Raw genomic sequence first — 576,716 nt, 5'->3', positions numbered from 1 at the left:
GGGATAGGTAGAAGGGACAAGACTCATGATAGTTGACAGATAAATGGTGGCTCACAAATAATAGCAGGCCAATTATATATTTCAGGGCTGGAATGGTTATCAATTGGTTTTGACCTTTTCATTTGCAGGGGTTGTTTATTGAACATTCAATTCAGACACACTAGACTTTCGAACCTCCCATCCTAGTGGGAAGGTCTTGTCAGAGAAGAATCTGAACGTGTACAGCATTGAGAAGGGACACTATGTAAAATGTTTTAGAGACTTTGAAGCTGACACCCTCCCCAAATATAACACACACATCATCCCAACACTCACGAAGCTCAGCTGTGAAGGACAGTTCCACTGAGAGAAATTATTCAGCCAAAATCTTACCTCATCGGAAGCCTCCTTTATCAACAGGTCCCTTTGAAGGCCTCTGTGTTCAGGGGAGAGATGTGGCCACACCAAGAGTCGGGAATCAATCAAACCGATTATCTGTTAATTGCCACCTGGGAACGGAACTCGCAAGCCCTAACTCTGGAAAGGCAAGTGATTAGGTTTCATAACATTTGTCTTTAATTGAGCAGCATCATAACTTTGCTTTTATTCAAAATGTATCCACCTTAAAACATCATCTGACTTTATAAATGGTTGTTACCCATAGATTCCAAGGTGAAATAAAATTTTAATTATTGAAAACCAACAAATATCAAAATATTTGTATTTCCAAATGTTTCCTTCCTTTTGCCCATCTGTTTCGAAATAAACAGGACTTAACCTAGATCAATACGTGTGACTTTATAAATGATGTCCTTGCTGCTTTCACACAAGGGCATCTTACTCTTTGGTCATTACCCTCAAATTGCATGAAACAGTCACCTATGGACCCTTAACGTCTCTTTAAAAATGTAATCAGATATTCAAGGTGTTTTCTTGTTGTTGAAGTGGAGAGACGCCTGCAGTCAAAGCACGCAATTTCATTTTCAAGAAAAACAGTTTCAGATCTCTGTTATGAATGACTGGAATTTTAAAACAACAACAACACGCCACTCCGATATTTTTCCAAGACCTGTAATCTGAAGCCTTCTCATTTACCCAAACCTCCCACCAGACAAGTAGGAAAGATAAACAAAACTGCAGTCCCCTGGGTTGTACATATCCACCAGACTGCAGGACCCCAGATTAGAGGGGCTCGTCCCTGTATCCAGTGTCTCCCTGAAGGACCTCTTGGAGGAGGAAGGAGGAAGCACAGGGTTAGGAATTTCAGAAGATTAGGCAGATAGTCAAAGTGCTGGATGGATGAGGCAGCCTGTAACTCATTAGCAGAGCATCTCCCAGGGGTCCTGTAAACATCCTACTGCAGGCAAGGAAGGCTGAGGTCCGTCTCTGACAGCCGGTATGAATGTTGCCCCTGTGCCCACCGCCATCACAGTGTATGCACAATTAGAGAGAATCCAGGACGCTCTGCATATGCTAAACTTGAACAATGGTGGTTTTCACGCCAGAGGCTGAGGGAGTGTCCTCTTTTTCATAAAAAGGACTATGGTCTTTATTCTCTGAAATAAAATACATAGTTTTTCTGTCTCCATGCCTGGTTCTAAAAACTTAACAAACCCTTGACATCATAAGAAAGGAAAACTAAAAGTAATTAATGCTAGGACAAGATGCATTTCAAAATGTAGCACTTTAGGTGCCTTGTGCCCTGGTTGAGCGTGACTTCTTATGATGTGTAAGTTTTGATTGACATGATGTGTATGTTGTTAAGAGTTTTTTCTACTTTGAGTGTGACCAAGCCATATGCAGTGATAAAAGTGTATTTTAGCAGCAGCCCAAACACTAGGCAAAGTTTTATATATCTAGAAAATTAATTATGCTGACATCCAATTTAGATAATTATGTATATTTAAGCCGTAAAGAATTGGTTTCTAGTCTCAGTTAATAAGAAACAGGTTCGCCCTCTGTACCTGGGGAACCATGGAAGCTGCAAAGACTTTATCATAGGACAATTCTGCATACGATGCCAGCTTTCCCTCTCTGGGTCTGTCGGATGTCAGCATTACATGCTTGTCCCTTTGGGTAGGAGCCATGACTATTTCTCCTCCTAATATTCAAGCATTGTGGAGCCCAGGTTTCAAGAAGTACTCGGCGCTTGGCGCCTTTTGCCTACCTGGTCGATCACGCCTACCTCCCTCTGTGCCCCTGGGATTGCTTGTGGGCTTTTTCAAGGCAGACCTGATGCCTCTTTTGTGAGATGGCAGCTGAGGGGAATCCAGCACTTGCCATGGGAGACAAGAAACCCAAGACTGAGAATAATGGTCACATACATGGGTAGGTGGCGGCAGATGGTTCTGTGGTGTTTTTAAAGGTCAAGAGGCAGACAATTAGTGAACCAACGAAAGCCTGTTGTGAAGCACAGGGCTTGTCTGTGAAGCAGATCAGATTCCAGTCTGAAGGGCGACCAATCAGTGAGACAGACACACCTGCACAGCCGGAAGCAGAGGATGCAGATATGACAGATGTGTTCCTGTGACAGACAGGAAGTGTCCCCTAGACAGGGAGTCTGCGACTCTACCGCTGCATTTTGTTACAGACCAAGAATGCATTCTTAGTTCAGCTGCAGTGTGGTTTCGTCACAGCCCGACTATTACCGGTTAGATTTCTCTATTTTTTTCATTTTCCCTTCCCCATTCTTCTACTGGGCGGAAAGTCAGGGGTGAATGTGCACAGGCATGGTGAGCTTTTCTACTTTCTCTGAAAAACAAAACGAAACAAATGGCCAGTGTTCCGTCTTATTTGACATCAGATGGAGATGGTGTGGGGAAGCCTTGGTTCTGTGAAAATTCCCCTTTCCATTAATGGCGCGCTCACTCGGCTCTTATCTCTATATTCCAGCGAGTTACTTTTCTCTCACTGTTTTAACAAAATAATCCAACAACCTAAAGCTCCTTGCATACTTTGCTTGATTGGAGAATTTCAGTGTTTTTCATTTGTCAAGCTAAAACCAAGGATGATTTTTATAACAATTTGTACACAGCTGTTGTATATAGAGCAATTTGCCTTTAAGTGGAGATAAGAACCCAATCCTATGTAGCTTTCCTGCCAGGCTGAGTCTTATTGTTTAAATAAACTTTTTGTTTAAAATGAAAAGAAAAAATTCTAACCTCATTTAAGAAAATAATGTCCGTGGTTGTGTGTGTGTGTGCGCGTGCATGTGTGTGTGTGCGTGTGTATGTGTGTGTGCGTGTGTGCATGTGTATGTGTGTGTGCGCGTGTGTATGTGCGTGTGCATGTGTATGTGTGCGTGCACGTGTGTGTGCATGTGTATGTGTGCGTGCATGTGTGTGTGCATGTGTATGTGTGTGTGCGTGTGTATGTGTGTGTGCGCGTGTGTATGTGCGTGTGCATGTGTATGTGTGCGTGCACGTGTGTGTGCATGTGTATGTGTGTGTGCGCGTGTGTATGTGCGTGTGCGTGTGTATGTGTGTGTGTGCATGCGTTTTTGTGTGTGTATGTGTCTGTGTGTGTATGTGTGTGCATAAAGGCAAAGGCAGAGGCCAGAAGTTGATGTTGGGAAATCTCTTCTTGATCACTTCTTTATCTAATGTGTGAGATAGGTTCCCTGACTGAGCCTGAAGCTGTCTGCTTTGTCTAGACTGGCTGGCTGGTGAGTGGCTGGGCCCACCCGTCTCTGACCCCAGATATGAGCCTTCAGTTTTCACATGGGTTCTGGGAGTCCGAATCCAGGTCCTCACACCTGCGCATCAAGCACCTTGTCCACCAAGCCATCTGGCCAGCCCAGCTCTTGCCTTCCTGGTGTAAAAGTGAAGTCTTCTGGAGATCCAATAACCACGAAGCTCTCTGCTAGATTGGAGACCAGGTTTATAAATCAGGTTTATAAATCAGTTCAGGTTTTATATAATCTTTACACCCAGTTCTTTCCACTTTTTTTTTTAACACCATGATATTTTTTCTTTTTTGCTTTAAGCCTTCATGTTTGTCTCCCCCTAAAGTATCTATCACATAAATATGTAACTTTGATATTTGCCATAGATCCACAATAAAAGTATTCTTATCATCATTTTCCCCAAAGCACTGTTGTCTGGGAATGATTCCTCCCCTTTAATCTGAAACGGTCTCTCTTCTATTGTAATCAACAAAGATGCATTTAAGACTGACAAGTCTACGCACACATATAGGCATTTATATGTAAAGACAGCCACATTTTAAAATAACATATTTTAAAATTCATGTGGGTATGTGTATGTCGCATGTATGCAGGTGCCTCCAGAGCCAGGAGGGAGTGATGGATCCCTTGGAGCTGTATTTAGAGGTGGTTACAGGAGCTGCCTGGTGTGGATACTGGGAGCTGATCTCAGATCCTTTGGAAGAGCAGCTGGTGCTCTTATCTGCTGAGCCTTTGTCCCAGACAAAGGAAGCTCCTTTGCCTATCCAGGTGCTTGTCATCCATGGTTATGCCTTCTCTTGGAAGTCTGTGCGCTTTAGAAACGTCTTGATGGCGGGAACTGAACCTTACTCATCTCTGTGTTCTATGGTCAGCCTCTTTCAGATATTCAGTATGTTAAGAGGCCCCAGACATGTTTCTCAGTGTTATTATTGTATCACTGTAGTGTATACAGTCTCAACCAAAGCGATACTAATAATTCAAGATAGTTCATTTTGTTATCCAAGACCGAGGCAGAACAGTGTCAGGCAACATGGCTGTGCTGGGGGAACATCTGGGAAGGAACAACGGAGACATTGGGCTGGCTTGCAGCGGTCAGGAAATGAAGTGGTTCATTCCTAGCAACGGCCCATTTTGTATTTTGGAGGCAGAGATGTAAACAATGGCAGGCTCTATGAAAAGCAGCTGCAGTTAGGGATGTCTCAACAAGCTTCATATGCGCAAATGACAGGAAGGATTCCCAGGGCCATATTGTGCTTCTCAGCCTCACACGCAGCACAGAGCCATCGCCGGCGTCTATAGTGTTTCTCTGAGTGCTGTGTAGAACAATGTGTTCATGTCCGACTTGCCACGGGAGTGAAGGTGAAAGTCAGAAGGGGTGGGGTCAGTGACATCCACTGGCTGCTTTTCAAAAGCTGTCTATTAACCCTGTGAATTCTGAACAAATTCAGTCTTGAGAAAATAATTTTTGGAAAAAAATCACCTTCATATTAAACATGTGCCAATTTTATGGATTATTTCTACCTCCTGTTTTTTTTTTTCTTCTTTTTCTGAGTGCCTGCTGATTGGCTGTCAGGTTGTTTGGGTTATCGCCTTCTCATTTGAACATTTTATTGTGAAAGGACAGCATGTAAGATCTAACGTGATGTATTAGACATCTAAGAAGCCATGGAAAAATGTAGGAAAAATGTGGATTCTTTGTAAATGTCCATAAATATTTCAAAGTACAGAGTTAAATGCAACTTTTTCAAATGAGCTGTATTTTTTTTTCTTTTTACTTCTTCTTTTTTTAAATGGAAAACACCAAGTTCAGGAAGGCAGAATGTCAAAAAGACACCAGAAAACACAATTTATATTGAAACCTGGCTACTTGGCAGACACATGTATAATTCATAATGCTTTCTCTAAAAGTCTTTACACACTTAAAGTTTTAAATGTGTATGTGTGTATACGCGTACATGCATGTGTACGAGTGTATGTGAGCATGTGTGCATGTGCGTGTGTGTAGTGTAGGTGATCTGAGGATATATTTTGATGACTAAATTCAGCACAAGGCAGTTTGCAGTCATTGCCTCCTTAAATGTTAAGAACATCATTCATCACATCTCTGGCTTCTTAAGTTTGTGATTCACAATTCGCAATGCCAGATTTCCCAATGGTTGGACTTTTTTTCTAAACTACTTCCTTTGAAGATTCATTTTATTTTTTTTATTATTTGTGTGTCCTTGTTCGTGTGTGTGTGTGTGTGTGTGTGTGTGTGTGTGTGTTTGTGTTTTACAGGAGTGTGTGAATGTTTTCACCCATGGGTTTTTGTTGGCCTGATTTGCCCATGAGCTCTTGGGGTCTGCTTCTCTTTTTGCCTACAGCAGTGGGATTATAGGCACGCACAACCATGCTGGACTTTTTATGTGGGTGTTGGGGGATTTTTGCACTCATAAACAGATCGCTTAGGGCAACTTTTATGCTCATCTGGAACCAAGAACTCCCAACTCAGAGAGTCTGTTGCAGGGACCTAAAGCACATGACCAGTTGGTGAAAGGCAGGTTTCCCAGTTCTCATTCCAGATTAAACACCAGCCAAGAACAAGGGTGCATCTTTACTGAGAAACCGAACCTCCTCTTCAGAATAATGAACCTACGTTTTTTAAAATGCTCTCTTATCTTTCAGCTCCACATCTAACTTGCGAGCCTGCACTTGTTGCTCCTCAAACTGAGCTCACCTCTCCCACACCTTCTGGGATCTCCTGCATTCCCAACCCACGGTGAACCATCTTTTAATACTTCCTGAGAACAGCACCTGTTGGGCTGAGTTCAGCTTTACCTCTTCCCTGTCTCCATGCCTCTCATGTCTAATAATTGTACAGCTTTAGGGAGGGAAGTAGGGGGCGAGTGTTGTCACATACTCAAGTTGTGATTCCTTTGTATTAATTGGTAATCCATATTCAATGAAAATAAATACAGCAGGATTTTTTAGACTTATCGTTTAGCGCATATATTTTGATTAATTTTAATTTGTGTATGTGTGTGAATATATTTGTGTGGATTGAAAACTACTTTTACAAAATTGATATTGTGTGATAAAAGTTTATCGATATAGGATATATACTGTTTGATGCTTTTAATCAAATGTTTTCAGGGCTTCACAGTGTAATATATTTCATTGTATAGAGATGGAAAAGTTCATTGATCTAATCTCTTATCATAAGATAGTCCCAGTTTACCCATTATTTGCATATAAATACCATTAACAATTAAAAAATATTGGTCTTTATTCCCTAGAATATTTGATAAGTATTGCATTATTGTATATTTCTGGAAAAATTAATATACTTTTAGACATATAGGTCACAACGTATGAAAACATTGAAGCTTGGTTCTGGGTCACCAAGCCCTGCTGCAACTTAGTGATTCAATGACCCTGGCTCATTTGATTTGTCCTGGTGGGTCTTTGTTCATCTTCTCTAGTGGGTACCGGTTTAATAGTGAGAGCTCCAAGTGGAGGCCTGGCTTCCTTCTCCCCAAGTACCTGCTGCTATTGGATTTGGAGGCTTGGCATGAAATGATTTTGAAAAATAATCCTAAAAAGATAAACACCTTCAAAATAATATTTCTAAGTTAGTAATATGAGTCATTGTTCCATTTAATGAATTTAATTTTATTTCAGTAATTTCTTTTCAAAATGGGGTCTCATATTTGTCAGGTTGGCCTCCAATTTGCTATGTGGCTGAAGCTAACCCTGAAACTCTGATCTTACTTCTCTACATCTCCATATGATGGAAATATTTTTTTCTCTTTTTTATATTTGGTAGTTTTTCAAGACAGGGTTTCTCTGTGAATCTCTGGTTGTTGAAGAACTCATTCTGTAGATCAGGCTGGCCTCCAGCTCAGAGATCCACCTGCTTCTGCCACCCAAGAGCTGGGATTAAAGCCACATGCCACCAAAGTTCTGAGAAATAATTTATTTTAAAATAAGGGTCTTTCATATTTATTAATACAAGAAATATATATATATATATACATACATACAAGTAATATATATTACTATTAGGCAGAAGTTTTTAATTTTTGTCTTATAGATATTTTTATAATGTTTCTATAGTGCTTATTTTTAGCAGTTTCTTGGTATATTTGGCTCATAAGGTCATCTTTCTCAGGTTTATCAGTTGATAGTTTTTAAAGTTTGTTTTGGCTTTCTGATGGGACTGTGTACATAATGGTGCTTTGTGCTTTCTTTTACCATATTTGTAGATGTTAATTTATCTGTCCTTTAGTAATAAACTAAGACACAGGGCAATTCCTCTGTGTGAGATTTTCTGCAGTGTGTCTTACTAAATTAGCAAATGTCAACCTTGCTTCTTCATAAAGTTCTGTAACAGATGTCAAGCAGTATTGTCCTCCAGGGCTGGACCACATCAGAATGACTATAGCTAAGTGAACTTAGTTATACGATATTTGTGTTTGCTGATAATTTGCATTTAGATTACCCAAAGAAGACAGCATCATGTGACATGACAGGCAGTGGGGAGCTGTGACAGAAGAAGAACAGACACTAATGAAGTCTGCTTGACCCTGTCCCTTCTGTGAAGGGGAACTCTGTGCTCCAGCCTTTGAGGTCTTAAGAGCCAGGTTTTTAATCCAAGAAAAGAGTGTTGAACTAGTCTCCCAGAGAACCAAAGGCAGGGGAAAATTAACTAAGAGTTTCTGGTGATTCTGATGTGGAGGTGTGTGTGTGTGTGTGTAAGTGTATGTTATGTTGATTGTTGCCAGGGGCAAACCTCCCATTAACTGAAAAATAATAAATCACATTGCATATCTTTCTTGTTCCTTCCCTTGTCTTTTCCCCTGTCACTGCCCAGTCGGGGTGGTAATTCCTTTGTCTTTGCTTGTATGGAGAATTGTGTCAGGGACTTTGTTATTTTATAACCATCATTTCATCCTTCCCTTTGTTGACTTTGGGGAAGCGTCCTTTTAATGGATGAGTAATAAAGTCTCTTGGGACCTTCCCCTGGCTACCATCACAGCAGAGGCGTGGTGTTTCATTCTGTCTTCCAAGTTGATTTCCAACGATGCCTCCATCATAAACCATGGCTCCCTGAGCTGGAACTTTTACAGAAAGGATACACAGCTTTCACTGACACCCCCACTTCCCCTGTAAACACCCAAATTGTTGATCCTCACCAAGCAATGTCTCTTTCTTTCATTCCTACCTCCCTTAGCTCCAGGCGATCTGTGGAGAAGCAGGACTTGTAGTCTCTGAGTTTACTCAATGTGCAAGAAGGCTTGCTGGGTGGATACCATGTTTTCCCAGGAATACTTATCCAAGAGCATGTCCTTCCCTGATTAAATGACCTTAACAATTTGTCAAAGATCATTTGGCCACATTTGCCATGATTTCTTCCTGGAATCTCTTTCTATTATGTTTATCTGTGTCTTTGTTTTCCTGTCCGCACTGTGTGGTTTCAGTCAACTTTTTGATATGTTTTGAAGCATCAGTAGTGTTCTGACTTTCATGTTCTTTTTCAGAATTGTTACTGCTATTTTAGGTCCTGTTAGATTCCGTAACACAGACTACATTCTTGTCACTGTGTTCCAAATATCAGACAAACCATCTTAAGAAGAGAGGAATAACTTATTTGGCTTCCACATCCAGAAGAATTTTAGATCTACTTGGAGGAGGCATGGCAAGAGGTGCCTCTCTGTCAGATGCAGCCTAGAAAGCAGGGAGAGCTCTGCTGGGATTAGTAAAATAGATATGACCGTAATAGATCTGATTTTGCCATCAGAACACATCTCCTGAAAGATCCACAGATATTACAAGCTGAAGACTGAAAATTCAAAATATTTTTGAATATTCAAAGTATTTCTCCTGTGGGAGAAAGTTCATATTCAAACCAAAGCATCATATACATTTTAGGGTGGGCTTTCTTCTTTCTCTGTAAAAGTATCCTAGTATTGCGATAGGAATTTTTGTTAAATGTGTAGAATGTTTTGATAGTATTGATTGACACCTTTAATAAAATTATATATTAAATATACAATAAAGTATATATTCTTTAATTTTGTTCAGTTATATTTTATGTAGTTTTTAACATGCAAATATTTTATATCTTTAGTTAGGATTATGACGATCTTGATGATATTGTAAATGAAATTATTTTCTGAATTTCATTTTAAAGATGTTAATTGCTAGCATATAGAAACACATTTTTGTGTGTGTGTGTTGATTTTGTGTCCTGGAACTTTGCTGAAATTATTATCAGTTATCATATCTTTGAGTGTATCTTAACTATAAACTGGATTTGACCGAGAAATACCTAGGAGGCTGATAAAGCCTCAGGGAGGTCTGATGGCGTATTTACTGATGAGTAGATCATTAGGATTCTGAACTGATGAAGGGGTGAATCTCTTGTTGGATGCTTGGTACGATGGCATTGAGGTGTGGTGAAAGGTAGGAGAATGGACTTAGTTAGAGGAAGGAGGCCACTTGGGATGTGTCCTTCGGGGTCACCTGTTGTGTCAACTGCTTCGACTTTTCACTTCCTTTGCTTGCTAACCGCCATGGTATGAACTTCTCTGCTCTGCCACACTGTGTATGTCATGCTGCACCAAACCCTCTCAAACTGTAAAGTCAAAACAAATAGTTATTTCCCTCAAACTGCTTCTCTTAGGAATTTGTTCATAGTGAAAAGTCCGAGTAATACAGTGTGTGTGTGTGTGTGTGTGTGTGTGTGTGTAAAACAGTGTAGTGTTTGTACCTAAGAAATTATGCCCTCTGAAAACAGATAATCTAATTTTCATGCTTTGTAACTTCACAATTTTTAAATATTTATTATTTATTTGTGCATATGTGCTTCAGTTAGGACTTTTAATATTTTGCTAGATAGCCCCAGTAAGAGCAGGCATCTTTTATGTCTTAGATACCATTTGAGTATATAGCTGTAAGTTTCTTTAGCTAGAAGCCTGGTCTTCAGTGTGATGCTGAGGCATCAGGCCCTCTAAGAGGTGGGTCTAGTGGAAGGTGATTAAGTTGTGAGGACACTGACATCAGAAAGGATCAATGTTGTTCTCCTGGAGTGGCATTGCTGTTGAGACCGCCCTGTGGTTTCCAGTTTCACCACCTGTGCTGCTTCCTGCACAGAGGCCACCATTGCAGTGACATCTCTCACAGGCCCTCATTAAGTCTGAGTAGGAGCCAAAACCACATTGCTTTCCTCTCTCTATTACCCCACATTAGCTATTTGTTTTTATTGCAAAAAATAGGTAATGACAATGTTTCTTTCTTGTTCATGATCTTAGAGAGAATACTGAGAATCTTTTACTGTTGAGTGTGTTAAGTAGGGACTTTGCACAGATCGCCTTACTTTTAGTGGTCTTTCTTTCTATTATGAATTGTAGATTGCTCTTGTGAAGGAAGGATGTTGAATCTTATAAAATACTTTTCAGCCTCAGATACATTTGTTTTGGAACAGTTCATTTATTCCTACAATTCAGATTCAAAATAATATTGTTTTGTTAATATGAATTAAATGAAAATATTGTTAACCTGTCAAAAATGTCTTTTTATACAGTGACTCACTAAATGTCAACTTAAAGAATAAATATAACCCAAATGATGATAACTACAGAATGAGTTAGGCCTTTGCCTACAGTGTTAAGAATTCATCTTCAAAAGTAAAAGTTTGAAAGACTTTTCAGCATCTACCGAGAACTGAGGCTGAAGGAAGACGGGTAAGCTTTTAATGCATTCAATCAAACCACTTAAATTTGGTAAATATTTATGAAGTATCCACTGTACAGGGTGGACAGGCAGGCAAGATCCAAGCACAAGCGGCTGCCTGTGCTTCTGAGAAGCTTAAAGGTAAATGGAAGACAAGCACGGAGAGTTAGCTACAACACAAGAGGAAATGTCACTGAAGAAAGGAGGTGGGTGATGGAGGTGGGGGGAATAGGATAGGCTCACTGTGTCTGGTGTGTGTGTGTGTGTGTGTGTGTGTGTGTGTGTGTGTGTGTGTGTTTAAGGAGGTGAGGATTGGCATCCACGACATCTCTTTCAAGGGCACTGTAATTAATGAGCTGCTAATAATGGTTAAGTCTTTCTCATTGATAGCAAGGCTGGGGGAGGTAATTCTGCCGCAAAGTTATAAAAGGAAGGGCAGCAGGACATGTTTAGAGCAGCACAAATGCAAACTGCAGTCGAAAAGTGGGGCAGCGTCCAGCTGGAGGGTCTGAGGAGGACGGGTGGCTTTAGAGAGCCAGCAGGTCTCAGAGAAACACTGACGATAGCTTCCTTCCTCCCCATGGAGGAGGGAGCCCATTGCTGTGCAACCAAGGCCAGCTATTATTTGTGTAAATGTTATTAAATTTAATGGGTATTTTACAGTCTCCATTTTATATTTCCCCTGCAGTATTCAGTGCTGTTGAACACATCCTTGTTCTCATGAGACTCCCCTCCTTTGGCTTCCGCGATCTTCTGGTCTTCTTCATCTCTATTTTTTGGTTTTATTTGCTAAAGCACCTATTGCTCCTCATCTCTGAGTAACTTTTTCCTGTCACTGTAGTGTGATATCATACTGACCTTTTGCCTTTCTTCCCCTTTTCTCCTCTCTTGCCATGTATTTTCATGCTTCTCTGGTAGGATTCTTTTATTACTATTACTTTAGCTTTCTATCTTAGTTCGTTTGCTTTTCTAAAACAAAATGCTTGAGGCTTGATTACTTCAAAAGTAAAGAGGTTTTCTTGGAAGGTACAGACAGCATGACAATAATGATCTAGCACGAGGTCCCTGGCTGTGGTATAGCAAGATGGAGAAGCAAAAATAGAATCAACCATATTCAGAAAACATCACATGATAAGGCAGGATATAAGATGCCAGGAAGGAGTCAATCTCAATTAAAAAATATTTTTGTGTTTTCCCAATGCTAGGGCTTGAACCCACGATCTTGCATATACTAAACAAGTGCTCCCCCACTGAGGTACATCCCCACTTCTTTACTTTTTGATAACAACACATTCACCAAAAGTCCCTCACTGCTAGTAGCCTTGACGTATTGATTTTAGAGAGTTAATCACTTCACGGAATCTCCTATGATCTAATTAGATTCCACTATGTACCAACTCTTGAAGGAACTTCCAGAGGGCATGTCATATTCTCCTGCCTTTATACTCCCCGCGATCCCTCCCCCTCTCTCCTTTCATTCATTTCTCTAGACTGTCCCACAAATGCCCAAACAAGCTACCACAGGGTCTCTATGATGATGAGGACACTCCGTCCTCTCTATTCCAAATCCGCACCAAACAGAATTTCCCAGTACACACTCTTCATCAAAACTCTCAATGTTAATCATCAGTCCCGGTGCTTCTGTGTCCTGGCTGCTGATAAAAGCCATTCACTTCCTTACATCTCCACCACTTCTTCTCAGCCAAAGTGGTCAACCTCCATCTTGTACATTATTGCACGGTCTCTGTGTCCAGCTTGCCCCATTATCTGTTCTCTGCACTCACATTTCTGACAAGAAAACTTAGTCATGTTTCTTCTTCTCTCTGCTGTTCTTGAGATAACATTTTAGACTCCATAGTATGAGGTACACGACTGTTAGCTGAGCCTTGCTCGCCTCTCGCTTGTCTCTCCTGCCCCATTATTCTCACACCTGCTCCTTGAACTCTAGAACATTTGGATATCCTCCTCACACCCCCAAGACTTAAGTTCTTCCAGCATAATTGTGTAGACCAAGTCTTCTTTCTACAAGCTTCCTTAGCACACCAATTTCTCTCTCCGTATCGTATTGTACTGGACTGAACTTTGCCTGCCTGCTTCTCCTGATACAATGTAAACTTCAGAAGGAAGAGACCCTGTCCTATCAACGACTGTTCCTTAGGAATTATCATACGGTAGAGGCTCAGTGTGAATTTGTTCACTTGTTGCATGAATTGTGATGTGTTGTAGGAATGTTAAAGAAGCTGCTCCGGTTACAAACGCAGTGTCTGCCAGGCGTGGGCACCCGCTGTCTAGCCCATTTTGTTCATTCACTCTCCAAACATGTCATTGTTCCGGCTCTATTTCCCGCTGTGAAAGCAAGCAAGTTTCGCTTACTCTCCCTCAGTCCATTCATATTTCACACTGCTCCAGCCAGAACCCGTTCCTCGAGGCATGGAGATCTAGCTCTGTTAATACTTTCAAATAATAATAGGATTCTCAAACTTCCTTTTGATACTTAACCAGGCTTCCACTCTGACAGGGTCCATTTGCTAATCTTTCTGTTCTTGATTTACTTTTAAAAGCGAAGTTGGCCTGGGTATTTCTGCTTCTTACATAATGTACAGACAAACTTTACACACTGTCCTTCTTAATGAAAAGCATTTTTTTTCCCCAACAAAGCAGAAGGCTGCACGCATTACCATGTATTGATCAATTTGTGATTCCGAATCGCCATCAGACTGTTACCTGGCTGCTGAGTGGCTTCCCTTTATCTGAGATTTGTGAGGTTAACTGGGGTTTTAGGTACTTGAGCTGTCTATAACATCTCTACGCTGCTTTATAAAAATAAACCACCCATCCCTTAGCGGGGTCTAGACCTGTGTTTAGATTGGTAAGGTAATAAGTTCAAGGGAACTCAGTTGAGGTCTTTATATGCTAACCACCCTGTCTCAGTGTTTATACTTTCTACTAAACATGCCTAGGATATTCTATGTTTTATATGCTCACATTTTACAAGGTTCTGATGCTAAGTAATGCCACATCTGTACACTGGAAAATGGCACATGCTTCCCCCTTTGTGGGATAAATCAACTCTTTATGACATTTCTATCTGCTGAATTATTTTTGTCACGGGAAAATTCAGCCTCCTTAATTGAATATATAAACACTTGGGTGGAATAGTGACTCAAATTTTAGTATTTTTATGCCAAAACTTTTCCAAGAGGAAGAAAAGTATGTCAAATTCAGTTTATAAGCCAGGTAAATATTAAGTGATAGATGTCTAATGTTTTAAAACAATATATAGCTGTATTGGAAAGAGTAACATGGGATATCTTTTGGAATTTACAGTCTTCTGTATTGGCATTGCCTTTCTTCCTCGTGATCTCACCCTTGCGTGATTTAAGCAGATGTCTTTGGGAACTCTATGAATGTACTATCTTAACCCATCTGCAAGAATTATTCCTTTCTTACAAGTCCAAGCTGCACTAAGATGAAGTAAGTCCTATCGAAATGTATTGAAGTAGAAGCTTTCAGTGGGAACAACCCACATCTCTTGACCACAGTTCTTGGTGTTTTTCTTTGACTCCCTTCATTCTCTTGGTCAAAAATTTAGCACATCCTACAGCCTCGTCCTCATTTTTTTCTCAGTGCATTGTTTCTTCAGAGCACTGGATTGGAATTTGTGGATACGTGGAGTAACAAGATGCTGAACCTTGGGTGCTTTGGTACTGGGCATCTTACCTTCCTAATTAAGGACATGTTGGTGAACATCATCTTCTTTCGATTGAACAGCTTCTAGAGACTGAAAAGCTTTCAGACTCTGCTAGCTCATTTGAGCCCTAACCCCTGAACACAATAGTATGGGTCAGTCCAGAAATATCCTTCTCTCAATTACTTTTTTTTTATGATAGCCAAGTTGAGAACACTCAGATTGACATTCAATTGTAACTGTGTTGCAGACAGACTTGCACTCCCTCTAGTTCTTCTTGGTCTATAACAAGAGCATCCCTTACTCAACAGCAGGCACTCTCTGCCTTGGACAAGACACCATGCATCATGGGAAAACCTGGTTTGTCATTCCTACCACAGATTCAGGCCACATAGTCTTCATGCAGAGCAGCGGCAGCTACTTCTGTGGCTGTGCTCTTCTCATAGAAAGTAAAAAGCTTGAGTTCATCACCCACTACAATGAGTTTCTGACAGATGGTGCCTATGAAGGGGATATTCAGTCTTCTTGACCGAGCCAACCACTTCGGAGGGGCCACAGAAGAGCTTCCTTGAAATCGAGGTGGAAGCCTCCAGATCTCATAGCTACATGTCTGCAAACCAGCATCACCTAGATGTTAGTGGCACGCCCCGGGCTCTCATTTCTGTTCACTATTTCATACTTTAACACTGTGATTTCCTTTTATGTTTTCTCAATTTCTTTGACCAAGTAAGATTCATTTTGCTAATTTGAAATGTCAACACTTTTCCTTTCAGTTGTTACGATAGCATATGAAGCAATTATATCATTCTGAAAGTTCTGCCTGTGTTTCCTTCCCTTCGACTGACTACTGCTCTCCCTGCTCAAGAAAAAGTTTTTTTTTTTTCGTTCTGATTTCACGCATCTTGTAGTAGCTTGATTTTTGACATGGTATGCAGTGGGGAAGGGCAGCACATGTTAACAGTATGCAGATTTCTGTCTTTGTCTGTTTTGGAGGAGATTGATCTGTGTTGCTGTGTATGTGTGAACTCTTGTCTCCTTTTTAGTTTTAATTATTTTCACACATCATGGCTTGTTTATTCATAATCTCGTTGACAGACACTTGTTTCTAGTTCTTGACATGTATGAGTAAAGGTGCGGCAAACATTTATCTGCTAGTGTTTAAGGATAAGAAGATTCTCGTTTTTTCCTTGGGAAAATACTTAGGAGCAAAATTGCAGTTGAAATGATGTGTTTAATTTCCTAAGAAACTGGCACACTATATTCCAAACGATCTCCCCAGCCCCACAATATGTAAACAAGGCCTTAAGATTCACCTCCTTTGTCAAATACTCTGCTTGTCTCAGCATATTAAGAAGCGTGTGAAAAAAATCTTAACACATTCAGAATACATGTTGCTTGGAAACAGGGTTGTTAGATAAAATACAAACAGCCACTTGAAACTCGATTTTCAGATAAACACTGATGATGTTTCAACATGAACTCATGTTCTGATTGCTACATGGAATAAACTCATTCAGAAAGTCATTGGTTATACGGACTTACACTGATGCCCTTTAGCTTTTATTTGTTAAATATAGTAAAATTATTTGTGACGTATATATGATTTTTTTCAGTTCTATGGTTTGCTTTTCATTTCTTAATGGTGTTTCATTAAGAACTGACTTTTTAAATATATTATCACTTCAATTGATCAAAACTTTTTGAATGCTTGCTTCTTGTAGCTATCTGATTTAAGAAATCTTTACCTACTCCATGATCACAAAGACTTTATATTAAAAAAAACACTGATTTTTACTCATACTATAAAAATATGATTCATTTTGTGTTAGTTTCAAGAAAAGGCCTAAGTGATGTGTATAATAAGGACTTTTCCTTCCATGTTAAAATGCCTTGGATCCCTTGTTAAAAATGAAATCTGTACAGCACCTTCCCTGCTTATAGTTTGCCTGTCCTCTGCCGCAGCCAGCCAACATCCACCTCTTTTATTTTTATATCCCATTATATCACAAGTAGACTTTACTGATTATCATTACAGGTTTTTTTTTTTTGGTGGCTAAAATCAGTTTGATACTTTCAATAAAAATAATTTTGTATTTTTTCCTACTGCTTTGAGTTTAGTTTTTTTCTTCTGGTTTGTTTTCTTTGTAAGATGGGAGTATACATTACTGTTTCTGTATCTTTTTTTTTAAAATGAAATACAAGTGTTTTATGTACTAATACTTTGCCTATGCCCCCAATGTTGGTACATTGTGCTTTTATTTTTATTCAAAGTGTTTTCTAATGTTTCTTGTGATTTTCTTAAAAAATAAAAAATCTCAGAATGATTTAGCATCTTATAATGTTTAGTTATTTGGAGATTTTTCTAGATATTTCTTTCATTTCAAACTGTATCTTAATTCACTTGAGGTCAGAAGGGACATTTTGTATAATTCTAATTTTTATAAATTTATTGAGATTGACTTTATGGGCCAGAAGGTAGTCTATAGAGATGAATGTTCTATGCACACTTGAAAGGAATGTTTATTCTACATGAAGGAAGCTGAATGATGGCTCCAAAGATATGAGGGCTTAATCCGTGGGGCTTGTAATTGTTGCCTTATTAGGCAGAATGGCTTTGCGAATGTGAGTAAGTTAAGGATCTTGAGACAGTTAGGCTATCCTGGATGTCCAGGTGCGTCTAATGTAATCAGAGGGGAGCTTGTAATCCTTATAAGGGTTACAAGAAGGAGGCAGAAGAGTCCGTGAAGGAGCTGTGGCTGGGCAAATAAAGGTTAGAGTCCTGTGACTGCCGACTCTAAGAATGGAAAACAGCCGTAAGTTGTGGAATGTGGCAGCTGGAGTAAGCTGGAAAGGCCAGGAGCTGACTCCCCGCAAGCCCGGGGTTTTAGAGAACCATACAGGCTTGCCAGCACCAAAGGGTCAGCATGGGAAGAACTCTTCCTACTAGTGCTGGAAGCTGACGCGTTATAAAAGTTATAATTATGAATATAATTATAAAAATAGTTATATTTTATATTTGCGGGGTTTACTATCTAAGGACTTTGGAAACTTGTTCCAACAGTCGAAGAGAAATGAACACCTGTGGGTCATGGGATTGTTTTTCATGGTATTGCAGCCCTTACTGTCCCTGAATTATTAAAGAGAAAGTAATGCTTACTGAGGCTTATTGAGAGTTAATGAAAATACCGAGTGAGCAATAGCACAGCACGATTCCTGCTACGAAGTAAGCAGCATGCCAACACGGATGGCTTCGGTGTTCTGTAAGTCAGCGCCATTCTTGGTGCTCATCAGCGTGGGCGGCAGTGACTGCGAGGCTTCGCATGATAAATCTCCCAGCGGTCAGAGGTGGGTGAGCAACAAGGGCTTGACTCAGTGATGTGAGTATGAGCGTTAAGTTGCTGGGCTACATTGATGACAAAGGAAACAAGGAAGGACGGAAGCATCTCAGCGTGGATGAAGCAGTAGATGTAGAGAATGAGAGTGGCCAGAGCCAAATATGCCTACTTAACGATGTCTCCTTTGGGTTTAAGCTCAGTGGTGGTTAAGTGACTGAACGATGGCTAAGCCAAGAGCACTTGCTGTGCACGGTAAGGACAAGGCGTCTACATGCAAAAGCTGAACACAGTCACACATGCTGCTAACCCCAGAGTGGGATTGGGGTGGAGGACACAAGAGGATCCATGAGACTTGCTGGTGCCAGTCTAGCTCTATGTTTAGTGAGAACACCTTAAGGTAATAAAGAGATATTGACAGACTAGGACAGTGGTTCTCTTCCTATGTGGGAGCGTGTACCCCAACACACATGTGAGCAAATACTGCACACACGCACATATGCACAAACACACACACACACACACACAGGGAGGGAGGGAGGGAGGGAGGGAGAGAGGGAGAGAGAGAGAGGGAGGGAGGGAGAGAGAGAGAGGGAGAGAGACAGAGAGACCGAGAGAGAGAGAGAGAGAGAGAGAGAGAGAGAGAGAGAGAGAAAACTCACATAGATCCCCCAGGACTTGGAAGTGGGTTAGCACTTGTAAGGGCTCTGCCACCTTTGAGGTGAGCTAATGTGAGAGGCCTCTTTGCTCTTGGTCTGGATCAGGATCATCGATGTCAGTGCATTTTCCTAAAAACTTGACATATCAGACATGTCCTAAGACATAGTTTTCAAAATAGAACTGCTATTCAATCGGTGCTATGAAAACAGAGTTTAAAAATGCAACACAGGGGCTGGCAAGGAGGTTTAGTGGGTAAAGGGGTCAGTCTGTCTGATGAGCTGAGTTCAATCCCTTGAACGGAGGTGGCAGAGAGAGAGAACCAACTCTCACAGACTGTCCTCTGACTTACACACATACACCACTGCACATATGCGCTTCAACCCTACACATGTACACAAAATAAGTGAATGAAAAATTTCCAAAAATGTAATGATTAGGATAAAAGAATGAAAACCCACACAAACATACATATAAAGCTGTAGTATAATAGGAATTATTTTACTTTTATTATGTATGCAGATGACATTTTGAAGTTCACTTCTTATTAGTCACCGCCTTCTTACGGCATGGCGGCATTGGCTGGACTGTGATCCCAAGTTCCTTCCCATTCTTCAAGGTCTGAGATGGATGTCAAGTTAGCAGATGAGTAACAACCATTTAGAGTCTTTATTAAGGGTGGCATGGAAAGTCCATTCAGACCATGTATTTATGAGGTGTGCCCTTACATAATGCCTTGTTCACTTCACAAGTGTCAGCCACTTATTTAACAGCCCTCTAAGAACTACACACTCTCATGGTTAATTAGGTTGGGCTAATTTTTACGGTGACCCAAGGTTTTCCATGCACATCTTTATATTGAAAGTTCCAAATCCTGATGACATCTACCATCCACCTTTCATGCATGTTTTAGCATCTGCTTTTAGACTTAATGTCTAACAAAAGACTTTATTAGCCAAAATCACATGAATTTTGGTAAGCCTTTTGACTCTAGGCTTTAAGAATGAACCCCCTAACTAGGCATTCAAAGGTCTAAATGTTTGTAAATATATTGTTTTAGAATATCTAATATATTTTTATTAGTCTTTACATTATGTTTTATGGTCTTTTTCAAAAAAAATGGAGATTCATTTTATTGAACTTTATATAATATTTCAGAAAATTAAAGAATCAGAATGAATAAAGCACAAGCAAATAAAATTTCATAACAAAATTAAAAGCTTACAAATTCATATAACTGTATAAATATATGAATCTACATATTTTATTTTTTTAATTAATTAATTAACTATCTATTTAATTAAAAATTTTCACCTCCTCCTCTCTTTCCACTTCTCTCCCCTCCCCTCCCTCCTCTCCTCCTCCCCCTAATTCTCCAGGCCAAAGAACAGTCCGGGTTCCCTACCCTATGGGAAGTCCAAGGTCCTCCCCGTTTTCCCCAGGTTCAGGAAGCTGAGCATCCAAACAGACAAGGCTCCCACAAATCCCGTCCATGCCGTAGAATCAAAGCTCAGTGCCACTGTCCTTGGCTTCTCAGTCAGCCTTCCACTGTCAGCCACATTCAGAGAGTCCAGCTCCATCACATGCTCCATCAGTCCCATGAAAAAGATGGAAGATTTTTTTAAAATCAACAACTCAGGCCATTAATTGCAATCATTTATTGTTGTGATAAGAGCACAGAGGTTTCTCTTTTAGAGGGAAAAATAGAAATTGAAATGAGCACAATGTTCGAGAAAGGACTGGAGTGCTTTGGGGACTTCCGGCAGGATGACCGATGAATCATCAAACCCAGCTTCTAAAGCAGAGATGCAAATCTTAAGGAGGCATTGCAAAATCTAAATTTTAAAATTAATCAGTGTGTATTCAAATATCCCAACTAAAATCTTGACAGAACAATGGTGTTAGGTTATTCATTCCCAGATCCACTTTATAATGTTTTGTAATCATCTTGCTACAAAGAACATGGAAGGTGACGTCACTTCATAAGCTACGTCTTGCATATACATAGGGAAGAAGGTTCCCAGAGAAGTCACCGCTCTGATTCTTGGTCAGACATTTTGGGGAATTTTGTTTTCATTTTATTGGAACTAGTGTTGCCAACCTCTAACATCTCAGATTTGAACAGATTTTTAAAACAAATCTACAGGCACATTGAGAAACTGGTTAATTTAGGCTCATTTCAGAAAAATGAATACTTCAGGATATTTTGACATTGTGCCAGATGTCTTTAAGTCTAGGGCTGAATTATGGTTTTTCTTTTTATGAATCTTCAACCTTTGCCAAGAGAGAAACTTTTTTTTAAAAAAAATTCAGTGTTACATTCATAGACTTCTCTACAGGGAGGTGGGTAGAGGGCAGTCAAGTCTTTTGTGTTGAATAAATCATATCATTAGGTGTTAGAACATGGACTGACTTGTTCTCAAGGCCTTAAAAACTAAACATAGTCGAGAGCCAAATCCTGTGACAAATGACAGGTCTGTACAAAGATCAGAAATGGCCTATAGCAAATGGAGTGTCTAAAAGCCACACTCTCCTCTAATATACACCTGATAAATGGTCATGCAAAACTGTAATTCGGGGAAGAGAAAGAATTCAGTGTGGCTGCTTTGGACCTTAAGCATTACTTAAAAAGTAAAAGCACAGCAGATGCATTAGAGGCAGACAGGGCTAATGTGTTCAGTTTAGCATTCAACATAAGGGATTCTGGAGTGAGAAGAGAGATAGTGAAGTTAGGTTTGAGTTACTGTATGAGACGGTTTCTCCTGATATCACTTCTAAAAAACTGTGGGAAAGGTCTGTTTAACAATGGGAGTAGATATTTCAAAGCTTCTATCTGATTAAGAATTAGTATTTAATGGCTGAGAAACAGTTAAGGAGATGGTCAACATCTTTAGCCGTCAAGGAAATACAACTCAAAAACGACTCTGACTGAGATTCCGTCTTCCACCTGTCAGAATGACTAAGATAAAAAACACAGGCAACAGCTCATGCTGGAGAGGATGTGGAGCAATGGGAGCACTCTTTCATTGCTGTTGGGAATGCAAACTTGTACAGTCCCTTTGGAAGTCAGTGTGGCAGACTTCCTAGTTCCTCAGAAAACTAGGAATCAACCTACAACAGGACACAGCTTTATGCTCTTGGGCATACACCCAAAGGATATGCAATCATACCACAGGGACATTTGCTCAACTATGTTCACAGCAGCTTTATTTGTAATAGCCAGAACCTAGAAATAATCTAGATGCCCCTCAACCAATGAAAGGACAAAGAAAATGTGATCCATTTATACAATGGAGTTTTACTCAGCTTTTAAAAACAAGGACACCAGGAAATCTGAAGGCAAATGGATGGAACTAAAACAAAACCCTCCTGAGTGAGATAACCCAGACCAAGGAACACATAGTATCTACTCACTCATAAGTGGATATTAGTTCTGAAATAAAGGATAATCATACTACAATCCACAGCCCGAGAGAGGCTAGATAGCAAGGAGGATTCATGAGGCAGGGCACCCAGATTTCCCTTAGAAGGGGAAGTAGAAGAGATTCTGTGAGTGAACCAAGGATGGGTGGTGAGGGGAACATGAGCGATCAGGTTGCAGGGGCAGAGGAAGGAGAGAGGCTGAAAGAGACTACTGGAAAGAGGGAGCATTTTGGTGGTGTTGCTTTTATTGGTTAATAAAGAAGCTGCTTTTGGCCAGTGTCTCAACAGAACATAGCTAGGCTGGAAAAGATATATGGAGAGAATAGGTGGAGTCAGGGAGAAGCCCTGTAGCTGCCCGCAGGAGACAGACGCCTCCACAGGAGTTCACCTGAATCTCGCTAGTAAGCTACAGCCATGTGGCAATACACAGATTTATAGAAATGGGTTAATTTAAGATATAAGAGTTAGCAAAAAATAAGCACAAGCTAGTAGGCCAAGCAGTGATATGTGGTTATTTTGGGTCAGAGTAGCCGGGAAACAAATGAGTGGTCTCTGTCAACATTTTGGGGTCAGGTAAAAATCTGGCACAAGGAAATTTCCTAGGACTCTACAAGGAAGACCTCAGTTTAGACCTCTAGCAATAGCCGATACATAGCCTGAACTGGCTATCTCCAGTGACCAGATTGGTGCCTAGCCCAATTATCATCAGACAGGTTTCATCCAGCTACTGATGGAAACAGATGCAACCCCACAGCAAAACATTAGGCAGAGCTCAGGGAATCCTGCAGAGGAGGAGAAGAAAGGAGAGTAGGAGCCAGAGGAATGAAGGACACGGCAAGAAAACTCACCACAAGAAAACCCAATCTACAGTTGGGTGACTTGTTATATAGAGTGTTCTGAGTCTATGCATACAAAATGTGCTGGCAACTCATGACCCTGGGGAGGATCCATGGCTTTTTCTAAGGTCACATAACTGGCAGCTGCCATGTCTATCAGTATTTCAAAAGAACTTCACACCATACAGTGGTAACCTGAAAATAGCATCAGAATTCAATATTCTAATTATGCTTTCTACTATTTCTGGTACCACAGTGAAGTCCTGGAATCATAGAATAAACAGTAATAAGTCGGGAGTAATCTGTCATTGAAACCTCTCCCTCAATATCATTGTTCAGTCATCTCGTTAACTACCTTCAGAAATATCTTTTCTGATAGTGTGATAAGTATTAGAATAAATATTATGAACACCTTTAAACATGGTCATAGCATTTCATTATATAGTCTAGTCACTGGTGTTACTAACGAAAATTAAGCTAGATTAAAAATATTAATCATTACTAATAATAATAATGATTATTATTAAATCATTAATATTTATATTAAAAATATAAATATTACACATTAATCTCAAATATGATTTTTGAATTTGTCTGAATTTATCTCAGATTCTCTCTTGTATGTCTTTCTCTTTTCTTAATCCCAAAGCAACAGTTAAAATATCTCATATTCACGAAAATTCTTTATTTTTAAAGAATAATTAAAAATTATTTTTAATTCTTTGGATTAGCCTACTAATATATGTTGGGTTCTGCTTGAGTTGTTTGCATGTTCCTGGAAAGGGGAACTGAGGATTAAGGAAAGATATAGACAAGAGACAGAAGATAGAATCAGGAGGGCTTCTAGCGACTACTGTAACAGCCTCAAGTTTATTATTCATAGTTCTTCTTTACTTCAATCAAAAGGGGAGGGAAAAAGACTTCCCTCCCATGATACAATGAACTAGCAAGTGTAATTACCTCCTTACATCTCAAAACATCTAGGAACCATGCCCTAAGTCAAACATCCTGTTGTCTGGCCTTTGAGTAGCTGGACATCCAGTAGCCACACCTTTGACCAAAGATCCTGTTATTTATTCTTGAGGAGCAAGAATGGGTTTGAACTCTTTGACCTTTAGTCAAGATGGAATGGATTCAAAACTATGGTCTCTGACAAATATATAATAGTATTGATGGAAAAATACTGTAGTTTTCTTCTGTTATGAAGAAGGTCAGAGGAAACAGGAGGTGCATGTCTGTGTTACAACACTTGGGAGGCAGATGCAGCATGATTGCCATAAGTTCATAACATGCTTGGTTTCTGTAGTGAAAGAATCCAGCCACATCTATACTAAAGACCCTGTCTGAAAAACCAGACAAATAAAAGATGAAAACTATATTATTTATACGGTTGAATATTATCATTAGTTTGCTGGCATACTTGAACTTTAGTGGACTATCAATATTGGCTGATATAATTTTTCCTTTTGATTCAATATGGAAGGAGATAAGTAATTTATTCAATAAATCCTAATATATTCTTTATGACAAGAATTATAGTCAAAACAGGAACATTTCAACTTTTATTGATGTATACACTTATTATACTCCCTGCAATGTGCTTATGAAAATAGTTTAAGTAATAATTATAATATTATAGAACCGTCCCATATAGAATAATACACACAAGAGAAATTAACATGAGTTTCAATCATTTAAAGACTAAAATTTTAAGTTTGTATCTATTGTTATGGCAACAGTCTTTGCATTTATTTACACTGTAATTTGTCTAATAAGTGTTGTGCAGTTTATTTATAAACCCATGTAAGATGAGGTTATATCTCAAAAGTAAGCTGAATACTACTTTTTACAATGCCCAGCTCAGTAGATCTGTTTTTTTTCTCCAGAACAGATCTTTTTTACGGTGACTTTGAGCCACAGTCTCACAGATGTTTCTCTCTTTCTCATTGACATCTTGTTCTTCAACACGTAGCTTATAGAATTCCTTCAGAACTGGCTCTTTGTGGTATACAATGCTTTCTATTTAAGACCTAAAAAACTGTATACCTACTAAGGAAGACATTGCTCAAGTTTGTCATAATTTGTTCAGTGTTTTCCAAATTTTTTTCTACTAGGAAAATGATCAAGCCCATTATATCTATACTTTAAAGCAGGTTGGTGAAAAATAATACTAACAAAAAGTTATATACAACCATTTTTAAGTGTAAACTATATTTCTAATGTAGCATTTAGGCAATTTATATCTATTATTCTAAATTTTACAACACATCTTCCAGGGAGGTGTCTTACTCAGCTTTTACATCACTTGATAAAATACCTGGGATGAACAAGTTGATGGAGGGAAGAAACACTTTGTTCAAGGGCTTCAGGTCATAGTTACTTGGTTGTGGGAAGTCAGTTCTTCACTGAATAAAAAAAAATTGCTTGCTTCTTGATGTCTTGGAAACAGAGGCACCCAGAGAAGAAGCATCTGAGTGGAGATGTACCCTCCAAAGTCATGTCTCAGTTACCTACTTCCTCAGATAGGCCCCATTTCTGTGTAGCTGGTGCAGCTGTGAACTCACCAGTGGATTGGATTGATGAATCAAGCTGGTACCTCATAAGCCAATCACCTCATGTGCTGGGCACCAGACGTTCAAAACATCTTTTAGGAAGATATTTCATACCCAAATCAAAACAGGAAGTACTATGAGCCTCTTTACACATGAGGGAGTCAAGTCAAAGCTGTAAGAAGTTTTCCAAGATTCCATGTACTCAAACATTAGCCTGATTAACTTCAAAGACATGATCTCCTTCCTATGTTAAATGAAGTTGTGGGGACGGAAGTGAATACAATGAACACATCGCTATAATGCACCAATCCTGATTTGAATGTGCTTTTGTTGTAGAAAATCTTAAGCAGATACTCACCTATGCCTCATTTTTAATATCTGACCCCTGAGAAAGTCATTCCCAGAAAATGACGGGTTTTAAGTTTGCATTTGGTGTGAAAATTTTTGTAGCACTTTAAGAAGATGCATAGAGTCAATGGTACGATTAACTCTCAAATTATTTCCCAGAAAAATACATCCACAAAGGACCTTTCTTGCCCTCCTTTGGTGTTTTGTCTCAAGCAATGAGAAACAATGGGATCCACTGAATGTCCACAGCTGATGTCTGTTCTTTTTCAGATTATTTCTCCTACCATTCTGCTTTTTCAGTTTTCTTCTTACTCTGTGTGTGTTTGTCAATAGCCAGGGTGATCCAGAAAACCATATGTGACAGTCGCTTCCTCTTCTGTCTCTTGGGCTCCCCCGAGCAATCACTTACTTTAGGTTCTCTGGCTAATTACATCAACCACATTCCTTTTATTCTGAGAAGACCCTAATAAGCACAGCTTAATCTTGATGCTTCAAATTATTAATTGTGAAATTAAATGCAGAGAAGGTCTGAAAAATTAACACCAGTTCCTCCTAGAGGATCTGAGTAGCAGGAGAGCCCAGCTAGAGAATTTTAGTGAGGTCATTTTCCTTGAGATTTGACAAACAAAATACTTAAAGCTAAGTTACCAGCGCCACTTAGTATCTAGTTGGCCACTCAGCAAATGAGGCACTTCTTCCAGATAAAACAATTTCATAAGAGTTCTAAAGATGACTCTAATAACTCAGATTTAAAACATGAATTATAATCTTTCCTCAAGCCTATTCCCACATGACTTTCCCAAATGACATACTGTCTCTGAAATGTTTACTGAATCCACATAGTTTCCCCTTCAGAAATATACCCGTTTCTTAACTGGGCTGCTACAGGCTTTATGTAGGGACCTATCTGTAGTTAAGTTTCCTATCGTTGTCTTGAATGTAATCTTTATAAAGTAATCATGTGACCATAGTACTCCCTGTCTTTTTCACCAAGGGTTTCCCAGAGCTCCAAAGTATTGATTCTTGATAAGGTTAAACATTGAACCTCAGGGACTGGGGTGATGACACAAGCAGTTAAGTGCCTACTGTGCAAGCATGAGGACCTGAGTTCGGTTCCCCAGCACCCGTATCATAGTTCAGGCAGTGTGCTGTAGGCCTGGATTTCCAATGCTGAGGGAGGACAGTAAGGACAGACTCACTGACCAGACAGTCTCGTCAGATTGGCAGGTTCCACATTCAGGGAGAGATCTTGCCTCGAAAAATAATGTAGACAGTTCTTGAGGAAGATACCTGAAATCAGCCTCTGTTCTTCATACACTCCCATGCTCACATGACTGTATACTCGCGAACATACAAACACACTAGGGGAACAAAAAATAAGTTAAAAAATGGCCTTTAAAGGACATTGAGGTTTTGTATTCCAAAATTGACCACAGCAACATCCTTCATTCTATATATTCTTGGATTTTTTTCTTTTTAGTTTAAAAGAGAAATCCCAAATCAGAAAAGATATAAATATGGCAGTTGCCAAGAAGAAGGACATGTAGAAGAGAAACAAACAACAAACAAACAGATAAAAGCCACGCCTTTGCAGTTGAGTAGCATGCAGGACAGTCACATAGTAGACAAGCAGTCACAAGGAAGAAAGAGGAACTTTAAAGAAGGAATAAGGAAACCCAAAGTACCAGGAAAATCATCTTTTTTCTTCAGGAGAGAAGAAAGAAGGAGGTGGAGGAAGAGGAGAAGGAGGAGAGGAAGAAAGAAGAAGAAAGAAAATATTTCAGGGAGGACATTGAATTGAACTTGTTGTTTTAGTTTTAACAGGAAAGACAGAAGGTCATTAGACCAATAATCCATTTTAATTTTAAAGTAGCTTTTTTGACAGATGATTGACGGAGAACTTGACTCGCCTCTCTCTGCATGTGTCTGTGAAGCCATCACCTCTATGAAAGCAATGGCCATACTCCCCATCGCCAAACATCTCCTCATGTACTTCGTTTTACCTCTCTTTGTGGTTAGAAATATCATATAACATCTACCCACTCTTTCTCATCTTCTTTCCTTTGCTACAAATGGAATCTACAGTCTTGCATATCCTTGCAAGTGCTCTACCATCAGCTCCATATTTATCCAAAGATAATCTCTCTTAAAAAACTAAGTATGTGATACTGTTGGCTAATTATATACACAATTTTGTACAACAGATATTTTGACCTTACTCATATGCATAGCTAAAATTGATACCCATTGATTAACTCCTCCCACACCCCATTTCAGCTTCTGGCCAACAGCAATCTACTTTTAGGGTCTGTAAACTGTCTTTGACAATTTGAAACGGTTTCTAAAACACCTTGATATGTGACTCTGAAATAGTCAAATACAGTGTAGAATAGCATTGATATTAAAATGTATGTATTTAGGAGACAGGGAAATGGCTCAGTGAGCAAGAGAACTCGTGTGGGCACAAGGCCTTAGTTCAGTTCCCTAGTACTCACATAAGAGTCCAGGCATGGCTATCTTTGCCTGTAGTCCTGGAATGGGGACAGAGAGAGGTGGATTCCCTGGAGTTTGCTTGGCCATCCAGTCTTACCTGAGAAGTTTTTACATGATTCCTAATATATATATAAACTAGGTATATAAGTAAAGTTCTTAATGACGATAAATCATAAAGGATATACTGGAATAATTCTTAGGTATAAATGTAATCCTTACCTATTATTATAAATAAAAACATATCTATATACTAAGAGATGATGTAATTATTCTATTTTTATTTTATTTTTAAACCTTGACCAAATATTGACACTGAAAGATATTATCTTTAACATTTTCAGAGTTTAACAGTTTAAAAAGATTTTATTTCTATGTTATATGTGTGAGTGCTTCACCTGTATGGATGTAAGTACATTCTGTGCATGCCCAGTGTTCTCAGAGGCCAGAAAGGCCTCTGGATCCCCTAAAACTGGAGTCATCAACAGGCTTAAGTCATTACACAAGTGTTAGGAATTAAGTCTGGATCCTCTTCAACAGCAGCAAGTACTCTCCTGCTGTAGGAATTCCTACAGCCAGTAGCCTGTAAGTCACCCGCCTACTTGGGCGTGGCCTTTTATACTATAAATGTAAACGTAAGCTTGTGGTCCCCTCTCTGCTCTCTCTTCCAGCTGTGGGACTCGGTTACTGTTCCCCGTTCAAGCAGAGGACTGTGACTTGTGAATCTACTCCTAAATAAATAACCCTTTATTATACTCAATTCTGAGCTAGTGTGGGATTTCTTTTTAGTATCTGTCTTCATCTGGTGCCCATGTGGATCTGAACTCCACACCTACCAGGTAGACTGGTTTAAAGGCCTAACCTGTCCACAACCCAGAAAGTCTCCCACCCCTACCACTTGGCTTGCTTTTACCTACTAAGTGTTTTTTTTTTTTTTGTTTTTTTTTTTTTTTTTGTAAAACCCCCACCACAGTGGTGCTAAGTGCTTGCTGCAACTTGGAAAATCTTCACTCATAATCACTTACCATGCTCTCTGGTTTCAATATTTTTATTTTATATTTTATACCCTTTGTATAATATGTAGTTCAAGATGACAGGACATGCATAAGTTCATTTCAGAAACTGTTGGAAATTCTGCCCTAATCCCAAATTAAAATTCATTTAACATGCACCTTGATATCATGTGCAGTAAAGTGTGCACCTTATGAATTGAGGATTAAGACTACAGTGAAGCAGATACTACCCAGAAACAACTTGGATTTGCTAAACATTTGATTTTGAATTACTTTTTGTTTGTTACATGCTCAGAATTATTTTGCTACTGCAAATATGTGTGTGTGTGTTTGTGTGTGTGTGTGTGTGTGTGTGTGTGTGTGTGTGTGTATCCCCAGTCCCTTCTTTTAGTTATGTAATCCACAGTTCAGGAGGCTGAGGTCTGACAAGGAGAGTGGGCTCAATAGTTAAGTGTATGTACTACTCTTGCACTCTTGCAGAAGATAAGAGTTTGGTCCCTAACGAATACATCAGAAAGTTCACAACTTCTTATGTCCCCAGCTCCAGAGGAACCAACGACTTCTTCTGGACCATGCTACTGACTCATATTACCCTACACAGTAACAAGCACATACACAATTTTAAAGTAGAATAAACATAAAGCTTTAAGAAGTGGGGGCCTATAGTGGCAGAGACCTATGAAATGTGTGTTCAACTCGCTTTAGATGACTGGCTGGGAGATTTGATTTTATCCTACTGTCACTGAAGTCTAGAGGCCTGTTTCACCTTTGACAAACTTCAGTTATCTGTCTGGATCTCAATTTTGTCAGTGTATAAATAAGTAAGCTTCTTTAGGATCTTCTCTGATTCTATGATAAAACTAAATTTTTTGGTTGATTAATCTATGACATGGAAGATGAAAAAGACATTGTAATCAGCACACACAGTGGCTTGCATGAAAAATGTCTTCCATAGTCTCTGTATTTGAATATTTCAGCCCTAGTTTCTTAACTCTTCAGAGAGTGTAGGAGGACCATGAAGGAAAAAGTATGTCATTGGAGGTGGACTTTGAGGTTTCAAAATATTCATATTATTTCAAGTTCCCTGTCCTTGTTTCCCGCTCGCAGTTCAAGACGTGCACCCTCATCTGTTCCTGATGCTGTGCCTGGTGCCTGCTGCCATACTTTGCTCATGTGATGATAATGGACTCTGACATCTCGGGAACCACAAACTCAAAATAGACCTCTCCTTTTATAAATTGCTGTGAGCATTGTGTTTTATCAACAGAAAAGTAAATACAATGGAAGTTGGTAACAGGTAGTGGACTATTGCAGTGACAGACCTAGTGATGTGGAAGTCTTTGGGACTGTTGTGCAGAAAAGTGGTTGGATACTGTAGGCAGAGCTTAACGAGCTGTCTAGTAGGAACTCAGAAGACAGAGATGCTGAGAATTTATGTAGACTGCAGAGGCCTAGCTCCAGAGACTTCAGAAGGGAATAATACCAACCAGGCTAGAGACTTTTCCTGTGACATTGTGGCAAAAAAAAAAAAACTGGCTGCTTTCTGCCCTTATACTAAGAACTTGCCTGAGACTAAATTTAAAAGTAATGACTCATTTATTTGGCGAAGATTTCAAGAGAGCCTAATCTTGACTCTGCTGTGTGATTATTAGTAATCACTCTTATGAAGGAATACAATGAAAAAGAACAAATAAGACAAAAACAAACAACAGCCTCCCTAAATAAATAAAACCTAAATAAATAAAAAAGAGAAAATGAACACCAGGAAATTTAATATTGTAGCCAAGAAATGTGCAGAAAGAGATAAGGAAATTAAGGAAAGGCCTGATCTCCACTGGAATAAAGGAAGGGGTGCTCTCAGAGGAAGACCTCAACCAGATAAGCTAACAACCTGTGAAAGAAAAAGGCCTAAGGATTTTCCATTCTGAGAAAGGAGCAACAAACAAAATCTGTTGCAAATGTGATTCAAGAGGGCCAGTGATGTAGGTGGGCCTTCTGTTATGTGTTATTTTCATTGGTTAATAAAGAGACTGCCTTGGCCCTCTGATAGGACAGAAAATTAGGTAGGCGGAGTAAACAGAACAGAATGCTGGGAAGAGGGCAATGAGGCAGATGCCATAGAGCCAAGCCACCAGGTCAGACATGCTGAATCTTTCCTGGTAAGCCACTACCTCGTGGTGCTGCACAGATTATTAGAAATGGGTTAATCAAGATGTGAGAGTTAGCCAGTAACTAACTCTCTAGAGATAATGGGCCAGGCAGTGTTTAAATGAATGCAATTTGTGTGTTGTTATTTCTGGGGCTAAGCTAGCCGTGTGGGAGCCGGGCGGAACAAAAAGCAGACCTGGCCGCAGCTCCTCACTACAGGCCAGTTTCAAGCTCAAGCTGGCAGTTAAATTCGTCAATGTCATCCACATGGTGCTGGCTTCACATGAAGGATACATGAATAAAGGTGTTATGTGATCTTCCTCTGCAGTTATGGCGAAATGCTGTGGCTTTGCATTATGATATGGCCATAAGTTCACGGGGCTCAGAGTGTGGAGTGTGGAGACTTCAATGAGGGATGTCCCCCATCGTCTCTGTGGATTCAAATGCTTTGTCACAGATGTTGGCCTTATTTATGAAGGCTTAAGAAGGATGTTCTTACTGGTGTGGGGTTTGGTTGCTTAAAGACTTGTGCCATTTCGAGTTTGTCCCTCTCTATTTCATCTTACAGTTGAATATGTATATTCTAAGTAATTATTCTAGCTGCCACACTTGCTATCATAATGACGATGGTCTCTCATCCTTCTGAAACTGTTATGACCAAGTAAACCCTTCCTTTTTTAAGTTTCTTAGGTCATGGTGTTTTATGACAACCATACAGAAGTCCAGCATGGAAGTATTATAATTGCTTGCTTTGGGTGCAGAGGAGGAGAATATTAGGACTCATATTGTTGAAGAAACCTAAGTATTGTCCTCGACAGTGCTTTAAAGTCTTTAACCTAAAGCTTCCTTAACTATATTTTCAAATTTACTATAGATAAAAATGAGCTTTTCTTTGGGGTTTTATTGTTCAATCATTACTTCAAAAGAACAGAGCACAAGTGTATAGAAAACCACACATTTTTGCATTTCATTCTCCAGGGTCCCTCAGTTGCTTCTGTGGCCCATCCATAGAACACAAATTGAGAGATCCCCATGGAATTGGAGATTAGAATAAACTTCCATGGAAAATATGATTTTGTTGGCCTACTTTGGGTTGGTTCTAGAAAACTACACAATTCTTATTCTGCTAAGCCAAAGAATTCTCCATTGTAAATCATACTGTGGGGCTAGGTGACCTTTACAGTCCTTCCAGATCTAGGATTATATGCTGCCATGATTCATCCTCACTGGCCAGCGAGACGGCTGTGATTTCACTCTTGTTACATCACCTCTACTTTGCTCATGTTCTGTCCAGTTGGCCCTGGGCTTACTCCACAGGAACTGCAACCATAAATTCATCTTCCAATTTCCTTTGCCTAATTTGTGAAGCATCCAGTTAACTGAAAACTCTATTCCGGGGGATAAAAAGTAATGACAAATTGTTTATTATACACATACATACTTCTAATGGCAAGGAACAGGACAGAAAACGTCTTTTGGCCAGAGCATTTTATTTTTACAATTCAGAATTTTTCTAGCCAGTAAATTTTGATGTTTACTTCTTTTCTACAACACTTTTCCAATGGGAACAGATTTCCATTTAAAAGTTAATGACATTTCCTTCCAAGTGTGCATGCCAAATGAACGACAGTCACTCAGTGTGGAAGGACTCCCTCCCCTTCTATAAGTCAGCATACAGCATGCAGAACACGCAGACATTTCCAGAAATGTTAAGGGAAAGTTGTGATCTTGAACATATCACATATGTTTCACAACCACTTTGAAAAAAATGGGAGGTAGATTATTTAGTAAACTTAAAATTTGTGCTTATGGAGAACAAAACAGCGAAGGAATTCCAAGGTATTGTAGCCTCAGATGTGGGTTCTCTAAATATAGAAATATCCCATATTGGGTGAAAACATGTTGGGGATTTGTTTTATAATTTTAAAGTTTATTACAAAGATGGACCCCAAAACAGTGAAGAGGGCATGAAGAAGGATACTTGCTGGAAAGCGAAATCATGTGAGTCACAAACCCAGTTGTCTGTTCAAATTTTCTTGAAATGAGGTTTGGTTTGGCCTCAAATTTAAGTCAACTGTCTTTCACTACAGGCTTTGTTATTTTCCCAGTGGCTTTTATGCCTTGTTGTCTTTCTTGCTTATCTCAGAGTTCTCCCTGGGCGCGACCCCTACAGGCATCCTCTATACCCATCACTCATGAATGTAGAGACCAGCAGACATCAGAGATGGTGCCCAGTTTCTGAGGATAAACCACATAGTCTAATGTCTTTAAAAAGTTAGTTGCAGTCTTCATCCTTATGGAACCTTCCTATATGCTTCTGACTTTTTCCCCCTGAGAAACCAAAGCATGAGTGGTCACATGGCAAGAAGAGAGCTAAAGGCACCACGAAAAGAGAAGTGGGAGGCTCTTGAGAACACGACCTCTTGCTTCTTTTCCTCATCACTGCAACAGTCAGAGGTTTCATTCCGTCAAACTACATTTTTCCCTCAAACAACTATTTTGAGTATTCAAGTGAAGCAAGCGTTGAATGATTATTGATCAATGGGACCTTAGACAAGGCTGGTACACAGAGCACCTAATTTGGCAAGGTAATTTGCCGCTACCTACCGGCGTGAGATGCACATGTAATCATTCTAAGCAGTCCGTTTGGAGCGTTCATAATGCATAGCTCATGTACCCAGTGTCAAAGGTTCGCGCTCAGAGCCCTTCCGTTCGGAGTCCCAGAAAGAACAGACTACAGTACCAACAGCGACGCAGGTAAACCAGTCCAGCCTTTCAGAGGCCTGGTGAGTCCAAGGGCCCCCGCTCTTCAGAAGTGTATGAATGAACCTAGAAAACGCTCAACTGAAGACAGGGTGTTGTGGTTTGAATATAGAATGCACCTCATAGGCTTGTGCAGTTGACCATTTGGCTCCCAGCTGGTCGTGTTGTTTGGGAAGAGTATGGAAACTTTAGAAGGTGAAGAAGACCTGCTGGAGGAAGTACCACAAAGGATAGACCTTGAGGTTTTATTGTGTGGCTCCAGCTGCTGTTCTTTCTCTGCTTCCAGACAGCTGATGCAATATAAGAAACCAGCCTCAAGGCCCTGCCACCACACCCTTCTCACGATTGAGTCTTTCTCTCTGGAACTATGAGCAGGAATAATGCCCCTTTTTCTCCTAGGTTGCTTTTGTTAGGGTATTTGATTGCAGCAACAAAAAATAATTAAGTCCCAGAAAACTACAGATAGCGTGATGCTGCTTTGTAAACCTCAGAAACTGAACCCTGTACTGTTAAGCATATACACCAATGTGTCAGCCATTTTTAAAAGCCTAAGAATTTTAAACATAAAATCGTAGACAGTAGTCAATTTGGTGGTGGAAAGAGTAGGAAAAAACAATGAATTCTTAGTGGCGCTGTCAGTCTTACTATAGATGCCTTCTAAATCATAGAGAAGTCACATGTATTCATATATATGTAAAAATACGGTACTAGAAAGATAAAGGAAAAGGAAGAATTTAAGAACTATCTTCTTTTGTTTCTTTCTACTCCTAATAAGGAGGAATGAGTAGCCAACCAAGAAGCCTGGAGAAAGTGTGATTGCTCAAGAAACGGCAGTCGAGTCAATCTTGTTGTCTGCAACGCATGACTTCCTCCACAGGAAGTGTCCATGTGGAGCCTCCCTATCAGCTCCAGACGTAAGACTCACATCCAACAGGACATGGGAGGCTTTTAGTTGTCACAGGTTTCCCCTAGAGAATCTACTCAGTCCCCGGGCTTGTCAGCCGTGTCATAATTCCGCTCAGGGCAGAACGCTCCCAGCTGTTGCGGTCAGGCAGCAGCAGGTTCCTATCTGAGGACAGCAGGGCCATGTGGCACAGCACAGCTGGGACAGCGTCAGGCCAGCACGTGGTCTCCATGCACAGTAGCAGAGTGCAAGAGACAGCAATTAGCACCAGGAGAATGAAGATGAACGGGACATATACATAACCTTCATAAAAGTGTCACGCGGAACAGGACTCACAAACCATATGGATGTGCACTGGGGCTTTCCCAGGCATGGCCTTCTCTGTCCCACTGGTCCAAGTGATGGCTTTCTGAAAGTGGTCTTTCACAGCTGTGTCTTCCTGGTGCGCTCTTTCAAGAGAAGACAGAAGAAAGATGCCTATCTGGTGACGGTGGAAAAGAGAAGAGCTGTTAAGTCTTGACATTTTGAGGTTTGCTATGCTCTGAGAGTTTGGGCCAGCTGGGAAATCTGCATAAGATGTTGATAGCTCTATAGGTGGTACACCTCTTCTTGTAAATACTCCTCTTTGACTTTTGGCAATGTTGTCTGGAACATTCTGACAATGTCCTCAAACGTATCTGAGAGAGCAAAAGAGGCTCTTCGTGTACGGCAAAACAAAACAATACAAAACAACAACAAAAACACACAAAACCCCAGAATCTCAAGATGACTAATTGAAGCAGGAAATAACTCAAAGTGATTTTGTGTTAATTACTGAGAACTGAGAGGATCAAAGAACTGGTTCTAACAAGCAGACAGGAGCTAAAGAAATGACCAAGTTAAGACCGTAGTTGGAACTCAGCCACAGTGGGACACATCCACTTCTGGTGACCATGTGGTAAGAAGGTGCTAGACATGCTGGCTTTCCTGTAGTTCCATCTCTAGAAAACGGAGGAAGTGGCCAGCAACACCATAACAAGATTTGTTTTCGTCTTTTAATGGTAGTAGTGAAATGCAAATCTAGGACTTCATGCATGTTGAGCAGGCACTGTACCAGTGAACCATATTCCCAGCCTTTAGCCACTTTTATTGATATAAGCTCCTAATTTATTTCTCTATTTACAATATACCCGATGCCATTTAGGTCCTTGAGATATTTCACTCAGAGAATCCCTTTCGAAGGAATGGTCTACCAGGGGTGGAGAGAGTGAACATTGAGATACACCGTGACGGACCACTGTAGTACAGAAGTGAGTTGTGTCAATTGGCATGTACGAGGGAAACAGTGGGGACAGATTATTTACAGTTTTCTGGAGAAACAGATTTATACACCAGTGAGCCATCGCAGTGGATAGGGAGGGAGTAGCAATTTCTAATTAAGGTGGTGAGGGAATAGGGTAGCATTTGAACAAAAATTCTAAGAGCATATGTAGGTCTGGTTCTTGTCTCTACTGAAGAAAATACAGCCTGGTACATGGATCGTGACTTTCAAAGGATACAATGAGAAGGCTTAAGAAACGGAGAGGATGAGAGCGAGAAAATGGGCATGAGACAGAGGCAGGAAGATTCCTAAAGCCAGCCTGGTCTACCTAGAGAGTTCTAGCCAGGCCAGGCTACATAGGATGGCTCTGTCTAAAGGAAGAGATGCAAGGCACAGAATAAAGGGGTGCTGAGCCTCACGGGAAAGAAAAGCAAGCATTAAGAGCGGCACAACCGCTTTCTTTCTTTCTTTCTTTCTTCCTTCCTTCCTTCCTTCCTTCCTTCCTTCCTTCCTTCCTTCCTTCCTTCCTTTCTTTCTTTCTTTCTTCCTTCCTTTTCTTTGTTCTCCCTCTTTCCCTTTTTAAATCACAATGATTGAGATTTACATGTAAAATTATGTAACATGAATATTTTTAGATGAATCCAAAGCATACAATGTGAGAAGCTGAGTAATGAAGTTTGAATTGAGTGCCATCCTACTCCAAGGTTGTAGATCCTTTTCTGCTGTCCCTAAAGCAGTCAGGGAAGACCCAGAGATGTACTAACAACTTAATGTGCTTGGAGAGAAGGCTTAAGATATAGTGTTTGTGATCAGCCTTGATAAGTGTTAAAGATCTTGGGAATTTTGTAGACGCTGGTGGCTGTTCTCAGCAAGGGGCCCTTCCTGGCACATGATGATGGAATAAAAAGTCTATGTGAGGACCAGTGATGTGGCTCAGCTGTACAACCCCCACCCCTAAGACTCATGACCCAAGTTTGGTCCTTGAGACCCACACAGAATAATTGGCTCCTGTAAGTTGCCCTATGACCTACAAAGAAACAAACAAACAAAAACCAAATAAATAAGCAAGCAAATACATATTTTAAAAGATATAGATGATTTTGTAGAGTCTTCTGGCTGGCCAGGCAGGCTTAGAAAAAGAACATCTGGTTTGTATAAAGAGCTAACCCTACGTTATGGACCAATAAAGAAGGAAAGTGTTCAGAAATAGATGTCCAGTGGTCTCTTGGTACGTTTTAAAAAAACACCAGTGTGCTCATGATTTCTCTCACAATATAGGTTTTTTCTCCTAATACTGTCACTTTTGAACCATTTATTTGCTGTGGAACTGAGCTATTTACCTCATTGTTCCTACCATCTAGATTTGGGGAATCACACATTCACGGTGGTTTGCCACATGTTTCTCTGCCTTCAGCATATCCTGCAAACTGAGAGCTGAACCCAAGGATTTGATTTGATCTGATTTTATTGCTACCAATTTTACAAAACACAAGTGGAGTTCTTTAGGAAATTCGTGATATCGTCTTGACTTTCTGTGGGATAAGTTGGTTCCTGCTAATGCTACACACCTAGGTCAATGAGTTCATTTCAGTTGCAAAATGGTAATTTTCAAGGACACAATTTGTTTTTAAGTGTGTGTGTATGTGTGCATGCACCATGTGTGTGCAGGCGCCTGTGGATGTCAGAAAAGGATGTCAGATTGACTGGAACTGGATTTACAGACAGTTGTGAGCCATCTTGTGGATGTTAGGAACCGGATCCCACTCCGCTGTAGGAGCAGGAAGTGCTCTCAACAGCCGAGCCATCTCTCCACAGTTTGATTTTCATTTGTTAGATTTTAACTAATTTTAGTGTTAGATAAGTTATTCTTCAAACAGAGGATGTGTCCACAAAAAGTGAACAGATGATACACTCTCACTATATTCCCCTCTCTGTGTTCTCTATTATTAATGTATTTCTTAGTATTGTATATTTACTACAATTAACAAGTCAATATTGCTATATTAGCATTAGTCAAAGTCTGTATTGGTTCAGATTTTCTCAGTTTGCACCAAATTTCCCTTTCTGTTCTGTGATAACATCTAGATACCACTGTTTTTGTCATCTTAGGCTGCCATAACTGTCACATAAAATAAATGCTTTCTTCCTATGTTTCTATAGACTGGGAAGTTCAAAGTCAGAGTTACAAATGACTCAGTTCTTACTCAGGACCTGCTGCCTGACTTCTGTAAAACTGCCATCTTTCTGCATTTTGTAGAGAAAAAGTGGGAGACACTTTGGTATCTCCCTTGAGGACATTAATCCTGTTCTATTAAGCCCCATCCTTTCAACTTCTTCTAACCTTTATTACCTCTTAAGGGCTTCATATCTAAATATCATCAAACTGGCAGTTTGGACTTCATTATGTGAATTTTAGGATGAGACAAACATTCAATTCATGACAATAAACATTATATATAGTCTTTGTTTCTCATGAAGCTTCTCTTGATCAAGACAATTTTCCACAATTGCCCCACTTTTGATGAACTAGACAGCCAGGAGGAATAGTAGACAGACATTTGTAAGATGTTCCTGAACTGAGTTTGGTCTGATGTTTTTGTAGGTTTAATGAAAAGAATGACTTCTCATTCAGGCATGGGACATCCTTCTTACATCTTCAGTGTCAAAACATGGAGGTGTTCCTAGAAATAAAATTTATGAAAGTATACAAGCTCTTTAGTGTCAAGACAGTGAGGAGATTTTACCTTTCAGGCAAAGCCATTTCCATCTCCAGCAATCTGTCAAAACCACCAAAAGTTGCTAGCATTTTGTCTCTTCACTGGCATCTGTTTTATATGAACAGATGTTGCCTGTTTCTTGCTACTCTGATCAAGGTAGCAATTCGCCCTGTGACCTCAGTTCTCTGTGTGGTCAAAACGTCACCAACAATGCATTTCATCCACTTTTTTTTTGTTATGAACCCAGGAGTGATAATTTCCAATCTCACACACCAGGATATCAAGAGAGAGAGACAGAGAGACAGAGAGAGAGAGAGAGAGAGAGAGAGAGAGAGAGAGAGAAAGAGAGAGAGAGAGAGAGAGACTTTTAGTGCCTTGTAAGACTGATGAATGGCAGAGGTTGGGGCATACTGGAATACCCCAGAGAAGATGAAGGACTATTCTCTGTTCCTTGTAGTACTTCTTACCCACAAAGGAAATGTGCTCTATATGCCTCTGGAGCTTGAGACAGTAAAGCTACACTTGAGATGCCTTGCAAAGTCTTGTTTTACCCTTAAATTTATATGATGTACACTTAATAGGTTGCTTGTCAAGATACTAGTTTGTTTTGTGTGAGACTCAGAATTTTGTCAGATGCATGCCCAGTGGACCATATTTTGTCGGCAGATTTGAGACCGTAAGAGGTACCCATAGGGGAATGTGTAGTTGAGCCAGCTGTACCTGCTGTAACAGAGATTTAACTATTTACCACCCCCTTGTGTTTTTTATGCTCTTGTTGAATTTGAATGTCTTCTTGTGGAACTCCAGTGATTATGGTCAAAAGAAGAGCTGGTTGAAAGAGTGGAGTAGCAGTCCATTGATACAGCAAATGCTTGCCTGGTGTCAGATTGATGAGTGGGGCCCCGATGATATTTTTGACAAGAATTGATGCTATAGCGATTGATACCTACCCAATAGAGTCCGTCAGCACCATCACCTGGGGAATTACACCTCCATTGCTTGACTCTAGTCAAGGCAGTCATTTTGTGGGAGAGAGACAGGTAGAACTTGATGATGAGCCTTGCTTCTCCAAAGTAACTCAATGAAGGCACCAGCAAAACAGGTCACCAAATGGGGAATCGGTGTGTTTTATCCAGTAGTCAAATCCAGTGATGAGTCGTGCAGGGTTCTAGAACACAAAGCAAAAGAGTACCACAGGATTGAACTGAACAGAATGGAGATAATTTTGAACTTATCAGTTTCAATGTTCACGTGGTCACTTTGGGTTCAGTACAATAGCAAAGGAAAGTAACTGAAAGTAGGAATGTTCATTTTCCCTGAAGACGCTGTTATATGTTGGAAACAGAGAGAAGGAAGTAGATCATGGGATACTTTGGAGTTGTCACTTGGTGATTCTGTTATTGAAGATGAGGGTTGGTGACATGACACAGCTACCATTGCAGAAGGGAAAGGCAGTAAGGTCTGAGGCTCCTTAGTGAGGAGAAGATAGACCGTCATACACGGTAAAGTGAGGCAGACAAGAAGTGAAAAAAGTCTGAACTGGATTTCAGTGCCTGAGAAGGGCACTCCGATAGGCTTGACTCTAGAAAAGTCAGAAGCAGATCAAAGAGACCAAATGGATGAATTGATTTTACACATCTTCTACTTCCCTTTATGTCCTCACTGCAGATTTCCAGAAATTTCTCCAGGGGTTTCTGGATATTGCACCAGTCAGGCCTGCTTGGCATAGTCCTCACTTCTTGTCACAGAACGCCTCTGCTGCTTCAACACAGGATGCTCACACGAGTTAAATTGGATTTCTTCCATGCGCAAACCAGACTTCAGGGGCATGAGATTTGTGGGATCTCTCCCAGTCTATAGCAGAGATGGAGGTGGTCCATCTGACTCCCTTTCCTGCTGGAAAATTCTGAGACAGACACACTCTACATGATTGCATGGGACACCAGCTCCACGTAGTGACAGTAATTCGTCATTCAACCTCATGCTACCCTTTTCTTGCTCTCTATCTCTTCCCTCTTTCCCCTTCTTTGTTTCCTTGGATAACTCCCTAAATAAACCATCACCATGGAAGGTTTTCTTAGTGTTTTTTTTTTTTCAAAGAAATCAAAGCCAAAGTAGATTAGATATGAAATGAAGTGAACTGCAGGATAAAATAGATAAAATGTTATTTTTATTTCTCTCACAAGGAGCTAAAAGTAAGAAATGTGGCAGGTATAAATCTCATGCATTTATTTGGTGGGCCCTAGGCATGAAGTAGAATGATTTGGTTGCCTGAAGAAAAGTGAATTACTGTCACCAACTCCCACCCTAGATGACAGGACCCAGTGAGGTTCTAGCAGGTTCCATTAACTCGATCCCACTTCCAAAGGAAGCTAAAAACTTGTTTTCATAGTTGCGTTGCTTCAGAAACTATCTCTAGCCAGACTCATCTCTGCGCTCACCTTATCAACATTATGAAATGGTTTCTCCTTTATTTGACAAGCATTTATCAACAAATCACTTTTAGTGTTTCAACTTTACAATCTTGTCTTCTTGGTTGCTGTGTCTGAAACCGATAGCACGCCGTCTAGAATGCTTTTCTGAACTAAGAATGCCCTCTTATAAAAGTCTTTAGTTTGTTTTGTCTCTGAAGAACAATATTCCTTTAACCTGCAGAGAACCCATTGTTAAAACCTGATGATTTTAACTGTCCTAATAAAGTGATTTGGGTCTAAATGCAAGACAAAACTCTTTCCCCTCTTGTCTCATTAAAGGAGGGTTTAAGCATTAATTTGGTAAATCACCAACTTTAAATGCTGAAGGAGATGAGTATTTAGGTACCAATAATTCCAAAATGTATCTTGAATATGTCAGCATTTGATAAGAAGAAAGACTGATGAAGCAATTAATAACTTTTAGTGTTAGTCCCCAAACTTCTTTTAAACAAAAGCAGCATGTCTGTGTTTAATTTCAATCAGTATTAGATACAGATAAAGCCTCAGGAATAATTAGACACTAGGTTAAACATGTTGATTCTACAGTGTTCCTGTTCTGTGTTTCAGCCTACCTTCAGCCTTCCTGGTTTTCTTTTCTTCTTAGATGCCCACCGAGAAAAGATGTGGATAGAAAAGGCATCAAGAGCACTCGATTTATTTGACAAATTCAAGTTCCATAAATTTTATTATTAATAATTTTAGTCTTGTCACAATCTGATAAGTTGTCTTTTTCTTTGAGTCATGAAAATGTTTAACAAAATATCCATCTAATGATCCTACAATTAAATATGGAAGATCAATCAAGATGAATACTAACAAAATTTTACATAAAAAAGATCAAAAGTTCAGAAATTAGGGAGTGAGACTTACTTACTTCGTGTAAGAGTCAAATGCTTCCTCTTGTACAGCATTCTTGTAAAAATGAAATGTGAACTTTGAATTCTATGTCAATTAATCATGACATATAAACAATGTTTTCTAGACTTTGTGTAGTGATACTCCTTGTAAGAAATATTTCAGTAAATATTGGTGTTAGTGGGACATTCAATAGTTTTGAGGACTAGGAAGAGTAGTATATATGCAGATACTCAAGAAATCGATGCTATACTTTCATTGTGTTTAAAGAGAAAATTTAGATCCCAATGATAACTATCAAAAACATACAAAAATCATGTACATTAAACTACTATCCTAATGCTAAACATTTGTTGACATTTTACCTTTATTGATCAACATCTTGTATTTATGACCTGTTGATACCTAGGCCAGTCCAAGGCTTTCTCTGAAGCCCTTGTGCAATGGCAAAAAAGTTCCATGTCTTTGCACAGTGTCTTGGCAAGGCCCAGTCTGGAGTGTTTCTGGTAGAAGTAAATCAGTTGTGTTTATTTGTTACTGAAGGTGTGCAGGGTTGGTCTTGTGGTTTGTTGTTTTAATAAATAGTGCTGCAATGAATATTTTTATATTGGTCTTCTTCTCCAGGTTCACTGTGAATGGATATTACAAGATACACACATTCAGTTCTAATGTGGTGTGTGTGTGTGTGTGTGTGTGTGTGTGTGTGTGTGTGTGTGATGCAGCTGAAGGGAGGGATACACACCTGTGAATATGTTTGCCTGCTTTCTTCTTTCTACTACTGAGTGATGGAGTGTCCGGTTCTAACATAGAAGATTTGGCCTCTTAGCCTCTCTGGGCAGTTTCAGGACTATAACCAGGTGTCTTTGTTATTTAAACTCTGAGGTTGTGACTGGGTAGATATTTCAGTAGCCAAAGTACATGTTATGCTAGCAGGAGGATCTGAATCTAATACCCAGCACATAGTAAAAATACACAAGCACACCAATAATTCCAGTGTTGAGGATAGAGACACGTGGATATCTAGGGTTCCTAATCTACCTGAGTTGGTTAGTTCCAGGTCCAGTAAGAGACTCTGACTTGAAATGTAAGATGAAGAAGTGAGTGAAGATGACATTTGATGTTGACTCTGACCCCTACATATATGTACACACAGAAGCATTCATATTCATCAAATTCACATGTGTGTCTGCTCTTTAAACCATCTCTGTAGCATTTTCTGTGGCAGCGTAAGGCAAGTAAAGAAGCAGATCTGTTCTACACGGAGTCGCGGTGCTGGAGTCTGCCAGGTCAGGTTGGAGTCTTTTGGGACAGACTCCTCTTACTCCATTGTGTCTCACTGAGCTATGTGACGAGTGCACATGGCTTGCTCACTCTCAGTGCTCTGTGGTAGTCTGGAATCTAGGATAATTTATTTTTCCTTTAATGTCAATAACCATTTGATTGACTTCTGATTCTTACATTAAATGAAGACTTTGTTGTACATTATCTGATTCATGGATGGGATGAATGAGCCCTAATGGATAAATATACTTGGATTATTATAGATTTTGCTAAAACTTTTCTGATATGGCAATACACATCCCCAATTGCTGTTTACTCCAGTTGGTTTCCATTCTTTTCAATTATAGGTATTTTCTGTAGCTCTCATTTTCGTCAATCTGGTGTGTATTGATCGCTCTTTACTGTGATTTTAATTTCTGCTTTCCAGATACCTGTGAAGTGGAATGCTCACCTGTGGATCAGTATATGGCAATTTTGTCACAGCTCCAAGTATCTATAAAAGGATGTGCAAAGCTTTGTAACACTGGTGTACTAGACTGTGCTTTCTCAGGTCTCTAAGAATGTTCGTAGTTACTGAATCTTCCGTTTTCCTATCCCTTCCATAGTTTTTGTTTTGTAATAAAATGTCTGATTATTATCAATGTATTGATTCATTCTGAAGAGTAGACCAGTTATTGATTTATATATTCTGAGGTTTAGTGTATTGCTGTATATGCCTCAAGCTCTGGGACATCCATCATTTTTGAATGGTCTTTTCCTCCAGTGACTCTTTTATTATTATTATTATTATTACTTGGGCATTTATAAGACTTCAAAACCCTCCTCCACAGGGACATACTTTCTTTCTTTTTTTTCTTACTTTTTAAAATTTATTTATTTATTAAAAATTTCTACCTCCTTCCCTCCTCCCATTTCCCTCCCACTTCCCCCACTTCCCCTCCCCCCCTCTCTCCAGTCCTAAGAGCAGTGAGGGTCCCCTGCCCTGTGGGAAGACCAAGGTCCTCCCCCCTCCATCCAGGTCTGGAGATGTCTCCAGCTTGTTCCTTGGGCAGCAGAGGAGAGGGTGCCTGAACTGGCTTTATCCTATAACCACACTGATGAATATCTTGCATATCACCATAGAACCTTCATCCAGCGATGGATGGAGATAGAGACAGAGACCCACATTGGAGCACTGGACTGAGCTCCCAAGGTCCAGATGAAGAGCAGAAGGAGGGAGAACATGAGCAAGGAAGTCAGAACCGTGAGGGGTGCGTCCACCCACTGAGACAGTGGGACTGATCTAATGGGAGCTCACCAAGGTCAGCTGGACTGGGACTGATGGAGCATGTGATCAAAATGGACACTCCGAATGTGGCTGACAATGAAGGCTGACTGAGAAGCCAAGGACAATGCCACTGGGTTTTGATTCTATAGCATGGACTGGTTTTGTGGGAGCCTGATCTGTTTAGATGCACACCTTCCAGTGTCTCTTTACTTTCAGCTTCAGACTTTGCCTTGTTAGCATTATATTGCTATACCAGCTTTCTTCTGGCTAATATCTTCATGTAGCCCTTCATTTTAAAATGATTTCTTTTATAAAAATTGAATTTATTTATTTTGTGAGACTGTATGTGGGAATGCGTGCCATGGTGTGAGTGTAGGGGTAAACTTTTGGGAGGCACTTTTCTCTTTCTATTATTTGGGTTTCAGGGATCAAACTTGGGTTGTTAGTCTTGCCAGAAAAACCTCTACTTGGTGAACAGTCTCACTGGCTGTGCATTTAAGGTGAATCTTGACCATTGTAAATGGCAACACTAAGAAGTCCAATGCAGCAAGTTTTGTCTTTGAATTACAGTAAACACACTGCTTGCATTTAATTAAATAGCACATTTACTTAAATTCAAATTCATCATCTTACTAGATATTTTCTTTTTATTATTTTTTATTCTTTTCATTCTTCTTATCTACTTCAGTATTAACTAAATATTTTTTAAAAAGTTTCCTATTTGCTTTCCATAATTTATCATTGTTCTTTTCACTGATTGCATAAAGATTAAAGTATAAATATATGATTTATTGTTTTTAAACACATGGTTACATTTACCATTTCCAACAATGCATAAGCTATTATCCCATCTTTTTGTCTATTGGTTGTCATGTATTTTACTTCTTTGGGTTTTTGAGGCCACACAGTGTGTTAGGAAATATAATTAGTGACGATGTGCATGTATCAAATTTATTCATTTTGGTATTTTTTTTCCAGACTTGATGGCACATGCCTTTCATCTCAACACTTAGGAGGCAGAGCCAGGCAGATCTGTGAGTTCAAGGACATCTTGTTCCAATAGTGAGCTCTACGACAGCCAGAGCTATGTAGAGAGAACCTCTGTCAAAAGAAAACAAAACAAAGAACTATTTTTTAGAGTAGTATTCATAGGTGATCAGCTTAGTATTTATATATCTGAAAATGTTTATTTTGCTTTAAATTCTAAGGTTTGTAGCGTTCTATATTGACATGCTTTTCTCTCAGTGCTTGTTTATAAAATTCATGCTATTATATTTTCTTCAGTTTCTCATATTTATGTCAAGTAGTTAGCCACCAGTCTTTTATTTTTTAATTGAGCAAAGTCCTTTCTCTCTGGATACATCTGATATTTTTCCTGTACCACAGAATCTCTCCTGTTTTTATAGTTTTGCTCTTTGTGTATCTATGCCAACTTCTTTGTATTTTTTTTAATTTGTGGTTTTTAAAACTTTATGGGATCATGTCTGGTATTTTCTACAAATCTATGAAAATTCCCCACATTTTCTCAAACATGTGTTTGTATTTCCCTTTATCTCTCTTATTCTACACATGAGACTTCAGATGTTTGTTGTATCTGCCACTTCTAGGGAGACCGGAACAAATGTCTATTTACCCCAGCTAGAGAAACAACAACAGATAACACCAAAGTCCAACTTGGTGAACAGATGAGTTTTATTGGGACCATTTACAGGAGTTTGGGTGAAGGGTTATATACAGAAGCAAGAAGGACTCAAAGGCAGCTGCCTCATCAAAACCTACCCAGCATGGAAGATGTCTCACAAAGCCAGAACCCTGGAGTTTACTACACAGCATACAGGCTGCTTGTCAGGTCAGGTCAGTGTCTTCTTTTGGGCAATTGCCTGGCTTGAACCTCTGTTGGGCAGGTTGTCTGACTTAAACTTCTCCCAGGCAGCTTGCCTTTTCAGAGAGTATCTCAGCAGTTCTGTTGTTTGTATAAGCTTGCAGGTGGCAGAGCAGGGTGTCTAATACATCTGGTCAGTTTCAGGGACTTCCTACAGCTTCTGAGCTATTTACCTTGGAAGCCTTAATGAGTCTTCTTTACAACATCCCCAGTTTTAAGGTTTTCTTTGTAGAGAGGAATCTTTCAGCTCTGAGACTGACAAGAACATCATGCTAGTCATTTTAATCACGTCCATTCTCCTTCTTGTAATTCATTCTGCACTTTCTCCCCTTACTCGGCTTCATTTAATCTAGTTCTTACTTCTTGATTTCCTAATTTGTTAATTCTCATTTGAGCAGTATTTTCTCCTCTGCCAAACCAAATGCGTCTGGTTTTTAAACTGTTTTATTCTACTCTTCCAAAATAGAAATTTATGTGATTTTTTTTCCTGTATCCTTATTTTTAGTTGAAAATTTCTGTCCTGCTGTGGATGCAGCTCAGTGGTCAAGCACTTGCCTAATATGGGCAAGACTTTGGGTGTGATCCCAAGCATTGCCAAAAAGTATTCATCTTGTCACTTTAAAACATATTAACATTAACTACTTTAAACTCTGTGTTCTCTATGGACCTGGTTTTGTTTTCTCCTGTTTCCTCTCTTGCTTTCCATGCTTTATGTTTCTTTGTTTTCAACATGATACTGTAACTATTGGATGATTCAAAGATAACTTGAGCATTCTGATTTTTAATTTCATATAGAGAAGACACACTTCGCCTTTGAGCAATGAGAAAAATAATAACAAAAGCCTTCATCTTCTTCCTTTCACTGAGCTGGCTCAGAGCACTTTTCAGGGACAGTGAGACTCATTGTCTTTCTCCCTTCCTTAAGCCAAGAGTGTGGCTTGTCCAGCTTCCAACAGAGTACTTGGGGTGCTTTCCCAGGACCTTCTTCTACGATATGGACAGAACTCCAGTTTTGTTTCTTTGCTCTTTCCTCTCCCCTGCTTTTGAGACTATTGGCCAGTTTCTTAATTGGCAGTTTTTTGCCTGACTTTACCCTTGTTATTGAAAGTGATGGATTGGCAAATATTTCCAAGATCCAGGCAGCAGTGAATTTTGCAGTGGTCTCGCTCCATTCTGCCTTTCTTTTGGAATCTTGCCTCCTGAAGTCCTATTTTGGTCTCTGGTCTTAGACTAGAAATATTTCCAGAACCTTTCTTATTTTACGTTAATAGACTTTATCTCATGCAAGACTGCCATACTCCTGCTGAAAGCAAAGCTCGCTGGTGTTATTTAGCATTGTATTTACTGTGTAGAAGTTGGCGATATTGTATGTTTCCTAGTCACTGTGTTTTCTTCTTGGCTGCTCCCTTTTCCACATCCTATAGGGTTGCCCTTTGCTTTGTAATACATAAAACACCCAAGGAATGGAGGCTTTAGCATATCTGCAAATATTGTCTGGTTTAAGATTTGTTTTCATTTAAAAATTTTGTTTTGCCATGTGACATCCAGAAAATTAAAGTGCTAGTAAATAAAATGTGGAACATATCTCTTCTTGGATTGACTGTGGGATTTATACTCAGTTTGAGAAAATCTTCAGTATCCTAATGCTGTAAAATAACTTTCTAGGTTTTCATGTAAATTCTTTTGCAATTTTAGCTTTCATATTCAGGTTTTTAGTTTCCTAGGTCTTTTGCCCTGTACTTTGTTACATAAGGATGGCCATTTGTCCTAGCACCATGCATCAATACATCAATCACTCTCTCAGGTCCTTGGCAATAGCAGTGTGTTTTCGTTTAAACCTAATTGTATTATTGAAAAATTTACCAATATCATTTCTATATTGACATACACTTGTTAAACAGAATGATCACATCCTGTGGAAATTTTTAATCTCCCAACCACACAACACACATAAGCATTGAAAACAAGAAAAGCCTTGTTAATGGATAGACTGAGATTAACTGGTGCTGCATATTTATATGTAGAATAACTATTTTTCTTGTCACGAAAACTTACACTGATAATTTTTATTAAATCTAGTATTGTAACATGAGGGCCTGCTTGTTGGGGGTTTCTGTCCTCCCACCAGGTCCCACAGCTGTTTAGCCCCAAAGAAAATTACACAGAGGTCTCCATAAGTTATAAACTGATTGGCCCATTAGCTCAGGCTTCTTATTAACTCTTATAACTTATATTAGCCCATTATTCTAGTATATATTAGCCACGTGGCTTGGTACCTTTTTCAGTATGGCACGTCACATCTTCCTTCTTCGGTGTCTGGGCAGGACTGGGAAGAAAACTTCCCTCTTCCCAGAATTCTCTTGTTCTCATTGACCCACTTCTACTTCTTGTCTGGTAGTCCTGCCTATACTTCCTGCCTTGATACTGGCCAATCAGCATTTATTTAAAACATAATTCACAGAATATAGAAGTCATAGTGTTAGTAGTAGCTTATGTATATTGATTGTGTGTAGTCTGTGTTCTCTGAACTTTATGTACATAAACTCTTTTAGAAGAAAACAGTAAGTGCAGTTCATTGTGTGTATTGTCTAGAGGAGAAAACAGGGAAACACTGTAGTGAATTCTTACTTTCGCTATAGTGATCGTCAAGATAGACTGGCAATTTAAATCCATTTTATTTTAACTTGTAAATGTATTACTGCTGATACTTGACGTTTAGGTGAGCACTGAATTATTAGTGATAAAACTGCAATCTTCTTTGTATAATATATTCATATTTGTATCATAATGACTGCTGTTATAATAATGCATAGCAACTTATCTCAGGCTGATTGGTTTTGTGGCATTGTATAGGCCCTAAAATTAACTATAAGTTGTTAAAATCTACATAAACCTTTTGTGTACTGGACTTGCATGGCTATTCTGTGGTTAATGACTGCACCCTCAAGGCGCAATGCACTTTTTGTGGTTCTCTGATGGCTAAAACACATTTCCTATAAATTGCTTAAAGAGTAGTTAATGACCTGAGCTCTATGCACGTGAAATCCAACAGCAATATTAGAAATGGTGTTTATTTTATAGTCCAGAAACTGCATTTTAAATGCTAGTATACATTTATATGACAGCTCTATTAAATATAAAAGAGTCCCATTACAAGGGAAGTCCTTTGTATGGCTTTTTATATGCTCTAAATAGCATGCCCAACCCTGCAAATCCTCACGTGAGACACTTTTAGAACCTTATTTATCTTAAAGACATAACAAACTAGCAACTAGAAAACTATAATGGGCACAAACGGCTAATAAAAATGAGATTGTTGAAAATTCTTCTTAAAAGAAACTTAGGAACCATCCTGGTAAAACAAAAGTCAAGGCTTCATGTCACTAGAATCCCACCGCCCTGCACTCACAGACATTTGCCCACAATCACCCTTCCTCCTTTCCAGCTTTGTTTCCTTGCTCGAAACTAAATAGTCAGTGAATATTAAAACTGATATTTACCCTGACTTTTATTCTAGTACCTACTGAGCTGATGCTGCTCTGGGAAAAGTTCTAGAATGATTCTGTTTCTCTGTATTATGTGTTGAGTGTCTCCTAAGCAAAAGTAGGGCAGAAACTCTGAAACTTGTCAGTAGGGGAAGAATGTCAGTGAGTGCTCAGACACTGTCTAAATGTGTGCATTTGATCTGCATATGCATACAGACATGTGCATGAATTGCACATGCAAGGTTCTGAGCAAATGTGTGTACCTGAACTGTGCATGTGTGCAAACATGTGTGTGTGTGTTATACATGCAAGGCTCTGACTCTTGAAATCTGGATCACTTCTCAGCTGAGCTTCTCTGTTTAGATTAGCTGGCTAAAACGAACAGGCCAGATCCTTTATTTAGAGAGACACAATGATTTGATCTGGGTTAGATATCAGCTTCACAGGCAACGATGTTAGGGTCAGAGTCATTTTTATTGTTGTATCTTGCGGAATTCTGCAATAGTTCATGTAATCCTTATGTCGGCAGAGAGAGCACATTCCACAAAGAGAGAGCTGATCATGTGTGAAACACTGCTCAGACCATGCCAAACCACTGTGTATACATGTATACAGTTGGGTTAAGGGATATAGAGAGTTAAATCCTGACTTTCTAAATTAGTTGGACCTCCTAATGAGTCTTGTCCACTCATTCCCAGATGATACACTGCTAGCATCACAACTGAGGCTAATGAAAAACAATGCTATTCCTTTGTGTGCTCAGGGAAGGAGGAACCCTGTAGAACACAGGTTGAAAACAACCTACTGTCATTATTTATGCTGGGATGAGCAGGCTAAAACCCATCAGCTGTTGGAGTTGGACTATGCTTTCGAAGCCAGCACACTTGCTTCTCATCCAGTGTAGAAGTTCCTTTCTTGGCACCCAGCGAAGGGCCACCAACCTATCTTCTAATTCTTGGTGTTGAGAAACTTAGGACCAGCTTCATTTGTCCAGAAGAAATTCTTGACAGGACTGTTCCTGACACACCCCTCCTGCTTAATTTATGGAAGCATGTGACTTCCATGAAAATGGCCATCCAAGAACAGCTTGCTCCTTGTAGAAGCTTTCCACTGCTATTCTTGGAATTTTCTTCTGTGCCAGAGGGAAATTATCCACGTACAATTGCATGTATGTGTGTGTGTGTGTGTGTGTGTGTGTGTGTGTGTGTGTGTAGTTTCAGCTGTGTCCCTGTTCTGTTCCTAAGACAGTGCTTTCTATGTAAAGAAGAAAATCGGGAGGTCTCCAAGGCTCTAGACACTGGAAGAGCATGGAGGCCATTGTGGAAAAGAGAACAGAATGCCAGATGTAGTAGTGAGAGTTTGGGGCACAAATGCTAGAGCAATTGTCAGTGCTTCAGAGGACACATTTTATAAGCATCTCCTTACCGGAGAAACACTAAATGTAGGGTAATGGGTCAAATTTTAGGCATTGTTTCTATTTTAATGATATATCCAGACATCTTCTTAAAATATTTTTTCTATTTTTATGTGCTTGTGGTATGCATGTAGTGTGTGTGTATGTGTGTGCTTGCATGTGTATAGCCACATGTGTGTTGGGGTTCAGAGGCACATGTGTACATTTATGTGTGTGTTACATGCTTGCAGGGGCCTGAAGTTGATAATTGGAATCATCTTTCATTCCTCTTCCATCTTATTCTTTGAGGTGGGACCTGTCAGTCAAATCCAAAGTTCACTGGCATGGCCTCTCTCCCTGGATAGTTTACTCTGGGTATCCTTTGTTACTCTTCCAAGGCTGCAATTATAGGCAGGCCACTGTGACCACCCAGCGTTTTTTGTGGGTTTTGGGGATCAAACTCAGTTCCTCACATTTGCGGGGGCAAGCACTTAAACCACAGACCTATCTCTCCAACCCTTGAAATCTTTCTTAAACAAACATATGAGATTACCAACCCCCTTATGTTTTAAATTACTGGCTAGTATAAATCTTCATTTTTTTTGCCACTTTGTTAGTCAGACATTTGCTATGATAACATGTACTTGACACAAGTTTAACAAGGAGAACTGGTTTATTCTGGCTTATGGTTTCAAAGGTTTTAGTCTGTGGTCACACAAGTTTGTTGGCCTTGATGATGAATCTGAGTGAAAACATTAAAGTGTAACACCTCGAAGAAAACATGGGGGGAGTCTAGATATTTCTTCGATGCCCAAATCACAATCCAGGATAGAAAAATTAGCACCTTGATTATCATAAAAGTAAGAACAATTGGTCTTTGCAAAAATATGGTTAGAAATTATGTTGTATGGTTCTGCAATGTCCTAGGAAACGTACACTAATGCAGGCCTATGTAAGGTGGTATGGAGGTTGAAAATCAGTCTTTGTTGCTAGGGATGGATTAGAGGTAGGATTTGGGCCTCTAATGTGATGCATTTCTGAGTGAGATGAACATATCCAAGTTCGTAAGGATAATTTGAATGTTACAGTACATGTTATCCTTTCTTAACCACTCCCAATAAAGCTGTCAAAAATCTCTGCATGATGACCGCACTATAATGATTCTGTTGGTTATAATTCTAAAGCAACCTCAGTATTCCACCCAAATAAACCTTTTGTCTTAATTTTAGAACTCTCCGATGATCTATACCACAGATTTATCTTTAAATGCTTTTAAGACATTATTTCTTCATTTTTCTTTCTTTATGTTTGTGAATATGCAATTTGTGCACAGGAATGTGTGGGTACACACGTTTTCACGAGGAAGCAAAAGAGGATATCTGTGTCTTTCTGTTGCTCTATATATTATTCCTTTGAAACATAGTCTTTTACCGAATGAGAAATTTGCCAATTTGGCAAGGTTACCTGGCCACTGAACTCCCAGCATTCTGTCTATGCCCTCTATTTCTAATGTTCTAGGAACACACATCCATGCCTCCTCTTTTTAACTCAGTGCTGGTAATTTGAACTCAGGTCCTCATGTTTGCAAACCGAGTGTTCTTACCCACTGATTCATCGGTATTAGTCATGGTCCTGTGGTGGAACAGAACTGAGAGAATGAATGGGTACATATATAATATATATATTATATATATATTAAATATATATCTGTTTAATAGAATGGCTCACAGCCTGTGGTCAAGCTAGTCCAACAATGACTGTCTACCAATGGAAAGTCCAAGAATTTAGTAGTTGTTCAGTTCATGAGACTGAATGTCTCAGCTCATCTGCAGAATATTCTAGAATACCAGAAAAGTAGTTCTAATGCCAATGAAAGAATAGACTTGCCAACAAGAGTAGCAACAAGTGGGCAAAGCATAAAGCTTCCTTTTCTAATGTCTTTTATATAGTCTGACACCAGACAGCATGACCCAAGTTATACATGGATATTCCCACCCCAAATGAAATGGATCAAAGTTGGGTCTTCCCACTTCACAAAGTTTAATTAAGAAAAATCCTGAACAGATATACTCAGCTTGGGTTTCAGTTCATTCCAGATGTAGTCAAGTTGACAACCAAGAAGAGTCACCAATCAATTCTCCACCCTAAATTCACGTTTGTAGTATGCCTTTAGAATATTGGGGTCAGCATTGCAATCTCAGTATAGGAAACAGTGACTTCTCGTCTCATATGCCCTAGCTCTAGATTCTCCCTCAGGAAACCCATTGCTTGCTTTGTTGTTTCTAGGTTTGTGGTTGCTCTGGGCTGCTGTGTATTATTATTATTATTATTATTATTATTATTATTATTACTGTTATCATTATTATTTATTACCAGTATCTTTGTTCTCTGGGCTTACATTCTAAATGAGCTCTTTTATGAAAGGTTGGACAAAGCTGTTCTCTAATTATCTTTCTCCATTTCCTTCTTAGAAACCCATCAGTTCTTAGAGTACATAACTGTGATCTGCTTTGGTTTGAATGAAAACTGCCCTCCACAGATTGAAGCATTTTAACACTTGGTATCTAGTTGGCTGCACTGTTCAGGGAGATGGGGCAGCCCTGTCAGAGGAAGCAGGTCCCTGAGGGTGGCCAAGGAGAGTTCATAGCCTCGCCCTATTTCCCATTTGCCATCTCTCTTTTCTTCCCACAGTTGAGCTGATCTCTCAGCTTCCTGCTCCTGCCACCATGCCTGCAGCTTGTTGCTGTGCCTCCACCCAGCTGTAGTAAATGCTCATCTGCCTGGTACCATAGCCAAAGTCAACTCTGTCTTCCTTACGTTGCCTTTGGTCATGGTGTATATCTCAGCAACATAGATAACACATAACGTGCTTTGCTGTGCCAAAAAAAAAAAAAATCTAACCAAAGTACTAGACTTGTTTTCCTTTTGACAATTTAGAGGTGAGAGACTGAACAGAGATATTGGGTGTCTTTCTAAGGCAAATTAGTACAAATAAGTAGACTATTCGTCTAGCCAAACAAGACTTGGAAGTACGTGCACAGTATTTCTAATCATTGTCTTAATTTCAACGACAGTACTGCATGCAGCAACTCACCAGAAGATTTCCATATTCTGTGAAAAAAAAAAGGCACAAATTTTATGAGTTTAACTGACCGAACGTGACAGAATATAGTCGAAGGCTGTTCTCTGTGCAAAATGCCCACAGTTCATGGTCCCTGCCTCCATCTTAATGGCTACATCTTTCGCTGAGTTGGGTGCTGTTTTCTTCCCCATGACTGTGAGTATTTGCCTTGCTCTTCCAGTCTGTTTCTTCTCCCTCTTCTTTGACTTTGTTAACTATATATAACATTAAAATCTCTTTTGGTTATTTCATTTGTTAAGTGGAATGTTTTGAATTATTTTTCTTCAAGCACACAAATAGTATATTTTTTTTTCCTCTCCAAACCGAACCAACCATACTAAAACAAATCAAATCTAGTAACTTTGTGCTTTTTACCTATACAATCCTTGATTTGCTTTTATGGGCACTGCTGTCCCTGTTCCCTCATTACAGCCTTCATAAAGTAACAAACAGTTCAATGAACTGAATTCTTAACATTTTTAACGTCAGCATGTTCATGTGTGTGTAGCACACACAAATATGTAGAGGCCAGAAGTCAGCCTCTACTGTTCTTACTCAGGAGCTATCCATCTTGTTTTCTCTGGACACAGAGTCCCAGCCCTCTCTCTGGTGTGTGGGTCTCAACAGACTGACCAGTCAGTGAGCTCCTGGAAGCCTCCTGTCTCTACCTCCCTGGCATTGGGCTCACAAGCTCATGTTACCATGTACCAGTTGTGTGTGTGTGTGTGTGTGTGTGTGTGTGTGTGTGTGTGTGTGTGTGTGTTTGTGTTCTGGGAGTTGAATTTGCTTCTTCATGCTTGCACAGTATACACTTTATTACTTGAATCATCTCTCTAGTTCCTAATGTAGTTAATTCTTGTAGTTCATAGAACAAGTAATAAGTGATGTCGGAGAGTGCATTGCAAAAGGCTCGACTATGTGAAGATATTTGGCATTTTCCTTCTTAAGAGTTATGCTTATTTTGATGGCTAATAAAATATTGATGATTAAACAAACAATTAAGTCTACATATTTGAAAAGGATTTTTTTCTTATTTAATGGAATTGCTGTAATCCTAGAAAAATGCATTGGCAAGATTCATTTAGATTACAAAATCAGTAGTGGTCCATGTGAAACATGAATTCCCTAATGTTGGTTTTGGAGACTTTTTCCATTCTTGAGTGAGAGAGCAATTATAATCACATTGTTTTCTTCAAGAGAACATCAAAGACGCTGGTGTTAGTAATCCAGCTTTTCAAAAAGTAAGACCCCCAGCTCTTAAGAAACTTTACTTTACAAATGATCACTAATCATTTATTTGTGAGTTGTGTTCTACCTAACCAAAAGCCAGAAATTGTTGACCTAACCGAGAGTCACATTACTGTCTGAAATCGGGATAGGATAAGGCATGAGAGAGAAATCTACCCTAGTACTTTGGAAACAAGCTAAACCATTCTAAAATAGGCATAGAGAAATGGTTCAGTCCCTCAGCACCAGTATGAAAAGCCAGGTCCAATGGCATGCAATTGTAAGTCCAACATAAAATGTCAGATCCAATTGCATGCAATTGTAATTCCAGTATAAAAAGTCAGGTCCAATGGCATGTAATTGTAATTCCAGCAAAAAGAGCCATGTCCAGCACTGGAGAGGCCGAGACTAGAGGGTCCCTGGAGCTCAACTGGCCAGTTAGTCAGGTCAAATTGGTGAGCTCCAGGTTCAGTGAGAGATCCTGCCTCAGAAAATAAGGCAGAAGTCTAGTAAGATGGCTCGTCAGGTAAAGACACTTACTGCCAAACTTGTCAACCTGAGTTTGATCTGTATGGTGAAAGGAGAGAATCAGATTCCACAAACTGCCCTCTGAACGGCATACAAACACTGTGGCGGGCATGTGTCCATATATACACACTCACAGGCACACATATATACACACTCACGAGCACACAAATACCTTCACATGCATAAAAACAATGTGAGTATATAAATGTATTAAAAAATGAGGTGAAAAGTTGACTGGTGAGGTGGCTCAATAGATAAAATATTTATTGTGCAGCTGGGATAACTAGAGCTCAGCTTTCCAGAAACCTGTAGCTGCCGGGCTGGCATGTAATCCCAGTACCCACGAGATTGACAGGGCATTCCTAGGACAAGCTAACTAGCTAGGCTGTCCAAGTTGTCATGATCTGGTCTCAAATGAGAGACCCTGCTTCAGTAATAAGGGGGAGAGCTCTTAAGGAAGACATGTGACATGCATACACACACACCAGCACACACGCATGAGCACACACACAGATATTTAAAATGCTAAGACGTTTTAAGGAATTCTGCATGTTATTACAAAAAAATGAAACCATTTGTTGTATCACATCTTGCAATCCTGTAACATCCTCTCTATTACATTCATTTAGTCAAAGAAAGTAAATAGTACATGCCAGTGAATGCTCTTTTGACATACAAATTGGAGAAATTCCTTCTGCAGTTCTTTATTGTACCTCTTCTCTTCCCAGGTCTGTCCTAACCCTGTGACCATCTTAAAATGGGAATGAAAAATCCAGACTGGAAGAAAGAAGATGCATACTTTCTTTGGGCACTGCTTCCTGCTTGCCCTTGAAGAAATCACCCTCACAAAACGAGCAGACATAGGGAAGGTGGCCTAGTCAGAGTCTCTGTTGCTATGATAAACATCATGGTGAAAACCAGACTGGGGAGGAAAGGGTTAATTTAACTTATCACTTAAAGTCCACCACCAAGGGAATCTAAGGCAGGGACTCAAGGTAGAAGCTTGAACCAGAAACCACCGCAGCACACTGCTTACTGACTTGCTTCATTTTTAGCTGGTTTTCTCATACAACGACCAAACTGATTCATTTTGGTGTGAGCTGGACTCCACCTTACACATAATCAGTCAAGACATTACCACATATATTTGACCACAGACCAATCTGATGGAGTCAGTTCTTCAACTGGGGAATCCCTCTTCACAAGTGACTCTAGTCTGTTGTAACTCTACATTTAAAACAATCCCTGTCCATCACAAGAGCTCCCTTAGGTTTGAGACTGGCAAACCAGGGTGACAGGTGTATATTTTAGAGTATGGATCTGGACCAGTGCAGAGAGAAGCTTGGAAGAAGAAAGGGAAACCCTTTAGCTTAGTGAGGAGTTCAGGAGCAGATGGTTCCAAATTGAACACAACAATTAAGGAGTCTAAAAGGAGAATTAAAGCAAGATATTTATTAAAGTGTCATTTGCATAGAGATCAAAATTAATATAAATCAGTGGTAAAGATTTAAAAAAGAGCAGATCTGAATGAGGGACCATAAACCCGAGGAAGCCAGGGTCTGAAGACGGCGATGAGAAGCGCACAGGCGGTGAGCCCTGACTACATCAAGAGCAGCTAGGAGGAAGCGCTCTGGAGACATCGTGGGATTAGAAGACAAATACAATGGGATGGTTAGGAAACTAATAGGTTAGAGTTGAAAGAGTAAGAGTGATCAAGGAGCTTTAGCAGACCAGAGAGGTAAGAGGAAATAAGGATGAAAAGGGAGAGCCAGACAGTGGTGACACACACCTTTAATCCCAGCACTTGGGAGGCAGAGGTAGACTGGACTCAATGTGTTTGAGAACAGTCTCGTCTACAAAGCGAGTTCCAGGACAGCCATGATGTTACACAGAGAAACCCTGTGGAGAAAAATGGAGAAAAAAAAATGAGAGAAAGGATGAAAAGGGAGTTCCAACAAAATGCAAAGCTCTTGTTTCCAAGCCTCGGTGGTCTGAGCTCTGTCTCCGGAACCACATGGAAGAAGGAGAAAATCAAGTTTTTAACAAGTAGCCCTCTGACTGCCGCTGATGCCATCTCAAACCCCAGGAAACGTATGTTTGTAATATTTGAAAATATAGGTAAGAGAAGCAGAAAATTTCAAACTAGTTTGAAGTTACGTGTTATTTGTGCAGTAAACAGTGAGGTTGGTTTTGTATCATAGATGAAGAGTCATAGAATTTCTAACTCCAGGTATTAAACTAGAAGTTTATGGTGGGTAGCTTCCAAAACCTTATTTGCTGAAGATATAGTGTGTTAAAAGTCTCATCTCTCTCTCTCTCTGTGTCTGTCTGTCTGTCTGTCTGTCTCTCTCTCTCTCTGTGTGTGTGTGTGTGTGAGAGAGAGAGAGAGAGGGGGGGAGCTATTATATTTTCCTATCCCTGAACAGTTATGCACATTTTTTCCATTTTTATATTTTCATAAAATTAATGTCACGATGGTATTTCCCCATACTCCTGCTCACTGCTTAGAAAGATACTGGGGTGAGCATTTTTCCTTACGGTTTTCCAATCACAAACCTGCAGTGATTTCTGAACCATGAGCTGAGAGTCAAGGGGGCAGGACTTGGCAGAGGCTAACTCTCCTGGTGAGACACACAGAGTGGGTCTAAGAGCTATCCCTGGCAGTGTCTCGTCACTCTGTTGAAATGGCGTTAGAGCGAGCAATTCACAGACAGTAATTCAATTGCCAGTGTCCTTCTTGGCCTCCTTGTCAAAGAGCTAGCGCAGCCTAGTAGTCGTCTGTAGCACAGATTGTCTTTCTGCACTCATCTTCAGGATCTGCCTGTTCGGGTCTACTCTCTAATCTGTACTTTATACTTACATTGACTTGAAGTGGAAGATGAAGTTCACACTAGACTGGTGGACGGCTTTTTCTTGCAATAATAGCTAACACACGAGAAGCTTATTCTCTAACTACTCGGGGGAACTGCTGTCCAAAGGAGCAGAAAACCTGTCTTTCTTATTACAGTTGTCATGCATTTCCTCTTCAATGAAATTTTATGGGAATGTTCTTTTTCTGGATAGAATCAGAAAAGTGAAAATACAAACTTAAAAAACAAATCTTTCACTGTTATCCTACTTTACTTCCTGTATTGAATTTGTCTTTAGGGAAACTGTGAAGGCATTGCCATTGTGGGCACAAAACTTTCTGCACAACACTAGCAGAATCTACTGAGCCCACTCGGCAGCTTTAGTTTATAGTACCTTGTGGAGCCAAGTGTCAGTGTGATTGGTCCAACTTGGGCATCTGAATGGTTTGATTGAATAACCAACTGGGTTTTATATAAATAGTCAATATATACATCACATTTACATATTATTGTGTTATTTCTTCCCTTCTTTCTGTTCCATCAGCTCCTCTGCCCCTTCTTGAATTCATGGCATGTTATTCTTAATTATTATTGCTCTGTACACACACACACACACACACACCTTATTAAGTATAGTTAGCAGTCAGTGTTACTTATATGTACATGTTTTTAGGGCTGACCATTAGAATGGGGGACTTGCCTCTGAAGAAAATTGGTTCTTCCTCACTGAGCTGCTCTTGACCGCATGTAGCTCCTCACATAGGGGTCAGGGCTTTGTGAAATTTTCCATCTGCACTGGCATGTGGACTAGTGTGGTCTTTACAGGTCTTATATGGGTATCCATATTGTTGAGAGTTCTGGAGAGGAGCATCTCTATCATGTCCAGGGCAGACCATCTCAAAAGGGTTGTGTGTCAGTCCTTAGGATCTTTCAATCTTTTATGCCTCCTCTTACATGACGTTTCCTGAGACTTAGGTGCAGGAGCTGTGTTGTATAGATACCCCATTTGGGGGCTGGGCACCACACGATCACTTTCCCTCTGCATTCTGACTAGCTGTGGCTCTCTATAACAGCCTCTGTCTTCTGTAAAATGAAGCTTCTTTGATGAGCGATGAGAGCTACTCTTGCCTATGAAAATAAGGTGGTATTAAGACAGCAGTTGGAAATTACATTAATTTAGGAACATAGTAAGGACAAGTTCTCCTTTAGTGTCTATGACCTTGCCAGCCACAGATTTTTGATTAGGTTTATAGTAGTAGTTATGAGTTCCCTCTTATAGAGCCTATAGAGTAGGCCTTGGGTACAATAACACTGTTCTGTCGGTTCTCCCCATGGTACAAGTGTTACTATTGCCCCAGTGGGGTTAGCTTGCTTGTCTGACCATTGTGTTTTGCAGCTTTACATCTGGGTAGAGCCGTTGATGCATTTTCTCCCTTGGCGGCTTGCATAACACCGCTGTAGCTGTGAGAGCAAGAGCCCAGGGAGGAGACTTCCAGTTCAAGTACCCGGATTTCCCAAAATAGGTTTCATGGCTTAAATTACAGTGGCTGGAGTGTATTGTCCTATCTTCATGTTCTGTTAGGCAACCTAGAGCAATAGACAATAGTCGTCTATATTGTTTTCTAGGGACTGTTGAATCCCTTGGTCACCAATGGAAAGGAAGGTATTCCCTTCTTGGCACTGGAGTTTCGTCAGTTTGTGAATTCTAGGAGGTATCATCCTGCCGATTGAGGTAATTCCAGTAACCCTAAATACATGCATATATGCATTTTAAAGTATGAAACAATAGATCTTCCAAACATCTTTAGTGTTGTTTCTCCTTCATCATCTTCTTCCTCTGTATTACTCTCCCTCTTCTTTCACCATTTAAGTCCAATGGGATTTTTATTTTAAATCTCTAGTCTGGTTATGAATTAATTAAAGAAAACTCCACATACCTGCTTGATTAGGATTTTCGAGTTTTAGTGAGGAGGGTACAGTAGCTTTTCTGGAAAGCAAAGTAAGAAATTCGCTATATATATATGGTTTTCTCTATAGCTTTGGAACCTGTCCTGGAACTAGCTCTTGTAGATCAGGCTGGCCTCAAACTCACAAACTCACAGAGATCCACCTGCCTCTGCTTCCCAAGGGCTTGGATTAAAGGTGTGTGCCACCACCGCCCGGCTCCAAAGCATTTTTTTTTTAAATCTGGATAAAAGTAAGTGAATAAAATGCAGAACCGAGAATTTTCACTCAAGAAGTCAAATATCCTGGTGAAGTTACCTAAAGCAGCCGCACTGTGTCCTGGCTTCGAGCCGTTAGTAATGAGACATGGTTTTGCTTCCACTCGAACACTGTTACTGTTGCAGTCTTCCCTCGTGAAGGGCAAAGTGTCCTGGATATTAGACTGTTTTATGAGCTGAATGAAAGCTGGAGCATCTCCTGGAATCTCCAGTTCCTCGCCATGCACACACACAGGGCCACTGGTTTCGGGGGAAAATCTCTCACACGCTTTGCCTGTATTCACAGTTGCTTTATCCCATGTTCTTTAACATTCACTTTGCACCGTTTATTTTCTTACTGCAGAAACCATCTCTTTCATCCAAGGAACAGCTAAACAACTTCAGGACAAACAAAACATGAAGTAATAAGCTATCTTTGCTCGAAAGAGCCGTTCAAATGTCACCTTCCTCCCAAACCCACAGGGGTGGAGCACACTCTGTTTCCCCTCTGTCCCCCTGACAAAGGAAACAAGAAATTCTTTCATCAGTTTTATTTGTTTTGTAAATCACACTGTCCTCAACTTTTAACATAAAAATTTCCTTGACAGCCATTTAATAATTGTGAGTGATCTATGACTTGATTATGAAGTGTTCATCTAATAATGATCTATTTCCTTTACCCCAGAGGCCAACTACAAAGCTAGAGTATTATCTTGGTGATATTTTTAATAACTTCCCATGGGATTGCAAGCTCCAAGCACAGCCGACCCTGCAAAAGAGTTAATCATGTAATTTCACAGATTAGACACCACAGGGTTACTAATGAGAAACTTCAGTTTAGTGATAAACTTTTTTTTTTTCCAGAAATATTTTGAGAGGCCCATGACCTTTGGCTGACACTCGGCGAGGCTATTAGTTTACCCGTGGATGCGCTACCAAACCCAGAGGAGTCAAACGGGACGTCTTTTCTGGAAAGCTGATTGCAAGAATTTTTCTTTATAAAGACTCTAGTAACAGATGGAACAGACAAAGGAGAATAAAAGGAGACAAGTGGGGGGCGGTGCTTCACTTCCGCTGATTGGTATAACATCAGTTTCTAGTGTCTTTCCAACCATATGTTCAAAATGGAGAGCACGGTTCACATTTCAATGTCACGCTGCCCTCCGTTCATAAACATGTATCATCCATCACTAAATATTTAGATCCGAATTGTTGGAGTTGAGCTCTGTGCCAGGGGTAAAGGGATTAATTCCTTTCAAGGTCCTCACATGATGGATTTTCCCCTGAAGTAAACATCCGAGAAGCGCCCACACTGAAGCCATAAAATGTATAAATAAAGTTTAAAGTTTAATTAAGTCAACATTATTTAAAGTGGTTGTCATATTTTATGGCAAATGTTTCATGTTTATTTTGTATGGCTCCTAATAAATAGCCCCTCCTGGCCAGAAAGAAAGGCCCAACGAGGCTAAAGAGTCCAGATTGGGGCCAGAAGTAGGAGGATTTTGAATTGGGAATAATGGAGCCCTTTCCCATTATGCTTTTGTTTAAAAACCTGAGCATGTAAATTAGACTTCGAGGCAGCATCCGGCACAGAAGGGATGCTTGAAAAACCCTCTACTGGTTTATCAGTTGGACTCTGGAAAAAGATAGTCCTTATCGGCCCTGCAGACGGGCAAACGGAGGAAAGTTCGAGTGAAAAACAGAAGAATTGATTACTGTTTGCCTAGTAACAGAAGGCATGAGAGAAACTAGTTAAGGAAAAATTAGTCCACATTGACTTATTTGCTTCTTAACTCTTTTAGGTGGAGGCTGTACAGTATTTCACACAGTGAAAGATAGCTTCAAACTTGCTCTGAGGAAGACCTTAAACTCCTACCCTCCTGGTTCTGCCTCAGAAATGCTAGGATTTAGAGGCATGAATCACTGCGCTCAGTTAAAATACATTTTCTATAAAGGTAATTCATCGACTGTATATAAAACCTTTCCAAACACAGCATTTTAAGGCACCTGATTTTTCTTTCTTAATTTCAAGTTGGGAAGCTGGTTCGCTGACACTATCTCACAAAGGATTCAGTGTTCAAGGAGAAAGTAGGAAAAGGCATTAACCCAGTTTATGTGAATTCTTTATTGGGGGCCAGTCAAAGCCCAGTTGTTCACATAGTAAGGACTTTTGTATAGTAAAAGCTCCTTTGATCGGAGGCTCAGCTCCATCCAAGGAGACACTCAGAGCTGTAACAGACCATCAGCACACCCGTCCAACCCTGACACTTTGCCTGCGAAGGTTGAAAAAGTTGATTGTTCAGGTTTATGTGGGTGACTAAGCAGGTCTAGGACTATGGTTTCCCAGTGTCCTCTTCCTGTTCGCCTTCCCACAGTGTATATACTTGACCTGTCTGCAGAGGAAAATGATGGTGGGTGTCACAGATGGCTTTGACATGAAGCGATGTAAAGCTGGAGAGAGTGTACTAACGCTTCCAGTGCTTCTTTCCTTACATATTGTCACAGTAGAGTGATCGGACACAAAATCTTAGCACAGACCGCCATTTTCCTTGTGCAAATTCCATGAAGAATTAAAATGTGTTCACAATGTACTTCACATAGTTAAGGAACACCCAATTAATGATATCAATTATATCCATTATCAAGGCTATCATGGTCACTCTTTTAAAGCTATGCACTCAATTAAAGATAAAATATAGTCCCAAATTACAAATTACTAAAATATAGCTGTGAATGATTTCATTTTTCTTGAAAGTTGAACTATTGCGTTTTGGCAAGGCCCAAACATTCATATAGATGGAAAAAAAATTTCCACCATGCTGAAATTTGTCAAGCAAAGCAAAATTCATCTTATTATCTTTTCTAAGATAGTATCTTTTTAACATATTAAATGTGAGGATTAATTGTAAAATGAATGCATAAGCATTCAGTTAGAGGTGTAGACTTGAAACAACATTTTGTTGTTAAAAGAAGTAGAACCACTCAGATGATGTAAAAGTAAAGATCGTTGCCTAGCAACTCCCTGAGACGTTTTCCCTTTCTTTAGTTTTTCTAGTCTATATTATCATTATCTGTGTGAATTTTAATTCCAAATAATTATCTTTCCTTGGAGTTTTCTTTGTCAAAAGTTGCAAAATTATTCTACTTTCTACACAAATATATCATAGTCTTCTAAACTCCCTCTAAGAAGATTGCATATTTTATGAAACAAACGTAGTGAAAAGGAAGAGAAATAGCAATAAACATACTTTTACATAAATAGATAGTTTTAGTTAAATTTTTATGATATAATTTTATGTATATTTTTATGGAAGTATAACTTTTATGACAAGACAAAAACATCTTTCCAGATGCTATTAATTACCTAAAAACTTGCTGGGATAATAATAACCCTTGATGAAGTATTTATTGCTTCAACCCCAGCAATAGGCTCATCAAAAGCCCTATTGAAGCTTATTAACATACCACATATTTCCCTACTTGTCTGGTAAATGCTATAGTATTTGTTATGTAAAAAAATGCTATCACTGAACAACTTTAGTATTCCATTTCCTTTGTTAATTTGTAGCTTCTAAACTCAAGTTTTGATTTTTTTATTGACTTTCATTAACACTCACATATATACTTATGGGATATATAACTGGACTGGACTGAGGAAATCACCACCATTCTGTTCTTGTGTGAAAAGAAACCAATGTGAACACTGTAAATCGTATGTAACATTTTCAATGTATTGTTCACCTAACTGTATCAATATTCTAATGAATATGAGAATACCATCCACAAAATTGTGCTTTCTTTTCCTCATTGTGCTATTTGCTAAGAGAAATCTTTTCTCATTTGTTCCTAACCTTAATTAATTAGCCTTCAGGGGCATGTTCCCCACTCATTATAAGTTGGGGACCTAGAAGACCCAGTGAAATGTGAGTTAATTTCATTAATGTGCTCTTGGGGGAAGCCTGAGTGCACCTAGTGTTTCCAAGGCATTTATTTTGTCTAAACATTTCCTCTCACTGAGTTATTATTATATTATATAGTGGAGCTACAGTGGGTGCTAAGGCAGAGACAGATGAAATCTTTTCTAGAATTAACTCCGAGACCATATTATTTTTTTCCCAGTAGAAGATCCCTGCAGACTGGACTGAGCCCCCAAGGTCCAAATGAAGAGCAGAAGGAATAAGAACATGAAAAAGGAAGTCAGAACCACGAAGGGTGCGATCACCCACTGATAAAAGGGGACTGATCTAATGAGAGTTCACCAAGACCAGTTGTCTGGGACTGAACGAGCATGTGATCAAACCGGGTTCTCTGAATGTGGCTGACATGGGGGCTGACTGAGAAGTCATTGACAATGGCACTGGGTCTTGTTTCGTTTGCATGGACTGGCTTTTTGGGATCCTAGTCTGTTTGGATGCTCACCTTCCTGGACCTGGAGGGAGGGGGGAGGAACTTGGATTTCCCACAGGGCAGGAAACCCTGACTGCTCTTGGGAATGGTGAGGGAGGAGGAGAGAGAGTGGGGGGAGCGGGCGGGTATTGGGAGGAAATTCTTTAAATAAATAAATAAGGAAAAAAATCAAAAAAAAAAAAAAAAGAAGAAGAAGATCCCTGCAGAAAGAAATACTTTTAAACAGAATGAGTAGATAATGGAGACTTACACTTTAAGCATAGGTTTCCAAATGCCTATTATGAATATATCATGAATATACATGAATATATCAAGCATTCTGCAGATCTCTGTTGATTATCTCCTATAAAATGTCATGTTGAACAGAGTAAACTTCGTCCCACCTCTAAGTTATCATCAGTATGGATGAAAACTTTTTTTTGTAATATTTGTAAGCTTTGCATAAAAACATTTGCACACATTTAAAAATATATCTGTACAAATGTATGTGCAAATATGACTTTAATATATATATATTTATTTTTAAATGAAATGCTTATGCAGTCTATAAAGTGTAGATTGTCCCATGCTTTATGAATTTATTATATCTGTTGATAAAAGGAGTGAAGAAAATTTAATCCTCCACCCAATTAATTCCTAAGTGTCATCAATTCCCCAAGTATACCAGTTGTGATTAAAATATGAGGTTATTCATTTCAGATGTGATTGAATAAATGAACCAAGTAGGAAGTTTTATCCCCTTTTCATCCATTACCATATTACAAAATAAACCTAAGGAAGAATCTGAAATGAACATAAATATTGCTGTTTGATCTATATCACATGTCTAGTATATTCATATAATCTGTCCAAGCTACAAATTAGAGAATCATTTATTATCTCATTAAAATGTAAATATAAGAGAAAAGTCACTATGTTCCCCCAGATAGAAAATACCTTAGTTTAGTCATATTTTGACAGTGTTTCCAAAGTGAATGTGTAATTTCTATTTAATTTTATTATGAGTAAGTTCATATTTCAGATATCAAACCCAAAGGCTTCTGTGGCGTGTTGAAGGTTGGTGCTCTCCCTGGGAGAAGCATTGTTTAACAGGAAGCTTGCTAATGGATTCCTATATAGATTCCTATATGATGGGTTCCTATAGAGACAGTATGCATCATTGAAAGGTCTTGAAAATAGCTTTACGTAGCACAGACTGAAAATTTAAAGAGAACTGCTTCAGTTAACAAGTCACTAATGTAATGAAAGTTTAAAAGAATAAGCTGAAAGTGAGGCATTTCAGTGAAAAAAATTTACATATTCACCTTGAAAGAGAACATTGTATTCTCATCATTAATGAAAAACAATAAAGATGGATCACCCAGCCAGAGATCAGAACTCTGGACAAGAAAAACTGTTTAAAAATATAACTGCCATTTTTACACCTTCTGGAACCAAACCAAGCTTTAGTTTAAAAACTGAGAAATAGTCTAATTGGGCATAAAACTCCAAAATGGAGGTGACATCACAGAGATGTGAATAGGAAGACTTTTGAAGAAAAGGCGTGGTAGACTGTGCAAAAAATAGCTACAGATTTCTTCCATTCATGCCCCCTGCAAAATAACTTTACAGCTACTGTCAACCAGAGGTGATTATTTCTCCATCCATGGAAACCGATCTCAACCACATGACTTGCTTAACCAACAGACATGGTAAGTGTGACATGTCCCAGCTGGGCCTGGCAGTGGCTGGAGAGACTCCCATCCCAGCTGGAGGAACCCTGGGCTAGCCAGCAGGAGAGGAGGATTCTGGGACCGTGACTTGCAGCTGTGTCACTGCCTGCCAGTGAGAGAGGGAGTAAAATATCCTGCCTCACTCAGATGAGGCAAGGAGTGACCACAGTGAGCGCAGGTGAGAGCCGTATGATAGTGCATGGCCAAGGGTTATACTCTTGACCACAGATCCGGTAGTTTGTTAAGACAGCAAATACTTTAATAAGGTAAATAAATACACACGCACATATATGCACACACACACACACGCACGCACGCACGCACGCACGCACGCACGTAATGACTCTCTCATCATTTCGCCAGGGGTGACATGTTTGCACTATGTGGTTGCTTCTCATACCTAATTTTTCTTTGTGATCAACTGACGCTTTTAGTAGATGGCTCTGTTTCAGTGGAAGTCCTTTTCTTTGAAAAACATCCCCTGAATTATTTACTAAGGAAGCCGTAGTTTTATTAGATTCCTGCTTCTGGAAGTGAAATGTTTGGCGCAGATGCATTCTCAAGAGTCTGCAGTCAACTGAACAGTACATAGAGATCAAGTCATGTGTGACTTTCAGGAGCCCAGTTTTCCCCGTGGGGATGCTTCCCCTGCAAACAGACGTGCTAATTACAGCTTATGGCTGCATTGGGAGAAAACCAAACACACAAGCATTGCTTATTATAATATGTTATTCAAATCAGAAGTTATCAGAAGGAGGCTGAAGATTTTTTTGTGGGTCCCTTAAAGCATCGTAGACTCTGAACATAGGGCCTCTTTGTCTTCCAATAAAGTCCAGACATTGAAAAAGTTACTAACCTCTTTCCTCCTGTCAGACCTCCAGCATAGTCGGTTCATAACCACAGTCAAGGTGTGTGTGTGTGTGTGTGTGTGTGCATGTGTGTGTGCGTGCGTGTGTACACATGCAAAAGCGCATGCTCTTGTGAAATATTCACCCTTTTATGAGTAAAGTTGGTTTGCTACCTCAGCAGCCTGGTCACCTCCATCTACAATGTATAATCTCAGGCTGCTTTTCACAGAAGCGACCACAGAAGGATTTTAGAGGATGTAACCATTCATATCCTACAATGGCAAAGAAGAAAAAAAAGAAAGAAAAGAAGCCCAGCACAAGGGAATCTTCAGTATAAACATTAATAGTTTCCCACATCTTTGTTTAGAGAATAGCCTGAGGATTTCTAAACTTTTAGATCTTATTCATTCCAGAACTGTTTCACTTATGGCCACATAAATCTTGGCCCTTTAGAAGTTCCAAGATTAAAATTCTTTGGAAACTAGAGTCCCAGAGAGCTCCCAGGTGATTTAAATAAAGCAAGCCTGATGTGGGACACTCCAGGGCCCTGACACTTTCTAAGATCATCGGGGCCTTGCTCTTACATGAGCTTAGAAAATTCACACTTAACAAAGAAGCATCGGAAGGGGAGCTTGGTAAAAACTGTACTATTCTGTTAAAAATCGCTAAGATTTTTTTTTTTAATTACAAAGGAAGGCATCTTCCGTGTTGTGTCAGCCACTTCCTATCACTATGATAAACTACTGTCACCAAAGGCAGCTTGAAGAAGCGTTTCTCTTGGCTTTTCTTTCAGAAGGCTAGAAGTCCATGATGGCGGGTCAGGCATGGTGACAGGGACAGGAGACTGAGCAACCGTAATTCAGCTGTCATAGGACATGCAGGAGTGAGCTGCGAGTGAGACAAGGTTGTAAACTCTTGGATGATGTAGGTGGGTCTTCTGTATTTCTGTTGCTTTCATTGGTTAATTAATAAAGAAACTGCTTAGCCTGATAGGTCAAAACATATGTGGGTGGAGTGACAGAACAGAATGCTGGGAAGAAGTCAGTGACGCAGACGCCATGGCTTTCCTCTCCGAGATGGAGGTGGGTTAGAATCTTCCTGTGGTGATAGGCAGATTATTAGAAATGGGTTGAATCAATATGAGAGAGTTAGCCAATAAGATGCTTCAGAAAAAGGGCCAGGCAGTCTTTAAATGAATAGAGTTTCCGTGTAATTATTTTGGATCTAAACTAGCCTGGAGCCGGGAACACGACCCACTGCTCCTTCTACACTTGAAGCCTTTCCCTAGCGAAGCCTTTCCCCAGCGACAGGCTTTCCTCAAGCAAAGCTGCCCCTCCTAAAGCTTCTGCAACCCTCAAACAGCTCCCTCAAGAGGGACTCTGTTCGAAGTCATGAGCCTACAGGGAAGTTCTCATTTCATCCACCGCAAGTGTAGAACGTTTATTTTTAGCTCTTTCTGAAGTAAAAAATGAGGAGCGTGTGCTGCGGTTTGTGGGAATGTTCCTCCAATGTCCATGTTAAAGACTGGGCCCCAAGATGGCATGATTTACATGTAATGATCATGTAAATCAAGGGTGAAACTTTGCATAGGATTCTGGGACTTGATCTATCCAGACTTAATCTCTTTGCATCCCTAGCTGGTGAGATAAGTAATTAGTTCTACTGTGTACTCTTATAATAACATGCTATCCTTACCAGAAGCGCAAAGAACACACCATGTGGTCTTGCCTGGAGCACCTAGAGCCATCAACCAACATTTCCTTTCTTTTCTAAGTCAATTACATCAGGTATTTAACTTGATACCTTAAAATTTTATTTTTTTATTAATATTGGATTTTATGAGACAGGGCTTCTCTGTGTAATGTTTGCAGCCCTAGTACTCACTCTATAGACTATGATGGCCTTGAACTCAGAGACTTGCCTGCCTCTGCCTTCCAAGTACATCACCATCTCCCAGCTCAGGTATTTTATTATAGTGACAAATAGTTGAACAACACTCTATATGTATAAAGTTTTATTTTTTTCAAAGTAAGGAGGCAAGACGTGACTGCAAAATATTTTTGTTGCTTATATTTAAACAAACTTAATTCATTTTTAATTTAATAATTTAAAAAGCCTAAGATTTCCAACATAGAAAGGTACCTTATAAAGGAAGGTAAAATTGAAGCTATGAAAATGCTGACCTACTTCCCCCCAGAGTCCCAGCACTCCACAAACTCCTGTATTTTAGATAAGAGATTTTATAGCTTCCATCCTTAAATAATGCCAGTTTTTTTAAATCAAAAGGCTATTAAAGAGTGATCATATTTACATAAGGAAAGATATTCCAGAAGTTTCTGCTACTTGTCCTCATTAAGGCTTTAGTTTCACTAGTATCTTTAATCTATTCATTGCTTTGCTTTGCCACCCTCTGTGGTTCCATCTGAATTGTTTATTTCCCCTTCCAGTTCATCCTGCTCTCTAGGGTGCACTATTTTCTTATCGCAGGAATCATTGCCTCATCTTTTAATAAACACTTGTTCCTTGGTGTTGTGTAATTAAGTCCCAAACATGTAGAACTTAAAGGTGAAAATAAGAGAAGGCAAGAACCACTTTTAACACTTACTTCCTCGAGATACCTCCTACACTTATTTTCTTGATTAATCTCTAAGTGTTTGTGAAGGCCCCATATAAACAAAAATAAGAACACTTTTATTTTTGTATCTGATGTCCTTGACTCCCAGAAGATATTGAATGGTTCTAGAAACTAGATTCTGCTATTTTCACATCCTCCAAGGTCACACATACAAGTTGCCTCAAGGGTTATGAAGGACACTCATGGTTTTCTGGGTGGGACAAATGGTTTTGTTTATATGTTTTTTAGACAAACCAGTAAGTCCATTAATTAATTGAACTAAATTAAGATGAGAATGCAAAGGTGAAATCCACGTTCCTTCCTAGAGTTTATAAAGATTATCGTGGTCTGTTCTGCTTACAGCCTCATCATGTGCATCTATAGGCCTTGTCCAAGCTCTCTGCTCACCTGACTCCCCTCAGCCATGATGTCACTGAGTATCTTATTGCCCCACCCCTCTCACATCCAGGTTGGACTTCTTTTCTCTCTTCTATGGTAGGCCAACACAGAGTGGTCAACCCTGAAGTCATATACACATGAACAACAAAAATATCAGGTTGTATTCACACGAGCATGTGCACATACATGTGTGCATACACAGATACACACACATGCACACACACTTATACATGCATTCATGCATTTTTACTTTTCTTTAGAGGAAACATTAATCTATTCAAGAACTCTGTACTCAGGCTTCTGTAGTAGGAACCTCCTTGTTTGTTCCTGACTGCTCAGCCCCAAAATATCACACAGAAACCATTTTATTTGCAATACTGTTTGACTAATAGCTTACGTGTATTTCTGGCTAACTCATATCTTAAATTAGCCCATCTCCATTAATCTCCATATTTCCATGAGGCTGTGGCTTACTGGGTAAAGTTCTGGCAGCTACTTTTGGGGGCGGGGGGAGGGATATATGCCTTCTCTCTGACTCTGCCTCCTTTCTCCCAGCATTCATTTTAGTTTTACCCGCCTACCCAAATTCTGCCTTAGGCAGGCCTAAGACAGTTTTTTTATTAACCAATGGTATTCACAGCATACAGAGGGCAATCTTACAGGCTTCTGTTCCCAACCATTATTTTACAGTCTAAAGCCATAAATGGATGTTTTATAATGTATTTATATGTGTTCCGTGTCTATTATATTGCATTTGATATTACTGCCATAAAAATATTGGCACCAAGGATTGAACCCAGAGCCTTGCACATGCTAGGCAAGCGTGGGAACATTGACCCACATCTCCAGCCCTACTAATCAGTCTTCTTGAATTCTTATTTTTTGGGTTAGCAATCTATTTTCCTTCTTGCAATTTTTCTCCTTTGTGTACTTTCCTCTGATTTCTAGAATCCTCCTCACCCTGTCCTTCCATTATCTATGGGCAATTATAGTCCTTTTGCTAATAAACCTTTCACTGCCATGATTGTCTCAATGTTTGTTAGGTCTGTGTACTCTACTGTGTGGCTCCTAGACATTTTAACCTAGCAGTCCTATGGAGATTTCAGATTCATTAATCAATCACTTGTTATCTGTATCATATATTCCTTTTCCACCTCCCTCCCTTAAGCTTCTCTTCTCCACTCATTCTCTTTCTGGGTTAATCAGCAGCATTGTCAAATTGCCCATTCCAGAAGCCTGACTCTTAAGTACAATGTCTCCCCCGCCCCCTTTTTTTTAACCCTTCTAAATATTTACAGTTATTTATTTATATATTTATACATGCAGGGTACAGCCTTGGTGTAGTGTCATAGACAACTTTCAGAGGTCATTTTTCCCTTCTACAATGTTGGTTATGGAGGTTAAACTCAGGTCCTTGGGTTTGGCATCACTAGCCATTATCTACTAAGCTATTTTTTTGACCCATGGTGTCCCTTCTTAATGGCATCTAATGGCACTAATTCATGAACAGCACTGGAAAAACCTTCTCCGAATTTTATTTTCGTTTATATGTATGAGTGTTTTGCCTGCATGTATGTATATGTTTCCCATAGGCATGCAGTGCCCATAGAGGAAAGAAGAGGGCATCGAATCCTCTGGAACTGGAGTTACAGATGGCTATATGACTTTACAGGCTCCTTCTTCTTTGCTGCACAACAGAGGTTGTTGTATTGCAAGTTTTTCCCCTGCTCCTGGAGGCCAAACATAGGATGCAAGAACTGTTTACGCTAAACCAGCCTAGCTTCCTCTGCTGGATTCTGCCAGCCTGGGGGATTAGCACAGAGCCTTGTTTCATCTTTGGTATGGTAATTTCACCTGCAAAGTAGGCTTCCCACGGCGCCTAAATGTTCTCTTAACTGTCTGTCACTGCTCCCTCTGCCTTCGCCCCCTGCCTGGGAGGATACCCATGAGGCGCCAGTTCCCCTCGCCCTCATGGCTGGGAGGAAGTATCTTCTCTTCTGGGGAAGAGTATTTAACCTGGCAGAAACTAAATAAATTTGGCATTCACCTCTTGACGAATGACCCAGACTCTCTATGTGTGTGTATCTTGTGTTTAACCCCTAGGCCCTTGCCCAGCTCATGGAAGGAATGGAGCCGGGGTCCATACAGGGTGGGTGGTGATGCAGACTCGGGTGTTTCCCACAAGAGGTGGTAAAGGCATCATTGGGATAATATACGGGCTTCATGAATCAATCTACTAACATTTAGTTCTTTATTATTCCATTGATATTACTAAGTATTTGATAGACATTAGTTTTATTACTGCTATTTCTCACCTTTCTTTCTTCCCATTTTTACTTCCTTCTCTCATCCCTTCATTTCTCCATCCCTCCTTCCCTCCCTCTATCCCTCTTTATCTCCTTTCTCTCATTCCTTCCCTCCTCCTGCCCCTGTTTGTTTGAATTCATTTTTTTTCTTCCTTTCCTGTTACTTTCATACTTACTAACAACTCACGATCTCCTAGTGAGAGAGAAGGTCCTGCTCCAAGGAGTCACACAAACAAATACCTCCCTAGTGAGGTCATGTTGATGTGACATTTAGAGACGGGGTAAACAGATGCAGTGGAGCAGCTATCAAGCTCAGCTAGGAATGTGTTGGCAAGACAGTCTGTTGTAGGATGGGATGCGCAATAACGATCCCCAGCATCCCACCAGATGCAGGGAAACATTTCTAGGATATCATTCACACACTTGCAGCTCCATCCTACCGAAAGTCTTAGGCTCGTTTCTTCATACTCGGTATCGTCTCCCATTCCTCTCACAGCCTTGCTAGAGCTGGTCTCTTCCACAAGAAAAAGGAGGACTCCAGCCTACATTGTGGGAGCATATGACTTGAACCCTCGAAGGAAGCTTTCTCTGGAAGGCTGACTGACCTGCCATTTCTTCTCATATTTAAAGGCAGGTATTTATGTAAATATTTGAGCGATTATGGCCCCTTTGGTAGCATTGGCATTTCAAAGTGTTGTGTTTGTGTACATGTTTGCTTTTAGTCATAATATATGTCTAAGAAAAACTTAAAATGTGTGTGTTGAAGAAAGGATTTTATTTTTATGATTTTCTGACTGATTGTGACAATTAGCTTCGTTTTTAAGAGACCCTACCCTGTGGGACAGGTAGTGTAATATATTGTATGCAGTAGACACTTGGTAACTATTTTGTATACAGTAGATAGTTGCTGATTATCTGAAACCTAAATGATGTGGTTGTTTGAATTAGAATAATCGCATAGGCTTACATATTTGGATACTTGGTGAAGAGGGAATGGTACTGCTTGATCGGGATTAGGAGGTGTGGCCTTGTTATAGAAAGTGTGTCAGTGGGGTTGGGCTTTGGTATTTTAAACGTTCAAGCCAGACTCAGTATTTCTCTCCATCAAGAAGATTTGAATGTGGGACTCTCTGCTCCTACAGTACCACATTTGCCTGCATTCTGCCATGCTTCCCACCATAATGATAATGGATTAACCTCTGAAACTGTAAGCAAGCTCCGATTAAGTGATTTCCTTTATAAGAGTTGTGTCATGGTGTCTATTCACAACAATAGAACATTGACTAAGAAAAAAGAATAAATGAAAAAAATAAATTCATTAATATAAATGATTGTCTCCATAAGAGTCAAGAAGACCTTCCGTGTAGCTGTGCAGCCAGAGAGAGAAAGAAGACAAAAAGAAGAGACTTTGATACTTAGTGCTGTGTGAGTTCTCCACACAAACCAATGGTGCCACTATTGATTTATATTAGTTTATTTTAATTAAATATGGTGCTAGAAACCAAACTTAGTGCTTGTACGCACAAGGGAAACGCTCTACCACTGAGCCTGTTCTTAGCCCTGAAGAGTAACTTCCAAATGGAAGCATGCCAGAAATAAACCTGTTAGAGAGTAAAACCTGTTCTCTATGGCCACACTTCCCTCAAGATCAGGTTACTTACACTAATAAGTCCTAGAAAATAAGAAGTTTTAAGTTTGATGTATTTTAATTTACAAAACTATTTCAATCAATTAGTAAAAGCTAGTAAAGAAAATGGAGTGAAGTAAATCCCAGACGAGGCATTTTATTCCCACACATTTGTGACTCTTTATTTACTGTTTTAAAAAATTATGAAACCCAAACCTGGGTTTCAAGGATTTTACTCTCTGAAGAAGAAAGAAATGGAGTAGGCAGCTCAGCACTGATGTTAGGTAGACGATGACTGAGGAAGGACCTGTGTTTATATTGTTTTGATATGTAATTGTATCCATCAGAGAGGCATAGCCAATGAAATATACTAAGATATTTATTGCAAGAAATTATCTTGTGTGTTTTTGATGATTGGCCACCTCAGGATCCTATTGTCTCACGGTATGAAGGAACCTCAGTTTGCTAGTTGTAGACCCTAGTATGGCTTCTGGCCCATGGAGAAAGAGATGACAGAATCCTTTAAGGATTCGGGAGGTGTCCTCACAATGTATTTGTTTGTTTTTTTGCTTTTGACAGGGTCCTGTATGTAGCCTTGATTGGCCTGAGGCTCACCATGTAGAGTAGGCTGACTTCAATCTTGAAATGATCCTCCTGTCTCTCTGCCTTCAACTATTTTTGGATTATAAACATGTACAGCCATGCCCACCTGTCTTCATAAATTTACTGCTGGCAGTAATAGTGAGAGGTGTGGTCTTTTATGGTGGGTGAGTAAGTTTTTAACAACCAACCCACTCTAACATCCCACTTTCCCCATGCTGTTGGACATTTTCTTCTACTGTATTAAGCAAGTTCTGAGATACATTCCAAATTCACTTTCTGGTCCATGTTTTTATTAATCAAATGGGGTAGATGTCTGTTTGTAACCGCCAAAGCTACCTTAGATCTAGAAGCTCTGTTTAGTGGTGCAGTGTCAGTAAATTGGATGAGGTTCAGCTATATAACCCTTCTATCATTATGTTATACCTTGAGATGCATGCCACAGATTTTCTTTGGATCTCTGCTTATTTAAATAAAAAAACCTATGCAATAATTTAGGTGTAACATATATTCTCGTGGCCTATACCAATATAGCTGATAGAAAGCAGATTCATCCAGCTGTGAAATAATAAACCCCTGGCAGCCTTTAAATCCTATAATTTCTCACCTGACATCATTAGAAATGAAAAACACTTTCAAAAGCTTTTGAACCGTCAAGAGTTTCATATCTATGCAACCTAGTAAGACAAGTAAGGGGATTCATGCATCAAATAAACTTGAATGTACAGCTAAATTATGTGAAATAAACTAAAACATTTTAAGTTTTTCAAAAAGTTGCAGTTGTTAGATTGACACAACCATTTTTGCCCTTGAATTCTTTCTGTTGGCATCGAGCACAGTGCCATGCAGTAAGTTCACCTTGACAAAGAATATTTATTTTTTTGAGCATTCATGCATCTTCATCCTATTTGCCATTAAGTATGATCAAGGTCATTGTCGATTCTTGTGTGGTCAAGATTGGATGTCAAATTGCAAATGACAGCACTGGAAAATTGAGCTTTTGGTAACCAAGTACTAAGATAAAAAACTAAAGCATACAACTCACCAGAGAAAAAGAATTTTAAATGAGGGTAAAAATAGTGCAGTGAAATTATCTGGAAATAAGCTGTAATCCTTCAAAGCAAGCATTACTATTAAATGCTATTTGAATCCCACTGATGTGTTTTAATGGGTCACATGTAATTTATTTGTGTTCTGAAGAGGCCATAATTTTCTCCAAAGCCCATATCCAAATCTTTTTCTTTGTAATGAAGATAAAGTAGCACACATACCAAAAGTCATTTGAACAATACTATAATTTACTTTGAAAAGATAATAAAGGACTGTGTCCATTTAGGGGTGTTCTATTTTATTGCATAACATGGCTTACAATAGTAAGTTGGCTCTTGAGGAGCAGTTTATTTCATAAGCAGCTGATATATTAGCTAAAATGTTTGTACTCTTGTTCTAATCACATTGCAATCTTTTGGGACTCTTTCAATAACAATAATGGAAACAATTAATAATACCCTCCTTGAAAGATAGAAAACTCATGATAAAGTTACACAGTGGTGTTCTATAGACATTTCATAGAGTACGTGCTCTGCTCCTTGATGACTCCTATGCAAAGAACCCATTCTCATAGAGTGCTGCTTAAACAGCTCGTGGGAGGCTTTGATGACTCTGGTCAAAGGGGATGATATCTAAGTTTCAAATGCAAAGGAAGGGAAATTATAAAATATGAGAGGACAAGCTAGGAATGATGGTCCAGTGTTATAACCCAGCGCTGGGGAGGCAAGGGCAAGAACTGCAAACTGGAGGCCAACATGACCTAACATACACACACACTAAAAACAAAAAATGAAACAAAACAAGACAAAAACAAAAACAGAGACTAAGATGGAATAAGAAAAACAGCCAAATCAAAGAAAACAATGTAAATTTTAGAATATTATTATTACAGGATGTTCCTGTTTGTGATAACCTAAACTGTGAATAGATGAAGTAAACTACCTTTTAATTTATTATTTTAAGTGTGGAGAGGGCTGGGGAATGGGAAAATGAGATATTGACAGAAATCTTAACCAAAACAAAAGGTGTTTAAAAGTTTATATGGAAATGTATGATCTTCTAATTCAGGAAAAAAAATCAATTAGAACGATCAGTAGAACACAAGGGGTGTGAAAGAATAAAGAAATAATTGGGGCTAAAGGTTTAAAAAAGGGGATATAGAGATTGGAAAGAGGAGAGGGATGGGGTAGGATAGCCAAAACTAAGGATAAATGAAGATACCATCTAGAAATCCACTAGTTTACAAGATAATTGAAAAGACTCTCTCTCTTTCTCTCTCTCTCTCTCTGTCTTTCTCTTCTTTTTCTCACATACACACACACACTCTTTCTCCCTCTCTCCCTCCCTCCCTCCCTCCCTCCCTCCCTCCTCTCTCTCTCTCTCTCTCTCTCTCTCTCTCTCTCTCTCTCTCTCTCACACACACACACACACACACACACTTACACATTTGCATACACACACATTATATAGACAGAGTTGGAATAGAAATGCCCCCATGGGGGGGACAATGCTGTTCTCAGAAGACACAAAATGAAAATCTCAGTGCCACACAGTTTACCTCCTATGAGTGGGAGACCCTAGTGGCACCCTGAATTAACACATACTACTGCTATTACTTTTGGTTTTCTGCCATAACTAGAAGGCAATATTTAATGTTCTATTTCTGATGAAAGAACACGCTTTAGCTATAGTTGGACCTGACAAGGAAACTCTTTCTGTTGGCTAGCTTATGCAGTCTTTATGACAGAAGGGACTCTGTAGACTGCTGATGGGAGATGAGACATCAGTGATTAGTCAGCAGTAGACCCTGCTTGCAAAGGCATTGACTTACTGGCAAGATGTCTCCACTGGTATAATAGTGGCATAGTAGTCTTAGGGGTAACCAACTACTTTCTGATAGGATAAGGCCCACTTGACAGGAGGATTTCATACCTGGTACTAGAAACCCCACTGAAAGTCTGTTGTTGGGCTAAACATCCATGTTATCATGCCAAATCATGTTTATTTGTGTTAGTTTCAAGTTTTGGCAGAGAAACAATTTCAGCTGGGTAGTAATCAACTCAGATTCATTCATCTTTGGTCAAAGAACTGAATATAGCTGTAAATGCTCAGCCATGAATGGGTCATCTATATCAATCTCTTACCTCAAGGCTTAGGGAATGATGTAAGAAATTCTTCAATCTATCTTTTCCTTTCATTGGTTAATTAATAAAGAAAACTCCTTGGCCTGATAGGTCAGAACATAGGTAGGTGGGGAAGACAGAACAGAATTGTGGGAGAAAGAAAGTAGAGGCAGGCAGATGCCATGGCTCTCCTCTCCAAGATGGACATGGGTTAGAATCTTCCTGGTAAGTCACGACCTCGTGGTGCTACACACATTATTAGAAATGGGTTAATTAATATATGAGAGTTAGCCAATAAGGGGCTGGAGGTAATGGGCAAGGCAGTGTTTAAAAGAATACAGTTTCTGTGTACTTATTTCGGGTAAAGCTAGCCGGGTGGCGGGAACGCAGCCCGCCGTTCCTTTTGCAACAAGGGAACTTTGCAGAAAAGGGGAACTGTCTTTCAGGTCATTTTGCCTTCTTTTCTGGGGTTCCTTGAGTTCTGAGCAGAGGGCTTTCATAGAGACATCCAATTTAGGGCTGAGTGTTTCAAGGTCTTTCACTCTCTGCATAATGTCTAGCTGTGGGTCTCTATATTTGTTCCTTCTGCTGCAGGAAGAAGTTCCTCTGAGTTTGGCTGAACAAGGAACAGATATGTAGCAGAATATCATTATGAGCCATTTTAACACTACAGTTTTTTTCTTTTTTTAGACTAGTATTATTTGGTTTTACCATAGGTCCATGAAATATCTAGGTTCATGTTCTTCATCACCAAACTGTCAGGTATGGGTTCCATCTTGTGGAGTAGACCTTAAGTCAAATAGTTATTAGTTGGTTATTCAAATAAGTGTTGTGCTACCATCTTACTACCATATCTTACAGGTTGTATACCATTACCATTGTAGAGAAAGGGGTTGTGATTGGGTTGGTGTTTATGTTTCTCTTTTGTTAACATGAAGGGTACCTTCCTGTACTAAAAATTCTGGAACATAGGGGTGAAAGCTCTATGCAGGTGCTGATTTGACTTATCTATGTGAAATGAATTGTATAGGTGTTGCCTTCAGCAGTGGGGTCTTGCTGTCAGTTTGTGAAGAGCAACTTAAGTCTTGTCAACATCTTGGGTTATTGGGAGATTCTCAAGGGCCCTCTTTGGCCAACAACTCAATTATAAATAACCTACTCCCAGAACTGGAAGCTTTGTTTGGTTACAAGAGATGGCCAGTTGAGACTCTATCTCCCCCATTATTTGGTGGTTTCATTTAGATTACATTCATATATGGATGCAATTTTCTACTGTATTAGATTAATTTAAATTTATTTTTAGTGGGAAATTCTCAAGCATTGTTTTAGTGATATTTGATCTTTCAAATCCCCGAAATCAGGTGTCACATAACTAGTCTATTATAACTTACTTAAATCTGAACAGTTGAAAATTTGGATGGGACTCTAGTTTGTGCCCAGCTTTTTACATCTCTGGAGAATGGCCTGAAAGAAAAGAGTATACTTACATTAAGAATAGATTTAAGAAATAAAGAGCTCAATTACAATTTTACCAAGCTCACCTTCCTCCTCTCAAGTCCCTAATAAGATTGATATGTAGAAGGAAGTATGAGTAGACATTGGTTAGAGGGAAGAACTTACCAAACTGACTTAAATCTTGACCTTAGACCTTGTAGCCTCCACACTTAGAAGAATAAGGTGTATAAACCCCCCCACCTTATAGAATTTTGTCATAGCATCCAGGATGAACTCAGAAATCACTGTGGTACTTCTGCAAGGGTCGTAATGTTAAAAACGAAGAACATTGGGAGCACATGCTGGTGGAAACGTTCCTAGAACTCTGTTAAATTCCTAGACTTAACAGTGGGATGTTAAATTTAGTTTCCCCATTAGTTAACTAGAAGAAGATTAACAAGAATGGAAAGGACTGATACGGTGTTTTGATTGTGAGGTGCTAGAATGTTCCTTTCTCTTCCGTATCAAGATCAAGATCATCATCATCATCCTATCTCATCATCATCATCCTATCTCAGACTCATCACACCCTATTAACACCATCTGTTGTGGGTTGGAACAGACTTGAATTCCAGTTTCTCTCAGTAGATTTCATATGAACATGCAAAATCAACTCTCTGAATGGCTCTGGAGAAGGCCATAAGAATGGCATGTTGGAGGACTCAGAGAGCCAAACCAGCTCTCAGATGATGACTATCAAACCCCACTTCATCATTTCATATACTTATATTCTTTTATCCTCTCCCTGTTTGCCACTTTTGTTCTTATTGGATAGGGACGCTGAAAAATATGTCATTTTCCTATTTATTATTTTTTTGGTTTTCATCATTAACCACAAGGAACAAAATGTAATTGTGATTTTATTCTTATTTTGATTCTACTAATTGGTTCAATTGAGTAGAGACTATTAAATACTCAGAAGTGAAAAGGGCCTTTTACCAATCCTTTAGGCAGCCCCTCAATTTACAAAGTAGATAATGTGTTTGAATGTGAAATGTCCACGAGCAGCTCACATACTTTATACTCTTGGTTCCAAGTTGGTAGCAGAATTTTTTTAAGACTGTGGTCACACCAGCAGAATTAGGTCTCTAAGGGGTGGAGCTTAAAGGTGGTTTATTTTGTTTCTGGTTCTGGACTGAGGGTTCTGCCTCCTGCTATAAGGAACCTAATACTTTAGACGGAGCTGCCCCAGATGCCATGGCCTTCCAATCATGGTGAGCTAAACCCTTTGAAACTATGAGCAGAAATAACTTCTTCCCTTAAATTTATTCTGTCTGCCCCAAACAAAATTAGAGAGAGAAGTAGACACATACTATAGAAGACTTTGTTTTTATTTTTCATTTAAAAACAAAAAAAGTTTTTATTTATTTCCCTCAGATAGAGTAAGTGATACAATTGAAAGTTTTGAGGGGTGTGATCAATTTTGCTCATTAGAATAAATAGTTGCCTTGTTGACTGTAATAATCTTTTGCTTTACAGAAGCTTCTCAATTTCAGGAGTCCCATTTATTAATTGTTGCACTTAGTGTCTGTGCCCTGGCTGCATCACGAGGAGCAATTATTTGAGCCTTGGATTCACTGTCACCTGGAAGACTGATCACCAGAGACACAGCCCCAACTACAGCAATCAGAGGAAAACATTGGTAGGCAAGGTAAGAACACATGTAACACCTCGAAAAACAACACAACACCAACAAAAACTAGTGACTCTACAACAGCAAGACTTGAACACACCAATATTGATGAAGCAGAAGAAAATAAGCTAAAAAACAACTTTAGGAGAATGTTTGATGCCCTTAAAGATGAAATGAAAAATTCTCTCAAAGAAGTGGAGGAAGACAAACAAAAGCTTAGAAGAAATCAACAAATCCCTTAAAGAAAACCAAGAAAATGCAATCAAACAAATGAAAGAAATTATTTAAGACATGAAATCCAAAATAAAAACAATAAAGAAAACACAAACTGAGGGAATTCTGGAAATGTAAAATATGGAAAAACAATCAGGAACCACAGATGCAAACATAAACAGCAGAATGCAAGAGATAGAAGAGAGATTCTCAAGCACTGAAGATATAGTAGAGGAAATAGACTCATCAGTCAAAGAAAACATTAAATCTAACATGCTTAAAACAAAATATTAGGAAATATGGGGTACGATTTAAAGACCATACTGAAGAATAATAGATATAGAAGAAGGAGAAGAAGTCCAATTCCAAAGCATAGAAAATATATTCAACAAAATCATAGAAGAAAACTTTCCCAATCTATAGAAAGATATGCCTATGAAGATACAAGAAGCATAAGAATACCAAATAGACTGAATCAAAAAAGTCCCCTTGCCACATAATAATCAAAACACTAAACATACAGAATAAGAAAGAATATTAAGAGCTGCAAAGGAAAAAGGCCAAGTAACAGATAAAGCCAAACCTATTAAAACTACACCAGACTTCTCAATGGAAACTATGAAAGCCAGAAGGTCCTAGTCAAGTGGTATGCAGACATTAAGAGACCATGGATGCCAACCCAGACTACTATACCAAACAAAACTTTCAATCACTATAGATGGGCAAAACAAGATATTCCATGACAGAACCAGATTTAGCCAACACCTAGCCACAAACCCAGCCCAACACAAATCAGTAGAAGAAAAACTCCAACCCAAGGAAATTAGCTACATCCACGAAAACACAGACAATAGGTGATCTCACAGAAGCAAATCCCAAAGAAGGGAAAAGCATACACAGTAACATCACCAGGAATAAAAACTACAATAACAGGAGCTAGCAATCATTGTTCATTAATATCCCCTAATATAAATAGACAACTCACCTATGAAAAAAGACACAGGCTAACAGATTGGACACAAAAGCAGAATCCATCCTTCTGCTGCATACAAGGAACATATCTCAACTTCCAAGACAGACATTGCCTCAGAGTGAAAGTTTGGGAAAAGGTTTCCCAATCAAATGGACCTAAGAAACAAGCTGGTATAGCTATCCTAATAGCTAACAAAATAAACATCAAACTAAAATCAATCAAAAATGACAAAGGACATTTTATATTAGTCACAGGAAAAAACCCAACAAGAGGAAATCTCAATACTGAACATCTATGCCCCAAATACAAGGGCACCCTCGTATGTAAAAGAGATATTACTAAAGCTTAAATCACACATTAAACCCCATACACTAATGGTGGGAGACTTCAACACTCCAACCTTACCACTTTCCAGGTCTTCCAGATAGGGACTTAACAGAGAAGAATGGGAACTAACAGATGTTATGACTCAACTGGACTTAACATACATCTATAGAACATTCCACCCAAACATAAAAGAATATAACTTCTCAGCATCTCATGGAATCTTCTCAAAAATTGACCACATACTAAGTAACAAAGTGAACCTCAACAGATACCAAAAACTTGAAATAACCCCGTGTATCTTATAGGATAACAATGGCTTAAAATTAGAATTCAATAGCAACAGAAATTTCAGAAAGCCCACAAACACATGAAAATTAAACAATGCTCACCTGAATCACCAATGGGTCAAGAGAGAAATAAAGGACAAAATTAGACTTCCTAAAATTCAATGAAGATGACTACACAGCATACCCTTATTTATTGGACACAATGAAAGCAGTGTTAAGAGGAAAGTTCATAGCATTAAAGGCCTACATAAAGAAGCTGAAAAAAATCCCACACTAGTGAGTTAACAGAACACCTGAAAACTCTAGGACAAAAAGAAGCAAACTCACCCAAAAGGATTAGATAGCAGGAAATAATAAAATTGAGAACTGAAATCAGCAAAATAGAAACAAAGAAAATAAAACAAAGAATCAATGAGACAAAGAATTGGTTGATGTAGGAGAGTCTTCTATCTATCTGTTGCTTTTATTGGTTAATTAATAAAGAAAACTGCCTGGCCTGATAGGTCAGAATATAGGTAGGCAGGGAAGACAGAACTGAATTCTGGGAGGGTAGAAAGCAGGGTCAGGAGAGCTGCCATGAAGCTGCCAGGTCAGACATGCTGAATCTTTCCTGGTAAGCCACAATCTCATGGTGATATACAGATTATTAGAAATGGGTTAAATCAATATGTAAGAGTTAGCCAATAAGAGGCTAGATATAATGGGCCAAGCAGTGTTTAAAAGAATACAGTTTCTATGTAATTGTTTCGGGGGTAAGCTAGCCGGGATCCAGGTGGGAATGCAGCCCGCTGCTCCTTCTACAACAGTTGGGTCTCTGAGAAAATCAACAAAATAGAAAAACTGTTATCTAATCTTTATCCAGAGATGGAAAATCCAAATTAACAAAATTGTAAATGAAAAGGTGGCCATAACAACAGACATGGAGGAAATTCAGAGGAACATCAGGTCATACTTTGAAAACCTGTACTTCACAAAATTGGAAAACTTAAAGGAAATGGACAATTTTCTAGATAAATATCAATTACCAAAATTAAATCTAGACTACCTAAGCAAATTAAATAGACCAATAACTGCTAAAGAAATAGAAACAGTCATCAAAAGTCTCCTAACCAAAAAAATTCCAATACTATATGGTTTCAGTGCAGAAATCAGCAAGATTTTCAAAGAAGAACTAATAACAATACTCCTCAAATTGTTCCACACAATAGAAACAGAAGGAACATTGCCAAACTTTTTATTACCCTGGTACCCAAACGACACAAAGACATTACTAAGAAAGAGAATTACAGACCACACTCATTCATGAACATTAATGCAAAAATACTCAATAAAATTCTGACAAACCGAATACAAGAACACATCAGAAAAATCATCCACTATGAACAAATAGGTTTCATCCCAGAGATGCAGGGATGGTTCAACATATGTAGAAGATCAAAAATAGATCCATACCTATTGCCATGCACAAAATTCCAGTCCAAATGGATCAAAGACGTCAACATAAAACTAACTATACTGAACCTCATAGAAGGGAAAGTGGAAAGTACACTTGAATGCATTGGCACAGGAGACCACTTCTTAAACATAACTCCAGTAGAACAGACACTGAGAGCAACAATAATAAATGGGACCTCCTGAAATTGAGAAGTTTCTGTAATGCAAACATCATGGATAACAAGACAAAATTGCATCTTACAGAATGGGAAAAGATCCAACCCGACACCAGACAGAGAGATAATCCCCAAAATATACAAAGAACTAAAGAAATTGGTCATCAAAAGAACAAATTCCCAAAGCTATCACATGCAGGTAACACATTGTAATTTTTTTCTACATCACCCTTTTCCTTTCTCATTGATAAAACACCACCTCAAGAGTTATTACTTTGGATGGATATAAGAGAAAACATTTTGGGCTTATTGCTTTCCAAATCTGGAGCCCAGCAGAAAATGTCAAGGGTTTGCAAAGGAAGGAGTGTAGGAGGAAAAGACAGTTGCAGCAATAAAGAGACAGCCATGCAGAAAGTACTCCAGTGTGGGATTTTAGGCCTCAGCATGACTCCCTTCCTGATCATGGTGGTTTGAATAAAAATGGTCCCCACAAACTCATAAGGAGGCATGGCCTTGTTGGAATGGGTGTGGCCTTGTTGGAGGAAGTGTGTCACTGTTGGCAGGCTTTGAGTTCTCAGATGCTTAAGCCAGGCCCACTGTGACAGTCTCTTCCTGCTGTCTGCAAATCTGGTTGTAGAACTCTCAGATCCTTTGATAGTACTATGTCTGCCTGCATGTGTTGGGGAATAATACTTTAAACTGTGTAAAGCTGTGTTGTATTTGTTTATGCTGTGTGTTTGTTTACCAGTGTAAAGATGTGTTATATTTGTTTATGCTGCATCTGTTTAATTATGTAAAGATGTGTTGCATTTGTTTCACCTTCTCTTTCTGAGACACCTGATTGGTCTAATAAAAAGCTGAACAGTCAATACCTAAGCAGGAGAGGGAGAGGTGAGGTTGCTGGGCAGAGAGAATAAGTAGAAGAATGAGGGAGAAGAGAGAGACACATCTGGGGCCAGAAGTTAAACAATTACTAGAAAACCAGACATGAGAAGCCAGAAAGTAAGACATATGGAAAGAAAGAAAGGTCAAAAGCCCCGGGCCAAAACTCAGATGAAGAGAAATAGTTTAAATTATAAGAGCTAGTGGGACAAACATAAGATAAGGCTGAGCATTCATAACTAATAAGAAGTCTATGTGTCATGATTCGGATCTGGTTGGGGGAACTAAAGAAAGCCTGCTACATGTGTGCCATCATGCTTCCTGCTATGACGATAATGAATTAAACCTCTGAAACTTAAAGCCAGCCCCAATTAAGTGGTTTTCTTTAAAAGGGTTGCCATAGTCATGGTGTCGATTTATAGCAATAAAACCCTAACTAAGACACTACTAAAGGAGAAGATCCCATCCCCTTTCCAAGAATGCAGTGAGGAGGACCATCCTGCAGCTCAGATTTTCTCAGCTATGACATGAGGATAGATGAAACTTACTAATGGCTTCTATGTTTCTAAAGTTTTAAAAAAGATAAGTTAGTAAACATAAAGCCACAGAGGAAAAGCCTAGACAATCTGTTGGTGATGGCTAACTAATTCCAAACTCATGGGAAATGCTGAGGAAGAGAGATTCACGTGAAAGGGAGGAAGCAGCCTTAGAGAAGAATGGTTATCACTTTAGTGATTAAGGAAAGGCTGAATGTGATTCACTTGTTGAATCTACATCCTTGTTGGAAACTTCATGTGTTGTATTGGAATGAGTACAAAGAGAAGGAGATAACCTTGAGGGTTTGGGTAAGGTATGCATTTTACACAGGGTGGAGTCTAGTATAGGATTAGAATTGATGATGAAATTGGATATTGGCCAAAAAAATGTATTTTAAGAGGAAACCCATATCTAGCACCATTAAGGGGCCAAGATCCCATTACTAGATAAGTCACAGGCCATAGTTCTTAAGAGAGAACTTCATAATATTATGCTGCTAAGTAGAAATAATATTAAGTCAACTCCTAATGACTTATCATCATTGTTATTATTTAGGCATCTCTCTGTACTGGCCCGCCCTTGGCATGCTGACTACATTCTCAGATGTAGCCACTAAGAGCACCTCCTGGGCATATTCACTATGTTCCCTTTTATAAGACCCTGCCCACCTCCACCTCCTCTCTCTCTCTCTCTCTCTCTCTCTCTCTCTCTCTCTCTCTCTCACACACACACACACACACACACACACACACGCACACACACACACACACACACGCACACACACACACACACACACAGTTCCTATCCCCAGAGGCTGTTCGGCCCTTCCCCCTTTTTTACATTCCCTTCCCCAAATAAAAAACACCCTCCACATGAGGTCTGTCATGTGGTATCTTTCTCTCTCATGCTGCTTTTCCTTGAAATTACAGCAATCCTACCTATATACGATTAAAGTATTTCTCAGTCGTCATCAGAGAAGTTTCTGTTTGCATATGATGATGATGATGATGATGATGATGATGATGATGATGATATCAACAACTGGTCAATGCGAAGAGAAGAGAATGCAGAAAACTCAACCCTATTGGAAGTATATATGCCACATGTCTTTTTTAAGGGCTCAGGAATCTTTTCAGAAGAGAGAGCAGAGGGACTGTAAAGGTCCGAGTTGGTGGAAGACTATAAGGAAACAGTGTCCTCTGGCAACAGCTGAGCCGTTGCACATATGAACTCAGAGCAGTTGTGGCAGCAGACACAAGACCTGTGTCAGCTCAAACAAAATGAAATCTCAGCGTGAATCAGGGAAACAGGCATGAAGTTTCAGTTCTAGCCAAGGTGTTATTGACAATTCTGTGCTCCTGGGAGAGGAAGGATCGGGTTTTTTTTTTTTTTTTTTCGAAAAGTATATCGTCTGATAAATTGACCATGCTCAAGTGGAAGATCACATACATCCAAGAATATGTGGGTAGCACAAATTGGCCTTACTGGAGGGAAAATAAGAGATTACAAAGTTGGGTAGAGAAGAAAGCCAGGGTGAATCTGAGAAGAGTTGGGGGAGGGTGAACATGATCAAAACTCATTGTGCAAAATTCTCAATTAATAATGATAATAATAATAATAATATAAACACTGAAAGGAGAGAAAGAGAGAGGAAGGAGGAAGGGAGAGAGAGGAAAGGAGGTAGGGAAGGAGGGGGAAAGACAGCTAACGATCAGAACTCTGCTGTGTAGGGTGTCATAGGGTTAATAGCACATTATAGCAGATGATTAGAGTTGAAGAGAAGCTTGGAGCAGTCAGGGTAAGGAAGGACAATACTGAAGGAAAATGAAAACACAGCCCTCCCTTCTGCATATTATTCTATACACAAAACATTAGGTATTTACAGTCAGAACATTCAGTTACTTAATTACCATATAAAATCATAGAAAATGTGGTTCCTTTGCCCAAAGCTGTTCATCCGGACCCCAGAGAATGGGTTGCTTTGCTTGTCCACTAACTGGGTCTTTGGTGCACCATATTACTAGACTCTTAGCTTCTTCTCTCTTCTCTTCCAGCACATGTTGCCCTCTTTTGTCTGCTTTATTCATGAAGTTCCAACCTCCATTAAGAACTATGATTCTTATAGTTCAGTGGTTCTCAACCTTCCTAATGCTGTGACCATTTGATACAGTTCCTCATGTTGTGGTGACCTCCATCCAAAAAAAAAAAATTATTTTTATTGCTATTTTGTAACTGTAATTTTGCTATTGGTATGAACTGTAATATAAATATCTGGGCTTTCTGGTGGTCTCAGGCAACCCCTGTGAAATGATTGTTCAACCTCCAGAGAGGTCACCACCCACAGGCTGAGAAACGCTGCTCTGGCTCGACAGAGAAAGTCTAGCTCTAAGAACCTGCAACATTCAGACCCTTTTTCTAACAGGTACTTGACTGCACACTTTAGTGTGACAGAGAGCAACACAACCCCAATTCTAAAGGAGTTTACAGTCATGCTAGGGGAGACAGTAAGCAATAAACAAAATAAGGCAAGGGTTGCGCTAAAACAGAGCAGGTGAGTGGGAAAAAGAATAATTAGGTGGATGAACAGGAGGACATTTCAGGAAGGACATTTCAGGCCCCTGGCGAACATACATCGGAGGGGTGAGTTTGCTCCTGGCCCGCAGCAGAAGCCCGGCTAGGAGGAGTTCAGACTTTCCCCGTCCCTCTTGATTCCCTGGTCACCCTGCAGTGGTGGCTCCACCCTGCTAACCTCTCCCGCCTCCCATCCCAGCTTTCATCCAGGTACACCTTCCTTTTTCCTCCCTTCCCCCTGGGGCCATAAAATTTGCCCAGCTCAGCTCCCTTGCACGCTGGGCTTGGGTGGGAAGCACAACCCGGCAGGAGGCAGTTCCTGGGTTTCAATAGCCTGCCTGCGGAAAGGTAGGCCTTCTGTCAGTGAAGTCCCTGCCCAACAAGGGAACCTGACCCGATATCAGAAGATCCAATAGAGAGTATTTGAAGGAAGAGATGGGCAGATGCCAAGGCAAGAACTCCTACAACAATCTGAAAAACAACATGAAAACACCAGACCCCAACGACCCTACAGTAGAAGGACTTGAACACCTTAATCCAGAAGAAGTGGAAAAAAGTACCATTATGAAAGCAATAGAGTCCCTTAAACAGAATATGAATAACTCCCTTAAAGAATTGGGTGAGAAGTATAACAAAAAGCTTGAAGAAATGAGTAAATCTGTGAATGATACCCTGGGAAACCAAGAAAAAACAATCAAACAGGTAATGGAAACAGTTCAAGAATTGAAAACTGAAATGGAGGCAATGAAGAAAACACAAATGGAGGGCCGGCTGGATATGGAAAATCTAGGTAAACGAACAGAGACTACAGAATCAAGCACAACCAATAGAATACAAGAGATAGAAGAACGAATCTCAGAGGCTGAAGACACCATAGAGAAAATAAACTCTCTGATCAAAGAAAATGGCAAATCCAACAAATTCTCATCACAAAACATTCAAGAAATCTGGGACACAATAAAAAAACCAAATCTAAGAATAATAGGGATTGGAGAAGGAGAAGAATTGCAGATCAAAGGCTCAGAAAATATATTCAACAAAATTATAGAAGAAAACTTTTCCAACCTAAAGAACGATATTCCTATGAAGGTTCAAGAAGCATACAGAACACCAAATAGACTTGATCAAAAAAAAAAAAAACAAAAACATTCCCTCGCCATATAATAATCAAAACTCAAAATGTTCAGATTAAAGAAAGAATATTAAGAGCTGCAAAGGAAAAAGGTCAAGTAACTTATAAAGGTAAACCTATCAGGCTTACACCGGACTTCTCTATGGAAACCATGAAAGCCAGAAGGTCCTGGATAGATGTACTGCAGAAACTAAGAGACCATGGATGCAAACCCAGACTACTATACCCAGCCAAGCTATTGTTCACTATCAATGGAGAAAACAAAATATTCCAGGATAAAAACAAATTTAAACAATTCGTAGCCACAAATCCAGCCTTACAAAAAATAATAGAAGGAAAACCACAACCCAAGGAAGCCAACACTGCCTGCAATAACTCAGACATCTAGCGACCCTTCACAAACACAACTCAAAGAAGGGAAACACACAAACTCTACTACACAGAAAAAAAATAAAAATATAAAAATAATAACCGGAGTCAACAACCACTGGTCATTAATATCACTTAATATTAATGGACTCAACTCACCTATAAAAAAACACAGACTAAGAGATTGGATACGAAAACAGGATCCAACATTCTGCTGTTTACAAGAAACACACCTCAGCCACAAAGACAGACATCTACTCAGAGTAAAGGGTTGGGAAAAGGTTTTCCAAGCAAATGGACCCAAGAAACAAGTGGGTGTGGCCATTCTAATTTCCAACAAAATTGACTTCAAACTAAAATCAATCAGAAGAGAAGAAAGACGGACATTTTTTACTCATAACAGGAACAATTCATCAGGAGGAAGTCTCAATCCTGAATATCTATGCCCCTGATATAAAGGCACCCACTTATGTAAAAGAAAAACTTTTAGAATTCAAGGCAGTCATCAAACCACACACACTAATAGTAGGAGACTTCAACACACCTCTCTCACCAATGGACAGGTCAATCAGACAGAAACCCAACAGAGAAATAAGAGAATTGATAGAGGTAATGAATCAAATGGACTTAACAGATATCTATAGAACATTCCACCCAAATAGCAAAGAATATACCTTCTTCTCTGCAGCTCATGGAATCTTCTTGAAAATTGACCACATACTCAGTAACAAAACAAACTTCCACAGATACAAAAAAATATTAGTAACCACCTGTGTCTTGTCAGACCACCATGGATTAAAGTTAGAATTCAACAACAATGCTACCCCCCAGGAAGCCAATAAATTCATGGAAGTTGAACAGTCAACTACTAAATCACCCCTGGGTCAAGGAAGAAATAAAGAAAGAAATTAAGGTTTTCCTTGAATTTAATGAAAATAAAGACACAACATACTCAAAACTATGGGACACTATGAAAGCAGTGCTAAGGGGAAAGTTCATAGCACTAAGTGCCCAATTAAAGAAAACGGAGAAAGCACACATTAGAGACTTAACAGCACACTTGAAAGCTCTAGAAAAAAAAGAAGCTGATTCACCCAGGAGGAGTACAAGATTGGAAATAATCAAACTGAGGGCTGAAATCAACAAAATAGAAACACAGAAAACAATCCAAAGAATCAATGAAATAAAAAGCTGGTTCTTGGAGAAAATCAACAAGATTGACAAACCCCTCTCCAAATTAATCAAACGGCAGAGAGAGAGAGAACATGCAAATTAATAAGATCAGAAATGAAAAGGGGGACATAACCACAGACACAGAGGAAATTCAGAGAATCATTAGATCTTACTACAAAAGCCTGTATGCCACAAAATTGGAAAATGTAAAAGGAAGGACATTTCAATACAAGGAACTCATGTTATTAAGGGAAATACTTTGTGGCTATATGGAAAACAATAGCAACACAGAACACAAAAATGCATGTGTCTTTACTTGGTACTAAACTAAGTATGTCTTTGAGGTGCAAAAGAGAGCTTGTTGAATTGCAGCCCAGGGATTCAGGGAAGAGAGAAAATGAGGTCCTAAAGCTGGTTGGACACAGATTATCAGGGCTTGTGGGCCATGGCTCCTGTCTTCTGCTGTGAGCAGCAAGAGCAACCATAAACTTCGTCATAAAGAAGTGATATATTTGGACTACATTTCTAAGGTTATCACTCTGATAGCATATGGAAAGCAAGTGTAGGTATACCCCAATCAAGCAGGAAGAGCAGCATGGAGCTTCCTGAGATAGAATGGGTGAGAAATGATTATGATCTGGTTTTGTGTAGTGGATGTGACATATATTTGGGATGTAAGGGATGTAGTTGGATGGTAGAGATAACAGTTCTTCCTGATGAGTTAGATGGGAGACTAGTAGACTTTAGCCATGATAACTTACGTTGCCATTTATTAATAAGTATAACAAGTTTATAGGAAAGTTGAGCTGTCTTTTCTGACCTCTTTCAGTTTAGGGTCTTTGCTATTTGCAGCTTATTATGAAATACAGAAGTTTCTAGACTGAGCCAGTCTTATCTTGGATGATCATCACACAATGCTCTCCCCTGCTGAAGGATAGAATTGTGGATTCCCACTGATTTTTCTTCTCTTAATGACACCCACCTCCTTGAGGTCTCAGAAAGAGGGCATAGGCATAAAAAGATGAACAGAAATCTCAGTAAATAAGCAGGTTTGTTGGAATAGCATGAGACCTCAGTTCAAATCCACAGCACCCACATAACAACATGGGTGTGGCTGTAGTGATTTAATCCCAATAGTGTAGGGGAGCAGAGGCAGGAGAATTGTTGGGACTAGCTGGTTGCCAGCCTAGCTCCAGCTTCAATTATAGACCCTGCATCACAGGAATAGAGAACAACAGGGTAGTAAACCTAATATCAGTTACTGGCCTCTGCAAGTATGTGTATATAGGTATCAGCACCCCTTCTTCAGTAAGCACCCTCACATACAATTTAAAAAAATAGATAGAAAACGGGCATGAGTCATGATTTGTGGTTAGGTTATTTCAAATAGGCAGCGTCCTGGAGAAAGAATATTGACGTCTGAAATGTGGGAACTGGCCTTTTATTATCCATTCAGAACTTTGTACGAGCCTCTGGTGATCCTTGACTAAGGAGCTCTGTTCCCCTTAATAAAAGTGAATGCTACAAAGGCAAAGATGTAGTTAAGGGAGGTAGAGATTAGAAGTCTAGACTGGGCAGTCGTTTGTATAGAGTACTCAAAAAGATGTAGTAGATGAAGAACAAGGAAGGAGAGGAAAAGAGAGGAATGCCATGGAGAAATGAGGAGAGGGGATAAAAAAAAGGAATATAGGACAACTCGGGAAGCATTGAGTGTTTGGAGCTGCGTGAGGAGAAAAGACTCAAAAAAAAAAGTACAAGCATGGTGACCTAAGCAGAAGGAAAACAGAGAAAGTAAGAGCCAGGAAGAGCTAAGTAGAGTATTTCAAAGTACAGGCAGTAAATATGTCACAAGTAAGGGAGCATGAACAATCTAAGGATGGGAAAGATGCCATTTGATTTTGACTATGAAGATCATTGATAACCCCACAAACATTGTAATTATGGATGAAAAGAAAGCTGGTTTAGGTTGGTTTCAAAAGAGACCGAGAAGACAGGGAGAGGAAGCAATGAGAATAAACAAGTCCTTTGAAAAACATGGTTTCGTGTGGGGTTAGGGGGAAGAAACATGGAGCAATAGATGAGGAGTGATACATGGAAATGAGGTAAAATGTCCTGTGTTTGTTTTAACATAGCGAGTACAGCATGTCCAAACTCAAAGGACAGTGAGTCAATTGAAAAGTTTAATTATTATTAGTCAGAGGAAGGACACAGCACGAGTCAGGGATGGCACCCATATCTCCCATCCATCACAGAGAGAGGCAGAACACAAGTACACACTGTTTTCTGGAAGCTTCTATACTCCTTGGGAAACTAAGGGGGCTCTCAGCTGAGATGAAAAGAAGTCCCCGGGGAGTTTGAGAAGATAGAAGAGGTTCTGCTGTACTCCTATAAGAGAGGAATTGTCTGCTGGTGATTCTCCCTCCAATGACCCCACAGGAACAGAGCCATCCAAAAGACAGATGATGATACGGCAAGCAGTGATTCATTAAAGGGTAAAACATGTTTTGTTTAAATAGTTTTTTTTAACAGTTTGGGTTATAAAAGCATGTGTATACACATCCATATATATATTAAGTTTTATTTCATTAAATATAACATGCATTAATTTGGAAAAATAGTAATAAATTTGGGGATAGCGTCATGTCTCAAAAATTATGAAAAGTAATTCTTAAGTATGTGTTGCCATTTTGTGGATTTTTCATAGCTCATAGAAATCCTTTATTTTCCACGGAATACCTACCAAGAATACCCACAGGAGCTGGAACCAGTGAAGGCTGAACTCAATGTTACTCTTTGTCTACCTGTACAAACATACATCCATTCCTCTGACAATGTTCACTCATAAATTGAGAGCAATAAGTGAGTAACAACAATTATAACTAACTAGAAATAGTCGCATGCTATAATGTAAGTTATTCATAACACGAATTACTTCCGAAATTCCCTTTTATTTTCAGATTGTAGTGAAGTGTGGGTGGCTGCAAGCGCAACTCAGGGTGCAGAGAGAGTTACCATCTCTTAACTTTTCCAAGAGACTTCTGAAGGTTGTATTCTCCAGACCAATGTTTCTCCAATTAGAATGAATATGAAAGCTATTTGAAGTGTCTTAATTTAGTCACTTGATTTTTTTTTTAAATAAAGCCCTGACAAAAGCAACTGAAGGGAGAAAGGGTTTGTTTAGCACACGGTGCCAGGCACAGTCCATCATAGGAAGAAAATCAAAGCATCAGCGCGCGGCAGCAGCTGTTCGTGTTACATCCACAATCAGGACACAGAGGCGGTGAACACATGCTCAGCTGCCTTTTCCCGCTGGAATACAGCCCAGGACCCCTTGCCTAGGAGAGAAAATTGTGGGTCCTGCTCACAATCAAGTTAGATCATCCCACAGCATTAATACAATCAATACAGTTCCTCAGAGGCCCCTCCCCCAGGTAACTCTATAGTCTGTCAAGACAACCATTAACACCATAATAGAGGTTTTCGTAAAGCATGGACTTGGGATAAAATCCTAGAAACTCGTATTTGGCATGTGTGCTGCTGATTTGAGGAATCCATAGTTCCACAAAGTCTCCAGGGAACTCAGACACTGCCGTGCCAGGGGCTGTACTTTGTGAGCGTCTGCTCTGGAGTCCTGAGAGAGAGAATCCAAGGGTGTAACTTCAGGTAACAGGAGAAGAAACGCATCCACCCCTGCCTAGATAGGGTCTCAGATTGCGAGCAGCCTTCAGTCTTCACCCAGTGCACTTTCCGTCACCTTTGGAAGATGCCGCCTCTAGTTAGGCTAGATCTATAACCAAGTAGAACTGCATGCTGCCAGAACATTCCAATCTGTGTTAAGAATACTCTCTTCATTTACTATTTCTCAAGTTGCTTCTAGAATGCATGAATTCACTGTCAAAAATGAAGTTACCTTCACAGATAAATGAAGCATCCTATTAGCAGCTTATACCATTTTCACCTTGCATTCTCATTTTCTTAAGGGAACAGACTTTCCTCCCACACCTGCTCTTCTGTCCACGAGTCTGCTTGCCAACTGAGGTCTAAGGGGGCTTTTAGGAATGTCCCGATCCACTTGTTGGGAGTTCAGGCAGTAAACATGCCACCAACCCATCCTACTACAAGAGTTTCTGTCAAAGCTCCAGCTACACCAGGGCTCCCCGGGGTTTCTTCCTCTGCTCCAGGTCCCGCTGCACCTTTATGTCTTGTTTACAGTCAAGCACACAGTTCTCACATAATAAATGTTGACTTCCACCATGACCTATGTCTAAGTAATGAGGAGGTAGAGATTTTGTGATTTTTAACACAGAGAGCAGGAGTTGGGAAAGATGACTATTTCACATATCATATCGAGTATCTGTAGTGTGTATCAAGTTACAAGGGAACTGACATCAAAAGTACCGTATATGACAAACACTATAAAAGGTAATAGGTGTTGACCATGTTTATCAAACAAAAAGCATCAGTCTGAGTGCTCATAGAAACTGCCCCCATAGCCACTTTTGCAACTGAGTTTTTGGGTCTAAGACCATATATATGCACGTGTGTACACACATATATGCTTCTTTAGGACATGTTTTATTTATCTTGTATGGTATGTTACAAATATCTTTCCACACCACAAATGTTGGTGCCCACATATTCTACTGTCTATTTGAACCACAGTTATCTGCTGTTTACCTGGTTGTGGTAGTTAGTCTTCATTGTCCATTTGACTAAATTTAAATTATCTAGGGAAAACGTCTGGGTGGGTCTGTGCAGGGATTTCTAAAAAAATTTGGCTGAAGTCTGAAGACTCACCCTAGGTGCAGGAAGCACCATTAAAAAGGACTGGTTTCTTGGACTGAATTTAAAAAAGGAAATAGGATAAACACAAAAAGTTCTCTTCTGCTTCCTGACTGCTGTTACAATGTGACCCACTGCCTCTTGCTCCCACTGCTTTGACTTCCCTGCCTTGATGGGCTGTATCCCTTCTTAAACGTTGGGCCCAAAGAAACCCTTCCTTCTTAAATAAGTTGCTTTTGTCAGATATTGTTTTTTCATGCCAGCAAGAAGAACAGCTAACACATGAGCCGTCTGTCACAGGCAGCTCTTCTCAATATCATTATAATAATGCCATATTCATTTGACAACACTTGATATAAATTGTAAGTACAACCTTTATTATTGTTTTAATATTAACTCCTAGAACCATTATTAGTGATGCATACTAACAAATGTCTTCCAGGAAGTTTATAGTAATTTAATATCTTGTAGACATTCTTGCTTGACTGCCTTTAAACTAGAGCATTGGTCTTCCTGGGCCTTCAACCTGCTACACCAAGTTGTGAACTGAATACTCCCAAGCCTCAATTTTGGGACTTAACAATCTCTTTAGGTACAACAGCCAATTCCTTATAGTAAATATCCTCATCTATACATAAATACTTTTTATGTATATATCAAAATGTTATGAGTTCAAAAATAAACAATCTCATTTATGCTTTAATCGTGAATTGAATTCTAGACCACCTATATCCTCTTATTTCCATCTTTTCTGAAGAACGTTGGCTTATACAAATATTTAACTCAGTGTCTAACAATTTCTATCTATATTTTCCTCTATTGCTATTGTTTGTGATTTCAAAAAGAAGTACTTTACAAAATGAGACCTTCTAAAAGTAAGATTAGAAAACTTTTTTTTAAGCCAGGGTCTAATTATTATCACCCTGGTTTTCCAGGAACTCAGTATTTAGACCAGGCTGACCTTACTGAGTGCTGATATTAAAGGTGTATGCCATCACACTTGGCTGAAAAAAATTTTAGCTATCTAAATTTAAGTGTTCTTTTATCATGTGCCACCATTCAAGGATCAGATCTTGATCAGTCCATGGCTTCCAGTGAAATTTTTCCCCATGGGTGGTCTATCCTCTGATATAATTCCAGACCTCCAATAAAAAAATATTGATGTCAAGATCTTTTATGTAAATATTTCAATGCTAATCATGAACAGTCTTGAAAAAATCTATCTTTCTTATTAGCAATGGCACAAACTTGTGTTGTGAGATTATTTCTCAAGTGATACGTAAGAAAATGTCTATCAACCCCAGATGGAGCACCAATGACAGACAAAAGAAATTATTTCACCCCAGTCTAGCTTAGAGAACTATAGAATTTATTGGTGTTACTCATAGAGTCATGGGTGAAGGGTAATTTACAGGAACATGGGTAACTCAAAGGCACTTACATCATTGAAAAGTTCATGATGGTATTACTGAATAAAGGCTTCTTTCTTGAGCTTCTTGCCCAATTTACAAGCATCAGCACTAAAAAGTTTCCTAGCCCAAAAATTGTTACTGTGTACAAATCCTGGGGAGGGACCTTGTGAATCTTGTAACTTTATGAACTTCCTGAGCCTTGTAAGTTTAATTAGCTCTCCAAGTCTTATTAACCTCATTTTTCCTCCCTGAGGAAATAGTTTATTTCACAGAAAACAGCTGCAGAAGAAGGAACAGTTCTGTGCTAAGAAGTGTCAAGAGTTGATTCGACTTTTTATTAGTTGGTACTGAGTGAGTCAAGGACAATAATACTTATCTCAAAAGGCTGTTATTATATGAATGTACCCAGTCCCTGTGGGGGTTTTAAGAAGGTATCAGATCTCCTGAAAGCTATGAGATTACATGAGGGTGCTGGGAATTGATTCTGGGTGTTCTGCAAGAATAGTCAGTGATCTTAACCACTGGATCATCTCTCCTCAGTTATAATAAAGATAGATATGAAACTTTAGACTCACAAAGATGGGATAGATGAAAGAGTATTTTCTTTAATTTTTTCCAAATACAAATAGTCTGGATATTGTAACTGATTTTTACTTGATAATTTTTTATTATATGCAATTTTATTATGTTAAAATAAAAACCTTCCTTTTTGATTATAGGAAAAGGAGGAAATGCTGTGGGATGGTCTTTCTGTATGCTGTCAATATATGTTGCTCTCATTGGTTGATAAATAAAGCTGATTTGGCCTATAGCCAGGCAGAGTAAAACTGGGCATGAAAGTCAAATGGAGTTTCAGGAAGAAGGAGAGCAGAGTCAAGAGAGACACCAGCAGCCACAATAAGCCAGCAGATAAGTAAAATCCATGGCCCATGGCAATAAGATGAATAGTAGTGGGTTAATTTAAATGTAAGAGCTAGTACTAATCAAGTAATAAGCCTAAGCCATTGGGCAAACATTTATAAGAAAAAAGTTATTGTTAATATTGGATGAGTTGTTTTATAAAATGCTTTGCATATTTGTCTATAATATATATAAATATTTTTTATAATCTATTCTCAAATATTGATTATTTTAGACAGAATGTTCAATATTTACATACATTTAGTTCAAGATGTTGAACAAAACAATAATCACTTTCATTTATTGACTTTGAACTGTTTCAACGCAGGACATTTGTGTGTGTCATTAATATCTCTAGTCCTAGCACCTTACAGGAATACTCGTTAAATGAATAAATAACTTCAACTATGAAAATATTCATTTGTATAACACAAACCATGAATGAAATATTTTATATCATATAATTTCATCAGTAGTCTATAGGTATTTGAAGATAATAATTGAATTCATGGGTATGGTGGAGTGTTCGAGTTCATAGGTCTTTTGACACTGAGAAACTGAGCTGAGAGCATTCTACTGCTGGGAACTTCAAAGCAGAGAGAATGGAAACACACTGTAGAGAAGATAGGTTTGCACAGAGAACTGACTCTTCTCAGTATGTAGAAATAGGACCCTAGATGACAGAATACACACCATTTACTTACTGGGATTTGTTCTTATGGAACACTAGAAGCTGTCTTAAATAAGATTGTCTATGTTGAAGTAATACAAAATATTTATCACCTACCTATTTATCTGCCTAACAGTCTAAAAACTCTTTCCCTGTAGTGTTTTAATGTAATTTTACTATCTATGTTGAGAAACCAATTTATACTTTCTACTTTTTCTAAGTGTCCAGGGTGTTAGATAAATTGAGAGTTTTCTTCTTGAAAATATCAGAGAGATCATAGTAGGTAAGCTGAGATGAAAGGGAATAATAGCCATGAAGTAGAGATGGAGTGATTTAAAACTGGCCTCAAAGGTCTACTTCTTGGAAATAAAACAGAAAATGAGGACATGATCAAAGTTTCACTAACTTATTCTGTGTTCATAAGTCCAGACTGAGATTAGATACATCACTGATTCCTAGTTCCTCTAAAAAGAGCTTGCTAAGACCCCAGGGCCCAAAGAAATCACAGGTCAGCAGAAAATAAAATGCAAAATATTTGTTGATGGAAATTATATTATCCTTGCAGTGCAGACAGAGCACATCTTATGGGTATACAATAAAGAAAAACACGAAGATAAACTGAGGCTTACAGATTTCTGTAACAGTATAACAAGTTACTTTTTTCTTTTAAAAATATATTTTTCCTCATATAATGTATTCTGATTATGGTTTTCCCTCTCTTTATTTCTCTAAGTACCCCCAATCTTTCCTTACATCCCAACCCAAACCCTTTCTGTCTCTCATTAGAAAAGAAGCAGAATTTTATGGGATAAATAAAATATAATATAAGTTAAAAGTCACCCAAGAAGTATTGGGTATAGATTCCATTTTGTGGAATAAGTTTGAAGTCAAATAAGATATTCATTGGTTACTCCCACAGGTTTATACCACCATTGCACTGGCATACCTTGCAGGCAGGGCACCGCTATAAGCGAAAGGAATAATAAGTTAGTTACTATACTGAAACCTTAACAGTTACTGCGGACCATGTTCAGTTGGACCTTGCTCATTAAAACTGTAAGCATTTTGGCTAAGAAACAAATACGAGTTTTTTTTTGTTAACTCCTCACAGTGTTTCACAATCTGAACACAACTGAAAAGTTCAAAGTTCAACTCTCTTTTGAGACTCAAGGCAATCTCTTAACTGAAACCCTTGTAAAATCAAAAAACAAAATACATGCTTCCAAGATACAGTGGAACAGATTATATCACCATGCAAAAGAGAGGAATGGGGACATGGTGAAGAATGCTGGACCAAAGCAAGACTCAAGCCTTGCAGGGCACACTCCAGATCTTACATAGAGCTCATATCTGACATCAGAAGGTTTAGATGGTTCTTCCCTTCCCTCTTTGCCATCTGCTCTCTCTCTCTCTCTCTCTCTCTCTCTCTCTCTCTCTCTCTCTCTCTCTCTCTCGGTATGGTTCTACTCCTCGTCTGCAGCTCTCCTTGGAAGATGTCTCATGGTTCTTGGGGTCTCCCACACAACCCAGGCCTCACTTAGCCAGATTCTCAGAATGACCTCTCAGGGTCTCAGTGCAGGGATGCTCCTACCACATGTCCAACATTAGCAGCTCTCCTTCACAAAAAAGGGAGACTCCACGACACCTTTACTAGTGTAGACGACATGACTCTAAAGCCAGAACCATGTGGACGACACTGCCAAGTGTGGCTGACCACTGGGGTGGAGGCTGGCCCTCTTAAATCATATTTGCAGCCACCTTACTTTGTTGTTCCTTTTTAGGAGCAGAAAATGCCTCGGCCTTTCCTTTTGCCATGTTGGAAGCTTAGCTAGGTGAGTTCTTGTTCTGAGGGTGTCCCTCCCTTTACTCAATGCAGACCTGGTTTTGCCTTGATTGTCTTATATCTTTCAGCCCAATCCTTGACTTGAGCATTACATTTCCTGGTGTTCTTTCTCTCTTCAACCTGTATGTTTTATAGTTATTTCTGTCCCACTTGCTCCTTTTAGTTATAGAACTGCCTAAGAGTTATTGCTAATAACCACAGAGCAAAGCCAATAGTAGGCTGTCTTGAAATCTCCTCCACCAAAGGTATCATTTCAGTACTTTTAAAGTTAGCCTCAGGCAAAATTATTAGGACAAGGGGAGAAAGCAGCCGTATTCTTGGCCAAAATGTCCCAAAAACTGTCTTTCGTCTAGTTGCTAATAGTGTTCTTCTGGAAATCTACTTGAGCTGGGTCAGCCTCCACAGTTCACTTAGCTCCCAGTACTTCTAGCTTCCAAGTTTCTACTAGGATAGTCCATTAAGCCCTGTTTACAACATCCAACCATGTTTCTAGTCCAAAGTCCTAAAGTCTTCCACCTTTCTCCAAAACCTAGCATGCCCTGATGTGAGAAGTCCTTCTGTATATATGTTATTTTATTGGTTAGAGAATAAAGCTGTTTTGGCCAGTGGCTTAGGGGAGTAGAATAGGGTGGGAATTCCAAGCAGAGAAAGAGGAGAAAGAAGGCAGAGTCAGCGAGAAGTCATTAAGCCAACCATAGGAGACAGACACACCAGAACCTTGCCCGGAAGCCACAGCCAAGTGGCAATACACAGACTAATAGAAACAGGTTAGTTTAGGATGTAAGAGCTATCTAGAAATGTGGTTAAGCTATTGCCTAAACAGTATTGCAAATGATATGATTTCTGAGTGATTATTTCAGGTCTGGACTGCTGGGAACGGGCGAGCAGCCTCCACCAACAATAGCCAGTCATTTTCACAGCTCTAGCCTTCTCCCTGTTACTAACTTCTTTCTATCTTAGTTACTTTGCTATTTTCTGTGACCACAGGCCATGGGCAAAGCAACTGACAAAAGAAAGCATTTAATTGGGCTTATGTTTTCAGAGGGTTTGAGTTTATGATGGCGGAGCAAAGGAATGGTGACAAGAATAAGTAAGATCTCAGGTCTTGATCGGCAAGTATGGGACAGAGAAGGCATACTGGGAATGGCAGATGTCCTTTGAAACCTCAAAGCCCATCCACTAGTGACACATCTCTCCAATAAGGCTGTACCATCCAATCTTTCCAAACAGTTCCACCAACTTGGAACCAAGTGTTCAGACATGAGCTTACAGCAAGCATTCTCACTTAAAACATCACATCTAGTTATAGCTAGTCTAAGTCTGCCTCCACCCTTCATCCCGACAGCAGGTCCTTATATCCCTCCTCCTATTTCCCATAAGTGATTCCTGCGTCTTGTATAATCTTTAGTTTCAATGCAAATATAAACATTTTATGTATGCACTCACTAAATATTTGTAAATGCTTAGGATATGTCAGCAATTATTCTAGGTACAAAATAAAGATGAACGCACAAGAAAAAATAATCCATCCTCTCAAATGGCTTATTCCATAGCAATGAGAGGGGAAACTAAACAAGAAAAGTCTAAATAAACAAGGAACTCAGGATGGTGATGAGCACCCTGCAGACTGAAGGGTGATGACGTGACACTGGTGGGCCAGCTGCTTGACACTGGTTGGCTGTGGATGGTGACTTGAGAGGCTATGTTTCTGCCGAGCGCCAGCTCATCTGCTGGAGAGAAGAGTGGGACAATGGCAGACGGTATTGATGGTGGTAGGGACTTTGAGTCCAGTGTACTGCTTTCCAAAGCACAATATGGGAACTCCTAAAACATTGCAGAAGACCTTCATGGTTAAAACTGCAATCAGAAAGAGGAAGAGCCTACTTAATCTACTTAATTTCTTCATTGAGTTATGTTGACTCCAGTGTCCTAAAAGTCAAGGTGAGTTAAAATTCCATTGTCTTAAAGGAATTAAATCAGTGACATCAAGTTGTGTTAGTACTCACAGTGTTTTTCAAATGTTGAGCACACTGAGTTTGGTCTTAGTAATCTTACTGATAAAGCTGGAACAGGGAGACTCTTCTTAGACCTCACTGCTGCAGTCCAGTCTTGTTCCCTTTCTTATGAGCAAATGGGAAGTGTACAGGAAGCACTGCTGCCACATAGAACAGGCTTGGAAAATGTGATTTAATTCATAACTTGTCATGTAAATGATTGGACTGGAGAAATAGCTAAGTTATGAGGACCTAAGTTTAACCCTAAACTCCATATTTAATAAATCTGGGGAGTAGGGACTTCAGAGATGGCCCAGTGGTTAAGAGCATGTACTGCTTTTGCAGAAAGTCCAAGTTTGAAACCCAGAAACCATGTCAGGTGACTCACAACTACCCTTAACACCAGCTCCAATGCCTCTGGTATTCCTAAGTATCTGCACTAATGAGGTCATAACTACACAGCCCAAAGACATGGGTACAGACACCCATATACACAAAAACATACACCCACCAAACACACACACACACACACACACACACCTATAATTCCTTTTTTAAAAGTTGAGCATGGTGGCACACAATTGTAATTCCTTCACTGGAGGGGCAGATATAAGTAGATTTTTGGGACTTGTTGGCAAGCCTCTGTACCAGTGAGAGGTCTCAAAAAATGGTAGATGACTCCTTGGGATCTGCACCCAGTTATTGTCTCTCTTCTCTTTTCCTTATCTCTTTCTCTCTCTCCCTTAATCCCTCCATCCAAACGCACACACACTATCACAACACACACCCATGCATATATGTGTATACACTTGATTACGTATTTCCATAATATGCACTGTTATATAAAAATGTTAAGACCAAGTTACTAGAAACAAGTCAGTCTGTTTGGACTGTAATAATAGGTCTATTTGCACTATGTGACTCACAGACAACACAATATATTTCGAACAGTATGTGGGCTGGGCGGTCCAAGATTGAGGTATTGACACTCCAGTGTCTGTAAGGGACTGGGGTCTGCTTCGTGGATCACACCTTCTTTCTGTGTCCTTCCAAGGCAAAAGAAGACAAAGAAGAAGAGGAAGAAGAAGAAGAAGAAGAAGAAGAAGAAGAAGAGGAGGAGGAGGAGGAGGAGGAGGAGGAGGAGGAGGAGGAAGAGGAAGAGGAAGAGAAAGAGGAAGAAGACTTCATTGTGGCTAACCTAAAGATGTGACCTCCTTTACTAGGACAAGGCCCTCACAACTGTTTTGATTCAAAATCCCTGGTGGTAATCTTACTTCCTAAACTGATCCTTTTTTCATAATTTTATTACTTCCATCATTTGAACTTGGGCTGGGACAGGGCACACACTACTCAGTCTATAACGAGAATTTATGATGTAATTTTGTAAATCAGTATCATTAGAGTGACAAACTGACAGATCGAGGTAATGGTCACAAAACAGATATCCAACCTCATTCGCTTTTGTGGGGAGCAAGGACCAAAGCCTGCATACGGTCTAGTTCCAGACAAGGAGGGTATTAGATAGATAGATCTTTTTTTGACTTTTTTAAATTGATTTTTATTGAGCTTTACATTTTTCTCTGCTCTGCTCCCTGCCTCTTCCCTCGCCCCTTCAACCCTCACCCAAGGTCCCCATGCTCCAGGAGATCTTGTCTGTTTCTACTTCTCACGTAGATTAGATCTATGTAAGCCTCTCTTAGGATCCTCATTGTTGTCTAAGTTCTCTGATATCTTAACTGACAAGCTTCTAAATTAGATGAGTAGCATAAAGGGGGGCATAGATAGCATGGAGCAAGCTATGATGTTGAATTCCAGGTAGGGCGATAGAACTATAATCCCAGCACTCAAGAGGCTGAGGTTTGAGGACTGAGAATTTGAGCTCATTTTAGCAAGTTTCAGGTCAATCTGGGCTACATAGCAACATATTATCTTAAAAGGTCTGATACTGTGTAGATACAATTAGCAAAACTGGACCATGAGAAGTTATGAAAAACAGATAATATGATTTCTTCAACATAAAGTTGGGAAAGAGGAAGATAAAGAAAAACTTAGTATGGGAAACCACATATTAAAAACTTTCAAAATTATCAACTAGTCATCATGTATAGGTTCTTTTAGATGGTGACATTTGAAATGTCTGTGACAGTCATAAGAGAATAGGAATGTGATTATTGACTGGATAGCTGTTAATATTAAACATTAAAATTATTATTATGTTGGAAAGATCTTTTAAATTTATCTTATCATTTATACATACATGTTAAAAATTTTAGGTTGGAAAATAATTAAATTAAACCAAAGGAACAACAGGTTTACTGGTAAAGAATAGAAAATTCCTTTGAAATGGAAAAAAAAATTGGACCTTTCTAGCATGGTGATAGAACCTTAAATGCTTCCCAAAGTTTGTGTGTTGTTTCCCAGATGGGATGCTATTGGGAAGTGGTGGAAATTGAGGAACTGGGGAGCCCAGTTGGAAGGATTAGCTCACTGTGGACATGGCATCACAGGGGATGCTGGAATCCTTGTGCCCCTATTTTTTTCTGTCATTCACTTCTGGGCAGCCATGATGTGAGCCATTATGTGGCCCACCATGATGCATGGGTTCACCATCATGTTCAACATCAGCTCAGGCCTAGGGTGATGGAACCAGGTAATAACAGGCTGCAAACGCTGGAACTTGGAGTCAAACTACATCTTTCCTAATATAAGTCGACTAGCTCAGACAGTATAAAAGCATCAGGAAATCGACCAAAACACCCAGTGTTTCCATCATCATGTGTTTCATTGACAGTATTGATATTGACTGAAAATGACAATTAAATAAGGAGTGTTATAATTACAATACAGGAATCAACATTGTCATAACTTACAACAAGTTCTTCTATCACGTGACTAAAAAGCAACTGCACACAATAGGAAGTCCAGTCCACCAACTGGTTAGAGGCTGACAGTCAAGTCACTGAGTCTACTTCACACAAACAAAAGACTACAATGAATGGCCATCTTATAGGCTACATCCAATTCAAAATATCTATTTTTCCCATTACAAAGGCATTAGATGTAACATGAATTATGTAATAATTATAATAATATTTTTGGAAAATTTATGAAACACAAAGAAAATGCTTAGAAGAGCAAAGAGTACAAAGATAGTCATTTTCTAGATCAATCTATGTATTCTATATGTTCAAGCAAACTGCGGAACCAAGTCTGAAAAAATACCTGCTGAATTTACTTTTACAGATTCACAAGTAAGTATAACTAGGGGAGGCATTGGCTTTGAATTCCCAGAAGACAGTGGATGTCCATCTGCAGTAGGCTCACTTATGGGGTCTTTGACTCTGGCCCCCACTGGGCCCCGTAGAGCAAAGAGAACAATGTCAGCAGCTGCGAGCCCTCATACAACATCTCACTTAAAATGTCATGCGTGCTACTTGGTTTAAATTGTCACCCATCCAGCAACCACAAACAATGCAGACACAGCAGATGCGTTTTCTATTTAGAATTAAACAGTTTATCTCAACCACTGTCATTGTTATAGGCAAAAAATAAATAAATATCCATCTTAATGTAAACTTCAAAAGGTACTTTCTGGCAGCACAAGATACTTTCAAATCCAAAGTCCTCTGAGAAAATGAGGGTCTGACCACATATTGCTTTTTCAAATTGGGATGCTGGCAGCCCCGAGAGCTGTAAAACGCAGCCTGGTCAAAAGATTTTTGGCCAGATATTACATACAATAACTCATGTCGTTGATGCTTAATGGTCCAGAACATTGAGTAAACATCATAAATGTCTTCTGTTATTAAATGTTCCGTTCAAACATGTTGTTTAACTCTTTTGCTAATGTATTGAAAATAAGAAATCAGAAGTAGAGGTTGGTCCTTGTGACCATCTTTGACTCACTTACCTCCCAAATGTCTTGGAAAATGTGTGCCGCCCCCATGTTACACCACTCGGCACTGTTTCTATCTTTAGCCCGCACATTCTTGCTGGAAGTTGGGCTACTTGTAAGTTTGACTTTGTTAGGTCAAGTTCAAATTACCACCCATGTATTCAGAGGACTATAACTTTGTTCTCTCTGAAGTTGGGAGGCAGCCTTCCTCTGTGATAACTGAAGGAGAAATATGGCTGTTTTCCCAATCTGAGGTTACAAAGGCAAGGAAAATGCTACTTTTCAAAGATCGTTTTACAAGAATAACAATTGCTGTAGAGGAAGGAAAGCCAGAATTGGTTTGCTAGCAAAAAGAAAGCCTATCAAGGCAGCCATTGTCTGGTGCAATTGGTCCAGTCCACAAATCTTGACATGAGTGCATTTGTGTGCCTATAATCTGGAGGTTCTGTTTAGTCATTAAAACATGACTCATTTTATCCTGGACCTAACTTCAGCTTTTCTCTGCTAGGTTTTTTTCTTTTCTTTTTTTTTTTTTTAATCCGTAGCTAAAACATCAGCAAAACGTCTTGCTGTGACATTAAAATTGTTAGATTTTTCCCATGGAGCTTTTTTCTTTTTTCTCCCAATTTGAGTAAGTACAGTTGCTCAGTTGTACTCCTGGGATTGCACTTCCTCAGACTCACAGAGAATTGATAGGGTTTTCATGCAGCTTTCTGGTTCTATCAGGGAAGAAAATGTTCAAACAGCACAGACCAAATATCCGCCCATTACATCCTGCAATTCCATGGAAAGGAGACTTCAACTCACATCTGATAACTTTGCATCCCTCCTAAAGAGCTCTCATGCTTGACCTCCCTGTGGGCAGCTGGATTGCTCTCAGTTCTAATATTTTCTACATAATTTCTCAGAGTTGCTGCTTTTACCTTATGTCAGTCACTCTCATAGAATGCTGCATCTGACCTTGCTTCACTAGGCATCTGCTATACCACAAAGAGAGAGAGCCTATCTTTGTCAGGTGAAATTGGGAGCCCTGTTGCAGAATATTTGTTTACAATATAAAGATGTGTTTCTTTGAGTTAATTAAGTTATAAAAGCTAGTTGGAAACCCACCTAAGCTAAGCCAAGCTTTCATAATTAATAATAAGTCCCCAGGTCATTATTTGTGAGCTTGTGGTTCAAAAACAGTCTGACAAAGCTTGCTAGATCTGCTCTATTTTTGTTTCTGTGCAAGCACAGCTTTCTCTCCCTAAGATACATCCAATGTTCCTTAGACTAATAATCTCTAAATCCAAGTGGAATACCGAAATACTCATATTCTGAGTTACTCTTTTAACTGTATTGGTACAACTCTAGAAATATTGATTCTGCAAATGAAGGACTTCAAGAGTAAAAACATGGTGCATTGTAGAAGAGCAGGGATAGAAAACGAGCAATGAGGGGGCTGGAGAGATGGCTCAGCAGTTAAGAGCATTGCCTACTCTTCCAAAGGTCCTGAGTTCAATTCCCAGCAACCACATGGTGGCTCACAACCATCTCTAATGAGGTCTGGTGCCCTCTTCTGGTCTTCAGGCATACACGCAGAAAGAATATTGTATATAATAAATAAATAAATAAATAAATAAACAATAAATAAATAAATAAATATTTTTAAAAAAAGAAAAGAAAACGAGCAATGAAAAATGTGCTATTTCTTGTCTGAGTTGAAAAAAGTTAATGTCCCTACCACAACTTCCAAAGTGTTTGGGTTCCACCTGTCTGAGATCTAGTACCGAACAGGTGTCATGAGCGAAGTCCTTGAAATGCATTCAGCAGGCAAACATGGACAGAAGAAAACACATAAAGTACATGACTTTTCTCCATCCAAAAGCCTTAACAGGATACTTCCTGCAGTCAAACTTCTACTTTAGAGAAATATGTATTCTATGACTCAGCCACCTACATCTTGATAATACCAGTACACCAAGTCAAAGGAGAGCTGGGGTGGCATTTGGAACTGAATGCCATTCTTAGTTAATGAGATAACATTCGTGATTTATGAATAATAAAAATATGCAACCTGATTCTTTTTATTTTATCTTTATCACAATTTTACTTTATATGGAGTTTGAGAGAGGAAATATTATAATAAATTATCCATTAATACCTAAAATTGTTTTTTGTTCTTTTTACAGTGAAGAATTTTAAGAAAGTTGAAGAGAGGAAAAATAAAACAAACTCCTAAAGAGATCAGTGAATAATAATCCAAAGCATAGTATTAAAATCTTCACTCCTTGTTCTATTCTTATTTTGCAATATATCTGACACACATTCAGAAGCATTTAAGCACCAACTTTCCCAAGAAATCAACAAACATTTGCTTCGCCCTCTTCCACTGAGGAAAATTTCAAAGTGCAATTATCCATAAAACGTTTCATTTCTAGCAGCAATGGAGATATTAAAGCATGAAGGACTCCATAAAAGACTTTTGGGGGGAAGTTACTGGGCACAGGGTCTATGGGCACTGTGTTAAAGTAGTTCTGACTTGGTCCTGTAGAAATGTGTTACGTTACCTGCATTTTCAGCCTAGCAAATGACCACTGACTTCTTCATTTACTTCTTGAAGAGATGTGTTTACAAACACTCATTTGGAAGCTTTGTATGTTTATGGGTGAGATTCTTTAAAGAGTGTATAGTGAATTCTAATTAGTCTTAATAATAAAAACTCGAAGTCAGATGTCAGTGTAAATGCTGAGAGATCAGAGAAGTAAAGGAGCCAGGCACTAAAGAGACCTTATAGTTCTATCGAATCCTCAGACAAAAGAGGGCATGATTCTCTCTCTACAAATCCTCAGACTAAATTCTGAGCTCCTGTATCCTCTGGTTTTATATTCCTCTCTCTGCCCAGCCAAACCACTTTTCATCTCAATCTCTCTAGTGCTGGGATTAAAGGTGTGAGCCACCACCTCTTGGCTCTGTTTCTCTTTTATACTCAATCAATCTCCTGTAACCAGGGTGGCCTTGAATTCACAGAGATATGACTGCCTCTGTCTCAGGGGTTAAAGGTGTGTACCACCATTGCCTGGCCTCTACGGTTAACTAGTGTGGCTAGCTCCATACTCTGATCTTCAGGCAAACTTTGTTTGTTACAGCACACACAAAATATATCACAAAAAAAAAGAACAAGGGCAAGGCAGTGGAGAAGCGACTAGCTCAGAAGTCGTAGCCAGGACATCTGCATGCTGGTCCTCAGCTGGAGGCAGAATTGCTCTCACAGGCTAGGGCTAGGGGTGACTCAGGACTCCATGTGTTCCCCTTCCTGAATACTTGCTTTCTTTCTTACTTAAAAAGGTCGGTGTGCTAGTCAGCTTCCTGTTATTGTAATGAATAATATGAAATAAACTAATAACAAGAAAAGGGTTTTCTATATATAGTTTCAGAAGTTAATGTTCGTGGTTGGCTCTGCTGCTTTTGCTGTGTTAGTTCAGCACATTGTGTGCCAGGGCAAAGCTTCCCACCTTCTGGCCAGTGTGCAAAAGACAGTGACAGAGAACAGGGTCTCTGGGTACCCTGAGAGGGGTCACATCGCCAGCGATCCCATTACCTGTCAGTAGCCACCCCTTAAAGTTTCTGAAGCCTCAGTCTAACAGCTCTCTGGGAAACAAACCTTCCACAAAGGGGTCCCAGGAGGACAGTTCAGATCCAGTCCACAGCAGACACTTATCATTTAGAGTAAGTGAAGCCTCTGACAACTCCACCCCAAAAGGGGAAAGAAGTCATATGGGGTGGGAAGGGACTCAGTGTCTGTGTCCTCTTGTAGACAGTGGTGGAAAAGAAGTCATGCAGAGTAGGAAGGGACTCATCATCTGGGCCCCGTTGTAGACAGTGGGGTTTAGGTGAGTGCCCCTCCCAAAGAGAGAACCCAAATGGGATCATCAGCTCCAAAGGTAAATTCAGAGGTAACTCGGATAAAAGAGCCTCAGCTCTTTTACTTCGTCTTGTTTTGTTCTGTGCTAGGGATGGACCCCTTCACAAGGATTCCCAGGAAGAAAGTTGTTCTTCAGGGTGATGTGTGGCACTCAGTACTAGTATGAACCAATACAGAGGGAATGCCTAGGATTAGTCATAATCAATTATAGTGCTACTCACAGACTATACCCAGCACAGCCTCCCTAGGAAAATTTGATATTTGGCCTTTTGAGGTTTTGCATGAGGAATAACTCTGGTACAATGTAATTTTGAAGTTAGTTCCTTAATTTGGGTTTCTAAGATTTACTTTTTAAAGACGATGTATTTTTTGTATGTTATGTATGTAGTCAAGTGAAATTATTGACAAATTACATAACAAAATTTGTTTGTTAAGTATGCTTTAAAATTTATTCTTAATTATAGATTTTTATTCATCAGAAGAAAATACTATGATTTTGAAACTTGTAAGATAATGGACTCCCAAAACTAAGAATCCAGATCTGTAATAATCCTGACTTTGATTCCCAAAAATTTAATATTGAAAGAAGGTTGTGTAAGCTGAAGAAAAATATCTTAACTGCATTTCTAGGCAAATACTCAAGTAGTTTTCCAAAGCAAACAGTGTGGGTCTGAGTGAAGAGGCTTATTCCTCCTTTTTCATAACCCTATAGAGCAATCAATCAGAACAGAACTTTTTAAAACTTGTTTCATCACTTGTTTCAAACTCATGATGAATGACGTCATGTGAAACCTCAGTTTAGATCCAGCAGAGTGTGGTGAGCCAAACCATTGTCCATGCTCCAAATAGAAAGTATGTCCTGCTATCTCAGAAGAGTAGCTGGTTCAGAAACCAACTATGAAACGTTTCTTTTAGCTTTCAAGGAGAATATTTTAAGAAAAAATGTGCATTCAGTGATAAGATGCTCTCCTACTTGGAAAGTCCCGTGATTACAGAACAATTTATTCTATTGTTCTAAAGGATGGAACAAACAGGTAGCTGGGTGATCATCCCTGTGATCAACGTCCTTTCTTTATTACAGTAATTTTTTGTCAATACAAATCTCTATAGATGATGGATTAGCCAATGCTTTTGAAGTTGCAAGTAACATAAAGCTAAAGGAATGTGCGATCATGCAACCAAATGGCAAAGCACCCTGTTGCCCTTCTCTTCTGTATTGTATGTGTATGTCTGTTTCCAAAAACATAGAGAAAATGAGTGAGAAATTGCAGCGATCAAAGAAGCTGTATTTCTCTGTCTCCATAAACGATCATTGCTGCAAAGAGCTTTAAATGGAATTTTAATTTAGCTAGACAGAGGTGAGGAAAGAATATCAGAACAGAGGGAGCAAACAGAACAAAGAAAAGAAATTCTATTGCAAAACATGTCCTAAGAATCACATACAGCATGAATCCCAAGAATCACACACAGCATGAAGAAGGAAAAGTAAGCTGAGATCGAGTCGAACACCAAAGAGCACTGGGTACCCTGAGAAGGAGGTAACAATAAGGATGCCATTTTGAAAAGGAAGTAACAAAATTTGGAAACATACCATAGGTAAGAAGGAAAAAAAATACATTACTAAGGCTGAGGAATTCCCATATTTACAGTGGCAAGACTTAGAGCCAAAAGATCCAATGGTTCAGTTGTAGTTCATGTTTGAGGCCTGAACAGCAGCAAAACTGACCACATAAGTGCTTGATTGGAAAGCCACCAAGGCCTTAATACTCCCAAAGAGTCAGTGTTTAGTTCAAGTCTAGAGACAGGAAAAGATCATCATCCTAGACCCGTGAGAAGAGTTTCTCTTTGTAGTGGATCAGCCTTTTTTTCTTCTTCCTCTTCGGTCTTCGAAGGACTGATGGGAGCTGCTCACTGAGGAAGGCAATCTGTTTTAACACCCCACAGAGCAAAATCCATTCAAATGCTAATTTTATTTAAAAATATCATGATAGATGAAGCCAAAATCATAGTTGATCTAGTATTCAGGTGTTCTTGGTGCAGTTAAGTTGACACGTGACATTAAGCTGCACAAGCTAGCTCACACAGAGTTTTCAAACTCTGCTGGTGAGAATTCTTCCATTTGATATGTGCTCATAGCCCAAAACTTCTTCCTCTTCATCCTAAGTCATTTAGACCATCTCCTCATCCTTAAAGAATTGTTCATGTATAAAGGGTCACGTATAAAGTCTCCCTGGACCCCAAACCCTACGATGATCATTTTCTGGTTCTGTTAGCATCCTGTATGTGCTATCAATACAGCATACACCATGTTATTTATACCCTTTCACTCTATCCTAAACCAGGACTCCTCCAAAGACAACTACATTTTTGTTTCATTTTAGTATTATTTATTTTGTTAAACATATAAACAGAAGTTGCTATCGTAGCTCCATGACATAGCAATTGCCCTCCTAGTCATATACTCCAAAGAACTGAAAACAAATGTCTCAAAGAGATATTTGTACAATATGTGTAACAGCAATGTTTACAATCGACCAAAAGTGGAAATAGTTTATGTGCTCATCGTCAGATGATGGATGCATCCCACACCAGTGGAATATTACTATTCATCACCCCTTCACACACACACACACACACACACACACACACACACACACACACACACACAAAACGCCTGAGACTTTGATGCATGATGTGGTTTTATAAACCTTGAATCATGATAAATGAAATGAGTCAATCACATATTACCCATCGAATTATGCCTGGCACTTAGCTTGGCTTTCAGAACATAAGTGATAGTTACAGTAAGTTTTCAGGTTAGCAGTAGCTGGAATCAGTTTCTGATTTAAAGTCTCACGATCTCCACTGATCTAAGCAAACTGTTTAGTGCTTATATCCCCAGGCTTTTTATTATTCTAAAAGGGGAGAGGAATCATTGTCCCCTTCTAAGACTTTAGTAAGTTAACTTTTAAAAAGTTTTAAAAAGTCCTTTTTAAATACTAACAGGAGTTCATAACAGTTCTTGCTATTCATCTCATAATAAATTTGTAGACACAATGCAAGTTGCAAAATGTGTTTAGTATTGGGTGATATGAATTTTAAGGAGGAACTATTAAGTATAAGAAGACAGGAATTGGTTTTAAAGGTATGTCCTGTGTTCTAGCAACAGGGACACTAGAGTGTGGGCCCCACCCACAAGGAAAGGACATTGCCTCACCGAGGAGCTCTGAGGCCTGCGCTAGGGGCATAGCTTCACTCCATTTCCTTGCTTTGGGTGGGGTTAGTCGGCCTGGCTATAAGGCTTCACTGAGGTAATGCATGTAAAGGGTTTGGCATCCTGCCTGACACAGGTTAAGCATTTACTAGATGCTAGCTGCTACCAAGAGTGCTAAGGAAGATTGCCTTTGCCGCACGCCTAACACCCTTTTATCAAAAACATTAGTCTGTGATTTTCAGTATTCTATCCACAGTTTCATGTCAGGGGCAGCCTACTTCACTGTGGAATTCATCTCTAATCCGGTTTCCAGGATGATAACATAGGCAATGATAAGTGTGACATTTCTCCAGAATCACCTCCATCAGTCACCCCTGCCTGGATACCGAGGAGCAAAAAGGTTTTCAGCTTTGTGTACCATGGAGTTCCGTGTGTGTCCTATTTTTGCAATGGGACAACGAAGCAGATGCAGGGAGCAGATGGATTGTGTCGGTGAGTGTTTACCATTTTTTTAATATTTTGAAGCCAGATGTGCTACGTACACATCCCTCATTGCCTCCAAAAACGCTTCATTGGTGGGTTGCTAATCTTTAATAACAAGTTCCAATGTTTTCATCCAGCTTAAATCAACTGCTCTCAATATACAGTTGGACAACTCCTGCTGCAAGCCTTTAGAAAATAGAAAACAGATGCTTGATAGAAGCAATGCTATCAGCCAAGAAATTCCTGATGATCTTTTTATAAAATGTAAACTTACATATTTTATGGGTCCTTTAATGAACTGCTATGGAACAACTTCAGCAGTCAAAACATTTCATGAAAATAGACACGAACAATTTGTCACTTGTTACCAGAATCACAGAAAATCCTTCAGTTGCACTCCTGGGAAAATGGGCATAATAGTGGCTCTTACTACATTATTAACAACATCTGTTTTTTTGCCATCGGCTTTGACTGGATACATCGGAGCAAGGAAGAGTTAGGCTAAACAAACCAATGCCCTGATTTCTCTAGGTGTTTCTGCTAGACCTGGCAGGGCTCCTTGCTAGGTATGAATGCTTCTGTGTTAATTGCACTCATAGGAAAAAGGCACAGTGGAGTTCAGAGTGAGGCCAGGGACGTTGTGTTGTGTTTTAGGGATGCCTTTAGCACAAAAGGTTGAAGAGAGATTTAGACCCTTGTGGGCAGGATTCTGGCTTTAAAGGGTGTCCTAGTATTTGCCCATGAGAGTCACAACTCCCTTTTACTATCAGCTCGAGTGTGCTGTGAGACCGAAGGAAAAGCACTTCTTTTGGAATTGAAGTGCATGTCTGTTGCACGTGACTATGTATCTCCCCTGGACCTCCACAGACCATGACAAGAGTTGAGGGAGTGGGAATTTCCTCTTCCCATCACTGTATTGGCCGTTGCCAATCTCACGTCACTACACAGGTTGAGAGAAGGAAGAATGAGATTGAGGAAAAAGAAAACAAAAGATAGAAGAACAGTCAGAAGAAAATAGGAGAGGTTGCCTATTTTACACTTCATAGCATCCCAAGAACAAAAAAATAAAAACAGACAAACAAACAAAAACAGCATCCTGCCCAATCTGCCTCACCGTAATCCCCAGGAGAAGATGAAAGCAAGAACATTTGATGGTGCTTAAGTTGCCAAGTTTATAGTAGAAAGATATTTCCTATCCTGGAAACACACACAAGTCATTGTATTTACTTAAAATATCTATGCTTAAGATCTTTTATTGAGATGAAAATAAGAGGGAGAGAGAGAAGGAGAAGGTATGTTCCGTATCAATAAGCCATTGCCTATAGAAGAGTTTGGACAAATAGGGACTGGAGAGATGGCTCAGTAGTTAAGAATTCTTATTGTTATTGTATTAAAGAATTTATTATAGTAAAGAATTTTTTACTTTATTATAGTAAAGAATTTTTGCTTCCAGAACCCATGTCAGGTGACTCACAACTGTCTGTAAGTACAGCTCCAGGGATATGACACCTCTTCTAATCTCCATTGGTACACACACACACACACACACACACACACACACACACAATTTAAAGAAGAGTTTAGAAAAAATAGTCTGTCTTACTCTCACAAGAGATGAAGGGAAACTCTACTCAAGAAAATTCAGCATAAGAAACAAGTTTATATTATACTGATAATATTGGCATCAGATCTTTAGTTAGTTAGTTAGTTAGTTTGTTTTCAAGACAGGTTTCTCTGTGTAACTATGAAGCCTGTCCTGGAACTTGCTTTGTAGACCAAGCTGGCCTGGAACTCACATGAATCTGCCTGCTTCTGCCTCCTGAGTGCTGGGATTAAAGGCATGTGCCATCATCACCCAGCAACATCAGATCTTATTTAGGTTTGTTCATACATCTGAGAGTACATCAGGAAATAGGTAGGATCTATAGAACCTGTATTATTAAATAAATTAAAACAAATGGATCTGCTGTGGGATAATGCTCTTGTACCCTGTATAGATTTGTCCCTAATATTGGTTGAATAAAACACTGATTGGCCAATGACTCAGGCATAATCCTAGCTAGTTCTTATATCTTATATTAACCTACGTCTATTAATCTGTGTATCACCATGAGGCTGTGGCTTACTGGTAAAATTCTGACAATTTTCTTCTTCAGAACCTACATTGTGTCTGCATGACTCCACCTTCTTTCTCACTGTTTTCAGTTTAGTTTTCTAGCCTACCTATATTCTGCCATGCCATAGGCCAAAGCAGCTTCTTTATTAACCAATGGTAAGAAAACATATTTATAGCATACAGAGGGGAATCCTACATCATTCTTAGAAGAGGAAAGGCTCAGTTTGTAGTCACCACCCAGAAGCAGAAGAAGCAAGAAGAAAAGGCTGCACTGAGGAAAGGTACCAAGCCACGTGGCTAAACAAAGATAAGAATTATGGATTAATTTAAGTTGTAAGAGCTAGATAATAATAAACCTGAGCTAAGAGGTTAAACAGTTTATAATTAATACAAACTTTTGTGTGTTTCTTTGGAACTGAATGGCTGCGGGACTGAGCAGGACAAAGACTTCAGTCTATATGGATCCACTTATTGACTCTTTCTTTCTACATGTACAAAACTTAGGGTAACACACTATTCAGATTGCACAAGTCACCATGGATGAACATGTTCCTAAGTAACTCCATCTTTTAGCTGTGACAAAAATGAACTAAATATGTCAGAAACTAATGGAATATATATGGCATTTAAGTAGGTAGCTTGGAATTAAGTGTTGTGCACAATCCGGCTGTGTTTACTAAAATCTTCACCTGGATAGTTGGTTAATTGGGTTTTCTAAACCCAATAAAAGGGTAGGGCAGTGACTATTGCCTCCCTTTTTTGTCTGCCTCTCTTTTGTTTCTGGAGCATGCATGATTTGAGCTTTATTGGTCAGCTAATCAGCTGACCTTCTAGATGGAAGTACCAGATGGGACAAACTGAAAGACAGAACAAGACAGAATTCCCAGAGCAAAGAGTCAACACACCAGGGTTGAGTCATGAAAATCCTAACTACTTTACAATAGACAATGATCAATCTTTGCCTTAATGAGTCCAAGCTTCATAGGAAATGATGCTGGAAAATCGTAAGTATTATTGTAGAGATATAGATTAAATATTAATGTAGGAAGATAAATCAAGTGCCCTAAGAATGAGGAGAGGAAACACCATCTGATCAAAGAAGGGTTGTTGACAAGATAGTGGAATTGTCTGCAAATGCTCAAAAAAAATATTTGTTTCCCCTAGCGCTGGAGACTAGAAGTCCATGTTCAAGGTCTACAAAAGCCAGTGTCTCGTGTGGCTTCTCCTCCAATCAACATCTTGCAGTATCCTATGTGTGAAGAGGATATCTAGAACCTCCTCCTTATATTACAAGTACAAAGTCCTGTGGGATTAGTGGCTTGCTCTTACATCATTTAACCATAACTTCACCCCTGAAGGCTCTTGTGGCTTCAACTAATCACATTGGTGGTTAGTGTTCTGAGCTCTGATAGAACAGGACACATTCAGTCTATAGCAGGCCGTTTGGGAACTAGGCTTGTGAACTCAGGGAGAGCTTAACTCCACAACAACTTCAAGTGTTGGGGGACAAGAGGCCAAAATCTGGGAGGCAGGGAAGGTCATGTTAGGTATATAAAACAAGAGCGGGTCTAGCTGGTTGGACCTCAGAGGCCAGAAAGGTAATGGGACTGGTGGACTCTAAGGAGAAGGTGCTGTGGGAAGCTAGTATGGGGCTTGAACTGATGTTCAAATTTGTACTTTATTCTCCAGATAATGAACAGTCACTGATGGTTTATGAGCTGAGGAGCAACAATATCAGAGTTGGACTCTAGAATGACAGTCTGAATTAGCGTACAAGAGGCTGGAGTGAGTAGATACAGAAAGACCAGGAGAAAAGATTGCTGTCATGGTTCACATGGTGAGAAAATACAGTCATTGTTGTACTTCAAAGTCGAACCCTATTCTTCTTACTGATATTTTTTTTCCACTTGATTTTTGGTCACTACATTCTGTAATGTTCTCTTGGCTTTTTGTGTTCCAAAGCTTAATCCCCCTATTGAGAAAATCTTGCAGGAAAGCACATGGGGCTCTCAACCATGATTAGGAAATTTGTGTGGACTTCAAAGGGACAATAAATCACCTGTATAAGATCCAAAACACCCCCCCCACATGATTAGATTCATCTACTCACTGGTTAGTGTTCAGGCTGGATGTTCAAAATACTTAAAAAATGTCAACTAAAAATATGACGAAAAAATGCCAAAATGGGCATGGGAATTTGAGATAGCTTATAGTCCATTTCGTACATTGACTGCCCCACTAACACTTATCCTCCCCCCATACCATTTAAAATAAACACTAGTGTTTATTATGTGGACAGGAATTAAAAAGCAAAACAAAATCCTCAACAAAACCTCTTGTGTAACAAAAACAGCTAACTTTGCTTGTGTTTTGGCTATTAACTTGTTTAGATTATCATGGGTTTTTTTTCTCTCTCTTTTTATAAAACCAACTCATTTCTTCTCGTGCTGGAATTCAGCCCACAGATCATTTCACAATGACTAGAAGTGAAGTCCATTTAGCACCAACCCCACTGACCTTTCACTGAAATCATTTACATATTGCTTCCACGGAGCCCCTGACTTAGCTGCTGTTTGTTTTCCCAGACAGAGGCTCCAGGGTTTACAGCACATGCTTGCTGTGTCTTATGCAGGCCAGAAGTATGGCCAATTTGTAGAGCAAGAAAACATGTCATTACTTAGTAAACAACAAGATGTGGGTTAGGTACTGTTGTGAATGTGAACAGGACCCCTGCCCAACGACTCCTGAGATTTAGTTCTAGTTATTTACAGTTATAAAAACATCAATTCCAGACTCTCCTCAGGTGGAGAGTTCCAAGATGTCTGGTCCACTCAAAGTTCATCCCAAATAGCGAGTGGAAGGCCCCTTCCCACACATCCATATTTGCAACAAGAGATTGACTGTCATTAATGTTTTCATTCAGTTCTGTGGTATCAACTAATTTCAGAATGGTGTGAAGACAGCGCCACCATGCACTTCTGTAACTTCTCTCATCTTGTGAAACTGGGGTTCTAAACATGAAAGGAGCTCAACCCTCCCTCCCTCTCTTGCTCCTATAACTGCCACTTTCCTTCCTTTGAGTTTTTTGACTAATCCAGTGGCATCTTGCTTGTTCTCAGGGTTCATTCATATCTCAGATGTCAGGATGCCCCTTCATATGTGTCTGAAAGTTTCCTGGTTAGTTTGTACGTCAGCTTGGCACAAGCATGGGTCATCTAGGAAGAGGGAACTTCTGCTAAGAAAATGCTTCCCTCTCTCTAGGCTCTTCTGGCTTTTAGAGTCTCAGGCTCCAGGAGTCTTGTTGAGGAGAGGGAGGAGGGACTGCAGGAAACAGGGGGGTCAGGAATGTCTCAGAAAAACCCACAGAAACCACTAGCCTGACTCATGGGAACTCACAGAGTCTGAACCAACAACCAGGGAGCCTGGATGTGAGGAACCGAGGACCTCTGTCTATATGTGACATTGAGTACCTTAGTTAATTTGTGGAACTCTGGGCAACAGGAGCAGGGACTGTCCCTGGTGCTTTGATGGCTCTTGGGAACGTGTTCTTCAAGCTGGATTGCCTTGCCCAGCTTGAATACCGGGGAAAATGCTTGGTCTTATGGCAGCTTCAAATGTCATGCTTTGTTGAAGCCCATGGGAGGTTTGCCACTTTCTGAGTGATTACAGAGGAGGGATAGATTAGATGGAGGGCGGGGTAGAGTTGAGGAGGGGGAGAGAGGGGGAGGATGTGAGGGAGGAAAGGCTGTGGTCCTAGGGTTGTAAAAGGAAGGAAGGAAGGAAGGAAGGGCAGGAGAGAGGAAGGAATGAAGGAAGGAAGGACTGGAAGGAGGAAAGAAGGAAGGACAGAAGGGAGGGACGGAGGGAGGGATTGAGGGGGGAAGAGGGGCGAGAAAGAAAGAGAGAGAGAGAGAGAGAGAGAGAGAGAGAGAGAGAGAGAGAGAGAGAGAGAGAAAGAAAGAAAGAAAGAAAGAAAGAAAGAAAGAAAGAAAGAAAGATTGAAGTGGTGGGCTCAGTAGGGTTTACAGATGTATGCATGAAATTGTATATTCAATCAATTAATGTAATGAAAAGTTGCCTGTCCTTCTACCATCATTTAAAATAGATTCTCTTAAAGATCAGAGGGGTATTTGTTAGTGAGATTTGAAATCCCAGACAATAAATAAATGTGTTTTGAGCATAAAGAAAAACAAAATGCTTCCATCAGATTGATCTAAAGGCATGCTTTTATATGTGAGGACCCAGCCTACTGTGGGTTATGCAATTTCTGAGTAATTGGTTCTCAGATGTATAAAAAATCAAATTGAGCAAGTCATGAGAAGAAAGCCAGTGAGCAGTATCCCCTCCATTGATCCTGCTTCAGTTTCTGCCTCCCAGTTCCTGCCCTGAATTCCTTTTCTGTCTCGGCTGCCTTCATTGGACTATATGAGTGTGTGTGCGCACATATGTATGTGTATATATATTCATAAGTATATTTGCATATTTATGTGAATGTGTGCATATTGGGTCTGTATGTTTTGAGTATGTTTATGTGTGTGCATTATGTATGTGTGTATACATGTGTATGTCTGTATGTGAATGTATTTATGTGTGAAAATGTAATGCTTTATATATGTGTGTGCATGAGTGTGTTTTTATCTGCAGACATGTGTAGGCTCATGTGTGTGTTGTTATTTTTGTGTGTAAATATGTACACGTGTGCTTGCATGAATATCTATTTGTTCACACTTCTGTCTATATGCATGAGTTCATGAGTTTGTGTGTATGTGTGTGCATACCTCATACAGGAGTATGTGTGTAAGTATGTCTGTTGGTGTGTGAATATGGTTTGTTTGAGTGTGTGCACACTCATGTGTATGTGTGTATTGCTTTGATATTTTAATTATAATAGTACTGTTAACTTGGATGCTAAAATCCCAAGACTGTCTTCAATTCTAGGCATACAAACAGATGTGGAATAGCTTGGTGATATGCTAATATGGCGTTTAATATTGGAAGAAATTTCCATCTTGTTTTCTACTCAGCTGAACTAGTTTTAGATTCCTACTAAATCTAATTTCTCTATATCCTCACTAATACAGGAGTCTAATTTCTCTATATCCTCACTAATACTTTTTTAAAAGAAATATTAGCTATGGTAATGATTGTTGAAATAACTTCACCAGTATCTTGTTGGTTTTTGTGTCAGTGTCAATTGAAATACTAGTCTATTGGTTTATACGTTATACTGGCTTTGTCTGGAGTGGTTTCAGGGTGGCACTAGCTTCACAAAACGAATCAGGATGTGTTCTTCTCAAAGTGTTTGGAGATAATAAAGGTGATCTTACTTCTCAGTGTTTGGTAGAAGTGACCGGGGGTATCAGTAGGCCTTTCAACGATTGTCTGGAGGTTTTTGATTATTCATTCACATTTCTTGCTAGTTCTAAATTCTATTCTTATTGACTTAGTCTTGGGAGATTTTACACTCCTTTGAATCTGTCTCCTTCATCTATAAGGTATCTGGTTTATTGATATACAAATATCCATAGTAATTTTTTTAAAACAATAATCTTTTGCATTTCTGTATCATTGCGGTAATGTCCTCCATCATTTGAGTCTTTCCATTTTCTTCATCTGTATAGCTCATTATTTCCTAATTTTCTTAATTTTTCAAAGAAAGCAGCTTTTGATTTTATCGCCTTTCTCTATTGTGTGCCTATTTTCTTTAATTTATCTCTTTTCTTCATTATTCTTTTTCTTTGCTTAGTTCTTGGTTTAATTTGATTTTGTTTTCTTTTTCCCTAGCTCAAGTTGCAAAATGAGATTGTTGTTTTGATATCCTTCTTACATTTAATGTAAGTTTTATAGTCACAAATTCCTCTGCCAGTACTATGGACACTGTGTCCTGTAATAGCTACTGTACAATTTGTTTTGTTTTGTTCATCTCTATTCTCTACTTTTCCTCTGATTAATCTTTGATCCTTTGGTTGTTTAAGAGCATGCCATTTAATTTTCACAACTTTATGAACTTTCCATTTCTTCAATTATTTATTTCATACTTTGTCCTGTTGATCAAAGAAGACTTTTTTGCTTGCTATTCATCTTTTTAAGTTTATCGAAACATAAGCTATAAACTCCATATTTTGTATCCTAGAAAAATGTTCCATGTTAACCTTGAGCATATGTTTAGTTGTTTTGAACAGTGTTCATATCTGTTTTGCAATCTGGTTGGTTTATTGTATGTTCAACTTTTTTACTTCTCATGCTGGTGTACAGTTGTTCTGTTATTGAGAGATGGGCATTGTGGTCTCTGGCTACTACTGTAGAACTATTTATTTTTCCTTTCAATTCTTTTACTTTTTCCTTCCAACTTTGTGCACCATCATTTAGTGTGTGAATGTTTAAAGCTCTATCTCCTTGCTATGATGAATACTTTATTAAACTATACAATGCCCTTCTTCCTCTTATAACCATTTTGAAACAGAATTCTTCCATCATGATATCAGTGCAACCATCTATGTTGTCTTCTGGTTTCTACTGATATGCATTGTCTTTCTCCATCTTTTCATTTTTTATTCTATTTGTGACTTTGAACATAGAGTGGGATTTCTTTTAGCATTGCAGAATTGTATGGTTTTATACATTTTGCCTGTTGCTTTCTTCTGAGTGCCAGGTTTCATCTATTTTAAGTAATTATGTCTATGGAAGAATTTCTTTGGGAATTATTTTTAATTCCCGTACAGACTTTTATCCTTATTTCCTGTACTTTATCTTAATTTGTTTAGTTGATCTTTATTGAAAAATTTTAATTTCCTTTCATTTTCTTTTCTTATTTTATAGCTATTTTCTTTGTGATAACATGAGGATTATATTTAATATCTTGAAATTCTGACTTTTAATTTTAACTCTCTCAATGGTTTTATTTTTGAAAATGTCTTCATTTCTATCATTTATGAAGGATAGTTTGCTGGATATAGAATAGTGGTTGACAGATGTCAACCATTGTTTGAACTTCAGCACTTCGTGGCCTCCCAAGTCTCTGTTGGAAATTCTGTTCCTGAGATGCTGTATATGTAAAATGTTGCTTCTATCTTCCAATTTCCAGAGATCCTTTGCCTTTGTGTATTGGAAATTTGATTGCAGGATGTCCAGGATATTCTCTTTCCTCTTATATTCATTGAGATTTAATAGACTATTTAGTTTTTGCATTCATATTTTTCATCAAAACTTGAAAGTTCAACCATAACTTATTCTCTAGCACCTGTTGTGGGATATTATTTGAAGATGTGTTATATTTGTTTATGCTGTGGAATTTTGCTTAATGATGCAAAGATGTGTTGCATTCTTTTATGTTGCTTTTGCTTAAACTCTGTGAAGCTGTGTTACTACACCTGCCTAAAACACCTGATTGGTCTAATAAAGAGCTGAACAGCCAGTAAGTAGACTGGAGAAAGGATAGCCAGGATTGGCAGGCAGAAAGAATAAATAGCAGGAGAAATTTAAGAAAAGAGGTAGAGGAACAAGAGATGAAAGAGGAAGACACTGGGGACGAGTCACCCAGGCACCCAGTTAGACATGGAGGAAGTAATAAGTAAAATACATACAGAAACAGAGTAAGGTGAAAGACATGAGGAAAAAGGAAGATGGGATAAGTTAAAAGTTGGCTAGAAATAAGCCACGCTAGGACCAGGCATTCATAAGAAAGAATAAGGCTCCATGTATTTATTTAGAAGCTGGGTAGTGGATTTGCCAAAAAGTAAAGAAAACAAACAACTTCAAGGTCCCCTTTCTCTGTTTCTTCTATGAGGCTCCCATTGGCACTGGCTTCATGTAACACTCTTCCACTGGTTCCTTAGATTCTGTTCATTTTTCTCCAATCTCTATATTTTCTATTCCTTGGTCACAGTAATTTCCATTGTGCTATTTTGTTTGTTTGTTTTATTTTGCATTTTGAGACAGTGTTTCTCTATAGCTTTGGAGCCTATCCTGGAACTAGCTCTTGTAGACCAGGCTAACCTCGAACTCACAGAGAGCCACCTGTCTCTGACTCCCAAGTGCTGGGTCTATTGTGCTAGTCTTAAATTCACCAGTGCCTTTTCTCTCTGCTCATATTTGGAGGTGGAGGCTGCTTGTTTGTTCAGACCCAAAATAATTACACAAAAACTATATTAATTAAAACACTGCTTGATCTATTAGCTCAGGCTTCTTATCAACTAACTCTTACATCTTAAATGAACCCATTCTATTATTTAGTATTTTACCATGAGGCTTGTGGTTTACCCATAAGGCTCTGGGCATCTGTCTCCTTTGGCAACTACATGGCATCTCTCTGACTGTTTTATTTTTTCTTCTATCTCTGCTTGGAATTCCCACCTTGTTTTATTCTGCTTTCCATAGGTCCAAGCAGCTTCTTTATTCATTAGCCAATAAAAGCAACACATATACAGAAGGACTTCTGACGTTTCCCATTTTCTGTCCAAATAAAAAGGAAGGTTTTAACTTTAACATAGCAAAATTACATATACAAAATAGTTATCAAGCAAAAATTATAGTTACATTAGTTTATTCACATTTGAAAAATTAAGGAAATGCTCTATTATCTATCCTATCTTCATGAGTCTAAAGTTTTATATCTAATTTATTTTTTATTATAACTAAGGAAAGCTATAACTATTTGTCATCAACCCTTCAAAGACCCAGAAGGATATAATATTAGCTAAGTAAACAGGAAGTGCATTGCAAGCAACTTCCAAAATGCTAGAAATGACAGAGACATCTCACTGCCTGGATGGTCACTCAAAATTTTTCTGTAGTGTTGGGCCATTCATTTTCAGCCTACAGGCCCATAATATCTGACAGACTTTATCATGAAGCAGGAAATTTGAAAGAATGTTTCATCTGTATTGACAGTTTGTCAGTTTCTTTCTTCTGTGTCCTGTATGATATCTGGCCGTTTCTTCTGTGAAGAGGAACCCTGTTTTTTCTTTTTCCTTTTTGAATTTATGAATATTATACTATGTATTAGTTTTCTTTTCTTATTTTTGAGACAAGATTTCTTTGTGTAACAGTCCTGGCTATCCTGGAACTCACTTTGTATACCAGGCTGGCCTTGAACTCACAGAAATCTGCATGCCTGTGCCTATCAATTATTGGTATTAAAGGTGTGCACCACTAGAGTCCATCCATGATGTTTCCCATAAAGACATATATTTTCAAATGTGTTATCCACTGAACATATGCTCTCTCCTTCACCATCTCCAATTCTCTCTTTTACTAATTCTCTTCCATCTCCAAATACTTCCACTTCCATTTCTATATTATTTAAAAATCCTAGGTTCAACACACAAAACCAAACATGGTGTTTGTTTTTCTGGGTCTCCATTATTTCAGTCCACAGGATGGTCTCCAATTCTATCCCTTTTTTTTATAATAGCACCATAATATTATTCTTCATGGCTCAATAAAATTCCAGTGTGTAAACATTTTTTCATTCATTTATTTGTTGATGGTCATCTATACTGATGGTACAACTTGGCAATTATGAGTGATGACGTAATAAACTTGGGTAATTGAGTGTCTTTTTGGCATATGTACTGACCAGGTTTCCTTAGTTATATTCCAAGGAGTAGTATTGTTAGACCATATGGCAGTTCTATTCTCTTTTTTTTATTGATTTCTTGAGCTATACATTTTTCTATGCTCCCCTCTCTTTCTCTTCCCATCCCTTCAACCTCTCCCATGGTCCCCATTCTCCCAATTTACTCATGAGATCTTGTCTTTTTCTACTTCCCCTGTAGATTAGATCTATGTATGTCTCTCTTAGGGTCCTCATTGTTGTCTAGGTTCTTTGGGATTGTGAATTGTAGGCTGGTTTTCTTTGCTTTACACCTAAAAGTCATTTATGAGTGAGTACATATGATATTTGACTTTCTGTGTCTTACCTCACTCAATATGATGTTTTCTAGATCCATCCATTTGCTTGAAAATTTCAAGAAGAAATTTCATTTTCTTCTGCTGTGTAGTACTCCATTGTGTAAATATACCACTTTTCTTTTAATCCATTCTTTGGTTGAGGGGAATTTAGGTTGTTTCCAGATTCTGGCTATGACAAACAATGCTGCTATGAACATATTTGAGCACATATCCTTATGTTTTGATTGGATATACACCCAAAAGTGGCATTGCTGAGTCTCAAGGAAGGTTGTTTCCTAATTTTCTGAGAAATCGCCGTACTGATATCCAAAGGGGCTGTACCAGTTTGCCCTTCCACCAGCAATGCAGGAGTGTTCCCTTTACCCCACATCCTCTCCAGCATAAGTTCTCAACAGTGTTTTTGATCTTGGGCATTCTTACAGGTGTAAGATGGAACCTCAGAATTGTTTTGGTTTGCATTTCTCTGATGGCTAAGGATATTGACCATTTCCTTAAGTGTCTTTCAGCCATTTTAGATTCCTCTGTTGAGAATTCTCTGTTTAGGTCTGTACCTGATTTTTCCTGGATTATTTGTTCTTTTGATGACCAATTTCTTGAGTTCTTTGTATAGGAGATCAGTCCTATGTCTGATGTGGGGTTGGTGAAGATCTTTTCTCATTCAGTAAGCTGCTGTTTTTTTCTTGGTGACCTTATCCTTTGTTTTACAGAAGCTTTTCAGTTTCAGGAGATCCCATTTATTAATTGTTTCTCTCAGTGTCTCTGCTACTGGGGTTATATTTAAGAAGTGGTCTCCTGTGTCAATGCACTCAAGTGTGATTCCTACTTCCTCTTCTATGAGGTTTATTCTTAATTATATGAAAAATCTCCATAGTGATTTGCATAATAGCTTCCCTGGTTAACATTCACACTAGCACTATATAAGGCTTCTTTTTCCCCTACAGATTCACAAACATTTGTTTTCACTTCTATTTTTAATGACAATTATTCTGACAGTGGTAAGACTTTCCATTTCTTTATTGATATTTCCATCTTGCTCATTGATTTCTTTTCCTGACTTTTCTTCTATATTTCACCCTTTGGCATCTGTGTGACAATTAAAGTCTTTGTAATGTAATGCAAGAGCCTCAGATCTTTTTCTCTCCGAAATATGTGGCTTCCCCCATTTGTTTACATAGTTTGTGATTTAGTGAGGAAATCTGTGCATTTACATGCAATAATACAGTCACATCAGAATGGAAATCTCCCACTCACTTGGGCTTACAGCATTGTGTGTTTGTCTATTGTTGTAAGCCATCCGTGCTTGTGTCTCTTTGGAATCTTTCCTGAGGCATGTGCTGTTTTCCTTCAGTTATCTCCAAGATGAAGTCGGTTTTAAATGTGCTAGCATTTAAGGTCTAGATCCTATGGGTGGACGAAGTAAGGTGGGAAAACAGGACAATAGCCCTGAAAACCACCCAGGGATCTTTTTAGCTGCAAGAAAAGAAAGATGCAACAGCAAGGACCATCAACGTGTTGTTCATGCTTCTGTGACTAAAAGTGGCCATCAGCAATTAGAACACAGAACTCACTGTTTGGAAGACACGGACACTTCTTTGGCTCTTGTCTTCAGAATCTTCTGGACATGAGTACATGATTCCCTGCCATGAGGCTAAAGTGTGGAGATGGGTAGCTGCTACTGAACTGAAAACTAAAATTGATTGAAATCGATCATAATTTACTAATCAAGATTTTTAAAACTAGAAGACTTTGTTATAGTTTCAGAATAGTTACATTGGCCGGATGCTGCTATTGTCAGTGTCTTTTAAGAGTGGAGACATCTTCCTGGCCCTCCCAAACTTATCCATATGCTTGTCTTTTCATGCTTTTCCCGAATTAATTACATCTTCCTGCTTGTTCTAGTTGTTGCCGCATTCTTGTTCTGCAGATCTGAGTGATAGTGGTACCTGCCATCCAGGCAGCAACCTGATGCTTTCTATACCTCTGCCTCTAGATGTTGGTTGGTCTGGGTATAGTTTTAGGGCTTTATCTATCCAGGCTTCACCATACTCCAGTGAATTTTCTTCCCGGCCTTGAATTCCAAAACACCAGACTGTTCTGGAGATGTTTGTGGCTCACATATTTCTTTAGATAAAACAAAGAGTAGTTTAAAAGATGTTTTTTTTAAAAAAAATTCTGATATTAGGAGCGTGAAATGGGAGACTATCCAAGCACAAATATGAATACCAGCCTTCATTATCCGGCTTAATTCTATTCTTTCCTTAGAATGAGTTTTTTTCTATAAATAATTTTATTTTTCGGACACCCAATTACCTATATATGTGTCAACATAATGAAACTGCAAAGGGGGAGAATCTGAAATCAAAATAATGAAGACTTTACCGTTGTTTGGGAAGCAATTTTCTCTTAGTAACTGGCCTTTTAATTTAGGGAACAGAAATTTTACTTTTAGACTTGCATTTTTCAGAAAATGGCTCCACATTAGCCTATGAAAGTGGGCTTTGGCATTCATAGATGAATAGAGAGCACAGCGCAGTGTGACAGGAAAGATACTAGCAAACTCCTTTTGGAATGATTATTGGGTTCAAAAATGATGGAAACCAGCATATGTCCAGGAAACACAAAAGGTGACAACACGCAAATGATTATGCATATGAATATTTCATTTTCTTACTCTCAAACATCAGAATAAAATAATAAAAATAATTTTATTTCACAATTTTTCTGATGTGCACCTGGCTCAGACCAGGTTATCTTGTTGGTTCACTGTCCTTTCTCAAGCCTACTCTTCGGTCAAACATCTTCAGCCAGGAGATCTAAAGAGTTCTTCAATACTGGCCTTAAACACCCCTATAAGTCACAGGCACCACCATCTAGGAATCTCTGTGTTCTTAAAACCTCAGGAATTGTAATATAACAGACCCACATCCCCAAAACAAACTCTCCTGGGTTATTATGCACCATCCTTTAGGATACTGAGTATTTTTGCCCTTAGTTTTATAGTGTTTTGTACATTTAACTTTTTAATTTGGTTAGATACAGTATGTTGGCCTAACAAGGACCCTGTTGAAAGGTTTCTTCCTCCTTCTCTCTTTGGAAAAGCTCGACGTAATGATGTCATTTCATTCTCAAATGTGTCGTGGAATTGACCAAAGACACCACTTGGTTATAGCATTTACTTTGTGCCAAATCCTTTTGGTGTGAGTTCAGTTTTTAAAAAACGACCAATGAGATATTTAGAATCTCTGTATCTGTTTGTGTCTAGGACAGTGAATTTTGAATTGGCAGGAGTTTGCTCTTGGGAGCTAAGTTGTCAAATGTAATGCTAAAAAAAATACTTGTTTGCCTAAAAAAATAAAATTTATGAGCTGAAATATATTATTTTCAATTAAATCATTCATTTCCAGATAATTATTGTTTCAAAAATGATTGTATGAAATCATACAGAGAAAGTTTCTGTATCTTTTACTCAATTCCCTTTAATGGCAACATCTTGAAACACTGTAGGGTAATACAATGACCAGATATTTGTACAGATAGAAAGATTATAAAAAAAACTTTCAACCACCATGGGAGCCTGTCTTGCTATCCCTTTGTAAACATGCCCAATGCTTTCCTCACCCACTTCCTAAACTCTGCTGCTAGTCTCTCTTCGATTTCTAGAACATCAACATTTCAGAATCTTATGTAAATGAAATTAACATTTAGTTGTTTTTCAACAACTGAAATTCCAGAGGGTTTTTCCTTATATTGTGTTTCTGAGCTGATACTTTCTTTTTTAAATGTCATTTTCTCAGTATGCTTATAATACTCTTTGTGGGTACTTTAATTCCATTGCTAAGTGATTTTAAACATCTCTTTTTTTTAACATTTACTACAAGATTTTCCTAGTTATTGGTGTAACAATTTTATAGAAATTTTGAGTGTTATGACTCACTGGACCTCTCCTGCACCCTCTCTTTCTGGAAGGCCTAGGAGTACTTAGCTGCTGTTTAGGATATGATGCACAAGGAACCCTAGAGTCAGGTCAGGCCTGGGGAGTTAGGCCTCTTAGCACTGGTAGGAGTAAAATCCCTGCCTCTCCACCTTGCTTCTTCTCTCAGCACCCCACATGGAGTGGGAGCTGTGTGATTGCCATTGTCATTTAAAGTCTGAGATCTTCCTCTGGTCTCCACTAACATTTCAGCAAGGGATGACTGACTTTTTAAAAGAGATCCAAGACCCTGCTTCCTACTCAGTTAATGAGGCTTCACAAAAAAGGGGTGCAAGGCAGAAGTGGAGAGAAAAAAATGCGGCACCTTGTCACACTTGTGTAAAACTGGAAAGTGTGTGCTCATTTCTAACTTTGTAGATGTGGGGAATGGACCCAAGGCCATCAGGGTGCACATATATATAGTAGAACAGTTATTGTTGGACCATTTCATTTTCTTGCCAGGCTCCCTCTTCTTCATTGGTGGTTTTTTCTTGATGTTTTCTGCTGTCAGTGCCCTATGGAATTTTTGAGTTTTTTCAGCTTCCAGTTTAAGACCAAAGAAAGAAAAAAATCAAGTAACTTCCCACTGTGTCCATCTTCTAATTCACCCACCTTCTTTCACAGTCTTCTGTTCTTACTTTAATAGAATTCCCAGGGTTCTTAGCTATTCTGATGTAGGCGAAATAGAGAGAATCACATTTGCCCCACCTTTCTGGAGTAGCAGTCCCTTCATCCTGTGAGTTGTTACAGAAGCCTTTAGCCAGACTACCCTGCCTTCAACTCCAAACTACAGATTTGTAAGCACATGTGAGCCAATGCTTTACTAGTTATGTGCCTCCCACCCTGAATCTAAAAATACATAGCAAAGTAATAAGTCTGGCACAAAGCAATAAAGTTCCTGAATGAAAACACACCAACCGATTCATGTTTAACTATTATACAAAGAAATGACTCATATGGGAGGCATGCTTGCTGGAGCTGAGTAAAAACTGGCTTAAGGTTTGTGCTTTCCAAGTGCTTTATGGCTTAACTGCCTTAACTTTTGTGAGTGTGGACTTCTACACTTGGCAAAGATGGTGTGGAATCGGTGCATTTTCCCACAACATTTTGGAGAATCCATAAGTAAAATTACATAGAGCGGAAGATTTCTTTTTTAAGTTAAAATTATGAGTTGAATGTATTTAGCAGTTATGGAACATATCTAAGTTAGGTAATCTGAGTGTGATTTTCAAGTTATCAAGAGATCCAGTTCTGTCTAAAGTGTCGCATCTGTGCTCACAGCCTTATCCTTCCCTGTATTAAAACCCGTGCTCTTTGTGTGAAAGTTCTATAGGAATAGCATCTTTGGTTTTCTTCCTTCCTTCCTTCCTCCCTCCCTCCCTCCCTCCCTCCCTCCCTCTCTCCCTCCCTTCCTTCCCTCCCTCCCTCCCTCCTTCCTTCCTTCCCTCCCTCCTTCCTTCCTTCTTTCCTTCCTTCCTTCCCTCCTTCCTTCCTTCCCTCCCTCCTTCCTTCCTTCCCTCCTTCCTTCCTTCCCTCCTTCCTTCCTTCCTTCCTTCCTTCCTTCCCTCCCTCCCTCCCTCCTTCCTTCCTTCTTTCTTTCCCTCTCTCCCTCCCTCCCTCCTTCCTTCCTTCCTTCTTTCCTTCCCTCCTTTCTTTTCTTCTTTCTTTTTCAGATAAACCAAAAACTATCATATCAGAGTTGGATAGGACAAACCAACAGAAGGAAAAGAGCCTAAGAGAAGGCACAAAAATCAGTGATCCACCATTGGCACATCCAGGAATACTATAAAAACACTAAGCTGGAAGCCATAATACATATGCAGCGGAGCTGGTGAAAACCCGTGCAGTCACTGTGCATGCTGCCACAGTCTGCGAATTCATGTTATTTTTCCTGTTTGTGCTGACTTAAAGGGTCGTATTTTCGTAGAACTGCCACCTTCTTGGATTCTTACACCCTTTCTGCATCTTTTCTGCGAGGTTCCCTGAGCTCTGAATAGAGGGATTTTATGAGGACATCCCAGTTAGGGTTGAGGGCTGCAAAGTCTCTCACTCCCTATTTAATGTCAGGCTGTGGAGCTCTGTATTTGTTCCCATCTACAGCAGGAGGAAGCTTCTCTGACAATGACGTATTGCAGAATTTGATTCTTAATTCTTGAAACAAGGTTGTCCTTTTTCTTTGCAGCATTGGGAAAGGTTTGCCAATTTTATTGATCTTTAGAAGGAACTTTTTCTTTCATTGATTTTTCTACCCCACCCTCTGGAATTAAAAACTAAACCTAGGGCATCAGACAAGTTAGGCAAAGACTCCACATGCTGACATGTTGCATGTCCAGCCTCTTCCTACTTAACAGTTTGCCTTTTGATACACACACACACACACACACACACACCCCAAAATTCCAGGGACTGTCGCAAAGAGGGGTCGCTTGTTCAGTCTGGCCACCCAACTAACTTGGCCCTGAAATAACCACACAGAAACTGTATTCATTAATTCACTGCTTGGCCCATTAGCTCTAACTTCTTATTGGCTAACTCTTTTGTCTCAGTTTAACCCATTTCTATTAGTTTGTGTATTGCCACATGGCAGTGGCTTACTGGGAAAGATTTGGCATGTCTGCCTCTGGAAGCTCCATGTCTCTCTGTGACTCCTTTCTTCCTCCCAGCATTCAGTTTCCCGCCTACCTAAGTTCTGCCCTATCAACTACGCCAAGGCAGTTTTTTTTTAAAAAAAAATTTATTAACCAAAGAAAACAACATACAAACAGGAGGACCTCCCACACCAAGGGACTTACTAAGGTGTCCAGAAGTTTGAACTTACCCTGTAACTCAGAAAGGCTTTGATGTTAATCCTTTTGCCTCTGCCTTCCAATTAGATATCAATAGGTTCTTTGTTTTTTTTCCTTGCTGTGTGAATCATAAGGGTTCAAATATTCTAATCAAAGAAAATGCATAAAAAGGGTCAATCATGATAGATTCTAGAAGGAGAGAGTGAGTATCTTTGGGCAAAAAGATTTGATCAGGTGCAGGGATGTAATGGAATCTTTAATTTTAACAGTAAGTTTTCCTTATTTAAGTTATATAATGTCCAACCATATTCTCATGCCTGCAATACCACAGAATATACTTCAGGAAGAAAAGGAAACAGTTTCAATACCAGCATACTTTAAGAGTGAATTATAAATACCAGTCTCGGAAGCAGAAAATGCCCCTTCTTATTTACTTACAGTACCTGTTCTTTCAAATAGTTTCTCTTCTATTGTTTACTAAATAGGGGAAAGAGTTAATGGGTGCCACTTTCAAGGACAGTAAGTGTTAATCTAATTTTTTTTTAAATTATAGATAATAGAACAAGCTCAAGAAATTAAACAGTTAAGAGAATAATACTTGCACTTGGGATCTGTGCCTTTTCCTGATAAATATGTAATCTGGCTTTGTATTTGAACCTGAAAAAATAATAAAAGACGCACTGAGATCCTGAGAGAAGAGACAAAGTTGACGTGTTTCATCTCACATTGGACTGACTTAAGCACACGGGGCTAAAGCAGCTAGAGAGAACGTCCTCCCTCTAGCCAGTCCCAGGCTGCTTCCTTCTGCAGTCAGCCCTGTGGGCTCTCCCCCAGACTCTGCCAAGTGGGACACAGCTTCGCAGCTCTCATTTCCTTGGTAACGTGGACCAAGGTTTATTGCTGTGTGTTAGGAAAGGAGGCTCTCTAGAGCTATTCTCACAGGGACAGGCAAAGTAGCAAAACAGTACACAAAGTAGAAAAGACAGAAAGCCAGAACTTGGATCATCTCTCAACTGAAATCCTCTTTCCTTTCTCAAATTCAGAATCTGGGACCACTATGGCCTCGACTTTGTTCACGCCCTGCTTCTCGTGGCAGAGACTCTGTCAGGCTGAAGATCTGTACGAAAGTGACCTTTCCTGCATGTCCAGGTCCCCGCAGGCCGCGTCTCTCTGTGTAGCTGGGGTGGATCATTCCGGATTTCAACACTGTTCTCATGATGTAAGGCTGCTTTATCAGCGCCTCCCTAAGTCTCTTTTAAACACAATAAACTAACTGTGTCTTCACATTCCTCAAGGAAGTCAATCTTTCTGGCTCACAGAGAGACGAAACGGAAGAGGGACCTTTATTTTCCAAATGAAAAATCTTATTAAACTAATCTCAGTATAAATAAGGGAAAACGGTATGATTCAAAGAACCATTGAGGACAGTAAAAACGTCTTTTGTTTATGAACCGTTTTTACAGTTTCCATTGTAGTTGTACATCTGTTTACTTGGCATTTCCAACCCCCTGAGACTCTAGAATATTGATAATTTGAATTAGAGATGTAATAGCAAAATATGAAACCAAAAGAATGAGTTGATAATCCTTAGTAAGTTGCCAAAGAAGTGTAATGCTAAATAATTTCCCCAAATAATTAAATCTTATTTTAAAAAATCATACAGTGTTTATGAAACCTAGTTTGGAAAACAACTATTTTAAATTATGTTGAGACTCCAGTGGTCTTTGTTTGCAGATTGTAATTTCTCCAAATATTTGCATATTTTGAATTAGCTATACAATTGTGTGGGGGAAGGCCTAGCAAACTTTACATGACTTGTTAGGAAAAAAGATATTTTCCCACTTATTAATGACTTCAAATTATTATATAAACCCATTGAAGACCTGACAGACTACCAAATTCATTCATTCTTCTTTTTTTTTTTTGTTTTGCAAAAATCTGTTTAACAATCTTTTTTATAGTTGTTTTACATGTAGGCTATTGACAAACTAAAGGTTTATCTTTGCCTTTCAATTGTTATGATCAAAAAGTATACATATATATCCAGATAGATAGATAGATAGATAGATAGATAGATAGATAGATAGATAGATAGACACATACACACATATTAAAAATTGTCTTAGAGTACAAGCGTTGAGAGGACCAGGTGGTCTGCCCCTCTGCCTAGCTTTGTACTTGCAGTCCCAGAATTCTTGAGTTGAAGACGGTAATTAATTTCTTTCTTTAAATTTTGATCTCTGAATTAATTAACTATAATCTATGAAACTCCTCTGTAAAACTGCTTTACAAAATGACTCTAATATGTATTAAAATGCTTCCTGGTTTTACAGTTTCCTCATTAAAATGACCTAGTTCACTGGTGTCTACGAAATTTTAATTACCTTGAATGTTATGCTGTTTGGGTAATGAGGATGAATAGATTTTCATATTTATTACCTAATAATCTTTGTTCTTTTTAAAAAACTGTTGGTTCAGATGAGGAAAATTAAATTCAGGGAAGTTGAATGATAAACAAGAAATGTGCACTTTAGTAGAAATTAAGCAAGCTTCTAGTTTTCTAAAAAAAAATAAAATATAGTCTCTACTATGTCACCCTAAACACAGCTCTCTTTGGAGTAGAAGTTTTAGTTAACTTAGCTGGCATGGCATTATGTACAGGCGTGAGATTTCCTGAGGATACATTTATGACCTTTTCTATAGGAAGTAAAATTATGTTATTCTCAAATCTCAAATCTCTCCAAATTTTGTTAATACTAGTGAGAACCAGTAGTAATAAGCATTTGAATTCAATAAATTATTTTCTAAAATGTTCAAAGGTTCTACAATAACTTTAAATGCCTTCAGACTTGAGAAATCTTTACAGGCTAAATCCCCTTAACCACTTATAGGTTTTAAGTCAGTCGTGTTTTGCAATACATAGAATAATTTCTGGATATTGAATTAGCTTTATAGAACATGTTTTGAGGAGTGGGGAGAAAGAATAATTTTAGCTTGTCTTTCAGGGTGGTTTTTATGGACAAAAGGACCCATTATTTTTCTGATAAGGTTTCAGGAGGATTAGAATCAAAAACATTAATGTCAGTAATACAGAGATTCAGTTTTCTTTATCAATGCTGAGGTATCAGAGAAAGTTAGATTTTTATTAAAATATTAGATGTCGGCATGTTTTCACTCTCTCAGTTCCTGGGGTTCAACCCAGGCCCCTGTAGAGTTCCTGATTCACACCCCGAGTTGCTGGGAGCTGTTGGGTCAGGCTTACTTCTGCTGCTTTTTGAGTTTCATTTATGTGAACCCTATTTAATTCTATATGAATGGGGTGAGGACAGGGCAGTCAGGCTTGGCTCAAGGGAGAGTTGAACCTCCATGGAAGCTGGTTTATTTAGAAAACACCTTCCCTAGCTTGGTACTTGTCCCATTCCACGGTCAAGCATGACACATCGTGTGTGGGAGCAGTTCTTGGGGGCTAAGCTTCTAGGCTCCACACAGCCTCACACCTCGGTTAATCCACTACACACCAGCGGGCAAATGATGACATCACTCATAATGTCAACATTTGAGAAAGGTTCAGACTTTTGAGACAATCCTGATTCGTACACACACACACACACACACACACACACACACACACACTTCACATTTATATGCACACACAAGTTGGCTCCCTTATTTTGTATGAAGAAACAGGTTTTTCTGTAACGCTTTCTTGAAAAATATTGTTTGTCCTAGATCTTGGAAGCAAAGTCTTGTGTTTCTGACAGGTAATGGAAGCTCTTTTCGCAGCCGGGAAGCTGCCACACCACAAAGCGAAAAGTCTTTTCTAAAGATCAAAACATTTCCTCTTCTGACGCTCTGGTTCTATTTGCCTCCTGGTTTAGATTTGGAATAGCTCAGTACTCACACTGTTTGCGTAGTCTCTGAAATAAGACATCCCATAGACTTATAAAAAAGCATGCAGCAACTGTTCCACAAGGCGGACCTTCCCTAAGGGTCTTTTAAGAACTGTTAAGACAGAGCGCCTGCGCCCTCTGGTGGTCTTCTGGAGTATTCCCCATGGGAAGACTAAACCCTGAATATTCACACAGGAGTGATATGGTCTCTTCCACTGACACCATCAAGTTTTTCAGTGATTGTCTTGCTTCTAGGGAAGTAGTGTGCCTTCTTCCTGTGATCCCAAGTAAGATACACCTTTGTCACACATCTTAGATTTGGTTGACACTACTTGTACCAGCTTTTCTTCAGTTCTAAGCCATTCTGCTCATCACTCCCAAGTTTTGACCTTTTGTAATTGCAAAGAGCAGTGGCTACTAGTGAGAAAAAAAATTTATTGGATTTATGTGATGAGTTGGGTATTGTATTAAATGCTAAAAGATATGGGGGAGGAGGCCCTTAACCTTTGTTACCTGTCTTGGAATCTTCTGTTTTATTGAGAAGTTTCTGAATTCCATTTTCCAGACATCAAGTTAAAGGTAAACACAGAATGTGTTTCTGTCTGCCCTTAGATGATTCTCCCAGGTTCTGAACATTCTCAAAGTTGCCTTGGATGTGTTGATAATTATTCTCTAAGCTATTCCCATGTAGTACCAATTCCAAAAGCTATGGTCTGTAGTAGGAAGCCGCTTGTTTATTCCCAGCTGCCCAGACCACAAAATAATCACACAGAAACTATAGTATTTGCAATACAGTTTGGCCAATAGCTTAAGCGTAGTTCTGGCTTACTCTTATATCTTAAACTAACCCATTTCTATTCATCTGTGTATTGCCACATGGCTGTAGCTTACCAGCACAGTTCCAATGCTTCTGTCTCCAGCCGGCAGTTGCCTGACTTCTCACTGACTCCACTTTCTTTCTCCCAGCATTCAGTTTAGTGTTCCCTGCCTAGCTATATATTTGACCTATCACAGGTCAAAGCAACTTCTTTATTCACTAGCCAATAAGAGCAACATAGAGGGAATCCCACATTCATGGTCTGCATGTGCATCTAAAGTCACTTCAAATGGCAAAAGTGCCCTTCAATCCCATGTGTGCTGTATGCTGCTTTTTAAAGGGTAGCTTTTAGCATTAGCAGCCAAACCATTGCCTCAAATCTTTGTGTTTCCATTGGTTCATTGACCTACAGATTAACTAATCTTTCTTGGCAGCATTAAAACCCTTGGAGTTTATGGCTTTCATTTATATGGTGATAATATCAGAAGCTGTCAGCTGGAGAAAATTATTATGTACATCAATCAAGCAGCCAAGGGGCATGATGTGGGTACTGTACACTTTCAGTAGGAGAGAGAATGTCAAAGAGAGGGGTAGACACACTGGGAAGATGTGTCATAATGCCACAGGCAAGCTCCACGCACACAGATCAGCTCAGTGGGAGAGTATGGGACTGACACATGAAACATTTCCCTCGTGTTGCCATAAGCCATGGGCATCTTGTGGTTGCTGGGCTTGGCACTGTGATGTGGTTGGAATGGACCATCCTAGAAGAAGTTAGAGTTTTTAAAACTAGCATTTTAGGAGAATCTAGCACTTTGTTCACAAATCCTGGAGTTTTTAAAAAATTAAGAAAAAACTTTAAAAGGGTGGGGTGGTCCTTTCCAAATTTGGAACAAAGTAATTCAGGGCTTGGAAAGAAACATCTTCATGACTGAAATTCTAGAAGGAAGCCAGAGTCATGGTTCCACGTGCTATTTTCTGTCAGTTCCTTTGTCGCTTCTTCTGTGCAGCAGGCTACTGTATGATAACTGGTATGTTGCAAACAAAAATCAGATCTTCAGATACATTTGACTGAAAACTCCAAGATCCCAGAGCTCTGAGATGAATGATGCAGTTGTATTCTGGAAACCAACCTGCTCTCCGTTCGATGCCTTCTTCCTTTTGGTATTCTTCAGATAAATAAGCAACAGCTGCACCACCCAGAATTGTAGAATTACTCCAATGAGTCTGAGATGAGAGGGGTTAGGAACATCTCCACATTTCCCCAGACACCTATTTTTCTTCTTTCACTGTGACATTTCCTTTAGAGAGCTTCGTTAGCTGTATTCATCTCATGTGTTCCTTGTAGCTTTTTCAACTCTTTGGGGTGGCTGGAGATGCGCTCAGTCTCTGACTGACTTTCTTTGCATGTACGAAGACCTGAGCTACAATTCTTAGGATGCAAGCAAAGCATTGTCAGGCACTTGCACCCAGGGGCAGGGACACTGCAGGAGAGGCCGGGACAGAGGAGGTTCAGGATTCATTGTCCAGCCGCCTGAACCAGCGAACTCCAGGCTGAGTGAGAGCCCCTTTATAGACAAAATAAGACAGAGAGCAATTGAGAAAGGCAACCCTGAAAGTCTACATCTCGTCTTCACAGGTTCGTGGCCTCCGTGCAAACATGTACACACACATACACATACACACCACAACCAAAACTACAACTACCACCACCACCATCACCACTATCACTACCACCACACACACACAAGCATAGACATACAAAACCACACAAAAAATATATTTATACAAAATGGGATAATACACAGACAAACAAAGAAGGAAATCATCTCATTGTTGCAACATGGGTGAGCCTCCAGGACTTTACTCTAAGTGAATAAAAATATATATATACTGTGTTAATTCATTCATATAGAGTAGCTAAATTATTCAAATCATAGAAACATCACTTAGAAGGGTGGTTTTCAAGGGTCAGGGAATGGAGACAAGAGAAGTGATATTTAGTTTGTATACAATTTCAGTTTTGTAAGGTGAAAAAGTTCGAGAACCATGTTGCATGACACTGTGAATGCGCTTAACGTCACTACACACTGAAGGCAGTTAGCATGGTGAGTCTAGTACTGCATGACTTCACACACACACACACACACACACACACACACACACACACACACACGAAGCACACACACCCTTCCTCCAAAGTTCCAAAGCACCCAGTTTTTGTGCAGCAAGCTCTATAGTCCATGATGACTCCGTTTCACTGAAGACACTGGTAATGATAAAAATGATGGGACCTCATACCACCGAGCGGTCACACTTCTAACCATCTGCTTCTCAGAGTAAACGGGTCTCGAGGATGAATTAGCATGTGGTGTGTGAAAGAAATGCAGGGGAATTGGTAGTCTGCCCAGCCCTTCAAAGACTGTCCATTCAGCTTGAGCAGTTCTCCAAACAGACAGGCCCTTCACATTCCAAGCCAAGCCATTTCTTTCCGTAAACAGTTTCCTCTCATCCATCCATCCCGAGTTCCTCCTGTAGAGCAGAGCAGCCACACGCTTGACCGGAGGGCTCTCTGGTGATTCCTGTGTATATGACTTTTATATTGGGTTCCTTCCTGTGTGGGTTCCATTGTCGACTAAAATAATCAGCACGGTGCTAAGTTCATCTGAAGCCGCAGAAACTGAACTGTTTTGTCAGACGAGCAGTCAAGGCGTGCTGCGCTTTTCTAAGTAGATCAATGACTGGACCAGCAATAGGCGTATCCCTTGTAATATGCCAGAAATTTACATTCTGGAGTGCCACCCAAGACCACTGGAATCAGAACTCCTGGGGATAACACTCACTGTTCTGAACTTACAAGCTTCTCCATGTGGTTCTGGTACCGGCTGAAATTTGAGAGCAACTGATCACTTGTCCCCATGACAGAGCCCCACTAAAACCCAGACTCTGAAAATATGCAGAAGTTCAACAGCAGATGGCAGCCTGGGACTGTGTCTGTGTAACCACCTCAGTCGTCCTCGACTGAAGAAACGTCTGAGTTACTACTGGCTACTTGGAGAATAATAAATTGCATTATTAGCCATCTTTCTAAATTGTAAGAAAAAGAATTCTCTGAAAAGGTAGAATCAAAATTTAAGTTAGAAATTATATATATATACATATATATTACATGTATATGTATATATACACATATATAAATGTTTATATCAAATATAAACTCCAGGAGGCATTTAATAACTTCCTTACTGCAAGAGAGTCAGAAGAGTCATCAAACCCCAACCACGGCCACTCTGCACTGCTTTGACTTCTAAGTTTCCTGTCTAATTTATATATATGTCCCTATTATAAATACTGATCATCGGATGGTTTATATTTTGAAAAAAAAGTTCCTTGCAGTGTAACCAGCCTTACTTACAGCCAAAGGGAAGGACTTGGGAAAGACCTTTTCTGTTTTTGAATGATTTCATGGCATGGACCTGTCTGTATGGATTCCCATTAGGAGAATCAGGCTTTCTAGACAGCAGGTGACGTCCCTCCCAAGTAGAGAGTCCAGACACTTTCCTTTGTCCTCATTTTCTTTTTTCTCTTCCTTCCTTCCTTCCTTCCTTCCTTCCTTCCTTTCTTTCTTTTTTTCCTTTTTTAATTTTATTTATTTATTTATTTATTATGTATACAATATTCTGTCTGTGTGAATGACTATAGGCCAGAAGAGGGTACCAGACCCATTACAGATGGTTGTGAGCCACCATGTGGTTGCTGGGAATTGAACTCAGGACCTTTGGAAGCTGTGGTCTCACCTTGAAGCCTCAGCCTTGACCTCCCAGCCTCTGCATTCCCCTCCCCAGGACTGGGATTACAGGTTAATACTACCACACCCAGCAGGTCTTAGTCACTGTCTCCTCACCAGAGGTCGCAGGGTTCCCTCCTGGTTTGTCTGGAACGCTTCTGTAGGCTGCCCTCCCTGGGACCTCGCCAGGTCAGCAAGATCATGACTCAATCCGGGGCTTACTCGGAGGAGCGTCAGCAAGGCCTTCGTGAGCTCCCTTCAGCCCCTTCTCTCTCAGCGTACTCTTTAAGCACCGAGCACCGTTTCTTTCCATATTCCTGTCCTCCTAAAGGGCTTTTCCTGATAAATGGCCTTCTGAGTGACATGCATAATGGACCAGGATGGCTGCCAGTGACAGACAGTCACTGAAGCCTTGCTTTCTGGGCTTCTTTATCTCACACGCCAATTTGTTCCTGTCTGCAGCCGTAAACTGTCCGGGCGGTATTCCGCAGCTGGAGCGCAGCATTCATCTTCTCTACCCATCTGTTAAACATATTCTCCTGATGTGAGGTTGGCATCAATGTTGCACTGCTGGGGGCCACAGGAGCCTCTCTGCTCCTGATTCCTTCTTGTCTTGAGATCATGTTTCATGATCCCCCAAGCCACAAATACAAGGAGTTTGATCCATGGCCAGATAATGTGTTTCTGGGGGCCTAGGTTGGGATTACTGAAGATAAGGCAGCCTGATCATACGAACATATGCTTATGAGATTGCATCCCATGCAGGGGCTTCCTCCTGCCAAGCCTGAACGTTGTCATGCACACACCTTCTTTTGGCTCCCGTGACAATCACAGTAAAACCCAAAGTGATGGAGGCCCGGTGCCGATCAAGAGACACAAGCTGTTAGTTCACTCGGGGACAGGGCCTGCTTTCCAGCTGATGCAGCACCCCAAGAATGCCAAGTGGCACCTCCTTGCGCTCTCACAGGTGCAGGCTATTTCTTCCTGAATGAATCACCAGTTCTCTTCTCAGCTCTCCGTGCCGCTCACCGTTGCTTACCTCATAAACACAGCGAAGCTACAAAGCCTCACACTTTGTTCCAAATGTTCTGAATGGGCTTTAGCGCATCTCTCTCCTGACAGGAGAAATACTTAGCTCTCTGAACCATCGAGGTTAAAACCTTACCTTTGAAAGAAGTCTGGATCCTAGGCACCGCCAGTGGTTTAGATGAAGGGTGATATTTTAAACATAGCCAATACACAAAAGCAGGGACTGAATATATCTCACCGCTGTGAAGATGGGTGTACTTTTCCCTTCTTTATCCATAGATTTTTGAGTCCACAGGTTCAACTAACTGCACATGGAAAATGGTGTACTCAAAATAAATTCTGTTTGTACTCAGCACAGACAGGTCTTTTCTTGTCGTTATTCACTATTATTAAATAACTACTAACATGGCATGTGTATTGTGTTGGGCACTAACGGCAATCTAGAGGTGATTTTAAAGTCTGTAGATGGGTGTGTGAAAGTTATATAACAATACTATACCATTTATGGGAGAGACTTAGTGTCTTTGGGTTCTGGTGTCCTTGGAAGAAGAGGTATTGGAGTCAATCCCCTGGGGATAGTGGCCCATCAAAAAGGCAGAACTGGTCTTGTAATTTCTGTAGAGCTGTGGCCACTGTCAGTAAACATACCACAAAATCTCATAAAATATACAAACAGTAAGTACAATGGCAGAGAATGTTATCAGGATTTATCATATTGCATTTGAATGGCAAAACGCTGGTATTCAGCAGGCATGGGCATAGAATAAGCCTTGCCTGATGGTCTCATTTCACTCAAGCCCACAAGGTGTGGCAAGGTTGCCTGGGAGTTTATGGGCAACTGGCAAGACTCTGCTAAGAGGACGTTCTCACCAAGCAAGCTGAAGCCTTGACTCAGCCAGAGGGCTAACGTAGAATCTGACATCCGAAATGCTAGCTGGCTGGAAATGCGCACTGGGAGTCTGTCTCTCCATGGGATGTGCTGAATCACGGCCTTCCGGTGCATATGTGGCTATTTCAGTCTTACTACCCTACACACTTGTCTTAATTGTAAGTGTGTAACAAATAATGGTGATGTGTTTTCAAGCACCCACTGGTGCTCAGAGGGGAGTCCAGGCACGTCCTTCAGACTTTCCTGAGCTTCCCAGTGAACGCTGTGATGGACCGAGGATCTCCATGGCTCTGGGACAACACACAATAATAAACTCACTGAAACCACCATGGGATTTCTTCCCGTAACTCAGCTGCATGTGCGTCACGTGTGAGCTCTGTAGATGACAACAGAAGCTGCAAGTTCAACATCTGGCACGCAGGTCTGAAGCTTGACATCAGCTGTTCTCAACCTGTGGGTCGAGACCTCGGGGAGGGAGGTCACGTATCAGATAGCCTTCATATCAGCTCTTTCCGTTATGATTGCAAACAGGAGCAAAATTACAGCTATGAAGTAGCGGTGAAAACCTGAGGCTTATTCCATAGCAGGGAGATAATGCCTGGTATAATTTTATGGTCGGGGGTCACCACAACATGGGGTACTGTATTAAAGGGACTCAGCATTTAGGAAGGTGGAGAACCAGTATTTTTTAAGGGTTAAGGAAAGTCAAAACGCCCTAACTTTTAAGTAACTGTGCAGGACCCTTCACCAGTTTTCTTCTTCTACACAGGCATTGTTTCAGACACGGATATCTGGGTATCTCCTGTGTGTTATTGAATGCAGTTCTGATGTCTCCCCGTGTGGAGAATGCAAGGTCTGTAAAGACAGGAACTAAAAATACCCTTAGTGCTCCCGCCCCAGAGGAAGTAAGCTACACACATTCAAGCAGCTTATGGGCAATTAATTAATACCTAAATTCCAGAATGAATGACATCCAGGTCCCTGGCAAACAAACTAGCCAGGGAAGAGTTCTGATGCCAAGAGAGGATTGTTGCAAGATGCAGATGGAGGCCCCAGGGAGAGGCCAGTGGAAAGTTCTTGCTCCAGTCAAGATTCAGGGCCCCATGCTTACGTGTTTCCAAAGAGCAGCCAGACTGCACTGGGGAGAAGAAATAAAGAAGGTAACCAGAAACACATATGTTGAAAGCAGAAAGGGGAGGGAGAGATGGGGAGGGAGGAGGAAAGGAGGGAGAAGGGAGTGAAAAGAGAGAGAGAAAGATAGAGAGCGAGAAAGAGAGAGAGAGAGAGAGCACGCTAGAGGTCATGTGTACTTCTTTAGCCTCTCTTCTGTGCTGTTGCAAGGGACTGAATCCTTCCCAGTGGGAAACAGGTGCCTCCTGCCAATTAGGATTTAAACATCAACAGGGGCTTCTTGAGAGAATGATGACAAGTCTAATTGCAAGCAGCAGCTGGAGAGCCCTTGGCTACACCAAGACAGGTTTCACTAATCCCCGTTTTGCTGGGCGCCTGGCGTCGAGCCGGGATCAGCTCCTCTGCCATGAGACCAAGGCCGTAAAATGTAGAGCAAGTATTTAATAGTCAGAGTTCAGCAGGAAAAATCTGAGTATGCTCACTGACTCAGAAAGCTGACCACGTGAAAGCCAAGTGGACACAATGGCATTATCAACAAGCCTTCCAAATGACTGCTACTGCCAAACAAAGTGACAAGCATGTCTGCGTTGTTCTGTGACTTCCCCAGTCTCCTTGTTGCTACGGGCACATTCTCAGTTCAGGCTACCGCCTGGAGCTGCTTTTGTGGCCTCAAAATGTTAACTGATCATGGCACTTCTTTATGTGAACACACATATTCTATTACACAACTTTTTTTCTCACCTGGAAGAAAGAGACATCCATGAAGTATGGTGGACACAAGAAAAATGTACTGGCACAGAGTCGAAAGCTTCCTTCTTGATGGTTAGTGTTTATAAGTGCTGGAAGTTGCTGGGCAGGCAGCTGGAGGAGAAAAGTCATTAGTCTTTTTCCCAGTTTAGATCTGGCATACTACAATATAAAGTTTTCAGGCAAGATAGTCCGACCAATGCAATAGTGGCACAGCTGTAGTTGGGATGACCAATTGATTTGTAACTGGCTCTGAGGCTTTTTCCATGGGAGGGAGATAATGACTGGTGCTACAAATCTCATCAAAGACTGAGCACTGAGTGCTCGGGGGTAAACTTAACTACTTTGTTTTATCAAATGGACATGTCAAATTATCCCCTAATTATTTATTTACACCCATGGACTAGTGCTGGTCTTAGCCTTGACCAGAAAAGCTTCAGGTTTTCAGTCAGGAGTGGTTAATGTAGAGACTTTGGTTAAGGTGGTTAGAGACAGTGACTATGGGTGCTTAAGCTTAAATGAGATACCTGTATCAACCTCCCCAAGCCTTGGAGAGGAGAGTCACAAAGCCCTATCACATGGGCATGACATAGCTTTGGCATTCATGAGCTCACAGCAGTTGTAATTGCCTGTGTAGGGTCTTCAGAAGCCCAAGGCTATAAGCAAGCACTCAGTCATGGATGGAGAGGTTCCTGAGGCTCCATGACACCCAGGGAAGCTATTGGCAATTAAGCTCCCGTTAGGGAAGCAGAACCACTGAATTCAGTGATGTAACTGCAGTGGCTAGTTCCACGCCTGTGCCTTGGCTGGAGGTCCTGGCTAAACCCAATGGCTCACAAAACAAACAAAACAATAAAACACAAAACAAAATAAAAACAGACAAAAGACATGAAAGTTGAATTTGGACTTGGTGGTGGGGGCAGAGTGGGAGTTTGTGGGGTGATAAGGAATAGGGGGTGTATTTGACCAGAGTGCATTATATATACATGTGTGCATAAAATTGGTGAAGAATAAATTAACTTTTAAAAAATATGGTAGTATTATTTGTTGTAGTTATGGGATTGGCAGAACAAGCCCAACAACAATTCTGCATTTGAAAAGTCCATGAGGAAAAATTTTAAAATATATAAAACTCACTTTAACATTTTACAATTACATTTTAAAAATTAAAATATTATTCCCTCACATCTGCCTTTCCTTTCCTTCCTGAAATCCCTACAATATCCCTCCTTGCCCTCTCAAACTCTTGGCCTCCTTTTCATTGGCTATTACTTCCAAGTTTTCCTAATTGCAGAGCATTTTGGTTTGAGTCTGGAATGTTCTCCATAGACCCACATGTTTGAACATTTGGTCTCCAGCTGGTAGTGCAGTTTTGGGAGGCTATGGAGCCTTCTGGACATGGAGCCTAGGAGCCAGATCTTAGAGATTACAGAATGTTCAGGTGTCTTGATCCTTCGAGATGTGAAGAGTCCTGGCCGATCTCTAAGCATATTCATGAGTTCCAGTATTCCTTTGTCACCCTCATGGGCTAGACACTCTCAAGCCAGGCGCCAAAATCAACATCTCCCTACAGTCACTTTAGTCCTGTGCTTTTTCACAGAGAGAAGAAAAAGAGTTAATAAAGAGAAGTCTTTTAAGTCTCCAGGATTCTGCGTTGATTGGGTTTTTTTTGGGCCATGTATAAGTGACTGCATGACACACAATATGTAGGGACAAACATAGCCCCAAGGCAGAGAGCTCTCCTCAGGGTCCAGAAGTGAAGGAGTGTATTCTACAAGCTTGTGCGCACACCAGGTCTCCTGCATGCCTTTAGTGTCCTCACAGCAGGCTCAGCCATGGAACCCATTTCCTGGGTACCACTTTCTGAAGGAGGCTATATACTCTGTCATTATAGTTATATCTTTTTAGCATGGGAACTGACATAAAATCAGTGACCAATTAATGCCTCTTTAAATTTCTACCTCCCCAACTAGAGGTCAGAGACTAGCTGCCAAAACATTGCTGACCACAGCCAAAGCAAACGAAGCAGTCATGTGGCTGTGCTGCCCTTGGAGGAGTCATTTCTTCAAACTGTCAGTGAAAACAGTCCAGTCCAAGGCACATTCCCCCAGACGCATGTGCGAACCTCCATTGCGGAATGCCCAGGCATTCTCTTGTAAGAATAGCCCGGTGCCAATGCAGCAGAGAGGAAATGAAAGCAGAGACTCACATCTGCTCACAGACATGCGCAGGCTTTCAAGGCTGGGGGCTCATGGTCCATGGGATTAACAGTGGGGAGAATTTTTAGTGAGCAAATTCTGTAAATCCTATGACTGTGTTGAAGTCTATGTGTAGATAAAAAAATCACACACAAATGGAATCTTTTAAATTTTTTAAAGTTTATTTTACACACCAACCACAGTTTCCCTTCCCTCCTCTCCTGTTCCCTTCCTCCACCTCCCTTCTACCCCTTCCCACAACATCTACTCCTCTCCTCACTTCTCCTCCATCTCCATTTCAAAAGTGTAAGGCTTCCAGTGGAAGTCAATAAAGCGTGGCATATCAAGTTGAAGCAGGACAAGATCCTCCCACCCTACCCTGCATTTAAGGCATCCCACCATAGGGAATGGGCTTTTAAAAACCAGCTCATGTTCCAGGGGCAGATTCTGTTCCCACTGCTAGGTACCCCACAAACAGACAAAGCTACACAGCTGTTGTCCATGTGAAGAGGGCCTAGGTCAGTTCCATGTAGGCTCCCTAGCTGTCAAGCTATAGTCTATGAGCTCCCAGGAGCTCAGGTCAATTGTCTCTGTGGGTTTCCCTGCCATGATCTTGACATCCCCTCCACCCCACTCCCTGCTCATATAATTTCTCCTCTTTCTCTTCAGCTGGACTTCAAGAGCTTGGCCCAGTACTTGGCTGTGGATCTCTGCATTTGCTTCTGTCAGTTACTGGTTTAAGGTTCTATGGTGTGAGAGGTCCTTCTGCTTATATGTTGCTTTCATTGGTTAATGAATAAAGAAACTGCCTTGGCCTTTTGATGGGGCAGAACTTAGGTAGGTGGGAAAAAACAGAATTGAATGCTGGGAGGAAGAAGGCAGAGTGAGAGAGAGCTGCCATGGAGCCACCAGTGTCAGACATGCTGAATCTTTCCTGGTAAGCCACTGCCACGTAGCGATATACAGATTAATGGATATGGGTTAAATCAAGATGTAAGAGTTAGCCAATAAGAGGCTAGAGCAAATGGGCCAAGCAGTGTTTTAATTAATACAATGTCTGTGTGGTTATTTCAGGGCTAAGGTAGCTGGGCAGCCGGGACAAACAAACAGCTTCTCCCTGTAACAGTTCTATGATGATAATTAGGGTAGTCACTCACCAATCTGATTACAGGAGAAGTTCAGTTCAGGCACCCATTCCACTATTGCTAGGAGTCTTAGCTGGGGTCATCCTTGTGAATTCCTGGGAATTTCTCTGGCACCAGGTTTCTGCCTAAACCCCAAAATGGCCCCCTCTATCAAGATATTTCTTTCATTGCTCTCCCACTCCATCCCTCCCTCAACTGGAATCTTTTAAGACTAAAATTTAACCAAACTTTATTGTTTATATTATTTTTGATTCTAGCCAGTAACACTCAGAGGAAAAACACACCATGTTTGCCTTCAATTATTCCTAACAGAGATGGAAAACTTCAAATAGTGGACACAAAAAACTAAATTGTATCCTTCACTGATGAATGGGTTGTGAAGCACAGAGAGAACCCGATATGTGGTAGTCATGTAGGCATGTCTGGTGTCAAGCAAACATAACACACAAGACTTCAGTTCTACATTTTCTCTCTCCAGTGGGCTCATGGGGGAATGTTCTAGAGAAGAAACATATCTGGTTATCATTGAAGGTTTCCCCGATCCTGCCCAAAGGAGTTAGAATCTAAGAATCGTATCATAAGTGTGAAGAGAAGGCAGAATATTCCACAGAGAGGAATGGCAGAAAGAACAGGGAAAGCAAAAATCAAGCTTTGCGCTTTGCACCTGAGGAAACTGGATGGATGTTTACATGAACAATATGGAAGGAAAGAGAAGGGTCAGTTGGAGACTTCCCATAAAGAGCTGAACTTCAGAGCTGTTAAGTGCATAACATATCAATAAGAATAAACTCACAAAATGCAGATAGATATTATGTAGGGCTTACATGTGGTGTGGGAGAATTGTCTGTATTCTGTCAATCATGTATTTTAATAAAACGCTGATTGGCCAGGCAGGCAGTATAGGTGGGAAAACCAGACAGGAAGTAGAAGTGATGCAAAGAGAACAGGAGAATTCTGGGAAGCAGAGAGGTTCCTCAGCCACTCCTGCACAGACCACTGAAGAGGTAGCATGTAACATGCCCAGCTGAGAAAGGTACGGAGCCATTATGGCTAACATAGATGAGAATAATGGGTTAATATAAGTTATAAGAGTTAACAAGAAGCCTGACCTAATGAGCCAATCAGTTTATAACCTTATGGAGTCCTGTGTGTAATTTCTCTTTGGGATTTGCCGGCTGTTGGGGTACCGGGCGGGACGGAAACCCCAACAAGCCGGCCCATCATGTTACATACATGTATCTTTCCGGAAGAATGTGGCCTGAGTAAAAAAGTTAACATAATGGATTTGCACCAGGAAGTGGGATTAAAGTTCCATCTCAAAACTTCATGTGCATCGCTAGTGCAGAAGCAATTGGTCCGCACACTCTGGCTGAACACAGAGCCAAATTGCCTGTTTCAGGATGGAGAACAATGTTCAAGGAGACCACAGAGCATACAAGAGAAAATAAGAAGAACTTGAGAAGTTTTGGGCTGGCTACGTGAGTAACCCAATCAAGGATGTGATCGAAGTGTATTGTGTGACATTCCCAAATAATTAGTAAAGACATTGTGTTGGCAGGGGGAGGGGGAGAGAGGGAAGCTCCACCCAACACTGACTTTGCAAATGCTAAGGTTTTTCTGATTGGCTGGCTTTCAGAGTTGTACTCCCTGCAGCAAACTGTCAACACTGGGGAATTTTAAAATAAACTTAGCACTTGTTTGTTTCCATGGCTCCTGAATGGAAACGTATTGCCCAAACAGGATTAAAACAAGCTTCTGATCATTAATTGTTGGCAAAGCTTTAAACTTCTACACTTTCCCTGGGAGCACAGGGACAATTTTTTTTTCTTTATTTTCAATAACCGTGAGATCAGTGCAGCAGTGGCTCATTAGCTTAATTCATCACTCCCTGCCATGAGAATGAGAAGAGAGGAGATATTGTCCTGTTTTCAGCTTCTTAATTTTCTTCTCCTCTCCTTTTTTTCCTTTTGGTTGTTGTTATTTTGAGATGGGGTTTCTCTATATGGCTCTTGCTGTCCTGAAAGTCACTATGTAGATCTGGCTGGTCTCAAACTCATAGAGATCTGCCTGCCTCTGTCTCCCAAGTGCTAGGACTAAAGGCGTGTGCCACAACTCCCAGCAACCTCTCAATTTTCTTAATTTCAGTAGAAAAATAAGCAAACTCTTCTGAAATTGCCAAATGCTTTGTATTTGTGCGATCTTATCAAGGAATGTGCCATGACTTAGCAATGACCTAAAACATCTTTCTATTCTGCCAACTTTGCTGGTGTTTCCTTACTTGTCCCCTCGGGAAGATTTAACTTCAGTTCTGTAGGATCCCTTATTGAGTAGAGGGGTCATATGTCTCGGTTATGGGGATTCTATTTGTTAATGACTTGCTGTGTCTGACACTCTGCTCAGAAACCTTATGTCCTCTGATGCCTTTGGTAGGGTACCATTTGGCTTCTCATGTCTGGAGCTGTGTGTGCTTCAGCTGTGATGCTGGTCCCTGAAGATGAGCAGAAGGCTTACTAGGATACGCATATGTCTAAGCATACATGCCTTTTCCATGGGCTAAGAGAAAGCTTGCATTTGGGGAGGATTTTTTACTTTGTTTATGTATGCACTGGGTAAATGGTTGCTAATTTTGTTTCTAACACGGCTCAAAAGGAATTCTACCTCAAACATATTGGAAGCAGCATTCAATTTCAGATACTTAAACATTATGCCTTTTTTTTTAAACCTGCACACAACTACAGCATCTTGCATTTTTTTCTTCACTCCTGGTAGTATCTACTCCCAGGCTTCTAAATCCCCAGGGGCTACTTCCTTTGTCACTTGGTCCTGATGGCTGGCAGAATGTGTGGTATAAAGGAGATATTCACTATGTGCTTACTACTGACTAGATAAACCATTTTGATGATGGACACCAAAGTATTTTGTGAACAGAAACCAAAGCAATATTATTATGCTTTTTTTTTCTCCCTAATTCGCATCACTCAGAATACCCCAAACAGCAAGAAACATAGGCAGTCATTACTTATAACTCACCGGCTTTATTTTTTAAAGGTTTCTGTCAAAGCAAGTGGTTAAAAGGTTTGTAGGTTTTTTTTTTTTGTCTCATCAGCTTTTCATAAACCTAGGGTTACTTTGTTCTTACACCAAATGTCTCTTCCTACCCTCTGAGGTTTGACTTTCTATCTCGCTGTGACGTTTTTCCAGTCTCAGCCCATGAAAACCACCTTTCTGGGGGTGAATTCCCATGTGGACAGCTGTACCATACACACTCTCTATGCACCCACTCAATGTGGACAGCATCCTTCTCCCTGTAAAGGGGATCCACTTAGCTGATGTTCTGTCATTCCCTGTGTCTGTTCATATACCTCCTGATGGATGTAGATCCACCGTCTGTTTCTCTCTGTGTCTTTGTAAATGGGAAGAAATGATTGTCTTCTAAATTTGGGGACCTTTTACCATTCTTGTTTTATTCAGCACGCTGGGAATCAACCATCATTTTGGTGACTGCTGCTTTAGCAGTTATGGCAAAAGGGCATTTTGTTTGTTTGCTTCTTATGGAGGCTATGCTGCCCTAGGTCTTATATGGGCCGGGTAGCTGAATAGTAATCTGGAGCCTCCCAACCTAGTTGTTCTTACCTCAGCGATTCTGAAAACTCAGGGAAGTAACAGATACTTGATGCTTTAAGTTGTTGCATTTTCGGACCATTTGTTACCAAGTGCTGGATAACTAACACAACTGTAGGTAAGTGTAGGGCCCCTTCTACCCTTGCTCCTTGGGGTGAATTTTGAGGACTGTTTCTGGCCAGCCGGCTAAGCATCCTGTTTGCTTCTGTGCTCCCTCTGCCCTAGCCTGGTGATTAGCTGTGGGGCATTGTTTCATCTTTGGTATGGGAATTTCCCACCTGCCTGGGAGGAAATCCTTACAGCAGCCAGATTCCCCCCTGCCTGGGAGGTAATCCTTTTGCAGCAGCTAGAGTATATTAGTTTTGCAAAAAGCTAAATAAAACAACATTCGGCTAATCTCCTTTCGAATGACCCAGGTTTCTTATGTGTTTCTTTCAATCTCCAGGCCCTTGCCCAGCTCGCATAAGGTACAGTAGTGCGCAAACTGTACCAAGAGGGTAACACAAAATCGGATGTTACAGATAAGTCTTTTTCTCGAAGGTTCTTCAGAAAACTGTCTAGACCTCTAAAAGGACGTCATGCATCCCTCTCCAGGTGATGGTCATTGATGACCTGGCCTTCAGTGTCCTCGCTCTGCCACTAGCATATCAAATATGGAGCTGGAGAGAGAGGGACAACTCTCCTTTCACCATTGAACAATTAGGGAACAAACATCACCAAAGTCCTTGACCCCCTGCAAGACTTTGATGAGTGCTTATTTGTGGTTGATTCTGAGTCATGAATGCACGACATCTCAACATGTAGTTTGCACAGAATTTATTGAACAGCTTTCAATGATGAATAGAGTGAGAACCAGTATGGTAAAAAGTATGGTCATAACAGTACATAAATTTTATGTTCATTTGGCATGAAAGCACCTGATTTCCTTCAGCATGTCACAGAGTTAGGCAGGGAAAGACTGACGAGTCTAGACTTTCATGAAGACATTGTTTTGAATAAAAATGTCCCTTTGTCCCAGTGGCCTCCAATGCTACAGATCATTTTGTTTTGATTTGTGCTTATTACTTTTTGGTTCATTTTAATTAAAAAGAAAACCAGAGCAAAGGCAACTGGAAAGCTTTGCCAAGATGAGGCTGATTATGCTGAAGACATTTCACTTATTATTTTTTTCCTCCAAGAAGCAGAGTGGTCTCAGGATACAATGTTTTATGGTTAGATTTGGCAAATAACTTATTTGATAGTTGATCGACATGGTTGAAGTGTTTACCAGGCAATGCTGATATCGCATATTTAAAACCAAAACATGAGCGATATATTCATTCATTATATACAATCTGGTCATTAGTGAAAGAAAAGAATTTCAGGGTAGGAAGACAACTTATTCCAAGACAAAGTATTTAAGAAATAATTTCAAGCTTAAATTTTTGCCCTATAAGAAGATAGACAAATATCTCAATAACAGCCTCATTGCTGTCAAGTTCATGGTGTACTGCTTTATTTGCGTATGTTTCTTATGACAAAGGAGATGTCAATTTTTGCAATAAAAAAGTTTGCTTTCATAGCTAGCTACCAGTTACTTAAAAATGGACTCCAGCTGCTCTGAAGACATGGTAATTGATTTCTCAGTGTGTGTTTAACTAACTTTTCTCAAATAACACCGTGTAACTTTATTTTAGTCTATTTTGTATTAGTACAACATAATACCCTAGACTGAGTACTTCATTTGAAAACAAAGAGGTTTATTTAGCTCAAAGTTTTGGAGTTCTAAGAACTGGCATTGGTTTCTTTTAAGTTCCACAGTGATAGAATCAATTGTGTGTATGTGTGTGTGTGTGTGTAGGGGAAAAGAGAGAGAGAGAGAGAGAGAGAGAGAGAGAGAGAGAGAGAGAGAGCGCACATGATGAGAAAGGATAAGGGGGATGAGTTGAGAAAGACAAACTCTCTTTATAAAACTCAGTCTCAAAGTAACCAGTTTTGTCCCCAGAGCCCTAACTCACTCCTATGACAAGCAGGACTTCCTTTTTCTGGTGTGTCACACACAATACCCTCCCAGGAAACTCTTCTTAAAATTACAACCAACCACCTCCTCCTGCTTTTACAGTCTGGGTTTAGAGTTCTGCACATGTAATTTTGAGAGAAAACCAAGGTATTTATAACAAACATTTAGCTGCCATGTGGGTTCTAGTTCTATGGACTGTTGGAGACTTCACCTTCTTTTAGTGGTACCCCTTCCTCTAGCATGCTGCTTGCCTGTAAGTAGGACTGTAACTACTGAGGGCTATAGGTAAACTTGCTATCAATGAAATAAAAGTGAGAGAGTGCGCATAGGACCTGACAGCTACTTATCTAGGTAAACTCCCAACTGCATTACAGAGAGGACTAGATAATGTGACCCTGCAGTAAGAGGACATATGGAGATGGAGAACCGAGACGCTAATGTTCACAAGGGCTAGAAAAAATTTCAGGGTGACATAAAGTGAGGTGCCCTTGGAGGTCAGAAGAGTACATTGAAACACTGGAACTGGAGTTATGAACCACCTTTGTGGTTCCTTATTTGGGTCCTTTGGAAGAGCAGCAAGTGCTCTTAACCCTGAGCCATCTGTCCAGACCCTCAGTGGGTTGATTTAGCTTTGCATGAGCAGTATGGTGGTGGCAGCAATACAGATGAAGGTACTTCAGCATCATGGGCGATACACTTAATGGTTAAGATAGCAAAACAAAATATATTGAAAAAGTGGAAGTGATTTTTATCTTTATCTTGACAAAACTAAAACAGATGTGCACATCACAGAATTTCAGCAAAGATGCAATTTGCCTTTTTTTTTTCTTTCTGAAAACATCTCTGCACATTCCATAGGGATGTGTGTGTGCTTTCCAATTCATATACTCCAAGAAGATCCAAAAATTCCTGAATGCCTCTATGCTCAGAGCCGTTATAGCTTCTTACTCTGGCCAGAAAGTTCAGTCTAGGCCACCCAGGACGCGCTGGTTGTGCTAAGAACTGCTGCCATGTGCCATGCAGGAAAAGAAGGTGGTTTGAAAAGAAGGAATCTGGAAAAATGTGTTCTAACCTCAGTGCAGATCAGTGCCGAAGCTTCAATGAGATGCTTATCTCCTGAGTCTTCATGTAGGGCTGGGATCATTGCAATCCCCAGGCCAAGACTTCATCACCACTGCAAAAGTAAGCTTTCTACTGCACTGGCAGCACAAGTGTCATCTGGAAGATAGTTGTGTCTACGGGATGAGAAGAGTTCCGTCAACTCTGCAGCTTGACTGTCACCTGCTGTTGATTATACTTTTCTGCAGATCACAACTGCACAAGTTCCAAACAATTAAGCTGCAGTAAATGGCCAAGCAGAAACATGACGAGGAGCCTATTGCTGCAGTTCAGACAATGTGCATCTAATCAACCTATAGTCTCTGTCTGGGCTATCCTCAAATCAAATGACTGTAGGAGACCACTTAAAGAATACAGAGAAAATAAAAACCTAGAAAACATTGTTGGAGGAGGGAGCTTGTTTGTGTCTGGACGCCCGGCTAGCTCAGACCCAAAATAATCACACAGAAACTGTATTATTTAAATCACTGCTTAGCCCATTAGCTCTAGCTTCTTAATGGCTAACTCTTACATATTAATTGAACCCATCTCCACTAATCTGTGTATAGCCATGTGACAGTGGCTTATCAGCAAAGTTTCAGCATGTCTTACTCTGGCAGTGGCTCCATGGCATTTCTCTGACTCTGCCCTTCTTTTTCCCAGCATTCAGCCTAGCTTTCCCTGCCTACCTAAGCTCTGCTTTGCTATAGGTCCAAAGCAGTTTCTTTATTCATTAATGGTAATCATAGCGCACAGATGGGACTCCCACATCAAAACATCAGTTCTTAGGGATGGAAAATGAAATCAGGTAATGTTTGGTAAGCTCCTGAAACACTGTTAGCCTCTTTCTCTGCTATCTTCTCCCATCATCCTCTCTTTAGAATATTCATTCTACATGTAGTTCCAAACTTGTGGCTCAGTCAAAGCATGACCACCTCCTACATTCCCCTATTCAGGGCATTGCTGTAGTGCTATCAGGTCTCTAACTAGTGGATACCATTGACATCAGTCAAGTAAGCAAGAATAGCAACAAAGGTTCCAAGGATAGACAAGATACAGGGGTCTACATCTGTGCCTCATCATGGTAGAGGCAAGAAAACTGTTTTTCTCTTCCCTTCAAACCACCTAATTTTACATGTAGCAAGAAAGAAGAATGCGCTTGTTGAGGCAAGAAAGGGAACCAGCTGGAGTTGGGTAAGGTGCACTTAGGAAAGAAGTAGGGAGGGGAACAAATAAGGACAAAAATGAAATGTAATGACACACAGGACAACGCTGATATAGTGAAACACATCATCTGTATACTCACCTATGAAGAATAAACTAAATTCTTGAGTCAAGTGTAGCAATGATATACACAGTCAAGTTGGGGCCAGTTTCTTTTGGAAAAAGGTGGATTCTCATTTGCTGTTGGCAAAGTTCTCAGTCCCATAAAAAAAAATCATTCTACCATTTTCCCACAGTACTGTCTCTGGTGTCTCCCATCAGACTCCTTAACTCTTCCCATGACTGATGGAGAAGTAATTTAATGACCTAAATCCGGAGATTTTACAGGTGTGTGTTTGGACGTCATTTTACTTTCTGTTCACGTACCGGAGATTACTGCGCACTCTCATGAAATGATTTATTCCGTCATAACTTTATTTTAATGCTCACCATATTTTTGAATACATTAGTCTGTCTAAGTGGCTACATCATCTGTCATTCTGTTGTGGAACTTTTTACTAATGCTTTATTTCTTTGCCAAATAAATTAGTGTCATATTTGTTTCCAGGCAGACGTAAGATGGTGAAGCCTTAGCTGTGTAGATCCCTGAAGGAAAAGTTCACAGAGCATCTGCATTCCTTCGGGCTATACATCCGGCCATATTACCCACTACTCTATCTTTTTGGAAGCTGGAGTCTAGCAGGGGATACAAAAACATAATGTTAAATCAATGGGAGACCCCAAACAATTTACCATGATGCCCTTCCTACACACACACACACACATTGTTGGCATCATTCCTGTCCCTAGACTTTCTATCATGAAGACTCAAGTTTATACGAATAACAGATGTTATTTATTTATTTATTTTTGTGTGTGCTTTTGTTTCTATGCTTATGCCATGGCAAGAGTGTGGAGGTCAGGGGGCAACTTCGGACAGTCATTTTTTCCCTACCAAGCGGGTCCTGAGGATTGAACTCAGGATGTCAGGTTTGGCCACAGCCTTTACTCTCAGAGCCATGATTTTCCAAATAATTGATGCGATTTCATGAACTATTTCAGACTTTACTTACTCTGTTCAGAGTGCTTTAACCATGATCTGGCAAAGCATTTAACAAACAATCAAGAAATTGTTGCAGATTCAGCTCAATGAACAATACTGCTTTGCAACGCATTGGCTTCCTCCACACCAACACTCCAGCCAGACATCTCCAGCCAGAGGTGAGCAGTCAGCCCTAATAAAAACCGCAACCTAATAAAAACTGTTTTCTTTTGTGTTTCTGATCACTTGGAAGCTATATTGCCATCTACCAAATTGCCCAGGCAGAAACCCAGAGGTCAGGATGCCTATGCCTGAGGACAGGAGGAGAAGCAACTACTGCTGCCGACATCTTAATTTCCTCGAATCCATTTCCTTCTTTTATCATTTGTGGCCATCATCTTATTCAGGAATCAAAAATCTTTAGGGTTCTGTGCTATCCTCTTAGTTCCCACAATCTTTATGGTGTGACCAGAAAAACTGTTGTGAAATTCGAAACCGGACACATACACCCCTGGATCTCTCACTCAATACCTTCTCATCCAGGATAAAATAAGCTCTGTATTGAAAATCCTCCCCCTCTAGCTTTCTTTGTATCTAAATCCCATTTCATATTATTCCCCCTCATTCAGTGTAATCCCGCCTGTAAGAGGGATTCTTTCTACTTCTCTAATATAACCACCCTCTTCTTTTTTTCCTCATCTACCTCTCATGATTTTTTAAACTTTGTCTAGATGCTTCCAACCACATTCCCCTGCCCTTCATTTTGTCCTTGAAGACCCACTATGAAAACCATTTTCTCTAGGAAGTTTCCCATTAAAGTATGGTTAGTCATATCTACAAAACAATTCTCCATGTACCTCATCCTTCCCATTGTACCCCCAGTCCACTCACTGTGTTAAATCTCCCAGGAAACTGTATAGGGCTTCAAAGCCCCAGACCCCGAGGAGTTTCTGCCATGAGTCTATAGAGACAGAGTTAGTTGGTGATTTCTTCACTTCCACGGTATACATGCTTTTATCATTTCACACACTTCCTGACATTTTACTGGAGAAATCAGTTCATATTAGTGAGCAACTGCCGAACATAAAAAATCAAAGCCATATGACACAGACATTAGAGTTCTGATAGCCAATGAGAAACATAGCTGATCAAAGTCTTTTGTAGTCCATGGGGAGGGATGACTTAGGCCTCGTGGCGGGGAGACTTCATATTGTCTCTTGCCCAATTGTCTTGCTATCAAATTGTTGTAAACTTATTTATGTTTATACCTGTTGATCTGTGCTGCTCTCAACCAACCATGGTCACAGATGTTTCTTTTCCCTTGGACAACAGCTAATGCAAAGCCTCATAACTGGTCCAAGGGTTGAGAATAAGCGACTGTGAATGTCCATCCATAAATCTGACATCTATATCCCAAACACCACTGCCCAAGGAATGTTATGGAAGAGGGTTGGAAAGAGCCAGAAGATGTGGGGTAGCTCTAGAAAAGACTTCCGGATGTGGGGTGAGCAGTTTATCACAAACTCACAGGAGTACAGACTTACATAAGATTAAGCTAGCCAAATTTTCACTCTGGGTTGGGGAGGTGCTCCTGAGGCCCCACCTCTGACTGGCTTGCTGTTGGCAGTTGATAGCTGCTGGGAGAGAGAAAGTCAGTTTTCTTCAGGATTGTGGACTCTGCAAGGTTGCAAGGCTCCTGTAGATGCTCCCATCGTCACGCACATATGGGCAGGACTAATGGTACTTAGTGTATTTTACACACACAGACACACACACACACACATGCATGCACGCACACACACACACACACACACATGGGAAGAGGACAGGAAGCTGGTAGGAAGCACACTGCAGCCATTCTGGGGCAGTTGGAGTGTGGGAGGGAGAGGTGAATACAATCAAAATCGATTTTATACAAATAAAAAGCTTTTATTAAACTTGTTTTATTGCCAGGATTCAGAATCATGAGCCATGGAACTTGTAGAGAGGTGTGTTTTATGCAGGATTTTGCTTCTTGAAGTATGCTAATCCAACCAAGCACAGTGATTTGAAAGTTACCATTTTAAAGTTAGTACATTTTTAAGTTAATATAGTGGCTTCCACCAATAATCCCAGTACTTAGGAGGCTGAGACTGGAGGATTGTCATAAGTTTTAGGCCAACCTGAAACACAAAGTGAGTTGTAGGCTAATCTGGGTGACAGGATCTCCCCCCTGTCACAAGCAAGTGAACACACACCCTCAATCAAAAACAGAATAAGAAAACTAAGGAAGCAACTTATGAACCATTGGAAGATTGTTCTTAATTCTCAGTTCATACACAACAGCTTTTCAAATATATTATTGAAACATACTATTGCTTATGTCTATTGTTTTTTATTTTCATATATCATTACCTTACCAAGCATCCCAAAATGCTGTAAACCCTTACATTGGTCTCATCCAACTTACCTGCATGTATTCTCCCCCTCCTCATATCTTGTGTCTTTGGAAGTCATGCTCATTTTAGAGGGTGATTTTACATGTTATCCTGTGATTTAGTCACCCACTCCACAAACACTTCTTAAGTTCCTACTATGTGCCATAGATCATAGACCTACTATGTACCATAGCTTCCGCTGTGTTTCAGTAATTTTCATACATGTTTGTTTTGCAGAAATGAGTAAAACAAAGAAAAATCCGTCACTTTGCAGAGCACACTCTGTAAAGGTCAAGCGACATCATATTAAAAGCGAATAAATTACATATTACACTAAATAAAGCAAAGGATTAATATTTAACACAAAAAAGTGGAGACCTATTTAAGTTTAGAGAATAGAACCTTGTTAGTGCCCAGATAATACTGGGGAAAGAGCTGGAAGAGTGTTAGGACAAAAACAGTGAGGATGTCTGGGTGAAGAACTGAAGAAGGAAAAATGCTGGAGACGAGGCTCCACCAAAGCTGGTAGCCAGTGTGTGGCAAGATTAAAGATATTCCGCAGGAAGAAACCAGCCAGAGGAGGGTAAAGAACGAAGATGAACTACTTACATCACTGCACCATTCATGTAGGCTTCATAAGCCCTTAAATACAATAGTGCTTATGTTGAACACGGTGGGGAGGCAGTCGCTGGACACTTCCTGGAGCAGAGGAGCTTGTTCTGATTTAAAGGATTGTCTGGCTGCTGGAATGACAGGTACTGAAGGGCTGTGAGGCCCAAGCAGGGTACTCAACCGGAAGGCAATCATGATGCAAGTGGGAAATGCTGGTGGTTATGACCCGGGTGGTGATGGTGGTGGAGAGGTGTGACGTGGCTGTGGTAGATACACAGGCTCTGGTATGGGTACACTCATTCGAGCGCTTCTGTCTAAGCAGGTAGACTAAATAGGCAAAGGAGACATACTTGTTTGGAGTCCAGAGGAAAGGAAAATTTAACATTTCTCCAAAAAAAAAAAAAGAAAAAAAAAAGAAACAAAGAAAGAAAGAAAAATCACCTTTCAGTGGTAATTAGATATGAGGGAACAGAAAGAGACCCATCTAGTCAATTAATTTTAAGCATATCTACTGTATTCTGTAGGCCTTAATGGTCTTTGGTACAGCATAAGGTTTGCTAGAGTATGCTCACATAAGTTCCTCTAAATTTTGTTAATTTGAAGGCTTAAAAAAAAGCAAGTTGTAAATGGGTAAAAAGTGGTTCTGCAATTTGTCTTTTATCTTTGTGTAAACAATGCCCTTGTGAAGAAATTAATATCATACATGTGATAACAAACTGCTGAATTCATTTCATGAAAATACTTCTCTGTTCTCTTGGAAGATACTGATAACAAAGAGCCATAGGTTATAACAGTTAGAGCCATGATCATCTAAATCTTTAAATATTCTATTATAGACTGGCAAGATGGCAAAGCAAACGCAGGGATGACCTGACTCTCTGAGTTCACACTTACATCGTGAAGCAGGCTCTCACACGTTGTCGTCTGACCTCTACATGTGCATGCGGGGCATGGCATGTGCACACCCACACACATTCAGATATACAAAAATAAACATATAATAAATGCATACAAATTCAAATAGATAATACCACATTGTTAAAAAGACTTGTGGCTGTACTGTGATTGTCTTTAACGACTGACGATTCCCGCATGCAAATCACATCTTCACAAACTTTCACGTGTTCAGAAGCAACAGTTACTGTATTATAATTCATTTTGCCTTCAATGAAAACTCTTCAGCACAGGCATAAAAAAGAAACACTACATTCTGAGACTTAAATATGGATTCCATCTGACTTAGAAGCAATACACGTTCATTCAAACTCCACAAAATGGAAGCGTGAAGAAAATGACAACAGTTGCAAAGGGATTTATTGAGAAATAGTAAAGATGTACATATTTTTACAAGCTTTTAATATTAATTTACATTTCTTTAAATTATGTAGGCCCCAATAATCTATAACTTTACTAATACATAACAGAAACCCTTGACTTCGACTGTGAGATCCCTCCAACACCACCATAATTAGGAGTCAAAATGCAACTTTGGCTCATGATGCTTACGTTTGTGTTGAAAAGAAAATGCCATATTCATAAACAAGTAGGCTTCATTACAACGCCACGGTAGGGCATGCTGTTGAAGCTATTTTGATCTTAGCTCACCAGACAGTTAATACCTATTTTTGTGCACAGACCAGACAATCTTAAAATCTTATATATATATTTTTTAACCTCTGAATTGGGTTACCACATTTCTTCGGTTTTTATCATTTTAGATGTGTGCTATAATATTATAGCCAGGCCACCTATTTTATTACTCAAGTGATAGGGTCTTGATATTTTTAAGGTGCAATATAAGGCAGTTCTTGTTTTTCTAATATCATACCATGTTTGAATATGTAATAGCCCAAACCCCACCTTAGTTGGAGAACAGTTTTCAAACTCATTTACAACAAGGCACAGTATTCTACACAAAAACAGAATGTAGGGACTGCCCGTGGGGCTGCTTTCTTTACTGTTGGTTGTCTAGGGTTATGTTTTTCTTGTTTTTCGAGAAAGAAAGAGGATTTTTCGGTCCTAAGGTGGGAAGGGAAGAGTTGTAGTCTGAACTTGTTCAAGATCACATGACCAGATTGGGCCCATGGCTCTCTGGCTGCCACCATTGCTGCGCTATTTCCCATCAACCTCACTTGCAGGTGTTGCACTGGCGGCCTCCTCTGGGAGGAAGAAGTATGCCAGCAGCCAGTCCTCGGAGTCCTTGGGAAAGGGGAGTCTGTCTGGCCCTCAAGTGGAGCAGTGTTAGAAGCCTCTTGTTCATCAGATTCTAAAAAGAATTAAAACTCTTGATGCAGGGCCACAAGTCTATCCATAAGAGAACCTGGCTGTGTGCCGAACTAACTTCATTTGAGTCATAGTAATAAATATTTAAGGTGTAAGTTCACAAATGAGTACAGGTAATAAAAAAATAGTCTTTAATCTTTTACCCATTTTCAAGCTGAAGACCAGCAGAAATGTAAAATTTATTGTCCATATTACTAGGATTAAAATATTCCCATCATAATTAGCCACTATTGCATTACGGGAAAGGGTAGCCAAAGGCCACATTTAAACTATAAGGATCATATATGGAATCCCTACCTTCTGCAGAATTATCTCATTATCTTTCTACCCCAAACAGGGCCTTATCATTCTCTAAAGAAACACCGCTCTCCCTCCAGAGTACTCATTGCAATGTTTGAGCAAAGCATTTGTCTTCGTTGAGTTGCAGAAGTCTCAGGCGATGAGCTGTCATGAACTAGCCTCAGATGAGGGGCACTAACAGCTGGACTCTAGGGTCCATCTGACGCCGTTCAGAGCACAGAGCTTCGGGTGTTTATACCATTAGCATATTTTACTTCTTGAAGTCATGAATTTCCTCAAGGCCAACCATGTCATAGCCAATTAGAGAATCTGTATTGTGTCGCCAACATGGGCTACACACCAACAAAACAAAAAGACGTGCAGACACAGTGATGGCAAGCTCTCCTGGCAATGAATGCAGGCCTTGTTCAGCAACCATACTAAGAGGAAACCGATGTATTCCTGTCAGTATATGGGAAGACCCTGGACTGATGTGTTCCAAGGAGAGCTAATCACCTTTACTGTTGAGATCTGGTGATGTTGTCAAGATCTAGCTTGTCTGATAATGAATTAATGATGATATCCTATAAAAAAATTTCATAGACTCAGTGATTTTTCCCTTGGGAGTTATCTGATATACCCACCTTCTATCACTATCATCGTTTTTGCAATGGCACGGAAGACAAATGTGTTCTGTCGTGTCCACTCAAGGTGCATGTCAAACTATAGCCATAGCATATTATAAAACTGACTTGAAGGATATTTGCTAATGATTCTTCCTCTAAGCAATTTACACACGTTCAGAATCTTAAATTAAAATGGGGTAAATTGACATGAATATGGCTCTTAGTTTTCTTCCAGAAAACTCTAAGAAAGGATACTTGAGACATCAACATATATTTCACTTTAGAAATAAGGAATTCACTGTTTCCCAAACCCTTTGTTTATTAATGTTGAGATAGTTGACTCTTACCTATTACTGGAACCATTCAGAACCCAAATAAGATGCAAGCCTTCTTGTATTATTACCGTTGGTTTCTCATTCTAACAAATCCTCAGTTTGTTGATGATTCAGTATTAAACTGATAGTCTGAATTTTAAATTTTGTCATGTCAATGATTATTACAAAGCTTTTTGTTTATTTGTTTGTTTTTGGTTTAATGTTTGTTTGTTTGTTTTGTCTTTCATTATCTACAGAGTCTTTAACCAAAGTTACATTGTAACACACAAACGCTGTCTTGTCTTTAAGGCACAACACATCAGTATGAACATTCTCTTTGCCAAACTTAAAAAAGAGACAATATTATATTCCCATTTCCCTGGCCCTCTTCCCACCCCGACAAACAAAAGAACAATTGCATCCACTTTCAGAGTCAGCTGCTAATAAAGTCACAGTAAAGTATTTCCATCAATAATTTACACAAATTACAGGTCTAGATAGGACTGTCGCTATACAGTCTGAGTGCATTCAGATTCAGATTTTCTGGGCTAGGTAGGCTAAAAGTCAGATTCAAACCTCAGGGGTGAGAAGAGCTCCCATTTTGAGGAATGTTTTCGACCACCTTGTCAGAGGCAGAACAGGTGCTGTGGTCTGGAGGGTTCAAGTTCCTTACTAAAGCTGTTAATTCCAGTTAGGACTCATTTGGTGGGTGTCAGCAACCTCCACAGACTTTTTTTTTAAACCATGAAAGTATTGTAAAGATAATAAGACCATAGAGTTTCCTTTCTGCAGCACTAAAGTTTAATTCCATTCAGCAACCTGAATTCTTCACTCTGGAGTTCTCATTCCAAGTATGATTTCATCCTTTAAGACCATTTATATGTGGAGAAGAAGCCAGCGGCATTGGATCACACATAAAAATTCAGTGTACTTGAAATATAAAAAAAAAACAACAACCAATGGATCCCCAGCTAGAGAATACAGTTACAAATACTCTAATTCCAGTGCTTGATGTAGAGCCAAGAGGTCCGAGTGGCTTGATATCCTCCAAAAGGGCATGTTGTGCTGTGCGGTCAAGACAAGGGGAGAGGAGAGAGGGAGGGGGCAGGAACGAAGAATGGAGACAGATCACAACCATCATTCCATGGAGACAGCAGCACACACCAGGGTGTGGTGTTCACCCGAATTCAAGGGAGGGGGTTTAATGGAGGGAGAGCCACAGGTGGAGGCCTGCTAGCTAGCGCCAATGCGGAATTTCTATGGAGTCGAGAAATAGATCTGAACTGGATTTTAATGCAGAACAGTCACCACGGTGTTTCCTACATGGTTTAATCTCTACTCTGTAAATCAGAATTACCAAGGTCAACACTGGGGAAAGCCAGATGACATACAACTCTTGCATGGATGAGTGATAAACTCTCTATCAGCATGCTACTTTTAAAAATTGATTTCTTGGTTAAAAATAAGAGAAAATTAGACTATGATCTTCCTAAACTCAGAGGCCTTTGGTAATGGCAGGGGAAAAAAAGAGTGAATTCCTACCTATGGAACAATTTGGAGCAGAACTAAATCAACATTGGAATTGATAATATTCAACTTGTCTAGGGTAATTAATAACTTAAACCAGTATATGACTTGGTTTATTTCAAGACTGAGAGGAAGAGGACTTAAACTTCCATGTTTTAATGGGGACATACCATCCCCATGTGGATAGACAACTCTTAGATGGCACACTGGTTTGTGGCCTCCAGAGATGCATTAGTATGCACTACAGATGTGCCATTCATGATTTACAGAGGAGACTGATTGGAAGTAATATCTGAGGAGACCTCATTGGAAATAATAATAATGAAAATATACTGTAGTAAATTACAAAACGATAGCATTATTTGTTAGTTTGAACTTAAAACATCTTCTAGGACATATGTGAAGGGAATGTAGTCAATATGCAGTGGAAATAAATAAATATATATATATGTTACTTTTATATGAAAGTTTATTATAATCACTACTACTACATAATTTTTGCTGCTCAGCATGGTAACCACCACCAACATGTGGTTATGAATGCTTGAAATATGTTTAATCCAATTTAAAATACACTATGAATTTAAAAACCAGACTAAGGCCAACACAGGAATCTAGGATCATGTCAATAATTCTCATATAGACTAGATGTAGATATATAATATTTGGAACAGATTAGACCAATTAATAGATATTATTAAAGCTGGCTCTACTTGCTTCTTTGGCTTTTAGAAATATTAAAATTTGCATATACATCTCATGTGCATCTTGAGGGGGAGTGCAGTGATTGTTATTGTTAAGATCTGACCTTTTTTCCTCTTTGATTTCACAAACACATGTTTTAGTTCAATTAGAGCAAAGAATTTTGAGAAGGGTAACATTTTGCATTTCAGCTCAGATCTATTTGTAACAATCAAACAGTACTCAGTATATCTGCACATGCGATTACTTCTACGTTAAGAAAAAAAAAAGCATGCATTCTGGGCACTAGGGCAACCAGCCACCTGTATTTCCAAACAGATTCACAGCCTTCACCCATCACCCAAACTTCACCCAGTTAAACAACCATTTGAAAACAGCATTCTATCCCAAGTTGGGATCCATTTGGAGTCAAGCTTTCTGCCCCTGCCGCTGCACAGCAGAGGGCATCTTCAGAATCTACCATCCCCAGTGTGGATAAGTAGCATGGACTTGGTAAGTCATGATTCTGAAAGGCACACGTTGCTTATTGGCTTGTGAACTTTCCTAGTTCTGAGCACGAGAGCAATAAATTTCACAGAGGTTAAAGACTACTCGTATTTGTCGAAGGGTCTGTTCTTTGTTCTGTGTGATTGTAATGCCAACATGAAAAATTCAAACAATGAACTCCCATAAAATAGACATTCATAGAGTCCAGAAAAGACGACAACTGTGTGCGACTTAAACACCTCAAGCAGCAGGCAGCGGGGCAGGTTGGGTTGTTTGAGGCTGCAGGGCTGACCTTACACAGAATGTCCTTGGGACCAGTGTGCTGTCTTGAGTCACAGCCACTGCTAATTAACACTCAGGGAGTTCCATGTCACTAGCTCTTGGAACAGAATGGGAAAGCATGGGGACTCTAGAAGACAGCTGCCCTAGGATGCCTGCAAACCTTTTAAGTAGAACCCTTCCCCTTTCTTCAGTTCCCTGGGTTTGAGTTGACTGGATACATCAATCATTTATCTTTCTGTTATGCTCATAAACTCTTCTATGAAACTGCCTGTCCGAATTATTCTATAGAAAATAGAAATTGAGTTTACGCTGTGATATCTGTGTTTGGAGGTTTTATTAGAAAGTGATTTAGATCGTCCATATATGAGAAGTATAACATTGTCTTTATATGCTAAAATGCCATTTACAGGTTTTTGTTTTGTTTTAAATTTTTCGGCCCTCCAGGGAAGGAAATAGAGGGCACAGGTTTGTGTTCCTTAGTGTGGAGAACAAACCTCATATCATCCTCTTCTGATGCTGAACCAATCACATTGTGATTTAACTACTACCATGGTTCCTCATTAGAAACATGCATCAGATTAAAAAAAAGGCTCATTTAAATCAGTAGGGCCTATGAGATCTTCTGAATATGCTCAAACCCAGCTGCTTGGCACTTAACTACCAGTGATTCACTGAAATACATGAGAAACTTCTAGATGGAAGGGACAATGCCAGTTTGACTCCAAAACAAGTTGGCACAAAAAGTATGAAGAATGCTCCAATTCCAACCCCGCTGACTAAGGCCTCTTAAGTTCCCTTTCAGCTGTCAAGTCTGTCTTCAGGATTCATTATCAGGGAACCGATCTGTCTCCAGGCACTCACGAGGAACATGTGGCATTTGAGAGTCATGGGCCACCCTTGCTAGCTGTGTTACGAGTTTGTTAAATTTCTTCATCTGGTACATTTAATGAGTTTTTTTAAAAAAAATTGTCTCTATGTGCACTCGTAAATGTGTGTGTGTGTGTGTGTTAAATGTATGCTCTAAGTTTATGAATATATTTCTTATATAGTTATATATAAGTGAATAAATATCAATTAATTGTCCTGTATTTCCTAGCAAATTCCAGGCATAAAATGCTGGACTCCAAATGGTTTATTTGCAGGTCAACATCGGCTCTCATGCTCTTATTGATTTGCATCTGTAAATGTCAATCACTTGTCAAGCTGCCACTGGGCCAAACTACAGGAATGCAGACAGAAAGGCTTGCACTAGAAGTACCACACCAACATTGCTTGAGACAAGTTACCTTTTTCGCTGCCTGCTCTTCTTCTACACCATCCCCAATTACAACATATACTACTTTTCTGCCAAACCTCTGCATTATTCGTTCAAAGCAACTTTCTTTTCCTGGAAGATAAACGAGATAAAGTTCAGAGCGAAATTACCTGCTTAGCTGCGTGCTCTTCGTCTCGGCCGTCTCCGATCACAACATAAGTTATGTTAGTGCCAAATCTGGACACTATACGCTCAAAACAGCTTTCCTTGCCTGAAAAACAATGCATTGCTTATTCTTCCGGCCATGGCACTCATTAACCTAGAGATTCACAAAGTGTTAAATTAATGCCTCTTGAACAATGTTTGAGCATTATGACCTTATGATCCCTGCATTTAGAAATCAACAAACACATTGCAATAATATTGCTTTTTATTTAGGATAGATCATTAAACAAATGCTTTTGATAGTCTATGGAAGGAAGGGGAGAGGGGGAGAGAGAAGGGAGAAGGGAAAGACTGGGGAGAGCTTGAGGGAGTGGGAGGGTAGAGGTGGAGGGAGGACAGATATAGGAGCAGGGAAGAAGATATCTACATTAAGGGAGACATTTTAGGGTTGGCAAGAGATTTGGCTCTAGGGGGAATCCCAGGTGTCCATGGGCATGTCCTAGCTAGGTCCTTGGGCAGCGGAGGAGAGGGTGCCTGAACTGTCCTTGCCCCACTATTACACTGATGATTATCTCGAATATCACCACAGAATATTCATCCGGCGAGGGATGGAGATAGAGACAGAGACCCTCATCAGAGCAACGGACTGAACTCCCAAGGTCCAGTTGAAGGGCAGAAGGAGGGAGAAGATGAGCAAGGAAGTCAGGACTGCCAGGGGTTGGTCCACACACTGAGACAGTGTGCCTGTTCTAATGGGAGCTCACCAAATCCAGCTGGACTTGGACTGAAAGAGCATGTGATCAAACCGGACTCTCTGATTCTGGCTGCCAATGGGGGCTAACTGAGAAACCATCGATAATGGCACTGGGACTTGTTTCTACTGCATGTACTGGGATTTGGGACCCTAGTCTATTTGGATGCACACTTTCCTAGGCCTGGTTGGAGTGGGGAGGGCCTTAGACTTTCCACAGGGCAGGGTACCCTGCCCTCTCTTAAGGAGGGAAGGGGAGGGAGGAGGATGAGTGGGGGAGGGGGAGGGGAATGGGAGGAAGGGAGGAAGTGTAAATTTTTGAATGGAAAAATAAAAAAGAAAGAAAGACAGTAGGCTTGAGAATTTGACCCTGATAAAACGTTAGTGTGTTTTTAACTCCACTGAAAGAGCAGTGAAGCACCTTTTATGGGCAAATAAAAGTTTCTACAGCATTTGTTTAATCCATTCTAAGAACCAGTTTTATCTAATTTATCTTTTGGATAAATTTGGAGTTTAAATTTGACTTCTCCAAAGTCAGTTGGAGAAAAGTGAAGTCTTATCTCTAAGGAAAGAGGGAATACTAACAGATTTACCTTGATAAATGACTCCTTTAAACAAGTATGTGAGCGCACATATAGTCAGATTAATTACATCAAGTGTGCTGTCCAACTGACCACAGCTGGACTGCAGCAGACTCGCTGACTGCACCCTGAGGTATAGCTGCAGAGACCTTGCTCCTGCCTTATCTTTACAACATTGGCATCTTTTCCCGAATCCCATGCCAAGAATGTTCCTGCAGCCATCACTACTTTTGCCTTTTTTCTTCCTTAATCTGCTAGTTCAGGATGCTAAAACAAAAATTACTAATGACAAGGGAAAACCAATAATTTCTTTCTCGGGTTCAGTGGAACAAATTTGGTCAATGGGAAAAATATTAACCTTTAAGTAAAAGAAATGTTTATTTGGATAAAAAACATCATTTGTGTTGTCAAAAAGAAAAATCACATTCTATCTGTCAATCTTACAAGTATAATGTATGTATCTTCACAGAACATAGTATGGGATTGGAGTCTAGGGTCTGATTTGGAATGTGCATGACAAGGTGACATATACCTTAATAAAGTCTGGCTCTCCCTAACTAACTGTTCCCCCCACATGGCTGCAATCTTCACAAGACCTAGGGCTACTTATGATGGTGGGAGGTTTAGGATTTTGAACTTGTCAAAGTACTAGGAGGTAATTTTGTTGCCGTTTAGGGCACATGGCATAGCCTAGTTATTTTCCCAGGCATTTCCTCCACAATGGGACATATATCCTGTCTTCTTTAAATTCTATCAAAATGTCAGAACTTGACAAGTTTTATTTTGAATGATAATTGGAAGTCAGACTCTGCAAACCATATTTAAAGATGAATATGACTCCATAGATGTATTTTACCTAGGAAGCAGATTGCAGTTATTTGAGTCCTTCTGTGTACTGGCAAGAAATGTATATTCCAGGTACACAAGTAAAAATTATGTATTTTGCTTTATGAAAAATTTTCACTTGTTCCTGAAATTATTTTTTGATTGCGGGTAGAATTAATCTGAGGCTTCCCAATGATGCCAAAATAGTATTTTTATTTTTTACCTTAGACCAGTATTATTGACTATGCAAAGACATAATTCCATTTCATAGTGATTGAACAATTAAGTACTGTGGTTGGCGCATGTATTACTCAGATAATATAGTTAGAATATTGTATAAAATGAACAGAATAAGTTAGGATTACCTAAACACCAAGTTCAGCATTTTACAGCTAAGAGCTCTCATAAAATATACACATGCATCATGAATTACATGTGATTCTGTTATTTGAAGTGTTCCCAAATTTTCTGGATGTGCTAATGGAAAACTGCTTAAGAGAGAATCATTCAGAAATATAAATACAGTTGTGGAAGACTCCAAACACAGATGTGACTACATTTCAAATAGTTCCCTTACCTATTTTCGTTGCACTGTAAATGTTCTCAATGGGAAAAGCACCTCCTAGGCTGTAGAGCAGGATCTTGGCCAGGGCCGGGATCAGCTGCGTTGTCGTTACCAAGACGTTTACACAGTTACTCCTGACAGGGAGGAAATGCACGGATTTGCTTTCTAGTGTAAATAACTTCTAGCAGTAAGACTGAAAATTGCCACTGTTTGTAAATGCAGGAGGAGACCACTTCTTTCAGTCTTTAACCACCAGTGCTATCAGCCAACACACTCCCCCTAAAGTGGCAGATTGTTGAGAACAATTCATAACCCAAGACCGTTTTCTGACATTTAAAAGTCTCCATTATGTTTGTCAGAGCAAGATTCTCTTCAAAGTTCTTTAACTCTACAGTGATGAGGAGAAAGAGAAGTAAGACAAACTTTGGAAGTTTGGAGAGGCGGCTTGACATGAAGCTTCACCATTTACTAAATAATATGTGATATTAGTAGCTGCTGCATCCTTCAAAATTATCAACACTCTATGACAGAACATTTGTAAAGGACAAATACAAAGAAGGAATCGAGAGGTATCAGTATTAATTACATATTCAGATATAGCTTCAATCTTCATTTACAAATTTGCTTTCCCAGTGGGAATTACATATTATCCATACATTTTCTTTTGTCTGTTATTCTCATAATATCTACAAGCAAACTCTCTTGCCAGTTGGTACAACATAATTTTTCAAAAACATGTTTAGATGGGTTTTGGTTTCTAATGACTGTATACAATGCTGTCTCAAGGTTGTTTTTTATTTTGTTTTGTTTTTTCTTTCCTATACCTGGAGTTACTTCTTTAGTGAATACCCACAGAACAAGGAAAATAAATGATAGCTCAACTTTGTTGAGAACTCTGATACATAATCCATCAAATAATTTGCTTTCCCTACATTTTTTTGGGTCTTGTGTAAATTTCAAATATGTGTTAGCGCTAAACTCTATGGATAACTTTGCAAGCTTTGTAGCCAGTGGTTGTTGGCTTGTTCTTTTTTTTTCAGGCCTTTTATTTCTATTCATTTAATCATTTCCTAAGGCCACACAATTTTGAGATGGCTTTAAGTTCTTTTATAAAAATTACATAAATGAGCTGTTGGTGCAGTTTTTGGAGAAATGCCCATGATGGTACACAATTTTAAAGTCCCGAAGTCCCTGACTCCTGGTTGATCAGTCGCAGTTTCAGACATGATGCCAGAAGTCCCAATGCCTAAGCAACTTTCACTGTCAGACAATTCTTGCATAGAATTCATCTCCCTACCTGAGATTCTTACACATTTACCCCGACCCTTTCCTTTCTAGACACAGAGTAAAATCTAACTCATTTTAGGCCCAACATTTCAAAGAGTTGCAATGGACAAATTTGTTCCTCCACTTGACTCTACGGGCTGAATTCTTGGCAGTTTTCTCCTTTGTGTAGTTTCTACGAATCAAATTCCAGGCACTACCAAACTGGACGCTGGAGACTTCATGTCTGTCAGAATTTCCATTAGAATTGTGACACCAAGAACTGAAGAGAATGTTTGCGTCTGCCCAGATCAACACAGGAAGCTGAAGCAAGCCCCCACCACAAGAATTTTCTGTTGTTGGTGACGTTTCTGATCTTGCTACCAGGAAGGAACCACATGCCAGACTTGGCACATAAATTTACTTCCATGTCCTAAGTGTCAGGCTCTCCTTTCACTCTTGCAAACTTTTTAAGTATCTGATATCTGTCCTCTTTTTATGCCTTATGCACATACATGCGTTAACTGTATCTTTATCGGTTCACCTAAGTCAGAAATAACACTATACAATAAGAAATAAGAAAGACTAATTTCACCCACCAGCACTTTTTCCAAATTTATCCTGCTGAATTATTGTTCAAAGGACAAAGCTGAAAAACAACTTGAAGTTGGTGTAATTTTGTTATCTATATCAAGTTGGTAGAAACACTGCGAAGACTAGCGGTGGTCAGCAGCTTCCCTGTGCTTTCCTGGTGCACTTATATGGTGCATTCTACCTGTTAGACCTAAGCCACACGGTTTTTTACAAGTCCTTTTTTAATTCTGTCACCATCCTTTGGATGATTTGGATCCTTTGATGATCACAGCACTGCTTCCTTCTCATGACATGTTATATAACTTTCCTGTGGGATTATCAGTGGTTATGATCACACACACACACACACACACACACACACACATTGAAATCATTGCGGTGAATTGCTAAGAACTGAAGCAGTTTTGCTTTGTTGTGTTGTTGAACTCAGATCGTCCATATAATTGAAGCAGAGGGGCAACAATCCCACTTACCTAGTACTAATAATTGATAAAGACTTAAGTGCATTCGTTAGCCAGGAATCTGTTAGGCCTTCGATCTCTGCCCTTAATTGCAGCCACGCATCCCTCTTGGCAGGGCCAAGGAGTCCTGAAACACCAAAATACAAAGTGCAGTCAGGAGTGAACACTGTCTCTGTGATACAGAATTTGGCATCTCTTCTGTTTACAATAAACAGTTTTTATTTTGGTTGTGTTGTAAGTAAAGAGGTGCAGGCTTCTATCAACATAGATTCATCTTTTCGGAGTCGACTATTCTCAAATCATTCAGTGAATTCTTATTAGACAACACACTTGGCTAGTCGTGTGGAGATATGACACATGAAAAGCAGACCCCGTTTTTTTTTTTTTTTTTTTTTTTCCTCTCGCAGAGCCTGGAATTCAACACAATAGCTGGAAGGCTCAGCAACTTCTCGGCCTGAGTCTGCTGATGAGGCTGGGAGGCATCGGATCAGGAGGAGCAGTGGGGTCCCTCCAGTCCAGGAACACAAATGTGCCACTTAAAAGTATTGTCTCTTCATAATTACAGTTCCATATTGGAAAAGTATTGTCAGGATCTGTCTGCAGTTGCTACGGTGCTTCGCAAACTTGTGCCTGAGCTTACTGATATTTTGGGTTTTAAAAGAAATCGATAGCTCTGTTTAAAATCCCAAGGAGTACTATCCCAGCATAAGAAGTGGTGGGAAGAAGTTGGCATGTTAAATTTTAGTTTACAGAGATGTTGGGATGTTCGCCAGTGGTGACAAGCATGCAAGAGGCACCAGCACTGAATGAAAGGAAAAGAGCAAGGAGGGGAAGCAAAAAAAGAACAAGAAAAGGAAAAAAGAGAAAAGCAAAGCAGCCCTGCTTTCATGATAAAATGAGATCGCATGAACATCCATTCAAAAGGAAGGTTTCTCACTCAAATTGTATTTCAGATACCAGGAGCGAATGCACACCACATATAGTAGGCACTCTTTAAAATTAAAACATTTACTTTCCAGAAAGTTTCATTTTTCCATGTTTCAGTAAAAAGATGCTGCCAGAAAATAAAACTCTCACATTATTGATTAAAGTACCCAAGCCACAAGACTATATTAACAGCCTTCTCAATTTGAAAATAATTTTAACAATACTATGCTGTAAGATGGGGAAAAATATACACAGATACTAAATGTTTCAGACCTCTCAAAGGACTGTTTAGCTTTTTTAAAAAGGTAAATGTATTATTTACAATTGATTTTACCTAGAAAATTGATTTTGCTTTACAAAAGTATCTTGTACAAAGCATTAGAATAATTTAGGAAATACAAGCTGGCGCTGGGGCAGGGCTCAGTTATCTATTTGGAAACAAAAGTCTTCCCTGTACACAATTTCTGGTGGATCAAATTTTCACATAGTCTGTGGTTGGTTCTGTCTTGTTTTTTTTACATTTACTGAGTATTCACTGAGCATTTAATGTGTTTCAGTGATAGAAAATATTGGAAAACAAACGCACAGCCCCATCTGCACGTGGTCACTCACTCTTTCAATAACCATGGCTCTCAGCTTTACACTACCCCTCCTTTGTTTGTTTTTCATCGATAATATCAGAGTACTGACGATGAAGCAGAATAAAAATCCTGCTGGAAATCTTGATAGAAAATGGGGTTTCTCACAGAATAGCCAAGCCCTTTCACAAGGATGCATTCAATTTCCCTCTAGTAATTCAAGGAAAGCAAAAATTCAGGCTCGGTCCTTTTCAACGCGAGCCTTTAGCTGCAGTAGGTCAGTCTCCATCAGGAAACTACAGCCGGAATTCTACCTAGAGCCAGGTTGCCAACACTGGATGGAATGGCCCACACGTACCTCCGACATTGTTCTTGTATGTGTTATATAATTCCTTTACTCTTCTGTAGCGAAAAGCCAACTTCCTCATCCAGTCCACTCCTCCTCTCACACCTGTTGGCAAACAAAGGTTCGCACTACTTGCAGCTGCATGGAAGCCATCAGTTGCAAAACTGTAGGTACTGCAGCACCCGAAATGCATCGAAAAGAAACAGAAGAAATAATTACGTGTGCAAAACTCCGCGGCTGAATTTCTGTAGCAAATGGAAGATTGAAAGGCACGGCTTACCTTAAGTCCTGACCGTTGTCATCTGAGGAAACATCATCTATGTGAACTTGATCACACTCCTGGGAAAAAGGAAAGAGCAGACAGACATCACCAAACACATCTACCACCAGAAAGGGTTTCCACCATTCCATGACATCACACTATGACCACGAGATGGCAGCATGGGCCCATCCATCCCTTCCTCTAAATCTTGTTTTCTTATGTGGGTTAATAGCCCCACTTCCTTTCTCAGATCTAAATCCAGAAGGGTCACATCAAGCGGTCTGAAAACTTGGAGCACTTTGAAAAATAAGTTTAATCTTAACGTCATTGAGAAGAAGAACTCTTGAATCTTTGAGATCAGTGTTCCCGCTAATCTGAAAACACACAAGGTGCCATGGGTCTGAGAATATCAAGTAGTCACTATTATTTATTATTTGCTTGGTGGCAAAAAGGGGGTCTTGACCTCAGAACATGGTGTCCTGTGAGCTTTCCAAGACTTCCTGCCTTTTGCTACAATGTTTTTTTTTAACTTAAAGTCATGGTTTTCTGATACAGAACAAAGGTAGTAGCCGTAGGAGCTGACATTCTCCTTTCATTAAGCTTTAAAAGAATTTTTAAATTTTCATGAATACAATGAAAACAGTGAAGATTTACATACCAAATGTGCTCCAAATCCTAAGGAAAATAAACTTGGTAAGGATGCTCATTTTGGATCTGATTTCAAGTCAGCGTTTGCTAAAAGCAAATAGTGGCTTCCAACCGGCCTCTTCCAGGCTCTAAAATTCCTGTTCTGTATTTAAATAATTTCAAAGTTCCTGTAAAATCGTATATGATTTAAGGTGAAATATGCTGGCTTGATTTCTAGCCCTCAGAGGAATCAGCCCATGGTTAATAGATGTAAATGATTACAATTCACAATAAATCAATAAGGTGTGTGTGTGTGTGTGTGTGTATGCGTGTGTGTGTGTAAGTGTGAGTTTTGTAGGAGATTGAAGTTAGACTCTTGTAGAGCTTTGCATATGTTATGCAAGTGCTTTATTACTGAGTTACAATCCCAGCTTTTGAGCATCTTATATTTCCTTTAAATTATTATATACTCACTGATTTTGATGCTACACATAGTGCTTATCATTCAAAAATCAATTTAAAATGATAAAATTTGAAAGCGTGCCATATTAAGAAAGACTCTCTACTTTAAATTTGTTATAGTCGTGGAAGTGTCTATAGCCACACACTGAATGCCTAGCCGTCAGCCTTTCACAAAGAACATATTTATCCCATTTAAGTTGACTCAGATTTCCTTGCACTTACAGAACTGGAGGGTGAGGGGATGGTTCAGCCACAGGTAAAGAGCAAGCTGTTGAGCCTGATGACCTGAGTTTGACCCTAGGAGCCCCCAAAGTGGAAGGAGAGAACCAACTCCTGTGAGTCGTCCTCTGACTTCCACATGCATATGATGTGGATAGTTTCTTTTCCCAAGAAAATAAAATAAATGTGAACTAAGCAAACAATAAAACACAAAACTAGGTGTCAAGCTCAGTCAGTAAAATTTTGGGATATAACTTCGAAATGTAGTTGGGATGGAGAGATGCCCCAGCATTTAAAAGCATTCCCTGCTTTCCCAGAAGCCTCAGTTTTAGGTTCCAGTACTCCCATGACAACTGACAATACCCTCTTCTGCTGCATACACATGCTACCCATACATGCGTGCATGCAGGCAAAATGCCTATAAACATAAAATGAAAACAAAAAAATCTTTTTAAAAAACTAGGTATACTTATTTTAATAGTTCATAAGTTTTGTACAAATTATGGGATTAGCAAGTTTTGAATAAATCTCTACTTATGTTCATATGTAAGGGCTGAGAACAATTATTCTTTACTAGAGATCATCTGAGGGCACTTCTGGGAGAGATAATCTGGATACACTGATTTTCCAAGGCATATTCTAGACGCAGAAAATAATCTATCCAGAAATTGGGGAATGAAAGAGCTGGACGCAAAACTTAAAAACAGGAAGGAGGGGTAATATGGAGGGGGAAATATGCTCAACGTACATAATATGCTTGTTTGAAAGTGTTATTATGCAATCCAGTACCATGTGCAATGAAGAGTCAGCAATAAACATAACTCCCAGTTGAAAAGCAAAAGAATTGCTTCTTACATACACAGTAGAAGTCTAAACAAATGATAGTAACTGGTAGAATTGCCACAATCATTTCAAGTTCCTGGCAAAAAGCCATAGTGACATAAATTAATAGCCCAGATGGTGAGGGTTGTGGGAAGATGTGGATGTCATGGGTTGAGGGAGTAGAACAGACTAGGATAGGAAGTGGGGCTGCCTGAGCTATGCTATTCCCTTTTATGACAATTAGTTGAGAAGGATGCAGGCTATCCTGTTAAGAAAGAAGGTATTGCACCCCCCCCCCAAAAAAAAAATCAGATGCAAGCATAGGAAGTTGCTGCACTGGGCTTTAAAGTGATCTAAATAGTTAGCATGGCAGCTGGAAAACTTAATTTTTCCCAGAATATGGAGGCACCAAAGTAGTCCAAAATGACCTAAGTATTTCTTCTTCAGACATGGTAATATTCTTTAAAAAAATAAATGTTAATGTGTATGAGTGTTTTGCCTGCATGAATATCTGCGGAACACATGTGTATCTGGTACCCTTTGAGTCCACAAAAGATGTTAGATCCCATGGAACTGGAGTTACAGACAGTTGTGAGCAGCCATATAGGTCCTGAAAGTCAGATCTATGGAAGGGCAGTTAGTGCTCTTAGCCACTGAGTCATCTCTCTAGCTCAGACATGGTGAAATTCTTGGGAGGCATTTAGGTCGAAATAAATGTCTGACGCTCCTCACTCCATTGAACTGCCAAAATCTGTCCTCATATAAATAATCTCCATGTGTTTCTTATGTAATAAACTCATTTAAATTCCCCAAAATGAGCAGGGAGATTTTTGTGAGTTCCTCCAACCACCAGAAGTTATTTCTTGAATACTTTTTGATTTTAATTTTTTGAAAAGCTCCCCTGACATTTCAAGTATTAAACTCACATGATTAATTTGTACATAGCTTGCCCCCAAATTCATTTTTTACCCTTGAGGACAACAGTATATCAAACTTATTGGACCATGCACTCTGTATTTGAAGTTAGGTTTGAGGGTCTTCCAAATCTAACTCTCTTTAAATTTATGCTTCGTAACTCTCTGTGTTGACTCTGGACAGTTGCCCGAGGATTACGGTCCAGTTAAAGAAACTTGAACTTCAATTACTTAGATTTTTAAGGGAAAAGATAAATAATTGTTCATCAACTAGCTTTCACTGTGAGGAGCCATGCAGGGATCATTTTAATCCACACCTAAAATGCCCCCTCCAAACATCCAAGAACTTTGGTTTTGAAGATAGCTTAGCAAAGACCTCAAATGTTTGAAATAATTCTGGTGTTAATCATAAATGCTTTAAATTTGTCTTATAATAACCACAAGGTTGGTCCTGATCTATTCCAGTTAGAAGCCACAGGGCTCTTCTCTCACTTTCGTGAACCCCAACTCCCTGGTGCTTTCTCCTCTGGAAGTTATTCTAACTGAAATAACATTTTTTTGAACAGAGAGAATTCTCTCGCTGGGCTTGGGGGTGGGCAGAATGGAATGAAGTGTTGACTAGTCAGAATCCAGATTTGGATCTTTTAAGGAAGTCTGAGAGGAACAGCTGCCACTGCCATGGTCCACCAAGTATTGAAGCATTTACTGTTTCAAATAGACATTTGAATTCCACAAGAGATCCTAAGATATAAATATATAAGAAAAAAAGGTCCTCAGAGTAAGCTAATGAGAATATGTACTGTCTTGAGCAATTGTGTGTGTCAGTAGAAGCAGGTTTGGCTTGATTCTGTGATGGAGCCTTTGCAAGAAGTTTGCCGACAAAAGGGTTATTGACATAAATGTGATGTTTAAAATTTAGCCACACAGGGTGGTAGGTATGTAGGTAACTCTACCAAATGGAGTCGACAGATACTGCATAGATCTTATTAGTGCAGCACTTGACCATACATGTTTGTGCTTCCTGGGCTCATCTACCTGTGCAAAAACACATGCACACACCGCTGTTTGGGTTGGGTTTATCATTTACTGGGCAAGTGGAGTGCAGTGGAAGAGTTGAACTGTGGAGTTTAAGTCAAGTAGTCTTTCTGTGGAGTTCTAAAACACACCCCGAAGAAAAATGTCAAAACCAATATTTTCTCAATAAGTCTAATATTGCTGTTAATGATCACAGATGATATTTATAAAGTACCTTTAACATAAGATCTCACATAAGATGAAAAGTCTGAACGTTCAACATATAGCCACAGCTTTTTATAGACATTTCAATATGTGCTCAAAGCATGTAAATGATTTACATATTTGTGTTAGGATACCCTCACGTTCTCATTTTGATCTTCTGCTAAAAGGTGAGGATTTTATTTAGAGTCTGATTATTTTATATATATATATATATATATATATATATATATATATATGTGTGTGTGTGTGTGTGTGTGTGTGTGTGTGTGTGTGTGTGTGTGCACGCACTTCTGGAAGGGGGTGTTTATGCCACAGTGCCTGAAAGGGGTTCAGAGGACCACTCTGTGGAGTTCACTCTTCTATCACAGTGAGATCTGATAGGCATGATAGTCCTACTTTGCCCCATTTCATCTTTTTTTTTTAATACACCATGAAAAAGCTTAAAGTTCATTTATTTCACATGTTTATAGTGAAAAGAAGTCAAATGAGATAAATGTTATAAAACTGGGACAAAACCATATACAATTTCTCATTTCTCTTATTAACTTTGAAAATATTAATCATCTTACATTTTAAGCTAAGATCATCCATACTAAGAACACGAAAAGTAACAAATAGTTATTACTGTATTTAAAATGTCAAGTTCCACATAAGTTCAATTGTTTCTTATTAACAGGCATCATCGTAAAAGCATCCTGTATCCCTGGGAATCACAAGCAGTGGAATTAGCTGAAGTAGGGTTTTACAAGGGTTGTTAGTAGTTCTTATTATACAAAAATGGATAAACAGATGAAAGATACTGAACTTTCATATTGTTCATTAGCAAATAAAGCTTCTTTGAGCAGATATTATCAATGAAAACATGGACTGAACTGAGAAAACAACAACTGACCACTTCTGACCTTGTAGCTTTCAGCACATGATTTTATGGCTCACATGGAATAATTTTTCATCTCCTGTCTCTGAAATATTTTTTTACCTAAAATCTTATCTAAGTCACTCACTAAAGTATGTTTTTTTTTTCTTTTATCCTAGTTTCATCAAGGCTTGGGGGTAGAAGTCTGTGCTCTTACCTCAAACCTGATTTATAATCAGAGGCCCCATTATTGAGCTAACTGGTAACCTTGGACCCACACAACATGTATTTCATCTATACAATGACATATATGACACACATATGACATATATATATATATATGAGATATAGTATATATTGCGCAACTGAACCTATAGTTTGCCCTCTGAAAAGCAAAGCGATAGTCCTTTTTATTTGAAAGCATTGACAGTTAATGGAAAGTTCAACATAAAATATCTAGAAACCAGATGAGATGTCACAATAATTATCATAATCTCTGTTCATAATTTGGCTAGAGATAAATACTTTTACCTTGTTGTGAAATCACAAAATTAAAAAAATTAGGCATGTCATTTTAAAAAAGGGAAATCTTTATTTTAGTCCAATTGTATTCATCTGTAAGGAACTTTTGTCCAAATTACTTCATTATTTCAGATTCTACCTTCTGCATGCCTGATACACCAGATTGCTAACATAAAGATTATGGTCTTTATCATGGCATATATATAGCTACTCTGAGGCTAGATTTTCTTGTGCTGTTTTATTTTGTTGATTTTTAACTTTATTGTCTTTTGTTGGTCAGACAACTAGTGTGGGAAGTCCTTCTGTATATATGTTGCTTTTATTAATGAAGTAAGGTGCTTTGGGGTGCACAAGGCAGAATAGAGCTAGGTGGAGTGGGGCGGGTGGGGGTGAGACTAAACTGAATGCTGGGAGAAAGAAGGTGGAAACAGTGAGAAGCCATGGAACCAGAGGAGAAAGATTCAGGCCACCAGCCAGAACCTTGTGTGTAGGCCACAAGTCTCGTGATAAAATATAAAATAATAGAAATGGGTTAATTTAAGATATAACAGTGAGCTAGAAATAGGAATAAGCTAAAAGGCCAAGCACTGTTATAATTAATGTAGTTTCTGAGTGATTATTTTGGGCAGCTGGGAAATGCACGAGCAGTCCCCGACTACAGACAACTGTGTTGGCATTGACATTAGGAATGAAAGCCCCAAGAGAAGAAAGTACTCAATGCATCAAAACTCATCAGCTATGCTATGTAAATAGCTCCAGTATTCTTTAATCCAGAAAGGCAGTTAATGAGAATGAGAGTTTGTCTAATGATGCTGCAATAGTCAATGTTCCATGCTTCCTATTGGAAAGAGAATTGGTGAATATTGCTGAGTGAATAACATAAATTGTATTCTGAGTAGTAACCTCGATAGGTTGATGCTAATGCAAAGATGAAATACCAAAGAACCAAGGACAGAATGAGGAATTACCTGACTGAAGCCACAAAGGGGACTCTTCTAAGACATTTTGTTCTCAGTGTCTGTCTGGAAATATGTATAATTCAAGAGCACAAATTTTCATTCTGTTCATAATACACTATGCAATTTTTCCACTTGATAAAAACTTCACATCAGATGAGTATCATGTTTGTAGTTTCTTATGGTTTTCGATATAAAAGACACCATTTGAGATTCTTTGTGTTGGCAGTAATTACTTGTAGCTTTTAAAATTCTTACCTCTAAGTCATTAAAAAACAAATGCGTATCAGCAAGATTAAAGATCATTTCCTCCATTCGGAGCCCGAGGGTCACAGCCATTGGGGGATCCTGAAAAATGCATACATAATGAAGTAAAATTTCAACAATCACGATGACTAATAAAATACTTTAGGAACATATCATTGGGAGGGCAAAATATTAGATGATTTTTTAGTGAGGATTAAAAAATTGTCCAGGGGTGAAGGAGGAGTTAAGGAACCGGGAAATATACAAAAATATGACAATGTCCTAGTGATTGATAATATAGAGTAGGGTGACTGTAGTTCACAATATTCATTGCAGTCTTCCACATGGCCAGAATAAAGGATTTCAAGTGTTCTTACCCCTAAGAATGACAAATGTTTGAAATGGAAATGCCAATCATCAACTTGATCATTACATAGCACATACATGTGTTGAAATTTATGATATGCACCAAAATACAATTATGCCACTTGTAATATTTAAATAATTAGATATGAATGTATAAAATGACTTATGAATTACCCACAAGCATGAATCTCAAAAGATATATATGGTAATTTATGTATATTTATATGTGGAAATAGACTAAGAACATATTACAATATAAATTTATCTACCAAATCAGTATATTCTTAATTCAAACATGAAGGTAACTACTTTATATGACTTTTTTGCATACATGCTATGTATATCTTTCAGGAAACGTATTTGGATGAGTGCTGAAGAGCAGAGAAAACATAATAAACATTTGAAAGGATACTCAATACTATACAGATTGAATAGGTTATAATTAGAATATATATGCATATGCATGCAATAACAACTAGTGAAAAAAAGAAGAACTGAATTGAGGAGTGGAGAGAGGTATTGGGAGGATTTGGAAAGAGGAGAGGAAGGCAGAAAGGAAGCTTAGGGACAGGTGGACAATCCTTCACATGGTGTGTTGAAATGATTGAAGGTGGAAGAAAAGCTAAAGAACTACTACAGAGATGCAGAAAGTAAAAAAGTTGAAAGGGATGATTCCTTTGAGTGGAAGGCTAGCTAGATGTTTCAGAGGGAAGACAATGGTTTTGCATAAAGCTGAGAAATCTAAAAGGACACTATTGGTTTTGGCCGAGAAGTTATTTGGGAAGTCTTCAGAGTATTATTTGGCTTGTGTGGCTGGGCCATGAAACAGACTGCAGGAATTTGAGAACAGAGAACTGAAATTTGGATTTTAACATTTTAATGAGTGACATTTTAAGAACTGTATTAAACTTGGAGACATGTGTAGCTAGCTTTACTTCAATTGCAGATAAGAACATTCCATCCACATCAGGCCCAGTGACATTCAATTACACCTCTAGTCTACAACATTTGCCCGTAGATGCCCCCTCCACAGCACCAACCAGCTTTTTCCCTACATCTATGTTCATAGTGTTTTGTGAAGGAAACAATAGAGTATAAACATATTTCAAATATCTCACCCATATTCCATTGCCTTGGAAACGTGTGGAGAATGGGAGAGTCAGTTTAATAAATAGGAATTGAATGCTAATGGAATATAGAAGCATAAAGAACAAACTTAAGTCTTGATGTAGAAGAAGACGAGGTTAAGGCAGGAATAATGTATAAGATTCAGTCATATGTTATTACTTTCATTTTCCCAGCAGGCAATTTTATGGATCTCTTAAAGATTATTGACAAAAGTCCATGTAAATTGCTCATATCCTGGAGCCTGTCCTTTGGTGACTTAGACTTGGGCTCTACTCACATTGATCTGCTGTCGGTGACACCTTACCTGGATCAATATACACAAACACACCCAAATCAAAAGTGTGGGACGATGAAGGTATGGCAGTGTTGGACGAGTACACTGATACAGAATATGCATATGAACTTTGGAAGGAACAACTTATCTATCATAGAACTCAATACAAATCAAAGATCAAATTGTTTTGTCTAACAAATATTCATTCAAACGTAAAGAAACTATATGCTGTGTATGCAAATCTTTTAAATTTTATTTTATTTTATTTTATTAGCTCAGGCTATTTCAGAACTCAAAGAACCCCTGACTGACTGTGTTTCTCTCCATTACAAGACACTCTTTTGTTGTTGTTCATATCCTTTATTGCTATTGAAAGAACTCTCTGAAGCTTGAATAATTTTTTAACTACACATTTTGTCTTTTTCTGTTAAAAATTGCTCCCGCTAATCCTCTCTTTTGGAAGGAACAGAGTGGGTCTTAATTAGCACAACGTTATAGAAGACGTCTAAATATTCTGCTAAGTCATGGACCCGTGAACAAAACGTCTACAGAAATATCAGGAAAATCAAATGTAATTACAGCATGAAAACATATAATTCCATTAGTGATGCTCCCTGCTTTTGAGGAATGTCCATGATGCAAGACAGTAGAAGGGAGCCTGACGGAGCTCTGAAGATTTCGGCCCTAAAGATATCCATTTCAGACGGGGGCACAAAAACATCTTGCTTCTTAAAGTTTTTCTGTTGAAGCCTAGCTTAGTGTAACTTTTATCCCAACTGGTATCTGTTTCCCTTTTTAAGTTTTCAATAAAATTATTGGCTATCTCATGTTCATTCCTTACATTCTTTGCATTTACAGATCTGATTGAAGGGAAGATGGGAGAAAGCCTAGTGGCCCCGTGATTGTTACTTTGATTGATAACATGCTTCCAAACTGTATCCTACTTTGTGCTGTCCAACAGTGATAGAAAAATCCACAAAGAATGTATTCTTTGTGAGTCCAATAAGCATACAAGAAAACACATTTTTTAAAATAAATGGCTCTTCTGGTAATGAGGCGCAGCATGTGGTTTGATGAAAGCTGCCTGTGAGCACACCGCTGGAGTCAACCCCATGGCTCTGTGAGGACTAAGCACTTGTTTTGCAAGCTGTTGTGTTTGTACATCACATACCCTACTTCAGCCACCATGCAATAAGCATTCTGGCACAAATTTCATTTCTTAGCTAGATAAGTTTTGATATGGCTTTGATCAGAATGTGAGCTGGTTAAATTTGACTAAGGTTTTCAGAGAGCAAGCCCTTTGAGAGAGAGGTGTTTGGTCATCTATGCCCCAAGACAAGGAAAACCAAGTTAAAAGGTGGTGATCTTGCTGCCCAGAGACTGTTGGGGGAAAGCTTCTACTCAAATATAGAATTTTATTCACTTCTTCCAGGTAAGTAAAGTCCCTGGGACAGCTAATTTTAAGGAAGCAGATTACAGCGTCATATTCTTCCAGTTGAAGGATTTACAGATCTCAGATTAGAAAATGACGACTGTGCATCTGGTGGGTAAAACCTTCCCAGAATTTGGCCATCGTGGGCATCCGTGGCTGGGAAAAAGCCACCGGGGGCTGCAGTTCCACCGCTTCGTCAAGCATTTGAGAGTGAGAACTTCTGGAGAGAACCCAAGCCTTGTACTAAAATGCCTACTTCTTTTCAGAGATGTTTACAGATGAATCTGGATTTGCTGCATTTTTCCACTTAGCTGTGGTGAGTGTTGAATTCAGAACTGAAAATGAAGTGACAGCAAAAACTTGGACAGAGTGAAAAGGTGGGAAAAATAAAGGCACAGATGGGGTTGTGCTATTGTTCTGATCCATATTACACATATAAAAGAGTTCTGAAAGATTAAGCGTGTCTCCAACAGAGTTCAACGTGGGGCAAATGGAACTTCTGCCAATTTATCCCGTATACTGTTCTATCAAAACATTGAAATGATTCCCAAGACATTTAGTTGGAAAGAGTAAAAGGGAAGGAGAGAGAGAGAGAGAGAGAGAGAGAGAGAGAGAGAGAGAGAGAGAGAGAGAGAGAAAGAGGAAGAGGAAGGAAAAGAAGATGAAAATAAAGAGTACTTGACCTTGATATGTACGCCTCTCAGCCAGATGTTACCAGTGTATACACCCAAGTTAGGATCAAGTAGAGCACTTCTCTAAATCAAAATACTAATGCCTATTAGCCATGTTAGCACAGAACATAAATTGGAGCCAGACTGTCTGTCTGTGGGTGTCTGCCATGCATTGGGCCATCAGCTGCTCTAGGGAAACACTGTAAAAATATCTCAGGAGAGGCAGCAATTATGTATTTTTAAAGAAATAGAGGACTATTTTTCTTTTAAGATCCTGGGATCTTAGACCAGTTATTCCTTTGGGACCTAAAGCACATTTGTAGAATTTTACACAAGGGACAGACGATACCTGAGGACAACTAAAAGGAAGATAAGTTAGCTCCAGGAGTCAAGGTGGGACTTGCACCCTCAAGATGCAAGGGTTCTTGTAATTAGACATAAGATAGGAAATAAAATCCAGTCATGAACCAGAGAGAAAACTCCGTATTTGACTTATTTGTCTGAGAAATAGGTAGTAAACATCAGAGTTCCTAAAGGAAAGCCTGGGTCTGTGGGTCTGGTTGAGTGCTTGCCTAATATCCATGAGGTCTTGTGTTCAATTTTCAGTATTGCCAAAAAGGAAAGAAAAGAAAGAGGAAGAGGAGGAGGAGGAGGAAGAGGAAGAGGAAGAGGAAGAAGAAGAAGAAGAAGAAGAAGAAGAAGAAGAAGAAGAAGAAGAAGAAGAAGAAGAAGAAGAAGAAGAAGAAGAAGAAGAAGAAGAAGAAGGTGGTCTTTAGGAACATTAGAAATATTAGAGAATGTCCTTAGGAACATTCCCTTATTGATCATATATTCATATTGATCATATATTCATACGGCTTTGAGTGCCTATTACATGCTCAAATTCTGGCAAGGGAGAAGTAAAACAAAATTAACAAAATAAAAGGTGGGAAAGATGACTCAGTTGGTAAAGCTCTTACTATGGAAGCATGAGGACCTGAGTTCAGATCCCCAGCATCCACAGGAAAAGCTGGGCTTGCAGTTATAACTTCATTGCTAGGGAGATGAGACCAAAAGATTCCTGGAGCCCAGTAGTTGAATCAGTGAGCTCTAGGTTTTAGGAGAGACTCTGAAATGGGAAAAAGGGTGTGTGTGCTTTAATTTGGGAGAAGGCAGGGCCAACAATATAGAAGGAAAGGGAGGAAGGAAGGAGAGATAAATAACACTAAGGATGAAGGATGTCTGGAAAAGCTATAGGGAACCATATTATATTTAACAAAAATTACATATAATGTATAAGATGTGCATAAAAGTTCAGTTTAAATTAAGTTGTACCATTTGAGGTGATAGTGTTTTCTCCAAGAGTTAAAGATTGCCTAATAAAAAATCCTGTTACTAGGCATGAGAAGACTCCTTGTAAGCTGTTGGTCAACGGAGTTCAAAGGCTCATAAGACAATACAGAGTGTTGCTGTTGCCATTAGTTGTCCCCAGAGGTTGAAGGTAAGTCCCTATTACAGATGGCACCACATACATCAGACATGGGACACTGAGGAATGGAGCGGAGTCAGACCTAAAACTCTCCACAGTGAGGACTAACCTTCCTAATACTGGAGGTAACCATGCAGGCACCAAGAGAGGAAAGTCATTGGTAATCCTACCCGGCTGTGATGCCTATGAACCCAAGGTAACAATCATAGCAAGATATTGCTGAAGGTACAATAGAGGTACTTAAGTCTTGGCTGTAACCAAGGCCATGCAACAGGACAGAAATCATGCCTGGTACTGAAATCCTAGCCAAGTTCCAGAAGATAGTAAAGTCATAGATTTTTTTTATTTTTTTGGTGTGTGAGGGGGTGGGTTTTCGAGACAGCATTTCTCTGTATAGCTTTGGAGCCCGTTCTGGAACTCACTCTGTAGACAAGACTGTTCTTGAACTCACAGAAATTCATTCACCTGCCTCTGCTTCCTGAGTGCTGAGATTAAAGGTCTGTGCCACCACCACCTGGCTAAGGTCATGGATCTTAGAGGAGCACCTACTAGTACACAACCCTTATCAAGAAAACTTCCTTTTGTGCCAGACCATTATAGAAAGCCCTAACTAGGCAAATGTAAAGACTGTAAGGGTGCCTAGCTGTAATTGATACATCCAAAACACAACTCCTGCATGAGAGGCCCAGGGAACATCACAGAAGAGGGGGAAAGAACCATTCTAAGAGTCAGAGGACCAGAAGGTCTACTGTGACATTTGTCTTCTGTATATGACTGGGAAACTAAACTCCTGCAATTTCAGCTATACAGTTGTTTAAACAAGACCTGAACAAAAAAAGCACCAGTTGATTTATGATTGTGGTTAGGGGAAGGTTCACAGGGCCCCGCCACCTCTTTATGAAGGAGTACAGGAAATTAATGACTCTTGATAGAAGGGGAATTACTCATCCCCAGGAATGGGCCCCCTAAGTGATCATCTAGTACCAAGTGGTTAGTCTCAAGTATATATACATACAAGTAAGACCAAACAGACTCAGTGGGTTGTGCTTATATATTTATACATATATATGCATATATATATATAGCAGTAGTAATTAAAAAAGAAATCATGAACTTGAGAGGGAGTATGGATCATGGGAGGTGTTGGGTGGAGGGAAAACCATGTAACTACTGTATACACATATGAAAATTTTAAAAAGTGTCAGACACAATGCTTTGAAAAGGAGATGGTAGGTACATTTCCTCCCAATGTCCATCACACACATTGACACATGTCACTGACCTGGATTCAATTTTACTCCATGTGTGTACTTTCTATTTGTGTTTTATTACACACATGGATACATGAACATTCTATGAACATCCATGAAAAATACTACCCATTTTATTTGGTCTTGAACTCATAGGAATTCTTATGAGTACTTGGAATTAGGTATACACTAATACACGTGACCCATATTGTCTATTTTTTGACACTTGGAAATTCAGTTCTATTCCCATTTACTTAATGTGTTTCCAAACCTGACTCTAGGCACCCTGGCTATACATAGTGCTGAGTACTTGTCGCTCAATTGAATGTCTCATACTGAAGGGTGAAGTTAACAGATACAAATGGGAGGAGCATGTTTCCTGGAAAGCATTCATTTGCCCAAATTTTAAATTCCCTTTGAACCACATACAAAACAAACTTCCCAAGGTCGCATGATCGTGAGAGGCAGAAATAGAATTTGAACTTAGTTCTATATTCCTCCCCAAAGCCTAACTTTAACTTTTATGCTCAGAAAGGAGGTAATGGCCATGGTGTTAAGTGTCGTGATTGCTACTTCAGATGCACAATTCTAATTGTTTAGCAATGCCTGTTACTTCCTATTAAATCATGCAAGTCTACTTTCTTCATAACACTATAAAATTGAGCCAGTGTTTCTTTCAAAGTCTTGGTTCTATGTGGCTATGTAGATTGTTAAATCTAAAAGCAATTGGATGGTTTATTCTGGTGTGCTCTGCTCTTCCACAGACATTGCTTCATATAGGCAAGTCTCCTTGGGAGCTTGAATTATGATTATACATCTTAATGTAATTATCCACCTTTCCTTGTTTTTTCTTTCCCTTTAGCCTGGGCTATTTATTTCACTGGTCTCCTTACTGCATAAGGGCTTTAGATAACTATGGCTTCCAAACACAGAAGTCAATAATGCTCCAACATAAATTGAATCCCTGTAGCAAAATTATTAATATTTATTTCATCACCTACTAGGGAGTTATTGTTATTTAGGTAAAATAATATATTCAATAACTCAGAGCGTCAGAACAGTCTCCATAACTCCCAGGTGGTGGATGATGCCTGGGTGCCATCCTGTCAAGTTCATGCACTTCTATTTTAGAATTTTGCAGTGATGAAACTGTATGTGCCAACTGGTGCTCGGCCACAGAACCCATCACCAGCCTCCCGGCAGCAGAGCCTGCACTTGCCGCTATCAGAAAGATCCAGAAATAGTTCTGCTCAGGAAGATGGAGTGTTGACAGGTGAGCAGAGTCAAAAAGTGACAACATATGAGGAAGAACTCTGGAAATTTTGTATTATATACAAGTGGATACAGAATTTTCTACACGTGTTCTTAAGCGAATAAATAAAATTAGTTCCACGAGAGCACTTATGTGATAATGGCATTCCTAGAACAAGGGAGACTTGAATTTTATTTGCTACAGTCCTGTGGTGAAGAAGCATAGAGACTTAAGACCAGGTCAGAGAGACAAACTCTGGCTGGTTTTGCCACCTGTAAAATATGTTGTACAGAATCAGTGGTACGGAGCAGAGGTGAGAGCTAAGTGGGCAATGCACGGAAGAGAATGTACTTGTGGAATGGAAACAGTGTCAGAGGTCAAAGACAACACCTGCTCAAAGTTCCGGGTCTGGGAGACAGGTGGAGGCAGGCAGGTTGATAGGTGTGCTAATGTTAGGGTTTGATAGGCAGGTTGGTAGGAGTGCTTATGTTAGGATTTGGTTTTACAGCTAAGGCACAGTTCAGGCACACATGTCTTCTGCTTCAGGTTCAGTGCGTTTTACTCCATGCAGCTGCAGCACCATGATGCCCTAAGCATCATGAGAGCAAATCTTGACCTTCCACATCTCTGAAAGCATCTGTTTCCAGTTACTTATCATTTGGGGGAAAGAGCGTGCATTGTTACTTTAATGTATTTCACTTGAGAAACAGAGTTTTCTATTCATAGCTAAGTGCCATTGATATATTAACATGACCTCATTTAACCCATCCACTAACTCCAGCAAAAAAGACAATCACCTTATTTTCTTTTTAAGTTTTAAGTTCCAAACCACTTATTTTGAGACAGGGTCTTGCTATGTATCTCAGGCTGGCCTGAGACCCATTATACAGTTCAGACTGGCCTTGAGGAACTTACTATATAGTTCAGACTGGCCTTGAGGAATTCACCATATAGTCCAGGCTGGCCTTGAAGTTATACTCTTCCTACCTCGGTCTTTTGGGTATTAAGATTACCAGTGTATATCATCATGCCACTACAATCACTTTCTGATAAAGAAGTCACCTCAGAGGTTAAATGATTTGCCATGCTCATTAAGGTCCAGGGCATCTGGTCTAGATCAGCTGATGAATCATTGTAAGATGTATTCAGAGCAAGTCTCAGCCTCTGTAAGCTCATCTTGGGTGACCAAGAGTAACAGGAGAGGGACCTTGCTTTGTGGGGATCATGGGAAATCTCTCATCCCTTACCGCTTCCCTCCAGCTGGAGCAGCCCTATTCTTATGTATTTTGTATAATGGCACTCTGTAGAATAAAGGTATCATGTGCAAAAAGAATACACTCCACTTCAAACCTGGAAAATCACCAATTACACCAACTTGGGCATTAGAAACTTGTCAGTGCCTCTTGAGAGATTTGTCAGTGATGTACCCCTGTGGAAAATGCCCTGAGATCTTGGCTTCAGATTGGGCTCTTAGAGTCAGTCAATTTGTGAGTCAGTAAAGGAAAGTCAGTTGAACTTCCCTGCTGTTCTATGGCATTTTTGTTTGAAGGAGGAGAGGTGTTTTCTTGGCTCATGGTTTCAGAGGTTTCAGTCCAAAGTCACTTGGTCTCATGCACTGGACTAGAGAGCGGTAGTACTGTATTGTGACGGGACAGTTCTTATCACTGAGGACAGAAGGAGATGCCAGATGCTCGCTATAAGCTCCACATAGTTCTGCTCACCATGCCCTTCTGCCTAAAGGACCTATAGCCTCTCAGAATGGAGCTAGTGTCTGGGGGAATTCAGAACATGAGCTCATGGGGATCACTGGCATGAGTCACATTATAACAGTATTGGTGGCTGTTTCTGTTGCTGTAGAAGAGTATCTGAGATGGGGTAACTGAGAAAGAAAAGCTGACTTTAGCTGAAGGTTGTGGGAGTCTGGATGTCCAAGGCCTGGTGATGGTGTTAGCATTAATATGTTCCAGTGAGGTGCTCGTGACAGAAAATAGAAGTGCAAATAAAAGGGTAGACAAGGATCCACAGCCATAAGAACTCACTAGGTGTGGGGCAGGATTCATGAGGCAATGATCTCTTTATTCAGACATTTCATTTGGTGGGAGAAATGAAATGTGAACTATCTCCTTTATATTTAAATCCTGGGTTAAACCTCTTTGGATAAGAGAGAAGTTAGATACAAATATGGCTTTTATAGAAAAGCACAAGGTGAAAAGAATGAGTGTCCAGTGGGCAACTTTTGTTGACTTTCCCCTTGTGTGTGTGTACCTGATTCCCATCTTCTCAGGCTTTTGGAATTCTCTGAACCTCCTGCTCTCCTTATGTCTCCCTTGATTCTTTTGCCTCATTTTATGTATTTCTTGCCTTTTACAGATCAGTTCAAAAGGCTTCAGTCATGAGGTTCTGCAGGAGGACTTTCTCAGACTGAGGCAACACAGCCTGGGCAAGAACACTGAAGACAGAGCTGTCATTTTCCTTGGTTTAACAAAAAGAGAGCAAATGCACATAATGGCAAGTTTACCGTGCTCTTTAGATTCTCTTTTTGAGAAAAACTATACGAACTTTGAGAAAGAAATTGAAATCACCCAGCCTGAGGTGCTGTGTTACAGCAGCCTGAGCTCACCCATGCACTTACAAAACATATCGAGGAGCATGAAAAAGGAAGTAAACGTCAATAAATATGAGATGTAAATGTGTGTGTGTGTGTGTGTGTGTGTGTGTGTGTGTATTTGTTTTACTATTCCACACATTCTTTCCTTATCCTAGTAGACATGTCTATGTATATATCCTGCTTTGGAGCCAACTCTTTTATGAATTATGAAAATAATCCCTGAAACTATAGTTGAAGACAACTATGCCAGATGATTATAGCGATAAAAAGGGACTAAGACATTTTTTTGGTAAATAATTGTTAAAACAAATAACTACCTTTTGTATCTACTTAGAAAGGAAAAACAAATGACAATATAGATTACCCAAGTGCAAATTTATAAAGACACACTTGGGACTGGAAAGGCTGCTCAGTGGTTAAGGGTCCTTCCTGCTCTTCCAGAGGACCTGAGTTCAGTTCCCAGCACTCACATCACTCCTGTAACTCTAGCTTTAGTACCTGACACCTTCTTCTGGCCTTCCTGGTTACATGCATGCATGTACACATGCGCATACAAATACACACATATAAATAAAAACGAGATAAAAGACACACTCGAATGCAATCCATCACATATTTTCAAGAAGAAGAAAAAATAACAGTTGCTAAAATTATCATGTTGATAGGACATAAGGATCCACCAAGGCATTGTCATGCTGTAGCTGTAAAGGTATTTCTGTAGCAAGGCATTTCTGTAGGTGCGACTGTGATAAGAACCAAAGCTAAACACTTTTAACACAGGAGTGGAAATTAGGCCAACATTTTCTCACCTGATCTGCAGAGATCAAACAATACTGACATAGTAAAGCAAGTAAAGACATAAGCATCTATGTTTCCATCAGAGCAGCCTCTGTAGATATGTCAGTCCAGAGGACAGAACTCATATAGGTATGATGGTGTTCTAAGGAATTCATTACAGAAACAATAGCAAGAGAGAAAGGTAGAGGAGTCGGTGAGCCTTTCTGTAAGTGAAGGGGTGTTGTCCCCAAATATGTGAGGGTAAGATTTTCGGTCTTGAAATAGAAAACTCAAGATTCCTGTAAATATGCAAAGGCAACTCCCGATTAGCTCTGCCAAGTTGCCAGTAGACATTTGAGAACAAGAAGCTACCGCAAAGGGATGACTATCCTAAGACTTGACAAACGAGTGAAAACAGTGTAGTTTAAAGCAGACCTCGATTCTTTTAACTAGCTAAGTCCTGAACTCTTCCTGGAACACCTCTTGATTCCTTACCTTGCCGTACTTCTGTGCATAAGAGCCGGTGAGGAGAGAATGGAAGACAATGATGGTTTCATCCAAGTCCCAGACGAACACACGCTGAGGAGAAATGGTCAGTGTCAGCACGGTTAGCGTTGAAGGACACAGGTCTTTATAGTTGGAAAATGTTCTTGCTATAAGCAGCCTTGAGTAGTCTATAGCAAAATCGCCCCCTTCTGTTATTTATTCATTTCCCATTTGCCAAGTCTGACTGTCGGAAAACCTGGCGATGTGGGTGATGTAAGTTATCGAAAACTCAATGATCAGGTGTCCTGACTTGATTGAATACAGATGACATTTGATTACAGTTACCATGAAAACGATAAATTCTGACTTTATGATTCGAAAGGGGTCTAATGTTGATATGTTTTATAGTTTTAGACCTCCGTGGATTCATTACAGTTTGAAATAGAAGACATTAAATATTTCCGAAACTGTCTATGAGTAGCATCTAAATAGCAACTGTAAACTGTTGACCTTTGTGTCATATAGGATGGTGAGTGTGTTGTTTGGCCTTCCAGGACTAATAAGAGATCTCAAAGGGCTCAACAAATTTAGGAGATTCCACCCAAAGACCAGGGGTTTGACTCTGGAAGGAAATCTGGAGTTTGGACCACACTGAATTACACTCTACAAGTGCAGGATGGTGAAGCCCTGGGATGGGCCACTACTTCTGCCCTGCTCCCTGCCAACTGGGGTCTCTAGCTGTGATTTATCACGTCACCATCCAGGCTTCAGAATGTGTTTCATCTCTCGCATATAGACATATAAATCTTTTAGAAAGAGGCACAATATCTGCTGTTTGATTTGAGGCACAACTGGATTTTTTTAAATTCAGTTAAAACATGTGGCTGTGTAATTGTGTAACATTATAGTCAATGATAGTTTCTCAGTGTTTTATAATGGAAACTCAATTTGCTTAATGCTGTTATAGCTCAAAAGAGCTCAGAAATGGAAAAATACAGTAAAAGTCCACAAAATCAATAGATATTCATTAACAAGATTTTTTCCTTTCTATACAGATTGCTTTTATCTTCTTAAAAATCTGTTTACTTGGGATATTATTCCACAAATAATAGCTTTAATTTTAGCTTTTTTTTTATCAGTTTGGATCAACAGCTGAAATTATGTTGGTTTCAACTTTCAAAGTTCTCTTGCCTTTGACGTTACTATTTTAAATTTTGATATTATGGTAGGCAAATATCCCAAAACTCAAACTGATAAAGTGGCTACGACAAAACAGGTCCATTCAATTTTATGATAGATATTTTAATTTGGAAATGTACTAGGCTATAAAGTATGGATGATAGTACTTAGTAAATTTGAGTATCTTATGTCCCTCAGCGATAAGCAGGCATACCTCCAGATCGCTGTCCGGAGGTGGCGAGGGGTTGTTTTTCCGGCCTCTTCCTCGAGACTTTGACCCAGAACTTCTGCATGTTCTGTCATCGAGGTCTTTGATTGGTGTGGAGGGGCTCTGCACTGTATCAAACTCTCCTATACACAAAATGACTGCGTCAGGAAGAGCGGCTTACTTTTAGAACAATTACAAGTCTTCATTATCACTTCACAAGTTCCTACACAGGAGCGACCTCTTTATGACAAAAAATACAGTGCACGTATGTAAAGTTGTGATTTAGTCAGCAAATTGTAGAGTCATATGAACTCCTCATAGAAATCGGAATGCCTTTTATATACCATATACCTTCAGCTTCCTGTCTGTACTTTCACCTCCATTTTATCTGTATTTCCATTTAGTCTCACCTCCATTTGGGTCTCATTTCCGGGAACATGATGCCTTCTGGATCAACCTATGCTTCCCCCACAAACTTGACTTCCCAACCCCACCTCTTACTGAATCTGCCCCCTCACTTCTTTCCTCTCTGATCTTCCCTTTACCTGGGCCACTTGCAAATTTAAACCTTCTTCTTGACCACGAATTTCTATCAAGCCATTCTTTGCTTACTATTTTCTTATTCAAAGGAAACTTCTTAAGACAATAATTCGTACTAGTGCTACTCAGTAGAAATAAATGAAAGTCCCAAGACTGATCACAAAGTTTTAAATTTCTAGCAGTTACATTGCAAGGCAAAAAAGATACATAAAATGAACTCAACATATACAATGTGTTAGCCCAACATATATAACATATCATTTTGGCATGTAATCGATATATAAAATTAGCAACAAAAATTTTCCCATTATTACTTTTATAACAATTTTTGAAATATTGTGCTTGTTACAATCATTTCAATGTGTGGTATATGTGTTGGAAATGCTTAGTAGCCATAAATGGACAGAGGTCACACAACTGTATGGTATAATTCCTCCCACTGACTGATATCTAACTTACTAAAATCTAATTTCACATCACCAAAACATGAATACACATATTTTACCAAGAGTCCTGAATAACCATCAGCTTGTCAAATTCAATATACAGGCTCAGTCCTTATCTTTCCAGACAGGTGACATCTTTGATTCTATTCAACATACCCTCTCAGACTTAGTATTTGGTAGCTGACGGCCTGTGGATTGTTAGTTCTGGCCTTCCTCTCAAATGTCTTTCTACCTAAGAGCCACAGACTCTTGTCCTGTCGTGCTCAGGGCATGGTATCTAGGAGGTCTGGCATTCCTACTCTACACATTCTGCATGGTGTAAGCATCCCATATGTTAATGCCGCTCTAAGTGAGAACCCAGAGCGAGTCACTCCCTCCATGCAGCCAGCATGTGAAGTCTCAGACACTTTATCTAAATGACTTCTGTATGTCTACAGGTCCCTGAAATCCAGACTCATGTAAAGTTAGTGACCATGGATCTTGGGAAGCAGGCAGCACTGCCAAGGCCAGTGGTAAGGTAAACTGAAGCTACACAAGGCACAGGTCATCTAGACTTGCAGTAGCACTTCAAGGATTTCACTCAGTTTCACTGGACCTCAGTTTCAGTATATATTGAATTCTGGAGAAGTAGCTTTTTAAATTATTGAGGACGAATCAGAATTGTATTTTATTTAAACCATATGTGTAAAATGAAAATCTCTTAACTTTAACTTAAATTTAAATTAAATTTAACTTAGGTTAAATTTAAATGATGTGTTTATAAACAAAGAGTAATATGATGGTCTTAATTTATCATTAAATTTAAAATAAAATTTAGTAAGATAAATCACAGGGCATTAAGTAATTCTGAACAAATGGCACATTGCGCATGGCTTTTCTGAGACACAGTAATCATTACAGAACTAAACTCTTATCATTTCTTTTGATAATGACATCTTATTTAGGAAGAATTGAATGATACAAGATCAGAAATATATCTTAGCTATCATTCCCCACAAATAGATGGGGGAAGAGAGGAGATAGAGGGACCACGAAGAGGGACAATTAAAACTAAGGGCCATTTGAGGGGTCATATGGCAACCTAATACAGTAGAAACTTCACTAAAATGTATACATATATGAAGATTATATAAATAAAGTTGCCAAATAAGAGGGAAAACAGAGCCCCAACTGGGTATCTTTCATCACTAAATGAAGTGTCCAGTGCCAGGAATGGGGTAGATGTAATCAAGCTGTTTGGCAAAGAGGTTCCCAAACAACCCAGGCTATTGCTGAGACTATTGGTGACCCTATTGCTGAAGACTGCATCTACACAACCAACTGAACTTGGAAAAGCTGAGCTGGTGCCTACCTACTCACTAATGTTTATTGTACTGGAAGGTATTCTGCATGTTGTCAAAGGAGAACCCAGCTACAAACCCTTTGATCTACAAAGGTGATCAGATCATCGTGCAAGTGCACTAATGCCATAGTGGCACAAAGCCTGTGGGAGTAACCAATGAATATTTGATTGGATTTAAGACCCCCTCCCCATGAGAGAAAATCCATTTTTACCACTGCTCATGTGGCAAAAAAACATGATACGAGATAGTCAAGAACCCAGGGGAAAACCAAATACTATTGTTATGCTAAAGGAACCTAGCACAAAAAGGACTCCTAATGATATTCTGCTGTACTTATAGACCAACATGTTGCTCAGAAGAACTTCTTCCTGTAATAGATGAAATAATACAGAGACCCACAGCTGGACAAGAGTGTGAGAGACCTTTAGACACTCACACCGAAACAGGATGTCTCCATCAAATACCTCCACATAGGGTCCATGAACCTTGTCAAAAAGGAGGTGGAAAGGGTGTAAAAGCAAGAAGGGATGGAAGATACCAAGGAAACAAGGCTTTCGGGACACACCAGGGCTGGTGTGTGACCTCACACAGATTGTGAAGGCATCTACATGGCCTGCACAGGTCTGGGCCAAAAGGTCTGGGAGGGGAAGAGGACACAAGTCCCCATCCCTAGCACATACGCTATCTCCAATTAAAAACTACTTGCAAATGAAAGATAGTCTTCTCTAATGGAATCTCACAGAGTCACTGGGTATACAAACACACTTAAGGGCAGGTCTTATGCTCAGCAGTAGACCAGCACAAAACCAAATAAATGGTACTTTTAGAGGCTATTTTTTTTTTATTTCTTCTCATAATGTTCTGTCTAGTCTTGCCTTCCTTCCTTCCTTTTTTCTGTTTCTTAAATTCTATTCAGGTTTATTTCTTAATATTTTGGGGAAGTACCTATTTGTTTTCTAATGAGAGAGTAAGAAAAGGTATAGATTTGGTGAGTGGAGAGGTGGGGAGGATCTGGGAGGAGTTGGGGAAGGGCAAACCACAATCAGGAGACATTTAATGAAAAAAATCTCTTTTTAATAAAAAAAACTAAAAACATAAAAATAGTCTTAATGTAAGTGTCATTGTCTCTTAAAATATTGCTAGTAGAGATCACTGTACCTCTGCCACTACCATCACTGACAGGAGGGACATCCCAACAAAAATATTTTAAGCACAAGTTTGGATATTGCTTTATCTTGCAGAAACTTAAGTTTCAACTTATTTGGATAGACTTTAGATATCTGAATGCATAGCAACCTTTAAGTGAAACCACAAGAACCATGTTCTATCTTCTACTCTTACAATGAAACCAAAGTTTCCTTAGGTTACTAAATCAAGCAAATCAAATGCCTCCCTTTAAATAACATGAGCCAAATTAATTCTTACTTTAAAATTTTATTTTTCTTTATGTGTATGTGTGGATGTGAGTCTGGGTATGTGTCCACATACACCTGTGTCCAGGAAAGTCAGAAGCTGACATCAGATGCCACAAGCTAGGATGACAGCTGTTTGTGAGCCACCAGACAAAGATGGCTACTGGGAACCAAACTCAGGTTTGTCTGCAGGAGCAGGGAGTATTCTTAACCACTGAGTCATCTTTCTAGCCCTAAACTGACTCTTACTTTAAAAGCAAGAGCAAACAGAACTCTTGGGGTGGCATTTATAAAAATCTCTCTCTTTTTGCATACACGCGCACACACACAGACACACACACACACACTGTTTTTGTTTATTCATTTTTTTGTGTGTTTTTGAGGCAAGATCTCAGGCTACTGTCAAATTCCCTGTGTAGTTAAAGATGACAAGGAACCCCTAATCCTCTTACTTTTTCCCCCAAGTGCTGGAATAGCAGGTGTTCACGTGACCCTTGGCTTTATAGTTTCTTGTAGGTCAATTTTTAAGGTGCTATCTACAGAAAAGTTGTTTTTTTACATTTGGGAGCAGTGCAGGAATTGAAAGAAGAGAAAATTGCAAACTTCCAGTCGTGATCTTGAGTTGCAGGCAGGGTAGGGGATAGCTGGGGACAGGCTGGGTCTATACCGGAGGAATTTAATAGGAAGAAGTCAGCTATTTAAATCTGATATTCAGCAACAATCACAGTGTTGAAGGGAAAATGGGGCCACAGGAAGTGTGTGGGTTTCTAGGCCCACGAGAATCTCTTCCCATTGATTCTTTGCCAGTTTAGTTAAGGATCTTAAAAGTACTTGAAGGATATGAAGGAAATACATAAAAAAGTGTTTTCTTGAGAGTACAACAGGCCTTTGGAAGAAAACTGCCAAATATGGCCCCATTTTAATTAAACTGTTAGTTTGAGCATGCAGTGCCTTTTAAAAGGAAGCATACAAATATGTTTTTGGCTTCATTCCCTGCTCATTATGTTTGTGAGAACGCAGAGCGATTGTTTGTTCTTTCCTTAATTTGTCTAGAAATCCCTCAAGCAAATCTGCATATTTCATCTTTTCTGCCAATTGCCATTTAGGTCAGGAACACTGTTAGGGGGTTATAAACAGAACTCAGTAATGTGCTGATTGTGTGCAAGTGGACTCTCTCCCCACGTGGGTATCTAGCTACACCCAGCACTGGCATTGCTGGGTCAGGGGAGACACATATCCATCTTGCATAGACACAGGCCTTCAGAGTGAAATTATCGACTCACTACCCCACCAGCATCGGCACCCCCATTAATCCTTGTTACTCGCTGGTATTGTTAGTCTTTATTTCAAATGATGAGGATACATTGTGATAAATTATTATTTTCAATAGAATTTTCCTAACAAACAGCAATGAGGAGCGATTTCAGCCATTTAAAACTTGATATTTTCTTACTGATTTGTTGATTGTGAACATGTGTGTGTGTGAGAGAGAGAAAGAGACGCATACACACAGAGACAAAGACAAAGACAGACATACACAGAGAGACAGAGAGAAATAAAGCTCACTCTAACACAGAGCCTATGTCCTTATTATTATCTTACAATTATGGAAACACTGATGATGTGCATAGGGTCCATGATGTGCACCAGCATCCGTCAGCTCATATTTGGTGGTGTTGCTGTGACTTCAGAATTTTTGCTTTAACTGCTAGGCTCATACTTACTCTTTCAAACAGCACCAGTGTCTACTGACCAAGAGAGTCCTCTCAGAACCCACCAAAATTATAGGAAATATTGGGAAGCCACACATCTGACATACCTGAAACATATAAGGAACCCAAACCACCCAGTGGGAAGAGAACAAAATAACCTGACTGAAACAAGAAAGAAGGGGCCCAAGAGGACATTTCTCAAAAGGATATAAAGAAGATCAATCAGTACATGAAAAAGATATACAATGAGAGAAATGCAAATTGAAACCATGGATTCAAGCTCACATTGTTAAGGTGTCTATCATCAAAGAAGAGAAAAGGTAGTAAGAGTTGGACTTAATGTGGGCAAAAAGGCCCCTGTGACTGTGGCATTAAGAGGCAGCACAAAAGTGCCTCAAAAATTAGAAACAGAATGTGTGAATGACCTAGTTATTCTGCTAAGACATATCTGCCCCCAGGTTTATAGAAAAATAATTTTAAATACATTTTAATTAAAAGAGAAACATATCCCTTTCCTCTTTCCAGCGTCCTCTATCTTTTCCAATCCCTCTCTCAAACTTAGTCTCTTTATTCTTATTTTTGATATATATATATATAATTTTGCATACATATATGTATGCAAAATTATATAAACACAACTTGCTGGGTCCATTTCTGTTGTCTGTGTGTGTATGGTTTCAGGGCTGACCACTCTGTGCTGGAATCAATAAAACAGCTCATCTAATAGGAAAGCAAATTCTCCAACCCAAGAAATGGGGTCAACCTAAGTATCAAAACATAGATGTGTGGATGAAGAAAGTAACACACACAGAGACAGACATACAAACATACACACACACACACAGAGAAACAGACAGGCACATACATAGACACAGAGAAAGAGAGATAGACAGACATACACAAACACATACACACAGAGAGACAGACAGACACAAGACAGACAGACAGACAGACAGACACATTTAACTTCAAAGGTGAGAGAAATCCTTCCCTTTTGTGACAACACAGATGGCACCAAAGGTCATTATACTAAGTGATGTAAGTAAGGAACATAAATAGGATTATTGCAAGAGCTCATTTATAGATAGAGTATGAGAAACTTGCTCCCATAGAAATAGAGTGTAGAATGGTGGTTAGCAGAGTGAGTTTGGGAGGGGAGTGGGTAAAGGGGAAATGTCAGGAAAGGGATACCATATTTCTAGGAGAAGTTGAAGGCAGTTATTGTGCAGTGTGGAAAGCTAATTACAATGCATTACAGCTTTGAAAATTGCTGGGCTAACGGTTTTTCGCTTGGGTGATTTATCGTAACCATAGAAGCAGAGCAAACAAAGTATTGCATGTATCAGTCATCTGTGTGTAGTCATTTCGTTTCACTGTGTATGTAAATTCAAAACATTATTTTTCAAAAATGTGGTCAAGGTTTTTAATTGCAACTTAAAAACTTCCAAAGACATCATCTAAAGATTTAACTGTTGTATGTGAGAGAAGAGGCCGAAACAGTCATGGCAAAGGTTTCCAAAGAATGAAAGCCCTTCCCGTGGATAGCACAGGCCCTGACAGTGAACATCCACTCACAAGTCGACTGGCCTCTGTAATGTTTGAAAGTGCTGTCCTCTCTCCCTACTCTATTAAAGAGTAAAGCCAGGACTGAGAGTATAAGGGACACTGAACACTTGTAAATACTGCTTTAGAGTTGCTGATCCTGATGTCTCTGTCAATTTTGCAAGGGTGCAATACAGGGCAAGTGTAGAAATTCAAGGGGTTCTCTCCACTTACACCCTCTTGCCCATATCATGGAGAAGATGTCACACTCTGCTTCGTGAAGTTAGTTAAAGGCTGTTAAGTCATGCCTGAGAAGCTAGCTTCCTTTCTGAGAGGGAAGGGCTTCATCAGGTTCTTCATTCACCTTGAGCACTTGTTAAATTCAGTTAACCAATGCCCTACAGTGTTTATTGAGATCTTATAGTCAAGGATAATGTTGTTACACATTATTAAGCACATTTAATTTTTAAATGTTTAAAATACTTGCAAGGGGAATCTGTAAAAATTTCTTTCATCTTCAATGCTAACTTTCAGGATGCAATCAAAACCATCAGTTTACCTTAGATAAACTTCATTTAAAGGACAGAGAAAGATCTTTGTAAGGACGAGAAATGTCTGCTTTTAATCAGCATGGCAGTGTATCTCTAAATCCATTGTCAAACCACCTAATAAGGTAAAATAAATAATTGAATGCTATTTGCAATTTCTAAAGAACATCAGTCATTACCAGTTGCCTTGGGCTTTTCTAGGTGATTGAATAATTATCCCATAATCAGTACAGTAATGAAGAACTGCCCTTTGGAAGGTCTGGATATTTAGGTCCACCTTTATTTCATTAGGGTTATCTGTAAATCAGAACAAGCAGCTGTCCCTTGTTGAACATAGGATAAGGTATGTTTCTATTTTAAACATGCAAGTCCACTGTGAATGCTCTCTAAAAAATTGTGGACCAAATTGTCAGGTCTGCTCTCTGTAAGCCCAGAAATGCACAATCAGTTAATGGGAAATTCTTTTCCTGCCCTGGAACGAAATCCATCAGATTTCACCATTAATAAAGAAAAAGCCTATGGTTATGAATTTATTTGCTTTCTGGATGCATGCCAGACCTGAAAAGGCTAAAATCAAAGTGAAGTCTTTGAGAGGAGACTTTGAGCGATCATTGAATTCCTCAAGAATCACATGTGTGACAATAGTAGTGACTCGATGAAATAAGTTCTTTGTAAATCCGGCGTGAAGTCTGACAGGCTCTGAAAAAGGTGCCAAATTGTATTTGCTGACAACAGTAACCCCTAGAGGAATAAGAAACGCTGTGTTCTAACAGTGTGTGCAGCAAGATCACCCTGGACTATGTCCCCTTCCCAGGCCGCCACGTAGTATGAGCATTTGCCTGCATTCGGTATTTTCTTTTCTACCTTCTTTCTTTTTAAAACAATCTTATTTTACATTTACATGGCATTTTCTCTCCCTCCCATCTTCCTGCTCTTCCCCACCTTCTCCCCACCCCCATGCCCCATCCACTCCTCAGAGAGGGTGAGGCCTCCCAGTCAACAAAGTCTGTTCCATCACTTGAGACAGGACCAAGGCCCTCCTCCACCTGTATCTAGGCTGAGCAAGGTATTTATCCCTAAGGAATGGGCTCCAAAGAGCCAGTTCATTCACTAGGGATAAATACTGGTTCCACTGCTAGTGGCTCCACAGACGGCCCAAGCCACACAGCTGTCACCCACATTCAGAGAGCCCAGTTTGGTCCTATGCAAGTTCCCCACCTGTCAGTCCAGAGCCAGTGAGCTCCTGCTAGTTCAAGTCAGCTGTCTCTGTGGGTATCACCATCATGGTCCCTTTGCTCACAACAATGCTAACAAAACAGATATTCTTTGTATTGGGAATGGTGGAGAAATTTTGTTGTGATTAGATAGAAATTTGAATAAAATCCAATTTGAACTACAATTGTATACCTCACATAGCATGCTGAGTGTGCAAAGAGTTTTCATTCATGGTAGCTGCAGTCTGGTCAGTTCAGATGCACCCACCTCATCCTGTTTCTGAACCCCGATGAGAAGCACTTCTGTGATTTTGTCCCCATGCGTTCTCAGTGGGGAAATCTCTCTGATGCTGTAGGACGAAGAGGCAAGCATCATTTTGTCTACAGTATCCCTGCTACTTACTAAACATGGATTCTGACAAGTCTTTTTACTAAGGCCAGATTGTTGATCAAATGAGAGAAGACAAAGGCAGATTTGGAACACATGGCTAAGGCTGGGATTAACACGTGAGGTTCCTAGGGCAGAAACCTGGAAGATCTTGAGATGGAGCATTTACTTAGACTAGGGGTCCCAGCTGCTTCAAGGTCCCAGCTTGGGACTGACTTTGGTACCATGCTCAGCAAGGCAGAGAATGGAGAAAATCCTGAACAGAAGATTTAAGAGAAACAGGGGCCTGGAAATCAAGATGAGCTGTGTAGTCATAAAAGGGAAAATGTAAGAGGAAAAAGAAGACATAAATTGTAACGCAGGGTCACCAGAGACAAACTGCACTGTCTACAATCTTTCTGCTGGGTCCAAAGCTAGAAATGATATATTGGGATCAGCGAGACAGCTCAGTTGGTAAAGGGGCTTGCGGCCAAATCTGATGACCTGAATCAGTGTGGTGGAAAGAGAGAACTGACTCCTCTAAGTTGTTCCCAGTGCAACATGCATGTTGTGCTTGTGTGCATGGGCATGGCTATTCGAATGTGCATGCATGCATACATATATATGTACACATAAACACACAACAGACAAATAATTGTAACGATAAGAAGATAAAGAGATGCTATAGTCTCTCTCTTTAGCCACAGAGAATATATTTCCATGATGCTACACAGACCCTGGAAGGCATTAAAAATGCCCAACTACATATCATGTGTTTTCTACACATACATGCCTGATAAAGTTTAATTTATAAATTAAGCACAACGAGAGACAGTAGTTAAAAATAAAATAGAGACTATTTAACCATAGTCTGTTGTTAAAAACGTTTCAATTTTTGTTGTTTTTTTATTTAATATTTTTGACTTCAGTTGTGTATGTTTAACCAAGATGACAGAAGGATGGATGGTGGATTGCTACAGTATTTTAAACACAGAAGCAAAATCAATTAATGTGGTCATTTCACAAATTCAGGCTATACGCATGTCTTGACTGTTACTCACTGGGTATGGGGTAGGGAGACTTCATTCATTGTTCTTTCACTGTATCCAAAATGGTTACTAGATTAGAAGTCCTGTATCAGATATGTGTTTTACAAAAATTTTGTCTGCAACTGTAGCAAAATTTTGGTTCTCTTAACAGTGTCTTTCAAAGAGAAACTCTTAATTGTATTAAATCCAATTTATTTATTCCTTTGCTTTTAAGGGTTGTCTATAACCCTTATAATTTTATAATTTTTAGGATTGTTTAGTTATGATTTTATAAAATTTAGTTATAATTTAAGGATTGTTTATAATATCCAAGAAAATGTTTATTTTCCCAGGATCACAAAGATTTCCTACATATTTTTCTTCTAAAAGGTTTTTATCCAAAGGGTTATGATTTACTTTGATTTTTCTACAAAAATATGAATTGTGATTCTTCTTTTGTACAGAGATCTTCAGTTTTTCAGTTACCTTTTATGGAAAACCACTAGAAATTCTCCACACAACTTCCACCAACCATTTCTCAGTGCGGGCTTGATCCTGGGTTCTCCATTCTCTCTCTCTACTCTGAGCATGTCTGTATGCTCTGGCCATCACTACAGACCACTGAGTTCTGCACCTCGCAAGTCCTAAGATCAGGCAATGCCATTCTTCAAACTTAGTTCACATTTTCAAAAAAAATATTGTATATTCCAATTCCTTTACTATTTCTTATAATTTTAGAATCATCTTGGTAATTCCTCCAGGAAGAGCGAATGGAGTTTTGATGGGACAGATGCTGAATGCTGGTCTCGCTAGCTTTAATGTCTGGTAGCAAATGCAATTCTAACAAGAGGACAGCAGGCTTTAGATAAAGAAAAAAGGGGAAAAAAATCCCGCAATGAAGTTTTAACTACTCACTGATCAGCTAAAGATATTAAACTTCCTAGCACTGATCCTTCAAATCCTAGGAATGTAGGAACATCAATGGCTAGAGTTCTGATGCCCCACAAGGTAAAGAGTTACACAGTCCCTCCTGAGAAAAGGAAGCACCCCCCAAAGCACTCAAGAGATAATATTGCAGCTGCTCTTTGCTGTCAGGTTTGCATGGAATAAAGAATGACTCTGGCAAAAGATCCACTCGCCCATATTGATATTCTTACACACATAATTATTTTGAGGTTAAAATCTCCTGTCTGCCTCGCATCTCAAAAGGGAATTTCTGAAATGCCTAGGAGCCTCGTCTTATGCGGTGAGCTAAAACTCATTCATCATCGGCGTGACTGTCTGGCAGTTTTCAGGCATGTCTCTGCAAGGCTCATTTTCTTCCACGTTATTAGATAGCGCAGGATATTTCGAAGTATTTCACCTGGGTGAAGATCTTTACCTGGCTGGCTCGTCAGACCTGGGAGAGCTTCTTGCAGCTGGTAAGTTGAGGCTGACGATGATGTGCCGTCGGCTGTGTTGTTTGATGCCATATAAGCCCCATAGGTGGATGCCGAGTAATACTGAGCATATTGGTTTTGGCCAAAGGCTGTGTAGGATGGGTAATCCTGAAACAAACAAATGAGGTATGAGGATATAGAAGAGCAATCACCATCTAGCGCAGCCCAAGCAAGCAAGCAAACACCATCACTACGGCAACGAAACGATTAGTGTGCAGCTCCAATTGCTTTGCTTTCCAGTCCAGGACTTGGAGTTGATGCTAATGTGTGGAGCCTATCTGGGCATCTCACAAATGCAGCAGTAATTAACTTCTTTATTAAGCTTGCAAACCAGTTCTAATACATGAATATGAATCTGGCTGAAGTTTGCTTATGCTTCATTTCACCCCCTCTTATTACTAATATGTTGCCCTATGCCACTAGTATTATGCACTGAAAAGGGAGAGGAAATATAAGTCAGTTCATATTCATTCCGTTCGTTTTTACACATTGCCCAACAACACCAGCAAGCAGGAGTTGTGTCTACTCCTGGCTTCTACATAGACCTAAATATGTATTTTTTTTTTTTTTTAGTTTTATTCCTCTTTGAGGCCTTGATTTTTTTATCTGATCTTGTTCAGCATTTTAAAGTAAGTAAACTGATTTCTTCACCACCACAAGCAACCTGCTACCTGAGGCTTTACTTAGTCTTCAGTGAAGTTTTTCCAAACATTTAAGTTTTGCTCCTTTGTTGCACATAAAAAGGAAAGCATTGAACCAACCCCCCTGACCTGTTTTTCATTAAAAAAGAACCTTAAAATAATGAAAAATGATTCTCCAATAGCCTTTTACATATTAAGATGATGAGTAAAGACTCGTGATAAATGGTATTTAATATATCTAGCATGGTTTAGCCAAAAATGTTATCAGTGATGACAAATTCTTGGTCAGGATGAAGATCCCCTGTTGCGATAAGTTCTGAAGGGAACAAAGATCCATATTTGATGTCATTTCCAAAACTGAAAAATTCTCTGTATAAGTAAACACGTGTACTATCAGGAAGCCTTAAGTAATATGACAGAAAATGAAATTCTACTGGACTGCTCACCTCAGGATCTGATGTTCCCCCTCCCGTTCTGTGAGCCAAGTAGAAAATTTCAATATGTGAACAAAGAAGTTTCTATCAACACTTTTTAGAGCAAAACAGGTATGACAAACAAACAAGAAATGCTGGCTTTGGGACATGGCATTGTTCTAAGGCCTTAAATGGACTTGCTCACTTGCCACTCAGAGCCTTGTCTGTGGGATCATGACCGCCATTTTTACATCAAAAACTACTAAGGCTCAGGACTTGAAGTGACTTTCAGCCTGGTGACCCAATTCATGAGTTTCTAGGTTGGAACTACAGCCTGAGAAGTCAACTCTAGCATCTGTGTGTCCTAGCTCTGCCAGCCTGCTGCTGGCCTCACCAGAAAAGGGTAGGGCACACCAGGAAATCTGGCAGTGGGCCTTTGGAGAAGGTGACATCTTTTTTTATTCAGAAGTATCTCCAATATTCCTCCTCTTCTTATTTTTACTCTTACTACATTTATTTAAGCATCCTTCATTTCCTGTTGATGCTATTGAACTCATTTTCTAATCTGTCTCATTTTCATTTCTAAGCACAAATGGTAAGATGTTCTCCTATTCAAAAGCACGAGTAGTTTCCCAGTGGTCCTAGACTCCCATCTTACTGGTGCTTACAAGGCCCTATTGCGGCCAGTAGTCTACTCCACCCATGAAGAAGCTGATAGGACCTTATGTGATTACATCTAGTTTATCATTTTCTGTGATGTTTCTGGGCTCCGGTCTTCCTCCAGTTCAATGGCACATAGACTCTTGCTGTCTTGCCTCCCTGTGACTTCTTGTCCTTGTTACCTCATTCTGATGAGTCCTGACTTAATTACGGTTCCCATAGGAAAGTCTTGACAATACTCTCCTGAACATTTTAGCAGGGTCTTTGGTCTCCTTGCTAGTTTGCTGTCAACTTCGCTCTGTAGACTGAACGTTTCATGAGACAGGCAGGATGCTTATCTAGCCACACCACTGTCCCCGGTCCCTAAGTGTACAGAACTCCCTATATTCCTCAGATATGCAGCATTTTTTAAAATAACAAAATGGTATTCAATCCTTGATCCAAAATACAGTTATAGTCTTCACAGGTCCACCATAAATCCTCAAACAGAATTAGATGTGTTTGTGATTGAAAGTTTGTGAAGTTTTCCTCTACTTTACACATCGTTTTTTTGTATCTTCCCAGGAACAGGAGAGTAGTATTTCCTTTATGATGCTTTTTGTCAAGTGTGAATCTCAGTGATTAGAGCATCTAGTCTACCTCCTGTCTGTGTTGAATCTTGCCTGTTTCTTCAGTGGGACTATCCACTTTGAGAGAACCGGAAATAAAGATTTAATTACTTTTGAACTTTAAGTGCCTCGTCAAAAACATAATGCATATCAAGAGCTCAATAAATGTCTGCTGTAAATTAACAAGTAAATTCTAACTAGCGGAAGTCATCACTTTTTTTTTCTTCTTTTCTTTTTCTTTTTAGAAAGTACAGAGTGCTATAAGGTACTTTTAAATGAATGACAATTTATAATGTTTCTCTCTCTCTACTATTTTAATACATAGCTTTTTAACTAAGTTTCCTTTGAGCCTTTCATTATACTACTAAACTACACTAAGGGCAACAATAGAATTCTTGTAATCAAATCTAAAAAGGAAGCTTTTGTGAAATATCTTACCTTTTAAAATGTATAAAAACAAAGTAATTGGATCACAGTAAAGGAGTATATTGTTTGTCTAGAAATCAGCTTCCTCTCGGTCTCAGTTACCCTAACACAGTGGAGAATCAGGAGACGAGGACACAGTTCCGGACTGTCAATGCTATCAGCACCCTGTGTCCAAGGATGCTCATGTGGGAACACTGACTCTCACCCCATATGTAACCCTATCATCCTTGATTTTAAAACTCGTGAGAACGTGAACAAAACACGATGAGGAGAAGAGTTAAGGGCTACCAGAGGCAGGCTCAGTAACCACAGAGAAAATAAACCTGTCTGGAAGGTGGGGAAGTCAAACATTTTTAAAAGAAATATAGATCTAATTAATAAAAAATTAAAAGCCAACAGTATTCCTGCAGGCCTTTTATTTAGTTGCTGCTGCTATGTTTTAGAATCCTGTCTTAGAGTGTAAGCTATAATCATAAATTGATTCTAGTTTAATGCATTAAGTAATGTTACATTAAGTAAGCAATTTCTACCAAGGGACATAAAACTGTCTACTGTAGCTTGAGATAAAAACATGCATTATATCCCATGATAACATGACAGATGATGAAAATGACTATAACTCAGGTATTTAATGAACAATCCTTTAATATTCAACAGATCTAAGTCAATGAGAATAAAAAATAACCCAATAGTTTTGAATAGGTAATTTTTTTTACTCTGTTGAATTAAAATCTTAGTTTTAAATAAAAATATCATATACACTTACAAGGCAACTTACAATAACTATTTAAGTTCAAAATATACATATATGATATTCTCAATGAATCAATAAAATTTTAATTATAGAATCTCTCCTTAGACTTCCCAAGGGAAGTCTTCCCTAACTGTGCATTCAGTGTCAAGTAGTCAACCCTAAAATAATATATATGCAAGTAATCTTATACATACTGAGCAGGTTGTATTTATGTATGTAGGATTATATATCAAAAATCAAGGAAAAACAGACCATAAATTTGAGAGAAAGCAGAAGAGGAGCTTATGGGAGGGGCTAGTGATAAAAAGGAAAGTAATACTTTAATATCAAAAATTAAAATAAACTTATAGTTTTTTAAAATAAATTTAAAAAGACCATTCCCAAGAACTCTAGAAAGGTAGACAGAGACAGGATTCTTCAATCTCTGCATAAAAATAAATAGAGGAATTATATACAGTTATAAATTATAAACAACTATAAACTGTACTTAAATAAAGCCTTCTAAAATCTAGAACAGAAACTTCAAAAAGTGTAAATAGAAAAACTACAGTACCTGTTGGGAGCCACTGAAATTTGTTGAATTGGAAACGGAATTATTTGCATAAATGGTAGATGATGGTGTGAAACTGGAGCCTAGAGGGAAAGATAAAATGCACTTTAGCAGTTCCTATATTTGTGCGGCTGAAAAGGGAATGATTTAAGTCACTCATGGCAGTGTGGATGAGACCAGAGGACACTGTTCAGTGACGGAAGCCAAGCACAGAAAGATGAATGACACATCCATTTTCATCATGGAGAGGTCCATTAAGAGGATCTTAGAGAAGCTGAGAGGAAAAAGATGGGTAGCACAGTCTGGGTGAAGAGGGTGCAGGATAGAGATGTTAGTCCGTGGCTACAGCTAACTCAAGGAGTAAGTGCTGATATATGTTCGCACCCTGGCTGAGAGTAACATGGGTTGCAAGAGTGGATTCTTAATGTCTTCACCACAAATCAGTTATGAAAGCTTGCGTACACATACACATGCAGAGTTACCCTGACTTCTACGTTATATACTACATTAAAATATTTGTCAAAATAACATCTCCATACTCAAGAAATAGGTAAAATTTACAAGTGTAAATTAAAGAATATTCTATTTAATCAATAACTTCTTGTGAAATGTTTAAAAATATGTCACTTTGTAGAATTTAGTGGGAGAAACATTTCTCAAGTTTGGTTGTGTTGTTACTGAAACTTGAAATTGAGAGATCTGGAAAAAGATGCATGCAATTCTAGGCCCCTCCTAACAGCTGGCAAAAGTTTCTGAGGGAACCTGCTATGGGAAAATGCACTGTGAATGTGTATTATTCTCATTGGTTGATAATAAAGTAGATTTAACTTATAGCAAGGCAGAATAAGGCGAGGTGGAAAAGCCAGACTGAAAATACAGACAGAAAGGTGGGTAGAATCAAGAGAGACACCAGCAAGTTGCCCAAGAAGCAAGATGATAGAGAACTGGTAAAGCCATGACCCATGTACCAATAGAAAAGGGTTAATTAAAATGTAAGAGCTAGTTAGTAATAAGCCTGAGCTATATGCCAAATATTTTGTAATTAATATAAACATATGTATATTTACTTGAGACCAGATGGTCGGGAAAAAAAGAAAAACTCTGCCTTCATCTACAGGAACCTGACAAGCTGCCTCCCCAGCCCTGTACCCTGAATCACTTCAGAACATTCACAGAGAAAAGACATCAGACCTCTGCATGCCTGCCTGGTGGCTCTCAGATGGCCTTCATTTCCTGCCCAAGTTTAACCTGAAGTGTTTGTGTTGAATCCTGTCTCTCCACCTGGATGTAGCTGTTTCCTTCACGCGTCTGCCCAGCTAATTGTCTGTTTTTAGGAAATTGTGTGAACCATGGTGAGACTGAAATCATCGTTGTGACTTACTGTTCCTATGACTGAAGAGTCACATTTAAGGAACCCATGATTTTTCAGGAACATGTTTTATGCAGGGCTTCTTACCTGGCATTTGGTAAGAGTAAGGTGTCTGGCCCGGTTGTGGGGTAGAAAACCCAGGGCTGTAACTGAGGCAGCCACTCTGTAATGGAGACTGAGTTTGGGAAAGCCCACTTTCTGTCTTGATGGCTGGCAACATCACACCAAGATCTGTTTAGAAAACACACAGGCAAACCACTTGTTTAGTAAGAGAATCTCCTTCTGCGCCTGGACTTTCACTAGTATGTTAAGCTGTCTACCAGTCAACAGGGACTACCCAATTCCTACCAAAGAAGATGGCAGATGTTACCTACCATAAGCAGGCAGGCTGTAGGTCTGTCCTGTCTGTGAGTAGGCTGTGTAGACGGCTGGCTGCTGCATCCCCGAATACTGAGTCTGGCCTGCATAGGCCGACATCGTTTGAGCTGCTGGTGTAGAAAGAATGTGTGGATAGGGCCTAAATATCAGAAAAATAGCATTACTGTGGCACAATGACTGCATATTAAATCAGACAGCTTCGATTCGGTGAGACCCTGTAACACCAAGGAAGCAAATCCCCCTCCTGATCACCAACTTATCAGAAACGAATAAAGCTGAGAGACAGCAAATAAATGAGCCTCGGCTTTGATGCCAGCCAGCCTGGTGACCGTCTAAACCCAGATGCTTGTTTTAGAGCTGCTATCTAGCCTGCAAGCCTTCGGATTCCTTCCTCGGGTCACCAGGCTGGAAATTTAGAAAAAAAGGTGTGTCTTCCCATAAAGAAATGAAATGCCATTCCCTTTGTCGGGCCCCTTTTATACAGTGTTCCCCACTGGAATCCAGTCCTTGGCCTATACTTAAGGCATCCTGGATGTGGAGTAGCATAGCATTGCATTTTTATATGCATGCATAGGAAAGCTAGAATTTTGGCATAGCTGACAAACATGTGAATTCTGATAGAAACCCATTCATCCAAGGTAGCTCAACTTGGAATCTCTATTTGTCCTGTCCTCAAAACAGACGGCTATACCAGTTATAAAAGCAACATAATACTCTCAGAAGTGTGTTTACATAACTTGAACTCTGAGAAAATATTTCAGTGATCAACTAGATTGTGAAATATTAATGTTTGGGTAAAATATGATTTCTATATATTTTCTTATATAGCCAATCACTGTTTTTTTAATTTTCCTTAAAAATGAGTATAAACTTACTTTAAAATCCAAGTTCAGTGCATATTTATTTAAATGTTCAAATATATTTCAAGTTTAATCATTCTTTTAGTTAGTATCAAACAAGGATAGTTACTTATTTTCAAGATATCATACAAAATCATTATATATTAAACATTTGAAGCAAATACCTTGTGTAGCCAAAAAGCCCATATTTTTCAACAAATTCAAACATGTGCATAAAATGCTTCAAAATTTAAAACTAATAATGTTCAAGTGTTCTGGTTTGAAGGATTTTGAAGTTTTGTCTATTTGTTTTACACAGAGCATGAAAACATAGAATGACAGGAATTATCCATATATATGGGATATTTCTATTTTGAATTCATGCAACGTAGACTCTTTCATGTCTAATCTAGCTTTGCATCTCTCATGCTTCAGTAGTTATATGCATAAATGTTTTCAATATAAACTTGTCATATTATACAGGTATAAATGAACACAAGTAATTTCAGAAACATCCCTAGCAAAATGGAATGTGCTGGGCACTTACTTGGAGGGATACAGCTGTGGGGAATACTGGTGCGCTGATCTGGGGCTGTAACCGCTACTCGTTATTACTGTAAGACACAAAAGGACAGTACACAAAGCTTCGTTTCATGAACACATCTTCTGTAGTGGTGGGAATGGTGGGCTGTGTTCCCGCCCAGATCCCGGCTAGCTTACCCCCGAAATAATTACACGGAAACTGTATTCTTTTAAACACTGCTTGGCCCATTATCTGTAGCCTCTTATTAGCTAACTCTTACATATTGATCTAACCCATTTCTAATAATCTGTGTAGCACCACGAGGTGGTGGCTTACCAGGAGGATTCTAAGCTGCAGCTGTCTCGGAGAGAAGAGTCAGGGCGACTGCCTGCCTCTGCTTTCTTTCTCCCACAATTCTGTCTACTCCACCCACCTAAGGGCTGGCCTATCAAAAAGGCCAAGGAAGTCTCTTTATTAACCAATGAAAGGAACAATAGACAGATAACCCTCCTCCATCAATCTTCACTAGTGAGTACATAACCTACTTCAGGAAATTGTGGATTAAATATGCAATTCTTAAAGTTCACTCGCTTCCTCAAATTCATTGCATAAAGAAGCAGTTGGTTAGGCACCATCTTCATTTTAAAGTGCTTCAAGTTTTGTTACGAGAGTATGGAGTGCCCATTCCTCCCACAAACACTCCCTTTGTCTTCCATTTTCTCAGGCCAGTGTGTGTTCTTCTTTCTATTCAGATAGCTTATTGGCAAATGCCTTTGGTTACACAGTAAACTTTCATGATACAAAAGTCACTATTTTAATTGGCAGAACTTTACATTTTTACTTCAAATATGATCTTTATATACTGACTCCATATTTAATCTAATTAAAATAGACATTACAAAGTTTGAGGTTCAAACTGTCATTCCTCAATTGTAAAATTCCACTATTTCCAATTTCTTTCCGTCCTGTCAATCATGTGTATGTTTCAAAATGCACAGTCAAAATGTTCTTATAGTACGACTGTGCATTGAGAGCATGGATGATAACCCAATGTGTTTTGAGCAGTGTAAAATGTGTATCAGCTATATTCTCAAGCTGTTTTGAACCATTAAAGACAATATTTGTTGGAGAAGAGCTTAGGAGGGAAAGCCAGGTTATTTTACTATTTCATTCAAATATGCACCCCACAGTGGAATCTTTCCAAAAGTTTAGAAGTCTTTCTCCCCTTTAGCCATCTGCCTTGACTATGACAGATGTACTGCACATATATGGATTCTAATATGTTGAACCAGTTCCTTCAGAGTCGGTCCATACTGGGCGAGCACACAGAGTGTCTTTATTAGGCCATCTGCTGTTCATTCCCATCTCAAAAAGATTAAAGTAGTACACAACCCAGTGCTGGCATGAGTTTAGTCTAATCAATCATAGTTAAACTTCAAAGTACTACACCCTTTCTGAGTTGTTCCTATGAATGCCGGAGTTAAACTTTTAGACTGGCAAAGAGTGACAAATAGGCTTATGTTGCTGACTGCTTCATGCAATATGATACAGTCCTACGTCCAAGTGCTATCAAGTGCCCTTGTGAGCTTCACAGACTTGAATGCAATGTGCTTCAGATGCTGTTTAGTTGGTATGTGTTGAGTATGAAAGTCAAACTTTAATTTTCATTGCAATGGTGTAGTAAGCGTGTGTTCCCCCATGCTATGAATCAGTCTTGAAAGTCATCAAATGTGACTTTAAAGAGGTTAAGTTCTAAACGTTTTAGGAACTGAATTTAAGTGAATTTCCTACATACAGCTGGAAAAGAAACATTAATTTCCACTTAATTTCTCTGAAACTCAAAAGAAAATTTCAAAACTTAAAATCAGATTAATGAAAACAGACCCTTGTACAATATTCCACAGACACTAAATTTACATTTCAAAATTCCACAGTATTGCATATTATAACAGAAACTGGGTTAAGAAAGGTTTAATTCCAGGTTGCTTTTTCTGCTTTTTGATAGACTGATTCCATGCAGCACAATAAAAGCTTGAATTATCCATACTGATAGGCTATCCTCAAGACTGAAAAATTGAAGGAATTCCAAATAAGACAAAATAACAAGAAATATTAACTTATAACATGTTTTATTAAATTAGACAGAGCAGAATTCTGTATTTTAAAAAAGACCTATATATACATGAACACCATTCTGAACATGTAGAATGCAATTTTTTCCTTCAATGAATGAATCTAGACCTTGTGAGAATAATGTACCCCAAACACCTCAAAGGCTTGATTGACCTTTGAAATTTTATATTAATGTCTATGAAATGGTGGAAGGCAAAACCTTTGGCTCAGAAAACTAAGGTTATTATGGAAGGAATAAAACTTCTTTACTGGAACTTCTAATTTTTATTCCAATTGATAAGTTTCTAGAAAACTATACTGAACAATATAACCGATTAGGATGAGATGTGATTATGCTGATCACTGTAGAAGCTGTCTCTCCAGAAAGGCCTGCAGACTGCTCTGTGGTAATCTGGAAACCTCATTGTGATAATCTGCCAGGCCTCATTGCTATGCAGCAACTCATACATAATCCTCAAAGCCCTGGATTCATTATACTTTATCATGTCTACAAAGAGAAAGAAGCAAAACCTTTGGATAATCTTGAGAAATGATTTGAGGATGTTTTGTAGTACCACAGTTTGGGTGCTGCTGCTATTTGGACTAGATGCAGAATCTTGTTGCGCATCTCACAGTGCAGCCTACGGCTACCTCAGAATTATCAGCTGTCGTGGACAAGACCCACTATGGACCACTGCTGTCCAGTAAAGCTTTCATGGAGTTATGTGTGTTCTATATCTGTGTTTTCTCTCAGGTGGCCACCAGCCATGGAATTGCATAATTGGTATGTGGCTAGTTTAACCGAAAACAACTTTTGTTTCACTAAGTTTGAATTTACTGAAATTAAACGATCATACATTGGAAGTGACTACTGTACTTAGGTCATGGAGCCCTCAAGAATTCTTATCAGAAAACTAGGAAAGTGTCTTTAGAGGTGGTATGAGTGAATAGAAAATAGAACTATTGCTTAGACTCATTCTTTCTCTGTCCTTATACTTCCCACCAGAATACCATAATGAGGTCCTGATTATGAACGCATGGTTCTCGACTCATTTATACTTGGCTATGTGGTCAAACCACTCTGGGATCTCTCTGGACTTCAGTATTTTTATTCGTAAAATGAACTGTAGAGTTCCGAAACTACATTTGGAGCTAATCAGCTGCAGATTTCTCACTCATCCTTCAATGAACTTGTATATTCTTGGAGCACAATAGCAATTGCTTAATAATCTCATGCCCTTTCCCCCAGTTCATTCATATACACGTATTTTGTAGAAACTTGATAGCAGTTAGGGTTCGCAAGCACGACAGAGCAATGCAGTGTGTTGGTGCCTATTGATCTCCTGTGAGGCAGCTGAATTGCCGAAAAGCACAGTCAGCACAGATGGGTCTTTATGCTAAGTTGGTACACTAGTGTTTATTTCCATCCGCAGTACTAATACTTATGTGCACGTATGACAACTGCTCCCTCCAAGTAGTGTGAAATAATAAAGGTGGATCATCTGTCTCCATAAGAAAGTGAAATATATTCCATAATGCTCTATTAGACTCAAAGACATACCTCAACTCTTTGTACACAAAGCACACCCACATAAAATCCAGGCACATGAGACCATGGATAAATGTAAAATGTATTAATGCAGAATTACGGAACTGAGATTTAACTACCATAACACTTCTCTGGGCTTCATGTTTATCTTTGTGATATATGCATTCCTTCTTGAGTTTCCAAAATTTTATTCATTAGATAATAAGCCATACAAAACAGTAATATAAAAAAAGTCTTTAAGTCATTTCAATTTGTACCCTTTGTGACCAGCTGGGAGTTATCAGGTATTTATATTTAAAAAGGATTGGTGTTTAAAGACATACTATTGTTCTCTTTGAAGCATGGGACTTCTCTCCCAGGCTGGGTTCTAATGTAACCAGCATGTGTTCTCCAGAAACCCATTAACCTTTAATACCTGTCACTCAGCTGCCTACACAGGAGGACTTTCTTAAACCCAGAGAGGAAACAAGGCTATTTAGAAGGGATCAAATGGATAGTTTTACATCTAGAAGGCTGGGCAGAAGGCAGTTTTTAATGTAATTTAAATAGGCAAGTTGAAGGAACAAAGTTAGCTATTATGGACCTAATGATTAAATTGATCATGCAGTCTATAAAATAATGAAGAAAGCTGGCTCTGCTAATGAGAAAGTCATGGGATTGCTCCAGCGCAGGCTGAAGATTTGGCAGAAGGATTCCAAACGCCATTTGTAAAAACACATAACTTTAAGACAATTAGCTCTTCAGGAAAGTGGGTTTCTGGCTGACTCTGCAGAGGCGCATGCTCTCATAGCTTTGATCCTGCGCTCTTCTCAGGGAGGAGGATGTTTAAGGACCCCAGCGTGGACACAGCGACACGAGCTAAAGGCTTTACCTGACCCAGTAAAAGTGTCAAGCGCTCCATCTCCAGTCGCGGTTGTGGTTTCATTGCTGTTCAAGGGCTCTGTTTTGACTGCAAGAAGAGACACTACGTGGAAGAATAAGTACACGTGAGTTTTCCTTCTAAATTCGTAGCAAAGACCCTTACTGCCAGTGATATATATATATATGATATATTCTAGCTATCACGGGCATGCAAGAGAAAACTTGAGAAGTGGATGAGGAAAGTTTTGTTAATCTAGCTTCTATATGGGCATGCATTTAGAGAGGATTTATTCTAAAATCCTCTGGCTGGGCTGATTCTGAGATTCTGGCTTTTAAAGGCAGTGAGCCTTCAAAAGAAAAAACAGCAACACTCATATCTGCATTTTTTTAAAAATAAAAAACTCTCCTAAGCACACTTTCATACAGTCAGTGAACAGAAGAGAAACTGTCAGTGTCCTAACCACATTTAATTCAAGTTGTAACAATGATATTTACAACCTTCGCTTTTAGTCTTTCCAAGAAAATATTTAAAGAGAAAAATGCATTAGAATCCAATAGAGGCATACACAAATACTTAAAACCCCAAGCCTATTCCCATGGTGAAAACAAGGTATTCACTATTAATATATTCTGATAAAGCAAACAAACAAACACAGCAAAACACCAAAAGAAGGTTTCTTAAAGTGTTGGAATTTTCTGTTTAACGATATTACAATTCTGAAGTCTTTGAGATAAGCACTGAATGAGAGATGGCGTCTACCACATTACAAGTATCCTCATCAAATGCTTGTCATATGTAATGCTGGCAAAGCCCTCCCTTGGCACTGAAGCAGGCTGGCACACACTGTCATCATTATCACATGCAATGGGGGGTGGCATTTGGTCACACCATATTTTCCCTTGGTTGGCAAAACCTTATCACATGTGTATAGTACAGCAGTCGGGGAAAAAATTAAGTTATTTCCTACTTAGCACCTCACATGTATCCTGGTTGTAAGTGGTCTGGTACAGTTAAGGAACTTAGAAGCAAGCAGAACACTAGAGAAGAATGCCGAAGTCTAGCCAACCATGAGTCAGTATGCTAGAAAAGACTAGTGTTCTCATGTAACACCAACCAACCAAGCAAGACAGCAACACGACTGTGTGTGAGAAGCAGCTGACTGATAGGAAGCATGCAGTGACATTACACCCTTCTGTCCCAGAGTTAGCCAAGTCCTTGCCGAAGCCCAGGTTTAGTATCCACAAACGAGGAAGAATGTAAATTGATAGAGGATTCGGAGAGCTATAAAGGTTGAATGCAAAGTGAAACACACATACACACATGTGTGCACACAAGCACAAATCACTGAATTTGGGGGGAAGAAAAATTTAGGGTTAGCTACTTTTTCAATACTAACAATAATCTGTCTAGTCTAGTAATTTGTGTAATAATAAATAATGAATCTAAAGCTACTACATTCAGTACTTTTCATTCACAGTGTAATTGATATACCTGCTATACACTTACCACTGTAAAAACTACTTACTATTACAAAGTTATTTTTTATGTACTAATGTTTTAGAACTCATATGTTCAGGAAAGCTTGATTGGAACCCCAACAGCTCTTTGCACTTAACACTTACGTTATGATTTGTGTACCATAATAGGCTCTGTGAAATTGCCATATCCAGACAGTGGCTCAGAGTATGATAAAAAAATATGATTTTCATTTAGAGTGATTCTAATTACCTCACTATAACGAAAATATGCAAAAACACTTGGATCGACTATGAAGCTATGTTTTACATGTTTTCTTGAAGGATTATGTTCGAACACAGCAAGAAGTGGCATGGTTGGAAGTAGATCTAATAGAACACACTCAAAAGGTGCCTAACACATTCTAGGCAGTCTAGGTGCATGGGAATAAATCACATAGGCGATGAATTCATTTACTCCCACAGAAGTTAGTGAATATTATCACATCTTCATTTTCAAATGACGGACTGAGACATAAAACAATAAATACGTTGCTCTGATCACGTTATGGGAAGAGCTGGAGTTTGACAGCAGCTGGTGAACTTGCAGGATCCACTCTTTACATTGTACCATCAGATAACTGAAACTCTCTTCCTCTGCAGAAGGGTAATCCAGGGGATGATCTAGATGGGTGTGGAGGCTACTTTGCATGGTGCAAGTTCCCCACTTTCCTTCTGACACCAATGACACAAAGCATAGTCCCAAGTCTTCTGCAACATTAAGACGAGAGACAGCTTCCAAATTTAGAGTTTCCAAATTCTAAAATGGCTATGTCCATGTTTAAACATACCTGTATCTATAAACAATATTGTAAAAGAGATTTATTATACCCCTATGAGATGTCTCCCTCGTGAAATGAGAGGGACAGAAGGTGAGCTGACTTTGACAAAACTGGTCTAGAAGCCAGACATGTTGACGGTCATTAGTTTTATTTCCTTGGATGCTAACTTTGAGAGTGGATTTAAACATTACTCAGCATTGGTTTTGATTATAATTTCCTGAATTTGAAAGCTTCAGGCAGTCAAAAGGAGAAAGAAGACGAGAAGGAGGGGGTTGACCCTTTCATAATACTGGTAACATCTTTTATTAATTTTAAAAGTCTTTATTCAGGATAAAAGTGGTTTATTTTACTGAGAAAGGCCATCCCTGGAGAGAATGTGAAGGAATGCAGAAATATCAATAGGTGTTCAGTGTTCTGATATGAATGGATCTTAAAGTAACAAGTCAACAAAATTAATACTAATATTTGGAGAAAAATAAGTATAAATAATAATGTCAAAATAATTTTCCTTCTCAGGTAAGGGTAGTATAAAATAGAAAGGGCTTGTCTGTGATCACAGCGCTGTAAAATCTTTCTGATCATGGGAGCTAATCTCAGCTGAGCCTGATTAATTCTTGGATAGAAGAAGAAAAGGGAACAAAATTGATTATTTTTTTCTCAATAGATAAATCAGCTTTTAAATTACATGGGAATTGGCAAATCACTAGAGCTCCTAGAAAGGTGTCTTTATTTTGCTATTATTTCTGAAAAAAAAAAAGAACTAATCTTAGTAAAAATTAATCTGATTTTCCTCAATGGCAGAAAACTCAAACACGTAAATCAATATTTTCCAAATCATTAAAATGGTTATAAAACATTAGAAAAGGGTATTAGGATATTTTGATACTATAAAACAAGTAGTATAAAATATACATTATATCAAAATTATAAAAAGCCCTTAAAATTGATGTTATGTCCCTGGACTTTCAAATATGTTTGGGTTATATTAACTCTTTGCTTTATTTTTGTTTCTGCATTTTTAATGAGATATAAAATAAACAGTCCAGGTAAAAATCTGTTTCTTAATATTATGTACATGGTGCTATTATAAAAATGTTCATTAACAAACCTTGCCTTTTTGCAGTTTTTTGAAAACTTATAAAAATCCAAATTCAATACATAATATGGAAATATTTGAGCATACTGCAATTCATGTGCTAATTTTGTAAACTTCGTTATATATATATAGCGAAGGATCATCACTTATTTTCAGAATAGCATCGAAAATCATTTGCATATAAATAATGGAAGTAAAAATCTTTTATGGTTGAAAACTCCATGTTTTTTCCAAAAAGATCAAATTCTTGCAATAATTAGTTTGAATTAAAATCAGCAGTCACATGCAAATGTGATGGTATTAAAAAAGTTCTGAGGCTTTCTTCTTCTACATGCCCAAATCAAAAAAAAAACAAAAAACAAAAAACAAAAAACTATCCATTTCTCTAAGAATAGGGTAGAGTAAGACTCACTGCATTCAGAATCATTTTGCTAAGGAACACCTGCAACATCAGTCCAGTCACTAACTCTCTTCTACATACAGCTGGGTACCTTGCAAAGAGCAAATAGTAAAACTGTGTGTGTGTGTGTGTGTGTATACATATGTATACATGCATGCATATCATATAAAACTATATATGTATATATATGATTAGCTTTCTACAAAACTATATAAAAATGACTAACCTCTTAAAATTATATATATAACTAGCTTTTTAATATTTTAGCTATTCAAATAATTGCTATATACCGACTATGTCCAGATCATGTGTGACGAGTGTCAGCAGTCATTTATAGCTTCTAGATTTTCATATCACTCCTCTAATTTCATCCTCACTCCCATCTCGTTTTTTAAATCAAAATGGATCTTGTCCTCTTGAATTATCTTTAGAATTTAGGCTTGAAGGCAATACAGGGCACCATTTTAGAAAGAAAATTATTTAAATATCCAAACATAAAGCTGATGCTCATAGGTCACATTCTCATGCCTATATCCTTGGAAGGTGGGCCAATAATACAGTTTGCATTTCATTTTCAAAAATCTGTGCTCAAACTGTTATGTATGTAACTCCACACACCTCTTTCATGACCATAGCAATTACACAAACAGTACATTTTGGTCACGTTTTTCTTCTCCCCACACAACTCCTCCCCATCCTTGTCCCTTTCTTCCCCACCCAACTTCATGTTCTTCCTTTATCTCTTTCTCTGACGTATGACAGATTCTGGAAAGAATTTCAAGGAGAGAGCCATGGGCTGGAGAGTTCGGTCAGCCATGAAAGATCAGTCAGACTCACAGCCGAGTAAGAAGAGATCTATCAAGATTGTTCGAATTTATAACACTACTCGGAAGCTGGCATCACCTTCCAGTTTTAATAATCACCATAGAACATCATTTATCTTTGTCTGGAGCAATATATATCCACTTAAAAATGTAGAAGGGCCTGTTAGTGTCCTCTCTTCCTAATTGCCCAATTAATATTTAATTTTGTGTACAAATTTAATGAAGTCAATTTAAGGCTATCATTCTCCAAGAATATATAAAAAAGGTACAGTTATAGAATACAAAGGAGTAGATTTTAGTAGTACGGGGGATTCTTTTTCCAAATAAATGACATCCAGAAACAAATTTGCTGTGTGAGAGTTAGTTGTCTACATGTTGAAAGTTCTGGAAGATTCTTTGATATATCAACTGCAAATTCAAAAAATGCAACTGACAACAATGTCTTGTTTTTAATTCCCCAGATCTCTTCTTTCAAGAATTCTTAAGCTCCATGATAAGTGAAATCTTCACTCACTCTGGTTGCACACTCAGCTTGGATACACCATGACATTCTTGGTCATTTTCATGTCTTTTCTCTTTGCTGTGTGCTTTGGTGCCTGAATGGTCAGTAGCACATCATTTAGGGCACTGGTTTCTCATTTTCTACTACCGAGCAAGGATATAATAGGACTTGATATGATTCAATTAAGTGAGAAAATAAAAATTCACTGTGTTTGACATTGCAGTTAGCACTCCCATCAGATACTTTTGTATATGACATGTAGTGAGTCAAGGTTCCTGACACTATTTCTAAAATTCAAATCAGGAATTACTTGGATCAGAAAGAAGGTTCTCAAATGCCTATAAATAATTGTTTGGTCTACAACATATCAATAGACATGCTAAATCTGCCTTGTGGTCTGTTCATTTTTGTTGCCTGGGAATGATTATAAAGGTATGGAAGAATCTTTCATGATGGGAAATCTGTATCCCACCGGTTTTAAGTCAACTTTATTTAAACACAGACAGGCTTAATAATTTAGCTACTGCTATTGCATCTGTGTAATAACAGTGGAGTTGAAATAATCACGTGTCTATACAGCCCACAAAGCCTCACCATGATTTATGTGTGAAGCCCTCCCATCAACCTTCCTTCTCTGCCCACCTTAGTATCCTGAGTGTTAGGACTGTAGGTACCACAGTACCAAAACTGGCTCCTACACTTTACATTTCATTGGCTTTTACATATGATAAAATTATGAGATGAAAATGCGGGTTTAAGCATAAACCTACACATAGATTGATATAATAGTAACTAAAGTGATATAACATCTTAAATCACTTTAAGAAATATTGTGACACACGTAAGTGACACTAACAAAGAGGCAGAGTTTTGAGGTGATGCTTCAACTTATATAAAAATCTATGTAATTAAAATGTGTTTTAATGGTAAGGGAAAGCAGGAGAGAGACATTAGATTTTAGCTTTTCTTTTTATTTTGTGATAATAAATTTATCAAATGAGCTAAATCTAATTGTAAAACCATTATTAAAAGACTTGAGTCTAGAGGGGTTCCTAGGTGTCCAAGGAGATGTCCCCAGCTTGTTCCTTGGGCAGCAGAGGAGAGGGTGCCTGAACTGGCTTTATCCTACAGCCACACTGATGAATATCTTGCATATCACCATAGAACCTTCATCCGGCGATGGATGGAGATAGAGACAGAGACCCACACTGGAGCACTAGACTGAGATCCTAAGGTCCAAATGAGGAGCAGAAGAAGGGAAAATATGAGCAAGGAAGTTAGGACCACGAAGGGTGTGTTCACCCACTGAGACAATGTGACTGATCTAATGGGAGCTCACCAAGGCCAGCTGAACTGGGACTGATGGAGCCTGTGATCAAACTGGACTCTCTGAATGTGGCTGAAAATGAGGGCTGACTGCGAAGCCAAGGACAATGGCACTGGGTTTTGATTCTACTGCATGGACTGGCTTTGTGGGAGCCTGGTTTGTTTGGATGCTCACCTTCCTAGAACTGGATGGAGTGGGGAGGACAGTGGACTTTCCACAAGGCAGAGAACCGTGACTGCTCTTAGGACTGGAGAGAGAGGGGGAGGGGGGCATGGAAAGGAAATGGGAGGAGGGGAGGAGGTGGAAATTTTAAATAAATAAATTAATTAATTAATTAAAAAATAATGTGGGGCCAGAGAAATGGTTCACCAATAGCAAAGGCAGAGACCTGAGATCAGTTCCTATCACCCTTATCAACATCTGTAAATCATGCTCCAGGAGCACACACACATGCACGCATACACACACACACACACACACACACACACACACATACACACACACACACACACGCGCGCGCGCGCGCGTGCGAGTACACAGAACTAAAAAAATAATAATAACAAATCTTAAAAAATATTTTATCCCCAACAAGAGAGATCACAACAGGAAATATTTAGCTTGCTTTATAAAGAACTGCTAGTAAGTCATTAAAATTTGTTAAAATTTTCCTATCAGTATGCCACCAAGTTTACATCATTAGCTATTACTAATAACACTCAATAATGGTATCAATGTAGTCTTAGCATATTGATTATATAGAATTGCTTTCTTTGGCTCAGTTTAAACAATTGTACATTCTGAGAAATTACAAGATATATATTATTTTCATACAATGCATATTTTCAGTTTCCTTAAAAACTAATATCTAATTATTATAGAATTATCTACTGAAATAAAACTACATTGGTATTTATTGCCAACCATGTTATGTATGCTATCTATAACAAAAATACCTGCCAGCAGGGATACAATTTTCCTTTAACATAACATAATGGAACTAAAACTTGGGAAGAATGAGGAACTTGTTCAAGGTCACACAGACAGCTGCTATGGTCTAGATTCACTGTGTTTCTGTTACACATCTTCCTGAGCATGACATTAGAAACCAGGAAATGTGCCACTTTACATTTAGAAAGATGTTTCTGGGTGAGAGGACATGGACACGATGAAACATTCTTTGCAGGAATTCGTCATGGTAGCACTGCATCACATGTGATTGCATTACTATCATTCTAGAACAAATATCGGTGAGCCATGAAATGAATTTTACATTGTACTACTTTAAAAAAATGACAAATTCAGAATATTTTTGGAACACAACATATTTGTAATGCAAGAGAAGCATGTGGAATTTAAATTTCATGGTGTATAAACACACTTTTGCTGGAACTGGACCATGTTCATTTACATACTGCCCATTGCTTCTAAACAGAGGCCATGAATTGCTGGAATAGAATGAATGTCTGACCTACCATCGTGGAAGAACATTTCTAGCTGGCTCCTGACCAAAAATAATCAAGAATAACTACACTCTGGCAACAGTTTTTTAAGCATGAAAAGTATATTTCAAGCATGAAAATGGAAAATATTTATGATTCAAACTATGAAAATATAAAGGATGAACAGATTAAAATGGTCTTTTCTTATTTGTCATATATTTTAATTTAATCTGAAGTAGAGCAATGTCCAGCCAAACTGTGTCTATTCTAATTCCTGGATGGGAACTATGCTTTCATTTAAATCCTAAGCTGTCAGGCAATACAGAAGTGTGATGGTTTTCTTTTAACTTTTAACTTTTGATTACATATTAGTATTTATTCTAGAACAGTGGTCGTTACGTTTCCTAGTGTTGTAGCGCTTTAAGACAGTTCGTCATGTTGTAGTGACTCCCAAACATAAAATTATTTTGTTGCTACTTCCTAACTGTAATTTTGCTAGTGCTATCAATTATAACGTAAATATGTGATATGCGAGATATCTTACATTCAACCCAAAGGGTTCATGACTCACAGGTTGAGAACCACTGTTCTTGGAGAATTTTTACTTGTATGCATAAATGCCATCAATATCAATGGATTGGAACATATGAACAGACTTAATTTGTAATCTTATTATTTATTTGTTTATTCAATTTATTAGTTGACGTGGGGTTTTACTTTGCCTGGACTTAAACTCATGAGTTTTCTACTTCATCTTTCAGAGCAGTTGGAATTATAGGCATATTCCACTGTGTCAGGCTAACAATTTTATTTACACAGCTTTTATTACTGGTAACTTTTAGAATGGTATGATAGTAACTGCTAATTATTTTAGATTCTTTGGATTATTTTTCAAAGAATATAAACTAGCAGAAACCCAACTGCAGTATTAAGAATTTAAAATGTGGAAATAAATGGGTCATTAGGTAATTAGGTTTCTATTAATGTTCCTTGGCTTTGACTGCTCTGATTAACATGATTTTATTACACTGAATGAACCATGTAAGAAACTGGTCATTAGCTGAGTCAATATGATCACCATTGGTGCAGAATTATGAAAATAGGAGGAAAACCCTACTGATCTAAGCAAGAAAGATTAATAAGTAACAAGGAAACTACAGACAACCATGAACAGTTACACGGCTTGTTTACTTTTCACTTTTGCTTCTGAATATGGAATGTAGAAAAGAGGGGCAAACATAGAGGCAGCAGCAGACAGCAAACCAGAGGTCAAATCCACACACCCAAACACATGCAGTGTACCATCGGCTCTCATACTTGTTGCGGAAGAGGGGGTGTTGCAACTCAGCAGCCAGTCTGCTGTGTTTAAAACAGTCATGTTGTCCCCTGAGAACAGGAACAGTATAAGAGTTCATTGTCTGAAGGTCTGCTGAGTGAACTTGAGTCATCTTCAATGCTGGCACCACTTTCCAAGTTAGCGAGACTAACTGCGCTGTGTGCCTGCTATGTTCTAGTGTATCAGATCTGCACTGGTGCTCTGAAACACATGTGTGAGTCATGAAACTCCCAGGTCTTCTTTCAGGGTGCTGACGTTTTCAATCTTATTATCTGTGATCAGCTTTGACTTTAAAGGTAAATGTTCTTGCTCCAGCGGTTATAACTAAATATCCCTATGTACTTGCAATCCCATATCCATGGATTAGCTGAAATTATAGATGCATATTTAGAGACAAATAAACAAAGGAAGTGTTAATCTACAAAGGGTTTGGTGTAACACATCATTAAATGCAGGGTAGGTTGCAATGCACACAACTGCACAAAGAAAACCATGGACTTCAGATTAATTGGGAAGGGTATATCAACCTCACAGAATTATTGAAAATGTAAAAGAAAATATGATGTGGCAAATGCTGATATCTGGCGGTATGAGTAGTTTTCTAAGGAAAATAGATTTTGCATGAATCTAACTTTGGTTCCTAGGCTGAATCCACAAAATTCAGCGTGATAGTGAATAACATATGAAAAACTTTCATATTGCTTTTGTGTATATAATCTGTAATAGCTCTAACTATACATATTTTTACACAGCTGGATCATTTATTCTGACAAGTTGAATGCATTAAAATTAATAAAAGACAATATTTCAAATAACTACTTATTGTTGCCATAGGTTGTATCATAATCATGATTTAATAAAATGAAAATAATATCTGGAAAATATGCAATTTTCTTTCATGTAAGTGCTAGGTATCATAGTATTATTATTATTTTTGAAAATGCAGCAGATATAAATATTTTATTGCATCTTAAGTCAATTGCAAGAAGCACCATTTTAATGAAAAATGTTAGGGTAACATTTTTTATTTAAAATTTAAACTAAAACAAAAATATTCAATTGCAAATTTATGCAAACATACATATGTGATATCTTTTATTCACAATTTTTAAATTCTGTGGAATATTTACAAATACAAAAAAGGTAACCTTTAGAAATCTTTTTCAAAATGTTTCTCAGAAAAATCTAGTCTCCCAGCTATAGATAAAGGATTCAATGTTTAAGATAAGTAGAACACTTAATCATACACTAGTTGGATAACCCTTGGATACAATTTTGATTATGGCATCAATAGTAGGACAGTTATTTATTAACAACCCCTGACATATAAACTTAAAGCAAACACTTAGATGTGAGTTTGGGCATCTTTGGGATGACACTTACCTCCTGTCCCATTTGTTGTGACTGACGTGCTGCTGAGACTGGACTTATCTAGTTTAGAGCCCCCATGTGTATCACTGCCTCCTACCAAGGCATGGGGACTCGCTAGGTCTTGCATTTCCATAGACCTGTTGGAATAGGAGGCAACAGAGATCAAACTAAAATTTCAGCAAATATTTTTCCCTTCAAATCTTTGATTGCTCATGCATGTCAGTGACAGTACACTGAGAACAGAATTAGATTCCACAGTGCGGCTGCATGATTTACTTTTCTGTGCAAAATCCTACACACATGTTCCATGTAATGATGCAAAGAAATGAGCAGACTCCAATCACGACCGTCCATGTTGGCACTGATGGCTTCCTGAAATAATCACCTCTGGTACCAACACAGAGGATGGAGAAAATGCTTAACTCCCGTAACTTGTAATCAGTAGCCATACATAATCTGAATTAAAAAGCAGAGAAAATTCTAGAGACCTTATTGATCCAAGTAGCTTAGAAACAAACCTGAGGCTGACAACCAGATCTATAACACTTCTAACACCCACTCAGCAAGAGGAGAGCTAGACATGTTTTGGCTTCCGACAATGTGGCCAGAAATACACTCAATAAATCTGAGATCCTGAAAGGATGAACAGTTTCTAATAAAATTAAAGGAAGAAAGAGGCAACTCCATGAACATGACTGAAACTCCTAGATGTGATTTCACAATGGTCAACATTTTAAGTAAGACCCACAAATACCTTAAAAGTATTTTATTACCAATGTGACTTAACTTTATAGGACTTAACAGTAACTATAGAAATAAGTTCTTCTCAATTATATATGGAACACTGTTAAAAGGACTATGCTGGTCTACAAGATAAATACCAGCAGGACTTTAAATGTAAATCTTACAGAATATGGTAATCCAACCGTAATACAGTCATTCAGAAAAGAATAACAGTATGATCTTTGAAACCCCAACCTTTTCGAATTAAATGTTATACTTCTAAGCATATACTTCCTAGTGTCAGTCAAAGAATAATTAAAAAAGAAATGCAAGAAACAATGTATATGACACTATAAATGTGAAAATACATCAATTCAAAGCATGTGGTATATAAATATAGTGATTTAGTAAGAAATAATGGAGGGGCTTAAAAATCCATGACCTAAATTTCCACCCAAGACACTAAAACCTGGAAAATAAGGAGATGCCAGTAGGAGAAAACAATAAAGGAAAGAAATTTTTGAAATAAAAGGTTGCATGATCAATATAAATGATTTTTGATTCCAGAAGATCATTAGAGACAATGGTGGTATTCAAAGAATGGGGAAATAGAAACACCAAGCCAAAGAACTTAAGGATGGACAAAACTGGTGAATTTCTTGAAACAGGTCAAACCTGGCCCAATAAAAATGTAGTAAATCCCCAAACCAATGATCAATTAAAGAAATTCCAGGGATGAAACTGAAAAAATAAAAGGTTAGACAGGAAAATGCCTGCTTGGAACGTATAAAGAACTGTGTTCAAATCCCCAGCACCTCTGTGAAGGTTGAGCAAGGAAAGCCATGCCTGCAATGCCAAAGCCTGGGAGTGAAGATATACACTCCCCAAAGGTACTGGCCAGTTAATTAACTAAATTAGTGAGCTCAAGGTTCAAGAAGATAGCCTGTCCCGAGAATGAAGTCAAGAGTCATTCCCCAAATCACCCAGAGTTGTCCCCTGCACTTTGTGTGTTTGTGTCACACAAGCAGACCCACCTTCATGCACGTGAACACACCCTCCCTACTGAACATACATGGACACCACACAGGCATGTCACACACAAAATGTATGCTTTAAAAATTGAAACAAAAAGACAACTCTGGAGCTATTCCACTAATGAATGCTAACAAACACTTTAAGAAAAATAATATTATGCAAATTCTGTCAGCTGGGAGTAGGAGGGGATTCTTGTTTTTCTGCTATAGGAGAGGAGCATTATCCCCACTCAGAACCAGACAAAGCCAGTTTCGAGAAGAACATCATGGATCCAGACTTATCCCAAACACAGCCAAGAAGTTAGGCTACTATCAAATAGAAACCAGAATGGAAAAGGAAGCTGTAGTAGGACGAGTGTGGTTTATCTTGGAAGGGCAAGATAGCTTTAACATCTGGAGACCTAGGCAATGCAATATATTAACGGACACTAAGTTCATGGTTTCAAAGATGTACTGGATACTATTCCCCATCCATTCATGTCATACATTCTTGGTAACCTAGACCAAGGAGTTTTCCTTCATCTGAAGAAAAACCATTCCTGAAAACCTGAGCAGCTTGCACCATATTTCAAGAAGAAATACTGAATTCTTTCCGCACAAGGAAACGGACGTGTGTTTTCTACCCTAGCACTGTGTTCATGCAACAGAAAAGAAAATAATAAGAAGAAATAAAGATAGAAAGCTAAACGATGTTCAGAAGTTCAAGGGGGAATCCTCTTTAATGCATATCTACATCAGTTATTACTTTTGTTTTTGTAGAGAAATTCGAAATCTACTGGGCAAATTTCCCAAAGTCAAAGCTACAAGGACTTTGCTAGAAGTAAATAAAAGCAAAAGGCATCTTCATTTTCGATTAGTTCATAGTTCAGACACTGAGCTATCAAGACGGTGGGTCATCAAGGGAGCTGGAAGTTGAGCTGCTCATAGTACAGTTAGAGTTCAGCTTGTCCCTAGAAGGTTCTGAATGATCATATCCTTGCCTTAACCACTATGTAACAGAAAGGGTTGGTGTTTGGGGAAACATTAACAAAGAAAATGAATACAGTGCTTTAGAGTTCATAGAGCTTCCTTATGCTTCAGAAATCTGAATCAGAGGACTCTGGGAAATCTGACCCCTAGTGGAGGAAAAGTGCATTATCTAGAAGCAGACCCGTGTATGGTCTAGGCAGTAGAACCAGCACACAAGACTTAGATAGTTAGGACTAGAAAGGGAGGTAGAGGTGGGGAGGGGAAGGGAAAAGGGAGGCAGGGAGGAGGTGGAAATTTTTAATAAATAAAGAAGGAAAAAAAAAGACTTAGATAGCCTCCATCTAGGGCAATATTGTTTGTGTATGTGGTCATCTTCCGTAGTACTCTACTGAGAGAAAGCAACTTAAAATTAATTCTTTGGCTCTGCCCTAATTAGAGATAAAACTCCAGACAGATGCTTGTGGTATATACGTGGCCAATAGCATGAGAAACATTGAAGGAGGCTTAAAACAGACATCTTAGAAGTAACAGAGATGACTTCTCTATCAGGCAAACAGATGCTGTGTTCATGGGGTCTTTTATCATCTCCTGATTCTCACTTGTATCCTTTCACAGTAAAAAAACCGTAGCTGTCAATCAGTCAGCATATCTAAATTACGTGAGTCCTTCAGCCAATCACTGAGCTTGAGGCTGGAGATGTGGATCCTCCCACTTACAAAGCAACCATCACGGACTCTGATTTCTACTAGTTGCCTTCACTGGTTCTCAGTACAAACAGAGGCTTTTCTACATGAGAAGGCAGAGGCTCCACCTTGGAATTTAAAATTTAGAATATTAACAGTCCATTTATGGGGCAGGCAATGTAAACTTAAAAGAGTCAACATTTTTTTTTCTGATATTTCCTGCTGAATTTTGATTGTCTCAAATAAGGAACCCCAAGAGAGGATTCTAGTCAGTGGTATTACTAATGAGTCAAAGTAGTATGGGGGCTCCTAGCCAGTTTGGACCATGTAAAAGATGGGTAAGCCAGGAAAATCACCCAGGAATGGAAGGATGGATCAAACACATCAGAAAGGAGTGGGCAGAAAACAAAACATGTTGTTCATCCTGGCTGACTAGAACCGAAATAATCACACAGAAATTGTATTACTTAAATCACTGCTTGACCCATTAGCTCTAGCTTCTTATTGGATAACTCTTACATATTAATTTAACCCATATTAATTTTTATTAATCTGTGTATTGCTACCTGACAGCAGCTTAAAGGGCAAAGTTCTGACCGGCTGCTGCGGGGCTACAAGGCTTCTCTCTGACTCTGCCCTGTTTCTCCCAGCATTCCATTTAGTTTTCCCCACCTAGCTCTGTTCCCCTATAGCTCTGCTAAGGGCCCAAAGAAGTCCCTTTATCAATCAATGATATTAACAGCATACAGAGGGAAATCCTGCATCACCTCCCCCTTTCTGTTTAAATGAAAAGGAAGGTTTTAAATTTAGGGGAACCTTGCATCAAAACATGGTGCTTCTGCAGAACAACAAAAATTAGCCTGTGAAATAAATACAACCGTAGTGGGTTGCAGTCCAATCCCCAGGAAATGAAAATGCAGCTATCTGGAAATTTACAGTGTAGCTTCTCGGTCATATTTGTTTTAATGGGTTAAAATGTCCTACAATTAAAGGAGTCTTTACCAAACAGAAATATAATATTATTACCATGAGTCTAGAAATACCTTCCTGTAATATCTCTTTGGTAAGGCATTTGATTGTCAAACCAGATACTTTGAAAGTTCAATAGTAATAGAATATTCTTTTGAAAGTTACCAAAGCCAACACAAACATCTATTTTTCCCCATCTAACACTGTACATTACGTTTAAAGGTGACTATCTCTTAGGATGTCTATTTCTATCTTTTAATGACCATTAGGTCATTGGGCTTTTAAACATCAGAATCTGTCTGGGCAATTTATGTAACTGAACTTAGTCTTAACCTGAAGTGGTCATTAAAGAGAAGAAATGAGAGAATTCAAGATTAGGGACTAGCTTCATGATTCTTTCCTCTAGTCTTTGCTTGTAGCACTGACGGAATTTGATGTGAACATTCTGAAGGGTCTGTCCTCTTCGAACCCAGGGAAGGGCAAAGCTTAACTCTGTGTACTGTAGAATCAATTCCAACTCAGACACCGTGATTCACTCTTTGCTGAGCCTGGTGATGAGTCAGGGCCCGGTTATTTATAGAGTCCCTCCATCAGCTGTTCAGGACCCAAGAAATGCAAAAGTGTCCTGAACTCCACAACGCTGTCACAACAGCTGCTGCTCTTTGTAAGAAATGGACATTACAGGGACAAGGTTCGAGATCCCAACTTCTCATTGTTTCCTTAGACAAACTGCACTCTGGCCAACCAATGGATGGAAGCGTATGAAGATATGGGATTAGTGTCTGCTTTGCTCATAATATCAATTTTATTGATATTATGCAACTATATTGTTATTATGGTATTGTATATGCTTACTATATAACATAAATGTCTATTCTCCCTAGCTGAAAAGCAGGAAGAAGATGCTTCTCATCTGACTGCAGTACAAGGCTCCAGGAGAGCAGCGGCTGCTTTCTGTTCAGTGCTCTGCTCCACTCCACCTCTGTGATGCTGACACAGAGTCTCTAGCCATGATAATGTATGGAGACTAGCACAGCAATAGCAAAGAACAAGCAGATCAAGTGACTGAAGCTACTTGAAGTCAGATTCGGTGTAGTTTACAGAACTCTGCTTGGGTATCTCTGTTCTAGGTACAGTTCTAGGACAACAAGGAGCTTTTAGGCTACCAATACAAGGGTAGGATTAGTTCTATGATGTGAATGTGTGTTGAATCTTCACATGAATGTGGGGGGGGGTGTTATACACATACAACACGTGCACATATAAAACTTGAGATTTCCCCAAATGTGTATGTATGTGTGTGTTAGAGAGAAAGAGATGGAGCAGGGATAGGGAGGGAGACAAGGAAGAAGGAAAGGAGAGGAAAGAGAATGCTTCTACACGGATGCAAAATAAATTGCAAATGAAAACAAACTAATAAACCACTTGGTCAGCTGATGTCCGGGAAAACAGTAGAGCACATTGCGTTGAGTATTGGCTCTTGTTTTCTGAAAAGGCACAGGCCTAAGAAAACATCACCTGGCAACACCACCAGGTCACCTTCAGCCAACATATTTCTGAACGTCATCTAGAAGTTCTTGCCAATGCTGTGGCCCTGAGACAGGTTCTCTGCTCGCCAAAGTGACACCTCTCTACCACTTAGTACCTGTGCTACTGAACTGGTGGACAGACAGCCCCAGGAGAAGACCTTCACTAACTCATTTGTCCAAACATGGTCAGAACTGAGTGATCTGTGGAACTCTGGGAGGTCCTCACCTCCTGATCTTTGGTGAGAAGGATCAGAAGTGCAAACCATGGGGAGCTTTACTATTCTCCAGCACCTTTACAACTGTCTCAAGGCCAACTTGAACATTCACTGTGTAGGACTCATTTGTCAGAATGATCTCACTCCCTGTAGCCAAAGCAAATAAACGCAGGGACATACTCTTCTCTCGATACTTTTACAGCCCCCATTTTTCAGGGCTCACAATCCTCCACTTGAGGCCTGGAACACACTCTTTCTCTCTGTCTCTCTGTCTCTGTCTCTCTCTCTGCCTCTTTCTTACCTTGAACTCAAACAAATTATTCAGATAAAACCTGAGTTCTCCACCTCTACTTCAACAACTGTGAGCCAATACTTCAAACTAATGGGAGCAGGTCTAAATCTTGGTTCTCCGAAGATTCCCTTCACTAGAAAACAAAGAAAAGAACGAAACTGCCCCAGATCCTTCAAGTGTTATTTGAATGGTGCGGGAGTCAAATTTCCATAAGATCGGTTACAAACCATGGTTAATGAAGCAGGAAATTGTTTTCCTCTAGCAAGTAGTGGGGTGAAGCCATGGGCCACAATCAAAACATTCAATGCCATCTATTACCACCAAGAAATATATCAACTCTTGGGCTAGGGAGACGCTTTGCCAGAAGGAGCAAACGTTACATAGGATAAACCTTTTCAGTACTGGAGTGTTGAATAAGCAAAAGCAAAGCATTAGTGTAATGCACAGAATGAAGATAGTTGCCTATTAAATAACTGAATTTCTCTCTCTGAAGGGACAACCCATGTCCTTCAATGGAAAATGCCATATTTTGCTTGTGGCTGACTGTAGAGTTAAGATCTGGCACCGTTAACTCTAACCTAAGCATTAAACCTCACCTCTGTCATTTACTGGTCATGGGATCTTAGGCTCAAACTGAAATTGATAAGTAGATCCAATATAATTTAATGTGAAGATTAAATATCCACTGGTGATAACTAAACTTGCCCTCATAAGGGACATTTAGTTTAGTGGGGTGCATACTTAGAAAGTGTCTTCTCGTAGTCATGTCGTCAGTGTTGACAGCACACACCTGCTCTCGCTCTCAAGGCTTATACTTAAGAAAATCATTCACTTAATAGAAAATCTATTTCATTTTCAGATAATGTACAATATTAGAAAGTGTTGTTTCCATATTTTACTTGGGACTTCAGGTCTGGAAGAAAACATTCCCTTTGACACAAGTCAGACTAAATCTTCCTTCCTAAAACAGTCCTTTTACTATCAAGAAGTTATGATAAAATGACTTTCCCTTGTCTGATTGAGCATTTCCCTTCTTTCAGCCTCCTTAGGTCATGGCAAGCTTCATCTTCCAGGAAGGAAGATGCTATTAGTCACCTGTAGATATACAGTTTGTGTAGATGTGCAACTGCCATCCCCCAAATGGTAAAGTTTGGGTGGCTCTCCCTTTGGACTATCATCTGGAGTCTATATGAGTGGTTCTTTTACCTGATAACCTTAACTTCAGCTGCAACAGGGTCCAGGAAGTCACTCTGCCTGTCCAAGCAGATGGTGCAGAGCTCCGTGACTTACCCATCATTCCCCAAGCATTTGCCATTTGTCTCCTAAAAGGAAAGCTTTAAAGCCTTCCTCAAAAACAAACAAACAAACAAAAAACAAAACAAAACATGGTGTGGGGCTGTGAGGCCCTGTTCTCCCTTTTCCTTGAGGTCAAAACACAGGATGCAAGTAATGTTTATGCTTACCAGCTAAGCTTCCTGCTAAGTTCTGTCCTTGCTTCTGCTACAGCCTGGTACATTAGCCTGAGGGGTCTATTTTACTTTAAAATGGTAATTTCTCAACCTGCCTGAAAGAAACTCAAGGCGCCAAGGCCCATCTAACCTGTCTGACATTGCCTTGAACCCTCGACCACCTGCCTGGGGAGAAGCTCCCACAGATGCCAGTTTCCCGAGCCCCCTCTGGGTGGGAGGAGTTTTTCTTTACTGGGGCCAAAAGTATTTAACCCTGGATTAAGTTGAATAAATTGGGCATTCTCTTCTTGAGGATGACTGGAACTTTGTATCTGTGTGTGTGCATCTTGTGTTTTAACCCCTAGGACAATATGGAACTCGTGGGAGGTGGGTGGCATGGAACGGTGACCCCCACATGGGGCTAAACCTACAGTTTCATTCTTTCCTGCTAAATCCCTATTCTGCACTTCACTCCTCTTGTATTTAGTGCTACACCCCCATGGTCTTGCTCAGTGTGATGTCAATAAAGGGGACTAGCAATCCAACATCAGGACACTTCTTGCACTTCTTGAAGACAGAATGAGAAGTTCATCACCAGATTTTTCTCCTCTGGGGAGAAGGCACTGAAGTAATACTAGTTCTGACATTAGGTCTATGTGTTCTAGTTTTTTTCCTCCTAAATAAGCCAGAAATCTATGCACACACTGTTAAAATCTGTATTAGAATGCTCACTGCACCCTTCCTTTCTTACACTGTCATCACAACAAGATGAGGGAGTTCTCCTTCAATGCTCTCTGTTTAGGGAAACTAAGCGGCAGTCTCAAGACCATTGCCCTCTGATGATTTACTCTTAACCATCTAAGAATTCAATTTTGGAGTCAACAATTCACAAGAAATCCAGTGGTGGACAATTTTTTTCTGTCATATAAAGAAACAATAATGACAATGTAGATGGGGGAAATTTCACAAACTCCATTCCTAGATGAAGAGCTACAGGCAATCAATGACTGCGGAGAGAGGGAGAATCAGGAACAAGCTTCCTGATAGGGTTTCCAATCTCCAGTGGTCTGTTCTCAACACACACACACACACACACACACACACACCCCAATAACAATAAAGGAGAGGTCTTGAATTTCAGAAAGGGGGCACAGCAGTAGTTGGATGGGAAAATGAATGGGTGGAATGATGTAAATACAGTATTTTTTATATATTTGCATATAAAACTCTCAAAATCTTAAAAGTAAAAAAAAATAAAAAAAACAGTGAGTTATTCTTAAGTAAAACTGATAATAAAAGACACACTCGGAAGGTGCTCCATCAATACTAACTGGGAAAGTGGAACGTGAGGTTAAGTTCATGGTCACTACCTTGAAAAAGTTAATGGGTGCGTGTAGATGGTCTTCCAAATAACTTCTCAGGTTTACAAGGCTTACTAAATAACACTGAGCCTCTCCCTTCGACAGGCATTCTCTACTCCCTTCCTCTCTCGGGCAAGACATTTTGTATCTTTATGAGGTTACTCAACCCATTCACTTTGAGCTAGGAAGTTAGCACCTGCCACCGGGAATCAGAATGTGAAATGTGATGAGAGAGCCCTGTGATAAGTGTCTGACCTGAGCAAACAAAAATAAAACCTTTGAGTAAAGGATGGAAATGCAGCAATAAGCGACGCAGAGTGCTGGGCCGTCTTTAACGAAACTGCAGGTAATTTCCGTCCTACTAAAAACAGTCATGGCGTTTGTATACAGTTCACAGAACAGCAGTGCCAGATGATGTCAGGAAATGTCCCCACCCCCCTTTGCCCCTTCCTTAGGACACTGTAACAGGATAGTCTCCATGGGGGAAAAAAAGGTCAACAAGCCATCTCAGCAATAGGACCCTGTGGCCCATTTCTCATCTGGCGTAATAGTTCGCGGAGCAGCTTCCACACAATGCAGCGCCCTTGAAATCGCAGTAGCTCAGCAGTGTGGTCAGTGCCAAAGAGCAAGATGAGAAACGGGGCTGATATAAATATTCAATTGGGAAGTTATGGCCAATCTCCTTGTACTGTGTGTTTAGTGCAACTCAACACTGCTCCACCTGGTCCCTACTGGCTCCCTCGTGTCTACCAGGGGCTGGCAGCTGGGAGGCAGGCTGGGCCTGGGAGACCTTTTAATTTGCGGTGTGATCGCAAGGGTAGGGAGAAGGGAAGATAATGCATGTGCTAGGGTTCCATTACAGAGTGGTCTCTTTCCAGGTGGGAAGCACTCTTGCCTGTGTCCATTTGTTAAGATCCCTTAGGAGATGATTGACAGTTTGCAAACACTGGGTGCAGAATAAAATGCTGTGCTCTTCTCTGAAGATGAAGGTCTTGGCAAAATAATACGAATAAGCAAATGCAATGAATAATTTGTGAGATTTATGTGCATTCTTGTAGCCCAGGCTGTAGGAGTTGAGCCTTGAACTCACAGTATTCCTGAGAACACCCTGATCTTATGATCTCCTACCTCCCAAGTTTTAATTTTCAATTATTTTCTAAAATAAGATGACTTTGTAACTTTTCCATATAAGATACAAATATTTTAAAAAATTTTGAAATAAGCATGTAAAATGTAGGATGAGAGAAACCTTGGATCATGGGCTCAAGCATCTCTGCACGCAAAAGCATTTTAATATCGCAGACATTCAGATGTGTCCTAAGCACAAGCATCGAAGGGGAACACAAGGAGTTTTATGTTTAAATCATTGAATAGTCTGGAAACTTGACACGACAAATATGACGTCAGTCTTCATTTACAATAATATGCCACCTTGCCTTTCATTTTAAGGACACAGACCTCAACAATCTGTGGAAACTTGTCAGTGACAAAGGAGAGAACACACGTGTACGTATTTCATCAACTAGCTAACTAGAAGAGTGAGGGATGGTCAGAAAATGTAAGCTAGAATATTTCTACACAAATAGTAGTGCTAATTACAAACCAAATTATCTACTTATTAACATCGACTGGGAGGTGTTATTGCCAACTCTCTTAGATTTACAATGGGTTTATATTTTAGTATGTTCACTTTATATTTTTAAATACATTAAGTGAAAATGCATTAAATACATATAATTAATGAATATGCTAACTTGAATTAGCCTACCTTACATGTGAGGAGAATGTTCTTAGAGTTTATAGGTATTCAAAATCAAGTGAGAGGAAGCTTATCTTAACTGTTGAATATCTTCTGTAATTCACTGATTATTATGCTGAAACTGAAACCATGGCTGTACAGGGGGCATGCTTTTACACCATTAGAAAGTCAAGAAATCATCTCCAGTTAAACCATTACAAATCGGTGACCATCTACTTCCAAATCGTATAGCATTTCTTCCAAGCTTGCCACTTCCTTGCCTTGTTTCCATGCTTGGCTAGTTCTAGTCTACTCAGAGAAGGAACAAAGGGTGATGTTTTAACTTTCTCTCCCAGAGCCACAGTTGCCTTGGAAGAACCAATTTTACTGTGATAATTACGGCACCAGCCAATTCCACTAAACCAGGTTTCCCATTTTCACCATTAAGTCTTCCCGTTTCTCTTAGAGCCATTCCCAAATTCCTTTTTCTTACTCATGACAAAACACCTAATATTCTAATTCTTTGACTTCATCCTCTAAGTGATCCCCCTACTCCCAGAATTCCAAGTCCTTTCCACCTCTCCCCCAAAATACTTACTTTTCTCCAAACATGCCCAATGCACCCCCAAGTTAAACCTGATATCTTTTCTTTTTCCTGAAACATGGGCTTCCCGTATACCCTCTATTATGCACAGATGTCCCCTGTCCAAAGATTTCCTTCCTGCCATCTTTATTTAGAAGAGCAGTTCTATCACATAATGGATGCCAATCATCTCCTCACGCTATTTTATTCTGCTCTATGGCAGCTTTTACCCTGACACACTTTATGTCTCCCCTCTCACTCTCTTCCTCCTTCTCTCTGCAATGCATACTCCATGAGAACAGGGACTCTTGTTCATTGCTCTATCTTCAAAAGCTTGAATTGGGCTAGAGCTGAATTAACATTTGCTGGATAAACAAACAAAATTCCCACAACCAATATTGGACTTATTTAGCTAGACATAGTTTTTTCATCTTATCCCACTGCTCCACATTACAAGGTTTAAAAAAAAATATTTATTTTTGATTCATGCATATGAGTGTTTTGCTTGCATGTATGTATTTTCACCACCTCTATGCAGTACCAAGGAGGAGAGAAGAGAGGGCTGGATCTCCTGGAACTGGTGTTACACAAGGCTGTAAGCTACCTGTATGTGCTGGGGACCTTGTCTAGGTTTTCTACAAGAGCAGCATCAAGTGTGTTTAACTGTTGAGCCATTCCTTCAGTCCGAATATTAAAAGATTTTCTGTAGGTGCTGGAAAGATGGCTCAGCAGCTAAGAGGGCCTGATGCTATTTAGAGGACTTGACTTCTATTCCCATAACAGGCTGTTCACAAGGACCTGTAACTCCAGCAACAGATTAACTGAACCTTTCGTCTGGCCTCTACAGGTATCTGTACTCATGTGCATGAACACACGTGAACATACATTCACCCACACATGCTCTCTCTCTCTCTCTCTCTCTCTCTCTCTCACACACACACACACACACACACACACACACACACACACACACACGCACACACACACACACACAATCTACTGATTTTCTGAGATTAAAAACCATCCCCTTGTCCTACCCCTCTCCAACTGTTAGGGACTCCGGGCTTGAAAAGGTGACAGATTTCATGCAAATGGTCGCTGGTATAGTCTTCATCACAACCCGTTTAAAAACGTTGCAATTAGAATTCATATAGGGACTTCAGCGTAGCTAATTCCTAATTACTGATCTGATTTGGGATTTCATTTGATTTTGTCCTGTTCCCTCCATTCTTTCTCTGTCTGCACTTTGTTATTTCCCAGTAACTTCCCAGACTACAGCCTCCTAAGGTCCACCTAATCCATATGTAGTGAGCTTTATTGACTGGTTATGTCTTTGTTTTTTTTTAAATTGATTTTTATTGAGCTCTACATTTTTCTCTGCTCCCCTCCCTGTCTATCCCCTCCCCTTCAACCCTCCCCCAAGGTCCCCATGTTCCCAATTTTCTCAGGAGATCTTGTCTTTTTCTACTTCTCAAGTAGGTTAGATCTATGTAAGTCTCTCTTGGTGTCCTCACTGTTGTCTAAGTTCTCTGGGATTGTGGTTTGTAGGCTGGTTTGTAACATGAAGGGGCCCTGCTTGCTGGGGTTTTTGTCCTGTCCAGTTTCCCCAGCTGTTTAGTCCCAGAGAAAAATCACACATTTATAAAAATCTCTATAAGTTCTAAAGCTGATTGGCCCATTAGGTCAGGCTTCTTACTGGCTAACTCTCACATCTTGGTTAACCCATTTTTCTGATCTATTTTAGTCATGTGGCTCAGTACCTTTTTCAGTGGGGCAGCTCACATCCTGCTGCTTCGGTGATTTGGGCAGGAGTGGGAGGAATCAACTTCCTCCTCCCCGGAATTCTCCTGCTCTCCTTGCATCATTTCCACTTCCTGTCTGGTTTTCCCGCCTACATCTCCTGCCTGGCCAATCAGCATTTATTTAAAAGATGATTGGCAGAATACAAACAATTCTCCCGCACCACTGGTTTTCTTTGCCTTATATTTAAAAACCACCTATGAGTGAGTACATGTGATAATATGTCCTTGTTCTTTTCCCATTTCCTTTTACCTAAAAGATCTTGAGTATGCACAGGTACTCATCTCACGCTTGCAAAGATCACTGCTTCTGTAAAATTAATCCAGTATCAGTTCTAGACAAAAGGAAACCTAATTCTGCTTCCAAATTAGTGGCTGTTTCAGAAAATACCTTCTGGTAACTCAGCCTGTGCCCATGGAACCTAAGGGATACACTGGTTACCAGGGTGGATTCATCTTCATTCTTCTGCAAGAGCTTTCCATACCCAACCATCTCTTGGCTATATGGGAATGAGGAGCACATATTACCAATTTTTACTTCCAGCCAGTCAAGTCATTCTCATAAGAGGAGTAAGGGGTACACGGCAGATGGAAACTGTGGAAGGAAGGGTAGACAGAGACAAAGGAGACTGTTTCCTTGATGAGATCACTAAGCTCCTGGGTAAGCTATCGGAGGCCACTTCGTCTTTGGAATTCTGGATATGTGAATGATAGGTAACAATACCTCATTGTTCAAAGGTAGGTGATTCAGTTTCTTCCATTACTTGTATTTGAAAACATTTTAAGTGACACAACGAACTGTTCTTGGTTTCTTGACGTCAGGTTTGGCCATCAATTTCCAGTCATTTTTAGGGACATCCTAATTCTCTTAAACTTTTTTATGTCCTTATCTTGCCGACTTAGCCATTCATTTCACCTCATGCAAAATAAGCACCCTTTGAAGGTAATTATACATGTATTTATGTTTTTACAAGTTGGTTTTGGTTGTTCTTGTTACATGTTTGTTTTCTAACAAATTTCAAATTTATCTTACATTGGTCCTCATATCTTTTCTGAACACCAATCAATAGTTTTCATAACTTCAATTTTATACTGTCATTCTCAGGGATTTTTTTTTCAGATTCTTTTATTTTCATACATTAACAGCTAAAAACATTAGCTTCCTCTTCCTACACATATTTAATTGTATGGTTGGACTGAACGTGTAAATCAAAATCTTGTGTGTTCCTTCCAGCCCTAGTCTTTACTCTGTTAATCTATGCCATGACAAATTCTGCCTAAATAAATTCCAAAGTATTCACTCCTTTTGTACTAATCATAGTTTACATAAATTCTTACTAATTATTCACATAAGCCATTTCATGAGGCTACATTTGGGTGATCACACTATCACAAAGAATTTTCACTAGTTAATTTCCCCTAAGCGCACACTCTGTGATGGCTGCTCTGTCATTACTTCCCCAGGAAGGACAAATCACTTGCTGTTTGTTCTTTTGTCTTTCCTGTACCCGTTTTCCCAGAAAACCTTAGTGTAACATGAAGGGGCCGGACTTGTTGGAGTTTCTGTCCCGCCTGGCCCCCCAGCCATTTAGTCCCAGAGAAAATCACACAGAGGACTCCATCAGATTATAAACTGATTGGTCCATTAGGTCAGGCTTTTTATTAGCTCTTGTAACTTATATTAACCCATTATTCTTCTCTATGTTAGCCACATGGCTCAGTACCTCTCTCAGCAGGGCAGGTCACATCTTGCCTCTTCAGAGTCTGGGCAGGAGTGGGGGGAATGGGTTTCCTTCTTCCCAGAATACTCCTGTTCTCCTCGCCCCATCTCTACTTCCTGTCTGGTTGACCAGCCTATACTTCCTACCTGGCCAATCAGCGTTTATTTAAAATATTATTGACAGAATACAGACAATTCTCCCACACCACTTCCCCCTCTTTAAAAAAAAAAAAAGGAAAATATCCATAGTCCCTTTGTTAAAAAAAAATAGGCTAACTTGAATTTCAAATGCATATTTGAGAATACAAAAAAATATTCTGAGAGTAGTTACGGCTTTAACAAAAGCTTATGAAGCATTTTGATTGACACATATTTAGAATGTACAATGTGATTAAGCAATTTGGTACACTGAGTAATGATCAACTGAGTGAAGTTGGCATTGCTTATGTGACTAAAGGCTGACATCATGGAGGTCCAAAGTAGAACAGTGGAGAGTGGAGATGTAGAAGAGTAGTGAGGAGTGGGGAGACCAATCAACAGATGCAGTGGTACTGTTTGATAAGAAAGGTAAGTTGTGGAGTTCCAGGACCCAGCGGGGTAAATATAATTAACAATGACACATTACAGAGCTACAGGCTTTGAAAGCCAGGCCGTGGAATATGATAGGGGAGACATGCAATGAATGTAAATCTTTGTAAGAGACTAATCTAGATAATCTGTGTTAGTGCCCTTTTGGAAAATGCAGACAGTATTGACATAAGATGTTCAAAGCTGGAGCAACAACTCCAGCAGGAACTTAAGTGGATTTTGACTAATGTGATGACAGAGTTAAAAATACATGGAAGGCATTAGCCATGTTTTGACTAGAAGACTACAACTCAGTCTTTCAGATAACTTATTATATGAATAAGTTGCGAGTTAGATCAACTTCTTTGGCACATAAAGTTTATTATGCGCCTATGAAGTAACTGGTATATTATTTGTCACTAGAGTCATGGATAAAGAGCCCCACCCTTCGAGCTTACGCTGGCCACAGACATCAAAGAAAGTGTTTAGAACAGCACAGAACCAGGACAGTGAGTTGTCACTGTTGCAGAGAGGAGAAGCAGCCGATGTGGGGTTTTTAGGATGAATCAGCACAGGTGTACTAGTAATAGCAAGTTAAACAGTTCTGAGATTTTGACCACAGATATTTTAGAAGATAGACATATGGGTACCTTCAAAAGCAAATATTGTGTAAAAGTATAATTCATTAAGGTTCCTATCAGTCTAACAAATTTTGCATCATGGAATTTTGGCACTCATTTTGGTGAGCAACAAATCACCAGCTTGGTGTGAGGTGATAGGCATATACATGTGTCAACTTGGGCTCTTTGCTGCCTGTGTCAAATACACCATAGTAAGAATTATTTGAAACAATTTAAAACAGAGCAAATGAATGTGTAGAGATGAATGCAGCCAAACACAATGATCAAAATAACATATCAAGAAAATACATGCTGACCACATGTAGGATGAACATGGGCAAACTGAAGCCCAGAGGCAGGAAAAGAGCTTGTTGGGGTGTTGCAAAGACAAGGTCAAGGTCTACAAGAGAAGAAAAGCAAAGGGCTGGGAGCTAGATCGGAAGACCTTCGGTCAGAACTTGGAAACTCATTAGACACGAACCAAGACACGTCAGAAATAATTCACATTGCAGACTTGATTGCCAGAGAGGAAGACTTAAACAAAAGAGAAGAGAGCTTTCTCAATGAATGAAGAATGATTTGGTCTGGGGGTGTTCTTAGAAGGGAGTCTCGGTGAGCAGTAAGGGGCCTTGGGAAAAGACATGAATGATTTCAGTTCTGTTCACTGTTTCGTGCTCTTTGACCCCTTGCATGTGCTTGATCTCTGCTTCTAATTAGATTTTCAGATCTTTGACAATACATGCTTGCATTCTTGAGTACACAGTTACTAGATCTCTTTACATGCCAGACACTATGCTGGGCACTGTGGAACCATGGGAATTAATCTATCCATAATGTTTTGCTTAGAAGAATATAGCAGTAATTGCATTTTTCTCTAAGACACATTAAGAGCTCAATCAATTAAACAGCTGGAAATAATATAAATGTCCATTAGCTTGTGTATGTATAGACAAATTGTGTTACTGTTGCCTGCTATAACAGCAACTATAAAAAATGAGCCTTCGGCACACGCCTACAACATAGAGGAGCCTGAGTAATTGTGAAAAGAGATGCAAAATTAGAGAAACAAGAATAAACTACTAAAAGGCAGAGGCAAACTTTCAAAGCTGATGAGTAAGTTGATTATTTTCATGAATGTCCTTACATAGCATGTGTTCTGTTAGGTACTTTAAATGCATATGTTTACTGAATCTCAATAAAGTTGTGTTTAGCATCAAACATTAAACTTATCTTCTTATAATGAGTTATGTATTAAGTTTAATTATCTCCCTTAGTGTATTTGTGTTCAGGGATACTATAAAACTATAACATGTATGCAAAATTTTATTTTAAAAACTAAACATTATAAATATAAAAATATCAATTAAAATACAAACATTCTAACTGACTGACTCTATTCAAAGATAAGTAGATTGCAACTTTGAAATGGGATGAGCATTGAATCAAATCTATCAAGCTTTCAAACCACTCAAAGCTAAGTGGGGGTCAGGGTGAGCTGGAGTGTGCTGAAGGAGGTAATTCTCACACATCTGTCGAGAATGTAAAACAGTGCAGTCCATTTGGAAGGCAATGATGCGGTACCCAGTAAAGCTGAAAATGTGTTTATATTACTAATGATTACAATACCAGTTTTCAATTTTCTGTTAAAACATTTCAAAAATACTGGCACACATTTATATATCTTTGGCATAAATGCTAAGGTTTCAGACTTCAATAGCTTGCTTTCCCATTCTAGGTTTAAACTTATTTCTTCTCTGTACCCTTGCAAGTCCTCTACTCATTTTATATAGTCACTTATGAAGCCTCTTGTATCTTAGCATCTCCCTTTGTCTTCCTTATTCCTTCTCCGTCCACCTACTCCCATAAAAGGCTAAGATTTCTCCTGTTGAACCAGCTTGTCTCTGGAATCAGGAGCAGTCTGATACTGGGCATGGAGAGATGGCAAACTTGCTGTGAGAGCCACACTATAAGAAACTCCACTCCGGCAGCATAGTCACTGTGGAAGAATTGAAGGCCAAGGGCCAGGCAAGCCACATAGGGAATGGGGAATTCCAAAGCCTTCTGTACAGATGGGCCAAAAGTCCAGGGGAACAGAACACTCACTCAGAGGAATATTTTATAAGTGCATAATTTCTATTTATCATTACTTCATGGAAATGTTTGAAATATTTAGTTCACAAAATGCTTTTTATTAGACACACATGTTCTGATACTTAAAATGCTTACTCAAACTTGTGTTACATAATAAATGCTGATTCCACACACTAAAACCTTAGATTCCTTCTTTCTCTTTAAACAGAAAAATTAGTCTATTAACATTATTTATTTGTAAAAGTAGAGATTTAGGGAAAATTAAATATTCACCTAGAAAATAATTCGTAAACACAATAGAATGCTATTCAGTGGCTATAAAAATCGGGTAGGTTTACACAACTTCCTACAAATAAAAGTAAAGAATGTAATGTTAGATCAAACAGAAAGCAGAATTGTACGTGCCATTTTATCGATCTGTGCATTTGAAAATCACCAGAAGGATATTTGATAAGAAAACAACACAAGGTATATTGTCTCTAAGTTAATGAATATATACTAAAGTAAGTTAACAATAATAAACTAAGTTAATGATAAAATAAGTTAATATAGGTTAACTTCTAAGTTCAGGATAATGCTTTTTCAAGCAAAAGGGGCATAGATATCTCAGGGTGCATGGGTTTCTCACAGACTCTTAGTTACAGTTAAGATCTAAGAGGAACGTAGAGAACATGACATGTAGGCAGAAAATGGACATATAGATGTGCTATCTGAGATGTCATAAAGAAAAAGAAATGGGTATAGTTTAAAAACACAGAAAAAAACCCCTCTCAAAGCAAAATGAATTATTACTAAAATGATAGTTTCATGTAAAAAGGGAGACAAGAATGTGTTGTCCTACAGACACAGAGTGGCTTTAAACTCCACTATAAGAAGAAGGGAGATGCTCATTTGTTATAGAGGCTGTATTTCCCGCCCTAATTTAATTCCTCAGCTGTGAGGTTATGAGCCCAGGGAGATCATGTGGCTAGTTGTAGCTTTATCCTGCTTAAGCTGTCATGGACACAGCTCAGCTCTGAGCTGCCCCTCCAGGACACACATCTGTTAAAGCCGATCTTTTCTAATTCACAGTTAGCTCTTAGTAAAAGAATCAATAAACATGGCTCCGTCCCATCCCATAATATGATTCCCAGATTTCAGAAAAGTCCAGACTCTGCAATTTCTTTACTCTCAATGTCAGTTAGAAGCCAGGAAGGGTCATCCAAATACGAGAATACTAAAATGATGAATAGCATGTCTACTTTTGAGAGTCCATATTAAATAAAACATACGGTAACCCAATTTAAGGCAAATGGAACAAATTCAAAACACTGCGGCTTGCCACAAGCTCCGCGTATTAAACCTTATCCTGAATGTGATATTGCTTGATTTATTTAGATTCCCTGGCATGTTTGGATTAGCATGCTGGCCATCTCATCACCTCTTCCTGACATCTATGTAATCTTTGGATAGAAGACCTAAGCCGGTTTGAATGATGTTTCTACTGAATAAATGATTCCAGGTGCAATTATCATCAGCGTGTGGAGGGAGCATCAATAGCCCCTCTATACGGCACTACTGCTGAGCACATCCACAGGCAAGCAGGCAGCAAAGGCAGAGGCGCCGCTCCGATCTACTGGTCTGTTCTTGTATGGCCTCATGTTTGTACCTGTCTTCTCTGGAAAGGTATACAGTCTAAGGACAAATCAAAAAGAAGGATGAAGCTTCTGCCCATCTTATTTCTTAGTCAAGAAATCTGATGTGGAAGGCAAGCTGTGACGGTGGTAGTAAGAAGTTCGAGCCAGATAAAGCTGTTACATTGTATCTCATTCTGTGGACAAAGCTCAACTACCAAATGTGACCTCCTCTTCTTGGACTAAACTGAGTGTCATAAGCAACCGAGTTGTCATGATTCCTCTTCCAGGACTCACATGAACTCTATCTAACAGGTGGTCTATCATTCCAATGCCGCCAACTCGAGAGAAACCTTTTTTACGACTAGTTTGGAATAATTGATTGGAGGGGTAGCAGGGCGTTTTTACATAGGTGCTCAACTTGTTTAAGGTCGTCAACATCATCGCTTCCTTCAAAACGGTTAAAGTAAAAAGAAAATTCCAGAATCTGCTCTGGGCGTCTAGTCTTGGAGCTGGAGAGACAGCTGTCAAGGCAGCAGTTGAGCATTGCCTGCTGCCCTTTGGGAGGACTGGAGTCTGATTCCAGAACCCATGTCAGGTGACTCACAACTACATGTAATTTCATCTATGAGACATCTGACACTCTCTTCTGGCATTCACGGGTACCTGCTTGTATGTACACACACACACACACACACGCACTACACAAAATAAAAATTAAATAACATTTTTAAAGTTCACCTGGGTGGGCAGAGAGAACAGCACACCTGGGGGATCAGGTGTTCCTCCTCAGCTACACTCTTTCCTAGATGAATACACAACTTGGTCTCCTCTGAACATCAACTTTCTTCTGTATATAAACCCAATGAAATAGCTCTTGTGCTGCCTAGTAAGGAAGACAGAATGAAGACAGATGTGTCTTAGGAAGACACGCTTAAAGTGTAAGTTGTATGCAGAATACTGCGACGTGTTATTTATAATATTTGTCATAAGGCCAGAAGCAATAATCTGATCGGAAAACATTTTCCAGGAGGCCGTCCACCTTCTACAGATGTCCATCTTCACGTTTCACGTGCTATTGATCAACTCTTTCTGCAACGATGGTGATGGATGTTTACTCTCCTTACCACAGAGATGAATGGATGAGAACACCTCCTAAATTGTGAGAATTTTTGTCTAATAAATTATGGTGATTTATTTTTCTTGACAGGTTCTCCCTATGGAGCCCTGGCTGACCTGAACTTGCAATGTAGAACTGGCTGGCTTTGGACTCCCAGAGATTCACCTGCCTCCTAGGTGCTGGGATTAAAGGTGTGTGCCATCATACCTGGTAAGCGGAAGTTCTGATTTTTTTTTTCCTTTTGACGATGTTCGGAACACAAGAACTATAGCCCTGTTTAGTGACTTTTAATGTAAAGGTATTTGCCCAACACATCCCTGTAGCTTCTCTGGTACAATAAATCCTCTAAAAAACACAATCCTCATAGTTTACACTGACATTATTTTCATCCTTTGCACTTACAAAAGGCAACAGAATGTATCCCTAAGACAGAGTGTGATTAAAAGGAATATATCTTCTGAATTTTTAATGCAGGACATCCTTGATTCATTAGTGCCCTCTCCTAAGGTACTTAAGGCTAAGTACTGGAGGTATAAGATGGAGAAATCTGTGCACATGTCCTCTATGATGTGGAAACTACCTATGTTGCCATGGTTGCCTATTCCTGGGCTATACTTCTTTCCTTTCTAAATGACAGAAATCTTTCTGGTTTAGACAGTCTATAATGTTTTAGTTTGACTATTCTTTTACTCCGAAGAAGGATACATGAGAGGTGACAGTCTTTATGGTTTATCTGTATATTGTCTTGTATTTTAATATTATTTTCATGAAAGACGAGAGCACCTCATTCTCTTATGTATGTTCATCTGAAAGAGCCTTCATCGGAGGTGGAATGAGGAGTGCCAACTTTCGTAACCAAGAATCCATATCTGACAAAAGAGCTCACAGTCTGGCTAGGAAGATCAATCAAAGACTCGCAAATGAAAGATGACACCAGGCCCCATATCACAGAGGCTGAGTAAGGAGGAGCAGACAAGATGTGTCCTGGGGGCCCTGAGGGATAAGACTATTGATGCCACCCGAAGGAGAAGGCTGGATGACAAAGGAGAGTCGGAAGTAAAATGGCACATACATTGCAGTGGGAGATAGCAACAAGGAAAGCAGGTCTCCTATTCAAAACAGAACATTTTGGGGGCCCCATGCCTCACCGTCACAGAGAGAAAAGCTGGATTACACGCAGTTAAAACAGCAGCAGTGGAGTTTAACCCCTCTACGCAGTTACTGTGAGTCTGGAGAGGCTGGGTGTTCCGGAACCACACCCCAAATCTCAGAATTTAAGGAACTGGTGAAAGAAACATTCAACCGCTTGCATATAATTCGACCCTTTTTAAAGAGGAAAGAGTATCCTCTTTCTGTGTCTAAGCAGACACAGCGAACGGCCCAGAGACAAGAAGGTCAAGCCAATATCAGACTCTGTTTACACTGTGTAAAATGACGAGGAACTTGTGCCAGCAAGTTCTCATTTCTTCAGAAATCATTGCTCTCAAATGAATTGTTTTATCCATTTTTGAAGTACGCTTCAAATCAAAATTTATATTATTCTAATCAGTGAATGGAAAAATTATAAACCTCATAACTTTCTACCCCTGGGATACATCCACAGATTATCATTTCTCTTTCTTTCCTGGTCTGTGTGTGGGGTGTGTGAATGTACACATATTCTATGGGTTTACTGCAGGTGTGCATGTGTGGGCCTGCATGTGAAGGTGACGTTGACATTAACTTTGGGCATCTTCTCTTCTGTTATCTTGTTTTATGAGATTGGTTCTCTCATTAGATATGAGATAAGAGTTCAAGAACTATCTGTCCAGCTGGTCCACTGCCCTTGCTCTCCCTACTCTCCCAAAGATGAGGCTATAAATCAAATGTTTCCACAACGACAAAATTTTAAGTGTGTGCTGGGGATTTGAACTCAGGTCCTCATACTGGTGCCACAGCACTCTATTGCCTGAGCCATCTGCTTGGCCCCCCATAATTTACCCTTTAATTCCTCATTATAATTACTTGGTCTTCTTATTTATACAACTGTGCTCAGTGTCTGTAACACTATTTTTCTGGCTGATCTGTCCAAACCAGAAAGTGCCCATCTTGAAAAAAACTTCATGTTTATGTTTTAGATTTCATAAAATGTATAGGTATACTGGATTTCCAGTGTATTTTAAATATGTTAGAATAGATGTACATTAAAATTTTCTATGTGCATATAGTTCATAGCATGTTGATAAACATCCACGTAAAGATGAAATCAAGATTAAAACTGCAAATGGACAACCTTGTAAAAAAATGTTTTTTGCTCCTGACCATTTTTGCCACCACAGTGAACATATGTTCAACGTTACAGGAAAAATACCACAGTGTAATGCCAAAAATAACTTCCATTAAGCATGCATAGTTCTGAGCAATTAGTGTATGTATGGTGCTGTGGTGGGCACTGTGGGGACAGGAGATTTGTGTGACGTCTAGCAGTCTAAGCATGTGCATAGCAAAGCTGAAGGATCAGCCACAGCTGTCGCATTTCCCTGGAAAAACAAAAAACAAAAAACCTGAGCTGCTGCTCAGATGCACACTGCAAGAACAGGCTCTTCCGAACACACCCCCACCATGCATTCCAGCCTGCCATGGAAGGGAGGCTTGTCTCTGCAGAGTTCTGATAGGTAGTGTGTAGGTTCAGAATGTACACTAACCAATGCCAGCTGCTAAGGATGGAACGCTAAAGAAAGCTCACAAGCAGCACCAAGGCCAGGGTGTGCTATGTCTTTAAGCATCACCGTGTTAACTGGCAAACACAAAATACAGGGGAGCAGTCGACTGTTTCCATTCAACTTTCTGGAAACAAACAGAGGACTATAAGGGGTATGTTTCTTTCTTTTACACAAGAATTTCATGTACTGCCTACAATCAGATCAATGTATTAAGTATCACAGAGCACACAGCTCAGAAAAGTCCCATATGTATGTGAAGTAAGATTAAAAAGTCACTCTGTGAAAAGTTCCCAATGTAATTTACGAAGCTTGTTCTCGTGTCCTAGGTTAGCTCTTGGTACTGATTTGTGACTTTAGGCAAATAGCTAAGGTCTCTGAGCCTCGCTTTTGATCATTTGATTATTGAGTTGCAAATCAACGCACTGTGAAACACGGCTTCCTATCCTCTCTTAGGTATCACATAGGAGCGAGAGCTCAAGTGAAAATAGGAACCCAAGTATGAGACGAGGAGGTGAAGTCCAATCTTGGATCTCTGCAGCCCCCTTAAATATTGTGCAATCCATTTAAGCTGTCTGTCCTTCGAGAATTCCACATATAAGCTGAGTAAGTACGTTCTAAATGATTTCCGGATGCCTTCTTTCAGAAATGCACTTATTTTTGTCTTTAATTTTCAAAATGACATAATGTATCACGGCAGAAATCAAATGAAGATAATCACAACTGATACAAGGGTCAGAACAGGAACAGTGACAACAAACTGCACTGTTAGCACATTGTTCTACAGTTTTCCACAGGAAGAACAGGTGCCAAGCATTTGCCCAAAGCCACCCTTACACCCACACTGACACAACTACAATGCACAGCTGGCCCCAGACATCTCCATTCATCAACTCCATGAAGCTCAGCTTGAGCCCCAGAATGAGATGGCACCTAATCCGATTCTCTCATTGATGTGCATGCCAAGATTTCTGGAGGAGAGTAGAAGGATATTTTAAAAACACAGTTTCAACTTTTGTTTTACTATGTTTATTGCCAAGAAAATTATAAGAGCCAGGATAGGTATTATTAGCAACGAAACAGACCTAGGCACGCATTTTTATGCACGTGTAGCTTTTCTTCTGTCTGACATTACTCTAAGGTCTGCACAGTGCTTTGTCTTTTCCATGTGATGAGAAGAACACAACCTTGCTGCTTCTTAACTCCCATGTCTTGCACAAAGACCCATTCTTCCAGGAATAAGTCCTATGTTTTCCTTCTTAACCAGCTGTCTCCAGTTAAAGAATTAGTAAAGGCCTTGCCTTTTTCTTGCAGCATTTCCAGAGTCAACATGAGAACTCAGGAAAGAGTGCTGATTTCCTTATAGATGTTCATGTTGTCTTGCCACACTGTCTTATGTGTATGTCCGCACCTTCTTCTTTTATGATACCTTTCTAGAGATGCCTTATATTGCTTAGGGCCTGGAACACTAATTAGTTAACCAATGAAAAATATTAATTGATCTCCTACAAACTGCCAGTCACCATTCTGAGTGGAAGGGAGATAGCCAGGCACAAAAGGAGACTAAGCCACCCTTCAGAGGCATATGCAGGCAACAGGTCAGGAAAGTAGTTCTTTTGCCAGAATGGCAAGTTTTTATGAAAAAGAAAACTGCAACCAATATTAACACTGCTGATCCAACACATGCTTCGTATTCCTCATGGACCTTGGCCTTGAATCTGGTATAGGAATTGACCATGAGATCAGAGGGAAAGGAATTCAACTAAGGAAGAAAGCCTGCAAAAAGGCCTTGAAAAGAAGTGTAGACATCTGGAAAGTTCAAGAAAAAGTCAGGAGGCCTGGGAACTTGAAAAAGTCAGTAGTGAGAAGAGGGAGAAAAGACCTGGCACATGGTGGGAACATAGATTGGCCTTGTGTCCAACTCCTGGAGATATAAGGACCTACTACTACCCAGCTTTTAAACAGGAAATAGATAGGTAAGACATGGCCTTCATATCAGGACTAAGACATGGATTACTCTAGAGTTCTCCTTATCAACATAATTACGGAGTTTCTTCCATGACTTCCATGACAGAGGTCTGAAGGTTACTAACCCTCACTAGTGTGGCTAATGAAGAAGTGCTTTCCACAGCACACAAGTCTGGGCTTTCGAAACAGGATGTTACTAGCTTTGTGACTCTTCATCGGATACTTTACTTTCTGAGCCTGAATGCACATCTGGAAGATAGATAATAAGACATTGCAAACAGAATGAAATGAGCTCTTTTATAGAGAGAATTCAAAATGAAAAAGACCAAGAAATGTAAGTTTCCCTTCATTTCTAAGGCATCTTATCAATGAAGAAACACCCATTTAAAACTGATGTGCAATGCCAGCTGTCTCTAATAACGACGACACACATGATGTTTTTACCACAAACAACTAATGAGTTCTAATCGAATAGAACGTTCTCAAAACATTGACTGTCAGGCGATGTAGGAAAATGATGCCTGAGTGCTAAAGAGCACATCCAGGGAGGCCCATAAATCTGGAAATTGTCAGATGACTGTGCAGAAAAGGAGAACCACGGTAGAGACGTGGGAACTGTGTCTTCACAGTTAAACCTGGAAGAGCAAGCTGCCAGGTGCTCTGCACATAGGCTGTTCCTCCCATCATCATCTCACCCCAGCTTCCGGCACGGAGAGACATAGGACCACACTTTGGTCCCTAAAATAGATGTCAAGCAAGAAGCACAGTTGCACCTAAGTAGCGTGATGAACAGAAAAACAGGCAGGACTTAAGATTATCATCAGGCCAGACGTTGTGAAGGGAGTCATAAGATTTGAGCTGGAAATGGAATGGGAGAGATCTTTGGAGATGACATGCTGCCCAAACACGGAACCCTTGATGAGCCCTCCTTCAGCAGCAGAAGTCGGCGGAGATAGGGCTAAACGCACAATCTACATAGTAATGTGTCCAAATGCATGGCAAAGACTCCAGTCACAGAAACCATTAACGCTACACAAAACATCCTTTATTCAAGTCGAGAAAGCTGGGTAACATGGTATTTAAAAGAAGGACACAGGATTCTTTGCGACCGAGGAAGGAGCATGAAGGGCAAATCTTGGAAATGGTCTTGTTTGAAGTCATTAAATGGGTGTGTGCAGATTTTTTGATAAGTCATAAAACTTCACTTCACATTTATGATTTGCACACTTTTCTGAGTGCTATCATACTTCAAAGACATAAAATCAAGCAAACTACATACTGTAGCCAGTTTATATTACCAAAAAATGTTAGTTTTATTTCATTTTTAGAGTAATAACATGGCTTTTCCAAACATCCTTACTATTGACTCTGTATGAAATTATAAAAGACTAAAATCACTATTTCACAAAATAAAAAGTATATGAAGAGGTAAAATTCAACACTGAGGCTCATGAGACAAGAATTTCTATGCTTTGTCTTGATTGTAAAAGGACACAAGATAGGCAAACATCTTTCTGCTTTAAAGGGGCATGAGTTTGGACCTAGAATATATTTCTAGAAGTTCATTCTACAAATACAAGAAATTATTGGATTATATATGTAATATATTATATTGTATTATAATACTGCATAATATATGTGCAGGCTTATCCACATATATGTTCAGTGGACTATTTTTTTCCATGGGAGACCCTAAAAAGGACAGAAATACACCCCTAAGTGAGGAAATGAATCCATAAACTATTAAGTGCCATGTGATATATTATGCAAGTAATTTTCAATTTTATAGTAAGTTTTTTATAGCATAGTGTAAAGTATAAGAACTCCAGATAGAAAGTTAGTATTCAGTAACCTAAATTGTATACATATCAGAGTTCCAATATATGCAGTATTATTTCAAAGAATAGGAAGAGATGGGGCCAAGCTATGTTTATTTCTGAGCAGAGTGGTTCTGCTTTTAGTTTAATCAAGTGCATGTTTTCTAGACAGAACATGAAATACTTTATTGACAACTGATTTAAAAAACGCATCCTGCTGTTGCATTTTTGCTGTTTTTTTAAATGAAGTTTCATATTATTTCTAACACAAATAACAGCTGTGTCCTGCTCCAGGGAGATCTGCGGCCTCGAGACAAGGCGCCTCTCGCTGCTCAGAATCTTCACCCACAGTGCCTTCCACAGAACAAAAGTAGGTGTTCAAAAAATACTGCATCAAAAATCATCTGTCTCCTATAATTACGCAATAAAATGAAGCCGACATCAAACAGTATTTGGCTGCTTGTATGTAAAAGTAAAAATAAAGCCTGCCTAACTGCACAGCATATGGTCTAACCACAGGACCCACTCTGTCTTCTAGTTGGCTGAGGAGGGCAGAAGGTCAAGAGAGTGGGGATTGGGGGGGGGGGGCGGGTGAAGGGAGAGGAGCAGAAGACAGGGTTTAGGGCTCAGCTCTATGTCTCGGGCTTCAACTCCAGCCCTGATACTTTGATCTTCTTCCAACAGCCTTCTCTTCCCTCAGGATTAAAAGCTGAAGGAGGTAAACTCCAACAAGGAGAGAGGTGAATCAGCACCTGGGGGTAATAATTTAACCACCTTATTGGGGAGCTGAGGTCCACTTTGAAGTAGACTGCAGGGGAGCACATAGAGGAAAGGAGAGCCTGGCTTGCAGAGGGCTGTGCCTACACTGGCAAAGTGGGGAGCCTTCACAGGAGTGGGGGGTCTCACCTGATGGATAGAATGAATTAACATCTTCATACTTTAGGAAGGAAATGCAGGGGGATGCTTTCAGAGTCCAACTGTGCTTTTTCCTCTGGAAAATATTGTTAATGTTCATATAAACTGCCATTCTTTTTAAAACTTGCTCAGTAATAGTTATCTAAGGTCCTTTTATTAAATATATATATATGGTCCTAAGGCTAAATATATATAGCTTTCGGTAACACTTTCTTAAAATAGTATGTTTTCTCCTTACCCTCTTCATACAACGGAACTCTCTCTAAAGTTTAAATCAAATTGAATAAACACAATGTGCAATTTATGGTTAAGAAACATCTATCTGGGTACGGTGGTCCACACCTAGAATCCCAGTCCTCAGGAAGCAAAGGCAGAAGACTACTACAAGTTATAACAGAAAATTCAAATATTAGAATATGGTATTTTTAAGGTCAAAGAACATTCTCATTTTTACCCTGATAACATTTATATGAACCTTAAAATAGAAGGAGATTCTGCCATTTGCATCAATGTTTATGAACCCAGAAGAAAGGATAGTAGATGAAATGGGTGCAGAAAGACAAATTACTGTAAAATTTCCTATGTTTTAAAATGTTGACTAGAAATGGAGTAGAAAGATGGAAACCAGAGATGAACAGGAAGCAGATGAGGAGATAGGTGTCAAAGGATAAAGCTGCAGCTAGACAGGATGAATAAGCCCAGAGATCTAATGTAAATCATAAATTTTATACTTAGCAATATTGTATCATACTAGGAATTTGCTAAGATCATAAATTCTAAGTGATCAGTCCACCAAATAAGCCAAACAATAACAAAAAGACACTTAAGCAAATGAAGAACATGCTAATTGCCTTGAGTATAATACACCATTTTTCAATATATATCTAAAATCACTTCATGTTTATATTGTATACAGTAAAACTATATTAAAAATTCTGTTTTCTTCTAGATCATTTCAATAGCTATTAAAAGGCAGAAGGCTTTGGGGTTTTAAAACTCTCCCAACACAACTAGGATTTAGCATATTGCTAATATTTGAAAGCCAGGAGGCTAGGAATGTCTCAGTGGAGGAGTGCTTATGGAGAATTTACAAGCCTTTGTACTCGATTCCAGAACCGTGCTGAAAAAACAAGCTCTGAGAAAGAATAGTAATATATATATATATATATATATATATATATATATATATGTTTATATATATATACATACATACACACACACACACGACGTTAGACATGACCCAAGTGTCTTCAGCGTTGCTCACTCTGTTGATTCAATTTCTGTAGTCAATTCGATGATATCATAGGAGTAGATAGTAGTGATTGCCTAAGTGTGCAGATAATTCTGCACCTCTAAGAGTTTTCCACTGCCTACAATTCAAGAAAAATAAACAACACATTTCTAAAATACAGTGTGCTATTGTGTGCTCTTAGTGTTTATTTCTTTTCCTAAATACAATTCTAATATTCTAGAATGCTATTCACATTAAAATACAAGTAGATGCTTCCATATGAAGCGATATGTACCAACATGAAGTACACTGTGCCTTGTTATAATTTGCTTTGTTTGTTTCGTTGAGATAGAGTTTCAGGCTGTAGGTCAGGATGACTTGAGCTTACTATGTAGACCAGGCAGGTCTGGAGCTTGGGGTCATTCTCTGTTTCTGCCACTGCCCCCTGAGGATGAGGATTACAGCGGTGGGGTCAGTGCATTTACCTGTTGAGCCTTCTCTCCAGCCCCAGGTGTGCTTTCAGCTACTGTGACCAAGAGCAACTTGGGGGGTTTACCTCAGCTTTCAGGTTCCAGTCTGTCACCCACAGAAGGAAGCCAAGGCAGGAGCTTCAACTCCTGGAGGAAGGAACTGAAGCCAAAACAACAGAGGAACGCTGTTTCATTGGCTTGCTCCTCTTGGTTTGCTTGCAGACTTTTGCATATATCCCAGGCCCATCTCCCTAGGTATGGAGCTGCCCTCAATGGGCTGGGCCTTCCTAGATCAATTAACAATCAAGACGTGCCAAACATGTGCACAGGCTTATCTAATGGAGACAAATGTTCATTGAGGGTCTCTCTTCCCAGGAGTCTAAAGTTGACAACTACAGTTAACAGTAACAACAGACTATGATATTATATTATGATAATTTTATATATTACATTTCTATTAATGACTAATTTGGATATTTCACCATCTTGGCAGTTGTGGATAATTCTTCAATGAATGCGGGACTGCAGATTACTCCACACAGTGCTGATTTCATGCCTTGCATAGTGATCCAGCCTCCAGTGTCTTCTTTGCCAGCAGGAGCTAAATTTCTTATATATAACCTGACAGCTACACAGAGAGATCTAAGAACATGGAGCTACCAATTCTATTTTACTTACAATTAAAGCCAGATTGGAAAGGGATTTCACAAAATCAAAGTCATGCTAGTAAAGGTAAACTTTGTTTGTTCACTACTTAGCAAGGAATTAAAGTTGCCATTCACTGAAAATGACACAAGCCTCCAAGCACGTGATCAAAACCAGCATTAAACCACTTGCCAGCTGAACCCAAATCAACCATAAATAACAAACACAAGGGGAAGAAAGAACTCTGGTCTGATGAAGGCTGAGACTAATTCTCAGCTCATTACGAACACAAGTGATTAGAAGATGCTAGATCCTGTCACAAAGGTTTTGGTTGTGTAAAGTGATAGAAACCTAGGAACAAATGAGATCGGTTGATAGGGGAGTTCAGCCAATCATATTTTGTTTTCGGGGCGTGCCGCCCTCAGGCAAAAGCCTGCCTATAAACCTTGCAAACGCACTGCTAGCTCTCTTTTCGCCTGGCTCCTGTGTCCGGACGGATCGGTTGGATTCTGGTGTAAGCTGTTGTAAGTCTTATTTCTGTTTATTAAAGATATATATTTTGTATCAAGATAGTCTGGGGACTTTTCTTTACCAATCGCCCTGCAGCTTCAATTGGTAATGCTGACATCACATCATTTCAGACTGGGTTAGCTAATGTTCAAACAGTAAGGGATCTTTCCCAGACTTCCCACCAACATGTGGAAAATTCACGTGCCAACTTAGTCACTTTGATTCCCAGTTTCACCGTGACTTGAGAATGCCTTTGTTATTGCAATCTTTCCTATTTTGTCTGTAACCAAAATCCTGCTGAGATTCACTCCGTCTTATGTATAGATACTATAAACCACAAAGAAGTATTTTGTAACCCTCACACAAATCATGCAGGAGGCCAAGACTGCACAGACTGTCCATTTGCCACGTAACCACAGGAAGGAATTCTCAACAAATCCAACCCATTATCCACAGTGTTGATGGACTCTGTCAAGGAGACAGAAGTCAGCCTGGGAAGAGAAATGTCTCCCCTACTTGACAACCGAAGTGTCCAGGAGGCCATTTTCCCTCAAAAGTCAGAAGAGTAATCTATCCCCCATACAGAGACCAATTGCAAACATATTGTGTTATTTTGTAGTAAATTCCTAATTTGAGTCATAAATGCTCATTAGCATGATCCAAAGAACAAAAACAATTAAAAAAAACCAAGAAAGCTATGAGTGGTAATTCTAGAGAGGTTTGTGCAATAACTAAAAGCTTGTCTTAATATCTTTTTCATATTTAGTTCTTCACATAGATCAATGTACTCCGCATATTCACCTCCACTTCAAATCCTCCAACGAATTCAAGAGAAAACCAGGTAACTCCAGCAAGCAGCATTTGATTTCTGGGCACTCTACCCTCTGGAAAGCAGACTTGAATAGTAAGACAGACAGTGGTCTAGGAATGTAAGAAACATGGACTTGATTCCAATAGAAATACCTTCACAGGGAAGCTGGAAACAAAACAAAATGCAAAACAAAACAAACAAAAAGGAAAGAAGAAAGCACAAGAAAAGAAAAGAAAAGAAAAGGAAAGAAAAGAAGAGAAGAGAAGAGAAGAGAAAAGAAAAGAAAAGAAAAAAGGAAGATAGCAGCGATATTTCTGCCTTTTTTTTTTTTCTGGGGAGAGGCGGGAGGGGGGAGTGTAACAAACACCAAAACCCAAAACCTAAATTGGCTGCATCTATAAAACGTTCACAATTTGATTTACAAATTCCTAATAGGCTCTACTTACCTGAATCTAGGGAACTAAAATCATCAGTGCTGAGACTCATTCTGATTGCATTTCATCTGGGGCACAAAGGGGTTTGGATTATCTAGGAGTCAAGGGAAGTGGCTGCTTCTGTTCAGCCAATTGTACTTGGAGGCCACTAGCCCAAAATGGCTGTAGTCTAGAATGAGCAACAGAAAGTCGGCTATTTGGAGTTTGGAGCTATTTGAGACTCTCCTCCTCCTCCTTCACCATCTATCTAGTTCAGTCTTTTCGCACTATTAAATCCTCAACAGGACTAAATACTCAACTTCTTGTGATGCAAACCATCCTTTCAGTTACAAACTGTGTGCTCTGATTACTCAGCAGTGCAGCTTCATGAAGACACACAATAACATTTGGTTGAGAAAACTGAATTAGCATTTCAATGATGAATTTAAGTAGTTCAATGTAAGAGGTTGAATTGATCCATCTCCTGACTATCAAAAGCATTATAACATCCCTTTTCTTTCCAAATTTCCACTGACATACATATACATACCATGACAAACCTGCAAATAAGTTCTACTCAAGAGAAGCAGAAGTTAAATGATTATAGAATTTCTCTACATCTTAATTTTAGATTTCTTTACTTTGTTTTTTATTGTACTCAGACAAAAACTGTATTGAAATGATAAATTTCATTTTTTCTTTATTTTATTTAATTTATTTATTTATTTTTATTTTTCATATATTTCATTTTAATGAAAAAAATCAAGAATTAATAAATAGTTTTATCAATTTTAATTTTTATCAAAAGTTAACATTTTGATAACTTTATATGTGAAAATAATGCATTTGTGATCATGGCCAGCCTTTTGCCTTCTCGTGGGACACTCCTGGCGACCCATTTCTCATCCCAACTCATTTTCCACCTAGTTTCATTTTTTTCTGGTTTTGCAGTTCAGTGAGTTTAGTTAGGGTTGTTTTTATGAACATGGGTATGTGGTTTTTTATGGCGGTATGGTCATTCTACTAGTGGCTACATCACCAGCCACCATTAACTGTCAACAGCTCTTCAGAGGCCTGTGAATCACATGTTTAGTTATTAAGTTATATAGCCAGTTAGCAGCTGTACATTTGAATACCTATATATACTCTGCAATTTCACTGAGGTATGCTACCATTTAACTGAAGCCAACAGGGGCTTTGAGAACTTTGACATCAAACGCACTGGAACATTGTTTGCGAAGAGAATCCCAGAATTTCCGTTGTACTCATTCCAAGTTTTTCTGACATGGATTAAGACCTTCCAATCCAGTCTTCCTGGCTGATCTTGTTTGCACAGATAATGGATTATAGCTTTTCTTCATACTTTTATCATCACAGATGATTTTGTTTCCATTGAGTACCTCTAGGGCACAAACAGATGCTACCTCTTCCAAGATGTCCCAGTGTCATTTTCTGTCTGCTAGTACTCATTTTCTCTTGCTAGTCCATTATCTGTTACTTCTTATGTATGTATTTTACATTTCCTATGACTCTGAAACCTCTCTGAGACAAGAACTACATATAATAGATTTTTAAGTACCTTCAATATCGAAACAGAACTTGGGCTATGCTGTGTGTTGAACATTTACTTGATAAATTAACAAACAGAAATACCTGTTCTGTGCGAGTGTCTGCAGAGGTTAGAAGCAAAATCTAGTAGAGATGCTGGTGTGAGCCTCTAACTGCTCCCAGTCTTTCCTCTATTTTTGCCCTGTGCTACGCAGTAAACCGTAACCTCCTGTGCCTTCATCTGTGTAAGACTAGGAAAATGAAGGAATCGGCTTCCTCAATGTATTATTAATAGCTCAGTCACTCGGTGGCTGAATGTAGACAGTGCCCACTGCACCAGACAGCACAGCTAACAGGACATTCCCATTTCCATCTCAGAAATTAGACTAGGCATCACACCCATAATCCCAGCCCTCAGGAAGCAGAGGCAGGAGAATCACAAATTCAAGGTTATCCCTGGCCAGACAGGGATACTTGATACCTTGTCTTAAAATACTACAAAATAGAAAACCAAACAAGCAAAAAAGAGAACAATCGCTGCACTTCAAACAAACAAGAAATCAGAAAAATCAGCGCCAAGACTTGAGTTTAAATGCCTGTGATATTTTTGTCAAAAATATTGATTAGATGGATTTCTTTCAGTTCTGAAATAGTACATGGGGGAGTGGCCTCTTTTATTTTATAAAAAATATTTTCACTAAACCAATAAAAATGACTACTATATTCAAATTTGAATAAAGAATTTCAGAGAAGTACAATCACAAAAAAGTGCATTTTGTTATCAAGAACAATTCTTGGAGTTAAATTCACCTTTTCCTAAGCTCTTTTTATTATAAATATTTTGTATGTGTGTATGGCCATGTGTATGTGCACATGCCTTGGAGGTTAGAGATCCAATGGTCTTCTTGTTCCCCACTCTATTTTCTGGGACAAGACCTCTCAGGGAACCAAGAACTCACTGTTTCAGCAGGACTGGCTGGCCAGTGAGTTCCCCAGATCAGTCTCTTTCCACCTCTTCTGCAGAGTTGGCCAGTGAGAAGATGAGAGGAAAGTACAAGGTCCACGTTAATGCTGGGAAAGAAAGGCTCGCCCATCACTTGCTGGTTCATGTCCCCACCACTGTACCAGGCCACTCTTCAGTGAGCAGAAATGTCACACGGTTAGTAATTCTATAATCCCTGCTTATCCTTAATTGTTCCTTGTTATCTCTCTGCTTCTTCCTCTGTTAAACATGAGATTTGATCACATTTTCAAATGTATTCATTGTTATTCCCTTGGGTTTTAGATTCTATTCCTTCTGGTTTATCTAATAGAACCTAATTACTATTGCTTGAGCTAACATGTAAAGACCACACTCAGTGATGACTCAGGCTTCATGTGACAGGCATGATTATAGAGCAATGTTTCCTACTGGCTGAGCACTTGTAGTCACTTTGTACAGCACACCCCCCTGCTCACTAGACTACTGCAAGACAACAACTCCTGATTCCAGACAAGCAAAACATCCCATAGAGCATCATCAAAATGAATCTGCTCAGGGAGAAGTTAACTAACCTGTTTCAGTACTTACTTCAATATTTATTATCATACTAAAAATTATTTGCATTTAAGCTTCCAGATGCTTAGCTAGATTCTCACCTTGGAACAGAGCATGTGTGTGTGTGTGTGTGTGTGTGTGTGTGTGTGTGTGTGTGTATGTGTGTGTGCATGACATGTTTATGTATATGAATGTAGACATGTGAGTGTACCTTCCTGGGCCACTCTTCACACAGGATATCTCACTGAACATGGAGCTCACTGATTCAGCTTGACCATGGAGCCTGCAAGCCCCAGAGATCTACCTGTGCCTGCTTTCCCAGGACTGCAGTTACAAGTCCACCACACCCAGCTTCTTGGGGACCAAACTCAGATCCCCATAATTGTGAAGAAGGTCTTCTACCAACTGAGCAACTCTCACTTAAATAGGTACTCTGCTTCTGAGCATCAGGTACTTTAGATTTCATGGAAAGAGAAGAGGAAGCACTCAGATTTCTGGAACAAAAAATTATGCTAAAACAAGATGTAAAACTCCATGTCAGTAGGGAGGTCATCTAAAATCAGATATTTTGATGTCTAATATTTTCTTATTCCACAGTTTTCTAAAAGAGTCATAGGACAAAACAGGAAAGCATAAGTTGTGTCCTTCAGTGTAATTTCAAAGTCAAGTTGCACATATGAATAATTTTAGGTTGTTTTGATTTTTCATGCATAGAATTAGAACATACGTCAATCCAGTAAGAAAACCCCATTACATAGCATAAAGAGCATGACTTAACTGAAATTGGTTTACATGTAAACCAGAATACACAGCACCCATATATCTAAAAGATGGCATTGTTAAAAATAACCAATAATACATTGAACAACAATATTCCTAGCCCTGGGATAGCACTCAAACTTCCCAAGGCAGAATATTCACTCTGTTTTCAAGGGGTTTCCTAAATCAACATCTGATGTTTCACAAGAGGGCTGGCATGGTTTTCTAATTTGTTTCTGGATCAGCTAATTCTCTCATAATAATGACTACTAATGTACTATAAGAATATCACCACTATAAATCATCCATCAACAGCACAACTTTTCACATATAACATGTGTTAGGTGCCTTTCATTCGAACAGGAAACATGCACTTTTTAAAATTAGCACATAAACTAGTGGATTTCACTGTGAAATTTCTATACATGTGCACATTGCATTCTGTTCATATTCTAGGGGCTATTACTGTATCCTCTCTCCCTTTGTTTCCAATTCCCTCCCTCCCTGCAATTGACTTCTTTTTGTTTGTTTTATATATTTTATTTTTACAAACATATATAAATATAAGATGTATATTTATAAATGTAAATATATAAATTATTCATTTTATATTTTATTGCTTTTGCATATTTTCTTATATATACTCATCTGTCATGAAATTTCATATATTGCTTAATCTGTATTTTGTATACAAAAGAATATAGTTCATGTCCCCATTCCTCTCTCTCTTACTGCCCTCTCCCTCTTCCTTTAGACATCTTCCTCTCCGCATACAGCTCCTGCTTCCTCTTGCATGTCACACATATGTACATGCACAAAGTCTGCATTCTACATAGGAGAGAACACATTAACGTCTTTTGAAGAGAGATGTATAAGCAAACCAAAATTAGAAGTACAGGTAAATTACTGCCTTCTGGTGTGCAAATTCTCTCTCTCTCTCTCTCTCTCTCTCTCTCACACACACACACACACACACACACATACACACACACACACAAACACACACACTCACTAATTGTGTTGAAACCTTGGAATAACTTTAAAAGTTAACATCGAACAATTACATCCTCATCAAAATTATTTTAAGCAAGCTGCTCTAAAGTCAAACATGCCCACCGTCAGATGTATTTTTGTAATATGAAGACAAAATGTCACTAATATTTTTATAAGTCAGGGCACTACTTTTAGAACCAGAAAGCACAAAGTATTGTCATTTGGCGGTGACTTTGTTTCATGTCAGAGTACAAATTCCTGCCAGAATTTAAGGCTATAGGACCACTGTCAGTCTGATTCTCAGCAGATGCGGTTGACGCTGACAGAAGTCTTCTGTGAACCATTTAGAAATATTTTCACTGAAAACATACTCTTGATTTAAAACATAAGTAGCCTCCCCAGTTGTTTCTCCCTCTGCAGCTTGTATCAACCTGTCTTTAACTATCTGACTTTCCTCCCTTTTCACCGCCACCCACCAACATCTTGAACTAACCAGATAATGAATAATAGTGGGTATGGCTCTCCCGCTTTGAGAGGGGATAAAATATATTAAATTACTAGCTTAACAAAAGTAACTTCCTTCAGTATGCCAGGGCTTCATTAGGAGTAATTCGTGCTTGTTTCAAATTAAGTAGTTTATAAGGATAAAAGAAAGCTTTGACATTAAAATGTTGAGACAAAGGGGAATAAAGAAGCTGAGCATGTCTATACTATATACAAAATGTCTATTTGAAAAGCAGGCTAATTCTTCTCTGATGCTGATCTGGTGGGAGCATTATTTGTTATGGGCACCAACTGAGAAGGGAAGTTGTCACGGGTCTAAATAGGAAAAGGACAAGGCAAAACCTCAGTGGTGTTAGACCTTATACTTTTATATAATTCACTCTCATCCACAGGCTTTAGGAGTCAATAATCCAAGTCCTCCTGAAGTTTACATCAGTTAGCAAGTTTCTCTTCCACATGCATAATTCATCAGCTTCACTTAGGGCCAAATTTTTCTAACTCTTTGAGCTGCATTTTTTTTTCAGTCATAATGAACTTTGTTTTAGAAAGCGGCCTTTCCCATTCTACAGAAGGACCATTTTATCAAAGAAAAAGCCAACCTTTTCAGGGCAATCCTAACTGTGTTAATTCTGAATCTTCCCAAGGTTTTCAATCCGTCCTCTGTACATGGCGAGCATGCAGTGCGAGAGTTTTTAGAAAAGGGCTTTGAAATAAAAAACACATGTCAGACTTAAAGAGTCTAAACGTTATTACTGACAAAATAAACAGAAAAGCCAACTGGGTCAAAGCAACACAAAAGTATGAAGGGGAAGAAAAGAACAGCTGAAAAGGATCAGGCACCCTGAATAAGAAGAAACTGAGACCTATCTTCAGAGTTAACACAGTAGGCAAGGTTCAACCAACTGATAACAGCTTCAATTTGGCTGTGAAAATTCAATCTAATAAAAATCTACTGCATTAAATCTCAACTCCCTAAAGGAAAAGGAGTAAGATTGCATAGAGAAAGTAAAAAAAGCAATAAGAAAAAAAATCAAAATACCTTCAATAAATTGACTCAATCCCTCCTGTCACACGCATACAGTTAATTCATAGTTTCTAGCATTACTGCCAGGTTGGTCACTCTTAGAAATTACATACACACAAAGCAAGCATTGCTTTATCTGATTCCTGACTTGAGGAATCATTCCTGACTTGATTTCTCATTCCATCTTCTTTATTCCAATTTAACTTCTCAGTTGAGCACAAACCATTAAGTTTCTTTGAAGGTTGATCTTCACTGCCAAGTTGATTTGACATTAGAATCATCTGGGCGACACACCTCTGGATGTGAATTCTGGGAAAAGAGGTCGTTTCCAAGACAAGTTTAACAGAGGAGAGAAAGGTCAAACGGAATGTGTGTGACACCATTCCATATTCTGGAGTCTTGGACTGAAACCAAAGGGAGAATATGAGCTGAACACCAGCTTCCATCTCTCTCTTTATCCTTACTCAGGACACAATATGACCAGCCATAGCATGCTCAGGCCATTATGCTTTCCCTACCATGACGGACTAGATTTTCAAACAATAAGCTGAAATAGTCTTCCACCATGAGTTGCTTCTTATTGGCTATTTGGCCAGAGATATCAGAAAAGTTAATAAATACAGCTTCTATTTGATTGCCTAATTAAATGCCTCTTCAGTGTACGAACACAGGGGAAAGCTAGTCCATGAATATAATGTAAAAGGTGTGGGGATTTACCTTGTAAACTGGTAAAAGAAGCCAGTTACCAATTTGGGGAGCTGGATCATACCTGTTTGGTTTCCCAGCAACCAATAAAGAAAAGTCTGGACATGGTAGCTCATGCATGTAAGCCCAGTTCACAAAGGCAGAGATAGACGGAATCACAGGCTTGCTTGGCTGTCTGTTCTAGCCACCATAATTGCTGGGTTAAGTAAGGCACCCTGTTTCAAAACTTAAGGTGGTAAAGTGATTAAGGCGAGTCATTCAGACACCAAACTCTGACCTCCAATATCTGGTCTTCATGAATGTACTGAGTGTCTATCATACACACCCATATGCACACATACATGCACACACACATGCACATACCCGCACATCAGTTCCAAAGATTCTCCCAACCTGTTCAGAAGAGTCTACCAGCAAACAATAGATCAAGAGGCCATCAATTGTTTGAAAAGCCAGCTATTTCAAATATTCCTCAAAGATGACTAATTTCCATTGCATAAACAAAGTAAAAACTTTTTCCATGAAGTAAATATCAACGGAATCAGAATGTAAAGAATGAAAGTGTGCTAGATAGTTTTTTTTAAAAGGTTTTGAAAGCTTGTACTATTCTTTTCCAAAGGTAAGGAAAGATATTACGTTAGGGACTGAAACTAACGAACTGTCTAAGCCCCACCCACAGTCAGGGCTGTTAACTGGGACACTGACCTTGAGGGCTGTTTCTGAGGTATTGATGAGCTTGGCTTTGTAGCCAGCACCCAGGACGTGTCGTGGCTGCAGTGTCAGGTGTCTGAAGGAGCCATGACTCAGTTAACTATCGGTGACCACAGAGGAGAACACCTTGAAGAGAAGCAGGATGAGCTGACTCATCCGTGCCCTCCCAAGTTTGCCTTCGCTAGCCGAATTCTCCTGGGTTCACCAAAACTTTTCCTAATCCAGAGACACCTGAGCTTTCAGCATCTTTTTGTTTCCTCTGACCTATGCCCACAGGGCTTTGGCACTAATGGGCAGACAAGCACAACAAAGTTGACCCCAGTTCCTTCATTTGAAGTACTATTTCCCGCTTAGTGCTGTTTGGTAGCCAAGAGTGCAGCGCTCTATTCCAAACATCATCAAAAAAAAAACTGGGAGGAGGAGAAGGTGGGAGAGGATGGGAAGAGAAACTGTCCCACTGTTCTACTTTTCTCTAAGAATGCCGACTGAGGCCATGATGACTTTAATGATGGCGACCCTAACGTTGTATCTTTTTTTTAAAAGAAAAATAAAATGTGCCTTACTCAAGGCACACGGGGGTTAGGGCTGTAAATTTGGGCTAGCTAGACTACAAAACGATCCTACAGAAACCTTAGAGCTCATTTTCCAGTTTGACCTTCTTTGTATATAACATTGAATGTTCGTTAGTTACTATGTGCACAGTAGCATACCCTAGATAAAATTGTGTAGGAAAATCCAGAACAGCTCTCTCCACCCCCTAAAAGTACACCCCAGCTGCTTATTCTGCCCTTACGATAATTACAAGAGAGGTTACTGTGCTAGGTTACAGAATTAACCAAATATCTAAAACCAAGCCGAAAAAGAATTAAGAACAGTCAAATGAGCTAGATAGACCCTGGAGTTCTTCCTGTTAGGAGACAAAACAAATTACTCTACAACCCTGAGTTATCCATGTCCTTTGAGGGATGAGCATTGGCATGCAATCAAGCTTTATAGGTTGTTCATTTTAAGTAGCATCTAGTTAATAGTGGCCCATCTTGCAAAGAAATAACTGTCAAATGTAATGATTCTAACTCAATACAATTTTTACTGAGAAGATCAGAATGACTAACACCCATTGGAATCATCACACTCAATTAAGGTACATCAGTGTCCTCTGGGGACTTCCACAACACACTGAGTTTACAGTGTGGATGCCAAAATGTCCCACGATTCAGCGCTCTGCATTCTTTCATTTATGCTTCGCTGATTTTCAGTCTCCTCTTTGTTCTGGGGCTGTCTCTTGTCAGCCCTATCTCTACAGTCTGGAAGGAAGAATATTGAAGTTCCCTTGTTTCTTTCTACAATCCTGTAGAATGCATCCTTCCATTTAGAGTGTAGACTTACACATGAACCCTTAACGACACTGGAAGGAAACAAGGCTGCTAACTCTGTCTTCAGACTTGGGTCTTTCTTTCCAGGCCTCAGAGGTGTGGGCGTGAGGTTTGTTAGGTAAGTTGGCCAAGTGTGTGGAGTCTTGGAAATGAATCGCCATTAAAATGAAAGCATAAAACTAAGTATATACACATGAATCTTCCCAACTAGTGTCAGGCTGAACATCCTTTCATTTAGGACTCTATGTCTTAAGGAAAAGCCTAGTTTAATTCTAGCTACAAGAATTTTAAGACCACAAAGACAGTTATTTGGCACAGTAAGCATAGCCAAAGACATCAGGTATCAGGTGATAGGGAAATTCCTAAACACAGGAACAGAGCCTCCATTCATCCATTGACTTAATTGAGAAACAAATGAAAAGATGGCAAGTCACTAAGAACCGAGATATGATGATTCTATGATGAAATAACGTGCAGCATCTCCGAGTCTTTAGAAATCAAATGTTTGGAATTTTTACTAAACCCTATATGTCATGCAGAGTCTTTAAGAGTGCTAGTGTTTAAAAAGCTGAAACATTGTGGGAGGAACACTAAGACTTCCATGCAGAACGGAGCTCTGGCTTTGGAAGGTATGGATGGTGTGGTAGGGAGCTTTCCTGCTGTGGTACAACCTCATCTTACGGCACTTGATAGATGTGAATCAAGAAAACAATTATCTGTAACTTATTTATTAAATTCCTTGCATATATTTCCAAAATCTGGGAAAGACAAGAAATGGCTCATCATAGAAGGTTCATATTTGCTATTTTAAACACTGAGCTCATGATGTATCAGTCACACTATCCTCCCTGCCTGCTGTTTTGCTAGAGCTTTCTGAATAGACCAGCAGCCAACATAGCATGTGCTTAGAGATGCTCACCACCCTGTCGAGGTCAAGCATCCCCCTGAAGAGAAGAAGTAGAATGCTTTGTACTAAGGCCAATGTACTATGGCAGACCTCTACTGATCAGTCTGTTTTCTGGCCCACCTCCAAGGAGATGAACTTCCTCTGGTTCTCTATTATCTCACTCTTTCATGACGTTCAACTATCATCCAATCTAAAACCCTAACCTTTTCCCTTTAATGCATTCAGTGCTCTTTTATTCCCCATCTACTGCCTTCAGTCACACCCTGCCATCATAGGCACTCATTCTGTACAATAAAGTGTTCTAAACACCTTTAGACACACAATATGCAGAAACATTAGGGCACAAATGAACATTCCTATAGCTGAGCTGCTGAAAGAAAACCCATCACACGCCCTGTTCCTTTCCACCTGTCTGACCTAACATGAAGTATAAAACCAACATCCTCATGTTCTATTTTTGAATCCAGAACTTTTGTGCTAAAGATGCCTTGGGTTCAGAATTACCACAAGAATGCAGGAATCTTGGGCTGGAGGGATGGCTCAGAGATTGAAAGTGTCCATTATTCTTCCAGAGGATCTGAGTTCAACTCCCAACACCCAGGTATAGCCACTCACAGCTTCCTCTTAACTTAAGTTCCCTGTGATCTGATGCCCTCTTTTGACCTCTTCAGGTGTCAACACACACACACACATAGTATGCATGAACACACACACATGAGTTCAAACATATAGGACAGGCCTACTTACATATAAATAAAAAGACAAAATAAATCTTTTAAAAAGAATATATGAGTCTCGATAATTTCTGAATAGAGCAACATTAGGCTTGGTATGTGCTTGTAGACACACACTTGCCATCCCATCCAATTCAGTTATCCCTGTGAGAAAATATGGAGTCCTTTACTAGCTCCTTAGATTCTCTGTATAAAAGTCACTAGAGACAGGGGGAAGAGCTCAGTGTATATGTATGGATTTAACATGCAAGAGGTCAGAGTTGATTCCCAGCATTAAAATAGATAATCAAGGCATTAGAAAATGCTACATTCTGGGTATATTGTTCCAACCAAATGAGTGCCAAGCAACTGACAATCTCCAGAAATACTGTTGCATAAGATTGCTGAGGTGCTCCGTTTACTTCAGGAGAGGGCCACCAGAAACAAAGCTGCTTCTGCAATTAATCACTAATAACATGTGTGACAGTCAGGCATTTTCTCATTGCTGGAGAATAATGCAAGCTGTCAAGACAAAGTGGCAAGAGTTCTCCCTCTTCCATCACGCCTATTTCAGGCCAAATTGGCCATTTCATGCTATATATATTTTTCCTTAAGACAAAAGAAATAAATATTCAGTGTAGAAAATTTAGAAAATATGCTTCAACCATAAGAAAAAAGTGCCCAGTGTCTTTCCCAAATAAGCACAATCGGCTAAGTTTCTCTCAGTCTTTTAAAGCAATTCTTAGAGCTGCCATCCCTGCCTCTGAGCTGATCTGTCACCAAAAGCACAAATTTAATTATGTTATTATCTGGTCAGAAACTCATTGGTGACTTACCATGGCTTTAAGAAGGCTTATCACAACTTTAAATTTTAGCTCTTTGTATTCGTGTCAAACACTAGGAGTCTCTGAGAGTGCATTACAAAAAATAATTATAATAACAACAACAATAACAATGACGCAAACATGAATGTTAATTTTGATAGTATTACCTTCCGAAAGGGAAGTGATTTAAACCAGAATCTAAAGAGTGTTAATCAGACAACCTAGCAACTAGATTAATTACAGGAAATGAAGAGAGGCATTTACATTCACAGTTCTTTGAAAGCAGGAGAACGGTCTACTGCACAATAACCAGTCAGTTTGGATAGATTCAGGACGTCTGATGGAAAAGTTTACAAAAAGGGATGTACGGTGTCAGTAGTTCCTACATTCATCTTTGACTGCTGTGTCATTTCAAGATGTGTCTTGAGAAATCTCTAGTGTGGATAACTCAGTCCCTAGATGTCTGTCGTATGAAATGAATGATCAACCACAGAGTTGTATTTCATGAGAAAGAACCTGCCATTTCAGCTTCCTTCATATACACTGGAGGACAAAAAGCGAAAGATGTGGACATGGGTGTTCGATAAATAAGCTGTGCATTCTGGGAGGAGAAGACGCAGAGTCTATCAAACACTTGGTGTGCTATAGGATTCAGGTTATGGCTTCTAAAAGCCACGTTTATGATTTGTGATGCTGCCTTCTGATAGCATCCTATTGCCTTGGAAAATAACAACAACAACAAAAGTTCTAATGTCTGAGAGACTAAATGGGGAAACTGCATAAAACCACAAGCAATGTCATGCCAGCCTCTTGCTCACACTTTTCCTGTTGTGTGACTCACATCCAGATAGATAGAGGCAATAAGGCAACTACCAGAGCATAGCGAGGGACGAGGAACAAGCAGAAGGGCTATCGCGTGATCTCCCACTTTCAGACGGAGCCAGCCAGTTCTTTTCAAGGACTCTAAGCATTTATATTTTTGTTTAGGAAAAAAAAAAACACAGAATAATCATAACTCTAATGCCCCCTTTCTCCTTAAGCTGTTTCATATTTGCAGCACTAACCAGCGAGTGTTAAATGAATACAAGCAGGAACCCGAGCTGCTCTACGCTCGGTCTAATTTACCTAGTTTCCACCCTCCTCTGCGGTTTCATCACCAGGGCAGGAGCGGCTGTTCAGCTGTACACAGTACATCTTTCCGCCTCAGTCTCTGCTAAGCAGGCATGCTGGGTCTCACGAGCTATGCCTAGGTCTCTGGTTAGGGAATGCACACGAGAAGATAAGAAGAAAAACTGAAAAGAAGACCAAAACTTGAGCATAAAACGCAGGCGTCTGAGAGCCAGGACACGATGGAATATATATCTAAGTGAGATCCTGAGAGCAAGGTCTGAGCTGTAAACCATCTCTCTCCTTCCATGGGTTGGAATATGGTCTCTGGCTCATTGCAAACAAATGAACCATCCAGGACTCCAAGAGAAACAAAGTGTAATCTTCACCTACCCGTTTTATCCTGGCAGACCCCCTGTAGAGGGGTCAATCTACAAAGAAGGTGACAAATACACAGCTGGCACTATGCTCTGCTGACTAGTGAAAATAAATCATCAAATGCTCCCAGTGAAGTGTAAGAAACGACTGATGATACTTGATAAAACACATAAAAATCTGAGTTTTGAACTTAAACCTTCCATTAAGACTGGTACCAGAGATTTAATTGACACTTTTAAAGAAATCTACTCAGCTTGCTCCCATGAACAAAGGTCAAGGTATCCTAACTGTTGCGGGTACAGTGACCCCCAAGGCAGAACACAGCATTCGTCTTCCTCTCGGCTCCAGCTGCATCCACACCTGTAGGAATCTGTCAACACGGCCCAGAAGAGGCAAAATGAATTAGAAACCCTCCAGCAATTGCCAGCCAAAATAATGAAGAGGATGGAGCGGAATCCACATGATGTCAGACTTTGAAATGAGACAAAACATTCCCCAGATAGGGAGAAAGGGATTAAGCTGTATTATGACTTGAGTTAACTAAACCACAGGAGAATTAAGCCACAGTCTTAGGCTCTCTATCCGTCCGTCAGTCATCTATCATTTCCAGGGGAAGCTTGGTTTATGATTTGAGAGAAGAGGCTTAAATAAGTAGGAGGAGTGTACTGCTTTGCGTTTCAATGAGCGATTTTTCTGAATCCTCAGAAACAGCATATTCTCATAACGTAGCAATGTGCTAGAAATGGTTTTATGGTTGCTTAGGTTCCAGAGCTACATTGTGTTGCTGACAGAAACAGGTTACACAGTCTGAGCTATTCAAAATGTGAGGAAAATGCAGGCTATTAAAAATGAATTTAGATACCGATGGGAGACAGACTATTGTGTTGGATGTAAAAGGGCACACAAGACACCCCAAGACCAAGTTCTCAGCACAAGGGAGATGAATTCGTCGGAGAAGGACAAAGAGTGGGGAATAAGAGACAAAGACAGGAGACAGAAGAAGAGGGATAAGGAAAGAAGAAGAAGGGAGAGGATGGGAAGGGATATTTGCCCAGAGGGACAAAGGACTGCCTCCCTCTGGATAGAGAGGTGACAGAAAGACAAGGCCCATGGGGAAAAAGGGGAATAGGGAAAAACCCCGTGTTAGGATGAGGTGTTTAATTTTGATTGGGCATGTTAATTAGGGTGATCAAAAGGGGGCTTTGGATTGCTGAACTTCAATACTCTGATAGTTGGACATTGGTAGTTGGCCTTGGGGAGAAAGTGGACAAATAGAGGAATAGACCTTGGTGGCTAGTTTTAGGAATGTAATTTACTTGTTTAGCAAGACAGGGGGGATGGGGGGAAGGGCAAGGCCCGTCACAGCCCCTTCAAGATGGACCACTGATTTGACATGCTAAACTCCATTGCAGGATTTCATGAAAATGAAAAGTCTCTGAGGCTTCCCTGCTGTGGAAACAGAATAGCGTTTCATTTTTAGGCAGACGATTATATCCAGATAAAGATTTAAGGCTTTTGGAAGCACTGAAAAGTTGTTTTACTATCAGAAAGGAGGGAAAAAAGATGTATAGAACTTAATGCCTTAACTGTAACTTGGCTTGACAAAAGCTGTTTATACAAGATGAATTAAGTACTTTTAAAAGTGTATGGTCCTTGAATAAATAAACATGGTGAGGCTTCTTAAACGCTAGCGATTAAACTGAAATGAATTCCAGCACATCTCTAAAGTTGGCTGTTCATTTCCCCTTTCTCCTGACAGTCACAAAGTTAGCTGAGGCTGGGGCAAGAAGACCAAGCAAGGCCCTTGCTGAGTTCAGGCAAGTGGTGAGTTTCTATAAAGCAAAATATTTCTTTAACGTATGAAGGGGGAAAGAATCAATTCTCATTATTACCCAGAAGACTCCACCCGCTTCTTTTATTGATTATAAATCTTCTCTCATCTCAGTTTCTCCACAACATAATATTAATAATGCTTCTTTGATCCCCTTTAGTGGAGTTTTGACACGATGCTGTGGTCTGGGCAAAACCAAGCTGCCACGGAAAGGCAGCTGGCATTCTTCCTGCAGATCGTTTGACAGCCAGTTTCACCAAAATTTATACTTCCACCGTTCTCTAAGTCACAGAACAATCATTGCACAAAATTGCTCGGTTTTAATTATATTTCCTTCTATATCTCTGACTTCTTGGCAAAAAAAAGTCAGAGTCTCAAAATAGAAACGGCAAAGAGGGCCAGAGCAGAAGATTAAAAAAAAAAACCTATCAGATATGACAGGGGTTGCTTTAACATCATGGCCCGCTAAGACATTTGTAACAGACACAATTAAATAATGAGATAAAACTATTTTCTTTCCTCCACCAGGGATAAAGGTGGACGGAAGTAGAAGACTTTGATTTTTTGATTTTTTGCTATTTTTATTTGAGGGTTTTATTGTTGTTGTTGTTCCATTGTAAACAGTGATTCACAGAAACAGCTAGGAGAAAAAAGTAGTAGTCATTTGTCCAGGAACTATCTATGACATTGAACAAGAGAATGACATTGATCCCGAGACTCAGTTGAGATACAGAACAACACAGCTGTAACCATGGTGACTGGAGGAAAACACAACCTTAAAAATAACGTGTCAGTTTGCTTTAAGATGGCCTATCCATCAGGAATCGTAATCATAGCGTAAGGTAAAACACGAGAAAAAAATTTAGGTTTTCTTTTCCATGCACCCTTTTCAAAGTTAACATGAGGATGTAAAACTAAAGGCGAAAACCAATGTACTGTGAACACGGTGAACAATGCAGGCAGAAGCAAGGCAGAAGCAAATATTCAAGGAACGCCCACTTTTCTATCAAGCACATTCTCCCCTTTCTAGGTGACATTGAGTTCATGGTTTTAGGCGTCGACAAGCACAGCCCCTGATATCTGGCTCTTCGTGCACATGCATAACCTTGCTTCCCAGTTCGCTTCACTTTGCGCTGCACACATTTATAAATTCCCCCTTTCCCAATCTATCAGTTACATCTGCAGCCAAAGCACTTCTTCCCCAAAGAGGAGTTAAGGCCAAGCAAGACAAAGAATTTGCTGATAAACACGTATCACTCCAAGAACGCCCCTGACAAGTCTCCACACCCAATTTAATTACTTCCCCACTGTAAAAACACTTCCCATCTGCATCTATTCTAATCATTCCAAACCCAAAATAAACACTCTGTAAAGCTAGCTAAACACATGAATGACATTTGCTTTAGGCTCTAAGTGGGGCAGCATTCTGTCAGGCAGTGTGTTCCCTGGTGTATATTTTATGCTGATACATTGTTCCATATGGAGTTCAAATTTTTATTTTTTTTATTTTTTTTATTTTTATTTTTTTTAGATTTCTTCAGAATGCTCTTACAAAATACTCGGCTCTAAAATTTAAGCTGAAAAACTCTGTTTTCTCTCTCTCTCTCTCTCCCATTGTTGTGTTAACTCAGTGCCAGTTTGGGCATCCTAGAGCTAAGACTTCAAGCAAAGCTGATGCCTACTGGAGGGCAGAGATCAGTCAAGAGAAATGAACAGCCAGGAACAAGAAGCTTGGCTCTCCTGAGCTGAAACTGTCTGTGGGTTGTCCTGAAGGCCATTATAGCATGGGTTTCAGTAAGACTTGTAGTTTTCACTCACTTCAAGCTTTAGAGTTCTTAGAAATTGATTTCCCCATTTACCTACTTTATAGGCAATTTTAAGGAATAGCTAATCCTTAAAGAATCGTGAATTCTAAAGAACCCATGTGCTTTTCAATTTTAAAAATATGTATCTGTAGAAGAAGCTAGAGCTAATGGACCAAGCAGTGAGTTTGTTAATACAGTTTCTGTGTGATTATTTTAGGGCTAAGTGGCCTCCTTCCAACATATATCATTAAATAATAGGACATAACAATAACTTTATTCTTTAATCTTTAAAAATAGCCACTATTCATCCCAAAAGCAAAATTATACCTTTTGTGCTTTTTAATTTTTTCTTTTTTGGGGGTGGTTCAAACTTAGAACTCTAAGTCTGTTACTGAAGTCTTCTATCACTTAGCTACACACTTACCTTAAAATAAAATTTTTATGGGAAGAAAGGCAAGGATTTTCTATACGGAAAGGAAGGATCCAATTCTAGGGCTGAAATCTTTAAACTTTGAATTTGTCTGTTTCTTTTTTAGCCCAGTAACACCATTTGTACCAAGAGTGAATTGTTGCTGTAGTTTTCTGACCACTTAAAATGCACTTAATGATAGTTGTATGTCAAAACATGCTGAATAGAACTAGATGTAAAATATTTGACATGAAAGGTTCGTGTTAAGGAAAATCATATTGCTATTTTTCAGCTAGCTCCCTTCCACAGGTTGTTAATAATAATTATCTAAACATTTATACAATCCTTGCAAACTAAATCATAGATATGTTAGTCACAAAAGCAGAAACATTATTAAGTACCACAACACAAACAGGGTCTGTAGACCTCCTCCCTACACCTTCTAAATTATTATGCTTTATAGGCCAAAAAAAATCACGGAATGATCTATCAATCTTGTAAGGCCTTAAGAGATGAAAATTACTCAGTCCTATTTTAACAACTAATTATAAAGAGAAATGACCAGATAGAATAATTCTGTATCATGTCATAAGCCCATTAATTATCTAAAGAAAAAGAAAAAGAGTACATGATTATTTAATCTATAGAAGAATCAATTACAGGAATATCATATACCATACAAGAATTCCTTGAATGGCAATGGATGACCCAAGATGTACACTGACTTTTCAAAAGGAAAGCATGGTAGCCTTAGCCGGATAGTTAGATCTGTATTGTTTTGGTGTACTGGGAATAATCACTACATTCATCCTATGCAGGAAGAAGACAATACACCAATACCCATGTCATAATAAGCAGTGTCTTAATGACATACAGTAGGTCATACAATTAACATGTTAAGGACATGTGCTTTTTATTATCATGGTATTCCTAATCCTCTTACTTGTCCATTTAAAATTGAGCCCTGGACTCTGAAAAGAAAAGCACTGGCAATGCCCAGGCCCAGAACAAATCTGTTGGGCAAATGGCCCAACCACAAACAACTGAATATTGTTAAAGTCCTGCTGAAGGGCTTTATTTAATTCATCTTTATTCTTATTTTTATTATTTATTTTCATTTTTATTAAAAAGGCTATCTCAATTTATCTTTTCTACCAGGTACCCCCAAACAATAAATAGAATGTTGTTAATTTTGAAATTTTTAATTTGCTAGTACTCTGAAAAATCTAGTAACATTTCATTAAAAAGAAAATTATAGTGTTTAAAAAACAGCAGATTCCATGGTTCAGTACCAAGTGCAACTCCAGATATAAATAGGTACACTGGAAGAGAGAATTAGAGTGAAAAATTAAGGTTTTCAAAATAATATATATGGAAAAACTTTTTAAGTATGTCCAGAGAAGCTTGTATTATTCTTTGAAGCTGACTTCAATCAAGCTCTTCTAAAACTAATTTTGTGTTTAATAATACCCTTGCTAGGTATGCCTACACACACAGACACACACACACAAAACCTTAAAAATTCTCAATGTTTCAAATCTCCTTCATATCGAGTTTAGAGTGCAATGATTTTATGGTTTTTCAGAACTGCAATTTTTCTTAGCGAAGTATTGACTTTATTACCATACCTGGAATTCTGGGGCTCTGAAACATCGGATTCTGGGCACGTTTTCTTTACCTGTAGAAAAAGAACAGTGGTCATTCTCATACAAAAATGTGACTTTCTCACTCAGGGTCACACGCTCTTTAAATACCCAGTGGTTACAGTTCTGCTCACCAACGTCTCTGTAAAATTCTCTCCATTTTATAGCAATGGTGTGCAGTACTAGATACCACATTTCATTACTGTCAAGGGACCAGCTGCCAAAGGTACTTCCCTGGGCTCCATTACTATGCAAAATGTCTGGTTAAAATAGCTGGGGATCAGCCGAACTGAGAACAAAGAAACCAAAGAACCAGGTTTCCCAGTTAGGAACTAGGAAGTCACACTATTCTCAGTCCCACTGAGAGTATGTCTCCAGTGGACACGGATCCTGTCTTCCATTAAAGCATACAATAATAAATAGTGTTCGTGAAGTCATTCCTATGTTAATTTTTCATCGTCTCAATCCTTACTGAGTATTTTATATATTCTCAGCAAGTCAATTAAGTTTGCACATTGACCGTCGACTTTCCACACATGTGTGCAGTTAGTACCAGGAACAAAGTCCAGATCAACTTGAGGGTTTTAAACTACAATATAGGGAAGGAATGAAAACAGCATTTGTTTCAGGGGTTTGCTAACCCCTTCTGGGTAGAGGTATGCAGTTCACTTTCTCAAGTAAGGCAAAACACAAATCCACGGTCTTTTACATTTAACTTCAAGTTCAGACACTTGTCTAAAGCACATCACTTTACGTGGGAATAGCTTTGAGACTCGGTCTCATGGAACCTATGATGACTTAGAGTTTGCTCTGTACCTGAGGATAATCTTGAACGTTTTATCCCCTTGCCTCTACCAGCTAAACGCTGGGAATACAGCTGTGTGCTACCATAACCAGCTCGATTACTGTGGTCATTTAAGAATGTTGTATTGCAGCAGATTCTTCTAACATCCTTCAATCCATATTAGGAACGTAGAATATACATTTCCATGTCGCATATTACGGATATACATATTGTGGAGGTCTGTCTGTGCAGTTTATAGGATCAAGGGGGCTTTAACTTTAAATATGTAACCTGAAGGGGAAAAAAAAGAATGTCTACTCGCTGGGTGGTGGTGGTGCACACCTTTAATCCCAGCATTTGGGAGGCAGAGGCAGGCGGATCTCTGTGAGTTCGAGTCGAGCCTGGTCTACAAGAGCTAGTTCCAGGGCAGGCTTTGAAGATACAGAGAAACCCTGTATCAAAAAAACAAACAGAATAAAAAGAAAGAAAGAAAAAGAAAAATTATGTCTACTCAACAAGAACACGAGACAAACCTACATTTGAATTGTGTACTTTCAAAAGACATTTTGAATGTTTAGGCTGCACTACTGATTTCAAGCTCACAATATAATTCCTTCTTCCTCTGCTGACTCAGAAGAATGCTTTAAAAACAAAACACTCAACCTCTCACAAACATCTCTGACTTTTGCTTCACTTCTCAGCCTAGGTGTGTTTGTTACCTGGGAAACCACTGGTTTAATTGATCAGCTCTACCCTCTGTTTTACTCTCTCTATACAAGAATAACACTGACTAACAGAGAAAATGTCATTCTGTCCTCTTAGGTGACTTTAGGACTGAAAGGTCGAGGGGTGACAAAATATTTTCAAATGTAATTAAAAAGAGAAAGTAGGGAGCTAGCTGAGACAGTGCTCGAGAGCTCATCTGGGCAGTGATGATGAGGAAAAGCGAGAGCTGACCAACCCAGCTACCACCCAGGCCCAGAACAAGGGCTATGAGTTGACCCACCCCAACATCCACCAAATCTATGAACTGTTGGAGCACGTGAAGGGGACAAACCTACAGTTCCAAAACAGTAGGATCTCCATAACATAGGACAGCAGGATGTCCAAGAAGAGCCCCTGTGACAGCCCATTATTGGTAGTGTAGCAAAAAGCAGAGGACTGGAGCCAGACTGACGACTCGTGGTATTGAACACTTACAAGTAAAGCTGAACGGACTACAGGGTAAACTGTGTGACTAACGGGCCACACTACAGCTCTCATGGAAAGAATCTTTTTATTTTTGTTTCTTAATTTTTTGCTTTGTCTTGTTTGATTTTTGGTTTTTCTTTTAAATTTGGGTTTGTTTCGGGGGGAAGGTGCAAGAGCAGAGAGCAGATGTGGGGGGACAGGGAGATAAGTGGGTTTGGAATGCGTGAAGTGTGGAATGTGAAATCCACAAAAAAATCAATTTAAAAAAAAAGAAAAAGAGGGAGAAAAAATACACATAGAAAGGAAAAAGAATACTTTTCCTGGACTGTTTGTGTGACACTGGGTTTGGAACTGTCCACTGAAGCCTGGGTTTACAGTGGGTGTGTAGGTAAAGACAGTGACTCTCCCTTTCCAAGAAGATATCAGTAACCGATAGATCAGCAGGAGAGTTAGGGTTCTAGGAGCCCTGTTCTCATCCATAACTGCTGAGAGAGCTAGACTTATGCAGGCCCAGGAAACATAGCTCCAGCTGTGTAAGGTCTAGAAGCTGACATTTTTCTGCCTTCCTCCCTTTCTGAAGAAGATGGGTGAAAATGGAAAGATAAGAAAAAGAGGGAATCAAAGTGATCACAGCAATATGCGTCGATGAGATTAACAAAGAACAGAATGTAATTCCAAAACAGAATGTAATTATTTTTCTAAAATACAATTATTTAATTTAGTTCCCCTGAACCAAATGAGAATTTAAACTCACACAGTCTATTATGAAGTCTTTGATAGCCTCATTGTCTAAGAAAATTAAAAACTAAACAGAAGGATATCATAATACAGATTTCCTATTCCACCGATACTTTTCATTATGATTCATTACCAGAGCTTGTAGAGAGCTACCAGATGAATGCACAGAAGTCACCCCCAAGTAAATGCCACCTTCCTCAAGATGATGACATGGGAACTGACCAAAGTAGTGCCAGAACAGAACAGTAGAGACACACCCTCCCAATCAACCAGAACAACAGTAGAAACACTCTCACAATCAAACCAGATCACAACAGAAAAGACACATCACACAATCAAACCAGAGCACAACAGTAGAGACACAACTGCACAATTAAGCCAGAACACAATAATAGAGACACACCCTCCCAATCAACCAGAACATTAGAGACATTCTCACAATCAAACCAGAACACAACAGTAGAGAAACACCCTCACAACCAAGCCAGAACACAACATTAGAGAAACACCCTCACAATCAAACCAGAACAACATTAGAGACATTCTCACAATCAAACCAGAGCACAACATTAGAGAAAAACCCTCACAATCAAACCAGAACAACATTAGAGACACTCTCACAATCAAACCAGAGCACATTAGAGACACACTGTCACCATCAAACCAGAACCCAGCAGTAGTGACAGACCCTCACAATCAAACCAGAATACAACAGAAGAGACACACTCTCACAATCAAACCAAAACACAGTAGTAGAGATACACCAAAACCAGAATACAACAGAAGAGACTCTCACACTCAAATCAGAATTTAACAGTAGAGACACCCCATTCCAAATCAAGAGACCGCTAACAAGTTTCCTATAACTTCTGCACAGACTTTTTTCAGGCTTATAACTTAGATCCATAAGAAAAAAAATTGTGATTTTTTTTAGCTATTATTAGAGTTATATTTCCAACTTGTGTTTATTTGGTGTGGGAAGTCCTTCTGTATATGTGTTGCTTTTATTGGTTAATGAATAAAGGAGCTGTCTTGGGCCTATACATAGCAGAATAGAACTAGGCAGGGAGAACTAAAGTGAATGCTTGGAGAAATAAGGCAGTGTCAGTGAGAAGCCAAGAAGCCCTGTCAGAGACAGATGCCAGACAAAACCTTGCCGGTAAGCCACAGCCACGTGGCGATACACAAATTAATAGAAATGGCTTAAATTAAGATGTAAGAACTAATCAATAAGAAGCTAGAGCTATTAGGCCAAGCAATAATTATTAATAATATTAATAATTAATTAATACAGTTTCTGTGTGGTTATTTCGAGTCTGAGCAGCCAGGAACAAACAAGAGGCCTCCTACTACAGTTATTAATACTGTATTCAGTTTGCTCACGGCCAGATGAGGAAAGAATCATCTTTAGGATATTTAAGTACTGAGTAAGAATTGAGCCAAAGCATTGTAGGTATGTAGGGAACAAATGAACTGAGCCAAAAGGAGATGAAAAATGAAGCTAATGAACTGGTTTCTAAACTGGGCATTAGAGCTGTCAACTGTAAGGCCTCTGTCTACCTAAGGGTAGATATTTTTACTAACATGGGATTTGCTAGACAAAGTACATGATCCTGCCCCCACACCAGGGAAAGAACTTAGAAATTTACATTTGGGCAAGTCAGACTATTGAAAAGTTCTAAGATACATGTGAAGATATGTGGAAAGGAGATAAAGGGAATGTTGATGGGCAGAAAGGTGTCCTGAAATGGTAGACGGTCTAAGATCCATGAGTACACAGATGCCATTGACCTTGTCGGCACTATATCCCCAGCATTGAGTAGGTGCTTGTTCATATGTGAGTCAGCAGTTTAGCAGTGAGGATAGTGAAGACCCAAGCTGAAATAGGAGCTAAGGGAAAAATGAAAGGATGTTTTGTACAGACATTTCTGAGCAAAATTGATGAATATTGTAATTGACTGAAGTACTAATAAGATCTGAAAACTATTTGTGTTCCTGAGAAATTATAGCTATACAAAAGTTCAAAACCCTTTTTGTTTTATGATGACTTCTAATTTTTATTTGTTTATTCATTCATTTATTATCAGTTTCAGCATCAGGAGCATGTAGGCAAGTGTTCTACCACTAAGCTATATCCAGCCTCTATCTTACTTCTTAAAGAACAGAGAACAGTTAAATGGAACTTTAAAAAACTTAGATAGTCACTAAGCTTACTATGTCCCTTGATGGTGGAAGTAGATCCCAATTGCACAATTCACCTGCTTTGGACTAGCTCTTCTACTTGAATAGCACTTGCAGAGTCACATGTGTTATGGAAGTAAGCATATTCTTACAGAATGCACCACCACTATCTCTAGTATAACTCTAAGTTACTTTAAATTTGTTTTAAACAATGTGGAAACCAGCAGGGCTGGAAATAAGATTGAAGTTCATGGTCATAATTTAAGTGAAAATCCTGGTTTTCTTAGGATATCCAAGAGTTCAAAGCTAGCATGGGTTACAGATATAGTGATAGTCTTGTTCTACAAACCAATCAACTAGATAATCAATAAAAGGAAAAGAAAAAGAGGTAGACACATCAATAAATGACTAGCTAGTTAGATGATAGATAGATAGAAAGAAAGATAGATAGATGATAGAGGATAGGTTAGAAAAAGGAAGGAAAAAATGAGGAAGAAAATAAAGAGCTGAGTTGCAAATCACTTAAACACTGTGCCCAAATTTCAGCACTAGCATTAACTGGCCAGGAATTAGAAATAAAAGTTATACATCAAGTTTTTCCTCTCCTATGTTGTATATGCAAGTTAATTTTTTAAAAATTGTCCTACCATTCTCCTTTTCTTCTTTCTTTTATTCCTTCCTTCCTTTTTCCTTTAAGAGGCATTGTTAAAGTGAAAGAATGTACATATTTAATGTCCACAGTTTTATGAGTCTGTGATAAGAATATACTTATGGTATCATCATCATAATCTACTATGAAGATATCAATCACCTCCCCAAATCTCTTCTCATCCTATTTCTTTGTGTGTTTAGGGTAAGAACATAACACGAAATCTCTCTTAGGAAGTGTAGTAGGCTATTGTTAACTGTAGACACTACACTGTACAGTTGTTTTAAGAACTTATTTATCTTACCTGACTAAAACTTCACACCCTTGATTCACAAACTTCCTGCATACACTTAAACGTCCATGGACCACTTTCCAAAGAAGAACATACTTGTTACTTCCTATCATCACCAATTTCTAAACACATCTTTTAAATCAGTCTACTGAAATAAGTGGTTTATTTTTTTCAATAAAGGATTCAAATTCAAGAAATGTAAAATTGAAGGAATCTCAAACATTATTGCTGTGGAATAATCTTCTTGTACACTGTAAAAATTTGACACTTGAATTGGTTTAATAAAATGCTGATTGGTCAGTAGCCAGGCAGGAAGTATAGGTGGGGCAACCAAACTAAAGATGATGGGAAGGAGAAGGGTGGAGCCAGGAAATGAAGACTAGATGCCGAGAGAGCAAGACAGGCACAATGTATTGAGAAAAGGTACCACCATGTGGCATAAGTAAGTAGCTTATGTCAGTTAACTTAAAATGTAAGAACAGAGAAAAAAATGTATAGCTCAATAAAATCAATTTTAAAAAGGGAAAACATTTTTTAAAAAAGTAAAAGCTAGTTAATAACAATCCTGAGCTCTTGGTCAAGCATTTGTAAGTAATACTAAGTAATACTAAGTCTCTGTGTGGTAATTTGAAAAGTGACTTCTGGGTATTTGGGATGGAGTGGCTCCAAGACAGATAACTTCTGCCTACAAATCATCCAGGTGTCTCTAGCATCCACCCTACAAGCACTAATTACAATCAAGGCATGATGTGAAAAGAAACTTATTCTCTGAATAATATAAAATACGTTGTAGAGAATATGAGATTGGGTATTACAAACAGTGAGTATTTTTAATATCTAGAAAATATAATTTAAAGAATATTTTCTATTATGACAAGCATTTTGAACACTAAAGATCAACCTACCTAGGTGCTTTGAAAAGTTCACAATCTCTTGAGTAAAAAAAGAGAAGTAACCAATAAGAAAGTACCTAAATAAGAACAAACTTTATTTTAATCTCACTAATAGTCTTTTCAAAAAGCTGGAATCAATTATCACAGCTATTTCCTACTCTATCTTGCCATTTTCAGTTTCTGAAAATTTAACGACAATGCATAATCTAAGAAAAAAAAGAAAGTGGTATTTTAAAATGACCATTTTTCAAATTTTATCATTTTCAAGTAAACTTATTACAGCTTATAATTTTCTCTATTGAAAAAATTAAAGTTTAATTCTTAAACTGTAAATCTGAGACAAAAAACATCAAAAGTGAAAGTTTCTTAATGCAATGGACAAGTTGCTACTGTGTCTTTATGGACGGCTGTGAGATAGCATTTATTTACTGACATGTGTAGAGAGTATTTGTGCATATTGTTATTGAAGAACACACACTTGCTCATGTGGAGGGGTGGGGAGGAGACTTTGTTCCAAATCTGTGAAATGTACATTGTTGTACGCAAAACTCTATATAAATAAAGAAAATAAAATAGAAACTATTGGCAACAGTAATTTAAACTTGTTAGATTTGCTTCTGTTTCAAACATAAATATTCTAAGTGTGGATCTGACTGAACAAATGATACATAAAAAATACCATGAAGCAAAACTTTCATGTATATATATATTTCATAAGGTGGATTTTGTGACAGTGTTGCATATAATGACTGAGGAATACCCTAACGCAGCAGAATACCACTTGATCTTAATTCATTCTGTTCTGAAATAGTGAAAATTATACATCTTGAAACAACAATGATTATGTGACTCATATTTCCTAATACAAAGTTGATCATATTTAAATTTTAAGACAGATAATGATACTTAAAAGCACTTTCTAGTAATTATTCCATTTTACCCTAAGTATTTAATTGTGTTCTCGTTTAACAGTCTAAATCAAAGACCTTACCTTTAATCAATTTTTTTTAGAAATGTGATAACCAACCATTAAGAGTTGGAAGGGCTTCCTTGATTTCTAATTCACAGAAATCAGTAAATATGAATTAAAAACTGTCCTTTTTTATTCTGCCTCAAGATTACATATAACATAAAAAGATAAATGTAATTATAACATTTTAAATCCAAATATATAATTTTACAATATAGGTGTATGCCAAACAACATTCCAAAATTTACTTAAATCTGTATACATTCCTAAATATAATACTTACAAGTTAATATCGATCTAGAACTTAAACATACATACACATTGTAATGTGACAACCTATGAACATTTGTGTATCAAAGCAGACAACATAATTTATCATGGGACGCTCAACATACAACTGGTGAACTACCAGATCTGTGTCTGCATTGTTAGACAAGTGTGGTCTCGATTGACCAAACTGGAGCATCTCAGCATTCCTCCACAAAATCTACTTGATATTTTAAAAGATATTTTAAATGTCACCGTTCATTTCTTTGGTCTTGAGTGACTCAAAACACATGGGCAAAATGGAGGAAGGGTGGATTTGGGAGCAGGGGAGTAAATATCTTAATTAAGGGAGCCTTTTTAGGGTTTGAAAGAGACTTGATTCTAGAGGGGTTCCCAGGTCCAAGGAGATGCCCCCAGCTTGTTCCTTGGGCAGCAGAGGAGAGGGTGCCTGAACTGGCCTTGTCCCATAGCCACACTGATGAATATCTTGCTTATCACCATAGAACCTTCATCTGGCGATGGATGGACATTGAGACCGAGACCCACATTGGAGCACTGGACTGAGCTCCCAAGGTCCAAATGAGGAACAGAAGGATGAGGAACAAATGAGAACATGTGCAAGGAAGTCAGGACCACGAGGGGTAAGTCCACCCACTGAGACAGTGGGACTGATCTAATGGAAGCTCACCAAGGCCAGCTGGACTGGGAGTGATGGAGCTTGTGATCAAATCAGACTCTCTGAATGTGGCTGGCAATGAAGGCTGACTGAGAAGCCAAAGACAATGCACCGGGTTTTGATTCTACTGCATGGACTGGCTTTGTGGGAGCCTGGTTTGTTTAGATGCTCACCTTCATAGACCTGGATGGAGGGGGGAGTTCCTTAGATTTCCCATGGGGCAGGGAATCCTGACTACTCTTAGTACTGGAGAGGGAGGAGGAGGAGGCGAGGGGGAGGGAAAAGGGAGGTGGGAGAGGAAGTGGAAATTTTTAATAAATAAATAAATTTAAAAAAAAAATAAAAAAAAACAGAATACAAAGGCTGCCAGAAAAAGCACCGAAAAGTTCATTTTAAAACATTAAAGGCTTTCTATGGAAAATAGAATGCCACTTTGTCAATCAGTAATCACAATTATAAATAGACTCTGAAAATCTAATTATGACAAAATATAAAGTGATTTTAAAAACAATATCTTTTCCCTTATATATACAAATCTCAGAGTCCTAAAATGTATACATCTCTGAAATCTGTTTCACAGAGCTCGGAAGCCTTCTTTCCTCTCTGCTCTACCCCATTTCAACATTAGGCATCAGTTCCTACCCGGGTTCCATCCTGCACCACTGAAGGCCAGTTTGCAACTGCAGCTCATTTACTGTACCAGGAAGTGACCTCTAGTGTATAACTGGGTATCTTCATCAATTCAGTCAAAGGAAAACTGACATAATTCCCATTAAGTGCTATGTCAAAGATACAAATGAATATTCTAAGTGCAACATTCAACAAAATAAGCATTGTGGTTAAAAACAGTAGTGCTAGATGTACATGTGTGTGCACACTACTTACTGCACATGCATGTGTGCCAACATACATGCGTACCCATCTTCACATGAACACACATGCACATGTGCAGGTGTATCAAACATTCCCCACACACATGAAAAGAAGAAAAGAAAATGTACACATATAGAAGTACACCACACATACACACACACACACACACATACACACAAAAGAAAAAAAAGACAAAACCTAACCCCCAAAATATGGGTAGAAGAAAACTAAAAAAATTAAAGAATGGAAATTGTTTCTCTCTTCAGTATTTGTTTCTGGTACTCAATGCAGGGGCCTTGACTTAGGGAGGGGGATTTGACAAAATCACATATTGGGGAGAAATTATGTTTAAGTGGAAAAAAACCCTGTAGTCTATAACTCTTGATCAACTACAGCCAGCACAACAATGTTTTAGAGTTTATTACAATACCTCATATGCTTGCAAAACAACTTAGTAAAGCAGCACAGGAAAGTAAAGCTTAATTACTGATGTACTGAATGAAAGCATGGAACAGATGTCAAGCCCTGTCAACCTTTAAAACTCTCCTATCTATTTTCCCCTTGGCTTACCACAGCTTCTTGTCATTTTTCAGAAATACCACTTGCACTAACCATTATTTAGAAACATTTCAACTCCTCCCAATGGTCTGTTGTTTCATTATCACCCATTATGGCAAAAGTAACACAGTCCTTAAAATGCCACAAGTGGAACCAAGAGATATCTTAACATTTATATTACAGCTCAGGAGAAAGCCCCCTCCCTCCAAGTTTGGAAATAAGACTCAATCATCATTTTTATCAGTATACATGAATACTTCAGGTAAGTGTTTTTAGATAGATTCGTTTTCTCCTTTAAAATAAGTACAATATGTCATTTTTTCCTGCTGTGTAGTACACCATTGTGTAAATGTACCACATTTTCCTTTCCATTCTTTGGTCAAGAGGCATTTAGGTTATTTCCAAGTTCTGGCTATGAAATTTGCAGGCAAATGGATGGAGCTAGAAAACATTGTATTGAGTGAGGTAACCCAAAACCAGAAAAACAATTATCATTTGTGCTCACTCACAAATGTTTTTTAAGCATAAAGCAAAGAAAACCAGCCTACAAATCACAATTCCAGAGAACCTAGACAACAATGAGGACCCTAAGAGAGGCATACATGGGTCTAATTTACATGAGAAGTAGAAAAAGACAAGATGTCCTGAGTAAATTATGAGCTTGGGGACCATGGGGACCATGGGAGAGGGTTGAAGAGGAGGGGAGAGAAAGGGAGGGGACCAGAGAAAAATGTATAGCTCAATAAAATCAATAAAAAAGGAAAAAAAGAAAAAAATCGTATAATTAATAACTATCAAAGCTTTGTCCCTTCATGTTCCTTGTCTTCTTTTTAAATGTATACTAACATTTAATCATTATTTTTAAAGTCCCTTGTGTCATAAGAAACAAGAAAACAAGGGCGATATCCTGTCTAAATTGTAAAGTGCTGTGTAATAAACACATTATAAATTTGATTAAATCTGCTGAAACTAATTGCTCATTGGACCGAGCATTTCACAAGAAACCAGGGAAGATTACTTCAACCACTTTTACATATCAGTATCTTTTTTGGTAGGCTTCCCTCTGCGGAAGTGAAAACATGACATCTCAGGACTAATGTTTTAAAATAATGTCAAGAATTTATCCCCAACCCCTAAGTAGAGAAAATTCGGTAATGTTTTGGCAACATCTTCTACCCCACAACGCCCTGCCCTTTTCAAGATATTGGAATGTTATGGTCACAAGGTTAAGAAAAGCTCTCCCATTTATTTTGACCTGACAAACACAACAGGACCCAGACTTCCAAGCCTTCTCCCGCTTAACAAAGTCATCTCATCTTAGTCAGGAAGCGTCAAAAGAATTTGGTCACAGGCACAGATTAGATGTCAATCACATTTCAAGTTTAAATATCAATCACTGTGTAAAATATCTTAGTGTATGTAACATCATTTACCTATACACGTAACTTCTAACTGGTCTTCCCAATATGAACAACTCACTGCTGGTTCTTATAGGGGAATTACAACATCACTGAATTCATATGTTAATGTTTCTAAAATCAATCTCTCTCTTTCTCTCTCTCTCTCTCTCTCTCTCTCTCTCTCTCTCTGTCTCTCTCTCTCTGTCTCTCCACTCCCCACTTGTATGGACTTGAAAAACTACATTTTCAAATCATATCTTTAAAAGTCCTCTTAATGCACCAAATAGAAGCATCATTACTCCAAAAGTAACTGGGAAATTGCTTTAACATTTAAAACAAGTTGATACAATGCAAACCAAAACATAAATGCAATATTAAATTGTATATCTATAAAGTTACTTATATACAAAGCAAGGACTGATTGTATAATATTGATTTAAAAGTGTATAAACGCATAAAGATTCCTATATTTTTAAATTTTGTGGTTTTGATCTATTAAAATGGCTATTTTTAAATAGAAAATAATTCTAAACTCTTGGTATTATATTCTTTAAATTTAATTTACACTACACAAGAAGCATGTCCTTACAGTGTGGTAGATTTTAACCTATTTTCTGCAGTATTATGCAACCTTTTAAATTTATGGAGTCTATTCAAAGACAATTTTTCATCAAATGTTTCTTGAACAGCAATTGTTATAAAAAGCTTATAAATCATTTTTCTCCCTAGGTCCTAATCTAAAAATGAAATTCGTCATTGACAGAGCTAATAAAACACAGACGATAGTATAATTTACACTCTAAAAACCACGGAAGATGTGTTTTCTGTTTAATAACTTTTCTATCAAACTAAAGTAATAACTTGAATTACCTGCCAGCAAAGAGCATAAAGGGAAACAGTCCCATGAAACACGTTATTTCACACATTAAACTGGAGAACAAGAAGAGAGAATATTATTAACCATGTAACTGCAAGTAACAACTATGTAGCTTTCTATATAAAACTTTAAAAGTGGAACCTGGTTGATTTAACGGTGTGGTATTTAGTCAGTTAACGTTACAATTTTCCTCCCCTAAATATTTGTTGATCCTAAATTCTGGGGTGCACAGTGCCTCCTCATTATACAATAGATGCACACTGTAGAATGATTGAAGGGTTACCAAGTACAGGACCTATAGATGAGGTCTATCTGTTGGGAAGGTCTCACTTTAGGTAAGCCTAAGAAATCACTGAGATAGAATTCCACTTGTTTGCATTTTGGCCTCAATCAAAGCTGCTCTCCGAGATCTGGGTCTAAGCACAATTTATCAGCTTTCCTCGGTCCACACTCCTGAAGTCATCTGGATTTTGTACTTCTTCAACAGCTGCATTACCTTCAAAAGTGCCTTGGACCATTTCCCCAAGGTAAATGATGTGGCTACTTTTGGACCCACAGAGGGACTTTTCCTTTCTGTGGGGTGGCGCTTTGCTCTGACAGTTATGCCGCTCAATTCCAAAACATTCCAAGAACACTTACAAAGAATGTGGAGGAGGGGAGAGAAAAATCAAAGCAGAGATACAAGATCAGCTGGTCTCATTTTCACTCACGCTTTGGGAGAGAACTTAAAATCGGAAAAGTCCTAACACAAACGAGTATATAGTTATTGGCATTTGCTTTTTTGGACTCGTCTTGAGAAGCATAGTTTAGTAGTTTAGCAAGGTGTTGATTAAAAGGGAAAAATCAAAATAATGCGCGGTATTTTGGAAAACCGACTGCAGCTCAGAGAGAAGCAGGAGACAGCAGGGTTGCATGTGAACTGCTCAGTGAACCCCACTGCAGACCACGTGGGAAGCTCACTAGCTGGGCGAATTTATTCTCCCTTTTGCCTTTAAGGTCCCTAAACACGCTAAGTTTGGCAGTAAATCAGTTTTCACGGATACTCAGAACTGGGGACATTTTCTTCTCTCAAGCTGTGTTTCACATTTCTAGTGTGTGTGTATGTGTGTGTGTGCACAGAGACACTAAAGGAATACCGATAGCACACCTCCCTTGACGTGTCGTCAAATAACTCTTACTACTCTCGTTGTGATGATTCACCCGCTTTTTCAGCAGCCTGTGCTCTTTCCATCCTGTGGGACACAAACTTCAGGCTGTGCGCAAATGACTTTGGCAAAGCAGTTCAAGCGCTTCTGCATCGAAGTTTTAAATCAACGTACACGCTGAAGTCCATATAGAAACCCACATGAAAGTCAATGAAATCTTTTAAGACATTAGAAATTAACCTTGTTCTTAGAATGCAGCTCCAGAAAAACACACACAATAAAATATCATAAGTAGAGGAAAGCACAGGTTCCTCTAAGCCTATAAAGAGTCGGTTATCAAAGTGAACACATCTTAGATCTCATGAAAGTCAAAACTTCTTTGGAGATTCCCAAACAAAGAACCTAAGGAAAAAAAATGTCCTCAGTTTAAGTGACAGGGAAGATATTTTAAAAGCTTGCAGCCTGTAACTGTTAAGGGAATCTTAAAGCTGTCTATTATGTGTGTTGTAATATTATCAATTATCACCTCTACCTGCATTTCCCCACCATTAGTGTAATTAGAAAAGGTGAGGTTTTGTAAACAAAGACAAATTACATTTTCTACTGTAAGCAGGAACAGATTAAAATTTTGAACCTAATTGATTTCCTTGCCCAATTTCTAGGCATATTTATTCCATCATCTCAATTCTAAACACATCCACTTTAATTAGAAAAAAGTAATCTGCCCCTGAAATAGAAATGCCACCAGCTACAAAAACGCCGGAGTGGTTGTGCCACATCACAGTAATGCAGATAATCCTTCTGCCAAACGCTAACCACAACTTACCTCGAATTCCAAACACCTGAAACAAATCCCGGCTGTATTTGGAAGTGAGTTTTGTGCATGTCGGTGTGTGAAGTTCAACAGCCAATAAATTCCATTCTGTAATGTCAGGAAAACGATGCCTGGTCCGAGGATTACAGAACACTGAGAGGTTTATGGTCCCTAGTCGACATTCAGGTAGCCTTAAAAATACTTTACTGGGGTGCGAATGCTCCGGCTCCCTGAACAGCCCATCGATGTAGGTAAAGAAGACGGAGGCCTGGAGACTCCACGCTCTTGGCTCAGGCCACTGGCTTTCCACGCCCTTCTGTTTAGAATAAGATGACTTACTGGCAGAGGTCAGCCCCATCCCAGATCCCGGATTCCTATAAGCTCTGACGTGCGGCAGTTACCCAGAGGTCCTTTCACAACGCCACATACATGGACTCCTGGGCTCTGTCCACCTGCTGTCATACGACACAGTCACAGTCCACTGTTGTCGTGTCTCTCGGAATGAAAGCTTTGTATTCAGTGTGCACAAAAGCAGATGTTACTCTAAGGTCTGTGTCTGTTTCAAGCAGTATATGGTTCACGGCAGGGCAACCTCAGTGAGGATGACACTCACTAGAGCTCCCCAGACTACATTTGTATTTGGGTTTGTTTTTAGGAGGAAGACAAAGACTGTGAGATTTCACTTTCATTATTCTCAGCAATTCTCACACATACACAAAAAAATTCCCCTTTAGGACACAAGCTACAAAATGAGCGAATATTTGCATTCCTCTTTAACCCACTTTTAATTCACGTTCTCTTTGTGTAAAAGAAGAGATTCATGCAATTAGGATCATCTATAACAAGTTGTCCATTTATTTAAGTTCTAAGATAAAACCCATTTATATTTATAAAAGAGAGAAGGGACGCAATAGGTCTGAGTGGAATAAAAACCCAGGAAGAGATGAATTTTACGTAAGTTTACTATTTAGCATCAATATTCCCTTTCCCCTAAGAGCGTATAAGAACATTCTTTTCTTTGCAGAAAGTAACGAGTCACTGGCCCCTGTCATCTCTTTAAAAATATAACCCATCCCTTTAAAAATGCAACATAAAATAAAGAAAAATTCAGTTCCTAAGCTCTCCATAAATTTCTGCTCAGCATTTACAGGCATTGAGGGAATTACGGTCGCCAATTTGTTTATATAATTCTCAGATAAATTTCTTTTCCTTTCACTTTTCTTGGTCTTTACAGCTTGGGACTCAACGATTGCACGATTGCATTGCTTCCAGGCAGGGAGTTAATACCTCCCGGGAATAAACTGAGGCACGGGTATTGTTTGTGGAGAATCTCATTTTCTAGGGAGGAGTTGGTAAAAGGCTTTTCCCCACTTCAACCCTGCACCTTGGGACAGAGAGCCCAGTTCGCTCTGTCTCCAAGTCAGTGCTGCAGCAGGAGACAGTCCGGCCTCCACACTGTGTCATTGTCAAGCCTGAATGACAGACAGTTCTGTCTGACTGTACTCAGGTTCACGAAAAGTGTCTGTTCTGTGGATATACCGGAAAGCCCACCTGGACACGGGCAGTTCTTTGTTCCAAGTCAGGTTGGGGTCACTAAAGACAGCGTCTGAGATTCAAGTCTTCTCAAGGATTAGGATTTCTTGGGTATTGTGCTATAAATTATATTTTTTTAAGTTCAAGAGACTATTCTTTAGAAATGGCTACTTTCTTAAAGGGATTATAAGTCATTCAATATTTGCTGAATGTTTACGAGTTCTGGCAGCATTCACTGGAGCAGAATACATGTCTGTTCCTGATACAATGGGGACCCACTCAACCATACCTAAAACCCTAAGGAGGATAAAGCCATGCATTAAGGAAGGCTGGGTGGGTTCTAATTTTTCTTTCTTAACCACATGGAAGAGGAAGAAAGTGAGGACAAGAGGGGAAGCGGGCTCAAAATCTTTATGAACACAAGCATGAAAACAAGTCTTTGGCAGTTTCTCTTAATTAGCACAAGCAGCTATAAACTTTCTGATGAGAAATGAAACCTTATTTGTTGCATCATGCCATATAGAAGTGAGTGATCTATCTTTATTCATGCTGTTATAGCCAAGAAGAAAAATGACATTTGGCTCTTGTTAACCCTTTATGAACAGAATCTAGGGCAATGTCCTTCCCTGTCTAATGCAAAAGCTAACCCACGGGCAGAAAGAAACATGCCCTTTAACTGTGGAGATGCAAACCTCCATTTGGTGGAGTGGTAACTAGCACTTAGAAAGTATCTCCACTGCTGAAGGGATCCTATTTAGATTTTCAACATAAACAATCAATTTTGAAGCTTTCATCTACCTAATGTCTCAGTTAACAATAATTTTTTATTATGCTGTATGTTTAAAATTAGGCATCTAGTTGTCAATCAATGCTGATAATTACAGTGAGATTATATGGACAAGTGAGTTATTAAAGTAGTTACAGTTAACAGAACTAGATATTTCTAAAGCGGTGAGGCCTTCTTCTAGGTAAAGTGCTGCTTGATTTCCATTATATTTTATAGTATGGAAGCCATCATACCGATCCAAAAAGCTATGTAGTCCTTTGGATTCCATCTGCCAATGACTTAAGTCCCATCAGCGAGGGCAAAAATTTACCCTACATTAGATAAGAGTAAAATATTACAAACTGTTGACAGCTGGCACACAAAATGGCAGTGACTTGCATGTTATGAGTGCCACCCAAGCATTTGTCAAATGCTGAACTTTCTTTCAAAGAAATAGGAAAAGTAAAAATAAATCTAGTCAATCATTATACCTGTTATGTTTGAGCTGTCTTCACAACTTTTGCTAAAGAAAAAAAATCATTTACTACAGGTTCACGGTACGCCTCCTTTATTCCCACTACTCTGTGTCTATGACTTGCTTACGGTAGACGCCCAAACATTTCATATGCTCTGTGTCCTCATCACTTTGTAACACTTTTTTTCACCATCTGATAACTTTCCTATCCAAAATAATGAAACATCTCCAAGGTCTTTTGGAGTATTTCATGACCGACTATAAGACCCAGTTCGAGACAATTCCTAGAAATGATGTTTGAAATTCCGAGATTAGGACCACCAGAGGAAAGTAAAGGTGACAAAAAAGTGTAGTCACATGAATTTTGACAGCAATTAAAAAATTATGACAAAGGGAAAATGACTGAAATTTGATACCTGTACAAGAAAGTCCTTAAATGTCAGCTTTACAATGACTGTGTGAATAAAAACTAAAGAGAAGCCACAAACTAGCCCAGTTTCTCCAGACAGGAGTTAATGTGGTGTCTACATGATTTAAAGGCAAGACATAGGAACTTGTTTATACATAAACTTTTAGCAAAGCATGCTTATGGCACTACATAACAAACTCCACATGGTATAAATGCCATGGTTATATTTGTTGTTTGTTTAATCTTCTTTTCATTTTACGACTGACACACTCAACAAATGTTGGGAAACCCAAGTGATAATTTTAATGACTGAAACAGGAAAGGGAGGGGGTGGTTTTATTGTCAAAACCTTAACTGCCTCAAATCAGTAAAATGGCATACTTCTCCAGATAATTGATATTGTTTTCCGTATTCAGTATTGTTTCTATACATAGTAGACTTCCAGGTTCTATAACTAGGTTCATTCTCTCACATCTTCCTTCCCAGCTCTTATCTCTACATCAGCATCTTCCGTGCATCCCAACTCTAAGACCTTCAGCGCCAGGCCTTCGTTGTTCCTCTGCTAAACCTATCTGTTCTGCACATTCTTTCCCACACAAATAAAGCCCAGACATGCAGCTACTGGAAGCTCGCTACAACTCTATATCTAATTGTACCTTCAGAAAGAGTTTCTGTAACCTTCCCTCTGCACACCTCTCTCCGTTTCCTCAGTCCTTAACTAGTCAAAGCCATTCTCTGCTTCTAGGTGGATTATCACAACCATCACCTAGGTAACCTTCTTATTTAAATTTCATTTTCTTAGCTCTTATCATTCCCTGTTTGGTATCTCCTCACCACAAGGCCAACTGTATTAGCTATATCCTTATTTTCTATATTCTGATGTTCTTGGATCAGTGGTCTCCCTGATGGGCCATAACTACCCCTCCCAAACTAGTGAATCCTTAGTGATAGTATAGGGGACCCTGCTGTTCATACAGAAATAACAAATCACAGTCGTAAGTACACCACCACCACCTCCTCTATTCATCTCCAAGACACAGTCATTTTCCCTGCAATAATTTACATATCCTGTTACAGTGGCAGGAACATCTGACAGAGAAGCTTGAGAAAGGAAATATTTGTCTGACCCATGGATTCTAAAGTTTTAGGAATCAGAGTGGTGAAGGCAGACCACTCTCACCCACGAATTCTGAAGTTTTAGCCAATCAGAGTAGGGAAGGCAGACCGCTCACCCATGGATTCTGAAGTTTTAGCTAATCTGAGTGGGAAAGGCAGAACAGCTCACCCATGGATTCTGAAGTTTCGGCCAATTAAAGTGGGGAAGGCAGACAGACTCACTCTATGATGGTGAGAGCATGTAGCAGAGGTGTCTCCAGGCTTAGCAGACCAGGAATCTCAGGAATCAGGCCAAAGCTGAAAGTGGCTATAACCCTTAAGATCTGGCTCTAGTTAGCTACTGCTGCCCCCTGGGCCCCGCTACCTGCAGGCTCCACAGTCATATAAATAGTGCTACGAGCTGGGGGCTGAGCTTTCAGTCTTTGTGGCTATGGGTGATGCTTCAGATTCAAACCATAATAATGCCCCTGCACTAAATCATCTCGGACCAGTGTCAACTTGATTGAATTAAAACTTAGGGCGCAGGTAAGATGGAAGTATTTCTATCTATGTACTGAGGTCCTAGACTAAATAAAAATGGAAAGGGAGAAAACCGCATAAAGATAGAATTCATCTGTCCCATCCTCCTTATCCATGAAACTATGAGCAAGCAGCCCTACATCACTGCGGCCATAGCCCTAAGTTTCTCCTGGTACCATGCTCCTCGATCAGGATGTGCAATGGATTATACCTCCAAAATGTGAGTCAAAGTAAAGATTATTTCTGACTAGTTAACTTCAGTTGTTAACACAGACTAGAGTCATCCAGGAGGAAAACCTCAGATGGATTATCTACATCATACTGACCCACAAACATGTCTATTAGGGATTGATGCAGTAGGATCATACCCCCTGTGGGTGGTAGCGTCCCTAGGTAGATAGTTCTGAATTGTAAAAGAAAAAAAAAAGTTAGCTTAAGCATGGGCCATAGAGTAAGATAGAGAGCAAGTCATTAAGCAATGTCCCTCTATGATTCCTGTCTCGAGACTCTTGCCTTGAGTTCCTGCCCCAACTTCCTTCAATGGTGTGTGGCAACCTGGACGTACACACCAAATAAAGCTTTGCTTCCCCAAGTAGCTTTTGCTCCAAGTATTTTGCCAAAGCAACACATTGAAACTAGAACACATTTTCTTAGTTGTTCTTGCAGATATTTGTCATGGATGTGAGAAGCACAACTAGTACACAGAGCATGGGGTACTCAGTGATACATTTCCTCAGCTGTATGATCAATACCAATATGATCTAGGACAGTCAGTCCAACAAAATTGAAATGGCGAAACCAGAATAAGCATGACATTTGCTCTCTCGGTCTCTTGCAATCAAGTTACCATCCAAAACCTTCAGCCCTTCTCCTGTTCACAGTTTTTTATTAAAGAACCCAGGAATAGGATGGAAAGTGAAGCAGAAATAAATGGACAATTAATATTAGTAAACAAGGTGCTTTGCTTTCTATTTTCTAAACATCATCTATTTCATATTTATTTAACACACATTACACTCAGCCATTCAAACTTCATGCTCATTAAATATGCTTTCAGTTTTGACTTGGCAGTTGGCTCAGGGATCAATCTAAAGACCAATGCTTTCAAACAGTGTTATGTTTCATATTTTGTCAGGAAGATCACCACTGTCAACACCACCTACTTCATCTGTAAACTTCTTTACTTAACTATCATAACCATTTCCTTGTGACACATATGGTGGTTGTTCTATTCGGTTGACTGGAGTCTGATTTTCCCAGAAACAGATATGTTTATGGAATCTGATTTTATTGAAGGCAGAAGCTGTTTCGTCAGAATGATATCATCTTAGTTTGTCCCCTGTTTCATCATAGGGGTGATGGGAGCTTTGCAAGGCAGCAAGATGATACCAAGAATTTCTATGGGTCCATTTCTCATTTCACAATAGGTCTGGTTTGGAATAATGGTCTATCCACTCTAGGACGGTAAAAAGCTCAATATTAGTCAATAGTTCACTTGCAATTTCCTATGAGACTTTGTCTCGTTCTCAGAAACTTCCCAAGAAAGCCAAAACTCCCCATAGAAGCCCAGACCCACTGGACAGTGGTGGCACACACCTTTAATTCCAGCACTGGGGAGGCAGAGATAGGCAGATCTCTGTGAGTTTGAGGCCAGCTTGATCTTACAAGAGTGAGTTGCAGGACAGGCTCCAAAGCTACAGAGAAACCCTGTTGAAGAAGGAGGAGGAGGAGGAGGAGAGGCAAAAAGAGGAGGAGGAGGAGGAGGAGGAGGAAGAAGAAGAAGAAGAAGAAGAAGAAGAAGAAGAAGAAGAAGAAGAAGAAGAAGCACTTTAAGAAACTAAGTCTCTCATTCTGTTTTCCTATGAGTCTAACATTGAAAACACACGTTTAAAGAAGTGCTAATCTCTAAAATATCCCCCAAATGCCAGAATTTCAAGGATGAATATTTCCTCAATAAGGATCATCCATCCTTCAGTCTCTGAGTGAACTAGTCAATGTTACAAACATTCATAATCATTGCCACCTTCTCTCTTTTTTTGCTCAAAGAATGACATCATAACTGTCTGGAGCAGTCAGAAACTTCCTTTGTAGTTGGGTGGATCTTTGTACCACAAGTATATATCAAGCTTCCTACCATAATATGAAGGAAGTTATCCTCACAGCTGAAGTAAAGTTAGCAACAACCAGCACATTTTAATGACAGTTTACTTTGCTATACTTCCAGGTACTTGAATGACACTCTCAATTCTTCCTCATTAATACAGTAAGGTGGATGGACATTGTATCTCGCAATTGCTCAAACAATTTGATCAATGTGTTCGCTAATGGTGGCAGATGGTCTTTGGATCCTATTATTTGAACCATGTGCTTTTGCTATGCAATTCCAGAAAGTCTATCAGAGTCTTTTCTTTGCCACTGAAACTCCAAGAAGTGAGGCTGAGACGAATCTGATGGTATAGCCTGTTCAAAACATAACAGGCAAGCCAGCGATAACTTCACAAATGCTGGCAGAGGTACAAGACCTCTGTGTCTGAGACTTTATTACTCAAATCAAGAATAGACGCTAGAAGATGAGTATTTCTGTAGTTTCCCAAGTTCACATTCCCATATGCTAATATGGCATAGACATACATCGCGTGTGTGTACAACAGACTTCCTTACAACAATGCTGAGGTTGAGAAACTCAAATATTTTATGATGAGCGGTGACCATGCAAGCTGTTTACTCCAAAACTGAACATTCTCTGTTGCAGTGTGCAGTAAATAAGCCTAGTGTTTGCCACAGGAGAGGTCACTATCCTTTTACTTTCTTCCAAGTCTATTCACAAACCTCTTTAAAAAGACAGCCAATGCCTTCATCATAAGACACACAGAAATGTAAGGGATGAATAGAGAATGGTCTTCTATGAGTATATTCATAAGACCCTAACCTGAAACTCTTCTGTGGTTTTCTTATCCACTTAAGATCACAGCCTTGTCTCAAAGTACACAAGAAATGTTATTCCTTTCAGTATCCTTTAAATGCCCCAATGTCCTTTTTCAGGAACGTTAGACCTGTGATTATTTAGACAAACAAAAAAGAAGACTCAAGCCCATTGAGCTCTTGGCTTAGTTGAGATGTAGAAGGTCATTAGGGAAGGGCGTGCAGGTCAGCTTGCTGTAGAGAAATACACCCCACAAATCAACCACTGGAGTTTAAGTAAAATGGCAATTTCTTGTGCCATCACTGCTATCTGTTATAAATGGAGACTGTTTCAGAATCATTATTGTGTGAGATGCTGGTTTTCTGCAAAGGGAAGAACTTTGAAGCAGAAACCTGAGGTGGTAGTTTGCACAGAGGGGACCCGGAGCCACAGTCTTTCTCCCACAGTCTTCCTATCCAGACATCTGGTTTTCACAGACTGAACATGTATTTACAGCCCTCATTATGATAAATGAGGAAAACAGTGTTCATTATGTTGCTATGGACCGTACTCAATAACAAAGTTAGAAAACGAAATCTTCAGGCCCCTAGGCCCCTAAACCGTGCTGCTGCATTTATCCTACCTGATATTAACATGAAACATAGTGCTTTTCGGTGAAACACTGTCTAACTGGAATCATATGATTTGGGACTGCCTCAGTATTGGAGAAACAGTTTGTGTCCTTAACTCATATTTATGTCCTACTCAGAAAAATGTAAACTTTTATGTGGGTATCAGGTACTATACCCCTCCGTATGATTAGTAAGGGAAAAAGGTCTTTGGCAGAACAAATCAGCCCTCCCTCTGCTGTTGTCTTTAGGTGCTGCCCGTCGCAAGGTGTTCCCACCATGCATGCCTTCTGTCTTCTGTGTTTGAGGACAGAAACCTGGTTGTATTTGTTAAACTCAGTTTGGATGAAGATATAGCAAGCATGATTTATTTAGGTCTTGAGTTCCAATATGGCTCTGCAATCTGGCATTATCAACAATGCATTCTGGAACTGTTCACAGTTCATCAAAAAAAAAAACCATAAGCAAATAGATGAGAACAGTTTCTCAAATATTAATTTCACAAGGAGTATGTCCCTCATTGGACTATATCTCATAGACACAAAGTTTATTTCAAAGTAAAACCAATTTTATAATTTAAAAAGATGGCATGACATTGTTTCATCCATTAAGTTAACAGAGTATTGGGAGATATGCAATCCCAATTACAAATACCAAAAATATCTCACCTATCTAATATTGAGCCCTTTTATCTTTTACCTACAAGGAGAAGATAAAGGCCAAGACTGCCTTCTGAAAAGTCAAAAACAGAGCAGTCAAAGAAAGATACAAACAGGAGAACACACTGATTTTTATTCAGAGTTGATTTATACATGCTTTGAAAACAAAATAAACTGATTTCCATATTAACAGTTCTTGAATACAGACACAGGAGTGGAAAACCTGGCAAGAGCAGAAAACCCAGGACGCAGATATAAAACTGCAGAAGATCTTTCTGCCCAGGTGCCTGTGTCTCCACCCACCCCCGCTTCATCAGGGTTCAGCTCATTAACTGACTGTGATGTCAAGAGCCTGTCTCAGGTCAAGGTGCCGAATTCTAGGGCTCTTATCTTGCTTACTGTCAGGGTGAACTTGGACAAGTCATCCTTAGCTCTCAATATCTGTCCTTAGAACCACATGATCTCTGCTCCCTGTCCTCACACACAGACATGAAGCTGGAGTCATTTGCATCTCCATCGATTGCTGTAAGACGCTCTCTCTAAATGTGACACTTTTATTTGTCAGCAACACAATCTACAACTGTCAGGGAAGAGACTCTCCAGGAGTGACTGTCAAGAGGTTGGCCTATGGGCATATCTGCTGTGCTGTCCTGACTATGTTAATCAATTCTGGAAAAGCCAGCCCACTGTGACCAGCACTGTGCCATGGGCTTTGGTCCTGGCCTGTGTAAGAGGAAGAAAGCTCACTTTCTGAACAAATCAGCAGCAGCGAGCATGTGTCTATTTTTCTCTGCTCTTGAGTGTGGATGGGATATGTCTATTTCAACTTGCTGCCCCTTTGGTTTCCCTGTAGTAATGGCCTGGAACCTGGAACCGTGAACTAAAACAAGCCTTTCTTCCCTGCTGGTTTTTTTTTTCTTTTTCTCAGAGTATTTTATCACAGCAACAGAGGTGATAACAAAGACGAGGGACAAGCCTTTCAAACTTTCCGAGTCCTTCATCAGATGTCAGACCACTCTGCCCACCTGTGCTCCAGTCATCTTGAATTCGGCCAGCATCCCAAGAGCACACAGTGCTCTTTTCTCACCTTGCACGAGCTGGGACACTCCCTGTGTTCTGTGAAACTGTCTCTGCCATCTTTGAAACATCAGCTTACATTTTCCTCCTGGATAAACTGCTTTCCTGAGCACTGACCCTGCAGTCTTCCTCTGGCCCTCAGAGCCATCTCACTTTTCTTCCTGACAACCACAATGTGAATGCCAGTTATTTTTATTATTTTTTTTATTGTGGTCTTACCTGTCTAATATCTCCCTACCTGTTAAGTGTACATTCTGTGAAAACAAGGTCTCTCTTTTATTCTGTCAGTTTTCTTATAGAAGCCATGCCTAGCATTCAACAATTGCTTGTGAATTGTTCGTGAATGACTGAACGAACAAAAACACACATGTATGACAACAATATTGGTGCTCTCCCCAAAGCAGACATATATGAAATAATTTTTAGGAAATATTCAACTGTAAAGGCATTTTAGCTAAAACAAAATATGTTTGGTTTGGTGTGTTGAATGGATTAAGGGTGCAGTATGTGAAGCCCCAACTAAAACCAGTAAATGATTTTCTTTATTTCTTTCAACAAAAACGTTTTTCATTTTACATAACAATCACAATCCCAGTTTCCACTCCCTCTCCTCCTCCCCTTCCCTCCACTTAACTTCCCCACCCCCCTCCCCATCCACTCCTCAGAGAGGGTAAGGCACATTGCTTTGGGTAGGTCAAAGGCCCTCCCTACTATATTTAGGCTGAGCAAGGTATACATCCAAGGAGAATAGGTTACAAAAAAGTCAGTACAAACAGTAGGGATAAATCTGGTGCCACTGTCAGTGGCCCCTCAGTCTGCCCCAGCCATACAACTATCACCTTCATTCAGAGGGACTAGTTTGGACCTATGCTGTTTCCTTCCCTATTTAGCTGGAGTTGGTGAGCTCCCATTAGCTTAGGTAAACTGTTTCAATGGGTGTACCCATCATGGTCTGAACCTCTTTGCTCATATTCTCACTCTTCATAGTCTTCATCTGGACTTTGGGAGCTCAGTCCAGTGCTCCAATGCTGGTCTCTGCCTCTGTTTCCATCAGTTGCTGGATGAAGCCTCTATGCTGATATTTAAGATATTCATCAGTCTGACTACAGAGAAAGCCAGTTTGGGCACCCTCTCCTCTATTGCTTAGGGTCTTAGTTGGGGTCATCCTTGTGGATTCCTAGGAATTTCTCTAGTGCAGGTTTCTTGCTAGTCTCATAATGGCCCCCTCAATCAAGCTATCTTTTTTTTTTTGCTTTCATCTCTGTCCTTCCATCCATTTACCTCAAGTTCTCCTCCCCCATCCCCTTCTCCCCTCATTTTCCCCTTTCACCCTCTCTATTCCCCCTACACCCATGCTCCCAATTTTGTCAGGCAATCTTGTCTGTTTCCCCTTTCCAGGTGGATATATGTATGTTTTTCTTAGGGTTTACCTTGTTACTTAGCTTCTCTAGGATCATGACCTATAGGCTCAATATCCTTTGCTTTATCCACTTATGAGTGGGTACATACCATGTTCATCTTTCTGGGTCTGGACTATCTCACTCAGGGTGTTTTTTTCTTGTTCCATACATTTGCATGCAAATTTGAAAATGTCACTGTTTTTTACCACTGAGTAGTACTCTAATGTGTAAATGTGCCACATTTTCTTTATCCATTCTTTGGTTAGGGGCTTCTAGGTTGTTTCCAGGTTCTGGCTATTACAAATAATGCTGCTATGAACATAGTTGAACAAATGTCCTTTGAGTATGATGGAGCATCTTTTGCATAAATGCCCAACAGTGGTATTGCTGGTGGAGGCATCACCATCCCTGACATTAAGCTCTGTTACAGAGCTACAGTAATGAAAACAGCTTGGTATCGGCATAAAAACAGAGAAATTGACCAATGGAATTGAATCAAAGACCCAGATATTAATCCACACACCTATGAACACCTGATTTTTGACAAAAAAGCTAAAAATATACAATGGAAAAAAAGCGTCTTCAACAAATGGTGCTGGCATAACTGAATGTCAACATGTAGAAGAATATAAATAGATTCATATCTATCCCCATGCACAAAACTCAAGTCCAAATGGTAAAGACCTCAATATAAATCCGACCACACTGAACCTAAGAGAAGAGAAAGTGAGAAGTAGTGTTTGATGCATGGGCGCAGAAGACCCCTTCCTAAATATAACACCAGTAGCACAGACACTGAGAACAATAATAAATAAATGGGACCTCCTGAAACTGAGAAGCTTCTATAAAGCAAAAGACACAGTCAACAAGATAAAAAAACAGCCTATTGAACAGTAAAGATCTTTACCAACCCTACATCAGACAGGGGATTGATATCCAAAATATCTAAAGAACTCAAGAAATTAAATATCAAAATTCTAAATAACCCAATGAAAAAATGGGGTACATAACTAAATAGAGAATTCTCAACATAAGAATCTCAAATAGCCAAAGACACTTAAATGAAATACTCAACACCCTTAGCCATCAGGGAAATACAAATCAAAACAACTCTGAGATACCATCTAATACCAGTCAGAATGGCTAAGATCAAAAACACCAATGATAGTTTATGCCAGAGAGGATGTAGAGTAAGGAGAATACTCCTCCATTATTTGTGGGGGTGCAAACTTGTACAATCACTTTGGAAATCAGTATGGCGGTTTCTCAGAAAATTGGGAATCAACCTACCTCAGGACCCAGTAATTGATTTTCACTGAGAGTTTGACACAGAAGTGTAGTTATGGATACATATCCTAACAATGTAATCAGCTTTTATTTGGTCCTTGGAATATTATCTCAGTTATACTGAAAAAGATTATTTGGAAAATTTAGGTGGTTTGTGTGTGTGTGTGTGTTAGAGAGAGAGAGAGAGAGAGAGAGAGAGAGAGAGAGAGAGAGAGAGAGAGAGCATCTGAAGTTACAAAAAATGTTCCATAGTCAAGATCCAAATTTAGGGCTCTTAATGTAAACCAGCACCTGCCAGCCCAGCATTCTATCTCGGTATTAAAGAGGGCTTTCCTAAGAAAACTAAGTAAGAACATTGTAGTTTCTTACTTTCAAATTAGTTTCAGACCCACGGTTTCTGCTGTGTTGAAGCACAAACTTCAATAAAATTTACAGTAAGTCAACAGCAGCTATGAAGTTAATAGTGGGGTTCATTTGCCTTAATTCAAACCATATTGAAGGGAAAATTACATGGCAGCAAGATTTCACACTACCTCAAGTAAACAAGGTTTAGTACTGTATAGCTATAGATACATACATTGTCAGATATACCATTTAATTGTTCCCCAATACATATGTTGTATATATTTAACTTTATACGAAGCTATCTACATAATTATATAAACATTTTATCTACTAAAATATTACCTTTTTAAATGATATTAAGTATTAACAAAATATAAAATCTATGCACCATGAAAGAATATATATTTTAAAAAAAGTTTCCTTCCCTTTACTACCAAATAAACAACATCCACAAAGACAGGTCATATGTGTGTGACTACTGCCATGAAGAAATGAATATTAGACAGAGGAAAGACAATCTTTTGCATAGGGAACTCCTACATCTGGAAAAAAAAACACTGAATAAGAAACAGTGGAGGTCTTTGACCTGATCTGGAAATGGAATTGTTTGGGTTTGTGTCGAATTCTTAAAAGTACAAAATAAGAATGGTAAGGTAGTATAGAAATAATGATCAATAATTTCATAGTTCAAAAATTATCTTGACATAGGGTTAAATATCACTTTGATTAGATTGGGAAAATTCCTATTTCTAATGCTTGCTTGGCTATTTTAACGACATTCTGCCATTTCTATAAATAAGACTTTTCTTTAAGAAGAGAATAATGTCTTCCATTTTATTGGTTAAGACATGAACCTGCTGGGGCTTTAATGTAGAATAAAAGATCAGTAAAACTTTCTGTCCTGTTATAATATAAAGCAAACTCCTAAAATAAGTCACTTGGGACTAGAAAGGCTTAATTTGACAACAACAGAAAAAGAAGTAGAAGAAAATGAAAGGAAAAATAAAAAAATGAAGGAACAGATTTAAGAACCAAAATTTAAAATAATCAGTAAGTGTATGCATTGGTTCTACTATAATAATTCTTAGCAAAATTTTCAATAAATGATAAATTAAAATAAAAATCTGAGCCCAGAGTCACAATTTACATAAACTAATTTTATTATTTGATTTCACAAATAGAAGAATCTTTTCATCACTAAATTTAGTGGGGTTTTTTTCTACTGAAAAATAATTTTGACTACATATTAGCTATAAACATAGCTAAGGTGATTTAGTGACAACTAAGTAAGTACATATTTAATATTTTCCAATTATGTTTTTCCTACTAGAAGTTTCTTATATCTGCCATGGTATGGTGGTGCATTCTTATAATCCAAACACTTGGGAGGTAGAAGCAGGAGGATCAGGAGTTCAAGGCTAGCCTTGGCTACACAGTCAATATGAGGTAAGCCTTGCCTATATGAGACCCTGTCTCTAAATAAATAAATAAATATAAAAAGAAAAAGATAATGGTAACATAGTGTGATTGAAGTTCTTCCTTTAAAAAATAAACCTCTCACTGTATTAACCAGTGCTTTTCATTCCCTCCTTAAAACATAGTTCACAGTGTTTTGGTTTCTGGTAGCTAGCAGACTAGGCTTGAGTAAGCTTATGCACAAATCTCCTTCAAAATCATTATGATTTGGTCTTTACACCACTGGAATAACTGACTTCATCGTAACCACTAGCATTTATTTACAATCTCCTACTGCCACAGCAATCCACGTCTCCTACCTTCTTGTGTTTTGTTTGCTTGATTGTTTTGTAACAATGACCAATAAAATAAATAAATGCATCAGGATTTAAATAGAAATTTTTGGAAAAGTAGCATAAAGATGACTATCTAAACACTAATTTTTCTAATGTGACTACTTCCTTATTCATAAGTCTCACCGTATGCATCCGTGTCATTAAAGTTAAATTGCATCCATTCTATAACTTGTATCTGTTGCTCTGTTTGAATAAAATTTTGTGAGATAACTACCCTTGACGAAAATGTTGCAGAATAAAACTCACATCTCTGCTAAATTTGTAACTCCAGCTGAGGTACCCCTCTACTAACTAGGAAGGGAGCTCTGACTGCGCAGGAGTCAGAAGCCGGTCTGCAGTACTCCAAACTGGTGATAAATGTCTTCTGTTTAAACTTAAGCTGCCCCATTTGAGAGATATTGTGACAGTACCCTGAGCCAAGGAAGACAGTCTGGAACTGCATACTTACTGCATGCTGTCATTGAGAATTACACGTCTGATAAAAGCATGTATTCAATTTTATCCTCATTGCTTTTTATAGTCAAGATCCAAAACTGAAATAGTACAAAAATATTTTCTGTACTTGAATCTTCAGTTATAAATAACAACACAAAGGTTTCTAGATATTTTACTAAAGGGATTTTTAGGATAAGCCAACCTAAGGAAGCTCGGAACAGAGCTGTTGGGAAGCCACTGTCTTCAGTGATTTCTCCACTGGTGAGTTACCCATGATCCCATTGATAGCTGCACACCCATGCCCATGTGAATAACATTGGTTAAACTTGAGTCACACACACACACAAATAAAAAACAAAACAAAATGAAAGAGAAATGAAAGCATGGTGGAGACTTGGTGTCAGGAAGTTTAGTGAGTTGGAAGATAAGAGTGTAGATGAATGAAAGTGACCGAAATGTAATGTGTATATAATACAATATAATATACATATAAATATAACACACACACACACATATATATCCATGAAAGTGTCAAACAATATACTAATTTTTTAAAGGAAATGACACCTCATATTTAAAAGTCTTAGAATCAGAAGTGGTTACAATTTCAGATGTTGGTGTATTTTTGAAATATTCATATTTAGCTAATAAACTGTTTGGGAAATGAAACCAAAACTAAACAAGAAGTTCATTCATGTTTGATATATAGGTTATATACATGCTTAGAAGATAATTTTCATACTTTTAATTTTTTAATAAAATGGATTTTCATTGAAGAAATCTTTGATCAAAACAATTGCTGGAACTTTTCTTAAGATATCTATGGACTCAAAGGAAAAACTGCCTAGACCACTGTCAAAAAGTAGTTATAGCAAAAAGCTGGGTGGGCACTGGGTAAAAGCTGTGTTCTGAAGAAAGACCTTCTGTTAAGATTTACCCCCAAAGCATCTTGTGACTGCACCCCCCCATGCACATCCTAGCTCAATCTGTTTTCAATGTATTTGTGTCCTCACTTCATACAGAAGCTAAATACCTTCATAAACAGAAACGTTTTCCACATTTTTATTTTTTCCCTGGCATGACTTTTAATAAATTGCAGAACTCGATTCCTGTCTTCCCTTGTAAACCATTCTGGTTCCAAAAGCCCTCCCAGGAATGTAGTTTTAATTTTTCATGGAATTTCTTATAAAAGACTTGGCAGAAAAAGCAGCAGTATCAGAGAGATGAAATGTGGACACATTTGGGATTGGTGAGTGAAAAATTTGTATCACATTATGTGACATTCTGCAACAGAAAAAATAAAATGGCAAACCTTTAGTTACTGCAGTGAATGATAAGTTTAGCATACGTCATAGAGCAGACAGTAATGACATTAGATAGTCACCAGCTTCTTCCTCTACTATAACTATTATGATTAATATTGGGACTATAGCTTTTCAAAACTGACATCTATTTTCCCCACAGTACCAAACAATATCATTACAATGGCACCTACTATATTTTTGAGTGTTCTCTCTTGATGGTTAAAGATTACAATGGCATCTGTCTAGAGTTTTTAGTTACTTGCAACGCACTCAAGAAATCTGGGTGACACTTGGTCACAGAATCTGTAAACAGAAATTTCTGAAGCCTATTTGGGTTGAAGAGCCCTTACCTGAACTATCTGGGGGCAACAAGGGCTTTAGAACTTGGAGATTATTGGATTTGAGATCTCTTGAAAATGGAACCCAAATGTAGGGATGAAATTCTCCTTTATGTTTCCAATTCACTTCCCATGAAGAGCATGAAAGGGATTCTGTGTAATATTTTTGAAATATTTGTGGCTAAAACAAGTTTTTAAGGTGTTGAATTTTTTGCTTATGCTGTGACGTCAGCACTCAAAAGCTTCAGGATCTTGAGGGTTGAGAACACAGCACACAGGTAGAGTGCTTGCTGATTATAGACGAAGCCTGGACTCAATACCAGCACTACAAGGGAGTCTTGAGAGTGTGTGTTTGTGTCTCATATTAGGGACATTCAACCTATATAATCCAGACTATTTCACATACAAACGCTGTTACCATGCTAGTACAGGTGCTTAGATTTTGGTGTGACTTGGCTCTCCCAGCATTCTAGATAAGATCGGAACAGAAAGACACCGCCTTCATCACTTCACATCACTTCACTTCAGTAAGTCTTGTATCCAAATCTTCACTAAGAAGTACCATTTTAAAAATCAGATGGCCCATGTTAAGCATGGCTTTCCATTGATGGCAGCGGTGGCCTTCTGACTAGCTCTCTGAATGTTAGAAAGGGGCTCACATGGGTAGAACTGAGAACAGGCAAAGAAAATTGCTCACTGAAGTATTGTACTCTAATGTTCTACCTTAACATACATAAAGTACTTAAAATGTGGGAGTTCTGACATTTTAAAACCATGTATATGAAAGACTGTGATTGTTTAAAGGAAATCATGGGTGGAATTTTGAAAATTATCTTAGTTGCATCTTTCACAACTTCTTAAGGGACCTGATGCTACAATTTCTTAGAACCTACAGCAAACTCTGGAAACAATTCTGTGTGTTTGCTAATGAATGTGGGAAAAAATTCTACACATATGGTATAATTTGGATTGACACTTCTCTCACTTTTGGCTTGAACCGAAGTTTGGTCTGGAGAATGGAATATCTTAGTATTAATAATAGTCCTTAAAGGACTTTGATCTCTACACACACACACACACACACACACACACACACACACACACACACACCACAATCATGAAGAAACCTGCACAGAAACATGTGCATAATCATAAGCAATGCTATTTATTTTCTGGGAAGATGTTTAAATGGAAAATTGAATAATAGGTAACTGAAAATGTCATGGTTTTGTTTGACTGAAGGAATGATGCAACCTCACTCCCAACACACTACTCTGGAAATTTCTCTCCACTGGCGGAGAAACTGATATCTTTATTGCAAATTCTAGCTATGATTTTTTAAAACTGCATGTGATGTTTAAAGAAGAAAAGAAATTACTGTCCTCAGTAGAATTGTACTCTGATATGTTTTCATTTGTAATATTTTATAGATTCATTGACATGTACATACATGTCCTAAATATCATTAGTGTTGGGATAACAAGATAATCAACTTATTCCCACATGTCAACTGTGGTACTTTTAAAGCAAAATGTGGTGCTTCCCTAGAGGTATTGGATTTGTTGGTTTGGCTATGGCTGATTGATGTTCCAACTTCTATACTGTCTTGCAAGGGTCCTCCTTTGGTGAAACTTAGCTCTCACTTTAGGCTTCTGTTTGTTGTGCTCCTTTCAATGCAGCTGCATTTCTGGCCTCCTCGCAGCGGCTCACTCAATTAAGCAGGCTTTCATTTATGAATAATGTATCTACTATTGTTTGTTTATTTCCAGTTTGTATTTACTAATGAGACAGTGCTGATGGGAATTTTTCCAAGAAAAAAATGTACATTATGACTGATATATTAGAAAAAATTTGCACATTACCATTCTCTACATTCCCTTTAATGTAATTCCCAAGAAATGAGGCTGTAGCCCTGTGGTATATTTGCCTAGTACACACAAGACCCTGAGTTCAACTCCAGCACTGAAAAGCAATAGAAAAAATAAAGAAAGAAAGGAAAGGAAAGAGTAAGACACTATAGTGTCCTAATGTCACATCACTTTTTAAGTGTGCATGCAACATTTTTGCTGCTTATTTAAAATGTGAATAATGCTATAAATGAGAACTTGCAAAAACATGTTTAATATAATTAGTTTTTCTAGAATTATTGATTTATATTATTATGTCATTTTAAACTACTTTTCATGCTGTCTCACAGTTGTCCTTTTCCTTTCAGAACATATTTCCATAAAATATTCAGCATAAATATCCTCGTGGACATGAGATTACTGTTAAAGGCACAGCATTTCCAGAAAATCAGGTCACACATACACACAACAAGGCTGAAGGTCCATGAACTCTTTATTATTAACCTGTTGCAAAGGGCCTGTGCAGTATCAAGATAAAGACACAATCAAAACGCACAGTTTAAATAAATTTGGTTCCCCTAAAATAACGTAGTTGAAAATTTTCTGAAATAAGAGATTATCAAATTGTTCAAGAATAAGTATCAATTAAATAAGAGATTTAGAAAGTACTATATTTTCTCCTGTTATTTTTTCTTTAACACAGAATTAAGTCTTACCATGTGTTCACTTAAATTATTTATTTTAGACATAAATTTGTTTAGAAATAATTTAAGTAGGTGAAGGGCAAAGGGAGTCAGTCAGGCAAACAAGTTTGTCACTCTGTAATTAATGGTTAAAATAAATATTAAGGGTTCACTAAGGTTCCTCCTTTACTTTTTATTCATTTCAAATTGTCCATAATAAGATGGTATAGGAAAAGAACAGTCATGCAACTCATGATGTTAAAGAATTTGTATCAGAAACTTTGCCTGTAATAAAATATCTTTGTTTTCTAACAGAAGAAAGAAAAAGAATGGACTTGAGTCTCTCTGTGTGTGAGGGGGTGAGTATCTGGGAGAAGTGGCTGGAAAAAAGCTGGGACCAGATTATTTACTGTGAAAAAAAAATCTATTTTCAATTTAAAAAGTATAGAAGCTGAGACAAATATATAAAATCATGGTTCTAAGATATTAAACAAAGACAACAAAGGACTGTGATCCAGCAAAGAAGGATAAAAATATGAACACAAGCAAACATTCTCACTGCCCTTTGGAGCCACTTTCGCAGTAGCAATGTGTGGAGTATAGATCCTGGGTTAAGAAGCCATTCTATATATAGTTTTGAAAGATTAAGTTAGCTAGAATACACTGGGGCAAGACTCTGGGGACAAATGAACTTTACAGATTTACACAGGGTCTCAACTACACAGTTTTTAAATAATAAGCTACATATGCATACAGAGACTGGAAATACTTGGGGGTTGGAGATGTTGCTTAATGGTACAGTACTTGCCAAAGATGCCCAAAGCCCAGGGACTGAATCCCAGCCCTGTGTGCAATTCTTAAAATAAACATGTAAATAAATCCATAGGAATGGTATTGTTCAAACACATGCACACACAGGAACACACACACACACACACACACACACACACACACATTCTGGAACATTCTCTTGAGATCCTGAAATTCTCAACTAGTTCAAAGCTGACATCAGAAAAAACAGATATAGTAAAATTACTGATTAACAAAAAAAAAGCATCTAAAACTAAACTTCTTTAGAAATCACATAATGACATTTTTAAAACAAAATCTAAAACTCCATGAAGACAATACAATGTATATTGACAATAACTTATATTCAGCATCCCATATTGTGTTTCTAGTCATGCAAAGAACATGAACTATTAGTCATTAGCCATAGACCCAGAAATAACAGAGATAATATAATTTGGAGAAATTTATATTGAAGCAGTTATCACAGATTAGAAGTGAAACCATGAGCACAACTAAAAAAATAAAAAGTATCCTTGCAGAAAACCAAGTGGCATTTCTAAAGTGAGAGTATACAACAATTGCAAAAGAAATCATTGAGTTGGATTTGCAACCTAAGCCACATTGGGGTAGAAATATTAGAAACTTGAAAAATGCAACAAACTGAAGCATAGAAAAACTTTAAAGTCAGTGAGTGGGAAATAGTGGAGCCAAGAGAACCCATGGATGCAATTAAGCTATCTAACATGTGTGAAATTCTGAGGGATAGAAAGTGAAGGTGGAGACAGAAAAGCATTTCCTTAAAAATATCAAAAAATTCCAATTTTGATGAGAACTGAAAAAATTCCAATTTTGATGAGAACTGAAATTTAAAAGCATTGTATTCTTTGAAGGGCACTTGTGATCACAATGTTGAAGAAAACATTTCCTATGTAGATATCAAAAGAGGAAATTATATCCAGAATAGGTAAATAGAACCCTCATGCTAAAAATAAATGAAATAATATCACTGAATCGGTTAAAAGGTAGATGCCATTTTGAAAATCAGCTTGGCAGATGTTAGAATGCTAAATACTCAGTAGGCATATGATCCAACAACTTTACTATCTATCCAAGAAAACTAAGTCCATAGATAAACTGTGATATGGCCATCATACAATTACACATTATGCAAAAGAATGCAGAAAGCACCGATTTTCACAAGAATGAACTGTAGTACCAAAAACGGCATGCTTGTAGCAAGAGGCCAGACAAAGAAAACACACTGAGATTCTCACACAGAAGATATTCTAAGGAAGTCAACACTAATCTAAGGTTGCAGTACGTCCTATCATTTCCTGAAGAGAGGGGACTGACTTCAGAGGATGGATAACTTTTTGAATAATGGAAATGGTCGACATATTGAATATTACAGTAGTTATATGAATCAAACACATCAAGCAGTTTTAATGGCTGTGCTTTATATCAGGTCAATTACTATACAACAAATTTGATTTTTCAGAAAAGTTTCTCTCCGGTGTGACTGATCTAATGGAAGCTCACCAAGGCCAGCTGGACTGTGACTGAACGAGCATGTGATCAAACCGGACTCTCTGAATGTGGCTGACAAGGAGGGCGGACTGAGAAACCAATGATAATGACACTGGGCTTTGATTCTACTGCATGTACTGGCTTTTTGGGAGCCTAGTCTGTTTTGATGCACATCTTCCTAGACCTGGATGGAGGGGGGAGGGCCTTGGACTTCCCACAGGGCAGGGCACCCTGACTTCTCTTAGGACTGGAGAAGGAGGGGGAGAGGGAGGAGTGGAAGGGAAATGGGGGGATGGGAGGAGGTGGAAATTTTTAATAATTAAAAAAATAAAAGTGTCTCTCATGTTTATTCCACCTTCTTCATTATAGCTTTCTCCATCAGTGTAGTGATGACCTCAGCTAAGCAACTGTAATGTTAATCCTTTCCTACTGTAAACGTCTTCTCTGTGCTTGCCCTGGTTTCTGTCTCTCTTTATCTATATCTACATATGTCTGTCTGTCTATCTATCTATCTATCTATCTATCTATCTATCTATCTATCTATCTATCTATCTATCTATCTCAATCATCTACCTATCATATCTATCTATCTCAAGACCTTGTGTACAATAGTCAAAGACACTATTACTGAGCTACACCCACAATTTCCTGCTTTTACTCTTGACTTGTCACTGTCTGAAAACCAGAAAAAAATTCTTACAGCATACTACTATACAAATGGCAAGGTATGAGTCATAAGATCAAAACTAGAAATTCAACACAGTGAAACAGAAAATAAAGTATCAGAGTATTCTAGGCCTAATGAAGTTGTTTATATTTAAACTGAAGTACTAAGGTGTATGTGTGTGTTTGTGTGTGTGTGTGCTGTAAGCTTCTTTGCTGACACTATGCTCTTAACCCACAAGGTTGCCTGAAGGCCTCTTTCTGAAACATAATCTAGATTATGTATTCATGCCTGCAGATGCCAGAAGAGGGCACTAGATACACTGGACCTGGAATTACAGATAGTTGTGAGTCCTCAATATGGGTTCTGGGAACTGAACTCAGGTTGTCTATAAGAGTCGCATGTCTTCTTAACCACTGAGACATCTTTTAAATGAGTTAAATGTATCAGAATTATATTGAGGGACAAAGATGGAGGGAAAATATACAAAGAAAAAAGTACAAAATAATTGCTCAAGAATCTTAAAACTAAAATATAAATGTTATTATATATTCACAAGGAGAAAATAAAAGCCAATAAACGTCCACTACCATAAAACAGGAAAGAAATGGCAGGTACAGAAAAACTAGTATGGTGATCAGAAATTCATGTGGATTTGTATTTTAAAAGTGTCCTTAAATGCTGAATAAAGTTGCATAAAAGAATATCATATAAAGTAGTAGAAAGTCTTGTACTCCACTTATCCCAAGCATCTGTTCTTCTCTGATGTTCTCCTTATGACAAAACATGTTGACCGAGGTTTCTGTCCTGTCCAGTCCTGCAGCCGTTTAGTCCCAAATAATACATCAAGGTCTACATTAATTATAAACTGATTGGCCTGTTAGCTCAGGCATCTTACTAATTAATTCTTACATCTTACATTAACTCATTATTCTTATATGTGTTAGCCACATGGCTTGGTACCTTTCTCAGCAAGGCAGTCATAGCTTATGTCCTTTGCATCTGGGTCACAACTGCAGACTGAAACTTCCCTCTTCTCAGAATTCTTGTTACCCCCGCCTCTACTTCCTGCCTGATCACCTGCTTCTACTTTCTGCCTGGTCGTCCCACCTATACTTCCTGCTTGGCTACTGGCCAATCAGTGTTTTATTAAAAATAATACAAGTGACAGGATAAAAGACCATTGTCCCACAGCAAAAACATATTTGTTTGTTTAATGTGTTTTGATGTGTACTTGTGTGGAGGCTAGGGGTCAATGTTGAGAGTCTCTATTATTTTTCACCCTCTTCTTTGTGAAGGGGGATCTCATTGAACCTGGAAACCAAGTTTGTGCTAACTTCCCATAGTCCTGGTAACATAGGCAAGTTCTGCCTCCACACTCAGCATTGACTCAGGTATTGGAAATCCTAGCTCATGTCTTTATGCTTGCTTGAGATAGCAAGCCTTTACCCACTGAACTTCACTGGGACCTTTAATGCTTTTGAGCCTTGAGTACTACAACTATTCATTAAATTCATTCTGATAACCATGAGTTTCTGAGAGCAAAATTGTTACTTATCCTAACAATGCCAGTGTTATAAAAGATGTTGTGAGTATAATTCAGTCACATCTCATCATTAAAACAATATGTCGGCTTCCATAGGATACAGAACTGAAGCAACAGAAAATTCATCTGAATCAGATGTATATTTCATGCTTTCGGTCCCATGAGGGTGTGAAGTTAAGTCACGGAACTACAGTCTGATTACCCTCTGCAAGTCTTCATCCTGTCAATTGCAAGGAGATCTAGGACAGATGTTTATAACTTAAGACAAATGTTTTGATTAAAGTAGCAACCTGGACATTCTTCAAGCAATGTTGAGAGGAAGATAAAAAATTAAAGGTCATAAGAATCGTTTAGATCATAATTATAAAGAAAGCAACTGAAATAATAAAGACTGATTGTAAAAAAAAAGGTGATAATCAGAATTCACAACAGGAATGTTGTGGCAATTAAGAGAACCTTTGCTCTTTGAAAAGACTAGAGTTTGGTTCCCAGCACCCACTTTGGGTGGCTCACAGCTCTTTCAAATTCCATCACCAGGGAACCCAGTACACTCTTCTGACTTCTGTAGGCACCTGTACACACATACGCACACTTAAAAGTAAAATAAATATTTAAAATATTGATTCTAGACTATCCTAAAGCTTTAATTCTTAGCTTCCTATTCCTCATAAAAATATTTAAATATAATAAAGTTGATACATTGGGAAATATTTTTAGATCTTTATTTTATTTTAATGAATATGAGTGTGGTACCTGAATGTATATATGTTCCCACATACATGCTTGATGTCTGTGGATACCAGAACAGGGTATTAGATCTCTTGGAACTCAAGTTCCAAGTGTTTCCTCCTAAAGCCAGTGCTGAGGAATTCCTAAGCCAGACAGAGCTGCAATTACAGCTAGTGGGGTGTCCCTGACTGAAGCAGGGGAAAGTAGTGTAAGAGTCTAGAGTGTGTCCTTCCTGCTCTAATTGCTGACCTGTAAGAAGTCAGGTCTTCTGTTCCAGGCGACTGTTGCTCAGGTAAGTCTGAATTAGAAGCACTTTAAAGAAGGACTTTAAAGATGTCCTATGGCCCCTGAAGCATTTATTATAGAAAGTTCTACAGATGTATGCTGTCCTCAGAATGACTCACGGTGATGACACAATTTCTCTTGAAAATCAAAAGGGAATTAATAATAAATAGACTATATTTAATAACCCCAGCCTTTGATTTAGAATCTTTACAATGTTGATTATTAAAAAACACAAATTAACTCCCTAGTTATCATTACTCTAAACTGTAATTATTTTGTTTTACTCTGTTGCATGTGTATGAATGTGGTAAGCATACAAGGATGAGTGTGTTTGCATGTGTGGAAATGTGAATGCATGTATGTGGGGGGGGCATTGCATGTACATGTGCGCACATGTGTAAGGAGCCCAGGGATTTGTATCAGGTATTTTTCTCCATTCTTCTCCACTTTGCCAGGATCTCACAGAACCTGAAGCTTGCTAATTAGGATTAGCTAGCTCACCATTTTGCCCTGGGGATCCCTGTTTCTGCCTCCTGAACAACTGGATTACAGACCAATCACTATGTGTGGATCCTGATCCCCTCTCCTGTGAATCAATCACTTTGTCCACTGAGCCACCACCTCAGTCCTCAATTTTAATTTTAAGACACACTCAAATACGTTTTTAAAATCTGTACTTTGCTAACTTAAACGAGAACCATTTTAATGCATCTCAGTTTTCACTATGCTGTTGTTAAGACTTGGTGTGGCTCAGTTGTAGTATTGTCCAGCATGCTCTAAGAGTTCTTCTCCGTCCTCAGATGATTTCAGAATGCAGAGAAATGAGACTGATAATCAACTAAGTTCATAATATTTCTTTGAAAATTAAGGTTAAATGTGCCAGTTGGGAATTTATTATTTTAATTAACGTAGTCTAGTAAAACTTTTATACTTGTAAGTTTATAAAATATAGCTGTTAGCATTCAGGCATCAGTATTGGCTTCCCTTTGAGTTCTGACAGCACGCATCCTCAACTATAGCCACTAAGATAAGCTCCTATGCATATTCACTAGGCTCCCGTTTAAAGATGGGCCTTGCCCTTCTCCCATCTCTTTCTCTTCCTTCCTTCCCTCCATCCTTCCTCCCTCCCTTCCTCCCTCCCTTCCTCCCTCTTTCCCTCCTTCTTTCCCTCACTCTTTCTCTCTATCTTTTTTTCTCTCCATCTGTTTCTTCCTCCCGATCACTCTTTCTTCTCTCTCTCTCATAAAACCATAAAATATAGCTTTAAAATAAGTAATAGTCAAAACCCATCATTTCTACCCTTGAGTGATGATGGCACAAGCTTAGAATCCCAGTGCATAACCTGGTTGTTTTATTTAAATACAAGTGAGCTCTTGTATTTGAAAAGTTAAAAAAATAAAATAAAATAAAGATGCCATTATTTCTACAACTTTTCTTCCATTTAATTAGTAAAAAATCTCATAGTAAATGGAAAGCACATGCCTATTGCTTTTATTTCATTCATAGCTCATTTCTACAGTTTCTCGGTCTTGTCTCAAACTGTTTGGCTGGAACCTCCAGCTCACTCCTGCTTCATTCCTCTCTCTCCAAATATCATCCTCTCAGAGAATCTCAAAGAAAGAAAAGGTGTCAAAAAGCCCAGTCCCACATTCTTGGTGGCTATGTCAGCTCCTCCCCTGAAGAGGCCAGTAGTCCAAGTCCCCACCTAAAGCACTCAGCTTTTGACCATACTTAGACACAAACTCAGCTTGTGGCGGACATGTCATCACCCCTCGCCAACAGGCTATAGAACCTCTCTGCTCTAGTGTGGGCATGTGACTTCTCATGCCTGGATTTCTAGGGCTGGGGAAGTCACCTGGGACTTACTTTCCTCAAATAAACCTGTTCTTTAACTTCTACATTTCTGCTTCATCTGGCTTACAGCGTGGGCAGAAAAATCTACTATCGTGATGCAGAAAACATGTTACTGCTTCATTCCAGTCACTTACGTTGAAAAGATAGATAGCTAAGACCAGCCATTCTATGAACACATAAGTACAAAAACAGCATACGAAGACTAAAGAAAAATGTCTGATTAAAAGATCTTCAAAGACTGTCTAGTCCTTTTTGAAAGTACTATTTTTTCCAAAGTAGAAATAACCTGCTTAATCATATTACGTGAAGAGGAGGAAAGCCCGTAGCACCATTTTTAGGTAAAAAGCCAGAAAGTCTCTCAGCTCTTATAGTACTGATATTTTCTGTAATTATTGATATGTGAATGGTTGAATAATTATTAAGTAATGATTAATATATGGAGTAACTATTCACATAAATACTATAAATGTTAATATCATTTACAACATTTTAAGTATAAAAATGAAATGATAAGCATAACATAATAACAGAAACAATGATAACTATAAATATGAATATGGAATAGTAGGGGGAAAGATACAATTTGATGTGCTTAGAGGTATATTTCTCAAAATCCATAGATTGAGTCTTGTACTCAAGTAAATTTGGATGCACTGTGTTGAAATATGCATCATTTGTATAATGTCAGACTGAATGAAGTTTAAAATATGTCATTTGAAGTTTCATCTCTTGTAGACATAGCAAATTTGTCTGAGGCAGTTTTTTTCCCTAATTGGCATGGCACCTAAAATTAAAACCTATATGAAATCAAATCAAATGTATTATCATTCCTATTTGAAATATGGATCAAACAAATTAAAATAATAAATTGTGATAGACAAAAACAAGGGTCAAATTCTCAGACATTGAGAAGTAGCTGGTGAAAATACATCTCTTTATAGACTGAGAAAGGAATATCTCTTATCAGAGATACATGAGCCATGAACGTCTAGATGTATTTAAGTATATTTGAAGTGTGTAGATGATAAGTATATTTGAAATTTGTAGATGGTAAGTATATTTGAAGTGTATAGATGGTAAGTAAATTCGAAGTATGTAGATGGAACACCCAAGACAAGGCTTTTATCCCCTGACCAGTAGGCTGGTGCCCTTGGTATACAGTTGTGCCTAACTTTTAACCAGTGTCAATACATGTTCATCCCTTTTCCTATGATACCCAATAACCTCCATTGCCATTTACCCTGAGTGAAGAAATTCCTACTCCTATTTCTCATCCTGAGAGCGAACACTCAATTTTTTTTAACCAGCTATGACAAACATCTCTAAAGCATGGTTTCCTCAAGAATAAATAACATTTACTGACAACATGTGTCAGACTGTAAAAGAGTCAGAGGAAAGTTTTCTGACGAGCAAATAGAACTTTCGCTGAGTCTGTCTTTTGCTATGTCTAAGACTCCATGTATCATTGCTTTCCAGCACATCATCAGAACATATCTATGATGAAATGTGTACAGTTTTAACTATGTGGAAGTACATATGCTCAATGAAGAAGGGAGTTCTCCTCAAACTCTTGCTTCATTTTCTATTTCTATTTAAATACAGTAAGCAGTACTCAAACTCTTTGTAAACAGCGCTCTTTGTTATTATTAGTCTCTGCTAAGCCCACTAAAGCAAGGGCTTTAAGACAGAGTGTGGATGGGAGGGAGTGAGGACAGAGATTTTGGAGACGGTGGGAGTAGAGGAATTGCAGGGGTGGTGTGAGGATAGTTACTGGGAAATTTGGGGAAGCCCTGAAAAATTACCATGAATGATTTTCATCAGTACCCAACTGAAGCTGAGTCTAATAATGCTATCTATCAAAGACACCTCAAAGACAAAATAGAAAAAGAGAGGTGCCTGAAGTTCACAATAGAGGTTAAGGAACAAAGTATGTCAGAAATGAACAAACAAACAAAAACACCAAGAAATCTCAAATGAAAGGAAGATCATATCATATGGTTCAGCTATTACACTCAGGGATTTACAGATTTACCCAAAAGACTCCATGCCAACAATAGAAGACACATAGCATCAGTGTTTATTGCAGCACCATTCACAATAGATATTGGACCAATCTATCTGTCCAAAGACAAATGAATTTATGAAAATAGAATATGTGCTCACAGTAGTTTTTTGTAGGCCACCAAGAATGAAGTTATATTATTTGTAGGAAAATGGATGCAAATAGATAATCATATTAAGTAAATTAAGGTAATTTAAGGAAGACAAATAGCATGTTTCTCTTATATATAGCTCCTAGATTTTATATGACCAAATACAATAACATACTTGTGTAATATGTGAAAGTAGATTAGGAACAGTCTAGGAGAATTTGTAGGAGGAGAGAGCCACTTGTTTCCTGGCCACCTGACTAGCTTAGACCTGAAATAATCACACAGAAACTGTATTAATTAAATCACTGCTTGGCCCATTAACTCTAACTTCTTATTAACTAACTCTTAACCCATTTCTATTAATCTATACATCACCACAAGTTTCAGCACGACTATATCCGGCAGCGGCTCCATGACGTCTCTCTGACTCTGCTTTTTTCCTTCCAGCATTCAATTCCATCTTCCCCACCTACCTAAGTTCTGCCCTGCTATAGGTCCAAAGACGTTTCTTTATTCACTAATCAATAAAAGCAACACATAGACAGAAGAACCTCCCACATCATAGGAGGACAGCTAGGACTAGCAGATGGGAAGGCGGAGGAAGGAGTGGGTACATGTTCAACCTATAACATTTACTTATTTGAAAATGTACTTATATAGTGCAGTACCATGTACAATGGATATATATTCAAACTATGTCTTCAAAAGCATTTTAATAAAAAAGTCCAGAGCACAAAGCCATGTCTGGCTACTCTCCAAGTTAATGAACACAATTTTGATCTTCTGGTCTTCCTTACAATTTTGCTTTTATCAAGCGAACTCACATCCATCTCTTCATAAAGAAAGCCTACCCCTCAATTTCCAAGAGTCCTGCACATATTTAGAATTATCCAAATAACATTTTAGAGATCAACTGATTTTCTCTCTTTAGTCAAATAGTTCAAAATGACCATTGGTGTCCAAGTTTTCATATTTATGGTAGTTCTCCTTCCCTATAATATATAGACTGAATTTCATACAGACTTATTCTATCAAAATCACAGCAGTCCATGCAACTACTACATTAATAGATAGAGTACATATTCACAGTACAGAGTTGTTAAGAAATACATAAAAAAGTAAAATCTATATTGTCATAAAGGAGCATTAATGACAGAGTAATGGGGAATTTTCAGCATTAAAATCAGTTAATGTGCTTGTAGTTCATATTAAGCTATTTGATGATTGTGGTTCAAGAGGAAAAAAAAACTTAAAACTTCCCAATCCTTCAATGATGACTGTTCTCCTTAGACAAATGTAAAAGTTATGAGTTGCTGGGACTGAAAAATTCTACATATGCTTATATTAAATTCAGTTAAACCCAGAAAAATATTACCAATCACATATATTACAGTAGACATTTTAAAAGTGGAGAATAGTGATATATGTATTTATATATGCTCCAATGTGGGTAACAAATGTCCAAACCTGAGGTGTTCCCCTGTTCTTCATGAACAAGTCTGTGATTCTGTCCCTCAGATGAGAACATAAAAGCCTCCTGAAATTTAGCCCACCTGGCTGGACCCCGAAAACATAGCCAGACTATGTGAAGGTCTTTGGGGATCTGTGTGTCCTTTCTTCCTACCTTACTTACCTCCTGGCTAGACTTCACTTTTAGATTACTATCAGCTAGGATCCAAACTGTTGTATGGTATCAGCATCTGACTTCACCCTGTCCCAGATAAAAATCCACACATATGGGTCCCCATCCAGAGTGGTTTCAATTTCAGCTCATTTTCTGATTTGGATTTGGGGCTCAGGTACATTGCCGCTACAGCAGTCGGCTCATTTAGAGTGCCACCATTCTTCAAATGATCATTCAAGATACCTTTGAGAAATTCTCATCCCATTAGACCTGTTCTGTCATAGAATTAACCCTGAATGTGATGCTGTGAAGACACGGTACAGAAGGAAGCAGGGTGGAAGCTGTTTTCATTCACTCGGGGAGACTGTTGAATATCAAATTTCGATGAATGTTATCCATCCCACACCAGTTCACTTGTTGGATTTTTTTTCCTCCATTAAGTGGTAGTTGGCTTAAAGCCATCATTCCCATTAGCTACATAGTTGGTGAGAAACACTGGAAATCTCTGTCCTGCTTATCTAGAAACCCTCTTCTCCCCTAACTATTTGTGTGTGAGTTGAGTTTTTTTCCTTAACCCAACTATTGCAAAAGGCTTTTGTTGGAATCAAAGAAAGTGTTTTGTTTTGTTTTTTTTTTTTATAAATTCTGTTCAATGTTACACCTTTAAACTATAATTTTATCAGGAAATTTGCATTTGGAAATTTATAAAGCTAAATTCAGCTGGAACTTAATATCTAAAGGACTCTGTTGTTGATATTTTGTCCACATGTCTCATATTAGTTCACAGTGGAAAATAGAAAGAATGGTGTTTTTGACTAAAAAGTGACAAGTGTAAATGCTGGATTTTCTGGTTATGTGTATAATTTAAATTACTCTGAGGGTTAAAGCCATTCACCTGTCCATTTTCAACCATTGGTTGGTCCCATTAACACTTGGTAGGTACCCTTTTAGTTTCAGGCACTTTGTAGGCATTCTGAGATAAAACATGACCAGAACGAATTAAAGAAACCTCGGTTGTGGTGTTGCTGACACTTACACGGATTTAGAAAAGAAAACATGGGTGAAGAAATAAAATGGGTGGCATTAAGGGTGAAATAAGAAACGTGGGACTGGAAAGGAGGCCAGAAGGGTGGGGATGGACCCCAGTAAGATGATCAACTTCTACAGAATTCAGAGACACAAGGATTCTGCCTGCAGGTGGGAGATGGGAATTCCCATCAGAGGTAGATTGTGCTACCTCTGAAGCTGCATTTGAGAGCAGCAAGAAAGTTATGTGTAGGCAGAGAAGAGTAAAAAAAGGACGGGGAGCTAAGGTCAGGAAGAGTAGTGAAATTACTGCTGTCAAGTCCTGCAGGTCAATAAAGACCTCGGCTCCAGTGAGTCGCAAGGGAAGCCACTGGATGATGAGAGCAGAACTATGGCAAGGCTCGTTTAACTTTTCAAAAATTCAGTGCTGTGTAAAAAAAGAACACATCCAGCCTGTGTCACCAATCAAGTATAATTAGGGGGAGTGATGGCTGTTCTAAACATGTGTGGATCTAGAATACGCAAGCATCTCAATTTGCTTGTGGACTAGGTTCCAATTAGAAATTACTTAGCATAATGCGAAGAAAAGCTTAGAAACTTATGTCTTTAATTTGTCAATATTTCCACAAGCTATAGAAAGGACCTTGAACTTGCATTTTAAGAGAAGGTCTTTGAGTTGAGTCTGGTGTGTTATATCTGTAATCCTAATACTTGGGAAAGTTGGGGCAGGAGAGTTGATATTGAGACCACTGTGCCTCCAAACAAAGAGCCAGAAAGGGGTTGGGGGGATAAAGGAAAAGGTGGGAAGGAGGGAGGGAGAGAGAGAGATTGATTTTGAGAGACTCAATGTTCCAAAGAAGATTCTAGAAAATGAAGCTGTGACTGCATATGCCACCTGTGTAGATCATATAATGGATATGTGAGGAAAGACATTAAGATGACCTTGACAACAACCTAGCCAGGCATTTCCACGATCTTTCAATTGTCACAGTTATGGGTCAAAGGGGTAAGAAACAATTCCTGACTCCAGAGGACTGGTCCAAAGTCAACTGGCAAACAAGAGGGGTATAGGATTATACAACATTCTCCTTCCTTTTAATTTCTCTTCTATCTATAGCCACAATCCCCACAAAATAAACAGGAAGTGTATGGAATAAACTCTCATCCACTTTCTAATATATTAAGTTCGTTTATAGTCCTAACAGTAGAAATGATTTTTTTTAATCCCTATGACAACTCCTAGTATCGGAACACAAAAATCTCTTTTTCTCTTAACCTCTCTCACTACCTTAAGTTTGTTCCCCCTGGTGGCTAAAGTCTTCAATTCTAGGATTAAATTTTGTCCTAGTTGGCTTTCTGCTGCTGTTGTACAATAATGGCTAAAAGCTACTTGTGGGAGAGGAATGTTTATTTGGCTCACAGGTTATGGTCTATCATTGAAGGAAGTCAAGACGGGAACCCAGAGACAAGAACTGAAGCCAAGGCTACAGAGAGACACTGCCTATTGGCTTCTGTTTCCATGTTTTGTTCAATTACTTTTCTTATACAACTCGGGTCCACCTGCCCAGGGATAACATTGCTCCCCATGGCCTAGGCCTTCCTCTCTCAATTAGCAATCAAGAAAATGTCCAAAGATATGACCCCATGCCAGTCTGCAGAAGGAAAGTCCTCAGCTGAGGTCTTGTTACATGAGATGGCCGGACCTGCTTGTTTGTGTTTCTGTTCCTGCCTGGTACCCCACAGTCGGCAGGCCCCAGAGAAAATCAACCACACAGAGATTTCTATAAGTTATAAAGCTGATTGGCCCTTTAGGTCAGGCTTCTTACTGGCTAACTCTCACACCTTGATTAACCCATTTTTCTGATCTATGTTAGCCATGAGGCTCAGTACCTTCTTCAGTGGGGCAGCTCACATCCTGCTGCTTCGGTGATCTGGGCAGGAGTGGGAGAAATCAACTTCCTCCTCCCCAGAATTCTCCTGCTCTCCTTGCATCATTTTCACTTCCTGTCTGGTTTTCCCATCTACACCTCCTGCCTGGCCAATCAGCATTTATTTAAAACATGATTGACAGAATACCGACAATTCTCCCACACCAAGGTCTCTCTTCCCAAGGGTATCAGGTTGACTATTGAAGCTATGACAGACTTCCACATTTGCTTGGTTTCTTCATGTATTTCATACACCTCTGAACCCCAACCTTGGTGGATACATGCATTGTTAGTAGATAGTAAGTTTTTCAGATTCATCTCTACTTTAACCTCTGAAGAATACCTACACAGACCTCATAGTTGTTATTAACCAACTTATCAAATGTACAGCTCTCAACAAAACCTTATTTAGAGAGTGCCTATTAGCTAACTGTTCAACAACGCCACTTTTATTGATCATTCTGCTCTAGCCTCAGAGAGAAGAAGACCCTTCTGTCTGCAAAATTTCATTAGGCAACCAAGACCCTGTGGCTCACCCTTTCAGACTCTAATTTTACCAAAAGCTGAGATGACTCCTTCTCACTTATCTTACATATTTCCTTCCTCTCAACAGGAACCTCTGCCTCACAGATGCTCTTGGCTCAGACGTCCCTAACCTTACTCTCAGTCCCAGCACTAATTTCAGCACCTCATAATATTCTCTGACAACAATGAAAGTGACTGTAACCATCAATTTATGAAGGAGTCAAATAAAGCCAAGAAATATTGTTTTCACAGGAAGAGAAAAAAATACATGATTCCCAAGGATTTCTATTCATAGCACACAACAATTTTGTGACATTTTTAAATTTTTTATTGTATGTACGTCATATGTTTATAAAACACCGTTTACTTTCAGTGAGGACTAGAATTGCAACCCCTTCATTATGCTCTAGTAAGCCAAACACCACCAAGTAGGGCTGTGGCGCCTAACGTAGATAACTGAATCCACAGAAAGCTTGAGAAAACTTGGGAAAGAATAAAGCATGTTTTCTTGGTAGCAGCAATTTCTCGGGTCTGCTCTGCTTGAAGCACTCTCATCTAAGAGAAGCTTCCTGACTCAGCTTTAGCTGCAAAACCTTGCAGCTCTTTTAAGAGGTCTTGCCACTTAAACGGTGTTGATGAAAAGCTGAACGCACGCTTTTCGGTTTTCAGCCGTAGCAGGAAAAAAGCTGCGCTGTTTTAAAATGCCATCTTTCTGGGCTGCCCTACCAGGGCAATCTCTGACTCTTTCAGGCAGGCAGTCCGACTGAATGTGGTCTGTGAGCAGAATGCTGCAGCTTGCTTGCTAGCAGGGACCTTGAAACGCCACAGAGTTGTGGCAATAAAAATGGCTTTAGCAGTACCTCTGCCATGAGGCTGGAAAGCTGAGGAATGGCCTAGATTCAGCCGTCAAAGTCATGATTTTAGACTCATGTGGTCAGAAAAAGAGAGAGAGATACAGTAAAGGGAGGTGCAAAGATGCAGTAAACCTCTAAATGGTTTACTATGTGTTAAAAATATATGCAGGCTGAAGGTTAAAGTCATTAAAAATAAAAAAAGAAATAAAGGAAGAAATAGGGTGTGGTGGTACACACCTTTAATCCCAATGCCTGGGAGGCAGAGGCATATTGACCTCTGTGACTTCAAGGGGCAGAGGTAGATTGACCTCTGTGACCTCAAGGTGTGGTAGCACACACCTTTAATCCCAGTGCTGGGGAGGCTGAGACAGTGGGATCTTTGAGTTCAAGGACAGCCTGGTCTACAGAGTTATTCCAGGACAAAGATATATACAGAGAACCTGTCTCAAAAAGCAAAAAGTAAAAGTAAAAATAAAAGAAATAGAGGTTAAAATAAAGTCGCACAAAGATGGAAAATACACAGAGAATCTTGTTACTGTATGTTATTATGCTCTCTTTGAATTGTTTGATTGTTGAGGAAGAAGCAACAGCTGCTAGAAGATATTTGTTTATAAATGTTGCTGAACTAATCCAAGATAGATATTTTGAAAATACCTTGACTTCAAAATTTGGATGTAAGGATACAATACTTTGGAAAAGAGATTCTTCTTTTGTTTTCACAGAGGATGAGACCCTGTGGATTGCTTCTATCCCAGTATGGTATGATAGACCACGTCCTCCTGAAAGGTTGCTGTGAACACCCTCAAAAATTTATTTCATTCATCTGCCAACTGAGATGAACCTAGCACGCAGGTTTTACTGTGAAAGACCTGATTAACAGCGCCCCCATACAACAGGAAGCAGTTTGGAGAGAAAAAAACTGCGCCCATGTTCCCAAATATTGTTTATAAGTGTTCTTTTACATTTAAAGGGGGATATGATATAGATATGAATAATTTGCATTGGTATGGATTTTAAGGTCAATTTTATTATATGTATATGTATTTCTGATCTTGATTAAGATGTATTATGATTGTGTAGTTCACTTAAAAATGTAATGTATAATTAGTAAATATAGGTTGTTAATGGATAATCATTGATAATAGTCAAGCTTGTAGTAATGTTAGTTTGATTTTCTAGATGTGCATAGATATATTTCAGATAGGCAATCTTCATATCTTTGAAATACTACAGAACATGGCATTTAATGTTTTAATAGCTTAGGACTTTTCTTGACAATGAGACACGTCTGCACCTGGCAGCACCAATCTACTTCAAGAGGAAGATGGGCATCGAAGAGGCTCCTTATGGAGTTGGTTAGCCATTTGGGCAAGAAACTGCTCTTGCCTGGACTGTTATATAAATTGGACACCGAGAACCCGCAGAGAGAGGACTGCTGAACTTGCCTAAAGGTGAGATGATCTTTCGGGGTTCCTGATTCATGAAAGAGTCTGCGAGACATTCTGCAGGACACAGCAGATAGTGACTGAACTGCCTTTGAAATTTCCTGCTTCATGGAAATGTCTCTGGATATTATGGGCCTGAAGGCTGAAGATGGGTGCCCCAACGATACAGAGGAACTTTGGGTGACTGTCCAGGCAGCGAGATGTCTCTGTCATTTCTAGAGTTTTGGAAGTTGCTTACTTCTTGTTTACTTAGGTAATATTATATCCTTCTGGAGTCTTTGATGGAGTTGAAGAATGGATAGTCATAGTTATAGTTTTCCATTATTATGATAAAGATATAGTTATAAATATTGTGACTGTAATTCTTGCTTGATAACTGTTTTGTTATATGTAATTTTACTATGTTAAAATGAAAGCATTTCTTTTTTGTTTAAACAGAAAAAGGGGAAATGATGGAGGAGGGTTATCTGTCTATTGTGTTATTTTCATTGGTCAATAAAGAGACTGCCTTGGCCCCTTGATAGGACAGAAAATTAGATAGGTGGAGTAAACAGAACAGAATGCTGGGAAGAAGGGAAGTGAGTCAGAAGCCATGGAGCCAGTCACCAGGTCAGACATGCTGAATCTTTTCCGGTAAGCCACCACCTCGTGGAGCTACACAGATTATTAGAAATGGGTTAATATCAAGATATGAGAGTTAGTCAGTAACTAACTCTCTAGAGATAATGGGCCAGGCAGTGCTTAAATGAATACAATTTGTGTATTGTTATTTCTGGGACTAAGCTAGTCGTGCGGGAGCCGGGTGAGGCGAAAAGCAGGCCTGCCTGCAGCTCTTCACTACAGGACTGTCATGATGTTGATTGAGGAACTGTTTAGGGCATTAATTAAAGTAGAATGCAACCAAAGGGCTAACTGTAGCAAGGCCTGCGGGTCGCTATCAAAGGATGAATCATTCTGTTTATCAATACAACTTCAGCCATCATGAAATGGTTGTGATACCAAAGTGACAGCAAGAGGGAAGAGGTTTGCTTTCTAGCAACTTCTGTCACTTTGAATAAGGGGGGGCCTTCTCAACAGAATCACCTTGGAAGCATGGACACAAAAACAAAATTGAACGAACCATCCAGGAACCTCTTGTCCAGTGAATACAGTAAAATATCCACAGATAATTAAAAGGTAATCATCTCATTTAATACATCCTAGCTAGTAATACAATTTGAGCTTAAGATATGCATAAATGATATAAGCCACATGTTAGTAAACATACAAGTGACTTTTTCTTTATTCATCATAATTTTGTAAATGTTTCCAAAATAAGTATTATTTACAGTAGGAATAACATAGCAAAAATTTGGTGGGTAATTGATGCTGAAATATATAGATACATTGGTTTTCCTTCTAATCTTAAAAAGTTCATTACTTTTAGATGAAGAAAATCTGGAATAATAGATTATGTGCCATTTCATGAGGGAAAGCTTCACAGAGAATAAAAGAATGCAGGAAAATGCTTGCTGTCTGTGTCTCATTAAAGAGTTATTTTGTGTATTCTGGTTGCATAGACCTGTAGTATCTATCATATAAGGAGTGAGGGTGGGTGCTACTGAAGTAGGAAGATGGTAAGCTCAAGATCTGCAAGGAAACTAAGAGCAAAGGTGTCTCATTAAAAATAAATAAAAAGGAATAGAGATGGTGCCTTTGTCTTGCTTGTGTGAGGCCCTACTTTTAATCTCTAATACTGACAAGACACAAATACATTTGTTTGCTTTAAATGAGAACACGAAGTATATGAAATCAGAACTGTTTGGTGCAAAAAAAATCATAATTCTTTCTTTTTTTTGGTAAACTCACTACTTCAAATGATTGACTGATACTTTCCTATTTATCTCTCTAAACATCTCAGAGTTTGTGGTATCTAAAACTAAAGCTGTCTTTTCCCGAACTTGTCTCTTTTAAGAGTTCTGAACTCCTATGCCTGGCACCAACATTCTATTCAGCCAAGCCAGAAACCTAGCAGCCACTCCTATACCTTTCTTACTTACCCCCATTAACAATCTAATATTAGACCTGATCATTTCTTACCTCTTATCAATTATTTATCTCTCACATCCTCTACCCTCTCTCTCATCACCTTGAACTTGGTACAAAGCTATCATGTTAACAAACAGCAGGTCTATTGGAACCGTCTCCTTGGTGGCGCTCCAGATCCCTGTGCTATGGGTTATTTCTAGAGGCACACACTGTCTGCTGCTATCAGCTCGGTAGCCCTGACTTCACTGGAGGGGCACACAGTCTCAGAGATACCACACACCATATATATATATATATGTTACTGCTGACATCAGTACGTATCCTCAACACATAGATAGATTTGAGGTTCTAGATCAGAATGACTTTTGCTGAACTGGCAAAGTTACTTTAGTTCACCCAAGGACACCAAATGCCAACACTGCCTCAAGCAGGACGCAGTTTATCCTCCACCTTTCTTTTTATTACAAAAACTGCGTGCAATCAAATATTGAGAGGCTAGTAAAACAAACACAGGAATTTTTGCCTCTAAGATGCCACAATTCTTTATGTCTATTTTCATTTGCTTTATCCTCATTTCTATTGCATTATTATCCTTATTGTTAAATTGTTTAGAAGTAAAGTCAGATGCATCATGCTTCATCTTAAACGTGCCACCTCCCATGTTCAGGCTCATTGTCCCATATGTAAGAAATAACACTACAGTAGTCACCAGTACCCCACCTGTCAAAAGGAAGACCTCCACACAGCTTTGTGAAACCAAAATGCAATCAGGACATTCATAAGACATTTCCTAGCTTCTCCAGTCATTTTTAACACTTAATGACTTTGTCAGCTTCTTATCTGCGACAGCAAACTTTCAAGGCATCTAGGTCAGGATTCCTGTCGAGATCCAATCCGCCGGTGTCATTTAATTCACTCTTCATTTCTGATGTTCTCTTTCTAATGCAGAATTTAGTCTAGGGCTTGGTGATGGCTGGTGAAGTACATTTCTCACTTTTCTGCATAAATATGTTTCGTGTGAGGTTGGGTACTTCACATACCATTAGATCACAACCCAGTCACTTCAGGTTTTCTCGTCATCTGTAATGTTTAACTGTACAGATTAATTCCTGGGTTAAAATTTTTGGTGATGCCACTCAAAAATTTTATTTTATTTTATTTTCTCATTAGGAAGTAGGATTCAGGGTAATATTTTGGCAACATAAGACCCAATAAGAACTGTCCAATAAATATTTATTTAATAGTTTTAGTATCTGTTATTGATATCATCATCTGTTATCCTATGGGAGCCATCATTCCCTCTCCTTTGAATAGCTAGCATTTTTAGGTTTAAAATGTTCCCTGTAGTCTACCTGTTATATTTTGGACCTTTTGTGTCTGCCCAATGTCTGTAAATGTTTGGTTCCCAACTTGCCAATATTGGGATATAGAGGACCCTTTACAAGATGAAGTCTAATGGGATGACCTTAAACAAAGAGTTGAAAAATGGAGAAAGAAAATGTGGATACACAATGAAGTATTACTCAGTTGTAAAAAAACAAATAATGACATCATGACATTTGCAAGCAAATAAATGAAATCAGAAAAAGACATCCTGAGTGAGGTAACCCAGACTCAGAAAGACAAACACAGCGTGTACTAACTCACAAGTAGACATTAGATAGAAAGGATAACCAGACTAGCGTCCGCAGCTCTAGAAAAGCTGGAGACCGTCAGAGCGACTCGTGGATGGCCCAGGGAAGGGGAGTTAGATGACATCTAAGTATGCCACTGAAGGTAAGAGAAGGCCCAGCATACTCCTCAGCTTCACTTTCACTTCCAGGTCAGGTTGGGTTCAGTTTTGTTATAATACGTGCTTCTTTCACGAGCTACAGGAGAACCTAACAATCATGGACTAATACTTCTGAAACCAGAAGCTAAAAGACGCCTCTTCTGTCTACATACCCCTTATCTAAGACTTCCAGAGAAGCGGCAGCTGATGAACATGCCACCCTAACCATGAACATCTCTGAGCAATTGTACAGGGGAACGTCTTTCATTTGTTGCAATTAACCGTGATCGTTACATTCCTCCCTGCATTCGTGTGGCCATTTGTTTCCCTGTAAAGCAGCCAGAGCCAACTACTCTGAATGCAAATCTTATTTCAACACTCTCATTTTAACAGTTTCGGGACTTTCTATAGAGGCCTGTAGGTGCCTCTCACTGAGGTCTGCAGTGACCGGGACAGCCTCATCACCCATAATGCTTTGCTCTCTGGCTGCTATTACCCACCATGCTTCCTCCTTACAACTCTGGAGTACAGATACTATCTAGAATGTTCTTCCCCTCATTGTACTCATCAGTTACAGTCTTCTCTCAAATACTTCCTCAGAGAAAAGTTACATATCTAGCTTTGCAGGCCTTCACACGGTTGTATTTTGTATTTATTTACATGATATTTGTTTTGTTCCCATCTGGACTTGACTGAAAACAAGAATAGAATGGTTTGCTTGTTTACCAGGAGAGTGACAAACACACAGTAGGATGACCAATAAATAAGCAGAACGCATAGTGAATAGTGTCAAATGTAGAACAAAGGAAGTACTCGGGGTGGGGGGGAAGCAATTATATTCAAAACCAGCCAAACAGCAAACAAACATTTAAACTAGCAATCGAAGTCTTGAGATTGATTATTATTGAAGTCCAGTGATGATTAGCTAAAGCAGAAACATTTCCCAAGGCACACGAAATAACGTGGCTGAGTTTTCACTTAGGTGTTTCTTTCATCAATTTTCTTTTTGTTTAAACACTATTTTTTACTTTGCAGTCATTCAAGACACTGGACACAAAAGAATTTAATAACACAAAATGAACAAATGTTCTACCAAGCCTTCATCCAGCTCTAAACATAATTTTCCTTTCATTTTTTTTTTTGTTTGAAAAGAAAGGCCTTCTACATTACAGCATGCACAGAGAACTATAGCAACAGCTGCATTTAAATGGACTATTAGAATTTGGAGGACATTCTATGCCTAAGTAGCTAAAGTTTATTACTTATTGGCTGGAGCTATGTATACCTCACTTGCTGGCTATATTGCAAAATTTGCAGTGAAGCAAATTCTCAACCAAATGTAAACAGACCACAAAATATTTTAAGTGGGAACTTCCTGAACTGTTTATATGTAGGTGTACTTACTAAGACACTCAGAGTACCTATGATAGTTTTAGCAGAATGAACTTGGACAAAAGAGCGTATTTATTTCACAAAGAACTCAGTGACAACTAGTAAGTTTTGGTTTGGTTTTGTCCTCACTAGGCATGATCAGATAGGTGGATTGGCAAACGCAGTCAGCCTCACGTAGGGAAACTACTGAAACACAATACAACATCTAGTTTGTGCTAAAATGGCCAGCCTGGTGACCCATGCCAACTAGACCATGGTTAACAAAAAAAAAATACATTCAGGACAACTAAAACAATTTCCAGATACCCCTAAGAAAGCATGGCACAGTTTCTGCTTTGAAAGTCATACTTTGCTACCAACCTGCACAGGAACCGATTCTGTTGAAAGAAATGTTCCATTCTGTGCTGTACTGTTTTAAGTTTCTGAAAAACATTAAAAGCTTGGATTGTTTCCGTCATACACAAGGAATGTGAGGCCATTATTGCATGAATTCTGTCCCTATGTCTCCTTGAAGCATATCAGAAACAATTCAGTCATGTTAACCAGGAAAAAAAAAAGTTCTAAATTTAGCGCGTGCACCTGTAGATTCAAAAGCATGCTGCCTTTAAGTTCTAATGCTGATTAAGAATTACATTCCCCAGAAACGAATAGAGCCAGGCAGAGAGAACTGGAATTGTGCCAAATAAAAGTTACATTGTGTGTGTGTGTGTGTGTGTGTGTGTGTGTGTGTGTGTGTGCAATCCCACCAGTAGAATAACGTGGCTATCTGAATTTTGTTGACTTGTTTTTGAGACAGGTTCTTGAATCATAGGCTGGTCCTTGAATTGTGGCCCAGGCTGGTTTGAAACTCATAGGCTTTGAACTTGTGGAGTGGCTCCTACCACAGTCTTCCAAGTGCTGGTTTTTCTTGTGTGAACTACTATGCCTGGGCACTTACCTGGAACTTTGTGCTTTTATTTAGTATAACCCTCAAAATTTATAATTTCACAAAATGTGATGTTTAGAACATGATCTGACTACAACTATCCTCTCCTTTGTCCTTACAAAAACATTGCCAATATACTAAGAAATGTGCTCTGCTAACATAGTAATAAAAAAGAAAAACCCCCAAAACTAAGAAAGACTAGCTGTACCTTGGTGTTCATACAATGCTCTCAATAAACAAAGTGACTAAATTAAATAAAACATTCAATGCCTTAAACAAAGCAAATGTTAGAAGATAATTACCCAGGACTTATATCTATGACAGTTGCTGTCTATTTTTGTAATTTTTTAGACATTCAAATGACCAGTATATGGAATCAAAGTAAAATGCTTTATTCATCTATTTTGGTTCCTGTTCTGATGCTTAAATCCACACTGGGGTGAGCGCTTCCACAGAGTTGGTTCACCTACTTCAAGCATCCTTTTTATGAAAAGGGCCTTTTAGCCTGTGAGACTCGTTCTAGTGTGTGACAGACTAGAAAATCTAAGAACCCCATCTCTGCTATGCTCATTCATTGGTCAGGTCCTCATTACTAACATGTCCTCGGCAGTGTGCTGGGTTTGGGCAAGCCCTTTGCCTTTTGCCTTCTCAGTGCTTCTTGCATAATGGGAATGAGAAGCCAGTCATCACAGAAAACCATCAGTTACTACAGAAAAGAAAGAAAAAGTCGAGGGGAATATGGGAGGGGAGGCTAACATAATCGAACACAATACTTTGTAAACCTAAGAAGATACCATGCAAGACTGTAACAAGTAAACCAAATTTGAGTGAGGATTCTGGAAAGGCTTCTCAGAGGAATCAGCCTCGAGCTAAGATCAGAGGCACATTTGGAAAAGATCGGGAAAACTGAATCGAGAGAAAAGCTCGGCCCCTTCCTGTGGCTAAATTAACACAGGGACACAGAGATTTCAGGAAGGTGAGAAGACCGGAGGGTAGAAAGTGGGGAGGGTGAGAGGGAGCAAGTGTGGGGGGAGTAGGGGTGAAGGGGTAGGGGTTGCAGGGCAGAGGGGTGAGAGGAAGCAGAGGTGAGGACATTTCTATAGGCATGAGAGGGATCACTAAGGAACAAAGTTCAGGTGAAGTCGGGACAAACTTTACGGGGCTTCTTGAGGACACTTCACTTCAGTGGGAATAAAAAGAGTAATCTCCAAACAAGCTTTAATGGGGAGGGTGAGATAATCAAGTATGGTTTATTTGTTCTTTTTAAGACTTGTCTGTTTACTTGTTAATACAAACCCTAACCTCATTTTCTAAGGTTACAAAGAACGGGTCTCAGACATCTATCTGTGTAATTGAAGGAAAAAGTCGACAGACATGAGTGTATAGAGCCAGGAACCCCAGGGAGACCGCCGATTGGTGGCGGTTGGACGGCTGATACTAAAATGTACTGCTCAAGCCCAAGTAGGTTGTGGGTAAATCTGACAACACACCAGTCCTGCCTATAAAGACTTGGGTAGACATGGTTGGTGAGAGCTAGTGGCAGAAATTTCAGTCAGTAATTGATAGACCAACCATCCACTTGCAAACTTAGTTTCATACTTTAAGCTGATACCAACATAGGAGTACAGTTGCCAATTTTAGCCTTAATAAGAGAGACATCATCGTGCTTAAATCAGGAATATCCCATAAATTGCTCTAGAAACATCTTTTATCTTTGTCACCTTCCAAGTATTTTAAAAATCGGAAGACGCTTCAACTCAAAATTGATGAGTGTGCTAAGAATGTATAGATTTGGAACTTGAATCTGGGTGGAAGAGCCGATTACTTTCTCGCTAGGTTCTGAAATAAAAATCAAGCCCGCTTCTGAGTGAGCACAAGCTGAGAATTCAGCAGAAAAGCACTGTTGCAATAAAGTAGGTCCTTTCTTAGAAATGGAACACACAAAGCGCTCATGTATTATTCATGCGACCTGGGCCCATGTCAACTCCTAATGAATAATTAAAATTCATCTCATTACAGAAGATTTCATTACAGGATAATTTAATTAAATGAGGAACTGGCTCCCAGATGTTACCTTCCATGCCATCTTTTAAATAATGCTGATGATGACACGAGGCTCTGCTAGGTATCGGTGGGGCCTTAGGAGAGTGAATTATTTATTGGCTTCTGCCATTGTGCTGACAATAAATGCTATCGATCACCACTATGCATTAACCTTCCCCAAAGTCACACTTTCCCCAGATTTCTGATATTTTCACAAGTCTTTAATGGAAATTCAGGGTCTCCAATTCCTTAACTGTTTCATAAGTGGGTTGGGAATTGGTTTAGGGGAAGTCTAGGTTTAAGACACCTATGAATTTCATAGAATAGGCATATCAAAGGATCTCAGAATTAAAGTTGAAACTCCAAAGAAAAGAGGAGAAGGGTTATTCTAATTACAGCACTGTTTCTGGTTCAGATAAGTTCAACTATGCAAACGAGCCAAATAGCATTACAAATCGAGCTTTGGAATTTGTTGGATTTGTTTACATGAAGTCAGTTGGAAAGAATCCTTTGTAAAGGTACATTTTTCTTTCTTTCTTTCTTCCTTTGTTTCTTTCCTTGTTTGTTTCTTTCTTCCTTCCTTCGTTCCTTCTTTCCTTCCTTCCTTTCTTCTTTTCTTTCTTTCTTTCTTTCTTTGTTTCTTTCTTTGTTTGTTTCTTTCTTCCTTCCTTCTTTCCTTCCTTCCTTTCTTCTTTTCTTTCTTTCTTTGCCATCATCAGACATCACAAGCCACAATTTTTAGTGCCATGCATTTCACTCCTACATGACATAGTGGAGTCATATCTTGATTACTTCAGCCAGACTAATGGAGATGAAACTGGTCAGGAAGATATTTTATTTATTTGTCTGTTTCTTTATCTATATTTAATACAATGAGGAACTGGCTCCCAGGTGTTACCATCCATGTCATCTTTTATAAACTATATGCCATCTATAAGGAAAAAGGTAAATACATTTCTATTTATTTGCTTCTTTAACTAATTTTGCCTTGTGTTAATGGTGCTTGGGATCAGACCTAGGGCTTTGTAGACAAGCTCTCTCCCACTGAATGATACTACTGACGACTTGATTGCTTGTTTATTTAGTGAGACAATTTCCAACAAAGTTGATTCCACCCAAAGTTGTAAAATAGAGATCTTCAGTGTACTACTTTCTTAGTGATTCCGATTCTCCTCAAAGGGTACTTCTACTCTAAAATCTGTCTGAAAAGATCTTGGTTTTCCTTTTGATTTTCATTTGTGAGACTTGGGAAGTGGAGTTTGAAATTTCCATGTACTCTTCCTTATAGAAAGCTGCATTCCACTGAAGAACCTCCACAAGTCAATGGTCCTGGCTCAGGAAGGTAATGTGTGACTACAAAACACTTTGTTGTACTGTCATGGCATTCGCAAACTGCATAGACTAGATCATCAGCAAGATACAGCTTAAGGTCACCCTAGCTCAGAGCGAAACATCCTTTACCTCCTACCCAGTGTCTGAATTCCTTGTTTAACCTCTGACCAGCAGCCACTCTTGACTTGGCTTTCTCTACTGGAGAACACACACAACTTTGCTGGGCAGCTATTCCATGTTCAGTCAGCTGCCAGGAGTAGAAAAAAAAGCATATATGTTCCCAGGTCATTTAAACCATCTATCCCTTCTCCTTCCCCTGCCTCACTGGTCCATTTAATGATCTCTCCTGACTCTAGGCAAATTGATTTACTTTTCTTGCTTAGCAGTCATCCAGTTCCGACTACCCAAGACTTCCCTGTCAACCATGTCTCTTCTCTAGTTGGTCCCACACATATGAGAAGACTTTTTGATACCATCACCATCATTCATTTCAGTAACTAATTTCAATTGTGATTCTGTTGTTTGTAATGTGACAGTTTATATGCAGGTTTATATTGCTTATATTGATTATGGTAATTGTTGTAGAAGGAACAGCGGGCTCATTTAGAGCCACATAGATGTAGGTTTTTCATGCTGGCATTAACATTTACAATAATGGGAATATTAACTAAAGTAATTAAGTATCTTTCTGTTTATCATGAGGGTAAATAATCCCTGTTCTGTAGGGTGGCTTCAGGAATTCATTCACATAAGTAAAGTCAAACTTCTAATTTATGCTTTCTGCCCAGTAAATGCTAACACCCACTATAATTCTCTGGAGATAAATATTTGATATAAATGAGCTGTCTATTTTTAGGAAGGATATATATATATATATATATATATATATATATATATATATATATATATCCTACTGTAGTAAACTCATACTAGTCTGTGGGTGAGGGTAGGGCAAGTACCCAGAAGAAGTGCAGGAACAAAGGCATGGGAGATGGCACCAGCAAGGAACCCAAAGATGTTTGATTCGGGTGGGCACTGAGTGCCCAGAAAGGAAGAACAAGGAGTGGAAATAAGTAGCAGACATAGATTGCAGGCAGTTGCCTGAGCTCAAGAGAAGAGCATTCTGAGGGATGCACACTTGTGAGTGAAGCTCGGAGGTCACAGGAAGATGTAAGAACAAAACCCTGAGCTGTGAAAAACCGTGACAACCTGTACACTCCACCAGGTCAACAAGATCTTGTAAACTTGGGGGACAGGGACAAGGTGAGTTACAAAGCAAGATACAAAATTTTGTTTATGAACAATAGTAATGTTGAGACTTAACAAAATGATCCACACCAATGAGATGTTGTTTCACCTCTGTGGAAGGGGAAGGGAGGGTATGATCACAGACTTACCTGGTATCAACTGGGCCAGCAGAATTCACTCCACCCTGCCAGTTTATGGGCCCTAAGGTCATCCCTAACAATACACGAAACTTTAGTCAAGACTGGCTCTGGAACCAGACTGTCTTTGGCCGAAGGTGAAGGGCAGCATTGCTTCTATATGTGAGAAAATGAGAAAGAACCAAAAGAGATTGCCCTTCCTATCTAACTATGAACGTGAAAATGGGTCTGAGAGTTCATCAGGTTCTTTGGAGAGGGGGGTCTGTGAATCTCATGAGGCACTGGTAGTCTGCCCTACCTACAGGTTCAGCATTACTACCAAAGTGCCTCTGACACTAATAGCTACCAATTGAGAACACTAGGGAAGGATCTACAGTCAACCCCTCTGTGTTCGTGCTGAAGCAACAGGCATCTAAAGGTACATGCACCCATGGTCACCTTGCAAGTAGGTGCTTTCCTCCCTCAACTTCGGAAACGAGTCACTACAACTTAAGAGTCTACAACAGAAACTTTCATTACCTGACCCATTCCAGAAAAAGTCAGTCGACTCCTACCTGAGACATACCAGTCATTCTAGAGGCAAACCTACGCATAAAAATAGGTGGAACAATGAAAATTTTAAATTGTGATGCTAGAAAAGACAGAACATGCCACTGTCATATAGCACAGTCAGATCAGTCAGATCAGAGAATTAGGGGCACAAACAATAGTCATTTTATGATTAGACACCAATATGGTCCACTTCTCCAGACAGACAGACAGATAGCTAGATAGATGATAGATTTAATACTTCAAAATTATGTGCACCTTTCACAGTACAGTGGAATATTAAATCTGTCTTCCCTGATTTGACTGGCACTTGCCTACATGTTTATACCGCACTAACGCTATTCTGCCCACCTGCTGTGGGGATCTCCAAGTGCCACAGTGGACATTTGTCCCTCATGAGCTAATCTGGTGCTCAGTACATGTGCTGACCACTGTAAGGAGACTAGACTGTTGAGCTGAAATCATTCCTGAAATATGCAGAGTGTGTCCAAGAAAAACTAGGGAAGCATAAAAAGGGAGGCGTGGTTTATTAATTTGATTTTTTTTTGAGGCGTTGTCTGATTTCTGATGAAAACTTTACTATTAATCCCCACTTAAGGAAGTTCACACAGTCTCTCACTCCGTAAGTATTCTTGAGGACTTAACCCTATGTCTGAACTATACTATTGGGAATCACTTCATATCAGAAAAATCTATCTAGTATTATTTTTGAATTTTTCATTTTCACTGATATACTATTTTCCAAACATTTGCGGTTCATGTAATAATTGGAGAGATTTATTGTATTGAAAAAGAAAAGGGAATTTGTAAAAACAAATAGCAACTATAACCGTATTTTCTGTAAGAAAGAAAGTCTTTTAAAACTAAACAAACTAATAAAGTTGGTGAAAAATCAAGAGATGGTACTTTCATCAACTTCTTCAAAAAAGTCAGGGGGGAGGAGAGGTGTGGGGTAGAACTGGGAGGGGTGGGTGGAGAGGGGAGATGTTGGGGGGGAAGCTGGGAAGAATGGAGGAAGAGGGGAGGTGTGAGAGGAACTGGGAAGAAAAACTGTGGTCAGGAAGAAAAGACAAAAACAAAAGAAGTTGAGGATTTTCAAATATGTTAAGCTTTGTCTGTTTCCTTCCAATGTCAGAAGCTATGTTCACTGTGGAGCTACAGAACTGGGACTTTAATGCATGGATAGCTGACGTGTGTTATGTTTGAGTGATGTTCTAATTTTCCAATTGTCTTTAAAAGCATGAAGGGTCAGTCTTCAAAGAAAGAATTAACAATTTGTGAACTTAGGCAAATGAAGATAAAAAACTTCTTTAAATGAATGGAAAGTGGGTTTTGTCTCAAAAATTCTATTTTTTCATGATGAATAGGAGTGGCCATTAGAATATCTTCATAGTATTGAAATAACTTGGGACGATTGTATTAGAAATCCTGTGTTCTCACTAATTTTCTGTTGCGGTGGACCTTGTACTAGATGGGAAGCTGCTTAACACTGGCAAGGCTATGGAAGTACTACTGGAAATTTCGTTATGACTCTTGACTACCCCAGCATGCTAAAACTATCATTGGGAAATTAAGCTTTAAAAAAAATTCATGCGGGTCACTCACTCCCTTTCCTTCTCTCTCATACACATGCAGAATTCATAAATAATCCTTACTTCTACAACAATTGAACTATCAGCCATTAAGTTATAGAGTCACATGTATATTTTATTGAGCTGTAGATGACACAAATAGAAAACACAATGATCAGATACCTAAAGTTTACATAGTTTCCAACCTGTCACCTCTTATTTAAAAAAAATCAAAAAACACACAGCCAGATCTTTTTTTTTTCTTCCAGTTTTGATGAAATTTTAACTCAGAAACCCAGGCAACACTCCCAAGGTTCCAAGTCTCATAACTCTTCTTGGAACCACTTTAATTCTTAATGTCTTAATTACTTACACTTTTTAAATAATTGAAACTCTCTAGCAAAACAAAGATGAGATGGATCTTCTATCTGACCAACATAATGGTCTAATCTTATTCTCAACGAAGAAAAATAAGAATTATGCGCTATCAAATACAAAAATTAGAGCTCTTTTGCACAGACACACGTACACTACACACATATATTCATATGCATCATGCACACATAGAGACATACACATACACACATAGAGAAACATAAAGACACACACATAATTTTGTATTACTTTATGCATGAATTCAGATAAATAGAATGAAGTATATTCTATTGTGCTGAAAAACTTAGCATAAGACTGAAATAGTATGCCCTAAAAAGTAACAGACTATTAAAAACCATTTCTTACTCATCTCCTCAGTAGCAAATTGGGTAGACCCTAATATCTGTAAAGTTAAAATGCACCTTCAGACTATGATCATCTTCTGCTTCATGCTTTAATTCAAAGTAAAAGAAGCAACAGCATGCTTTTGTCACTGGTCACTTGCCATGGGTCACTCAGCATTTGCAGGACACAACAGCTGGGAATTTCTCCTGGATGTCTACACAATTCACCGAGGATTACAGCGCACTATAGAAAATGATAGTTTTACCATATGATGTAAGACTGCATGTCCACTCATGTTACCTCTTCAAATCTCCAACCAATACTCTTCCTCTATCTGTTTATTGAGAATGAGGTTCTTATACCAGGAGCTATAATTCATACATATTTTAGAGAAAAATATCATATGTATTCATTGAATAAATTCAAGAATGACATGAGTTTCATATGACAGACAATTTGCAGTTTATCAACAGCTTTGCACACAAAATTTTCAGACATTAAATCTTTTAATGATTCATATTACATAATGATTTGTATTTACATAAATGATGTTTTGTAGAGCAAGTTGCTCTGTAGCCTTGGGTAAAGATATCAATGAAAGGAATGATCTGAATCCTAATCGTTTTCTCTACATTGAGAAGAGGGCTGACCTTTCTAGGGCATGATAAATATGCAACACTACAACATTTAACTCTCAGACATATTTCAGTCTGAATAAAAAGGAATATAGCAACTTGAACTCAATAACCAATGAGTACCTCCTGCTGTGATCTTCCCCTCTGTATGCTGTAAATACCATTAGCTAATAAAGAAACTGTCTTAGGCCTGTGATAGGGTAAAGTAGAGCTAGGCAGGGAAAACTAAACTGAATGCTGGAAGGAAAAAGTCAAAATCAGAGGGAAGCTATGGAGCCCTCCGCCCAAGACAAACATGCTGGAACCTTGCAGGTAGGCCACAAGCCTCATGGTAAAACATAAAATAATGAAAATGGGTTAAATTAAGATTTAAAGCTAGCCAATAAGAAGTTAGAGCTAATAGGCCAAGCAGTGATTTAATTAATACGGTTTCTTGTATCAACAGGCCACTTGTTCATCCTGACCACTTAGCCCCAAATAATCACACAGAAACTGTATTAATTAAACACTGCTTGGCCCATTAGCTCTAGATTCTTATTGGCTAACTCTTACATATTAATTTAACCAATTTTTATTAATCAGTATATCGCCACATGGCTGTGGCTTACCAGCAAAAGTTCCAGCACCTGTCTCTAGTGGGGCTAAATGGTGTCTCTCTAACTCTGCCCTTCTTTCTCTCAACATTTAGCTTAGTTTTCCCTGCCTACCTAAGTTCTTCCCTATCAACAGGCACAAAGCAGCTTCTTAATTCATCAATGGTAATCACAGCATACAGAGGAGAATCGCACATCAGTTTCTATGTGGTTATTTTGGAAGTCTGGGTGGCCAGGAAACAAACAAGTAGCTTCCTACCACAAATTGGCACCCAACATGGCCAACTAAATCCACTCAAAACCTGAGAGAGCTTGGAAAGGAATCCTAGACACAAAAGGACAGAATTAAGCAAGGCTTCTTGGTGGCCAGAACTTTGCTGACAGCATGCCGCAGCTCCTTTAAAAGAGGTCTTCCTGATTCAGCAGTAGCAGAAAAAAAAAGCCGAGGTTTTGAAATAGCGGCTTCCTGGGTCATGCTGTCAGCATGAACTCTGACTCTTTTAGGAGGCTGAGCACTTAAATGGGGTTTATGGGCAGTGTGCTGAAAGTTTGGTGACAGCATGGGCCAACTGATTATCAGAGTTTAGGTGGTGAGGATAGCTAGCACCTGGCAGTCTCATAGACAGTGAAGAACTTCCGCCATGTTGGAGCAGGCAAAGCAAGCAGACGGAGCCATATAAGCCCTAGCAAAGTCACTACTTAGTTTTTAAAGAAGCACTTAGCATTTTAAGAAGCAGTTCTGGTTAGAAAAGGATTACAGATACACAATAAAGACAAATGCAGATGGCAAAGACCTCTAAATGGATCACAGTGTTGGATAAATGTATGTAGGCTTGGCAGAGAGAAGAAAAAGTGTATAGAGGGTTCTAAAAAGAGGTAGATTGTTTAAAAAAATAAAGCAAAGTCTTTAAAGAGACAAAGTAAACATGTAGAAGAGTAAAAGAGTAAGAAAAAAATAAACCAGATAAAGATGGAATGTACACAGGATGTCTGGATTCTGTGTATTATTGTGTTTTCTTTAAATTATTTGACTGTGAAGGAGCTAACTACAGAGAGACATTTCATTGTATGGGCTGCTAAGAGAAACCAACATAGAGGTATCTTGACTTTAAAATTTGGGTCTAAGTATATGTGGCTTTGGAAAAGAGGTTCTTCTTTTGTTTCTGCAGAGGATGAGAACCTGTGGGATCCTTCCAGACTAATGTGGTTTTATGAACTAAGACCCCCTGAAAGGTTGCCGTGAACACCCCCAGAAATTACTTCACTCAAGGAAAAGCAGGAAGCATTTTAGAGAGAACTACGCCCAAATTCCCTAAATGATTGTTTATAAGTGTTTGTTTACATTTAAAGGGGGATGTGCTATAGAGATTTGCACTGGTATGGATCTTGGTTTATTGATAGAAATTCAAGGTCAATTTTGTTATACTGTATGTGTGTGTGTGTGTGTGTGTGTGCTCTTGATTAAGGTATTGTGTTTGTATAACTCATTTAAAAATTTAATGTGTAATTAAGAAATATAGCTTATAGATCAGCATCTATAATTGTCAAACTTGTAGTCATGTTAGATTTTCTAAATATATAGAGTTAGATAGGTATTCTTCAAATCTTTCAGAGACCTTCAGAATATGGCATTCAAAATGTTTTAAGAACTTAAGCCTTTTCATGACAATGAGACACATCTGCTCCTGGCAGAACCAATCTACTTCTAGAGGAAAATGGGCACTGAAGAGGCTCCTTATGGTATTGGTTAGCCATTTGGGTAATAAACTGCTCTTGCCTGGACTGTTTGATGCTATGCTGTATGTTGGACATGCAGGACCCACAGAGAAATGACTGCTGAACTTTCCTGAAAGTTAGATGATCCTTCAGAGTTCCTGCTTCATGGAAGAGTCTGCCAGACATTCTGCAGGACACAGAAGAAAATGACTGACAAACTGCTAATATAGATGGAACTGTCTTTGAAATTTCCTGCTTCATGGAAAAGTCTGTGATATTATGGGCTTGTAGGCTGAATATGGATAATCTAAAGATACAGAAGAGATTTGGGTGACTGTCCAGGTAGTGAGATATCTCTGTCAATTCTAGAGTTTTGGAAGTTGCTTACAACGTACTTCCTGTTTACTTAGGTAATATTATATCTTTCTGCAGTCTTTGATGGAGTTGAAGAATACTTAAAGTTTTCCTTAGTTATAATAAAAGATAAAGTAGATATAAATATTGTAACTATAATTTTTGCTTCATAACTGTTTTGCTATATGTAATTTTACTATGTTAAAGTTAAAGCCTTCCTTTTTATTTAAACAGGTGATGTGGGATTCCCCTCTATATACTGTAAATACCATTGGTTAATAAAGAAACTGTCTTAGGCCTATGATAGGACAGAGTTGATCAAGGCAGGGAAAACTAAACTGAATGATGGAAGAAGCAAGGTGGAGTCATGGAGATGCCATGGACTGCTGCTGGAGACAGATCTGCTGGAACCTTGCTGGTAGGCTACAAGCCTCATGATAAAATATAAAATAATGAAAATGGGTTAAATTAAAATGTAAAAGTTAGCCAATAAGAAGTTAGAGCTAATAGGCAAAGCAGCGGTTTAATTAATACAGTTTCTGTGTCGTCATTTCAGGAGTCTGTGTGGCTGCGAAACAAACAAGCAGCCTCCTACAACAACTTCCACATGTTCCACTCCAATAAACATAGTAACGCAATACATGCCAAAATTTTGATTTAAAAATGTAAAATTTATGCACATATGTACAAATATGTCCACATCTGAAAGAAAGCTACTATAGCACATTAGAAAGAAAGAAATAGAAAAGAGAAGAAAAAATGGGAGAGTACTAGAAAATTCAAGCGTAACAAAAGCTAATAAATAAACTTTACTATGAAATCAATATAAATAAGAAACTTCCAGAGATTATGAATTATTTTAAATTTAATAAGCAATGTTTATTTTTCCTGGAAGGTAGGTCCTTAAAACAAACCATGCAAGAAACATTAAGCAAATGAGAACATGGGGATGAGAAAAGGAATGCCTATCTATCACTAACTGTAAGAAGTCTCATATAAGAAAGTCAATATGAAAATACAAAGTCAAAGTCTAAAAGCATTAATATTGCTAAAAAAAGAACTTCTGTTCCAGCCAAAGGAAAGCTGGTTTACTTTAAGAAGACTCTAAGCTGGTTTAGTAGAAGTAGTCTCCAAGAGCAGCAAAATGAAGCTTCAAAAACAACAAAACTGCAGCCCTCAGACTCTCCTTCAACTAGATTCATGGCAACATTAGATATTTGATCACATCTAAATTCTTATTGGTGATTTTAGTTCTAGAGGTGTAACCCCTGCTTGGGAAATTCTCATGATATGACCTGCTGTGAATATCCTCAGATACTTTGAGCAGTATTCTTAGATACAGATAGTGGGTATCCTAAGCTACATTCTGAGGTCAAGGGCTGAGAACTCTCTGAGTAGAAATTTGGAGAAAGGAGGTAAGTTTCTTGAGGTCTAAAATCTGAGAGAGGAAGAAAAGAGGAGAGAGAGTTTTACCCTACACATATGATGCTCACCACACACACCAGAGACCGACTAGATGCCATCATGGTTTATGAGTTGCCTCTACATAGGGCATTCATGGGAAAAATGTAAATGTAACTTCTTCCCTCTTTGGATGTAACCTCACTGATTTATAGAAGCTTTACAAATACTTTTTATGTTTAAACAATCACATTAATAAAGCATGACTTATAAAATTATAAAATCCTGAATTAGGCTAAAGAATGCAAAAGAATAAAAAGAAAGCCCAGTTCATAGGAAAATTTCAAGTTGGAATCACTTGGGGGGGGGATGGCAGCATTAGGTCAAAATAAATATGAATACAAAATTAAAAGTACAAGTCAAGCAGTGGTTGAACACACCTTTAATCCAAGTACTTGGGAGTCAGATTTCTATGAGTTCCAGGCCAGCCTCATCTGCAAAAGCAAGTTCTAGGATAGTCTTCAAAGCTACAAAGAAACCCTGTCTCAGAAGAAAAAAATTAAAAGTACAATGAAAAGCATCTGTAATGGCGAGATGAAACACATTTGCTATGTTGGGTGGTTAGTCTTAAGACTGCTGAAATTATTGAACTTTTGAGCAAATCATGAATGATAGAATGGTTTGCTGAGCTAAAAGGACTATAGACCAAAGAATAAAATGAATAGAAATAGAATAAAGCAAGTGCACATGCTATCAAGTAGGAAGGGCATAGTAAATAGGAAGATGAATGTGCAGGAGTCATGGGGCCCTCTGGTGCAGACAAAGAAATGATACATCACCCTCTTGAACAACAAACACAAATACAGTGCACAAACACATAGGTTAAGACTCATTCTGAAATAGTTTAGTTGTATGTAGATGGGTGAATGGATGAATAGAGGATTGAGAATAAGATTGAAAATGGATCCGCAACACTGTTAAATGGTTTCCCCTAGGGATCCGTAGTAATGGCATAAATGGAAGATACCATCTCTCTTTCATTTCATGTACTTAAGGGTAGTCTTACTCCAGAACATTCGAATGTAGTATTTCACAATGACTTATTTATTTGTTAATCCAAGCACATTTACCAAAATAAAGGAGAAATGAACAAATACTAACTTTAGAATTTCACTCAATTTAAATAATTCTAATGATAAACCAAACAGATATATTTATTATATACATACGTATTAGCAAAGTCATATATCCTTTGGTTTCTTTGCTGGCTTGAGGGACATGATGAATGAACTCATCATGACAAGCACGGTTTGGACACTAGTGGCCTGGGAGCTAAAGTAATCCTTGGGCATCCTACCTGTATAGAGCATTATAACACATTTCCTCAAATGAAATAAAACTGAGATTCTTTGGAGCATCCTGAAGGTTCATAGACACCTATTATTCGGTAGTTACAGGTGTGTGTGTACTGAGCCATAGAAATGAGCTTCCTGCAGGTGTCTTATTTCTTAATCCCCTAGGGCTTTTAACCTTTGCCTGGACCAAGGGAATGAATAGACGATTATAATTTGGAGGAGATGTTAAAGATATAACACTACCTAGTGGACACTCTAGCTCTCTCATCTCCATTTCGGTTTATTATTTTCTTTCTTGTTCAAAACAACCAAAAAAACTTCACAAGGGTCTATGTGAACTAAAATAAATAAATAAAGATGCTTACATTCTAACACACAGGCCAAAGCTGAAAACAATGTAACCTACAACTTTGAGAGACATGAAGTCATCCACAGGTAGTTGGCAACTAGTGAGGGAAAATGCCTATATCAACATACATAAACAAAGGAATCCTGGCCCAGGTCATTAAAAGGAAAATAGAGAGATGGATATCTCATGAGCCTTTTAGTGTGGCATGAGTAAAACCTTAATAACCAACTTTAAGTAAGAGCCAAAAGTTACATAGATTTTCTTAAAAGTCAGTGGAAACTTTACCAACAACAAAATTTACAGAAGTGATGGGTTAAGGTAATATTTCAGTAAAGCATATTTTTATGAATAATCCAGTCATTTTTCAGGAGTTCCACTATTCAATAAAACAAGTTTACCATTCAGAAAATGTTCCAGCTTACATCCATTTTGAGCAACACCTTTGTTGAAACTTGTTTAATGGTTTAATTCTAGGACTGTTATGTTATTTAAGGTTGTAAAATTTTCCCCTTGGGAAGTGAATATTGCAGAGGTTATATTAGAATGTAATGCAAAGGTTTGTGTATTAAAGGAACCAGCTTGGTTCTATTATGGCAGAAACTTGGAGGTAGAACACAAGAGAGAGTCTTCTCCTCACTAGGAGTATAGAATCACAAAGACTATGAAAACCTGGTCTTATCTTTCATTTACCAACCAAAGCCACGAGGAGCATAGCCTTTCCCTAGCACTCATATCTAACAGAGTTATACCAAAGGCTCAAAGTAGTGGGTCCAATAGCTGTGGATTGTGCCTTCCTCGTGTGAGCACAAATAACCCCATTCTCTTTAGAGACAGTTGCTCTCAGACATTCATCATCTCAATGGAAAGCTAACTCACACATTCCTAAGGACTTTAGGTTGCCAATACATGAAGCATAGTCTTGCATTATTATCAACACATATTAGAATATTAAAGAAACTTTCAAGAAAGTGTATATGGATGTTAACATTTTGCTGAGCAAAAGACAGGCAGACAAATAAATAAATAAATAAACAAATAAATAATGCCACTAGTCTTTTACGAGAATTAGTGGAGAAGTAGCTCTCTTATTGTAAGAGAAACTCAGATCCACCAAGACAGGAACATCAGCAGGTCCTCCAACCTTGCCGAGGTTTTCAGGATGCCATAGAGAAGGCCAGAGTGCTTGTCACCGTGTGCTGCTGACCTTCACAGTTTAGTCACATCTGCTGTGGCCATATCAGAAAACAGTTCCTGCTCAAGTCTCCCCGGTTTTGAAGTTACTGCTCTGACTGTGCTGTTGTGCAGTATGAATTTCGATGACATAAAACATCTCTTCAAAAGTCAACAGTAGTAAATCTTAACAGTAGTAAAAGAAAAATGCTTTAAAAAGGCGGAGATGGTAATCGGTCCATGTCCTCACCGCCTATGAGAGCGAATTTCTCTGCACGTCCTGGTTCCACATGCTGACTGCTTGCGTACAGAGTTTAAACTCAGTTCTTCTCCTTCAAAGCCTATTCAGTCCCTTCAGTCACTTTCACTGTTTCTGTGTCTAGCATTCTTCAGATATTTCCCATGTTTCTATCAGTTACATTCATCATGTCTTCCTCCTCTTTTAGGAATATTTTAACCAATTTGAATTTCAGAACATCTCACAGCAAAAAAAATCTCACCTGGAGACAGAGTTTTTACTCTGGCCCAAAATTTTTCTATAAAATTGCTGTTTTAGTATAATTTCTCAACCAAAAACTCAAGTGTATGTGCAACTAGAGGAATACTGAACCTGAAGGTTGAAGTTATCCTAAGTGAAGAAAACGCTCTCAACTGTCCCAGAAGACACTTAAAATAGTTCATGGGTTATAAGTGCTAGGAAAAAAATTCTCAAAATAAAACAGACTATATGGCTGCTGCCCTGCAGTCACCCTGATGGTATAGCTGCATGGGCCATACGTGATTTGGTGGCCTTGAAACTGAAAACATTGAGGATTCAGGAGTCACAGATCTGTATTGTCTGGGAGTGTTCCACCCACCTCAATCTCCAACAGACTCTTCTTGTGGGTGGATTTTCCCTCAGTTTAGACATGTGGCTTTTTCTGGGAGTAGCTAGAGAAATGCCACAGTTTATGTAGAACGAGAAAGTCAGTCACCAGCCCAAATTACACACTTGGAATGGATGAGGAGGGAAACAGGGTGACTTGAGGTTGGTTCACTGTGGACTCCAATTTCAGAAGAAATTTCCGATGGTTGGGAGTTCCTACCACCAACTACCAGAAGGAAAGAGCTATGGAGTACTTTATATTTTCCTATAAAACATTTTATAGGCTAAAAATGCCTAATAGTTAAACATGGTGAAGACAATAAAATAGAAATAAAAAGTAATCAGTCTCAGCATTAACATTTTATCAATATGGTGCCTCTGTTGCTGTGTTAACTGAAGTTGAAAAATGTGGTTTGAGAGGCCGAAATATTTCCATGAAGAAGGAAGTTTATATCCCTGTTCCCAGGGAAGGGGGTAACTTGGTGCTTTATTATTATGTAAGGGAATTATTCCACTTGATAAAAAATTTGAAAATAGGTATGTAGATAGACATGTTTTCATGAAAAATTACACCATCAGTAGTTAAATTTGACATGCATACCAATGGAAGGAGTGTAGCCAGCCTAAAAATTAGTACCAGAGATGGTCCCATTTTTTCTACAAATGGAAATTTGTCTTTAGGTTTCTTTTAAGTACAAATTTAAGTAGTCTTTCTAATATACACACATAAAAATCAACAGCAGAAATTGAAAAATTTCAAACTTTGTTCTGTAGATGTCAGTAATGTTTATGTGTGATGTACTGGAATCAACACCCAAGCACACACTCACCCATACAGTGCTGCTTACATTTTTCTCACATATAGCTTTCAGAGCTCAGCATTAAACAAATAATACTCAAGTTATCTTTCAGTTTTTGAACTCCAACGCAGAAGTCGTGAGTAATTTGTATCAGATGAATAATTTGCTCAACTTATGTTTTCATCACTGTAACCACACATACCACAGTCAAAAGCTCCACTCGATATTAACATAAAACCTTACAAACTTTCCACTGCTCAGAAAAGTGTTTTCAATCCATGCATAGTGGTTCATGGCTCTAATTCCAGGACCAGGAAGGCTGAGGTAAGATTATCAAAAGTTTGAGGCGAACCTTCACTACAAAACAAGCCCCTGTCCCTACCCACAAACATGTTTCTTAATATAGAAATAATCTTTAAAAATACAGCTTTAAAGTACATTTGGTAGTTTTCCCTTTTATTAAAAAATATTTTGCAAGATAAAAATTAAATAAGCATTCTAACACAGCCTGTCTTTAAAAATCATGAAGGATCTTCATGGAAAAAATGCAAGAACTTTTCTGTTTGTTTCAATTTTCTTTTTTAGAATTACTATATCTGAACTACCTTTAGTTTCTAATTATCTTACAAAAATCACTACGAGAGCAGTTCATTGGGAATAAACAATTGCTCCTCATAGCCAGTTTTTAACCCCCCAAAGAGCTAACATAGCCAAGCAATAGATTCGGTTTTAATATAATTTTTGTACACCTGCTAAACTGATTTCTCAAAAGGTTTAAAATAAAATAATTAACTGAATGGATAATGTAACAAATAATGTCCCAATCTAAGGAAAAGAAGCCAGATTTATTGCAGGTCTTTTTGTATTAAATATAAAAAACAGAGTTCAAAACTGTAATAAAATTAAATTATTACAAGCTAAATGTATATGACTAACTAGGTTTTGGTTACAGTATTTTGGAATTGAATATTTAAACTAGTTGTATTTTTTCCAACTGAACAGCAATAATTTGTTCCAGAAAGTTTTATAGCTAATTAAATAATCCTAATTTGCATCCATTTTTTTAAACATAGAATATATACCATAGAGCAACCAGAATACAAAGAAACAGTTTTTAAAGGAACAGTTCCTCAACCAAAATGTTTCATCTAAAATAATGGTAGTAATTGTTAAATATGAATCAAATGAGGCATATAGAATGCACCAGAAACTCAGTTTCTATTTGGCACACACTGTGCTGAAGACAGCTGGAGGATATGCATAGGTTAACAGACATCTTCTAAGCCCAGGGAGAAAGATGCTTAGCCTGGGACACGTTCCCCCTACTCCAGAGGCTGAGGAATACTCTCTTCGTACCCCACAGGAATTGAAGAATTTTCAGGTCTCTAAAACAAAACAAACCACCAAGTTCTTCTGTCGCATCTGTTCTCCCTCTTCTGGTGACATTTTGTTTGTGTTCGAACAAATAAAAGTTGCCTGAAGATCAGAGAAGCAGAGCAGCCAGTCACTAGAGTTCTTACTGCTACGAAATCCGCAGACCAAAACGGGGTGAGCTCCTGTCTCCTCCCACCTTATAGTCCTTTCTTTGTTCAGTCACATCACTTCCTGTCTCCATCTCCCTAGTGCTGGGATTAAAGGCGTGAGATTCCAAGTGCTGGGATTAAAGGTGTGGTCTACCACACCCTGGCCTTTGTGGTTAACTAGTAGCTAACTCCCCCTCTGATCTTCAGGCAAGCTTTATGTGTCAGAGCACAAACAAAATACCACCACACACACACACACACACACACACACACACACACACACACATCCAGAATGGGACTTTTGTCCTTAAGAAAGGTAGAATAAAATGCTATATGCCTGAGTTATGGGAGGAGCTTTAAAGCCTGAGAAGCTAATAGGTAAAAAAAGAAAAGAAAAGTGAGAGTAGGAAGGCATGGGGATGGGAAAAGTGGATTCTAACAGTTTATAGGAGGAAGATGCTTCAGTGAGCTACTGCACATCAGCATCTACTGTCTATCCAAAAAACTAAAAGAAAGGCTCTTGAATCGTCTATCATAAATAAATGCTAAACATTTAAAGAGCTAAATATGTTTGAATTGGTTGAAACAGTACAAGATGTATGCATGTATGATGCATATATGTATGAACACATCAGGTGGTACATCATGAGTGTGTACAATGATCATGTTTATGTGCCATTTAGATATAATTAAAAAGATCAAAATTTCTAGGCGTATAGTAATCTTTCAAAATTGGACATTATTTTCTATAAATAATTCTTTATTTAATCCCAGAAACCTCTATTCCACAAGGAGATGAAAAGTAAATACAGAAGGATATAGTCAGATGTGGTATGGTGATGATTATAAGGTCATATTATTCAATGTTAACACTCAATCATTTTATTATTGTATACTCATTGCACAAAATAATGGAGCTCACCATGCCATTTTTGCACATGTATGTAATGTACTCTTATCATACTTTCATTAATTTTCTTGCCCCCCTCATTTCTCCTCCATGGAGACCCTCCCTCTTTCCAAACACTCCTTCTTCTACCTCCATGTATTCCATTTTTTAAAAACTTTAACCTGAGTATGAAAGAAAATACGTGGCATTTATGTGAGCCCGGCTTACCTCACATAACATGGTGAACAACACTTCTATCCATTTTCCTAAAGACAGTATAATTTTGCGGCAATGCCTGAATTAAAACTAGGCTCTGAAAGGGTAACACTTTAATAAGAAATGGAAAGAACCCATAAGAAGGGAGAAGGGGATAATACGAAGAAAACAGGAAAGAAGATATGCAGGGGCAGGAAGTGAGAAGGGAAGGACAGAAACCACTAGCACAGCACTGCCGTAGTGCTCAGATTCTTTGAGGTGAGATGAACACTTGAGCATCAGCTGCCTGGTGAACAAGATTTAAATAACTTCCCTGTTTGATAATGGCCAAAACCTAAGATGGAGGGATGCAGGAAAGATGTGTGGTTATTGGAACCTCTGAACAGACCATTGGAGTTTAAAAGGTGTTCCGGAATTTTGACTTTCGCCACCTTTCTTGCAGGATCTTCCTGTGTGCTGTACAGGAGAGCTGATGAATCTGAACTTTCAAATAATCTGCCTAAGTTGTTATAGCCTCTGAGCCTGTACTAGCTCGTTCTCTCTTCTTCTTTCTCCTTCCTCTTCTCCTCCCTTTCTCCTTCACTCTCCCTAACCTCTACACACAAAACAAGTAAAAATGTCACTGAGACTTGAACGTGGACTCCAAATGTTTATGTTTACTCAGTAGTCAGCCCAACAAAAATATTAACCCCTCTCTTCTTTCACATCTCTTTAAGCAAAATCAATTAAACACTCACCTCCTTAAAGAGGGGCTACAACACTGTAGAGAAATGACCGCCCGTGCCCATCAGCCATGCCCTGTTCCTGCAACTACATGCTTCTGAGTAGCATTTGTTTCTCATGGAAACCTCTCCTACATCTCCTTACCTCTTGCCCCTCATACCCAAACCCACTTTTTCTATGTTCTGTGATCAGTTCCTACTCATTACCCAAGTTGTGGCTGTCTCAGTAGGACCTCACTAGTAATATTTGTTCAGAATACTGTCGACACCTTTTCCTTACCATTCATCCATGTTGAGTTTGAAGAGATATTCTTTGTCTGATTCTTTTGGTGTAGATCTACCCCCCACCACATGGCTATAAATTTCATTACTGGACAGTCCATGTGTGTTTCTCCTCTTTTTCTTCTGTTATTTATGTAATGCATGTACACACACACACACACACACACACACACAAATGTCCTTCTTCAACTGAGTATTATGTATCTATGTATTTCAATCCCTGGATATAATACAGTACTTATATTTTACACAATTTCATGAATATCCATGAGAAAAAAAGAAATGTCCTTGTAGAATCTGTTGTTTTTGTTTTTTCTGGTTTTTTGTTTGTTTCTTTCTGTTTTTTGAGACAGGGTTTCTCTGTAGCTTTGGAGCCTGTCCTGGAACTAACTCTTGTAGACCAGGCTAGCCTCAAACTCACAGAGATCTGCCTTCCTCTGCCTCCTGAGTGCTGGGATTAAAGGCATGCACCACAACACCTGGCATCCTTGTCGAATTTGTAGTTCAAGATTAGTTAAATCGTGTAGAGCTTAGCAGACTGTGGCAAGAATTCTGGATTTAGAGAAGAGGAATATAAAAGATTTTGGATGTGAGAGAAATGTGACATAATAGTTGTTAAATGTATTCCCTTCCTTATATAACAAATAAATGTTGGGAAGGAAATGACCTGAAGATGCATTATTACAGCTTTGCAAAGGCCAAATGGGCACATAGGAGAACAGATGTGAGCAGACTGAAGACATCCTGGACAACAAGAGGGACATGGGTTGGCATGGACTACACATGAGAAATGAACAAGAAGAAAATAGTAAACCCTAAACTTAAGACTCTAAAGTCAACTCAACAGCTTCAATGAAGGTATTTTAGTTTCTCTGGTGATGACTGAGTCAGTCACTGGTCTATGGGTACAACAGGTTGTTACTAAGAGTCATGTGATTGCTATGTTTCTTTAGCAGAGCAATGGTACTTGGTTTTCCCTGTGCTCATGGCCTATCTAGTCTTATGTTCTCAGAGACCCACAACTGAACAGAGTGCAGAGAGTGAGAGTCCTAGGTGGGATGCCTCTGTCAGATCTCTCCCGGCACAGTTCAGGAAGCCACGCAGAAGAGGAGGTAAAAGATGGAAAACTTCAAGCAAACATCATGTCCTAGACACAACGGGGCTGATACACATATGAACTCACAGAGACTGTGGGAGGATGCGTAGGGCCTGCAAAGGTTTAAGCCATACTGGATCCTACAACTCACAGAGAGATGTGGGTATGATCTCCCATCCCTAACCAAGAAGCTATCTCCAATTGACAACTGCTTGCAAAGGAAAAATTAGCTTTATCCAATAGAATCGCTCTGGGTATACAAACAACACTTCATACTAGACCCCATGCCCAATAGTAAATGGCCTACATGAAACAAACTCAATGGCATTTTTGTAGATTTTCTTTTTATCTTGTATTGATTGGTGTGGGTTTTTTGGTTTTTTTTTCTTTCTTGACTCTTGCTTATATATTATGGTTTTCAGTTTTGTGCTTTTGTGGGTTTTGGTTGTGTGTGTCTGTGTTTTGTTCTTTTTATTGTTTTTCTTTTCTTCTTGTTTGTTCATCTTATATGTCTATTTTCTGAAGCAAGAAAAAAGAAGTATTGAGTTGGATGGGTGGAGAGGTAGGAAGAATCTGGAAAGAGTAGGGAGGAAAATCATGATCAGAATGTATTGCATGAAAAAATACTTTTCAATGAAAAAATTTTAAAATTTAAATAATTTTGAAAAAACGTTAAGAAAAAAAAAGAAGAAAATGAGTACTGTAGAAAAAAAGAACTCTTTTACGGCATGTCAAAACTTATCCAAAGAAAATATCCTACTTATGAAATTAAACAGCAGCAGTGTATGTTGAAATTTAATGAAAAGGGAAGTTCAAAAGATAAAAATGCGGTTGTTTTCTACAAATTAATATTAAAAATATAATTTAAAAGTAATAATTAATATTCTTGAATTTTTTTCAGTTGACTAAATACTAGACAACATAATCAATGCATTTGTTATAATTTGTAATGCTTCAAACATATTTTCATTAGGACTTGGCATACATATCAATGGTAAAACTCTTACTAGTATCACAAATGAATATTTCAGGGCTTATTGTATTTAATTTTCTCCCAAGAGTATTTCAAATATTTCTTAGAGTCACTGAAGTCTAAAAATCAGTAGACATACTATTAACAAAATCTTATCACATAAAAGCTACAAAGAAATAGTTAATGATAATTTTCCATGTCAAGCATAGAATGTTTGTATGATGTTTTTACTTTACAATGAGAACTGAAAGTTAATCAGCCAAACTTAGAAAAACCCTATTAAAATTTAAACTATCCAACTTAAAATAATTATGTTCTAAAACACTAAATGCTACGAGGACAGAAATATGTGTTACAATAACATTGAAAGGAAATAATGGTATAATTATTTCTATTTGAAATAATTGCATATGTACATAATTTAACATGCATATAGACAGAAGTTAAACTGATTCCAGAGCAGAGTGAGAACCCAGTGACCAGCTAATATGTTGTGAAAAATAAAATGTTTTGACTCCTTTGGAGGGGGGTGAAAATTATTATAAAGCAGATTTAAAGATTGCTTTGTTTATTTTTTGTGTACTTATCTGCATGGCTATATGTGTGACATATGTATGCAGCACCTTCAGAGACCAGAAGAGAACTGGTGCGGGAGAATTGTCTGTAATCTGTCAATATTTTAAATAAATGCTGATTGGCCAGACAGGAAGTATAGGCGGGAAAACCAGACAGGAAGTAGAGGTGATGCAATGAGAACAGGAATATTCTGGGAAGCAGGAAGCTCCCTGCATTCCTGCCCAGATCACCGAAGAAGCAACATGTGAGCTGACAGCTGAAAAAGGTACCAAGCCATATGGTTAACATAGATCAGAATAATGGGTTAAAATAAGCTGTAAGAGTTAACAAAAAGTCTGAGCTAATGGGCCCATCAGTTTATAACCTTATGAAGTCCTGTGTGTGATTTTCTTTTGGGCTTTCCCGCTGTGGGGTACTGGGCAGGACAGATACCCCAACAAGCCGGTCCTTCATGCTACAGAGAACAACAAATCTCCTGTAACTGAAGTTACAGATGATCCGGAGATGCCAAGTGAGTGCTGAGAATGGAACCCAGGTCCTCTGCAAGAGCATCAAGGGCTTTGAACCGGGGAACCATCTTTTCAGCCCCTCGTGGAGCAATTTTTAATCAAAGTGCAGCACAATGCATCCACACAGGCTTATCGCGTTAAGCTGGCAGGTGTGTATCTTTGAGCTGTTCATTCCCCAGGCTGGGTGACTCCAGAGCAATTGACATGAATGTAATGCTCTCCTGGCCATCAGAAAAACTTCATACTTAGAGATTATTTGAGACTATCTAAAACCAGCCAGTGCTGGATGCTTTCCTGATCTTTTCCACCCACACTGACCTTCATTCTGCTTCTCTCCTCACATGTAGCCCACACTATCATGGAACTTAAGTGAGTACTGTGCAGCTTTCAGGCAGGCAGTGCACACAGCACAGCAGATGTGACTAAGCACTCTTCACCCCAAGAGCTGACCTGACTCGCCTTACTTGTAGGTGACCCCCAAGGTCGGCAATTGTAAAAGCAAAAGTTTATAAAGCCTTATGAAAGAATTTTCTGTGAGACAAAAAAAAAAGTGCATGTACTTCCATTGCATTTAAGCATGAATATAAGAAGTTATAAGGGTATACATTAAATTTTTAAATATTTTAAGAGAATACATACTTATAACCTTATTATCCACCAAGTAGTTTAAAATACTTCATTCAGTTTGGAGGCTTTCATTAGACTCAAACATGTGAATTTTGGAATTGCTATCTGTCACTTCTTGTATTCTGCTTGAACCCTAAGATAATCATTTAAATACCTTTAATTTCTACAAGTTGATGACTTTTGTATCATATCTTAGAAAACAATTTATCATTCTAATCAAGCAAAAATATATGCTATAGCTATTGTCATAGGAACAAATGTACCCTTAAATCTCTTTAAGGACAACATTTAAAAATAGTTTTGTGCTTTTTTGGTATGTTTTATAGAGCAATATATTATTTAAAGAGTAAATATATTATTCTAGTTCAACTATAAAAAAATCTATCAACTATGAAATTCTATCAATAACTACAATCTTAGATCTTCTCTGTTTCATTTTAAATAAAATATTCTAAGCCCAAAAGTCAATAAATCTTTTGACTAATATATTTAATCTGTTTTCAGTACTTTACGTAAATGTACTGAAGTTTCTATGGCAAGATACACAGTTATTGAGAATGAAGCAGCCTGTATTAAAGTACTGAGTTCAGAATCAGAAATCCTGATTTAACTACCGCGTTTTCCCATGTTGCATATTTGACTTGAGTGGCTCACTTCGCCTCATTGATCCTAGATTTATCACCTGTTTAAGGGAGATAAAGCTTCCAGAATCGTGAGGACTGAGAAGACTGGCGCAAGTTGTGCATTTCCTAGCAGGCAAAACTGGGGACATCTGCCTCCAAAGGTTGCTGCTGCAAATGTAAGGGACTGGGATAATCTATAGCCAGTGCTTGGAACCGTGGCTGCCGTACAGCAATGGCTTATTGACTACTGCTGGTTTATTGTCGTTATACAAGAAGGAAGCAATCGCAGTGGCATAAAAAAGGGGAAAAGACTCTAGCAAACATTGAAACCAAGCAGACTCGCATAAAGATTCAAGACTGACTTGATAGCTTTCTCAACGTGCGTGGGTGGGTGGGGGTGGGGGTGACATTAGTCAGCAGCGTTGGGTGTCATTCTTCAGGAGCCTTCACCTGGAGTTTGGAAATCCAATCCCTCACTGGAATCTGGGGCAAATTCCCCAGGAGATCCCTGCTGGGATTAGAGAGGGTGCGACTCCAGCCAGTATTTTACATCATCGATGCTGGTAATCAAATGCAGTTTCTTCTGTTTGTAAGACAAGTCGTTTACCTACCAAGCCATCCCTCCAGTGAAGCTACCTAAAGGCTTGATCAGCTTCTGACTCATAGCAATTAGTGGGCACTAGGCCGTGGTCTTCAGTGACACTGCACAGTAGATTCCTAGTAAAGGTGAGTCAGTTCCAAAGGACAGGCTGCACTTATTTGGCCACAGACTCCCACTAAGGAGTGGGGTGACACACTCTGCTGATGCTTTTAAGGAAGAACTCTGAACTTTATCTCTCAAGACTGAAAGGAAACCTGAATGCAACACTGTTTAACTTCATTGGTTTAGTTCTTTGTGCGGCCAGCATAAATGTCATGATCTATTAAAAACACTCGAAACCTCAGGGAGCTAGGACGGATGTTGGAATTCTTTCCAAGCGTGGAAGAAGTGATTCAGGATGCAGAGACGTGCTGGAGGCTCCTAATGAAACTCAGTTCACATTCATCCTGTTCTGGATCTTGGAACAGATTTTACTTTGTCCCAGATGGTGACTTAAATGCATTTCAAACTATTGTTGGCTTATATAGTACAAGACAGAAGATAATTTAAACACAATGTCCCAACTGTATATTTGTTTGGGTTATAACACTTACTGTGTATGCAATGAATGCCCTACTATGAAAATAATAAAATATGTTTTCCTTGCACATAAATCATTCCCTGCTTTGCTACAGTGATTGTAAAGCATGGATTAATTACATGTGGTGCTTATTTTCCTCCTTAAGTCTCTACTGAGAATCCCTGTCAAGTTCAGTTCTTTTATGACAAATTCCAATGAGTTATAAATGAGGCATATTTTATCCCATGTATTTGATTTATAGGAATAACTGCCTAAATATGACTTCAATATCAGTCTCTGTGTTAAACATTATAAGATGTGTCAATGGCCACAACACTGCAATACTGAAAAGAAAAAGAGAACATTTTCCAAGCAGAGTAAGAGTATTATTCAGAATCTGAAGGTGATAATTTAATACAAAGGTACAAGTATGACCAACAAATCAAAATTTCAGTTTTCAGCAAGTCACCACATTAAAATACTCAGTTGTCAGAAACTTGGAGACAATAAAAATATATTTGCTATTCCCCTAGTGGAACGTACTTTCAACGGGGAAAGGGGCTCATCAAATTATGTCTATACAGTGTAAGGGACATGAAGATCATCGATTGTAGCACTGGCCCTACCAGGTACTGGCTACAGAAGCTGTTCCACTTACCAGTCCTATCGCACACAAAGTGAGGGGCCGGTCTCCAAGGTCCCATCATCATCACCGTCATCATGATGCCGTGACTTACCTTCTGCACTCCACTCCGTAAGAACATATGCTCCAGACCCCATCCGTGTGTTCTTTACTTAAACTGCCAGTTAGCCAGGTAACACTTTGATTAGTCATTTCTGCTCCAATCTCACTTCTCGTAATTTGTGAAAATAGTTGGATAATACAAATGCAGTTTTGACATGACAGAGAAAAGAACTGAGAAGTGTAACAGAATCTTATAACATCACTAATAAAGTTTAGAATAGACAACACACACAGAGAGACATACACACATATAATATCGTAATTGTGGAGAAAGTAGCTATCCCTTAAAAAGTTGCAAATGATTTTAGAAATATGTAGTGTAGATATGTCCTCTATATGTCTATTTCCTTACATATTTATTCCTTGGCAGAATCTACCTGGGTAGATATAAAGGGAAGTCTAATGTTGCAAACCACAGCCCTGGTCCCCATTTACTGACTCTATAATCTTAGATGCATTCACCTTCCCTAGTGGTCTCACAGGTAGCAGGGAGGCTGCTATAACAATAGCCAGAACACTGGCCCCTCTGAGAAGACTTTCATGGAGGCTGCAATGAGAATCCACCTTCTAAAAAATATAGATTTCTGTTTTTCCTAGTAAACACCCTATTCTTCACTCCTTCTAAAAGCTGTTTGGCAGTAATGTGTCAACTGGAAATAAAACATATTTTCTCTCTGTCTTGACTAAAGTCATGATCATATGATACTCATCAAGGGAAGGTGTATCCCCAAGTTACATGTGAGAAACATAGAAGGTGATAAACCTTCCTGGAAATGCAAAGGTGAGAGTAAAACTCACACTCTCGATCATACACTTGACAACTGTGCTCTGGTGTAACATGCATTTCCAGTTCCTTTCCACAGCACACATTTCCCCCTTGAATCTGACCCAGCAGGCTCCTTGACACTCTTCTTCCTCTTTGTGACTCCTGGCGCACAGCACACTGCCACTTATCTCTGGTAGAACTAGCCCTTCAGTCTACAGCGCTCCTCCCTCTAGTTTGCCTGTACATATATTTGCAGATTTGACTGGGAAATTAGAAGGAAATGACTTTCATCTTCCCAGAAGCAGAGTCTTGAGTAAGGTGCCTCCTCGAGCTCTCTAGAAGCCTGTCCATGCTCCCAGAGTTGCACATTTTATTATATTAAAATGTGTCTTTCTCACTGGATAGTTAAATAATTACATTAATGACATATATATTATCAGATTCTAAAATAATTCTTAGCATCAAAATGGCCAAGTTCCCTATGAATAGTGACCTTAGAAACCCATTAGAAGGTTTAGGAGAGAAATTTCTAGAACCAACAAAACTGTATTCACTGGTCACGTGCCCTCTAGCAGGCATTTCATCCCTATGCTGTTTGATCCTTCTGTGTGGGAAGAATGGTGTCACACTCCGTGTTTATAAGACGATGAGGAAAGACAAGGGAGATAAATTTCCCCACCTAACACCACTTTCACTCTACACCCATCTCCAAGTAAGTGCTCATAATCTCACTTTAAATTCAGCACCATGAAAATTTCACGCAAGGGACATGAATGAAGTCCAACCAGAGCTGAGACACACGAGATATCATTTCAGATATCATTTGGGGTAATAAGAAAAGATGACATGAAGGAAGTAAATTCGATTCAAACTAGAGCTACTTATATTGTTACATCTTTAAATAGAAGATAGCGAGAAGCTCTTCATTAAAGTGTGAAATAAACTAAGATATTCTGTCTTCCATCCTACTATATGGAGTCAGAGAATTTCATGTATCTAAGCTGCTACTATGTATTGGCAGTCAAAACTCCTACAGCTGTCCTGGGTAGGGGGCAAGGCAGAAAAGAAGGATGAAGACATAGTCTATGTTAGAGGCAAGGAAGGAGAGGCAGTTAACACTGCTCGCCTACTTTTCTAACACTGTTTATCAAATGCTGTTGTATCACTTGCGTGAGCTTCAAAGGAGCCTTTTAGTAAAAATAACTGTCCCTCTTATAAAGTGAAAATCTGAAATAATCTCAAAAGAAAAGTCAAAATCCCTATGAAAGAAAAATGAAAAAATATAAAAGTCAAAGCAAGTTAATATATGCAATTATACTAAATATAAAAATAAATATATCAATAAGGAAAAAATTACTAAGAATACATTAAATATTAACATGCTTATATTCACTATTTACTGGACTCAAATACAGTAGTTTGTATAATAAGCTTACATCAAAATAAAAATAAGAATAAAAACAAATGAATAAGCAAAATTATAGAGCATGAAGAAGAAAACTATGACTCATCACCAAAACCCCTTACCATCTCTTGTAGATACATAAACAAAGTTTTAATAGAATACATGCACATTCACTCTGCCACTGTTTTACCCTATGGCAGAGACAAGTGGCTGCAACAGAGACAGTAAAGCTAACTGAAATCCCCAGGAATCAGCTAATACCATAAACCATTTCTCTGTCTTTCTCTCCAACAAAACTCATACCATTTACAGAAAAAAAATATGGTTTGATGATGGGCGTGGTCTATCAGAAGTTGTAATTAACCAGACCAACTTAAAATAATATTTAGCTTTAATAATCAGAAGAAAGGAAATTTATAAAAACCAGGGTTCCAGGGTTCCAGTGATCCAGGAATGCAGAGGGCAAAGAGAGAGGAAGAGGCAAGCACACCTGGATCTTTTATTTGTTTTGTGTGGCCCCAGGGGGACACATCCTAAGCAGAATGCGATTGGCTGAAGTTCCCCATCAGTTTGAAAAATCAGATCTGATTCTGCTATCGTGTACTGGGTATAATCTTTTTTTTCCCCTCTGAGATTGGGTTTCTCTTTGTAACAGTCCTATTGGCCCTGGAACTAGCTATTGTAGACCAGATTGGCCTCATACTCACAAAGATCTACCTGCCTCTGCCTCCGGAGTGATGGGATTAAAGGTGTGCACCACCACTGCCCACATGTATAATCTTTTAATGATAAGTCTATGTCCACATTGCATAAGGCAAAAGTCTTCCACCTGGCATTTAAATCTTTTCAAACTCTAGCTTGAGTCATCTGAAGAATCACCATTCTTCAAACATTGTCTTCATTTCCTGGATTACTCATGTCCCTGGGAAGCATGACCCACTCTGGTCCAGCTAAGATTAAACTTTTCCCTTCTGAGGAGTCAACCTGATGTTTCCTCTCCAGTACTCAGAATTCAATGATATTTCCTTCAAGATGGAGGAATGTCATATTCATTAAGCACACATCCTCACTCAAAGGACAGACTGATCAGAACCCTGTTGGGTAAATAAATACATCAAATAATAACCCAGAGAAATGCAATATGAAGCTAGGAGGTAGTGGTTCACACTTTTAATCCCAAAACTCAGACTACAGAAGCAGGAGAATCTCCGAGTTCAAGGCAAGCCTGGTCTACAGAGTGAGTTCCAAGACAGCCAGGTCTACACAGAGAAACCTTTTCTTAAAACAACAACAACAAAATGTGTAATATGAACTCTAGTTCTAAAGACAGATTAAATCCTACTTACACCACCTACTAAGTGTATTCACATTTCAGTTTTTCTCAGCTCTAAAACAGAGATAAAACATAGCAACAATTTTTCATGACTGTGTGAATTTTGAATAGGCAGATAGAAATCTGTGACTGGTATGTAGTAACTTTTTGATTAATAGCATTGTTAACATAAATGTAACTGTTGTCATCCACTCTGCATTAAAATATTATTTCTGTCACACATAAATGCACGTATATGTACATTCATACACTTACAACCCAAAGTCATGCAAGGGCCCAATAGCACATCAATAATCACAATATTCTTCTTGGTGAATCAAGGGAAACACTAAAACCTTATGATGGATGCAAAGAACCAGACTCACTAGTCAAATGTGGTTAGTATTTTCATCATGTGTCATTAATACAATAATTAATGTTAAAAATATAAACATTTGTTTAGCTATAGTAAAACTGTATATTCATGAGAGCTAAGGTGATAAGTGTGGTGTATGCTTTTGTTTACGGTAGAGGAGGGTTAGGGGAAGATGTGTGTTTACTATAATCATAACCTGTTTTGAGAATAAACTCTAACTGGAGTCATATAATAAAAATGTGTAGAATGAAGCAGGTGGCATGGAAAGTTTACGGCTTAGATAGAGTTGACTATCAGCACTAAGTCTCAGAATGTCTTAAAACTTGTCATAATTTTACAAGCATTGGAAAAATAATTAAACACACAGAATACAGAAGGCAAGTAGAGTCAGTGTGAAAATCTCTTTTTGCTCATTAAATGTTTTAAAAGACTGCATCATGGGCAGATAACTTTAGGGTCCTTCTGTTCTGGTGTTTCATTTGCTGAAGCCCTCTGATATCAACCTCACCAGCATGGGAAGTCAGCAATACCAAAGGAAGCCAAGAGACAATACATTCTACACCAATATCTGTGATTAATAAAGAAATAAGCTAAATACTATCCAGTCAAGGAAACAAATTACTAAAGGAAAAACAGCTACTTTCAGCCACATAATCATACTTAATCTAAAATATTTCTAGGCAAAGATGGGATCATGCATTAAACTGTCAGCATAATCATGCCATAAATTTCTATGTGTGAGAAGCGGTCATTTTAGTTAGACTTCAAGTGTTTAATTGTATCATCTCAGTAGTTTAAAAATATGATAAGATTGAATTTTTTTCACATAAGAAATGTTGATGCCAGAAAAACTTTTTTAAAAAACTCAGAAAAGTCACATTCTAATACTTTTATTAATTTGCTTTCTGTTGTAGAAATCAGTTTATGATTCTCATAACTTCAAGATTTCCTCAAAGTCATCTATCAAGTATATACAGCATTATGCATTTATAGTTTGTGTCTCTAATCCACCCTAACGATGTCTGTTGGAAGTTCCTGAAGAATTCTGTGTTCTGTGATCTGAAATTCCACTCTTTTCATTCATCATAATCCAGACTTTGTCTCTTGTCCTCAGCTGGCCCCGATAACCTGAGATCTCTGCCCGACTCATCCTGCAAGCAGAATGTGCTGCTGTGAAATCTGATTTACACGCTGTCACTTCCCTTCATTAGGGCAAGGACTCTATGTGCACACATCCCCTGCAGAGTGCACTCCTAGCGTTCTGTGACACGGTGGCCATGTCTGAAGGTGACTGCCTATTTCTTAGATTGAAGCAAGTGAGCGTTTCAGTTTTGTCAGCCAAAAGTGGACAGAAAGTCACAGGGAAGGTCAAGTGTTGATATTTTTTAGTAAATTCAACAGCACAAATGTTGAACTATGAAATAAAGGTTGGTGTGTGTGTGTGTATAAAAACTTATTTTGAACTAGAATTCTAAACACAGGTATTCTCGTTATTTGGACTATAAATCTGTAAAAACTAAGGAAGATACACAGTAACCTAAAGTAAATTATCCAAGGCCAAACAGCCAGCATCTTCACCAATGTGCAATTATTTTGGGTACTTTTTTAAAGCACAAACACGTTCAAGTAAAGTGGTTCTCAACCTGTGGGCTGCAATCCTTAAGGGGGTCAAATGGCCCTTAAGGGGTCACATATCAGATATCATCATATCAGATATTTACATTGGGTTCATAATAGTAGCAAAATTGTAACTATAAGGTAGCAATAAAATAATTTTATGGTTGGGAGTCAGCACAACATGAGAAACTACATTAAAGAATTTCAGCATCAGAAAGACTGAGAAACACTGGCCTAGTGATTAAATTAGTCGATTTTGACTTGCAACTCGGGGAAATAAATCTTTAGTTCTTTCTGTTGAAAAGGCAACTACAGCAGCATGAGGATCAGGGTATGTTCCAAAATCTACCTTGGTGTAGTAATGTGATTTCCACTGAAAAAAAGCAACATATCTTGGGGAGGAAAATGACTGATCTTGGGTCTAGATCAAGGAAAATATCAACTAAATGTGGAATATAGTATTATGTCCAGAACTGAAGACAGACTCAACTTGGAGACTTAAAAGCAACATGAAAAGACTGAGAGGTCACCTTCTTATTTTGTAGGAAAGAATCCCACAGAGTAAATTCAGAACGATATGAATGACTATCACAATGATTAATGTGGGAAAGTATTAGAACACCCTGCATCTGGAATAGTTCATGAGACCACACTGTGAGCAAACAAGTGTGAAGAGATGCTGAAGAGAAAAACCCTCTTGACCAAAAAACCAAACAACAAAAGCAGAAGCTCATAAGCAAAGACACAACAGTAGGATCTGGAAATGATGCACTGTGTATGTCAGCGTCAGAGCTAGTTTAGACAATGGTCATCGGGGTTGATGGCACCTCTAAGAGAAAGGTTATGAAGAGGATTTCTGTCAGGCTTGAAGGGATTGGTCCTAGAAAAGTGCTGTGCAGGCTTTAGCAGGCTGAGTCCTGACCAACCCTCACAAATTTACAGCTTTGCCTAGTAGGACGTCCTACTGCAGACCAGATGTTAGGAAAAACCTTTCTGGGAACAGCAGGCATAATAACTTACTTATAAAAATTAAGTCTCTTTTAAATCATGTCACTGAAATAAGGAACTGCTTCTGAGAACTAAGACAAAATGGAGAAATTCTGTAGGGTTGATCATCGTAGACTCAGGCTGTCCTCAAGTTAGTCCCTGGTGAACTTGAACTTGCAGTTTAATGAGACCAAAGAGAACCCCAGCCATTCAGTACATCAATATGCAGAACACTCACATTTAGGCGGGATCATAGAAGGGCTATGCCCTCAGTGATGCAGTTGCAGAGGACCACGGCATTCAAGCATGGCTTGGTCTTCACTATGATGCAAAAGGAAAGAAGGAGGAAAACTTTTCCTGAGAATTCCTTACCACAATCAATCAATCTGACATCAAAATTCAAGCTACATCTAAAAATCCTAAATCAAAAGATAATTTAAATTGCTCCAAATGATAGAATACTATGAAATAATGCCTACTGAGCAAGTGAGACTGAAATAATAAACTCAAGCAGCCACGGTCACCTGCACACACACACACACACACACACACACACACACACACACACATGAATGAAAGTAGAAAAGGGACTAAATGGGAAGAAGAAAGGGCCCTCAGGAGTGGTGGGAAGAGATGAGAGTATAATGGATATTGAACATGATTAAAATATACACATCTATGAATTATGGGGAACCTTGCATTCATATGAACTTATCAAAATTAAAATATCAGAATTTCAAATAAGAACATAAAGAAAGAAAACAAAATGTAAATATATAATAAACAATTGTTATTCTAAAAGAAAAAAGTTACATGAGTATGCATACTTCATGTGTATGAAAATCACATGTCATATATGCTTATGATTAGTATAATAAAAGAGTCTGTAGAACACCAATCAATGACACAAACCACTACAACAGTCTCTACACAAATACTTAGGGTTATTTCATGTTCATGACAGTGTGACATGGATGGGAAGTTGTTACCATCAGACTCAATAAGACTTTTGTAGTCCAGCTTCGAATGTGTTTCTAGGTCAGTTCAACTTTCTGACTTTAATTAGTGATTCCACTTACAAGCACATTGAGACAATACTCAGCAATCAGAGGGTGGGCAGAAACATGGGACTGGTCACTTAAAGAATCATTTTGATTTGGTATAACTTGGAACAAAAAAGTATTGGTCATAAACATGCCACAGAGGAATATAGCATATTAGATCTCACAATATTAACTTTGAAGCCATGAGAAACATTTGGATGCCTTTAGAATAACACTTATGCTTTGGTTAAGGATAAGCACACATATTTTTGCGATTGTAATGACACTAAAAGAGAATACAGTATTCTAAACAATCCAGAAAGAACACTAACAAATGTTTTAACAATGCAATGGTAAGCAGTTATTTTAAAATGTCAGGATTGATCTGTTTGTTTTTGCAAGTAGACAACTTATTGCAATATTGAATAAAAATACAAAGATATGTGACCAAGAATATTACCCAGTGGACACAAAAATCTCTTCGGTGTTGACTTCAAGTTCCTTACAACGTTTTGTTAGGTTTAAGTTTGTGAAGAAAAAGATGGTCTCTGTGGTCCACATGATGGAATAATCATGAGAATGATGTCACGATTCATGTGGTACAGCATTAAATCTATGAAGATGTTTTATAAACTGTGTTTCAACATGACCCATGGGGCATGCCAGGATGGAGGTTGCAAATGAGGAAAGAGACTCAGAGAAGTTAAGGTGATGAGAGTCATACAAAGGGAAGGGAAGAGTAAAAGTCCCTCAGTGCTCGTATAACTCTAAGCAGTGTCCCTCCCAAAACACTATCGCCTTCTCTTTCCTATTCCATATATAACTGTACCAGTCTTTCATCAAGCATTTCTGAGAGATTATTTGTAATAGAAAAAGTTCTCCCAGGTATTCCTGGATATAAAATATGGAAAATAAAATTAACTAATGCATAAATACATGTTAAATACATTCTTTGAGTAAATTCACATAGGTATGCACCAATCACATTGGAAGGGAAAAAAATGATGCTTGAAGGTGATTCACCTTAGTAAAACACAGAGGCGAGGTCTCTTCATGAATCCTTAGAGAACACATCCTAGATGGAGGAGTCAAAGATTGTATTATGATGGCATGGCCAAAGTAGATCTGAATTTTTACAAAATATGATAATAGAGACAGAGTAACCTAAGGATGAACAAGATAAAGTCAGAATACTTAGAGGAGAGATCACTATATAAGAGGAAGTAGAAAAAACACCCCAGGAATGAAATTTAATAGAGACCTTAAGGACTGATGAGCGAGCAAGGAGAGATCAGGTAATGTCCATGAACTGAGATGTGTGCCAAGGACTTGCATGCTTGCTCCTGTACCTTGTAATTCACACTGGTCTTCCTCGAACCTAATCACATCTATGAAATGATAGTGAGATAGCTACTATCTCTTTATATTTAAATATACAAAGGCTTTCGCAAAGTGTTGCAGTTAAAATTCTAGGAGGTCTTCATCTACATCTACGTACTGGAATCCAAGAATGCTGTTCAATGATGCTTTAATGTCTGGATCAGGTAGTATAGAATTGTCTCTTTTTAAATTAATTATCAAAGACAGAAAAATTAATCATAGAGAGTACACTTTTCTCTCTTTCCTAATACAAAATTTGATACAATTAACATGATAGACTTTAACAGCAGAGCAATATATACTTTAAGGTTCTAACATGAACATTAAATACATGTTCATTCAATATAGATTAACATTTGAAGGTATTTAATTAATATGCCTTAACGCATAAGGTATCTGATATTAAGTGCTCACTAATGAAATTTTATATATCTATATATTCTCATGCTTGTGTAAAAGACAATAACATAAATTCATGAGGAAAATCAGTCTAGATCGAAATACTAAATCTACTGAAAAATTAACATTTGGTGTAAAATTTAATCCCCTCAAGATTAGTAAACTAATTCAACATTATTAAATAAGTGCACAAATAAATATACATAATCAGAATTATCATTAATTATTCCTGATGCACTACTGAAGGCTAATCTATATACCAAGGAATGTGTCTGACCCACCAAAAGAGAGGTAAAATACTGTCATAGTAAGTCCTATCTACAACAGACTCTTTCCTTTATTTACAGGAGATTCCTTCCATTTCTCATGAGATGCCTAAAACCTCAGATTGATATAAATGTTATAAATACTATGCTTTCTGATATGCATACATACTTATGAAATAAATTAATTTATTTATTAGACAGTGATGGATGAGCATAACTAATACCTAAATTGGCATTTATTAAAGTGTGCTATCATAGTTATGTCAAAAAATCACATTGAACCATATATAAGGGCACATGCCTATAATGCATGCTATTTGGGAAGCCAAAGCTTGAGTAAGTGTGAGTACTCATTCAGATAAGAGTTCAAGACCAACCTGGGCAACAGAGAAAGACCTAAACTGATTGGACTCTGGTGACCCTTCTTCATGACAACAGGAGACACTATGGTGTACCCATTAGATGAAATAAAGTGCAAAACAGGACTTATGACACAGTGGTAGTCTGTTTTAAAATGTGCTTCAACACAAGCACAATGAAAGCCATTCCCATTCCCCAAGAGTCTGGTACTAGAGAGAACAGAGACTGCTACTAGGTAACAAAATGACAGCTAGTAAGTGAATCATGGTTTTGCTAGCAGAGGGATGGCTCATATCCCAGAACAGTAAAATAGGGGGATATGAGATTTTTATCACTGTGCTTAGAAGGATTCCAATTGAAAGTGTATTAAGTGTTTATGTCTGAGACTTTCCATTTAGTATTTCTGGACCATGGTTGAACTGTAGGTACCTGAAACCTTGGAAAGCAAAACCATGGCTAACAGGGTCTACCATAAACATCTAACAGATGAGCACTCTAGAAAGTCTTGCTGGCTTCCTATAATGAGTTATTTACTGCCACCATTCAAATGCCTCTTGTGGTTCTTCTCAGAGGCTTTCACTCACAGAACTGTTTTCCTGAGGCAGGATGTACGTCCTGTCATTCTGAATGACTCCGACATAAAAGCAAACAAACAAAATGAGGGGAAACCAAATCAGTCTCGCTGGGCTCCTGCCTGTGAGACCTTGACTTCATGAAAAGAAAATAAGACGTTCACAATCTCACAAGCAGGGTGGAGAAACATACAAAAAAGAATTTGTGTGGACAATATGCAAATTGCAGAGCACCGGTGGGGGGGGAGCGAAAGCAGTCAGCATTGGTGTGAGGGTACAGCTGCAGTAGAGCCCAAAGGACAATGTAATACAGTCCAGTGGATAATATTTCCTGTGGACCATGGGTGGGAGCATCCCAGCATGGTACTTTCGTCTTCCCAACAGAGAACTTCTAAAGGCTCCTTTTCTTGAATGCATGGGCCCTCATTCTTACTTTCTTTAATATCGATTCTTGAAGACTTGTTACCACATGACATCTATTCCACAATTTATCCAGCGAACATCATCCTTCAATGATGGCAGTATAGTTAAGCAGTATGCAAAATCATATACGTACATGTATATCAATTTTGAAAAGATACTGCAAAATATCCATTAAATATATTAGTTATCAAAAGTACTCATTTTACATGATTTTTAAAAGAAACCTACAGAACTAGAATAATTGGATCTATTCAGACAGTTTGACGAATTAAGAGTGCAATATTCTGAGATATAAAGGCATTCTTAGCAGTTTCAAAAGCAACTATGCTATCTTTTCAAATGTTATTGATTAAATATTTTAACTTCCTGTTGACAATTTAAATCCATTGTTTAATTCCAGGTCAAAATGAAGTAACCCAAATATTTACTCTGTTATATAAAAGGCCCAGAGGATGAAATTACATCTCTCCCTAATAAGGTTCTTTGAAATTCTATATGAGTGTAACTTAGCAGCCAAATTATCTGTCTACTGCTGGTGCTGACTGAGCAGTAAATAATAACTAGAAGAAAAACAAACATATAAAGTAGGATGTTTCACACCTTTCTGAGTGTTTTAAAATGACCCCAACCTGCCAATTTCAGCTAGAGTTCAAGCACAATAATTTAATAAATCTTTATATAAAGCAAGAATCCTTCCACTTTTTTTAGGGCCTTATCCAAATTTCCAGAAACCCTAGGCAAAACCACACTTTCAAACTTTACCATTAGTGTTAAAGTCAATCAAGAGACATTGCTGTTCTTTTTGTGAAGGGAGCATAGATCCCGCCAGTCCAACTTGTCTTCATAGAATAAATTATTTGGAGAGTATAACCTATCCCTCTGCCTATGCAACAAATCCTCTAGCCATCACATTAAGAGTGACAAGATGAAAAAGAGACCAACTAGTCAAGAAATTTATTACAAGAGAAATTGGAGGGCACTCCTAAGCTTTCCATCTCGTAGAAAAACCATTATATATTCCAAATTCAGTCTAATGTCGTTTTATTTAATCAATAAATAGAGAAATAAACATGATCTAGCTCACACTGTCCTCAGTTTACCCTTTTAACCTGGTTTCTGGTATAATAAATCTGTGAATTAAAGGAAAAGTTAATAAGAAAAAATAGTCACAGATTTAATATTTTCCACCTCATGTATAAAATTTAAAACATTGTTGTAGTTACTAAGTTCAGCAGTGCCTCCTCCTCTAGTTCCTTCCATTAATCTTTGCCCCTTTGTCATTTTCTGCTGTCAAATCATTACGTTGGGCCCCAGACTACCAGAACATGCTTAGTAGTCTACTATCTATTTCTATAAGATTTTATTGAAATATATATCTGCTTATTAAATTGATGTACATGGCTGTCTTTATATTTCAGCACAAGTGATTTGTTCATATAGAGACCATTTCTAGAAAATCAAAAATGCTATATATGAGGTTTTCCTTTATAGACTGTATTTACCAGTAAACCCCCAGTTCTGACCCTTTGAGTTCATGCGTAACCAACTCTACATGCTCCTAAGGTACCTTCCCAGTCTTACTTTAAAAATCTGGTAACCTTCTAAGTTTCACTTCACCCTGCCGCCATTGTCCTAGACTTGATTTCATCACAGAAGCATCTCTAAAATGAAGACTTTTCATTCTTCATTAACATTCCAAACAAGTGAAATTTCCTAAAATACTATTTTAACTGGATGCGTTCTTTCTCAAAACTATTGGGATTACGTCTGAGTTGGAATTTCGGAGACAGAAGGGTAACATTATCTAATAGAACTCTGTATGTTGCATGGTAATAACATCATGCTGGCTCCCCATGAGCAGGACTACATCAGTTTGACTTTAAAGTTCTTTTCAGTCAGTTCTCAGCTTCTCACTCATTCCCCACATCTTCATACTCCAAACACTTCTAATTTGGAAATTCCAGGCAATCCTGGGCTTATAAGCAAACCATGCCCCCTTCTGTTTTGTACCTCTGAGATATATTTAAGTTTATGCTTCCCAGGAAAGGATGTATTGTGTCTAAGATAATATATCCCACCACTTGAAGTGCCATTGAAGGTATGATTGAATCTGTTCTTGAGGAAGCTTTTCCTGATGATTGGATGGTGATGTGGGCTCTAGTCCATTACAATTGCGATATTACTTTGTTTTCTTTCTTATACCCTGTCTTATGATTTGTGTCTCTCCATCCTAGCTCCTTCAATGATGTTTTATAGCATATCATACTAAAAATTCAAGGAATCTAACTTACATATTTTTAGGTAGTATAGTCAAGATTATAAATAAGTAACTCCCTGAAGTCAGGAGTGCTGCAGATTGTAATCCTTAATACCCACTCTCTTTGCAGAAGACGTTTTATAATGTCTCAAGATTTTCTTTTTTATTGTTACAAAAAAGGAAGGGGCTGCTACTGACATCTAGTGGGTATATATCAGAGATGCTGCGAAGTATTATGCCTTGCACAGGACAGTTCCTCCACTGCCACCCCACAGCAGAGTTAACCAACTCAAATATGAATAATGTTGAGGATAAGACACATGCTGCTGTGGTCAATTCTTTTGCCAAGATAGAATGCCTATATATTACATCTACAAGTGTAGTAATGAGTAATGATAACTCTTTGCTAAGAAACACTTCGTTTTAAATATTTGATGGTTTTGGTAACTTAGTTGGAAATCGTGAACTGAATGATGTACCAGTACCTGTTCATAAATGTAGGCTGGTCCTTTCTACTCTAAGATATAGATGAACCCGGTAACCAAAACCTGGGTATGTGATTGTTGGAAATTTTGGAAGGAAGCACAACGAACAAAAGTTGACTACATGTGGAAATATATAATCATGGAACAATTCAGTCTTATGGTCAGGACAGCAGGTAGAAGCAGTTACTTTATATCTTATAGAGACTATCTTTGTGGTCCATAAATTTGAAGTAGCCAATGATTTCATGCTTTTAGCTTTTCTCTATTTAGTCTCAACTCTTTTGTCTAAGTTGTTTTCATTAATTTTCTTCCTTTAACTCCCCCGATACTCTGAAGTCCCCAATTCTCTATGTCCAGTTCCAGATGGTGATATCTGAGTCACCAACATTTCTTCCTAGTGGCTAACAGCAGGCTGAATTTCACATGCCCCTATTAGTTTCAAGAAAATCTGTGCCCCATACAGTGCCTCAGAGATAAAGATTCTTCCTCATTCATCATCCTAGGGAAATAGATGAACCAAAGAAATATGCACAAACTTTAACCGTCTCAGTCTGGGAATGATACCTATATCTCATGCCTTCATATTTCAGACTAGAACGTGTTTCATGGACTGGTCCATGTGGAAGAAGACTGCTAAGTACAGAATGATACATGAGAAAAGCAGATTGTAGAACAAGGTTAGGGAAAACAGCATTGTTTCTGCCATAGTGTTTAAAATGCAGCTCCCAATATCCACCCTAGTATAGTCCTTTCAAGACATCCCATCAGAGTCAATGTCAATCTTATCCCTCCTAGTACTCAAAACACAGAGTAGAAACCATCTGTGACTGTTCTTTTTCTAACAGCATACATCCAGTACATCAAGTCATCTTTTTCTTGTCTTAAAACAGTGTCTGAACCCAACACTTCTCACCACCTCTACTTTATCAAACAGTTCTATCCTCATCAATCCGTTTTGAGTTGAAAGCCAGAGTCACCTTTTAAAAAGTCATGCCATAGCATGGCATTCAAGGCACTTGGCATGGTGCTTCTCAAAGAACATCAGCTTGTTTTATCAGAGAATTACTCTCCTTGGTGTATACTTTTTCAACAGATTACATTATATTCCTTTTTTTCCATTTCTCAAGAGCTTCTTAAATATAGCTGAGTTCAAGATCTCTCCACCATTTTAGATGCCACTAAGAAAATGCTAAACTTCATAAAATGACCAGGATACATCTACACACTCCCAGGTAGATAATCTCTGTGGCCTCATCTTTGCCCATTTCTATCACCCCAACAGCACTAGTGTCCTTGCCCTTCCTCGAAAGTACCAGGCATCAATCACCCTAAAGATTTTTCTCTTGCTGATCCCTCTAGCGCAAACCCCTTGCCCCAGGTGTTCACAGAACTAGTCCCTTGACTTCCCTTGGTTCTTTGGATGACTTCTGCCTTGTTAGGCCTTTCTGATTCTCTCCCCAAAACTACAACTGTCCTTCCCCTATGCAACTCACCCTTTAACCATTTCCTACCTTCCTTCTGGACATAATTTGTTTTCTTTCTTTGCATTATTACTTTCTGCATAGTTTGTTTAAATACTTTTCCCTACTATATAATATAAATTGCAAGAACAACAATGTTTTCTGAATTTGTTTACCAAGTACTTTTAAAACATACTTCAAATACAGCAGTGCTCCAAAAATAATCAGTTAATAAATTAATAGTAATTGTACAATTCAACTGAAGAATAGACACGGATGCAATATCATATCATCATAAACTAAACTAAACCATGCAGCAGGATAGAAATTCTGTCGTCTTATCTTTTAATTTATAATTGGGCATGTTTCCTAGACATCAACCTGTGGTCCATGAATATTTATTTATGGAGACTGTTGAATTTTATTTAATTTCATACATTTTGCAGTCATAAAACTGCTCATTAATGAATTTACCAAAAAAGACTATGCAGCTGGTTCACAATTATGGTGGAATAATTTACACTTTTCACCAAAAGAAAAAAGATCATACTTAATACAGTTGATTGACATTTAATAAAACTATAATCAATTTGATTTTTTAATACATACTTCAAAGTACTGACATATCTGAACATGATTTAAGTTGATCAAAGAAGTCTCAATTTGGGCATAAGACTTTCAGTTGACAGTCCATTAAGATAGCTTTCCATCAGTCACCAACCTCCAGTAAATATCTAAGCTCAGTTTCAGCGAGTTCTCTTCAGACTGGGGCTATGACAGAGTTTAGCACAGGGACTACCAACGAGAAGTCACATAAAGCTTTCCGGATGGTGCCATCAGTGGCAGCTCTTTTCGTCAGTGAAGTTTCCACTTGCTGAAGTTACGTTGTATTCACTTTGCCCAAGTCTTCCTTAGCAAAGCAGAGAAGAAACCCACTATATTTTCATTGTCAACAATTATTTTCATTTCATTCATGAGACACAATTACTGGGCCAACATGATATAATATGGAAACTATATGTCCAAGTAAGAGACTTTGGGCATTCGAAGATATCCTCGCTCTTATCTGTCTCCATCTTGTAAAATAGAACTTCTCTGAGAGCCTGACAGCTATCCAACATGGAAGCAGTAAATTCGAAACTCTTACTCCTTCTTCTTCCCTCCAGACTAAACTTCTCTAAGTCTGGTTCTGTTGATGAAGGGATGATTGTTCGCTCCTAGCTGCGCAGACCATGATAATAATAATAATAATAATAATAATAATACAGAAACTATATTATTTAAAACACTGGTTGGTCAATGACTATAGTATATTCCTAGGAAGCTCTTACATATTAAATAATCCATTTCTATTATTTTATATTTTACCATGAGGCTTGTGGCCTACCGGCAAGGTTCCAACTGACAGCTTGCATCTTTCCCCTCTGGCAGCTCCATTGTGTCTCCTGACTCTGCCTTCTTTCTCCCAGCATTCAGTTTAGTTTACCCACCCACCTCTGTTCTGCCTTGCTATAGGTCTAAAGCAGTTTCTTTATTAATTAATAGTAATCACAGCATACAAAGGGAAATCCCACATTATGGTCCTAAGTACACATTATTAGAAGTAAAACCTAATAGTGGTACTCCAAATTTGGGGAAATGTCATACAGTTAAAATTTCCTTATGATTTCCAGTTTGATATTTGCAAAATAATTTTGATATATTAAGCTATAATTCTAAAAAATTATGAAAATAATAATAAAATATTGTACTGACAAGTAAGAAGACTGGATTAGTGACAATGTTGAAATAGATAGGAATGTTCAGGCTTTTGATATACAACATTTAAAGAAGGTAATTCTACCATGACTATAATTTATTCCTTTTATTTCATCAGTATCTACTAATATTTTATTGTATCACCTATAATACTTAAAATCATGATATAACACATATTACTTTAAATTAATAAGTTTTTTATTTTCAGGTCATCTAACTTGATCATAAATTTAGACCAGACATCATCACATTAGTTTGAAAGACTAGAGAGACAAAAGGCAAAAGATCTGCAGCAATATCCCATTCCACAAAATAGAACTTTTATACATCTTATATAGGATCTATAAGGAATTTACAAGCATTATAAAAATACTACAAGCTGTCTATTCTTTATCTGAATTCCAGGAATATGATATAGTTCACAATATCAAGGGATGAATTGGTAAGTATGATCTAAAGTCATAGTCTTCTCAGTTATCAAGAATGAAGATTTTAGAGGCTAGAGAGATGGCTCAGTGGTTAAGAGCAATTACTGTTCTTACGGAGGTTCAAGGTTCAATTCCCAGCACTCACAAGGCAGCTTAAAACTATCTGTAGCTCCAGTTTCAAGGAATCCAATGCTCTCTTCTGGTCTCTTTCAGAGAGCCTGGCATGTACATATATGTGTGTATGTGCACAGATATACAATTTAATCAAAACATTGATACACAGAAAAAAAGGAATTTTAAAGAGACAAGTGAAACAAAAAGAGTAACATTTTTAAAATCAGAAATAACAGTAGCAAAAGTTACCTAAACTTCTAAAAAGCAACCCTGGAATAGAAACTAATGACAAAATTTTAAAAATTTTAAATTTTTTTCTTTTTAGGAAAGTTAAGTCTTATTTCTAATTGCCCTAAAACTTTCAAGATGCTGTTAGTCAGACTGCAAAATAAAAGTCAAATACAATGCAAAACAACATAAAAGAAGGCTTAAGAACAAGCAGTGTTTTGATGATAAACAGGTAAACTGTTACTAGATTCTCTATGGAGTTCTTCTCAAATGCAAGTCAAATGCAAATTCACAAGTCAAATTGTATCCCGAGAAAAATATCTTGGCTTTCTGAAACTTGTCAGACCATTCACTGACATGTCTCATCAAAAAACATATAAGTATATTAAGAGAAAAAATATGAATACCCGCAAGAATTGTGACAGACAGTTCAAGACTGGCAGGACTTGCCATTGGTCTTCAGTAGTTTATAATCCAGAAGTTAGACAAACAAGTAAGAAGATTAGGTTTCAGTTCTTAGGGGCGAAATGCACAGCAATCTATGGAGGCACCTGTTACAACTATGACTGATCCACGTGGTCAACCCAACATGGCCTCCCCAGCATGGCTGACTCTATGTTGCTGGTGCAGTAGAGAAATAAGACGGAGCTTGAGCGTGTTTCTTAGAGTTAGTGAGCTCTTGGTGGGTCCCTAAGAACATCAGAGTAGTCTAGCTGAGAAGGGGCTATATCACGCTTACAGATGAGTAGAGACCACAGATCTGGGAGATTCTGGAAGTCAACAGAAACTAGAAATGAGACTAAGGAAATCATTAGTATTTAATCTTTTAGGCTGGTGTGTACATGACCCTCACTCTACAGGACAAGAAAGAGCTTTTGCCAGATAAGATTGAGAGCAATAGAGTGATCAGGCATGTATTTTGGAAAGAGATGTACCTGGAATTAGGACAAGGTAGTCAAGAGCTAAAATAAAAGCCCAAAGTTAGGTAACTGAAGCATGGAGAAGTGCATCAAGTGAGGAAAACAGTCAGGAATGGACAGGAGTTAGGATGGAGCAACAGAAGGATGATTATCTGACTGTTGTTGCTGCTTTACTTTAGCTGTTGAGAGGGTGATAATGAATGCATGCACAGAAGTTGCTGATAATGCATTAGAGTAGAGAAGGAGGAAACGGAGGGACAGGAGAGCTGGTGTGGTCAGTTTTAATCTGCTGCTCTTGTGGATCTGTAAACCTCTAGGGAGGAGGGTCCAGGAAAGAGCTGGTTGGTCACGAAAGAAAGAATTCACTGAAGATTTCCTATTCAAGGTCACAAGGAGTGGGGGAGCACATATAATGTATGTGGATGTGCATGCTTGTGTGTATGCATGCATGTGCATCTGTATGTAAGTGAATATGCCTAAGAGTACAAAGTTGGTGTCAATGGATGTCTTACTCTATTTTTCTCCACCAGTTTTTGGAGACAGTCTCTCAGACAATAGACAATAGAGAGCTTACTAAATGACTAGACTAGCTGGCCAGTGTGCTCCATGGATCGGCCTGTCTCTACATCCTTAACAGTGGAATTATAAATACTTGTTACCACACTGAGCGTTCCATATGTGTGCTAGGAATCTGAACCCAGGTACTCATATTTGGGCAGCGGATGTTTTACTGATTGAGCCATCTCCCAGGGCCCTCAAGTTATTTATAACAGGTATTAATCTTAATGAATACTTAATGAAGCATACAATAGTATATCATGCTACATGTTTTTATCATCCTCCAGATGATAAGGATATCATCCTCTGCAGATAAGGATGGGTCTACATAATTTCTCCATGTTATAATGTATTTACAATTCAAGGCTTTACCTACCAATACTATGTTGTATTATGAAAAATCCATTACAGATTTTAGAGCAAGATGAAAGTATGTTCAGTTCTAATCTCTGGTCCATAACTACAATTTGACCTTAACACTGAGCAATGTTTTCATCCGTGAAATGGTACCCTTTAGATTTATATTGCAGGGATATGGTGAAGATCAAGAAGAATGTATGGAAAGTGCTGGATAGAGCATCGTAAATCACACTTGCTATCATATCCATCCTCAAAATTCTCATCTTATGAAATGCAATTCCATCACACTTATTCTATATTTTAATAAATGCTACACTTTTCAGAAAAGTTTTATGGAATCAATACATTGCACAAGATTTAAAGTTATTTAATGACAATTCAAATATAAGTTATTTTATTGTAAAGGATATAATCTTAGATTTTTTGACTTGTGAATAATGGTGGATGACATAAGACTAACTGTCCCTTTGTCAGACATAGTGGAATGAGGAAGAAAGTTATGGACTTGGAGTCAAAAGATCACCTAGAAGTTTCCAATTTGCAGCATCCAGCCACAACAACATGAGAATTCATTACCACTTCTCAGTATCCATCTGCACACCTTTAGAATGAACAGACTGGTCTCTGTGTGCAAAGTTTATGCATAGAAAATAGAATCACGCCAGAAGCTACAGAGATCACGCTAGATATTTGATTCTTACACCTCGCTGCACAGTAACATTACTGAGAACTTGGAAAAAATAGTTAAAAAAGTGCAACCCAGAAATATCACTGAAAGGAAACCTGTAATATTATAAACACAATTCATAATGTGTAAATCTTCCCTAAAGTAACTGTTGAATGAGCCATCTTCTCTCAGACTCTACTCTTTTTAATACCTTTGGGTCCCCTGCAAATTCCAACTCCTCACTCTCTAAAAGTATGTGAATACCTAACACACATGCGTGCACGTGCACACACACACGCACACACTCATGTTCAAGTGGGTCTCAGAACATTGAAACAAGTACATATCACTTCTCTCAGGCGACAGCATCATTCGCTGTTGACCTCCAGGCTCATGATCACTCTCACAGAAACTTGAACCCAGCAAGAGCTACAAACATACAAAGGCATGTGGGAGAGAGACAGTCATCATGAGGACCATAATCCACTTGCTAGATAGAGTTCTAGCCATACATATTTAGATTCAATAACAGTACTTTGGAGATTGGTTGAAAGCCCTTGACTGTCGCTGCCAGTTTTCTCTAAGAAATCAGACAGTTTCAAGGCTCTCATGTCTTATTGCCTGATTCTAAGTTTCACAGCCTTGGGATTGCTCTTCATGTGTTTCTTATGGTGCTATAGGAAATGAGCAGTGCTATCATCATATAATGAAATCACACTTAGGCAATGTCAAGAAATAAAATTTAAAGCATACATATACGTGTATTTTTACTTTTCTTCTAGAAAACAAATTATATCATTTTAGAACAGCAGTTTCTACAAAAACACACATTGCTATTTATTTTGAACTGAAACTGCACGCACCATTTCTATTGCTACACTGTTATACGCAAGCATCTTATCCTCCGTTGTCCCTGGGAAACCTTTGACTTTAAGGTCAAACATGATCGTACAAGTTGAGGAGGAATAGCTCCGCATGTGGAACACATTCTTGGCGTTATCCATGTCTTCTTCTTCCCTGTGACCTCACTAGTTGCCTGTGTGCAGAACGACTAGGGTGGCAATGCCCAGCAGTCTCTGCCCCTAGTGGCACACAATAAAGAATTACTGTCACTTGAGACCCTACTAATAAGGCAAGAGGAGAAACCAGATTAAGTATCTCCCTACAGGAAGACAGAATCTTAATAGGATTGTTACCACGCTGCCACATTCTTGATCCTGATAAATCTAGTAAAATAAGGAAAGCCCTTGAGAACTGTGGTTTTCATCCATGAGATGAGCAATTGGCATGCTAATAATATCTTCTTTCCTCTTATGCTCCCAATAGCCAACAACATATAAACTATCCAGCAGTTTTGGAAGAGAGCGTAACAAAGGAAGTGCATAAAATTGTTCAGACTGTCTAAACACACAGTATGATTTCAACACCCTTGTCTTCCAGCCTCAGACTCTCCAAGTGGAGCATCAAGGGAGACATCAAGATGTGACATCACCATTAAGCAGGAACAGCACACATTGCCAAAGGCCTGCTTTATGGCCTTATAAGAGAATTCAAAAATCAACACAGCATATTCAACCCCAAACCTTACTGCAGACAGTAGATTCATGCCTAAAAGTATTTTGAGGGTAGTGTTCCCATCTGGCTTTCGAGCAGAACTGAGGTTAAAGTAAGACTTACTGATTGCTCATTTAGGTCCTGGGTGTCGTCCATGTGGTTCTCTCACTGCTCTAGCCACGCCCACGTAGAAGCAGCTTCCTTTAATTCAAAGTTGAAGATCTAAAACAAAGAAGAGGTGGAAATAGAAAAGGCAAAGTTCATTTTTATTCATTGGAAGATCCATCACAAGCACATAAAGATTTAGCAAGATAGTTGGCAGTATGCAGGATATAGGGAAACCTCTGATGAAAGAAATGAGTTGCTAATTTTATTTCCATATCTTGCATAAATAATGATCTTGTAAATAATATCATGGCAGAACTGGTATACGGCTTCTCAGTCATCGTTCGGTTAAAGGGAAATATCTGACAACTTTGGCGATACAGGTTGTAAAAACAATTATATGCCATTTTGATTAGACAAAGAAATGGGAACCGCATTAATCACTACTGTATAATATAAACTGAGAAAACACAATGTGTTTTAGTATTGTTGTTTTTAGAATGAGAAAATGTGTCTACATTATCAGATGGTCACTTTCTTTTCTAAAGATCTGATTTGGGGGCCGATGACAAAACTTGATGGTACAGTTGCAAGGTCCAAGGTTTGACCCGAAGAGCAGCAAAAGATACTATGTTTCAAAATAATATACTAAATTCTATGTTTTTAAGAGATGGAAAAAATAATTACTTTAAGACAGATAAGTAGGAAGAGACGTTCTGTATAAACTACAGTGACACAATCAGATAATTACTCAAAAGATAATTAATCTTTTAATCATCTTTATTTCACACAATATGATACTTTTTCCCCAGCCAAGCAGACATATAATTTTAGACCCCAAATACAGGAAGATTTTATAATAGTAGCAATATAAGACAATACCAAAAAAGCCAATGCTCCCTTAAATTCTCATCTTTCTTCTGACAAATGAGTATGCAAGGCCAAGTAATGTTTAAAAAAAAACACTAAATGGTTTTATAAGATCAATTTAACACAGTGAAAACTGAGTTTTACAAATAGATTCCCCAAGGCCTTCATGACTTATCCTAGCGGCATTAAGTTTAGATGCCAGAATACTGCCTATAAGGGAAGACAGCGCTGGTCCTTCTGTGAGTTGTCCACAGCATCTAGCTCAGTGTTTCACATGTTGACTAGGTCAGTGACAAAGCAGCCCTCAGGAGACATGTGGTGATGCCAACAATGGGAGGAAACAGCTGATGTTGAGAGCTTAGTCTCACACACAGGGCTCTTTGAGGAGGAGCCTGTTCTACTCCAGTTTTCTGGGCATCTTGCTTTATGTTAGGACAATAAAAGAAAAATGCAGAAACACTACTAAGTGGAATGCTTTAACTAGTCACAAAACTCCGTATTGAAAATTAGCCAATAATTCCCTCCTAGGAAAGTTATTGATGCCAGGTAAGCTCATTTATTTTCAAACTAATCTGTTGTGTCAGATTTCCAAGACTGTAGTAGCCAAGAACCATGAGTTGGGTAACGCAGAGCAGCCATTTATTCTGAAGCATTCTATGAACCAAAAGGCCTAAACCAAGACTCTAGCAGACCTATGTTTCCTCTGGAGACTGTAGAAAAACAAAGCACAGCCTTCCTGCCCCCCTCCACCTCGGCTTCTGGTGGTTACAACAGTTCTTGGAATTCTGTGGATTACAGATGCATCAATCCAGGGTCTACCTCATTACCACACGGCATTCTCATTCTCCTTGTCGTTTTCTTCCAATGGGGTATGCGTGTGTGCGTGTGTGTGTATGTATGTGTGCATGCATGCGCATGTGTCTCTAAGTTTTCCTCTATAAGCACAGCAGTCACAGGCTCAGGGCCCATCTGAATAATGTAAGAGTGCATCTTCACCTGCCTAAATCTACAAAGACCCTAACTCTAAATAATGTAGCATTCACAGGTTTCAGGCTTAGGACTTAGGCAAATCTTTTAGGCCCAAAAATTGACATATTCAGTTAGCACAATGAAATTACTTTAAATATGTGATCACAATGCTTGAATATTATATATCCAGAATAACTTCATGCAGAAGAAACTGCAGATATTGGTTATTGGGGAAGATGAAATGATCTTTCAGAGGACCACTATATCAGGTGCTCTCAACATCTTGAACAAAATTAAAGCTAAGACATCAGGACACACGCTGGCACCTAAGGGAATTAAACATAAGCTCCCCCCTCACCTCTTTTTTTTTGGCTAACCACCAGTTTAAAATCTACTTAGTACTTAGTTGGGAAGTTATTCTTGTCAATGTTTCATGTCACAACATAATGCCTTGCTTTTTATTTCCTTGAAATTTAGATTAATTGTTTCTTTGCTTGAGGTTTAATGCTAACATTTTTTTTCTTTGCCAAACTCACTCAGGTCCTAAAATATTATGAGCCCAGTGATTTTATATTATTTAACCACACTAAAGTCCCTTGGCTAATTGCAAACATAGTATGATTTTACGTCATAATTTACCAACGGTTGTATACGAGAAAAAGATGAGAACACTCCTAGAATCAAGTAAGAAAAGAATTAACCTTATAATAAAGATTAAAAAATTAAGGGCTAACAGTAACCTCATGCCGTTTTATGAGGTGAGAATCTAGATGCCTGCTCTATCCTAGGCCCCTCCTCCAGAAAGCTAAATTTTAGACAGGAATAGCAGGAGCCTCACCCATTCTGGGGCTATTTCTCCTGTAGTTATATTTTCAAGAGATATAGACAAGCAATCAAATCCCATATGCTGCCTCTTATGTAGAAGAAAGCTATATATTCATAGGTCTTAAAAATTGCAGTAAAAAATTAGTAATCCTTCTAATTCAAACGCATAATCTGATACGTATTTATATGTATATATAACATTAAGAATTTTTAGAAATATTTGAGACAATGTGGGCTGGCCCAGGTAGTCGGGATCAAGGACTCTTCAGCTCTATTGAATAAATAAAGATTTTCCTAATCTGTCTCACTAACAAACTTTCATTAAAAATGAAGTTGTCCAGTTAGAAGAAACATCAATATGAAGAGCATGGGCTTCATCTCCACATGGGATGACAGGATCCAAGAACAGGAACTGCACACAGGGAACACTACACCGCTAGACTGTGCACACAGGGAACACTACACCTCTAGACTGTGCACACAGGGAACACTACACCTCTAGACTGTGCACACAGGGAGCACTACACCTCTAGACTGTGCACACAGGGAACACTACACCTCTAGACTGTGCACACAGGGAGCACTACACCTCTAGACTGTGCACACAGGGAACACTACACCGCTAGACTGTGCACACAGGGAACACTACACCACTAGACTGTGCACACAGGGAACACTACACCTCTAGACTGTGCACACAGGTGGCAATGCCTTTTGCCCGCATTGAAGCCCGACACCTGGGCTCTGTCACTGACTTCCTACATAGTCCTTTTCTCATTCAAGGAATCACCAACAATCAACAATTAAACTATATTCTAGAGTCTGCTCAAGTCGCACGTTGCCTGCTCTCCTCTGAGTCAAGGAAAGAGATGAAGCATCATAGGCATTTACCTGGATAGGAGCATCAGTTTTGTCCTTCACTCCTGTATCCTGACATCACATGTTACACACACAGGCAGACTGATAAAGTTTTACACTATGTGTCTGCTTTGACTCTTTAAAATGTCTTTAGAACTTTACTCCATCCTCCAGAAAACCCAGGCATCCTTTCATCGCTCTGATTTGCATCAGTACCGGTCTCTGTCTTTAAGGATAATTCTGCCAAAAGATCCTTCAAAGGATTACCAGGGGTCCTGGACAGTGGCTCCCTGGAGACCTTGGTCTAAAACCAAAGTCTGGAGCTATAACTAGAGTAGCTAGGAGAATGCAAATACAGATGAAACTCTATGCATTTCTCACTGTAGAAAAAACAAGAGGGCAAAGAAGGGATCATCTGTTTCCTTACCCATGTCCACTCCTAGTGAAACTTCAGGAAAAGATTTAGACCACAGACTACACAAGCTTTTGCTCCAGCTGTGTTCAGACACCGGGAGGTGGAATTAAATGCTTGGATGGTACATCATCTTGCACACATCCAGCCCCCAATGATGTAGGTAGGATGTTTTCACTTAAGACAGTTGTCTGCGTCAAGGGAAGACAGTCCTAAATTATTTTATGACATCAAGACAGTTTATCTGTGGATGGGCATTCAGATTTTCAAACTCCAAGTAAATGTTCAGAAACATATTTTGAGGAAAAAAATAAAGTCTGTAACCAGAAATGATGATACATACCTCCAACCTCAGCACCAAGCAAGCTGAGGCAGGAGGACTGCAAATTTGAGGCCAGAAAAAAATTGTCTCAAATGAATAAAATAAAACCGTAATTAAGACCCACTCACACAGAAGTGTATTATATACATATACTATATGCTCCTTACACGGGTCTATATTCAACTTAAGCCACCAAAGAATTTCCCCAGGGCTTATCCTGTTGTATCAAATAAGTTCTCTCTAATGATGCACCTTGTTTAGAACTTGAGCCTTGAAAAATATGAAGCTAGTCTTCCTTCAGTGGCAAATGTAGAACATGGGAAGTTTTTTTACAGCTACTTGGGGAAACTTATTCAAAGGGAGAGACAGAAAACGTTCAACCAGAAAGAAGAACAAGAGAGAAGCGTGAGAGAAGCTCCTGGCACCTTGACCAACTGGCTGTTATTGGACCTGATTCTCACTCTTCCAAGGGTTCCATTAACTGTCCTCACAATCTTCAATTAAATTGCCTTTATTGTTCAAGTTGCTTCGCGTAAAACCACAAGTAGGAAGATCGTCTAAGAATTTATATTTTCACCCCATTATTGAGAATTAGAGCTGTGAGCAGCTGTTTGGAAAAAAAAATTGCTTCCCAACTTTTGCACACCCAGTTACCGACAGGCCTTCCACCTTTCAATAATGGGCCGGCCGTAAGGCTGGTGAGCCACTGGCTGGCTCCCACTGCCTGGGCAGCCTGCCTGAGAGGGAAGCCAACAGCACAAAGAACACCTAGCTGCAGTTCCATGGCCAAATGCTCAGAGAGGTGAAGATGAACGTACTGGGGCTGTTCACATGACTCTGTTCTCTGCCCATAAAAAAGAAAAACAGTAGGGGTGTCCAAGAAACAAGTCTAGGTGAATAGTAATGAGTACCTTGTTTGACTTCAAGCTCCTTCAATGGAGCCAAGGCTACAAACTACGGGCTGAGCTATTTTGAACTGTTTATAAAGACAGCACATGGACTTTGCAAAATAAGCCGTGTAACCCAAAAAGCTTTATAATATGGGATTATGGGGTTAGGACTGGGTGCATGGCTCAAGGTTAGAAGACCTGTCTAGCATATGCAGAGGTGCTGGGTTTGAATCCCAGTCCCACTAAACAATAGTGGTGGTGGAGATGGTGGCGGTGGTGCTGGTGGAGGTGGTAGTGGTGGCGGTGCCAGCAGAGGTAGTGGTGGTAGTGCTGGTGATGGTGGTAGTGGTAGTGGTGATTATGGTTGTGGTGGTCATTGTTATGATACTATGCCAGAAAGACCTTTGTTGGTTGGGTCCAAGGAGTCCCATGGCAGGTGAGAGACAGACACACTGTGCAGACTGTGCTCAAGTGGAGAGTTCTATTGAGAGGAATGAAGAGAAGGGAGAGAAAAAAGAAGTGGAGAAGGGGGGGCAGGAGCTGGGAAGAGAGAAGAGGAGAAGAAAGAAGAGACAGAGGCAAAGACAGAAAGAGAATCTTGATCCAGGAAAATCCTTGATCCTTGATCTATGTTGTCTTCACACTTACTTGAACAAACTCTCCAAATCATCTTCCCTTCTCTCATACTGAGTCCTCTCTCCCCACCTATATTCAACAATTATATTGATGAGTGTTTTATCTATCCTGCATTAATGCAGCTGACTCTCCTGCAAACTGGCAGAGGAGAAAATATTTGAGACAGAAATATTATTTTGCATTGTATTTTGGGATTGTGTGAAAATTTCTTTCAAAACCATAAACCACTTTGATCACTACGGGGATTGGAATAAATTCTCTACTCGTATTTTGCTGTTCACATACTAAATAAGAGCATTTTTACATTCTTTACAGTAGATCAGTATCGATGCACTTTCTCAAAGACACACAGTGACATCTGATTCTGTCCAGTTACAAATCTTATACCAGCCAGTATTTCCAGGCACTGTACCAGTCTTACACAAATGTATTTAGATCATCGTAAACAGTCATCGATCTTAACAATCTTAAATAAACTTTAAAAATTGAAAAATAACTCTGGCAAGTCATTAATACTCAGTATTTTTAACTTTGTCATTCTATATATAAATTCAAAATGTGATTTTTTTCTATAATGTTGAGATTGTGAATGAAACAATCAATAATAGAATGGATGAGAGAGAAAGAAAATGATTACTTATCATTATATTTTGATTGTCTTAAACCCTAGAAAAAGATGAAATCTGACACCATTGTGGGAGTGACACATCCTCAGATTTCTGAAACGTGAGATGAGCAACGTGTGGGATTAAAAGACTATCTGGAGGTTTGTGGTGTGGCAGGTGAGAAGCCAAGACAATGCAGAAGGATGCCTTAGCTTCATGTGAGACAATGGTCTGTATTCTGTCAATTATATTTTAAATAAATGCTGATTGGACATAAGCCAGGCAGAAAGTATAAGTGGGAGAACCAGACAGGAAGTAGAGGCATGTCAACAGGAACAGGAGAATTCTGGGAAGAGGAAAGCTTGGTCTGCAGTCCTGACAGAGCTGCAGAAGAAGCAAGATAAGGTACTCGCTGAATAAGGTACTGAGTCAAGTGGCTAACATAGACAAGAATAATGGGCTAATATATGTTATGAGTTAATAAAGAGCCTGAGCTAATGGGCCAATCAGTTTATAACTAATGTAGACCTCTGTGGGATTTCTTTGGGACTTAACGACTGCGGGAACCAGGCAGGACAGAAACCCCGACAACATTAGCTGAAAGCAGACTGAGTAAGACAACATGAGAGAAGATATGAGAGAGAAATCAATAGGAACGGAAAGGACTTGAATACCACTGAAAAGTCAGATAAGACTTTCAAAGATTACAGGAGTCATGATTAACTGGTCACATCTAAGAACTGAGAGGACATACTGTGTGTATATTTGCATTTGCTAAGTCATTATCTCCACTGATGCCGATGAGCAAGCAGCTAAGACAAGAAGCTATGAAATAACTGTGTGAAACCCTTGCTCTTTTGACTGCAGAAAGGCTACAAAACCTCAGACCACCCTCAAATGCAACAAGGAGGAAGACCGTGCAACAAAGCCTTTGGGGAAGGAATAAAAGAAAATGATTAAATGAGATAAATCAAAAGCTCAACCATACACAAATGTACATTCTAAAGTTTTTCTTCATGGCATGAAAGCCTCACACTGGAAAAACAAAACCAAGACTGACATAGAGGCCTAAGACCCCAAGACTGTGGGGAAGCAAGATCAAAACTGATCCACAGGAAAGAAAGGATTTTAAGAGAAATCTATTAAAAATCATAAACTACACAAGGAAACAAAGCACCCCTGAAATACTAAATGCAGCAGCAATAAAGTAGCAGCCAATCAAGACTTCAAACTGGAGAGTAAGCTCAATAAAGCATCTTAGAACTATCATTGACATGGTTAGGAAAAGGAGAAAGAGAAACAAAACTGAAGAACCCACATATTAAAGACAAACACACAAATTCGGCAAGGAACCATAAAAATGTTCTCTAAAATACATGCATTAAGAGCTGGAGAGATGGCTTGGTGGTTAAGAATATTCGCTGCTCTTAAAGAGGACCAAAGTTTGCATCCCCGAGTCCTCAGTATGGTTCAAGCTATAACTCCAGTTCTAGGGGATCTTATGTGCTCTATGGCCTCCATGGGAAGCAGGCATGTACATGATATAAATACACACACACAGGCAAACACATAAATAAGATTAAAATACGTATATCTTTTAAAAATCATACACACACACATTCTCATGTGTGTGTGTGTGTGTGTGTGCGCGCACATGTGTGTTTGTGTACACATGTGCATGGTGGGGAGATGGCTCAAGGACCAAAGTGCTTTCCAAACAAGCATAAAGATCTGAGCTTCAGTCTTCAAAACTCATGTGAATCTGGGTACAGCATGGAGTTTCTATGGTGAAATGGGAATGGAGACAGGAAAATCCCATCTCACTGACCAGCATACCCTGGGGTGTGTAGTGATGGTGAAGAACAAATGTATCTCTTATTAAACAAGATGGAAAGTGAGAGCCAGCACTCAAGGTTGATTTCTGACTTCTACTTGTAAGAACGGCACGTGTGTACTGGAGCACACATCTTCATACATATGTACACATGAAGATCATATACATACATATACCACATACACACACGTGTATGCACACACGTGCACACAAAACTTCTTGTGTTTTGAGACAGGATCTCACTCTGCAGCCAAGCTGGCCTTCAATTCACTATCCTTTGGCCTCAGCTTTCTTCATCCTGACATTGCATGTATGTAACACTGTACCTAAGTCCACTGATGTTTTTAAGAAAATAAACCAATGAATAAAATAGCCAAAGAGTCAGATATTACCAAAGAATAAATTTGCAAAATTTGTGAATTCGGCAACAAACTTCACAAGTATTCATTACTTTGTTGTCAAAGGCAACAAAAGCAGTTTTAAAAAAATCTGTCAATTATTCCATAAAATCAGTTTCTCAGCAATTAAAGTTTGGTACCCATTAAACATACTTTTTATTAGGGTAAATGTTCCCCAAATAATAAAGTAAACATGAGATATGTGTTGCTATAGTAAACCTGATTTACCTAATCCAAGCTACTTATTTGAATTGTATCTGCAGTGAATACAAGCAAACTACTGACTTAAGTATGATGTTATTTAACTTACTAAATGTTGGTAAAACAGGGAAGAGAGTCATACTTTCCAGGAAAATTTGAAGATGTATTCCTCGGGAAAAAAAATTTCCATGTAGTATCAGGGTATAAAATTCATTCTTAAGGTGGATATGGTGGTACACACTTAGAAGCTCAGAAGTGAAGAAAACAGTGGCTTTGGAATCACAGCAAGTTCAAGGCCAATCTAGTCTATTTAGTGACTCTGAGCTACGCAGAGCTACACAGAGCTATACTCTCTCTAGAAAGTAAAACATCTTTGTATTCCGACTTCGTGATTGCATTCAAAATAGGTTCACCCCGAGGGGAAAACTTGCCATTAGAGTGCCTACAAATCCAAAAGCTTCCTGAGCGTTAATGTTGTAAGAATTCAAAAGTGATGTCTCAAATAAATGTGGTGTTATGATAACTCCATGTGTTTCTCCATTGAATGTTTGGACTTTAAGGAAACCTGGGGGGAGGGAGGAAGGGAGATACAGGAAAAGAAGGAAGAGTACATCAAATAAATCCTTTTTTTTTCCCAAGTTGCTTTTGGCCATGGTGTTTTGTCACAGCAACAGAACCCTAACTAAGACAAGAGGGTACAACTGTGAACGAATGGGATTGGTTCAGCTGTAGCTCTTTGTCTTGGAATTAAAAGGAACATAAGAAAGAAGCAGTATGAGTTAACAGAATAATCATATGGTTCTGGAGATATACTACTGGAAGTTTCTTATCTTCAGGGAACAAAGCCACCTCCTCTTCTCCTTCCTGGGTTTCAATTCTTCCATGCATTAGTGTAAAACACACATGTCAGAGCTTCCACTCTGGTCCATCCACCAGAGCCACAAATCATAAACCAAATCTTGCCTTCACTCACTTGGCAGGCTGCGAGATATTAAGAGCACGCATTCACCCATGCTGCCTCCTAAATCATGTTTTCCTTTCATACCCCTAGTTAGGCAGACCATATCTTTAATGAAATTTTTCTTTTAATACTTGGTTCCCAACAGAAATGACAGCAAATCCAGTCAACCACAAAGTGCAATTACCTAGGAAACGCATGAAATAAAAGGTAGATATGAACTAGGCTGTGGTACATCATTATTTTTAGATCACTCAATTACAAACTGACATTGTACTGATACAGGTCAACAGAAATTTATGCCCAAGTATTGCATTTATGCTTAACAAAGTATGTGAAAGAAAGCCAATTGGTTGAAATAATAATAAATTTTCAAAGCAGTTAGAATGCTCCCTTGCAAAAGACCCCAAGGTTTATTTAATTAGTTAGTCAGTTAGTTCACTTGAAACTAAATTGTTCTTTAGGAAATATAAGGGAAAAATATACTCATATTTAAACTATAGGAAGGTTTGGTTTGCCTAGCACTTGGTTTGGTTTATGCAATGTGTGCCTTGGCATTTCAGGGGTACAAATGGTCTTGGGTCCAACCAGCCTCCTGGGAAGAGAGTTTTCCAAGTACGGAGATGCTGGGCTCTGTTAGCAAGAGCCACCAAAAGACAAGCAAACAAACAAGAAATACTGCTTCTTCCCCCTCTTCCTGTAGAAGGAGTGATGGTATCAATGTTAGAGGGTGCTGCACCATGAGGTACCACATACTGTCTTTCTGGGAAGTTACGTTAAGTGCCTTGCTGGCAGTCACCACAGGGAATAGAGAGGTGGGAGGTGAAGGTCCAGAGAAATACTACTTGCTTTATCAAGAACTTTCTGCTTGTGTGAATTAAAAGGCAAAGGCAGAGTAAACCTGGAAGATGTAGGCTATAATGGTAATGAAGGAGATCACACTAAGTGAAAATTTTTAATGTGAGAACTTAAAATCAGAAAAGCCAAGGTCCCATTGTCTGATATACGTAAAATAACACGTAAACAGGTGTGCACATAGAAACAGACAGACAGAGAGAGGGATAAGAAAGTATAACGGGGATTAGTTGGAGGGAGGTAGGAGACCAGAAAGAAGGGAAGGGGAGAAGGAACACAGGGCAGTTGGAGAATAAACAAAAGCAAAGTACAGCGATACACATCTGTAATGATGTCATAATCGATGACATTATTTTATTTTTTAACTTAAGATCAAAAAACTAACAACACAGCAAGCTTGAGTAAGGATTGTATAATGCTGGTTAAATTTACCCTAAAATAACACTTGGTCTTAGAAATGGGGACACTGGTCCTTCGATGCTCTGCATGAGCACCAGCATCCCGCGGTCACCGCTCTGCTCCACACCTGACCAGGGCGGCTTCTGCTACACTGCAGCCCCAGCATTTCACTGGGCTGTATGTGCAAGGCTACCGATGGCATTGCTATGTCCCACTCTAGCACAATCCTTCTTATTTGGTCGAGTCCCCAATTTATTTTTCATAGGTGGAGGAGGGATGAAATGTGCTTCAAGAAACAATACGTATGATACATCAATGTCAGATATCATACCTAGTCTTTGTAACCAAAAGTTGAATCTTACACAAATGCCAATTCTTTTTCAATGTATGTATAAAGAATGATGGATGGATAAATTGCTAAATAAGGGAAAACTTCTCAAGCGCAGGCCAGGAAATGGAGCATTTTAAGGAGTTTCAGATTGAACCAGGCAAACAGAATCCTAGATTTCTATGTTTGCCATGACTCAATGTATGGCTTTAGGAAAATCTTGTAATTTCTCCATATTTCAGTTTCTCACCCTATAAAAGGAATATATGGCTTGAAATTTAACTCTCTCACAGTGGGGAGAATTTTGATTCGACATCTATAAAATGCTTTTTAGCTTCTCTGATTAATAGACAAAATACTGTAATAGTTGTTATGTTATGCTTTCCAAGAAGTATAAAGGTAATAGCTAAGATCAATGTAAAATAATACTTTGAGAAACAAATATCAGTCATATTTATTGCCCTTCCATTCCATTTGCTAAGTAGTAAAAATTACTTCTGACAGGGAAAGTATCAGATTAATATTCAAGTGAGTAAAAGTACTATCTTCATGGGCTGCTCCTACCTTGGAGCAAAGAGAATTGTTTTGTTTTTCCAGGCTACCCCGCATGTTTATATGGTAAAGTCAGGAATGCTGGGCATGGTTTTGAGGGCCTCCAGCGTATTCACTGGTTTCTGGCGTCCTAACGCACTCTACTCTTATAACCATAAAAGTACTCTTGAGTGCTTCTGGAAACATAGAACAAACCCTTAATCAATTTAAGAGTGTTTTAACTGCATACATGAAATTTCTTGGGAGGAAAATGTTAGCTATACTACATACACGCCGTACTTAAGTTAGCAAGAGCACTCCTTCTCAGGGGCTCAGAGCGATCTCCCTACAGTAATATAACTTTCAGTTTTATGTGCATAAGTCCTAGTGAATCCCTTAGAATAACAGGAAATTCTGCAGGGGAAAAAAAACACAAAAATTGATAGCCATATTTTTCCAACGCTGAAGGAATATGTTAGCTATTTTGAGTTGGATGGATCTTTAAAGGCTCTAGATAACCAATGAAAGTCAACTATAATCTTAATCAGAACTGTGGAAAATGAATTATCTGCATATAAAGAATCTAAGATAAGAGTCCGCCCATAAAGAACAGCATTAATATATACTGTTTTAAGCTTTGCATATTGATTGCATTCTGATAAACAAGATCAAGAAGCAATTTCTCATATTTGGATACATTAGTTTAATCTTGATATGGAAAAGATTGTATTTTCAGATTTATAAATTGATGAATACAACATGGTTGATTCTTTCACACCTACTAATATTATTAACATCTTCCAAATGGGGCATTCCACATTACTATCATATCTACATATTTATAAGTTAAACTTTTTTAAAACTATATGTATGATACTTTGGACCATGTCTGACACACAACAGGTTCTAAATAAAGCAATAACATATAATTCCCCATAAGCTTTCATCAATCATATCAATTAGAGACAACTCTAACTATTCTGATAAAGACACTGCTAGGTAAAAGCTTCAGTACAACATACACTGATATATATTTTATTACCAATTAGTTCAAGAACTGTAAATATAAGCAACGGGTATTTATGAAATTGAGCATAATAATTATTATGTTAACAATTATATTGACCATACATTTTTGTTCTGTTTTGTCTTGTTTTGTCTGTCAAGAAAGAATTCCCTGTGTAACAGCCCTGGTTGTCCTGAAACTTATTTTGGTTACCAGACTGCCTCGAATTAACAGAGATCTGCTTGCCTTTCCCTCCTAAGTGATAGGATTAAGGGTGTGCCCCACCACCACCACCCAGCAACCGCACATACTTTTATGTGAGTGTTTGAAAAGTTTATTTTTTCTAATCCTTTTACAATGAGTATACGTATCTCAAAAATTCAGTTTCATAAATATTCTTGTTAACCAAAATATCATTATTTACAATGCTAAAATTTTTTTGCAGTTGACTTTTTTGAGGGAGACCTCAAGCTCATCACAGGGATGTAAAGTATAGCAAACTTTCTCCTGATGTGCAGTATAGCAAACTTTGTCCAAAATATCTTGTCAACTTTTGTGAAAAATGCACATACGCCTTCACCTACTAATCCTACATTCATCTTTTCCAACTATAGGAGAATTTGGCAAGTGTGCAGAAAGGCATGTAAAGATCATCACCAAAGGACTGGAATTTATCACAACGAGTTTCTATGAAGCATGTGCAGGCCCCGAATTTAACCCCAGCACAGAAAAGAAAAAAAAATAACTGAAACTCTTTTAAATAATAAAAACCTGGATGCATATCCAGTACGTATGAGAGTGGGGAAATTAGATTCTGAAACCATGTATACAATAAATAGAAATAGAAACACTTACGACTGTACGTATGTACTGATATACGGTCAGTGTAGTGGGGGGGAACCTTTAAAGTTAAACATAGCAAAAGCAAGTTTTAAGAGAATCAATGAGTTTGCCTGACAATAAAAATGTAAATAGTTATATCTTCCTTTAGTTCTTTTATTTGTGTATTTTATCAAACCAAAACAGAAGTCAAAAATTAAACAAACCAAGGAATAACTTACCTTGATTGGTAGAAAAGGCAAAGAGTACAAATTCAATCTTTACTCTAAACATAGTCTCATTTTTAATAGCTTAATAAAGTATCATATATACATAATAGATGCACAAATCAAGTGCCAGAAAGATAACTCAGTAAGCAAAGTGCTGGCTGCAAAACTATCAGAATCTTAGTTTGATCTTAGTACCTACATTAAAAGACAGGTATTGTAGCAAACACAATCTCAGCTCTGGGGAGAGAGAGGCAAGTTCACAACATGTCCCAGTGAGAGACCCTGCCTCAAAAAACAAAGTAGATAGCTACAGAGGAATGACGCACGAGGTTGACCAGAATCTTCACCATGAGTATATATACACACACACACACACACACAAATATGCACATAAATATTCGCAAAAGGCACAAAAGTTGACACCTGCTGAATTTTTGTTTAATAGACACATCCATGTCACTAGCTAGCATAAACAAGATCATGAACATTGTAGGTGTGGTAGTTTGAATAAAAACGACTCCCATGAGTTCACAGATTTGAATGCTTGACCACCAGGAAGTGCACTCTTTGGAAGGATTAGGGGATGTGGTCTTAGAGGAAAGATGCCACTGGAGATGTGGTATGAGGTTTTTCAAAAGCTGAAGTCAGACTCAGAGGCTTTCTCTTCCTGTTGATTGAGGATCTGGATACAGAATTCTGAATTTCTTCTGCATCACATCTGCCTGAGTGCTCCCCACCATGATAATGGACGAACCCTCTGAAACTTCAAGGAAGCCCCAAATATTTTCTTTAGTAAGAGCTGCCTTGGTGAAGGTGTTTCTTAACAGTTAATAAAACACTGAGACAGTAGGACTCTATCTCTTGTCCCTTTCCAGTTACTCCTCACAGGTAACTTGTCTGGGGTTGCAGGGCCCGTATTATACAGTAACCCTTCAGGGTCTTTGTTTCAATGTTGCAACAACTATGGTTAGTATGTTTTTTAAAAAGACTGATTACAGTCAAAGAACCTGGCTTTAGTGGTATGCATTGTAACACTGGTTCCTCTTTTGGGGAAGGCAGAATAGTAAATACACCCATTAGTTTATTCTAAGGAATCGATTTTAAACAGGAACCTGGTCCTGGTACTGAACCAACTGTCTGCCCTGTGTGACCTCAATTTTCCTTTCTCTCAGTTCCATGAGGCAGTTACTGATGCTGTCCCTACTTACTCCTTCTACAACGGTGGCTCATGAGAAGCAGAGTTTGGACATGCACACAGCTATTCAGACTCCAGTCTGTTATTCCATGTCAGACACAAGCAAAGCATCATGCAGAGTGTCTAAGGCACTGGGTTTAATATTTATTTATTCTAGCTTCGTTTCTATCAGCCTATGCACTGTCACTTACTGAAGCATTAAAAAAAAAAAAGGAAGAGTTAGGCCCTGCCCATTCTTCTGCTCCTCCTCTGACAGTGAGCAGCTTTGCTTCATTGTGATGCAGTGCAAATGTGTACTTCATCTGTGATGATGCAGACCAGGAAGGAAAACCGCAATTTTTGAGGCTATTGGAAACAATAGTCTTAATTGAATGTTATTTTTGGACACAGGAAGGGTTTTTTTCCCCCTACATAAGCAAGTTTGTGGTTTTGAAGGGTCTTGCTCATCTCTCTGTGGAAAATGCCTAAAAACAAACCACAAGAAACTTGAACAAAACCAGCTCCTTCCTCAACTGTAACTGAACAAAGACTTAACTCCTCTCACCAACGGCTTCATGTACTTCTCACACATCAGGAAGATCTGGGCTCTAGGTTTGAAACACTGACAGAAATGCACACTTCCTCTCAGATGAAATTCTTAATTCTGCAGGTTAAGCATCTTGTTCTTTAAAATAACATAAATTGTATTTCATCAGAAAGCAACTGAAGAAGTCAATGTTTGATTCTAGAAGGAACGAGAAGTATGAATGCCATGGTTCCTTGATCAGAAATCTTTCAGTTGACTTAAAAAGTCAGTTTATGATGGCTGTTTTTCTTCCACTAGAAAAGTAGCCCTACTTTGGCATAAAAAAAAACTTTAAATAATTTAAAACAGATAATAGACAACAAATGATTTCCATGACTTAGAAAATTAATTAATCTTCTGAACCATAAACAGGATTCATTTCTTGTGAATATCTAGCTTAGCATACATTCTTAGAAAGCACACATTCGAGCTACTCAATTACCATTAATATTTCCATTTTAGGGGGTACAGAGGACCAAAGATGTAGTCTTTCTTGTCAGTGAGCTCAGAATTTCTCTAGAAGACAAATTCAAATGCAATTAAGCCCTACACAATATGCTATTATATTAATAGCCTAAATAGAATGTTATGGTATTACAGGGAAAAGAATTAATTTTCCTAAGCATTAGGGAAGGCTTCCCAGAGGAGGTGATATTTGAGCTAACCTTTACAGATGATATATGTTTTTGCCCAGATAGGAAGCAAAGAGAAAGAGGTAGGTGGGCTAAGGGAGTTTGAATAGTAGAAGGCAGGGGAATGAGGGGGGGAAAAAACCCAGGGAGAGAAAAGGAAGTGACTGCTTGTATTATGTACCCCTCCTGAAAAAATTCTAAAAATCAGTAAATCTCTCCGCATTCAAACATACAGTGCAAGAAACCAACCTGGGAAAGTAGATACAGGACTTAAATACTCTGGGGTATTTTCTGATTTATGAACCAGGGAAGTGCTCATTTGGAAAAACAGAACCTCTGGGTTTTTGGCTGTTCTCCAGTGCCTCAGCGGCTACCAGGTTTCCTGTTCAATGTCTGGCATAGAGTGCCTGGATGGGCATGAGGTTTGCTGTGTCTTCTTTGGGCTTCCTGTCAATGTATAAGGCAGAACTCTCCCTCCGAGTCCAAAAGCCCCTCATTTAAGCCCTTAAATTACTCCCAACCCAACTGCTCCATCATGGTCCCATCTACATTGGGTTCCTCAGCATTTACTTCACCTCCCTGTTGTCAGGTATGTATTCAAGACCCTGATTCTCTTAGAAAGATGCTTTGGTCACATACCGTGAACTCAGTTTGCAGTCAGTTTCTTCCCTAAAACTTTACTCAAAGGTTGTAATTATAAGCCACAGAAGATCTCTCTCTCTTTCTATCTCTCTCTCTCTCTCTCTCTCTCTCTCTCTCTCTCTCTCTCTCTCTCTCTCCTTCTCTTCCTCCCACCTCTTCTCTTTTCTCTTTGTGTGATCAAGTTTCTCTATGAGCCTTCTACATGAGTATCAATTAGTGGAATAATGTAAATTCTCTAGGTCTGTTTGATACTGTCCATGCGACATGACTCATAGACCCAATATAAAGAAAGTAAATCTACTTAAGACAATACACAGTGTGGGGTTTCAGAAACCTTTCCAGTCACTAGTTTATAAGGTTTAAAAAAAAATCATCTACTGTTCTGAGCTCATAAGAATGTGAGTGTGATCCTGTATTTACAACAGTAAAATTTCACTGTTTAATGTTCCCGCTCATCTCAGAGCTGGAGACCCAGCCATCCCCATTCTTATTTTGTTTTGTTTCCTCCTTTTCAAGTGATTTGTAGAACATCTTCCCTCAGAGCCTAACAAGTTCAGGGGAAATGCCTAGCTTCCAGCTGATCCACAGTGTCTCGAATAAACTGTCTGCTAAATAGAAGCCTAACAGAACTAGACATTAAATGTTTAGGTTTAGTATCACCTCAGTAGAAAAATTCTTCATGTAGTATTCTTTATCATTCCTTTCTTCGGTGGTATACAGTTGTTACTAAATTCACATTTACAAACTGAAAGCTATGTTCAAAAAATTCCTTCTGCTCAGTATAGTGGCACCACGTACCTGCAACCCCAGCGTTTTTCTCCTCCCTCTCTCTTCCTCTCCTCTTTCTCCCTCTCTGTCTGTGTGTGTGAGTTTGTCTTTCTATGTCCCTCTCTGTCTTTCTCTGTCTCTGCCATGCCCTCCCGTAAGTATCAAACACGGAGCCTTGTACATCCTAGGCAACTACCCTACTACTGAGTGGTACCCACCTCTATTTGAAAATTTTTTTTATTACAAATGGATGAATCTTTCAATTCATCAAGTACTTTGATTTTACTGTCACTATAAAACATCCTTTGTGACACTATACACTAAAGAAAGTAAAGAGTTCCTATTATTGAATATTTTATTCATACAAATGGATAGATAATTGGGCAATTGTCATTATTACAGCGCAAGTAAAGGGTATCTGTGAAGAAACACAGTGACAATGAGAAGAAGAATTAGCAGAGGTAGTTCAAATAAATATTTACTCCCGGAATCTCTTCCCAGGAAATCTGCCCCCCACCCCAACGCACACAAAAATACTGAAAAGGAAAATATGCTGAAGATGGTCAACCCTCCTAAGCTTATCCGTAAATCCTCTCTGTGTGAAACTCAGCTATCAACACAGACTAATGAGAATTGTTTGCGTTTGTATTTAAGCTCAGGAGGAAGGAATTAGGATTCTCCACACTTGACTGGGAGTAGAGCAATCCTCTTAGGCGGAGTTCTGGGAATCCTTTCACTATATCAAGAGATAGGAAGATCTGTTTAAGCAGTGTGTTCTCAACGAGGAGCACGTTTTCTACTCTTGAGTACACTGGATCGTGTCCAGAAACACGGCCATTTCTCAGCAGACAGGGTCTCCCGGAATCTAGTAAGTTAATCCAGGGTCCTGCTATGCTCAGGAGAACACTCCCTGAACAAACGCTCCACTCCCAAACCCCAATAATCAGAATCTGAGAAGCTATGATCGAAACATATTAATGGGGCAGGGTCAGAAAACGCATCCATTGTACCACACGTGGGCCGACGCATGCAGCTAAGCTCAGGGGCTGCACTTTGAGAGGCAGCTTCCCACTCTTATGTCTGCTTCTCGTTGTCCATTAGATAGCAATCCAAGGACTGAGTGGTAAGTTGTGGAAACAGAGATGTTAATCATTTTCCGATTTCACTGACGAGGCAAGCAAGACCTAAAGTTTTTCTAAAGTTTACATGGAGTTCATCACATCCAAGAATTATTGAAAATGTGTGTCTTTGTTTAGTCAATCAATACCTTCAGCTTCAAAAAGCAAGTGAGGACACAGGTTTTAGTCACAAAATAATAGCATTACTGTAGAGTGTCTTTATAATTGTTTATCCTAGTTAAGGAACCACATTAATTCAAGCCCAAATAGAACGAGATAATTGTAATGTAAATATTTGTTTTTTTTTAAAAAAAATCACACAATGTAAGTTGTGTAGGCTGGATTTTCAAAAGAGATACAAATACAGCCTCAGATTTACCAAGACTACCCCAGAATGTCAAATTTCCACAATTAAAGACAGTTTTGGTTCACAATTTAAGGTCAAAGAAGGAAGCTCCTCACAAGTTTAACTATCTGAATCATTGGAAGGGTTCTACTGAGTGGTACAATCAACATCATACCACTCATGTGAGATATCTGTTTTCAGGATTTATATAGGTGTATTTATGTAATCCTCATTTTAAAACTCATGCAGCATGTTCTACTGCACACCGGAAAACAGCCAAAATCATATGAAGCATTGAACTAGCTTTTCTGAAGCCCTTTTTATCAGAACTGAAACTTGAACCCAAACAGTCATATCCCTGGTTCCCATTATGCTTAGGATTTGGGTCCCTCACATTTTAAAGTTCCATGAATTACCCACATTTTCAGAATTTTCCTCTTACCCACGAAAGCACTGAGTTACCAATACCTAGGTAAATATCACACATGTGAGCAATTCTTCCCCCACATGCGCTTTCACATGCACACATATACATATGGGCTCGCACATACATGTGTGTACGCACACAAGTGTACACATGTGCATACATACATGTACACACACAGGGGTGCATAAATATTCATGCATATGTATATATACACACACCACATATTGTCTAGGCCTCGCTTCAGATTCAGGGCTCCAATTCTAGTGCGTCAAGATCCTGAATCCCTGAAGTTGCTCATAAGTTTTCCAGCCATGTAATGGTCATGTTTTTTTTGTTTGTTTGTTTGTTGGTTGGTTGGTTGGTTTTTTTCCCCCACTGCTACCAGTCTCGTGGCAAGGATGGATGTTGCTTCTCGGTACCATTGCTCTCTCCCACTCAGTCCCTCTATTCTTTCACTCAGAGGAAACTTTACTGCCACAGACTGATGTTTCAAACTATACACCACGTGCTGGAGATCATGAAAAACACAGCGGAGACCTCCTACCAGTTCTCATCTTGAATAGACTTCAGACAGCAATGTACTTCTAGACAACATGCTAAGTGTTATGCTAAAGGTAAAAACTGTGTGTCTTTGGAGCAAAGAAAAAGAAATATCTGACTTGAGTTCTGAAGAAAGTAGTTAATACTTTGCCTTTCAAATCTTGGGAAAGAAGTAGAATCGGAAGTTGGAGAGACAAAGAAAACCTACAGTAAAGTTAAGATCACATGCACAAAGAAACAAAGTGAGAGTGACCTAAGTGTTTTTGAGAAGTGTCATTTTCCCTGTGGCTAGAGAGACGTCTTGTGAGCATTTATTGAGAGAGGAAAATGGCAGTCTTGTCAATGTTCTAAGCAAGAAGGACCCTGCAGATCCTGTTGGGAATTCTGGAATTTGCCTTGTAGGCAGCAGAGAATTTTCTGCAGAAATGTAACTATAGCAGGACTTGAAAATAACTGCAATCCAAATATGAATATTTGAGGAGTAAGAAACTCTTAGAAGAAGATGAAACTTACTTAGTCCAGAACAGTCCAGGAGAAGCATTAATATGTCTCAATTATACTTACTATGACAATGAATACTGTGGCTAAGTCTATACAGAACCAGTGTCCATCCAATATGATTTAAACGTGCTGAGCTGGTTACAGTGACTAAACCATTGTGCTAAACATTCTGAGAGAAAGGTGTGAAAACAAGATAAGGCACAAAACGTCTCAACATCTTCAAAATATCTGAAACAGTAGAGGTAAAGTCTTCGTTCCATGTTAATTTTTGCATGTCTTCAGAGGTACTAATGCTTAAAAGCATTTAAAAAGCCTTTTCAAGTACCAAAACATTTACTCAACTTCTATGAAGAAAGCCTTTAATAACTAAAAGCAACAACTAACAGTATTTATTAAAACTAAATTAAAATTCTTTTGATCCCATCAAAACAGAGCAAAATATTACCATCATCTTACCCCCTAAAGTCTACGTAAAAACAATCTCTCACTCTCGGAATATTTACTGAGATTTTGTTGTGTGTTTAAGTACATGTTCCACTGTGTGCATGTATACATGCGTGTGCTGATGTATAATATGAAAGCCAAAGGACAGTTACTCTTCGGGTGCTGTCTACCTTTCATTTGAGTCACGGCCTCTCACTGCCCTGGAGCTTGCTAAATAGTCTAAGCTGGATGGCTAGTAAGCCTTCAAGGATCCACTTGCTGTGCCCCAAGCCCTGAGATCACAAATGCATATTGCCACACCCCACCACATTTCTTAAAATGTAGATTCTGAAGGTGGACTGAATTCAGTTTCTCTTCTGAGAAATCTCCCCAGCCCAAGATGTTCATTCCTAGTTACCTACCAGAAACACAGTTTGAGCTTACAGGCAGACTTGCAGAAGGAAATTTGAATGTGACTTACCCACATTGTGATTAAATTTGCCTAAAATTTCCTAGGTCATACCCACATACGAATAGACATTTGCATTCAGGTACAAAAGCCTGGGGAAAATGATTAGCTAAGGAAGAGATCTGTAGACTCTCCAAGACGTGACTCCTTTTCAGCATACTGGGAATGTTCTATTAGAAATACACAACCTCTTAATCGCAGCATTTGGGTCTTTTCAACTCTTGGCGCGCTAGGGAGTTCAAAGCCAGAGATGAAATGTAATGAAAAGATGACTCCTTCGGGAATATGCAGAGGTCTGTGAATTGTATATACGACCTTGTGGAAATTAGGCCTCCTTGGTATGAGGCACACCTAGTAGGTTAAAGATAGAATTTCAACCTTAATGCTGTTGCTTTTGTGAGCAGAATTAAACTTAATAGCATATGAATATAAATTTTTATGATTTAATTGGAGTCTTTTGGGAGAAATACCCCTTCCTTTTGCAAAGAAAGGGGGAAAGAATAATAGAAACAGCGGCAATAATTTACATGAAAATCAAATCAAATGAATTTAAGCCGGTGATAAAGTCTCCATAAAGACTTTAAAGAAGAGCTGTTCCAAGAAAGCCCACACAGAGGTACCTAAGGTTCACATCCTGCCTCAGCAAGACAAGAAACTACACGTGAAGAACATTTGCACTGGTTTTTAAGTTCTCAGTGTTAAAGTCAGAAATCAGTGAGTAGAATGTTCTAGTTACAGTCAAGTGAGCAGAGTACTAAGATGGATACTCTGTGATAGTTGAGAGCTTGTTTGCTTGCTTGCTTGCTTGCTTGCTTGCTGTGAGATGGGGGTCTCCTTACATGACATAGCCAACCTCCAGTTCATGAGATCTAAAATAGTTCATGTGATCCTCCTGCCTCAGCCTCTCCAATAGCTGTGACTAGAGACTCACACCACCACTTTTCAAGAGGATACACTGTGTATATACTTGCGCAGGTACCCTGAACTGTCATAAAAAGGCTTGTCATTTTTTGCCGTACTTTCCATACACTTAGAGATTCTTGTAGAGCGTTCCAAGGGCACTGAGGGTGAAAGGTGAGCGAGGTGAGTAATTCTTAGGCTATGCCCTTCTGAGTCACACAGAGCCCTGACATCTCCCTGACACGCACATGCCAGCTTTTATTTGAATAAAAGGGGCCTGTAGCTAAATAGATAAATACGTAACAGTGAGAGCCACTGACTTCCCACAAAAATACATTGAAGTTTTAAAAGAGGTATTAGTTGGGAAAAATGTTCACCTAGAGAGAAAACTTATACATATATGCAAAGCATAATAATCATAGAAATTTAAAGGACTTGTGAAACACGACTGGGACCCTTACAATTTAAGCTTCCTCTAGAAGCCCAATGCACACACTTGGGCACTTGGTTCCTCACTAGCTGGCTTGACATAAATGTGGTGTGGATTGATTCTTAATCAGCTTTCGAGCTTGAGCAGCGATAGCAACAAGAAAACTGATAACCAAAGGCTAAATCCCGAGAAGCAAAGAAAATTCTACATGTAAATTAAATATTCCACAGAGATGGTCTTGAACTCTTGATGGTTGCAATGTTTCCACAGGCTCCGTAGCTATTACCAACCTTTCTGATTTGGGCTGTTTGGATCAAGCACTTGCTAACTGTTATTTATGTTTTCTTACATAGGCATTTAAGGTCCTGGTGAGATGGCTCACTGAAAAAAAGACACTTGCCACCAACACCGAAGAAGACTCAAGTTCCATCTTGGAACCTAGTTGGCTAGTTGGTAGAAAGAGAAAACCAACCCCCCACAAGCTGTCTTCTAGCCTATACACAGAAACACCACACACTCAGACACACAGACACACACAGACACACACACACACACACAAATAAATAAATATATAAAATACATGGACATTTAAAGATGTTTCAGTTCATTACATTTTGTGGCCTGCTTTAAACAACATTACAAAATTAGAGGTACAATTTCAATTTCAACTACAGTTATAATGCAATGTACAATTAAGCTTATTTTCCTAATATCTAGTTTCTTTTAGGTAATGAATAAAATTCCCACACAGAGCTGGTGGGAGCAAGAGCCTAGCCTGCTGCTTGAGGAGAAGGGTGGCGGGTCACATTGAGAAGTTAGGATGTTGGCTTCATTCTGTTGCTGTAAAACTGAACTTCAACATTTTCACCAGCAAAATGGGATAGATAAAAATGTCAGCTTCACTCATTCACAGCGTAATTGAAAGGATGAAGATTGGCTAAACTCATAAACCGTGGACAACAGTGCGGCTAGCTAACCCATCAGAAAGGTCCCGATGAGCCCACCGGATGCTATCTTGCACTGAGAGCTATCTGGCAAGGCTTAGTTGTTTTTATTTAAAAGCATACTTTAAGATATAAATATACTTAAGAAACTACAACCTTAGATATAAAATTTCCTGACATCTACATCATACTGGTACAACGAGACTTCGGTTTGAAAATATTCAAATGTGATAACAGACACTGTCTTCCAACCAAACAAAACAACTTATCAGATAGTTCAAAATGTTCTAATATGACAACATGGTTCTTCCCCCCCTCGTGGTCCGAAAAAATATTAAAATAAAATAGCTTATTACAATGTAAAAATGATTTAAATTATGGCTATATTTTATCATATACATTGCATTTATTGTTTGATAGGGGAAAACATTTCTGATGTTTTTATACACTGTCTTTCTTTATCGACCATGTACTGAAATTGGAGGCTGAGAAAAAGGCTAGGCCAATACTGACAGGTTTCAAATATCAAACTATACTATTAGGTCAGTGCTAAGATCAATTAGCACTTTTGAATGACAGCAAAGGTCATGTGAGACTTGGAGGCACCTCCCTGGAACTGTCTTAACCTTCCCCATAAATCTGAGCTTGACGGTTCAAAACGGTTTCTGTTTTTAAAATTAATCAGTGTCATCTCGTTTTCTGGAAAAGAGAAAGGAGGGCATGGATAGTGGTGTGCTCGGGTTTTTTTTTTTCTTTTTTCTTTTTTTTTTTTTGCGCGCCTTTACAACAAACACATGGATAGAGCAAAAATAAAACACAGGAAGTTCAGAGGAAAGTGACCCATCACTAGGGCATACACTAATGCGCTATGCCACAGCAATATTAAGTGACAGTAATGTTTACAAAGTCTCCAGACCTCTTAAAGCCAGCAAAGTGGCTTGTGATACTTTTGAATATGTGGCTCTTGTTTATTTTCTTCCACTTCAGTTCTGGCTAAATGACGCCAAGTTTGGCTCCATGCACAATTTAATGAATATTCAATTCCTTGCACTCAAACACAACAAGCTGTGAGACGCAGAGCTGAACATAGGAACAGTTCAACACGCTCTTGTACCTAACCCATCGGGAGGGCAAATGCCTGAAAGAGCATGTCGTTTCTAAGTTCACCAGGAAAATTCCATGAGAGGAGCCTGTACACACCACCGCTATCCATTCCGGGTGGTGTTGATTTCCTTCACCTAGTAACCGTTGTAATAAAATCCCCCAACTGTACTTCTGAATACAATTAGTTTAAGATACTCTACTGAGACACACAGTGTAAGAGTTGAGAATGTGGAAGGGGAATATTCATTCGAAAAAGAAACTGTCAGGGTTTCATTCTTGCCCAGAAGATAGCTAAGTCATTGGTAAAGGTCTGCCCAGCTCTTCCGTGATAGGACTCCGTACTTTTGATGGCAGACTTTTCTGTTTGTTTCTCAAATGAGGGATGTGAAATATTTACAACCAGACAGTACCTAATTTTAGGTTTTAAGTGCTTTAACAGCTCCATGAAATATGATCAGCAGCTGCACTACAGAACTATGGTGAATAAACTCCCCGGGAGGGGGCCTGTTCTTACTGAATGCTGAGTGTTCTTACCCAGTAGAGGAAAGAGTGTGAGAGAAGATAATGCAAAAACATAATAAATGTGCGCAATTCCTACACTGCTTAGAACTCCACTGAATCTCAAAAGGGGTTATCTTTGTTCTTGAATTCTGCATAAAATCTGTGGGCTTCCCCTGCATGACAGTGAAAAAAAAAAGCTTAATTTTATTATCTAAAAGTTAGAATGTGCAGTTTCCAAAACCCCAATTTCCTATCAACAGCCACAGATTTTTCTATATCATCTTACCCTTTCAAAATTTCTACATGATTTAACTCTGGGTCATCACATTTAATAAATGAAGAGCCAAGCCACAGAAATATATTTTTAGACATGGCATCAGCCATGCAGAACTTGCACCAGTGACTAAAAACATGAAACTGGACACTGTATTTCCCATTGCTACATAAAATTTATTTACACCGTAAATCACAATATGAATAAAAGAAAATTTAGAGATGAAGAAAATGTTATTTTTTTAACCAGAGAGAGTTGATACACACACACACACACACACACACACACACACACACACTAAAATGCAAACCACCCACCTGCAAATATTTCTTGAAAAAGAAATTTTTCTGTTTTTTTTTCACCCAGCTTCTAGAAAATGCCTAAACACCCGTGTCTCTATTTCTTAATGAGAAGAAAATAGTTCTTAAGTCAATGTATTTTCACATGTTATAGGCTTTTGAAGCGCTTTTTGTTTAGCATGTTAGCTAATATGACCCTACATGTGAACACACACGCACAGCTTCGCTTTGGAAATGAGAAGCCAGCATTTGTAATGTTCAGTGAATGGGAAGAATCGCAAATGTTTTCCCATGTATAGCTGGGAGAGTCCCTTCGGTGAGGTGCTCTTGAAGTGGGAATGCCTGTTCATTTTCACCTGCTTCACAAAGGCGAATAGGCTCTGAAAACCACCCTATTTCAGACATTCGCTTAGTGGGAGGACAAGGTCTGGTTCTTGTAAGAATGTGAGGTTTGAAGCCAGCTCAGCTATGTTAGGGCCAAAGCTGCTGCTGTTGTTGAAGGTTTTGCTGTTTGTTTGTTTGTTTGTTTGTTTGTTTTTAACATCCATGCTCAGACATTACACTAAAAATGTTTTACCTTAGTGTTGCCTACAACCTTGAATAAGGTGGAACAATCTATTTTTCTGGGCTGTAAAAGTAAGGAATGTCTATCTATTTTGAGCATTCTTGCCACAAACTCAGCGTTCTGACAGTTCTTCAACACACAAAGCCTGTCTCATGTTGCTATTGCTTTTCTATTTCTTGGAATAATATTTTTAAAGTACAAAATGTCTTTGAATACAAACCTCTTAAAACACACCATAAAAAGTATCGAAGTATTTTGTTTTAGAATTCTCTCCTTTCTGACTCATCTAGTTTTTGTTTCTCAGGTATAAGTATATATGGATATATATGCATATATACACATAAGCATATATATTACATGATTTAAAGGCAAACAAAAAAGTAGCACCGTTTCTGCTTAAATATGAAACTTTACTGGGAAGTTGCATCAAATACAAGTCTTGTCCTAGAGAAGTCTTAAAAATAAAAATTAGAATTAAATAAAAGAGGGAAAACATAACAAACAAAAACGTCATGGTTCGTTTTGAATGCTGTCAGTCACCCATGGGTAAATGAAACTTCAGAAGTTGTTGATGGGGATCCGTAGTTGCTAAACGCTCCTAAAGACTCCCACCTAAGTCCCGCAGGAGCCCGCGCTGAAACTGGCAAACGCCCTAAGGTGCAAAAAGGCGATCCCTAAGGGAAGAGCAACAAAATACCATATTCGAGAAGATGTATTTCACTCCAACAATAACGTTGATCCCAGAGTGCTGAGCCAAAGCGGGTACGGGAGAAAGAAAACTGTTAAGTATGGGCTCTTAATGTGAAACCCAACCTGTTGGATCTCTTTAGGTATCAGATTTTGGAAGTGTCTGTAATGACAGCCAGGAAAGCAAATTAATGGCCAAGGGCCCACTGGGTTTGAACACGAGACTCCAGTTACCTTTTCACAGATCAAGTACACAACACACACGCACACGGGGGTGCTCCACGTGGAACTGCGCAGAAACCAAAACACACAGGTTCCTGGAACTAGTGGCCACCTAGGTTGTCCCTGCGCCGGGATGCGCACCTTCCTCGCGGCTCTCTAGTTCATAAGGATTCCTGAATGGCTCCAGTGCTGTGGGCAGCCAGGGAGGAAAAGTCCACACAGATCCCACCCAAATAACTACCCCGGTTAGCCTCCCGGGAAGTTGAAAGATGGGTGCTTGTGAACCCCAACCAAGGGAGAAGGTGAAAAAAAAAATCAAACAGTACTCCCTAAGTTTCGCTACCGCTCAGCCGGTCAAAAACTCCCTAATTTTTCTCAGAGTAGTTCTGAATCTTGAATGCAAAGAAAAGGAAAAAAAAAGTAAGTGCTAATAGAAAAATAAAATGAAAAGTTTGGGTTGCTACGCGGTGAGAACTGAAACAGGCTCACACGGTCAGCCTCCGAGTCTCTTTTCACAAGGCTCCCGTGACCTCCCCAGACCCAAGCGGCTCAGGGAGAAACCTGCTCTCCTCAACACGGTCCTCTGGTTTGGAGAAGTTAGAATCGCTCCATGATATTCACGCCTGGAGCCAATGAAAGCGACTCCTGCGACAAGGCGCCTCTAATTTCACAGACCCTGGCACACTACAGGAGACATTTGTCCACGCCACATAAAAACTATTAACTTGCTATCGCTGCCGTTCAGACGGCGACCGGTACCTGGAGATTAGAGCTCGGCCCCGGAGTACACGCGCGCCCGGCTTCACGCACACCCAGGCGCCCTTGGCCCTCCAGGGGACACTGGGGTAGCACCCTTGCTCGGTGTAGCCGGTCATCACAAAATATTAAATGTCACAGGGTGGGAGTGGGGAGAGGTTTCTGCAGGCGCCTGGGAGAAATGGGGGCGGGGTGCAGTCAGGTATGGTCTGCACCCTGCACCCTGGACGCTGCGAGGACCATCCGGGTCCCGGGCCCGCTGCGCAGCCGCCCAGCGGCAGAGAAAAGTGGTTATTGGGGACCTAAGGATCATTGAGGGTCCTCCTGGGCAGAAGGCACCTCTGAGGTGTTAGCGGCTCTGGCCGTGGGAGACCGGTTTTAGGTCACCCCGGGAGAACCCTACGGCTCACACGCTCTCCCGACGCGCGTCTTCCATCCCCAAATCTCCACACGCATTACAAAGTCGCTCGCACTTTCCAGGGGACAGTTTGGGGACCCTCTAAATCTTGAACCCCTTTGGCTCCAGAAACCGGGTTATTTGAAAAGTGGGTACTCACCTCTGGCGGCCTGGACCGCTTTGGACTCCTGAAGTTCAATTGTCTGTCCCAGCCCGTAATCCGCGGGTGCGATCTGGGTAATTACTCTCGTTCCTTCCAGTGTCGAAGTTTTCCCTTCGCGTTGTGTCTCTGGTGAAAACAGGACATCCCTTTCGGCCACCCCCAACAAATAGCTTACACAAGTGGGGGAGAAACAGGGCGGGGTGGGGGAGCCGGCTGCGAGGGGGGAGGAGGAAAGGAGAGGAGCCAAAAGTCCCGGCAGCCGAGCGGTGGGGAAGGCAGAAGAAAAGAGAAAGCGCGCGCGCCGGGCGTCCCTCCGCAGGTCCCCGCAGCCTGGTCCCCTCTCTAGGGCAGCTGCGGCCTGGCGCCGTCCGGCTGGAAGTTTTGCGCGCAAGCCGGGAGCCGCCGGAGCGTGCGCCGCGCCGCGGGCCGCCTCTCTCTTGAGCGCGGAGCTGGAGCCTAGAGGCGGGGGCACGTCGCCGCCGGCGACTTTTGGGTAGGGTGGCCGCTGGGGGCCTCGCGGCAGGCAGCCGGAAGGGCAGAGGACCGTGGCGGGCTAAGAAGCCTTTCCTTTTTATTCGATCTCGGGAAAGTGCCTGTTGTCATCGTTTTTATGCGGTCTCGCGTGGGGACCGCCGAGGCTCCCGGGCCTTGCGCGTCTCTGGTGGCGCCGCGGTAATCTCCGCGCCCTCTGCGCCGCCCCACCCCGCCCCCACCCTGCCTGGCGCAGGCCGCTACGGCCTCAGGACTGAAGGGACTACTGTCCCGCCACTGCGCTCCCCAATCCCCACCTGCTTCTTCTAGGCTGCAGTCTTCTGATTTAGCTATAGCTCCCTGGCTACCCAGTCCCCGGTGCGCAGTCGGACTCCTTGCAACTTACCCCAACAGAGGAGGCAAAAGGGACTCTCTGCCTAACTGCAACGAAGCACCAACCTACACCAACCCCGGGAGCTTTCTCTGGGCTGAGGAAATAGCTTTTTCGGTGGAGATGTGGGCGATCAAGGAGTTAGTAGTGAGCAGATAGGCAGCCCTGGGAAGTGCCTGGGCCCCTTCCAGGGCTGGGTACAGCAGCTATAGGCATCCTTTCCAAGCTCTCAAAGGTCAGACAGCAAGGATTTGACTTCCAAAGCCAGTAAGAGGAGTGAGTTGCTCCAGGCACGCTGCTGAAATGACATTTGGAGCCTATCCTTTCTGCAAATGTCTTATGTGCCTACACAGAACTTCATCTTACATAGCTGCATCTAACTATCACACTCTTGGATCAAAGCAAGAAAATCCCCAAGGATCGCCCCCATATGATAACATCTTTTCCTAAAACCCATTGTCCATTTCAGCATCATCTGTCCTCTGACTTTGACAGTGTGTATTGACACATTCTGAAGTTATTATCACTCGTTGTACTGGCCACTTAGGGCTCAGGTGTGTTCGTTTAATTAATTTTCCCATAAATTATTAAGCTTGTATAAAACATAACCAGAGCCCAAAGAAATAGAAAAAACTCCCCCACAGACAAGCCAAGTGGTCTCTAGCAACAAAGCTCAAAATTCAAGAATTAGCCCCTACTCTGCCTTAGATGAGGCCTCAGAGATGAGAAATCAGTCCCCTTTGGAGACATGTAGTTTGAATACTGTTGTCAACTAAATTATACTGCGAACTTTTTTCCCAAACAGGTTTCATCCTCCACTTGAGCTTGGTTGTGTGTTTCTAACAGGAGCCTTGTCAGAGTTCAAAAGGAAAATTCATCCTGAATGTCTTTTTCACTGAGTGGGGCATTGTCCACGATGACTAAGAGGAGATGGGAAAGATGCAGCTTTCAGTTCAAGCTGATAAATGTACTTCTTTCCCTCTTCTTGCTTATTGGCTGTTTCTCCCACAGATCTGTTTCCCAAAGCTGGAGCACTGCCAGACAGACTCCCCCCCCCCCCTTCTGCTTAGCTGGGTAGGAAGGTTTCTGGTGGTGGCATGGATGCCTGGGAAGCACTAGCCAGAGTCTAGTCCTGGTTCCAAGAGAAGCACCAGTCACTGTACATTCACGGGACAATAGCATCCGGAAAACTTCATTTATTTTATTGTCTCCAATGAATAGCTCACAGCAGTTTGTTGCTGATTTTTGGGGGGACTTGATTTCACATGACAAAGGTGAATCTATACTGTTGGCCTCTGATGCTTTCAGTAACTGTGGTTGTGAGAAAAGCAGTCATTCTTTTTAGCACAGCGTGGATGTGGCAGCCCAAGAGAAAAGTCATAACAGTGAGTCCATCCATGTTAGAATCCTCCAGGAATACAGATGAGTCAGAACTAAAGTGGGTGCTCTATTTAGCAAGCTCCACAGAAGTCACAAAGGCCCCATTTCTTTTTGATACAAAACTTTCTGTGTTGGTTTTATCTCTTTAAAAGATGGGAAGGTTCATAATTAAAATCTGATGGTTTAGAAAATCACTGAAAAGAATTAAAAAGGCTCTGTTGCTTTCATCTAAAAGAATCTTTTCAGCACACTGACCTTGCAGTCAAGGTTACTTTGGTTGCTCATAATTTTTTATATATTTCCTAAGAATGTATTTATATATTTATATACTCAGTTGTTCCTCTGAAACCTCAGAATTATTTGAAAATATTAATAATTCAATTTCCTATTTGACTTTTTAATAATAGTACTTAACTACTCATATATTGCATAGATATAGTCAAAATGTCTGTGTTCAGTCTGCATTTGAGAGAGACTGAACAGGAGTCAGGTTTGCCTAGGCAAACAATGTCCATGCTGTTTGTTCAAACAAAGTCTTTTCCAGCCATTGTCAAACAACTTTTATAATTATGGACATATCACCTAGAATGTGGTAGTGGGTCTGTATTTAAGCACAATATGGTTGTAGGTATATGTTTATTACTTTAAATCTACTTTCATTAAAAAGAGTTTATTTGAAAAGGAAATCTTGTATTGTTACCGTAAACAGAAATCAAAGAATAGAAGACAACCTATAAGTGAGTTCATATTGTGGAAATAGTGGTTTTCCCCACACCATCTACAAATATCTCCTTGTTTTAATAAACAACGGTTTAAAGCATTGTATTCCAGCTGCTCCCAATCCCATCTTTCCCAAACTATAGTTTTTCTGTTTTTTGTTTATTTGTTTGTTTTTAAAGCATTCTCTTTCTACAACTGGAGAGAAATATTGAAGGAGGTCTAGTTAATTTCAGGATTTCTTTCTTTTTTAATTTTCAAATTTAATTTGTTTATTGTCCATGTGGGCGGGAGGGGGAGCAAGTGTGTCGAGGCACGTATATAGGAAGGAAAGGAGAACCTGCTGGAGTCAGTTCTCTTGTCCAGGCTGTCAGACCCAGGGATTGAACTCAGGTCTTTAGGCTTAGCAGTGAGTACATCTGCCTGCTGGGTCTGCTCCCCAGCCTTACAAGTTAATTTAGATATTTATCCCTAGTCCTTTATTGAGCTTTTTCCTGAAAGTATATTTGCGGTCTCTAAAGCTGAAGGTTTTTTTTTTTTTTAAATTGGAATCTTTCAGGGGTTTTATTGCTATTTTTCTTGGGGAAAAATATAATTTATAAATTCATCATTAAAAAGAAAGGCTCTCCTAAAAATTGACTTGTCGTGTTTTCCTTACTTCCCCTTTCTCTCTTCATCTGAGGCCTGGTAGCGCCATGACAGCAATGCTGACTCTCCCAGCTTGTCAGACCAACCAAGTTCTAGAAGGAAGAAGGAAGGCTGGAAGAACAGAAGATGGGAGACACCCAAAGAACCTGAAAAAAAAAATAGGGAACTCCAAAAGTCAGACACCTGCTGCTGAATTTAGGAAGATTTCCAAAAACACTAGCAGGTTCTCCACAGCATTAGAACATCCATAAATGTTCAGAAAAAAGATACTGGGAGAGTGGGCTAGAAAAAACAGTAGGAACATAATATTCACTTATAAAGCTGTTCCTGCGCTCTGTGCCTCTGGGGTTGGACACAGCCACAGTTAGCATTTGGTGTTTATTTTTCAGTTGTGTATGGCATTCTTTGGCATGCAGTTTTGTATAAGTCAAATTAGACAAACAAAACACTCTCGGAGCACAAAATCCCAAACACAATTTTTATCTTAATTTCCTTGGAAAGAAACCTTAAGGGGAAAATAATACCATCATTTTAGTAAGACCAGATTTGTAGGCTCAAAAGTAAAATAACACACCACCATCCCACCACTGCTCCCCAAAAGAAAAGAAAACAGAGGGTTGGATATTTGGAGAAATAATTCCGCAGCAAACCTCCTGAGCACCCTGGTAGCCTACCTTTGAACTCCAGCTGGAAGCACACCCAGGGCTTGAAAACTACAGTCACTCAATTGTTTCTCCTTAGCTCCTAAGCCAAATCCTTTGAGCTTTGTAAGAATGAAGTTTTAAAGGCCAGCCTCGATAGGAACAAGGTCTACCACTGTCTACCAATGAGATACTTGGAGAGCAAACGAGGAGAAACGGGACTCTGAAGTTCCACGCTGCTGACTGTCTAAAAATCAACGAATAAACACCGCATAATTTTGTGCAGACTGATCAGACTTTCAGGTTTCTACTAGTTCGTTACACTGAAGAAATGAAGTGAGCGGGGCCACGCTTTCCTGGGCTTTCTTGAAACCATCTCCTTCCTGGCAGCATCAAAAGTAAAGGAATTTCTAGAAGAGAGAACTTCACTATATTTCCTTTTCAATTCTCTTTTGAATTCTTCTCACAAGTTAAATCCTTTTGGTATCACACTGTGCAACCCTGCTCTAGCTTCCATGTTTACAACAAGCCTTCAGATGTTTATAAACAGACAGCATACCCACTTTAGTCATCTGTTAGCCACGTTAAACAAATGGCAGGCTTTTACTATCTTATTCCAGTTCAGCCTTCTCAAACCCTTAACCGTTTCCATGGATTCTATCTGCCCTATTTCCAAATTCATAGATGGTCCTTCTTTTTGGAGGTATCTCAAGATTGTATCCTAGGTATGACCTTGTTAGTCACGTTGAATGAGTTCTTCTTTTCTTCTGTGGTACTGTCTTTGGGTATCTTTATTCGCCCATGGATTTATGCTCCTTTTAACATGTAACACATACAGAATTTTTTCTCTGTTTGTACATCACACAGTGTTTTTCTTGGCACATCATAGCAACCCTCATTTCTCTACTCTTTCAAGGACATATGTGCAAAGGCGAACAGTCAAAAAGTCAAAATATGAACAATGGTACTTTGCTATCCTTTTGATTTCTTTAGTTCATAATCACCTGCATTTCAAAGTAAAAGAAAGTTCTAATTAAATTCCTCCTCCTCCTCCTCCTCCTCCTCCTCCTCCTCCTCCTCCTCCTCCTCCTCCTTCTTCTCCTTTTCCTCCTTCTTCTCCTTCTTCTTCTTGAGACAGGGTCTTATGTAGACCAGACTGGCTTTAGATTTCTGAACCTGCCTTCCCTTTCCACATGTTAAGATTCAAAATACGCACCATTGTACCTTGCTACTATCTGTTCTATACGACTCTTTTTTAAAAAAATCTTTTCTTTATCTGCTCATACATAGTATCCTATGATTGCACCTAAAAGGCTCTAAGTATACAATCCAACATTAGCTAGTGGAAGAGGAATTCTATTGCGGGATATTTGTACACTGTAAAGAGTTATTGCTGTGATTGGTTTAATAAAAAGCTGAATGGCCAATAGCTAGATAGTAGAGGTTAGGCAGTATTTCTGAGTAGAGAAAGGAACTCTGGGAAGAAGAGAGGTGGGGAGTTGCCAGTGAGACACGGAACAAGTCAGATGTACAGAATGAAGGAGAGGTAAAAAGCTGTGTGTCAGAATGTAGATTAATATAAGTCGATTAATTTAAGTTATAAGAACTAAGTGTGAACAAGTCTAAGCATTCAAAATTAATAGTAAGTCTCTGTGTCATTATTGGGGCGCTGGAAGCCCCAAGAAAAAAGACCTACCACATTTGGTTCCCAGCTGCAAACTTGATTTTAACAATATTGAAAACAGTGCATCAATGACTCCAGTATCCACATATCAAGTATCCAAAAAAATCAAGGTTTGGAGAACTGTTAATTTTGACTGTGTCATAATAAGGAGTGCTTTAAAAATGAAACTTTTATGATACAATACCATTAAAAATTGTAACAAAAGTTTTATAATGTGACTTCTACTTTATTTAATGGCAAAAACCATAGAAACAATTTTTTGTTCAAAGTTTTTTAATTTTAAATATACATTTTCAGCACTTTCCTCAACACACTTTTAAATGACTACCTGTTCTCCTTAAACTTTTTTTCCATCACAACCTTCTTCAAAGGAGGTGAGTGGCGTGGAGGAAAGAAGAGAGGAGAGAGAAAGAAAGAGAAGGAAGGAATAGAAGAGGTCAAGACAGAGGGGTAGAAAGGCAGCAAAGGAAGAAAGGGAAAATAATAAAACTAAGCCTCTTGTATATCTAATTTTTATTTCACCTTCACACTGGAAATGGGCCCCTTGGTCTGTTAGGATCATCAACAATGGCCTGTCCACTTGTTTGTCTTTATCACCTTTGATGATCAATCTCTCAAGAGATGTAAGATTTTCATTTCTGAAAATGTAGTTTGGTTCTCCGCTCCACTACAAATCTCCTGTAGGCTCCAAAGGCCTCTTAAAGCTGACCCCACTGTCCTTCCCAACCCTGACAACTGCTCAGAGCTCATGCAGCAAACTAGAACCTTGATCTTTTATCCCATTTCTCCCTCTTGCACAAGGCCTTGTATCCAGTAGCTACTTCTTAAATATTGTCCAGTTTATAGCCAGATTACAGTAGGAGAACAAAGAATACAGAATCTCAAAAAGCCTCATCTTGGGTATGTAATTGGTTTGGGGTCTGCCAGCTATAATACAGTCCTCTGGGTAATTTGAAATGGCCTCTAAGTCCAAATAACTTCTCTCTTTTTTTTTGTTCCACTTGAAAAAAGAAACAGATAAACCAACTGCTCTGCACTATCAGAAATAAAGTGTTCTGCACATGTCTTAGAAGCCAGAACATGTGTTGAGCAATTCTACCTCCATGAGGTAACTTTGGAAGAAACCTAGACATTCTCTGAAACGATGCCTAGATTGGAAAATAAAGTATGGTGGAGACAACCTCCTGACATGAGAAATCATGCATCTACAGGACAGGGAGGGTGACAACAGTTAGATAAAGGCTGGCGTGGATAGCTCAGGTTGGCTACCTCTTGTAGCTTGCCTACCCTGGTAGTGTGTCACATAACAGCACTGGAAACACTTCATTAGTAGATGGAGCTTGGTGAACTGACAACTGCAAAGTCCCTATTAGCATGTTTGTAGATACAGTTGGCCCTACTTGGTGTAGGAGGTTCTTCTTTCTATGTGTTGCTTGTATTGGTTAATTAGTAAAGAAACTGCCTCGGCTTGATAGGGGAGAACGTAGGTAGGCAGAGAAGACAGAACTGGATTCTGGGAGGAAGAAAGCAGAGTCAGAGAAGCCATGGATCCTCTGTCTGGGTCAGATGCTGGTTTGAATCTTTCCCGGTAAGCCATTGCCATGTGATGATATACAGGTTAATAGAAATGGGTTGAATCAAGATGTGAGAGTTAGCCAATAAAAAACTAGAATTAATGGGCCGAGAAGTGATTTAATTAATACAATTGCTTTGTGGTTATTTCAGGTGTAAGTTGACTGGGTGGCCAGGACAAAGAAGCAGGCCCCCACCCTGTAACACCTACTTACCCATTCTGAAATGAGAAGCAAATACCAAGTTGCTGCATTTCAAGGTACAATAAGATTCTATATAGGAAAAATAAATGGTGGCCTCTGAAGCGCTATGTTCTTTACTGGGGTGAAGCCTGGGGAGGTTTATGCTATTGCCTCTCAGTTCCTCCTCTTCTGAAAATGTGAATGGGTATGGCATTCTTTTCATGGACTCCAAAATCAGCAAAGTCTAAATAATAAGAGTAGGTCTTATGTCTCCATGGCGGGGGAGGGGGGTCAATGAAGCTATTTTAGTCATAAAAATTATTATTAATAAGTGAATAATTCAGATAAATTACCCATTGACATTCAATAAATAACATTTCCTCAACTTTAAAAAGTAAAATAAAAATAGTCATAACTTGTATGACAAAAGCCACATAAACACTGATCCAAAAGAAGTCAAGGTCCTGGTAGCCTTGCTAGTTACATCCTAAGTTTTGGGATATCAAATTTTCAAAATCCTCTTCTATTGACAATTCTTATTGTTGGTCCTCCTAGTCAAAGACTGTTCTTTGGTGGGAGGTCCTATTGGTGGCAGGCATCTGTGTGAAATTTTTCCCTGGTTCTTCTCTGGAGTGTCTGCTTCGGCCTCATGCATCTCCACCTTTCTGGCCAGTCTCTCTGGATCCCTTCCGTGAACCTCTGAGGACTCTTGTACTGTATTATCCCACCACTCTGACTTTAAATGAGGATGTTACAGAAAGGAACCAGGCACAGACAGGTCTGGGACTTCAGAAACTCCCATCATAAAGTAGAGAACAGGCTGCTCAATGTTAGCTATAACTGGAGGACGTGACAAACTTGACATGAGTTTAAAGCAGGGAGGGCTGACCTAACTGAGTGAATGAAGCTGACAACATTGGGCCTTGCTCTTAGGTCATGAAGGGTTTCAATGACTAGGACAGGATAAGGATAGAAATGGATGCCTTTTCCTTCCTTCCTTCCTTCCTTCCTTCCTTCCTTCCTTCCTTCCTTCCTTCCTTCCTTCCTTCCTTCCTTCTTTCCTTTGTTTCTTCTTTCCTTCCTTTTTTCCTCCCTCTCTCGCTCTCTATCTCCTCCTCTCCCTCCCTCCCTTTCTCCTTTTCTTTCCTACCCCCAAGATCACACATTCCTCTCCCCACTTATGGCTATAAGTTGTTGAACTCTGTGCCTTCCCAGCCATGCCTAGGTAGAAATGCTGGACCTTTCAATCCAAACAGATGCCCAAGTTTTCAGTTTTCTTTTCTCTAATAAACATCGCTTTATCCCTTTCTTTGCGTTTTATTTTAATGATAACTCCATCTCTGTCTCATGTACTCTTGCAAACAATTTGAATATCCACACAATTGGTTCTTCCCAACTTTCCTATCAGATTGCTTACTTTGACATCCAGCTTTGTTTATGCCACACCTTGACTGGTGGAAGGGGAAAGCTTTTGTTCATATTCCAGAGCCTCCACTCCCTAGCACTCCTTTCCCTACATTTCTACCACTGTCTCCTTCTCTTTTGCCATCCATGGGTGATCTTTGTTCTTTCTTATAAATGTTTTCCACAGATCTATGTGCAGCAGGTAATTATACATTGCAATCCAACTTGTATGATGGTGAATGCCAGGACTTGGAGAGCAAGTGGGAAATCCATAAAATGTGTTAATAAAATGATCATGACTCTTTAATTAGTGTCCTAAGTTCATACTATTCTGATACTTTTCATATTGCCTGTGCATATTTGAAATATATTTGCATATGAATTAGAGAGGGCCACCAAAAAGAGATGGAAGACTGGAGGAAGACAACAGAAGCCAAAAGTGGAGGCTAGAGGAGAGGGGGGAGGCGAAGGCAACATAAAGGAGAAGGGAAAGTATGAAAGGAGGAGAGGGGAGAGGAGAGAAAGGGAAGGAAAAGAATGAGTGGGGAGGAGAGAGAAACCTCATAGTAAGAATATTCTGGATGAATACTGGAATGAATTACTATATATACTTTATATGATGAGTGTACTGAATTACACAGTGTATGTTTTGTGGACTAGTCTTAACATCATTAGAGTTATGAGCAACTCATTTTTGAAGGCACTGAAAATCAGATAACAGCTCAAGCTTCTTATTGTGACTTACTGATAAGGCATCTATGTTGGAAGGATGCACATTGGGCATCTACTTCCCAAATGGCATGTATACAATTTTGTGATGCTCCCCTGCCCTTATCTCTACTCCACTAAGACCCTTTCTTCTCCCACTCTATTTTATCTAGTTAAGTGTCCCCCTATGTAAACTTTCCATAAATAAATAGGTTTTCAAAGTATTCATACTGTTTTGAATGATTATGTAACAAAAATTAGGGCAAAGTTCTTCCAAGTAAATTTAGGACAATGATTGTAAGAACATTGTCTAATAGCTTAACATAGATCATTAATTTTTATAAAGTAATTCCTTCTGCTCCTTCTATAGCTTGTCTATTTTATATTTGTCAGAAATATTCAAAAGGGCTCTGGGTAACGGATTTCTTTTCTTCACTGAATAATAGTATATAGCATACTTATAAACCTGCAAAGAGCTTTGGTTATAATTATACTCAAACTTTTCCTTTTCAAGATACAAAAATTCAGTTTCCAAGGGATGAGTGCTCATGTATTGTAGAGGAAATGGAAGCAGGTTACAGGTCTCTCAATTCATTGATGTGTGAATCCCCTCTGTGTGCTGTCATTATCATTAATGAATAAAGAAACTGCCTTGGCCTGTTGATAGGGCAGAACTTAGGTAGGCAGGGAAGACAGAACTGAATTTTTGGAGGAAGAAGGCAGAGTTGGAGAGACACCATGGAGCCACCAGAGTCAGACATGATGAATCTTTGCCAGTAAGACCACTGCCATGCGGTGCTATACAGATTAATAGAAATAGGTTAAATTAAGATGTAAGAGTTTGCCAATATGAAGGTAGAGCTAATGGGCCAAGCAGTGATTTAATAATACAATTTCCGTGTGATTATTTTGGTTCTGGGTGGCTGGGACAAACAAATAGCTCCTCCCTCCCACAGGGTGTGAAGTTACTAAGGTATAATATGCATAGTGCTTGGGTGTAGCAGGAGACCACTTGTTTGTTCCCAGCTGTCCAGCTCCAAAATAACCACACAGAAACTGTATTGATTAAATCACTTCTTGGTCCATTAGCTCTAGCTTCTTATTGGATAACTCTTACATCTTAATTTAACCCATTTCTATTAATCTGTGTATTGCTACGTGGCTGTGGCTTAACAGCAAGGTTTGGCCTCTGCCTCTGATAGGGCTACATAGCTTTTCACTGACTCTGCCTTCTTTCTCCCATCATTCAGTTTCGTTTTCCATGCCTGCCTATATTCTGCCCTGTGTATGCCTAAAAACAGTTTCTTTATTAACCAATGGTATTCACAGCATACAGAGAGGACTGCCACATCACTTGGGAATGACAAATCTTCAACAGGAAAACTCAAAAAAAAATTTTTTTTTAAAAAAAGAAGTGTAACTAATTAGAAGTAATGTATTAAACTAGTCAAGATTTTCCAACACCAGAAAGAAATACACTGGGCTGAAAAAATGCCTGTAATCCCAGTACCCCTGAGGTAGAGACAAGAAAATAAGATGTTCATCCTCAGCTATATATAGAACCTGAGGCTACACTCTGTTTCAATAATAAATATGTAAATATTCAGTATACGTAATACACTTCTTTGTCAGAGTAGATAGCTTTTCTCAAATCAGTGTCACGGAATTTTGAAATATAAGGCCTGCAAATCACTGAAGTGGGAATGAAGAATGTTGCCAGAATGGTACCTATGCTCTGACTTTAACTTTAGGGAGCAGCTACAACAGAGAATATTGTACTTATATTTGTAGTATCAGACAAAATATTGGCTGTCTTTTCATCATAAAAATCCATAGCCTATGACATATAACTTTTAAAGCAGTCACTTTTATGCTCAAATGGAAGCTACTGCTAAATAAACCACCTAATGGAAAGCTAATTTGCAGCAACTCCATGTTCTGTGTTAGTCTTCAGATAAATTTGTAAAGTTATAAATAGTTCTCTGCTCCTAAATAACAAACATCACAGTTCATCCAGGCTTCCACTCATCACAAATAAAACTCATAACAATTAATTCATTTAATTCAATCTGAAGGTTATGTGTCAATGAGAGTTGGATTTTGAAACGGATAAAAACTTCCTTTTTATTTCATTTCAACCTAAAACTGTGGGGTTTGCTTTTGTTTTTATTGTACAATTGCAATTCATTGTTTTAATCATACTATATCTTTCTACAGAAATTGGAACATCCTAAGTTTTGTGGATACAGCTTCCCTTGGAAGATAGCTTTTGTAAAACAAGTCAGCTGAGGCTCCCACTCTGTCTCAACAGCTTTTTAAAATTTTAAATGTTATTAGTTCTTTAAGAATTGCATAAAGTTTATTTTGGTATGTTCACCCCTCCCCCTTCTCCTCCCACATTCCACTCCCTTCTCCATCTACCTAATGTTGTATCTCTTTCTTTTCTTTTCCATCAAGACCACTTAGTGATGCCCAAACCTTTTTGGATGTGTGGCCTTCCATCAGAATGTGGTCACCTTGCCAGGGCAACACTGAGAAAACTGATTCTCCTGCTCTCCGCAGATAATAACAGCTAATAGCCGTTAAGGGTGGGATTCTGTGATCAACTCTTCTCCATGCTTGGTGGGATTCGGTCTGGCTTGTGCTTGCCTAAGTCTTGTGCATGTTGTCACAACTATGTGAGTTCATAGACACGGTTGCCCTGCAGCGTCCAGAGAACAGTTCCCTTGGAGCCATTCACCAACTTTGGCTCTTACATTCTGTATGTCCTCTCTCCCATAGAGATCTCTAAGGCTTGAGAGGAGAGGGTGCAGTGTGGAGGTTCTGTGTACAGGTGGAGATGATCCTGAAGTCTTCTTTTCTGTATCTTGACCAGTTGTGGGTCTAGTGTTCGTTGCCATCTACATCAAAAAGAAACCACTCTCGTGAGATTTGAGAGATACATTAATTGATAAGTATAATGGTAAGTCAGTAAAAGTCAGACTAATTCTATGTCCATTTGGCCCAATAATTATAGTTTTTCCTCTGCTAGGGGCCTATGACCAGTTCATCCATGAGTTCCTTACCTGATAGCAGTGCCAGGTATGAGCTTCATCTTGTGGAGTGGGACTTAAATCCAATCAGGATGTAGTTAGTTATTACTACAATGTTTGTAGCACTATTGTACCAGGCATCACTGAGCAAGTCTTTAGCAGTGCAATCATTATTGTAGACCACAAAATCCAAGCTCAGTAAGATTGATGGCTACTTGTCTCCTCCAGTAGTATGCAGAGCCCCTCCAGCACTATGAAAGTGATGAAGCTTCCAGGACAGTATCAACTTAATTTCTCCATATTCTATGACTGACATACATAACATCTTTGGCAATAGGGTGTTACCATCAAGTTCTGGGGTATCATCAAAATTAATGCTGTTTAAAGATCTGTGGGGTCATAGTGACCAATAACTCCAAAAGAAGTAACCCATACCTGGCACTGAACTTTTGATTTGTTGGTTTCTGGTATCAAAAAGGGGCATTGTTGCCTCATTAAAGGGTAATTCCAGTTTCATTATTTATATACATGGAGGGAGCATCTATAGTATTGTTTTCATATGACTTTTTAAAAAGTCTTTAATGTTATTTATCCCTTCCCATGTTCCTATCTCTATTCTTCCCTTTCTTCCTCTACCCCAATTTAATCCTACTTGCTCATAAAATGTATTCTTACACCATAGAAATAGCTTTCCATAGTTGTCCTTGGTCTAGATAGGTAAGCAGATATATCAATTCACAGTTAAATCCTTCTTCCTAATATGTCTATGAACATAATTTAGTGACATTTTTGATCAAACACGAAAGACAACATATTACCTCTTCATTCATATATATATGCGCAACTAAGATCTCTTAAATCCTGAGTACTTAATCTGGTAATAATCCTTATTTCTATAAAGTAATTTTTCAAAGGAAAACTAGTAAATAATGAACATATGAGAAAATCATACCTTTTTTTAAATCTTGTTGGTAGTTGTTTTGTTTTTTGAAAAAATTCTTTCAACAAGTCCCTCCTGGTCTGAAACTTGCTATGGAGACTTAGTACGGACATAGAAGCTGTAATCTCATTGCAAAGTGAACTGTAATTTTGAACAAGGACAGAACAACCATTGCTCACATTAACAATGCATTTCTAAACATATGAAGACTATAATATGAATAACATAATATATAAATAGTATATGATAAACTTATGAAGAATGTGAAATATGAATATTTCATGATAGTCTCACTAACATTTGGACAAGAAATGTAGTTACAATGTTAGAGAGATAGTTCAGTCAATGGAAGTGTTTGTCTTGCGATTACAAGAACCTGAGTTGAATCTCCTAAAACCATGCCCCACGAACAGAACTTGATTGGCTGAACTCCCCTATCACACACACACAGAGAAAATCCCAGTGTGGAGATAGGCCCTTGTGATGTAAGTGGTCAAGAAGCAGAGACAGGCAGGAATGGGGCCTGAATGCTGGGAATCATTTTCAAGCCAGGCTACTTGTTGGTGAGTAGCCACCAACAATGTATGTATGTCCTGGCCAATGAGAGACATAGCTGCAAATGAAGGTAGATGGTGGCTAAGGAATGAGAGCCAAGGTTGTCCTTTGATCTCCAAAGGCACGTATATACCCCACCCTACTGCTGCAACATGCATACACACACATAAACCCATACATACACACACACGTGCACACACCTGCACATAAATGCACGTGCATAACACACATGTATACACACATACACACATGTGCTTGCAGTTTAGAAGTCACCATCGAGTGACATAAAGATATGAAAAAAAGAGGAAAAAAATAACCAAAAACACGCATTTAAATGTACCATAATGTGTAGAGGACCGCAACCACATTCGCCATTCCAAGATGGCGCTGACATCCGGTTCCACCGCCCAGTGAACAGGATAACGCTCATGTGTTGGTAAATTTCCAACGCTGTAGTCCCTGCCTCTCCTGAGGCGTCATCTGGGATGATGGGCAGCTGACCAATCTGAGAGTGACACGTCTGAGGCGGGGACTGTTTCCTATATAAGGGCTGGGTTCGCCTCGCTCTGGGTCTCCGCCATGTTGGCTTATGCTCTCGCTCTCAAGATGTATTAAAAAGCTGTTCTGCAGAAGGATCCTACGTGCCCTGAGTCGTTCTTGCTGGCGAGACAGTAGCGCGGGACAATAATGAAATTTAACGTTTTTCATGCTAATTTAAAAATCAAAATAGGAAACCCAGATTAAATAAATGAATGAATGAAACAAGTCATCACCCCAAAGTATTATCTGTACTTTTTGTTATTGAAATTCACTTCCATAGAGCCTTGCATGCACCAGCCTTAAGCATTTTTCTGGACATTTACTTGCCATTTTACAAAATGAATTAACTTGCTATCTAAAGGGTTAGTGGTAAAACGACTCTCCCTCTGTATTATCTTCAATAAGATTACATATGTCTCCTCTGTGTGGTACACTGACACTAAACTGAAAAAATGCTACTTCTACGATCCTGTTTTCTAGTATTTGGACTATTCTGTTTTCCAAGTGAATGCCAGTAAACATCATCCTCTAAAGGAGATCTTCAATCTTATTATTCAGAATATAGGGGATGATAGAGAAATAATTTAGCATTCAAAGCAAATGGGAAATAAAAACAAAGGCACAATATGAATATTTTCCTATAAAAGAGTGTTTTAACATTTAACAATCTTACCAGTCATTTTGTATAAAATACATACTTTATTTTTTGCTTATATAAGCAAAACTGGATTCATCACTACACTGCAGACTTCGAGTTATTGTCTAAAAAATTTTTGAGGAATTCAAAATTATGTTGGAAATCTTCCAGACTTTCAGTACCTCCACTATTAGTAATGAGAGATAACACTGTATGCTCCATCATTGCACAGAGTTTGCTAATAAGTTCCAGCAAAGCTAAGTAAATTCTGTTTCATCCTGATAATTCATCTTACATGTGCCCATCAAGAGAAAGAAGAATTGGGGAAATGCTCCATCATCTATCAAAAGAGAGACTGGAAGAAGGGAGAGCTAGAAAAAGAAGTTGTTTGTGCTGAGTTTGTTAGTCATACCTAAGGATGCCCATGCTACATTCTTTGCAAGGAATCCTTTGCCAAAGTCAGTGACTCATAGCCATTTGAACAAACTCAGGACCTCTTACGTAACAGATACCCAACAAATGTTTGTTATATATAAAAAAAGCTTAATCCAAATTCAAACTTAGAGTTTGATACTAATTATAGTTTTATATGCTTCTTTGAAATCACTTTTCCTGGGTTTTGTGACCATCCTGGCTGGGTCTGTTTTGAAAGTTCTACATCACAAAATAAGGACATTGTTCTGGGGCTGGTAATGTGACTTGATTGGTAGGACTAAGGAAAAAGCCCTAGGTTTGAATCCCCCACTCTACCCCAGGACTACATAAGTCAGTGGTACAGGAGAATAAGGAGTTCAAGGTCATCTTTGGTTACATAGTGAACTCAAGGTCAGCCTTACAGAAAGCCAAAACAAGAAACCTGCTGTCTAAATCTCAATCTAAATGATGGTGTAGCCTCAAGGAGGAAAACGTTTTCTCTCTCTCTCTCTGCCTTTCTCTATATATGTGCATAAAGCAAACTTTAAGGATTCTGCACTCACAAATTTCTCAAGTTTTCGGTTACTTCAATGTTAGTTGGATAATAATCTTTATTGATGATACACTGGTATTAAGGACAGAAGCTAGGATGGTTATGAAATACATGCAAATTTTTAAAAATTGATTGCGTTTTCAATTTTGTACCAGAATAAACCTTTGTGAATGTGCTGATTTGTCAAAAGGTGATATTTTTGCTCAAAAATTATTCTTCTGGACCTAAATGAATACTATAAGATTAATCTCCCTTAGGGTCCTCATTGTCGTCTAAGTTCTCTGAGATTGTGCTTTGTGGGCTGGTTTTCTTTGTTTTATGTTTAAAAACCAGTTATGAGTGAGTACATGTGGTAATTGTCTTTCTGTGTCTGGGTTACCTCACTCAATAGATCTAATCTACATGTGAAGTAGAACAAGATAAGCTCTCCTGAGTAAATTAGGAGCATGGAAACTTTGAGGGAGTATTGAAGGGGAGGGGAGAGGCAGGTAGGGGAGCAGAAAATGTAGAGCTCAATAAAAATCAATAAAAAGGATTAATCTCCCTGGCACACTTCCAGTAGCAATAAATAGTAGGAGTCTCTTAGTCGCTTCCATAGGTGCTAGGTTTAGTCCTCAGAATACTGTCATCTCTTAACTTCAGTTGTTGGTTTCAGATGTCAGTCACCATGAAGAACCCAGCTAGATACTGAGGGATGTCACTTGGAAATAAGCCTTTTGGATGACTTTGAAGACAATTGGACCGAACGTGCAAATTTTACAGTTAGTGGTAAATTTCTCTTTATTATATATTTCAGCAAAGTATCACTTAAACCAGTTACATGACAGACTCTAGGAAAGGGAAACTCAGAGAAAAATGCTATTCAGTGACAAAGCGTTAATCAAGTAAACCAAGGAAACATTTCCCCAAACCCATGATTTCCACGCTGTGGCTTTTTCTGGTTGGGATGCAGCTCACTTTACCTCCTTCCACTTTGTTTCAAAGTGTAGTTCGCCTTGAAATCGTCCTTCTGGGGGCTAGAGAGATAGCTCAGTGGTTAAGAGCACTGCCTGCTCTTCCAAAGGTCCTGAGTTCAATTCCCAGCAACCACATGGTGGCTCACAACCATCTGTAATGAGGTCTGGCGCCCTCTTCTGGCCTGCAGACATACACACAGACAGAATATTGTATACATAATAAATAAATAAATAAATAAATAAATAAATAAATAAATAAATAAATAGAAATCGTCCTTCTGGGGAGGTGTGAAGATGAGAGCCCAGAGAGGGTAAAGGCAGATGGTGTGGTTTTAGATCCTTCTAGTTTGTATCTGGCTGTGACTGAACACCTATGTTCATAGGAAGTTGTGAGCATCCAAACCAAGTGTGAGACCAGCATGCCCTATTCCTCTGAGTTGTACAGCTTGTTCAGGGAGTGACTGCAGAGAGAAGCATTCACTCTCCAAACGGTAGAGGAAGATCACCTGACTAGCGGTTGTCAGTGACTACAATGGCCCAAGTTTGATTCCAGAAATCTATCTACGACAGAACAGTGGTTGATAAAAGAATTTTAACTGCCTCGAATTAAAATCAAAAGTAGTATAATATTAAAGTCCATGGGATTCCAAAGCAGCCAGCTTCACTAGACCGAGTGATATACGCTAACATTAGGCAGTGGATTGTTATTTACTGAACAACAGAACAAAATATAAATGAATAAGCAAACAGGGAGTAGCTGGAGTGTAAATTAGTCAACTTTTATTATCTTATTGAAAATATTCCGTACTGTGGCCCGAGGTCCCGCAACAGCACTTGCTTAGCTCAGAGTGTGGATCGCTGGCCTTGTTTGAACTCCAGAAGTGCATATGCTTTCACTCCTCTCACCCAGAAAATTCCCTGTCCTACTTCAAGGCAGTGCTCTTTCTTATTGACATAGACCGGAGAGAAACGCTAGGTCTAGATACCTCCTCACTTGTAGTGCTTATATTGATGCTGTGTGTAAGCAGCAGAATGGCCATGGAGTGTGTATGCCATAGCAATACCTGCCACCAAGGCAAATCGTTATCCTCCGCACAGTCAAAGCGAAACAAAACAAATGAATTTGCATCTCCTTTTAGAACTGGAACTACAAAGAGAGGCATTGCAAGTGAAAACTGAAAGAGTTACTATCATTCATCATGAACATCATCCACCCAAAGGGTTAGTATGGCTTATATTTGAAGCTGTAGCCTAAGAGTGGACTGCATGGCGCTCTTGATGACACTTTGTATCTTGACCATCAAACTGTGTTTTCTGCTCCCAGTATTTTCTGCCTGTTCCATGCACCAGAGTTGGCAATGGAATATGCACTATATGAGGAGCCCAGAGTGAAAACTATGAGTCTGCTTCTGCTGCCACTTGCTTGTTGTCATCAATAATTTCTGTGCTCCAGTCAGGCCCAGTGGCAGAAGCCTGTAATTCCAGCTACTGGAAAGTTGGTGCAAGGATATCCTCAGTTCAAGTTCAAGATTTGCCTGGGCTGCAAACTGAGTTAGTTAAGGCTATCCTGAACAACTTAATGAGATACTGTTTCCAAATTTTATGCAAACACACACACACACACACACACACACACACACACACAAAACCAGGAAAAGTACTTGCCTAACACTAAGGAATTCTGAATTCAACCTCCAGTACTGCAAATAAATAAAAATATTACAGTGATCAGTTTCCTAACATTCAGTAAAAGAGGAAATCTGACCCTGATATTGTCCTTAATGCATAGTCTGGCATTAATATTAATGTTGTCATTCCCGACTCTCCTTAAAGGATTTGTTTCTCTGCCAGTCAATGGATGAACATTTAGGTTGTCTAGTATGTACCCAGGCTGGCTAAATCTTTTAGTGCCAAAATAAATCTGCTTCCCAACTGTAGCCAGGTCTATAAACGGTAAGTAAGTTAAGCCAAGAGCATAAGGACTCTTCTACTCAGATGTCATCAGGTTTTCTGCGAAGCGCAACTGAGGATCAGAGTGTACCTATGTGCGTGGGTCTGGCCACGAAATTGACAAGAAGACCATTGCCAATCCATGCCGATGACTTAGCTTTTCCATGTACACAGTATTGTTACTGTGTGGATATGGCTGTTACCCAATAATGACTTTTAACAGTTTCCAAATAGTTGTGGGAGGAGATGTGAGCTCTACCAGTAGACATGACAACCCATAGAGAAAGAAGTAGTAGGACAGTCTAAGGATATGCTCCCCAAATTCAGTATACAGCGTGTGTCAGTATACAGTGTGATGTGTGTTCAGGTGGAAATAGGGGTGCTTAATTAGGAACAGCAACGTCACAGGGCAGCATAGCCAGTGACAGGTTGCTGTCTTTCACTTAATAAGAAAGATGATTTCTCCCCAAATGTCTCACCCACTGTTCCCAAAAAGGGCTCTCAGTATCTCACTACTAATGATGATTTCTTTAGGTTAAAATAAGATTTATCCATATTCATAGGATCATATCTTTGAACAGATTGTCCCACAAACCTTTCAAGCCTACTTAGAGTACTTTTATTTCCTCTTGTGTTCTATTGACATGGGCCACTCTTTAAGACAGTGTCACACATCCCTGTGTCTGATATGGGACAGGAAAGAACATTGAGTGTCTTGGGAAGGACAGGTATCCTAAGAAGGAACAAAAGCGATGAGCAAACAGAAGAGCAATAAGATGCAAGAGAGTAAAGAGAGCCAAAGGGGAGATCTGATGATGAGAGCAAATTCAGTCAGCACTTTTAGATTTTGAGACTGTTGCTGTCATATGTATGTATGTTTCGGTATTTTTTAAAATATGTATGCTTATTATACCTAAGTGTGTGTGTGTGTGTGTATGTGTGTGTGTCTGTGTGTGTGTCTGTGCATGTGAGTGCAGAATCCCATGGTGTACAGAAGAGGACATCAAAAGTACTTGATCATGGATGCTGAGAACTGGACCTGGATCCTCCATAAGAACATCAAATGTTTTAAAACTTTAAGCCACCTCTCCAACCCCATGGTAGGTATTTTTTTAAATAAAATAATGCTTCTGTTTCATTTTATGGACACTTAAACCATTTATTTATATATCCACCACTTGAAAACTTGCATATAGCACTGCATTTTTATTAGTTTTGTTCACTTATAAATTAGGATAACCATAGACCGACTTATTGATTTCTCTAAATGTGATATAAAGATAAAAGGTCTCTTGTCACAGTTTCTGATTCTAGATGATTCAATGGCTAAAGCGCAAGTTTGTCAAAGTGAATCGTCAGCAATAAATTAGTAAGTTGCACTGATAAATGTCTTCTTTTCAGGAAATTCCCAGTGATTTCACTGTAGTAAGTGCACAACTTTCATCATTGGCTGCTTTTTTTGTGCTGATCCTACGTAGCCCCATGGATCATTGCCTTCAGTCACACAATTCTATGAACCAGATAAGGGTCTTAGTCCAACTTACAGATGAAGAAACAAAGAAGGAGGGAGGTCGAGTCACTGTGCCAAGCTCTCTCTGCGGAGCAGGAGCAGAGCAGAAACTCAAACCAAACTCCCAAGACTCTGAGATTGAGGGTTAACATGGAGGGATGATTCACCACGTTGGCTCAGACTAGTTGGGGCAACAAAAGTAAACAAGCAGGCAAAAGCCAAAACCAAAGATAATTATTTGCTGTGAAATGTATGAAGCCATGTGAAAACACATAGGGGTACATAGGCTGTTGGTTTAAATTGAATCAGGAATGAACTGAAATTATCCCTCATCAGCATTTCTGCAGCAGCGTTCCAAGCAGACAACAGGCTAACCAGCCTACAAATTGAATTAAGGGATGGTTGCCAAACTACAAACTTACAGTAGGCCTGTGACTAAGTGAAAGTTTTCAGAAAAATGGAAAATAGCGTGGACAGTATTTGTAATTTGGCATTGCTACCGTTCCCTCCATGGCTGGCCCCCTCTGATGGGAGGGGCACTGATGGGAAAATTCCTTGGACTGTTTCAAATACCATGGACTAATAAATTCCTCTACTCCTGTGGCTGTCTTTCAGGAAGGCTGATTCCAGTTAATGTGACTACTGTGTAGGATACCATTACACTGGTGGCACCCACAGCCCATGGTGATGACAAGGGAGACCAGGATTTTATGTCATTGCACATCCAGTCTCCACAAGTTTTCTCTGTTTGTCTGTTTGTTTGTTTGTTTTGTTTTGTTTTCTACTTGGGCTTTCATATTCAATGCCAACTCCACAGAACTCTAACTTTGAACCAAATTTTTCTCAACTCTAATTTAGGATAAAACTGTAACATCAATGTGTAATTTGGGAAGAACACATCAGTTTTAGGATGATACTCATTTAAGACAGGAGCAGTAGCTGGGTGGTTGTGCATATCTTTAAATCCAGCATTCGGGAGCCAGAGGCAGGAGGATCTCTGTGAGTTCGAAGCCAGATTGGTCTACAAGAGCAAGTTCCAGGACAGGCACCAAAGCTACACAGAGAAACCCTGTCTCAAATAACATACAAACAAACAAACAAAAAGATAGGAGCATTGGTCCTTCATGTATTGTATGTAGGACTGTGATTCGAGCAAGTTCATAAACAGAAACAATACCGAGTCTATGCTCATTTCCCAGGCCTTATGCACTTTGTCTACAGCATTCTTACTATGATGAAAGTTCTCTTGTCAAATGTAATTATAGATGAGTCAGAAAAAACAAATACAGAAAAATAAGCAAAAGTCTATAGTGACTTGACAAGCAAAGGTGTATAGAAAAATCAATAAATGCATGAAATTCACATTTTTTGTCAATATAAAAAATAAATAAAAATTATGGTAAAGTGTTACTTTTGTGCACACACAAATAGCTAAAAAGCAAAGAAAAACAATACTCAGTGATGTATAGATGACCTCAAGGACCTGTAAAGTCAAATTAGCTGGGGTAAAATTCCTCCCCTTCCAGAAAGTGTGGTTCATCTGGTAACCCAAAGCTTTGCTTTTAACTATTGGGAAAAAAAGACACTTTATCTCTAGAATCATCATGACACTGTGATGCCTGCTTTCCTCTTCTTATGATTTGGGGATATTGGCACTGTCAGTATCACATGGAGTTTAGCCAGACATTAATCACTGTTCCTCAAAACTATTACTGTTCACATACATTAGAATAAGGGGCAATGCAGGATGAATAAACCGACATAGTTTACACATATAATTGCTAAATATGCCCATAAATAGAATGGTTCAGGAATAGTAATAGTAAACTATAAATTGTTATCACATTTTAACAAACAAAAGCAAACTAATATATTGAAAACAATACTTACTATTATAGAATACAACCTGAAAAATTATTTCATTGCTGAGGTAATATTATTAATAATTTAGGCTCTAAATTCAGTCTTCCAGAGAGCAAAACATATCCCAGCTTCATGGAGAGGTTTATTCATATTTAGTTATCCCATATAAAACATAAAGTCAATCGTAATACCCACCTCATGAATTAAATAAAATAACAAGAGCTAAATAAGGTAGGACTTGATAATTATTTACATAGTGCCTGGCTCACAGTTAGTGCAATGTATATTTTATCACTGTCATTCTTTCTTTATTAAAGAGAATTCTTGTTTTTGCAGTAGATATGTAGGAAGAAATCTGTCTGGACACTGAATCCCTAAATGTTGACTTATTATTGATAAGTAAAATATATATGGTTAAAGTCCTGTAAGTATTGGGTAATAATATTTCCTCCAACTGAACTGCACAAAACCTTGTTGGGTGCATATTTCTGTTTAGTGGTACTTTATTTAACACGTGTTGTTGGAGGCTGCTCATTTATTCCTGGATGCTCAGACCCAAAAGAATTACACGGAAACTATATTATTTAAAACACTGCTTGGCCAATAGCTTAAGCATATTGCTAGCTAGCTCTTATATCTTAAATTAACCAATTCCTATTATTTTATATTTTAAAGAGAGGCTCATGGCCTACTGGTAAGGTTCTGGCTGGCAGCTTGCATCTTTCTCCTCTGACAGCTACATGACTTAACTTTGAGTCAGACTTCTTTCTTCCAACATTCAGTTTAGTGTTCCCACCTAGCTCTATTCTTCCCTGTCACAGGCTAATGTAGCTTCTTTGTTCATTAACCAAATAAAAGCAACACATATACAGAAGTACTTTCCATATAAACATGCAATCAGTTCATTAACTTTGAACCTACAGCGCTGTAGCTCACTCCTAAGTGAAGCTTAGCTCACACAAGAATGTTCTCCATACGTACCTTTGATGCATAGAACATTAAGCAGCATTCAGTGTTCCTAACTAAGGTGCAAACATATGGTGTATGTTCTCTTAGCAAATCACCTCAAAAACATCTATACCCAAAAATTTGCCAAAATTCTTACTAACTAGACCATTCAAAGGATACTTCTCATGTAAGAGAACTGAGATAAGAATGCAGACTGTGATTTTGGTCATATTCTGCTGAAATCATACACTTATTGAAAACTGTGCTTTGATTACACTAAGCATGGGGTTAACTGATAGATGTCTATATAAGTAAAATGAGCTTTCTGTGGTCTCTGATCCATGAACCCAGAAAACTGGCTAGGTCCTAAAGTTCAATGGAATGGCTGTTGGTTGCAACCAACACATGAATGATATATTTTGCATCTTCATGCATGTCTTTCCATGCTGGCAATTGTTGTGGGTCAACGGTGTTGCAACTGGGAAGAAAGGTTCAATTGTTTCCCTCCCTTAGCAACTTATAAAGTATTTTCTGGAATTCTGGAAGCTAGACTGCATGAAAGAGGCTTTCAGGATCAAAACCAGCTCAAGTCATTCAAGTTGTATATCCTGTGTGTGTAGTATCTTCAGCAATAATGATCCATCTTCAGCCCTCAAGAAGCAACTAAAGAGCAGAACAATAATCTATATTTCCTTAGTAGTCACTTAAACTATGTTGGTCAGTTATTGGAAAGGAGACTTCTTATGTCAGGTATTGGGGTTTTGTTAAACTATGGTTGTTGTGGGGAACAGTCAACTTAAGTGGTTTAACTTCATTTAAGATTTGGGGGGAGTGAGTGTGTACATACATGTGCATGCGTGGAAGGTATGTGTGCCTATTGTACATGTGTATATATACTTTTATGTATTGTGTACAATTTCAGGTAAATATAAAACAATATGATTCCTCGAGGCTTTAGCAAACAACCTGAGCATATATCCATCCTTCTGTTCTGTATTTACCTTCTTCCCTCCTCCCCAGTTTATCCCCTACCTATTCATACACTTCATACACTTGTATAGACCAGCACAATTCTTTAATACATTCTCCATCTTGTCTTTATATTTGCAGGTAAGTGTAGCTATTAAAGAAGTCTCTTTCTAACAAATGGAGACCATCACAGAATACCACAACTGGATACAATTCAGGTATCAACAGATCATGGGGAGCCCAGCCCCAAATGCATGCTTTTACATCATAGCTCCTGAATCTATGGCACCGTCATTACAGAAGAGTGAGCAGAAAAATTGTAAGGAAATCTATTGTAAAACAGTCCCTACAGGAAATGACTGCATAAGCAAGACTGAAGCAATAGCAATATCAACAGGCATGCTTATACGGCATGGGGATATTTTCACTGGGGTCTCACTCTTAAAAATGAACTATAGGCAATGGTGACTGGTGGGAGGAGGAGAGGCAGTCTCTCTCAAGGGTTAGCTCCTTTATTGATTCCAACACAGAGTGGTCATCTTTGAAACCATATAAATAACAAAAAGTGGACTCAGCAGGTTGTATTTATGTATATTTGTTCATACACATACATAGATATGTGTGTGTAACAAAAATAATCAGAAAAATACAGGCTATCGGTTTGAGAGTGGAATACATAGGAGAGGGTCAAGGAAGGGTAGTTAGGAGGGACTGGAAGGAAGAAAAGGAGGGGGAAGTGGTACAATATTATTTTTACTAAACATTAAAAATAAATAAACAAAAAGGAAATAACATGAGTTTTGATGCTGAAGTTAGAACTAAATATAATCTAATTGGCAAATTTACTCACACAGAATCTGCAAATATTTGAGGATCAACTATATTAACTTCTGAAAGTCATAAATAAATTAATTTTGTCTGTAAAATAGATCATCAGGAAGAAATTGTCAATTGATATTCATCCCAAGAACTGTATATCTGGGCAGGAGTATACCAGGTGTTCTGCTAAGTTAGATATTTTTCTGGCAACAGTGAGGCACTACTACTTAAAGTTTCACATAGAAGAAGGTCACCCTTAAAACTAGGCCCCACATAGTGTATACATCCATTGATTACTGAGTAAGTTCAGTATTGGTTAAGTAAGTGTGGGACAAAAAATAGTTCTATTAGTTATGAAGGCAGAAAGACTATAATATTCTTTGTTATTCAGCATCTATGTTGGCTAGTTTTATGTCAACCTGGTACAAGCTATATATCTGAGAGAAGAGGTCTTCAATTGAAGAAATGCTTCCACAAAATAAGACTGTAAGGGAGTCGGCAGAAAATTTTCATAATTAGTGATGGAGTGGAAGGACCCAACCCATTGCAGGTAGGGCTGCTCTTGAACTGGTTCTCAGTTCTACAAAAAAGTAAGCTAAGCAAGCCATGAGATCAAGCTAGCAAACAGCAACCTTCCATGGCCTCTGTGTCAATTCTTGCCTCCAGGTTCCTGCTCTATTTGGGTTCCTGTCTTAGTTTCCCCTATAGATCGACTTTCTTTGAAGATGAACAGTGATATGGATGTGTAAGACAAAAACAAAGAAAATTCTTCGACAAATTGCTTTTGGTCATGGTATTTTGTCACATCAACAATAGCTTCAACTAAGACAGAAACTGATAAACAGCATCCAGTAGGTATTGTAGTCATAGACCTGATCATATTGTCTTGGGGGAGAATTGTGGAAAGACTATGAAACTTTGGTGTATAAAAGTCATTGAGTTTCAAAGTGTGGTGAGCTGTTCTCTAGGAGCTTCGAAGAAAAGTATGTTGAGAGAAATGCAAATAACAGAGGCCTAGCTTGTGAAGTGCCAGAGGAAGTGAGGTTTAGGAATGACTTAGAAACATCATTGGGGCCATTGCATACTTGAATTAAAAAGCTATGGTTCTAGTGAGCTGGGGCTGAAGAAACAGGTGTGATTAACAAGAGACTTTTTGGCAAGTGTTTCTTTAATATCATCACACAGAAGTTGTGATCTAGAGGCATCCAAGATTGTACTTAACACTGGAAGCCAAACTTGGTAGTGTTAAGAGTCAACCAGGAGTGTTGGTTTTAAAAATATAAAGTGGTCACGGAGGGAATCTGAGGTATGGCACTGTGTGGCGGGTCTGGAGTGCCTGACAAGATCACAGAAGAATCTATTGGTGAAAGAATGGTTCAAAAGCAGTAGAATACTCCAGCACTTCAGAATGACCACCAAAGGCAGCAGTAGTCATTGAGTAGAGGCAGCCTGAGCCTACCAGACAAGCTGTGTGTGTTGTGACCAGCTGTTTGGAGGACCTCAAGAGATTGTAAGTAAATCTCAGAAATCTGAGAAAGGTTTATCCTTTTGAACTTTGGTTTCTCTTTGTTAAAATTGTGACTGTACCCTGGTTCTTCCCTCCTGGGAGAAGAAAATATCTAACTTATTTTGATTTTAGAGGCACCCACTGTTGAGAGACTTTGACCTTTTAAAAAAGATTTTGTACTTTTTAAAAAGAAGAATCATTTTTTAAAGTGTTTTAGTTTTCAAAGTCTGTTGGATTTTATGTGTGTAATGTTTTATATTGTGATTATTTATTAATATGAGATGTTGGGGATAAATAAGAAAGAGAAAATTATGAGTTATCAGGGATGAATTTCTGCATCAAGTTCACAAGGGGTCAGTTGGGCTGTTTAGTTTTATGCTGAATTAACACAGGCTAGTGTCATCTGAGAGTAGGGAACATCAATTGAAAAATTGCCTCCATAGATCAAGTTGTAGGTGAGCCAGTAGAGCATCTTCTTAATTAGTGATTGAAGGCTACTTCTGGGCTAAAGTACCAGGTTCTATAGAAAAGCAGATTGAGCAAGCTATGAGGAGCAAATAAGAAGCACCCTTCCATGGCCTTTAAATCAGTTCCTACCTCAAGGTTCCTGTTCTGTTTGAGTTTCTGTACTGACTTCCTTACATGATGAATAGTGATATGGAATGTTAACCCAAATAAACCCTTTCTTCCACAAGTTGCTTTTGGTCATGGAGTTTTATTACAGAAATAATAAACCTAACTAAGTCAGCATCACACTGTAGAGTCTGGTCAAAGTTTTTAGGCCAGAAAATAAAATTAAATACATTTACATCAAGAAGGAAATAATAAATCCATTTCTACTTGAGGATGATATAATTTTGTACATAGGAAATCTAAAGGAATCTAGCAAAAGCTACTAAAACTAACAATTTCACCAAGACTGAGGATATAGAATCAATACAGAAGCACATGATGACTGTTTTTATGTTCTAGTTTCATTGATATTACAGAGAGAAACACCTTAGGTGAAGGAAGCCTATATTGATTTACAATTCCAGGTTGCAGTCTCTAATTGAGGAATGTCGAGACGGGAACCCAAAGCAACTGGTCACTTCATATCCACAGTCCGAAGTCGTAAGAACTGCATGCATCTGCACAATTTGCTTCTGCTACATGTGACTTTCCTATCCTGCATACTTCAACACACCTTACCTAAAGAATGGTGCTGTCTACAATTGGCTGGGTCTACCTACATTAACTGACAATAAGACAGTCCTCTGTAGACATGCCCTGAGACCAACATGGTAAAAATGATTGACGTTCTCTGCCAAAGCGATTGATTATAGGTTGGAAAAAAATTGAAATTTAAAACCATTAATCCCAACAGCAACTGATTAGGACTGTTTGGGTATTAATATGTCAATGGCCTTTTTGAAGGAATGGTCAATGCTAAAGACCCATGAGAATTAGGTAGTAGCAGTGGGAGTGTAATCACACTCTTCATCCATTGCTCTAGAGGTGAAGCTTGAAAATCAGGTGCACTGTTTGGAGGACACTACTCATATGTGTTCATGTGGATGCATGATCCATCCATTGCTTGAGCACAGTCTGGATTCTGCCTCAGTAGGGCAAGGCCTTATGAGGCCCAGGGACAATAGCTCCAGTAAAGCTGGGAGATATGTGAAGACTTCAGCTTTCTCCTTTTCAAGAGACATTGAGACTAAGGGAGAAATAGAAAGAGAAAAACCATTGAGATGTAGAACATACAACTTAATGTGTTACGCATCAACAGCAATCACGCCACAATAAGCCTGACTTTTCCAGGTAGTCAGTCAAAACAAAAACTGTTTTTAAGATAATTGTTGGGAAGGCTGGGCAGTAGTGGTACATGCCTTTAATCCCAGTACTTGGGAGATAGACGTAGGCGGGTCTCTGTGAGTTCCAGGCCAGCCTGGTCTCCAAGACCTAGTTCCAGGATAGGATCCAAAGCTACAGAGAAACCCTGCCTTGAAAAACCATAATAATAATAATAATAATAATAATTGTTGGGAGATAGTGACATCAATCTATACAGTATATAGAAAATCAAAACTAAACAGTTGAATTTCTATTATTAATATCCTACCCAAAAGATTTCATTAACTGTGAGCACACTTCTGGAGAGTGGGGATGATAAATGTTAAGTCTAAGCATCTGGTGAATTTATTTAGCTTGGCAGATTCTCTGTGTTGGGCCAAGAAAGCAACCACCAGTAGAACAGAGAAAAGCACTTCGGTAATTTTACACTCATTTTTCTCTGGAACAGAATTCTTCTAGGAATATATTTTTGCAAGATTAATCCAACCAGTCCATTCACATAGATAGAATTCTGGGCCTAGAGTCAAACTAGGCCATTCTATGAAAAGTCCTACTCAATACATAAAAATAAGAAGAGAATGACAGTCCTGGAGATAGAAGTCAAGGTCACAAAAAGACGTCAGTCTTTTCCTGTGACGATGCTACCACTGTAGTGTTCTTTTCATCCAAAGTAAGACTGGATCCACCAGTTGCCAAGAGTTCTTCACCTTCTGGCCGAACAAAAAAGGCAACCGAAATTGTTAGGTGAGGAAAACATGAGCCTTGTCTTATCACATTAACAAGTGATTTTTAAAAATTGTTTTAGCCTTGTCGTAGGTGGTTAGTCACCGCCATGTGCCCTGCTAAGTCAAAGTCAGTATTTGTTCTCTTGCCAAAGAGTGCCACTTTAAATGTGTGTGAACAGCAGCGTTGCAGTAAAACCAAGGGCCTGAATTCTGACGAAGTATAACCACGTGCACCATAATGAAATTCCATCTGTTCTCTCTAAATTTCTCTTCTAAAGATGCTTTATTTGAGGAGAAATGGAACCCATTTACGTTTAAAATACCCGCTCAGGACAGCTATGAAAAAATAAACTTTCCTGAAAACAAAAACCTGTATCTCTAAGTAGGTACGGCTTTGTTATTCACTGTGGCTCCTTGGTAATGTTTTCAAAGAGAGTGGATTTTTAAATTCATTATGCATGAGAAAGCAAAGTTTCTCTGTATTGTATATTAGGTTAAACCCTTTCAAATAAATATTAGGCAGTGAAATTCCTCGCAATATGCCTCCCTTTAACATGTTCCTGCAGCTTATGTTCGTGTTTCCAAAGGGCTGGCTAAGAGCCCAAAGAGGATCGTCTGTCACTGAAAAATAGCCCAGATCCCTGGAAAATATTACAGAGACATTCCAGTGTATTTAATTTTTTGAAGACATTTGTCAGATTGTTAGCCATCTATTAGATTGTGCCCTCTGTGAATAGACCACCATTGTAACGTGTTGATAATGCATCTTACTGGCCTTCCCACAACTAAAGAGTTCCTGTAAAATGTTTTCCAACCCATAAGCCACCTCCCATCAGCCATATCCAACAGCATTTCAATGTGGAGAAAGAAACTCTAACAACTGCGCTCAATAAGTAACTAAGAAATATGTGTCAATCATATACTATGTCACGTGTGTTTAAACCAAACTGTGTAGCATTTGGGAATCCATGACAAAACATCCATATAGCCACATGTGTGCAAACCTATAAATGCAAACATGTTCTGCAAATGTGTGACTTGGAATCCAGCTTCATGCAGAATGGATTTTAATTGTATACAATGAGTTTAAAGGCTAGAAAAAGAAATCTGTTTTATATAAATAGTAAGAATGTCAACTTATTTATGCTATATTCTCTTTTAAATATATATGCTACATTTTAAATATATATATTACATTTCATATTTAATATGTGTTATGTACCACATAAGTGCTGTGCAATATATAGGTATATTATATATACAGTATCTGGTATTATTTGTCATTGCTTATGTAGTAATATATAAGACTTACCATGATAACCATTTTAAGTGTACTGTTTAATGGCATTCCCAAAAATGTGACAATAAAGGTGAACTCAATGCATTATGCTAAGTATTATTTGTCTAGGCTGATAGAAGAATGTTCTGTAAAAGAATAACAATGATTTTACCACAACCACTTGTATGTTATCTATTTCCTTTTGTGGTTAAAATTCTTAGGAAAAAAATCTTCCATTCTGACATCTAGCATTCATATCACTCCTCTGCCTCTGACATATTCTTAGCTTGTCTAGTCTTCTTTTACATTATATCAAAATATACACATTTTGGAAAATCCAGTGTATCAAGTGGGTGAGATGGTTCAGCTGGTGACAGTGTTTTCTACTCAAGTCTGATGACTTGAGATTGATCCCTGTAACACAGAGTAGAAGAAGGTAGAAGGGCAGGATTGGATCCCAAAAGCTCTTCTCTGACCTCCACATGCATGGCGTGGTATGAACATGCCCATCTCTCTCTTTCTCTCTCTTTCTTTCTCTCTCTTTCTCTCTCTCTCTCTCTCTCTCTCTCTCTCTCTCTCTCTCTCTCTCTCTCCCTCTCTCTCTCTCTCTCTCTCTCTCTCTCTCTCTCTCTCTCTCTCACACACACACACACATGCAGACACCAATAAGAATGAAATTTTAATCTTCAAAAGAATAGAAATCTTACCATATCGACTCTTTCTGGATGTCCTTACTTATTTACCAAGATGACTTACTATTTTCCTTGTCTGAAACATGAAGAAAAAAAATCTTATTTCTCAATTTGTTGGTCATAAAACCCAAAGTAAAAAAGAGTGATAGATGGTGCTTAGCATGCTTAGCATGATCCAGCACATATGGTAATTCTGTAATAAGTCAACAATGAATGTAAACTTCAATAAGGGGTAAATAACAGTTGTATATCAGTGCATTACAATTTCTACATGTAAAATCATTGGTTTTTTTTTTACCATTTAACTAAACCTTGTTTTTTGTTGTCTTATCTAATGAATCTTGTTTTCTTATCCTTTGATTCATCTTAAGAGCACCTCTGTGAATAATAGCTAAATTATCTATCTCAGCTGTTCAACTCTAAGCTTGATGAGATTTCCAAGTTCCTAGTGGAAAATGTCAAATAAAATTGATATTGAGAAAAGGAAAGACACTAGCTTTAACTGTCTTCTATCATTATGACCCTTTTCTTTGATATCCTGTTGATGTATCCTATGTTCTTAGCCTTTTGTGGGTTATAAATACCCTTTATAAATATAATGAAAACTGTAGATTCCCTCTTATGTTCCCCCAGAACTCACAGTTACAATTTTTAGTAAAACTCTGGGTTTAGTGCTGGGGAGATTACTCAGAGGTAAAAACACTTGCCAAGCAATCATAAGTTCAGATCTCTAAAACTGTGTAAAGGCCAGGTGGGTGTGGAGGCCTTTTAATTCCAGCAGTGTGTCAGAGATATTCAGAGAAAACTGGCTGGTCCGACTAGCCAAAACAGGAAGCTGGGGTTCAACAACAGACCACACCTCAATCCATAAAGTGGAAAGTGACTGAGAAAGATGTCAAATATCAATTTCAGGCTCATATACGCTCAGATGCTTATACATGTGCATACACATACATGTGAACCTTCACACCCTTATGGAATCATACATATATGAACACACATATACATACATATGTGAAAAGAAAACTCTGAGAGTATGTGGACTTTTTGTGACTATTTCAGTGATCTCCACCAATTTCTATTATTACTCAGTGTCTTAGTTTCTGGTGCTGTTAGAAACACCATGACCAAATGCGATTTGAGGAGAAAGGGTTTATTTCATCTTGTAGCTTTTAGTCTATGTGTGTTACAGGAAGGCCACTTGTTTATTCGGACTGTCCAGATCCAAAATAATTACACAGAAACTGTATTACTTAAATCACTGCTTGGCCCATTAGTTCTAGCTTCTTATTGGCTAACTCTTACATATTAATTTAACCCATTTCCATTAATCTGTATATCACCATATGGCTGTAGCATACCAGTTTTAGTACTTTAAAACTAAAGTTTTAGTGTATCTGTCTCTGGTAGCTCCATGACTTCTCTCTAACTACACTCTCTTTCTCCTAGCACACAACCTATTTTCTCCCACCTAGTTCTGTTCTGCACTTGCTATAGGCTCAAAGCATTTTTTTTAATTCATTAACCAATAAAAGCAACATGTAGACAGAAGGACCTCCCACACCAGTCATGCAGGGAAGTCAGGGCAGGAACTTGAGACAGAAACTGATCCAGGGGCTATAGACTTTTACTGCTTATCTGTTTGGCCTGCCTTCTTATAGCATACAAGACCTCCAGCCCAGAGGTGGCACCTCTCACATCCATCATCAGTAACAGGCTTGTGTACTGGTCAATCTGAGTGAACATTTTCTCAGTCAGAGTTTCCTCCTTCAAAATGACTCTAGCTTTCATCAAGTTGACAAAACAAAAATCAAAACAAAACAACAACTACAAAAAACTTGCCAGTGCACTGAGTTAATCTCATAACTATAAAATATTTCAGTTGATTGGTTTTTCTATGAAATATACCTCAGACTTATTGTCCCAATATTTTATCCTTTAGATTACTCTCCAAATAAATACTCTCTGAAAAATACAAATTATAATCTTCTCAATGGAAGACAATTTGCTATGCAACTGATAATAAGCAAACAATATAAGCTGGGGAAGAGCTCAGTGGTAAATTGTTTATGGTGTACACTTTGATAATCTGAGTAATTACTAAAGCCCATGTGAAAGCTTATAATACTAGTGTTCTTATGGTGAGATGGGAAGCAGAAACAAGAGAATCCTGGGAAACTCACAGGCAAGGTGGCATGGTGTACACAGAGACAAAAAACAAGGTAGGCAGTGAGGACTAACAATCAAGGTTATCTTCAAACCTCCAAGCACACACCCACAGTCACATACACAAACTTATACACACACACACACACACACACACACACGTACATAACATATGGGGAAAAGTCCACTTTGTGATAAATAAGATATAATTCTAATCAAATATATTGTTTATGAGAGTTCTAATGGTATGGTATTAAGACACTTTTGGCTAGTCCTAAGCATAAAACAATATTTGTTTGACTGCAGTTGTCCTTACTATATTATATTCTATCACATATGCCTCATTCATCAATACTTAGTACTCTAGCCTATGAATACTCACCATCTTTTTTTTTTAACCAAATTGCATAGATTCAACAGCTATGAATTTAGTTGTGCTTGTCAACCACTAACAACAAATCAGATCCCACCCACACATTTCAAGTAACAGATATTACAACCACCAGGAACCTAAGTTTTCCCTGGGGAGGAACTTGGCAGTGTGAATGAGAGGGGAAGGAGATTGCTTTCAATCAAGTTGCCAACATTGATGAGCAGAGAGGAAGGGAGAGATGATGATTATGCTACCAGCTCTGTGAGGTCATCCAATTTCACCTGCTTATTCCATAAATGAAAACATGAAGTAACTGATTACTCTTAGATCAGGACTGAGGACATGGTTGTGGGGGTGAGGAGTGAGGGGGTGGGAGATTAGTCATTTGAGATCCAAGAAAGCTGATTCCAGACTTGAATTTACCATTAATATTTTGCAAGATGCTTTTCTATGTCTTAGTCACCACAACTATTAAAGGAGTAGATCACATTATAATTCTATCCTAATAATCTTTAAATAGACTGTTTTAACTCCCTGGCTAAAACTATTTTGTTATGAGAATTCTATTCTAAATATGAATGTAGTACATGGTGGTCTACTAATAAGTTGATGCCAGGATGTCATTATGAAAATTGTAATTGTTACTCAATTAATATTAACTATTATGAAACAAGTATGTTCTATAAAGTATATAACTTCAGTTACATTTGTTAAAATCTCCCAGAAAGTTTGATTACTGTTATTCTTTAACAGTTGATACTACATTAAAAAAAATACAGAGTCATGTATACAAACGGGCTCTCTGATCCTCAAGAACAAAGAGTTGCAAATATTTAAATACAAAGTCAAGACAGCTGCAGAGTATTGTTATTCTTTTTTAAAAAATAGTTTTTTATAAAGGGTTGATTGATAGGACTGAGCAATGAGTAAATGCTGCTAGTGACTAGATGCTCAACTCTGATGAAGAGAAATTTGGGCTAGCACAAATATCACGAGAGAAAGTCGGTTTACTAGAAAGCAAGACATGGAGCAACAGAAGTCGTATAGTGAGTACAGCTTTGTCTGTGAAGGAACAGAGGACAGATCTCAGCATCATGGAGGATGACAGCTATGGTAAAAGTGAGGTCTGTCTTAGACTAAAAGAAAACCTTCCACCAGGTATTATCCATCCTTTACAAGTAGTCACTTCTGCAGACTTAACCTTAGCTTATCTTAGGGAAAACTTTGCTTAAAACACAAACAAATGTAAATGTTGGCAGGGGTTTCTGTCCTGCCCAGTCCTGCAGCAGTTAAGTCCCAAAGAAATACACAAGAAGTCTGCATTAATTATAAACTGTTTGGCCTATTAGCTTTGACTTTTTATTAACTCTTATAACATATGTAAGCCCATAATTCTTGTCTGTGTTAGTCACGTGGCTTGGTACCCCTTTCAGCGAGGCAATCACTACTTGCTTGCTCTATCTCTGGCTTCCTCTGTGTCTGGGTTATTGCTGCAATGAGAGGGCTGTTTGTCAAGATTGCAGGGCAAAAGCTGTGAGCATGGGGGTGGGGGCAGGGGTGGGGGTGAGTTTGGGGGAAGGGGAGAGGGAAGGGAGAAGGGAAGGACTGGCAAGAGCTTGGGGGAGTGGGAGGGTGAGATGGATGAAGGGCAGATATAGGAGCAGGGAAGAAGATACCTAGAGTAAAGGATTCATTTTAGGGTTGGCAAGAGACTTGGCTCTAGAGGGGATCCCAGGTGTCCACGGGATGTCCCCAGTTAGGTCCTTGGACAGCAGAGAAGGGGGTGCCTGAACTTTCCTTGCCCCACTATCACGCTGATGATTTTCTCGAATATCACCATAGAATCTTCGTCCAGCAACGGATGGAGATAGAGACAGAGACCCTCATCAGAGCAATGGACTGAGCTCCCAAGGTCCAGTTGAAAGGCAGAAGGAGGGAGAAGATGAGCAAGGAAGTCAGTGTAGGGAGCCACCTGGAGGCACAGGTGGTCCTGCAGTTTGGAGGTAGCCATGTGGGGCTGAGCACCCTTGCCTGCACCCTTGCTTGCACATGCTCAGAACAGCAGTATGGCATTAACCAATCAGGACAGCGTTCAAGCCTCTTCACCGTTTAAAAGCAGCTGCCTCGGGGCCCAACCCTCTCTCTCTAAGCTTTCTCTCGTCCCTGCTCTATCTTTCCTTCCCCCAATTTTCCTCAAGGGAATGCTCCAAATAAAGATGTGACCAGGGAAGGAATTCTCGTTTTTGGTGGCGTTCATTCCTGCTGGTCAGGATGCGCCCCCCGCAACTGGTGCTCGAAACCCCGGGACGCCAAGGGACCCTGACAACTACGCCGGGGGACCCTGAGAAGGAAGCGCCCAGCAACGTGCTGAAAGTCCGGGAGAAAAAGCTGAGATCAGACACCAGGACACAGAGAGCCGTGAATTTCAGAACTCTGAACACGTGGAGCGGTGAGTGACGTCAGTTGAATCCCCCAAAAAGGGTAGGAAAAAGAATTTCAAAGTATAGGCCCAAAAAGAAAAGAAAATACAAAAAAAAATCAAAGTTAAGGTATCTGAAAGAAGGTACAGAAAGCAACGGGAAAGAAAAATCCCTTAAGTTCAGTGCAGGAGGAGTGTGAACAGCAGCAAAAAAGGTGAGGTAACTAAGGCGGGACTATGAGGACGATGGGGTACGGGAGACCGCGGCTTCCGCTCCTTCTCCGTCCACCTGCGTACTCGCTGTTAGAGACCGGGGCAACAGTCTCGTAGGGAGGCGGGCTTGATCGAGTTCGAAGACTGCCTTCCCTATTCTTAAAGAGCCACAGAGCTTTTGGAGGTGATTTTCGCCTAATTTTGTTAAGAGAGCTCAGTCTCTGGCTCTCACGTACAGAAAACTTTAACTTTGATTGAGGAAGTAGCCGGCGGTGGTGGCGCATGCCTTTAATCCCAGCACAGGCTCTGCGAAAAGCCTGTTCTGCTGAAAAGCGGTTCCATAGCAACATGGGCAGGCGGAGGAAGCTCACCGGCGGGGCCGCGTGCTGGGTGCTCGTCGCTCCCTGGCTCCTGGGAAGGTCTGAGACTGGGGCCCCCCGCGGCCCTAACCGGGCCCCCCACGGGTGGGCGGATGCCCCCCCTCGCCGGAGCTTGAAAAAGACTCACAGCCGGCGGTACGAGTTCATTGCCTGAGGTGAAACGGCGAGCCCGCGCACGGCCCGGGGCGGGGCCATGCAGAGTGCGCCATAATGGGCCTCAGAGGTGGAGCTGTGGCAGCCCCGCCAAGGTCGCCAAAAATATAGTCAGATAAAAACATTTGTCGCCAAAAATTCAGTCAGATAAAAACATTTATCCCCCAAACATCGCCCCTTTGTCAGCAGGAAATAGTCAGATTGATGGTCTACGCCCATTCTCCCTCAAAGAACTGGTCCTAATTATCATAATAAAGGCATGTCTACCTGGTTACCGTATCCTAGGTAACATAGGCGGACCTTTTGCCTGAGGCAACGGGTGGAATAAAACAATGCTACCTAGAGGTTTTTTCATCTGAATAGGGGAGCTGGAGAGATGGGGAGCTGGAGAGATGGCTCAGAGGTTAAGAGCACTGCCTGCTCTTCCAAAGGTCATGAGTTCAATTCCCAGTGACAACTGTTTTGGTGTTAGACAATAGAGGGGGATTACCAGTGACAGCTTCCCCCAGAGAAAGGATTTGATTTCTCTTGCATTCTTTACACTTAATTTTTAATTCAAAATTTTGCTGGTACAGGCAAACAAGATTTGCTTTGTGATACAGAGACCTGCAGGTCTCTAAGTTCAAAACCAGCCTACTTCCAGTACTGATTGTGCTAAATTTTTACACTGAGAGTTTTTAATACTCTTAAATGTTTATTTGGGAGGAGAGTTTTGTTTATGTTTTTCTAGGAATGCTGACATACATCTGGATGCCAGCGAGACCGACCAAAGGGATAAAGAAGAAAGATGACCCAGTGGATGCTGAGTGTCCTGCTGTGGAAGATTCGTGCGGAGGCAGCAGAGATGACCTTCTGGGCGATGTCAAGAGCAGCTGTTTCACACCATCGACTTGAGCAGCACCCTGTGCAACCTCTTATCTCTTAACGATTTTCTGACTGACTCTATTTTGCCTTTTCCTTCCTTAGGAATGGGTGGGAGCAGAGATATTCTTGGCATGCTGTGTATAGGTGGAAGAGCTGTATGTCTTTGATTGGTGTGCTACCTGCTAGCCCAAGTGAGGTGGGACAAGGTCTTTGTGACACGGGCCTTGGCAGCCTTGGTATGTGTATCCTCACCCCAAGTTTGACTCTCAGCTTTTAAAGAGCTCATAGGCAATTAGCCATGCATACCCTCTAGGGACCAGATAATCCCACGGCATTGAGGAAGGTATGCATAGGCGGAGGGTGTGCAGACACAGCCCTAGCACTCCCAGGGAAGTAGTTGTCCCATTGCACGGGAAGGGTGTGTCTTGCTTTTCTTTTCTTTAATCGGTCCACACATCATGAGGTGGGGACCAGATTGAAGAATAGTTTTGCCTTATTGCTCTTATTAACAAGAGAAGAGGGAGATGTAGGGAGCCACCTGGAGGCACAGGTGGTCCTGCAGTTTGGAGGTAGCCATGTGGGGCTGAGCACCCTTGCCTGCACCCTTGCTTGCACATGCTCAGAACAGCAGTATGGCATTAACCAATCAGGACAGCGTTCAAGCCTCTTCACCGTTTAAAAGCAGCTGCCTCGGGGCCCAACCCTCTCTCTCTAAGCTTTCTCTCGTCCCTGCTCTATCTTCCCTTCCCCCAATTTTCCTCAATCAAAGGGCTCCAAATAAAGATGTGACCAGGGAAGGAATTCTCGTTTTTGGTGGCGTTCATTCCTGCTGGTCAGGATGCGCCCCCCGCAAGTCAGAACCGTGAGGGGTTGCTCCACTAACTGAGGCAGTGTGCCTGTTCTAATGGAAGCTCACCAAATCCAGCTGGACTGGGTCTGAATGAGCATTTGAGCAAACCGGACTCTAATTGTGGCTGACAATGGGGGCTGACTGAGAAGCCATTGATAAAAGCACTGGAACTTGCTTTTACGGCATGTTCTGGCTTTTTGGGACCCTAGTCTATATGGATGCACAACTCCCTAGACCTGGATATGGGGGAAGGGCCTTGGACTTCCCACTGAGCAGGATTCCTAGCCCTCTCTCAAGCAGGGTGGGAGAGAGAGGATAGGGTGTGGGGGAACGGGAGGGGATTGGGAGGAGGGAAGGAAGTGTAAATAATTGAATGGAAAAATAAAAATTAATAAAAGAGAGAGGGCTGTTTGTTCATCCCAGCTGCACAGAACCAAAATAATCACATAGAAACTATGTTAATTAAAACACTGCTTGGCCTATTAGCTCTAACTTCTTATTGACTAACTCTTATATCTTAGTTTAATCCTTTTCTATTAATCTGTGCATTGCCATGTGGCAGAGGCTTACCAGCTAAGTTTCAGCAGCATGTCTTACTCTGGTGAAAGATCCATGATGTCTCTCCTGACTTTTTCCTTCTCCCAGCATTCAGTTCCATCTTACCCACCTGCTTAAGTTCAGCCCTATCAACAGGCCAAGGCTAACCAATGAAAGCAACACATAGACAGAAGGACCTCCTACACCATTTCCCCTTTTCTGATTAAATGAAAAGTAAGGCTTTAACTTTAACATAACAAAACTACATATAACAAAAGAGGTATCAAGCAAGAACTACAGTTATAATATTTATATCTACTTTATCTTTTATCATAACTAAGGAAGGAAAACCATAACTATAAATTTTTCAACTCCATCAAAGACTCCAGAAGGATATACTATTACCTAAGGAAACAGGAAGAACATTGCAAGCAACTTCCAAAACTCTAGAAATGACCGAGACATCTCACTGCCTCTACAGTCACCCAACATTCTTCTGTACCATTGGAGCATCCAATCTTCAACCCACAGGCCCATATTATCCAGAAGACTTTTCCATGAAATAGGAAATTTCAAAGACAGTTCAATTGCCTTCTTTTGTATCCTGCAGAATGTCTTGCAGACTCTTTCATGAAGCAGGAACCCTGAAGGACCATTTCACCTTTAGGCAAGGTCAGCAGTCACTTCTCTATAGATCCTGCATGTCCATTTTATCTAACAAACTCCATAAGGAACCTCTTTGATGCCCATCTTCCTCTTTAAGTAGACTGATGTTGCTATGAGCAGATGTGTCTCACTGACATGAAAAGTCCTAAATTTTTAAAACATTTAAAAGCCATATTCTGAAGGTCTCTGAAAGATTTGAAGAATACCTAAGTGAAATATATCTCTATATATCTAGAATACCTAACTAACATGACTACAAGCTTGACTATTATTTCTTAATTATACATAACATTTTTAAATGAGCTACACAATCACAATACCTTAATCAAGATCAGAACTACATATACGTATAACAAAATTGACCTTAAATTTGTATCAATTAGCCAAGATCCATATCAATGCAAATCTCTATAGCATATTCCCCTTTAAATATAAAGGAACATTTATAAACAATATTTGGGAATATGGGCATAGTTCTGTCCATACTACTTCCTGCTATTTAGGGGTGCTGTTAATCAGGTCTTTCATGGTGTAGCCTGTGTGCTAGGTTCATCTTAGTCAGCAGTTGGGTGAAGTATTTTCTTTGTGGAGTGGTTTACAGCAACCTCTCAGGAATTCTTGTTCCATGAAACCATATTTGTCTAGAAGCAATCCACAGGTTCTCATCCTCTATGGAGACAAAAGAACCTCTTTTCTAAAGCACCACATCCTTAGACCCAAATTCTGAAGTCAAGATACCTTTATAATATACATGCTGGTTTAGCTTAGCAGCCCATACAATGAAATGTCTCTCTGTACTTAGTTCCTGCACAGTCAAAAAGCTCAAAGAAAACACAATAATATACATAATCCAGATTCTCTGTGTATTCTCCATCTGTATGTGGATTGTTTTTCTTTACTCCTTTTAACCTATAACTGTCTGTACTCTGTTTCTTTAAAGACTTTATCCTTTTTTAAAGCATTAACCTTATTTTATGACTCTCTATACTATTTTCCTTTTCTCTCACAAGCACACATATATTTATCCAACAATGTGACTCATTTAGAGTTCTTTTCCAATTGAATTTGTCTTTATTGTGTTCTCTATAATTTCCTACTGGCTTGAAGAGCTTTTAAAATAGTAAGCAGCTTGGTTGCAGCTGCTCTGGATGCTGGCTCTGCTTCTCTCTCCACTTTTAAAATGGTGGAAGCACCACCAGTGCTAGCTCTGTGGCAGCCAGACAGAAGCCAAGCTCAACGCTCCAACCCCAAGAATGAGTGTGCAGCACATAAACCCTTTTTATCTGAATAACAGCCCAATTTGCCATGCAGAGTATTGCACAGCCTGGAAACATCTCTGTGTATGGCAGCAGAAATCTTCCATGCTCTCCTGCCTGTGCACTCCTAGCAGTCCCGATCCTGCCACCTGCCCAGGAGGAGAGCACTGAGCCATGGCCATGGTCTCAGCCACTTTCCTTAAGCAAGCTACAGCAGTCTGCTCACAAACACCATACAAATGCTCTGCCTCCTGCAAGAGCCAGAGGTCATGTTAGCAGCATAGTCCAGAAAGCTGGCATTTTAAAATTGCGTGGCTTTTTTTCTTTTGCTATGGCTGAGTCAGGGAAATCTCTCTTAAAGGAGCTTTGGTATGCCACCAGAAAACAAAAAGAAGCTGTGTTAAACTCTGTATTTTTGTGTCTAGAATTAAGCTCTCTCAGGTTTTTAAGTAGATTTAGTCCATCATGTTGGTGCCAATTTGTAGGAGGAAGGCCTGAAACACCATGGAGCCTCCAGGGTCAGACATGCTGCCGAAACTTAGCCTGTAAGTCACTGCCACATGGCGATACACAGATGAATAGAAATGGCTTAAACTAAGATGTAAGTAACAGTTATCCAATAAGAAGTTAGAGCTAATGGACAAAGCAGTGTTTTAATTAATACAGTTTCTGTGTCCTTATTTTGGGGCTAAGCTAGCTGGGTGGCTGGGATGAATAAGCAGACTGTTCTCCTATAGGTGATGACTGCAGACTGACCTTTTCTCTTCCCAGAATTCTTTTGTTCTCGCCACCCTGCCTATACTTCCTACCTGGCTACTGGCCAATCAGCATTTATAATTAATGTAGACCTCTGTGTATTTTGGCGGGAATTAATTGCTGCAGAACCAGGCAGGACAGAAACCCCTATAAATGAATGTCACCGACGTGGAAAACTGCATGCACATAAGGCAGAATTATAAGGGCTTTACTTAAATCTTACTTAAATCTTCTGATTTGTAACCTGCCTTTCCTGATTATTTGTGTCAGTATAGAATTGACGGGTTCCAGTTATTGGTGTGTCCCGTACAAATTGGGGAAAGATCCAAGTAGTTCTCTTTATAAGGTTAATTCTATCACTTTTGAGATAATTTCTATTAATCTCTCCTAAAAAAATTAGCACAAGCATTTTGCCAAGGTTCATTGTCTTCCAATAATATTTTAATTTCATCAGTAGCAAAAGGCACTATAATCTTTGTTAGGTCTATACCTGCTAGTTGATGAAGTCTTAATTTTCCTTTTATAATTAATTCAGAGACTTTATCCACATACACTTTTAATTTTTTACTTGGTTTATATAGTAAAACAATCCATTCTAAGATAATATCTTCCCTTTGCATTAAAATTCCTGTGGGAGAAATTCTGGAAGGCAATATAACTAGAATGCAATTAAGATTTGGATTTACCCTATCCACGTGTGCTTCCTGTAATTTTTCTTCAACAACAATCAATTCCTTTTCTGCTTCAGCTGTTAATTCTCTGGGACTATTTAAGACTTTTTCTTTTTATCACCTAAGGTTTTGTTTAAATGAACTATTAGATCAGGTGTTATCCCAACAGCTAGTCGTAGACTGGAAATGTCTCCTAACAATCTTTGAAGGTTACTAAGAGTCTGCAGAGTCTGCAATCGTTCTCTCTTAATTTCTGCCCTTTGTGTTCTACCTTTCTGTAAACTTATTTTATAACCTGGGAAACTGATAGAATGTAAATCTACTTTCTATGTGGCATAAACACAGGGATCAGAGGACACATATGACTATGCAACGTCTGTGTTGGAACAGGAGTTTTCTTAGAAATGGAACAAAACTTGGCCCCCCCAATTTCACCTTGTAGAGACTGGTGAAGATCATGAGACACATGAGATTTTAGGTCGGTGTCAAGATATACATGTCCTTTTTTGTGCCTTGAAAACACAGAGCTGTGTGTGAATTCCATAGCATATGACTAGGCCCCATACTTTTCATTAGAGAAATACCCAATATTCAAGAATGTGTTACTGCTCTGTATACTGCTTTAGCCTCATCACATTTTCTATTAAGTCCATTATAATTAAAGATAAGTTTCTTTGTTGTTTTTTTAAAATCAGATTTGTGTTTTTGAGAGAAGCAAAGAAAATGGCTGAACTCTGTTTGAACTGATGTAGAATAGAGAAAATGGAGCTGATAAGACAAAGCAATTTAGAATCCTAAAATCTAAAGCTTGAAGTCCAAGAATCACAGAAAAGAAGTACCCCGGGAATGTATAGAGCTCTCAGGAAGAGCATGGGAGGGGTGGCTGAAGTTCTCCAATAAGTTATAGAAGGATCTATTATTTGCACATTAATTTGCATTTTCTCATCTCTACACAAAACAAAAAGAGTGTGGAGAGGAGGGAAAAGAGACCAATACCTGCCATCAGAATTTTCAGTATAAATGATTGGAAAATGCCTAGTCAAATCAGCAAGCAAAAGGCAAGGTAGATTGTTCAGATACAGATTATACATAGTGGTTGATGAATAGGCTATTTTCTACCTTCCCAATCATTTGCCTTGACTTAATATAGACACAGCTGAAAAATAGCCACATTCTGAGGAACCCCTACAAACATGTGTTTTGTTTTATCAGCAAGAATCCATGTGACTTCAGATTTGCTCTGGTGTTGTGATGTTTAAATGGGTCAGGGCTCTGAGGTGCTAAAAATTATTCTAAAGCACTTAGAAATATCCAGTAAGACTGTCAGTTAGCTGAACACTCCTAACCTCAGCATTTTGCCACAGTGCGAGTCATGTACAAATGACTCCTAGGACAACAGATGGCTTTATTGTTGGTCAGATTAGAGAAAGCACACAAAGCAGCCGGGTTGGAAGGAAATAAGGGTAGAACCTGGAGAAAACAGAAACTTGACCTGGGGACGATTGACCATGCTGTTAATAAAAGAAATAATCGGAAATGGTTTGAGATGTGTTTTTAAAAACGGGGAGTTCTTTAATTTTATACTAAGCATTCAAAATATCATTTATGGAACAGGCCACTGAGTTGAAAGAAGAACATATCTAATATCATTAACCTCATATTAAAGGAGAAAGAGAGAGGGGGAAATTGGAGAGAGCTCAGCAGTTAAGAGCACTCGCTGCTCTTACAGAGTACCTTGGTTCAGTTTCCAGCATCTGCATGGTGGTTCACAGTCATCTGTAAGTCCAGTTTCAGGACAGTTACCCATCAAGAAGATTCATCTAAGTTAACTGCAGGTAGAAAAACCATGGTCCTTGCAATGCAGGTCTCATGACCCCGTACAACTGCTGTTTCCTTTTCAATGGTGTAGTCAGGCAGTGTTTTCGTTTATTGACTTTTCTATAACAGGCATAAAATTTTACAATGAAAAAAACAGTGAGGAAGAAAAAGGCTAGTGTGTTTAAAATAGCCCCACCCCGAGCTTAATTGGCTGTTCCCCACCAGCTCTTTGAAGAAGAAAAAAGTCATCTTTTTATCAAATATTAGTCTTGGATATTTTTAAACTGTAAACATACACTTCAATGTATATGTGCATACCTGGTTCTCATTCCAGCCCTGCAGAATGAATTATTATTTTGATTATCTCCATTTTATAGATTTATAGAGCCTGAAGATCATAAAAAACAATCTATCAAAATTCTTACTGCCAATTCAGACTGCATTCAGCAATTCAATCCAAAAATTCTGACTAAATCATATTTCATTTCCTTTTCTCCTCTAACTGTGACTCCAATGGCTCTAAATACATGATTTTCTATAAAATAATTGATTGTAAATAGAGTTAGATGACTGTGGTGGTTTGAAAAAGAATGCCTCTATAGGCTCATATATCTGAGTGTTTAGTCACCAGGACATGTTACCATTTGAGAGGAATTAGGAGGCGCTGCCTTGTTAGAGCAAGTGAGCTGTTGGAAGGCCTCTCTACCTCTGGGCTTGCAAGTCAGGATGTAGCTCTCAGCTACTTCTCCAGTACTTTGTCTGCCTGCTGCCATGTTCCCTGCCATGATGACAATGGACTAAGCCTCTGAAACTGTAAACAAGACTCCAACTAAATCCCTTCTTTTATAAGAGTTTCCTTGCTTATTGTATCTCTTCACAACAATAGAACAATGACCAAGTCACCAAATGTTAACCTAATAAGGACATATACTAAAAATATGTATCTTGATAAAGACCTCCTTAGCACTCTGGTATGTTGCTTCTCAAAAGATCATTGTTTACAGACACAATTTCCACCTTTTTAATGTTTATTACTTGAGTGGCCTAGCAGTACAAAAAAATGAGCCAATATATCTCTACTTCTTGGATGTTGATGCAGCACGAATTCTCATTGGTCTTAATAATAAGCACACCTGAATCAGGTGCATGTGTGGGACTCAATGTTTGTCCACCACTGTTGTCCCTGCATGCGCTTTCAGTCCAATAAAACACAAACAACAATTTAGAAACAGTAAATGCATCATACTGTCTAACTGATGGAAAATATAAGTCAAGTGCAGAGCAGTTGGTTTAGTAAATGTATCAGAGCATACAAACTACTTACAAGCAGAGGCTAAGGTTTGCCAAGGGTTCTGAGATTTGCTTCCCTGAGAAGCTTGCTCATTGTATAGGCTGTTTTAACACCGCTGCTCAGTGTGTCACGAGTTTCTTGGGAAGGCTGAACTCAAGTTACTCTTGTCATAATTATGGGGGTTGGAACATGCAAATTAATTCCAATTTCAACCAGTGCCACAGACCACAGTAGCAAGAATCTCTGACGATCTGAAGCAACACAGCATGTCTCAGTGAGTGCTGGACCAGGACTCACAGAGCTTTGTAAAAGCACGTAACTCTTTAGGTCATGCAGGCAATTAAGCCCTCGGTAGACATGTCAGACATATACAGGAAGAAACTTTTCATTTGTTTACACAAATAGTACTCTAGTTAGCAAGAACTGATTTCAATTTTTCCTATTCTTTTATCAAATAGGACCATATGGAGCCAAGTTTGCCGGGAGACTGAAAGAGGTTGGGAGATGGGGATAGATGTAGTCTTTCTTGTCAATAAGAAAATCATAACCTTTGTGTAGATGGAGCAAATATTTGCCTGCCAGAGATCCAGTCTTAAAGAAGTTTTTATAGAACTTTGTTACAGGCTATGCTGATAATGTAAGATTTTTTTAAAAAATGTCCTTGAAGTGTTTGAAGTTTGGTGTCCTGAGATGCTGATATGTAGGTGATAATGCTGTGATAAATATCTAATTGTTATATTCTCAAATAACAGCTATGCCGAAAACTTTAAATATGCCAAAGTCAGTCTCTTCCAGTCATTCTCCACAAATGACTTGGGGAAAGTTTTGAAATATTTGAGTAGTGCTGGCTGTAGAAAACCACAACTGCTATCCCAGCGCTATGCTAATCTGAAGGCACGTCTTTGGGGTATGTTTTGGAAAGCTTCTGGAAAAGTACACGTATTTAGGTGTAAACAGAGACTACTCTTTTATTCCCAGCTTCCCAGACCCAAATAGTAACAAAGAAATTGTATTAATTGCAACACTGTTTGGCCAGTAGCTTAGGCATATTCCAAGCTAACTCCTACATCTTAAATGAACACATTTCTATTAATCTGTGCATCACTATGAGGCTGTGGCCTACCAGGAATGTTCTGGTGTTTTGGCAGCTACCTGGTATCTCTCTGACTCTGCCTTCTTTCTCTCTGCATTCAGTTTAGTTTTTCCCACCTACCTCTATTCTGCCCTGCCATAGGCCAAAGCAGCTTCTTTATTAATCAGTGGTTAATAAAACATATTCACAGCATACAGAGGGAAATCCCACATAATTTAGGGTTTTAATTCCATAGGACTAATAACAACAACAATAAAAAATGATAAAGTTTGACTGTTGCCTCTAAATTTAAAAAATATCCATCTCCAGAACAAAGAGAATTTCTGACTCTCTAGATATATTTAAATTGTTAATTATAAAATTTTGGTGTCTTTTGATTAATTATGAAGACAATTGGATCCCCTGATGCCTTTGTAAGTAAGATTAAGAAGCACATTTTTTTAGAGTTTCATTTACTTGTATTCATTAATTTAAAAATATTAGCTTGAAATTCAATTGTGGGAACTTCTAAAGGAGGCAGCCGGCATGTGACATCCACTAACAGACTTGCCACTATGTTAACTATATTGAAAATGACTGACAAGGACAAACATAAACTTTTCACATTTTTCCTTCCAGTTATCTTGACATTATTATTTAAGACAAATTACCTAAAATTTCTTAAACTTAAAATGTATGCACCAAGGCTCAAAAGTACCTTCAGACCCCCACATATGGCTTTAATTCAAATAAAAAGAAATTTCACTAGCCAACTAAGAATAGCTTTCTAAAGAACTACCCTTCATTTACTTGAGTAATTATATGAAGATAAGAAAACAAAATTTAAATTTAAAATAAAAACTATAGCAGACAATGATGTGTATGTTGGGTGGTTTTGTGTGTCAGCTTGACACAAGCTAGAGTCATCAGACAGAGGAGCCTCAGCTGAGGAAATGCCTCCAAGAGATCCAGCTGGAAGGCATTTTCTCATTTAGTGATCAATGGGGGAGGGCCCAGCCCATGGCGGGTGGTGCCATCTCTGGTCTATTGGTCCTGGGTTCTATAAAAAGGTGAACTGAGCAAGCCATGGGAAGCAAGCCAGTCAGCAGCTCCCTTCCATAGCCTCTGCATCAGACTCAGGGATCCTGCCAGGTTTGAGTTTCTCTCCTGACTTCCTTCAGTGATAAACAGCAATGCTGAAGTGTAAGTCAAATAAACCCTTTACTCCCCAACTTATAATTTGGTCATGGTGTTTTGTTGCAGTAATAGAAACCCTAAGACAGTGAAGGAAGGGGGAAAAAAAACCACTCAAAATCTAAATGTCCAAACAAGACTAAAACAACAACAACAACACCAAAAATAAATAAATAAATAACAAAGAAACAAGCTGAGTAGATTAAATCAGATTTACACAGTAAAGATTTTGCCATCTTTCTCCCCATTCCCCTGTAATGAAATGACTCCAGTTAATCTGTGGACATGGGCTGGTAAGAAGCTGTGCCATGTGCAAAGCTGTCACAGAATGACAATGGCTTTGGCTTCTTGCTGCTACACAGCTGCAGGTACAGCCACTGTGGAGAAAGGTGAAAGAGTGACTGAAAATCCCAGATGTGAACTGGGGCTGCGTTATCCAAGGCCACTTGTTCATTCCCAGATGCCCAGACCACGAAAGTATCACTCAGAAACTATATTATTAGCAAACTGCTTGACCAATAGCTTGCGTGCATTGCTAGCTAGCTCTTACATCTAGAATTAACTCATTTCCGTTATTTTATACTTTACCATGAGGCTTGTGGCCTAGTAGCAAGGTTCCAGCTGGCAGCTTACGTCTGCATCTTTTCCCTCTGGTGGCTTCATGAAGTCTCCTGACTGCCTTCTTTCTCCCAGCATTCAGTTTAGTTTTTCCCACCTAGCTCTGTTCTGCCCTGCTATAGGCCCAAAGCAGTTTCTTTATTAATCAATGGTAAGCACAGCATACAGAGGGGAATACCACATCAGGGCTGAGAGGAACTATAATGTTGTGGTATGAGGGATTCCAAATACTTTCTATTACAAGGAGCACCAACACCAATCCCATGCTGTGTAACCAGCTGAGGGCTCCAGCCATAAGCTGTCCAATCTTGTGATGACCAGGACAGCTAACACTCGTCTCCCAAGCTCTTGAAGTGGTTGCTGCCTCTATCAATCATCTGCCATCTGTCTCCTTTTTTGCTTTCTCCACTTTTTTATGGGGAAATTTTCCCCAAGAAGCCTGAAACCATCAACCATCAACCAAATAGTTTGTAACTATCACAGTCCTACTACATGACTAAGACTAATTTCTTAAATTTGATGAATCAATTAAGGCATCATTGTGTCATTGAGTACTAAGGTTCCGAGAATTCTGCCTTTGAATAGAAGGCTTTGTATATCATGGCCTACTTGTAAGTAGTGTCCATGATCTCTTTAGGTTTCCTCTAGTTTAAAACCATAGTGTATACCAGGAAGGACTGTCCTAAAATAAAATGTGCCTCATCTTTTTTCATTTTCTTTCTGTATTCCAGGTATTTTTTGATCCTTTGCTCTATATTGATATGAGTGAGTCCAAGCAACAGACAGTTCAAACCCACCACAATTCTCTTTATCTTCGGGATATTTTCTGTTCCTCTAACGTTTCCTGAGGGAGGGACTTTTCTTAAACTGTCACAACCTGTTTTTTTGTAGCTAGAGATGGAGAAGAATGATGGTGTGGTGGTTTTAACAGGAATCATCCCCATAGACTCATGTGTCCGAATGCTTGGCCCATAGGGAATGACGCTATTTGGAGGTGTGATATTGTTGGAGACGGTGTGGCCTTGTTAAAGGAAGTGTGTCACTGTGAGGTGAACTTTGAGACCTCCTATATGCTCAAGCTAAGCACAGTATGGGAAAGTTCATTTCCTGTTGCCTGAAGATCAAGATGTAGAACTCTCAGCTCCTCCTCCAGGATCGTGTGTGCCTGCATGCTACTATGCTTCTCGCCATAATAATGAACTAAATCTCTGAAGCTGTAAGCTAGCCCAATGAAAGGTTTTCCTTTATAAGAGTTTCTGTGGTCATTATGTCTTTTCACAGTAATAAAAACCATAACTAAGACAAGTGGCTAGGCAGTACAAGAGGTTCAAGGATGAAGAGCAAATTTGGAATAAGATGGGACTGTGGGAAGTCCCATGATGAGAGTTCAGGACAGTTTTAAGGAAATAGCCTGGTAGGTGAGGGTGAGTGGGAAGCATGGCAGGCAGTTTCCCTGGCCAATGTCTGAGCACTTGCACAGCACCGCACACACAGAAGGGCCGAACTCTCCATTTCTAATGTCAAAGTCTCCTATCACCATTCTGAAATTTTTAATATTTTGGTAACCCATCTCCCAGATAGACTTGTCTAATGAGAAGACTGAACACACACATGTGAATGAGAGGGTCAGGGGGTAATGCCTAATTCATGCCATACTCACTGCTCTTGCCACCCATGGGCAAGGATTCCAGTGAATTCACAGAGCATAGAAATCCAGAGGAATTTTGAGTTTAGGAATACAAGTTATGTCCAAGCCATGTTATAGCCAGAGGTGAAAAGGAGTCATATTTTCCCCTTAGACTCAGAAAATGCTTTAAGCACAGAAGGAAGGCAATGGTATCTGAAGAAACACAATGACCAAGGTGTCTCTTCACGTCCTTTCTTATTTGTGGTGCTCCCCTACTGTAGTTCATTATCAGACCCAAGTCAAGGAAAGCTATGTGAGCATTTCACCTCAGTCCTTCCTTCTCTGCGGTAAGTTTAGGGTAGGGAAAGGTAGCAAGTAACTGTGTGTATGTATGTATGTATATGTGAGTGTGTGCATGTATGTGTATAAGTGTGTGCTTGTATGTGTGTATGTGTATATGTGTGTACATACGTGTATGCCTGTGTGTATATCTGTGTGTGAGTGTTTGTGTGTGTATGTGTGTGTATCTGAGAGTGAGTGTTTGTGTATGGGTGTATATGTGTATGTGTATAAGTGTATGAATGTGTGTATGTATGTGTGTGTGTGTCTATTTATGAGTGTTTGTATTTGTCTTTATGTGTTTGTATATGTATCTGTGTGTATATGTGTGCTCTGTATCTCTCTGTATGTTTGAGTGTATATGTGTGTGTGAGTGTCTACATGTGTATGTGTCCGTGTGTGTATGTATGTGTATGTGTGTGAACATACAGTGGTTTGTCTGTATACTGTCTTGGTAAGAATAAAATATGTTGGCATATGAAAACTATTAAAATCAAACTGGTTTTCATTATTCCATATGTGCATTGAATACTTTCACATTTGTGTGCTGTGCTTTTAACGCTGGTACTGTACCATACAAGCATAATTTATGTTAGTCATTTAATTTTTTAACTGTTTGCGGAGCACCAAATTGTAAAGAAATACCATCACAACTTTACTGAGAGAACCTAAAAGAATTAAAGAGCTTTGCTTGTGTAACACAATCCTAATTAGTCTTATTAAATAAAATCCCAGAGTCAAACATTAGGGAGTGAAGGTTGAAAGATAAGAGAAGCAGAACAGCCAGTCTCTAATTCTGACCTATAAAATCCTCAGACTGGATGGGATGCCATGTCTCTATATATCCTCAGACTGAATGCCCAGACAGAATACCCTGAGTTCCTGTCTCCTCCTGCTTTATATTCCTTTCTCCACCCAGCCATATCACTCCTGTCTCCACCTTGCTAATGTTAGAATTGATGATGTGTAATTCCAAGTGTTGTGATCAAAGATGTGAGCTCTGTTTCTGTTTTAGACTGATTCAGTCTCTTGTAGCCCATGGTGGCTTTGAACTCACAGAGACTTGTCTGTTTCTGCCTCCCGAGTGCTGGGATTAAAGGTGTCTGCCACCACTGCCTGACCTCTATGACTAATTTGTGGCTTAGCTCTGCCCTCTGATCTTCAGACAAGCTTTATTTGTTAGATAACAAACAAACTATCACTACATTTTTATTTTAGTTCCTTTAACTGTTTTTTTTCTACTTTTTGAACAAAGGGGCCTACATTTTCATTTTTCATTGATCCCAAGTTGTAGGGACAACCTCAATGCTCCACTCCACTTTGGGGTTCACAGTTGCACTGAGTTCATTATGTAAATCCCCAAGTAAAAGATCACATAATAGATTCATCTCTGCCTTGGGGCTTGACAAGTGCGTGCTTGGGTCATAGGAGGTATGGATTCCATGCACCCTACTGTTTTGTAATTTTGAAGTGAGGAAGTGGTTTAACCATGGGAAAAACTCTTCCAATTTATCATCATTTCAGAAATTTTGAAAGATAGTATGTTCACATGACAATTTTTAAGACCTTGGGTTTTCTCCTGCCAAAGGATCCCTTATGAAACACTCAGTTGAAAGATCCATGTTCAAAATGTGAACTGTATGAATCCTGGGTGCTTGAGTGGTAGCCTTGAACACAGCACACTAACATGGGGGCCAAGGCAGAGAAAAACACTGCACAGCGCTGGAGACAGAAACCCTGGGTTTCCCTCAGTCCCGCCTTTAGTGGAGGGTTCAACTATGAAAACAAACCCTGTCTGCTTGCTAGTTTCTACCCTCTACCCCACTGAGGACAAAAATGAAAGCAGGTAAACTAATGGAGCTTAAAAGTCAACAAAAAGAATTCTTCTTTCCAACTAGGTCCACCTGCTTGGCTAAGAACCATGAGCAACTGGTTGTGTTAGAAGGGTCTCCTGTGCAATTGTTCTTCCTCCTGTGAGCAGGGAGAGGAAAGGAGAAGATGGGATGAGAGGGGAGAAGAGAAAGGAAAAACTGAACAGCTGCAATAGGGAAGACACACTGAAGAGGAGTAGAGAGGAAGGGCGATATCAAAGAAAGCTGAACTGCTAAGTTTTTTGTTGTGGTTGCATTGAAATTATCTCTTCCATTATCTTAATAATCTCATTTCTTATTGGTGGCGTTTTTTTGTTTGTTTGTTTGTTTGTTTTGTTTTGTGTTTCCTTTCTGGTGGAAGCTGATTTGAATCTGAAGGGAAGGTTGAGACCTGAGATAGAGGTGGAAATGGCAGAGCCAGAGCTCAGCTGATGTTCCGAGGAAGAACAGGGAGGAGCTGATGCCAGCTTGAGTTATACAGAGTCTAAAAGATGGCCTTCGGCACTCAGTAAAACACAAAAATGAGTTGACTTTCCACTTATTAGCTTCTGTCTTTCTGATAACTGTTGGCTCTTCAGGTTGACTTCTTCCTGGGCACAGAGTCAACTTTCTCATTCCTTGGTCCCTCTCCAAAGGGAAGAACTAAGTCCATTGGCTCCAGTTTGCTATCTCACTTGCGGTCTAGTGAGTGATAAAAGACAAACATCAGTCAAGACCTGTGGCAAAGTCAGAGAGATTTTTCTATCTGAGGGGAAACCTTGCATCACTGTCCACCCTTGATGAATCTAGCATGCTAAGTAAAGAACAGGGCTTTCCTCATACCTGGTGCCTGGCTGCGTCAGAGTTCTTAGCCTGTACACAAATCTAGGTTGGAAATAAAAATGATGTGTCTCGGCCATTCGTTCACTGTGTTGACTTTGCTTTCTTTAAATGTTCTGTTGCTGGAGGCTGGCAAGGTGGATCAACTAGAGAAGTGCTCATCAGAAAAGCATGAGGATCTCATGAGAGCCTGGCTCAGTCTCCATGCAAATAGACAACGCACAGTGAAAATCACTTATCATCTCAGCACCATAGAGCCAGAGACAGACATATCTCTGAGGGGCACCAGCCGGTCAGGTTAGCTTAATCTGTAAGCCCCAGGGTCCAGCCAGAGATCCTGTCTCACAAAACAAGTTGGATGACTCCTGATGAAAAACACTTGACATTGATCTCTGGCCCCTGAAAGCAAAATCACACATTTGAATATGCATCTGCATGCACATGTACACACACACACACACACACACACACACACACACACACAAATTATGCTTAAGGACATTTTATTAATGAAAAATAGTCACTGTTACTTTTAATTTACTAAGTTTTTGATGGAATTTCCATCATTATCAAAATAAGTTAGAAGATGCTTTCCTAGGTTGCCTCCCCCTGTCATGAAGAAACATCTGTGAGTTTTGATAATGTGTGCCTCTCCTCTCTGGTCCCATATTCCTATTCTGGTCAATCCACCAATGGGGACAAAGTTAGGATTGCTCTGTTTTCTTACTGATTATACACAAGCCATGATTCATTATGGACTTCAGAAGAATGTAATCCCTCAGCACAGCATGTGATAAGCCCTTCACAATCAAACCTACCTTGTCTATCCATTCTGTTAATTTAAAAAAAAATGTATCTTTTAATAGTCCATTGACTCATGGGAGTCAGGAACATTCATTTTCTCTTTCTTTTAATGCTAGGTTTGAACCTTTCTTCTTCATTCTTATGTTGGTAGAAATACACGAGGTTGATGAAATGATACACATCTGGCCAAATGTCATTTAGCCAATTCTCATTAAAATCACATGTGACATCTGATAAATCTGTAGAGCTTTCAAAACCACCTGAAGCCTATATCAGAATCTTTGGGAACAGAACATGAGAATCTGAAGTATCCCAGAGCTTAAACATCCCATGTAATTGATATTAAAACAACAGTATTTTGACTTAATGCTTCAATAATTATTCCATTTCTAGAACATTAATATCCTCACAATAATTACTGTATAATTTATTTTCCATGAGCATACATTGGGAACAATAGAAATCAGTCTGAGGGCTTATTATTAATTGAACAAGGAAGAAGAGATGAACCATATCTACAGATAAAGGAAATAAAAACACTGAGGTTTGATTAGGCTCAGTGACCAGAGAAATGTTTGGTATTTAGGAGCCTTCAAGGGGGGTCCAGTTTTGTAAGGAAAAGAAAATCATTCCAAGTTTGAAAATGTATAAAAGTAGAACATTTGAAAGACCTTGAATACCAGTCAAACTGAATTCATCCTAGGATGAGATGGCTAAAAGAACATTGTCATGAAGGAAAGAGTGAGCATCTATCAGTACAAACACAAGGAAGAAATTAGAAGCTTCAGATGGGTGATTCCTTTAATGATCATTTATTCTATTTGACTAGTAGAACAATATAATTCCAAGAAATATAAATTTGTCCAGGAGCAACAATCAATATTCACTTAGTATACATACATACACACACACATGCACACACACAAGCAGACACACATTCCTCTATAGACGACAGTGACGATTCTAGAAGCAAGAATTTAGCCATGAGCAAAGCGGAACCAGCAAGCCTTACCCTCCTGCAGATGCATAATGCATTCATTTTTTTGCCTCAGTGCTGGAACACAATGTCTAAATCAAACTTAAGGAAGGATGTGTCTGCAGTAAGAAAAGCGAGTGGGGACCAGAGATCAATCTCTGTTCTTTATGTCTGGGACCCAAGCCCATACACTGATGCCACCCACAGTTAAAGTGGATCTTCTCATTTCAATTAGCCTAATCTAAATAATCCCTTGCAGGCTTATCCAGAGGCGATTCTAGAGTCTATCAAGCTGAAAGCCAATATTAACCATCACAGATGGTAGCCATTAACCTGGTTCCTGGCACACATTCAATGCTCCCCTCCCTGAATAGCACCAATTTTCCTCTCTTCACAGGATGCACTTCTCTTCATATTCTGTGTAAGAATAGCTTGATCATGGCGGCCACTGTTTCCCTAGCGTGCGTCTGTTTAAAACAATATTCATAGTGCAGTGTGACCTGAAAATGGAGATGCTTCTGCTTATATGTCTTACATGTTTGAACTTGGACTACAGAGGTATGCCACCGTACCTGCATAGTTTCTCCGGGAAAAGGCACATGCCATAGTTGTGGATAATTAGATGAGGAGAAATATTTGCTGGAACCCAGTGAGTGTACAAGAAAAAGAGATTCCTCATTCCTCTTGGACAATGGGGAGGAAGAGAAATATAACTCCACTCTCAGACCCCAGAGAGCTCTCTCGTCATGAATGGACACTGTTGTTAAGGACGTGAGATACGGAATGGCTTGTCTCAATAAAGAGTGACAGGATGGATGACTTAGCAGGAATCTCAAAACTAGGTTTAAAGAGAATATCCCAAAATTAATACTACACTGAATGAGTACTGCAAGTGAATCTTTGGAGGAAGTCCAAGGAAAGATATCACGAGAGAGTCTAGTCAAACATAATTAAAAATGGGAATTACTGGCTTCAAGATAAGCAAAACCACATGCAGTTGCTTCCAAGAAAAGTTTAAAACGAATATGAAGAAAGTATGTCAAAATGAAAAATGAACCAATTTATCATTATATACTTTTAGACTCATATTCAAGAAATAAAAAAGTTACCTCATTAAACTGGGTTAATCTGTCCATTCCCTGCATAAATTTCCCTTGGAAAATCACCTGAGATTTGAGAGGTTGGCAGAGAAAGGAACTCTGACTCTTTTGCTGTTCTAATATGTCTTGGTTAATTTTCTATTGCTGTGAGGAGACACCATGACCAAGACAACTCGGTCATAAAAGAAAGCATTTATTGGGGCGCTTGCTTACAGTTTCAACAGGTTAGTCCATGACCATCATTGCAGGAAACATAGGGGCAGGAAGGCAAGCAGGCAAGCATGGTGCTGGTAGAGTAGCTAAGAGTTGAGGCAGAGAGAGAAAGAGAGAAAATAAGGAATGATGTGGCATTTTAAAACCTCAAAATCCAACTCCCAATGAAATACCACCTCCAACAAGGCTATACCTCTTAATTCTTCCCATACACTTGACATACGCAGTCAACCAACTGTGGACCAAACATTCAAATACACGAATTTATAGGGAATATTCTCATTCAAACCACCACACAATACAATTTGAAGCATTTAACTCATTTTAAGCCAGGTGCAATACAAGTGATCTACAGGTCTTTGTAGAATTTAGGTAGAATTCATCCTTCTATATTAAAGCACTAGAATACGGGCCAAAATTTATAAAAGTCAGGACTAGAAATGGACAACATAGGTCAGTGATTTCTGAGACGAAAAATGAATGAGGTGAGCTACAAGTGCCCCACTAGACAGAGGTCTCATCCACAGAATAGTGAGAGTGAACCAAAAGGGAGATTGACTGTCCTGTCTTGTTCAGTGGGAGAGAGAGTTGGTAGTATGGGTCGGTCGAGGTAGCTAAAAGGACAATTTGAGCAATCCATAGAAAAGGTCTTTAAATGTTTCTCTGGATGTTATATATTAGAGGAAACTATGTGAATCCAGAAAATGAAACTCTAGGAGGAAATGTCTGAAAGAATTTCCCTGAAAGCTCACAGAGGGCAAGGAAAGGGTTGTTCTGCAGTAAGAGTCCAGAGGTCTAGTACATGGGACTTAGCCTTCTCAGGAAACATTGCATCGGTAGTGAAGCTAAATTATTCTTGTGCTGAAAGCTCTTTTGGACCCAAGCTAGTAAAGCTCAAAGATAAATCCCCAAAGTCATTCTTAAAAATATCTCTGCATGTCAGAATATAAAATAAGATTACTTAAGGAACAATAAGAATTCTCGAAGCAGAATCATAAAATTCACAGTGTTTGATATTTACTCAGAACTCACCCAATAGTAAAAGCAGCAAGCTAACGCAACTCACAGTGAGGAGAAAGATCAACCAACAGAAACAGACCTGGCAAGGACAGAAATGCTAGAACCAGCATGTATGTTTGAAGATACTTCTGCAGCAGAAGATTTCTGTGTGGCTCTTCAAAGGGCCTCTCCTCTACCCTGTCCTCCTAGTCCCCTCACCGTTCAATATCCTATTCTAAGTTTCCCCATTATGACTCTATATTCTATCTCCTCTTCCTTGGAAATCTCCTCCTTCTCCTTGGTCCCTTCCCAGCTGCCTGTTTCCCATCAATATTCTGAATGAAACACAATTATCTAAAGCTTAAAACCTAACACCTGTTCCTGGGTGGTGGTGACTCACGCCTTTAATCCCAGCACTTCAGAGGCAGAGGCAGGATGATATCTGTAAGTTCAAGACCAGCCTGGTCTACAAGAAATAGTTCCAGGACAGGCTCCAAAGCTACAGAAAAACGCTGTCTTGAAAAACCAAAACCAAAAGCAAAAACAAACCAAAAAACAAACAAACAAACAAACCCCAAAAATCCTTATATATACATATAAGAGAAAATACACAGTGTCTTCCTGGCTGTGGTACCTCACTCATGGTGATTGTTTCTAGATACATCCATTTACCTGAAAATTTCATTGTTCTTTTTTTCATTGTTTTATTTTTTAAAAAGAGAACAAACTATCTTTTTCCATTATACATTCCAAACCAAAGTTCCCACTTCCTCCCCTCCTCCCATTCCCTCCTCTTACCCTTATACACCCCATCCACTCCACAGAGAGGGTAAGGCACATTGCTTTGGGGAAGGTCCAAGGCCCTCTCTACTATATCTAGGCTGAGCAAGGTATCATACAAAGAGAATAGATTCCCAATAAGCCAGTACAAGCAATAGGGATAAATCCTGCTGCCCCAGCCATGCAACTGTCAACCACATTCAGTGGGACTAGTTTTGAATTATGCTTGTTCTTTCCCTGTCTGGCTGGAGTTGGTGAGCTCCCATTAGCTCAGGTAGACTATTTAAGTGGGTGTACCCATCATGGTCTTGACTTATTCGCTTGTATTCTCACTCCTCCCACTCTTCAGCTGGACTTTGGGAGCTCAGTCCAGTGCTCCGATACAAGTCTCTGTCTCTGTTTCTATCAGTTGTTGGATGAAGGCTCTATGGTGATAGTTAAGATATTCATCAGTCTGACTATAGGGCAAGGCCAATTTGGATACCCTCTCCTCTGTTGCTTAGGGTCCTTGTGGATTTCTGGGAATTTCTCTAGTGTCAGGTTTCATGCTAGCCCCATAAGGGCTCCCTCAATCAAGATATCTCTTTCCTTGCTCTCATCTTTGTCCTTGCTCCATCTTGACTATCCCATTCCCTCAAGTTCTCCTTCCCCATTCCCTTCTCTCCTCCTCTTCCCATTTCAAGGATGTGGAGTAAGGGGAACATTGCTGGTGTGAATGCAAACTTGTACAACCACTTTGGAAATCAGTATGATGGCTTCTCAGAAAATTGGGAATCAACCTACCTCAGGATTTAGCAATGCCGTAACTCTTGGGCATATACCCAAAAGATGCTCAATCATACCACAAACACATTTGTTTACCTATATTCATAGCAGCATTGTCTATAATATCCAGAACCTGGAAACAACCTAGATGCCCCTCGTCAAATAATGGATAAAGAATGTGTGGCATATGTACACAGTAGAGTACTACTCAGCAGTAAAAAAAGGACATCTTGAAATTTTCATGCAATGGATGGAACTAGAAAACACTATCCTGAGTGAAGTAATCAAGACCTAAAAATGATGTAGAATTCCCTTCTGTATGCTGTGAATACCATTGTTTAATAAAAAAAAAAAAACTTCTTGGAGCCTATAGCAGAGCAGGGTCAAACAGAGCTAAGCAGGGAAAACTAAACTGAATGCTGGGAGAGAAAAGGCAGAGTTGGGGGGAAGCCATGGAGCAACTACCAGAGACAGCTATGCTGATCTTTGCTGGTAAGCCACAGCCACATGGTGATACATAGATTAATGGAAATGCATTAGTTTAGGATAAGAGTCACTCAGCAATATGCTTAAGCTATTGACCAAACAGTATTGCAAATAACATAGTTCCTGTGTGATTATTTCAGGAGTCAGGGCAGCTGGAAACACACAAGCAGACTCCTATATCAGATTGGCAACCAACATGGGACTGACTATATCCACCTAAAACCTGAGAAAGCTTGGAAAAGGAATTCTATACACTAAAAAACAGTTTAGCTGCATTTTTTTTTCTGGGTGGGCTCTTCTTTCTGGTAGCATGATGCATCTCCTTTAAGAGAGGTCTTCCTGATTCAGGGGTAGTCGCAAAAAAAAAATTGAGAAGTTTTAAAATGGCAGCACAAACCACTCTGGTTCTTTCAGGAGGCTGAGCACTTCAATGGCATTTGTGTGTCCAGGTGCTTGTGTGCCCATTCTGAGTCAGGAGGAAAATAGTTAAGACTATGCCCATGGATTAGCACCCCCCACCTGCACAGGCAGCAAAACCAGGTCTACTATATGTGCGCAAGCAGGAGAGCATGGCAGATTCCTGCCATCATACACAGAGATATTTCCAGGCTGCGCAGTGTGCTGCATTAGTGTTTAGTGTTATCACTGTGGGTTCCTTCTGAAGGTTTAGAGAGAGACGGGGATCCTGCCCCCTCTACTGGATTATCTCTGCTGCTGGAAGACTTTGGTACTCCTTGGCTACTTGTAACCTCTGCCTCCATCATCATAGGTCATTCTTTTTTTGTGTCTTTGTATCCAAATTATGTGAACTTCAGTCATAGTAAGCTAAGGACCAGCCTGATCCAGTGTGACGTCATCCTAATTTGACTAGTTATGTCTAGAACAACTCTTTTTCTAAAGATCCACTTCTGATAACACCTCAACATAAATAACATTAAACATAAATATGTCAAGGTGGTTCCTATATAGATTTGTCACCACTGCATTCCAATGTCTTTGATATAAGAAGGTATTGTGCATGCTACCAGAGGAGAAACATAAACACCAAGCCAGTCAAGAACTCTTTATCCATAATAGTGTACTGTATGCAAGATATGCTAGGTTAATGGTGACACAAAGATTGTGAGAGTAAACATTTAATCATTGACTCATGACCTACTCCATGAAATGGAACACATGCCAGACACTACACGGATCTGAGACTAGATAAACTAGGGATGGAGAGTGAAACCCCACAATACTGGTCTGAAAAGAGAAAAAAAAAAAGGTAGTAATAAAATGACTCCTAATGATATTCTGCTATGCACCGAGATTTGTTCCTTGTTCATCTATCATCAGAGAAGTTTCCATCTGCAGCAGATGGGAACAAATAGAGAGACACAATCAGGTATAAGGCAGAGTGAGAGACCTTGGAACACTTAGCCATAAATAGAATGTCTCCATCAAATCGTCCCCGACTGAGCTCAGAGAACCGCACGGGAGGAGAGCCAGAAAGAGTCTAAGAGCCATGAGGATGGAGGACACACACACACAAAACCAAATCCTCTGAATCAACATGAGCAAAGCTTATGTGACCAGATAGAGACTAAAGCAGCACGCAGAGGACCTGCACAGACCTGCCCCAGGTCCTCTGCACTTATAGTATGGCTTCCAGCTTGGTGTTTTTGTGGAATTTCTGAGGGTACAGGTGACTGGGTCTTGGGTTCTTGCACTTTCATTTGTGCTTTTTCCTTCTGTTGGTTTGTCTTGTTCAATTTCTATGCAATTTTTATCTTATATTTTATTTTGTTATATTTTAAATTATGAATGAATGAATTAATTAATTAATTAAAACTTAGCCACTAGGGCAAAGGTTAACAAGTGAACTGTCATTGATACCTGTTCGGAAAGTGAAAATCGGGTTTCTCCAGTGGAGAGACAGCAGGTATATCAGCCACTCCAGGGCAGGCCTCATGTTCAGGAGTCGTTCTGACATATAATGAACTCCAAAGGTTTTCATGTATGCTTTTATTTGGTTATAGTTTTGTGTTTCGTTTGTTTGTTTTTTAAATAGGGAAATTCCCTTTCTGAGGCATTGGACTCTAGGATGTCAAATATGATTTACAGAGGACACAACTCAACCTAAACAGGGGCAAGTTCCGGCGCCTTTCCATGGATGGGGTGCCTTTCTGAAGAACTAACCCTGGACTGTTCTTTCTTCCTGGGTGCCTGTCCCTGCTCATTTACAGGGCAAGGGGAGGAGTCAGGCAGTAGGAGTCCTCGTTCAGTCACCCTCCCAGTCTTACACTCTGCCTCTGGATGTGTCTTCTGGCTATGACCCAAAAGAACTATCTGGTAATAAAGACTGCATTGATCTCTGGAATCTCCACTTTCTGCTTGCATGTCTGAAGCACATTTCTAGGACATGGGATTATGTCTGTATTTTATCCAATCCTTTTATAAAATACATTTTACACAATGCTTTCCCATTGGAAGGTAGTCTCTGTGATCTTAGCATTACTATGCCAACTTCAGAGGAAAAACATTGAATTTGTATTATTCTGGTACTATACTGCCTTATAATCTGTGTGTGGCTTCCTTCTCCATGAAACTGGGACACATGTCTTCAACGACAGATGTTGAAGAGCTCTCTGGTGTTTTCAATTATCTTGGTATGTGATGTCTCTTTAATAGAGACCAGTGAAGTAGAGGTGTCATTAAGTTTTTGCTATATGTTAAGGCTTATTAGAGAGAAAACTGGTTTGGACTATTTTTATTTAGGTTTGTTTTATAGTTTTCATTACAAGTGTGTGTGTTTGCCTTTGTAGGGAATGTACACATGAATACAGGTGCCCAAGTAAACTAAGAGTCCAGCATCCTCTGGATCTGGAGTTACTGGCACTGTGAGTAACCTTACTTGGGGCTGGGAACTGAACTCAGGTTCTCTGAAAGAATAGCTCAACTTCTTAACTGCTGAGCCACCCCTCCGGACCCCTTGTGTGTGGATTATTAGCAGGTCTATCTATACTGCATTTTCTGTGCCTGTCATTGTACTAAGTGTTAATGCAGTATTCATTTAACATTCACACAGTCCCTGTAACATGAGTACTATGATAATCCCATTTTATAGATGGTGAATTTGTGGCACTGAGAAGCTCAGTAACTTTTCTGGGATTATGCAGGAAGTTAGTGGTACACCTGTCTCTTAACACTTAAAATCCCTAGTCTTGGAACCACTTTCAGTCTCTAACTGGGTAAATATGAGCTGGGGCAAGTTATACTGATCCCCTGTTCTTCAATTTCTTCAGGACTGAATGGGGGTGGAGATAGTAACATCCTCATAGAATTAATGTGTTCAGCATTTAAAATAGTGCCCAGTATGAAAGCAACACACAGAGCGCATGACTGCGAATTTATTGTACACTATGAAGCTAATTGAAGCCATGCTGCCTCCTGCTGCTGATTAATCATGTCTGGCTTCTGAAAAGGATGGGATTGGTAGATTTTTTTTTCTTTTTCGCTGTTTTATGAAGGATGGGACTGAACTGTCAGTTTCTATGAAAATGAGAAAAAGGAGGTCAGAGGTGTTTTTGATAGCAGCACAAAGGGCCTTTCTATGGTTTGAAAAGGTCCGAGGTGTTCCCAGCCTGAGAACCGGGTCTTGCACTGCCTTCTTGCAGTCCCCTTGGCCTCCTCTCCTGCCTTTTAAAGGGACAATGGAAAGGCTCTGGGATGGAGAAAGAACGCTTTTGAACGTGTTTCCGAAACTAAGATCTTGAAAGGAAATTAAAGCTTCTTAATTCTGCACTACAAGAAAAATCTTGCTCCCTGGGCTGGTGGCTCTGTGAGCCGGTGGAGCAGTGATCAGGGATCCTTTAGAAACCTCAGCGGTTGCATGTGGAGTGGGCTGCCCTCTAATTGCTGCAGCAGGCTACCACTAGGAAGAACAAAGGAAATATTTAGCACGTCGTAAATTCTTCTGCAGCCCTGCGGAGTGGCTGGAGTTCAGATTACACATTTATAACTAGCATTTGAGAGCAATTTCTACTTCATTCTGAGAAAGTTGTTGGAGAAGCTGCTGGGAACTTTTCCTTAGAGTATAAGGAAATATAGATCAAGAGTTTAGCAATCCTGTTCCTCTGGTCCGGGACACTATGAAGCTTGAAGAGATGCAACAGTGGAACTGGCTTCCCATCTAGATTTTAAATGGGGAAAGTAGAATTTTCCTGGAGTAGGAAAGACACACACCGGGAATGCTCTGACAGTTTCCCGGCCTCTCAGAGGACCAAGACTGAGACAGTCAAAAGAATAGGCAGGACCTAAAAATAGATTCAGCTCTTATTGCCAAAGGGAACAGGCTAGAGAGAGGGAGTAGCTATCTTGCCAAGAGTAGAGTGGAGCACTCACACAGAACAGTTAGGAAAACAAATCTACCTCAATCCCATAAGGGCAACAACAAGAAGCCACTGGACTTAAGACTGGAGGAAACTGGATGGATCCTGAAGCTGTGTTTTGTGTGTCTTGACCACATAGACAGGCATAACTTTGCCTTTGGATGCCTTAACTCTCCACATTTTAGTGAACATATTTTCTTAGCAAATGGAAGTGCACTGGCATGATTGGCCGGTAGTTTGTTATTTGTGACTTCTCTCTGGCTTTACGTCCTGTGGCTTGGCAGAGCCTTGAGAATTCTCTTGTCATTCTCCACGCAGATGATTGACAAAATATGGGAACACATTATCCCCTGTGATGGTAAATTGATGTCTCAAGCAGCCCATGGTAAAAAAAAAAAAAAAAAAAAAAAGAAAAAAGAAAAAAAAAAGGCTTTCTAATGGGAGAGAAAGGCATAGTTTCTGGAGTTTTGGTGGCTAAAGATTCCACTCCTCCAAATGAAAGAATTGGCATTTTCACTAGCTTACCAAATTTTTCATTGCCTACTGGCTGTAACGGGGCTTTTTCTCCCAAAGAAATCAGAAGAAATTACAAACATATTTATATGCTTATTTAATTTAGTTAAAATGAAATAAATTTTTAATACAAATTTTCTCTAGACTTCAATGATGGAATAAATCTTACTAGGTTTATAATCCAACATATCACTGTCCTCTCTTTACTCAAAATTAAAGCTGAGGCTTTATTATTTAGAGTAAAACTAGTGAGCTGGATGTGGGGCTAATCTGCACCTTAAATTTGACATTTGTTATGTAAATAGCTACTAGGGATAAACTGAATAAGAACCTAATTACTTGTCACATTTGTTCATCTAATACTTACAGTTCTTCTTCTAACTGATTTTGTAATTTTCCTAACTATTGGTTGTTTGACTTAAAAGTTTCAGCTCTTTAGCTTCTTTCTATCCTATCCCGCTGTGGGGAAAAATTAGCTTCCAACTCCACGGTATATATTCTGAAGGCTATCTGGTTGTAAAATCAAGGGCTCTCCATTTTTTTTTTCATTTTCTTTTTTGATCAGAAATGATAAAAAAATCAAAGATGAATTTAAAAATTAAAGTGGTTTTGACATTTGATTCATTAATGGTCTGCAATTACAGAAGAAATTTAAAGAAGCAATGCTACAGTTATTGTACTGCCCAAAACAAAGCAGAAGACTGGCAAATTGGGCATGGTGGTGCATGGCGATGCATGGTGGTGCATGACTGTAAGCCCAGCACTAAGGAAACTGAGGCAGGAAGACTGTCACGAGTTTGAAACCAGCCTGACCTACATGGAAAGTGTCAAACAGAAAGAAGGGATGGTGTGGTTAGAAGACTCATCATGTAAAGGTGATTGCCACCAAGCTTGATGATCTGAGTTCCATCCTGGGAACCACCTTGGTGGGAGGATAGAATTCCCACAAATTGTCCTCCAATAAAACGGGTCCTCACAGATTCTCTCTCTCCTTCTTTCTCTCTCTCTCTCTCTCTCTCTCTCTCTCTCTCTCTCTCTCTCTCTCTGTAAATTATTACTTAATGTAATAAAATTTCAAAACAAGAAAAATGAAAGGAAATCAATCTAAAATATATGTGGATTTCAAACATATTTTCAATGTCTGAGAAATTAAAAGGAAAAAGTATGAGGTGATATAGTTATATCATGGAAGAGCTTGACAAGTGATATAGCAGTTATGAATGTCTTCTGTCAATTGATTTTCAAATGAATTAAAATCTAAACCCAACTGATGCTTTCTAGACAATACCCAATAGCTTGTTTACTCTAACAACATCCCTAGCAGTTACCGCCTTGTGTTTGTCTCACTGGAGTGGATCTGCATTCTGAGATACTAATCAGTCTGGAATGACCAAATGCTTATGGAAAGTTTATTGAATAAATAATTAATGGCCAACTAACTAGCCATACATTTTTACTCACATTTTAGTGATGCAGAGAAATTCAAGTATTTAAAAATGGGCGGGGGGAGATAAAAAAAAAACAAACCTTTTATAAGCATAATTCTAAGAGAGAATCTTTCATTGTTGTGAGGCTTACAAAATTGAAGGTCTCGTGTTTTAAGAAGATAAAACAGGAATTCTTTCTTGCTGGAGAATAAATAGACTATCTCACCCATGAATAATGATTAACGTTCTTTCCCTCAAAGAAAAGGCTCCTAGGAGTTCACACCTGCAGTATTCACGAGTCTCGGGCCCCATTGCCTTGAAAGAAACTTAATAATCACTATTCACAGGTGAAGTGTGCTTTAGTCGGATATAAAAAGTTGAGATAAACCCGGCCTGCTTTGTTTCCAGTGCTGTTGTTTTCCCAGCATTCCACCCCCGCCAGTAACTGCAAAAACACTTGAGCGGCTTTACGGTTATCCAGAGGTGCTGCTGCAAATACCCCTTTTTTCTCAGCTTAGTTTTGTGTTCATCAGACTCAAAGGAAGTTCTAGAGGTCAGAAAAACAAGCTGCTGGCAGACGCAGATTCAAACCCGAGTAGTAAGGTCACACTTTCCCGGTTGAACGCTTCTCATTGTCATCCAGGTCTGAACAGATCTGAGGTTTTTCTCATTCTGAGGACAGACCTGCAGGATCCAACCATCAACACATGTGCCCTTTAATGCACATGTAGTAGAAAACTTCACATTCAAGTACAAGCTGGAGTCTGAATTTGTGATGTAGAAAGTGGAGTGCATGAAGTTTAAAGTGTAGATGAAGTTCTGAGTGAAACTCCTGCTGAGAGAGCACATAGATCTGGGTATGGTTTGTGGCTTAGTCACATGTGTTATTGGCTACTGGGGAATTTTATTTTATATATATATATATATACACACACACACACACATACACACACACACACTTTTAAAAGTGGCCCTGGAGAGATGGCTCAGTGGCTAATAGCGCATACAGCTTCTGCAGAGAATCTAAGTTCAGTTCTCAGCAGCCACATCAGTTGGCTCAGAATCACCTGTCACTTTAGCTTCAGGGGCTCTGACACCCTCTTCTGGACTCTGTAGACACTGCACCCATGTGCAAAACCCCCACAAACACACCTATGTAAACATAATTAAAAACAAATCCTTAAGAGAAAACAAAAGCATGGATCCATCAGTTAGAACTTCTAAAAGTCAAAATTCCTCTATTCCTTGAAAATAACATGAATGACTCCCTCTTGATTCCGACTGTATTCTCTTCTCAGACCTTTGCGACCCATTGACAGTTTCCTTCCTGAGTGTTGAATGTGTGTTCCTGAAATATGAAAGTTACCATTTGTCCATAAGCTCTCCTCTCATCATGAGGTGACTTTTCACCAACACAGGTCCGCTAAGCGGCTTCTGTGGCTGCCCTCATGTAGAGATGGGCTTAGGTGGAGAGTGTCAGCTTCGTGTGGATCCCATCTATACTTAACCTTCAGGTAGGCTCTCTAGGAACAATTGTGCATGAAATGATGAGGAGGTGTTTTTACCATCAAGGAGTCCAAAACAAAGAGATATACATTAAACATACATGAAAAACATTTAAGAGCTATCATAATAAAGTTGGTGGGGATACTGGAGATGTTGGTAGGGATACAGAAGAGGGTAATACAGCCTAGGCAGGAAGTGAAAGGCACTAGAAGGCAAGGCAGTTTGAGTGGAGAGAGAATTTTTTCAGTTCTGAGCACGTTCTTCTCGGTAGTTAGGGCAGCCAAGGGCAAGGGTGGGGAGCAGGGGTAGGATGAGTTAGTTACTCTGTCTTACTGTTTTATCCTGATTTATTTATGATAATCAGCTCTTCTGTTTACATAATAATGGTAATTTTTATCACAGGGATTAAAAGCATATTAACTATTCAAGCATATTTGTATTTTATCCACACACACACACAGCAGCTATTTCGTCTGAAGTTTTCTTCTAGTCGTGAAATCAACCTCACGCCTAACATCGCCTTGCACATTTCTCAAAAATGAATATTGGTGACTTTTGAAATTCTGTTATTTTTATTTATTTTTATATTTACAGAGTCCAGTTAGTGCTGCCCATGTACACATGGGTGTGTATGGGGTCATTCCCTGGGGCATGGGCAACATAGCAGTGATCACACCTCCAAAGAAAAGTGACGTTCCCTTCTCTGGCAACCATCATCTGCCAATAGCTCCTCAGCCCAGGGATGGCCCCCTGTGACTCCTTTCTCTTCCAGGCAGGAAGTTTAAACTATTTTGACCCTTGTGCAGGTTTTATGCAGGTAATGATAGCCATCATGACTTCATACATGCAACAGCCATTTCATATCCAGAAGGCAGCATTTTACAGAACTCCTCCTCATCCCGGCTCTTATATTCTTGTCTCCCCCTCTTCCAAGATTTCTTTGGTGGGATGAGCTATGTCACCCCCTCTAAGGCTGAAAATTCTCTGTTCTGCCCCTCTGTATTAGCCATTACCCAATTCAGTAAGAAGCTTCCCCCACTAAGGTCGAGAGAGTAGCACAGGTCTACAGACATAAATAGTTAGAAGGTGGTTTGACAGCATGACCATCAAGCAAGATAAGAATAATAGGTTCTCCCCTCCTGTCTGTGATTATGTGTTCTAACTCTGTGTGCAGTACCAGGCACCAATGCCCTCTTTGCAGCAGGCCTCAGACCCAATTAAGAGAGCAGTTGGTTACCACTATAAACAGTCTTGTCACTATCGTAGCACTGTGTGCATCTATCTGACAGGTTGGGCTTGTGGTGTGCAGGGTCCAGGGTTGGGAAAGACCAATGATGTCTTTCCTCTCTCCTTCTACCTCAGGGCACTACGAAAACTAGCCTATAGGGAGAGAGATCTTCCTGGACATGAAATTAGGAGGGAGCTACACTGGTAGAGAGCTGGGGTAAAGGGGAGTTAGAGGAGGGGATGGGGGCTGGATGTGATCAAGATTCATTGTACTGATCTATGAAAACGTCAAAAGATTAAAAACAAAGCAACTTCATCACTGCTGACAAGGCATTTCCTAAATGCCTGTGTATCTCTACACCAGAAATAATCCTTAGATTTTTTTTCACCCCGAGTCTGGCAATGTTTAACAGAACATATGAGAATAAAAGCAGATATGAACTAGACTTTAGTATAATAGAAGACTACCATAAGGAATACCCATGCCAATGTGCACATGTATACACACGCTTGCACATGCACACAGAAGCCATATAAAGAAACATGGTTTGTCAGGAGTTAATGATATTAGCCAGTACCTAATTCAGCCTTGACGTGTGCCGGTCTGTATCAGTCAGACTCAGTAAAAGTAACCTCGGATGGTGAAAAGGAGCTTGAACGTTCAGCATCTGAGCTCTGTTATTTGATTACATCATTTTGTTTGGATGATGCCAGATTGCTCACTCATAGGTTAAGATTTTAAATTACAAACTTATTATATTCGTGGTTAGAACAAAGAGCTCCAACCAAACGGAAGTATTAAAACATTATGGTGTAACTTGAAGGTTCACATACAATTCATTTATTAAATACTAATTTTGGATCATGATTAAAAAGAAAAATATGTTTTCTTATGTAAACTGTTTTAAATATAAGTCTGCAAAGGTTGAAATATGTTTGGGTTCTGATATCAGGATTTATTTTAAAACAACACTCTTTTATTTTGAAACAAATGTAATCAAGTTAAAACAGCAACACAAAAGCAAGTGTTTAAATCTCTTCATATATTTGCCTTTAAAACAAAATCATGCCAGTCATTCAAAGTGTTTAAATTTCTTCATATATTTTCTTTTGAAAAAGAAATCATGTCATTAATTCTAAAGTATTTTATCTAAAGCAATAGCCATGAGGTAAATCTAGCGAAGCTCAGATTGGGCATGCTAATACGTGTTCCACTTTCCAATTGCATAGCCAGTTTTTGTATTTGCTAGCTGTGCATTGCCAGGTTTTTCTTTTCTTCAAAATCTTATGAAATTCATAGTTAAAAAGCAAGCCTATGAAAACTTAAAAACAAAAAAGATAAATTCAAAACCAGATGCGTGCGCAGCTTGATTGCTATATTTCACTGCCCGTCTGATGTCTTCACGGCAGCTTCATACTTAAAAGATTCTGAAAGTTGATTGATTGCTTCCAAACTGCTACATAGTTTTATTTGATTAACCACATATATTTTTTTGCCAATATGTCTGGCTACCTATTTAAAGTTAGTGCATTGCTGGCAGAATTACAAAAACAGATTCTAAGGATTGGAATCGGATTTGGCAGGGAAGGATTTGGTTCCAAACTCATAGGTGATCTTAAAATTTCATTTGACATAAAAAGAAAACCCTTCCAGTAAAAAACAAAAGACTCCACTTTCATTAAAAAAAAAATAAGTTTCCTGGCTGCCAAGCATGTTTATTTTTCTGTGTTTTTGCCCCATCACTGATTCTTATGAAGAAAAACATTTGAATGATGTTATTTAAAAATATTTAAATATAAACATATTTAACCTGTATTTTTATTTAGATATAAAGGGAAATCATACTTCTTTGAGAGAAAAAGACTTCAAAATTTTATTGCAATAAAAGTATCTTTTGTACCTTTTTTTGGTTTTGGCTTTTTAAGGTTTTAATGAGTTGTTTATATATCTCAATGGCTTGGAAAGACAGATGTATTTTATGTAATCTTCCATGTAAGATTTTTTTCATTTCTCTTGTAAATTACTTTTCCATATTTTAAAATATAGTTGTGTTTGGGAGGGTAATGGCCAAAACCTATGAACAGTTACTTGATGGCCACCACGAACCACTAGATAAAGTAGACATAAATCACAGTGAGCATTAAAATCCCATCTGAAGTATAGACCACAACCTTACTGAAAAAAGTCTATTAAAATTGTATCCCATTTTTATTTCATATTACACTAATATATGAGATTCATTTGAACGTTAACAGTTACCAAACCTGTGTTTTTATGCTAATTAGCATTGAGAAAAGTCTGATAAATAGAAGAAAGCAAATATCCTAGAGAGCTAACAATAGCTGCTTTTATACTCCACAAAAGGAGACACATTACATCTAACACACCAGGGGACACAAATAAAAAACAGAGATTCCAGCCCTCTGAAATATGTAATTGGATAATAATGATTTGAGTATACCTGCTAGGTTTTAGCTGTGTTGTGAGTTCAACACCAAGGAATATTGTACTAATGAGGTGGTTTCTTGCACTGAACACTATAAACCTTCCCTGATGCCTCTAACTTATAGATCAGGATACAAATCAAACTGCTCCTTAATTTCACCTCAAGACAGAAAGCAAAAATTACCTGAAATAGCTCACACAAGCCAGCCTAAACCTTGCTGAGAATATGGCCTTCCTTAATGTCACACTGATGGGCACAGGGATGCCTTTTGCTTATGAGTCCCTGACTGAGATAAGGTAATTCCCTGGATCTTTACAATTATAAAGTAACATAAATTCTATTATTCATGAGATACATATAAAAGCAATGTGAGAGCTCCCCCTATTGACTCACAGGAATGCATAATGTACCCTAAAATATACCTCCAAATATTCATAATCAATAAGAAATGTGAGAGACTTCAATTGGAACTTACAGGAATGTGCTTGATAATAGTTACTACCATGGAGCGAAACTGTGGAATAGTTGGAAATAGACCACAGAGTTTGTTTCTGAATCCTGTTTTTTTCTGCTTTGGGGCCTGATACCCAGCTAGCTGGTTATATAATCTGGGAGAAACCAAGGGCTGAAAATGACATGTTGATTTCTAACTTTCTGTGCTTAAACAGATCCAGAAAGCTGCCTTGAGTAGGTCACAAGACTTCTTACTAATAGCCAGGAATTATTCAGTTAGCAAACTCCCTGCTACCTGCTTTGTTTCATAACTGTTGTCAGTCTACCCATGTGTTCTGCTTTGTTTTGCAGCAAAAACCAAATTGTTATGCTCATCTGAAATTTGAGCATGCTTACTAAAAATGTAAGAATTTGACATTCTGGAAGATATTCATAGTCAGAAAATCAAACTAGTCTTCAATTTGGGGCAAGATGTATTTTTCTGTAAATTAACCTAAGTTTTGTCTTAGTGGGGCCTCTGTTTTTTCTTACATGCCTCAGACTCTAAAACATTTATAGGATGGCTCATGTCATTGTAACAAAACGTCAATGTTTTCTTTTTAAAATTTATTAAAGAACATGAAACATATTTCTATGACTTGCTTTTTGGTGACAATATCGGTAGTAACGAAACAGCCAGTATTATCTTTACTATTTGCATAGTTCATCATGAGATATTTCATAAGTAGCTTGAGCAAAGTGCTAATTTTCACCACGAACTCAAAGATAAGTGAAGCTGCATTTACGTGTGGGCTAACCTGGTAACTCAAAGAAGGCCAGGTTTGGGTTTCATAAATGTATTACAAAATAATATAGAGAAGACAAAATAAACCTAGACTTTGGCAGTTCTGGTTTTGCTATCACCTCTTATCCTCTGCTGAACTCTGTTCAAGTACGGCAGTTTTGCCAACCGCAGTCTAGTCCGAATGCCTTTCCCGTCTCTACCTCCAGTGCTGTATTTCACACCACACTCTTCCAGGGTGCTGAGGTCCTATGGAAGACATATTCCACACCACACTCTTCCAGTGTGATGAGGTCCTATATATATTACCTGGTTAATTTTCTTTGTTTTATTTGCTCTTCCTGTATTATAGTTAACTGCTGAAGTTCACAGAGGCAGAATTCAAGTGAAGCAATATGAATATAGGTATTCTTGATGAGTGGGTCTTAATAATTTAATAATTTATAATATAATATAGTAATAATCTTATGTAATTTAGGGCTAGAATAAGTTAATATTGTATCCCTACAATACTATCCAGAGTTGTGTGCATTGAAAATGTGAAGGCAGCAGATATGAAAGTTGATTCATCAAAAGTCATGACTTTCTTTCTCTCTAGAATTGGACTCTGTTTGCAATACTTTGTCTGTTAACTTTCTGGTTCTTTTCCTTTCTTACACTATAAAGTTAAAACAATCTTAGTAATAGTTCAATTCAGGAGATAAATATTACATTTTATCAAATTTGAGCATCATATTTTTGACCTCTAAGAGAGTTTTTTTTTGCATCAAAGGTTCTGTGAGTAAATACTTGACTATGATGCACAGACCTGTGAGGAATTAAAGCAGTATGTATCAATTTTAATGCTTGACTCTTTCTTTTACTTGTCAAAAGTTAAATAATGATGGTTTAAGTTATCCTTATTGATTCTTTCATGATTCACGGGCATTTTAAGGGTATAGTATGGCTTTCAAACTTACTGAATGTATAATGGAACCAATGCCCCTAGCTTCTATGAGCTAAGGCTCTACAAGTTTGACATTTAATTAACTGTTTTGTCTGTATTTATTCTAAGAATTGCTTTTATTTATTTATTTGTAAAAAATTTCCTCCTCCTCCCATTTTCCTCCCACTCCCCCTACTTCTCCTCCCCCTCCCTCTCCAGTCCTAAGAAAAGGCAGGGCACCCTTCTCTGTGGGAAGTCCAAGACCCTTCCCCCTCATCCAGGTCTAGGAAGGTGTGCATCCAAACAGACTAGGATCCCAAAAAGCCAGTACATGCAGTAGAATCAAATCCCAGTGCCATTATCATTGGCTTCTCAGTCAGCCCCCATTGTCAGCCACATTCAGAGAGTTTGGTTTGATCACATGCTGATTCAGTCCCAATCCAGCTGGCCTTGGTGAGCTCCCATTAGATCAGTCACACCGTCTCAGTGGGTGGACACACCCTTTGCGGTCCTGACTTCCTTGTTCATCTTCTCCCTCCTTCTGCTCTTCATCTGGACCTTGGGAGCTCAGTCCAGTGCTTCAATGTGGTTCTTTGTCTCTATCTCCATCCATCACCGGATGAAGATTCTATGATGATATTAAAGATATTTATAAATGTGGCTATAGGAGAAGGCCAGTTCAGGGACCCTCTCCTCTGCTGCCCAAGGATCTAGCTGGGGACATCCCCTTGAACACCTGGTAACCCCTCTAGAGCCAATTCTCTTGCCAACCCTAAAATGGCTCCCTTAATTAAGGTATCTTCTTCCCTGCTCCCATATCCACTCATCCTCCATCGCAATCATTCCACTCCCCCAAGCTTTCCCCAATCCTCCCCTTCTCCCTTCTTTCTTTCCATCTCCCCTACCTTTACCCCACCCTCACTCCCATGCTCCCAACTTTTGTCCAGCGATCTTGTCTACTTCCAGTTTCCAGGAGGAAAAATATATGTTTTTCTTTGGGTTCACCTTATTCTTTAGCTTCTCTAGGATCACAAACTATAGGCTCAATGTCCTTTGTTTATGGCTAGAATCCACTAATGAGTGAGTACATACCATAAGAATTGTTTTTAGCTCCTGAAATTGTTGTACTTTAGTAAGAAAATGAATAACTCTTTACAGGATCTGAGCTCTCAGGACTCTTAGAATTTAGAAACAAAAGATAGAAACATGTTTTACTAAGGTGTGGCCATGGAATTTTCAGAACTGGTGCAAAAGAACTGGTAGGTATTTACATTTCTCAACATTAATATGCCACAAATAAATCGTCCCTGATGTAATTAAAAATGTAGAAATTGGTAACAGGGAGGAAGCAGACAGGGAAAAAAGACTGAGGATGCAAGAATGGAGAGTTAAGAAACAAAGTGATAGGAAAAAAATCAATCCGTTCTCAGTCATTTTCTAGTCTTCATGAAGTACTAAAATGTCCAAGCAACAAAAGGAAATCATAGTATAAATGTAGCTATGTATATCCTTGAGAGGGAGTCACTAATGAGAAGCACCCAGGAAGTCATGATGAAAAGAACTTGACCACTGACAAACAAATGGTGCGGGAGAACTGTCTGTAATCTGTCAATCATATTTTAAATAAATGCTGATTGGCCAGGCAGGAAGTATAGACAGGAAAACCAGATAGGAAGTAAGGTGATGCAATGAGAACAGAAGAATTCTGGGAGGCAGGAAGCTCCCCCTGCCACTCCTGTGCAGACCACCGAAGAGGCAGCATATAACTTGCCCGGCTGAAAAAGGTACCAAGCCATATGGCTAACATAGATAAGGATAATGGGGTAATATATATTATAAGAACTAATAAGTAGCCTGAGCTAATGGGCCAATCAGCTTTATAACTAATAGAGATCTTTGTGTGATTGATTTTCCTTGAGACTTGCCGGTTGTGGGGTACCGGGAGGACAGAAACCCCAACAAGCCAGCCTTTATGTTACAAACAAAAGCACTGGAATTCATAGTGCCCTTACTTGTCCAAGAAATCTATAAAATGGATCTTAATGACCCTGATTCCATCCTAGGCTCAGCAGTGAGAGCCAGGCTTAGCTCTGGACATTCCTGGTTATCAGTAGGTAGACATCAAACAAGCCCTGTAGTGACACTGAACCTCATTTTCTGAATTGAGACCATTTGAGCAGTTCTGATCACTGACAAAGTGGCCATCAAATGAAGAGAAGTGTGTAAAATATACTATGCAGGCAGTAAATCTTAACTATCATTCTCAGATTTAAGGAAAAGACCAATAATGGTAATAGATAAAGAGATCAACCAAGAAACCATCTTATACTCATATTAGATTAAAAGTAAATGGAGATAAACTAGAAGATACCTTTAACTAATTGAGCGTATATAATTAATGGTAAGGTGCTATGATAGAGCAATAAAGCAAGAAGAGTTGATATCCTGAACATTTTTAATATTAGTGTTACAGAATCATTTAAATTAAATATTAAAAAGAATTGTCTGAAAAGATTTATATGTTTCATGGAGATGGTTCAAACCTAGAAAAACCAAAATGATCAACTGAAATATGAGCAATGACTTTTTTAAGAAATGCATTGCCCTTTAAATGAAGAAATTAGGATCTGAAGAGATGGTCCAGAGATTAAGAGGTCTTGACACTTTTCCAGAGGACCCAAACTGAATTCGCAGCACTCATGTCAGGCAACTCACAACCACCAGTATTTCGAGCTCGGAGAGATCTGATGCCCTCTATGCCCTCTGCAGACACCTGAACTCAGAGTAGATACACAGAAATACACATACACAGAAATATAATAAATGAGGGAGATTATCTCCTTTAGCATATCTTCTTATCTGAGTACTTGAGTATAAAAAATGAGCTGTTGAACTCGAGACTGAACACATAGTCCAATAGGGAAAGGGGTTACATTTAGCTACTTGGAAAGTATGTATCTAGCTAGGAAAAATTGAAAAATGTAGAAAGTTACAATGCCCTCTTCAGAATGTTAAAACTTTTTTGTGTTAGTGCTGTCTGAACTCTCATAGATCTAGAGCAAAAGTTGCCTGTCTTCAGGGAGAGTATCATAAAAGAGCATGGTCACAGGGAGTCGATTCAACAGACTGAATGTTGTTTATAAGTGGTCAAACCTAGAAAAGGTTGTTTTCTTCGTCTTTGCTTTAGAGCTATGGCCCTATTCTTGGTTCTAAACTCTAGGAAACACTTTGTAGTAGTCTTTTAAACTTACTTTTTTTGTTTAAAAATATTTTTATTATGCTTATTTGGGAGCACACGTAGAGGTCAGAGGACAATTTGCAGGAATCAGTACACCTTCCACCACGTGGGTCCCAGGGGCTGAACTCAGGTTGTTGTCAGGCTTGAAGGCAAGAGCCTTGACTGGCTGACTCATCCTGCTGGCTTCCTTTCCTCTTCTTTTTTTCCTCCTCATCTTCATTGTTCCCCTTTTCTTTACCTAAAGACAAATTTATCTTTTCTTAAAGAACACAGTTAATCTTAATTCGCTGTTTAAAGTTGGGACACACAATTATAATACACATAAGGCTTGATGTTAAATTCATTTAGAAGGGTTTCCTTTTTTATTGATTTTTATTGAGCTCTACATTTTTCTCTGCTCCTCTTCCCGCCTCTCCCCTCCCCATCATCCCTCCCCAAGGTCCCCATGCTCCCAATTTACATGTCTTTTCTAATTTCCATGTAGATTAGATCTATGTATGTCTCTCTTAGTGTACTCATTGTTGTCTACATTCTCTGGGATTATGATTTGTAGGCTGATTTTCTTTGCTTTATGTCTGAAAAACCACTTATGAGTGAGTATATGTGATAATTTTAGGACTTTTCAAGTAAAGCTGCATTAACTATGACTTACACCAGAAATAGTGACTATATTATACCTGCTTAGAAGTTTGGAAGCATCTTTAGAGTGATTTGGAGGGCCAGAGTACATGGGGACCAATGATAACAGCATTCCCCCCACACACACACACTTTCCACAGCATACACAACTGGAAGATGGAAATTCTCATGAGCAAGGGAGAAAAAGTCAGTTCTGTATTAACAACGGTTGTTACAACTGAAAACACTGTGTCCTGACTTCTAGAAGTGCTTCTGAAAGAACAACTCATAGCAGAAAATGAGCAAAATTACCTGGAGGTTACAAACTTCAATCGCAGCAAGAGTACAACTTCATAATTAGGATTTAAGCAACAGATCTAATATGAGTGAAAATGTGACTTAGCAACTTTCCCCTACGTTTGGTAATTATAAAATTGCTCTTCTTGGTTTTTTTTAAAAGAGAAATTTCTTATTAAATTACTTGCATGGATGGTTCTGGACTTTTCATTCCTGGTTGTGTACAGACTAGATGCCTTGAAAAACCCTTACTCTGGGACAAAAATCCAAAAAATTCTGGATATAATACTTTAAATATCTTTATAAATGTTCAGTTATTTTGCCAAGAAACAAAGGAAGTGTATTTGAAAATAAAATATCTGCCAAGTTCTGGTGACTCTAAGTTTCTCTCAAGGATCCAAATGCGTGGAATGCAAGCCATAAAGGAGATGGGCCAATCAAGGTGGAGAATTTGATTATAAATACCCTACTCATACATGAACCTTCAAAAGATGAGACATTTATTTAAAAATAAATTAGAAATCATACCAGAAGGAAAAAGTAAAATATTTGGCTCTATGTGTTGGGGGTGGGGGAAATCTTTTTAAAAACTGTAACCACAAGCCTGGGCCAGAATCCATTCTATTTGTGTGGTCCCCAAACCCCAAGATGAAAATTTGGTCAAAATTGATGTCAAGTTGCTAGTATCTTTGGAGCCACTTGGCACAAATAAACATTTATCGTCTGTGGGAGAGCTGGGTGTTAAATTAAGGGTACAATCATCCCCTTGAAAAGTGTCACACATCTTAATCCAAAAATTCTAAAACACACAAAGACTTATAAAACATATTACGCTTGATACATTTTGGGGGGGGGGGGAGACAGGATGAGTATGAGGAAGAAATAACTGGCTATTCAACATATTGTGTATTGTTATGAAATACCAGTCACCAGTTGGAAAAATAAACAGATAAATAAAAGTGAACTATAAACTAATAACATAATTCAATAAACAGAACACATAAAAGACAAGACACAACTGGGGAGAAATGTAGCAGATTAGAATATAAGAACTCTTCCAGCTATTAAAACAACACCATTAACACTATAAAAGTACTTAAGAGATGTGTAAAATGGAGTGAGACTATGAGACACTCGTTGGCTTAGAATTCCAGGACAAGAGAAAAAAGGCATGGAAACAGAAGTATATGAATGTGTAAAAAAAAAACAAAAAAACAAACAAACAACAACAAAAAACCAAGAGCTTTCTTAAATAACAAATTCAGGTTAAGAGAATTCAATGTTTTATTGTTTTAATTTTACTTTTAGACACCCTGTGGTAAAATAGTAGAAGTTCAAGATAAAAATAACTGAAAGAAAAAGACGATACATGGTGGAAAGGAATAGGAAGGATGTCGTAGCAAATATGAGTTTCTGTCTTTAATGTACTGAGCTATCTGCAAGCCTAGCTATTCCCAAAAGGGGCTGTGAAATTATAATTAACCTAAGAAGTTTAGCACCATAGGCCCACTGAGCTAAGAAACAGCTTTAGAAGAGTAAAGACAATCCCCAGTGAAGTTTTAGAAGTTAATAACAACAATGTTGAGCAAAGAAATGACAAAAATATGAGGACAATTCATACAAAATTTGTCTATGTAGAATAAAAGTGGTCATAAACTATAAAAAAATGTCAAATTGGTGTGATGAATGAATAGAAGTGAAGAACAGCATATGAATTAGAAAAATGTTTCCAAAGCATTCTGAATTTCTAAAATTACTTGAGAAGATAAACTGATTCAACAGTCTTTAAGTAATTATTATTTTAAAATTTCTTTTGGTTGACAGGAATATAGAATAAATGCAATATAGAATGCCAATATTGCTACTATGGAGGTAATAGAGGCTTTAGCATAAAGTAAAGGCTCATAGATGGGTCATATCCACGAAAAGACATCATATGTCTTTATAAAACAAAACACATAATTTGCTTCTAAAATCTCTGTATGGGATCTACATATTCATATCCTGCCAGATAACTCTAGGTTATTGTTAAAGACAAACAAATGTTGTGACTTAAAGTATGTAACTGCCCTTTTAAAAGTATTCTATATAATGCAACCCAATCAAACTGAGATGTCTCTGTGGACTCATTTATATCTAGTGCTTCCTCTGTGACCGACAGTGAACAACAGGTTCTGAGGGAAAGAGTTCAGTAAACAACATGCGTCCAGCTGTTTAGCCACATGTTATTATAAAGCAAGTAAAATTACTAGTTGATGCTACCAACTTCTTCCCAGTGAAATACTTTCCAAAGGAAAATGGAAATAAAGATATAAAACATAAAGCAATAATGGGTGGGATGATTACATGACAAAGCTGTCAAGAAACACATAAGAAACATCACCTGAAAATTCAGAAAAACAACAAAAAATTATTGAAAAGATAGACAAATCTTCAAAGTATTAGGAGTACCTTTATCATAAGAAAAAACTGACAGATGACATCGGGACCTACATTTACATGTACAATTTTCCCATGTAGACTTTTGTTATTAACATATTTTTGAAAATGGCTTTTGAGGAATTTTTGAGGAGGTTCACAAAATATGGTATGTGTAATCTCCTAAATTAAATGTAATTTCATTGCAAACTTGTGAGGTCATGGAGGAGGGCTGTCAAAAATTTCTTAAACACAGCTGGCAAGTCAAAGTACAGTCCATCTTCTTTTATATATGCTTTAAATTAAAAAGAATAGAACTCATCCAATGTTTACTACTGTGAAATTGTTAATTCATCCCTCTACTCTGTCAAAGCTCTGATAGAACCCACATTTTGTTGTCCCTACCAAAGAGACAGGATGAGGACAATGTTCTCATGACAAATAGTCTCAGATTATAGAGTCTCCAATCAGATTTTGCCTCTGCCCCTCGAGACAGACATTGATAAATGGGACCATTTACATGATATTTTACAAAATGATTTTGTAGATATCTATTTCATTAAAATTCTATTTAGCCAATATAGAAACTTGTCATAATTAAAATTTTAAAACAAGTATTCTGATATTCTGATGGAAAGGATTATGTTTAACTATGAGAGTAACTTCATGAAGTAACTATCTTTCACTTACACACTATAGAATATAAGTACAACTTGGTCATCTAGTCAAATACACAGAAAGCAAACTGTTTTCACACATTCTTAAACGCTGACTCTCAGTGCATGATGCTATGTTTTGTTAACAGAAGCCAGGGAAAGTGTGCTTGGTGTGGTAAACCAACATTTGCAGCAAGAGCTCCAATTTTATGGACGAAGACAAAAGTCTTAGTTCATGTTAAGGCAGGAACAGACTCTTTTGTAGGGAATTCTGTTAATGTCTTGAAAAGTGAAGTTCCTATAATAAGTAATTAGATACATCCTCATACACCTGTTAGAACAAAAAGTACTGTATGCTGACTGTCATAAAGAGTAGGAAGTGGGGACTGGATGCTTCAAGAGATTGGGTAATAATGAAGAAAAAGGTCTCCTTTCAACTCAGAAGACAGTAGCTGATTTTATTCGAGACAATGCTGGGAGACGCTGGAACCCAGGCATACCTGCTGACTAACAAGGGCTTTATACAAGCCAGCAGATGGAATCAGTATCAGGAGGTCGGCTGGAAATCTCTCCACGTGGTTGGAGTTGGCATGCAGTAGCAGGAGAAACAGCCTCAGCTCAGAATTGTGTGTTTAATCTCCCAAATCAGAACTAAGCCAATTCCTAATTTTGTTGTAGCTGAAAGGAAAAAAACAAAATCATAAAACCAAAAAAAAAAAAAATAGAACCATAAAACCAAACAACAAGAAAAAAACCACTTTATACATTTTGTCCACCAAATAAAAAACATAGGAAGCCGAGTTGAATTAAATTTCAAATTTAAAAGTTAGTATTATTTTACATGTTTTTAAAGAAATGTTTAAGCAATATAAAAAAATTTCATATTGGTCTGTTGTCTTTATCTGTTTTTTACATGGAAAGTCTTTATTGTCTCTAGCTGCATTTCAAGTGGTGTGTGTGTGTGTGTGTGTGTGTGTGTGTGTGTGCGTGTGAGTTTGTCAGTGGCGAATTTTTAAAAGCAATATAGAGTGATGACCCTGTGTTTAGGATGAACCAAAGACAGTCATTATGAACATCTAGAGGAGTTGCTATTATAGGTTATTTGTTACTGTTGTGGATGATTCATGCCGAGAGAAAATGAAATCTTACATTAGCCAACACAGGAGGTGACTCTTTGGTTTGGATCTTTGCCAGTGGTGCCTCATGGCCTGGTCTTGGCTTGATTTGCATAGATTTGCATAGGAATAAAGGATGTGGGGTGGGAAATGACAACATACCATAGCTTTTGCAACACATTTAGCATGTTTTACTCAGTGTGGCAAGAACCAATGGTATTCCAAAAATGGGGCTTTTCTTTTAAACAAGGAAAGCTGATGCCAAGAGAAAAATGCCAAATGTTTAAACTACAGACTGAGAAATCACGTCTCTTAGGAAATTTAATCACTGTCTCTATAAAAATTACAAGTTAAGTAAGTTTATTTGAAATTGTTTTGATAGGTCAAAAGAGCAATAAACCTTTGCTAAAACCATTCTACCTCTAACTAATGACTTGTTAAAAATCTCAAAAGAGAAGAAAAGGAGAAATGCACTGTGCAGACCCCTTCCATGTCCAGCACCTCAGCATTATACAGGAGTTAGTAATAATTCATTTGAAAAGCAATATTAGAGATATTCAAAAGTACCAAGGAGCACCAGAAAAAGAGTAATATGGTGGAAAGACTACTTGAGATCTTTTAACTACACTGATTCCCAATTCCTTTGGAAATGCCCTTGTTCTTTTATAGCTGTATTTTCATTCTAACTTCAAATACATGAAACAAGAGATCTTAAGATAATTCTTTGTATAAGCACACCCTCATATAGTATTAGGACCTAATGTTATTTCTTCCAGGGTATGAGCTATCTGCCCACACTGGGAAACCCCAGAAAGTTTCCTAGACTTTACCCAATGGCATAGCAACTCTCTGATGGCTTTCTCTCCCAATAAGCTATTGACCTGCAGAATTCATGTTAGCTGTTCTAAGGAATGGAGTTTTCAGGGTAGCAGGAGGGTGCACCTCCGCAGGTATCATTGCTGCAGAAAAGACAGTGTTTCTCAAAATAGAGAATCCAGGAAGAATGCACACTTGATTTCATCTGACATAAAGACCAGTCTTTAAAAATAAGGACTCTGGAGATTATTGGTATAAAATGAAAAAGGTGGCATCCATCAACCTTAGCAAATGATTTTCTAAATTTAATTCTAGCTAGCAGCATATGTTAATTACAAATATGCCTACAGTTTAAAGACACTGAAAACAATACTAGTCGCTTTCATGTGTCAAATTGGCTAGGCCATAAGGCACTCAGCTTGAACATTGTTTCTGAGCATACTGTGAAGGTGTTTCTGTGTAATATTAACATTTGAATCTATGAATTGAGTTGAATGCTTTCCTCAATGTGTGGTGGGTTAAGATCAGAAAAACCAGAAGATCAAGGTATGAAGATTTTATCATACACCCCCTCCAACCCCACTGGCTGTATTTGAGACGGCATTTTTTCATGTCTTTTGAAATCAGACTAAATTAAATTATGGGTGGTTTTTGGTCTTAATCTTGAAAAAAATCATATAGGTGACTTCTCAGTCTAGAAACAGATAAGCCCATTCCTCATATTTTATCTTTCTGTCTGTCTGTCTATTTCTCTGTCTATTTCTGTCTCTCTCCCCTCTCATATATATACTATATTTTGATTCTGTTTCTTTAGAGACCACTAATTAATACAATGCTAATAATTCAAACTATTGATTCAAGGAAACCATTCTACCTCAAAAGGTCAATTCCTTGCATTCAAAGCAACCATCTGACAGCTCTTTAATAATTCCTTGGAGACACAAGTCCTATTTTGACTTTTCAACTTTTTTTTCACCAACAATGTTTAATAGAACCTCTCTGCCCATCTTTCTCAAAAAGATGGGTGTCAAACTTACATAATGAAAACGGAAGCAATGGCAATCTTTCTTAGACATTATTTTACTTTGGAGATTTTACTTTGGAGTTCCCAGAAAAAGGGTTGGTTAACAAAAAAAAGAAAGATTCTTTTCTGAGTTAAGGCACAATATCAAGCATGGACAAATGCATGAAAAGGACATGGATGCTCCTTATTGTCCTATATCACTATGGTTCTTTTTTTGACACCTTTGACTTGATTGATATGTCACTCTCCTGAGACACTGCAGTATTTGATATCTTCCAAAGCTACTCCATATTTTTTGTTTCTTTCCATTTCTGAGTCTTTTTACATCTCGCCAAAGTCCTGCCTTTGACTTGAGCCACCCCTAAGACTTGCCTACCCCTCCATGTCTTTATACCCGCTGTAAACTCAATCATTTTAAGCCTGAGTGAACAACCTTAATATCTGGTTCTGGGGCTTGGGAGCTAAAATATTGAAAAATACCTCAGGCAGGAGAAGTCCATGCATCCATCGATGAATATTAGTGAACTTTCTAGTTAGCTTTGGTTTATCTTTTTTTTATGTTTTCATTCTTCCTTACCTTTTTTTTTATTAACCACTATCACAACTATGATGATTAATATTGACTAACTTGACTGGATAGAGTGATGCCTAGAAAGCTGGTAAAGCACACTTCTGAGGGTGCTTTTGGGGTCATTTCCTTCTATTCCTGACATGTGGGGCAGCCCTGAGTGGAGAAAACCACCAAATTATCAGTGATACAATTCAATAGACTAAGGACCCAGAGGGGCAAAAGCAGAAAGAGAGAGGACTTTACTAGTGAGGACTAACTCTTGTTCTCTGCTTTCTGCCCACCATGAGGCGAGCAGCTTTGGTCCTGTACCCCTTTCTCCCTGGTGTTTATGCCTTGCCACGGGCCTGAGAGCAATGGAACCAAAAGGCCACAGCTTTGAAACTTCTTGAACTGTGAGCTCAGAAAGCCATCCTCTCCAGGTAGCATATCTCAAACATTTTGTCACAACAACGGATGCTAGCATGTTCGCTCATGCTCTCAAGATCACACTGGCTGTTCACTATCCCAGGGTTCAGCCTGCTAATATTGGCTTTTTACAAAGCTGCCTTTAGATCTGCTCCAGCAAGAGGTTTAGAAACAGTAGGTTTGGTTCCAATGGTCCATTATCTGATATAGTAAGGATTGTTCCCATTTTTCAAACCCAAGTATGTCATTGAAGCTTTTTCTTTATAATTCTTAGTCCTCTAGAATAGCTCTTTTATTTCTAAAATCGTGTATTTATTTTTAAGTCATTGTACATTGGAATTCAACACCCCTGAAACCAGATTCCAAGGTTTCATTAAGATCCACCCTGTTTTCAGAAGACACTGTCCCTTCACTTGCTGTCATGTGACCTCTGCTTTGCTAGTTTCTTGAAGACAGAGATGGAGTTCTATGCACCTCTGCCTTCAGCACCTCATGGGGGACCTCACAAATGCTTCTTAATTGCAACTTTCTCTCATTCTGTAGTTGGCTATCAATGCCACTAATCCCTTAAATCTAAAGCATAGCAACATTTATTCTTGATGGCTCTGAGAGGCACAAATTACTCTAATAATTAATTTTTTCAAGCTTAAATATTAAACATTGTAATATTTAAGTAATCACTGTCAAAATTTTACACATTACTTCATGAAATGCTAAGTGTTCATCTAAATTTTAAGCTCCTTAAGGTATACTTAAACCAGGTAGTTTTGAAACCACTGATAATGTGAATCAAATGCGGAGTGTTTCATAACATCTAAAGAGTAATTATTGATGTCGATCATCAAACAAAATTAGATGCAATATTTCAAGATGAACTTATAGAAGAACCAGGCCAGGGACTATGAAACCTGAGTTCCAGACAAACATCTAACACTGAGTAAACATGCAATCCTGGAGAATCACTGGCCTTGATCTGCCTTGATTTTTATTTCTGTGAAAAGAAGAGGTTTAATACCATGATTCTTGATGGCTGAGCTAACTCAAAGGTTCACAATCTGTGCATATTCTAGACATCCTATGAAATTGCTAGGATAAAATATCAATCCCTTGTTTCCTTCTTGTGGACCACTGTGCTCCTACATACTCCTAGGTCACTTCCTCAACTCTTCAGTCACGTTAATATCAGTGGGACCCATTCTGCCCACCCCAGTGAAAACTCCGAACCACCTTCCCCTCATCTTCTCTGCCACAGTGTACCAAATCTCCTTTGTGACACCTATTATTTCAATGTTTTTCATAGTCCTTATCATTTGATTGTGAGTATATAAATAAATATGTGTGTATATATATATATATATATATATATATATATATATATATATATTCTTGTTATTTTTCTTGTCTAGTTCTCTCCCACTAGAATCTGAGTTTCAGAGGGCACACACCTCGGTGTGCTGGCTTCATTGACATATCTGGAGTACACAGAGCAGTGACTGGCAGTTGATACTCAACAAATATTTGCAGAATGAAAGAGTCCATTTATAATTAAAAACAACCTTTTATAAATTGGATTCTTAGACTTCAAACTTGCTGTAATCTAAAACCATAAACATCATCTTAACTTGACCTACTAAAATTGGCTGAATATAACAGTTTTAGGTGTAACCATTATGATAGAGGTCACGTTTCTAAATAATTTTTTAAAATAGGTCAAAATGGAGTCTTCTGATTTTGTTTCCAATAGGAACCACACACAGCTCTTTGAAATCTTCAGAAAATTAAAAAGTTCTGATTGAAGATTTTAATAATTAATGCTGAAATATTTATAAAATGTTTTATATTCTTTTTTATTGCTTTTATTGAGCTATAAATGTTTCTCTGCTCCCCTCCCTTCCTCCCTTCACCTCTTCTACCCTCTCCTGGGGCCACCATGCTCCCAATTTACTCAGGAGATCTTGTCCTTTTCACCTTCCTATGTAGATCTTTGTATGTCTCTTTTAGGGTCTTCTTTGTTGTCTAGTTTCTCTGGGGTTGTTCTTAAACATTACATATTCATAAATATTATATTACTAAATAGTAATAATTTAATTGATAAATATATAATAATAACAGCATTTAAAAACAGTTCTTTTCCTGTAATTATAAAAAAGGTAGAGGACATTGATATACTTAGAATGAGTTTATATTGTTTAAGTATATAATCTTAATTTTTTATTTTGAGTTACACTTAAGAATTGCTTATTTTTATTTTCCTTTAAGTATTTTTAAGTACATGCAACTTGGTTCTGTAATTTTAATCAATACTTAGTCACAACTTTACTGTGGAATAAATTTTAAACTTTCCTCCTTTCTCTTCCTCGTCTACATATTTCAAATTTTTGACTTCCCTCTGAACTGTATCCACCCTGTTGTTTATTTTTATCTCATTAGCATCTTGGCATTTCATCCTTCACCCAAGCTTAAAAACAGAAGACAAAAGGATGTGGATATTGGTATTCTAGTTCTGTGGAAGAAACTCTTAAAAGCAGAGCCCAAAGGTGACCACTGAGCTGGGCTAGCATGTCTGAGGCTACAGTGATGGGCAATAAGAGGGAGCAGCAGCAGGAGTTGCTACTTCAGGAATCCACAACACAGGAGATCTCATCTTATGAAGGTCACAGAGAACAGGTCAGTTCCCACTCCTCCTGGGAATACAGTTCATATTACACTCCTCCAGAGAAATTCAACATCCACAACTTATAGCTAGAAAGACCAAACCCATTCACTATTCAAATTTCTGTGCTCACAAAAATTGCACAGTCCACAACTCTGTGATATCTGTGAGACACCTTAAAGTCCAAGGAGACAAGTCAGATATGGTGGCACATGCTGTGTAATCCCAGCATTTGGGAAGTCGAAGGACAGATGATCAGGAATCCAAGGCAAGACTCAACTATATAATCACTAGGAAGCCAGTTATGTTAAACTGATCTCAAAATAAAGTTCAGTAAATGAGTATATAAACAAACAAAACAAAGCAGGATCAGTGAGACCAGCTGTGTACATTATCACTCTGTTCATAATTTATTTTTTTCAGTCATTATATAATTAATGCTACTAAAACTAAAGCAGAGATTTCAGTCCCTACCCAGGAACACTGACCAATATCAATTCAGACACAACTCTACTGCTAACTATTATTTGTGGTGCTTACACATAGAAAGACAGCAAGTTCTACTGGCATGGAAACTGTAATCCCAATTGCTTATGGGACAGAGGTGGAAAGATTACAAGTTCAAGCATGCCATGAGCCACACAGAGACTTCAAAATCAGCCTTGAAAACTTAGCACTACTATATCTTATAGATAGATAGATAAATAGATAGATAGATAGATAAAAAGATAGATAGATAGATAAAAAGATAGATAGATAGATAGATAGATAGATAGATAGATAGATAGATAGATAGATAGATAGATAGATGGATAGATGGATGGATAGATAGATAGAGGATGAGAGGATGGATGGATGGATGGATGAATAGTTTGTTGAGCACTGAACACACTTCACTCGGAGCTTGTTTTCTTCTTGACATAACTGGCCTTTGGGCAAAGAACTGCCCATACGTAGACCACTGACAAAATGCATGGTGTTCAGACAGGACAAGCAGGATAACTTTCTAGATCTTTGATGGGGTTGAAGACTAGGTAGTCACAGTTACTTTGCTCTCATGACTTGGCCAAGCAATTTCCAAAACAAGACTTAGACTTTTTAGGATAGGTAACTATTAAAACATTTAGCATATGTTTTTTGCTTGATATTGTTTATGTTGGTTGTAATTCTAATTTTTATACTTGATCTTATTGTATATAGCTTTGTATTAGGCTTAGAACTCTCTTATTTAGACAAAAGGGGGTAGTGCTGTGGGAACTCCCTTAGCCAATAGCTTTTTTAATACCAGCCCACTTGGGCATGGTCTCTTGTACTATAAATGTGATGTAAAGCTTGCATCATCATCCTCTCTCTCTCTCTCTCTCTCTCTCTCTCTCTCTCTCTCTCTCTCTCTCTCTCTCTTCTGTTGGATTTGGTTTCTGTTTCCTGCTCATGCAGAGGACTGTGATCTGTGAGTCTACCCCTAAATAAAGAACTCTTTATTATACTCGATTCTAAGCTAGTGTGGGACTACTTTATAGTGTCCATCTACAATAAGTAGGTAGGTAGGTAGACAGATGGATAGACAGATAGATAGACAGACAGATAGAGATGGAGGCATAGATAGATAGATAAAGTCAGAGTGATAGGAACAGGGATACAGTTCAGCAAGTAAGTACTAATCAAATATGGGCAAGTTTCGAGATCTGGCTTTGAAGAACTGTTCACATTATGGATGGTCATATTACTTAATGTTCCATTGTTCTGCTAGGATTTGGATGCTTGTGGAGAAGCTATCAGCTGCCATTGGCATGCTGCTTCAAGCCAAAGCCAGAAGGAGCATTCAGTGAAGACCAGAGAGAGTCTAACATGCACTCATACTCAATAAAGTAAACTAAAGTCGCAGGCTTCAGTAAGTTGTCAACTTTTCAAACACTTGATTTTTAAGATAATATTTCTTTTAGTATTCAGGCATCTGTACTGGCCTGACCTTGTGCTATACATCCTCAGCTGTAGCCACCAAGAGCACCTCCTGTGCACATTCACTATGTTCCCCTTTAAAAGGGCCCTGCCCACTCCTATCTCTCTTTCTCTCTCTGTCTCCATTTGTCTCTCTCTCTCTCTCTCTCTCTCTGAACACCACACACTAAAAATAAATCCCATACCAGCTCAGAATTGAGTATAATAAAGGGTTCTTTACTTAGGGGTAGACTCACAGATCACAGTCCTTTGCTCGAACAGGGAAGAGCAACTGAATCCCACAGCCAGAAGAGAGTGACCCATGCTTTACAAGGGCACTTATAGTACAAGAGGCCACGCCCAAGTGGGCGGGTTACTTAAAGGCTACTGGCTGTAGGAATTCCTATAGCACCTCTCTGTCTCTCTTCTTCCTTTCCTTCTGTCACTCCTGTCCCTAGAGGCTGGTCTTCCCTCTTCCCACCCCTTACCCATTCACTTTCCCCCACCAAAAAAATCTCTCCACCTCAGCTCTATCGCAAGGCATCTTTCTCTCCTGTGCTGCTGTTTTACAAATTACAGCATTTTCAACAGACAAACATAATCTCTCCAGGAAATTTTCGCAAAAGCTAGAGCACAACCTACCTTCAAGCTACTCTCGCCTGCTTTCAAATGTGACGTGGAGCAAAATTTTCCACCTGAAAGAGAGTGTCAGTTCAGTCAGTCTTGTAACTGGAATAATGTATTCAATATCAAGGTAGCGTCCTCTGCTACTGTGTCCCACTTCTTTTCAGCCCAGACCCGTGCTTCCCTGTCATGGGAGGGAAACCCTTCACAGTTTGCTCAGATGCGTCACCCCTGCATTCTGTTTTCATTGTTCCCGAGACCGTGTGAACATGGATACACCGGAAGAAGCCGTACTGTTGTGCCTACTCAGGTAAGGGTCTGAGCTGCACAGGCCACACAACTGAGATACACTTCCAGCCACACCTGTGCTTAGCGTGTGGTAGGAACTTAAGAAACTTTCTCTGGGTGAGCACATGAAAAATTTCAATGAGTTAATTTTTTTAGGTTTTTAATTTTTAAAACTAACTTTAAATGAAATTTAGAGACTATTCAAAGAGTAAACATTGCTCTTTGAATGTTTACCCATTCTATCTATATGAAAAATAATGATGCTTATTTTTATAAAAAAATCTATGAAAGAGACTATACTTAATTCAACTTAAGGATATTTACCTGGCTTATATTTTATAATTGCATGTGAAAACCAAATACCTTTTCTCTCTTTTAATTGTAACACAACATTACCATGCACATAGAATTGATAGAGGATACTAAAACTTTTGTTAAAAGCATTCAAATTAGAACATAGCCTTGTTCTTAGTTATATTTCTGATTTAAATTTATTTTAATTTATACCATTACTACATAAATGCAAAATACTCTACAGTTTGTTGCTTACAATATATAAAATATAGTGTCTTATGTTCATTATATGTAATAGTCCTAACTAATAAAATATTCAATTACAAGTTGTTTCAAAAAATAGGTTGTCTTATAATTATATACAAGTTTATGATCTCATTAAATACCCCAAAGACTTTAGATGTTTCTCAGAAATTCCTTTTTATCATTTTTACTTTTAACTTTTCTTTGTGTGTGTGTGTGTGCATGTATGTGGCAGGCATGTATTACATACCTGCAGAGACTAGGACAAGTTCAAGTGCCTTTCCTTATTCTTGAGACAGTGGCTCTCATTGGCCTGGGGCTTGTCCATTTGGCAAGGCTGGCTGTAGAGAGAACCTTAGGGGTTTAGCTGTCTCCCTCCTTAGAGATAATAAGGAAAAGCACCCTATCTGGACTTCTCATCATGGATTCTTGATGGGATGAGTTCATCATGGGATGGAACTCAGTTCCTCAGGTTTGCAAGAAAAGCACTTTACAAACAGTTGTGCCCTTAGTCATAGGATAGCTCCTTTAATTATTAGTATTATATAGTTAGATTGTAAAATGGTGGTAATCGTGATGACATTTCCACGTGTCAGTCACTGTGATTCACCTGCATTCATTTTTCCCTCAACATACACTCCCCTCCCCCCCACAACAACACTCATAAAAAGAAAATATGATGCTGGTCTCCATTCTCCCCTATTATGCTCTATTGTTTTCTCTGTCTTCCATCTCTTTAGCTCCCCATTTTTTCCCTAGAGTCTTTCTTGTATTTTTTTTAATATTTTTGAGACAAGATCTTACTATGTAGCCCTGGCAGTCCTGGAACACTATGTAAACCAGGTTGACCTAGAACCCCTAGAGCTCTGCTTGCCTCTGCCTCCTATGGGATTAATGCAAGCACCACCAAGCCTGGCAGTCTTCTACTTTAAAAAAAATGCCTAAAATTAAAATATAAGAGAAAATTGCTTTTTTATTTTGTTTATTTCGCTTAAAATAATGATAAGTTTCACCTTCTTTATGGCTAAATGCATAGCACATTACCTTATCCATCCCCTTGATAGTAGACATCTAGGTTGAGCCTGGGGCTGAATGTTGTGAGCAGGTCACAGTAAATGTGGGTGTTCAGGTGCCTCAGTAGTAAGTCGGTGTCTATGTGCCGTGATCCTTTGAATATGCTCCTAGAAGTGACTTATCTGACACATATAATAACTCTATTTCAGTCTCTTCAATAACTTCCATACAATTTTCATGTGGCTGTACCAATTTCCATTCCCCTCAGTGGTATGTAATCTTTCATTTCTCAGTGGTCCTTGCCAGCATTTGTTGTTCTTTGTTTTATTCTGATTGTGGTGAGATGGTATCTCAATGCAGTTTTGGTTTACATCTTCCTGATGACTAAGAATGTTTAATATGTTTACAGATTCATATTCACCATTTGTATCTCTTCCTTTGGGAATTGAGATACCAGATATCCTTACCAAAACAGCCAAATAAGTTAATGTTTGAGGATAAAGCCATGATTGAAACTATAAAGTAGATTATTGGGAACAATGACTACAGTAAATTAAGACTAATTGGAAAATGAATATAATATGGTTTGGGTTTACTCTTCATGTGTCAGGCTGAAGATCAATGTATGTTTCCATTTCATGATAATCCAGCTTATATCACTAGACCCAAAGATGTTTTAGGCCTGTTGGATATATAGTGTACAATTTATATTCTTGAAGCTAAATTAATTTCTTTAATTGTCATCTCATTATTTCCTACTCATAGAAGTTCTATAAAACCAGAAGAGAAAGTGGGAAATATACTTGAACACATTGGCACAGGAGACCACTTTCTAAATATAACCCCAGCAGCACAAACACTGAGAGAAACAATTAATAAATGGGACCTCCTGAAACTGAAAAGCTTCTGTAAAGCAAAGGGCATGGTCAACAAGACAAAACGACAGCCTACAGAATGGGAAAAGATCTTCACTAACCTCACATCAGACAGAGGTCTGATCTCCAAAATATACAAAGAACTCAAGAAATTGGTCACAAAAAGAGCATATAATCCAAAAATAAAAAATAAAAAAAATGGAGTACAGACCTAAACAAGAGAGGAATCTAAAATGGCTGAAAAACACTTAAGGAAATGTTCAACATCCTTAGTCATCAGAGAAATGCAAATCAAAACAACTCTGACATTCCATTTTACACCTGTAAGAATGGCCAAGATCAAAAACACTGATGACAACTTATACTGGAGAGGTTGTGGGAAAAAGGGAACACTTCTGCATTGCTGGTGAGAATGCAAGCTGGTACAACCCCTCTGGATGTCAGTGTGGTGATTTCTCAGAAAACTGGAAAACAACCTTCTTCAAGATCCAACAATACCACTTTTGGGTATATATCCAAAGGATGCTCAATCATGCCACAAGGACATGTGCTCGACTATGTTCATAACAGCATTGTTTGTCCTAGCCTGAATCTGGAAACAACCTAAATGTCCCTCGACCAAAGAAAGTATAAGAAAAATATGGTACATTTACACAATGGAGTACTACAAAGCAGAAAAATAATGACATCTTGAATTTTGGAGGAAAATGGATAGAGCTAGAAAACATTATTTTGAGTGAGGTAACCCAAACACAGAAACACAATTATCACATGTACTCACTTATAGGTGGTTTTTAAACATAAAGCAAAGGAAAGCAACCTACAACCCACAATCCCAGAGAACTTAGACAACAATGAGGACACTAAGAGAGACTTACATAAATCTAATATACACGGGAAGTAGAAAGTAGAAATAGACAAGATCTCCTGAGTGAGTTGGGAGCATGGGGACCTTGGGGGAAAGTTGAAGTTGGGAGGGGAGAGGAAGAGAGGGGAGCAGAGAAAAATGTAGAACTCATTCAATAAAAAGAAAAAAAGAAACTCTATAAAACCTCAAGTCCATTGATCTGAAATGTGAAGTTTCTTAATTGTTTTGATGGTAAGCTATTTTGTCTTATATACACAAAATCCCATACCCAGTTACTACATACACACCAGACAATTCTTTTTTTTTTTAGGATTTTCGAGACAGGGTTTCTCTGTAGTTTTTGGTGCCTGTCCTGGAACGAGCTCTTGTAGACCAGGCTGGCCTCGAACTCACAGAGATCCACCTGCCTCTGCCTCCCGAGTGCTGGGATTAAAGGCGTGCGCCACCACCGCCCAGCCCACGTCGGACAATTCTAAAGTTCTCTTTGACTTTCTGTACCTTTCTTATTTCCTTTAATGGTATGTCCATATTAGATTTAAAAAAACACCTTTAGCCTTGTGTTTCATAAATAGAAAATAAGTCTGCTGTAAATCGACAGAACCATGTGTCTATACAACTAGTCTTTCTTCTCTTTCTTCATTTCTTTCTTTCCTTTTGCCTTTTTCTTTAGGAGACAAAGTCTTGCTATGTTTCTAGGCTGATATTTGATTCTAGGTCTCAGGTGATCTACTGTCCTCAGGCTTTCAGTGACTTGGATATAGGTGCACACCGTTGTACTTGCCTTCAGTTTCTACTTTTCACATTACATTGGCATCATGCATGAAACTTATGAAACAAATTGTAATTTTCTGTAACAAGCTAGGATCATTCCCAAAATCCTTATTAAAAATATTGACACATACATGGTATTTCAGTGACTAGTGTGCAAACTGTTTCCAATCAACCTGTCCAAAATATGAATTGAACCCCACAGTGATTAGGGTTGATGCAAACAGACAGAGAGATGGTTTGTGGCTTTTTCTGGAATTGGCAATAAAATGTCAGTGACAGATGAGGTGAAAAGTCTATGACTGAAGCTCACAGATTCCCACACGGAGTGTGGTCCACTCACTGTCTCCTCATGTGTGCATGAAGTGCTCGAGAGGAGAGTTAGGCAAGAATCCCATCTCCTCTGTTGGCCCTTCAGGTTTTCACGGCCCTGCAACATCATGAAATCTTGCTCATACTGCTGGTTCAGGGTCTAGAGGCACCTAGCAAAGCCACAAAATCCACTGGGCCAGCAAGTTATTATAAGGACAATCCACAGGGGATTTTCCAATAAAGTCATACATTGTCTTATGACTTAATGAGGCACATTTATGTATTTTTAAAAATATGAATTCTCATTCTGGTTATGGTGATAAGGTAAAGCACCACTGAATTCATTCATGCCCCTTTGTATAACTTCCCAGTGAAGAGGAAATATGATATCATAGATTACATTATGTGGAAACTCGTGGAATCTTTGCCATTTAAAACAGGACCTTCATATTACAAAAGCCTTAAACGTATGTTTTCTTTTAGTCAAAATACCTAATACACCAATAAAAGCGAGTGTGAATCACTGTGACAGTCACATGAAAGCATAAAGTTTTGAACACCTTTCTCACTGAAAAGCCCTAAGGAAGTATGGAATATATCCTATTTAAAGAATAATATTTAATTTATGTTGGTTTACATGTTCCAAAGTGTGTGTGTGTGGGTGTGTGTGTGTGTGCGTGCGCGCGCTGTGGCAGCTGTGGGGTGGAGGTAAATAAGGTTAGTGTCACAAAGTAGTTTTACTTTACAGATTCATAACTTAGTAAGAGCAGCTCTGAATTTGAGTCAAGACTGGCTCATGAAAATACTTGCGTAGTTTTCCCTGACAAAGCTATGTGTGTCTTAGTCATGAAACATGGTTTTAAAAAAAGCAGAAAGAAAGAAAGAGTGAGCTAGTACAGCTTCACTTGGCAACTTACTCATCTGGGGTTTGTTTCTGTTCTCACAAAACCCCTTGTAGATGGGTCAGCACACTATACTGTCAAAGTACGTTTAAGATATTTCTATTAATTTATCAATGTCATCATCTACTGTATAGAGAGTGACTTCTTGATTTTTTTTTTCTCTTGAAAATTGTGTTGGAAGTAATGGCGCATGCACACAGCACATCAGAACTCCTTTCTTATGTTCTAGAATCAATCAGTTGTTAATCAACAGCAAATGATTGCGGAGCACACCCTCATCATCATTAATGAACTAACAGTAGTCAGAGAGGATGTCACAGGGAAGTGTATCCTAAGGGCCTCCCTTCTGCTCCCAAGCTCCCGTGTGGTTGCCTGTGGTGTGAAAGTCATAGAACAACTGGAAGTGTCTTTACTCAAGAACTACTTACTTTTTTTGAGATATGGTTTCTCACTAGCCTAGAATTTGCCAAACAGGCTAGGCTGTGTGCTACTGAACTCCAGGCGTAAGCCATCTCCATCTCTCCAGTGCTGGGACTTTAAATACCTCTCATGTCTTTTCTGCATGGGTTTTGGGGCTAGAACTCAGTCACCATGATTGTACAGCAAGTGTTTTATTAACGAAGGCATCTCCTAAGCCTTGTTGTATGCTTTTAGGGCCTCAATGCAACCTGCATTTATGTTATGTAACTATAGCATATAAAGCTTTAAATATATCTTACATAAACATACACTCTGAGAGCATATGTACACACACACACATACTTTTATATATATGTGAATTAGAGAAACAGAGACAAAGACAGCAATTGGGCTTGATATCAAAAGACTCAAAAAGCAAAGAAAAAATATCACAAAAGTTTGAAGCTTGATATTCATGGTGTTACAATGCACCTTGGTATGGACTGCTGGGTGAAAATACAAAGGATTTGAATCCTAGAATTAAGTTCCAAACATTTACCCCCAGGTTGCAGGAAAATGTGGATTGCAAACAGACTGCTCTTCTTTCTTGGTTTTGGAAAGTAAAACCCAGTGTGGGAGCCCTTGGAAAAGACTACTGCTGGCCTCGCTTTTCCTTTTCATAGATTCATCAGTTCTGGAAACAGCTGGGGTCCTCCAGAGAGAAAGGGAAATGTGGCTCATTGAGCCCTGCCGAGTCAAAAAGGAAAGCCACATTTGAATCAGCTTGCAGGTTAATAGAGAAAAGAATCACATAAATGCACTCCTTTTCCCCAAGGCCAGGCTACTGTCAGAGGAAGATGATTGAGTTAGCAAAGGCATTTCCCCCCCTTTTTTTCTACAACTTTCAGCATCGTGAATTCTACCCATGCATTCTACCCCCCTGCATCCCTTCCACACTAGCTGTAAAAGAGAGCATCGAAGGTTGCCAACTCCATAAACCTCCAGGGTGTACAACGCCAGATTTCTCATCGCCGGTGCACGGAATGACGGGGGAAATAGCTAAACTTAAGGGTCTGAAAAGAATCATTCCTTCGGGCTGGTGAGGAGGGAGGATGAGCTATGCAAGCAAAGCCAACACCCCTGCCCTCTTTAGGTCTATGGACATGCTGCTGAAAAGCTTTGCAGACTTTGGGTTTTGTTGTTCTACCTTAACATTTAAAAACCCTCTCACTGTTCCCCTCCCAGTAGGTGATCAAGGTGAAAAAAGAATGGGATGTCTTGAGGGAACAAATAACCACACTAGATACATAGAACACTTGATTTTTCACTAGCCCTCGAGTTTATGCATAATACATATGCTACATATACCAATAATTTCCATTATTGTCATCTATTTAGTGGTCATATATTTTAAAACTTTTACACATACTTCATTAATCAACTTTAGAAAAGTAAACTATTGGGGTGTGTGTAAGGAGAAAATTGTGGTAAAAATCCAGGCATTTTATCATTTCTTTCTCATTTATTGTTCCATTTTAAAACACCCCACTAATTTTCTGCCTCATATGACTGAACCAAGTAGAGTTAGAACATCTATTACATCCTTAATGCTCTGCCTCATTTTTGCTTTTTGCTCCATTTCTTGTGTGCACAAACACATCCGAGCACATGCAAAACCCATCTGGAATACTCCAAACCATGAGATCCAGGAGACCCAGCCTACCCAAAGAGGGCTTGATTCATTTAGCATTGCTCATTTGAAATATTTTCTTTGGTTGATCCTGTGCTTGTTTTAAATACTTGAGTGGTCTAGTGTGAGATTTATTGTGCCCATTAGTATTGCTTTGTCGAAACTGTAGTATGCATTTTAACAAGTATCTACAATTTATGATGCCTAGTTCAAAGTTGTATAGTTATTCTAGTAATTTCCAACTCATTCACTTGTCATTTTTTATTTCTAGGCCTTCCCACAAAAATTTCCAAAATTAAAAAGGCTCTTGTCCGACTTGATTTTTGTTCAAAAATTAATCATTTTAGTTCTGGGTGAAGCCCAAATCTGCTTTAAATATATCATTCTTTTTTTTCCTGTTTTATATTTTAAGGACGGATTACTAAAGCTCAGAAAAACTAGGAAGATGACTGGAATACTTACATAATTAACTCCCCAAAGGTCATTTTCAGAAGATAATTGTGTGGGTTGTTCTAGAGTCAATGCATGAAATTATAGAAAGTCCCCTTCCAAGATTTGTTTTTAAGTCTCAGTTAAGAGGCTGCTAGTGCACATGAGAAATCTCTGGTTCCCCTGCCTCATCTGAACCACCACGGTGTAGACACAACCACTGTTGTCAAGATGTAGCATGGCTAACCTGATCCCTTCCGTGACTTAAAAAAACAGAAACAAAAAAAATCATCCATCAATTGTACAACCACTACTGTGACATAAACTGATGTCCCCATGTGGTGTTCGGAGGTCCACTATAGAGGGATTTTTTAGCTTTAGAACTGTTAATTAATTTTAAAAGGATCTCACTATGTAGTCCAGGTTGATCCTAGAATTCTAGAGTGCTGGGATTGCAGACATATGCCACCCCAGCAGTTGCTTCCACTGTGTGGTTTCTGAATGCTGCGTTTGCTCTAATTTAATGAAGTGATCTCTTACTAAAAAGAAGAAGAAAAATCTCAGGAAATAACAGAGTATAGCATGTGGATATGCAAAATTTTTGATTTGCTGTAAGATGATTACAGGCATTGAAATGTAAGGCCATTTCTCCTTGCTCTAACAGGTATTTTGTCTACAGCTAATTATAACACCTATTTTTCAGACATTGTTGGTGTGTGTGGGTGAATCTTTCTTCAAATAAAATATTATCGTGCAGCCCAATATACAAATAAAGTGGAATTTCTGAAATGGTGAAATAGAAATGGGGCCACGGAAATGAATCAGCTCAACTGTTGGCTGTTTGAAATGTTTCTGTGGCAACTTGAGGCTGAAACATCAAAGCAAGAGACTTGAGTCTCATAGTCTATTTTTAGACCATTGTCTATGGATATATAGTGGGTTAATAGCCATTGGGCAGGTGAAGTCATGTACCAATCAGTGCCAAACACTTTGACCAAATGGACAAATCGAAGTTCAGATATTGTATAAATGGTACTATTCCTTCTAGAGTCAATTTTATTTATTTTGAAATAACCAGCTTTAACATCATGCCTTGCATAAAGGATGCTGGTATAAAATGTAACCACGCATGGGAAAATGCCCTTCATCTCTTTTCTTCTGTTGATGACTGGGCTTCTCAAAAGCTTTTGTGAATTATGAATGAAGTTCTTTCCTTTCCACACTACCTGGATTCCAACCATGCCATAGGCTATCATCTTGATCAGAGAACTGATAACATAAAGCAGTCATCGTACTAGAACACTGACCCATTTTTACTAAAATGTGGTAAATATGAAGGGTTAGTCCGATATTTAGATCCAAGTTTATCTTCAGCAAATCCTAAATATTGGCCTTGGGCATTTCTTTTGGTTTCCCATGTGTTATTCTTACTTTACAAAGCAGAAGAGCATCTTCACTATTCTAAAACAAATGCTAAAAATAGTTTTGACCAATAACAAGTCAAATACTTAAGTCATCTAAATTCAATGAATAAATTTTCTAGATTCTAAAAATTTTGTTGTCTGATAAGAGAAAGAGAGGGAAAGTCTTGGGCTTCCTGCCCAAGACTCAGACCTTCCTGATAAATGTCTTAATGTCTTTGTTCTTTTTGCTTAATGTAGTGTTCTAGATTCTTCCACTTGTTTTCTGTTTTGTTTTCATTTTCTGGTGTTATAACATCAATTTTCAGGTGATTCATTTAGTTTTTAAATGTTTAAAATATTTATTTTATGTGTGTGTGTTTATGCAAGAGTGAGTGAGTGAGAGAGAGAGAGAGAGAGAGAGAGAGAGAGAGAGAGAGTTGTAAAAATGCCATCAAGGGCCAGAGATGGTGTGAGACTCCTTGTAGCTGAACTCACAGGGATTGTGAGTCACTTCATATGAGCGCAAGAAACAAAACTGAGGTTCCTTGGGGGAAGCTGCTGAGCCATTTTTCCAACCCTACATATATGCTTATAGTCTTAAACCAAGACCTAGCTGCGGTCAGTGTTCAGAAGCCTGCTACCCTCTGTTGCTCTTTTTCTTTCTTTCTGTAACCACTTAGCTGTCTCCACTTTTCTTAAAACTCTATGTTGGCCATTTCAGTATGGTCTTATTTCTAGTTTCAATGTCAGACAGATGGCACATCTGTCACATCATGGGACAGACTCTGAACCCAACACAAACCCACTCCTCTAGGTTTCAGGTTCAACAACTGCTCCCTGATTTGTCCTAGTAACCAATTCAAATGTCATCCAAGAGGGTGGTCTTCTGAAACCTATAATAATAGTTTTACAGTACCAAAATATCACAAGCAGACAATAAAGAAAAATTACTATAATTTCCTGCAAGGAAAAAAAGAAAGCTTTTTCACTGCAGCATTATTATAGGCTCGTGTTTCTGAAAATGCTTGATTCTGCGTAAACACTGGTGTCCTAAGATTCTTGAAATTGAGAGTCGTGACAAGATTCGTTATGCTTTTACTCAGTTTGCTGTGTTGGATATGCCACACTTGCCTGTCTCTGTCTGCTTTTCTTATACCAGCATAGTGATACCTCTTAAAGATAAAGGGTTAGTCTATATGTATATGTTGCAGAAACATGTAAAAAGTAACATACAGGTGTCAAACATTGTCTTTGCTTTAGCAAAGGGAGTCAGACGTTTGTTTCCTTCATAGACTGCATTCGCATAATTAAAAGATTTTTATTTCTAACATCAAATACAACTTTTTCTAGACAGACTCTTTGATATTAAGTATTGATCCTTTATCTTTACATCTGATGAACTTGGAGACTATATAAGGTTAACTATTGCATTCCTTTTAATTTAGAATTCCCTCCAGTAGACTTTTCATCTGTGTTCTTATAATATCAGTTAGCCAGAAAAACAAAACAGTGACAAAAAAAATGAATCTTATTTGACTTTTTTACGAGGGCTGAGTCTTTTTAATTTAGAAGTAGCAAGAAGACAGTCTTTCTATTACGATTCTCTTTCACTTTATTTTCGGGAGATATTGGAGTTTCAGCTTCTTTATCTAATAAAAAAAGAGAAAATAGCAAGGAAAAACACAACTGGAATCCTTCATAGGAGTGTTGTGCTGCTGGGAATCCCAATGATCCGTGATCTGCATTAAGGGGTTTAAAAGATGGCTCAGCAGTTAAGAGTACGTGCTGCTCTCGTAGAGAAACTGGGTTCAATTCCCTGGACCCACACTGCATCTCACAGTCACGTGTAACTCTAGTTTCAGGGACTCTGACCTCTGTATAGATTAGACAAATATGTGGTGCACACAAATACATACACACATATACTCATAAAATAAAAATAAATAACTCTTAAAAGAAAGGAAGAGAGGGAGGGAGGGGAAGAGAGAGAGGGAGGGAAGGAAGGAAGGAGGGAAGGAAGGAAGGAAGGAAGGAAGGAAGGAAGGAAGGAAGGAAGGAAGGAAGGAAGGAAGGAAGGAAGGAAGGAATCACCAGTGGCCTTTCCATTACAAACAGAAAAACATTTGGTAGATGTAAAATCATTTAAAACATACCTTTAATTCCTTAAAGTATGAAAGGGGTGATATATATAATCACACATAAATCTCTGTCCACTGGACTCAGCCCAGCACTGACTTTGTAGTCTGGAAAGTGCTCAGACACTGTGACTTCTGGATGCCGCTTGTGGAAGACCCAGTCTATGCACTGATTGCAGGGTCGGGTTTCACTAGAATAGATTGCAGGAGAGGAAACCAAAGGACACCTGCAAAGACTGGTATTCATAGTCCCTCAAACTGAAACTTGGGGAGTCAGCAGCAATTTCCAATACTTGGAAAGAGGCAGCCATGATTATGTGCTTGGCAATCATGCCAGAAATTGCATTCTAGCCGAATATTTTAATGATACATTTGATACTGTAGTTACATGTAAAATTTAAATTAGAAGTCACCAAATATTCAGTTTCTATGCACTTATTGATTATAAAACACTGAGTTAGGAGATAGAAAAGCAAAATTAAATGTCTAAAGTTCATGTCCAAATATCACTGTGCTTTGATTAAGGGAATCAGTAGAAAAGATTTTTATGATCTCAATACAGTAAAGAAAATAGAGAAGAAAATAAAAGAAATAGAAAAGAAGGTAAGACTTCGGGAAATCAAGATTTCAAATTTCTATTTTCTACAGTGTTGCACTGGCAGCCTTACTCATCATGGCTTTCTCAGGAAGGGCACCCTCCCTTTCCATGGCAAAGCCTAAGATCGTCTATTTTGGTTCTGTCTCTTAGGTTAGTGGTGTTGAACCACAATCTTGCCACAAACTTGTTCCTCCTGATATTTTTGCCTGTCCTTCTCATCTTCCATTCACAATCACGTTGTGTATAACTCTGTTGAATTGCTATACATCTCTTTAGTACTGAGTTACATTGAGCCTCACAACCAGCCAGTACACAAACCTACTTCTCCACCTACCCCTAGATTCATCACGTAGAAATGATCATGTCCTCGTCCCTCTGCTTATCCAGGGAGTTGCTTTGAACAACTGCTGCCATCTCAAAGGCTAACAAAGCCTTTAGTATTGAAGATGACACCTTCATCCAATGATATTGGTGTGCCAGATTTAGCTAAACACATGTTTTTCTGAACTTTTGGGATTTTTTTGTGACAGTTTTGTTTGTTTCTATCATGCAATAAACATTAACATGTGATCTACTTTTAGCAGGTTGTACTTCAGTTTGGTTCATGTTTTAAATGAGAGGTAGAGAGAAAGGCGAACTACTAATTTATGTTCATAACTAAGTCCTGTGGGTTCTGTGAATGAGATGATACACAGAAAAGAAAAAGAACTGAGTTTTATTATGCAACACTATCCTTTTGGGGGTCTCTCTATATTTTGAATTTATCTGCAGTTTATAGTATATGGCAACTTCATGATTATCTTGTGATTTCCTCTTAGCTTTTTTTTATTTTTATTTATTTTTTGGTGCATCAGTTGGAACAGAAAATTGCCTCTTTTCCTAAAAAACTGAATAATAACCAATAATTTCTTAGACATATAAACTGGACTCACACAAACATCCAACAGACAGGTAGGACTTTTCATTTTTGTGGTAATGCAAATTCCTCTGGGTATGATCAAATTTTCTTAAACTTATGAAACTGAAAGGCAAACAATTCTTATTTTATCTTTACAATTTTTTAGCCCAAACCTTTGGAGTCCTTCTAGAATTTCCAGTCTGACTTTTATTGTACAAGGGAGAATATTTCAGGGACTTCATGTTGTTCTGACAAATGCTATGGAGAAGAACATTGGCCATGCACTGTTGAAATGGATTCTCCCCCACACATTATGTAATGACCTTCAACCTCAGCATGGACATCTGTATGTAGAAACGCCATATGTAGAATTTTAAGGTCAAGTTGTGTTAAACCCATGTTCTCCAAAGCTTTAGTTTCTTTCATAATAAATGACACACAAATGTCAACTTTATCCTGTACCTAACAGCTATACATTCATTATTCTTTGACCCTACAATAAAAGTCCCTTGTGATGATGCTGTAGTGCATAATATATCCAGTCTGCTCAGGGTCAAAGGGCAGGCTAACACATTTGTTCTCTGTTTTTAGTGTTTTGTGGGTGACAGCCTCTCCGCTACCTTTGGATTTGGTTCGCTCTTCTCCTAGTTTTTCAAGGTATAAGTTACTTACTGATTGATATCTTTCTGCTTTTGTAATGTGATTGTTCACAACTGTCAGTGTCCCACTGGTCAGTTACTTGCGTTGTATTTCTTTTCTCACTAAACTTGAAGTGTTTCTTTGTTTTCCTTGTGATTTCTCCTTTGAGACATTGGCCGTTATGGTGTGTGTTGATTGATATTCACATATTTTTGAGTTTTATAACTGCTCTTCTTTTATTTATCTCTAGCTCTATTCTACTTTGGTCTTAGAAGATACTTTGTATACTTTCAGCATTTTTAATTGTTGAGACTAACATGCGATCTATCTTGAAGTATGTTTCTTGTGGTCTTGAGAACAATGAACCTTATGTGTTGCTGGGTGAAGCATTCAATGAATGTCTACTATGGTGGAAGACTGGTTTTGACAAAGATGCAAAAGCATTTCAATGGAGAAAGGATAATAGTTTCAGAGTAACCAGGCTGGATCAATTGACTATGTCCATGCAAAAAAAAATGGTACAAATACAAAAATTCACCAAAACTGAAATATATATACACACACACACACACACACACACATACACACACACACACACACACACACACAAAGAATTCCTAAGATTGTAAACTTCTAGAAAAAGAAATAAGTAGAAATTTTTGTGCCTGTTTATTAGGTTAAAAGAAAAAATAGAAATGAAGTCAAAAGTTTCATTTGCAAGGAGAGCAAGTTGATCAATTAGAGTTTATAGAAGCTAAAAATATCCACTCTTCACAAAAATCACAACCTAGGAGGAAATACTTGCAATTATATTTATGATAAAGTGCTGTTGATAGAATACCCAAAGAGTTCTAAAAGTTTAATAACAAAATGAACAATTTTAATACTGACATCAACAGGCATGTTGGCAGTATTGGTACCCATTTTAGACTTGCATACCTAAATTACAACAAATAACATATAATGCCACATACCTATTAAAATGACTAAGACGTGAAATTGAAATAGGACCACACTACCTATTAGGAAGAATGTAACAGGCAGATCTCTGTGAGTCTGAGGCCAGCCTGATCTACAGAGCAAGTCCCAGAACAGGCCCCAAATCTACAGAGAAACCCTGTCTCAAATAAATAAATAAATAAATAAATAAATGGAATGCTCTTTTATCATTATGATGATTGCAAATAGTGAAACAACTTCAAAAGTTATTTGTTCTGTGGCAAAGATAAAGGGTTAAATGTGGCCTGGGAAGACAGCACTTGACTTACAAACAAGAGGACCTGAGTTTGGACCCCCAGAACACTTAAGGCCATCTATAATCCCAGTGTTCTTGTGGAGATAGGAAGATTCCAGCTAGTGGACATATACAGTGGTGAACAAGAGCCTGTCTTTAAGCAAGGTGGAAGGTGAGAACCAACATTTAAAGCGATCTTTTGACCCCCTCCCATGACTCCGTGGCACATTTTCACTTGCTCTCACACAGATGAACATACACACGTGCATAATATAACATTAAAAAAATGAAATGTGACCTGTCCAAGCTTAATGTCATATCATATAATATTCCATTGTTAGGTATTTACCCAAGACATCCATGCAAAGACTTAAGCAAGATCACTCATAGCAGCTTTGCTTGAAATACCATAAACTATTGGTAAAGCCAAAGAGGGAAAGGACTTGTATAGCCATGCAATAGATAATGGAGTATTACTTGGTGATAAGAACAAAAGAACTGTTAAGACATACAAAATTAACAAATATCAAAATAATTAGGCCAAATGAAAGAAGCTGGGCAATATGAATGTGTACTATTTGATTTCATTTGCATGAAATCACAGAAATGTGCACTAAATCATAATGACAACAAGGAGATGAAAGGATTCGGTGGTCCCCTGAGATTGTGGTGGAAGATAAAAAGGAAGAAGGCATTACAATGAAACTTGAGGGTGATGGGTACACTTATTGCCCTGATTGTCACAGGTTATATTATATATTACATTATTATTTTATATTACTTTAAACAATTGCTCAATCAAGCTGTTTGACATGTAATAGTATAAGTACAATTGCAACACTTTCTTAATTAAAGTTCTACAGAATCTTCAGAGCCTCTGATTGAAGAAGCCAAGTGCCAGTCATTCATACACTGTTCTTGATCTTAGCATCTCCTGTAATTTCTGCACACAGTAGGTGGTCTCTCTGTATAAACAATGTGGAACTCACAGTAAAGTCTCTTCTACGTGGAGCAGACAGACATCTGCTTATGGGCATGGTGGTTTCAATGTAATTGATCCCCACAATCTCATAGGGAGCAGCAATAGTAAGAGATGTGGCTTTGTTGGAGTGGGTGTGGCCTTGTTGGGAAAAGTGTGCCATTGTGAAGGTGGCCTTTGAGGTTTCCTATGCTCAGGATACTGGCCCTCCCTTGACTTCCTCTTTCCTGCAAGATGTAGGACCCTCAGGTATTCCTCCAGCACCAGATCTGCCTGCATGCCATCAAGCTGCCCTACATGATGATAATGGACTAAACCTCTGAAACTGTAATGGGCCATCCTCAATTAAATGTGGTCCTTTATAAGAGTTGTCATGATCATGGTGTCTCTTCACAGCAATAAAACACCTAATTAAGACATTACACCTTTAAAACTAGGTTCTAATCATTTTTTTATTTTCCTCCTCCCCTCCCCCTATTCACAAGCAGGCAGGCCCTGCCTCTTCTGTAATCTCATAGCATCCTATTCAAGCTGCTGTGTTTACTTCCCAGCAGATTATGCATTTGCCTTTCAGTCCCTCTATTAGTTTTTGAAGACTTTTCTTGGTCTTTCTTTCCAGCAGGTAGAAGACAGGATTCAATAGATTTATATCTAATGAATATGTGATTTCAAGATCAAGGTCGTAAACTGCTTATATAGATGTATAGCACACGAGCCCTAACTCTAGTTACTCCTCTAAATGTGTCCTGACGGCTAACATTCTCCCAGAAACCACCAGGTCTCTTGCAGAACTGAGAAATGGTGGTGTAGCATCTTTTCCATCCCCATAAATTACTGTTCAGGCTCCTATGCATAGATTTGCGCCCCTCCTTGAGCCCCATGAGGCCTTGGTATTCACACATCTCAAGTAATCCTAGTTCTCACGTTATTGAAGTTAGACAAACTTATTTTGATTACATTATTTCCAGTGTTTTTAAGTGGAAAAAAAAACTATAAAACGTTTAGTAAGTTAATAAACCTGACTAAAACCCAGCGGCAGCAGCTGAGTAATTAAACTTTAATTCAGTCTGTCATATTTTCTTTAGGTAATCTTAAGAAACAGCACATACTTCCTCATTCTGGTTTTTTCTCTTTGATTTTGTGTAATGGGTGCTCTTTCTTAATTAAAGGGGCTGCTGGAGGAGAAAGCATGGTAATACAATCAGGCCAACGTTTTTCAAATTTCCTTCTTTATTGCTTTCTGCCTTAATGAAAACATTCTCACACTAAGCCTCCGAGCTATCAGGGAACAACTCAGGTAGCACTAAAGATTCTGAAAGCAAGGAGTCTCATATGTAACTCTTATATTGACGCAGAAATGTAATTCTTTCCATTAAACTTGCTGCCAATTGCATCATCATCTTCACCCACCAGGTCATGTGAGCGAGGTACTTTCTCTTTTTTTTATTATTAATTTATAAAGATTTCCACTTCCTCCCCTCCTCCCAATACCTTCCCACTCCCCCTACTCCCTCTTCTCCTCCCCCTCCAGTCCTAAGAGCAGTCAGGGTTTCCTGCCCTGTGGGAAGTTCAAGTTCCTCCCCCCTCCCTCCAGGTCTAGGAAGGTGAGCATCCAAACAGACTAGCCTTGGCTCATAACCATACTGATGAATATTTTGCATATCACCAAAGAACCTTCATCTGGCGATGGATGGAGACAGAGACAGAGACACACATTGGAACACTGGACTTAACTCCCTAGGTCCAAATGAGAAGCAGAAGGAGGGAGAACATGAGCAAGGAAGTCAGGATCAGAGGGAACCTTCATCCGACAATGGATAGAGATTGAGACAGAGATCCACATTGGAGCACTGGACTGAGCCCCCAAGGTCCAAATGAGGAGCAGAAGGAGGGAGAACATGAACAAGGAAGTCAGTACCGTGAGGGTTGCGTTCACCCACTGATACAAGGGGACTGATCTAATGAGAGCTCACCAAGGCCAGCTGGACTGGGATTGAACGAGCATGTGATCAAACCGGAGTCTCTGAATGTGGCTGACATGGGGGCTGTCTGAAAAGCCATTGATAATGGCACTGGGACTTGTTTCATCTGCATGTACTGGCTTTTTGAGGTACTTTCTCTTTAAGTGCACTTGAAAAGTCCAGTGACTGGAAAAATTCAGAAGACCGCTTACAAAACCAGCTTCAGGAGAGCAAAACTCCTAATCCGATTGATTATGCCTCAGAGAGTCTGCGAGTTCCTTTTCCAGAGCCGGGCCTTTCTTCTCTACTCAACTTCAAGTAATTGCAAAATCCAGATCTGTAGAGTGACTCCAATTTGTGGACAGTGTGATTAATTTGGAGAACCTTGGCATGGTAACAAAGTTCAGGATTTCTCACGGTGAGAAATTCTCAACGTCTTTTGTGGATGAAATGGAACAGATTCGGAGGGTCCTGCTTTTGCGGAGTTAGCATTCAGGAAGGGCCAGGACAAACGCCTTGGCTGGTTGTTTTAATTATCCCAGAGAACATCTTGAGCACAGTGGCATCAAGTGGAAGAAGTCATTACAATGAATCGAAGAAATTCATACTAACTAGGTACCATTGTTGACCCATCAACCGCACACTGAGCACCGAAGGAATGAAAGCTGCTACCAGAGGCACCGATCCTCTACCTATGGAAGTTTCTGGAAGGCAAAAGAAATCAAAGTGACAGAGACACACATTTCTGTTCTGAAAGACTGTTTTCCATGGTGTAGTTTTGGACAGTCTATAGTAGAACTACTTATGGTAGAACAAGAACATCATTCAAGTAATTAAATAAGAATTTCTAAGCATGTGGTTCCCCAGTAACGTGTTGTATGCATACTAAGTGGAGAAAGACATCATTCTTAAGCTTAAAATCAAATTAAAAAATAAGACAAAATAATAAACATGGCATATAGTATAACTTTATCTCAGCAATGGAAAACTTAGAAACTGTTATTTAGGTTTAAAGAACGGAATAAATTTTGCCTGGGAAAATGATTAGAAAATATCAAAGAAGAGCTTTTATTTATTTGGTTATTTATTATTTTTAATTTGTTTAGCTTTTTTGGTTTTTTTACACGTACATTTTTTTCCTAAAAATGAACATTTCCAGGGAATACAAAATAAACCTTGCTCAATCAAGAACAAAATGTTTAATTAAATTAGCTGTTATTAGATGTTCCTATTCTCTAAAAGAGCTCATTAGGAAATAAGACAATAAAGGGAGAAACACTTGAAAAGGGCAAACCTTTATGACTAGGAGAGACAGTGGGGAATAGTTATCGGTGGCACTTGGATCATTTTTATCCTCACATTTGTCCCCTAATAGCACCTCTTTCTTCATCTGTGCTTATAGCTTTAAAAATCTTCCACATCAGCATCTCAAAGATCAGCTTCTTTGTAGAACCCCAGTTTGCAAGCACCTGGAAGAAGCCTTCTGAACACAGCACCATTCTCTAGCTAGCAATCCTCCCTTTGCTCACTACATCTGTTTCTCCATGATAACCAAACAGCTCATTTTGCTGACTGTGTTCTTTCAAACTAATATTTTAGTACAAATTATGCAGTTGTATAGCATTTGAAAACACTGGTGTCAAAGTTTACAACAAGTCAAGTGGAATAAGAGTTCTGAGAGTGAGCTAGAATATAAACATTTTTTAAAGCCTCTCCAGATGTTCAAATGAAAAACTGAGAAAATTGCTAGTCAAAATTGAGTATTTTGTGAACATAGCTCGCTTTTCCTTGCTTTTCCCTTCATCTGAGACCATAGCTCAGTAGAAAGCAAGTTACAGAGACCATTCACACTTGCCGAGTCTGTCCCAGAAGCTCTTTCTTAGGGGTGTGGTGAGTTGGCTCCTCGGCTTGTTGCAAAACCTGAGAAATGGGGTTCCTAACACCATCACTCACGCAAACTCTAGTCTATGTCTCTTTCCATCTCAACGGTTGTTTCAATTTTGGCACTAAATGTAGACATCTAAAATGGAGAGGTTACAGCCACACATTAAAAATATCAACACCAGGAGTTGGAAAGATGGCTTTGTCTTGAGGTCCTGAGTTAGCTGCCAGCACTACATGGCAGCTCACAACAGTTCTGTAACATCTGGGGATCTTATGTCCTCTTCTGATTCCCACAGGCTCTGTGCTCACACGGTACATAAGCATACATGCAGACAAAACTACTCATGTATATAAAATAAAAATAAACCTTTATGCAGAAGATACCAAAAGAAATTAGGAAAATATTAACATGACATTACTTCAATCAAATCATTAATGTAACAATTTTATTCTAGACTCATCTGGAATAATACTTTTAGCCTTTGCAACCACTGCACAGAGCCAGGGAAGGGCTTATATCACCATCTGATTCTCTGCTCTTTTCCTTCCTCCTCTCTACAGCATAGGTGAGAAAGAATATTGGAATTTTTTGGTGGCCAGCATGTAGTCAAATGGGGACTCTGCCAAGGGACAAAGTGGGCACATGGGAGTTAAAGCATAGAGACAAAAATAATTAACCTTCCTCTAGAATTGTTCCAGCCACATGAGGAAAACGTTATCTAGCTTTTAGTTTTTTGGCCAAGCTAAGTTTACATTTGTATTACATACATATAGAATATTTTGGCAGATATAGAAGAAAGATAATCATTCAATTGGGAGGGAAGAGAGCAAATGTGTATCTCATAGTACACACGTAGGAAATTATTCAGTGAGTGGACTGTCAAGGTTTTTGTTACTTCTGTACGTGAATTGGACAAGTCGCATCACTTCAGGGAGCTTTATATAAAGTAAAATGTTAACAGACATTTCTCTGAAATCATTCTGCTTTGACATTTGCTTCTACTTATGACTGCTACTGTCAATCTTAGCTATTGCTAACTCCAGTTTTATATGTGAGGGATAATTTCATTGTATTGTCCTAGTTTGAAATTCTCCTCGTTGTATTGTTAAACACTAGCATTGTAACACTAATTACACTTACAAAAGTAACAAATATCATGTTTGGTAATAGAGATATTCAATCTACTGAGTTTTATCCTATGATTTAATATCCTTGAAAGGCATAAGATATTTACTATACCATGGCTAACCAAGAAGGTCTTTCACAGTAAATCACCATAGAGACTTTGCTTTTTCCTCTGTACTGCCAGAGAGAACACTTTCCTGCAGCTGTTGGGTACACTGCGGTATGTCATGTTGTAGGAGCTGTAGAAAACACCCTGTCTTTCAGTTGGATTTAACACCTAGGCTTGTTCAAACCATTTGAACATTGAATTTCTTTCTTTCTCTTTTTTTTCTTTCTTTCTTTTTTTTTTTTTTGCTTTGTGCTTTGTTAGTTTTCTTTTTTTCTTGCTTAACTAAAATTTATTGTATTAAGATACAAAAGAGTTATAAGTAATTATTATGAAGTCAAGACTACAACAGAAGTCTTCTTGAAGAGCATATGCAGGGAAAGTTAGCAATTAGTTCTTTTTCACTTGGGGAGCCCACTAGGTTTATATGTGTAAAAGACAGTGGGGACTTCAAAACAAAGAGTCAAGGAGATGGTCATAAAACTCCAGCCATATTGAGATTTGTAGAAATGTCAGAAACAAATCCTTGCTTGGTAGGCGGAGAGTGTATGATGATTTGATGAGGAGGTTTATAGTCGCTGTTAGGTTTAAGTTGAAAATTGTTTGAACTCCCTAATGTGGTTAGCGAAAGTATTACTTAAACAAATGGTAAAATTGACTTTCTAATCTCTCAATGCCTTTACATTTTCATGGCTGTCTGAGTAACAATTGCCTCAATATTATGGTATATGACATCATTTTTCCACCAAAATAATGATTGTTTTCCAGGTAAAAGATACAGTGTTTTTTGGCATTCAAATTGACAGTGAGAGAGTGTGTGAGTGTGTGAATGTCTGTGTGTGTGTGAGTTGTGTGAGAGTGTGTGTGTGTGTGTGTGTCTGTGTGTGTGTGAGTGTGTATCTGTGTGTGTGTGTGAGTGTGTGTGTCTGTCTGTGTGTGTGAGTGTGTGTGTCTGTCTGTGTGTGTGAATGTGTGTGTCTGTGTGAATATGTGTGTGTCTGTGTGTAACAATTACAGAAAAGGCCATGCATTTGAGGGTGTGTGTGAGAGAAGGTGGAGGGGCAACGCAAGTGATATTGATACAATACTCGTGTGAAACCCTAAAACACATATAAAAATTTACATTAAATATTTGGAAAGGGATCTTCAGTTTTCCAGTTTATAGAAATTAAAAATTTTGGTAAAATACATATGGAAATTATCCTGATCTTTATACATTATGTATGACTAAGAAGTTATACGTTACTCTGTGGTCGTGTACAAATACTCTGTCAATTAAATTTCTTTTAGATTATAGTGTCATAATTTATTCATTTAATTTACTTCATTATAAAAAAATCCTTGAAAATAAAAAAAATTATACACTGAGATTAACCAGGTCCAAAGACTATATAACTTAACATAGTCATACATAGTTAAATTGGCACTCAGAACAGAAGCTATGAAACCTCACATTAAAATTTCTGTACTTATGCTGGGCGGTTGTGATGCATGCCTTTAATCCCAGCACTCAGGAGGCAGAGACAGGCGGATCTCTGTGAGTTCGAGGCCAGCCTGGTCTGTGAGAGCTAATTCAGGACAGAGAAACCCTGTCTCGAAAAACCAAAATAAAATAAAATAAAATAAAATAAAAAATAAATAAAAAACCAAAAACAAACAAACAGACAAAAAAAAACCCTGCACTTATCCCCCCACCACAACCAAAATTGGCAGAATCGTGACGAAACATTCTAATGTTGTATATACTTGTGACTATCAACTGCATTCGCTCGCCTTATATTTAGCCTTTCTTGTTCTCTTTTCTTCATGTTCCACTGTATCCACACATATGTTCACATATATACATGTATTATTGGCTGGTTTCCACCTGAAAGAGACAGCATGTGATTTCTTTCTGAGAGTGTGTGACCTCGAGCAACATTAAAAATTATAAGTTCCCCCGTCTTCCTGCAGATTTTTAATCATCATTTTTCTTTAGTGTTGAGTACTAGTCCATTGTTTCACTATGCAGATTTTTGTTTTCAATTTATTTGTTTTTGGACAATGAGGTTGATTCCATTCTTTGCAATAGTGAACAAAACAACATCAAGCATAATAAATAACAAAATTATAAACAAAATTCTTACTTATGTATTTATAAAGCATCAAGACATCTGCAATTGATCTTTTATATATGTGTGAGAGCTATAGGCTCACAAGTAGATAACAGAAGACAACTTTTGGGAGTCACTTGCCTCCTTCCACCTTATTGAGACAGGGTCTTTCTTGCCTCCTGTCTCAGTCTCCCACTTCTCAGTGGGCATTCTGGGAGAACATCTGTGTGCTAGCCTGCCTGGCTTCTGAGGACAGAACTTCGACCACCAAGCTTGCACAGTAAAATCAGTAAGTGCTTTTGCCAGTTGATCCATGATGCCTGACGCCAATTTAGTTTCGAATGGCTCAGAGAAACACTGTGTGTCCCTATAAGAAAGTGATTGAGAACATTTGTAATTTTGCACATCAAAGCTTGTGGAAGATACAGTTGTGTGTGGCTGTGTATGAGTTGGTATAAAAAAAAATGTGTGAGTACGTGGGTGTTGTGAGCCACAAAGCAAATACAGCACCAAGTGGTGAATTCAAGTTGAATTCAAATATATCTATTGTTTTTCTTTCAGGATCTTAATATTTCTTTCAAAAGTTTCCAAACGAAAAAAAAAAATCTTAAAAAGCAAGGAAGAGTGGAGAGAGGGAGAGAGAGAGAGAGAGAGAGAGAGAGAGAGAGAGAGAGAGAGAGAGAATCCCTCGGCCCAGATCTCCAGTCACAGGATTCCTGATGGGCAGTGGGGAGGACCAGAATGAAGCCGAGCAGTCTGGGGAAGAAGGCTCCATAATGGGTCGGCGACACTGGATGAATTATATTCTTCACGGGCAAAACCCCTGAACACTCACCGTCCTAAATCTTATTTTTATATGGCACACATTTAGAAAATTTAGGAGTGTCCTGGAAAGTTATAACAGCTGCTGGGCGAGTGTCGGGCCCCGGGGCAGGGGGTGGTGGTTGGATGTCTGAGGAATTCTGAGGCCTCTGGAGAAGTGTTTCAGACCAGGGCCCCAACTGCCTGGGAGCCCTCAACGTGAGAAACAAGTTGCCGGACGGGGCCTGACAGAGGTGATGAAGGGGTGGTGCTAAGTGCCTTTTGCAGGATATTAAACCAGCATCCGAACTGGCCAAAAAGAATGAATTGTCACTGACATCGCGTCGGCTCACTGGAGACGCGGCCTGCGACTCTGCGCGCTCTGGGAACCATTACACGGGATCGATAGGCTCCCGGGCTGGAACCTAAATAACCATTTCTAATAAAACCTATTTTAGACTGTTTGGGCTGGAGAATAGAGACAGGTCACCAAACATAATGTACTTAAAGCCAACCCCCTCCCCTCTTCTCTCTTTTTAGAGATGAATAATGGGAGAGCGATCTGGTGATAAGGCCCAGGGAAGAAAGGCCTTTTGGTGCGGGCCAATCTGCTTAGCTGATGGCTGTAAACCGACACCCCTAATGAAATAAAAATGTCTCAGTTCAAGCACAGAGCTGTGCGATTGTTAGCCATGCTGAACTCTGGCTGGGATCCTTGTGAAGGGTACTAGTAACTGGCTGACAGGTTCCCAGGGCTTCCTTCCTCCCCAGACCCTCATTGAAAAGCAAATAAAAGAATGGGGATCATGCCCCAATATTAAAGGACAGGAGCAGCCTAATTTTCCTCCATAGAGGCAGCATGTTTTCTCATCTTTGTCTCTTCTCCCTGCCTGTAAATGGCTTATTTTGCTTCTCAGAGTCCAAGGCTGGTGGTCAGTCGTGGATAGCTTGTATCATATCTTACCATGCATTTTTTCCTTTTTTTCCCTTTCTTATTTTATTTATTTTTTTATTGATTTTTATTGAGTTCTACATTTTTTTAAAAGAGATACCCGAGAGGCCTATGTCTGATGGAGCCTGTCTCAGCCCCTCCGCATGCCCTCTTCCTCCGAGCTGCTATTTCAGACAGCAGACGGGAGGAGCGGCCCTGTCCAAACGTGCTAAGATGGGATGGCTGTGGTGAGACTGGTTTCCCCCACTCTTGCTCACAGCTTGCAGTTGTCTGATTTCAATCAGCGGCAGTTCCCCACACATGTCCAGCTGTCAATCTTCCGCCGCCCCTGGATGAGTGTGGCACAACCCGCGGCCGTGTTCCAGTTAAAAAATAGCCTTTGCCGCGGCTTTCCGTCTTCAGCCACTGATAAGTATGCCTTTGATATTTTTATTAAAAAAGAAAGAAAACACATTGGGAAATATGTTTCATTCTGTATGGCACAGAACGGAGCCCCTGAGGCCGAAGGGGACGGAGGTCTGTTGAGCAGGAAAGCAGACAAGACAGAGCCTACCTACCTTGAGAGCCTTGCCAGTTAGGACCGGCGAACCCACAAAACAGGATCCCTATACTTTCTAAAAGTATGTGCTCATATAGCCTTCAGCCATTTTTCACAGACAGCAAAGCAGTCCCATAATCCTTCTCCAACCAGGGTCGTGTTTGTACCCAATGGCAAAGACGATTTCACGGGATCAGCTCCAGCCCCTTCTCTAGTGTCCCATCATGCCCAAGGACTGATTCTAGAACACCTTCCCGGACTTGCCAATGTCTTCTGTTTCATTGCAGAGCAGCGGAAGGAAGGAGGTGTGAAGGTGGCCGTGGGGACAGTGGGAGATGGGGAAGTGTGGCTGTGATGAAGCCTGCTCCTGAAGGCGCTTGTCCACTCAATCACCTCAGGAGAGGAGATGACACCGTATGTACTTTGTCATGTTTAGCTGCTCCTTTTAAAACGGGCTGTTCCAGTCTCAAGAATCTACCTACCTTCCTGGCAGAGTCATGGGGAACTTCTGGAGGTGCAGCAATGTAGACACACTGTTCCTTGGGAAACCCTTCCCCAATCCTTGTTGTGTACCTCCGAGGCTAAGGAGAAGCTGGTCTGGATAGTCTATGTTAATCCGACTCATTATCATTGTTAAATTGGCAGGGAGGGCATGAGGGGACTTATTGACTGGAGTGTGTCTGTGCACCATGTTCACGTGGTGCCCAGGGAAGCCAGAAGAGGGCATCAGATCTCTGGAACTAGAGTTATGTATGGTTGTGAGCCACCCTGTGAAAGCTGTAAATCTAACCTAAGTCCTCAAAAGCAGCCAGATCTCTTAACCATGGCACCATCTCTCCAACCCCTACATCACCATCATCACCGTTAACTCTGTGTATGTATAATGGAAATGCGTGTGCATGTCTGTGTGCGTGTAAATGTGGGTATACATGTGAAGGGTGGAGAAAACTTTAGGTGCTGCTTGTCCTTGCCTTCCACTTGCTTCTACAGCTTGTTCCTTATTTTGCTTTGTTGCACATTTCAGGCTACTTGTCTGTGAGCTTCTGGAGATTTCCCAGTTCCCATCTTCTGTAGGAGCTCAGTGTGTTACCACATTCAACTCTTTAGATGCTCAAGGTTCAAACTTAGGCACACACATTCTTGCACAGTGCATGTTTTATCCAAAGAATCATCTTCCCAGCTCCCAGCTTAAACGAAGGCAGCCATTCAGTTCTAGAGTGGTCTTTCCAGTTACTTGCTAGTACACGTTTCCCCAAGAATGGAACCTATTGTGATACGGTACTGTCTCCATCCCATCCCTCATGCTCGATACGTTGTTTGGGGAACCACAAATTCACCATTCATCCTGACATCTTCTAGCATCCAGTTGCAGTTCAAGTGTATGTAGAAGTATTGACTATGTGGGGAGAGGAATGTCAAAACAGATGTGGAAATTTAAGCAGAAAAGAATGTATGTTCAAGAGGCGTCTCTGTTTTGGAAAATCTTAGACTTGAAAATAATGGCAAAGGATTGGGGTTTTGAAGAAGCTGACGAAGTTTGTCTAAAACATCTGGAAACTACGCAAGCATCAGATAAACTCCCCAGTACACAACTAACCTCCAGCAGTGGGCAGGACCTCAGGGACCACAGGCAATATTTGGGGAAAGTTTGTGTCCCCATTTTAATGAGGCAGTGAATCATGTTAAAATGGAGGAAGTCACAACAGTTTCAGAATGCTGCCAGGAAATTAACTCTCTTTGGTAAATACCACGTTCAAGCCTTTAAAAGGCTTGCCTGTCTGGTCATCCTTTTCCCGTGGAGCAGTTGAATCCAGTAGCTTCCTATACACTGCTTTTTCAGCAAATTCAATAAAACCTTTTCTAGTTTTAAAATGCTAAATTTCTGAATTAATTAATAAAATGGATGTTTATGCTTGTCTAGGTGGCTTATAGGGCTTATTATTGTGGGCACAAAGACTGCGACAGAATTTTAAAAGTTATGTAATTGTTCAGCCAATGTTTTTGAGGAGTTAGCTTTGTCTGAGACACAGTTCTTAGAGATCAGGGCATAACAGAAAAAGTTAAGTACTCCTTGGAGTTTACCCTCTAGAGGAAGAGACATATAAGAAAAAAAAACACCAGGTATAAATCTAGATACAATACTGCTGCTGATAGTAATAGAGATGGCCTTTCTGAACAGATTTATCTGAATAGAAAGTTGAAAAATGAGAAGCAAGCCAGAGACACATCTGAGAGAAGATCGCTTCATGCAGACATACCAGCCTGCAGATGGGGACAGGGACAGCCAGAGGGAGGGTGACTAACCATCCCAGGCTATCCAGGACTGGGGGGTGTAGGGCATTTTCAGGACATGGGATATTTAACGGTAAAAGCAAAATGTCTTGAGCAAACATGGATGGATTGCCCACATTATATACAACCACACTTCCTAAATGAGAGGCTGGGATATGGAATGAGATGGTGTGGTCCATGGGGACACCTTTGTGTGGACTCCTGGAGACCATGATGGGGTGATTTCATTCTGATTCCAGCAAGCTTTTGTGGGTCCTCAGGCTCTTGTGATGGAAATAATTCCCAACATTATAGTGATATTTTATTTGTGTTTAAGTAAATAAAGCTTTTCTGAAGATCAGAGTGCAAAGCTAGCCACACTAGTCAGCCATACAGACTGTTCTATATCCAGGTCCACAGTCAGTAGGCAGAGAGACACTGGGCCTTGCTTGAGCATTTGAAACTCCAAAGCCCACCCCAGATGATATACTTCCCCCAACAAGGACATACCTCCAAATGTTGCCATTTCCTAATGACCAAGTATTCAAATATATGAGCCTATGTGGACCATTCTTATTCTTACCACCATAGATAGGCACACACAATTGTCAGGCTGAGGTTATTAAATTCCAGAGGAAGGACTGGGATCAGCAAGGAGGGGAGCTTGCTTTTAATATTGCAAACCTGCATTTCTCAGTGGACCAAGTGAAACAACATTCATTTTCTTGTGGGCTGAATTTATTTGTAGGGACAGTCAGAAGGAGGGCTCAGTTACTGTAAAAGCAAACTGTGAGAGTTTGATGAGGGGAAATGGACCTGCAAATTTCAGAGGGTGGAGGAATTCTCAGACATTCGTGGTGTCGCCGAGCTACTGGAGCGCTGTCACAAGCTGGTGCTTGTCTTCTAACTCTTTTGGTACACGTGAGCAAAACTAGAGAAGAGCGACAATAGGGGACATGGTATAGTGTTACTCTGGGCTGGGGGAAGGGGGCCTCATATCCTGTACTGCATGCCATCAGAAACTGCTGAAGGGAACATTAAACAAGCGTCCATAAGAAGCCTGGGAGGAGAGGACTGAATTGGTCATTTCCTGGTCTCTTGTGGCCATGCAGTAGACAGAAACAGTAAAATAATTCCACAATGATGCCAGCAGGATGTCTCTGACATTTGGCTACACGTGTCTCTCAAGGTCTGTCTGGATCGTTTGCCCATGTGACAACATCTCTTAGACAAGTAAAAGAACATCTCCCTTGTTGCTTATTGAAATTCCTTACATGTCTGCTCAGAATCTATTTTCAGCAGAATAAATCAGAATTATTTTTAAGGATAACTTCATACCACACCTCGCTTAGATGTCTACCAATAAGGCTGGGGAAATGGTCCCATTGAAAAATAATTTGCTTTGCAACTCCCAGGATCTGGTTTAATCTATTTGTTTCTGAGAACAAATAAATTAAAAATAAAAAAGCTATATGTGGTGGCACCTGCTTCTAACCTCAGCACTGGGGAGGTGAAGGAGGCAGATCCCTGAGGCTCTCTGGACATCCAGCGTGGATCTTTGGTGAGTTTCTGGTCAGTGGAAGACTCTGCCTCAGAAAAACAAGGTGGACAGCATTTTGTGAAGAATGACACCTGAGGTTGTCCACGGGCCTTCACATACATGATCACAATCATGCACGCACATCCTGCACACATGAATATGCAAAATGTACACACACATGAGCAAACAAAGCAAAAGAGAAAAATCTGTCGATGGCTTCCATCGTTTGAGAATAAAATTGAAGCTCCCCATCAGGAGCTGCTTGATGCTGTCAAGGGGCTGGTCCTCTCCTTCGGGGTCAGGCCCCAGTGCTCTCCCCATCCACCCCACTTCACACACTTCAAGGCCTTCTGAAACATCCCACACTGTTTCACTTGAGACCTTGTTTCTTGTGAGACCCAACTCTGGTGATGTTTTCTTCCACATTTGCCTGGACTCACACTTTGATGTAGTGTGGAGATCTACTCAAATGTACCTTCTTTAGAGACACAGCCACCATCACCTTGTCACCTTCTGTCACCTCAGCCTGCCTCACAGTCTTCATCACACCCATCAGCTGTCTGTTACATTCTTTCCATCACAATAGGAAGAGAGCCAGGGCATGTACGACCACAGCTCAGATTTTTTTTTTTTTGTCTTAAAAGTATTGTATCCCTACATGCAACTGAGCCTGGGATGTTTGCTTTTCTTATCTAGTAAACTGTCCATGGTCACCCTTCCCATACATTTTCTTTGCCGTGGGCAACTGTACTTTTGAGATATTGCTTCATTTTATTGTTTTATTGTGCTATACATTTTTCTCCATTCCCTCTCCTTTCTCCCCTCCCCACCTTCTACCCTCTCTCATGACCCCCACGCTCACAGTTTACTCAAGAGATCATGTCTTTTTCATCTTCCTGTGTAGGTTCTTGTATGTCTCTCTCTTAGGGTACTATTTGCTGTCTAGTTTGACACTGAGAACAACAATTAATAAATGGGATCTCCTGAAACTGAGAAGCTTCTGTCAAGCAAAGGACACGGTCAACAAGACAAAACAGCAGCCTACAGATTGGGAAAAGATCTTCACCAACCCCACGTCGGAGAGAGGTCTATCTCCAAAATATACAGGGAACTCAAGAAACTTGATGTCATAAGAACAAATAATCCAATAAAAAATGGGGTACAGACCTAAACAGAGAACTCAACTCTCAACAGACAAATCTCAAAGGGATGAAAGACACTTAAGGATATTCTTGTTGATCTTAGGGTTCAGCTCCTCTCCCCAGCCCTCAGTATTGGCTCATACTATCTTTTCCTTGAAAATTTCCAATATGGGAAAGAACCAAGCACCACATTGTAAAATGTATAATGCGCTCTTATTAATTTCGCCTGTCCAAATAGAATTTTACTCTATCTGACAAAACCTGAGGCATGCTAGGGAGAGCATGTGTCTCATGCCCTTCTCTATCAACATCTTAGTTCACTTAAGTGTGAACTCAGTGGTGCAGATATTAGAAGAAGGGCTCAGGACAATATTCCACTTTCATGGGACCCTGGAAGAACTTAACTTCTCAGAGTTTATCAGCACTGGCAGACATAAGTCTTATTTTCCTTCAAGCGTCATATGTCATTTAAAATGTTTGTTGTTTTAAAAACAGATTTATTAGTTGCAGTAGGTAATTATTTATGTCTATTACCATTTGTGTTGACATGTATATTTCTAAGTGTAAGACATTTTACAAATGCATACTATATTACTAAATGTTTAAGTGCCTTTGAATGGTAATTTCTTTGTTTAATGATTATTATCTAAAATAATAACAGCATTTAAATATATAATCAGTTTCCAATAACTTTTAAGGTAAGGATATTGACTAAATTCCATATAATTTTCAACATTTCTTGTTAAATTAACATGTGTAGAATAAATGGAAAACCAGCGTGGTCATCAGGGAACATCTTTTCTTTTTCACAATGAAAAAAAATTATTGACACTGGGAAACTGGTGAATAACTTTTTATCAAAGGGGCAATTCTATATCTGTGGACTCTCTTATATTGACAACAGAATAAAGATTAATCACAAATCTAACTAATGTTGAGGTATAATTTTGCTTGTGCAAAATTTTGCTTGTGCAGTCCTACAAAAATCCTCCCTTGATTACTGAAAGACAGATGTATCAATTACATTTTCAGAGATGACCATGAAATTACATGAGTCTGTTCATTCTCAGCCTCAGAAAAAGCCACACTCTGTGCCCAAAATCTCAGGAGGAGAAATGGCCTCCAACATCCTAGTTCCTAAGTCTTTCCTGGCACCAAGACTTGCAAACAGTTCCTTCTGGCTCTAACATCACAGGAAAATAGTCACCAGTCTGGTATTGCCCATCTACCAAAGACAAGCTTACCTCCTAAGATCCAAAGCTGGACAGCATTCCTCTTTCTGGAAGTGCTGATGTCATCTGGCCATATTTTAATGAATAACAATCTATTTGATGTACATCCTAAAACCAGAACTACGGCTGAAGGAACACATTAAAAAAAAAAAAGCAAAATAGTGGATAAATTATTTTACATTCTTAAGGACATTCCATAAGTGTTTTAAGTTATTTTCTAGTAACTGTCCTTAAAATAAATGGACTTAAGTTTTAGAAACCTAAAAATGACTTTTAATGATGGAATTAAAGAGATTATATCTTTATATAAAGTTCTACTTCATAAAAACATGACTTACGAAGCATATTAAAGATCTCTCAAATGCAATATTCATAGATGAAAATGATGGTAAATATTTTTGATTTAGATGACAAACAAATGAATCCCCAGACCAATGATAAACATGAAAATTTTAGATTCAAATTTCCACTTTATTCTTTCCAAAACTGTGAAAAGCTAGGGAATTTGTTTTCACTCTTGGTTTCTTCCTTTGTATACTGAGGCAGCCCAAGCCCCTTCTCCAGTCACTTATGGCCTATGCCCCCCACTCAAAAACATCAGTCCACAGAAGCGTAAACTCAGTTTGAAGACTCTGGAACAGCCATAATCAAGCAATTACAAGAGATAAAATACAAGCTGAATTAACTTGAGAACAATGAACATCTGATTGGTTCCATTGAAAGTTGGATCCAGCAACTGGCCATTTCAGTGATGAACTGTCCACTTTTTTGCTCTGAGGAAGCTTTCCCCATGTACATGAAGGCCATCTGCAAGTCTCACCTAAGTATTGTATAGATTTAAATCTGGAAAATGGAGTTCATTTAACTTACTGGATATAATTATCCCCAGGGAGCTCCATTTGGTGCCGACTGGGAGGGACATGGGACCTAACTTACGCTACATACTGCGTTTGAAAGAACAAACTCATGTGCTTTTGCAATCAAAAAGTACAGTAATGTAGTTCGTGGCATGTGACATCACAGTATGAAGGAGGGGGAAAAGAAAATTAAAAACAAATAAAACCAAATGTTAGCCACATCCAGCAAATTTATATTTGGTATATGAGAATTGGACAACTTTATTATAAACTTCTGGTCAGTGCCACTCTGGAGTTTACAGGGTAAATATAGTTGTGTGTTTAGGAGTCTCCTTTCTTGCTTTTGGGTTCCTCTTAGAAAGGAAACAAGCAAAATTAAAAACTAAATAATACAGTCCATTTTTATCAACTCTAAGGACTATTAAATTTTGAAAGGCTGCCACAAGTAGCAAATTCCCTATAAATGTCTTATGGAAAGGAGAGGGAATAATAGAGAGTGAGAATGTGATGGTAGCAGAGCCAAATGTACTTCTGAAAAGGGGTGGGGGTGTTACACCCCTAGGTCAAAAGACATACCTGAAAAGGAAATGCAGAAACAAGAGCAAGCAGGTTAAAGGCAAAAGTCTCAACCCTTCACCCACTCCTCAACAGAGCAATTGACTTAGGAAGAAAGAAGGGGTTATGAAACATATTGTGTAGAAACTCATATTTACATAAAGCACTTTCTAACTGTGGTTGCAAAGCATAACCAAAAGCCTGTGTTGCTAACATTGTGTACTTGTAGGAAATCCATTCTATCTTCTCCACAAGCACTCAGTTTGTGTAACGAGAAAATAGAAAAAGATCTGCATCAGCACAATATAAAGAAGCCTTAAGAATAAAGGAACGAATGAGAAACAAAACTTATCAACAGAATAACTTGCCAGAGGAAAATTGTTACCATGAACGGATTATCACTGAAACAAATATTTGTTATAACTATTTTAAGTTAATGGAACAGTAGCCTCTAAGAACAAAGCTCACAAACAGAGATGAATAGACAATGATAAAATAGACAAGTCAGCATGAGTTAACTAGAAAGTAGGAAAATAAAAGCCTTACAATTGGAAAAAGAATTAGATGCTTGAAAGGGCATATATACTCTAGTGAAATAGAAATAAACATTGAGGAGACTAATAAAAAGCACATATATACTGAAATAACATATATTAAGAAAAGTATTAATTAAAATATTACAAAAGAAGAGTAATAGAAAATTTTCAACAAACATTTAGAAAATGACAATTTTTGATCAATTTTAGAACATGATTAAAAATGGCTTCTGAGTCTTTTCTAGAAAATACAAAGAGTAGCTAATCTCTATTAAATCGCTGTATTGTTGGTTATGTTCCCAAAGTTCAGGGTGTCCTGTTTACATTGCCATCGATACAGAGGGCTTCAACAGCAGCTAGCTGGTTTGGGGAAGATGAAAACATGGGAATTGGATCCTATCGTTTTGCCATATTCAACTGGTTAAGAGATAGTCATGAATCCTACCTGCCTTTCAAGAAAGCAAATGATAGCTCTTGCCAGAAAATCCCCTGGGGCTGTCATTTACAGATACTAGCACAAAACTCCTACATAAAATCATGATTGAGAAAAATAGGTAGGTATAATTCCAGAAATGCAAAGATGGCTCAACATTAATATATCTTTTATTATTCATAGGTCTAAAAGAAAAGTATTGTAAATATTTTTATATATGCTAATATGACATGTCATACAATTAAAATCTTTCTTTTTAAAGAGCATGTAAACAATGCAACATTTTTAAATATTTATTTTATTTTTGATAATGTGTATGCTTGTCTATGTGCACTTGAGTTCATGTGCCGACAGAAGCCAGGGACTTCAGATATCTCAAAAAATGGAGTTACAAATGGTTGTGTCCCATGTAGGTACTGGTAACTGACTCAGATCCTTTGCCAGAACAGTGCATGCTCTTAATAGCTGAGCCATCTCTCCAACCCTGAGCTTGCTTTTTAATATAATAAAATACATTTTCTCAATAACAAGCTATTTGAGTCACTCTAAATTAGGAAAAGGAAAGCTACGTGGCATCACAATTATTTTTTTAAAAAAAATTCATGTCTCTGACAATACAATTAGGGTGATGAAATAGTAAAATAAATTCCTTCTATAAATGAGATAACTATCTACCTTGAGCATCAAATGAACCAATTAAGAAGTATGTCAGGCAATAATAGAATCCAATAAGGCAGCAGGGTGCACTAGGAATATAATCCAACACTGCTCAGTCCTCAACTAACCAAACTTAATGTAACCCTTTCCTTGGTGCTGTGGTAGGAGACTCACAGTGAAAGTGCTCCAGCCCTCAGGCACCAGTTCCTATGCATCCCTACAGGATGTTAAAGAAGAGTGGGTTTTTTTTGTTTGTTTGTTTGTTTTTGGTTTTTTTTGTTTGGTTTTTTTAAAAGATAGGGTTTCTCTGTAGCTTTGGAGCCTGTCCTGAAACTAGCTCTTGTAGATCAGGCTGGCCTTGAACACACAAAGATCCACCTGCCTCTGCCTCCCGAGTGCTGGGATTAAAGGCGTGTGCCACCACCTCCCAGCCAGAAGAGTGGATTCTTTATGTTACAATTCTTTACAATTAAAGAAAACTTTAAGGCAGTGGAAGATGGAAAGACCTCTCATCCTCTTGGAAGGGGAGAATTAATATTGTAGACATCGTTATCTTTCCAAAAATAATCTGCAGATTTTATGCAGTCCCCATCAAAACTCAGGGTCATTTTTTTACCAACATAGAAAACAATTCTTAAACTTTGTATGGAAACACACACATGCACAAAACAAGGCTAGCCAAAGCAATCCTAAACTAAAGGAATACCGCTGGAGATGCCACCATATAATTTCACTTTATACTACAGAACCACAGCAATAAAAACACCCCAAAATACAGGCTTGAAAGTAAGTCCATAGACCAGTGCAATAGAATAAAAGACCCAGACACAAGTCTGTGCAAGTACTGCTATGCTACCTAATTTTTTACAAAGATGCCAAAATATACATTAAAGAAAAGTCAGTGTCTTCAGTAAAAGCTGCTAATTATGAAAGTTTTAAGGCGTTAAAATATGACTGAATGAGTGACTGAAAACACTCTGATGTTCAAGATTCTTAACTCAAAGAGCTTTTCATTTCCCATTTCCAAAATAAAGACTACATGAAGAATATAAAAGTACCTCTCCTTGTTGGGTATAGTTTTGGCATCTTGGACACATTTCTACTTCATTTGTTCTTGTCTTTAGTGTGGGAACTGGAGATCTGAGCACCACGGTTCCCAGACGTTCTTGCCAGCAAACTTCTGTTAAAGGTCTGGCATCAAAGACGCTTGTGTGGGAGTAGCCAGGAGGAAGAGAGGAACGATCATTAGTGCCTCTTTGGTAACAGGAAGGCTCATGGATTTAAGCATAGGGAAGACACGTTGATTTTCATCAAGAATTCCTAGAAACCACTTGCTTCAGAATCCCAGACAGTGAGGTCATCAGTGGTAGCTCTCAAAGGTGCCTGCCCTTTCTGATTTTCTTACCAGTAGCAATGTTTTCTTGACACTTTTGCACTCTGCTCTTACAAGGGTTTCATAGTCTTTGATGTCCCAAACTGAGTGCCTCACACTGGACTATTCTAGGGTAGCTTCTGTTGTCCTATATAAAGTCTGACAGTTTCAACGATCAACACCAAACCTAAACACCAGCAGACTCTTCCCTGACTCTGGCCGGGAGAAGGGGTTTCCCGGCTCTTTAGGGGTGCCACCTTCCATCAGGTATGGAGGCACAACACAAAGGAAAAGCATTTGGATCCCTTTGACCTGGGCCTCACCACCTCACAGATATCATTTTCTTCACTTTATGAGTCCATGGCACAGTCCCCTAGAAGAGCACATGGCCCACAGCAAAAAAAGAGAAAAAAAATCCTTCCTGTCAATCGCAAACAGGGTCCAGTGGTTTATAACACAGCCCCTATCTTGGTCCCTGTTCTATTGCTGTGAAGAGACACCATGACCCAGGCGACTCTTATAAAGGTAAGCATTTAATTAGGGGCTTGCTTACAGTTTTAAGGGCTTACTTAGTCTTTCATTGTAATGGCAGGGAGCTTGGCACCTGGCAGCTATGGGACTGGAAAAGTAGCTTAAGAGCTACATCCTTACTCATGGGTCTGTGTGAGGGGGTGGGGGAGGGTTGAGAAACTGAGTCTGATGTGGGCTTTTAAAACCTTGAAGCTCACCATCCCCAGTGACACACTTCCTCCAGCGAGGTTACACCTATTCTAACAGGGCCATGCCTCTTAATCCTTCTCAATTAGTGCCACTCCCTCCTGTGACTAAGTCTATGGACGCTGTTATTCCAACTATCACATCCCCTGGGCAAGCCTCATTTGAATGAGAAAAGTAATATTTCCTTGGGAAAAGCCACTGGAAAACTGAGGCTGCTTATTGTAGCAGCTGGTCTATGTGGTTGGCACAGTCGTAACAACCTGGGACAAACAAACACCCAAGATTTTGGGAGACTAAAAATAAGGGGGTTCTACTTCCTGGAGTTCTGAAGGCTGAAAGATTCAAGATTAAGACTTTCAAATTTGGCAAGAGCCTGATTTCTAGTTTATAGATGGTGTTGTCTCTTTACTGTACTCTCAAATGGGGAAGGAGGCAAGGCAGCATCCCCTAAAACTCTTTTATGAGGCACCACTTACACTCAGACTGCCACCCCAGGGATTTTATAATCTCCCACAGGCTTCCCCTCCTGTTGTCACCACACTAGAGACTATGATTCAGGTGAAGTGATAGACAAGGATACCTAGGTCAGGGGTGAGGAGGACACAAACTTTCAGACAGTAGTAGACTATATAGACTATATAGTCTATGATTCTTGTTTTTCCACAGTTATCCAAACTTAAATCTCCATAGGGAGTAGGAGTAATTAGATGCTTGATTTAGGGGTACTGAAAACAAGATATGAAGATAATCAGACTTGAATCAAGATAATTTGATTGCTACACAGTCACAGGAGAGGCTGAGGGTCACACAGGGCAGGTATGATACACGGCATATGTTGGACATCAGAGTGCAAAATGCTTCAGAATGAAACCTTGGAACACCAACATGATACTGCAAGTACAATGTTCCACATCATGGAACTGGATTTTATTCGCAGAAGTCCGAAAACACCATGTAATAATTACCGCCTATCAGCTATATCTATGAAACATAAAGCAAACATGAGTGATTCATGTGTTTAGACTTATATTCTGTCTCTACTCTCTCATTATAGGTTTGCAAATATTCAGATGTCCAAAAACTTAAAACGTCGGTTTCCAAGCATTTCATATAAGATATCCCCAACCTGATGTCTGCGACCACATATATTTGAATGAGAAGAATGTACTAGCCTCCTAGTCTGTGTTAGGATGTTATGGCTAAGGCAAAAGTTAATTGTTACATAAATGTTAGAGGCAGAGATGTTGAGCTAAGCCCTCCGTGTCTCTTATTCTTTGTTTATCTTGACATGGGATTTCTGATCATAGACTGACTTGTATGGCTCTTTTGTGGGGCTGTGGTTTCATATTTGTAGAGTATTATGAAGAATACCTACCATATCAAATTGAAGTTGTTAGTGTTAAATATAAAATATTCAAAATTAGCCCCCCCTTTTGGCTAATGACTTTCTTGTTTCCATTATTTCCTCCCCATATATTGATTTTGCTGTGATTGCCATAGAACCATCTGAGGTAGTATGGACAGAAATGACTTATCTTTTTTTTCTTACCTTTATAGTTTGCAGATTTGTCCCTGTTTTGTACGGCTCTTTGATTTGTTTCCACATTAGTTTCTTACATTTTTACATTAGTTTCTTGGCATTCTTACATTTTTGCTAAATAGCACTCCAGTTAACAGGCGATGATCCCCCCCCCCCCCCATCAAGAGCCTTGTATGTAGGTCTTGTTTTCTTTATATGATTTTAGGTTCATTATGGAAATCTTGAAGAGACTCTGAGTTTTATAGTCAAGGACTGTGGCAAGGCTCATTCTTGCCATTTGTTTTGTGATGTCGCACACTGTATTTCTGTCTTGTTAGAATGTTTTTCTCCCAGTTACTCATTGTGGCATTCACACAATGTCTTTAACCACTTGTCCACCACCACTACTTCATTTTCTACACTGCTAATTTTCTTCCGTGATAGGGGAGTTCAGTCAATCACATTCTGTTTGTGGGGCGTGTCGCCCTTAGGCTAAAGTTTACCTATAAACCTGGCGAGTGCGCTCCACAAACAGAGTGTGATTGGCTGAACTCCCCTATCACTTTCGCTCTCCATAACCTCTGGATGCTCATCTCACTGATGTTAATGTCACTCCTCTGTCCTTGGCTCTTCCTTCCACGTGTGTGCTCTGCCACATCCAAGAGCTGTGATTTCCCTTCTCCTCTCATGCCCCTTATTTTCTACAATCATCCATGTGTCTGGCAGTAATCGATGACATTGGACCACAGAGCAGAGTACTGACAGAGGTAGGATAGACCCAAAGACACAGTGGTATGCCGTGGATATCGTTCACAACATTTTTTTTCTGCTTTTGAGACTAGGTCTCACTCTGTGGCCCCTGCTGGTAGCAATGTTCTTGCTTCCAAGTACTGAAGCAAGATTCCAAGTTTCCAAGGATTGAAAACTCCTTGATCTTCTTTGCTTCTACCCACTAGCTTCCTGGCATCTCCATCAGCTTCACTGTCCTGTGTTGCCAAGGCCATCCAGACTCTTTTCTTCTTTCCCCCCACATTCTACACACACATTTCTCTTATCCTTTCAGCTTATACTTATGTATTACTTTCTTTAAAAGAAATTGATGCATGTGTGTTTACCTGCATGTGTGTATGTGTGTCAAATGCATGCCTGGTACCAGCAGTAGTAAGAGGAAGGTGTTGTCAGATTCCCCCCCCCACACATACACACACAGAACAGGAGCTACAGATGGTTGTAAGCTACCTCATGGATATTTTTAACCCCCCAAGTCATCTCTCCAGGCCCCATCAATTACTAGTCATTTAAGATACAAAAAAACCATATATGTACGGTAGGAGGAATGAATGTGGCCCTGTCTTTAGACACTCTGATAATATCATCTGTGGATGTTAGTGCAACCATGCTTTAGTTTTCCTAGAGTTTATTTAAATATTATTTTTAAATTCACTCACTGTGCAAACATCGACAGAACAGAATATTATGAAGTAGAGACCTTTGTCCTAGTCGCCCTGTAGCCTAGGGCTCAGTGACCATGGCTGCTGTGAATCCTCCTAAGTAGTATGTTCTCTGAGTAGACAAAAGCGCAAATTCATTTACAACATGAAATGCTCTGAGGACATATCCAGCCAGCTTTCTCCGCCCACATATTCTGTATCTGTGGATTCAGCCAACGACAGATCACATGTGTGAGTAGAAAACCATTGAATTATATTGAACTGTACAGATATTTTCCTTATTTTCCTCCAACAATGCAGCATAAAGGCTATTTACATAGAATCTTCATTGAAGTAAATATTATAATGAACACAGGTAGGAGTTAAGGTATATAAGCCTACATATAAGGTGTATATATATATATATATGGTATATATATAAATATAGATAGATAGATAGATAGATAGATAGATAGATAGATAGATAGATAGATCTTATGAAAATGCTATAACTGTAATGTCTTATAAGAAGGACTCGAGTCCTGGAAATAGTTCTCTGTACATACTAAAAGATTACTATAAATATCTTGATTTTTAACATCATCCTTATAATCTCTATGTGAACAATTATGAAAAAGTACATGTAAGCCTTGCTCATGTTCTTTGGCAGTGAGGAAGAAATCAGGCTTTTATGTCTTGGGTTAATTTATATGAAATCTGCCATTATTCTTCAGTAATAGGAGTCTCCCAGGTCCTTAGGCAATATTTCTTCACCTAGATACTATGGGAACACCGGTTTGGGAGATGGCTCAGTGAGTAAGAGCCCTTGCTGTCTAAGCATGAGGACCCAAGGTCAAATACTCAGCCAGGGACAAGCCAGGCATGGCCAGACATACTAGTAACCCAAACAACGTAGGGAGCACAGACAGAAGGATCACTGAGGCACGCTGACCACCAGTATAACTCCAGGTTCAGTAAGAGACACTATCTAGGAGAATTAAGAAAAGTCATAAAGAAAATCTGTGTCTTCTTCTGGCCTCCATATGCACTGCACACACACACACACACACACACACACACACACACACACACACTCAAAGGGTTGAGTTATGCTCTATTATTCTCTGCCTGGTTTTAGCTCGTTTTAGCATCTCTTTGACTACTTCTGGGCTCTCAGTTGCCTTTGCTACTATTAGCAAATAATAGCTTTCCCCCTCCCAATTATCTACTCCTATTTCATTATACATGAATGTTAGAGCACAAGTTTTGTTCATAAGGCAAAGACAGTCTTGGAGGGCTCCCCAAGACTTTTCTCTAAATTATATATGTGTACTCTGGGCCCTTGCCTTTGGAATTTGAGACCGTCAGAGTCCCAGGCAGAAGAATCTATGTTGGGCTATTTACTGACAGGTGAGACCAGAAAATGCAATCCAAACTGTGCCATTAAAAGCATCTACATTGGACTGGAGAGGTGGCTTAATGGTTAAGAGTGTTTACTTTTCTTGCAGAGAACCTGAATTTGATTCCCAGCACCCATATCAAGTGATTCACAACCACCTACAGCTCCAGATCCAGAGACTATGAGGGTACCTGCACTCACACATGCACACACACACATACACACATAAAAATAAAACTTTTTTCTAAAAAAGTGTTGCTGTGCTTGTCTGAGCTCTTGGAAATGTCATTAATTAATGAAATAGGCAGACATTTGCAGGAATCAATAACGAAAACATAAAAGTAAAGAGAAGGGGAAAGAAAAGGGAGAAAAAAGTAGGAAGAGAAGAAGAAGGAGAAGGAAGAGGAGAAGAAGGAGAAGAAGCAGAAGGAGGAAGAGGAGGAGGAGAGGAGAGGAGAAGAAGAAGAAGAAGAAGAGGAAGAGGAAGAAGAAGAAGAAGAAGAAGAAGAAGAAGAAGAAGAAGAAGAAGAAGAAGAAGAAGAAGAAAAAGAAAGAAAGAAAGAAGGAAAGAAAGAAAAGAAAGAACGAAGAAAATGCTGCCACCAACAACAATAACAAAATGAACTTTCTGCTTTAGAGGTATAGGAATGCTTAAATTTTGAAATTGTGAACAAAAGCAGCTATGAACCTCAGGCTTCAGCATGCAGACACATAAAAAACTACACACACACACACACACACACACACACACACACACACACACAAAGGAATGGGGCCCCAGGGTGGGGGAAGGCGCTGTCAGTAGCTTTGAGCTGCCTCATTTTTTTTAATGGAAAAATTGTTACAAATGGGTTCTTCGGCATATGTTATTAATTTCATTATCCTGGCTTCTTGCCAGCTAAGCATCAAACCCTGGTTTTTGTGATTTCAGTTGCAACTAGTAAAACTCATGTGGGCATTAACAGAAACAGACAGGAGAGCGTTTTTCCAAGTCAACTCCAAGTAACTGTTTTAAAGGCTTTTGCTTTGCAATCTGAGTTGGAAGGCTTATTTTTGTTGATGAGAAGAATCCTTTCCTAATGTATGGTGCTCCCAGACCTGATTATTTGTAGGACTTGAATAAATCACTGACATTGAAAGAGGAAACATTTTATTCATACAAGGTTTTAAGATGGATACGATTTTATAAATGTTCATAAAAGTTTTACTTTTTATACTTTCCAGCACCATGTAGCTTTTGTATAATAGCTATCACTATGAAAACAAAAATGTTTTTCTTCTGGATGAAGAAATTATGACAAACGCTTTGAAATGAGAGTGGTGAGGGCAGTGCTAGAAAACCTTCCCTATTACACCTTTTGAGAAAGTTCAGTTTTATTAGGAAATATCAACAACCATGCCATGCAAATTATTTCAAAATTAGTTTCAAATCTGGTCTTTTTTGCTGATACTTAATAGAGTAGCAATTATTGACCAAGTGCTTAATAATGAAATAGTTGTTGCCCTCCAGCCATTGTCACACACAAGAAATTATGTTTTGTATGAAGTTTGCTCTAAAGAAATCCCTACAAACCCCGATGCAGTTATTTCTATCCTCAACACATGTAACCCTAACAGCAGAGATAATATATCCTGGACTCCCTATGAGAATGTGTCATATTTATCTCCTGTGTGATTCACCTTGGTTATTAAAGATTACCTCAAGGCCCATCAGTTGCCTGAATGAGTTTTTCTTCTTCATTTCTCTTCTCCTGTTTCCTTTTCCCCTTACTTCCTTTCTTCCTTCTTTCCTTCTTTTTTTCCTTATTCCCCCACCCCCATCTTGGGACATAGCGCTCATATGTCTTCATTTTTTGGAAAATCCTTCCAAGAACACAAGCCATTTGAAATTGTTATATCCATTTACAGACACAGTTATTCTTTTTTCTTCAAAATTGGTTGCTGGGTGTCTTCCTTAAAGCAGGCACCTGACTTATAGTAGTATAGAGTGCAAAATCTGGCTCTTGTGGAGATCACAGAGAAGTTAATGGAGACAGGCAAGAAATAAGCATTTTTTACTTCTGCTGCTATTTGTCATTAAACAGGACAAAGAAAATAAAATAAGATCAGGCATGCATCATCATCCTCTATTGATGTAACCAGGGAAAGGTTACATCTGATGGGTGATCTCTGTTCAGCACCAGGACAGAAAATCTTTATCACATTAAAATGTGAGTACGCCCATGCGTGTGTGTGTGTGTGTGTGTGTGTGTGTGTGTGTGTGTGTGTGTGTGTGTGTTTAGATAGAGAGAGACCAGAGTACGACTTGTGGGTGTCATTTCTCTCCTTCTACCATACAGGGATCAAACTCAGCTCCTTGGGCATCCAGGAGATACCTTTCATAGCTTGGCCATCTCAGATTTTGAAAGGGAAACCACGAGGCTGGACCTGGCTGTGGAAGGAGCCAGGTAAGTCCACATAGTCCCTGCTGATGTCCTGACGAAATTGATGAGAGGAAGTTGCATCTGCTGTGTGAAGTCTACTCCTCTTGCTACCGATTTCCCTTCTTATGTGCAGAAAACAGAAAAGCAGGGAATTTTGCTTCCTTAAAAATCTACTTTGCAGATTGGCCTTGGTGGCTAAGACCATTTTAGGCTTGATGAGTAGAAACACACACAAAAGAAATCTAGTCTCTTGTTTCTGAGTTTTTGTCATGATATTCAACATATGAATTGAGATTAGTAAAACTCAATCATCTAAGTTGAAGATTTCCTAGATCACCTGTTTCAGACATCTGTTGGTCGCAAGTAAGCACGCATCTTGGTTTGTGTAAGGTCCCATGGTCTTAAGTAATAACTACGATGAGATCCAGTACCTTTTTCTAGTGTGGTCATTTATTCCTCAAGAAACAAAACCACTGAAGGGGCAGAGAACAGACTAATTGTACTGTATTATATTTAGAAATGGGAGTTCATGGAGGTAAACAAGTTATTTGTGCATCCACATCTGTGGAGATCCATAGAGTACCAGCTAGAGCAGACTCTCCTGTGCTTCTGTCTGCATATTAGTTTCAGCACCTGGATATTAAGCACCACACTCCTGCAGAGCTGGAATTACAACCATTTCTCTGCTTCACTTCTCTTCCTGTTCTGGAAGCATTTTTAGTGGTCTGTGATAGCCAGTCGTGAACATCATTCTTGACTGTCAACCTGACAGAATGGCAGAATGGGTGTGTGTAGTATGGAGGGCTGCTTATTGGTTTCTGGTCGCCTGGCCAGAAACTGTTTTAGTTAAAACACTGGTTGGCCCATTAGCTCTAGCTTCTTATTGGCTAACTCTTACATATTAATTTAACCTATTTCCATTCATTTGTGTATCGCCACATGGCAATGGCTTTCTGGCAAAGTGTTGGCATGTCTTACTCTGGCAGTGGCTCCATGGCATCTCCCTCTCTGCATTCCTTCTCCCAATATTCAGTCCAGTTTTTCCTGCCTACCCAAGTTCTTGTCCTATCAACAGGCCAGTTTCTTTATTCATTAACCAATAAAAGCAACACATAGACAGAAGGACCTCCCATACCAGATGTTTCTGGAAAAGCCTTTCCTGAGACAATTGAAATGAATGATTTGCAGGAAAGATCTGACTTAAATGTGGGCAGTACCATCTGACAGGACAGACTGGAAAGGCTGGAATAAAAACTAAAGACAGAAGAACCTAGGTTCTGTGGGTGCCATCTTAATTCTCCCTGAGCAGAGGCGTCCACAAAGCTGCCTTCGCTCACAGATATCAGTTTCTTTAGCCCTTTAAGTTGGCCTCATACCAGACACTCCCCAGTTAGCTTCCATGCCTTTAGCCTTGACCTGAGCTAGCATCATTAGTTTCCTTTGATCTAAGGCTTCTGGCTTCTTGGATTGAGCAGCTACCAGGCTCTCTTGCTTTTGAACCTAGAGACATACACTGTCAGACTGTCTAGCCTCTTATTGCTTAGGCTGACCTAATAAGACCTTTTATCATCTTCATGTATGGGTGCATGCATGCATGTGTGTGTGCATGCCTGTGTATGTATGTTTCATTGGTATGAAAGCTGAGAGTTCACGTCAAGATTCTTGATCTCTTTGTGACATACACTTTCATTCTGTCATTTTCAAATCCAGTTACCTTTTTTTCTATGGGACACAGTCAATCCATGTGAAAGTGTAGTTTCTATCAACCCACTTTCTTCTTCTATTTCAGACAAGGAAAAAAATATTATTTAAACACACTGACTTTAATTTAGAAAAAAAATTAAATACTCTCTGTTTATCTGCAATGTCTCCCCTTCTACTTAAATGTTCATATCTCATTTATTATTTTAAAATTGTTGATTCTGACGCTACTCACTTTACTTACCAATCTTTCTGATTGTTCTCTCACCCAGTTTGATCTTTGAAAATTTATTTTCTATGTTGTGCCTTCCTTACCCTGTTCCTCCTTAACCACCCATCAAATCATAATTGAAGTTGGCATTCTTGCTGATCAAATCTTCTAACTCCTCAGACATTGCTGGAGCTCCACTGCTCCCTTACTTATCAGCTCCTTTGCAATCTGATCCATCCTCTTACTGCCCCAGAATCCTCCTCCCTTCCCATGCAGTCCCCCAAGAGTCTCCAATACAATGAAACCTCAGGTGTCTCCCTTGTTCTTCAGTGTGTAATCCAAATTCCTTAGCATGACAGAGAAGACCCATCACCAGAGGCCTACGGAACTTCCTTTTGGAGCTTTACTTCCTGCCTCAATCATGTTTTCCTCCTTCGCTAACTCTTCAAGGTACGCATGCTTACTTTCCTGCCCAGTGAAGGCTCATTCATCTAAGGTTCAGCTCCTGGGGCACCGTCTCCTGGTCTTTTTTAAGATTCCAAAGCATTTTTATAGTACACTTTCAACAGTCCTCACCATACGGTAGCACTGGTTTTTCATGTGTCTGTCCTTTTCTGCTGACTGCTGTGTTTGGCTCTCTGCCCGGCACACAGTAGGTGGTTTATAATCTCTTTAGAAATATAATTGCAAATACAGAAATGAGTGAATGGATTAGCTACCTTAATTATGTAAATATCAACACACCTCTCCATTTTTTTCCACACAGGAGAACAAAGTTCAGCTTTACCATAAATTACTTACATGGAAGTATGTGTGCATGTATTTATATATGCATGTGCCCCAGTCACTACTCCCACAGCGTATTTCAGCGGCTGTAGCTTTAACAGCTGTCATGTATACAAATATTACAATAAATCTGAGGCTGCAGTTTTATGGCCCTGGAGTGAAAATGAGAGAGTCCAGCGAAAGCTTAGATTGCAGCAATATCATGGAGTCGAGTATTAAAGATCACTATCCCAAGACGGACACCGTGTGCAGTGTGACCCTTTTTGAGCTAGGATAAAAACACTGGTTTTATAATAAGATTTATGAAGAAGGAGAAGGAAGAAGCAGGAGGAGGAGGACAGGAATATACCACCCAAAGTGTAAAATAGGATTAAAAATTCTAAATTTTTGATAATGGATTAATTTCCTTTGTTCTTTTATAGTTTCTAACACGTGTTTAGACCTCACATGTATGATTTTAATAATGGTAAGGCGTTCTCATCTGTTATTTGTTGTTGTAACGGGATTCTACAGACTACATCATTTATAAGGAATAGCGGTGCACATATTTGGCTGCTAACTCTGGAGACAGGGATGTTTCAGAGCATGAGGTCAGCTCAACTGCTGCTGAGGACTTTACGCTGCAGTACAACGTAGCAGAGGGTATTACATGATAAGAGAGAGGCATCATACCAACCTGGGTCTCTCTGGTCCTACAAAGCCACAGATTAAAATACGAGAGTCTCCATTGTGACTTTATTCAATGCTAAGTACATCCTAAAGGTCACTTTCAATCATCATTAACAGTAGACTATAGCACAAAGACTCTAGAACTGTATCCACAACAGAAAGCAAAACAAAATGTGCTGCCACTACATAATCGCAAGCTTTCTCACTAGTGCTGAAACTTGAACACATGGCTTTGTGTATGCAAGGCAAACTGTCTGTCTATCATGGAGCTACATATGAATCCCAACTTCAAATTCTTTGGGTGAACAAAAAGGAAGTTGAACTAACTACTATCTAGATATAATTTCTAACTGCTTGTATTAGGTATTTTAATTTATCACCAAACTAATCTTTTCAACCTTTTAAGCATAAAATTATGTTCTTATTTTTAGGACCATATGCTTGTTGTAGGAAATTTCTAAGTTCTTAATACCTTAAAATATTATTTAACTTATTATTAAATCTTTGCTTTACAGATGCTTCTCAGTTTTAGGAGGTCACATTTATTAATTGCTTCTCTCAGTGTCTGTGCTACTTGCATTATATTTAGGAAGTGATCTCCTGAACCAATGCATTCAAGGCTACTTCCCACTTTCTCTTCTATGAGGTTCAGTGAGGCTAGTTTTATGATGAGGCCTTTGATTCATTCAGACTTAGTTTTGTGCACAGCGATAGGTATGGATCTATTTGCATTTTTCTACATGTCGACACCCAGTTATGCCAGCACCATTTGTTGAAGATGCTTTCTTTTCTCTACTTTATAATTTTAGCTTCATTGTCAAAATTCAGGTGTTCATAGGTGTATGGATTGCTATCAGGATCTTTGATTCAATTCCTTCGGTCCACCTATCTGTCTTTGTGCCAATACCAAGGTGTTTTCATTACTATAACTCTATAGTAGAGCCTGAGGTCAGGGATGGTGATGCCTCCAGAATTTTCTTTATTGTACAGGATTGTTTTAGCTAGTTTGGGTGAGCTTTCTTTTTTCTCACATAAAGTTGAATATTGTCCTTTCAAGGTCTGTGAAGAATTTTTCTGGGATTTTGATGGGTATTGCATTGAATCTGTAAATTGCTTTTGGTAAGATTGTCATTTTTACTATGTTAATCCTGCCTACCCAAGAGCATGGGAGATTTTTCCATTTTCTGATGTCTTCTTCAATTTCTGTCTTCAATAAAGAAGACTTAAAATTCTTGTCATATAGGTCTTTCACTTATTTGATTATAGTTACCCCAAGATATTTTATGTTGCTTGTGGCTATTGTAAAGGGTGATTTTTCTCTGATTTCTTTCTCAGCCTATTTATCATCTATATATAGGAATTCTATTGTTTTTTTTTAATTTATCTTGTATCCTGCTACACTACTGAAGGTGTTATCAGTTGTAGTAGTTCCCCGGTAGAATTTTTGGGATCACTAATGCATACTACCATATCATCAGCAAACAGGGAAAGTTTGACTTCTTCTTTTTCAATTTGGATCCCCTTGATCTACTTTTGTTATCTTATTGCTCTATCTAGAACTTTGAGTACTATATTGAATAGATACGGACAGAGTGCACAGCCTTGCCTTGTTCCTGATTTCAGCAGGATCACTTTGAGTTTCTCGCCATTTAGTTTGATATTGACTGTTGTCTTGCTGTATATTGTCTTTATAGGGGGATATAACAGCAGATACTGAGGAAATCCAGAGAATCATCAGATCACCCTTTAAAAACCTATACTCCACAAAATTGGAAAAATTAAAGGAAATGAATAATTTTCTGGATAAACACCACATACCAAAACTAAACCAAGACCAAATAAACAGATTAAATAGACCTATAACCCCTATGGAAATAGAAACAGTCATCAAAAATCTCCCAACCAAAAAAAGTCCAGGATCATATGATTTCAGTGCAAAATTCTAGCAAAATTTCAGAGAAGAGCTAATACCAATACTCCTCAGATTGGTCCACATAACAGAAACAAAAGGAACATTGCCAAACTCTTTTTTGCAAGGCTACAGTTACCCTGAAACCCAAACCACACAAAGATACAACTAAGACAGAGAACTACAGACTGGTCTCATTCACGAACATCAGTGCAAAAATACTCAGGAAATATTGGCAAACTGAATCCAAGAACACATCAGAAAAATCATTCACCATGACCAAGTAGGCATCATCACAGAGATGCAGGGATCAACATACAAAACTGTTTTGTATGTTGAACTTAAAAAAATCTGTCAATTTATTACACCGTATAAACAAACTGAAAGGATAAAAAACAGCTGATCTTCTCATTAAAAGCTGAAAAGGTTTGACAAAAGTGTTATTCAACATCCCTTAACCATAAAAGTCTTGGGGAGAGCAGGAATACAAGAATCATACCGAAACTTATTCATAATTCTACTAGTCATATACAACAAAGTGTCATTGGTATGTTGACATAGCCATGTCTTCCTTTTCTAGTCATTAACATATGCACTTTGCATACTTCACCATTACATTCAGAATGGAGACAGTTCCTACACTTACATCCCCGGTTCCACCTCCACCTTGAGTTCCTAATATAAGCTTATGCATCAAACTTTATTCTTAGTGGCTGAGGCATTTTAAAGTCTGGCAAGCTACCAAACTCCATGGAATCAAAGCAGCAACCAGATTGCTTTCCCAGCAGCCCATGCTATCATTGAAACTCTCCTTTCCAAGGACAGTTTGATCCTCTCATTATAAAATGGACCTGCATAGGCCAAAAGCCCAGTGAACACCTTGAATTCCTCCCCTGGAAGCTAAGAGTTGCCAACAGTTTATTCAAACAGTGTCCTTCAAAACTCTCTTCCTCTCTTTATTATCTCCTCAGTTCTCATTTAGAAACCATCCCCACTCCGCTAACTCACATACCTTATCTTCTCTCTAGTTTTCCTGCTTGGATTTCTGCTATGTAACAAATCAGGGTTCACAATACAATTTGAATTCTTTTACGTCCTAGCGCAGCTGAGAATGACAATCATCTCACTTAGTCTGAAAGTCAATGTTTCAAACATGGCACTGATGTCCCATGCATACCCCTAAAACTTTGTCCAACAGGACACTGCTTCATAAAGTGGGAGCATTTGTTTTTTAAAGCCTTCCCTGGCAGTCCTTGCTGTTTGTCATACGAGATGTGGGGTGGAAAGCAAGGGACAAAGATTTGTATAGACATACACACAAGTCTACCCTGTTTCTTTTGGCCTATTAATCCATGTGTCAGACAAATGTATATCCTGTTAGTTCTAGGTCCTACTAGGTTGGTTCTCTACAGAATCCCAAGTAACACCTCTTCATTTTAATAATAATTGCCCTGATAGCTCTCTTGTATCTCTTTGATGTAATGTTCCCATGGATTTTCTTTTCTCTCTGTACCACTTTCTGGAACATGCTCCTTAATTATGTAGGTATAGTTTTCTGTCATTTTTTGGCTCCATAAGTTCCTTATGAACAATCATAAGTGCCATTGGTATGTCAGGTTAGTCGCTGTCTTCTCACATCCCTCAGAAGTGTCAGGCAATAAGAATAACAATAAAAAAAATTGCTCAATGTATAATTTTGAAGGTATGTATGAGAATCAAAGAAGATATTTTATAGTTTAAAACTCTGAATTCCTTAAGTATTACTTAATTAAAGTATTCATTAATTAAAGCTCACCCATCAGTCAACACCAGGACGACTATCTACAAATCCTTTCATTTGCATTGTATACGTATTATCTGTTCTGGAAAAGTTATGCTTCTCTAAAGCATTAAAGATCTCTTATTGATTTTTTTTTCCTTTTTGCCATTTTATTCCTTCAGATGCTTAAAAATTAGAGAAAAATACCATTGGGGTTTCATAGTTGTATTATCACATCTAGAGTCTAGTTTAAGAAATGTTTTTTTAAAAAAACTTATGCTAAAAAGGTCAAATGAGGCGGAGACTATGGAGGAAATTTTAGGTAAATACCTTTTCTGGGTCTACCGATGTAAGACCATGCTCATCACCCCTCACCAATACACAGTTGAACAATGTAATTCTTACTGCACACATTTTTTTCTTGATAAAAAATACGTTGTCTTCTTTCAGTTCACATTTCTGCATGCTACACAGTCAGATCCTTTATGTACATTTTTGTTGCTGCATCTATAAGATAGCGCACACGAATGAAGGGTGAAGGAAACATCATGCAACTTTTAACACAGCAGGAAGAATAACAAAGAGGAGAAAAATCGACGAGCAAATCTCACACCTCTCTTCAATAAACAGGGGCAGGTGCAGCTGAAAGCATTCCAATGCAAGACTCAATTCTCCTCCCTTAAGAGCTAAAGATTGCTCTGCAGAGGTTCTCCACTGAGGAAACCACATGAGTCCATTATGTGGGAGCTCTGGTTTCAGGATGTTGCAGCAAGAATCCCTTGGGGATTTTATTGTAACCTTTAGACAACATTTGCCCCTTACACATAACTATATAAAATCATATATCAAAAGTAAAAAAAAATTACCTTTATCTCTAATTAGATAAAATATAGATTAAAAATATATTTTTTTCAAGAATCACTTTTAGTCTTTTCTCTACCCAAAGTTCATAGCTGGCTTTTGTTTGTGTTTGTATAAAAGAACTGAAGTCTTTAAACTTAAAAAACTTTCTTTTTCAATGAACTTTTGGTCTGGCCTGTGAGCTTCAGTGATCACATAAATACTTGATTGTTGTTTGATTATTTATGAAGGGCTTCAGCCTCCAAGTTTCCCATTGCATTGTTTGGTTTTCCACTAGATGTTTTGGAAACATTATAAGAACAAAAGATGCAGCATAGAAACCAAGAAAATGTGGACTATGAAGAAATAATGGAGATTTAAGGTTTGTCGCCCCTTCAGTATTAATTTACTTGAAGCCAATTTCTTTTTCCTATAGGAAAAAAAATTGCTTCCTGGTTTCCAGTGATGGAATCAATATTAGAAAATGTGTAACAGAGGTATAGATACTAGGATTCGTTTCAGAAACAAAATTCTCTGTCAACTGGGATCTAGCTTACTAATTCATAAAAATAATAACAATTCTCTGTATATTCCTCCGCCATTGCAAGACTAAAGCATTGCAGCTTCCAAGCTAGGAACTAACTACATACAGTACTGAGTATTGTTTGAGTGTGTTATGTAAATTCTATGACTGTTTTAAAAGCACAGGCAACTGAGTCCAGAACTTGCTTAATACAAGTCATATGTAACATCGCCAACTTTTTCATCGTATCAGACAAAGTTTTAGAACATCTCAGAGATAATTTCTAAGATCAAGAAACTCTGAAATGAAATTGCATTTCCCTTGCTTGAAAATGTGAGACATCATAAACCTTGTACAGTAGAATGTACATATGAGTTGCATACTACATCATCTATTCAGAATATGACACCAAAGCAAGGTTCCTAGAAGAAATCTGAAATACCCAAACTGCTCCAGGGAGTCAGTGTGGTAGGGGACTTTTGTTAGGCTCTGGGCTTTGGTCAACATTTCTGTAGTTTAGAATAGAAATGGAAAAACACTGCCTAATACTTGACAAAGTTACCTGTAAAGCTAGCATCCAGAATATATTCAGTCTATTCCCTTCCTTGCCAGGACTTTGCATCATCTTCAGAAGCAGTAAAAATTAAATAAAATATTTAATAGTAAATAGTAAAAGAAATATTAAGGAATAGCTGCGTGGTGATGGCTCGTGTCTTTTATTCCAGCACTTAGAAAGCAGAGGCAGGTGGATATCTGAATTCAAAGCCAGTTTGATCAACAGAGAGAGTTACAGGACAGTCAGGGCTACACAGAGAAATCCTCTCTCAAAAAAAAAAAAAGAAAGAAAGAAAAAATATAATAAAAATTAGAAAAGAAAGGAAAAAGAAAGAGAAAAGAAATGGAGACATTCAGGAATAAAGATACATATTCTTTTATTCTGTTTGGTTTTGGTTTTTTGACAGGGTTTCTCTGTGTAACAGTCCTGGCTGTCCTGGACCTCACATTATAGGTCAGGTTGACCTCAAACTCAGAGATCTGCCTGTTCCTACATTCCTTAGTGCTGACATTTAAGTCCTGCACTAACATGGGCTGGCAAAAGATATACATTCTGATAAAAATAGTTCAAGTTTGGCTTAAGTCACAACTTTTTTTATTGTTTTATAGAGCTATATCTTTTTCTCAACTCCCTTCCCTTTCTCTGCCCTCCCCTTCTACCCTCTTCCATGGTCCCAATGCTCCCAATTTACTCAAGAGATCTTGTCTTTTTCTACTTCCCTTGTAGATTAGATCCATTGTTGTCTAGCTTCTCTGGGATTATAAATTGTTGGCTGGTTTTTCTTTGCTTTATGTCGAAAAGCTACTTATGAGTGAGTACATGTGATATTTGTCTTTCTGGGTCTGGGTTACCTCACTGAAAATGATACTTTCTAGCTCCATCCATTACCTGAAAAATTCAAGATGTTATTTTTTTCTGCTGTGTAGTACTCCATTGTGTAAATGTACCACATTTTCTTTATCCATTCTTTGGTCGAAGGGCATTTAGGTTGTTTCCAGGTTCTGGCTATGACAAACAATGCTACTATGAACATAATTGAGCACATGTCCTTATGTCACAATTGAACATTCTTTGGATATATACTCAAAAGTGGTATTACTGGGTTTTGAGAGAGGTTGCTTCTTAATTTTCTGAGAAATCATCACATTGGCATCCAAAGGGGCTGTACCAGCTTGCACTTCCACCAGCAATGCAGGAGTATTTCCTTTACCCTACAACCTCTCCAACATAAGTTGTCATCAGTGTTTTTGATCTTGGCCATTCTTACAGATGTAAAATGGAATCTCAGAGTTGTTTTGATTTTCATTTCTCTCTTGACTGAACATGTTGTTCAGTCAACATGTTCATGTTGAACATTTCCTTAAGTGTCTTTCAGCCATTTTAGATTCCTCTGTTGAGAGTTCTCTGTTTAGGTCTATACTCCATTTTTTATTGGATTATTTGAGGGTTTTTTTATTGATGACCAATTTCTTGAGTTCTTTGTATATTTTGGAGATCAACCCTCTGTTCATCGTGGGGTTGGTGAAGATCTTTTCCCATTCAGTAGGCTGCCATTTTGTCTTGTTGACTGAAATTGTGTTTCAGTCACATATTTAAGCACAAGGAAGGAATAAATAAAATTTTATAGCTTGGTAGAACAATACCATATTTCCAGTACTCATGATGCAGAGGCAGAAGGGTGGCAATTCAAGGCCAGTCTGAGATACATAGCAAGACATTTCTCAAAAATCAACAGAAAAAATTAAACCCTTATGTTCTCAGTTGTTGCTTGATTACTATTATTTTACCACTAATAGGTACATATTACCTGTACCTACCTCTTACTGTGTTTTTTTAACAAATAGATTTATTTTTATAAAACATAAAATGCCCTATAGGCAATAACAAAGAGCATTTCATAAACATTCGGTTACAGCCAAAATTTAAAAATCCTTCACAAGTTCCTATTGCCTGTATAAGTCATTGGTCTCAGTCTAGTGAGTATACTTTCTTAAAGTTCTCATGACAGAATCCCCCTACCCTCCTTAGTTCATGTAGAAAGTAGAGTCCATGTCCAGGTCACCTAAAATGAAACAAGGCTAGGTGAGTTGCCTGGTGTGCCCTCAGACACTGGATGGCTGTCACTGATACTCTCTTCAAGGTTGTCATTAAATATGTAATTATATGACTAATTAATTGAAGCACATACTTACGACAGGCTGCAATATAAGTGACCAGAGTTGTGAGCTGTGTCTGTATCTGTTAATATAGTAATATCTGACATAGGTATAATGGAAAAATTAAAAATGCTGCAGGATCTCTGGTGGCAACAGGCAACAGAAATGCTGTAGGTCCCCAAGCGGAGGTAGCAGGCCATGTGGTGGCAGGCAGTGGGCCCTGAGAGCAGCCCCAGGTGGTGGCTGGTCCCAGGCAGGGAGACACGTAGCAGGCAGGCAAGAGACAGAGACATGGATAGGCACTATGCAGAGTGAGGTTGGATATTTATTCAGGGGTTATGGAGGAAAAAGGGAGAAGGGGAGAAGAGCAGAGAGAGAGAAAGAGAGAAAGAGGAGAGACAGAAGTGAGGAAAGGGGAGAAGTGGGGAGAGAGGCCGAAGCTGCCTCTCCAAGAGGAAGATGGAAAAAAAAGAGCAAGCTCAGGCCAGAAGCTGATCAGCTTGCCTCAGCAGATGGGGGAGGGAGTGGGCGTGGCTTGTCTCTTAAAGAGACAAAACAATCATTACACTATAAAGCAAGTTTGTCTAATAGTCAATGAGGACAGACATAAAGTGCCATATGTAAAAACTGATGAAGGAAAAGGCAGGAGAGGTTGGCACTTGGAGCTAAGAAATGGGTTATGTGGCTCTTGTCACTACAAAAGAGTTCACATGTATCTTAACTCAAAATCAAAACAGAAACCCACATTTGCTACAGTGTAGCTAGATGTTCTGGCTAGTCTGTGACATCCATGGTTAACACTTACTGTCCTACAGTAGTTACTAAAAATCCCTTCTTCCAGCCTCTAAAGAACCCCAGTTTACATAATTAAAAATAATAGTAACCCTAAATAAATATTTGGATGCAGACAGTAATGCATATTAAATTATGATATTATATTATAATTATATTAAATTACATGACATATTATATCAATTCCAGTCAGACTGAAAGTTTATGATGAGCAAAATAAATTAATGTGACACACCAACTGATTATTTTTATGTCTGAGTCACAAACTCCCCAGAAAAATCACCACAGAGACGACTTCTGATGCAATTACGTAAATTTTAGTTATTGTATTGTTTCACAGGCTTGCAAGTGGGAGCCCTTGTACCACCCCACACACCAAGGTGGCAGGTGAAAGAGAAAATGCCCTGAGCTTACAGTGCAGTGATGTGGGACAATTGTTTGTATTCTGTCAATTATATTTTAAATAAATACTGATTGGCCAGTAGCCAGGCAGGAAGTATAGGCAGAACAACCAGACAGGAAGTAGAAGCAGGTCAATGAGAACAGGAGAATTCTTGGAAGAAGGAAGCCCATTCCTCTGCAGTCGTGACTAGCCACAGAAGAAGCAAGATGTGACTCCCTCATTGGAAAAGGTACTGAGCCACATGGCTAACACAGATAAGAATAATGGGCTAATAAAGAGCTATATAAGTTATAAGAGTTAATAAGAAACCTGAGTTAATGGGCCAATCAGTTTATAGTTAATGTAGACCTCTGTGTGATTTCTTTGGGACTTAATGATTGCGGGAACCAGGCAGAACAGAAGCCTCAGACAATAATGCAAGGGGTCTTTAAGGGGAAAAACTGAAAGGGGGGAGTAACATGTTTTGGCATTACTGGGTTAGGTAGGGGGATAGTTGGCTCTAACTTAGTCAAGAGGGGATGTTTATAACTTTCCACAAAACCACTTGTAACTGTAAAAAAAATGTTTGTCTAGCTTCTGATTGGCTGTACTCCTGTCTCTGAGGCAGTTTTGGGGCTGGTTGTGGCCTTTCTCTGAATTCACAGGTGCATGGGGTGGGACACCTGGGGTGGGGCACCTTAGTTGGGGTGCCTGCTAGGTTAGACTCTCACAAAGATGGGGCCTGAGTCTAAAATGGCTTTAGTCTTGTCTTTTCAATTATAATATATGATGGCTAGGGAAATGGCCCAGTGGACAAAGTACCATCCATACAAAGAACAAGACAAGAGTTCAGAACCCCAGATGCTACAGCATGTGTATGTAATCTGCATACATGTCTACAGCACAATGGGAAGCAGACAGCAAAATCCCTGAAAGTTTGCAGGCCAGTTAGCCAGGCTCATGAAGCAAAGAGCAGCATATATGAACTATACACATCTACAGTATATAATACATAAGTATACTACTACTATATACAATTACATGTATAATTATATATATATTTAGATAGACAGACAAACAGATACATACATACATACATACATACATACATACATACATACATACATATTGCTCTTGCAGACATTTTTGTTTTCCAAAAACTTGTTCCCACCCACAACATAGTCAAACTTTTAGGGGCTTGACTCTGCATTTGATAGGAGGTATCACTGTGCTATTCTGTTACTTCAAACAGCTGTGTGTAAACTTTGTCCTTGAGCATCAATGACATAGATTCGCAAAGCCTTTGGAATCCTGTGGATCAGTGCATCTTTACACTGGGCATTGTCATTAATCATCTGAATGCCATGTTTGCCTGTGGGGGTCGTGGGGAACAGAGCTGTGCCGCTGCAGCTTTTGTTAAGCTGACAGAACTTCATGATCTTGTCGTGACCCTGTTCTATCTACTGTTCGGGATAAACAGAGGCTCAAAGTAATCCCAGAAAACACCGAGCAATAATATTTCTTTCAGTGCAGGCACAGGTGAGGAGATCTAAGCCATTGCAGGCTGCCCTGTTGCTCAAAACAGGCAATGATGGCTCCAGAATCTTATGGTTCTGCTGCAGAGACCCTGATTTGGGGAATCTGTGGAATTTTTCTCTTCCTGGAAATGTTATTGTTTTGTCTCAGTCATCTTGTAACCACAGGAGCTGGTAAATAGAAATTGCACAGAAAATCTTGGCTAAAGATACACAGACACACTCTGGGCTTTATTTACTTCTGTTCAATCCTGTTTTATATGCAGGGAGTGTGTTTCAAAATATTCGATGCACTGATGAAATTCTTTTGCTCACCCATTTCCCCCAGCAAAAGGTTTAGGTAAGCTTGTCTGAATGTTGTGTATAATTGTGAGTTAATTGAAGTCATGTCTGAAAATTGCTCTTGATTTTAGTGGTTTTTAAATTTTTCAATCTTATTATAAAACCCATCATTCTAACACTTAAGAATTAAAAGTCATCCAGGTATGGTGCCACATGATTATGAGTCCTATACTTTGAAAAGAGTAGGAGAATAATTCTAGAGGAGTTTGGAGATAACCTGGGTTATATGACAAGCTAACCTAGGCTACAGAAGTAGACCCTATATAAGAAAGAAAAAGAGAAAGGAGTAAGCATGGGAAGAAGCAAGAGAAAAGGAGAGGAAATATTGAAGGAGGTGGGGAAGAGTAAGGACAGGGAGAGAGATAAGGAAGAGAGAGGGGAGAGGAAGGGATATGGATAAGGAGGGGAGGGGAGGAGAGAGGAGAGGAAAGGAGAAAGAAGTAGGGGGAGTAGATAAGGAGGGGAGTAGAGGGAAGAAGAAGAAATATGGGAGGGGAGGGGAGGAGAAATGAGTAGAGGAGAGAGGAGGAGAGGGGAGAAGAGATGAAATTTAAACTAAAAGCCACAAAGCAAGGGCTGACAAGAAGGATAGGTGAGTAAAAGTGATCTCTGTATGAGTCTCATGACTTGATTTCAATCCCCAGAACTCAGGTTAGAACCAACTCTATAAAATTGTCCTCTGAACTTTGCATGCACTCTGTGGCAACTATAATAGATACACATACATAAACATACACATACACACATGCATACTAATAAATAAGCCACAGAGTAAAGGGATACATGCCATTTATACATGCCCAACGTTTGAATGAACATTTGCCTTGATCTCTCAGTGTAGGAGGGTCTTCTTCCTATGTGTTGCTTTCGTTGGTCAAATAAAGAAACTGTCTTGGCTTTTTGATAGGGCAGAATTTAGATTTGTGAAGTAGACAGAACAGAATGCTGGGAGAAAGGAGACAGAGACAGAGAGCTCCCATGGAGCCAGGCACCAGTTCAGACATGCTAAATCTTTCCCGGTAAGCCACGACTCCGGAATGATACACAGATTACTAGATATGGGTTAAACGAATATGTAAGAGTTAGCCAATAAGAGGTTAGAACTAATGGGCCAGGCAGTGTTTAAATTAATACAGTTTCTGTGTAATTATTTCGGGTAAAGCTAGCTGGGCGGCTGGGAGCCAGGCAGGATGAAAAGCAGCCCGCTCGCCTTTTACTACACTATCTCAAAAGGATATCATTACTCTGATCAGATTTTAAAAGCTGAAGGGGTTTTGAAGATTAAGGTCATTAATTGGGTGATTTTGAGCTAATTAAAATAGAGAGTATCTTGAGTGGATTTGCCCTAATTGAAAGAGCTCTTGTCTATTGGCTTTTAAAAGCAAACACAATGGTGGGCAGAGATACTTCATGGTCAGAAATTTCAGGCTGCCTCTGGCTGGGGGTTTTGTGTTATAACACAGAAACCAAGTTCTAGGAGCAACCTGTGAATTTAGAAGAAATACTTGCTCTTTCAATAAATTGTAACATTGCTGACACTTGATTTTGGCCTACTGAAACCATTGACAGACGATAAAGCTAAAGTTATGGCATATTCCTGACCCAAGCAACATCTGACATAATAAATTTATGTTGCTTTAAAATACTAACTGTGGAAAATGTATTATAAGTGGCAAAGAACTTGGTTTCATTGAAATCCTAGATTTGCTGTAATAGTAGCTACAAAATGAGTGGACTTCAGAAGACAGAAGAAAAGTATTGAGATCATGGAGAATAGTTTCAACTCTCTCTTGCTTCCAAATTTTCCCTGCTTTGAATGTCTTGTGTTTGGAATTTAGTGATTCCTACTGACCCACATGTGACATTCATTAACACTGACCTGTGTGACTTTCCAATTTTGTTTAATATTTTCCATTTTTCCCTGGTACTTGTTGTTTTCCTATGCCCCCTGCTATAGATATTCTATAAACATTATGTGCTTGTCAATATAGATGGGCACACAGAATAATCGTGGGGGCAAGCAGCCAACAATCAACTTCAAGTGTTGGGCCTTGGTGCTTTCAGCCTTGTGTTTAAGACCAGATCTTTCATTGGCCTGAAACAGGACAGGTCAACTATTCTGCAAGCTTCTCAAACCTTCCTGTCTTTACCTTTTATCTCACAGCCCTGAAATTACAGTCATGCTACTGTGCCCATGATGTTTATGTGATCCAAATCAAAGTCCTCATGATTGGAAGACAATCACTTCACCAAATGATCTGTATCCCTAGGCCCCTTTAATTCTTAGACATATGCTTTTTGTCTGTGATAATTAATCATGGTTGTCATCTAGATTGGACAGACGTGCCTAGGAGATGAGTGAAACATGCTTATGAATGTATCAGTGAAGATGGTTCCAGACAAAATTGACTTATGAAATAACAGCTGAGAAGAGAAGACTCAGTTTGAATATAGACAATAGGCCAGGTACTCAGGAAGAATCCATCCAAAAAGGACAACTCTACCATTCTTGACAGGTAGATCTATTGCTGCTATTGTTGCCCGTGGGTGCTAGACTCTTGCTTACCTAGCCAATAAGAACTTACACCATCAGAGGGTCTGCCCTTCAGCCTTGGACTAGGGCTAAATTACTTGCCTGCCTCATTCTGAGGCATTCAGATTTCTGTAGCAAATGATAGTGGGCTTTTGGACTCTACAACATGTTGACATAGTCATGGTTGAACTCACTAGTGTAAGCCACTCTAATAAATCCTCTTTTATAATTGCAACACACACACACACACACACACGCGCGCGCGATTTTGTTCCTCTAAAGAATCCAGACTGACAAAGATTTGCCACTGAGAATCTTACTAATCCTTGAGACATGCTTTCTATTTTCCAGTAGAAAGTGCTTGAATTGTTTTGTAATCCTTATCAAAACCATGCCCTCCTCAGCCTCAACTTTAATCATGTTATTTTTATGGCAAAACAGGACTTTTTACACAACTTCATAAAGCTCTTTATTTTGCTCCTGACTCTTCCACCGTGAATTTGTTCAGTGTGGCTTTCACATCCTATACCTTGATTGCTGGGCTACCTTGAAATTTTCTCTTCTGATTAATTAGTCTATCACCGTTACACTCAGTGCCCCCTACAACAAACTCTCAGGGCAAAGAGAGGATGCAGGCGTATTCTTTGCAGCATTAATATAATATGAATGGTTGCTGTTCTAATTCTCAATAGAGAGAACTCTCATCTGAACCCTTCTAAGACCAGTCCTTGTTGCATTTCAATAGCATTTTGATCTGAGTTTCCGCTATTGAGTTCTGATTACAGTATTCTATGGTTTTACTAGCCTACATTTCCAGACTCTTCCGAATGCCTCCCACAAACCAGTAGCAATAGCTGTTGTACTACATGACTAGGAATAGACACAACAAAACCCCTACACACCTTTGGTACCAATTTCTATGTTGATCAGTAGCATTTTCTTGCAGTAATCATTCTGCATATGGGATGAAGGATTCATGTTAATCTTTCTCATTCACATATAATCAGATTTATCACGGCTCAATATGTCACTGCTATGATTTATGTTCTCTATGTAAGAAACAATTCAATGATTTTGTCTGAACTCTGTCCTCTTATAAAAATAACAATGTTAATAATAATATCTTATTTACATGTGTTTATGAGTGTATCAAATGAGCCAAAGTACATTAAGAGTTCAGTCAATGGAAAAGTTCTTACTAGACTAGATTGTGGAAATCTAGTTAGCAAAAAGCGAATGTTCACAATATTTTTGCATAGCAAAACACAAAAATATAATTTTTGAGGATGTAGACAGATGTAAGCATCAATATTTTTAAAATAATATATCCCCACTTTCCATATCTAGACCCTCTAGTCATTATCTTCAACTACATAATGAGCAGAACCACTTAAATTTCTCGAGCTCAATATCTGTTGTTGTATTTCTAAATGTTAGAGACAGCCTCTTCAAACTACTTTGCCATAGTAGTTTAAATTTAGTAAGAGATGCTTGCACATCATTGCTATCTGCCTTGGAGATCTACCTCAAGTTTTCTATACAGATGGTGAAAATAGCTTTTGTTGTAGATTCAAATAAATACCTTAAATGGAACCTTTAAATATGTAACATCAAACTTTATTGGTAGATCATGACCTACTGCTATAGAAGTATAATAAAGGAAATGTAAAAAGGGTGTCAAATCTATTACTAGTTAATTCACATTATGAATTTAAAGCACTCAAAACTTTTCAGTTGGGCGGTAGTAGTGCACTCCTTTAATCCCAGCAATTAGAAAGCAGAAGCAGGCTCTGTGAGTTCAAGGTCAGCATGATCTACTAAGCAAGTTCCAGGACAGGCAGGACTGTAAAACAGAGAAACCCTATCTAAAAAAATAACAACAAAACAAACAAACAAGCAAAAATTTCTTCTCAGGGTAATATAAGCAACGACTGATTTAAAAATTCACAGAATTTCACCTTTGTTCTAATTTGATTAGCTTATGTCATTCTTAAATTAATTGAAAAGTATTATTTTGAAATATGCATAATCACTTAAGTGTCTCAGCTTCCCACTCTAAGTTCTCATGAAATAACTGAGGGCGGGAAGGGGAGGATGGAGATTTCCGGAGAGTTCCTCCTACTGCTAATTTGGCATAATATGCCTATCTGTTTTTACCATTGACTTCGGTTGTTTCTGTAGGTTCTAAAAATATTGAATTTTTGTTTCCTCCTTACAGTTGTCCTGGTGATTGTTTAGACCATCTAGTTGTCATTTTTTTTTCTTTTTTCAAACTTAATAAGACTCGGGAACAGTGTCTGCCTGACCCCCTATCACCACATAAATAGGCAATAAAGACTTTACAGCAAGGTCAAATCTTACGGGGAAAATATTTAAAAGCTCATTAAAGTAATTATTCCCTGGAAGCCAACGTAATTGTTTTAAAATCAGATTTCTGGAGTTGTGTGGCTGGGAAATGAGCATGAAGTTGAGAGTTAAGCACAAGTATATGTTTGGCATTGCATTCAGCAGCCTTTCAAGAAGATGGTTTGAATTTCATTGTGAAATCAACCAGATTAAATGGCATACATCATATCGTTTGGCTTTCCTATTGGGTAGAAGATCCAGGTGTAAAATTCTCTTCTGTTCTACATGACATGCTTTGAACAGGTCCTCAATGAGTTTTCTGGTTCATATTCAACTTCTCACCCACTTAGGGACGCTCTGAGAGAGAACGTTTGAATCCAATCTGATTTACCAGGACTTTTCCATGGCAATATCTTTCCCCAATAGGCAGCATTTGTATAAATTATTCAAAGACTTTTCTGAACCTTAGTTGAGCACTACTTTTGTAATCTTCATGTACATAATGAGAGAAGTCTGGCCATGAAAGGATGTCAAACAGAAGTGTTTTCAAGCATATATTTCCTTCCAAGGTCAAAGACTTAATAATGATAATTAATAATTAATAATGCATTTAGGAAATACTGGATAATATATAAATTCCAAATTACCATGAAAACTACTTTTTGACAAAATAAAATGTTAATGCACAAATAACAAGATATGACAATTTTGGGGATTATTTCTAATAGAAACAAAACTGAAGACTTCATGTTAACCTATCAAAATGTACTGGTGTATTCATTGAAACTAATAATAATTTAATAATAATAATTATTATATCTAAATCATATCCCCTCTCACTGGAAATCTCAGTGGGTTTGACTTATATTTTCAATCTGAATACAATCATTTTGTCCTATTCTGATTTGTTTGTTTTTATTTTGTCTTATTTTATTTTAGGTGCCTGTTTAGTTTTCTTTTTTTTACTTATTTATTTACTTATTTATTTATTAAAAATTTCCATCTCCTCCCCGCCTCCCTTTTTCCTCCCCCTCGCCACCACCTTCCTCTCCCTCTCTAGTCCTCCTTCCCCTCCCTCTCTAGTCCTAAGAGCAGTCAGGGTTCCCCGCCCTGTGGGAAGTCCAAGGTCTTCTCCCCTCCATCTAGGTCTAGGAAGGTGAGCATCCAAACAAACCAGGCTCCCACAAAGTCAGTCCATGCAGTAGAATCAAAACCCAGTGCCATTGTCCTTGGCGTCTCAGTCAGCCTTCATTGTCAGCCACATTAAGAGTGTCCAGTTTGATCACATGCTACATCACTCCCAACCTGCTTAGTTTTCTAATGAGAAAGAAAGTATATGGATTTGGTTGGGTGGTAAGAATATGGGAAGAATTGGGGAAGAGAAATCATAGTCAGAATATATTGTATAAAAATATATTTTCAATGATAGCAACAGTAATAAAGAGGAGGAGGAAAGAGAAAGCAAGATGAGCCTCAGAGTGTTCTTCTCTCTCTGCTTCCTGACTTGCAGATGAAAGGTGATGTTATTTCATACTGCCACCACCATGACCTTTGGCCCATGACTTTTCCCCCATGACCTTCTCCCATGACATTGCCAACATGATCAACAATAGTTTCAGACTATGAGACAAAATAAACTCTTTTTTCATCATGTTGTTTCTGTAAAGTATTTTGTTATAGTGATGGAGGAGGGTCATCGGTCTATATGTTACTCTCATTGGTTAATTAATAAAGAAAACTGCTTGGTCTGATAGATCAGAATATAGGTAGGCAGGGAAGACAGAACAGAATGCTGGGAGAAAGAAGACAAAGAGGCAGACGCTATAGCTCTCCTCTCCAAGATGAACACAGGTTAAGATCCTTCCTGGTAAGCCACCACCTCATGGTGCTACACACATTAACAGAAATGGGTTAATCAAGATGTGAGAGTTAGCCAATAAGAGGCTGGAACTAATGGGCCAAGCAATATTTAAAATGAATACAGTTTCCATGTAATTATTTCAGGTAAAGCTAACTGGGCGGGCGGTGGGAAGTGGCCCGCTGTTCTTCCCAAAAATTGTTTATAAATGTTCTTTTACATTTAAAGGGGAATATGATATAGATATAAATAATTTGCATTGGTATAAAGTTAAGGTCCATTTTGCTATATGTATATATATTTCTGCTTTTTATTAAGGTATTTTGATTATGTAGTTCATTTAAAAATGTAATATATAATTTAAAAATATAGGTTGTTAATGGATAATCATTAATAATACCCAAGCTTATAATCATGTTAGTTAGATTTTCTAGATTTATAGAGATATATTTCAGTTAGATAGGCATTCTTCATATCTTTCAAAGACTTCAGAATATGGCATTTTAAATGTTTTAATAACTTAGGGTTTTTCACGACAATGAGACACGTCTGCTCCTGGCAGCACCAATCTACTTCAAGAGAAAGATGGGCATTGCAGAGGCTCCTAATGGAGTTTGATAGCCATTTGGGCAAAAAAAATGCTGTTGCCTGGACTGTTGCATAAACTGGACACAAAAAACATGCAGAAAGAGGACTGCTAAACTTGCCTAAAGATGAGACAGTCTTTCGGGGTTCCTGATTCATAAAAGAGTCTACAAGACATTCTACAGGACAAAGCAGAAAATAACTGAACTGTCTTTGAAATTCCCTGCTTCATGGAAATATCTGCTGGATATTATGGGCCTGTAGGCCAAAGATAGATGCCCCAATGGTACAGAGGAACTTTGGGTGACTGTACAGGCAGTGAGATGTCTCTGTCATTTCTAGAGTTTTGGAAGTTGCTTATTTCTTGTTTACTTAGGTAATATTATATCCTTCTGGAGTCTTTGATGGAGTTGAAGAATGGTTAGTTATAGTTATAGTTTTCCTTAGTTATGATAAAAGATAAAATAGATGTAGATATTATAACTGTAATTCTTGCTTTATAACTTTATAACTCTATGTAATTTTACTATGTTGAAATGAAAGTCTTTCTTTTTTGTTTAAACAGAAAAAGGGGCAATGATGGAGGAGGGTCATCAGTCTATATGCTACTCTCATTGGTTAATTAATAAAGAAAACTGCTTGGTCTGATAGATCAGAATATAGGTAGGTGGGGAAGACAGAACAGAATGCTGGGAAGAAGGTAATGAGGCAGATGCTATAGCTCTCCTCTCCAAGAAGGATGCAGGTTAAGTTCCTTCCTGGTAAGAAACCACCTCGTGACACTACACACATTAATAGACATGAGTTAATCAAGATGTGAGAGTTAGCCAATAAAAGGATAGAACTAATGGGCCAAGCAATATTTAAAATTAATACAGTTTCCATGTAATTATTTTGGGTAAAGCTAGCTGGGCGGGTAGTGGGAAGCGGCCCACCCTTCTTTCTACAGTTATAGCAATTAGAAAAGTCACTTATACACACATCTCCGCTAAGACGAACAGAACCCTCTGAAACTCAGAGCCAAAATGTCTTTTCTTTTTTCTTCCCTCCTTCCTTCCTTCCTTGACAAAATGTCTTTCCTTCCATTCTTCCTTCTTTCCTTCCTTCCTTCCTTCCTTCCTTTCTTTCTTTCATTCTCTCTCTCTCTCTCTCTCTCTCTCTCTCTCTCTCTGGAATTTTGGTCACAGTAATGACAAAAATATTTCTTTTCACATTTTTGTGAGAATAATTTCATCTTTATAACAACTGTGAATTAAGTAAACACAGGTAGAACTGAAATATTTAGGTATGTGTGTCTCAAGTTCAATAAGTCTTACAGACTACCTCCAAGAGGCTGAGAAGCCATCCAAAGTGCAGGCAGGTACGGGCATCTAGGCAAGTTTCCACTCACTTCATGTTCCTCTTTTGCATTTGGTAAAACTTGCCTTATGTTCTTCTGCAGGAATGCTTGTTTTTCTCCAGATTTTTTACAGTGTGTGTCTTCATGAATACAAAATGATAACAGAAAAATAAAAGGTTTTAAATTTTTTAAAATATTTTGTCAGCAATTCAAATCAAATTTTAAATTCTTTAACAGAAAACTGAACTTGCAAACTGGGGCTGAGAATCATTTATAACCTGTAAGTGAGTGTGCATGACTAGAGTCTGCACAGACTACACTAGCCAAAGCTGCCGAGCAAACCCAGAGGGCAGAACCAGGAACCCAAGAGCATCACACAACTCTGCTGTGTTAACAGAAAATAGTGCTAGCCTTGGAAAGTAACAACTACTAAATCAGACAGAAAGTAGCTTTAGTAGATGTGATTGTTTAAAGCTTTCAAAATCACGAAGTGGACATGTTATGGAACAGAGTTCATTCTGTGTTTAAAGAGCTATAATAAAAAATTTAAGGGCAAAACACTTACAAAACCATTTAAAACAGTAAAAAATCTTCATGTGTTTAGTTCTTATATTTGATTTCTCTATAGTCTTTTGAGGATTAAGTGGATGTTTACATCGTAGCATCTCGGTATCTTCATTTTCAGGATTCTTCAGACAGATGGAAACAGTCTGGAAAACTGTGACTATAATTTGATATGGAATGTGTTTAACAGCTGGACGGATTTCACAGTGAGATCCCAATTTACAAAGCTTCTTAGCTGACATTGTTTCAACTCTAGTCTTAGAAGTCATGATTTTCCAAAACTTCTCCCCGCCCCGGATTTTGTAATTATTGGTATAATGAAAATAAGCCATTTTTAAAAAGAACTTCTCAAAGCAGATTCTGACCAGGTAAAGCATAAAATGGATAACTCCAGAAGTGCCTCTCCCTCTCTACTGCCAGGTCGGTCAACTTTGACTCTCATCTATCAACATTCTTTTTTTTTCTAGGTAAGCAATTTGTGCTTTCAAATCCTATGTTCTTAATTAGCCCAAGACATTTTTTACTATGTTAAAAGAGAAAACCCTGCATTCTGATGTGATGAATAATGATAACAAAGGGTGAAAAACACTTCTTCCAGTTCCCTCCCACATGTGTGTGTGTATGCATGTATGTGTGCATGCATGCATACAAGTGTGTATGTGTGTGTGTGTGTAGGTATCATTGGTGCTCCTGTGCAAAATTGTTTCCACCTTAAAAAAAAATGAGACTGAAAGTAAGAAATACAGACAGATACCCAAGAGACCTAACAGCAGGGATGTTCACCAATGCCATGCTGCTCTTCATATTATTAGCTGGCTTAGATATTACTAATCTTATTTTCCCAGCACACAGGCAGGCAGAGAAAGGCATGGGTATAGGATCCCTCCTTTTTTGACCTGTCCCAGGAGAGAGACCCTCCAAGCAAGACTCTCCTTTTGTTTTCCCAGATTTCTCTAAGTTCAAGAAAATAAATCAAAGCTTGGACTGTGTTTTAAATCTTAATTTTATACAGCTCTGCTAAACAAAGGAGATTCGATTCGGAGTTTTTGTTTTGAAAAAAAAAAAGCGGGGGAGTGCAGTGGGACAATGGTTTTGTACCCTGTCACTTGTATTGTTTTAATAAAACGCTGATTGGCCAGTAGCCAGGCAGGAAGTAGAGGTGGCATGAGCAGGAAGGAAGTAGAGGCAGAGTGTGAGAACAGGAGAATTCTGGGAAGTGGTAAGATTCATTCTGCAGTCATCATCCAGACACAGAGGAAGCAATATAAAAATACCTCACTGATAAAAGGCACCAAGCCACATGGATAGCACAGATAAGAATTATGGGCCAATGTAAGTTATAAGAGTTAATAAGAAGCCCTAACTAATAGAGCAACCAGTTTATGATTAATGTAGACCTCTGTGTGTTTCTTTGGGACTAAATGGCTGCGGGACTGGGCAGGATAGAAACCTCTGTCAACACAACTCTTTAGAAAATTTTATAAAATTCCAATAATAGGACCATCATCATTGGGCACCAAGCTGTCTCAGCCTTACCTGAGCTCCCTGAAACCTCTCTTTGGGCACTTTGTACCATTCATATTAATAATATTTCAGTATTGCATTTTTAATCTTCACATTATTTCATAAATGTGCCAGGATCACATTTCTTTTAGCAATTATTTTCAAACACTTTCTTTAAGAGAAATAGATAGATAGATAGATAGATAGATAGATAGATAGATAGATAGATAGATAAATAGATAAATAGATAAATAGATATAGAGAAAAGAGAGATAGATTAAGGAAATATCATAGCATCAAGAAATAGTATAAACAAGGGGATTCAATAAAGTGGCCTGTTAGTTTGACTATTTTTAGTGTTGTTAGTTCTGCAAATCAAATCCAAGGTCTCATGCATACTAGACATAGGCAAGCAAGTCTACCATTGAGCTACATTGCCAGCCCAATGGTTTGAATTCTGGTAATACAAACTATTTATGTGCCATAGAATTGAACAAATTAGTCTTCTTCCCCCAAGTCTTTGTTTACTCATTTCCAGTGTATAACACACTGGAGATACAAGTGATGTATCTCCATCATACATCATACAAGAAGATGTGTGTGTGTGTGTGTGTGTGTGTGTGTGTGTGTGTGTGTGTGTGTGTGTTTGACACTATTTTGAGGGAAATTGAGCAAACCAATGTTCACAGATGAGAAACTGATGACAGACCAAAGTACAGATGCTACCAAATTCCAATTTGGTGAACCAAAGAGTTTATTAAGGCTACTTGAAGGTTTCTGACATGTGGTACTTAATGAAGCAGAAATGACTCAAAGGCAACTGCAAAACCAAAAAAACCTACAACATTATCAGTGACAGCTCAGCAAATCTGGAGCCCAGGGGATCACTGCATAACTTGTAGGCAACTTGGCAGGTCAGAGAGTGTCTTCCATACATCTTGGCTGATCTGGGATTCTCCTCAAAAGTCCTTACTGTTTGGGAATACATAACCTTGAAAAGAGTATAGACTTATACATCTGTTCAATTTCTGAGATTTCCTGAAGCTTATGAGTTGTTTACTTCCTTGGAGTTTCTTTTAGAACTTTTTGGATCTTAATAAGCCTCCTTTATCTCCTCGCCCTGGCGGAACTTCGAAAGAAATTACTACAGGGCATATATATATGAAGTAGCATCTAGAATAAGACAAAGGTTGATAAGGGATTTAGAGATCATTATTTCTAAGTTCATACCATGTCATCACTGCACCATTTTTATGTTTAGCAAGGAATATCAATATAATGGTAAAAAGGGTAATAATAAATCTAGAATTTTTCAGTATTAATAGCACTGCTGTAGGAATTCCTATAGCCAGTAGCAGTAGCCCTTAAGTTACCCACCCACTGGGGCATGGCCTCTTATACTATTTATTCTGATGTAAAGCATGCGTCTGGCCTCTTTTCCAGCTGCAGGATTCAGTTGCTGTTCTCCACTCCAGCAGAGGATATTGATTTGTGAGTATACCCCTAAATAAATGACCATCTATTACTCTCAATTCTGAGCTACTGTGGGATTTTTTTTAAGCATCCTTCTTCAAAGCAGTGTCCCTAAATATTAGTGTATATCTCAACCTGAAAGATCAAGGCAAGGAGATAAATTCATGATGTCTATATGAGCTCCCT

General features: G+C 38.9%; 1 protein-coding gene and 2 pseudogenes across 5 annotated transcripts; 2 read left to right on the top strand and 1 right to left on the bottom strand.

Annotated features, from left to right (window-relative positions):
* Window positions 1–2,260: 2,260 nt before the first annotated feature.
* Window positions 2,261–2,530, top strand: LOC146895838 (small ubiquitin-related modifier 2 pseudogene; annotated as a pseudogene).
* A 161,270-nt stretch (window positions 2,531–163,800) lies between these two features.
* On the bottom strand, window positions 163,801–417,669 carry Eya4 (EYA transcriptional coactivator and phosphatase 4). 5 transcript variants are annotated; one of them, XM_048425350.3, is made up of 19 exons: window positions 417,030–417,668; window positions 388,237–388,335; window positions 282,714–282,763; window positions 231,417–231,541; window positions 220,823–220,915; window positions 216,315–216,381; window positions 214,925–215,067; window positions 214,638–214,781; window positions 213,185–213,264; window positions 209,072–209,237; window positions 197,545–197,681; window positions 196,161–196,244; window positions 184,452–184,541; window positions 177,595–177,653; window positions 177,327–177,487; window positions 175,476–175,590; window positions 173,158–173,279; window positions 170,290–170,390; window positions 163,801–167,071 (listed from the first exon to the last, which is right to left on the bottom strand). In XM_048425350.3, the coding sequence occupies exons 2-19, from the start codon at window positions 388,267–388,269 to the stop codon at window positions 166,991–166,993; spliced, it is 1,851 nt and encodes a 616-aa protein (XP_048281307.3). In that variant the 5' UTR covers window positions 388,270–388,335; window positions 417,030–417,668; the 3' UTR covers window positions 163,801–166,990. The 5 variants fall into 5 exon arrangements, with proteins under 5 accessions (XP_048281307.3, XP_048281305.3, XP_085545398.2 ...); XM_048425348.3 differs by lacking the exon at window positions 170,290–170,390 and adding an exon at window positions 170,429–170,529 and having other exon boundaries at window positions 417,030–417,666; XM_085689272.2 differs by lacking the exon at window positions 220,823–220,915 and having other exon boundaries at window positions 417,030–417,669.
* Window positions 417,670–454,081: 36,412 nt separating this feature from the next.
* Window positions 454,082–454,282, top strand: LOC148123555 (Nuclear RNase P; annotated as a pseudogene).
* The last annotated feature ends 122,434 nt before the right edge of the window (window positions 454,283–576,716 follow it).

This window comes from Myodes glareolus, chromosome 1 (genome assembly GCF_982192425.1).
Source record: "Myodes glareolus chromosome 1, mMyoGla1.1, whole genome shotgun sequence".
Classification (NCBI taxonomy): Eukaryota; Metazoa; Chordata; class Mammalia; order Rodentia; family Cricetidae; genus Myodes; species Myodes glareolus.
This window is presented reverse-complemented; position numbering and strand designations above follow the sequence as displayed.

What these genes read in the sequence shown, in the direction of transcription:
- Eya4 (XM_085689250.2), bottom strand. Translation starts at nt 388,269, where the DNA reads ATGGACGACACCCAGGACCTAAATGAGCAATCA. An exon ending in TTACTCTTACCAAATGCCAG is followed by an intron (nt 213,265 to 214,637) that starts GTAAGAAGCCCT and finishes CTTTCCCTCTAG; the next exon opens with GCTCCAGTTTCACACCATCA. An exon ending in TTATCAATTATTAGTACTAG is followed by an intron (nt 173,280 to 175,475) that starts GTAAGTGGGATT and finishes CCTCCCTGTCAG; the next exon opens with GAGTAACTGTGTAAACGTCT.